The 505,832-nt window shown below is 36.6% G+C and overlaps 38 protein-coding genes and 4 long non-coding RNA genes across 78 annotated transcripts; 14 read left to right on the forward strand and 28 right to left on the reverse strand.

Moving 5' to 3' along the window:
• Positions 1 to 1,052: 1,052 nt before the first annotated feature.
• cpo (RNA-binding protein) lies at positions 1,053 to 118,976 on the reverse strand. Of its 6 annotated transcripts, XM_089859919.1 has the most exons (13): positions 118,803 to 118,976; positions 116,185 to 116,346; positions 111,529 to 111,755; positions 40,006 to 40,083; positions 24,244 to 24,321; positions 20,553 to 20,606; positions 20,368 to 20,430; positions 19,824 to 19,969; positions 10,362 to 10,548; positions 9,811 to 10,040; positions 7,947 to 8,016; positions 6,312 to 6,419; positions 1,053 to 5,884 (listed from the first exon to the last, which is right to left on the reverse strand). In XM_089859919.1, exons 3-13 carry the CDS (start codon positions 111,547 to 111,549, stop codon positions 5,870 to 5,872), a joined length of 1,050 nt encoding a protein of 349 aa, XP_089716045.1. In that variant the 5' UTR covers positions 111,550 to 111,755; positions 116,185 to 116,346; positions 118,803 to 118,976; the 3' UTR covers positions 1,053 to 5,869. The 6 variants fall into 6 exon arrangements, with proteins under 6 accessions (XP_089716045.1, XP_089716047.1, XP_089716043.1 ...); XM_089859921.1 differs by lacking the exons at positions 40,006 to 40,083; positions 118,803 to 118,976; XM_089859917.1 differs by lacking the exons at positions 111,529 to 111,755; positions 116,185 to 116,346; positions 118,803 to 118,976 and adding an exon at positions 97,070 to 97,980 and having other exon boundaries at positions 10,362 to 10,498; positions 19,825 to 19,969.
• Positions 118,977 to 120,010: 1,034 nt separating this feature from the next.
• Positions 120,011 to 158,133, reverse strand: LOC149610017 (ceramide synthase 1-like). Of its 4 annotated transcripts, none has more exons than XM_089859912.1 (8): positions 157,695 to 158,133; positions 124,377 to 125,083; positions 123,630 to 123,786; positions 123,367 to 123,547; positions 123,130 to 123,291; positions 122,776 to 122,929; positions 122,280 to 122,461; positions 120,011 to 122,195 (listed from the first exon to the last, which is right to left on the reverse strand). In XM_089859912.1, the coding sequence occupies exons 2-8, from the start codon at positions 124,620 to 124,622 to the stop codon at positions 122,138 to 122,140; spliced, it is 1,140 nt and encodes a 379-aa protein (XP_089716038.1). In that variant the 5' UTR covers positions 124,623 to 125,083; positions 157,695 to 158,133; the 3' UTR covers positions 120,011 to 122,137. The 4 variants fall into 4 exon arrangements, with proteins under 4 accessions (XP_089716038.1, XP_089716040.1, XP_089716039.1 ...); XM_089859914.1 differs by lacking the exon at positions 157,695 to 158,133 and adding an exon at positions 126,863 to 127,006; XM_089859913.1 differs by lacking the exon at positions 157,695 to 158,133 and adding an exon at positions 125,786 to 126,081.
• LOC149610018 (cytochrome c oxidase assembly factor 6 homolog) lies at positions 127,526 to 129,799 on the reverse strand. Of its 3 annotated transcripts, none has more exons than XM_089859952.1 (2): positions 129,406 to 129,799; positions 127,526 to 127,907 (listed from the first exon to the last, which is right to left on the reverse strand). In XM_089859952.1, exon 2 carries the CDS (start codon positions 127,861 to 127,863, stop codon positions 127,597 to 127,599), a length of 267 nt encoding a protein of 88 aa, XP_089716078.1. In that variant the 5' UTR covers positions 127,864 to 127,907; positions 129,406 to 129,799; the 3' UTR covers positions 127,526 to 127,596. The 3 variants fall into 3 exon arrangements, with proteins under 3 accessions (XP_089716078.1, XP_089716080.1, XP_089716081.1); XM_089859954.1 differs by lacking the exon at positions 129,406 to 129,799 and adding an exon at positions 128,960 to 129,092; XM_089859955.1 differs by lacking the exon at positions 129,406 to 129,799 and adding an exon at positions 128,149 to 128,722.
• LOC149610019 (CTD small phosphatase-like protein 2) lies at positions 129,900 to 134,998 on the forward strand. Its single transcript, XM_089859895.1, has 10 exons — positions 129,900 to 130,109; positions 130,177 to 130,242; positions 130,316 to 130,610; positions 130,682 to 130,747; positions 130,814 to 131,100; positions 131,175 to 131,261; positions 131,320 to 131,462; positions 131,520 to 131,646; positions 131,718 to 131,813; positions 131,879 to 134,998. The coding sequence occupies exons 1-10, from the start codon at positions 129,900 to 129,902 to the stop codon at positions 131,942 to 131,944; spliced, it is 1,443 nt and encodes a 480-aa protein (XP_089716021.1). The 3' UTR covers positions 131,945 to 134,998.
• On the reverse strand, positions 134,983 to 158,265 carry LOC149610020 (uncharacterized). Of its 5 annotated transcripts, none has more exons than XM_089859854.1 (10): positions 158,132 to 158,265; positions 149,297 to 149,600; positions 148,828 to 149,100; positions 145,412 to 148,713; positions 145,252 to 145,343; positions 145,024 to 145,183; positions 144,841 to 144,946; positions 136,098 to 144,766; positions 135,437 to 135,611; positions 134,983 to 135,368 (listed from the first exon to the last, which is right to left on the reverse strand). In XM_089859854.1, exons 1-8 carry the CDS (start codon positions 158,142 to 158,144, stop codon positions 143,680 to 143,682), a joined length of 5,337 nt encoding a protein of 1,778 aa, XP_089715980.1. In that variant the 5' UTR covers positions 158,145 to 158,265; the 3' UTR covers positions 134,983 to 135,368; positions 135,437 to 135,611; positions 136,098 to 143,679. The 5 variants fall into 5 exon arrangements, with proteins under 5 accessions (XP_089715980.1, XP_089715981.1, XP_089715979.1 ...); XM_089859855.1 differs by lacking the exon at positions 158,132 to 158,265 and adding an exon at positions 152,934 to 153,187; XM_089859853.1 differs by lacking the exon at positions 158,132 to 158,265 and adding an exon at positions 150,694 to 152,924 and having other exon boundaries at positions 145,276 to 145,343.
• On the forward strand, positions 136,556 to 141,208 carry Stt3B (catalytic subunit 3B of the oligosaccharyltransferase complex). The gene is made up of 10 exons (XM_089859868.1): positions 136,556 to 136,749; positions 136,871 to 136,979; positions 137,058 to 137,345; positions 137,411 to 137,576; positions 137,642 to 137,887; positions 137,949 to 138,373; positions 138,436 to 138,626; positions 138,693 to 139,038; positions 139,097 to 139,414; positions 139,730 to 141,208. Exons 1-10 carry the CDS (start codon positions 136,556 to 136,558, stop codon positions 139,820 to 139,822), a joined length of 2,376 nt encoding a protein of 791 aa, XP_089715994.1. The 3' UTR covers positions 139,823 to 141,208.
• Positions 153,205 to 156,819, forward strand: LOC149610022 (sodium/mannose cotransporter SLC5A10-like). Of its 2 annotated transcripts, XM_089859876.1 has the most exons (13): positions 153,207 to 153,534; positions 153,595 to 153,793; positions 153,861 to 153,932; positions 154,012 to 154,116; positions 154,183 to 154,534; positions 154,595 to 154,800; positions 154,885 to 155,020; positions 155,114 to 155,221; positions 155,285 to 155,435; positions 155,515 to 155,683; positions 155,749 to 155,964; positions 156,027 to 156,147; positions 156,216 to 156,818. In XM_089859876.1, exons 2-13 carry the CDS (start codon positions 153,638 to 153,640, stop codon positions 156,491 to 156,493), a joined length of 2,070 nt encoding a protein of 689 aa, XP_089716002.1. In that variant the 5' UTR covers positions 153,207 to 153,534; positions 153,595 to 153,637; the 3' UTR covers positions 156,494 to 156,818. The 2 variants fall into 2 exon arrangements, with proteins under 2 accessions (XP_089716001.1, XP_089716002.1); XM_089859875.1 differs by having other exon boundaries at positions 153,205 to 153,534; positions 154,183 to 154,800; positions 156,216 to 156,819.
• Positions 158,266 to 158,444: 179 nt separating the features above from the next.
• On the forward strand, positions 158,445 to 161,335 carry LOC149610023 (mitochondrial glutathione transporter SLC25A40-like). The gene is made up of 10 exons (XM_089859923.1): positions 158,445 to 158,625; positions 158,760 to 158,983; positions 159,040 to 159,107; positions 159,174 to 159,304; positions 159,371 to 159,445; positions 159,520 to 159,618; positions 159,680 to 159,777; positions 159,854 to 159,935; positions 160,008 to 160,085; positions 160,696 to 161,335. The coding sequence occupies exons 1-10, from the start codon at positions 158,538 to 158,540 to the stop codon at positions 160,836 to 160,838; spliced, it is 1,086 nt and encodes a 361-aa protein (XP_089716049.1). The 5' UTR covers positions 158,445 to 158,537; the 3' UTR covers positions 160,839 to 161,335.
• On the reverse strand, positions 160,844 to 162,338 carry Txl (Thioredoxin-like). Its single transcript, XM_089859935.1, has 6 exons — positions 162,168 to 162,338; positions 161,776 to 162,046; positions 161,589 to 161,711; positions 161,359 to 161,519; positions 161,106 to 161,289; positions 160,844 to 161,033 (listed from the first exon to the last, which is right to left on the reverse strand). The coding sequence occupies exons 1-6, from the start codon at positions 162,260 to 162,262 to the stop codon at positions 161,004 to 161,006; spliced, it is 864 nt and encodes a 287-aa protein (XP_089716061.1). The 5' UTR covers positions 162,263 to 162,338; the 3' UTR covers positions 160,844 to 161,003.
• Positions 162,339 to 163,191: 853 nt separating this feature from the next.
• LOC149610025 (high mobility group protein 20A-like) lies at positions 163,192 to 164,928 on the forward strand. Its single transcript, XM_089859943.1, has 6 exons — positions 163,192 to 163,247; positions 163,334 to 163,430; positions 163,494 to 163,783; positions 163,842 to 164,109; positions 164,177 to 164,392; positions 164,484 to 164,928. The coding sequence occupies exons 2-6, from the start codon at positions 163,337 to 163,339 to the stop codon at positions 164,624 to 164,626; spliced, it is 1,011 nt and encodes a 336-aa protein (XP_089716069.1). The 5' UTR covers positions 163,192 to 163,247; positions 163,334 to 163,336; the 3' UTR covers positions 164,627 to 164,928.
• Positions 164,929 to 165,086: 158 nt separating this feature from the next.
• LOC149610026 (glycine receptor subunit alpha-2-like) lies at positions 165,087 to 168,401 on the reverse strand. The gene is made up of 10 exons (XM_089859747.1): positions 168,241 to 168,401; positions 167,780 to 168,084; positions 167,616 to 167,683; positions 166,828 to 167,057; positions 166,683 to 166,765; positions 166,498 to 166,602; positions 166,274 to 166,456; positions 165,974 to 166,126; positions 165,698 to 165,906; positions 165,087 to 165,487 (listed from the first exon to the last, which is right to left on the reverse strand). The coding sequence occupies exons 1-10, from the start codon at positions 168,399 to 168,401 to the stop codon at positions 165,287 to 165,289; spliced, it is 1,698 nt and encodes a 565-aa protein (XP_089715873.1). The 3' UTR covers positions 165,087 to 165,286.
• A 956-nt stretch (positions 168,402 to 169,357) lies between these two features.
• Tap42 (immunoglobulin binding protein Tap42) lies at positions 169,358 to 171,012 on the reverse strand. The gene is made up of 8 exons (XM_089859926.1): positions 170,823 to 171,012; positions 170,637 to 170,749; positions 170,487 to 170,571; positions 170,098 to 170,419; positions 169,953 to 170,032; positions 169,747 to 169,892; positions 169,533 to 169,672; positions 169,358 to 169,464 (listed from the first exon to the last, which is right to left on the reverse strand). Exons 1-8 carry the CDS (start codon positions 170,925 to 170,927, stop codon positions 169,424 to 169,426), a joined length of 1,032 nt encoding a protein of 343 aa, XP_089716052.1. The 5' UTR covers positions 170,928 to 171,012; the 3' UTR covers positions 169,358 to 169,423.
• Positions 171,013 to 171,122: 110 nt separating this feature from the next.
• Positions 171,123 to 206,187, forward strand: LOC149610028 (protein FMC1 homolog). Of its 3 annotated transcripts, none has more exons than XM_089859947.1 (3): positions 171,123 to 171,467; positions 176,813 to 176,965; positions 205,906 to 206,187. In XM_089859947.1, exons 1-3 carry the CDS (start codon positions 171,384 to 171,386, stop codon positions 205,954 to 205,956), a joined length of 288 nt encoding a protein of 95 aa, XP_089716073.1. In that variant the 5' UTR covers positions 171,123 to 171,383; the 3' UTR covers positions 205,957 to 206,187. The 3 variants fall into 3 exon arrangements, with proteins under 3 accessions (XP_089716073.1, XP_089716074.1, XP_089716072.1); XM_089859948.1 differs by lacking the exon at positions 205,906 to 206,187 and adding an exon at positions 183,673 to 183,696 and having other exon boundaries at positions 171,129 to 171,467; XM_089859946.1 differs by lacking the exon at positions 205,906 to 206,187 and adding an exon at positions 183,866 to 184,100 and having other exon boundaries at positions 171,292 to 171,467.
• Positions 188,168 to 196,419, reverse strand: LOC149610029 (sodium-dependent phosphate transport protein 2B-like). The gene is made up of 7 exons (XM_089859877.1): positions 196,263 to 196,419; positions 195,657 to 195,894; positions 191,901 to 192,173; positions 191,601 to 191,792; positions 191,371 to 191,489; positions 191,144 to 191,258; positions 188,168 to 191,048 (listed from the first exon to the last, which is right to left on the reverse strand). Exons 1-7 carry the CDS (start codon positions 196,380 to 196,382, stop codon positions 190,045 to 190,047), a joined length of 2,061 nt encoding a protein of 686 aa, XP_089716003.1. The 5' UTR covers positions 196,383 to 196,419; the 3' UTR covers positions 188,168 to 190,044.
• On the reverse strand, positions 198,945 to 200,374 carry LOC149610030 (uncharacterized). Its single transcript, XR_016376890.1, has 2 exons — positions 200,095 to 200,374; positions 198,945 to 200,008 (listed from the first exon to the last, which is right to left on the reverse strand). It is a non-coding gene; the product is annotated as an uncharacterized LOC149610030 (long non-coding RNA).
• Positions 200,525 to 204,345, forward strand: LOC149610031 (uncharacterized). The gene is made up of 3 exons (XR_016376885.1): positions 200,525 to 202,393; positions 203,974 to 204,101; positions 204,165 to 204,345. It is a non-coding gene; the product is annotated as an uncharacterized LOC149610031 (long non-coding RNA).
• A 2,173-nt stretch (positions 206,188 to 208,360) lies between the features above and the next one.
• CenG1A (Centaurin gamma 1A) lies at positions 208,361 to 259,773 on the reverse strand. 4 transcript variants are annotated; one of them, XM_089859861.1, is made up of 16 exons: positions 259,350 to 259,773; positions 229,471 to 229,617; positions 227,125 to 227,210; positions 224,492 to 224,633; positions 214,423 to 214,557; positions 212,347 to 212,675; positions 212,010 to 212,216; positions 211,850 to 211,927; positions 211,679 to 211,783; positions 211,343 to 211,514; positions 210,517 to 210,744; positions 209,955 to 210,350; positions 209,774 to 209,891; positions 209,509 to 209,698; positions 209,260 to 209,442; positions 208,361 to 209,151 (listed from the first exon to the last, which is right to left on the reverse strand). In XM_089859861.1, the coding sequence occupies exons 1-16, from the start codon at positions 259,534 to 259,536 to the stop codon at positions 208,924 to 208,926; spliced, it is 2,931 nt and encodes a 976-aa protein (XP_089715987.1). In that variant the 5' UTR covers positions 259,537 to 259,773; the 3' UTR covers positions 208,361 to 208,923. The 4 variants fall into 4 exon arrangements, with proteins under 4 accessions (XP_089715987.1, XP_089715988.1, XP_089715989.1 ...); XM_089859862.1 differs by lacking the exon at positions 259,350 to 259,773 and adding an exon at positions 238,802 to 239,262; XM_089859863.1 differs by lacking the exon at positions 210,517 to 210,744.
• LOC149610033 (uncharacterized) lies at positions 249,513 to 253,575 on the reverse strand. The gene is made up of 3 exons (XR_016376888.1): positions 251,485 to 253,575; positions 251,314 to 251,394; positions 249,513 to 251,213 (listed from the first exon to the last, which is right to left on the reverse strand). It is a non-coding gene; the product is annotated as an uncharacterized LOC149610033 (long non-coding RNA).
• A 965-nt stretch (positions 259,774 to 260,738) lies between the features above and the next one.
• LOC149610034 (protein NCBP2AS2 homolog) lies at positions 260,739 to 261,590 on the reverse strand. The gene is made up of 5 exons (XM_089859951.1): positions 261,415 to 261,590; positions 261,312 to 261,345; positions 261,166 to 261,238; positions 260,923 to 261,041; positions 260,739 to 260,860 (listed from the first exon to the last, which is right to left on the reverse strand). Exons 1-5 carry the CDS (start codon positions 261,435 to 261,437, stop codon positions 260,828 to 260,830), a joined length of 282 nt encoding a protein of 93 aa, XP_089716077.1. The 5' UTR covers positions 261,438 to 261,590; the 3' UTR covers positions 260,739 to 260,827.
• Positions 261,591 to 261,717: 127 nt separating this feature from the next.
• LOC149610035 (protein O-linked-mannose beta-1,2-N-acetylglucosaminyltransferase 1-like) lies at positions 261,718 to 334,807 on the forward strand. Of its 3 annotated transcripts, XM_089859874.1 has the most exons (17): positions 261,721 to 261,924; positions 297,572 to 297,618; positions 321,324 to 321,700; positions 328,116 to 328,212; positions 328,820 to 328,959; positions 329,319 to 329,384; positions 329,516 to 329,629; positions 330,671 to 330,788; positions 331,770 to 331,868; positions 331,940 to 332,067; positions 332,127 to 332,273; positions 332,344 to 332,469; positions 332,538 to 332,989; positions 333,063 to 333,243; positions 333,364 to 333,405; positions 333,994 to 334,061; positions 334,141 to 334,807. In XM_089859874.1, the coding sequence occupies exons 3-17, from the start codon at positions 321,515 to 321,517 to the stop codon at positions 334,217 to 334,219; spliced, it is 2,043 nt and encodes a 680-aa protein (XP_089716000.1). In that variant the 5' UTR covers positions 261,721 to 261,924; positions 297,572 to 297,618; positions 321,324 to 321,514; the 3' UTR covers positions 334,220 to 334,807. The 3 variants fall into 3 exon arrangements, with proteins under 3 accessions (XP_089715998.1, XP_089715999.1, XP_089716000.1); XM_089859872.1 differs by having other exon boundaries at positions 261,718 to 261,924; positions 333,063 to 333,405; XM_089859873.1 differs by lacking the exon at positions 297,572 to 297,618 and having other exon boundaries at positions 261,718 to 261,924; positions 333,063 to 333,405.
• Rtca (RNA 3'-terminal phosphate cyclase) lies at positions 334,026 to 336,786 on the reverse strand. Its single transcript, XM_089859922.1, has 10 exons — positions 336,601 to 336,786; positions 336,425 to 336,525; positions 336,203 to 336,346; positions 336,007 to 336,130; positions 335,891 to 335,949; positions 335,674 to 335,818; positions 335,487 to 335,605; positions 335,005 to 335,063; positions 334,842 to 334,936; positions 334,026 to 334,737 (listed from the first exon to the last, which is right to left on the reverse strand). The coding sequence occupies exons 1-10, from the start codon at positions 336,652 to 336,654 to the stop codon at positions 334,552 to 334,554; spliced, it is 1,086 nt and encodes a 361-aa protein (XP_089716048.1). The 5' UTR covers positions 336,655 to 336,786; the 3' UTR covers positions 334,026 to 334,551.
• Positions 336,787 to 336,800: 14 nt separating this feature from the next.
• On the forward strand, positions 336,801 to 339,478 carry LOC149610037 (general transcription factor IIF subunit 1-like). 4 transcript variants are annotated; one of them, XM_089859887.1, is made up of 10 exons: positions 336,801 to 336,955; positions 337,191 to 337,243; positions 337,322 to 337,400; positions 337,461 to 337,651; positions 337,712 to 337,882; positions 337,959 to 338,345; positions 338,420 to 338,637; positions 338,710 to 338,862; positions 338,937 to 339,060; positions 339,156 to 339,478. In XM_089859887.1, the coding sequence occupies exons 1-10, from the start codon at positions 336,911 to 336,913 to the stop codon at positions 339,361 to 339,363; spliced, it is 1,629 nt and encodes a 542-aa protein (XP_089716013.1). In that variant the 5' UTR covers positions 336,801 to 336,910; the 3' UTR covers positions 339,364 to 339,478. The 4 variants fall into 4 exon arrangements, with proteins under 4 accessions (XP_089716013.1, XP_089716016.1, XP_089716012.1 ...); XM_089859890.1 differs by having other exon boundaries at positions 338,710 to 338,811; XM_089859886.1 differs by having other exon boundaries at positions 336,802 to 336,955; positions 338,707 to 338,862.
• Positions 339,479 to 339,800: 322 nt separating this feature from the next.
• On the forward strand, positions 339,801 to 341,580 carry RpL37a (ribosomal protein L37a). The gene is made up of 4 exons (XM_089859949.1): positions 339,801 to 339,917; positions 340,212 to 340,347; positions 341,078 to 341,162; positions 341,444 to 341,580. Exons 1-4 carry the CDS (start codon positions 339,915 to 339,917, stop codon positions 341,523 to 341,525), a joined length of 306 nt encoding a protein of 101 aa, XP_089716075.1. The 5' UTR covers positions 339,801 to 339,914; the 3' UTR covers positions 341,526 to 341,580.
• A 1,441-nt stretch (positions 341,581 to 343,021) lies between these two features.
• On the reverse strand, positions 343,022 to 352,143 carry LOC149610039 (uncharacterized). Of its 3 annotated transcripts, none has more exons than XM_089859879.1 (11): positions 351,867 to 352,143; positions 345,941 to 346,018; positions 345,579 to 345,869; positions 345,381 to 345,522; positions 344,942 to 345,324; positions 344,707 to 344,885; positions 344,508 to 344,647; positions 344,285 to 344,439; positions 344,132 to 344,213; positions 343,725 to 344,071; positions 343,022 to 343,666 (listed from the first exon to the last, which is right to left on the reverse strand). In XM_089859879.1, exons 2-11 carry the CDS (start codon positions 346,008 to 346,010, stop codon positions 343,416 to 343,418), a joined length of 2,040 nt encoding a protein of 679 aa, XP_089716005.1. In that variant the 5' UTR covers positions 346,011 to 346,018; positions 351,867 to 352,143; the 3' UTR covers positions 343,022 to 343,415. The 3 variants fall into 3 exon arrangements, with proteins under 3 accessions (XP_089716005.1, XP_089716006.1, XP_089716007.1); XM_089859880.1 differs by lacking the exon at positions 351,867 to 352,143 and adding an exon at positions 351,703 to 351,721; XM_089859881.1 differs by lacking the exon at positions 351,867 to 352,143 and having other exon boundaries at positions 344,285 to 344,430; positions 345,941 to 346,528.
• Positions 352,144 to 353,685: 1,542 nt separating this feature from the next.
• Positions 353,686 to 355,152, reverse strand: DCTN6-p27 (dynactin subunit 6). The gene is made up of 6 exons (XM_089859944.1): positions 355,036 to 355,152; positions 354,560 to 354,733; positions 354,417 to 354,487; positions 354,289 to 354,336; positions 354,077 to 354,219; positions 353,686 to 353,895 (listed from the first exon to the last, which is right to left on the reverse strand). The coding sequence occupies exons 1-6, from the start codon at positions 355,038 to 355,040 to the stop codon at positions 353,767 to 353,769; spliced, it is 570 nt and encodes a 189-aa protein (XP_089716070.1). The 5' UTR covers positions 355,041 to 355,152; the 3' UTR covers positions 353,686 to 353,766.
• Positions 355,153 to 355,848: 696 nt separating this feature from the next.
• LOC149610041 (serine/threonine-protein phosphatase PGAM5, mitochondrial-like) lies at positions 355,849 to 358,539 on the forward strand. 3 transcript variants are annotated; one of them, XM_089859933.1, is made up of 7 exons: positions 355,849 to 356,141; positions 356,220 to 356,284; positions 356,351 to 356,529; positions 356,609 to 356,823; positions 357,716 to 357,849; positions 357,925 to 358,071; positions 358,294 to 358,539. In XM_089859933.1, the coding sequence occupies exons 1-7, from the start codon at positions 356,127 to 356,129 to the stop codon at positions 358,331 to 358,333; spliced, it is 795 nt and encodes a 264-aa protein (XP_089716059.1). In that variant the 5' UTR covers positions 355,849 to 356,126; the 3' UTR covers positions 358,334 to 358,539. The 3 variants fall into 3 exon arrangements, with proteins under 3 accessions (XP_089716059.1, XP_089716057.1, XP_089716058.1); XM_089859931.1 differs by having other exon boundaries at positions 355,850 to 356,284; XM_089859932.1 differs by having other exon boundaries at positions 355,851 to 356,284; positions 357,925 to 358,539.
• On the reverse strand, positions 358,529 to 369,493 carry LOC149610042 (kinase suppressor of Ras 1-like). Of its 3 annotated transcripts, none has more exons than XM_089859867.1 (15): positions 369,341 to 369,493; positions 368,871 to 369,087; positions 368,527 to 368,803; positions 367,567 to 368,089; positions 367,337 to 367,500; positions 367,104 to 367,248; positions 365,859 to 366,175; positions 365,657 to 365,778; positions 365,484 to 365,582; positions 365,340 to 365,425; positions 365,085 to 365,261; positions 364,912 to 365,008; positions 364,571 to 364,839; positions 364,376 to 364,505; positions 358,529 to 361,734 (listed from the first exon to the last, which is right to left on the reverse strand). In XM_089859867.1, exons 2-15 carry the CDS (start codon positions 369,063 to 369,065, stop codon positions 361,594 to 361,596), a joined length of 2,742 nt encoding a protein of 913 aa, XP_089715993.1. In that variant the 5' UTR covers positions 369,066 to 369,087; positions 369,341 to 369,493; the 3' UTR covers positions 358,529 to 361,593. The 3 variants fall into 3 exon arrangements, with proteins under 3 accessions (XP_089715993.1, XP_089715992.1, XP_089715991.1); XM_089859866.1 differs by lacking the exon at positions 358,529 to 361,734 and adding an exon at positions 362,064 to 362,752 and having other exon boundaries at positions 367,104 to 367,245; XM_089859865.1 differs by lacking the exon at positions 358,529 to 361,734 and adding an exon at positions 362,064 to 362,752.
• A 382-nt stretch (positions 369,494 to 369,875) lies between these two features.
• Positions 369,876 to 370,961, reverse strand: LOC149610043 (SKA complex subunit 1-like). The gene is made up of 4 exons (XM_089859936.1): positions 370,707 to 370,961; positions 370,416 to 370,636; positions 370,175 to 370,344; positions 369,876 to 370,103 (listed from the first exon to the last, which is right to left on the reverse strand). Exons 1-4 carry the CDS (start codon positions 370,911 to 370,913, stop codon positions 369,952 to 369,954), a joined length of 750 nt encoding a protein of 249 aa, XP_089716062.1. The 5' UTR covers positions 370,914 to 370,961; the 3' UTR covers positions 369,876 to 369,951.
• A 695-nt stretch (positions 370,962 to 371,656) lies between these two features.
• Positions 371,657 to 374,213, reverse strand: LOC149610044 (chymotrypsin-like elastase family member 2A). The gene is made up of 7 exons (XM_089859927.1): positions 373,996 to 374,213; positions 373,850 to 373,933; positions 373,452 to 373,622; positions 372,784 to 372,832; positions 372,451 to 372,725; positions 372,131 to 372,285; positions 371,657 to 372,062 (listed from the first exon to the last, which is right to left on the reverse strand). Exons 1-7 carry the CDS (start codon positions 374,027 to 374,029, stop codon positions 371,910 to 371,912), a joined length of 921 nt encoding a protein of 306 aa, XP_089716053.1. The 5' UTR covers positions 374,030 to 374,213; the 3' UTR covers positions 371,657 to 371,909.
• A 1,100-nt stretch (positions 374,214 to 375,313) lies between these two features.
• On the forward strand, positions 375,314 to 379,433 carry LOC149610045 (transmembrane protease serine 9-like). The gene is made up of 13 exons (XM_089859748.1): positions 375,314 to 375,353; positions 375,464 to 375,515; positions 375,655 to 375,932; positions 376,072 to 376,223; positions 376,297 to 376,409; positions 376,653 to 376,705; positions 377,717 to 377,803; positions 377,867 to 377,964; positions 378,136 to 378,187; positions 378,253 to 378,304; positions 378,371 to 378,648; positions 379,029 to 379,183; positions 379,269 to 379,433. Exons 1-13 carry the CDS (start codon positions 375,314 to 375,316, stop codon positions 379,428 to 379,430), a joined length of 1,572 nt encoding a protein of 523 aa, XP_089715874.1. The 3' UTR covers positions 379,431 to 379,433.
• A 153-nt stretch (positions 379,434 to 379,586) lies between these two features.
• On the reverse strand, positions 379,587 to 389,400 carry LOC149610046 (transmembrane protease serine 9-like). The gene is made up of 13 exons (XM_089859749.1): positions 389,053 to 389,400; positions 388,889 to 388,991; positions 387,563 to 388,032; positions 387,004 to 387,098; positions 386,816 to 386,922; positions 386,014 to 386,285; positions 385,798 to 385,949; positions 384,701 to 384,857; positions 381,242 to 381,738; positions 381,009 to 381,175; positions 380,667 to 380,938; positions 379,978 to 380,132; positions 379,587 to 379,897 (listed from the first exon to the last, which is right to left on the reverse strand). Exons 3-13 carry the CDS (start codon positions 387,636 to 387,638, stop codon positions 379,736 to 379,738), a joined length of 2,112 nt encoding a protein of 703 aa, XP_089715875.1. The 5' UTR covers positions 387,639 to 388,032; positions 388,889 to 388,991; positions 389,053 to 389,400; the 3' UTR covers positions 379,587 to 379,735.
• Positions 389,401 to 389,589: 189 nt separating this feature from the next.
• Positions 389,590 to 394,154, forward strand: LOC149610047 (trypsin-1-like). The gene is made up of 8 exons (XM_089859940.1): positions 389,590 to 390,129; positions 390,197 to 390,460; positions 390,555 to 391,850; positions 391,921 to 391,978; positions 392,069 to 392,120; positions 392,859 to 393,157; positions 393,246 to 393,391; positions 393,805 to 394,154. The coding sequence occupies exons 6-8, from the start codon at positions 392,905 to 392,907 to the stop codon at positions 394,054 to 394,056; spliced, it is 651 nt and encodes a 216-aa protein (XP_089716066.1). The 5' UTR covers positions 389,590 to 390,129; positions 390,197 to 390,460; positions 390,555 to 391,850; positions 391,921 to 391,978; positions 392,069 to 392,120; positions 392,859 to 392,904; the 3' UTR covers positions 394,057 to 394,154.
• LOC149610048 (trypsin-1-like) lies at positions 394,152 to 400,585 on the reverse strand. The gene is made up of 9 exons (XM_089859910.1): positions 400,520 to 400,585; positions 397,640 to 397,857; positions 396,068 to 396,238; positions 395,920 to 395,996; positions 395,790 to 395,841; positions 395,563 to 395,611; positions 395,232 to 395,500; positions 395,003 to 395,160; positions 394,152 to 394,855 (listed from the first exon to the last, which is right to left on the reverse strand). The coding sequence occupies exons 2-9, from the start codon at positions 397,854 to 397,856 to the stop codon at positions 394,697 to 394,699; spliced, it is 1,152 nt and encodes a 383-aa protein (XP_089716036.1). The 5' UTR covers position 397,857; positions 400,520 to 400,585; the 3' UTR covers positions 394,152 to 394,696.
• Positions 400,586 to 409,054: 8,469 nt separating this feature from the next.
• LOC149610049 (serine protease 27) lies at positions 409,055 to 427,656 on the reverse strand. 2 transcript variants are annotated; one of them, XM_089859903.1, is made up of 9 exons: positions 427,311 to 427,656; positions 427,088 to 427,227; positions 412,937 to 413,122; positions 410,731 to 411,126; positions 410,541 to 410,663; positions 410,370 to 410,412; positions 409,979 to 410,265; positions 409,751 to 409,911; positions 409,055 to 409,685 (listed from the first exon to the last, which is right to left on the reverse strand). In XM_089859903.1, the coding sequence occupies exons 3-9, from the start codon at positions 413,103 to 413,105 to the stop codon at positions 409,530 to 409,532; spliced, it is 1,335 nt and encodes a 444-aa protein (XP_089716029.1). In that variant the 5' UTR covers positions 413,106 to 413,122; positions 427,088 to 427,227; positions 427,311 to 427,656; the 3' UTR covers positions 409,055 to 409,529. The 2 variants fall into 2 exon arrangements, with proteins under 2 accessions (XP_089716029.1, XP_089716028.1); XM_089859902.1 differs by having other exon boundaries at positions 427,088 to 427,656.
• A 1,857-nt stretch (positions 427,657 to 429,513) lies between these two features.
• LOC149610050 (serine protease 27) lies at positions 429,514 to 446,578 on the reverse strand. Its single transcript, XM_089859896.1, has 9 exons — positions 446,145 to 446,578; positions 433,757 to 434,054; positions 432,983 to 433,336; positions 432,842 to 432,918; positions 432,684 to 432,720; positions 432,565 to 432,613; positions 432,209 to 432,489; positions 430,755 to 430,912; positions 429,514 to 430,204 (listed from the first exon to the last, which is right to left on the reverse strand). Exons 1-9 carry the CDS (start codon positions 446,160 to 446,162, stop codon positions 430,049 to 430,051), a joined length of 1,428 nt encoding a protein of 475 aa, XP_089716022.1. The 5' UTR covers positions 446,163 to 446,578; the 3' UTR covers positions 429,514 to 430,048.
• Positions 446,579 to 451,828: 5,250 nt separating this feature from the next.
• On the reverse strand, positions 451,829 to 458,542 carry LOC149610051 (uncharacterized). Its single transcript, XM_089859750.1, has 14 exons — positions 457,768 to 458,542; positions 455,317 to 457,254; positions 455,169 to 455,248; positions 454,991 to 455,097; positions 454,662 to 454,927; positions 454,442 to 454,596; positions 454,216 to 454,369; positions 453,739 to 453,823; positions 453,442 to 453,481; positions 453,135 to 453,276; positions 452,876 to 452,961; positions 452,683 to 452,789; positions 452,176 to 452,614; positions 451,829 to 452,108 (listed from the first exon to the last, which is right to left on the reverse strand). The coding sequence occupies exons 1-14, from the start codon at positions 457,865 to 457,867 to the stop codon at positions 451,932 to 451,934; spliced, it is 3,876 nt and encodes a 1,291-aa protein (XP_089715876.1). The 5' UTR covers positions 457,868 to 458,542; the 3' UTR covers positions 451,829 to 451,931.
• A 3,609-nt stretch (positions 458,543 to 462,151) lies between these two features.
• Positions 462,152 to 468,631, reverse strand: Np (serine protease notopleural). Of its 2 annotated transcripts, XM_089859871.1 has the most exons (8): positions 468,141 to 468,631; positions 466,916 to 467,326; positions 464,954 to 465,465; positions 464,036 to 464,866; positions 463,860 to 463,960; positions 463,425 to 463,693; positions 463,199 to 463,353; positions 462,152 to 462,811 (listed from the first exon to the last, which is right to left on the reverse strand). In XM_089859871.1, the coding sequence occupies exons 2-8, from the start codon at positions 467,016 to 467,018 to the stop codon at positions 462,653 to 462,655; spliced, it is 2,130 nt and encodes a 709-aa protein (XP_089715997.1). In that variant the 5' UTR covers positions 467,019 to 467,326; positions 468,141 to 468,631; the 3' UTR covers positions 462,152 to 462,652. The 2 variants fall into 2 exon arrangements, with proteins under 2 accessions (XP_089715997.1, XP_089715996.1); XM_089859870.1 differs by having other exon boundaries at positions 464,036 to 465,465.
• A 2,943-nt stretch (positions 468,632 to 471,574) lies between these two features.
• On the reverse strand, positions 471,575 to 483,613 carry LOC149610053 (serine proteinase stubble-like). Its single transcript, XM_089859894.1, has 8 exons — positions 483,380 to 483,613; positions 479,235 to 479,435; positions 474,385 to 475,008; positions 474,231 to 474,310; positions 473,870 to 473,976; positions 473,534 to 473,802; positions 472,343 to 472,497; positions 471,575 to 472,235 (listed from the first exon to the last, which is right to left on the reverse strand). Exons 2-8 carry the CDS (start codon positions 479,347 to 479,349, stop codon positions 472,077 to 472,079), a joined length of 1,509 nt encoding a protein of 502 aa, XP_089716020.1. The 5' UTR covers positions 479,350 to 479,435; positions 483,380 to 483,613; the 3' UTR covers positions 471,575 to 472,076.
• Positions 483,614 to 485,612: 1,999 nt separating this feature from the next.
• LOC149610054 (chymotrypsinogen B-like) lies at positions 485,613 to 488,803 on the reverse strand. 4 transcript variants are annotated; one of them, XM_089859885.1, is made up of 9 exons: positions 488,559 to 488,803; positions 488,115 to 488,234; positions 486,870 to 487,226; positions 486,738 to 486,808; positions 486,617 to 486,665; positions 486,494 to 486,542; positions 486,184 to 486,422; positions 485,957 to 486,123; positions 485,613 to 485,889 (listed from the first exon to the last, which is right to left on the reverse strand). In XM_089859885.1, exons 1-9 carry the CDS (start codon positions 488,650 to 488,652, stop codon positions 485,728 to 485,730), a joined length of 1,308 nt encoding a protein of 435 aa, XP_089716011.1. In that variant the 5' UTR covers positions 488,653 to 488,803; the 3' UTR covers positions 485,613 to 485,727. The 4 variants fall into 4 exon arrangements, with proteins under 4 accessions (XP_089716011.1, XP_089716010.1, XP_089716009.1 ...); XM_089859884.1 differs by having other exon boundaries at positions 487,584 to 488,234; XM_089859883.1 differs by having other exon boundaries at positions 486,870 to 487,340; positions 487,584 to 488,234.
• Positions 488,804 to 489,069: 266 nt separating this feature from the next.
• Positions 489,070 to 490,171, forward strand: LOC149610055 (uncharacterized). The gene is made up of 2 exons (XR_016376889.1): positions 489,070 to 489,653; positions 489,715 to 490,171. It is a non-coding gene; the product is annotated as an uncharacterized LOC149610055 (long non-coding RNA).
• A 342-nt stretch (positions 490,172 to 490,513) lies between these two features.
• Positions 490,514 to 498,229, reverse strand: LOC149610056 (uncharacterized). Its single transcript, XM_089859751.1, has 22 exons — positions 497,799 to 498,229; positions 497,221 to 497,550; positions 497,007 to 497,156; positions 496,614 to 496,949; positions 496,370 to 496,540; positions 495,907 to 496,296; positions 495,643 to 495,840; positions 495,303 to 495,439; positions 495,077 to 495,241; positions 494,638 to 495,010; positions 494,341 to 494,446; positions 494,197 to 494,271; positions 493,307 to 493,518; positions 493,002 to 493,239; positions 492,441 to 492,649; positions 492,208 to 492,378; positions 491,868 to 492,149; positions 491,682 to 491,789; positions 491,286 to 491,620; positions 491,060 to 491,227; positions 490,800 to 491,002; positions 490,514 to 490,736 (listed from the first exon to the last, which is right to left on the reverse strand). Exons 1-22 carry the CDS (start codon positions 497,896 to 497,898, stop codon positions 490,529 to 490,531), a joined length of 4,665 nt encoding a protein of 1,554 aa, XP_089715877.1. The 5' UTR covers positions 497,899 to 498,229; the 3' UTR covers positions 490,514 to 490,528.
• Positions 498,230 to 499,571: 1,342 nt separating this feature from the next.
• LOC149610057 (venom protease-like) lies at positions 499,572 to 503,620 on the reverse strand. The gene is made up of 8 exons (XM_089859752.1): positions 503,599 to 503,620; positions 503,280 to 503,491; positions 502,837 to 503,125; positions 502,709 to 502,782; positions 502,478 to 502,593; positions 502,131 to 502,408; positions 500,561 to 500,700; positions 499,572 to 500,493 (listed from the first exon to the last, which is right to left on the reverse strand). Exons 1-8 carry the CDS (start codon positions 503,618 to 503,620, stop codon positions 500,335 to 500,337), a joined length of 1,290 nt encoding a protein of 429 aa, XP_089715878.1. The 3' UTR covers positions 499,572 to 500,334.
• Between the last annotated feature and the right edge of the window lie 2,212 nt (positions 503,621 to 505,832).

A 505,832-nucleotide genomic window follows, 5' to 3' on the forward strand; every position in this document is an offset into this window, starting at 1 on the left:
TTTAAGTAGTGTATATTAAACCAAACACGTTTCTGATTATGTATAGTAAATTTGAATTAATTTGACCCGTAATTAGCTTTAATAATCGCATTTTCTGTAAAATAGTGCCTCCTGTAAGTCATCTTTTCCCGAGTACAAAATCTGTATGCACCCTTAAATTTAAGTTTATTTGATAGAAATAAATTTTTCAACGCGTTTATATTATAGAGCGTAATATTCTTAGTAGATGTAGGTAATTTGAATTAATTTGACCCGTAATTAACTTAAATAATCGCATTTTCTGTAAAATAGTGTGTTGTAGACACCCTGAATTTAAGTGAGATAATAGCTAGTTATTAACTATTTAAGTAGTGTATATTAAACCAAACACGTCTCTGATTATGTATAGTAAATTTGAATTAATTTTATCGGCAATTAACTTAAATGTAAGCATTTTCTGTAAAATAGTATATTTGGAGGCACCCATGAATCTGTAAAATAGTGTGTTGTAGACACCCTGAATTTAAGTGAGATAATAGCTAGTTATTAACTATTTAAGTAGTGTATATTAAACCAAACACGTTTCTTTATATGTATAGTAAATTTGAATTAATTTGACCCGTAATTAACTTAAATATAAGCATTTTCTGTATAACAGTAAGTTGTAGTCACCCTTAAATTTAAGTAAATTAGTTCGGAATTAAGTTTTAAAATGGTTTATAATATAGATCATAGCTTACTTATTATATATATGCAATTTTGAACCAGTTTCACCGGTAATTAACTTAAATATAAGTCTTTTTCTATAAAACTACTGCTATAGTAGTTTTCCTACTGAGGGCACTTGTAGGCACTTTCTGTAATTCTGTAAAAAAGTGGCGGCCCTTTAAGTTGTGACAGTGCGTCTGCACTGTTCTGTAAAAAATGCATATTACTTCGATGAGTTTACCGCCAGATGTCACCAGTATCTTCAGATAGTTCCTGAAAATATAAAAGTTGAAATTGAACAGCGGAAAATTCAAAACATACAAAGAGACACGTTTTCTGCCTGAAATTGAACTAAACCTTTAACGTTGCGTTTAAAAACATGTTTATTTTAATTTCCAGGCACTAGAGGGAGTTACTATACATACATCGTAAACAGAAAAAAAAACATTTCCGGATTTTTTAGCTTTAATTTTTGGTATTTTTGTTGATTTTCTTTCTTTCAAAATCCGGAAAATTCTGCAACGCAACAAGTGACAAATAAGAGAGAAAGCAACATTCATTTTTATTTTATACTTTTTTAAAATTGAGAAAAACTTCTCAGTTTTAGTTTTTTTTTTGGTATAAAAACTCAAAAATATGTATGACTCGGAGCACACTCATTAAATATTCATTAATATTTTTTTATACATGGACAAAAATACTAACGAATTTCCAAAAAACTATTTACATACAAGATAAAGAAAATAATGCTATTTTGGAGAATGATCTGAATTATTTTTTCTTTTAATTTAAACCTTATTAATTGTCTCATTCAATTGTAAAAATTAGATAATTTTTCTTGGGCCTTATCAAACGAAACTCTGTTATACGTTAGACTTTCATTAAAACTGAGATTACTAATTATCTAAACAATGTTTGTATATTAAATATAGTACAACATTCTCCAAAACGCTTACAAATTACAAATATTTAGAAAGGAAAAAAACAAAAATCTATTGAAATTTAGGCATAATTTTTCTTTTGTTTTAAGGAATTTAAAAAAATAATGTTAGTTACAGCCACAACGACAATTACGAGAAAAAAAGCCAAAGGCAATTTTTTTTGTTTGTTTACTATATATGTAATATTATAATTGTTGTCTTTTCTCTCATAAATTAACAGAGAAAAACGTTCAACTACATATTAATAATTTGCGCGTATTCTTTAATATTATCTAAAGCGTAGGTATATTTTTTTATTTTCACGATTTGTGTATACTTGATTGTATTTTCATTAGTTTTATTTTATCTTAAAGCTAATTTTAAATTAAAAACGACAATTATCATTGTATTTATTTTTTTTTCTAAAGTCGAAACATGTCATGACTATGATACCGATATATAGTTATGTTTATGGGGGTTTAAGGAGGGTAGGAATTGTTTATAAAGTTTGAAATTTAAATTATATTTTCACGTACAATGTTTACTCATTATATTCTTCCCCTTTTTCGTTAATCTAACAACTACAAAGTTGAAGAAAAAAAATGTTCTAAATGTATAGTTGACTATACTTAGCGATAGAGTACATTCTACTAAATTATTTTATTTACTCATTTGGGGAGAGAGATATTTTCATAATATATATATATATATATTTTTTTTAGTTTTTATTTATGGAAAAGGGGAAAATTTTATTTTTTGTTATTTTCTTAAGTATTTTCTATAATTTTTAGTTATACTTTTTTTCATACTTATTTTTGGTTTTTTTGTTTTTGTATTAGTACTTCCATTTATTTATTTATTTACTTATTTTCTTTTTTTTTTCCGCAAAAAAGGACCCTTTTTGGTTCACGAAATATTGGACGGAATTGTAATTTTTATTTTAATCTTAAGGCATTCCCGGTAATTAATTGGGGATTACATGAATTTAGTTGATTCTAAATTAATTATACGGTTTAATTTAATTTAACAGAAGAAATTTTTGAAGGAAGGAGGGGCCTATGCTATACGACTTCCTTAAATATTTTAATGGTTTTTTTTAATCTTAGCATTGTTATACGTCCTTCCAACGTAATTTACGGCGTTCCTTTTGTTTCAAATAAATTAATTAAAATATATAATAATGATGACGTAACGATTTGTACAAATGCAACCAGATTTTCATAATCAAATGCAAAATTTTTACTCAAGTATCAGCCAGGTCTTGCACTATATTACCTTTGAGAGACTAAACAACCTTCTCTTAAATCGTTGATTGTATCCATTTGAATCACTTTGATTAGAATTATGTACAATCCGATACACCACTACTTAACGGATTGTACCGTTGTACGCATCGTACAAATCATTACGTAACATTACGGTAAAAATTAAGTCAGTCGAAATTGAAACCATATTAGATTAATTGATCCAACGATTTAGAGATAAATGGAAAGTGAATTACGAGGTAATTCTTTCGTAAGATTCGGTTATTTTTTTTTTCCAAAGTGTGAGAGCTTAACAAGTGCGTCTCTGAGCTATATTGATGAATCCGAAATCGATTCTTTGTATTTTATTTTTTGTTACCTCTTTATCCCTTCTCTTAAACGTTTTTATATACCCTATAGTTGGATCAGATGAGCAAAATCTTTATTTTTTATTTTATAATATATATAATATTAATATTTATTCCTTTGTGGGAATACAAAACACGTTTGTTTTCCTTTTCGAATTGTTTTTTCTTTTTTGTCAAATTAATTTGAAATCATAATCGGTTGGGAACAACGTAATGTATATTATTATTATTTCTGTATTCTAATTTTTAGAAGAAAAATCAAATCAAATTAAATTTGATCCCTTTATGAGCATCTTTTCTTTTAAATAAAAATGTTTCCATGGAGGCTGAGGAGAGTTATTTTTTTGTAGTGCATAAATTATAACCAGTTAAATTATTATTTATATTTTTTTTAAAAAGAAAAGGGTTGGTTTTTTTATTTTATTTTGGTCGTGTATTTTCTCACACTTTTTTTCTTCAAATTTTAAAGGTTTTTTTTTTGTATCTATGAAAAGGTAGTTTTTAAAGGTTTCTCAAATTCCATTAATATGTAAATATCTAGATTTTAATACACGTTTTTTTTTTCTTCTTAATTCCTTTCTATAACAAACAGAAAACTAATTTTATCATAGAGGTAGAGATTATTTCATTTTTTTTTTTTTTTAATTTTTAGAGAAAGGAGGAGGGGGGGCATATACTTTTATGTTCTATGAAGACAAATCCACCAAAAAATTTTAAACCCCTAAAGGATATTTTCTTATTGTCAAATAACCCTTTCCGAAATAGAATTTATCCCCTATTTTTGCATCGCTATATAAGCACTTAGTTTACTTAAAACGTATATATAGATCATGATATGTATGGCAAGAAGTATAATTCAATAATAATAATTTTAGCTCCCATAAGCTTTCAAGCTTAAGCCCTAATATAACAACAAATTGTATGTTATTAATTTTATTTACTTTTTTTTTGCATAGGGAAATTTAAATTTAAAGTTTTAAATTAATATTTCAATTCAAAACGTATATACCATTTATTTATACGTTAAAGCTCATCCCTTCAATTTTATTTTATTTAATATCAAGACCTCGTATTTATTATACCAATACGAAGAATTCAAACATCTTTGGTATTCAATATAAGCTTTGAAATATTGTATATTCAAACGCAATATACAACGCTACTTTTTTTAAAAAAAATAATAAATTGTCTCTCGCGTTGGCTGGAAATGGGAGATAGACCATAATTTCAAGGTTTGACTTAATTTTTGTTACCTAATTTGATTTTGAAACACTTTTAAATCGCGTTAATCATTAAATGAGTCGAGATTTCGGTACTATTTCGCCCTTGAACACGAGCGTAAAATGGTGGAAACAATTTTTAACGACGTGAAATTATTAATTAATGAAATTAGGATTAAAGTTCGGATTAATTAACCAATGATAAGTTTAGAAAAATGACCAGAAAACTGTGTAAACTACGACAGTTCAGTTCTCTTAAATTTAACATAATTGAAGTCAAACCTTTCGATACAGGCCTGTTATACATAATAATTAAACGCATAATACAATTTAAAACTGATATCGTAATTACATCTAATGGGAATTAATTTCAAATTTGAACACCCGTTCAAGATACTTGCGCGCGTTGATAAATGCTTTATTTTAATAATTTTTTTTATTATTTTTTGTAATTAATTGTGTTTTCATTTCCCAAAAAGGCCAAAATGGTATATGATAAGAATTCTAGGCAAAAATCTTTTTTAAAATATCGATATGTTGTATGTATGTACCTTTACCGGTAAATCGAAGAAACGTCGGTCAGTTAATTGGTCATCGAAACACGGGTTTCGAATCTTGTAATTTAAGACCTTTCTCTTCGACTTTATATTGCACCGGATTTGGTTAATTATTTTTAATTTGATATGGTATTAATTCCTGGTTGTTTTGTTTGTTGGTTTCAATTTCGCGTTTGAAGATGTATTTTCCTCAAAGATATTTAGAAAATGGTTTTTTTAAATTGAAAAAATTGGCTGTCTTTTAATTGTGACATCCGATAAAGGGAGGGGATGGGAATTGGTTAAATTTCACAACAACACTCGGGGGATTACTTTGGGCATAAAGGTGGCTTCGAGAATTAATTTGGTTAATTAATGATCTTGTTTTAGAAGTTAATTATTTTATACAGCACTGCATATCACTTCAGATCACTAAACGAGGAATATACCCCCACTTTTGAACATTTTTTTTTTTTTTTGGTTTTATTTTTGGTGATTTAAATTTTTAGCAAAAATTTTCTTTTACTGAAAGTCTCTCGCTTTACCTTAATTGACAGCGCATTTTAAAACGCGTTTTCTCTAATAATAATAAAAAAATTTCAAAGTTAATTTATGGAATGAAAATTAATTTTAAAATAGTGTTATTTGAAAAATAATAAAAAACAACCACTATTTTACAAAAAAAAATTAAATTTAAAATATAAGTTAATTATATCAGTCAGCAAAAGGACTTATCATAAATGATTTGGATTTTTTTTGAAATATGGTCGAGTTTATAGAAAAATTGGTAAATATAATTAATAATTATAATATAATAATAATATATTTGACATAAATTAAGAACTAAATCACTAAGATGTCGCTGGATGGCAATGTCACTTTCCACATGATTTTTCATTCCCGGGATACCTAAAAGATTTTACGCAAATATTCAGGCCTGAAATTACGCTGTATTTAGTGCTTTTAGTGCATTTGGGTGAGTTGTTGGTGCAAAATATCAGTCACTATAATATATTTCGTAGACTTCAACGTCGATTATGGATGGGGCTAAAACGTTTGCAACATATACAGGGTGTTTCTGATAAAGGGGGTGTGTTCTTTAGGTCAAACTGGGTGATAGGTGTTAAAGAACACGTGGTCTAAAACATTTAGTTGCGGAGATATGGTCTCCCAAATATGTCCTGACTAACTGATCATCAACGCGGAGCCCAAACCGATTTACCTTACTCTCCGTTATTTCTGTTTACCTTTGGTAATACCGATCAGACCGACCAATGGTTGCGATAGAAAGGTAAAGAGGAAAGATTCTGAAGTAATTAAGGTTTTTATCACTCACCTCTCCCATTTTGTTCTTGGCGTACTCGATGCGAACGCCGCCTCGATCAGACGTGAAAAGAACGTAACCCTGGAGCGCGTTCATGGCATGGCTTGCCAAACGTACGTCCTATCGAAACGCGTACGAAAAAAGGTAACGATGTAGGCGAAATTAATTGGTAAATCCCAAATGAAGACCAAAGAGGTGAAGGGGGGGGGGTAAACGAAAGCGAAAATCGGAAAAAAGGATTACACAGTTCGGAAAACGGGAAATGGTATAAAAAAAAATAAAATAAAAATGGAAGCCTCGAGGAAAAATTGCGAAAAGAAGATGATCCTCGACTCTTTTTTAAAAGATAAATTAATAAATGACTTGATAAGATTCGAGAGAAGATAAAATAACGAGTGATGCCCTGGTTAGTAAAATTAGCGTCTTTGATCCGAGGAAACGAAACGTACTTCTTCGTCGACTGTCATTTCATAAGTACATGGAGTAGTAGCGGTTTTTGTAACCCAGTTCAATTCGATTCATCTTATTATAGACGAACGAAGAATGTTTTTTTCATTTTGGATTGTTGATTTCATTTTTGAATTGTTTTAACGATAAAAAACAAGGCGAAAAGCTTAAACATTCTAAACTAAATTAAAATATATTACTGATAATACTAACAGGTTTCCCGTCCATTTTGTTAGGTTTTAAAACGAACTGATAACAATGATAGATAGACAAATGTGAATTGAGAACTCTCTATATTTTAAATTTACTCTTGCTAACATCGACAGGGAATTTTCCATTCCACCTTTCCTAATGGATAAACGGACGATGGGGAAAATGAGGAAAAATATTTCTTCTTTCAAATCTTAACCCTTTTTTTTTTAAAAAAAAAAAAAAAAGATCCGAAATTTAAAGGGGTGGGTATTAAAACGAATTTCATCTTCGGTTGGGAAAAAAAAGAAGCAGCTTATTTCCGTGTAAGAGATATAGGGAAGGCGAGAAATCCAATTTTCTTAGACCTTCCCAGGGAATACTCTCTCCTTCCTTCGTTTTGACAGGTGATATTTTGCAATTAAGCGCTCACTTTGAGCGGAAAATGACCGTTCTCCAAGTATAAGCGTTAATTGCGTCTAGTCTCTATTCCGAATCAGAGCTAGTCCTTACTAGTTTTACTAGAACTTTGGCACAAAAACGGAGTTTTCAATGAATTTAGCCAGTATAACTATACAATCGTGACAACTACTGAAAAGGGTTGTCTCGACGACAAGCTGCACGTAAGAAAATCCTTCCTTCACAATACATAGTTTAAAAAAGCCCCAAGTACGAAAATGTATATCGCAATTAAAGAAAAGTTCTTTTAAATACGTTCAAGTATCCACGATTCCAGGTCAATTGTTGCCCAACCAATTTTAGAAATGAATTTTCAACCTTTAATTCTGTGGATAACCCTTGTAATTTTCATGACGAGAATTCGAAGGTGTTTAATTTTCTTCGCTTTGCAATTTTAAGCGTCAAAGGTTTTTTTAGTAGGAGTAGTAGAAGAAGAAAGGACAAGTGGACAGCAAAAGAAATGTCAGGACAAATGGCATGCGTTAAAAATAAAAATAACACAGAAGAATGATGGTATTATTATATACGTAAATATAATTACGTTTCCCTAACCTGGTATTCGACGAACGCTACGGGAGCGCCACCCTTGTTATGCATCCGCAAACGGCAAAAACCGGGGTAACTAAATAAAAACAATAGAAAATATTCTGTTAACAAATTTTGCAGTTCTCAGATATCCACTAATTATTTTGGACAAGAATTTTGTTTTCTTTTTTCTGTTTTCTGTTTTCGGATTGATAAAATAAATTAACCGCACCAGGAAATATAAAATAACCTTTTCTTCGTTTTTTAAATTTAAAAATTCTTACGAAATTTCGAAATTGATATTCTTTAAAATAACTTGGGGGTGGATAGGGGGATGCACTCCCATTGTAGCGTTCAGTCGATCAAAAAATTAAATTACAAAAATTATTCCGAACACGAGTGCAAAATAATATTATGAACTGAAGGGGTTTAAAAAAATCGTTTCTCATAAATAAATAAATAAAAAATAAATAAAGTTGAAAAGTTTCTCCTGACACTATAAAGGCGGAGTTACGTAACACGATGGTTTTAGGAGAGCATAAAGATCGAATTACGTTTGACCACGCGAAATTTCCATAACTAAAACTCTATAATCGGAGATATCGCGTGCCTTTCCCTTAAATATCGATAACAGTATCGATTATTCGATATATATATATATATAAAAGCCGATTTTAGTAAATTGTTAGGATCGAGGTTAATATAAAAATAAATAGGAAAAAAAGGTGATTTGAATTTCGAGGTGCGGATTCTTGTGCGAAAAGCCAAGATAATTAGCGTGATATGTTGTTAATAATAAGAGTATTGGAGTTAAAAGCGTTGTTTTATTTCTTTTTTTTTAACGTAATTTACCGACTTAAACGTGTTTTCGACTATTTTAGGGAAATATATTCTACTTTTCATTAAGAAAGAACCATTAAGAGCTTAATCAGCCTTAATGGACGTTTAGAATAATGGGGGTGCATTGTTTCGAAAACACGTTTAAAATGGTTGTTAATAATTATTGTTAGAAGTATAGGTCAGGGGTTACCGTCAGCCTATTTTATGTAATCGCTTGATTTTTTTTTTTTTTCAAAATCGCGAGGTCAAGTGGATTGCCGTGCAATGAAGGAATGGATACGTTTCTATCTACGGAATTTGGCAAATTTTGGATATAGTTAAAACAGGCCAAAGTTTGAGATGGATATTTTTGCAAAGTCGAATTGAAATTTGCTAAAGCGCGATTTGGATCGAGAGAAAGCTTGATGAATTATAGGTGATTATTTTAAAACCTTTCTAATAAGCTTTTTTTATTTGATTAATATTTTATATAACAATTACACGTCTTTCTTTGTTTAATAATTTTTCTTCATTATTTTTTATATAATAATAGAAAAAGACACTGAAACGGCGCGCTAAGACCGATTATTTATTAAGTTTATTTACGAACATATAAAGCTAATTTATTTTCTTGTTTTTTTTCTTTTATTTTGTATATTTTAAGTCAATTTTAACGGATCACTTTTCGAGTCTCGGTATATTTTTATATATATATTTGACTATTAATGAAAAGAACGGGGGAATTGATAGTTTTTCTTTGTTAGTTTTGAATAGTAGTAGTTAGTATATAACGTTTTAAAGAGCCTTGTCGCGGCGGCAGAGCTGATATGGCTACGATATCGCGAAAACTCCCGAATTCTTTTTTACTTTTTTCCGAGCAAGTTCGTAGAAAGTTATAATGTATAGAACCCGATCTGGGTGGCTGGTTGGCTCTTGGCCAAAGATTTTCGCGTTTGAAATATTTTTGTACGGGGGAAGGGGGTAGAGTTTTTTTGGGGGGGATGCGTTAGTTTTTTTGTTTGTTTATTAATTAGAAGAGAGAGTATTAAGCGCGCGGCGCTGAATTCGTTACCTGCCAAATAATTCTTTGAGCTCCTGTTCCGAAACGAATTGCCCGAGGTTGGCCACAAAGAGAGTGGAGCAAGGAGGAGTGTTGGAGTTGGACGACGTGGAGCCAACGGGCGAAGCCAAGGCCGGGCTGGTCACCAAATGGGGCGGAGGCAGTGTGGCGTGGATGGTGGCGGCTCCGCTGGCGGCCGCGAGGGCGGCGTGCGAGATGGGATGGGGCATCGTCAATGGGGGCTGCGGTTGGCGAAGACAGCGCGAAAAGCCTGCATTAGTCCACTTCTCTCAACAAAAAAAGAACAACAATTGATGGAGACTGCAAAATTAACACAACACACACACTCTCTCTTCCTAACGATTTAGTTTCTGATCCAAATTTAGGGTGAGGGGGACTTAATCGATTAATTTAATTTTCGTAAATCTCTCGAAATTATGAAATAAAGATCTAAATAGTTTTTTTATTTAAGTCGGGGATTATTATATTTTTTGGTTTTATTTCTTTTTGGTTAGATTCTTTTTGTTTGTTTTTGGTTAATTAGTAGGGTAGAATTGGCTGACCGGCAACTGAGCGTGAAGGGCCGGGTGCATAAGAGCCGCCTGGTGGAGCGCGGAAGTGACGGGCACTTCGGCGTAAGAGAGCGGATGATGGGGCCATCCGTCGTGGACTCCGGGCAACAGAGCCGCTCCGATTTCTACTGGGAGCATACAGCCGGTGCGCCAAAGATCAATCGGCGTTGTTCCAGGTCCCGCACGAGATAAACGACACGGTACAGCAAGGAAGAGAAAAGGAAAGAAAAACAAAGATGACGCAAACACTCTTAATAAGAAAGTCTTTTCCACTCCGAAACAATAACTAACTGCGGGCCTCGCTTTCTAATAAAGCTCAATATATTGGCAGTCTACATATACCTACCCACCGTGTACTCCAATAAGGTCTCGTTTGAGACACGCACGGTAGCTAACGCCACTCACTTCAGTCTCGAAACTTTGGACAGCCGAGACTAAATATCATCGAATTACCAACGCAACGAAACGTAAAACGGTCGCGACTGTCCGAACACATTCGGCGTAGGATTATCTCGGTTTTTAATTATTAGACGTCAAATTCGACCAAGTTAACGGGTCGTTTTTCTGACTCGTCACGTCTATGGACGGGAAAATGAACACGACCATTAATAATAATAAAGAGGATCAAAAATGATTTGTAAATATCCTTTACACATTTCTGCCCTCCCTCCACAACGCCACCCCTTAAACCGCATTTTCTCTCATACCTTGTTTCACCCCAAATTGCGGGCGATCATCGCGGTCTGGTTTCGGTTGTTGGCGTGTACCGTATAAAGGGCAAGAGTTTCGTGGTGTAAGGTTGAGCCACCTTTTCCTGCCCTCAAAATAATTTATTAGTCGACGCGGGTCTAAAAGTTGTCATTTTTCTCTCTCACTTTGCTTGGGGGGAAAGCCGAGCCCCCCCCGCCCTTACCCTACCTTAGCAGCAAACGACGCGGCAATGCCGCTCTCGGATTGTCGAATCTCTTTCGCTAAGCCCGGGCTCGTTAGAGGATCTTTCCGCAGCCTCCGGAATGCCTTAACTTTCGGAAAGAGAAGGGATGAGAGGATGTGTAGGGGAGCCGCCGTGTCCGCGACAGCTGGATAGGAGAACTCGACGCGATTTTCGGGGGGTCGTCGGGGAATTACTAGGTAATAAGGCCTAGGCTCGACGCTTGGCTGCCCGCCGGTGTTCCGAACGGAGCGACGGGCCGAGTCAGGCTGAAACGGGAAAGGGAATTCTAGCTTGGAAATCTCGCGTGGAGAGAGAGAGAGACGCTCCCTGGGCGAAATGGACCCGAAAAGGCAAAGAGACGGCTCCATTTCACGGAAGGATACCCAAGAACTGGGCTAAATCCTACGGCCACGTCCCGACCAACCTCCTTTTCGCGTTGGACCTTTAATCCTTCACCATCTAGCACCCCGCAACCACCGCTACCACTCGCGTAACCACCGCGAGAGTGAAAGACAAAAACCTTACACTTCAAACCCGGCCCTGCCTCTCCCTTAACTCCCATTTCAGCTCGAATCTTGACGTCATTTTCTCCAGGAATCCGACCGCCCATACCCCTTAATTACTGTTTTTTCATCCGTGCAATTTGCTATCTTTTTCTTTGACAACTCTCTTTACAGAAACTAAATGCCGCGAAACGAGGCTTAGAGAGACCTAGCTAGGACCTAGACACGAACGAATGGAACTTTCCAACCAAGTTGGAGGTTGGTACCAACGGTGGTTAACGGAGAGGAGAAGAGGGGGTGAAGTAAGGTTTTAGTACTTGTTGAAGATTTATGAAAAGACACGACCCAAGAGGTAAAAGAGGTTTTTGGAGGTAAAAACCCCCGAGGCAGAACCGTCGAAATACGGAGAAAACAAAACCACGAGCCTCTAGTCATCTCTTTTGTTTCCACGAAGATAAAATCGGAAAGAGGATAGCAAAAAACAGCTTCCGGTATAGAATTAAAATCAGAATAGGATGACGCGAGTGAGCCTGGAACTAAGCCTCGAGAAAGGAACCATTCTTCCCCGGTGATTTTCTAAAAGGAGAATCCTGCGTATCTCTAGACGACACGTGGAAATTTGAGACTTTAATATGGTAAAGGCCACGGAGAAGAGTACAGTCTCTTAGTCAACAAAATAATACCCCCATTTACCTATCACACTCCTTCCCCGAACTTGTCCCAATGGTTGTTAAAAGGTACTGCGGAACTCATTTAAATAACACGAACTCCTTCCTCTTCCACTACCCATCCTCTTTTAAAATAACAATAAAGGAGTTTGGATAGTTTCACGTATTTGGCTAAAGGCGATGGAACGTATACCGCTATTATTGACCGAACAACTTCAGCTACAGGATCGACTCCCTCGATTTCCGTACACGTTCGGGGTTTCATTAATTTTGCATCGGTAACTCGAGGCAGTTCATGCTCTAGACATTCCCAAAATTTACTTCCCAACCTGTACGCTCTATAATTCGAGACTATAATAACGGCTTAAAAGTCCTGATAGATATATATTTATAAAATATAAAATTATTAGAAAAGCAGCGTAGATATGTCCCACCTACCAAATATCAAAACTTTTCATAAAACCCGATCAAATTACCAAAGAGAGTAACTGTATTATTTTATAGTCTAAAATTGAATATTAGTGGTAACTATTGTATATTGTTGAGGAAGACAGAGAAACCAAGCTCTCTCGCCAAATAGGCGACCGTGTTTAAGGACCTATAACGGAGACCGTATTGTGGTTAACGCAAATAACTATAAACTTATTGTATTCGTAAATACAAGTTCAAATTATTAATGATGATAATTAAGGTTATCTTAAATTTTAAAGGTGAAAATGAAAGCGTCCTACGACCAGCTAATTGAAGAACGATATTATATAGCTAGGCTCCTTAGAATTTCCTTTCTCTTAGATATGACGTACTCCTTAATATAAAATATCGGTTAAAACCCCATTAAAATCCGTCTTGGATCTCTCGTAGACCGACGCCGCGGTCCGAGAATTTAGGCGCCGCAAACTCGCCAAGCTAAGCTGATGGGAGGTTCATTCTGAGGCCTCTAAAAGCTCAACCATATTCTGGAGCAGTAACTGTAAGTAGACTGCGCAAAGCGCCTTTAAAACGGAGTAAAAGGGAAGGGGAGAGTGAGAGGGAGGAAAGCTATTTAAAATAAAGACGCGGTTAAAATACCCTCTTAAGTATAGCGGCTCTCTCTAGAAGATTTCAAAGAGCATGTAGACACACTGTTCTAGGGTTACTAGACTAAAGGAGAAAAGTAGAAGCGACACAGGGAATCTCTTTCCCCCCCGTGTCCACTGTTTAATGTGAGAAGTGGGCGCACGAAACTTGGGCCTAACCTAAGAGGGAAAGACACGGGGGTAGAAACTTTGCCTTCCATCTCGCTTTTGGCGCCTGCGCTGTAGTCTTTTTGCATCATGAGAGTGCGCAGAAACGGTGATGTATCAACCCCTTGTATGTCCCGATACTGAGGGTTGCCTACCCCCTTTTCTATTGCCACGTCATTAAATGGATATGAAACAAACTCCTCACAAATCACTGAGTAACATCGTAGCTGCACCAGAAAGATTCCCTGTGTCGTGCCTCAATGTTTTCCGCTACCATACAATTGAAAACACTCTACCATAGAAGAGAGAAGGATTTGACAATATTTTTGTTTATTAACTGATGCGCTCTTCAACTGAAATCCTGCGCTAACGAGCCATAAAGTTGAATAACCCTGCGAATAAGCTCTCTAAACTGTGGGCCCTCCATTAAACCGTTATATTCCTATTAACTGTCTTTCCACACACATACGCTAGTGTATGGGTTTATTCAACTATAAGCTTGTTTTCTTTACGTTCTTAATAGGTAACTAATTTTGCAGAAATATTTTCCTGATTGATTCTTGGAAAGTGAAACCATTATGAATTAAAAGGGTCTCTATTGGGAATGATACGAATTTAATTGTTACTGTAAAGTTTAAAGGGGAAATTTATGTACAGGCACTGAAAGGTTAATGGAATCGCCAGAAATGGGAAGTATATGGCCTTCTTACTAAATACGGGGACTTTAGCTGTAACGCGGATCTCTTCCCATAGAGATAAAAGCGATAGTTTCTCATTGCTTAAATTGAACTAAAATCGAAACCCATTATGACTTAAAGACAATAGGCTGTATCTCAACATTATCTCATTTTCCATGTACCATAAGTATTACCAAAAGCGGATTATGCTTCACACACGTGTTATTTCAATGGAAAAGCACGGACCACATAACTCCCAACCACACTCATTTCCATAGCTCCAACTATCTAAGCCTACGTGTATCTCATTAACTCTTGTAAATGTGCACACGCTTTCATGACGTAATAGCTGACGTCAAACGAATTGAAATAACGGCTGCTGCACGTGCCCTTTCATAATGGTCATGCCCACATTTAGGTAAGATGTAGCCTAGGTATACTCAAAGCTAAATAACACGCAACGGTTTTTGTCTTAAAACTTTTTTAAAGTTACGACTATTTGCCACAAAACTACACAAATACACATGATGGAAGAAGGCTACAAGAAGTAAAAGGAAAAAAATTCGCGGCTTTATAGAGAAGGTTGGCAAAGCGAGCTTGCCAAGTATAAAAATCATTGGAACGAAACAATTTCGCTAAAACGTCGGGGACTGTGTAGTTCCGAGTCTATAGTGGAGTGCCCAACTTAGCCAATGTACGGTACTCTAGTACAAGGATAGGCCGAGGTAGGTACGGAGATTTACCGCCATTTCGCGAACGTACCCCACTAAAAAAAAAGATGGGCATAGATATACGGAAAAGAACTTTACTCTTCCATATAGGCCCAATATAGCTTTCCACCTTTTACCTGGCTGGCTCGCCCCGGCCCCGAAAAACATCAAAACACCATCCCTCCGTAACCTCGGGCCGCCGGCCGCGAGTTGCAGCCTTTTCTAGCCCATTTAGGAGATGAAAATCAAGGGATCGAAAGTCGAAGTGGGGCGGCAGACCCCCTCCTTTTTTTCTTCTTGCTTGCCACGAGTGGGCATGGAGAAGTTATATAGCACGTATTAGCTAGGATACCCTACGATTCTCTGTACTAAAAAGACCCCAGCGCGTTAAGCGAACATTTCTCAGTGTAGGAGAATCTGGAACGAAGTTGGAAAACCTACTAAAGTATTTTTTTATCCTTCCCTTCCCCCCTAAACAATTCTCCGTTTTTCCCGCAGCCTGAACCATATACAACCCAGAGATACGCGATACTTAGAAATGGTTTTGTTAGTCTTATAAACTTGATAAGTGCAGAAGACCGCCACTGCTGTTGTTTTACCATCTTCATACTCTAAAAAAATAGGATGAGGGGATTGGTAACGTATTCCCAACTTCCGTTTCATCTTGAGTTTACAACGCCAAGAAAGCTGCGAGATTATGGCGGAAGATATCTGTGACGCGCTAAATATGCAGCGAATTGTGAGATAACAGTTTCTAGATTCCAAGTGAAAGATTCAACTTAATTGCTTGTATCTTCTTTAATATCGTTCCAATTAAAAAATTCTAGCCCGACGTATCTCTTTAAACATCAATATGAACTTGTTTTAGCCTGCAAATGATCACATTATCAAGCCAGGACTTAAATTGAACATATGCAAAGTTCTTTGTCACTAGATGTAGGCCTATACTAAAACAATATAGAACCCCACTTTTGGCTTCACAGACAATCGAAATTGAGGAACTCGTGTAATATTACTCCATATATAATATCTTATATTTTTAGTCTTACGACTATATGGTAAGGCAAAATACAGGAGGGCCTTTCTTTTCTAGATACCTCACGCTCTTCAAGCTGGGCGCTGATATATGGATGGTCTGAAGCATTTTTGGAAAGGTTACAGATGTTGGATCTATCCCGAAGAGGGATGCTATTTGTTTAAAACACTATTGTTTAGGATTCACCCCACTTTACATCCGAGCGTATACATTTTTTTTTGGGTGGGGTATTTTATATTTCCTTTGTTTTTTTTTCTTCTTTTATTTAGTTTATCTTTGTGTGGAGAAACGTGGCTCCTCTGAGGTTTGGGTTTACTTAAATTGAGTTTGGCGGTTTAAAATATGATTCGAAAACACAAATTCTTTCTTTGTTTTTCTTCAAAACGTATATATACGTATACATATATCTCAAAAAAAAATATATATATATATAACCTCCAGGAAAGATATAACCCCGGTTGGGTTACAAGTTTAAAATATGATCGTACTTTTCGAGATCAATTTAATAACGTTATATTAAATAAAGGACCCCGGAATGCAGGTACGTATATATCATTTCAACTTCACTTAAGAAAATTTGTTCGCTATTTATTATTTAAACCCCACCCGGTCTCTGGCTGCTGGGAAGTTCTAAGATGCTGGAGTTGAAAAATGTTGTTTTAAGTATATGCGCGTGTACTAAAGTTATTCTTAATTATAAATTATCTATTTAGAATGAAAAAGAACTCCTGTAGGCTGTAGGTGGTTTGTTATAGTGAAAACATTGCACTGCATTCAGGCTGAAAGTTCAGCATTTGCTTCGCAAGTTGGTATGTAGAATACTGATAAATGAAATTAAAGGAGCCTGCCCTTTAAAGTTATGGCTCCCACATTAATTAAATAATTAAGAGAGCAATGTCGTGTGATTAATGAATACGGTCAGTGGTCGAAAGGAAGAATATACTTTTATAGGCATTGACCAGCGGATTAACCCGTATCCCGGTTAAAACAACTGCCGCTAGCGTATAAATTGGAAAAATTCGATGAAAGCCTTTAAGCCCTAGTTTTTGGAATTTTGATATTAACAATTGAGAGAGTATTTCCACGTGACTTAGTGATTAGGGTCCTGAGGTCATGAGGAAGAACAAAACCGAAGAACAGGATTTTATACAGGGTGTTTCTGATAAGTCTGGCATAAATTACAAAGGGATGTTCTTTAGGAAATCAATTTTGAGCCGAAAATGTAACTTCTATCTCCATTTTGCCACAATTAAGGGACACCGTTTTCGAAAATCCCCTTTAATTTATACCACAGTTATCAGAAACCCCCTGTATGTATGCATAGATAGATAGGCTAAGTACAAAAGATCAGTGCGTTAACGCAAACTTCAAAATCCTCTCAGGTATAAAGTTTTATCTATGTGGAAAAACGCCCAAGGGTTTAATTTTGGAAGCAACATGGTATAGATTCCTCGGCGGTCTCCTGACTAAAAGGGCCTTTTAATTAAGACGCGTTTAAAGAGACTGTGGAATTAAGAGAGAGAAGGGGGTGGAGGGGGGAACATCGCCATGGAAATAGATAGGTTAGGTTCATCACAATGAAATGCAAAACCCGTAGGGTTTTCTTCCTTCCAAAGTTTCCTTAATACGTTGGCTGCATGGTCATCCCTTCGACAATATAACTTTTAGAGTCAACAATATTCTAAAACCCCCTTCTCTTCAGAAACATTAATTTGGCTCCTCTTCTCTCTTTTCTACACACACCTCTATAGCTCCGTCCCGAGACAAGGCCCGTCGGCTTTACCAAGTATCAAATAACATACCAATCAATACTTCGTTGGGCGGCAATTAAAAGCTACTCGGTAAAGAAGCCTTAGCTATCTACGTGTGTGTCCCCCTTTTAAGGTATTAACAGTGAATTTAACATATTCTCACGTGAATGTAACTAGGCCCTAAATGAAACAATTTTGGACCTTGCTAAAAAAAGTTCGTAAGTATATGGGATGGGAAAAGCGTTGTTAAAAAAAAAGAGTACCGTGCATTTTCTTAATTATTAATTATAAGAAAAGTCGACTTATTATCATCCCCTCTAACTTTTTAATGAGTTAATGGTGCTTTATATAATTACTATAATACAGTACGGTATATTCACTTCCTCAACGCTACATAATTAATGATGGCTTTGAAAATGAGCTAAGGACAAGAAGACTAAAGAAAAAAAACATCGAAAATTCACCCTTATTACTAATTACTAAGTTAAGCAGGGTTCGGACGAAATTTTTATATTGAAAATCCCTGACTTTTCCAGCTTGTCCCTGACAATATCCCTGACCATTTCAAGGTGTTTACCAGAACCCACTTCATAAGGCGTTTCCTTACGAACCCTGTTAAGACGCCATGAGCCCCAAAACAGTTTCTACATATCTCAGACCAAATTAAACGTGACCAAAAAATACTTTTAGGTGAGGGACGTATAACGTTTGAGGTAAAAAGCCCCAATAAAAATTAAGGAAAGATCCCTTTCAGATTAAATTCTATTATCTCAACATTCTTTGAAAATTCGAATAAACTCTTTAATATACGGTATTATTCGAACAGGAGGCCCCTGGGCGTTGAAACTTCATATACATAAACGGAAAAGGACAAAGTGTAGGATAATAAAAAAGAGAGCCCAGGCTGTGCCATCGGACTCCGTATGCGTGGAGTTATGAGATTCTATATTACCCGACATTTGTTTCGCGGAAGGACTACTTCCAACTCGGTTGGTTGTTTGCTAAAAATTTCCATTTCGATATTAATCCGAAGATTAGGGGAGCACGCTGGCGGGGGTCGTCAGTTAAAGGGTGGGTTGCCCCGAAAACTACTTGGTCGAGACGAGATAGGCTATCGCGGGCGTTATAGTAGAGCCGTCGCGCGCTCGCTTTGAATAATAATATCGGTTTTCGACGACACCTTTATAAGCCCCCTTGAGAGAGATTTGCCCCATGCATTGCCTACCTCCCCTTGCAGATCCCCTAAAACCAATGAAATTGCAATTTTGCGCCTAGACTTTGTATTGTAATACGAACGAACGTGGTTTGAACCGAGCGCGACCTCTGTACGAGGTTTCTGATACAGAACCATCCATAAAGATATCTTATAAGATTAAAAACCTATCAACTTCGGAAGGAAAGGTTTTTAGTATACTTAATCGCAATTGAACTTTCCCATTTATGAATATCCTGATGTACACCAGGCTCTACCATGAATATTTGAGTGTTTGTTTATAGACTGACTTCCCCAACTAACTAAGGTGACCTTTGCTTAAGGTCAAGAAAGAGTAGTTTGGACAAGGTTTTCTAAGACGACTAAATGGACCTCTTACTAAAACCCTCTTTGGCATCAATATACCGAGCGATGAAAATATCAAATAAATGAAAGACGTGGACAAATGAATTTAGCAACATTCCTGGCACCTAACCTGAGTTGATAGATCTTTGAAATAAAAAAGAAATGACGTGATAGGTTGGGTATCAATTAGTCGCCGAACAGATTTGAATATTTTCGAGTTTTAACAGTTGAAGTTCGTACTATTTGCTATTTCATGTGTTCTAGACACTTACTTAGTTGCGTTGGCGTTGGTAATTGGATGATTGACGATATTGGTGCGAAGTTTAAAGCGCTTCTAAGTATATAGTGAAAGTGTAGGTCTATAAAAAACGGGATTATCCGTGCTGATACTTACGTCCCGCGAGAGGATGGTGCACTAAAGTTGGGTGCGTCGCGGCGGCAGGTGGCGAATGTTGCTTGGGCTTGCTCACTTTGGTATTGCTCTTGGCGAATTCCAACCGGATGGTTTGAGGCAGATCCGGATCGAATCGAACTCCTTGCTACACTCAGAGAAAAAACGAGTTCATCTTTAATCGACAGTAACGCGAGCGGATATCTTTTAGCGGCAATCGCGGGTTAGAGGCCTTGTTTGGAAAAATGTTTCGCGTGTCTATGTAAATGCTTTTACATCTCGCAATGAACATCTGACTAAACCTAAACATAAACTATCCGAGTATACAAGTAAAAATATTAACCTCAAAAAAGGGCTTAAGCTATAAAAAATTCTAGGCTTTTATGTCGATTTCCCAAAGCGTCGTTTAGACAAGGGTTACTCGTTCCTTTTTTCCCGCAAACTCAAGTACCACAAAACTAAGCAGACTTTAAGTAATTTGCAAACCCATTTAAGAAAATGAGAGTTGCAACAACAAGTAAAAAATAAGAAAACTCTGAAACTTACTTGCAAATCTTGTTTGGCCGCTTCCGCGCCGGCGCGAGATGTGAACGTCACAAAACCAACGGGCTAAAAATTAAAGAAATGATTGGAGGAACGAACGTTACCGCAAAATAAAAAGAAATTTTCCTTTCGGCATGTGTAGGAGAAAAATAATTTGCATAAAGAATAAAACTGGGGTCGAAACTTACGGACGATGTCTTCCCGTTCTTGCTAGTGACTTTGAGCAAAGACCCTTCGTAACCCTGTAGGGGAAAACGAAATGGTAGGAACGTGTTAGTGATATTACCAAAGAAAAAAAAAAGTTGAAATGTGTCTACTCTTGTACAAGTATAAATGCGAGAAAATGCGCCGGCGGGCTTTCAAAAAATTAAGAAAAGCAAGCGTGGTGAGCGCAATTTGTGCCTGCATGGTAGATAGCCGAAAAAAGGGACGTGGTAAGAAGGTTGGGAGCAACTAGTAAGGTAGCTATCAAAATTCCGAATATGGCTTCCGCCGTTCGCCAATTCAGAAAACAAAGTTCCCAACTTTCCCTTCATGTTTTTTTACCTTCCTTCAACCCATTTCTCCCACGTCCACCCACCCCTAACTCACTTTATTTTCGCATTCAAGTTGCGCGCTAACGCTCATTTTCAAAGTGAGGGACCGAGGATTAAGTAAACCAAGATTTCGGGGAGCCACTTTGTATCGGTTCGTCTTTAAAGGTCTATATTATTGTTTACAGTTCGTTCATTGGTATAAATGTAAGGAGAAAATTGTCAAATGACTTTATTACACTCCCTGTCTCCTGTACTCAACTGTCTCCAGAACTTTCTAGAATATATTTTATTTATTGCAGAATAGGGTTCATAATTAGTTAATTCTTAACTTTTAATTACTCTTGGGAGAGGAACTTAAATTTTAAATTGTGTTTAAAACAAAATTTATGCAAGTAGCGTATGTACGCGCTTGTAATTCAGTTTCTTAAATTGTAAAAGCGTAAAATAACAAGAATTTTAGAAAATATTACAAAATTAAGTTAATACTTAACTTTTCCATAGAAACTTTATAATCTAATGTACGCTAACATGAGCACCTTAAAAATGGCGGCTCAAAAGCTAATAAAAATGTCCCAACGGGCCAATCCAGGTGCCTTTGCTATATATCTTAACATTATAATAAATCTGAATTCTAAAAATTCGTGTATAATACATAATTCTTGGTATGATATATAATCTTTCTTGACACGTATATACAGTAAGATTTTTGCAGATATAAGAACATCTTAGTTTGATAAAAAATGCATATTATGACGAGAGAGTTTCTTTCATAATTTGACGCAAAAAACAAGCGAAATGATATTAAAATATTACTGGGAGATAGTGGACTAAGAGCGAGCTTTAATTATTCACTATGTTTTTCCTCGGAACAGGATGAAAATTGTCTCTCGCGAAATTATAAATAAATAAAAAGGAAAACGAGGAAAAAAATGGGGATGCCATTTTTATCATTAAAGTTTTACGCTCAGTCCCTAAAGGATAGAAACGTTTCTTGATGCCAAAGCGCGTATAAGCTAGGGCCAGGTACAGTGGCAGGTGGAGACGCGCGGGGAAAAAAAAATAATGCCCAGTATCAAACGCGCACACCTGGTGACGTCACAGATCGATGACTAAAAGCCTGGGTGGGTTATACCCGCAGTGTCTAACTTGAAGAGTTAAGCCAAAGCGAAGCAAATACATTTCCGCGTGCAGATCTAAAGAGTTATTACAGTTTCGCATGTCCAATGTAAGATATTGAACTTTGATGAAAATCCTAATATTCTAATTAGCTCTATAAACTTCACATAGTTTTCAGAGTAGAAGGATTGATACCATTTACACCAGGAGGCGTAACTTATATAACCATTTAAACATTTTACAGGTATTAGAAACAAAAGAACCGAGATTTGCTAATTATTTTCATAAAAAAAAATTTTAAAATCAGTGCTGATACACATTATATTTAAATGCAAATCCCTTAAAATGAATAAAAGGAGTATTATAAAAGATAGACAGGCTTAGGGGAGGGGATTGTTTACGTTAACCTCGGAATATACTTCATGGCTTTCCCCAATGAACTCAGTATATTCTTGTAACATGACTAAAGTTTACTGTCGACTTTGCATAGCTAATTTTATAATATATGAGGCTTAGACCTTTGTGTTTACGCATTATATAGTTTTAAATTCAATTATTACCAAAATAATCCCTAAAAGACATACAGAGTTACCGTCCAAATAAGACAACTCCTTAAAAATAATAACATCAACTACAAAAAAGAAAAAAAAAGGATTCTTGCATAAGGGAAACCTTACGAGTCGAGGTTTTTAATCATTGATGAAGTTTAGGGTGAAGGTTTATATATATAAATACGTGAATTTATTCAAATACCCTCATGAATATGGGCCCGATGATCCTGACTGTTGGATTTATTTACCCTACTGTTGATTTCAGCGGTAAAGCAGTAGCTAAAATATTATTTAATAAAATATAATACATGGTTTTCAGCCTTGGAGGATTCATACCATTTACACTACGTGGTAGAGTCAAAAGTCAGGCCTCCTTGTGTAAATGGTATGAATCCTCCAAGTCTGAAAACTATGTAGATGATCTTGATTTGCTTGTAATGCTATCAAAAAACAGGTAATTATGAAAAACCTAATGGCTTTTCCTAGATGTAAAACTCCCAACGATTACATCATTACTCAATCAATAACGCATCCATTTTATAATCCAGATAAATTTGTCGCGAGTTTTCGAATGGATAAACTTTTGAATATCGAAACAGCGTATAAAAACACGAATACATCAATTGGATCCTTATAAATAAATCCTCTGCCAACCGTTTCAATATTATGACGTCGACAACACGATAATTCTTCCATATTCTTAAGTATATTTGAATAAATTCACACACGCGTATAAAAAAAGAATGAGAGCGAGAAGAAATAAGATGAGGGTACACCGAAAATGGAGAAAAGTATAAAAGAAGTAGAAAAAAAAAAAGCTAGAAGTTTCGTAGAAACTAATCCTATACATTAAATTAAAGGTGCACCAGAGCAGTCCTTTCCTCCAATTTTCACACACAGACTGTAAGGAAGTACGCGAGCTTAGAGCCGAACGGGGATTACCCCGCTGTTTTTTCACTACGACGGTCTCTTCCTTTCTATTCTCCCTTCCTTGAAACTAAGGATTTTATTTTTTTTTTTCATTTTTTTTTTCCAAGAACGGAAGGGAACAAAAAAAAAAGCTTTTCTTTTCAATTAAGAACTACTTTTAAACGAAAGAGGAGAGCTTAACGCGGTAATAAATGTTTCACAGGATCTTATGCGCCTCGGATATAGAATAAGAATTTTCTTTTCACAACTTTCTTTAAAGTTAGATTTCTCAAAAAGGAGTTAATATACGTTACGTTGGGGGAGGAACAACAAGTTGATTTCATAATATTTCAAACTAAACATTCTAACTAAGAGTGTCTTGTTTTGAACCCAAAATATGTTTATTTGGCATATTCTGCATAGAATGCCGTTGGAATTCTAACCCCTTTTTGGTTTAAATAGTTTATATGTAAACACTAAGTAGCGTACATGCTTTATTTTAGTCTATTTCACATTAAGAAGTTAGAAGTTACTAAATTACTTCAAAGGGATAATAAATTAATTAAAATTTTCGTGAAGTAAAATGTGTCCTGATATTCTAGGTATATATTGTATCAGGGTAAAGCATCCCACCAGGCTGAACTTTGCCTGGGTATTTCCTACGAGCCCCTGTAGAAATGTTTTACCCGCAATACAGAAATGTTTCAACGTTTTTAAAGTCTAATATTTAAATTAAGTATATATGAAAAAAATAATTAATTAATTACCTTGTACGCTCTGAAAAGTAAGTAAAGCTCCCTTGGTTTTGCATCCATTGGTAAACCACTGACAAATAGCGTTCGAACCTATGAATAGAAAAAAAAGGAAGATTCGGGTTAGTTTTAAATAATTAACGAAATTACTCATTACATTTTTTATAATGTCACGATATTTTCCCATAAGAACCAAATAGATAAAACAATAAAAATATGCCTAGGTTTTTAAAAAGGTTTAAATAGGTTTAACCACATCTTAAAAAGAAAGTTTTCCACCAAGAACTTAAGTTTTTTCGGTGTGTTCTCTCAGATCAGAGAGAATTTACCAAGAGGAGTAGAAGCTTTTCTTAACTGTGGTTTTATAGTTTTTTTCTAGATAGAATCGTGAATGAGCTTAAAGCCTTTATGTAAGACAGTTCAAATATAAGTATACACGTAACTGTAGGCCCATTATACAAACTCCAATATTACAGTAACGCTTAACGCCAACTTGGGAATAATACAAGGAAACCTTATAACCTAGGACACGGCGCTTATAACAAATTAGACAATGGTTTGACTAGGGGCAACTAAACCCCTAATGGTCAATTTCGGAAGGTTGTCACGGGATCTCCATTCATCCGTAGGGATAAAAAGAAACCATTTCGCTCGACTAAAGGGGGTATAGCGGGTAGGGAGAGCGAGCGAGAGAGAGAGGGACGTGGGGTCAAACTTTGACCTCTATATAGTACGTCCAACAACCGTATATACGTCCGAAAGGTTTGTGTTTTGTCTCACATTAAAAGGTATCCATGGTAACCACTTTTTTGGGACACCATATAGAGAAAAAAAACCTAGTAAGAAAATTTCTCCCGCCAATTTTCACGCGCGCCTATTTTTGCGACGAGCCCTTCTTTCTCTCTAGGTAGTGCATAGACTACGCCACGCGGGAAAGCATTTAGAAATCGATGGGGTCCCTAGCGCCAGGTGAGATACACCGTTATATGGCTATACCTTTTTTTGGATGTCGGCCACCTGCTAGTGCCCAAAAGAGAGAGAGAGAGAGAGAGAGAAAACCCGCTGCATTTCGTCACCCCCATACTTAATTCACCTACACTCTTAGCTTCTCTCGTCGTTTGCCAGACTCCCACAAAAAATGATCCGTTAGTATTATAACCTCCAACTCCCCATTGTCTAGAGCTGGCTCTACCTAATAGGTGGAGAACTTGGCGTACTCTCTCTCGTCTAAAAGGCAAAATATCGTAAGGAACATAACTTATTCCAACAACATAGTTCAGAATAACCGTCTATGAAATACCGTCTGCTACTACGAACTTTCTGGACCTATCTTTTACCTCGGTTTTGGCTAAAATATATTGGGAGTCGTCAGCTCTAAAATGTATACATCTCGTGTTGAACGAGCGCACGCATTCTGAAGGCACAAAATATTGTTTCAGATACAGAAATGTCCCTCGCCATAACCAGCCCCGCTACAACAGATTTCCTCCAAGCCCAGTTATCCAAATGTAGATTAACTTCCCAAGGTCGGTGAATTATACACGCCTTCACGAAAGAAGCTAAAAACCTACCGGGTTATTCCGTTAATGCGTTTGCTTTATATTCTATTATACCCCATACATTCATTCATCCGAACGTATGAATAAAATAATTCATCACAGTCAATATCCTTTCTAACTTATCCGCGCGAACCCCGAGTCCCAACCATCCTAAGCCTATTCCACATTGTTCAACAGAAGTCAGTATTTTCAGTCCTGGTATAACCCAATTAAACATAATTAGCGACGATTCTCCCAGTGTATTTCATAAGATGAAAGAGTTCACTACCTTTGACGTTCGCCGTATTTTAATTACGTCAAGTTTTAAACTTCGCAAGAATTTGGACGAATGAAAATTGAAAAGCACAAGGGATTTTTCTCCTGCTTAATTTGAAAACTCAAAAAGATAATAAATACTTCAAACGTTGATTCGGTATACTTAATCAATATGGAAATTAAGCTTATTGAGATATAAGCTTAAAAATAGTACCTCATTAGGCGTAATGAAAATAATAGATATTAATATTTAAATATAATTTCGGCTAATTAAGATCAAGGGAAAAGGAAGTTGTTTTAGGGAAGAGTGAGCGCTATGGGAAGAAGGGAGGGGTACTTTCCTATTTTTGGGTCGACGCGACAGAACCGAAGCGCGGAGAGTCTAGCTAGCGAGTTGGTAAAGGGCGTATCCCTGGCACGGACCCATAGTCAGGGCTACCTTCCCACGTAGATTATCGAGGGGAAGTACACTTCGCCAATGTTCGCAATACCCTGCTCTCTACCTCAAACTATACTTTAATAAGCTCGCCATAGTGACATCAGAAAAGGGATACAGGTTCCTCCCAAATCTTCGCAAAGCATCATCACGGTATCATGAAACGTCGCTTCTATGTTTTCATGATATCACGCATTGCGAGGAAAAATATACTTGACAATGTTCAGCTTCAAAATTAGAACGATAACATCAAGTTTAATGTACTCGTGTTCAATTAAGGGTACTTTGTAATTTTGAACTTGATTATTTAATCGTCTACTTCCGTAATTGGTTTCATTAGAAAATTATAATGGTGCGCGTCATGCCTCGTGTATCACGTCTTATTTGGTTTTGAAACCATTACCAATCTAAGGGATTCAAGTGTTGGACACCACGAATATTACCTTCTGCAGTCTCTCAAAGCCATATATACTCAGCGCTGGTAGAAACTAGATGACACACAATTACTAACAGATCGAGCGAGCCATGCAAAGTCGGCCGTTTTGAAGGGAAAAAGTCGGGTTGGCGCCAAGATCTCTTTTTATATTCCACGAAGTTAGAGGAAGGGGAAATTTTTAGCCGAAATGCGTCATTTGGCGCAAACCTAATCATTAAGGGTTCGGATGGGGTAGACCCGACACGACTTAGTAAGTAAAAAATGGCCATTTTTTCCCCCGATCAAAGCCAACGCCAGAATAAAGTCCTTCGAGGATTAAAACCGATTACTTTTTTATCCGGAGATTGTTTAAATGGATTAACCCACGTTTTTAGATTGGTCTGGTAATTTCATATCTTGGAAATGACAAATAGCTTTAATCATTCGAGGCTCCCACAGTTGAGATCGAGTATTGTTTCGGGGAAAAGCTATAACTAATATCTGCATTGTTCCTATTTCTTCCAATTCTCATGAAACATTATTATTAATCTTGTTTATTTTCCACATCATTCTGTGTCATAAGAACAAAACTGAAAAGCTAGGCCTAGTACGTTTATATCGACTTATATTTACGATTTGCCTTCAGGCATTTGTCTAGTAAAGTTGTCTTATCGTAGGTTTAAACCAGATATTAAATTACCTAGACAACTAAAATAACACATGAAAGTTAAACTAAATAATACTTTAAATTTTTTTTACTCTTATTTTTCACATCAATGAACTGGCCTTAAACGTGATTCACGTGCAAAAACAGCTAAACGATAATACGCGTAAAATTATTTGAAATTTTCAAGGAATTATAGTGAATAATTTCCTTCACTTCAAGTGTCTTACCCCTCGATTAAATGTTTTTAAAAGCCAATTCGAAATGATAAATATATTATTAAATTGTATCTAATATAAATACAAAATACATAATTAATCAACTTAAGGAATAAATACGCCCATAGAAAAAAAAAATAACCGTATCCACCCCAAAATATTTATTTCGCAACTATACCGGTATATTTATATATATATATCTAAGATATATATAAAAGGTTTTTTGTGTAAGCCAAGAAGGATGGTCCCAGGAAACAGCCAAATAAAAAAAGAAAGAAACGGAAGAAGTATTTAAAAAATAAATAAAAAAAAAATAAAAAAACATTATAAAATCGAAGATTTTTAAAAGGCGGTTCTATAGGAAAAATAAACCGATTTTCTTTCGAGGTTGTTTTTTCTCTGTATCTCGCTTCACTCCCACCCTTAGTCCGTCCGTCTATATCCGTTTGCGAAGAAAATACGCTTACTTTTCTCAGTCAAAGTATATATAGTCGACTTTCCCGAGTTCCGCTTAGATAAACCGATACAAAAAACATAATGGAACAGAGAGAGTGAAAAAGACTTAGAAAAGAGGGAGAAATTTTCTAATAAAGAGGAAGTTCCTCCCTTGTTGATACGCTCTTATTTCGCTCCGTTTAGTAAAAGAATAAAAATAGGAAGGACGAGGGAGGGAGATTACCGATTCGTCAAGGATTAAAGGATTAGTAGGCGTGGTGCTAAAAGCAGCGGAAAAAGGGTTTCCAACACAACGAGCCAAAGCTAAAAGCGAATTTCTTCTACTTCCCTGATGTCTGTCCGTTTCAGAGATAAAAGTTCCGATTTAAAGGCGAGGTAAGGTAAAACGAGATGAGGAAATGAAATTAAGCATAAACAAAATTACACTTCTTGAATTTCTTATCTCGAAAACGGCACCAAGAAAATATTTTTCTTAAAAGGTGGTTGGACCGTCTCCAAGTCACCTAAATTGCTTTCTAGTTTCTATTGTTTTTCTTTTCAAGCGTAACCAATACTCAAAAGTCACCCAATTTCCCTACACATATCTCTTCAAAAGTCATCGAATTGCCCAACTCATAGCTCTTCAAAAGTCACCGAATTGCCCAACTTGTGCCTCTTCAAAAGTCAGCTGAAATTCCCATAATAATTCACCTACTTTAAGTTGGCTAATGTAACATCAATCAAAGTCATCTCCCTGATCTAAATTATTCCCAAATACCCCTTCACGCATTAATCACCTAACTGTCACCAAATTCAATGTTCCTTCGTCATCCAAACTACCACCTTTCCCGAGTTAAATTCCATCTACCACCGCGGGTATATTACAAATAAAAGTATAAACAATACAACGAAAGCAAAAGACATTTCAACCTCTCTTTAAGAAAAGTTTAGTTACGAGTGTCACATACATGTATATTGACGTAACACGTTATGCATATAAATGTTATGTTTTCTTTATTCCATTCGTCAAAAAAAAAGTTTATATTGGCGCCTTTTATTCCGAATAGAGTCACGGGGTAACCATAGAAACCATTTTGATGCTTTATATATAACGTGGACAGCGCGAGTGAAAGAGATACAAAACTTTAGGTCGTCATGACAACCCGAGCCGAGTCTTGATACATTCGAAAGAATATGTCTCGTACTTCTCCCATTCTTTTTTCCCAACCGTTGGTTTTGCGCGTTTAAGCGTAAGGCAATGACTAAAAATACGAATCAACGGGGGAACATTTTTGAATAGTAATAAAGGAGATTTATGTCCGAGCACCGAAATAAAGTAGACACTCTTAATCATTTTTAGGAGAAATTGCGCGCGGTTTCTCTCAAGAGGATCCATTGTACAAGAGGTAAAAACGAAACGTCACAAAAAGGAAAGAAAAAAACATACCACCGGTTTAATATCGCGAGGATTCTCATTCGGTATTCCCCCCTTTTGTTTTTCTCGATGATTTCTACCCGCTTTCGAGCTTTTAATAGAGATAATAATTCAGACAACGAAACGCGTTTCTCTATCTCTTTTTTTGCTTGTACGCTTCCTCCAAAATGAAATGGAGAGCGACGTATAAAAAAAAATAATGTTTCCGTTATTTAGTTTTTTTTAGGAAGTGCATCCAGTGAAAAATGAACGAGAGAAAAAACCTATTTTAGTATAGCGTGTTTCTTGCCAGGGTTATTTATATTTAAAGTACACTCTCTCTCCTCTCTAAAACTCGTGTACGCGGACCACAGATTCGGAATCTGACTCTCGCGGACATACGTGATTGGAATAGCGTTTAAAAAAAAAATAGGTGGAGAAAAGGGTCCATTCTATATAGATTCCCCGAAAAGGTTAGAAACTACTGTCCTCCATGGAATACCTAACCCAACGCTTGACCAAATCAAATAGACAGACGGTCGACCGAAAAAAGGACAAACCTCTAGAAAGCGCCTCGAGCCACTGAACCGCTATCTAATTTTGTTTTTAAGCCACAACCTTTTTTCTCACGGATCTCTTTTTTTCTTCGTTGTAAATTGGTTATGAAGGGGAAGTTCAAAAAATTGATTTTTTACCAAAGTGAAAAACACTGTTGACCAGATTTCATTTTCGGAACCGTTTTAAAGGTGTTTACACTACACACGACCCAAACCGGATTAACGTAATAAGAACGTTGGACATAGCTTATAGGTATTGTACCGCTGCATGGCGACAATACTTGGTAAATTAATTACAATTTTCTAAAATTACACTAATTACGCGTCTCTATACATAGTGAACTGTCATTCTGTAATTTTGCTGACTCTAAAAAAACTAATTTATACCTCGTAAAAATCTAACAAAGATACGAGGGGGTCGAAGGTTACGTGAGAAAGTATATGACTTTCGCTTAATTTCTTAGGTAAATTTCGTGCGCAAAAAAAAAAGAATCAAGGACCTTTCGAGTTTTATGGGCTTATATTTTTAGTCTATACTTGAAATAAAAATCTCCTAAAAAGTTTTATGTCGTGTTGGAAGCAATAAAATCCACGAGATTCGGTTGACAGATTTTTCTATTTAGGAAAGAGAAGTGCAGTGTATAGTGAGTGCAAAAGGTTGAATTTTCCTAATTAGAAACTTCGTGGAGAATATAATCAAACAGGAGAATACGTGGTGGGGAGAAAAGGTGCCGTCTAATTTCATGTATATAGAGGGGGGGGAAGCGAGTGTCTAAAATGGAAAAGGCGACCTTAATAGCTCGGAGCGTGAATTTCCCGTGAAATATAAACGGCGTTTCCGTCCAGTTCTCGATTACTAACTCTCGTCAGGGTAAGATATAGAATTCATTCGCGATTATCGTTTCAACGAAGCTCAATGGGGGGAAGGAGCGATACCAGGTAGGGTTTTTAGTATATAAATCTGGACTTAAAGCCTGGAATACCATTCATGATTTCCTCACGCTTACAAAGGGTATAGTTTTGAAGTTCACAAAGCACCCGTAAGCACGCGAGTCAGTCGAGAACCTTAACTCCAAAAAGGACCGAGTTAGAGAACAGCGCTTAAGGGAAGAGTATATAGAAATAGAACTTTACCGAAACTAGGGAATATTCGACAATTAATCCTTCATGGGGACAGAAATACTATAATATGCAAAACAATCAGCGTGCCATCAACCGCAGAAGTGAACGCGAATGGCTTCATTGGCAACCTCTGATTTCCAAATTGTAGTATGCTTGTGTGAGTTGAGTTCTGATTCCGCTGATTGAAAATGAACTTGACCGTCCCAATGAAGAGTTATTTGTCTAATGAGAGCTCAAGAGGATATACGATTCCCATCTTTACGACTCGTAACGCGGGAAAGGGACCCTCCGTGTACGAATTGTGGGGCCTAACTAGAAAATGACGATGGAATAAAGCCTAAACCCGACTCTTCTTCCTCAAACTATGTCCCAGCAATCTCTCTATAAGGGGTTTCTAAATCCTCTTCAACGTCGCGACCATGCATGCACTCTCTAGTTTCAGATTTGCGTATATTTGGCAGCGTAATAAGAAATACTGGACTGCTGTACGTATATAATATACAGTATAGTATTTGCAAGAAGCTCGCCTGTGTATGTATATAAGGACGCAGCTTGTTAAGGTTCCGAACCAAAGCCGAAAATCATAAAGTTCCCCTCTGCCTATTAGGCGAGTAGTCGACTAGCGCAGGCCGCTACTATAACTGGAGAAGGGTCTAGATACTAGAGTGGAGCTTGGAAATTTCACGACATATCTCGATTGCCCCTCCGAGAGATCCAAAAGACCATCTCCCGTACCCCTTCACTCTTGGTATACGGTGCATAGTAGAGCTGGGGCTTACGTGTCATTTCCCCTTCTGTCCTCCCGCAAATCTCGGTCCGTTTTAATAAAGTTGGTCCTGTCTGCATTTAATACCGTCTTTCGAAGCTTCTTCCCCCGAACTTCCGAGCTCGGCGATTTTCTTTCTATCTTCTTTTCTTCAAGTTGGATACGATAACCACAATCGAGTTCGCAGTGGTACGAATTTTCTGGTCTGGGTTTACCTTAATCAAATGAGCCTTCATTTGGTTTAACTAAAGACGCGAAAACTTAGTTCTGTTTGCAAGCAATTTGATGCGTTAAAAGAAACCTTCTTTAGCAGATGACGGAAATCTGATTTATCTTTACTATTATGGCTTTGAAATTGAACCATTTCAGCTAATAATTCTTCAGAAATGAGGGGAAATTCGGAGCTTGTTTTACACGTGAACAATATAAAAAATTTAGAAGAATTATTAGAATTTGGAATAAACCCAAATAACATCCCACAAACGCAAATTATTATAAGGAGTCGTGTTTGGGATCTCTATAGTTATTTTTCTTGTAAAGATATAGCAGACAAATTTATATTAAATTCCTTGTTGACCAAGTTTTGAGTATTATTCTCAAAACGTTTCCATATCCAATAAAAGGTCAAAACATCCAATCATCTTCTCGTATATGGTTTCAGAAATTCAGACGAAAATTAAAATAAAAAAAATTAAATATGAAAAATAGTCCACGAACATTGATTTTTGAAGAAAATGTAGACAGTATACCACGGAAATGGTAGGTTTAAAAAGGGAGTAAGCCAATGTACACCTACGTAGAAGGGCAAAAATAAGAGTGAATTCAGCAAAAGACGTCGAGACGTCGAGATATAAACCACGAGATCAAGAGAGAGGGAGAGAGAGAGAGAGAGAGAGGGAGAGAGAGAAGAGTGCGAATAAGGCTTAATAAGTCCGAGGTAGTCTTAAAGTTATGGGTCATATAGTATAGAAGGAGAACAGGAGGTAGTAAGCGTAGGAGAGAAGTATTTACGAGAGGCGAGTTGCCGTTCAAGAGGGTCATTTCCAAGGAACTCGACTGCTTAAAGGGGAAATTGGATTTTCAATCTACACGCTGGCGAGGGAAGCAAAGATACAGCCTGCACCTTTTAAGTTGGAACTTCAAACGCGACGCGGATACCCTCTTCCCCGTTCCTTCACCCAGGCCTTTTTAGAATATATGTCGCCGTCCCGCGTGTCGTCGTTCCCTTAAGCCTAGTTGCCACCAAAGAACGTCGAGAGGTTTTACATATTGGGGGGCTTTCAATGAAGACCGTCTCGTTATACGCGTTAGTAATACCACCTATACGGTGCCTAAGAAACGCCTTATACAGTAATGATTCCAGCAAACTAACACCATTTTTGATATAAACAAGAAGAAATTATTTTTCCAGAATCTTAGTGTGCTCGGCTAACCCGAAATGGACTTGAGGTTTCAAATTTCCCTTTTAAACTTCCTCAAAAATAAGATCGCTATAATTAGTAACAAAACTTTAAAAGAAGAAACATGTATACAACTTTTGTTTTAGAACTTTCAAAGGGCCTGAAGAGTTTAGAGTATTAAACCGTAAGTTTATAAGATATGTTAAATAAGTATGACACTACCTATACTTCGGAATGCTAGAGATTTACTAAGAGCTAGTTCGAGAACGACAAGCGAGAATTGACTACACTCAAGTTCATCTTCTTATTTAGTCTGTACTAAGCCTTTGACAGCGCCTCACCAGGCGTCTATGAACTGCATCACTTCATGAAAAACTCTCAGTAACCTGTGACGAACTTATGAAACATATCTTATAAACTTATGATTAAACTTATACAAAGATAGTTAATAAAATTAGATTATTTTTGGGAGTTTTCTTCAAGTAGTAAATTGTACAATATACTCAGTTTCAACCTTTAAAAGAGCCTTTTATATTGAAAAACCTATAGGAAAATAGGGTCTTTCCAATATTGTAAGTAACTCTACTTCACTCTTAATTGATATTACTTTATTCATATTTTCCGTCCAAAATAAACCCTACACTAAAGCCCACTTACAGGGTTTCCATTATAATGCTTTTTTCCCATAGCCCCTGTAGAAATGTTTCACCCGCCGCACTCCAATGCTCAGGGAAAAACCAACTACCAGGGGTTGAAGAAAAAAAATGCATTAAGGCATTCAGAAAGAATAAGATAAATATTTCTACATTATTTTAATATAACTAGAAACCTTTTATGTATTTTCTCAAATATCGTCGATAAAACGTATTTTTAGAAGTGATTTAGCGCGTGACTAAAGACAAAGCGCAATACGGAATCCTATTTACCAAAATAAAAGAGACTGATATTTCAAGATGTCCCCCGAAATAATACATGGTTCTCTTTAATATTTTTAAAGCTATAGTCAATCGAGTGGAGAGTCAGCCAGAAACGAGTGCTTTTTCCAAGAGCGGAATAAATATCCATTGGTCACGCAAAATGTCCTAGACTCTATTCTTCCGTCATCCGTGCTTTTCCAAAAAGGGTCAAGAGACACTCTTAAAATTATAAATCAAAATGTATGACCTTAATAACAAAAAATACTACCCCAGACTGAACACCAAAAATCTCCGGTTTTAAATTCTTCTCGCGTTCATTTCTCCAGGGCATTAAAATGTATAATGTAACTTCAGCGTAAAGAGAAATAATAACTCTACCCTGGAGACGTAAACGAATTATAATACCGAGTGTGGGTCAAAAAACCATAAGAACATAATCTATTTATACTCCTTCTGTAAACAATTTAAAGGCAAATGGCAACAAATGTTACGCCTTATTTTATACTAATTTTCAGTTTGTTTTGCTTGAAATTTCCATTTTTACTGAACAAAATGCAAACTAAGTCACTTGGTACCGTATGCCGGAATGGGTTTTAAAGTTAAACTGTTGGGCAAGAAAGGGTGACATAATTTTAAGTTTAAACGTCATCCTCAACTGCAAGTTAATCACGCGAAAAACTCATCAAAGGATATGTACGGACTAAAAATATACCTAGTATTTTTCTCCATTGAAGTTTAAATTATTTCATCCCTTTTCTAAACCCGATCTTAACTTTTCTTGAACTCTTTACTACCACAAACTCAAAATTCACAAAAGAAATAAAAATAGGTCTACAAATACCCTTATATATTCCGCTAAGAAAAGGGGTTGTAAGTAAGTAGTTGTAGAGTGGTGGTGTAATCGAAGAATAAGGGAAAGAAATAAGAAGAAAGAGAGAGAGAGATAGAGAGAAAAAATCACATCCCCACAAAAGTAATCTACAATTCGGGCTGGGATCTGACGAGCCGCGCGCGGCTTTTATACAATCATCGGGGACGGACCAAAGTTGTCTTTACCGGCACGCGCAATTTTCTCCGTAGAAGTTCGAAATGTTAAGGTAAGAAACAGCTGGGAATATAGAGAAGCGAAGACACATCGAAAACTAAAAGAGGAAAAAATAGGAAAGAAAACCCCGCAAGAAGTAGTAGTTGGTAAAAAAAAATATATATATATATATATATGAAGAAGGAAGACGATGGAGCTAGAAGAAGAAAAAAGGGGAACTTTCTTCGATCGGAACGATTAACCGATTAGAGCGTCGTCTGTTCCTTAATCGGAATACACCCGGGGATGTTGGCAAGAGACGTTGGGAATAGGAAATTGCATCAATGCATTGTGTCCTCTAACTAAAGGCAAACGTATTCGAGACTTGGGATTTCTATACCGCGAAATTTACGAAATAAAAAGTTCTTTTGATCGTCTAAAGAAAATTCTGCAAGAACTAAAAATAATTTTCATACTGTATTTTATGAAATTGGTTCATTCGAATTTTGCCAATTTTTCCGAATATTTATATACAGAATAAGAAAGGTAAATGAGAGATTTAATATTAATATAGGGATGCAAAAGAGCTTTTTCTTTAATTTAATTTGAATTTGATATTTATCGCTTACAAATCTGTAATAATTTGCATTACCGAAAACATTTCTTAGAACTAGGCATTAACGTGTCTTATTTCCCACGAGTCAGAGTGTCTTTGAGTTAGAGAAGGCAATGATTATTGAGTGAGTGACGGAGTAGGAGAGAGACAGTTAGGGGGAGTTCTAGCGAGCGTGCTTGACGTGGGAAAGACGTACATGTAATGTACATAGATGGTGGGTGGAGACGCTTGTCAACCTATCACGTGACCGCCCTCGCGTCAACACAACTCTATACATCATCAACTAAACTTAAGACACTGAAGCTGAAGGCAGAATCAAGGTAAAACTAGGTTTACTAAACTTCCCAGTGCCGCTGTCGTTTTCTCTACTAGCTTAACGATTAAACGTATAAAAGTCCTAGTTTAAACCGCGTACGGCCGATAGATAAAACCGATAAACTACATCACCAAGCTATATGGCATTACAAAGGGTAGTACGAATAATTTTTTAAGACGAACGAACGGGTGGGTGAACTTCGATTTTTTTTATTTTGTCTGTGCCTTCGGTTCAGGTTCAGTACAAAATGTGTAATACTATAAGTGTACTCTTAATAGGTACGCTACCCCGTTTCCACTCTTTCCTTTAATTCCTTCTTGAGACGTGAACGTAAAGTTTTAAAAAAACCTACAATCTTTCAAGAAGATAGATAAAAAAAAACAGTACCTGCAGCTAGGTTTGTTAAGAGTTAGGAAAGCGGGCGACCGAAGTTCTCGCGTATATACGTTTTTACCGTCTTCACCTTTCTCGACGAAACTCTAGTAAGATTTTCATTTCTTCCTCTTTCTTCAACCAACCCCATCCCTCTCTCCCTTACTCCTCGCGAGTCGAGAGATAATTACCAGAGAGAAAGGAATTTTAATTTGAGAGCAAAGACGACGGATCCTCACGTATACTTGGAGGAGTTCCCTCTTTCGTGACCCATCTCTATACAGTCCCTACTTGCCCTCTTCATCCTCATACTCTATTCTTGCTCTTGAAACGTTACTATATGGTAATTTATTTTAATACCCGACGAGCGAGTAAGCGACGAACGAACAAGAGTTTTAAAAAAAGTGGAGAGACAGAGAGAGAGAAGGAAAAAAGGAAGAGAAGAGATTGTATTTCTCTCTGCAGCGCTCTTAGCTGTCTGTATAGCTGAAGTGCTTTTTAAAATCTCGTCACTCTAGCTAGTTTCTAAGAGTTAATTAATGGCTTAAATTAATCAATAGGACGCTTTCTGCTTTTTAACTTTTTTTAAAAGAATAAAACCGAAGGTGAGTTTGGAGTTGCATGCGGGCCGAGCGATTTTAATTAGTACGTATGTTTAAACAAAACTAATGAGCTGATGGTTAATGGGAAAGGAATGTATGTACGTTAGCATGCATGCAAATTGGGTTTAAATGGGTCGACGGTATGTCATCAAATATTGCGGTTTACCGTTTCTTGTAATTAAGGAAATGAAACTCTGGGTAATTTTTGATTAAGGGAATTGGGGTTTTGGTTGTTTTGTAGTTTTTGTTCATTGGGTTTATCTCTATTCCAGCTTATTCGTTTTATCTCTGTTCCAATCTGACGAGTTTACCCCACTCCAACGTATTTGGTTTATGTCTATTTCAACCAATGAATTCAATAACAATATAAATTCCTTATCCCCTTAAATTGGTATTAATACCGGGAGTCGAAGTTCTCTAGCTATATTCGTTTAATCAAGCCGCCATACACCAGAAGCAGTTTCGAAATAAGATACGATGTCCCGCAGTTTAATTTCTCATTAAAAAACTCCCCCTCTTTTTTCCATGGTAACCCGAAACCCTTACTTGGAATACGAATTACACCATACCGTTCTATCTCCCCACGTTGCTTTAAATCAACGAGCTGTAAATAATTGTTCTCCACTGTTATAACTCATCCCGCTTAAAAAATCCTGGGATGGTTTGCAAAAAAAGAAAAAAAAATTAGATTGGGTTTAAAAACGGAAAAGTACATGGTAAAATGGAACAGAGTTATCTAGGTATAGCGCAACAAGTTATGGTAGGAAGGAAGTAAGCGAGCGGCTAGAAAAAAAGGAGATTTATTCCTAAGGGACGCTGGAGAACCGCGTGGAAAGAAGATGAAGCGAAAGCGGAGGATGTAGAGAAGTTATAGAAAGAGAGGATGGTAGGAGGGGGTAACTTTTAATTTCCCCTGGAGATTAATCACTGCGGTCTAATCGTATAGCTAGGCCAAAAACGACTGAAACTCTTAATTAAGGTGGCTATAACGCTATACTATATTCTCTTAAAGGTTGTACGTACCTTTATACGAACTATCCTTAATCGTTTAATAGAAAAGTTTGTTTTTCCAAAACTACCTCGTGTATACAAGCAGCGATCGCCCCTTTTCGGTCCTACGCCACAAGTGAAAAATGATTGCTTGCTTTTGCTTTTATCTATCATCCTCTTTTTTGGTAGAGGCGGATGAAACACGCACTAATGGTGATTAATTCGAACCTGATTTTGCGCATTTAGCCCCGTGGGAATTGTACAAGATTGTTGCTTAAGGTAATTGTATGTAAAATAACGTATTTTTCTTTTCAGGAAGCTATCAACGTCATTTCAAGATAACAAATCGAAAAATCACAAGTTAAAATGCACACACTTGGATTAAATTTTAACACAGGCAAACATGGTAAAATGAAGATTGTACGCTATTAAATTTGCAACAGTTTTATATTCACGTCAAGATGAACTAAATTCGTCATTTAAAAGGAACTGCTGACAGATAACAATACCTCACCGGCAATTTTCTTGAATTTCTAGTTTACACGAGTGTAAAATTTTGACCTAGTTGTCCAAAGTACATAATGAAAATGTTGATAAACTTAGAGGTAATTTATATCTCCTAATGCAGTAAGATACAATGCGACAATTGTTGCAAGTATATTTCGCAAAAGATACTATACTATCATTTTGAAGTGTCACAAAAGCGACGTTTTCACGGATTCGCGTCAAGTTTCCCCGTTTAATAATAAACCGAGAGACGACGCGACAAAGCCGACAAACGAGGCGAGACATATAGTGTATACAACACCAATTTCAATTAGTAATATTTGCACAATGAAGAGATATCTGAAGCACAACAGGTCGCGAGCGCCAAAAGCTAACGCGGTTCTGTTACGCTATACAGAAGATGAGTGAAATGTATACAAACGACGCAAAAGAGGGTAGATCTCGTTTCATCCAAAGGATAAGGATAAATGTAAAGGACATATGTACATGGAAGATCATCTTGACTCGTCCACGCTACAAGAACTGACAGTATAGCGGTAAAAGCATTGTAATAATATTACTAAAAGACATTTGATGCTCATCACGTTAAATAGTTATCTGTTATGTATTTTAAAGGAACCCGTGCACGCTTCAATTTAAAAAAAATTATACTATATAGGCCTATAAACGAAAAGGCATGTTGAATATTTCAAACTGGAAATAATTATATTTGTCTATCTACTATATTAAACAATATACTAATGAATCCAAGATGTTAGGCCTTATTGTAAAGCAGAAATTGGAAAATAGGTCAGGTGGTACAAGTAGTCCAATAGTATTTTATACCCTATCGTTATCCCCTTAAAATTGAGGCTTATATGCTCTAGTAAGTTAGTATAATCGCTCATATCTTCTTTAATATTGTAGATAGACGGAGCTCTTAATTAAAACAATCGAATAACAAAATCTAGCGTATGTCTTTCATTTAATTAAATAATTTCTAATCTTGACCAGGCCTATTACGGCTTAATTACAGGCACCATCATCTCCTTTTCAACAATGGAATAATGTTAATAATAAAATGAAAAAGACCCGCGTAAAAAGTTTTAAATTAACAAAGCATAAGGGTATATATACTAGACTGAATATCATTATTAAAAAGGTATGGGTTAAAATATATATATAATGTAGAAAAAAAAAAAAGAAAACTAACTTGGGTGACGCAGTGAAGCCGAACTCCCTCTTTTTCCGCCATAATGATTGGGGGATCCTCTAGCGACAGAAACATCCGCTATAGAGTTAAATATGAGTAGGAAAGAGGTCAATTCGACTGTCTTAAATTACCTTCATATTACACTTGTAAAATTTAATTCAAAACCATTTCCCCCCCCCCCTCGCATATGGTTATAACTATATTTCTGCCTTTAAATCTAGCTGACGTGTTTCCATATAGGATAGACCGGAGAAGAGAAAGGGGTAAAGTGGACGTCTCTCGCGGACACAACGCGTTTTCGATTGAGTTGGCAAATTCTCTCTCGCACTGTGTGCCGCTACCCGAGTCTCTCGTCTACAATTTCAAACCAATTCTACGCCCTAGGGACCCGCTATTCATTTCCCCCTTTCTCGTCTTTGCCAGTCTTACAATTGTTTGAACAATTAATTAGAAGAGCCGATGGTTTCAACTATGACCCCCTTACCTTCTCTCATAGATATAAGAAATATATAGTGTCAAAGTACAAAAAATAAATTGTCTAGGCCTATATCTCGTTCATCTTATTCTTATCGGTCGTAAGTCTAATTTCAATTTGACAGTACCAAACACTTGTAATTGCAGCATTATAAAAAATATCCAATGATATTTGTAAAATATATCTCAAAAATACCAAAAGCTTAACTCAGAACGTACAAACTTGATTTGATAATCTCGTTTATTTGTGTACAGAAATTACCTCACCAATGGACTTATTGTTCAGTATGAAGTAACAATATATATTTCAAATATCCATCGGATAATCCCAAACTTCTCATCCCTCCCAGCGTATTATACACCATAATTCGCCTCGTTAAAATTAGGTTGCTTATTTCAAAATCTATTAAATTTTGGTTAATTTCGCGAGAATTTAATAAGAGCTATACTTGAGGTTGTTTATAATCCGCCGCAAAATTCGGCCGATGAGTTTCGAGTCGCCGTTAATAAATTTAGGGGGCGTGATGACGTCGAAATCAATCGGCCATATTAGAAGGACATACCACCCGGTCCCTACTACACCCTCTCTAAAGAGCTTGAAGATCTAAGGGACCTGGGATTCCAACTTCGCGCGCCAGTGTTGAGCCTACAGTCTCCAAAGGAAGGATTTAGGCCAAAATAAACTTGACACCTTAATCTCGTTTCGGACTTGATTAAAGTTTAGAGAGACGGAACGAGTTATGATGATGAATTGTACGCTTCGTTTCTCGCTAAGCCGCTTTCGGTTTAAATTTCCAAAAGATATACTAAGACTGCCTGCTCGTGAGAGATCATTCTAGCACGAATATGATTAGGTTACTGTATTATATTTATTGCTTGTGTTTTCCAAATTAGAGTTTCTTCGAAGCCCAAATCACCGTGTTATGGGATTTCAATAAATTTCACGATTTAATAAATGTAATTATAAATGAGTGAAAGAGTTTTCACATCACCAATCTCAGTATTACATCAATAGATCGTGAAAATTATGGGGGGTTTTAAATTAGGTATTGTAACATAAAGATATCAATTCATACAGGGTGTTTCTGATAAGTCTGACATAAATTAAAGGCAGTGTTGTCCTGCATACATTCCCACCCAGATAAGTCAGTTAAAAACAACCGGCGCAGCATATACACAATTTTCTTTGATTACCGCAGCCCAATCTGATACAATGTACATCGTTAAAAGTATACGTTATTTTATCCGCAGTAAAATGTATAAAAACAAAGAGCTTGCCGGTGGCCTCCATGCAACAACCCTTTGACGACAACCCAGCTGAATACGGTACAAAGGAGAAAATAGGGGCGGGAGACTATCGCTTTGAAATCAGCGGGAGTACGATGTTTACGAATCGGAATAGCTTGCCGATAAGCCGAGTTTCATTTTCCACAATCACTATACAAACAAGGACATGAAAGATAAAAGTAAGAACGTTACAGCAACGGATAACGAGTTAGCGCGCCTGGCCAGCAAAGAAAGAAAGAGGAAGAAGTTATTACCCGGATTACATTCCCGCGCGGTAGTGAATAAGAAAACAATAAAAGAAACTGTTTCCCCCCAATACTATAGCCGCCGCACCATACCGCGTGCACGCATCTATGTGTGGTTCTATATTGGAGGAAAAATCTTTCTTCTCTTTCTTTGATCGGAACCGGGAACTGCATCAATACCGCGCCAGTCCCTCCCGCTTATGTTGCAGGCAAAGATAGCAGAAGCAAAAGTAAATGTACTTAGTTATTCTCTCGAACCAGCATCCCTAACAGTATCTACAATTTTCCTATTGAGGAAAGAGAAAAACTGCTTAAATTATTTCGGAAAGATAGATAGGGAAATCGGAATATACGTATCTCAACCTAGATTATCTCACATTGGTAGGCTACGTTTACTAGTCAAGATGGTATAGTATCTAAATACAGCAATACCTTATGCGTAACTTCTAGTTAATTTACTTTTAGAACTTAAAAAGTTTAATCAGTCTCGTTATCTAGACGATAATATATATATTAACATTTTCCAAAATCAACCAAAACTGATTAGGCCTAGAAAGAAACAAGTTGGGAAAACCAAAATATTACCTCTCCGTGTCGAGAAGATTATATAAACAAAATTATCCAATGAAAACACTTTTGCCCTCATCCTTTATATATATAGGAGGCAATGAATGAAATATATCACAATGCACGGGCCTTGATAGATACAGGAGGCAATGAAGGAAATATATCGCATGCACGGGCCTTGGTAGATATAGGAGGCAATGAAGGAAATATATCGCATGCACGGGCCTTGGTTGATACAGGAGGCAGTGATAATCTCTCTTTGTACGAGAGGTTTATCTTTAATATTTAAATAAATATAATTATTTTTAATTATTTTAATCTTCAATAATTAACATTAATAATAGTTAAATCGTTTAAAATAAAGTTATACCTATTATCTTCTCAAACTTTGCTAATATTGACGTTTAAAGTGAAGGGTACCCCTCTTCCCGCTTTCTTCAAATTTTGGGGTATATATACGATTCGATTCCATTATAATAGTAAGGAAAAAGCGCAATTGCGAAAACCTTTGGTGGCCGATCCCACCTTAGGGAGGCTAGACGTTTCTCGTAACCCTAGCTGATCGCCGCGTATATCCTAAAACCAATCGATGATAATGGAGTAGAAGCCAATGATACAGATTGGTGTCTATGTGGAATAGACGGAAGACCAGTAGATGGTGGTGATTAGAAGCCAGTGTAAGTGCAGACTGGTGTCAATGTGGGATTGACAAAGAACAGAAGATGATGGTGTTGGAAGCCAGATAAGTACCAGGCTGGTGTTCATGTGGGATGGACAAAGATCAGAAGATGGTGGTGTGAGAACTCAAGTAGAGGAGCCATTTCCGTGACTGTGAAAGCAGTTCGGAAATGGCGAACACGTTTGCTCCGATACGCAAACTGCGAACGCGGTCACGTGGGTGTAACAACGGACAGACAGACAGACACACACACAGACAGACAGACAGACAGACAGACAGACAGACACGGCCGTTACAGAACCTCTCCTGGACTACGTCACACGGAGAGGTAAAAACATAATCCTGAAAACGAAACCAATTCTTCCATAAACTAAAAAAATATATATTATACCAGCAGCTTTCAATTTCGATTCCTATCCTATAACCGTCTTTTTTCCAGCGCTTTTAAAAATAAATATATATGTATAGAAAAAACTCAAAACAAATCTAGGATGGTGTATTTCTCCTATACCTTTAAAGGTAGCTTTTCTCCTCCCTTCACCGTATAGTCACTTGGATAAAGAAGGTTCAAAGCTACAATATATATCTATATATATAGTAGTTGGTAATGCATTTCCCGTCAAGTCCATAAACTCGCAATTGCAGCTAGAGAAATCCAAAAGGCGGCAAATCGCCACTTTCCAAAGCTCGCCTTACAATCGTAGGTAGGTAAAAAAAAGTGAAGGGAAATAAGTGGAGTTACTTCACAGACCCCAATATTTTTGTAGGATCGTTAGGAGGTGCAATCAGGCTTTGGGCGCCAAAACCCAACGACAATTTCCTATATACGATACGCTTTGTCGAAAGAGGAAAAGGAAAGTTTTGTCATGATCCTCGCGTCAACTTCCCATCCGCGGATAGCTAGAGCGGACCTGTTTTTTTTATTTCCCCACATATACTGTCGCTATTTGGGAGAAATGGGGTGCTGCGAGGACTCTATGGACTGCACTGGGTGTTCTCTCCCCTTTCCCCCCTTCTTTTCCATCGTAGATTTCTTTCCTCTCTCTATATATATATACCTGCAGGAACTCCCGTCGTCTTAATCTCAGGGGTACTCGAGTCCGTACTATAAACGTCACGTGGAAAAAAAATAATAATAATAAGAGAGAGCCCGAACTTCTTCTTCTTTATTAGATTTACCATTTCAAGAGAGACAATACCCAAAGGTGGTGGCCTGGTGACCAATGAGGATGGGTGTTTATGATCCTATATTGAGGACTTTTGATCGGTTTGGGGGTTTTTTAATTACTGGTTTATGATTATTGCTATAATTTATGCTTTTATTGTGTTTAAAAAAATTGGATTTAATATGCTGAAGTTTGCAAGAACTATAGTTATGTATAGTTCCATATAAGGAGAGGGCCAATTCACCGCAGTGAAAATACTTTCTGCACATTATTATTTGCTGCTTTCATTGGCCTATTTAAGTCCATACGATCTGACAAGTGATCTACCAAACACTATTGCTTTCTAAGTTGTAATACTTTCTCTCGCCCCTAAATGGTAGCTTCTCCCTGCACGTTGGTGTGCGGCGGGTGAAACATTTCTACAGGGGCTAGGAGAAAATACATACATTTCTGTGCCCCTGTAAGCGAGCTTCCCTAGCATCCACCAAAAATTTAAAGAAACTCACTAAAACGTACGCGTGGAATCCTAATGCAAAAAACTGATCAATTCTTATACAACAAATTATCTCTTTTATGGAATATCCCCGCATGATTTTCCTGAAACATTTAGACTTCTCTAGAATCTCTAGCTCGTGCGGCTCTCTCTATCTCTCTCTCTCTCCGAACCGATAGACGAGGGTATCGACCCGTCGGTCAGGTAAGACCTGGGCAAAACAGAATGACGTCAGGACGTACGCCAGTTTGACGCCACACCAAAAAAAAAAGCGGGATGGAGGGGAGAAAAATCAAGGTTAATAGCGTAAGATAGGAAAAGAGTCGGGTATCGTTAGCTATCGGAGAACCCAAAAATCCAAGCCACGCGCGCACGAGCTTGTTCCATCCATGATTCCCATCATTCTTCCCCTGGCAAACATAAAACCATCAACGAGGTGAAGTGTGGAAAGGCAATAGATGAGATGGGAGGGAATGGGTTAGGGGTAACTGATTCCCGCGCGCATCTACCCACCTACCAACCCACACTTTGAACGTACCATTCCCGCTTCCAGCATATCGCCACTAAAGGCCTTGATTGGGCTAATTTTTATAAGAAAGGAAGCCTTCCAGGCGATTTATCCGGCGCTCTCTTCCATTAAATAGCAAACTACAGACTCTACGGCGGCGGCTATCCTCCTAGTAAGCTTGACGCCCCAGTTTTAAGGGTAACTTTCTCTCTATTTAGTGGTCTTTGTTGTTGCCATAAAGCGTCATTTACGGTACGGTTTTATAGGCATAACACGTGCCAAAGTAATGAATTCGATTGAATGGGGTGTTTCAAACAATGAAATAAAAAACCGTTTCAGTTTTTTTTTGTTATATGATTGAATCTTTTGGTAACTCTAATTAAAAATGGGGAAGGAAAAGTGAGCTCCGTTATCTACACTACTTATTAAAATAAAGTGGAACAGTTTCGGCATAAGTATGATGCATTTAAGTTGAGGTGAAGTCACGAAATCATAGCTTACTAAATTTATTTCAATATAGAACGTTAGGGAAACGAAATATGTTCTTAAGTAAAATGACTTGCCTCAGTTACGGGGATAATTTTCACTTTTAATTATAGCATTGACGGGTAAATATAGTTAATTTCCTTTATGAACTCCGAACAAAATCCTAAAAGAAAACTTTAAAACGCAATTTCTATAAAGTTATAGCGGTTGAAAATTGCTCTTTAGAAAGGATGTTCGGACAGACCGGATGGTGCGGAAACGATTATATATATATATATATAGTTGTCTCTCTGGTTTAAGAACATACTATATCAGGCGAGGACAAATTTTAAGCTCGGGTCTCCTGGTCTTATATTGCCATTCTAGTCTTAGATAAGACTGTTAGAAAGCGAGACTTCATAGTACGAGACTAAAATCTTTAAGCGTTTCCGTTCAGAACAACCCTACTCCTCAAAATACGTCAAAATGGCAGTATCTCTCGTCGATATCCTGGGATCGGATGAAGTTTCAGAGTATAAATTTAACTCGATTTAGTACGTATATATATATAACGCGAATCTGAAGGCATCAGAGCTATAGGGTTAAGGCGGCAGGCGTCAACACGAGGACGCGGCTGACGTATAAACTCGGGCTGCTGCGGGAGTTGGGCAGCGTTCTACGCTTAATCGGCTCCGGGCTAGATAGCTAAGGCGATTTACCCCGTTTCCAAGGCAACCCCCTTTCCGATTTTAAGACGACTCTTAACGGAACACGGTGCAAATACGTTGTAATTGAAAATATACAAAATGTTAAAATAAAATCGAGCTTTCCAGACTTCTTATTTAAGCTTTAGGCCAGTTTTCGAATATTTTTTAATTTTGCTTCCAATTTTGAAGTCAGCGTGCCAATTTAGGGCCCTTGATAGTCTCAACTTTTCAAAAATCACCTGAGACTAATTTTGAATCTCGAGAGCTAGCTCCAAATTAACTCTAGTCCTATAGACCTAGCTGATGATCTCAAATTCCCTTCCCCGAGGCGAGCTCTCAATTTTCAACACCTGATAGCCAGTCTCATTTTCGAACAAAGTTTGCTCGGAATATATTTTAAAGATGTATACCTATATATTGTATCTCAATAATGAGGAAAAATTGAGTTGCTACATTCGAGTATCAGTTTTCAAAGTCTCCTCTCTCTCTCTCTTTCTCTCTCTCACGAGTCTAGTTCTAATCTTTGCTTTTAACGAAGGAGGACGGCTAATATAAATGACGTCACGTTTAGAGAAGCGCGGGGTTCCCGGGATTTTCCCTCCATTTTCAAACGGCCGACTCATAATTCCGCAATCCGAAAAGCGCGCCGTTTGAATGAGAAAGATTTAACATGCAAATTTATTATCCTTCCTTTCTGGGAGCGGAGTGGAGTGGCGAGAAGCGTCGGGGACACTGTAGGCTTTCCTCGAAAGCGCAAAGGGGGCTTTAGAGATGAGTTATTTCGGAGATCAAGGATCTTTACCCATTTACCTTCGAAAGATATAAACAAGCCTTCCAACCAAGTTCCGTCGTAATTCCGAGCTGAACTATAGTTTGCTTTGCTTAGGGAATAGCGTCAAATTGTTTTCAAACTGCCCAACTATATAAAGTAGCGCCGCTTGTCGGGTTTACTAAATTTCGCGTCTTCAAAAATATAATTAAAGCGCGGGATAATTTTCGCATTTCTCCAATAAGCTCGTTTCCCAAAATAGATAGATGCCTGCATGCGGGAGTTTCTCTCTCAAGCCGTTCGTTTCAAATTCAGCCAAATTCAAACGACCAAGGGGTTAAACTAAGCTGAATTTGAGGTTATGTCGTATAGCAGACGAGTATCAAAATTTAATCGCATCTTTAACTTTAAGAAGCGATTTAAGTATTAAGAATTTTAAAGTATATAACTTTAAAATAAACATGGGATTAATCATTCCTGATAAAGTTTGGCTCCGACTTAAAATTTCATTGGAATTCCAGTAATTTTATATAAAAAAAAAATAAAAATAAGTCATGAACTATATCCTGGTGGTTTCTAAGTTTTAAACTTTAAAATTCTGCAAAAATCCATTAATACCAGATACGGGGATGAATTCAGGGTATACTTGAATATATCTTCAAAACAAGAAATACCATTACATTATATTTTTGGCTCTTTGAAGTTAAAGAACTTAAAAGATCCAATTCCCATGCAGGATTCTAGAAATATAATGCAATTTGTACAAAAAATTGAAAACCGTTCTAAATGGGATAAACTACAAACCGATTCCGCGAGGGATCAATTTGCCCTCATCTTAAAGAAATCAAAGTTCGTACATAAATATATGTTCTTTCGTTCCTCTATAAGCTCGCTCGATTTCAGAGCGAGAGAAAATCGTTAGCAAGAAATAATAGGAATTCAGACTAGAAATCTTTCTCCTTTTTTATAGCCTTGGAATCCAAGAAATCCTCATCTCTTATATACTGGGTTTTCCCCCATTCCTTTTTACTCCTAAAACCCGGGAGATCTAGCAAACGTCTCTAGGCGAATGAACACCTGTTGAAATGACGTCATAGTGGAAGCTGAAGAGAAACGAGAGAAGGATGAGAAGAAGAAAAAAGGAGAAAGCCCAAGCGCGCATTCAAAAACTCCAAAATCTCTCTCTTTTTTCGCTACGACGTTCTCCTTATCCGACACAATGAAGCCGTGTTAAGGAAAGGAGACAAAATGTGAAACACCAAGCTTTGTAAACGAACCCTCGATACCTTCGTACGCGTTACCTTTACAAAGGTGAATAAAGTATATATGGAAAAGAAGCGAATTTCATTTCTTTGGATACAGAGTGAGTGAAGAGAGTTCAATTTTTGCTAGTAAAGCTTGAGGAAAAATAGGGAAGCTGAACTTGGCGGCTTCAATACATAAAAAGGATCTAAGAAAGACACGTGTAGCAGAGTCATCGTTCCCAGAATTGAGGGAACCACTAGGGTTAAAGAAAAGAAAAAAACCTTCCGCGCTATAACTATACTCTGGCATCAACAAATCCTCCGTAGGCGCCGTATATATATTTATTTTTCTTTCTTTCTTTCTTTAGCCAAGCTTCTCGGACTCGCGGTGTCTTCAGACTGAGACTTTGCCATCGGCGACGGGGCTAGAGCAACAGCTAGGATTGTCAGTTGTCCCAGTGCACCCCGAGACACACTACCATCCAACCTTTTTTTTTTGCGTGAGAGTGAAAGTCGGATTACATCGCGCGTTTTTCTTGTAGGAGAAAACACCTTCCGGTTCTATTTGGACACGACGAAAGGAAAGGAAAATGTCTTCGGGAAAAAAGAAATGAGAGGATTATAAGAACACCTTGAGAAGAAGAGAAATTGGAGGGCTAACAATTATTAAATCTCAGCCAAGCTTTATGTTCGTGTCGGGTTAAAATGATTTCGTTGGAAAAATATCGATGTAAATTGTGGTCAAGTTTAATTAATGAGAAATTTTGTCTTCTTATTACGAAATATTACTGAAGCTAATCAACCACTGAATAACAGACATACGAAGGTATATAATACATAAAATCTAGATTGTTAACGTCAACCTAAGAATTGATTTGTCACCTTCCGAAAAAAATCCCTATTACAATGCGGTTTGGCCCATTTTGGGCTCATTATATTACTGATGCCACTAACGCACCTTTGCATTGACAGGGAATCTTATCTTACTCTCCCTTCAAACATCATTACAAAAGTATCCCAAATTCATAACCGAACAAAAATAAATCTTAATCAAGCGTTTCACCCAGATTTCGCGAGATAACCTTTCGACGACAGAAATAGAAACACTTTAGAATCCAACAAACAAATTTTACCTTTCATTTCGCGTTTAATCTTGAGGCTACTCTTTTCGATAATGGATAAAGCCAGGTCAAGATGAAAGAAAAAAAAAGAAAGTGAAGATAGAAGAAACACGCGGCAGTAAAAGAAGCGGGAGATGAAGGGAAAGGAAGGGGGACAAACCGATCAAACAGTTCCGTCAAAGTTTATTTAGCTAAATGGTACTCTAGCGTGAAGGGACACCAAAACAAGAACGTTTTTCTCCTCTCTCTATCTACTCTCCTCTATCCAACCAAGCTTTTTTTACTTAGCTCCACGATAAAAACGCGAACTTTTCAACAGCGAGCTTTGTCGTTATGGCAACGGCTTGTAGGGGGCCTGTCGAATTGCGCTGGGAGGGGTCCAGTATAAAAACACAAGTCTTTCTGAGGGGTCAGACATTCCAACAAAATAAAGTAAGATTCTTATGAATCTACAAAACATCGACAAGAAAAATCAAATCTTTTTAGAAAATAAACGAAAATACTCCAAAACAGGATCTCAAAGAATCATAATCATGGCAAAAACATCAAAAGATTTAAAAATTTGGCAGAGATGCCAATTTCCGTAACTCTTTCTTAGAGTATGTCCAACTCCACGGTCTTTTCCATTACATTACGCGGACAGTTTTTAGACAGACCCCAAGGAAATCCTCTTTACAAAGGGATGAAGACACGCGAATATGAACACGATAGATAAATTTTGAATCGATTCGTTAACCCGCTCTAAATATTATACGGAGTCATTACAGGTCAACCGGGGTCATCCAGGTAGAGTTTCTCAAAATCATCAGAAACCAAAATATAACAGAGATGACAAAAATAAACCTGCACTTCTGATTCTATATCATCAAATTTCACTGCATAAAAGCTTATCCTAGCGTATGGCACTCGAGTTGAGATACGGTCTCTCGGTCTAGAAACAATAGTTTCTCATTCCCTTTGAAAGTTCAGTATACATCCACGCCCGTTCTCTAAGCATGCACTCGAATCTCGAGATGACAAAATTTTGTCGATAAACACGGACGGACGGTCCTTTGCCTTCCTCGCAGCTTATATCAAACAGATTCATTCATTCAATACCCGTTAAAAGTACTAACCAAGCTAAAAGGTTTTGCCAACATCATCTTCAGATATTGCGCATTAATCAGAAAACATTTTCTTATCAGATATTCGTGGATGGAATGGGCAACCGGGGAAAAAATTAATCTGAAAATCAAATTGGAATAAATAACGCCTAGCTAAGTGAGTTTTTCCCGCCTTCTCTCTCTCACTCACTTCAATCTTACCATTGGTGAAAACTACCATGGAGATTGAGAATCACGAGTCCATTTCAAAAAGGGGTGAGGGGGTCGGAAGGGAAATGATCCGGTATGTGTGTGTTTAACGCGTCGAGGGTCTCAGGGAGCGACAGTTCTGTGGACGTCTCTTTTCAAAACGCAAAAGCGCGCGAGGATGAAAAGAGGATGATGCTCTCTATATATGGAGGTCTATAGGCGAAAAGACCCCGGAAAGCGCGACAAAGCGTTTTCTGCTGTTTAATAGGGAAAGACGAAAGCTGACTAGCTGGATACTAACGGGCGACGAAACGGAAACCTTTGCGCGATTGAATTCAAAGAGAAAATAGGGGCTAGTTCCCATTCGATCCTCTTGAGGTTAAGAATTTGACTGAATTGATGGTATACGCGCGTCAAGCTTCTTGTTCTGACTTGAAATTCAAAGTGGGTTTCCTTCATAACAAACTCTAGGTTCCAAGTTTTTCTCAAAACACAAGATTACAGATAAAGTTGCCTATATACTGATCTCCAAAACGTTTTCCCTCCAAAGTATCAAATCATTCCCTAACTTGTACCAATATTTAAGTTACGCGACTTTCACCAGCTGACCTCTAACGATTTCTTTCGACCTATATTAGAAAATTCATGACTTTCCAGACCTTCCCTCGAGTCCAGAGGAGTTCCAATAAAGTCGTGAACCTGCTTGAACTCAGATAGAGAGTCGATTTACATAAACACCAAAGTTAATGAGAATATTTAAAATTCAAGCTCCAAGAGTATTGCCACGCAGTATACATAAAATGCACAAATTTGGAACTGCGTTTGTTGGTCGTCGTGGATGGTGCGAATTCAACCTCGAAGTATAGGGGAAGATCGGAAAGCAAGTATACTCATGCATCTCTCTTTCTCCATGGCGTATAAGGCGGGGGGGGGGACAGCCCCTGGAGGTTTTCTCAATCCGAAGTAGTTTTATAACTCTGGCGTCATCGGCACGTGGAATAAGAGAACCATACCGGCCGCCGTGTAAAAGGGAGAAGGGTAAATAGGTGTATAGAAAGAGTAAAGGATTTCCAAAGACCCGATATAATACCAGCACGGACTCTTCCAAGGGGGGGGGGGCAAGAGGATGACCTATACGAAATTTTCGTAAAGGGCCTGACGGAGAAAGAGACTACGATGACGACGACTCTAAGGCCAGGCCACTCTACCTTAAAACTATAGACAGAAATTCTCCAGAGTTTTCGGTTAGCCCCGAAGGTTTGATAAGAGCGAGTAGTCAGGAAGAGGATGGGGATAGGACGCTGCGAGGGAAAGGACTCCGGTCGCCACTTAGGCACGCCTCGTGGTTGGAAAACGTGGTTTCCGTGACTTCCAAACTATAGCCTCTCATTCTCTCTCGCTCCGTTTCGCCCCATCTCTCTTCATCGCGATAGAAGACGTCTTTTAAAGACAAAAAGAAAAAGAGTAAAATTTTGGCCCCGGTTTAAAAAAAGGGGCTTCGTATTAACTAAAGTTCCTTAATCGAAGTATAACAGATGCCAGAACACGTGATTTATATTCTTCCAGTCAAGCCTTCCCATATATATAGATAAAAATAAAAAACTGGTTTCTTCTCATGCAAGACCATAACTGACTAAAGAAAAAGAAATATTTTCTTTTCATGAAAGCTAGCCTTCAGGAGGAAGAAGAACGGGCTTAGAGAATGACGACATACGGTGGAGAGCAAAAACTGCCCCATAGGAAGATGGGAGCGGTTTTACTTCAACAATTGGTCTTTCGTTACACGAGGCACGAGCGCTTGGTTTGAAAAAAAAAGGAGATTGTTTCGTAACCAAAAATGGGTGAACAAAAGATACGGAGAATAGCATCAGGATGGATTGAAGAATGGGGACGGATCATATTGGGGCTCCGAAGGGGAATAGGGTTTAATCTTTCTGACCGCCACTCTCTCTGTTCTTTCTCAAAGGAATCTTCAATTTAGGAAGATTCGGAAGTCCGCATTAGTATATAGGTGGCGTATGATGGGATAGAGGTATATGTTCGCCTTGGGTATTCTTTTTATCTGATAAGAGGATTGGATCTGCATTTTTCCCCACTGTGTTCTATCTACTACGCATGCCGTAGGGTAGAAAAGATGAGGAAAGAATTTTATAAGTGAATTTCTTTTTTAAAATTAGGCATGGTAAATCGAGGTTTTGTGAGGAAATTTATGTTCGCAATAAGAACATTTCGAAAAAGTACTAGTTAAGGGTATTTCAAACCAGCCAATTTTCACCCCCAAACTAGTACTTGAATGATTACCTCTTATCATTCTGTATGAAATATATAGGCCTATAGAAAACTAACTAAATTTTACATCCACAAATTTAACCTTTAACCTATACCCACAATAATACTTTTTTGTTTTAAATAATATTCCTTACTGGAAGCTTAGACTAAAACCTGGGTCGTACGCTCGTATCTTATGTTTTATGACGGTAAAACGCCCAAAGATTTTCTATTCTCGTTCGTCCCTAATATATAAAAATCGGAAGGGAAGTTTTAAAAAATCATCCTCGGGACTCTATTGATCGTCAATACGGAGAAAAGGGACTAGAAGAAGGTGGAGGCGAAAAAAAAATGGTATTTTGGAAGCTTCGGTTTAGGTTGGGCAAACCTATTTTTACAGATCGTTCCGAGAGAGAAACTTTAAAAGAAAAAAAAACGAAGGGGATAAAAAAAATTGGGCAAGAGCATATGGGGGACCGCCGTGTCCTCTAAGATAGAGAGCCCCCGCTCTAAGAAAACGAATGGAAAAACGTTACGTGAGATACGCTCCGATGCAGGTAACCCGGGTTACTAATGGGATCCTGTTCGGACTGGTAATGTCATTGTAATCCTAACTAAACTTAAATACAATTAAATCAGAAATAATGTAAATAAGCGCGCAATCCCTAACCTATATTATGTTATTAAGTTCCCAAAACGCTTCTACACTTTGAAACTGTAAAATTAAGAAATTTAGAATTCATGAGGTGTTTCTAAATTGCGAGAGACCGGAAACACGTTTCGTAGAGCACGACATCTACTCTTTATGATACACTTAAACTTGCGCTTGTATTAAGAGCCTGTTATTTCGCGAACAGTGTTTAAGGAACCACGATATAGTTAACAGAACGTATCTAAAACTCAAGGCTGGACCATGCAGCTAGGCCTTACTCCCTATAACCTTTAGAAATTTCCATAACATATTTGAGCTTTCAGGTCATGGCTCACCTCAAGGTGCTAACGAACACTAAATATATTTTTGAAACAGTGCGAACGCGACTAAAATAAGGCAACTATCCATCTTCAGCTAGAGACGAAGGAAGAAGACGAGAAAGAAGAAGAAAAAAAAATGTTCAGAAAACACGTATGGGTCTTAAAGGTATCTTCAGCATCCACCCTGCACCAACCTACGGGGTTCCCCTTCTCCTAACTGTCCACCCCGTTCGGGATCGAGCCTATTTATAGTTTAGAGTCTGAAACAGCCGCGCGAGCGTCGAAAGGATAGCTAAAGCCCCCTACACACACCTTCCTTGGACGCGCAACCAAACAAAAAGCCATCATCAAAATATGGCTATAAATGATGATAAAAAGCTAGTCAACGAAGATGAGAAATATTACTTTTTCAGATCTTTCTCTTTGCTAGCCGACGCGCGAGCTTCCTTCGTTTTCTTTCTTTTTTTAGCGATGTAAGGCCCAGGGCCCCGGAACATTATAGGACGATGCTGGAGAGGGTAACGGGGGTAGATGCCCCTCTGGTGGACCTACGGGGCAGGGAAAGGGGGCCAACTAGTTATGATTGATGGAAACGAGGCTGACGTTCAACATATTGTCTCCTTTTTTTGCTTTTTCTCTTCTAGACTCCGTCCGTAGCCTAGTACTCGCCGTCATTTTTGGCGCTCCGGCACCCCCTATATGTAAAAACATTTTTACCCTATTGATTTTCACTTCATTTGACCGTGTAACGGCGCGATGTGTAGGCGAACAACCTTCCTCTATCTCTTTCGGAAGAGCCCTGGGCTAAGGCTACGCTATATTCAACCCTAGCTGCCTTCTGACATCATCTCTGTTTGTTTGCTCTTGTATATACGGAGGAGAGTTTGTTGTATTTGCTTATCTAGTCTCGAAGATACGCAAAGACTCTCCGCGTCTTGGAGAAGTTAACAAGAAGGCCCCGACCAGATCAAAGCCCCATAAGGCTGAGCTATCCAGACCATTTTACTTGTTAATATGATTACCCGTAACCCCTAATCTCCATCCCTTTTAGAATCAGCAGTAAAAATCACCAATGAGCGAAAAATATCACCTTAACACAGCCTTTACCTTTAAACAGACGAACCAAATAATGTTACTACTACATCTTCTTCAGCCCAAGTCAAACTAATAACTTCACTGTTACATGTACATCAAACGATGTGGCTAAAAAGGAAGATAGAACCGGGAAACGAGTCTTGAAGGAGTGTGAGTTGCAGTATGATAATCGATAGGGGGATATGGGTTGTAGAGGGAGCTTTATCAATAAACAACTTTCATTTGTTTAACATTTCATTAACCAATGTTTTGAAAAATATTAAATTATAATTTGAGAAAAATATTATGATATAGCACACTTATTACCAAAGCTAACGTCTTTTGTCAAAACAAGGAGACTATGTTACGGTGCCATCACCTGGTAGACCAATTTATAAGTATTTTTTGTAACAAATCTAATTTACTCGTTTTAATTTTCGCACTTTCTGGTATTTTAAGCCACCAAAACCTTATAGCAAGTACTAGCCCTTCAAATAAAAGTCTCGTATAGAAGACAACATGGAGGAGAAAAACACAGTAATTTCGGAAAACTATATCAATAACAATTCAAAGTTTGTAATTAAGCATTCGTTATACCTCGTCACCATGCCAACTAGAACTCCATTCACGAAAAAATAACACCCAACTACCTTTATCCCAGCAATTAAAAATCGTTAAAATTTCCTTCCAAGCGCTTTCACCCCAAATTAGGCACGTTAATGGTGGTAGAAAGATGTGTATACGGAACTTATATCCATTCAATTAATAGCCAAACTCTCGAATCATTTCTTAAAACGGAATAAGGCGGTGCAATTAAACGCGTATAACGGCAAATAGGGTATATACGAAACGGGTCCCTTTCGAGGGGAAGCTCACAACAAGTTTGAAGGCGCGGATTAAAACTGGTTTCTAATAACAACTGTCAAGTATTTTTAATCGGTTAATAAATGCGTAGATTTAAACAAGGAATAAGAAATGAAGTAAAATCAATAACGATTTTATATTTTAATCGATTTAATTGTAATCTCATTAACCTATAAAAATCGTCATTTAATCATTTTAATTGTGACTTGATCGACTGACAGTATAAATGCGCATTAGGATTGACTCGCCCCTCGACAGTCCCATCGACAGTTCTCCGTTAATAAGCCAATAAGCAAAGACCTCGGTCTTGGAACAATTAGTAGAAGGCCGAATGTGTGAGAGACTCATAGCTGCCTTCTAACCAAACTAGAAGTGAATTAACCCGCGATTATGCGTAAAAGTGGTTCTTAACTGCCAATGAAGAAAACTAAACGCGTGTCTAAACCTTTTCACATGAGGGAAGGTGGTAAATAAACATATTCCTAACCTAACGTATCCCTATAGTGTTGATTTTTCGAAGGAATTGCGGTACACGTTGATATAAACTATATTCAGTTTTGGTCAAGTAGCCAGATAATTTTTAATAACGTCGAGTTAAGGTACACGTAACCGAACATATTTCCAAAGCAGCTCTCCTCTCTCTCCCGCCTTTAATGCTATGTTCGGTATGCGGCGCGTTTATGCAAATAGAGCTCGTTCAATTCGGCGTTAATGAGGAGAAGCCGTCATGGAAATTGGAGTAAGAGAGGGAGAAAAGGTTAGAATGGAGCGCGAGGAGAGAGAACTGAAGGATTAAAACAAGAAGCGAGCAGGGGGTTCAAAGGTCATTTTAGCTGCCGAGTCGAAAAGCCTTTTACTAATTGCCAGAAAAGGTAGCCCACCTCCCTCTGTTGCGGTAAAATATTCCTAGGCGGGAAACGAGGGTATTACATCTACTCGCCATGCGATTCTTTTGATTAAAAAGGTAAGAAGGATAAATTATACAATGGGCGTGGTCGTACCAACGACGTTCGAATCGGCTTAGTAAATTTCATTGTTCTTTCCTTACATTTCATGTTATTACAGTATGTTCCGGGGCCTTATGAAACCAGAACCAGTTTTAAAAAATGCTTCAACGTCAAGAGTCGGCGTTATATTTTCTATGAACTGAAAATGTTGCTATTTAATTCGTCTCTAGAACTTAGGAGGTCCAAAAATTCCTCATTTTTGAACCACTGAAACATTCTAATTTTTTCCAGGATAACCTAACGGTGAACGGCAGGCCATGTCTCGGTTGTGGCGCATCGTTACTCCAGGGAGTGCATGGGTCACTGAGTGTATTTACGCTTATACTTCTTCAGATACACGAAATGAACTTGTACGGTTTAACTAAAACAGGCAACACCTTAGAACCTACTCCATCCATTACACTGAAACCAATACTGCCAAAGTCTGAGATGACCAATTAAAGTATCCAACTTTAGACCTTGATTAACTCAAGCGCGTGGAAAACAAACCACGCGCGATCTATATTCAATACAAAATTTATATATAACCCCATGGTTCATTGCGCCAACAAAATCAATAGCCAAGGCCTAGCGGGTACTGTACCTAAACCTGGGAAAAGAGATATATATCCTAGGAAAAAGAGCGCGGTTCGAGATAATCAATGTCCTTATTGTTCCTGACAGACAACCACCGGCCACCACGAGCGCCGCGCGCCAGTTTCGAATAAATAATTTATCGATTAATGGGGGACACACAGCACAAAGGAGGTGGAATAGGGGACAAGCAGGGAGGTTGGGAGGGAGGGAGGGAGTTAAATTAATGCTTTCTTTATGACCCGCTATCTAAAATGGCCACTTCAATAACCACCCGAGTCACGAACTAACTTCCTTCTCCAGGTAAAGTATAAGGTCCCTTATATATCGTTTTTCAGATTTTTGTCAAAAAAAATCTAAAGAAAAAAAAAGGGTCAAAAGGAAATCAATATCGTTTTGTCATCGTAATATAAAGAGATTTCCCCATTGCACTGCAGAACCTCAATAATATATTTCGTATTCGATTCACGTAAATGTTAAAAATATTATACTTAATGGGTCACTAATGGAAGGGGAAGAAGTTTAATCCGCGGACTATATTGATTACAGTTCCGTTTTGATATTAGAGTAATGATACTTTTTGACGGAAGGAAATCCATTAGGATTGATTGAATTTTAAATAGTTAATACGTTACTTATTCTTCAAGTTGAAGTATTTAATAGAGAACAGATGGGAAACGTCGCCAGAATATGCTAATTATATGGTCATTTATGCGTGTTGAACGTTTGCTGTTGAAATTTTCAATACGTTTAAAAAAATTTAAAGATAGCAAGTAGGCCTACACACTCCGTTTATCCAAATGTTGCAGTTTCCTTTGAGGTATAACCGTGTTCCATTACCTTCAGGGATTTAATTAAAAACTAGGTATTTAAATTTCGGGGTGACGGAAATAATTACTTTCGCTAACATTTCTTAAATTTATAAGAAAGAATCCTTTTTAAGTGTTAAAAGGGAGGAGTAGAGACAAAATTAGGAATAAAATTCAAGCGGCCAGAAGACAAAAGGGGCTGCATGCGGCATACGCGATAAAAACAAAATAAAAGGGGGGGGGACATAGAAATGATGAAGAGCCCGGGCCATAAAGAGAGGGCGACGAGAGAGATTAAACAATAACGTTGGAAAGAGAAAATGTTTCCCATTGTTGGGAATCAATTTGTCATCTACTTAATTCTTCGTAAACACATTAAGGAAACACAAAGCGGAGAGCAAAATGACTGAGTGAGTCAGAGATGCACGAGGGAAAAGAGAGCAATGAGGTGATTCTCGTATTTATGACTTTTTAAAAGCATCCCTAAGAACGTTGGCGTGTACGGCAAGTGACGATGTTGCTTAATTGCACTTTAAACATTTTAAAATTTAAACCGAAAATATTGTAAAGTTTAATTTGGCAACCATTTTTATATTTCCTTAATGTCTAAAGATTCAATCACTTTTCCATGAAGGGAAGCTTTGTTTCTTAATTAAATTATTTAATTGTGCTAGGGTTAATTACCACAACAATCGAATTTCCCTGAAGAGAAACATTCAAAAAATTCTGATCCTTATATCTTTAGCATATCGTCAAGTGCGTAAGTACTGTACCAAATTTCGCAACAAAAACACCCTGTAAAGTGTCAAGAATTAAGAAGGGCACAGTGGCAAACACATGGGGATGATAACGAGGATGAATGAAAACTGAGATCTGGTTTCTGAAAAGAGAGGAGAGGAGAGACGAGGGGCCACCACTGTTTCTAATATTCGCGCTCGCGCTCCAACGGATTTTTCTCCTCCTTCTCCCGTATACACCTTGACGCTTAAATCCATGAATCCGGCACACGAGCTTGGCTTGGCTTCCTCCCCCGAGTAAGTGGGAAAAAGAGCTGTGGGGCCTCCTGACACATCGTGGATAGCAGCGGCGGTACACCTATAGTGTGTACAGTACAATTCTCCAAATAATAAGTGAGAGAGAGAGAACTTCCAACTAGAGAGAGCAGGTTTTAGCTTCAACCCGGATTGCTAGCGCGACCAGGTGTGTTGGTTACCATCTGCCATGTTTGTCGCCACGCGACTGCCTCGCGCCATTTCTACCCCCCCCCCTCTGCTATTTCGCCCTCCTCACAATCTCTAGGCGAGGAAAATCTTCAGGAGAGACTAATCGTAAATCGGAATTTCGAGATTTTAACTATGATAAGGATAAGGGTCAAATACTAGAGAGAGAGATGCCAGTAAACATCTCAACTTGAAAGTTTACGCAATATATATATTGTAATATTCTACATAAATCTAGAGAAATATCTGTATTTGCCATTCAAATAATGAAAGTGAAAATTATTTTTGAGGCATACTATTCAAATTCAGATATTGCACTTCAATTGGCTATCGTTTTGAGATATTTCATGTCAATTGGGCGTCGTTTTGAGACTTTTCAGGTAAATTAGGCGTTATCTTGAGACATTATTTGTCAATAAGGGATCTGTTACTTTGACAAAAAAGGACCACTGTAGTGATATCGCGTATCAATACGGAAATTCTAAACCTCAAAATCCAAATCCAGAATTAAATTGTTCGGTTTGGAGTTACGTTAATATTACTCTAAAAGTTCACCCTCCAGTCAGTATGTAGGGAAGGTATACCAGCCTACTAGTCACTTTAAAGAAGCCCCTAGTATCGAGAGAAAAAAAAATAGAACATACAAGACACGCGCATGAATTAGGGAGAGCAGAAGTTTTGGATAAAATTTTACAGGATACGAGGGGCGAATTTTTAATCGCTCCATTTTAGGGGGAAAAGGACCTCATCCACGGACTACGTGATTCGGCTCGACTCTACAAAGACTATATAGCAAACGTCAGGGGCATCTCCTCCGACGGCGGCTCTATCTCCTACTAACTTTAATTTTTAATGGGAACAATAACCTTTAAGGGCTATTAAAATTTTACTATTCCAAATTTTCAGTATAAGGGTAGTTAGGCCCGCATACTACTATGAACCCGAGTGAAAAAAAATTGCACCATTGCCGTAAATTTTAAATTACGTTCGAATTATTTAAATAAATTAAGGTTGGTACATTACAGCTTTGAAGTTTATTATCAGCGCAGTTGCGATAGAGTGTAAAAATATAGGGCTACTATATTTAGGCCTAACCTTTAAATATTTTTGCTTTAAAGATTTCCAATTAGTGATGAAAGTTAAGAAATACTTTGCGAATTTAGGAGATGCCCTTCGATCTTCAAACATAAGACGAGTTCGTTAATATAACGCTGGAATCGAGTAAACATAATAAATTTTCTGGTATTAATTCGACTATATTGTCTTTGGAAATTAGCGAGGGACTTTAGCCAAATATAAACTTAATTAAACTTCAGGACTGAAACAAAGTCTGAATTCGAAAATATATGAGCCAGACTACCAAAGAAAATACCGAAGTAACTTGTAAGCAGATGTTATAACTAACTCGACACCTTTATCTGTGATTTAAAATATTTCAAAAATGTGTGTTCGTTTGTTCTTCATGCACAGTCACAATTCACACTAGAGGAAGGTTTTACAAGTGCTTTCCAGTTGAGTTACTCAAAGTTGGGTTCGCGAACCCCTATCATTAAGCCTGTAAAAATCGTCATCTTCGAACACAACAAAACAACGCCAAGAAATTTGTAAACTTACAAAAACCTCCTGAATAGTTAATCGAAACATACTGGGGCGTGAAACAACATTTTCCAAAACATATAGAAGTAAACCCCCATATCCAAAAATAAATAAATAAATAGATAAAAAATACCAAGAAATACGGTGAAATATCAGAAACAAGAAACCAAAAAATATATATCAACAGCACATTTTGAACGAGTTTTCGGATAAAAATCCGCGCGACCAAAAACACACACAAAGAATGATCGGGGATCGGCTTTGACGGAAAAAGATGAAGAGCAAATGTTGGGGTAAAAACGATAGATCGAGAAAAGCGCCAAAAAAGTATAGGGGAATCTCTAAAAGAAAAAATATAAAATAGAATCATCCCTACTCGAAATTCTAAGGGTAGTATTTTTCTTCGAATTTCGATCGTTCTCGCCTATACCTCTAAACCAGAAGTAGATCACCTTAAGTTATTGGGGTTTCAAGGGGTAATACGGGAAATTGGGAGGTCACCCTGCTTATCTTCAATGCACTTATGCTTATGAAATCGGTTTAAAAACCAGTACAATACAACAATCCACATCACGTTATCTTTCGATCAGATTAGATTACAATTGAAGGAGCCGATCAAAACGCAGCCTCTTGACAACTGATTAGCTGATTAACCAATCAGTACAGTGCCACACGTGGTTTTTTGGTATAAGCCTTGTGATTTTGGTGCCATTTGCGCACGCTGCAGTAAGATCTGTGCCATTTAGAAGAAAATTGGCTGAGAAACATGATGATAACTTAAAGAATGGACTTCTGCTTAAGCCTTTATTCGAAATCCGTGATGGAAACACGGCGAAGGAAAGATCCTCTCTCTTCCTCTTACTTCCTCTCGGGATTGAGAGTGATATAAAAATGGCCCAATGATTCCGAGACTTTACTCTCTGAACATCCCTGCACCACCCCATCCTATCCTATGGGTATAGTTCTATTCTTTCTCTTCTGCAACGTACGTTCGTCTTTTGTTTTTGTTTCTTTTTCGTCTTTCCCCAAGATGAGAGTTTGGGAAATAAAGGCCACGGGTACTACATAGGCTGTAGTAGGAGAAGCAACGGGGGGAAACTGACTGTACCTCAACACTTACGGTGTTTCGCAGGTAACCCCTCTATCCATTTATCAAGGGGCTATGTACCAAAATTTCTTTCACGGCGAACAACTGAGCCTTAGGGTATAGGAGGATCAGGTAGAACACCTAGAGTTTGTCTCAACCCAAGGGTACAATTTGACGCGAAAATAGGTGGCCAACTCTATACCTTTCAGTAATAGCCAACATTTCACTATCACAAATAAAAATTAAGGTATTCCTATAGGTAATAGTGATTTTCATCGTTGCTCTTATCAAATATTGGCTTTTAACCTGAAGATTAAATGGAATATATGATACAAATCACCATTTGCAATGTGAGACACCGGTGTTGCTGACAATGCAGACACGGTCTTTGGAAAACTGATTTCCCTGACCATCTCAAGCCTGTATCAAACTCACGAGCCTTGATGAATTTCAATGATATCCCCAAGTTTTACTACAGACCGTTACATTTCAATGAAATTTTAGTAAATTAATCCCTTTGCTGGTTTGTATCCCTTAATTTGGAATGCATGGACGTCTTTCATCAAACAGATTAGAAACAACGTCCTAGAACTAGATTGTTTTAAAAGTCAGACAAGTTTTTCCATGAAAAAGAACCCACGAAATTGGCGTTCTTGTATTATGATTACTGCACCTTCCGTCCGGGACGAATCATACCTTGGGAAAAAGTTTGCTCGGATACTCTATAAAGATGTTACTGTTGGAGGAGGGGGTTAGATGAAGGAAGGTAGACTAGAGCGGCGTTAATATTTGACCAGGCCACGAAGATTGCACGCAGTATACCTTATATAGTCCACTAAAGTTACCCCTAACGCTAGTGGGCTTTCTGTTGGCGTAACAGCCGTACAGGGACTTGAAAATAAAAGAAGTCCAGAACGGTGTTGGCCTTTTCGTATATGAGTTTCTCAAATATTCAAGGGAACTACACTTTTTCTACGAGTTTTTTTTCCACGCACACGCTCGTAAAAAATGTACCGTGGAAGGTTGACGGACGTACGAAAACGTAGCTCTATAGCTAGGCCAGAAATAATAAACTGTGGTTAACTTTAGGCGGGAATTGTTTCCTCAACCCTTCGTTCGACAAAATTGTATTTGTAAACGCGGTTCACTGTTTACATATTTAAACAGGGCCTGCAGAGGACCCACAAATATCTCGTCGTTGCCTCTGCGCAATTTCTTTCTATATTCATTCATTTGAAAGCCAAATTCGATTTCCCCTAAGACCCAAAATAAAAAGGCAAAAATTTTGGAAGGCTTATACAGGCTTAACATTTTCCTAGAAACGTATACCGTTACCAAGCTACGTTGTTTAGTGAGGATTATGGTTTAAATATAAATGGATAGGCATACATCGTGTTTTTTGCATTAGGTGCATTTTAAGACCGTAAAACGGAAAGTTTAAATCCATTTGTTTGTTTGTTGGAGCATATTTTTGACTTTAACAGGGTTCAGACGAAATATGTTGACAATATATATTCCCTGAACATTTTAAGGCGTTCACCAGAGTCCACTTCATCATATCTAGGTTCGAAATCCCTGACTAATCCAGGTCCCGCGTGCGAACCCTGTTTTAAGTAAGACAAATTACTCGAAAACGTATTACCCGACCAAAAAGTAACATTACTGCCTTCCAAGAATGCGGGAAGAAGGTTAAGTTTAATCTTGATTTAATTAAACTCGAGATAAAAAGGTACTGATAAAAACGAACGTGCCTCACACACACACACACCTTCCATATATTAAATCAGAAATTCGAAGAAAAATTTCCACACGCTACTTTGACAAAACAATAGATTTTTGCTTAATATATGGTCCGCGAAGAACGCCACCCAAAATAATAAGCCCGCAATCTAATTAGTCTTCCCAGAAGAACGTAGCAAAAATTCCCTTCATTTTAAAAACTACATACATAGGGGCTATAAGGCGAGGATGGTCTTATACCCATATATAATTAGCATCAAGCGAGAGCTGGATGGTCCCCTTCTCCATCCATAATAATCTAAGAGATTCATCTATAGCCGGCAGCCGTCGACGGCACGCGAACGTCGTGGTGGTACCAGCCCTCCCCTTTTATGAAAACCCCCTAGTTACGTAATACCTAATTCCTGTCGGATAACCAGTTCCCCCTGTAAAGAATATATACTTAGATAACAGGAGAGGATGCTTCAACCTTTATAAAAGAAGAAGTTAGAGAAAGAGAGTTTTATAAAAGGTAAAAACGCCACGCACTCCGTCTAATTATTCCATGAATATTGAGCCAATACCCCCAACCAAATTGTGAAAATTTCACTGACCACGTTAAGCCACTTCATCACACCGGGCCATACTTAGTGTTGCTCGAAGCATGGTTCGAAATATAAAAACGAAATTCCTGACTTTATAGGGAATTAAATTAAATCCCCGCCTAATCCCTCACTTTTAAGGAAATTAATTTAAATCCCTGGCTTTTTCCCAAATTTTAAAATCCGTACAAACCCCAAGTTATGAAAGTTACGATTTAGTCTAAAATTTAAAATTACGGCATTTTCACCTTCTCAAATTTAAAGAAATAAATGCGTTGTTTTTATATTCAATATTCATGAAGTAATTAGGTAAATTCCTAGTAAGACGTATCCTGGCTGACGCGTGGCTCGCGAAGCCCAGAATATTTCCTAGGTAGCCAGGTGGTCGCTTTTACCAAACCAGCTATAGCCAGCCTACTGTCGGATGGAATATTACTCGACGTACTCCCTCTTTCTCTCTCTCCGACATATTTTTTTTTTAAAGTCTATATATCAATATTCTTTATCAATGGATCCGACTCTTTTAGCGTTGCCATAGCTTAGAGGGTGAAGTATTTGCCCACCTGGTTCTTCCACCCAACCAACTTATAGAAGCCCCGGAGATTGCTTAATTTATTTATATACCCGGAAAAATTGTTTTTTCTTTCTTTACTTGTACATTGTGTTCAATTAAATCCGGATATCGTTCGATGATAAAAGGTATTTCCTAATATTCGAGGTTTTAGATTAAAATTATAAAGGTAGAAACATGAATACCGTAGGCAAAGAATACTGGTGACATGGATCACTCATTATCATATTCTTTGTTGAATTTCAACAGGGGTAATAATGTATGGTATACTCTTGGGATGCGTTGGAAGGGGTGATCCAAGGGGATATTCACTTTTAAAGATTTCCTGTACTGTTATTACTACCATAATTACAGCCTATACACCCGATTACACCGAGTGACTGGTCTCTTGGATTTTTCGTAAATAATAGTTCCAAAATTTCAAAATAATTAAAAATTATTCTACCGTATGATTTTTTGTGCGCATACCGTCTTATGAACGGCTGGATTAACAATAAATTTTAAGGCAAAAATATTATTACGAGACTGCTTTCTAAGAAAATTACTTAAAGTATTAATATTTTTCATTAAAACCCATTGCGGATTTTGTTTTAAAGGGAAACCAACCTTAAAATAAAAAATAAAAAATGTTCTAAAGTACAACACGGGTCATTGTTCTAAGTGCCAACCAGCATAAGGTATATGAAAAAGTTTGGGTATAGTAGTTGTACTTCCCTCTAACTTACTTAAGACTTTTTCCTAGCTGTTATGTCTCTCTCTCTCTCTCTCTCTCTCCAGCGCGCGCCAAACAGACCAATATCGAGAGCCATCTGCTAGGTGGGCACGCGCGTTTCCCTTTTTCCCGCGTTTCTGGGCGCAGTGCCTTTGTAGAAAAAAAAAAGCGGGCAAGTTGGTTTGTATTCCGTAACCAGCTGCCGTCAAATGTTGACCCACACACACATAGGCAGCCTAAAGAGCTCCGTGCGGAGAACAGATACCGTCACTTCCGGCGGGCGTCAATATATATATATAGGCATCCTTCATCTGGCTTCCTCCTAAAATCCTGCATCCTCTACTCTGGTCCCCCCCCCCCTTTTTTTCAGGGCACGCGCGAATAATGGACCTCAGACGATCGGAAGTAGATAAGTGGGGGACCCGATCTCACGTGACTGTCTGTTTCCGGTCTATTTTTGTATAAGTTTTTGGTTTGTATATAGTAAACAGTATAACTCCAAAACGAAGACACAATAGAATTTCATGGGGATAAACGGCCGGTAAGGATATATTATAAAATTTTCATATGCCTACCGAATTACTCAATTGAAAAGAATAGGTTTATTGTGTCTGAGCTATGGTTTTCTCTATCAAAAGGGTGGGTGAAATTTTATCTTTGATAAACAATACCCTGAATGGTTCATGGCTCACGATGCCTTTGGAAGTAATTCGGGTTTCAAACAATTTTAGAATAACGTATATGCGTTAAAGACCTTTTGAAAAACACTACAATTGAACTAGAGAAGTTAAGTTTACAATCCATCTCAATATTTAGTATGTGTTAATTGAACCATTTCGCGTTTAAATACATTATTTAACGTTTCTATGACAGTTCACAAGCTCTAAGTAACTTATAAAACGATATTTGCTGGCTCATGAGACCATTCTAAACCTTCAAGTAATAACAAATAAAATCAAGTCTTCACATTAAAATTTGAAAAAAAAAAAAGAAAAAATATATAATCTTACATATTTCACCATCCCTTTAAATTATATTTAAATATAAAATATCCCACCACCTTCATCCTCTCCAGGCATAAACTGATTTTAATAAACGTTGGTCTAGAGAGAGATAGAAAAACCAATAATATGCAAATTTATATAAACCAGCAATTTCGCCAACCCCAACCAAAAAGATGTCGAAAAATATGTCAAAATCTCTCTTCTACATTATTTTCGGATATACTTAAAGAGGGAAAACCGTCCAAAAATAAACCTAAAACCGGAGGTTTATATCGACTAAACTAGAAGCTGGGAAAAGCATCTATATACGTGGTGGTATAGTCGGCGAGATGAACGAGTGCAACAGGTCAAAAGCCACTACAACTTGTAGTGATGGTGAGTTTATATGTCGCCGAGAGAGCGATCAATTTGTAAAACAGGCAAAACAGAGGTGATGCCCGTGAAGGTAAAATTAACCACTCGAGATGATTAAGGTTAAACTCGGATTGAACGTTGATGATTAATTAACGAAAATAAAAAATAATTTGATTTTAAAAAGGTTTCAATTAATTAAAATGTCTCTAAATTAAAATTTAGAAAAAAAGAAGAAATATTTTTTATAAGTCGTGCAAATGGTATCGACAGCAAAGCTTACACCGTTAGTTATGTATATCTTATAACAATTTTTTTTATTAATTTTCGGGTCGCCATTTTGAAAGATGGCGGCAAATAGAAACCCAAAAACCATAGAGCTCGTCTATAGGATATACTTAACCAGTTTATCAGGACTTTGACTTGATATAAATATACACAAGAATATAAAAAAACCTAATTAATTTCGGAGATTCTCTGTTATTTGAAGTTCTACCTCGAGGACATTCACGATAAAATGTGTATATTTGGGAGTTTTGTGTAATTAAGTTTTACAATTTATTTGGCCTAGATAACTAACTGTTAACGAGAGTTTCAGACAACAACTGATTTTTCACGTATTACCATCGTCGTAAAGAACGCTCCAGTAACTTTATAATCGCGCTGTAAGAGGTTTTAATCTGCTTTAGTACAGAACCTGAATATTTAAAAGAATCTCGCTTATAAATTTTTAAACGTGCGTCTCAGAATTTTCGGGACGAAGATTTGGGCTTAAATTTTGGATCAAAAAGGGAGAGTGAAAGCAAAAGGGTGTTTCTTTAAGGTCTGTCAGAAATTAAGGGAGATGTTCTTCTGGCGATTTTGACTCCGAAATATTCCATGAAATTTTGATGTTACTGTTTTCAAGTTTTATGATTAGAGTGTTTTAGGAATGACCCCTTAATTAAATTAGCATTGTGAGTTTGTCTTTCAGTTTCTTAATTTAATTATGGGAGCATCCGTAAAATACTCCAAACATAATTTGAAAATGGTGGCAAGAACGTCAAAATGTCACAGAAGGTACATTTTCGACTCGAAATCGAGCATCCCCCTTAATTTCTGACAAACACCTTATACATGTATCGCGAAATTCTTGCTATTTTCTTAAGTTAAAACACTAACTAACTAATCAATCAATATGTGGTTATTAAACTTTGCGTAGAAATCGAATTACAATCACAGTATAAAAAAAAATTTAAACTGATTTAAGAAAATGTTGAAATATTTAAGTTCAACCTGACTTTAACATCTTATAAAGTTTCCCCTTGATTTACTCTTGTTACGAATAATAAAATATTAATTTTAAAATCCCAGATAGATTTCTTGGAACTGTTAAACTTCAACCCAAAAGTATTAACTCTTATTAAGATATTAAACTTAAAACTTTGAAACACAGCTCCTAAAACAATATTTTAAAATTCCCAATAGATTTCTCCGAACTGTTAGACTATAGCCCAAAAGTATTAACTCTTAATAAGATATTAAGCTTAAAGCTTTGAAACACGGCTCCTAAGGTAGTGAGTAATAGAAGCCGTTTCATATTTTAATCATGGTGCTATGTTCTATCTATAATTTCGCACATCGGATCACGCCTTATAGTATAGAATCTTACAGAAACTGTATACGCCATAGATGTGCTCCGGAAATGTTACCTTTCGCTTGGAGCTACATTGTTAAAGGATAAAGGGAGGGTGAAAGGTAAAACAGGGGATTTTTTAAATTTGTATATATTGATAAAAATAATACCTGCGAGCGTAGAGGTTTTACAGGTAGTTTTTGCTAGTTACTTTTGCGTAATTATTGGCATCATATTTTTATGACGCTATTAAATTCACTTTATTTTATTTGTCACCCTCCCTTTAAGGGGAAATAATTATGTATGTTTAATTAATACGTGGTGGAAATGTAAGAGAAGAGGGAAACGAAGGTCGTCAAACAAATGATTCGGCCCTAATTGGACAACATGGGACGAAACTCGAGTCCGCTACATTCCTGTTAATTTAAGCGAAACAAATTGGCAAATCCTAATATATATATCTACATACGCCAATATGAAGTCATTAGATTTATATGGAACAATTATGTCTGACTAATTAGACCCCGAGAGAGAAGGTTAAATCTATAGGAAAATGCCTTTAAAAACGTTGCGACAATCACTTTCGGCTTTTAACTTCTTCAATTACAGAAAATAATTAATGGTTCAACTTAAATATATTGGAAATAAAAATTCATTAAATTTTATACGGCATTAATTAGTTCTTTGATATTAAAATTTACGTCAAATTTAAATTAAAATCTCATCTATAGAGATATTGGGAATTCTAGGATATATACGATTATGTTGCCTTGATTCATATTGACGTGAAATTACCATAATTTTAAAAATACGTTAATTTACTGATTCAAATTTTAGGAAAAATAAAATTACCGTTCGGTCTTTATACCTAGCTTATCGTTAGCGGATTTACGAAGCTCGAATTAATTTGGAATTGAGCTTAAAACTGGACCCCAAAGTAAAGGAACTGTACGGTAATATACCGTTAAATTGCCATTGTAAAATTATGGTATAACAATAATCAGCCATTTACGACAATATTTGGTTAAATACTGACACACATCTATGAACTAGAGTCTACTTTCTAAGATGGTTCGATAGACTCCAAGATACATCGAACGATATGGAATAGTCATTCCAGGCGACAATGACTACCAAATTGAGGAATGGGGATTGGTCTTTGGACCATATTCGTGTGGTAGTGCAGGGTTCCGGGTAAGCGGTAAAAGATGGTAAATACCATTTCCGATCGAATGTACCCATATAGGGGAGGGAAGAGGGAACCCCGATGCACGTAGCCATAAAACGAAGAAGGGAGGCTGCGGGGAAGATTCCTTCTCGGAACAGAATGAAAAGAGAAAAGATGAGGAAAAGATTATAGGAACAAAGTATACGATCAAGAGGGATCGAAACTGGAATAGCAGCGGCGAGCTAGGGCTAGACGAGGAGAAAAACATCAGAGATATAACAGAAAAATGGTTAGAAAACTCATTCAGTATAAAAGCATTAAGGATTTTCGCATTTTGAAGTGGCGTCGAAAAAGAACTAATATACAAAGTAAAACATTCTTTTCTAGGCTCCAATTAATTCTCCGCGCTGATTTTGTGTAAGCTCGCCAATTTGGCAGTTATAGTGAGGAAGGGGTGACTTAAGGTAATGGCACTACACCCCAACTCCATCTTTGAAGGTCCTTGTGTATCGGTTTGATAGCAAATCTTGCTGACTGTTTTAGTTGCATTCCAAACCATTTAAGTCAAGGAACCATACGTCCAGATCGTCCCACCACGCACCCTTGGGTGGTGATGGAGGGTTTTGGGCACGCGAGCCGCAATATCAAACTTTTTCCGCTCCGAGACACTGTCAAGAACGGAGGTGAGAGAGAGAGAGAGAGTTGAGGGGTAAAGAAGAGAAGGTTATGGCGTTCCTCCATACAGCATCCCTTCATCTAGCTCAGGGCTCTCTCCCTGTGTCTCCCCTTTTTATCGGTCTCGAGATAAACGAAGGAAAGAGGAGGGAGAGAGACTGACCCGTAGACTCCCAGAGGCGATCAAAACTGGAGAAGGAGGATGATTTTATTTTTTTTATATCATTTCCAGGTTTTTTGATGTTTTGAGGCGTGGACGCCCAGCACTGTCATGCTCGTTACGTTTTTAGGCGATTTTCAACAAACATTTTTTTTATCAAAAACCGAATGGATGGACAAGGCCAAGATATAAACCCAGGAAACCGAACCTAAATCTATCGATATCTAAAAATCACTAGTCAAACGTGAAAACGGAAATATTGGTGAGTTTGACGAACATTTCTTTTTTTTTCTATTAGTTAGTTGGATGCTTATAAATTTAATTGATACCTCAATCAAAACCGTTAATTGGCTATCAGATTGCAAATAATTAACCAATCGGGGCATTATAAATGCTTTACCTACTCAGTGTTCTTCTCGTGAAGTACTTTTTTCATTCAGCGTATTTGTATGCTATATTTTTATTCGTAGGCTCGCAAAACAGATAAGTAAACTATAACCCTATAAGAAGTTCATCCTCTTTCGTGTTTGTCCTCCTTAGAAGGTTTCTTCGGATTTCACAATTCTTACAGACCCTTTTGTAGGAGGATACCAACAAACCTTCACCTACCACCAACAAGCCAATTATTATAAACTTCCGTAAAGCTTACTCGAATCTGACACACACACTCGCATCCCCTTTAAATCGAAATGGTCCATTGGACGGCATTTTCCATTAAGATTATTTACTCGTCCAGTTCACGAGGGCAATCTTTACATAAAAATAAAATCTACAAAAGTACAGTATGGTCTAGCTGCAACTTCTACCTACAAGTCGGGTTCTTCTTATATAAGGACCTAACAGTACACTGCCGCCCTTGGTCGTGAAGGAGAAAGATAAACAAAGCAACAGAGTGCAAGGGATATAAAAAAAACAAAACAACAAGTGGCCACTGGTGTTGCATGAAGCGCTCCCAATGTTTGCTCTACAGCTTTTCGACAATAAGCTTTCTCTGTATCCTATATCCTTTCGTCTTGGTTAAGGTCTACTTTTTCCCAGTAAAGGCTTCTAAAAAATACATACAGTCTAGAGACCGGTGATAGCTAGTGCTAGATTTTCCAAGATGAAAGACAGCTATCTTAAGTTGGCTTTATTTTCCAATCAACCAACGAACCGTCTGCGGAATTTCCCCAAACTTTAGGTCAAGACATAGTAAAGGTGAAAAATTGCGTGTGCAAATAAATTCTTTTGTTAGGAAGGTTTGAGGTTGAAAAAAGTAATATCTTATGTAATCAAGGTAGATCTTAATTAACAGGAAATGTTTTTTTTTACTTCCGGATTAGCCAAAGGACGTATAATAATAGAGTGTATATCACTAGGGAAATAAATCATCGAAGCTATACTCATTGTCAAATCTGCATACGTAAAACTGTAATTTGAGTGAAAACTATGTTAAGGTGCAGCTCAAGGAATGCTCCTCCCCTTTACCACAAAATGGCGGAGAAAGTTACGTAGTTCAAGGCTAGTGGCCGAGAAAGAAGAAAAATTGGCCTACACGATCAAGGATCATTTTCATCACAAAATCACTTGACTAGCTATCTATTAAATAACAATCTAGAAATTGAAAATCTAGAAAATCTCAACATAATTTGAGCCACTTTTAAACTAACTGAACCGCTTTTTTCCAAGTTTGCCAACAGATTATCACTACATTTTAAGGGTCAACATGTGTTCAACGTTTTCGTCCGCATATTTTGTTGAACAATGACGTTACGAAAAAAAAACCTAACCAACCCACCCTCACCTCCAATTCTTTAATTTAATTGACATACGAGTGTGTCGATTTTGTTTTCGCATCAATAATAGCAGCGAGATTAAAGGGGTGAGCTGGGCAAATGGTGTACGCCAAATTGGAGGAGGGTGCTGCTGGAAAAGGAAATGGTTTTGCCAATGTCCCCGGCTCCCGGTGTTCCCATCCCAAAGTGGATTTTCGTGTACTTGTTCTTACAAGATGTAGCTCGCAGACTGCCAAAGAAACCTCTTTCGCACCATCCGCGTTAAACGTAAAGCCCTAGCTCCCGCTTTTACCGTCCTCTTCGTCCAATGCACATTCAGCTTCGACTATTTTTCGGTCTCCTTGGCCGCGTAATGACTCAGCTAAGCCTTCTTTATCCCAACAACCCAAGTATATACCAAACCCGAACTCTTGGTCGGAAAACGAGCTAGTAAACACCAGTAAATTAGCCCCCTTGTATATAGCCTATTCATAAATTTCATTTTCCTAATATTACTTCCCTCTCTAACCTGTCTCGCAAATCTCTAGAGTTATTCGTAGAGCGATCGGTAATGGAAACTATTTGGGGAAGAGAAGGTATTACGATATCCTTTAAAATACGCTCTCATTCAAAGGGTCTCCGCGAACGCCGTATAACGCGTCGAACGACGTTTAATGGCCATTTTTTACGACTAAAATAATACCAGAAGGGGCTTTCAATAACGGTACCTGTTTCGTTCCGAAGTATCACGACGAATTTACAACAGCTAGAAAGGTATCATACCGTTATTTTATACATTTTTCCATGGTTTAGTCTATATGGTAATTGCTAAAGTGATATTTTGACCAAAGGGACACCAAAGTAAAATCTAAAACTGTTGCACTATAAGAAATACGACCCGATTGAATTCTATATACCATACTTCAGTTACATAAAAATCGTTATATAACATTTTTCACAATAACCTTGCTTCAACTCGAGCAGTAAATTGCAGGACAGAGAAAGTAGTTGCTGAGGAGTGAGGATTAAATATCATAGGTAACCGAGAAAACGGCTAACCAATTTCTCCCGTAACCCTCGGTATTGTCTCACGTTGAAACACTCCATACGTCCCAATAAAAAAAAAGAAAAAAAATACCTAACTATAGTGGAAAGAAGGAAGGAAGAATCGTTTCTCATTGGACGAAACGATATTGCACAGACCACTGCTGGAAAGAAAAGCGAAAGAGAGAAGGAGAGAAATGATAAAGTAAAGGTTTCTCCGGGCGATTGATTAAGCGCCGCCTACGCCTATTCGTGTCAAAAGCCCAATTATTTTAAGCAAACTGATGGACCGACAGTCCAGCTAGGAGTACGAGATGAGAATAAAAAAATTCTTGATACTTTTCTCTCTTTTCCTTCAAGGTAAGAAAGGAAGAAGAAAAAAAGGGGATAAGATAGGAGAAGAATACGTTAGGCCTAGTTGAGTGTTGGTTGGCTCTGAGAGAGAAGAGAAGAGGAATGAAGCATGGCGTATGGAGTTGGGGGAAGAATGAGGAAGAAAAAAGAAAAAATTCGTAATTGTACCGGGTTTATATTTGGGTACATAAATTATCGGGTGTCTCAACACGAGTTTATGCAAAGTACTCAACGCCCGAGAGTTGCTTCTCCGAATCATCATTATTTCAGAGAGAAGAGAACAGAGAGAGAGAGAGAGAGAGTGGCGAATGATGAGAGGAGTGATGGAGGTAGGATGAGGGTTGGTTGTTCTCTACTACATCCTAGCTCCTTCACTCTCGAACTCTCTTACCATTTTAAGGTATGTTCGCATATAGGGCTTTACATTTTGTTAATACAAAATTTACAGTGCATAATATTGTGGGGCGGTTTTAGTGCGAACGGTGATGTATAATGGATATACAAAGGGACATAGATTTCTTTGTTTTCCCTCGTCTGTTTTTGGTTGTAACTGACTTAATTATTTAAAAGGAAACGGGTTTAATCTATTAGTACTGTTAAACCATTTAAAAATGTTTACGTTTTCCCTAGGCATACATTTTTGCATGCAAAACATTAAGTGTATTTTGGAGCAAACAAACAGTCTCCGAGTTAAGGTACTGTTGATTTTACAAACTAATCAACAAACGACTTTTAATATTCGAGTGCGAACATATCTAAAAGAGGATGAGGATGAAGATCCGGAGAAGCTGAAGGTGAAGCTGGGAGTCTTTTGGAAATGTGTATAGAAAGAGAGAGAAGAGAGAGAGTGCGTCGACCGCGCGGTGAGCGTCTTATATAGAACTGGAAAAATGTCTAGTTTACACAAACCAATATGGTCTTTTCTCAAGAGATAGAACTAGTGAGAGTGAAGAAGAGCCACTCGAATCTTTATTGATGCCCCGAAGCCAAAGCCCGTGTTCTCTTCAAAGGTATATAAAACCCTCGATCTTCGAAGGTGACGCCTTGACCAACCAAATATCACGGCCATCCTCGAAAGAGACCCCGCGCAGTAAGCCCAAAGAGAAGTTGTGTAAGACAAGCCCCAGAGTCAAAATTGCTTATACAGGACATTCAAAAGAAAGAAGAAAAAAAATGTACGAAGAAGCGAAAAAGGAAAAAGTCCCGAGTTATACACCATCCATAGAAACGGAAATGAAAGTGGTATAGGAAACATTGAATTCTTCGTGCGTGCTAGCAGTAGGTTTTCGTGAAGTAATAATATCCCGACAATTTTCAGCTTACAACATTGCGAAGTCATTTCCACCACTGGCAGAGCAGACATTAGCTATATCGTTCGGCAATAAACAATTTAAGTAATTTGACAACTTCGGTTTAGTGTCATTTTTCTAGTGTCAATATAAACGCGTATCGAGATATACACGTATAAAATAGAGATGTATGGAGGTAAAACTGATAATTTTGCAGCAACCAACTATATCGGATTGCGGCCAAATATTTGATATCTTATATAAATTAGTCTTATGTTTATTTAAGCGTCCCTTAAGGCGTATTATTCCAAAGGAGCTTCGCAATATCCGCGTAAACAAAAGACTCTCTCCCTCCCTCCCAGCTCCGTTGAATGGATGGCAATGCGCAATTCATTCACGCGACTAAGGAATTTCGGTCGGGAAAAGTTATCCAATGGTGTTCGTCTCAGGTTAAAGTTACATTGAATACAATTAATTACAAACTAAACTAGAGTTTTAAATTCAAATCAAAGGCGTGTCTAGTATAGTTTCGGCTTCACGGAATAATTTCAGCGGGATAAAATGACAGGGTTCGTCCCAATTGCGGGGTACAACGCGTATAAACGTCACTGTCGTACGATGAACCCCAAAGTAGTGCCTTAAAATTATCGTTCTGTAGTAAATTTCCAAGTGAGATCAACTAAATAATTCGGGAGCTTTCTGTGAGGGGGTCGATGCGTGGCTGCTATAAAAGTTAAGGTTTTTGTTAAGTCCATCGACACGGACTAGAAAACACTTTGAAAAATGCTCGTTTCCCCATAGACACGTCCCCTAACTACCACTAAAACGCCGCGTGCCGTAGTGGGAGTTAAGTTTAGTGTACCTGGCTGGTCCTAGAACTCTACGGAAGTTTGACGTTCCGCTTGACTGTCACCATTATACTCCGAATGGCGCGAGCGAGCGAACGAACGAACTAACGCCAAACGGACTCGGACAGTCTGACGAAATTTTATTCGGAAACGTTTAAGTTTTATTCGCCATCTGCTTCGCTAAAACCATTAGGACAGGAAAAACGACAGCACCCTTCGTCTATATACAAGAGTACCTTGGTACCTTCGTTTTCCAACTGTTTTAATTGAACAGCTTGGGTTTCTAGTTGTAATTAACGGGATAGACCGTTTTTCAGAGCGGGGTTGGTGCATATTGTTGGGGGTGTTTAAATTGTTGTCTCGTGTCTCAAAGGACGACTGCCGCGAGTCTATAGGCCTATAGCAAGTTGGGAATTATAATATAAACAGGCGTTTTTACTGTTTATATGGAAATTTTGAACAATTAAGCATGGGAATAGTTTTTATATTATTTTCACACGATATCGGAAGTATTGTTATAGGCATTTACCGGTTTTTACTTGACAAAAACCGTTCCGTTGTTTTTGACCAAATATAATAATTACATTTTTCCACCCCACCCGTAACATCTGAATTATTTTGAAAGGAGTACTGTACATGTAACTGTACTAAAGAAACCCCCAAATCCCATTAGGTACTGTTGGAAATTTTAACCAAGAAACTTATTTGATTTCATCTGGGTAAACATAAACCTCGTGGGAATTTTGCATCAAAGCCAAGCGTAACGAAAAATAGTGCGGGTAAAAGCGCGAGTAAAGACTTTGAAAATCTCGTAAAATGACAAGTATGATAGATGAACAGACATCCTTTTTTTATACTATATCCTCCTTTTTTCTTTCTTTCTTTTAAGATTTTTATAACATCCTCTTTTTGTTTTCGGCGTAAAACGCTTCGCTTTATCCACACACTGCGCTGTACCATTACAAAGACAATCTCCCATAGGCGCATACAGGGTGGAACAGATCATACAACCACAGAGTATCGTTGTACCACAAGTGAAAGCAACCGAGTCAGTCATTCTTACATCTAGCTTTAAACGAATAAAGATTATTATGTCGCAACTATCTTACTAGAAATAATTGTTCGTCTTATCTGTTTCACCCTGTATTTTACTTCACCCACTACATCCAGTCCGTACTTATAAAACTCAACATAAATTCTATAACAATCTTAAGTATATAGCCGTCATTTTGGTATAATGCTAACTATATTGACGATGACGACATAAGAGAACTTATAAATTTCAAATTATTTTTGTTGCATTAAGTGCAGAGGTTACTCACTCAAAATAAGGAATACTTAGGATTGTTATTTACGTATGATAAAATTTTAGTAACGTATAAAATGTATCTGAACTGGGCATCTACAAATACAAGTCGAATCCGTAGGTCTCCTAAATTTAATCCAAATATAGCTGAAGGGGTATACAGAAACTTCGCAGAGGTTACAAGCAAAACGGACAATGAAGGAAGAGGAGCTCTGCTCAATCTACTTCCTAACCCACTATTTCTTCTACCCCCCAATATCTCTTTATTGGCTCATACAACTCGGACTTTAAGAAGAGAGAGAGAGAGGATTTTTCATTCATCTTCGTCTTAAGCCTTCTCCAGAGCAGAGCCGAGAGAGAAGAAAGTTTTTTATTTCTACATTTTTTTCTTTCTAGATCCTTACTTTACTTCTCTAGGTTTTTGATCAGGGTATTCCGCACAACGAACCGAAATAACCGGTCAAAGGTAATTTGTACTTAACCGGTTACTCCAGTTATTCGCACCGAACACCCTCTCCATCATTACCATGGCAACCGTTTTTCCAGACGAAGAGAAACCAAGTAGAAGGAAAAGGAAAGAAAAGAAGCGGGTAAAGATGATGGAAGGGGGCAGGGAGGTAAAGGGGGGGGGGAAAGAGAAGAAAAAAATCTCGCGGTTTTTGCATCTTAAAAAATCTGATTGCTCCTAAGCCTGACTAATACGCGGCGAGTGTCAATAGAGAAAAGATAGGGAGTGTATAAGATGATGAAGTAAGGACTAGTTGATGGGGCCGCGCTCGTGTGGGGCCGTCAGGGAAAGAGTAAGAGGTTTGTGGAATGGGATGAAGGAAGCTCGGGAGCGAGGGATGGAAAGAAGCTGAGAGAGAGAAGGGAAAAAGGTTTTGCTCAGGAGCCAGCCGCATGCAGCCGAAAGCGGGGAGGCGGAGAAATCACTCGAGCAAAAACTGACTCATCACAATCGCTCCTTAGAAAGAGATCTTTCTCAATCGTACAGTTACTTACTCCTCCTCCCGCTGCTTCTAGTCTTAACTCTCTCTCTCTCTCTCTCTCTCTCCTTTCTATACCTACCACCACAACTCTTCTTACTTTCATCCAAAAATCTCAATTTTTATATCAAACATAAAGTAGGTAGACACTTTTTCTGGGATAAGTTTATCGTATCTTTAAAATTTTAAGAATTTCTCTGCCGAAAACATTACTGTATTTAATTCAATTACGATGGTAATGAATTAATTATGTTAAAAAGTGGTTTTAATTAAGGAAGAAGTACTCAATAATTAATTGGCACTAAAATTCAACCGCAATAGTTGCAGTTAATTATAGATGATTACCAAGATGAATTTTTTATGTATGAAATTGAGTTTTTTCCATTAGATTGGAACTAATTCCCGATTATTTTTTCTCTTTGAAAAAGAACATACATCTCGACCCGTTATATTTTGAAGGAAGATGAAATAGTGATGGTAATTAAGTACTTGGCGTTTTCAAAGCTTCATCGTTAACATCTATAAATCCTACGTTAATTTTAATTTATTACAAATTTATTCTAAGAAAAAATAATATATTCGCAAACTTTTAAAGTTACTATAATCTGACTCCAAGGTTTCGGAAAGAAAAAAAAAACGGGAAAAAATCCCTAAATTTGCGGAGAAAAAAATGGATGAGGAAAAGAATTTTAAAAAGATCTTCCATTTCCCCTTTTAAGTAAAAACCAGAAAAACTAAGACAAATCTTTGAGCAATGGACTTATAATCTTTCATATATAGACGCTGGAGTTTTCTCTTTCATATATATTTTTTTTCCTAAGCTCAATTGCTTCATCAGCGTACCTTATAGTGCTTGTACCGGTAAAAGCAAGGTAGGTGTTCAATGTATGAACGAAGCGAATCGCCCCCACACTTTAGCTATAGCTGATATGAACGCAGCTGCCGTCATAGGATGCGTGATGACAGAACAAACCACATTTTATTTTTCTCAAAACCGATCCAATCCTATCATCGGAGAGAGTCGTTCGGTACTTCCATAAGTCACGTGGCAATAATAAGTATGACGCGCAATGAATTGAGTTAAACATGATTAATGGTGATACAGAACCAAGATACATAAATACGAAAGAGTTATTTGAAATTAGAGTTCTGTGTTCACATTAAACCCGTATGCACAACATGGGAAGTTGGGAACAAACATTCCTTACGAAATGGCATACTTATTGGCGTGAATATTACTTAAGGTATAATATACACCAGTATATAACGGTAATATTGCCTCAAAGTTAAATAACCTGGGTTTAGAACTTCGCCTGCTGTACGCAATGAGATCAGTTTGAGAAGTCAGTGAGTGAAGTTATACACTTCCTCTTATATCCAATAGATCGTGATTAGAGATAAGAGGGAGTCTAGTTTAGTACGTATTGATATTTAAGCGTGATTCTGACTTTATAAAACACTTGAGTTTAGGGCTTAATATATAAATAATTAGAAGGTAAATAAATATTTTCGAAGATTTAACGTTTGTTCAAAAGTATCGAACAAAAAGTTCAATGCACTAAATGCACGAGGCCCCATTCGTTGAAAACATGTTTTTTTAAAGGTTGAATTATATTAAGTTTGAAAAAACAACCACATAAAGGTTTTTCCATACAGAAAATACAAAAACATATGCCTGGCTATATTACGTTAGCCAGGAAACATAATAACAATAACAATAAACATTTACTTATACGTCTGATCTTTTCAGTTTTAATAGCTTTTCAGCTATGACGCTATTAATTTTAATTATCAAAAACGTGTCGTGTATATCCCATTCCAAGGCAAGATAAATTTGCATGGAAAAACACCCAATTTAGGTGGAGAAGGTTCCCATCCCGATATTCGCGAAGAAAAAAGTATTGTTCGGATCATTTTGTCAAAAACGAGAGGAATCTAAAGGATTTCAAGGGAAGCGTGGGTTAAAGCGATAAAAAAGGAAACTCAACAGCATCTAGCTATAGGTGTCTGGCTTCTTCGGTCCCAATGGGTAGTATACAATGAAACGTCCAAGTTGAAAACTCCCTACAGAACAAAGATGGGAAACGCTTCGTTCTTTCTAACAGACAGACAGTGAGCGGGAAAGGATTTGTGTCTAGACTAGGGCGCGAAAGCTTAGAATCTGACTTGGTGACACTGTAGTGTCGTGTGAAGTTTAAGGATGAAAAGGGAAGCGACGACCTCCCGTCGCTTCGAAGTTTCATTAAGGGGTTCTCGGGACTCGGCCAATTTGAATTGATCCCTTAATCTTTCTCACCTGCCGCGGACCCCAGGAAATATAACACGATTCTTACAAATACCGTTTGGCGCCTTATCCTTAAGGAAACGGAAGGATTTGGCGCGAAAAAAAAAATACTGTCCTTTAGAAACTATCACTATTAATTCCTGTTGGGCATAGATAGTATATCTACTCCAGACTGCCGCTCTGTTCTTATCTATTTTAACGAAGTGTCGGTATACCCGCGGGATGTGCAAATGTTGAATTACAGAAGGCAGGTTCCCACGGGGTCCAAAGGGTCAATTGGGCTTCATGGACGATTCGGCAACCCTAGGATGGACGTATACGTCGTCAAATGAGCTAGAATATAATGGACTGAATTGGAACCACCAAGGGAACAAAATTCATTTTTTCCATTTCTAGACCTACAGATGAAACCTCCATTCTTCCAGGGTCGATGGGTATATTTCAACTTTGAGTCTTATATAAATAAAAAATTAAGCTTTTCTCTTCCAAGGTGAGAAGGTATTTGATTCTCTAGAGGCAATAAATTTTAACGCTAACAGAGCATCCGGGAACGGGGGAGGAGACGGCCAAGGAATTGTACAACGTACAATGCCTAGATCGGTTATCGGTAAAGAGGTCTCCATATGAGGTAAAGCAGTTCGCGAGAGAGAAAAAATGTCGCCCTCCTCCTTCGGAGTGATCCGAAAGGAACCGTACGTTGGGCGACCGATCCAAGCCGTCACGCGGGGTCAAATGAAGATGGACGTCGGGCCACGATGGATTCGCCCTCCAGTCCTCTCTTCTCCGCCAGGATACGCGGGGAATCCCTCCTACCGGGAAAGGTAGACCGTCTATATTGGAAATAGAGGTAGAAGAAGAGAAGGGAAATACGGGAATGGTTCTCGGCGTGCGCCAAGCTAAAGAAAGCTTTTCCGGGAGAAAGAATTCTCCGGAGAGCCGAGATAGAGGAAGAAGAAAGGAAGGACCCACGCTGCCGCCACCGGATGACTCAGTCCCTCAACGCCCTACCAATAATCTTTATGGGATCCTCGAGAAATAAAAAGAAACACCGAACGTGGATGGAGCTAGCTAGCTCAGACGCCATTACAGTCCGCGCGATAATTTACACCGAACATCGCTTTTCCTCGCAGCGAAAGAAAACTATCAAACGCCCCGCGATTTCCTCCTAACTCTGGCTGTAGCTGGATAGACGCTAAAGCCAAGCACTCCACTCACTCTAAAAATCTAACAATAGATAAAGGTTAAAAGGATGAGATTGCACGGCCGTCCAACTCCTAACTCGTATATATCTCCGGGATGATGAAGTCTCGCGAGAAAAGTCATTTTTAATATAGATCTCTTTCATTTTTTATAAATAATATCATAAAAAAAATAAAACTACTACCAAATCTCACATCCAATATTAACGAAGCTAACAGCAATTAAATTGCCTTGCAAAGCCTTGGTATACAGGCAAACAGGTGCAAAAAAAAACTAAGTTTGTTTTTTGTAGATCCCCTTTCGGATCAAGTGACATCTTGACAAGAGTCATACAGAGAGAACCAATTAGTTTCGAGGATGAAAAATCTAAAATGGTTCTCTCCATTCCTCTCTATACGTTGTTACTCTTAGCGATTACGGGCTACTTTAAAGAAATAAAGGAAGATGGGAACAAAAAAATGGGAAACTCAAATCCGATCGATCGATTGACTTTCTATTCGAAATGAGTGAGAGCCCACCCTAGACAAGACAAGGGAAATATATATGTTTCCTATATAGACCGTGAGAGGAAATAGGAGCCTTTGTACTATTATATAGAAAGAGGAATTTGTTTTCCCCCCTTTGTAAAAATAATTGCATCAGCTACCTATACGGGTTTCTTTTCTAAGACTATTCAAGATCATTTCAAATAAAGCAACTTTGTCGAAAGAATAAAATGATCTAAGGTATAGAGTACAGTGTTTCAATTTCATTTACGTACAGTCATTATCAGGTATGTTCAAATGCTTAGAGATAAGACAGAGTTATCCCTGGTCGTTTTAAGATGTTTACTTGAGCGCGCTTGATCATGCACATCCGGTCCATTTTATCATTGCTCCACGCATGGCTTGAGACCGAAAGAAACCCGTGACTTATAAGTGACCTTTCTCGACCATTTTTCAAATCCCTGCCTAATACAGGTTATCCATGCTTCGTAGGAAACCTTGCTAAGATATTTTGATTTTTAAATTTTTTTTTTTTAAAAAAACAGCGCCTGCAAAAATGTTTTACGAGCCGAACTCCGATGTTCAGGGAGAAGCCCACATTAAGGAGCCAAATTTTCGATATATTTACTACGAGCCCCTGTAGAAATGTTTCACCCACTATACACCTATATTAACCAATTTTAAGGAAGTTTCTTATTTTGGCGATTTATACGTGTGGTGTTGGTAATATTTAGAAAATGAAATATTGTTATTCGAAGTCTTATATCAAACAAAGTGTACCAGAAATAGTAAGTTTTTAAATTTAAAAGCAAGGATAATTAAGAATAGAGTGGATATTGTTACATAAAAATACGACCTAGCTAATCTACCAGTATCTAATCTTCAGCATTGCACCCTTCCTTCAATGTAAAAGGTATAGCAGTCACGGACCAGCGATTAAAATCTAGAAAGCTAATACAGGTAGGTATGGAGAGTCAATTTCGTTAAGGCCGACACACAAGTCATAACCGCCGCATTGCGGTCGCTACCAATTTGCGGTCAGTGCAACGCTTGCTAAGTGAGGAAACACGAATCTATAATTAGAGCCTCGAGGTATTGCCCCAAGAAAGACTACAGTATTTATACCCAATAACCGTAATAACGCTCTCACAGCCTCAATTTTGAATGTATTGAACATACCAAAACCACCCTTAAATAACAATTCAACCAGGAAACACCAAAAGAACATAAGGCTCAAATGTATAAACACAGGGCTTATAGTTACAGGATTGTTGGGCTTTATGGTAAAATTGTTCACTAACTCATGTGTTCATACAACTATTGGAAAACCAATTTCCCTGATACATACGTGAAATTTTGAGGTGTTTCAGTTCAAAGGAGTAATAAACAACTGGAGTGCAAACAGTATTGAGTAAAAAGCAAAATTATGAAGGTAGGTAATAAGAATTGATAATAAATAAAAAAATTAAATCAATCACAACAAAAAAAATCAAATCGAGGAGGCATACCTATGCTAAGGATTTGTGTGTGCCATATGAATTCAAAACTGGCAGTCTATTGACCTCTATACCTTAGACTACAGTTCCCTCGATATTAACGTATTTTCAACGAGTTATAAGTCATGGAAGCCACGAAAATGTTCCTATATTTTAAAAACACAGCCCATGACTCGTTACCCGCCGTCATTCCTCACATAAAAAGAATATAAACCCGAGGGGCGAAATCGACTTTAAAAAGTCTCGTGACACAAATGAAATGGTTTCTAGAATTCTAGAAAAATCCCTTCCTTAGATTATAAAACTGTAAAAAAAGAATTGGTGGTGCCGTAGACGGGTTATAGTTGGAAAGAATACTTTAGAGGGGTGCGTGTCGAGCGATGCTTGACGGCGTGGCATGGCGTGCCAGGGGCCTTAACGGACTACGAGGTCACGCTAGGCTGGAGTACAGCCTACGCGGGCTTTTCCGCGAGCTAGGTACCCCGTGTTTGGTTAGATGGTTACCATAGCAACCGAGCCTCGTGGCGCAATCTAAAGGATAATGGTGAAGGAGAGAAGCGAGAATATGAAGTAAAAAGAGTGAGTGAGAGAGAGGCAAAAAAATCTATCTCGCTCTATTTTCTTCACGTAAATGTATACTATACTTTTTTAGATATACTCTTGCATAAATTATACCCCGTACAGTGTCCGACACGACGGAAAGGTGGGTACAATCGTAAAAAATTTCGATTCTGTGCCAAGTCATAAATCACTCATTGAACCGAGTTCTAGCCAGGGTGGTCTATATGCGACGTTAATACATCTATTTTTTTTAAACTTCAAATAATGATAATCTAATATCAAAAAAATATTACTCGCATCTGTATTAAATGTTTTCTTAACACGTTCAATATGAACCGCGGTAACCTTTAGAAACAGCAATTAATTTATAAAATATTGTATGACAAAAACTTAATAAAGATAGTGTTTAAAATGACAAAATCTAGAAGGATGATCCATCATCACTTATGAAAGTTTTCTACCCAAATGTAATATAAAATCGCCCATGTGCCTGCATGGAATTCTATCTGAAATTTTCCTTGTCAAAAAATAAAGATATCATATTTTCCCAGATGAAATTCAATTTGGTTTCAAAAATAATAAAGAATTTGGTTTTAACAACACCTCTTGTTGCTTTAAGCTCTGACAATTTTCGTTTTAAATCTCCAACGCAAATCACGGTACAAGTAACGTGTCAAACATATTTGTTTTAAAATCGATCTATCCGAGTAATTCTCTTCATTATAATTAGGGCTTCAAAATTCGTATCATTTACATATAGTTAAATATACGCGGGTTATTAAAATATAATAATAATTCTAAGTATACGAAATTTATGGAAACATGAGTGTCCAATATTCACAAAATGTTTTGCTTTGTTTTAATCTTAAATTAAAATACGTTAACTTTCGAATATTTAGGCCTATACCTCTGGCGAATAAACTAAATTTAAAGTCGATATTTTTACAATTCGAAAACTTCTGTCTCGGGAATTAAATATTTATTTTCCCAAACATTTAGATCTAAAGCGCAGTTAAAAGTTATTCCGTCTAGAATAAACTTCTTAGTGTTCAAATTAATTATTTCGTTTTTGTGTCGCCTTAGCTACAGAAGTTTCCAAATAAATTTGGAAAGTTTAATAGCTAAAGCGTATAAAATATTAAATATAAATACTTTTTAATTCAAATTATTCGAAAATATATTCGACAAACGTGAGGGACAAAAAATAATCACCGAATTAAGATCAGAGTTTAAGAAACAGACCCCCAAAAAAAGTAACATCCTAGACGTTATACAGGGTGTTTGTGAAAGGTCCATCAATAATGAAAGGGCGTATTTATTGGGCCATTTTGAGTCGAAAATGTTCTATGACATTTTTCCGTTCGGGCCACTGTTTTCAAGTTATGATTGGAGTAATTTACGGATGACCCCTTAAATTTAATTAAGAAATTGAAAGACAGCGCTAATTTAATGAAGGGGTCATCCCTAAAATATTCAAATCATAACTCGAAAACCGTGGCTCGGACGGCAAAATGTCATAGAACATTTTCGACTCAAAATGGCCCAATAAATACGCCCTTTCATTATTGATGGACTTTTCACAAACACCCTGTATAATTCAATTTAGTTTAAAATTAAATTTAACTAGAACTTGTGTAAATATTAAGACTAATGTTTTCGGGGATAATTTATAAAAAAAATATTAATAAATGTTAAACGCCATACACCAACTTTTGAGTTCCTCAGAGAAAGTTCTAAAAGCTGTGCTTTATTATAATTTAATAATCCCTAGTCCAGAGAAGGTATATAAATAATACTTGAACCATCACCGCATCTACTTAAAAATTCAAATTAACTAGCTGCGAATCCAAATAGCCATTCCAATTTAATTCCACGTAACAAAAACACCCCTATTAAAAAATTGGGAACGCTTCCGTTCTATTTTTATCATAAATGAAAAAAAAAAAAAAAAACCTCGATGAAAAAAAAATTAAAACCTAATCTCAATATCAAGGGAGAAAGTCAAATTCTGTAATACTGCTCAAAGCCTATATCCTATCAAACACCGGAAATTTTCAAAAATGTCCAAAAATATAAGAATAAGAAGGTACCGGACCAGTGTGAGAAACTTATAGACGTGGGGGGGGGTGAAGGAGAGAGGGGGTAACAGAATGGGTCCTATATACCTCCGATACCACGCGGAAACGGCGAACGGCAGATGCAAACACGTGGGACAGGAAACAGACAGAAGAGAGAGAGGACCCCGATCAAACCAAACAACCTCGGCCGTTCTACGCCATGCACCGGAACACGGAGGGTCGAATACTAGAGATACCCTCCCATTTAAGCTTAACCTAACCTAGTATACGAAAATAAAAAAAGACTTTCCCCGTGACTGCATTTCAGACGACCCATGTCTTTGCTCGCTCTTGACGACATTCGACTAATATAACGGAACTTAACGTGGGAAGCCTTATAACCTCTGCCCGGTCGCCATCAAGATATAAATTAGAATTAATTTTGACCGGTACTATAAAGGAAGCTGGACAATAAGGTCAACTTCACACTTTAGGCGTTCACCTTTAGTTAACAAAGTTTTCATTTATTCCATACCAAGTAAGAAGTAAACACAGTGGCGGAGGATGTACACCCGGATGTTGAATGTTAGGCCTACAGGGTCGTTTCCGTTAGCTTTATCTATAGGTTTCGTGGTTGTAGAGGAGAAACGCGTACGCGTACGGCTACGACTACGACTAGTACATACACTTGACCTGTCAGTGTTACGGTTAAAGGATTATGAAAGGTGATCGAATGGATTCTAAAGTGGCAGAGACACGCGTTGGTTTGATATGACTTTGACAAAGGACGGGTAAACGCAACGTGACACGGGTCGATCGCCATTATCGCGTAATCATTTTCGGACTAAGCTAGTCTCTATTGACAAAGATATCGCGAATACCAAAGCAGAGGTATTAAACGAAAATTTTAGCTTCAAATTAAATACTCTTACTTAAACTATAGGTTAAATTTTAAGACCTTTGAGAATAAAAATTATTATTATTTCTAAATTTTGATGTTTGCAAAGGCGATTAATCAACTAGAGAGCGTAATTTAATACGTTTTTAAATCTAGCTTGACAGTCAGAGCGCATGTTTGTGTCCTTCAGACAATATTAACGTGGCTTTACAAAGGTACTGTACAAAATGAATTAGGCATTTATAACATCGAAAACACAACGTGGCAGCAAAACCTACACGCATATACAATTGCATTAAGGCCAAGTGGAATATCATGACATTAACGCGTAGGTTTGAGATAAAAGATAATAAACAAAAATTCAATAACTACACAAAACAAATTAAAAACTCCAAAAATACGTCCGATATTTTAACCTCTCTGTAGATGACAAATTGGAAATACAAATAAGCAAAAATATACTTGAAATATTTACACCTGGTCTATTCAAAGTTAAGGGCTATGACCTTATCTAGGCTGTCTGCTAACTACTTACAGATACATATATATTGAAAAGAATGTGGATATTTTGAAAATATATATTAATAAATTCAAACTGACGGGAGAGAGAGAAATAGGCAAAATGATAAAGAAAAATCCGGTGGAAGTTACATGTACGTTTTCATAAATTCAAATTATACAGCCAAGGCTTAAGCGAACGAGACAAAGCTGACGTGTACGTAATAGCAGAACATTTCGTGATGTGGAAATACAATTCTTTTTCCCAAACGACACTCGTTCTATACTTCCATATATATACCCGTACACCGCGAATCATTATTGAATAAAGTTCTCTCTTAATATAATGCGTTTTATTATTATATAGTTCTTTTGTGATAAAACGATCGTCAAAACCAAAAATTATATTATAAAACATCGCATGAGCAAATGAAAAGAGTGTGCGGTGCCCTATGCTAATACACGCTGTTTGCACAGAATCACATTACGACGCAATGACGTACCTTAATATTTGTGCAATCGTATTTTCCTCCTTCAATTTATATAATTACTATAATGCAACTTGACTTCACCTGATTTTCTCAAATACATTCCTGATTTCAACTCCAAGTTTAATAGATCCCTCAAATCCGTTGAACTTGAAATCCTTTTTAAGGACTTAAAAACACTGACGTACACCCGCTTTCTCAATTACTCTACAAAACATTACACGTACTCTTGATAGCAACGAGTCATATCCTCAACATTCTGAAGTAATTCATCCGATCCCTTTACACTAAAACCCAATTAGGGGACCTTTATACCATATTTAGGGAAACCTACATTTTTATACTACTACACTTCCTCTCTCGTTTTGATACAATTCTAAAAAGGACCTTCGAAATATTTTGTAATAAATAATGCAGAGAATGACATTTGAGTTTCTATATCTAGACAATCATCCCTATATGTAAACCGGACCTCCAATTAAACTATATAGTGTTTTATAAAACGGGCGAAAAAAAAATACTGTGAAATGATTACCAGCAAATGTTACAACACGCTTGATTGGGGTAGGTCACAATAGCAACAGCAAACCAGATGAATCTCCCAATTTCAAGCCGAAGGTTGTGTTGAAAGGGAAGCCGTTAATTTAAATTAAAAAAAGAAAATATGAAAAGGGAAAAGCACCCTTAATTTAAACATTTAATTTAGCGGGGAAATTTGGTGGACTTTTTACAACGTTATTCGATGACATTTCACTTTCAAGAGCAACACTTTTACCGATGTACTGTGCTTATATATATAACTTACGAACTCTACTATATGTATATGGGCATAAATATACGAATATACCGCGGATCCCCATGGGTAATAATGGGCTATTTTGTCTTGAGGCGCCGTTTAATTTTGGTTTATCGAGGGAGGTATAGAGGGGGTCAGTCAGGCCATCTCGACCTAGCGTAGCGTAACGTAACCAACAGGTGGAAGGAACTCGAGAAATTGCCACTGCGAAATTCTGCCAGCAAATGTCTGAAGCCACGCGCTACTGACATGTACATGGTATATAGCGGCACCCTCTTAAGCGCTACGTGGTTGGTTATAAAGCCGTATATCATATACGTCACGCTGTAACAACCTCGTAATTATTACTCGAATTTCGCGATGAAAACAAACGAAAACTATACAGAAAAGAAGATACCCGTAAGGTTTAAAGTCCGCGATTCTTAAATACGTAATAAGTATACTGTTTTTTCCCAAAAAAAAAAAATAAAAAAAAGTGTATGTTTTGACGTTTATTTTGTCATCCCCTTTGATATATATCCATGCTACGCTTATAACTCGACTTTGATTACGGAAATGCAAATTCCTCTATGTTTGTTTAGCATAATGTCCTTGTTCAAAGTACGACGAACGCCAAACAGCTATTTTTTTTTTACTTTTTCTCCAAAGCCCTGCTTGAAGATTATTTTAAAAACATTTAGGTTTAAGTGTATAAGGTTTGCGACCCATAGCAAAACTCGTAGTTTAATATTTCTTTAAATTAATTCGAATAATTCAGCTCATCTTGATCCTTAAATAATTTTTTGGCGTTCTAAAAAAATTATGTAATTTCAAAGATGAAATATTTTTAAATTTTGAAATAATCCCATTTTTAATTCTTTTATTTTTATCGGTGTTTTTTGATTCATTAAACCATGCACGTGTATCTTCCTTCTTAAAACTATATTATTTACTTAGTGTTTTATATGACCAAAATAATAAACTATTCAACGACCTTCATAGACCCCCCAAAAAAAGAAAATAAAGAAACACCTATCTTCTAAGGTATAAAAATAACGCATTACAAATTGGTTGTAAAAACCACGTGGTTAGGGACCTTTAAATTTTGTTTGAAGGAAGCTGGGAAGAAAATAGTCCTTTTAAACACGGATGGTATAAAAAAAATGAAGAAAAAACTCGTGAATGAACCCGCATTTCTTTAAGAAATATACCGGCGAATATTACGACTTCTTACAATCGTGTTTCCCAACAAAAAATCTTCCTCTCCCTCTCTTTGGAGTCTCGACGCCTTTCCCAAGAAGGAGACCCCAGTTACGCGTTATGTGGTTCTAGTAAGGTATGGTCAAAGTCACCTTGCATAAGACAGACATTGATTTTCATCACTGCCAAGTGAAACTGACCAAACCCCGGCCGGCGCGCCCCTACCTATATATCCTTAGTAGGTTAAAGGCCCTGAATACGCGGTGGCAAGGGCACGTGGTATGATCATGTGAAAACCTACCTATGAAACCGGCCTAGGGTTCCCGCAGTACCGGAAACACTATTCTTATGAACCAACTAAGTTGGCCTTTCAAAAAAAACTTCATTTTTAAAAAATCCCCGGTATATAGTAATAGCACGGCGTGTTATTCTTACGGAGGATGTAATGTACTTTAATATAAGCAATTGCTAAGGCTTTATACGTGAGAAGGGACTAATATTACAATGGAACATCCCTTTTTTTAGGAAGGGACTAAACCCGTCGATTCAATTTATAAAAAAAAAATTATTTAGAACGGCGAGAATCGGCGCCTCTCATGGTTTCTATGAGAACATCTCGGAATTATATCGGAAGGATTTTTATTATTACGTATAGGCATTTGTGAATAAAAAAGTAAGGAGTAATAGCAGTTAGTGTTAAAATATATATGGAATTATAGTACGGGTTGCCATTTCTCGTTGCGTTTTGGTAGGAAATATAGTGTATAAAACGTCCCTGGGGCTCCACCCTTTTCCGGTTGGACTCGCGCAGGGCGCGGTTGGTTCCAGGACCATCCATATACCACCACCACGAGAATAGTATAAAAAAATATATTTTTTTATAACATAGAGACCCCAAAGAATGTACGGGTGTAGAGAATCGCCGGAGCGAGAACGTCACAGCAGATACCGCATAACAGAAGAAAGAGAAATGCAGCTCTTTTTCTCTCTCTTTTTTTTAACGTAATGAGTGATAAAATTCAAAAGGCCATCCCGTCACTCGAATGACCACGTCACATGGAAGGTACTAAACAAAGTTATACAGTATGGAACAGATCAGATGTACACAAAGTTATTTGGAGTAAAATGTCACTGAAATGGCACCGGTAACATGATTGGTATGATAAATACCAGACCTAAGATGCTATGTATTATGAAACTGCGTTTAAAGCCATAAGAATGACGGATTTCACGAGTACAGTGGCTTTGTACTCAAAATAAGTGATCTATTCCATCCTGTACGACAGACGTATATTCATTTCATAAATGGTCAAGACCATATTTGGCTTTCGCCATTCGCCATTCAGTTTAATTTTAAGTCAAATGGACTCTTTGACTCTTATGACAACCACAGACCAGAAATTTTCCTGGTCTGTGCGACAACTGAAGAAGGGTTTCGTAGGCGAGTTTTCAAAGCTTAAATAAGTAAGAAATTCTAATTTACCCACCCTAATAATGTCGATTAGGTCTATCTAGTTTCCACCCAAATTCATTTAAATTAAAGTTAATATTGTTATTCCACATTATAATAAAATTAGTTTCTAAATGAGAAAATCCGTAGATTGGAACTGAAAAAAAAACCTAACGACAAAACAGGGTAGAATTCAATAGAGACGTAGTAGCTAGCCGGGAGTTCACTCGCCGTTATGGAGCGATGATCGTATATAGAACCACTTGCGGAAATTCATTGTTATACCATTCAAAATATAAAATAACTTAACCCTGACTTTGAAAAAAAAATAAAAAAAATAAAAATTAAATAGTGCGATTAAGAGCTAATGGTAAACTCTTGAATATTAAATAACATTAATTTTTGTGGGTTTGTAACCTCGAGATAGATGGGTTCAACCTTAATTCCAGGTGAACACCATGCACGAAAGGAATCTAATACTGTACTCTCGTGTCTTAATTGTGGTAGAAAAGCCCTCGTGTATCTTTCACAAAGCCGCGGCTAAAACCCCTTATTTCGTTAAAAAAAAAAGAAAGAAAAAATAAAAACCTTTACACCGTATATGGTGAGCTACAGTGTGAGCGATATATTAAAGGCAGCCAGCGAGCTAGGGAGAGGCCAGCTGTTGGCACAACGCAGTGATTAAGAGAGCTAGATGCGGCCGCGTGGACCGCAGCATACGCCAAGGCAAATGTGTAAACATTACAAATTACAACAAAGAACCTTGATATAGACGCCCCCCTATAGCGTCTACCTGGCTTTGTATTAAAGGAGAAATTAAAAATATACTTCTACGCTATCCTATTATACTTTAATAACGAATAGCGTGGTTTTAATAATTCTTATTACTGTATAAAATTAGGGAAAAAGGATTTGCCAAGCAGGCACGCGTTTGATCTAAAGACTGAATTAATAACGCTCATTATTAAATTAAGTTAATTAACGCCTAAAGTTGGAAAAATATTAAAAATTTGAAATTTTTTTCTGGCTTAAGAAAATACATGGCTGCAGTTGACTTCTACTCAACTAATTTATAAACTAGCAGCCTTGGAAGGGTTCAAATTTGAACAAGGGTTCTAGCTATATAATTCAAATTGATTTCTCATCTATAAAAATAGCAAAAACTTAAACAACGACATATAAATAAATCGATACGGGGGCTCAAATTTCCGATTGACCAAAGGGACTTCATTATCGTATTGTCCACATCCGGAAGTAAAAATATCAGTGATAGATACGTGCATAAAAACGTCATCACCACTCACTACCTTCAATTTCCTGTTTTCCCTGATAATTGACCCTTCTGACTATATTTCGAAGGAGATAGACAACAATCAAATTTGGACCCCAACCGCAGTCGCAACTCTTTAATTACCATGCCTGGATAGTCAAAAATTCACAACATTCCTCATTCCTAACAAAGCCAAAATAAGTCAACAGGGGCACCGAGAACCATATATGTCATTACGTGAAAAAAGACTCATTTTTGAGACAGGAGCGACATTAAAAAAAATGTCAAGACATAAAAATCAAACATCGATTTCATCGCAGTCGACCATTAAACATCCGGCGGTAACGATATTCGAGCTAGAGGTCAGGCAGACGTTCAAAAAAAACGTTATTGGAAATTAATTTTTACGTTCAACGTCCAAGGTATCTTGGAGAGGGGAATAAGGGGAAACCCGCGCAAAGGGGAAGTATAAGTATAGCGGATGGAGAAAACCGAGTTACAAACCAATCTGAGATTCGGGTCGACCAAAAAGCCTATAAATTTTGTTTCCTCCGATAAGGAAAGAGTATAGTATACACTGCATGAGGAGGAGGGTAAAGATGAAGAGGCAGAGTACAGTTATAGCGGAGGGGTGGACGTGGAAAAGGGGGGGGGGTGAAGGAGGAAATCATCCCGATAAGTTTTTTGGCGTAATAAGAAGAAAGGAAGAAAATGGTTTAGTCGCGAGCGAGCAGATGGGCACGTTCAATATGAAACTGCCAGTGCGCTAGCGGATAGCGATATAGCTAAAACCCAAGAGTATATCAAGACAAGCAGTTTGAAACTCTGTACTTTACATTAGCGATCACTAGGTGTGTGTTGGGGGAGGCGTCGTAACAACGGTTTCAGATCTCTTTGTCAACATAGTTTGAATTTCCCTGCAGGATAGCGACGCCGAAGCTTGCCGAAAGTAATTAAACCAATAGACCTTTTCGATGTAAAAAAGGGGGTTGGCAACCCTTAGTATCGGGGCATACAAGGAGGTTGATACACTGCTCTCTGCGCACTCTCGTGATACAAAAAGACTACAGCGCAGGCGCCAAAAGCGAGATGAAAAGCAAAGTTTTCCCCCTCTTAGTTACATCGAAATGGTCTATTATTACCACTATTTTAAAACTGGCTGATGTCGTGTTCGAAAGAAGTATCGCACTCCCTGATTTACTCTTGCATGCTCGGGGGAGTAGAGTCTTGGACCAAAAATGAAGAAGGTCGAATGTGTAGGCGCGCGTGAGACAACCACCCTCCCTTTACAGGCACCATTTCGGTTATTGGCGGGGGCACGCTTCAAGATACCTATGACAAGGCTACGATATTTACGAGGTTGCAACGTTGAAGAAGATAGAAACAATTTCCTTCGTGTTTCTAATAGAGATAGCCTATTTCTAAGTATACAACGTGTACATGTGAGATGGAAGAAGAGGAAGAGAAAAAGGAAGGAGGGTTACTTCTCCGGCAATAATCTCGAGGAGACCCTTATCCGATGTTTTCCAGAATATATCAGGGCTTGCTGTGCGCGTGGTTCTTCTTTTTACTATGGACCTTGCTAACAATGTCCGCAGCCAGCCAAAAATCTATTGCCAATGCTTTCTCCGCTTAGATCATGTATAGAGAAGTCCTTCCTGATTTAATACTAACACCCGTCTTGATGCTAAAGACAAAGCATGGGGCGACTATTCACGCACCCCCTTCAAGTATCAGGTATATAAATTAAAAATTGGAGCATCAAAAGTGAAGTTCGAAGTCATTAAATTATTTGGACTCCAAATCCTAAAGTGACACACTTCGACCTTTGAAACTTAGCAACATCAAATTTCAATTTTATCGAAAAGTTAAGAGACAACTCTATTTTAGTCACGGGATTCCAATCAAGGTTTCAAGATCTAATGTCGATAGGAGGATTCTAATTGGTAACATCGATATCAATCGATTCGTGCGTCTCGAGGGATGGATATAAGATATTAGGTGAAGTGGTCGATTTCAATTAGTCTAAAAGTCCAATTAAAACGGAGGGATATATATACGGCGCCGTATATAGGGACGGACTTGAATGGATGAGAAGCTATTAATAAGACAATACGAACGGGACACGCTCTCTCTCGTGGCGGCGGCGGTGGCTTATTCCCCGTACCATCCACGAATGAGTAGAGACTAACCTACTGGAGGAGTATATTGAAAGAGGGTGAGATAGAATATAGATTTACAAGCGTATCCCTTCACACAGAGAGAGCACCCCCTCCCCTCCCCTACCCGTTACATCTCGTTTCGTCATAGAATAACCATCGACTCGTGCGTGGTGGTGGTGGTGGTATAGGCTGGCCTTAACCACCGTACGCGCCGCATCATCGATAGGCGGCTAAACTCAAAACGCGATACCTATACCCCTGTACATCGTGCGTCTCGTACGCACCACGCGTTATAGTTTACCAGATAGCAATTACAGGAACTACAGCTATACTACAGTACAAAAAGAAGAATCGCGGGTTTAAGTTGCAGCGCGTGTACACATCAACTGCATGTTATCGCAAAGCTTTCGTATAATAGAGAGATTCTACCCTTGTACGTGCTGAAGTTTCAACCTGACACACACAAGCATTATGGTTGGTTAATGCGCGTGTAGAAGTAACACGATATACAGAGAGTTTTTATGATTAAAAATATAAAGTAACCGTTTAATTTTATTTTCCCTGACCTTTGCTTGTAGAAAATGAACTTGTAAACATATTAATTACTATATTATGCTAATACTTCTAAAATACCCTGACGATGACAATTTCATAGTCCCCTGACCTTAATCACGACTTTAAAAACCCCGAAAGTTGAGCCCCCACCTTTATGACAATTTTAAAAACCAGTGACTTTAGTGACAATTTTATAATCCCCCGACCTTTGACACAATTTTAAAATCCCTGACTCCCCCTCCCTGATATTTGACAAATATATTGTCCATTTCCAGACTTTTCCTGGGACTATGGAAACCCATCTCTAATATGATCATACTGAGCGATATCGCAAACCCCATTGAGCAGATAAAAATATCATTCAAGATTCCGCAGGGTAATTAACTGGCAAAAGGCAACAAAAATGCGAGGTCGCGAGCGTGGGTTTTCATATACGGACAAGTCCCCGTTTTTATAAAGACGCGAACGAGATTACAGGCTGGTCGCCGTCACTAGGTATTAGGGTTTCCCTGCAGTTTTCCCACAGAATAACGACGATACTACCACGGAAGATGCTGAGTGGGAGAAGGGATTTTCAATATTTTTCCTTCTCATCTCATCCGTTCCGGTTTCGCTATACGCTAGAGTGGAGTATAAGGCGATTCCTTATTAAGCTCGACGCGTGGTTTCTCTTCTCGGGGGCCATGCATGGTGCACAGCGCGAGAAAATTAGTGAAGGGACCCCGCCGTATATATAGGAGAAAGGAGTAGAAGGAGGAGATGGGGGATGGGGATGCGGAGCAGCGGCGAACGAACGGGATCTATAGTTCCGGAGAAGTCTTAAGAGGACCTGTTGATCCAGAAAACGAAGCATGCCCGTGCAAGTCAGTTTCCAAAACGCGACTACAAATCTACTAATAAACCCACAAGTAACTAATAAAAGTCCCACGTAGTCCAACACTGTTCCCATATATGTCCCAGTTACGAAATTAAATTAAAAATGGTCTTGGAAATAAATAAATAAAAAAAAAGAACTTAAGGATAAATTTAAATCAACTGACCTCTTCTTCGGCAGCGACGCTGTTGACGGAATCCATGCTTTGACTGAGTGTCATTGGGGTCTCTACGACCACCGCCGTCATAATCTGAATAACCGGACACCGGAGCCGGCCGGACTGGTAATCGTCTCGAATTTGTTTTTAAAAATTAAAATTAAGAGAAAAAGGAAATCCTTTTTAACACACTGATATAGTCGTGGTCGGTCGACAAAAATTGTTAATATATCAAAAACGAAACGAAGCTTCCGTTCTTGACTTTCCGAAAAAAATAATTCTTCGATAATGATAAAGAATAATAATCTCTCTTCTTCGCGTTGATATCTTCCAGCGTCCGCGTTGGTTTAATTATAATTTTTGATTCTTGACGAATGTCAAAAAAGGCGGCTTCGGTGTAGAACGCGTGGTGGTTAAGTACGTTGGTATTATATTTGGTTTGGTATTTTTGAGAGAGAGAGAGAAAAAGAGAAACAGTGCGTATTTGTTGGTGTGAGACTCGTGAGTGTGGTGAGACCGCGATTATTTCCAACTCGCGTCTGCTGCCGCACCTGGATATTCCGAACTCGTCCGCGGCGGAAAACCTCCAGCCTCTACCCCCCTTAGAAACTCCCAGCTATACGGTACTCTCTTCACCGTGCCGAGTAGGGGGAATTATATACCACCCCCCTTTCCTCTCTCTCTCTTACCTTTTCTCCCCCTACAAAGCTTCTCCCGCGCCCGCTCTCTCTCTCACTCACCTTCAACCTACCTTACCGTTTCAATAACAAAGATGGAAGTTTAAACCCCGCCAATGGAAGGAAACCGTACTAAAACGGAGGAAACCACCCAGGCTAAGAGAACTCGCAACCAAGCTTTTACTAATATTCTTACCAGAATTTATTGGAGAACGTTTAACGGGGGATACTTCAATGCTTCGAAAAAAACTACTAAATTAAACTTTTGCCAAAATGGACAAAAATATAAAATCTTTGGTTGATCTCATCTTGAAGAGACCATGTACCACCTTAACAGTTAACACCCATAATAATCTCGTGTCACATTTTAAGCCATGTGCAATACACCATTCCGACGATGTAACTAATAGGGGAAGGCGCGTGGGTACAACTCTACCATCCATCTCGCTTTACGGCGCCTGCGCTGTAGGCATTTTGGATCCTGAGAGTGCGCAGAGACGGCAGTGGATCAAGCCCCTTATATGCCCCAATACTGGCGGTTGCCCAAACCCCATTTTTTACGTACAAAGTACCTATTATGAATGTATTAATTAGCCCTAATTACTTAATTCATGGAACTTTCTGCCACGAGATTCATCTCTATGTGCAAATCTTCGAAAGCTAACTAAAACAAGATGGAACTTTCAATAACCCATCATATTTTTCAACGTAAATGTAGACCCGGTAATAGATGTTTAATAATTAATTTAGCACAGTAATTCCTTCATTAATAATAAGTCTACCTTGGTATAAGATTTTTTAAGTATCCCTTTTCTATACGAGATCAGATTATGTTCCCTTTACCTCGAAGGTGCTCTCTCTCTCTCTCTCTCTCGAATCTGGATCGAAATTTTCGTGACTGCCGGTGATTACCGAATTGGTTAGCGAGGGGGATGGGGGGGGAGATGGGGATAAATTAAATTAATAATTCAATGGAGAGAGACGTAAAGTCTCGGTTCGATACCTGAAATCGTCTATTTTCGTAAAACGTAAGAAGAGGCAAAGCTGCAGAAAAATCGATTTTCTAACCCTAATCCAAACCAGGAGATAGTAATTGTTTTAGAATGATCGGGAATCATAGCCATTAGGAACAAAAATTATTAAGAAAAACAACTCCCCCCACCCCCTTTACCCGTTCTAATATTGACCTATATACTTCTTTTCAAATATTAGTATATTTAATTCCAAGTAAAGTTTTTTTGAAGTTGCGTAAAACGAACGAATATTTTCAAGCTGCAAAAACCATTCTCACTCCATACGGTATCTTTCACCCTAAAGGTATGGTATTTTTCCTACTAGAAAGAAGGAAAAATAGTCGGCCAGGTAGATAAGGTGGATGTCAAACTCACCTTTTGTTGCGGGGAAAGGTAAGGTAAGGTTAGAGGCGCGCGACAGGAAGAGGGGGATAAAGAGAGAGAGAGGATTTAAAGGGGATGACGTAGTCGACTGAGTCAGCCAATGGGGATATACAGAGGCGTGGTGTGTAGGACTTGGTAAAAAGACGAGCCGAACGGAGCCTGCCCGTTTCGACGTGCTGCGTTCGTTATATTAACGGATCGAAGGGAGTTAAGGAAGGGTGAAGAGGCGAAAAATATTTTAATCGAGATTGTATATAAAATGTACGAAAGACTTAAGGAAGATCTCTTTACCAAACTCTCATTCTCTTTGGGACTTCAAAGGGGGTAAGCTACAGGGACGTAACTAAAACACAACGCGATACGAACATCATAAACGCTGCTAAAGAGTTAATATTCATATTCTTAATTTGAAATGTTTAGAGTGGACATACGTCGTCGCTATCCAAATTAAAATATACATAAGTAATATAAATGAAAAATGAGGTCGAAACTGAAATTATCCTGAAACGCCAATCATAATCGTCCCCGTGTTCGGACCAGAGTTATCAAAACAAAAGCGAAATTTTATGTCCATTAGCTTTTGTTTGAATTTCAAAATTCAAATAAATGAAAAAGAAAAAAAAATATGTTAGGCATACATACGCTATAGGAAGCTCTGGTTATACAAAACACGTGGTTGCCATAGTAACGGCGAATGTTCGTATTGGTAACGGTTGCTATGGGAAACATAACTTATAGCATCGTGGGTCAACGATATAGTAAAAGAAAGGGGTCCCTCATGGCCGTTTATACGGAAGGACTAATCAACGTATTCGTTAACTAATAACAGGAGTTTGAAACTAGTTTATCTCAACTAGGATTGGATCGCTTACAATAATAGTTATATATATACGAAACAATTTAACTTGTTTATCTAAGATAAGTTTCCGCGAAACAGGTAGGACATTGGGAACACGTAATAACTTTGTTTTCGTAAAAATATATATGTCGCGTGTTGCAAAGTTCAGAAGGATAAATTGAAATGAACTATTTAGCTCATTTAATATTCATCCTCTGTTCACCAAACACCCAAAAAATAAACTCAAGCAATATTTCATATCAGCGCCTGTAGAACTGTTTCACCCGCTGAACACCCATGTTCAGGGAGAAGCCCTTATTCAGGGGCAATATTATTTCTTTTCTCAATAATTCCAAGAGACTAATATTACCAATTTATAAAATACACGGTAAAACAGTGCAGTACCAACGATTGAAATTGAAAACTAAATTTCTACCAAAAACATTAGAAAAACCAGGCCTCAAATCTCGCGAAATTCTTTGAAACAATTTAGTAAATAATCTCTTACTCGAGTTCTACAATCGGAGAAACGGAAACGGAAAGCTAGATTGGGGGAAAGGTTGATAATAGGAAACAAAAGTCTTATTTCGAATAACAACGGAGCTTTCCTTATTTCGACGAGTAACGAGAGCTTTCCTTATTGGAGTAATAAGACCTCGATGAGAGCGCTGTGGTTAAATTTGTCCCGAAGCGCACGGTGACTTTCCCAGAAAAGAGGGTAACATCGGGGGGGGGGGGGGGAGCAAAGAGAGTGAAATTTCAAACTTTCTCAATTAAAGAGAACACACACAATGGGATCGAGACAGAGACGAAAACAAGCGAGGAGGAGCTCGCTTCCAAAACCCACTAATACCATTTCAAATCAAATTTAAAGAGCTCTTTCGGAGACAAACACGAAGCGATACTATAATATGACGGAAACCTTCGCCAAACTTCAAACAAAATCCCAAATGGAATTTTTGAAACAAGACTGCCGTTTTGGGGTTCCTTCCAAGATCAGGAGAAGAGATGCGAGTCGGTAATTTAACGTTCGTAAATTACCCAACATCTTACGAATAGTTTTAGTAAGTTTTTTAAAGGAGAATATCACGATTCTACGCATTATACCTTAAAAGAAAGACCTTTATCTAAATATAAAAGGAAAAAAATTAATTATCTCTTATTAATTAGTCATAAAAAGTTAAAAAGCTGACTATACTACCTTGCCATGTTTAGAGCCGTCAACTAGTCAGAACCCTTTACCCCCATAGGGATTGGTTGAACCAATTCCGTGCGGGTTCTTGCTAGCAGACACCTCTAAACATGGCGAGGCGCCAGTCAATTGTTAAGACAAAACAAATAATAATTAAATTTAAATAAGAGATCATTTAATTTTATTTCTTAGAAAAAATGACCGCGGTTCTTTTAAGCTGACAAACCTTTCAGAAACACCCTGTATAACCAGTCTTTCCATAAGTGTGACTGAACGTGCCTTTTTGACACAGACCAAAAACAGTAAACCCATAGTGAAACAAGCTGATTTGTATCTGAACAATTTTAGGAATTATCTATCCTTATAGAAATAATATGGAGAGAAAAAAAAAGAGTTGGGGCCGGACATAAGGTATCCAATATGTAAATGAAAAGAAAACAGCTTCTATCTTTAATAGACTCCGCGTTATAAAGAGGGGTGGGTGTCGAGTACAATATTAAACGTCGTCTAGAAAGAAGAAGAAAAAAAAAAGCTACAACTAATCGATACGTAAACTCTCACGGCGAGCTTAATAAGGCGCCAACTGACAAGCCCATGCCATGCACCTTCATTCTAACTATCCCCCCCCCTTGACTCCTTCCTTCTATCAAGGTTCGAAACCGCTTAGCGACGCTATAGGCTAAAACTAATATCAAGCCGTCTATTTCAACTAGGATCGCGTCACTTACAATTTCTACCCTTTAGATGTCAAGCTCCTTAGTCATGCCACGAGAATCTACTTTTATAATAATAATAAAAATAATAGAATAAAAAAGTATTTCGCCCTTCTTATATTAACCTGGGAAATGTATCGGCAATGTAAATAAAATGGATTATGGTTAAAGTGTAACACAAACTTAATTAGATTGATCTATAGATTGAAACGTATAGACGTTCGTCAAGACGGTGCGCTTGGAAAATAAAGTGGTTTCCTCCAACTCAGAAAACTATGTATTTGCCCTTTAGCACTTGCACGATTCAATGGAATAAATTTTAATTCTGCAGCAATCACGAGAGATTAAACGCGCGGAAAAATATTTCTTTCCTTATTTCAATGGATTTTACTGGAAAAGTTAGATTTATTTTTAGATTCTCGATTCGTAAAATGATTTGGCCAAATCATTATTTTTTGATCCTGACTCTAGAGACAGGGGATCCCCTAGCTGCAGGTATAAGCCAACTCTGAAAATACCCCCCCCCCTCTTTCCCATTCAGACAATTCAACTCGAAAACAGTATAACTTGGGGCAAAACGGCATAAAACATTTTCGACTCAAAATCGCCCAATGGCATACTTATCAGAAACACACTGGATATATCTTGTATCCGTGTGCCGGTGGAATATAGAGATTTCTAGTGTTCTAGCGCTTACCAGTTCGCTTTGCCCTAAAAGGATGGTCATGTTTTTGGGCCTCATCCGTCTCCCTGATGCCACATTCCCCTCTCGCGCCTTTTACCGTGTTGGGGAATTATTCTCCAAGTTGGACGGCGCCCCACCATCTGCCCCAATTTCCACCACCCAAGCTCAATGTTACCCCTTTTCTTTTCTCGCCTTATATCGAAATGGCTTAAGGTTTCGGTCCTAACGGCACCCATCGCACATAGCAAACTCGCAGCTTCCTTCCATCCGAATCTCCTACAGCTTTTGAAAACGTAAAGTGCATTATAGCCCCTTCCTATAGATTTATCCCATACAACGGTGGAAGGAAAACAGTGGCCCGGACGGCAAAATGTTATAAAGAACAGCTTCGACTCGAAATAGGCCCCCATAGAGAAAACACGCCCCTTAATTTGTGATGGACTTCGCAAAAAATACCCCTGTATATTGTCCAGGAAGTTGATTTATACGCGTAAGAAAGTTCCAATACCAATTTTAAGTATTCGTTACTTTACGCGCACTTTCGTATTAAACCTGTAAAGTTCCGCGCAAGTATTAAATAATTTAATATATTGCATGGCTAAACCCTCTCTAGTATTCTAGACTTTGCGACTGCGATAAGAGTGTTTGTTATTTCCCAAATAAACATTACAAAGTCATTGAAATGCTATAGGGGAAACTATCCTTATTATTCCAATAGAACTATTTGCGCTACCTCGTGTTTGGTTTTGTTTCGGTGAAACTCTCGAGACTATCAAGATCTCTCAATGCTTAATCTATAAAATTGGAATATTTAGGTCGACTCCCCCCCCCTCTCTCGCTATACTCGAATGTTTCAAAAGCTAAAAGATAGATAAATAAAATCCTTCGAAGTTTAAATAATTCATAGAGCTAATTTCGTAGGCCGGAGTATCTCGAAAAGGTCGATTCGGAAATATCGGTTTTATCGAAGAACAGTTCGATAAGAAAACTAGAAAATACCTTCTCATTAAACTTTTCGCAATTTATCTATCCCAATAGGGGGAAAACTATAACGGCGAAACGTTTAAAAAATGCATTACAACCTATTCCACCGCCCTTCAATATACCCCAGGAGAGGGTGAACTCTCCAGTTTTCGTACCTAGTATTCCTTGTGGCAAAACATTCCGTTGCTCGTGGCAACGGTAAATTTAAGGTTTGATTCGCTGTACAAGGAGGAAAAACCGTTTTCTCCTTCCAACGATTCCCGGCTTTTGATTGATATTTCAAAATGTGGGGCGAGAGAAAATTAGTTTTGATGAATATATTCAATAAGATTAAGTGTGATATATGTTTTTACAAACGTGTTAGGTAATGTGTATGTCGCAAAGATATAATCTGAGTTTATACGAGGTTTTCATAGCGTAGGATTTGTTTCACCAACTTGCCAAGCATTTCGAGAGTCGGAAGTAACCGGAAGTCGAAGTGACCATCTTTACCCTCATAAAGACCGTCACCCAGAAACTAAAGCAATTTTTGTCCGCGTTAAGTAATGACTTAATTCAAGCAAGTCAATAGAGTAGGTAATAGTGAACGAACTAACCAAACCCTGTAGGAACCGGAAGTCGAAGCGTCCATCTTTACCTCCATAATGACCGACGCTCCAAAACCACCGCTATGTATCGCCCGAGTTAAAATATAGGCTTAATCATGCAAGTCAGAAGAGTAGGTACATTTTCACCAACGAGCCTAACCCGTTGAAGTAGGAACCGGAAGTCGAAGCGCCCATCTTTACCTCCATAATGACAGACGCTCCAAAACCACCGCTATGAATTGCCCTAATTAAAATATTGGCTTAATCATGCAAGTCAGAATAGGTCGGGTTTCACCAACTAACCTAACCCGTTGAAGTAGGAACCGGAAGTCGAAGCGCCCATCTTTACCTCCATAATGACAGACGCTCCAAAACCACCGCTATGTATCGCCCTAATTAAAATATAGGCTTAATCATGCAAGTCAGAAGAGTAGGTAGGGTTTCACCAACTAACCTAACCCGTTGAAGTAGGAACCGGAAGTCGAAGCGCCCATCTTTACCTCCATAATGACAGACGCTCCAAAACCACCGCTATGTATCGCCCTAATTAAAATATAGGCTTAATCATGCAAGTCAGAGAGTAGGTACGGTTTCGCCAACTAACGTAACCCGTTGAAGTAGGAACCGGAAGTGGAAGAGTCCATCATTACCTCTACAACCCACGAATTAAATTAATTAGACGCAATTTCATTCAATAATTTCCAAGGAGTGGGTAACCTTTCAGAAGTAATTATTAGCGATAACACAAAGATCGGGAGAAAAAAAGAGAGCTAATCAGAGACGGATGCATGAGGAAAAGAAATAGAAACTACAGAGGGGGGTATCAGGGATAGGAGAAGAGTAATTGGGCCCGAGGAGAGTTGTGGGTGGACGCATCTTGGATATAAGGGAAACCAAACCCATGGCTCCGAATTGGCCTTTTTTTATATATATAGGTAGGAGAAGATTGTGGCCCGCGCACTTCTATAAACTTCTACCTAATGGTTTCTCCCAGCGAATCTATTATTTATAGAGAACCTAATGGAGCTCTTCCAAACCAAGAGAAGAGAGAGGAGAGGAGAGGAGAACAGCGCGCCCGTTTCTTTTTTTCGGTTCTACTCGGGACCAGGAAACCTGAATTCCTAAATCGCTATCCCATTGGTAGATTTATACTTTTTCAGCTATGTTAGATACCAAAGGAATACTTAAACTTTACAGTATAGTCCGCTACCACGAACTTTCTCATGACGTCACACCTTCCTATCTCTTACATCGGTTTTGGCGACAATATTGGAAGTCCCGTCAGTTCAGCCCTGGTCATACAATTTATACTACCAATACTGACGTCACGTTCCCGTAGCTCATCCCCTCTCAGTACGAGGAATTGTAGAAAAAATTAACTTTGAAATTTCATTGGAGAGTATTAATTTCTGAAAGTTTCACCTTAACAAAACGATATCATTGGCTCAAACAGATTCATAAGGCTGAAATTTTCCTGATTTACAAGGATCTTTATATGTAATAAATAATGAATTCGGTTATTGGTACTTTCTTGGTATGTTTTAGTAGACCTTTACCGCTATACAGATGAGAGATTCAGTTGGTTTTACGCCATTTGTTTCCCTAAAAGTTTATGATATCTTACCGGTACTAAAAAAACTTATCTAGAAATTCGACGTAACTATTTCGGGAGTAATACCCTATAATTCGTGTTGAGAGAAATTAACAATTAATTCTTGGGTAAAGGTCTTAGTTTCGCCTTGCTTCTTAAATAAATAAAATTACTACGAGATGAGGAACGCAAATAAATGCTTCCTGTAGACGCTGTGTAAAAAGTTATATTATTGAGTGACCGAATTTTGTTGTAAAGCCTGTATTAGACAAGATGCATTATGTTTCTAAAAGGTCTATCAGAAGTTAAGGGAACCTTTGTTCTTTGGACGATTTCGAGTCGAAAATGTACTGTGACAAATTGCCCTAAGGGACACCGTTTTCAAGTTATGCTTGGAGGGTTTTAAAGATGACCCCTTTATTAAATAAGCATCAACTTACCAGTTTCTCGGTTAGGGTTAAGGGATCATCGGTAAAATCCTCAAATCTTAACTTGAAAACGGTGGGCCAGATGGCAAAAATGTCATAAAACGTTTTTGACCTAAGGGTTAATCACAAAGCTTAAAATGTTCGAAGTGATACGACACCTTCGGTTAATGATTACAACTATCTTCATTAATAGATTACAATCTTAAAATTTTAAATTTATAAACGGTTCGAAAGATAATATACTACCGCGACCCTTTCCTATAAACATTAAAGTATCTTATAAGATTTAAAAATATCTCATTGATATTCGTTACGGAAATTTAACCGCATTAGCATATTTCAGAAAAAGAAAAACGAAAGCCAACATATTAAAAGTTGTTGAATTACAGAAAGTTTCTTTTCTACGGATGAAACCATTACACGGATGAGTAATAATAGTTTCCTCTTTGGCGCGAGCGCGTGGGGGGGGGGGGTCAAGGGGCGCTTTGGGGGGGGGGTAAAGCGAAAGTTTCGTGAGTCGGATTTGTTTGTGCCGTTGTCAAGGGCAACAGCGGCTAGTCGTCGTCGTCGACGTAACTTCGTAACTGGTTGTAATATTCAGAAACCTCGAAAATAAAAACCACCAACGAGTCATCGATATAAAGTTACCCCTTAGAAGTGTCAAAAATGGAAGAGAGCGTGGTATACGGTTAAAACGCCGCGGGTAACGGCGCTTTTCTCGAAACTTTTCTCAAATATACTTTTCATCAAATTATAATTGAAAAAGAAGTATTCGGAATCCAAAAGTCGGGAGTTTAAGACCTTGTATTGCGCCCAAAGCTACCTAAAGGCTTTTAAAAACGGCTGCAGTATTACAAATCCTACTATACAGAGTGGCTTAGGTATTTAAAACCAATAGCTTTAATAATGATACGCTAATAAGGAAATGAAGGTATCTTAACCATGGGCAAGATGGGCGTAGCCCAAGAAAATGGGTTCCTAAGGGGGCCCATGATGTAGCCTTATTTATTTTAATATGAGGCCCAGTATAATGCATTGCCTGGGGGACCTGTGACGCTGTTAATACCATCCTGTAGGTATTGTTCCTATTTTCTACTAGACAACAATTTAACAACCTTTGTTTATTGAGCGATTTTTTCCATCTAGGGACTTCTCCGACACATCAACCACCGCATCACTCGTGGTCATTCCCACAAATTAGTCCAGCGCTTGTCAAATCAAATTTTCGCCTCAAACATAATCCCCTTCGGTGGAAAATCGCAATAAGATATAACGTATATTGTTTTCGAATAGCTAAACCACTCTAGGCCTTATTCCGAAGTTAGAAATTTAATCCTGAGCGTCAAAATAAGAGAGGAGAGAGGACTTCGTAAGGCTGGTTGGAAAAGGGGATCCTCTTTTGATACTTTTAGAAGGTAACATAGGTGTCTTAGGTATACACGTATATAGCTTCTCTAGACAGTTTCCGCCGGAAGTAACGAAGATATCGATTCAATTCGCGCATCCCTCCTCCTCCTCCCCTTTTCTATTACCTAACTGAAGGCAAAAATATTTCTAAAGGATAGTTCCCATTGAGCCCAAATTTTGATGCAAATTTTGGAGACCGAAACATGGTTGACTCGATATTTCGAATTCTAATTCTGGCCTCTACTTTTGACCTTTCCTTATGATTTTCTAGTATTTTATCGTTCAAATCCAATTTCCTTGAATGTACAGGTTTCGTTAACTAAATTAGTTTAATTGCAAGGACTAGAAGAAAGTACGAACTAGCCGCTAAGGTCTAAGCACTATACCAGGGCTTATACAGGGTGTTTCTGTTAAGTCTGGCATAAACTAAGGGGGCTATTCTTTGGCCTTAAAAATCGCCCAAAGAACATCCCCCTTAATATACGCCAGACTTATCAAAGACACCCTGTACAAGCCGAGTACTTCAGTCGCCAGGTAGCGTTATCATACAATAAAAGGTGGAAGGCTACGAAATTCGATATAAAGTTAAAATTTTTGCTTTCCTGGTTTATTTCCGAGAATCGGGATGAAAGTATACTTAAAAAGGACTCTAATATTTGACAGCGTATCTTAAAAACTTTAAAATATATTTATTTCTTGCCGTTGGTTTTTAAAAATTGATCTTATTTAGATTTGTATAAAGTGATTTTGTTATATCGACATTATCTGACTTTACTATTCCAGGTGCAATAACCACAACAACGGGAGATTTTATATTTTTTTAGTTGAAACCACCCATTATAGAAAAGTTATCCAATAAAAAATATGTATGGATTAATAGGCTTATTTAACCTAATACGATCACTATACAACTTCCGCCTCGAAACTGCAAAGCGATCAAACGAAAATTGGAAGGTTTTTAAGTGTGTGGGTTAATAGGCTTAGTTAATTCAACTTGATCACTTCACAATTTCCGCCTCAAAATTGCAAAGCAATCAATACAACAAATGAGACAGTAGGCAAGTGTAGTGATTAATAGGCTTAATTAAAACAACATGATCACTTCACAACTTCCGCCTCGAAATTGCAAAGTGATCAATAGAAAAAAATTAGGTATAATAAGTGTGTATGAATTTATAGGGCTAGGGCTGCCTAACGATCACCTCATAATAACTCGACTGCATTTTATAGCTGAACAAACACACTAAAAGAAACGTTACAGAGTCCCACAAACATCGCTTATTTCCCAGAATTTTACGGGAAAAAAGTTTAATATCCCTGAAATTTCCATGTTTGTATGACCCCAGTGTTATTTATAAAGATTCTCGTCTCGGTTGTGGTTATGGAAGAAGCCTACATTTAGGGAGTTTGGTTTTAACGCGGTTCCAATAGAACGCCTGTAGAAATGTTTAACCCTCAGCACACCGATGTTTAGGGTGAAGCCGCTTTGCAGGGGTCATTATAATCTTAATATACATTACAATCATGCAAAATTTGAAACAATTACTAAGTAAAGGTGCCAAGCTCTATGAAAGATGTACTAAATATAAAAATAAATAGAAATGAAAGCTAACGTCAACGCTGCGTGTAATAAAGTCTAGGAAGGAGACATTTTAGTGAAAGATGGTAAAAAGCAGCAGAATGTAGACATTATCGAATTTCTCGACAATCTCCTGACCTTTTAAAACCTAAAATTAAATTCCCTGACCGTTCCATGGACCATGTTTACCCTGACCCCCCGAACAACCCGCGGTAGAAAAACATCTGAAATAAATCAAGCGTACCTCTTTTCTTAAAAGATTGAACTTCAAAAATTCCCTGGAGCATAGAGGCTATATCCATAATAAGACCAAGATTAAAAGTAGCGGAGGAAAAATAACTACTCCAAGTGGGTTATAATTGAGAGGGAGCTAGTAGCTTCGTTAAGAGGCAGGCACTACGTGTTTTCTAGCCCGATTACGCAATTTACATAGATTTAATTAGCTTGCGCGCAACTTCGATATGAAATCAGGTTTCTCCCTATACTCGTTTCTTATGTAGATACGCGTAAGCTCTGATGCGTGGTGAATATATTAAAGGACACTTAAGGCCCATTCACACTAGACAAAAATTCTTCCTTCCACATCGGTTAAGTCGCTTTGCCAGCATAATTAGTCCTGTATATACGCGACTCTTTTTAAGTCGTCCGCTGTCACGTCTCAACAGGGAAATGAAGGTACCGAGGCGACCAACGGAAACGTAAGATTTTATTCTATAGTCTGAACAGGCCTTAATTCTCAGTATTTTTACTTCGAATTGGACGCAGAAGTTACTTTTAGTTTCGACTCTCGAGTCAAAAACAACTCTGATAGAAATTTTGGGACTACTTCGTACTAGTAATTAGGATTACTAATTAATATAATATAATGTAACTCGATCAACCGACAGACTTGAAATACCATGAGATATATTAAACCGCTATTCAATGGCAAAGCGCCCAGATTTTCCGATACCCTATAGGATTTATAAGATCCATCTTCAACTATATGTTTGACATTGGCTCAGATTCACGTCAGATTGAATAGAGTGAAAGTCCTTCACAACAATGAATATCGAATAGTCTAGTTACATTTCCCGGCATACGGCAAATCCTCTAACCTTTCATTATAACCGTCATCATCATTCATTCACTCGTCTAAGAAGAGAGGGAGGACTACCTATTCGTCTGGATCTTACAGTATAACCCTTCAATAAGAGCATTATTATCAAAATCTCGACTAGTATATCATATTTCTCATAAGGATTTTCTCGAGTCCGGTATAAGGCACAGTTTATACAACAAAGAAACCCCGTTCTTTTATTTATTTCTTCAAATTGATTATCGATAAAAGCTTTTAACTTTTACCTTAAAGCACTAACTGATACCAAATTGTACTTCGCCTCTATCAACGTTGGTAATTGCAAGCCGCGTGTGAATCTTACTGACAACCCCATTTTAAAACGCGGTTCAAAAGTATTTTTGGGGCAATACATATCACGACTCTCAGGCTAATTACAGTAAACCATACTGGCAGTTCAGAATTAAGGAACTAAGATAGTGAAAGTTACCTTTAGGAATTGTCCCCGCACTAATCGTTACCCTGTAGCTTGGAAAATAGAAAGAGGTGGTGCTGCGCTTTCACGCGGACAAAGTTGGAAACTAAAGAGAACGAACGAACGAAGTAGCGTAGGAAGAGAAGGTGAAGTGAGGGGACTTAAATTGATTGAGAATTTGTTGTACTTTGGTCCAACAGGTTAAAGAGAGAAGTTGAGGCGGAAAATACGCTACTGCACACTCTGGGAAACATCGGTTTTGTAAGAAACTGGGACTAAATGGATTCGTTGAAGTAGTGTAAAAGGTGGAATGGATTTTTCCGACAAAACCCTTTGGCACGAAAAATCTGCTAATAGCGAGTGGAAAGGGGTAGAAACGTATATACTAGGGTATATCTTCGAAATTCAGCAAGAAGATTATCAACCGAAATAAACAGTTAGCGAGCAGACCCTTCAATGAACAACTTAATTGCAGTGATTCCAACTTAAGACTTCTATTACAAATAACTTCAGTGCAGTGTTGTCAGGCCCTCTGTGAGTCAACTTAGAAAGTACTGGTTCAAACTGATCTGCCTGCCTTTCCCCCTGCAATCTCTTAACTCACCTACAGCCTGGCAACACTGGGGGAACTATGTATACCATTACTGAGAAACCCTTTGACACAGAATTTTTCCCCCATATGCTGAACTACAATTTTTTCGTTTTCGTCAAGTTACAGACTTCTTATTGACGTGAATAGTTATAGGCTTAAAAAACCCCTTAAACAAAAGGGACCAAGGGGTCCTGTTTGTCTCGTCTTAACATAATACAAATACCAACGTGGAAAAAGAAAGAAAAACGTAAATGGGAAAAACTTACGGGTCCGCCTCCTGCGTGCATGCACGGTACACACAGTTCTCCGGAGTTTTCTTTACCTTACTTGACTCTATCCATCGTTGGAGAACTGAGGAAACAGACAGGAGGATTAAGCCGATTTCAGGAGGCTCCTGGGCGTATAACTTCCGCACTTTTCGGGGGGTTTTTGTATAGTTGGTACCTTGGTACGCGGCTCGGCTCGGGCTTCTTTCCATTGGCAAAAATTCCCTCTAGAATATAATGAAATAAAATTCACTAATCGGATTTGGAAAACGCTTCCTCTCCGTGTCATTCCGAACATCTACGATTACATCTATTCACGGATAGCCAATGAATGCCAGATAACCTCGAAGGCAGTGCCGCAGTGGTATCACGCGGATGAAGGTAGATACATCACTGACATTCAGATTCATTCAACGGCTAAAGTTGCATACGAAAATTACCGTGGAATAATATGTTTTGGAAGAAATAAGCCCAACGTGCCAAAGGGATTATGTTGAAGAATTAAAAGTTTTAATTTTATACCTTCCAAAATTCAAGACTGGCATTCATTTTCCCCATACTTCAATATAGGTAGGGCGTGTAATGAAATTAATAATTCCCATACTTGAAATATAAATTCTACGATATTAAGAGTTTCAAATAAAATCTCCTATCCCTATGGGACTCATAATAAATTTTCGAAAACTAATGTACGGTCCTAATTGGGAAATATATTTCAGGTGCAGGTTGGATAAATTCGACGATGGTCACCCCATCAAAAAAAAGGGGGGGGGGGCGACCCATTTTGAAACAATATAAATAAACACTTAATTAAAACGGAAATAAAACATACTTTTCTACAACATAATAGAAGAGCGGAGAATACACAAATAACAACCCCCCATCCCCACCTTACCTACCTACCCTTTTCCATCACCCAATAAAAAGAAGTTATAGCGTTTCCACTAGAGTTAGACTTTTAGATATATCCCGGCGGTGACGGACTCGGACTCAAACTCGAACCCTCCCTCTAGTGACAACTTAATGAACTAAAAGAAAGGGCCCTTGTCAAAGTTTTGAACGGAGATACGGAAACAGAAAAGGAAGAGGATAGAATAAAGGAGTGGCGCAGGGACTGAGACGCTTTCGCTTCGTTCTAGACGTTTCCGGTGACGTCATTAATGTTTGGATAAAAGAGATTCGACGCCTAATTAATCCGGAGTCATAATAAATCCGAGCCTTCTCCCCCTTAATCCTAATTACAAAGCTCGACCGTGTCTTTCTTATTAAAAGATGATGACAACAACATCGACAAAAGACCTGGCTAACCTCTTCCCTCCCCCCTTCTCCCCTCCTCTGCGCCTAGTCCTCCCGTTTTTACCTCATTCACCAAGGGCTTTATCGGGGCACAAAAAAAAAAACTCATTAAGGGTAGAATAATGCTCCCTTCTTTTTTTATACCTTTAGAAGAAGATACCTTGCCTTATAAAGGGGCAAAGAGAAACAGAACACACACAAATTGTTTCCAGTTAATCCCACAGTATTAAAGGGAAGATGACCGGAACAATAACTTTGTTTTATGATTAAGGTTTGAACTAAGGTAATAATAAGGCGATGCATATATGCGTGTACAGACTTCTTTTCTCTTTACTGAGCGGTTGAACACGCAGGCCCTTAAAGATATCAGCGTAAGTTGATAAGATACGTTCCATAAGTTTGTCACTGGTTACAAACAGGAGCTTGTCATGAAGTGACGTAAGTCCTAGATTAAGGGTAAAGCGACGCCTGGTGGGGCGCTGTCAAAGGCTTAGTAAGCATACTAAATAGGAAGATGGAAGTCCTAAAAAATTAACCGCGTTCTCGAACTAGCTCTCAGTAAGTCACATTACGAAGTATAGCTAGTGTAATACTTATGGAAAATACCTTACAAACTTATTGCTGATTCCAGTACGCATTTTTACTTCCGTACATTGCGTCGTTAAGAATGTTTAAAATTATTTCTTCTAAACATTCTTAGAACCTAATTTAGTTAATTCATATAACTAAACCCAGTGTCAATCCTATGGAGCATATACCTTATTTCAAGATATTTAGAAGCGAGACTTTTCTTTTTTCCTCTCTCTCTCTCTCTCTCTCTCTTCTCCATACACTCTTAACCTATCACCGCAAACGTCATTTGCAGAAGGGTATAAGGCATAGATAAAAAAGACGGATCTTAGAGGCAAGGAAGGTGAAATTAAATTGTTTGAAATTTTTCGATCATCGTTGAAAGAACGCTTCATTTCTTTCCGTCGAGTTCTCCCCGAAAGTCCTCATCCTCTTAGATTCCCTCTTTTTCTCCCCCTGGTTTCCCAGCGGCCAATTTTCTTCTCTCTCTCTTTCCCGCATCCCTGGGTCTGGTTGCTCTCTCTCTCTACTCCATCCCAGAGAGAAGGAAAAGGAAGAGAAGCTTCCATAGCAACAGGATCTCTCTCCTCTTCCTCTTCCCTTCTCAGGCTGCTGCAGCAGGTGGTTTCAATCCCTCCTAGAGTCTTCTATAACGCCCGACTTCTCAAACACAGTTAGGGTTTGTCCTTTCCACAAAAGGGACAACCTATAAAGAATTCTAAACATCGCCATGGATAAAAAGATCTATCTATCTATTTTAGTTCTAAAGCGATCGAGTAGAGTATAGAAGACTCAATGTCAGAATATGAATTTTGATCCGAGCGAGTATGAAAAGAGAGTTATTCTTCGCGTTTTGTCATGCAGGTGAACTATGCTTTCAAAGAGGCTCCGAAATGGATGTCAAAATATTGTTCTTTGCAATATTACAGGGTTCATATCATTTTTGGAAATCCGATTTCCCCGAATTTTCCATGTTTTCCCCCATATGTGGAGTAATAACAACGGGCGTGCTTTTTATAGTTGTTTCCCCGAGTTTTTGTCAACTATTTCCCCGAGTTCTCCCTGATTTTTTTGTCAACTATTTATTTCCATGAGTCTTCCCGGATATTTTCGTCAACTATTTATTTCCCTCAGTTTCCCCGGATATTTTCGTCAACTATTTATTTCCCTCAGTTTCCCCGGATATTTTCGTCAACTATTTATTTCCCTCAGTTTCCCCGGATATTTTCGTCAACTATTTATTTCCCTCAGTTTCCCCGGATATTTTCGTCAACTATTTATTTCCCTCAGTTTCCCCGGATATTTTCGTCAACTATTTATTTCCCTCAGTTTCCCCGGATATTTTCGTCAACTATTTATTTCCCTCAGTTTCCCCGGATATTTTCGTCAACTATTTATTTCCCTCAGTTTCCCCGGATATTTTCGTCAACTATTTATTTCCCTCAGTTTCCCCGGATATTTTCGTCAACTATTTATTTCCCTCAGTTTCCCCGGATATTTTCGTCAACTATTTATTTCCCTCAGTTTCCCCGGATATTTTCGTCAACTATTTATTTCCCTCAGTTTCCCCGGATTTTCGTCAACTACTTATTTCCCTGAATTTCCCCTGATTTTTTGTCAACTATTTATATCCATGAGTTGTCCAGGTTTTCCCTGTTTACCAGGTTTGTATGAACCCTGTTATTATAATTCAGAAAACTTGAATAATAAGCGTAAATCACCATATTTTAAAACTGATAATAACAACCCGATAAATTATCCGAGATTCAATTTCCAACTATAAGAGCTATCGAAACAAAGTCTTTAACCAAACAAATGTATAAATTTAACAAATAAATTAAATACAATTTATCTAAACTGGCGGCGGGGCCAGAGAGAGTTGGAGTTGGAGTTTCTTGAAAATGTAAATCATAAACACTTCGCTTAAGTTACGTTCTCGAAACTAAACAGCGGAAAAAGGATCTTTATCATTCCCAAAAGGAGTTCGATCGTTTCTCCATTTTTAAACTCCAAAAATCTAGCCAAGCACACGCTCTCGAAACGTACGTGTACGTTGGAACGATACAACTTCACCTCTCGAAAATATTCGGTTAAGGATTGGAGCGTAGGGAAAAATATTCCAGTAATTTAAGAAGAGAGAAAAGGGGGGATGTACGTAAATTATAATTTGATACTAGACAAATTCGACTTTTAGGAGAAATTATTGTTAGTAGCAGAGAAAAGCGTAGATAAAGGGGGCGAAGGAGAAGGTCGTATATTAATAACTTGGCGGGAAGTTGAAAACCGTAGGCTGAATGGTAGGGGAGAGCTACCGTTATTTTTAAGGATTTCCATGGGAATTATATAAGATATTTGAAACGTCAGGCCGGATTAAAATCCAGAGTGAAATAGCCACGGAAAACGAAAGTGAATATCTAAATTTAAGAGCGGCGTGGAATGGCAAAAATAAAGGAGAGAGAGAGAAGAAATTGTCCAAATTTCACTTTCATTTTCTTTTCCGTATTTAATATTTTTATTCTATACCGAACATAATCCCCAGATTTTAAAGAGTTCACTATCAAATACCACAATACGAAGAAATGTCTAACCCCACCCAAAAAAAAGTGGCCAAAAACATTGCAATTCATCTCCAATATTTCAAAAGTCATTAAACCCATCTTTCCAACTCTCTGTTGCAAAACATTTATTACACCGATGACTTGAAATCAATTTTGAAAACAAAAACTCCCGATGTCACACAATCGATGAAGGTTTCCCTGGCAAAACATTAAACCAAAATTTTTCACTCACCCAATTGAATCTTCGAAAGAGGTGTCATTCGGGTCCATTGTCATTTTACTGGTCATTCCGTAGCCAAATAACCGAGGCTGATACTCGAAGTTACTGTCATTACATAAGCTTCCATGAAACCGTCCTCGAAAATTATCATTTCACATTACTGTATCGTCCAACCTTTTAAAAACAATCATGAATAAGTTAAGATAAATATTAATCCGCTGTATTACGACAATTGCATCCCGAGAGCTAAGCCTAAAACCGCGCCAAAAACTGACGTTCAAACAAAGCGCCACCTGTCAGTGAACTCGCGAGATAGGTAGCTCTGCGCAGTGCGCACAGCCCTAGCAAATGATAAAACCAGGAGTTCATAATAACCCCCCCTTCGAACTCCTGATAAAACGAAAGAGCCAATTCAGTCCGAGTCCGTTATTTAAATTTTTAAAAAAATTTCAAATCATTCAAAAAACTTGAGAAAATTCCAAATTTCTCTTTACGATAAAAAGACAACCGTGGGTGACAGACAACCTAAGAAGGGATGACATAGCGCTAGGCATTCGTGGCTGTCTCCCGTATGAAAGGAGTCTATTACCAATTACCAAATTTTGACTCACGTGACCATACTACATTTGTGTAATAAAAAATGAAGGCCCCCCTAACTCAAAATGATAGAAATGACAACTCTACACTTATTACATCGTCTCGATTCCCAGGGGTCTGCATTAAGACTCTAAAACCTAGGCCAGCCAAAAAAAGGGTACGCTCTCTGGTAAATTGGCCATAGAAAAAAAAACAGTAAAGGAGCGGTGGCCAGCTAGGGGATAGCATTATTTGACTGGTCATTTAAGGGGGGGGGGGGTTGCCAGATCGCGTGTAAGACAGAAATAATAAGGAGAACGGACTCATTTCAGATTTCTTTTTTTTGTTCCCCATCTTACTCCTCCCTTTTTATATCAGAGTGGGAGAGAGAAGAAACCTTTATCTTAGAGGTCTATTAGAGTTCACCATCTACTTTGTAAGAGCCCTAACAACCGTATAAATTTACTTCTCCATGAAAAGAGAAGGCAAAAGGAGAGAAGGAAAATGAAGGGTTAATGCTTAGAAAGTGGATTCAATTTCGGCCCCACCGAAAATGTTCGAAACATTTCTAGCGGCTTTTTACTGTGTTTCTCCTTCTACGTTTTTTTTTTATGGGCACGAAGCGAAGACGATATAGAAAGGTTATGTTTGTATCTCGTTTCCGGGGCTATTTTTATATTGTAGCAAATTCGAAACATAACATTAGGTATAGGTGGTTTCTATCATGGCGTTATTACTTCAAGAATTTTCCACCTATACCGCTTCCCTAAAGCTTAAAGGTCTACCTAAATGCTTCAATGGTTTTTTTTTTCATTTTTAATTATATCGTAAGTTCAATTATATAAATCCGACTATTTCCTTGTTTTAGGGGCCATTGTTTGGGAGCCCACATCTCCGTAACTAAATGTTGTAGGCCCAATATTATATAACATTTTTCACTAAGTTTAACCCTAAGAACAAGACCCTTAATTAATACAATGGGAGGGTGGGTCAAGTGGCCGTCTTATCCCCCTTAGAAAAAAAACTAGTTCTTTGGGAATCTATATATATATATATATTGATTTCAGGCTTAAATTCTATTACAATAAAAAAAATAATCACTGATAAGTAGCAAGGAAAATAAATCCATTTATGGAAGAAAATGGAAAAATGAACTAAGATAGGATTAGTTTATCGAATTAATAAGAGAACGAAGGCAAATCCTCTTCAACTGCGGGTTTAATCAAAAGGGGATAACAGAAGAAGGATGACATTGTGTGTCCTCTTTAGTTAGGTAACATGATTCTTCCCAGGTCCACCCTTTTTGTTTGACCCCCCCCCCCTCTCATCAAACTTCAGATGGTATCGCATTCTATAACTGTTTGGTACTAAAACCTCAGCAATCAACCCACAAACTTTGTCTTGACTCTTGACGTGGGACAAAAATCCACAAGCGCATGCGCCTTGGCAAACAGTTAAGCGCTAATAGAGTTATGATGAGGGAACTATTTATCGCGTATGTGATTCGGTTTAGTAACCTTGCTCCAAATGTTAAGGGACGTTGGGAAGAATCAAGTTACAATTAACCCGCTTTGTGGAGGTACACTTCTCTAGAAGAGGAGCATTATATACTTCTGGTATAATTGGTGACGAGACTTAAGCTAATTATAACTTCGAGATAATTGAAAGAGAAATTATCCGTTCTGAGAGAAAGGGACTGCTAGGCTACCTCTTCGTCGCTTCAAAATCCAAATGAGATTATAAAGTCGCTAACAATTTAAAACCAAACTCTTGTTTCAACAATTTTCCTAATCAAATATGGCCATCGAAGGAAAGGTTGAAGTTTATACTAACGAGGGTTCGATAAAGACGCTAAATAACTACGAAGACATAAATAAGAGACCTTCAAGGCACAATGCCTAGTTTGAACTTCACTAATTTGGTCATTTAAGCTTAATAAATGACCTTTCACACTTCCAGATTCCGTATCAGTAGCCAACTATTGACCTCAAATGAAGCACTGCCCTCCCTCTCCAAAATGGTTACTTAAGAGAGGTACTTAAAACAGTACTTACAGGTTTTATCATGTTCAACAGATATGACTCCAAATTTCCCGAAGGAGCAACAAGTTGGTTGAGATGGTAAAATTTGTTTGAACTGTTCAGTATGTGATATAATTCCATCGTTGATTTCATACACCATCCCTTTTTTTCGTGTTGATTCAGCTCTCTTTTCCAAGATTTGCATCACTGTAAATGAATAATAAATTTTAAGTTCAAAAAATTATTTTAATTCCAAAATTTTTTCTAATTCTCTGAAAATAACAACCTAATTTTGCTAAATTTCTATCCAGAATTAGTTTATCTAACTATTATTTACGCTTTTCAACATTTAATCGCAATTATAAGCTATTTTAATTGCTTAACCTAATGCTTGATTGAAAAAAAATCTTATTCCAAAAATATTTCTAAATATCCGAAAATAATTACCTAATTTTGCTCTATTTCTATTCATAATTAGTTTAAATAACTATTATTTACTCTATTCAACAATTAATTGCAATTAAACCCGATTTAAATTGATTGAAATTCCTTAATTTGCTAATACGGATTCTGCGTCTTCTTGAAATCGCTAAGCCTATAGTTTAAAAGTCTAAATTGCGTGAAAAGTTGCGCAGAGCGCTAATTCTCGTCCAAGTTCAGTTGCCATGGAAACCGGAAAAGACGGGAGGCAAAAATTTAAAATGGCGGACTCGGGTCTTAAGAAAAAATTATTTCTAATTTAGGGTCATTATGACCCATATAACTTGAGTTTTCATCTAAATATTTTTAAGAGCTTCACGTCTGAATCTTTCAAGGAATTGGTCTCTGTTGCGACTTTCATATTTAAATTTCAATTTATAGGCCTACATCGCACTAAGAATAAAAGATATGAAATATGAATAAAATAAAAGAGGCGGCAAATTGAGAAGCCAAGGCCTAGTTAGTAGTCATTTTAGAATATAGATAAGTTAGTTCAAGTTACTACCAAGTTCTTATGAAATAACGACAATGCAACAGTTAAACTAAGCCAATAATTAATACATAAAAACATTAATTACCTTTCTTTCCTAATTTTTACTCCAATTAAACGTGACCCGTGGAGTGCGTGGACAAAGGCAACTCGTCAGGCAAAAGGATTTGAAGTTTTGAACTTTGAAGTTGATCACGTGATCCCATCTCCCCTCTTAGCCAATAGCTAGTTTCCTCCCCCTTCCGGCTCAAAATTTCCAGGACCAAAGATAATAATTTTAAATACACCTTTATTCAAAAATTAGTCACGCGAAGACTATAAAACATTCATTTTTATCTTTTACATGTACAATTAGCAGTTTGAAAAAACCCTTTTCAGCTAAGGGGAAACCAACAAAAAATTTTTTTATAAAAAAGATACATTCTTCTAGTTCTAGAATACACTTCTTCTTATCCTAAAAATTGCCATATTGAATGGATGGAAGACTAATTTCCCACTGAATATCGACTAACAATTAGAAGGATTTTAGGAGAGCGAGAAAGAGATAGAAAGGAGACATTTAAGGAATTAAAACTGCAAATAATAATAATAATTTTACTTGGAAATTTGAATAAATTGAATTTTGGAATAAAAAAGGCTTCTTAAGAAAGTTCAGAGCGCACTTTTTATCACAGAGCGGAATCGAAACTAAGCAAAAATATATATATATTATATAATTCCTGTGGAATGAAAATAAAATCATCGTTAATTTAATTTACTTTGTTTTTCTTCTTGTCTCATTAGAATAATTTTAATAAAAATTTGCAAAATAATTCTTTGGCACATAGCGTAAACTAAGCAAATTAAACAGATATTTAAAAAACAAAAATCATTAAAAAACGCTATAAAAGTAAAATAAAAATATTGGTTTTAAAGGTTTTAAATGGACGTGCTTTCTTATATCTTTTCTCTTTCGATACCACCGTACTTTGTTTATTCATTAAAAATGTAGTTTATGATTCTTTAAAGGAACAACCCTTGGACTGACTTCAATTATAAAAACGCTCGGTGCAAAATAAATTGTTTTTCTTTTAGTATAGATTAAGATTTTGAAACATTTTCTTCCGGAAAAATTTACAGGCACTGAGAAAAGGGATTTTAAGGTCACTTTACACTATATGAAGGATTATAATCACGTGTTAGTTACAACTTACGTTACAAATTTACTTTTATAAAACTTTTGTCTGTTTTATAAACAATGGGGTTATAATTATAAATTTTTAACAACATATTAAATTCTAAATAATTATTCTTCTTTTTTTTTCTAAAGATACCCTGGAACAACAATTAACACTGAATGAATGAATTAATTAATTATTTTAACACATTTAAACTTTAATTAATTAATACCAATTAAATATTCATTTCTAAATATTTCATTAACGTTAAAATGGAGGAACTAGGAAAATTTATATCGAATAAGCTGTAGATGAAATATTTTTACTTTTTAGAGTAATTTTTGTTTTTTTTTCACTTTACAATTTCCCGTACTTAAATTAACCATAACAAATATTAATACTGTTGTTTATTTGTTTGTTTGTTTGTTTGTTTGTTTATATTTGTATTTTTTCAAAATATAATCATTATTTGTTGGTTTTCTTGTTGGTAAAGTTGGTATTTATATATTCTTTTGTACAGATGTTCGGGAGGAGTGAATCAGAATTAGTAAGTTTTGTTTAAAAACAGACGCACCCTTCGCTATCGTAAATGTTAAATTATAAAAATTGTAGCTTAAGAGATCTGAATGGTCGGTCTTCTTAATTCTAAATAATTTTCACTCTAAAAATCATTCGTAAGACCTTTCTAAATGGAAGCTGATTTCAAAAAAAAAAATAGTAAAATACCAAATGATTAAATTTGAATTTCTAATTACTTTAAATTGTTAGTATTATAAAAGGAGTATAAATTTAATTTTAATTTTCTTTGTTGAATAATCTGCTAATACAGTAAAAACATACGGATAATATGATTAATTAATAATAATAGCAAAATATGTACACCATTCATTTCATTTTCTTGTAAGATTTCATCATAGTTTCATTTCATACCTTGCGTAACTGCGCCATTCTTATAAAATATATATATATTTATATATATATTCTGGTAAGATGTACAAATACAAATTAATAATTTCATTTTATTTTTTTCTTTTAAAAAGTGACGAGAGGAAGAGCCGAGCTAATATTTTCTTTGTTTGTTTGTTTGTTTGATTGTTTCATTTTTTTTTTTATACAAAACTGGTTCCAAAAATAGTCTTTTTCTACACAAACGTACATTTACATTTTCGTTTTGTCGCTTTTAACTTGACACAACTTTGATATAACGTAAGATTGCGCTCTCTTCAATATTTTCATGTTTCTTAAGTCTTGAGTGTATTTCTCGCTCTTACTTCAGAGTTTTCAACACCTTTCCGATATCTATTTTAAGTATATCAATTTGGTTAATTAATTTACATAATATTTTCTACCAATTATATAAATATAAAGTTATAATTAATTTACCCATTTGTAACTAATGGTTTGTTTTCATTAAGTTTTGAATGCCCATTTGTGACAGATTGACCATTTTCTTTAGCTTCCTTGGCCAGTTTCTGTCTTATTCTTTCTTCAACATCATATTCGCGCGTGTCATCTAATTCTTTGATTTGACCAGTGGCCACACGATACAAAAATGATAGAACCATCTAAAATACACAAATAACTCAAAAGATTATTATCAAAAATGCCAAATTAGCCTTATTCCTGATCAGCGCCATCTACCCATAGCGGCGACTTTGAGAACTACTATAAGCGGCAAGCCAACCAGATGTCGCTAAAATCTGGTGACGTCATTTTTGGTAAGACCCCGAGAGTGCCCGTCAGTGACGTCACCAGATTTTAGCGACTTCTGATTGGCTTGCCGATTACAGTAGTTCTCAAAGTCGCCGCTATGGGTAGGTGGCGCTGATCAGGAATAAGGCTAATTAAAGGCAAATAAATATTGTGGAATATTCTTTACCATAAACCAGTAAGTATCCATGGATAAAACTACCCATAAAAGAAAATTCATGGTAAACAAAAGTGGCATAACAAGCCCCATGTTTGTTGCCAATGGTACAACGGCGGCTGTGTAAAGAGCTTTCAAAGGAAACCAATACAGCCTAGTTAAATACCTGAAACAATTAACGTAAAATGTTTTAACTCTAGTCAACAAGAGATAAGTTCCGTATAACAACAGGGTTGCTTCAATTTTCAAAACATTTCCAACGCCACTTTACACTTAATTTTTAATTAAACTCATTTCTAAGCCTATAAACCAGCAAATGAAATTTTCATTATAGCAACACTGATGAAGTAATAAATGTTTTTATACCATGTAACTGTAAAAAGAATAAATCCAACATTGGCAATAAGCTCGTGAATAGGGTATGTTTTGCCATCCCGGACTTTAAAATAAACATTCAGCTTCGTAAACTCCAAAATAATGTCGCAAAAATCGTGAAAAAGTAAAACTAAAATCCCAATGTTGTTGTACCTTGAAATGAAATTAATTAGTGAAAAATCTTTTTATCACTTAATTAAAAAACAAGTCCAGTCTGACATGTTATACCTGAAAGCGTGTGAAAATGCCAAAAGGCAGAAGGTAACAACATGATGTACCAACAGCAACATTGAATCTTTCCTCCATATGTCTACAAAAAGTGTAGCGTACATGGAATGGAGATAAAAACTGGTCTGTACAAGATATATTAAATAGATTTCAAAGGGTATTGATGCATCAAGGTTCCAACCTAATTAAAAGAAAAATCAAGAATAAAATATTAGCCCTAGGTGTGCCTGACATTATTTTAAAATAGAATGGATATTGCGTACCATCCCAAACAGAACTCGGCCTTTGGAAAAAGCCATGTTTAATAACGGCAGAGTAAAAAGTCATTAACCAAGCTCCCAAGTAAAAAAAGCATTTCCAGGCACTTTCAGGCATTTTGTCTCGGTTACTTGGAGTAAGTCGAAAATACCTTCCAATAGGCTGTTATTTAATTTAATTTAAAAAGGTATTAGCCACACTTTTAATCATAATATAATATAATAAACTTAATTGCTGTAGGGGTACAAACACACCTAACAAATGTTTAACTGTTTGGTAAATAATTGATGGAAATAAAGAATACTTTATATACACAAAAACATCAAACTAATTACAAACACCTGCTTGTTAAAACACGCGATTGTCACGTTTCTGGGGGCAACAGAAAAAGCAACTTGGCTATGTGATGTCTCTTACCTAAATTATACATATACATTATATTCACTTAAAATGTTTTATAAGCCTAAGGAACATATAAAACATCAAGGTATTTATTGAAACTTTTAGGATAATTTCCATTTTCTTTCATTAAATTTAGATATTAATATATTGGCCTTATATTTTTAATAGCACTGATAAACACCAAGCCCACTTTCTCTCAACCCTTACTGACTCCATCCCTGTCATGATGATGAAATATATTTCTAACCCAATTTGCTCCTAGAGCATATAAAACTTATGGAGAATTATCACTAAAACTATGTGAATACTATACTATAGACTATGAATCAACGTATAAAACGCATATTTACTTTGAAGATAAGTTTGCTAGATAGATGTCTAGCGCACGTCCAAATTATGGCGAATGCTAGTACCAGCAAGATATCCAAATTTTGCAGTCTGTTTTGCTTCGTGTATTGATCGTATTGAGAAGAAAAGGATAAAACACGCGAATTATTCACGAAAAACGTGATGAAAGTTTCGATTCCGTGGTAAAGTTCACCGTAAGAAGGGACAGTTTCCCACGATGGCCTAAGCCTACTGTCAATGGAAGCCATTTTGAATCTGACACACGATATTCTACGCGAAAGAGAGGGGAGTAAACGCTACAACTTGTTGAACGCGATATATAAATCGTTCTAGGACAAAATTTTAACTGCGTAAATAAAACTAGCTTTCGACAAAATACGCGAAAGATTTACATACTATTCATTACGAACATTAGTTAAACGAAGGTCGTCCTTTCACCGTGGAAATCATCCGATTTCTATCTGTTATACCGATTCACTGTCTTTTCCGGAGGAATTAGCTCGATTCCCCTCCCCTCGCGGCTCGATGTACGTATATAGATAAAAGCACGTGACTTCTGACCCACGATGCAATTTTTTTTTATCAATGACGTTTCATTGAGAAAAGGCGCGAGATACGCGCGCCAAATTTTAAACACCAAATACTGGATGCCCTTAACTCTTTCAAGGCCCGAAAGCGATTTCCCACCAGAAATATTTCAGTTTTCGACCTAGAAAAACAAGAAAAATAAGAATATTATAAGTTGAAAGAACTATAATAGAAATTATGGAATTTATTCTTAAAAACTTCCTCAATCGCTTATACTGGGAAGTAAGTTCACGTAAAACTTTATGTTCAGTCATTCGTGGCGAAGCAGGGTTAAAACCCCATGCAAATTACGAAATGCCCCGCACTTCAACTGTATATAGAAGTCTACGCGTATAATGAGGAATTTATTCAATACTCCCATAGAATTTCGCAAATATAGAAACCGCGTTTACTCTCTCAATTAATTAGCAAAGAAGATCAATTTTATTGACGTTCTGGTTTAAAAGTGAATGTAAAGTATTGGGCAATATTATTTAAGTTCATAAAACCCACAGTTTCTGAATATTTATCTACAACATTCATGAGAGAATTGAACAAATTCACAGCATAATATATCGGCAGATAAACGAAGTACATCTGCACTTATATCTCGGCCAGATTGGGAAATGTTTTGTTCAAGGTTTATGGTTTAGAATATTTTTCCCTAAACTAGATTTCAACTACTTAGCTCTACATCTATACGCTTCAAATAATAACTACGGTGAATTTTCCTTATTATTTTTCAAATATTAATTATTTATGCAATTGTTACCTGAGCAGAGCGACAAAACAAAATATCCGTAATTTCTTCCTCAAAAACTGAGAGCAGACTGATTAAAAATACCTGAAGTTCTTTCAGCGTTTAGATACAAATGAAGTGTGGTACGCGGAGCAATAAGGACGATATGTCTTATCATCGTACGTGTGTCCTTTAACACGTAGAGATCTAAAGGCTCGACTATTACCCGTCAACCACGCCCACTTTCAGTAAATGGGGTTCTCGCGCGCACCAAAAAACATACCTGCCCTATGGTAAATTTTTAATATCCCACATTTACAAAAAAGAGAGATTCATCGACGAGATTTGAAAATTCATCACGCAGACGGCGATAGACTAATAAGAAAGTGCACGAAAAGTCGAAAACCCTGATAAAAACCAGCTTGACAAAGTCCGAGAATAAATTATTACCATTGTTTAAAGAATGTAAATTTATCTATCTATGCAAAAGTTTAAAGTGGAAAGATTATGTGGTAGTTTGAACTGAAGGTTTAATTTCCAAACTTGATTTACAATCTTCCTCTTGGTTTTTGTTTCAAAAGAATTGAAACATAAATAACACTGTAAATCAGCTTTTATATACGAACACACCGAACACCGGTACAATCTAAAAGGGACTCTATTGAGAAGTAAATCAATGAATATTTATTTATTTACTCATTCAATTTGGGGTTCGTGCTCTTACAAAATTTGGAGACCCAATTCGGACAGTTATAAAGTAGGCCTACAGCGGAATTCAATTAATTGAATGACAATAACATAGTTTTAGCCCTTTAAGATTGAATTCTATACTATAGATTTCAAAATTTTACTTAAACAAGATAATGCAGGCCAATTAAATCCTCGTCGTTCAAATATTCCAGCTATTATATTTGTTTCCCGAATAGACCATTATATTAAATATATTTACATTTAATCTCTTCTAAAAATGAATATTGCAACTCTTCGGTGTTACCAAAGTGTTACTAATAGTTCGATTTTGTTTATAACAATATAATAATAATAGTTTATTTTGTATGTTTTCAAATTAGAATCAAACATAATTCACAGAAAGAAAAGAAAATCTTTCCAGAAAGTTTTAATTGCTAAAAAATATTCTAAATTCTTCTTCTTCAAAAAACTAACAAACAATTGTTTACATACCTTCAGCTCCAAACTAACATCGAGAAAAATAGTAATACCGCTCCCTCTCGTGATACGCGAAAAATATCCGGGCTTGACCTATTTTACGTCTGTGTCGAAGACTCGACAGTAGTCTAGTGAAATTGAAAAGTAGAACCAACTTAAACTAAGATGGAGGATTCAAAAATTTATAGTGCGGGCCATCACGTGATATTACGTAATTAAAAAAAAAAAGATTTTACGAGGTTAATGACCCGTCGATTTAAAACAATTATATTCCGCGAGAAAATAAGGAACCACAAAAATAAATAATAGAATGTTCAACGACATTGAAATACTTTTCTCAAACGTTTACCTTGTAAGAATGAACTATTTGTTTCGACCCATAAAAACAAAGGAGAAGAAATTAAGAAAATTCTTTGCCGCCAAAACCCTTGGAATTCGCGCGGGAAAGTTTCAGGACAAAAGTTTCAAATATAATACCATAAGTTTATAAGATATGTTCGATAAGAATGACACTACCTATACTTCGTAATGCTTACTGAGGTAGCAGTCCATCTTCTTACGAGAATCTATGACGTTTCACCGACGACACTTTATGGCAAGCTCTCAAAAACCAGTGACAAACTTATGGAACATATCTTATGAACTTATGATAATACGAAAGAGGAAAATTAATAAAACTTTTCAATGGAAAACAAGGTTTATTTCGTTAACAATTAATTCTATAAATAACATTCTTTACAATTGGTTGGCTATTTGTTGTCTAATGGATCAAATCCCTCATTCGCTAATTTGGCCTTGAATTTCTCAAATTCGTATTTGCGATTGAAGTGCGTCACCCAAGCGGGTGGACACTCGCTTTCGTAAAGTTTCTTAAACTCTGCGCAGGGATTATTACTATCGTCTCTATCTTTATCTTTGGCGCCAGCATTTTTGTCCAAGCAAGCCCAAAATTTATCTCTAGCAGCCCAACATTTTTGTCTCCTCTCTTTAGTGGGAAAATTCGGAGAATCGGACATGATTAGGTTCCTTTCCAATCTTCTTTTTTAATTGATGATTGGAGCTGTCATAAAATATGTCTGGTTAGTTTCAGTTTTTCAGTAGTAAAACGCGCGTTAAAAGGAGGGATCGATACTCCTCCATAGTGTTCGATAAAACCAGAAGTTGATTAACATAAAGTTAACAAATCCTATTGGTTTTTGCCTTATTCTTCTGCCAGTCATTTCAAAAACCTTATATATCTATCTACCCGACAATTCTGGAGCAATTAAAGTCAAACGACAAACCACATGTTTTCCCATTACCTTATCTAATTCTGATAAAACCCGCAACTATATTGTCCACGGGAGCCCGACTATGCGGAATTCAATGTCGCCTTGCAATGTTACGCAAAGCTCGTCCACGTACCTCCTCCCTAGCCCGAGCTTGGCTGCGGTGTACAACGATGTTGTTACCTCTATAGACTTACTATCGGCGAGGTTTAGCCCTTTTCGTACTTTCCCGCCTTCCCCCAGCTTCTCCATTCTCTAACCCCCTTTTCTCCCTTGAATGAAAAATCGTTGCTTGGCTGCCGTCGATGTCAATACATCGGTGCCCCTTAGCAACCCACGCAATTTCAATAAAACCATTTGTTCCTTTCCTCGGACTTTGAAACGGTGGTTTTTTACGATTTGAAATTATCACTTTTCATTGACTTTCTGATTCTTATAAACGCCATTTTCAAGGTTCAACAAGTTGTTAACACGATAAATTGAAATAAAATCTCTCTCGCTTTTTTAAATGGTACAAGATGCATTTATGGCGCAATTTCTGTAGTAGTATTTCATAGCGAAGGACGTAAAACATTGAATCATCCACCATAAATAAGTTTAATTTCTCAAATGACGTCATTCAAGGCATCATTGCGTAGGCCTAATTGTTTTTCGTATACCGTATTAATAAATTCGCGCGCGGGAAAAACGCGAGATTGTACGATTTTTATAGGCCTAAATAAGCTACCTGTACGAGAGTTGGCTCATGCGCGCGAAAGTGAAGTGAGGGGTGGGGGTGGAGTGGCGCCAGAATATTCCGTACTACCAGTGCCTCCCCCTCCCGACACCATCAGCATCCACCTACCCAAAATCGTGTGTTGTCATCCGGGGCTTCGCTATTACCGCTCTTAGGCGGGAAAGGGCTTTCGTAGTTTCTCGTTGAAAATGCTGTCCTTCAATATTACAAATAATGGTCCACGAAGATTGACCACCATGTGGTAACCGGAAGCTTTTGTACAATTTATTCGCGGGGTAAGTCAATTTTCTTGACTTTTTTGGCCTTAAAACTGACAAGCGCTTTGCTGTTTGTTGGCGGGAAAAATGTCCGCGCTAAAAAAGGTTCCCTCCCCCTTGCCCGAAGCCTGGCGCGCTCTCTGAAACAGCCACCATTTCGAACGCTTCTAGGAGTTAGGGTTAACTCCGACGCGGTAACTTTTTTTCCCCCTTCCACCGTAGATATACCCAGATTTCGGCAAACGTTTTTAGTTGACTCGTTGCGTTTAGAAATATTTAACAAAAATGGAAACATACCAATTCCAAAGAAGCTCTCGCCGTTGACAAAATTTGGTTTGCCCAGTGGATTAGTTTTAACGTAGCTCAGGCTTATGAGAAAAAAAAAATCGAGGCTTTCCTTTTTATAAGCCCCGTTTTCATTGGCTCATCATCGATTCGGTAACTTTCGCGCGACGAGCCTTGGAACTTCAGGAATCCTCGTACTCTCCTCTCCTTATCAAATTTGCATAAGAAAATTGGCGAAATAAATAGACCAGTTATTATCTAATTATATTAGAGTTAATTTTTGTATTTTTTTGTTATTATAAAAATTAAATGTATGAAATAAAAATATATGGGTCTTGAATGATTTGAAAATTAGTCGTTTACTAAATGACGCGTTTTGAAAATTATATTCGCGTTAAATAGCTCCTGAGAATAAAGTGAGCGTATTTAACATTTTGGTGGAACTGGCTAAAAAGACGCAGGCAGAAGGAATTAAGAGAACGGGGTTACGAAGTGCCGCGGGTGTCATGCCCGTTCGGCGCAGCGTCCGTACTTCAAACTGGTCAAAACTTTGTCCAAAAAGTAGCAATGCCAATGTCAAATGTGGCGTGGCTAATGGCGGCAAACACCGTTTTTCTGGCAAAAAACCCAAACTTCCATTGGACGGCTGTATTTCTGCAAAACCCGAGAATGGCTTTATTTGTACCAAAAAAATTCCCAACAGAGCCTCTTTACAGGTTATTAAAGTAACCCGAGTAAAAGGGTGACTTTAAATTTGCTGACAAAATATTATGTCACCCCTAGGTGACATTAGAAAAAGTTCTGACAAGGAATTCACTCGCTACTATCAAAGATAAATTTATTAAAAAAGTACTTATCTAATATCAGATATCAAATTTCCAAATTATACATGATGTAAATAAATGTTTTATTGTTAATTAAGGGAAAGGTTAAAAAAAAACTTCCACGTAAACGTCGTAGAAAGCACTGTATCCCGAGTAATTCTGAAAATGGCAATGGTGTAGCTCTAAACGCCTCTACTACCATGGATGACAAATCCTTTATTTCAAATATTTCTTACGAATCTTCGGTTTGCAAAAAAAACCTTGACAAGTGCAATGTTGTCTCTTCTGACACGCTACCCATTTCTCAACCTATAGTCTTGTCCGAGAAATCTAGCCTAAAATCGCAAGATTTAGCCGGGGCAATTTTTTCACCCGTTTATCAAATTTTGGATGGTAAAACAAGATTAATTTTAAAGTACCCAAAATAAAAAATATTCTAAAAAAATGTATAAAAACAATTATAGATGGATCCGGTGATATGGATCGATATTTTTTCACTGACATGACACTTGATTTAGCCTGCACTAATGGTGTGAAAAGTTTTATAAATTGATTAAAAGATGAATTTAGTGAAATTAATTTCAAGTGGTTTTAAGGCCTTTTAAATGATGGCACTGACTCGATTGACGAAGAATCTGAGATTCAAGACACAAGGCCACCATCTCCCACACTTCCACCCAATTGTAACAATCAAATAAACACTTATCACGCGGAATACCCAACCCCTGAAGAGGCTGAAGTCGCCTCTGAAGAATGGGACACGTTCGATCCTTATTACTTCATTAAACATCTGCCACCTTTAACCCCTGAAATGAGAGCTCGGTGCCCGGCTCTTCCTTTAAGAACGAGAAGTAGCCCCGAATTTTCTTTGGTTCTTGATCTCGTGAGTTTTAAAAACTTCAAAACGCGGTGTAGAAAAACTATGACGAAAATTTACACCAATTATATTTCACTCAGGATGAAACTTTGGTTCACTGCAGTTTAACCGAATTAGATGATGCAACTTTTACTTTCCCGGTTAATTTTCAAGATGTTGAATACAAGGTTACTGAAAACAATTAATAAATTATGAACTTTGAATGAATAATTTCTTTCATTGTAGGTTTTTGTAAGAACCAGACCATATTTCAGAGAATTTTTGGAACGCGTATCGAAAATCTTTGAAGTCATCCTATTTACAGCCTCTAAAAAAGTTTACGCTGATAAGCTTCTCAATCTGCTAGATCCAGATCGAAGACTTATAAAGTGTGTATTAATAAAGAAAAAAAAGTAGTAAATTATTGTTAATTCTATTTTCATTAGATATCGATTATTTCGAGAACACTGTGTTTGCGTGGCGGGAAATTATATCAAAGATCTAACAATATTGGGTAGAGATTTAACACGTACAATAATCATCGATAATTCACCGCAGGCATTTGGTTATCAGGTAAAAATATTAGTTTAAAACTGACAATACATCGGTAAATCTCAAAATACTTAATTTATGTAACTTCACAGTTAGAAAATGGAATTCCTATTGAAAGTTGGTTTATGGATCGTAATGACAGGGAACTTTTGAAAGTTCTACCGTTCCTAGAGAGTTTGGTGTCCATGGTAAGTCAAAATAAATAATGTTTAGTTTACCTTCTAAACTTCAAAAAACACGTTAATTTCTTTAGAATGAAGATGTAAGGCCACATATTTGTAATAAATATCATCTAGCTAGTTTTCTTCCACCAGATTAGCGTCGTTTTCGATAAAAAACATACAAAAAATATCTATGTTTAAGTCATGTATAACAAACACGCATTCTCATCCACAAACAAATGAAAACAAAAATAGAATTTATCGTCTTTATCCCATCCCTTTTTCCACCGTATGATAAACTAGTCCTTATATATATATATCATTTACAAAAATTTATCCCTTAAATTTTACACTTATTAATATAATTATAATTACATTAGAATTATTTTTAACCAAGTACATATATAAATACATATATATACATAACTTTTTCAACTATTTAGAATAAATAAAAACATAAAAACGCACTGTACTTCTCCTGTTTAGAAAATAGATAACGGAAAAAAAAAATGTTGAATTATGTTTGAATAATTAACATTATGAATTTTCTCCCTTCCCCTTCTATCATAAGTTCATAAGATATGTTCATGATAAGTTTGTCACTGGTTACAAACTGGAGCTTGTCATGAAGTGATGTAGGTAAAGCGACGCCTGGTGAGTCGCTATCAAAGGCTTAGTACAGACTAAATAGGAAGATGGACTGCTAAATAAACCACAGAGTGTAGTCATACTTATGGAAGGAACATATCTTATAAACTTACGCTTCTATGTATTTGTATAAATATTCTATATATGGTAGCTGTTTTAGATTTTCAACAATAACAACAACAACAAAAATGGGGGGAAAAACAAACACTACAGAAAATCTCTAGAATAAAACATTTTTACCGGATTTAATTGGCTGTATATTTAATGCTTGCCCTTTTAGTACTTAGTTTGTGAAACAAACGTGTCACACTTTAGTTTTTCAAAAATTACTGCTCCATTATGGATCGTAAAAGTAATTATACGCAATTATATTGTGATTTAAAAGCACTAAAGTTTACATGACGAATTGTGATCTCTTTGGTAAAAATTAATTATAATTAAACCTATCAGGCCAATTAAACCAAGGTCCACAATGGTTTTAGGTCTTTCGATGTAGGTCTTCGTTGTCAATGGGAGAATGGGGAAGAAAGGGGTCTGTACACAATAAATAACACAACCAACATTGAAATTAAAAACACAAGATCTCATTACTGTTAAGGACATTCACTAAAATACAGCCAATTAAAATAAAAAGAAAAAGTATATTAGAAATTAGTAGAAGTTAAGTGAAAAATTGCTTATGGGTTTTTAGCAATTTTTTTTTAAATATATATATTATATTTTTTGTTAAAAATTGTTTAGCAGCGGAAGTGAGAGATAATAATTAATTAATTAATTAATAAAAAAATGAATTTTTATAGTTGATGTATAAAGCCATCCCTTTAGTAGATAAATGTACAAAATCTGATATAACGTTGATTTGAGGAAGGATCTATGAAGCAAAAAAAAGAAAATTATTTAATTTAATGAGTTTATAAAAAGGTCATCCCTTAATGACTCCTTTTTATGTATTTAAAAAATTAAATGCATTTTGCGTTTGCATTTTTTTCTTGGTTTAATTTTAACTCCTTAAATCATCTTTATACCATTTTAGATTAATAGAAGTAATTTAATTAAGATGAAATTAATTAAATCTAATGAAAATATTGCCATCTTGTTACTAACATAAAAATCTTAATGAAAAAAAGATTAAACGCTACAGTTGTTGAGCAGTTCATCAATTTGAAATATAACCACATATTTTATTGAGCAAAAAAAAAAAAATAAAATTTTAATACCTAAAAATCTAAAAAAAAAAAAAAAATCTCAATTAGCCTTATTCCTGATCAGCGCCATCTACCCATAGCGGTGACTTTGAGAACTACTGTAAGCGGCAAGCCAATCATATGTCGCTAAAATCTGGTGACGTCATTTTTGGTAAGACCCGAGAGTGCCAGTCAGTGACGTCACCAGATTTTAGCGACATCTGATTGGCTTGCCGCTTACAGTAGTTCTCAAAGTCGCCGCTATGGGTAGGTGGCGCTGATCAGGAATAAGGCTATTAGGGCCTATTGAACTTTTTGACTATAATAATTTGATAAAAGTAGTCTTGTTAACAATCCCATTTATGAAATTAATCCGAAGTTATCAATTAAAATCGCCTTTAAATTGATTTATTTATTTGATTAGCGTGGGCGGGTTGTGCAGAGCATTCAGTGGGACCAATACTGCAATTTTTGTTAAGTACCACCGTTCTTAGTATGTTTTAACACAATTTTGCAATAAAATGTTGAGGGTTATTTTTGAACTAACTATTATTACCTTTGAGATTTGGCATACCCCTTTAAATTACCGGGGTCAAACATTACCGGGAGATTATTCTGAAAAAGTATATATATCGAAAAAGTAAAGTATTTATTGATAACTTTGGATTAGTAAATTTCAGAGTACAGGCAAATGGTGTTGAGGGGAAATTATTGGCCAATTTTTCTTGCTAAATATTTGTCACAAAAAAAATACCTAAACCAAAATTATTCTTAGAGGAAGAAAATCAAAAAAATATTGAGATTGAAAAGCTGATCGTTGTCTCATTTTATTTTAATCATTTCCTGTAATCTGCTAGCAAGTTAGCTGTAGTTCAAAATTTTCGATACTCCAGTGATAATGAAAACGTTTTATTGGTTAATAATTATTACGCATTAATTTGGAGATTAATGAAATATGAAACAAACAAATTAAACTAAAAGGTATAATAAGCAAGCTCACTTTGTAAATAATATATTTGTTAAAAACAAGAGAATAATGGCCCAGTAAATGTTGGAATTTTTAACTTTTGAACGGAAAGAAACGCAAAAGTAATAAATATAATTAGACTTAATTGACATACACACATATATATATACATTTTAACTTAAAAAAATGTTGAGATTGATAAACGAAGAAAAACTGACGAGACAAGTGCCATAAGCATGGTCTAAAAAAATGAATTAATCAAAGATTGTTAATTTCATTTAGTCGCTTTATATAACATACATATATAAAGTTTCGCTGTCTATTGTACAAAGAAAACTCCCAGAAGAAAATATTTGTCCTCGTGAGCTAAAAACTGTTACTGTTTTTGAATAAATGCTTGTTTAGTTCTAAAATCACGACTTTAATTATTTTTTCAACCATCCAGATTAAAATGGTACATTAGATTTCAACTTCAACAACAAAGAATTTATTGTTTCGGAACTTTTAAATTTAAGAGCGAGTGATGTGCGATTAAAGTTATAGAGATTACGAGTTAACGAATAGCTTATTGCGCTTAAAATTTCAGACCACCTTAAGGTATTTTTTAACCCTTTAAAGTTGGTTTTCATACAAAGGCTACGGCTTTGGTTAAATATCATATTCGCTATAACATTAGAAAGCAAATCTGAAAACGGTCATTCAAAGAATTACGCATGATGCCTGAGTTCCTTCCACCTTATTAAGCGGTTTCTCATTTTTAGCATTAATTACTTCTTGAACCACCTTGAATTACAAAGGGGAATTAACAACACCAATTTCATATTTATATATAAAGACAAGTCGTGTCTTACTTCTTGAAAGTCTGGAAAGGCATTACGTTCTAGTTTAGAAAAGATCAATGTGCCATTGATTTCAACTTCGAATGACGTGCTCCTACCAACTTTGCCTTCAACCTCCGCTTCCGGTACCTGGGATAAAATATTATCCCGGAGCGCCTCGAAGCGGGTTCCATAACCTCATCTACCACTATTTCAGAAAGTATACCTTCAATATTATACACGTGATGTATGATGAATGGTATCATTTTTTCGCAGGGTAAGATCATTGCCCCCTGAATAACATGAGGCCTGGACATGGCCGGGTATTGTATTTTTGAAACTAGTGAAAACTATTCGTAAGTTAAAAGCCATTTTGACCGAGACATGGCATAATGGAATAAGGCTAAATCAAACCTAACACTTTTATATTCCTCGATTTGACAAAGACAAAAACTCCTATGTTATCAATGGGTTAGTTTGCGTTATGATAGCAATTGCTACTCCTATATTCCACAGTTCCTATATTCCACAGTACTGGAATTTTACATTATAATCTGTGAACCCTTCGAAAGATTTATTTTACACTCGCGATATCGGGGTCAGTGACCTTCATGCCCTAATTATTGTATGGCGCCGTAAGTTAACAACCACAAAATGACCAGTAACCCTTGACTCAAGCTTCCACGAAACTCACCAATATTCCACATTCACTTTCACCGTCATCTTATAGCTTCTTTAAAAAAATGAATACAAAATTTTTCGGCCTAACTAAGGTAATTGACAACACGTAAGAAACTTGATCGTACAAAATCACGCGCCGAACTGAAACCCCAACTCCCCAAGCTGAAACTTATTATTTCAATCCCAGCTGGAACTCAGTACGTCTACGCGTTCTACGGTACGGTCTCCAAGCGGGAATCTGTGGGACACAGCGACGTGCAAGATTCCTATATTGACTCACTGTAAAGTTGTTATAGCACTAGCAGTATGGCAAAATCAATCTACTAGCGCCATCTGGATTAACAAAATACTTCATTGGTTAATTTCTAAGATTCGGCGTATTCCTATTGGTTTCCACATGGAGGGTATAGTGTCGTAAGTTGCACTCGGCGTCAAGCTTGACTCGACGTGTTCGTTTTGCCGAAAAGTGTCATGGCTACACCCGGCGTTCAATCGGCGAGTAAATCGAAAAAGAAGAATTCGAATCAAAATCCTTTAATGCAAACGATAGGATGGCAAATACTTTTAAGAGTAACCGTATTAAGTTTAGCTTGGCTAGCTGGTTTCAGTTCCAGGCTGTTTGCCGTCATAAGATTCGAAAGTATCATTCACGAGTTTGACCCTTGGTAAGTTAAAGCTGCCAAAGAACCTGTTTATAAGCATTGCTCGTGTTTTTGGGGAGGAACTCGTGTTAACGCTTTAAGATACCGTAACAATTATGCCAACATGTTATTTTACAATTTATAGGTTTAATTATCGAGCTACACATTATATGGTAAACCATGGCTTCTACAACTTCTTGAATTGGTTTGACGAGAGAGCGTGGTATCCATTAGGAAGGATTGTAGGAGGGACGGTAAAATGCAAATTTTACATCTACTTCTACGTACCATTACGGTTTTATGTTTTACGCAATGATGATACTCCATTTTAGGTATATCCTGGATTAATGATAACTTCAGGAGCCATACATTATGGTTTACATTTGTTAAATATACCCATTCACATAAGAGATATATGCGTGTTTTTGGCACCTATATTCAGCGGTCTAACCGCCTTGGCCACATATTTATTGACCAAAGAATTATGGACGGAAGGAGCTGGGCTCTTTGCGGCGTGTTTTATAGCTATAGTTCCAGGTTATATCAGTAGATCAGTAGCTGGAAGCTACGACAATGAAGGAATTGCAATTTTTGCTCTAATGTTCACTTATTACTTATGGGTAAAGAGCGCGAGTCTTGAAATTTAGCTACAGAATGGATAAGATGATAGCAAAATATGTTTTAGGTGAAAACGGTTAAAACTGGATCAATTTTTTGGGCCACTCTAACAGCCTTATCATATTTCTATATGGTTTCGGCTTGGGGTGGTTACGTCTTCATCATCAACCTCATTCCTTTACACGTCTTTGTTCTTTTAATAATGGGACGTTATTCTCATAAACTATTTGTTGGTAGGATTATAACACTGCTGAAAGATCCTTCAATACAACACTCTTTAACTGTACAAAATTTTTAGGTTACTGTACATTTTATATTGTTGGTCTTCTATGTTCCATGCAAATTCCCTTTGTCGGCTTTCAGCCGGTTCGAACTAGCGAACATATGGCTTCAGCTGGCGTATTTGTTCTATTGAATGCCTACGCTCTCCTGAAGTATCTTCAGACATATTTAACTTCCGCAGAGTTCAAAACACTCTTCTTTGCATCAGTTACTTCTGTAGCTGGGGTAGTTTTCTTAACAGTTGTTGGTCTGACGTATGCAGGTACTAAATTAACCCAACAGCCCTAAGAAGATATTTTGCTGATTCCCCACTTCTTATTCAGGGTATATTGCTCCATGGAGTGGGAGATTTTATTCCCTTTGGGATACAGGATACGCTAAAATTCATATCCCCATTATCGCGTCAGTTTCCGAACATCAACCAACAACTTGGTTTTCATTCTTCTTTGATCTACACGTTCTGGTTCTTACTTTCCCCGTGGGATTGTGGTATTGCATCAAAAGCGTCAATGACGAGAGAGTCTTCATTATTCTCTACGCCATCACTTCAGTCTACTTTGCCGGTGTGATGGTTCGATTGATGTTAACCTTAACTCCCGTGGTCTGCGTTTTGAGTGCAGTGGCCTTTTCCCATTCTTTCCATTTGTACCTCCAAGAAGATGAAACCCCAAAATCATTGTCCAACACCGATGATAGTGACGAAAGTGATGGTTCAGAAAAGAAAAGCAGCAAGAATCTCTATGACAAAGTGAGGAATGAAAGAAGCGTCTTTACACGTCGCGTAACTCGACTAAAAAATTCTCTTATCAGGCCGGTAGTATTAGGAATAAGGTAAAGCCTGACACTTCTAAAGAAAGCGCTGGCCTAGGAACAAATATACGAAGTATCGTGGTAGTTCTGATGATGATGGTTTTAATGATGTTCGCCGTTCATTGTACTTGGGTGACCAGCAACGCCTATTCTAGTCCATCAATTGTCTTGGCCAGTTACGGTGCTGATGGGTAATGAAGGGTCGCCAATTTTCAAACTGCGTATGAGGTGTAGATTTAATTGTTCTTCGTTAACAGTTCTAGAGTTATATTGGACGATTTTCGCGAAGCGTACTTTTGGCTCTCTCAAAACACTGAAGATCACTCGCGCGTTATGTCTTGGTGGGATTACGGTTATCAGATAGCGGGAATGGCAAATCGGACAACGCTAGTGGATAATAATACTTGGAACAATAGTCACATAGCCCTAGTTGGCAAAGCCATGTCTTCGAATGAATCAGCCGCCTATGAAATTATGAAGCAACTCGATGTTGATTACGTTTTAGTCATTTTTGGAGGTGTCATTGGCTATTCCGGTGATGACATCAATAAGTTCCTTTGGATGGTTCGAATCGCGGAAGGGGAACATCCTAAAGATATTAAAGTAAAGATAATTGTTTCGAGTGATTGAATGAAAATTAAAGAATGTCGTCCTTCCTTAGGAAAGCGATTACTTCACGGATCGCGGAGAATTTAGAGTTGATGAACATGGATCACCAACATTATTAAATTGCTTAATGTATAAGTTAAGTTACTACAGATTTGGAGAGTTGCAGTTGGATTTCAGAAGTCCATCAGGGTTTGACAGAACGAGAAATATGGAAATTGGGAACAAAAATATCAAATTGGAACATTTGGAAGAAGCCTATACGACGGAGCATTGGCTCGTTCGCATTTATAGAGTGAAAAAGCCGGCTAATCGACCAGTAATTCCTTACGTTGAGAGAAAAATAAAATCTCAAAACGTTTTATCCAAAAAAGTAAGGACGCGTCCTTTTGAAATTCGGACCCAATTAGCGGTCTTATTCCTGATCAGCGCCACCTACCCATAGCGGCGACTTTGAGAACTACTGTAAGCGGTAAGCCAATCAGATGTCGCTAAAATCTGGTGACGTCACTGACTGGCACTCTCGGGTCTTACCAAAAATGACGTCACCAGATTTTAGCGACATCTGATTGGCTTGCCGCTTACAGTAGTTCTCAAAGTCACCGCTATGGGTAGATGGCGCTGATCAGGAATAAGGCTAATTAACCAATCCCGCGATCTATAATCTTCAAAACTATTTCTTTCACAGACTGGCAAAAGAAGAAAAGGTTCCATTAAGCATCGTCCACAAGTGATTAAAGGTAAAAGATTCCAATCACGGGCGACGTCGACAAAGAAATGAAAAGAAACCACACTCAAACCCCATCCATAATTAAATAAAAACTGGAAAATGAAATTAAATAAAAATAAAAAAACCTCGCCAATTTTTTAAAAAAGGAAGAGAGGAAATTAAAAAAAAAAAAAAGAATTCAACCCGTTTGGGAAAATTTTTTAAGTAGGTTTAAGGAGGAAAACAAAAAAAATTATAGGTGCTCTGGTTTCGCAAAATTATTTGAAGAATTTTGAGTGCCTAGACAAGAACTTTTGTAAGCACCTTTTTTATGTGGAAAACAAAAAAAAAAAAAAAAAATTCTATAAAGAGTTGTGCCGGTTTAAGAAAAAAAATTGGACCGAAATGTTGTACCAGGGCTGCAAAAGAAAAATATAAATTAAAATTATTTAGTTTTGGGGGTTTTCACCATTTATTTAAAAAAACTGGCTCAACGAAAGGTTATTTACTAGGTATATAAATTGTTATTTTAAAAGAAATTAAAATAATAAAAATTAAGAATGAATTGTATTTTGGGATTAACACCAACCACCAGTATATGCAATTTGTATTAATTAGGATTTGTATTAAATTAATTTCAAATTTAATACCATTAAAATTATTTTTGTTGTATTTTCAATTGATTCCCTCTATAATGCAATCCATTCTTATTTCTCGGATTCTGAGGGGCTAATCATCGGCGTACGTTAAATACTTAAAAACCGAGCTTACAAAATCTATGTTAACGTTGGGAGCGCCTTAATAACAGTCAGTTGCAGCCTTTAAAAGGGCTTAAGGTTCAATTGAAACGCAAGTTTTAACATGGATACTTAGCCCTTAGTAGGTTACAAAACTATCAATTCATGAACTCCAGTAAGTGAACAAACATCGTGTTTTTATAGCACCAGATGCAGCGTCGATTTTTGGATAGCTGCGTTGACAGTGAGTAGCAATTATTAACTATACAGATAGATATTCTCAATCTGTATAGCTATTACTGCTACGGAATATGGAGATATGATAATCAGAAATTATTTCATAACATGGGTGAATAATAACGTAAGATGATTGATTAGCCTTTCAATTTTCGAATAAATTTGATAGAGCGAACGTAAGATTCTAGTCTTAAGTAATTCATTTCCACAAAAAATATAGTTTTGGTATTTTCACGATGCGTATTCAGTCGGCTTATAGCTTTTTTTTTTCATGGGCGTCGCACACGTCATGGAAATTAACATTCCAGTACAGACGTAGAAATGTAATCTCCGATAATTTAGTTTTTCACATAGTTGTGCCATTTTTGCTTTTTCTATGATTATTTTTTGTTTCGTTCGTTGAGCACAGTTTATAATAATAGTAAAGGAAAGGAAGTGAATTTTTACCAAATGTGTCTGAATAAAAGACATTTGTTGTTTAAAATTGTTTTTAATGTAGTTTTTAAGCGTATAATTCCCCCTCCCCTCTTCTCTTATTTATTTATTTTTAAGCTTATAAACACGAAGTACATTCACCTTTATACTACAATTTCTATTATTATTATTTTTGTAATAAATAACTTATAACTACGCTACGTCTTAAGTACGACACACCTAAATATACCGGGGTTTCTTTTATGAAATAAGAAATACAGAAAATGACCTTTAAACCAAGTAAGTGTCAACTTTTTTTCGAGCTGAAAGAAAGAAGCGTGAAAAAAATGGATCCTTAAGTTACAAGAATGGTTATTTTTGAGAGGACACAACACAATAAAGGTAAGCCTCAAGTTGATGATTTAAAAAGATTTGCGCCACACTCTCTCGCGCACCATTAAAGGGGCTGTTCAGACCATGGGATCTTACTACGATCTTACACAGCTTAGCATAGCAAGTGGGTAGAAAAGGAGAGGTCGTCCGGTCAGCCCTTTAAGCTAAAAAACCTGGACCATCTCCGAGGAAAAATATTCAAGAAGACAGAAAATACTTCACCAAAAGCTTATATTAACATCGGCATCAAAATTTAATTGATGGCGTAGTTACAAAAACCTTCCACCATACGTTTAACCTTCCCTAAACTAAGTCAGTCTTTTACAGACCGTAGCCAGGGTGTAAACTACTGGTAAAGAAATGAAAACATAATTGATTTGCAGGTGCGTGTATAAAGTGTTATATCTACAACTGCAATTGCCAATATGTGTTTTACGTAACGCAGAAAACTGTGTGTGTGAAAACTACGATAATTAAAAACCCAAATAAGAAATTGATGTTCATGCAGCATTGTGAAGAAACAAATTGAGAGAGCTTGGTTTTTTTTTCTCTTTTTATTTCATGCGTGCTCCTTAAAACTAAGGTACAGCTTGGTATTGTAAAGCAAAAAGATTTGATACCACCACCACTCTAAAGAAGAGATTGTTGTTTTTTTCTTGCTGGTATATTTTTTTTCTTCATAAAAGACTTAATAGAATATGTCTTATACGTGTGATATAGATCGTATTATTTTTTTTGCCAAACTACAAACATGGGGGAAAGGTGAATACTTTGGTAATAGCTTCGAGAAACTACGGTATAATATTATGAGATTATTTAAATTTCTTCTTCATTAAACAAACCACTACGATAAATACGTGCAGCGGGTGAAATAATTATTTTTCTCTCGTATCTTCTCTCAAATATCAATATAACCGTAAGTTTATAAGATATTTTATAAACTTACGATATAACTTAATAGTAAAAAAAGCAAATGCGTATAAAATAGACTTAAACGAAGCGAGCGTCGCCGCCTCTTTGCTAAAGGTATAAATTTACAACGGAACAATGTTATCTTCTCTTTTTCTTCTCTTTTTCTTTCTCTCTTATAGATTAAAAAAAACGCAAAAATTGAATAAATATCTTTTGTTTTACATAGTTATTAACAATAATATAATATGTATATATTATTTACACAACAAAAAAATCTAAATTTAGTAGAGAAATTAAGCTTATTTCCCTTTCATTAAAAAAAACTATCAGTAACTTAAAAGAAAATTTTAGGTGACTCATTTTTAAAATGAATTTTTCAATTAACAGTAGATAGTTTTTGCTTAATTTTTTTTTTCTTTCTTGACTAGCCATGCAGATAAGCTTAGGAGGCGAAATCTAACTTAATCCTACCTCCCTTAAGCGCTAAGTATATATAACTTTTTAATAATTTGGAGATAAGTATCGCCAGGTTTGTTTCGAAAGAAACAATATATATATTATATAGTGGAGAGAAGTTGAGGAAAAAAGCGGAGGTGGGGGGGGGGGTAGCTAGAGCGTGTGGAACATATTCTGGATATTATACTAACATCAAGTTTCGTTTTGTTTGTTTGTTTGTTTGTTTTTTTACACAGTGATAAAGTGAATATTACAGATATCATCGAATACTTTTATGGTTAAACATTAAATCCTTTTTGTTATGTTTTTCCTTTTGATAAAAAATAAAGGGGGGGGGGGGCAGATCAAGAGAAAGAGCTGTTGGAATGTTAGATACTTTGGTATTTAATATTTTATATTACTATTATTATTATTATGGTTTTCAGAAGGGGTTATCTACCTTTTTTCAACGCGTGTAAACAGTTTTAAAAACTAAATTTTGATCTCTGAATATCTCAGTTTTTCAGTCGAATCATAATGATTTTAAAAAAGTTTAAGTACCAACCAATATTGCTTATTTTGTTGTCAATCACCGAAAGATTCTGATAACAAAATGGGATGGGCCTAAACTTTTCTAAAGTAAATATAGTTTCGACCATTTCCTGTACCAAAAACCCCTTTTTTTAAATTCCGGCCCAGGAAAACGTTACGTTACATTTTCCCGGAAATAACAAGGCCTCGTACTAAAAATTAATTTCTCAGCCAAATTTTGTAAAATCTAAAACAATTAGGAAAGATTCTTTAGTTGAACCTCGAAGATGTAGGGGGGTGTCTGGCCACAACAGGCTGCCGTTTGGCGGTAGCTGAGGTGTTGGGTATTCTAGATGTAGGTGGCCTATGTACAGGAATCATAGACTTTCTGATAGCTTTCCCCGTATTTTGAGGTTGGCCAGGACTGGCGGCTCGGGTATTAGCCGCTGCAACTTTTCCTACAACCGGCGAAGTTTTAACAACTGGCATGTGCCTCGGAGATTCTGGCGTTTGGGGTCTACTACGATTCGGTGACGTTGTGGCTCGAACAGGGCTGGGTAATTTACTTCGAAGGTGTACGGGGGACGCCTTGGTGGCCTGGGGTTGGGTAGTAGGCTTAGAGATTGGGGTCGGTTTCTTTATCAATTCCCTGGTTCTATGAGAGTTGGGTAAAGGGGGTTTCGCCGCTGCGGGCGAAACGGGTATGGGAGAAGGGGACATTTTAGGAGGCGAACTAGACGGTACCGGAGACTTTGAAGTTTTCCCAGCCATTTTTTCCCATTTTTGACGCAATTGCTGAAATCCCTGATTATCAGCTCCTTCAGCGTTTTCATCCCCAAGCTCACTCTTTGGCGGATACTCAATATCTTCAATTTCTAAATCTGGGTGATCATTTAAAGATTTTCCTACATTTTTGCCTCTTTCCTTATCACTTTGTGATTTGGCAACCGCATCAGCCTCGTTGAACAACTGTTCAACGTTTCTATTCTCATCTACGGGAGTTTGCACCGAATCTAGCCCTTCCCAGCTCTGCGTTTTAGGAATTTGGTCCGCGTAGGGTCTATCCCTTCGACTAACTTCCGCGTATGACACGGGCCTTTGACCTCGTGATGGCGTACCACTAGGCGAAGCCCTAAGAGGGGCGGGTGTAGAGCTGACAACATTAGAGGCAGAGAGTAAATCTAGCTGGAAGTTTAGGGTAGCCAAAGGTTTCAGCATCGCCATGACCTCGTGCTGCCATCCCAGAAAGGAGGGCAGAGAGGACATAAGGAAGACTAGAGCGGTTGGCTGATAATTTTGCTGAATTAGCCGAGCGCAGCAAAGAAACTTGGTCACCCACTGATCAGCCATTTTTAAGCTGCAATGCAAAAGTTCGGTTCTTGAACATCCTGCGTAATGGAAACCTAAATGGCTTAAAAGTATTATACTAACTTTAAAAGGCCAAACACAAATCCACAGAATTTGGTGCTGTTATCGCTAAATGACGAATCACCATTGATATAAGTTACCAATTCAATCAACTCCTGAATTTTTGGGTCTGAAGTGATTGAATTAAATATTACGATACAAAACTTTGAAATTATTTTAGTTTAAGACATCTTAAAAGAACAATACCTTGCTGACAAGAGTTCTCCGCTAATCTCCAGGGAGAGTTTTGGAGAGGGCCAAATAACCCTGTTACACTGGGCAAGAGGCCATCGGCTAGTATGGTATATAAAGCTGGGCATATATTGTTCAGCACCACATTTTCATAGGTGCAAACTTCTTTGTCATCCTACAAAACGGAATTTTACTTGTGACAACTTTAGTATTCGTAATTGTAGACAAAACAAGAAGACATACATGAAGACAAGAAATGACATTTACGTAATTAGAAGTTTCTTCGAAGAAATCCAATACAGCATTTACAGCTTTCTCCAATCTCTTCAACAACCCTAAGTATAAATAGCACGGTATCAGTGCACCAAATTCGAAGAAAGCCCCAGTACACTGTTTAATTTACCAGCTTTCATATTTTTAATACAACTGTTCTTAATCATCTCGCCGACAATATCAGTGGATGAACAGTTGCAAGGTGACGAAGGGCAATTGTGTTTGGTAGCGTTCGCGCTGTAACAAGGCGAGGTTACAGAGGGCTCTTGGTGATGGTGGTGGTGATGATGATGATGGCCCTGAACGTCCACATCCTCGCAAAAGCTGACTTTTTTGCCGCGTGGGCATCCACAATCTTGTAAGTCTCCTTCACTGCTATCATTACTGTATTGCTGCCCCAAGTTGGAGGATGGTGATTGAAGGGGGCTAATTTGTTTCCCCGATAACAAGGCGTCCGCAAAATTCAAAGTGGCGCTCGATACCAACAATTTTTGTAGGTCAGAGGTGGAATCGTCGTCGCTCTCTGTACTACTATTCTGATTTGGGAGTGTTTCCCTAACTGGTGATATTTTACTGTTTTGATTACAGTTGTAGTTTTGACAACAATCGTCGGATCGAGCTCTACATAGTTTATATTGCGCCTGCGGAGGATAACACGCTGATGGACTACCCTGTGGATTAGGTTGACCTTGAAAGAACTGTTCCATCGCCGGTTGTTCTTCCCCACCCTCTTGTACCCTGGAAGATTCCATGTTGTAAAGAAGTTGTTTGTGCTGGCTGTTGGTAACCAGAGATTCTGGAATGTTGTCCAGGAGGCAATGGAAAGGTTCCTGAAGAGATCGCCTTTTAGATTTAGCATCCTCAACCCAGGGCATCATGGGGGCACTTCGGCATTTTGGAGGATAAGGTCCCTGACTTCCATTGTTGCATTGCCCGGATGAAGAAGATTTGCGCAAAATACTTTTAGGGTATTGTTGACCATTCTCCGTAGTAGGCAGTGACATTGATCTTTTCGGGATTGGAGGCGGGATCTCTTTAAGAACTCCAAAATGAGGGCCAACTACCTTTGGCACGTTGGCGCTCAAGTTGCTGCAGTTGCTTCCGGAACTGGATGAAAGCGAAGAACAAGGGCTTCCTTCCAAAAGCCTTTTGGATTGACGCGAGTGACTGCGACTTCCAGAGTGCTGACTGCATCTAGAGCCAGTGTTTTTTCGATGACTAGATAGACACGACGCATTCCCGGAACTGCTATCGCTTTTTCTCATTGAAGAGATAATGTTTCTTATATCTTCAGGGAGAAGTATCTTTAACGAATCCCAATCTTTGATGTGACCAAAATTGTGATGAGCCAGAGTGTCAAAATCGTGGCAAGACCTCGGACGGCCTCTGCTACCTCTACCTTCGCTACTATATGACCGTCTTTGAGCCGGTTGGCGCAGTGGAGTCCTCCTTCCAGTCGGAGTGAAAACTATTGGTCCCTCCCTATGCTCAGGACTCGCTGTTAATGTTCTTAAGAAACTCAGATCCGGGAGTGAATAGTTAGGATAGCAGACGTAGATCTTTTTTTCAGCTTGATGTTTTTCAAAGTTTTCTTCCGTTGTTTCTGATTCGTGCTTTTCAACTTCATCAACTTCGTTATCGTCATTTTCTTTACACTCCTCTGGCGGAACTGGACTTCCCGGCCTTTCCATGGGAGAACCGAATGCTTCGTCCAAGTTCTCCATCAACTCTCCTTTAGGATAAGCTTCTTTTAAGGTAAAACCCCAGTTGTCCGTTCTGGGTTCATCTAAAATGGATGTCTGTACCTCTTGATCTTTTATATGAACTGGTATTTGGGTCCCGCAGGTTCTGGTCGTAGCTATCAACACGTTGGATTTCTTCCTGTTCGAAGGGGACGAGTTGTTCAAACTCCTAGGCATTGGAGAATTCTTACCACTAGAGCTTAGAGATACTTCGTCAGCTTCGGCGGCCGAAGTTGGCAAAGATTCTGAGCCATCCAAACCCAAGTCCGAGTTTGGACTTTTACTTCTGCTCATTCCTCTCTGGTTTACAAATTTGGTTTGCGTTCCTTGAGTTTGAATAGCCGGTACCAAATCCAGGTTCTTGGAAGGCAAGAGTTTGTCATCCATCGTGGCGCAACACGCGATGTTCAAATGCTGATTTGACTTTCCAGTAGAGAAAACATTTTTAATCCTCTCCATTTTGTCATTCCTCTTCGATTGCTTCAAGAACGACTTGACATTATTTTTAGTGGCTGCGGTTTCTTCGGACGTGCCACTGTCACTGAGGAAGGGATCCTTCATATCCTGCATAGTCTCATCGCTGCTAGAGTTTTCGGCAGGTTCGTCTTCTTCCTTAATAACACTAGCTTGCAAGGCTTTGCTCCTGGGAGCTTGGGCTTCCATTAAACTGTCTTCGAAACATTGAGAGGTATCTTCCTCGCTTTCTCCATTAAAGTCAGCCGTCCTACCACCTTGGACATTAACATTGTCCACAGTTTCGCTAGGAAGAACGTTGTTATTATTCGTCTCCTCTTCATTTTCCAAATTATTTCGAGTGAATAACTGATTTGACGGCGTTTCTTTCTTCAACTTATTTTCGTTACACGATCCATCTTTCTCCTCTTTGGTAATGACGGTTATCAAGCATTCGGAAGCTTGATAATGACTGGAAACTTCCGAAGTTTCTGACTGACTGCTACACATTGATCCTTCATCCATGGAGCCACTTCCGGGGGTTCTTTGTTTTATGAATAATTTCAATAGAGAAACTGGTCCACCGCTGCTTCCTTCCGAATCTTTAGACCTAGTCAACTGGCTGTTCTGTATGTCAAATAAAGGTAGGCAAGCGCTTTTCTTTCCCCCTAATTTCGAGTCGCACATTTTACCGCTATCCCAAGACGACTCCATATTCTTTTCCGACATTAAAACGGACTGTCTGAGAAGATTTGGCAAGCTTTGACTTTTATTAGAGTTGTTGGTCTTGTTTTTCTTCCCATGAGATCTAGTGGTTTCTTTAAGTCTTCTCAACTTACTCCAGGTAGTGAAGACGCAGTCAGACTGGATCATGTCTCCCCTACCTTTTCCTTGTTCTCCATTCTTGTGAACGTTATTGGCGCTACCACCATTCCCACCCCCTTGGTCTTGCCACATTCCACTGTCTCCTCCGCTACTCCCTTCAACCTCTAGATAATTATAGTCGGAATCATCCGAAAATTGCGGCCCACTACCTTCGAACGCTATGGTATAGTTATTCTTATTGGCTCGACAGGTAAGGACCAAGTCTGGCTCGGCGAAAGAGCTGCCACAATCCAGACTATCAGTGGATATCGTTCCCAAGGGAGGAATTTGTTGTTCTCTCAAAGGGGAAAATAGAGGCTCGTCTTTACAGATTGACATTGATGTAGAACCATCTTCAGATGCGCTACGAGGACTGGGTTATATACATTTAAAATCATTATATACATTGATCGTGTTAAAGCTTTAAGCGCGAGGGAGTGCAAGTGACACAGTGGGGTAGTTTTAACAAGGAAGAAAAGAGATGTACCTAACGGATGAATCTATTTCAAAAGCTCCGAGTATTGATTCTGAAACAGAAGCTCCTTTTTCTCCCTGATGTCTACTAGATTGCAAATCCCCAGAGTAGATAGCAGGAAGAGCGAGAATCGAATGAATATCTTCTGAACGGAATGTTTCCATATCAATTTCAGCCAAATTAGCGTCAATATTTTTCGCCACATCGTCGTAACTGGAAATTTCAGTACGCTCGAAGGCGGGCGAAAGTATGCTTTGAGGAAACTTTTTTACATTGTGGTACTCTCTGAAAATATTTTGACTTCACTGAGTCTAAATATACTTTTCACACCCTTATGGTATAACGACAACGACAGATAAAGCGCAGTGCATCTATAGAACAATTGTCAGCAATCTCACACCCATAAATGAATATTCTTCAATGCTAATAAGCTTTGTCGGCCGATCATTTCTAACAGCGCAAAATGACTCGGGAGATATACCTATTATATCCGTAGTCCAAACACCACTGATAGTCTGCGCTATCATGCATAATAGATCCGCTGCAAGAGGAGTGTAGACTGGATCCAGTGGTAGTGGTCGTTCGGACAGAGTCCAATTGACTGTCTGAAAGATGGGTATCATCGTCGGCGGCAGAGTCTGGGGACCCATTTTTTATTCCAGCTCCTTGCTGTTTCTTTGATTTGTTAACGCATTTATTGGAGTTACAGTCTGGGTGCTGGCGATTTTGAGGGCAAAGCGTACAGACATCTCCGCTTTCCATCCCCAAAACCCCATGGAAACAGTCTGTAAATATCACAGACACGCGTGGTGTATGTCATTATAATGAAAATTCTACAACCAAACTTGCGAAACGCACTATCTACATCAACAACTTAGAAAAACATTCTTGGTTTTTATTTTAATCTTTCGGAGTTATGTTTATCAAATTGGCATGTACAAAAATTCCAAAATAAGCATTATCATTAGGTGATAAACGACAGACACCTTTTTATACACCTCTAATCCACAACACACTTATTCTTATTTGGAAGCCTCTCACTAATCCTAGCTTAGACGCCAGACTGTCAGGCGAGTAAATTATATCTTCAGGAATTATGGAATGTTTTATTTGCATATGAAATTAAGGGCTTTAGTTGAAGTTTGCACTATAAACTACACCGAAAGTTTTGGCAAGAATTTCAGTCTGCAGCGAGGAATTTGTGACATTTTCTTATTTCAACAAAAATAAAAGGGCAGCTGCTACTGATTCCTACGCCCACTACTCCCTATCTCAGCTACCTCAGGTCTTTTTATTGATCCGTACCAACACCATCGCGTTGGTTCTCCAGCAGTCCACTCTCCTTGCAAGAATCCCGCTTGCCAGCCAGCTTGGAATAGAGAATTTAAGCCGGCAAACATCCCACCTACTCTTCCCAATCACAGACTCTCCTTCGCTCTTTTTCCCACCACCAACACCACTGCCTGCTTCGCTCATCCGTGGACAGAAGGGAAGATGAAGGGAAGAGAGAGAGGGTGTTCGCTCGCCAAGACCCTTACAGTGACTCACCCCCTACATTCACCCCAATCGATAGATGATATTAATATTCCACATTCTCTACCGGGGATTAAGAAAATTTGACCACCGTCTGGTTTTACGCCTATCATTAGGGCACCATTGTAATTCCTCATACATTGGAATTAAGCAACCATATCATCCATAAATTTAGAAACATTAATAGAAGTAGCGCAACTACGTATTACGGGGATATTCGCGTCAACATAAGAAGAAAAAAGGTTTAACTTCCACTTCCTACGCAATACAAGGGCCACGAGTATTTCGGTTAAAATGTAACATAAAATAAACAAGCCATGACCTATACACATTTTGTAAACTCACAAGAAGCCGTAGAGGGTCTTCTTAATCCATTATCATCATAATTACCATAAACTATATATGGTAAATTAGCGTTCCACATATCCATCTTTCAGGTAGTTACGGGGGTATATATTATAAAACCATTTATATATAGATATATTATTGAGAATGACGTTGAAACGACCGATACAGTGATAAAAATATAATGTTAAAATCGTCGAATTGATCAAAACACGCTCGTTACAGATGGTACATATAAACTCTATTACCGCACACCGGGATTTTCTTAAAATATTTATAGAAAGAAGTTAAAAATACAAAATTTAAGGTACGACGTTGCGAGAGCGATGTCTATTGTGTACAGGGGACTAAAATCGACTGACGGGATGCCAGGGATGGAGATGGGAGAGTCTGGGACATGCTCATTGAATCCCGGGATGACGCGAGAGAGAGGAGAAAGCCACAGTAAGAGGGAACAGAGATGAAAATCCATCTACTCCGCTCCCCTGTTCCTCTCTACGATTTTTTCTACAAACTAAGATTCTCGGAAGCTGCCGCTTCAAAAATTATACCGCTGCTTTGGAATAAGAAGGAAATAGAAAGTGAAAGGTACGCCATCCATGGGCTATAATCCCAAAATCCGGAAGCTCCTATCTCCATCCACATACAAATACATGATAACTGGTACTGCGAAAAACTAAAATTCCAGGTGGCTCTACACTATTTTCAGTGCCAGATTTTACTAGCTCATTTATAAAGAAGTTAGCTATAACATCAAAATTACAGTACCCCACATGGTCAAATATTCAATAATGACTCTTCATATATTTCTCTTTTCGTTTTGTAGTGGTGGTTACGCGTTAAACTAAAAACGCTTTGAAGGTTAATTATTTCTCTTACAATTGCACTAATGAAATTGTAAATTTTACGGTCACAATAATAATAAAGTCAAAAGGGTGATTATTTTTTATTCTTATCAAAGTAGATACTAGATAGGTTTAATATCCGCTGTGACATCATAGGAGTAGAATTTATCTTTTTATAGAGATGTTGATTCGTAATAAATGAAACATATCCGATAATCCATTTACCAATAATATGATAATATATTAAACCTGATAATGATAATACACACTATGCTTGTGATATTTCAAAATTGTTGTTCGAACAATATTTTCATAGTCATAAAACAAGGTTTCATAATCTAATTGATACATGTTTCTTCAAACTATTTTCCTGCTGTTGTGAAAGGATATTTTACCCCTTACTAAGCAACAAATATTTATGACCCTTAGCTTATGTTGTACTCAAGTAAATTTTGATATGAATGGTGGTAGCTTTAACAAATTAATATTAACAAAACACACCCAAGGTAGCATTTAAAGAATCTTAGGGTTTGTCTCTCTAACAGACAAATTATTATACTGAAATAATTATAAAACTATTACAGTGGCACACTGCCACATGTGGGTATTGGTGTTCATGCTAAAGGCAGCACAAGTTTGCCTAAGAAAATAATACCTACAAATGGTGGGAAACTCATGTTTCTCTGTAATTTTGAAATGGGTCCATATTTTTACTATCCACCTAAGTTGTGAGCTTAAAATCCTATGCATTAACTACTTCTAAGTCTCTGATATCCCACCAGAAAACAGACTCAAGACATGGATTAACTAATATTTAATCCATGCTCAAGAGATTTAGGCTTGTATAAATCAGCAGTGAATGAGAAGCATTATGGTACAAATATTAAAATGCTATTCTGGCATTCCTTTACAGCACTAAAGAAAAATAGACTTTCCTGCCCTAATTATAGTTTCATAACATTCAAGGTAACTGATCAGTACGGCACTTTATGATGTTTAATAAGAGTGTTTTAAGTCCATATATGCATCTCACGCATGTATCATACGCCCAAACAACCTCAATACACTTAAGTTTTAACTACACCCAACAGTAACACCAACACTACTTATTTTTACATCTTGTTACAATAGAGCGTGTTTTTCAACAACCAAAACAAATGCATGTATAAGCTCGGTAACACACTCCCATTGACAATGCAACTGGGAAAAATGCTTCTACAGTTATTAACATTTCCCAATTAAAAAAACATTAGTGTTCAACCTCAACTGTTCATTGATTTTTTTCGTTTAAAGGGAAATTGGGGAAAACCAGTCCCCAAGGCTTAGATTTGGCAAGGCTTAGGAATACAACATTTTAATGGCGATTATTTTATTAATTACGCCAATTTCACTCACCCTTCCGTGTTTTATCGATGTTTAAACCTTTTTGGAACACTTTTTTTAATACTTTAGCTTAAAAATTCGCTTAAATCTCGATTAAAAACGCCTATTTAGATCGCCGCTCGTAAACAGTGGCGCTTTCGGGGAATCCGCGAACGAACGACTGGAAAAGGCGATTAGACGAATTTGCATAATAATAGACCAGCTGCAGACCCAGGCCCCCTAGTAGTCGTCTCTCTCTAGACGTCAAAGTGCCGACATGAGGCGGTCGAAGCTCGAAGGTTCGAGACGTTAGCGGGAACGTCAGCCGGTTTATTGCAAAAATTTGCTCAATATTTCCAATTAACTAAATAATAAGAGAACTTCCTTATATCAAATTGACTTTCAGATAGCGGATGGTAGTCAAACGATATGGATTTAAAATTTATGGCGAGATCATTTTAACGTAGTTGTAATTTTATAAATGTTAAAAATAATTAAAAGAGTTTAGCAATAAAAAAAGAAAAGAAAATGTGTTGTCAATTTCATTTAGATTATTGATAACAACCCTGTTATAAAAACAATCAAGAAGTTTTGACATTTGAAAGTAGAGATACGGTATTTCATATTTTTATCGGTAAGAAATTTTCCTCAGAAGCCAAATAAAATATAATAGCACTTGACATAATTTTCAAAGGACAAGAGGTTTTTTCGAAGTCAACCGCGATTTATTCGTTAACATGTCGACGGTAAGCTACCACGAGATTAAGGAGGGTACCACCACCACCACTGTGAACCCCAAGGATGGAAATCACGGTTTTGATGTAACCATGAGTGTTTTAGACTATGGTGTGGTAGCCCTTTATTTTGGATTGGTTCTTGCTGCTGGATTATACGTAATATATTTATATATTTGATATTTATTCAAAACCCTAAGTTTTTAATTATGATAAATTGCATTAGTCTATGCGCAGAACCAATAGAGGTACAATAAGTGGTTACTTTTTGGCTGGTCGTTTCATGTTTTGGTTGCCGGTAAACATAATAAAAATTCGCGTAATTTATTTTTAATTTCATATACCTATAATGGTTGATTTTTACAATATTCTAAAAGGTGGGCGCATCTGTTTTTGCTTCCAACATTGGTAGCGACCATTTCATAGGGTTAGCAGGCTCAGGTGCTGCAGCTGGCATCTCAGTTGGGGCATTTGAACTAAATGTACGCGAATTAAATTTTGATTGCGTGAATACTTTAAACTGATAAAAAAATTTGAAACGTTTCCAGGCCCTTCTCATATTGCAGTTAACAGGCTGGATATTTTTGCCAGTTTTTATCGCCAGCAAAGTTTCAACCCTCCCAGAGTTTATGTCAAAACGTTTTGGAGGCCAAAGAATCAGAACTTATCTGGCATTATTATCACTGTTGCTTTACATTTTCACCAAAATATCAGTAAATCTTTATTCAGGGGCTATTTACGTTCAGCAAGCTTTACAATGGAATATTTACGTGGCTGTGATTATTTTACTGGCAATGACGGCCATTTGCACAGTAACTGGAGGGTTGGCAGCTGTAATTTACACTGACACGCTACAATTTTTCGTCATGATTGTAGGAGCAACATTAGTGGCTATTAAAGGTAATTATTTGAGCAGCGTGAAATTCTGTCTAGTTTTACACATTTTAACATTTTCCACAGCATACATGAAAGTTGGAGGACTGGAAAGTCTTCGAGAACAGTACATGCAAGCTGTCCCCAGTAAACTAATACCTAACAGCACTTGCGGAATCCCAACCGAACATTCGTGGCAGTTACTACGCCCTTACAATGATGACGAAATGCCCTGGCCTGGTTTTCTCCTTGGACAGACGCCTGCATCAATTTGGTATTGGTGTACCGATCAGGTAATGAAGACATCTCGTCGAGACACTTAGACACTAAAGCACCTTGATCTAATCACGGTTTAGCCGTGCTTTTGAATTTTTTAGATGATGGTTCAAAGACTTTTAGCTGCCAAATCTCTTTCACACGCTCAAGGAGCCACCCTATTTGCCGGATTCATGAAGATAACCCCATTGTTCCTTATCGTCATACCAGGCATGATAAGTCGCGTTTTATTCACGGGTAAATTAAATAGTCTCAAACTTCTTAAGGTATTTTTTGACACGGAACTGGTGTTTCAGTTTCCTCTCATTTCTTTAATAAATATATTTATAGATACTGTAGGCTGCGTGGACCCTGATGACTGTTTCAAATACTGCCAGAACAAAGCCGGTTGCTCAAACATCGCGTATCCTAGACTAGTTTTAGAGTTAATGCCATCGGGTAATTAATTTCGTCTTTAGGCCTACTATTCAGTCAAATATCGAATAATCTTAACATTTTTAGGCATGAGGGGGCTGATGTTGGCGGTCATGTTAGCAGCCTTAATGAGCGATTTGACTTCAGTCTTCAATAGCGCCAGTACCCTCTTTACTATGGACATATGGCCCCAGTTAAGGAAAAAAACGACTCTCAGAGAATTAATGATTGTTGGAAGGTTAATTTTAATTCTATTGTTATTATTGCCAATTGTTTATTACCTTCCTTCTTAAACAATACATTTCGAACCCTCTTAGAACTTTCGTAATTTTTATGGTGATTGTCAGTATTCTATGGATTCCTGTTATTCAACAAATGCAGGGTGGGCAGTTGTTCATTTACATTCAAGCTATATCAGCCTATTTGGCACCCCCAATCGCCGCTGTCTATATTATGGCGGTATTTTGGAAAAGAATGAATGAACAAGTTGGGTTTATAAGGTTTTCATACAACGCTTTCTGTACAGCTTCATCGTCAATTCCTTAATTTAGGGGGCTTTCTGGGGACTCATGGCTGGTTTCGCTGTTGGAGTAGTCAGAATGATCTTGGACTTCACGTACCCCGTCCCACCGTGCTACGAAGAAGACACTAGACCAGAAATAATCTCCAAAGTCCATTACATGTATTTTGCCATGATACTATTTTGGTCTACTGCCCTATCTTCATTTGTGGTTAGTCTAATGACAACGGCTCCAGAACCATTTCGGGTAAAAGACAAACTCGAGTAAAATGAAACTCAATATGTTTATGTTGCAATGATACTTGATAGCTGATTCGAACAACTTATTGGACTCGATTCATTAGTGATGAACGACTAGATGATACAGAGAACATGGAATTCAAGAACTCAGAAAAGGTCAAGTTGCCAAATGGAGTTGATTCTGGTGACGGTAAGGAAAATTGTTGCCCAAAATGGTAAGTTTGAAGTTGCGATGGGTTTTCTTTGAAATTTTTGTAGAACTAAGTGATCGAGATGCCAAGGAATTTAAGGCCAAAAATGAGGGAACATCTGAACAGAAACCTGCAGAAAAAGGTCCTCTAAGGAAGTGTTGGAGTTGGTTTTGTGGATTTGACCAAATTCCAAAAACTGAACAAGAACAAACAGAGTATTCTGAACGATTAGCCAATGTCGGGTCTCTTGAACAGACGAAAATGGAGAAGGGATTTTTACTATTGGGGCTTTTGTGCGTTGTCAGCACAGGCGTTTTCCTGATGGTGTATTTCTCCGTTTATTAGAAAAATCAGATAACTTTTATGGCGGCGAATCACGCGCATTTTTCAAAACCAAAGGAAAATATTTATGAAAGAAATTTAACTCCTATTCTTGCGCAATTTTACAATTTACACGGAAGTTTTGAAAGATGAACTTGGGAGGTAATATATATTTTTAGATGAGGCATTTACAATAGCTGCCTTAGTCAAAAATTAAGGGAATCGTAATTTAATAATTTAAAATTCAATCTTATAATTTTAGTTTATTTAGCACACAGCTCTGAATGTAAAGTTTTTTAAAGTTGTTGTTCCTTTTTCAACGAAATGGCATTATTTGATGGTCTAATGTTATAGAAGCAGTAATATAAATGGAAGGGGGAAAAAGGGGAGGGTAGGAATTTTTATCTTTCTCTCTCTCCCTCTCTGTCGTTTCTAGCTAACGCGCACCCGTGAGTGGCGACGCAGCGTTCGTTCCCACACTACCGTCAACTCCCACTCCAGTTCAAAGCTGGTTTTTAAAATTGACGCATGCGCCAGAGAGAAACGAGTTTAGTCATGAAGCGAACCAATCCACCTATTCACTTTATTTCTCCCTCTCGCCTCTCTCCGTCCCTGACTTGATTTGAATCTGTGTTAATCACTAATCAGTATAGTATATAATTTTTAAGAGAGGTTTCGCGCAAACACTTTGTGGTCCGTGTACTTACACATTACTGTAAAGTTTGTAGATAATTAAGTTTTTGAAGGATCAAGTTTCAACAGGTTATCCGTATAACAATAGATTAATTTAGGCTTGCTTAGGTAGCTTGCAATGCAGCTAATATATACTATGACACTGAAGGAGTTTAGGTTTATAATAAAAACCTACTAAAAATATTTTTCTATTGTTACGGGGCATCCAAGGTGGATAATACTACCTTGATAATTAATCAAGGCATTTAATTTTGTTCATTTTTATTAAATATTAAAAGTTTATAGGTTCCTGTTGGTACTATTTTATTTTTTGTTATATAATTTAATAATTTGTACTTATGAGAATGTTAAATAAAATCATATAAACCCCATCTTTTTTGAATAAAAACTCGTTGGTTGTAGCCTTAGAAGCTATCTAAACCCTCGTCATATCATACCGAGCAAAAAATAAAACACGACACATCCCATATCATTCAATGTGAGTATCTAACATACTTTTTAACCATGCACAACAAACAAAATAAAAGCTTACCCTGGAATTCTTGATGAATGATGACACTAAGTAATCCAAAATTGCAAACACAAACGATGCGCAACAAGCGATTTTTCGAAGATATTACTATCACACTCACTTTGACACACAATGGGGATGATTACCGCACAATCAGGCCCAAAACGTTACACGATATCCACACAAAAGAAGCACACTCGCGAAAAACAATAACAAAATACCGTTCCTCGGGGAGAATGAAAAATAATGATAAAATATTGTTCCTTGGGTTTTTAGTGGTCTTCCTTTTGGCAATCGGTAAGGTTTATTATTATTTTTAATATCCATGAAATACCTAATGCGATGTTTGGAATTTCAACAACTATTATGGAATATGGGCCTTGGTTCCATTGTTAGGTTAAGTCTTTCTTTATTTGCCAAATGCCAAATTGTCAACAATATACTTCAAATTTACTTACATTCAAAATCCATGCGTTTTCTGGCACATAGAATAGAATTTCGAAATTAATCATAATATTCGTTGCTACATCTTAAAATTCATACAATAGTGGTTAAAAATGGCGAAAAGAAACTGGACTCCGACATTCCGATCCGTTGCGAAATTCACGCGCGTTTTCAATGTACAAAGGCATTCTGGGTATTTCCCTGGGTTTTTTTTTTCTAGGCAGGGCTGTAAATATTCTGAAACGGCATAAATGTGGTGCTATGGGGATTTTTGTGAAGCCGCCTCGTTCTCTACTGAGTCTACTCCATGGAAATTTTTGGATAAGCAGACGACTTATTCAGGCGTGGAAGGATTATGTTTGGTTTCACTTAATATCAAGATTTTACGATATATATTGGTTTTATATTTAATTTTAAAAAATGAATCAGTCAAGTAATAAAGAATCTATTACTCCAATTCAACAAATGATTTCTTCCGGTACCGGTGCTATTTTGACTTCGGTGTTTGGTAAGGAGATTTCAATTATGTGGTTAAGCCTTGGTTTACAATGATTGCGTAATCCAGTTTGTGAAGCCTATCTTCAATGCTCAATGCGTTGATGTTATGTAATTAAGGTTAAATCATTAATTTAATCACTACAGTTACACCTTTAGACGTTGTAAAAATAAGGCTGCAAGCGCAACAGAAAAACTTCGCAAAGCATAAATGTTTCCTTTATTGCAACGGTTTAATGGACCATTTGTGTTTTTGCATAAATGGTAATGGCAATGGCACAGTTGGCACTAACAGTCACGCTGCTATTGATATGTATGCCACCATGAAAAAACAATGGTATAATAGGCCTGGGCATTTTAATGGAACATTGGTGAGCATATTAATCTTCCATCCAATGACATCACCACATGTATCATTATTTTTTAGGATGCATTTGTTAAAATTACTCGTAATGAAGGCATTACTTCCTTATGGAGTGGTCTTCCTCCAACCCTGTAATTGAAAAAGGGGGCGCCAGATAAATATAACGTAATATTTAAACCGTTATCAACCTCTTTTAGGGTTATGGCAGTGCCAGCCACAGTGGCCTATTTCACAATGTATGACCAATTAAGGGAGGTCTTACATAAATTAAGTGGTAAAACTCAACAGCCACCTTACGTAGCTATGATAGCTGGTGCTTCTGCCAGAAGTACGTTACTAGCATCTTCCTTAAGTCTAATTTAAACTCTAATTATATTATACTTCCTTGAAATAGTCCTTACCGTTACTGTGATAAGCCCCTTGGAATTAATTAGAACTAAAATGCAATCAAAGAAATTAAGTTATTTAGGTGAGAAAATTCCCAAAGAAAACTGAATCGGCTTTAAAAGGTTTAGATTATATTAAAATATATATTTCTTATAGAAATTTCCCGTAATATTAAAAGTTTGGTTCAAACTCAAGGCTGGTTATCATTATGGAGAGGTCTTGGGCCAACTTTACTTAGAGATGTACCCTTTTCTGGTCAGTTTTAATTTAAATTGTGATTGAAATGATTAGTTTTAAAAATTATTATTTTGCGAAGCTGTGTATTGGTCATCTTATGAAACATTGAAATCCACATTTGACCAACAACAACCAGCAATATCCTTTAGTTTCTTTGCCGGAGCTGTCTCGGGAACTGTGAGACATTTTTAATGAAGTTTGCCATAAATTAAAGAGTTTTGACAATGTCAAAAATCATTTTATCTATCAATAGCTGGCGTCTATGGTCACCATTCCATTTGATGTTGTAAAAACCCATAGGCAAATTGAACTGGGAGATATGGAAAAGTTACAAAGTAACGAAATATAATCTTTTAGAAGTTTAGAAAGTGTTTTATCATAAATATTTCATTTTTTTAAACTCTTAGAAAGTGCAAAATTGATACCCACATATAAACTAATTATGGATTTGTACAAGACAAGTGGTATCAGCGCATTATTTGCAGGTTAATGACTATTTCCCCCCCCCCCCCCAAAATTAATCCCAATTTACTAATGACTATTTCCCCCCCCCCAAAATTAATCCCAATTTACTAATGACTATTTCCCCCCCCCAAATTAATCCCAATTTACTAATGACTATTTCCCCCCCCCCAAATTAATCCCAATTTACTAATGACTATTTCCCCCCCCCCCCCCAAATTAATCCCAATTTACTAATGACTATTTCCCCCCCCCAAAAAAATTAATCCCAATTTACTAATGACTATTCCCCCCCCAAATTAATCCCAATTTACTAATGACTATTCCCCCCCCCCAAAAATTAATCCCAATTTACTAATGACTATTCCCCCCCCCAATTAATCCCAATTTACTAATGACTATTTCCCCCCCCCAAAAATTAATCCCAATTTACTAATGACTATTTCCCCCCCCCCCCAAATTAATCCCAATTTACTAATGACTATTCCCCCCCCCCAAATTAATCCCAATTTACTAATGACTATTCCCCCCCCCCCCCAAAATTAATCCCAATTTACTAATGACTATTCCCCCCCCCCCCCCCCCCCCCAAAATTAATCCCAATTTATTAAATTACTTAAAAAATTTTTTTAGGTTTTGTTCCCAGAATAATTAAAGTAGCTCCAGCTTGCGCAATAATGATTTCAAGCTATGAATTTGGAAAGGTTTTCTTCAGAGAAAGAAATTTACGTAAAAATGCTAGTAATAACAATGAAAGTAGTCTAGAAATAAATTAATAGGCTTTTGAAGTATTGACTGGTTTTGAATAACTGTTAAATACAAAACCTATAATTTATTTGTTGGTTTTTATTAATTTGTAATAAGCAAAAGTCTTTTATTGTTAAACAAGTCAAAAAAAGAGCAAACATAAACCTTAATAACGGAGACCAATTTAATTTAACTTAGTGACTTTCTCCCTTTTTTCCAGCAACCTGAAAGACGAGTAATTTTTAATTAATAATTAGGTCCCAACTTACGATATGATTTTACGCCAATTTATTTACCCTTTTAAACTCTCCCATATTGGTAGTATTTATTGGACTGCCAATAATGGCCAAATGGTCTATTCTCGTCACTTCCGTTCCTCCTATATTATTTTTAACAAATATTTGCAAATTCTGTACATTTTGGAACTTGACATAGCGTAAATTTATCAAATTTCCATTTTTTACATCATCGGCTGTTAATCTTTAGTTGGTGAATAAAGATTAGTCACGTTTTTTTACACTTTTTTAAATAAGGGCTGCTAATACTTACTCTAACATTTGCACCGGTTCCATACTATCAGCTTGATCAAAATCGAGGGTTCTAGGTTGGTTTATGAAAAGTTTTAAGGTCTTAGGACCACTGTCCGGTGGCGCTTCCACTTTTAAAGAATGGAGTTTTACAGCTTGGTTAAATCCAATTGATATGATCAGCTTTAACATTCATTAAACTTTAGTTTTTAAGTTACGTGAAATTCTTTTAATTTAATTTAAGTTTCAAACCTGTTCATCACAGTCTGATTCTAGATGGCCTCCACCAGATGAAAGGCACGATACAAATGTATGATCATCAGACTCATTTAGGCACTCGCACTCGTTTTTAGCTATGAAACCAACAAGGTCCACCTAATTTGAAAAAGTTACAACAGGAATTTTATTAACCTTCCATGGATATAGTTAAAAACTTTACATGTCCAGGAACAATGCAGCTATCTCCATCTTCAGTCGATTCTGGGCCTAGCAATTCTTTTATAGTATTTTCAAGGGGTTGAGGATTAGCTCCTTGTAACTGAGTCAATTTCACTTTGTTTCTATAGAAAGCGAATGTTGGCATAGCTCGAACACCCTCAGCTATGGAAGTTTCTTGACATATTTCAACGTCCACTTTCAGGAATAACGCTCTTGGATATTTTCTACTTAATTCTTCGAAAAAGGGTGCTATTCTGATGCAGGGTCCGCACCTAATTTAAATAATACATGATATGATACATGTACGGGGCTTCGGGTTACCCTAAGCCTTTGTAAGTTGATGTGTCATACTCACTAATTTGTTAATTTTATCATATTGTAACTTATAATTACCTTGTGCCGAAAAAGTCAACCACAACCAGTTTAGTTCCGGCATTCGTTAATTCCGTTCGAAATCTAGCATCAGAATCTATGACAATTACCGGCATTTTCTTTGATTGTTAAAAAACTATAATCCCAGACCACAAAATATGCACAGTCAAGCTCATGGGGTTTTTTTTTTTTTTTGAACTTTTCAAGGCGAAGAGCCAAGAGGGCGGGTGACCGGGGTGAAACTCCACGGCCAGGATCATGGATGTATGACTTAGTTAGCGTAATTTGATTATTCATGAGTTTACTTGGGTGGTAACTGATGGGGTGTAGGGTGTGCCACGCTTCCAGCAATTAGTCTAGTGTAATTCAAAGGTGACAAGCAGTTTGACCACTCCTGGAATTTGGGGGTCGTGGAGCTCGGGCCGGGTAAGCTTCTGCCCTAAATGCTTGTCACTAGCAGATTCCTTGCCCTTATAGTTTGTTTGGATCGTTAGTCTTCCACCACGGAGCGTGCTTCCACTTCGGCATCATGATGGCTCACTGGTACTCCCACCTGGAGCTGTATAGTCCTAGCTTGACTTAATAAACCCAATAAACGGAGCAATAAAAGTGGAAATTCCCTTCCTCGCTTATGCCTTTTAAAACTTTCCAAGGAGTAATTTTACTGGACTGAGAATAAAGCTTCTTTAAAAGTGTATTAGGATTTCATTAAGTCTTCTTTAATATTGCTCCATGGTAAAGGCATTGTCACTTTCCAGGGCCGGAAATAAGAAAAATTTCTTATGGGACAAGTGTCCAGTGACCCCCTGTTTGAATGAGAAATTTATAGGACATTGTCCACTGAATTTGCAAAAATAGTGTCGCTTCTCCATAGCCAAGCTATCATAAATTCGGAAAATTTATTGGTCAAACTGTCCAGTGACCCCCTCAGTTTTTAAAAAAATTATTGGACATTTTAAAATTTTATTGGACAATGTCCAGTGTCCTGTGCTTATTTCCGGCCCTGGTCACTTTCCCCCAAAGGGCGCAAACGGCAAAACCACCAGCGTGTGTTGTTGTTGTTGTACCTGCTGTAGTTGTGAATGGTACAAACGAATTTCAGTAAATATTTTTTTAGAAAATTCAAGGGTTTTTTTTAATAAAAATTAATTAGTAGTATAAACAATAAAGCAAAATATATCTTAAAGTTCATGATGTCGCACCAAAACAACTTGGAAAATGGTAATACCCATTTACCTTCACCATCAGAACCTCAGGCTTTGTCCATGCCCCAGCCACCAACAGGTCAATAATTTTAAGTTGTTTTTGGCTTAACTATTTTCTTCAACCTTGATTTAATACGCGTAGATTATGTAAATGATCCTGGTCCCGCTATGCCATCAAATATGTCATTGGAAATTGGGGAATCAGTTGGTTCAAAGAGAGGTAGAGGAGGAGGGGTTGGTGGTCTAGGTAGAGTAAAGAGACGAAAAAGACCGAGAGACGTCAATGCTCCTAAACAACCATTGAATGGATATGTCAGATTCTTAAACCATAACCGGGAAAAAACTAGGGCAGATAACCCTCAAGCTTCCTTTTCCGATATCACCAAACTTTTAGCTCAAGAATGGACCAAATTAACACCTTCCGATAAACAGGTTAGGGTAGACAGTACCCACAATGCTGTTAATGGAAATTTAATAAAAATTCTTATAGAAATATTTTGATGAAGCTGAAAAAGATAAAGAGAGATATTTGAAGGAATTAGAGCAATACCAACAAACTGAGGCATATAGAATATTTACCGCTAAAAAACTCGAAGATAAAAAAAGAAGAGAACTATTGGAAGAAGCCGAATCAACTCCTCAATCCAATGTTGATTTAAACAGGGCACCAATGATGGCAGAACCAATGAAAAGAGATGATGATTTTTCTGGTTTTGACATTCCTATTTTTACGGAAGAATTTTTAGATCACAACAAAGGTTAATTAACTTAAAATCATAGTTAACCAAATAGGTAAGAAAGTGAAAGCAATTATTCGCTTTTCAGCTCGAGAAACTGAACTTAGGCAGCTCAGAAAATCAAACACGGAGTTTGAGGAACAAAACGCTATACTTAGCAAACATATTGATAACATGAAATCCGCCATCAGTAAATTAGAAGTTGAGACAGTTCAACAGAGAAACAATAATTTAGCGTTGCAACAGCATTTAGATAATTTGCGAGCCACATTAACTGCCAATTTTGCCAATGTCCCTTTACCAGGCTAGTGGCATTGTTATTAATTAGCCATTCTTATCAACCAACCATGATACATAATCAAAATTAAATTAAATTAATCTTTTCATTTATTTAGGAACAAATGAATTCCCAACTTTGGAGACTATTGATTCGTACATGTCTAAACTCCATTCGATGGTTATGGATTCACCCCAGGAAAATGAAAACCTAATCTCTTCAGTTAGGGAGATTGTTAATCGTTTAGATTACCAGGGATGAATAAATTAATTGAATTCCAATACCAAAAAGTAATCCAGACATTGGTAGTGGAAGGGGTGAAATATTTCATTTATGAGAATAATACAGGTGGAATCAAGTTCTTTCCTTCATATTTGATTGATACTTTGTTTGATATCAAGTCGCCAGTGGAGTTTCACCAAGCATTCACTGATCATTTTACCCCTATAAGATAGTATCGCTGTTTTTCAAAATGTCCCGTGTAACCCTTATTTTGTCTTGAAAAGAAGCCATTTTATGTTTTGATATAAAATAAAAAACAATTCACCAAGCCTCCATACAAATATTTTCAATGTGTTTTGTGTTTTAACAGGAATTTATTTATTGAAAAGAAGTGTGAATGAATAACTACTTTGCATACTATACTCTTAACTCACCCCTTCATCCATTGAATGATATCATTGGAAATATATATTTATCATACAACTCTTAACAAAAACAGTTGTTTACATGTATTAATCTATTCTACTTTATTATCAAAAAGTAAATAAATATTGCATACACGCTATAAAGTGACATTGAGACTTTGCTTTAATAAAATACTCCATTTTTTTTTGTAAAAATGGTGCCTCGTTTTGTATAAAATCTAATACAAATTCCCGCCAAATGATTTAAATTGATTTAAAGGCTGAGGAAGAACTATTATTGTACCAGGTACAGGTAGTAAAACCAATAAATAAGGTTAAATATGAAAAACACGCTTGGGAAAGAAAATCGGGCAAAACGATCTATTTTTCTGGCAAACTTTATATTTTCATCTTTTTGATTTTTTGACTCGGTTTCTCGCTGTTCCGGTTGTATTTGTTCCAATGGATATATTTTAACTTCAAATTTTCTTATCCACTGTAATAGTGTTAATACATAAATTCAGTTGGTCAAATTAGGCTGTTTATGGGAACACTTATTGAAGATTTTAATTATTGGTGTTAAAAGAGTGTTCCTATCTTTTTCATACAACTCTGAATCCTCAAAGCACCCTTATTACACCAATATCTCAATACGTGTTCAACCTCTCGGTTTCATCGGTAGTTTGGCGCGAAAAATTAAACCTACTTGCGTCACGTTGAATGCTTGTTTCCAGTTCACACCTTTCTGTTTACTTCTTGATAAAAAATTGACAATAGCGAATTCAATCAGTGCTGAGAATACCATGATAGAACAAGCTCCTATCCAGACGTCTACAGCTTTAATGTAAGAGACGGGTGGTATTTGTCGTCTTATTCCCGCCGCAACTGTCGTAAGTGCCAGGAGTGTCGTGACCCCTTTAAGACAGACGTAGATATAATCAGAAAAGGTTGAATACCGACATTAACTCCCAATATTTCAAACCTAGGGTGGTTCTTGCCGGACTGGCATCCACATTTAGAAAGAACGAAACCCAACTAATCATAACAATCAGTGAAATTGGAAGGTAAGTGTTCACAAGATGGTAACCGTTTTGACGCTTTATAGTAAAAGTGGCGTTGACATAACTGAAAGTACCTATACAAAAGTTAGTAAACGTGGTTATTCTTAATTAGTGTCAGGCTTCAAAATCTATTTAATTAAAGTAAAACAATCATTTTAGGTAGGTTTTGGTGCATTTATGTATTGAGTGCCACTGTGAGAATTTATTTATCCATCTTCTACCTGTAGTTGGGAAATATAAGGTCATTGAATCTCTCTTATAACTGATAATTTTGAATCCGACTGGCGCTGCTTCCAAATAATCCCAAACATCATCGGGCGGTATTTCTTCATCCCATTGGTAAAAGAGTTGATCCGCTTCGTGGCCATCTTTCGCGGCGAAAAAAGAGTTAAAGAGAAGCGAATCTTACCCTTGGGAACGACAAAGGTACGGAAATAGGGACTACCCTTTGAAACTTTGGTCAAAGAGTAATCTGGAATTTCCATGCGATGGTCGAGTAGTATAGCATCTTTCATCCAACCCAACTGGACAACATCAACAGTATACGAGGCTAAACCGGATGATAAAAACGCCAGATTCTGTCCCAGAAACTAAATTTCCAAATATTTTTCAAGGAAAACAATAACTCACAAGATCCCATAATAACATGGCACTCTTGTTTGTCCAATGGATAATTCTTAAATGACATCTGACAAGATAATTTCAGTGATAACCTAGTTGGATTAGTACAATTAAATGGTTTTAAGATTGTTAAATTTCCAAAATAGGCGCTAACCTGGTACTGAACAACACTTCTCCGTGTGGGCCTATTTTAATCATCATATTTGGATTGGATATCGAAGGATATTTGGCCTCTTTGACGTTACGAAAATATAAATCGGGTTCCCATATACGGGAAATGATGTTTTCACCACTGAGAAAGATTGGTTTTTCTATTCCAAAAACGTCCAAAGCCAATCTTGGATCAACCCAACTTTGGCGCAAATATATATCCATACTATAGTCCTTTAAGAATGACAATTTACAATTTTTTCGACAGTTGTGAGATCGCCGAATATGTTTATAGGAAAAGCCAGCATCTAGGGGAACAACTAACTATGGTTTTTCCATAGGCGCCTGTAGAACTGTTGTTCCTGCCGCACGCCAGTGCTCAGGGAAGAGATAGCATACAGGGTAAGTACGTTGTTTGCCCGTTTTAATTTATTTTAATTTTATTTGTAGTTATTTAATTATTTAATGAATATTTAATTAAGATTATATTATTCTCGGCATATATTTCACTTCAACTCTTTAATTCGGGTACGACAGACGTTTGAAATAGCACGCTGACGTAAGTTAATTTTCCAGCTGTCAATTTTTGAAGACCAAAGAACTTTTCCAGTGGCACATTTAGGCTTGCCAATAATTAATTTATGCACTTTTAAAAGGTTAGACAAAAATATTTTAGGAATCGCGCCACTATGAATATCAAGGTGGTCAAAGTAATAATAAATTGGTCTACTCTCGCTCTATATAGATACTTTTGGACTATTTATTACCTAGATTAACAAGTTTTATATTTACCATGTCAGCGGCACTTATAGATCCAATGCTATTTATGTACATGTTTACTAGTATAAGTGTGGGCTCTCCTAATAAGAATGAATTATTTATTAGCAAAACGACTACTACGAAGCAGCTCAAAGCCTGTAACCATTAATTATTGACATTATGGAAATTTTCCTCACTCGTTCCGTAAGTTGGCCAAGCTCGTTTATCATAGTTTTCCAATATAGTGTCCAAATATCCCATTTGAAATTCTTTTTTTCCTCGAGTTTTACTTCGATTAGCATCCTTCTCTTCAATTTCGTTTTGGGGAGAGTCTGTCTCTTGTGTAATGTTATTTCCACTGTAGTTTATTTGTTTTTCCTTCCTTTTAACATCCTCTTTATCCGCTGAATATTTGGAGTTTTCAAAAGGAGAGCGATCGCTTTCCAAACTAGCATGGTATTGTGTTCCACGTATTTTATTACGATCTTGATTATCATTATCACTGAAAAAAACAAGGGAAAAAAGGGTTCCATAAATAAAGAGAATGTAATCTCATCTCCCCTTAACGATATTGTTTGATCTAAAATAAACTATAACTGCGAAGACACAATTCATCCGAAAGGCGCGAAAAATACTCAAGAAATTAATGTTTGCAAACCTGAGTGGTACTACTTCCACGGATTCATTCGTGGTAATAGAGACTTCAGAAACGTTTTCAGAGCAAGTGACGTAGTTGACGAAGAAAATAACAGCAAAATACCTCTTCCATTCAATTAGAATACAATATTTCCATTTTCTCACCCTGTTACGATTCCTCATGTCCAGTTTTTAAAATAATTTCTTACTTTTATTATCTAGAAAGTTAGCCTGAAGGTATTGGAGCAGCTCTTTTCATCTTGAAAGGCGATCGCGCAGTGACGAGAAAAATATATTTCTCATTAAACTAGATTCGTACACGATTATATTCGCCTCCGTTTGGAATAGTTTTAATAACTCGCTCAATGGAAACTCCCTCTCATATAAAAGTAGTTTCTTTGCAAAGTCGCGTATTGATTATCGTTAGCTCTTTTCTACTTTTCATGTTTACATTGCGGTTTTTTGTAAGGAGAAATTAAACCATTTGAAGCGAGACTAGCTGTATGCATTGAGCTCTTTCGCACTAACAATTTCCAAAATGGTTAGAAAAAAATCTTTATTTTCCCAAGGACACGCAAAGCTCAGTACTGGCGAAACTTTTTATTATTAAAATTGTAATTATGTAAAGCCCTTTAGCCACGTAACATTTATTAATTAAGTTGAAGTATGAATTAATTAATTAGAACTTCTCCCTTATCAAAGCCCAGACGGCCCACTCCAAAAGGTAGTTAGAAGAAAGACCACCTTGCCCCATTTGGATATTCGTGACTGAAATGAATAATTTCATGCCAACATAACCTGACACTTTTACTAACGGCAGCATAACCTTCCCGTGTTAACTAAACTTAAGATGCATGACGTCACACGTGTAGGCCTAAATTATATAATCATAATAAGAAACGTTCCCCAGTTGACTGAAATGAATAATTTCGCGCCTCTTAGTCTTTAGAGTCAACATAACCTGACAGCTTTACCAAAGGCGGCACTGGCATAACCTTCCCCACTAAAAAGATAGCTGACGTCACACATGTAGGCCTAAATTATATAATTATAATAAAAAACATTTTAAATAATTTTATGAAGATTTTAATTAAAACTCAAATAAAAATAACAAATTTAAATACAAATACACTTAGAGATGAAATAATAGACAATGTTTTTATTATATAATACAATACAATATAATATAAAAAAAAAGTTGAAATTCAACCCATGTTGTGTCTGTTTCCCCAACCTCTTCTATGATCTGTAAGAATAATATTCGCGCATTATTTAATTTTTAAATGTCACTTTAATTAAAAATTTAAAACATACCATCTTTCCAATCATCCCAATTTCTGGCTTTCATCAAAGCATCTTGATCCTCTTTCTCTTCCCGCTCTTCCTTCTCTTGAGCTTCCTTTTCTAATTCCTCTTTATCCTTTTCCGGATCTTCAGCCCATTTTTGCATACTCCTATAAATAAAGAAATAAATAAGGTCCAAAATTAATTTGTTTTAAATTAAATTAAAGTCTCCTATGAAACTAACATTCCAACTGAAGCATCCTCAGCATGTTCATGACCATAACGTTGAGCGTAAAATTCATCAACTGTCAAAATGGGTCTGCTAGGGTAACCAATACCCAGTACCTTCTTTTGCATATCATTTCTGGCTAATATAATTGGTTTCAGTGGCTGTAAGAAATAGGTTTTAATAATGTTCGTGAGAAGGAAAGATCATTAAACAATAAATACTTTGAGATCTTTTGGTTTCTCTTCTAAAACTTTTCCGGATGCTTTCATCTCCATCATTAATCGAACCAGTGGTTTTTCCTCTGTAATAATATTAATTAAAAATCATTAAATCAAATTAATTACTCGAGTTAATTTAAATTTATACTTTGAATATTTTCCAACTCCTCTAATGCAGTGTAACTCCAAGAATTTAACGTAACTTGGTAAAATTCTCTGACTTTCTCATCATCCAATTCTTCATTATCAATTCTCTTTTGAAGTTCAAGTTGTTTTTGTTTCAGTTCTTTATGCTTCAAGTACCTTTCAATTTTAGCCTTTCTATCGCTTCCCGCTTTTTCTAATGATTGCAAACTATTCATGGTTTGTTGCGGAGGTTTCTCTTTACAAACTTCTTCTTCAATTTGTGGAATTTGAAGATTGATAATGCCGTAGGACTTTAATCTTTTAAGGAAATCAACAAAGTAAATCTGAAAATTATGTATGTTTATTAATTAAGACTTGGGTTTATTATCTTAGGAATTTTCAGCAAAATACCTCCGCAGTTTCTAAGACTTGTAACCTATCTCTGTTTGTTATTTTAAGAGTCAGACTTCCAAGGAGCGCGGGAAGAAGCAAATATCTGCATGAAATTTAATTAATCAGGTGTTAAGATTAATTCAGTAATGAAGTATATAATGATTTTACTTTAAATCAGGAGTTGATATTTCTTCAAACATTTCATTTGTACTGAAAAGTGAGAGTTCGCTGGCCATGTGAGTAGCCTGTTCCAATGATAGGACGGCTTTGGAAACATCATCCTGTTAATTAAACGTTAATTACAATAATTAATAATCATAGGATTTTGTTTGTTAAGGCTTACTGAATTTGTACCTGAAATTGTTTATTATTTGAAGATTGAGAAGAGTTCTCTAGCTGACCATGAATTTCCAAGCCTTTATTGTAAAGACTGGATAGCGTATTAGCTTTATTCTCCATTTAATTATTTGGTTAATTGAGTTAAAAATTATGATACAACCATACACGATAGTGACAACTACAACATGACAAATTTTGGTTAAAGGTCACGAATAGATGTCACTAGAAAGCTCAAGGGATCACGTGACGTAAAAAATTTGTAGTCTGCAAATCTTTTTAAAAATGTTGCGGCTTGTGTATGTATGCTTTTCTTTTCGGATCGTTTTAGGAGCTTGCAATGTTTCGTTTAAAACTAATTAATTACTCAGAAAATCGTAAAAATTTATTTCAATTGAATATTCTGTACCTCTATATAACCTGAGTGTATCTAAATTTGTAATCTATATGAAAAAGTTATAAGTTCCCCCTGATTGGTGTCACATCTTTGAACACTAGATGGCAACACGGTCTTTGTAAATCGGAGGAGTAAGTTGTTGAACTTTCCTTCCTCATCCCTCCCGTCTAGTTCGGGTGAAGATGTCTGCTACAGTTAACTCATCAAAAGTGGCTCTCGCAGCATTTCGTACCATCGCCAAGGAGTTAAAAAATATTCTACCAGATGTAAGTTTCGTTTTTACATTAAGTAAGGAAATGAATGTGTTGAATGTAAAAATTATTACGGGCTATGTTAACTATTTAATAAGTCGATATTCATTCGAGGAACTAAGGCTTAAGATGTATCAAATGTAAGCAGCGACCTCTAGAGCTTGGAGGAAGGAAGTTTGATACTGGAGGGTATCCGTGGTTGTTTAAAAATCCCAGCATGCTTTTCAAGGTGCCACTCCAGTATAAACTTCCTTCCGCCAAGTCTAGGGTTTACCCCTGAAATCGCGGAGTTTGTAGATGGCGCGAAGCTATGAATGAAATAGTACTGCTACAAGATAATTTTAAAATAGTCTGCTACTACGAACTTTCTCTTTCTCTTGACGTCACACCCTCCTATCTCTTACACCGTTTTTGGCGACCATATTGGTAGTCGTCAGCTCCCCCCTACCCCCCCGTAGCTCCTCCCCTTTCAATACCACTCTATCGAAAGTTTGAAACCACGCTTTAACTTGGCGCGATGTCAAACTCAACCCTCCAGATTCAATCGATACCATGTGGCATTTTTATAAACCACTCATCTTCATCTATCATCTCCCAGACTTTCTTTTTCTCTCTAACACTCAAAATAATGAGGTAATCTCTCCAAAGTGGAAAGCTAATTATAATATTGCACATTAAGAATTAATTGGGCATTATTCCTGGAAACCGTTGTTCACTCATGATAACTGTTTAGATCAGGAAGAGAATACTTTTTCTATTTTTTTGGCCAGTACATGTTTGCCTCTTCACTCCTATTCTCTATTCTCTTAATCTCGGCGGTGCTCTATGGCCTTTCATTCCAAATATTTTAGGACCAATATACCGTTAGTTGGTTGAACTTTTGATCTGCCAGACTGGCACCCCTTTCTTGCTTTTTTTAAATTCTTGGAAGGAAGCAGTTTCGCGCGTCATTAACAATTTTGAACCTTAGACAAAATATTCCTATTTGAGTCTTTTAGTTTAAATGAGAGGTTTTAGATTCAGTAAGACGCGACGTTTCATTTTCTCTAAGAAATTTTAATCGGATTCCTAGAACATAGTTTTCAGACTAGGAGGATTGATACCATTTACACCAGGAGGCCAGGCTAGTTTGTGGACAAAGTGCAGTACCGAGTACTTTGGCCTCCAGGTGTAAATGTTATCAATACTCCTAGGTCGGAAACTATGTATACCTCAATAACTGTTGGGCTAGCAAGTTTTTAACCTATTTAGTAAAATTATGCCAGTATTGCTGCTATAAATATGGAATTCCTAATTTTGATATTGTCATTATAATTTTGTTTAAAATCTAGGCCTACTATGTTAATTTATTTCTTCCATATTTACCGGATACCCAAATACTAAAATTAAAATTCCAGACGAGGCTCTGTTTTGAAGTTTTATAAGTTATTCATCGCGACTCTCAATATTTACGTCATCCGTTTGTTAGTTTTATTATTTCAAACGCCGATTCATTTCCTCTCTCTTATTTTCCGGTACGCCCTTTACCTATGGTATACAATTGTTTTACCAAAAATCTTAAATGTCAAAAGTAATTTTTACATCAAAAATTTCCCGTATCTGCCGTTATAATTAGAGAGAAATAATTATAATGTATGTTTTTACTCCTACACAAAAATATCATATTCATTCTTTAAGGTTATATCTGAATAAATATTTGAAGATGCATCATACACTGAGCTAATAACGTATTTGTTGTAGTTGCATACTATTGTACTTCTTCCTTGACACTCTTTGTGTGGGACGATATGAATTTTTAAAGATAGGTTATTTGAAGCTATATGCAAATTACACGAATAGAGGCTTCAAGATGCTAAAATTTGTTCCGCCCAATTACTTAGCTTAATATACAGGGTATTGTTGTATACCAAATTAAACCCACTCTTAATCTGGAGACTGCCTTGTTTAACTTTTTTTAAATTCTTGATAGTTCTCGTAGATTATAAAAACTTATTGATATAATTAAAATACTGAATTGATTATGCAACTAATTAAATTCCTCCCCAGTTTGATGTAAATTAGAGGTTCCATACTGAATAATCTGAAATAATATAATATCCATACACAACACTTTATATGTTTATTTTCCTTCTAAAAAACCAAAACCTGTACAGAAGGAATGTTGTATATCAGCATCGGTAATACAGAGGTACAATTGCCCTTCAAAAACCATGCAAAAGTTTCATGTACATTTTCGCTTCGATGTCTTTCGTTTTCTCTCTATCATTCGTTTATTTATATAATAACCCCAGTATATCGCACCCTATCCATAATTTTACGCTGCTATTTTTAGATTTTGGTTTCATTTAAAACTCAGTTGGAAGTCTACCACACCCCTAACAAATTTTGTTTATTAAACAAAATCCATTTGAATGTTTTTTAAAATATATAATTTTAAAATGAACTATAAATGTAGTGGCACTTAGTATAAACAGAAGTATATAATACTTCTCTTCGAGAGAAGTGTACAAACCACAAAGCGCGGTAATGGTGGTAACATGATTCTTAGCAACATCATTTTACATTTGGAGTGCACAAGGTTACTAAACCGAATCAGAATCACATACGCCATCTAAATAATTCCCTCATCATTACTATATCTATTAGCGCTTAACTATTTGGCAAGGCGCATGCGCTTGTGCGTTTTTTGTCCCACGTCAAGACAATCAAGGTTTGTGGGTTAATTGCTGAGGGTTTAGTACCAAACAGTTATAGAATTCATCTCACGGTGCGATTCCCATCTGAACTTGGTTTGATGAGCAGGAAAGCAAACCAAAAGGGTACATGAGCCTGGGAAGAATCATGTATACATAACTAAAGTATTCAGAGGATAAAGAGTGCCATCCTTCTTCTATTATCCCCTTCTGGTTTAAATAACAACGATCCACCTTGTTCGACTAAAGCCAGTCAAGGACTAATGTCGCTGGCTTGTTGCGCCACCACCGATGAGCATTTTGGGTTTTTTTCCTATCTATCTCTCTCTCTCTCTCTGTCACCCCTGCCCCGAGGTATTTCGCCCCCTGTGATTTTTTCCCCCTCCCTGGGATAGGATTAGTATTCAAAGTTAAAGGGAGAAAATAATATATATCTTTACTTAGTAATTTGCGCCACCTGCTGCGCGAAGAAAGGTCGCAGTCTCAGCATCCGAGGCTAATTTCCAAAACAAACCTTGTCAAAATTTCCCCGAATTACCGCCGAAATAACGAGCTGGCCCTTCTTAAGCCAAAATCATTACGTAAACCTCGAGTTAAATTTTCTATTTTGGATCACTTCCTTTCTACGTTTAATTAGTTAGGCTAATTAATGTTTACGTTAAAAAATGAGGTAACTGTTGACTTTCAAGGAATAAGTTTGGGCAGAAGGGTTCTACTTTTTAGGCTTCTGATTTTGAAGACTGTGGCTAATGAATTCAAAGTAATCGCTTGTGAATAGTGTGAAGAGAATTGCGCAATAAGCAGCCTGGCCTATAGGCTAGGGAGTTGACAAAATTACGTAATGCTTCGTCACGCTATCTTCATTCGTGCAAAATAAGCGTAACTGAATTTTGGTGAATTTTGTCAAAAAATAGCGGGGTTTAAAATAGATAAAATTTCCATTATTATTTTGAAGGCAATAAACTCTCTTTAAACTCGCAAAAATTCACAAATTTCTTATGGAAAACTTATGGATTTCTCTTATTCTTAATTTTCACTCTAAGTAATCTTTCCTCTCACACTTATTCCAAGAATATTCCGAATATACCCCTTCACTTTCATTATGAATTTTCAAACATATAAATTTGTATCAAGAAAGACTCGACTTTCTTTACAATACGACGTTCTTTGACGAATTAACATTTATATGGAGGATTAATGAAAGAGGGGGATATACGACCATGTATTTACTGTACGCTTCAACTTCCATTTTCAGGAGCGCGATAAAAAGCTTCAAACGTAAATCTAAAGACTCGTAAATTTCTTTTTGCCTTCAAAAGAACACAACAAAAGACCCAACGCCCGAACAGTTTTAATGTTCTTTTATTAGAAAAGAAGAAAAAAAATTTCCCATTTTTGTCTTTTTTTTTTTATTGTTTATACATCCTCATAGCATAAGTTTATAAGATATGTTCCATAAGTATGACACTAGTTCGAGAACGACAAGCGAGAATTGACTGAACTCGGTCAATTTTGCAGTCCATCTTCCTATTTAGTCTGTAGTAAGCCTTTTCCAGCGCCTCAGTCCTCACCTGGCGTCTCTTCACGAGAATCTATGCCAAGCTCTCACTAACCAGTGACAAACTTATGGAAGGAACATATCTTATGAACTTATCCTCATAGGCAATAGCGATTTAGTCTTTCTCATCGGGCGCGTCGCAAAATCTTCATCGTCCGACACCCTCGAAGGATCTCGGTTTCCATGGCAACTCCGGCCGTTTCGCTCTCTCTTTCGTTTCCGTCGACAACGACAACGCTTCTCCGATTTTTCTCTTCTCCTTTTTTGCCTCGTCTCCACTTTCTACCACTAACTTTTAACCTTGAAAATATGTTTTTGGACTCGAGGCAGGTCACGAATAATTTAAGAGTGCTTATGGACCGGAATTTTAGGTCATTTCATCCCCATATATTATTATTATAACGATATTGGTCGAGGATATGGGGTTTTTAACTGGGATAATTCCTGGTTAATGTGCCCTTTAAGAGTGTTTTTCATCGTAGAATTTGCTCTCTGACCTCTCTCCAAACTTAAAAATTTTGGCTCCCATTTGAACTTAAGTAATGGAATTTAACAGTTTCCTAGTCTAGATTCTGTGGTTGGATTTTAAATTATACTTAGTTCGATAAAGATTTGAAGGTTTTCATTTTGCATTGAGAGGACCGTTTTAGTAATTGGCCATAAAATTTCATAGGCTTATATTTTAAAATCTTCAGTCTCTAGCATTACGAAGTATAGCATAGATAGTGTCATACTTATGGAACATATCTTATAACCTTATGAATAACGTAACTGATAGATTCTCGAAAAATGTAAAATGGCGCTTTCAAAATTTTAGTAAACAGAATAAAAAACATTGAAGAGATGTCCTAGATCGTAACGGGCTTGTGTATTCGATAGGGGCGTACTCATTCTCGAAACTTAACTTTCGGTTAGGCGTTATCTTTCTAGATTATGCATACCTTATGTATGTTCCTACACCCACCATAGTTCACGAACTCTTGTACGAACCCATAAATAAGTTATTTTTGACTGTAGTATATTTCACGTGATACCGGAGTGATGTTGGTAGTCGGCCAAGCGTTAATCGAGTTTGCTTTTTTTTTTCCTTCTCGCAATTCACGTGGCAGGGCCCTCTGAAGAGTAAACCCGCCTACAAGTACGTGTTGGACCAGTACCGATACCACGACGTCACCAGCAAGAGAGTATGTCGAGGACAAAAAGAGGTAGAACAGCTGGCGTCGACTTACGCCTGCTATCTTCGCAGCATCCGACTCCAGAGGGTATGGATGCCTATTCTTTAATTCTCATTCAGTTATTGCATCGCATGCACGCTGCGCTTAATTGTTTTTGAACTGCGGTATTGCCTTACCACGCGCTCCCTCTAAGAATCTCGCTTAACCCTATTTGTGGTGGTGTAACTTGCGAGCCAACCTCATTCACCCTTAGATGAACCAATTTACTTGTTTGAAAACCTTGAGCACTTTGTCTAGAGAAATGCTTGCCCAAGATACTCCTTTCCAGTTGGTCTCTTAATACCAGAGGCTTCAAAATAGATATAAATATTTTTGTAATATTTTGGATCTAAGAGACCAATTGGTACATTAACTAAACCGACAACGTTTGATTAACTATCTTTAGTCACCATTTAGAATATTATTAGGACTCGCATTTGAGGAACTGCTCTCTAAAAAGTATATTTTAAAATCTCGTATTTTTAGTTAATTGAATGTTAACAAATTCATCCGCCCTTACTCATTATTATTTGCTACTTAGTCGAATCAGCTTGAATTTTGACTACAACTTAGAATTGTATGCCTTTTGGGCGAAACCACGCGGGTGTCCATAACCCCTCTCCCGAGGAAAATAGTTGAGACATCATCCTCCTCTACTGCTTCTTGACATTTGACAAAGGTCAATTCTGTTAACCTTAAATTTAGGGCTTTTAGAAACGATACCATACGATTTTAGAATGACTGATACTATGTAGGTAAAAATCCTCTTCCGGTTGGTAACTTGGTAAACTAGTAAAACATCAAATGAGCCCGAAGCTTTAAACTGTACGTTATCTTTATTTCTCATTACTTGGTATTGCGCCTTTTACAACAATTTCGAGAGTTCGTTGACCCTTCCACGGTCTATATTTCCGGCGGGATCATGTCTCGCGAACGTCTAGTGACTCCAGTCTCTTTACCCTAGCTCTTCCTCACCATTGTTCCGAGTGTTCTATTTCTAATAGGTTTCGCTTCATTGACTATTTAGAGTGATACGAAACCTAAGGGCATTAAATTTTGACGTTACTTACGTTATAATAGTCTACGTGATAATTTTATAGTAAACGAAAAAGGGGGGTTTAATATGTTGATTTTTTTTTGTGTTAGAATTGGAGTTGGAACCGAGTCAGAAACTATCTCGGTTCCTGTATTCCAGCCCACGTTTGCTAATTTTAATCTATGGTTTCTTTACGCTTCTTACTTCTATTTTTTTTATTTGGTTTTTAAGGGACAATGAAACGCTTAAGCTTAAGTATAGATCTAGGGGGTTTGAAGTATTGCAAGCAAGGTTCATACAAACCTGGAATTGTCGACTGAAAATTCAGGAGATAGTGAAATTCGGGTAAATCAGGAACATTTGTGAGGATTCGGTAATTTTTACAAGGGCCGGGTTGTTTCAACTAGAAAAAAAACCACTCTCCTGGAAATTTCAGGGAAATATGTGAAGAAATCCTGGAAATGTTAGGGAAATCCATTCTCCAAACATAGTATGAACCCAATCAGAATTGTCCATATGTATGGCTTACAAAAAGAAGGACACAGGCGCCCTGACTTCTTTCAAAACATTCTCATCCATTCCTTCGGTTGAATCAATCAGGTGAAGATGGAGATCATAGTAGCAGGTAATGGTGTCTCTTTCTGAAAACTCCGTCACAAAGGCGAGGCACCCCATTTTATAAACTATTTAATTATTCTTTACTTGAGGAGAGTATTACATTTTAAAGCCAATTAACAATCTTATATTTGCCACTGTAAAAAAAAGATAGGGCGTTTCATAATCCCATTAAAACACATTGGCACTTGCTCCCGAACTTGGGATGTAAAGATGAGCGTCTCGTCTTCATTTTCTTTCTCTTTTTTTCGTTTTGGCCTAATTTATTTTCAGCCTAATGACATAACCACCAATCGCCTTTTTTTCTTCTTCTATAAATACAAACGATCTTTCGTGCCATCCATAAATATTTCAGGGGCCATTGCAAGTTTTTGAAATACATATATTTCTTTTTCTTTCCGGGTTTTCGAAACCAAGTTTCTATAACTCGTTGGTATGATACGCCACTCTCGAAAAATTGGCGTCAAGATGTTTTGTAGCAGATATCTCAATCTCTATATAATAATCCAGTTTGGATAGAGAGAAAAAATACCCCCTACTTAATACGTAATGGGGCCATTTTTGGACAAAACCCCCATAACCGTTAAAGGTTCTTATAAACCTAGTTTTCTTTTTTTTGGTGATTGGAGAAACTGTCAAATACGATTGACAGTACGTGTTTCTTTTAAGATTTATTACTGGGCCAAAGATCCAAGGGTTGTGAATATATATTGGCGCCTTAATTCAAAGATTTCGTATTAATTAATCTTTAAATGATAATTTAATCGCTCGGTGACACAAAGCTAAGCACTTTCTTGCGTTCCATTTCAATTCGCAATCCTCGGCGATTTATAATCGATTAAGGGGGAAATCGAAGGCAAATTCCGTGCTTGTCTAAGTATAATCTTTCTTTCGGTAGCTTTCATAAATTAAAATCGCCATTCGGACTAATTATACCTCTGCACTGGTCGCCTCGGCACCGGTCTTCGCGTTTTCAAGGTTATATTTTAATGCCTCGTAATTATATTTATTATCACCAGGAATGTATTTGAATATACGATGAATATGAATGGAAACGAAATATTATCGCGTGCAATTAGATCTTAATGTTCGGTTTTCGAGGGATCTGCGCATACGGTGTACACACTATATTTTGCTGATTACGGTAAAGGGATTACACAGAATCTTGTAAAAGGTCTACCATTTACTATGAAATGATTAGGCTGATATAGTCAAGTATATATTTAAGAAGATAGTGGTTATCCTCTCGAAAGGCGCTTCTCTATCTTTTTGGGAATATTGAAAGGGTTGGTACGGAACCTGGATAAGTCAGGGATTAAGAAAATGAAGGGATAAGTCAGGGATTTAAAGGTTTTTTCCCCCTAAAAGTCAGAGATTTCGTTTAGTATATCAAACCATATCTGCATATTTTTTTACTTCGGGTTCATGTACTTCTGGTAAATACAAACTGCCAATAATTGATGGCGTCGTTGCACGTGCACATAATTAAAAATTACAAAAGTAAGTTATTCAATAAAAAGACTCCCCAAGGCGTTAGCCATCCACGTGGATGCCGGCATTTGGTATATGATAACCTTGTCGAGTCTAACAACCTCTCTCTCGTTCAAACTCCTTAAGGAGTTAATTATATAATTGGCGTTAACGTCTTTATTGCCTTATTAAATTATTTAGTTCCAGTCCTTGTAAATAAACGCTACGCTCATAATACCCGCTAATTATTGCATAACCGTATTACTCTCGCCACTATTATTAGACAATGGATGATGGTTCGACTTTTTTTCTTTCTTTGTTTTATGAAATTAAAGAAAAGTTTCTTAAAAAAATTAAATCACGTGATTACGGAGTGCAAATATTGCCATTCCAAGAGTTAATAAAAATTTTATGGAGAACTACTGTCTATAATATCGGGAACAAATGTCTTAATTCAACATTCGCTACATAAATGTTTTCCAACTAGTATATTACGTCATGAGAGTCAAAAAGTTATTCTGAAAAGACTTAAGCTCGGTATCTCGGTACAAACTTTCATTGCTTTCCAATGATCCAATCCTCTCAAGTAATTTTAGCGAATTTCGCAACTCATCTAGTAACGATAAACTTAAGTATTTCCTCCTGCAAAGTACTTGAAAATGAGACCCTCAATATGGAAAATTTCACAACGTCAGGAAATGTTTGCAAATATAAGAGGTTTCACTGCGAGTTTTATAAAAATAAAAGACTCGTTGGTCAGACCAAAGTTATTTACAGTCACCTTAAAACTTCAGATAGAATAAATATGCGGAAAATTTTGTTTGAAAACCTCATCCGGACCTTACTACCTACCATCCTTTTCGAATCCAAAATTCTTGCATCCCCAGTTGCTAATATCCCCACCGAAAAACAGCAAAATAACAACCTTGAACTGTAAAACATCCTAACACTGATGTACGTACACGTTGTAAAAATTATTACCTGCCCCTTTCGGTTTCTAAGAGCCTTGATGTGACAGTATAATGCATGCGCAGTAATTCACCTTTGAACAAGAACGATAAGACTTTCGTACTCGGCCTACGTGTAAGCGAGATCTCCTTGAGACCAAAGAGAATAATTTGTAAGCTTAAATAGACCATTTCGATGTAACTAAGAGGGAAAGACACCAAGGGCTGGGTTGGTTTCCGAGAAAACCTTACTTTCAAAATTTTTCAAGTTCGCGAATAAATCACTTTTGCCACCGTGTATCTTCTCTTGGGTTGTCTAAAACCTTTCTGTTTGTTTTTAATTCCAATATCGGTATATTTATTCATATGGTTTCATCCCTCTAGGGGTCTTGTTCTTGGCAATAGGCCATAATTTTTGAGGACTAAATGGTTCGAATCAAGTGGATATTTTTTCACGTTTTTAGGCGTAGTATGGAATCTATTCCGGAAAAATGTCTAGCCAAGCTTTTGCTAAAATTAGGTCGGAGAAATTCGTTGGTGAAAAGCATATGATAGAACAATAAAAATAGGTTAAATACTTTATACTTGAAAAAAAAAGAGAGCGGGAGAAAGAATTGTACACATTGTGTTACAGTCGAGGTTATGGCTTCCTCTTTCCGTGCTTCTTCCATGGTTCTACCACTTTCGGAAAATGAAGCCGATTAATTCAAATGTAGAACGGTTTGAAGCTGAAATAATATTTATTTATTATTGTTATGTTAAAGGGGTTAAGTATATTGTTACTATTCATTGCAATTATGGGATCACTTCACCCTCTATCTGCTCTAACTTGAGTGTATTCCCTCTGTGAGACGAGTTAGTCAGGTACTGATTCAAACTGAACTGCTGCCTTTCTTTTGTTGGGTGACTGTTTTAAATGGCGAGATCACGTTTGACCTGACACCGAATGGATGAATGTTTTACGTTACATATTCGTAAAATGTCATCTTAAAACGAAATTGTTTGCTCATATCAAAAACTCTATATTTATATATTTAGAACTAACAATTGGGCCTACAAACGTCAGGGAAAATCGTTGAATAAGGTCAGGGAAAAGTCAGGCAATTTAAATCTTAAAATTTAGTGTCGACAATGACAAATCACGAAGCTTAATAGGAGACAGTGTGTTCAGTCATTCTCTTAACATGGTATGATATTTATACCGTATTCAGTCGAGGTAGAATTACTTGGTTTACGTGCCTAGCTCGATGTTTGGTCGGAAAAACCCACCAGCGTTGAGTTAATAGGAGGATAGGCGACTCTCTGGCTCGCTCGGCTCTGCATGCTTAGTCGGCGTACCGAAATAGAACTTGTGTTTGGGGGCTCGGTTCGACCAAAGAAACTGCTATGGGAATAGAAGCTCCTGCGTCTTCCATGGGCTCCAGAAGTGCATGATGGAGAGGGCTTTCGGTCGACTCTACCTTTTATGCCTGTACTATTTTCTCTGGTTCGACTTCTCTCTCAACCCTCAATATCAAAAGTCTTTTCTACAGCGCAGTATAGATAACTATTACAGCTCTGTTAGCTCTTACGTGTAACCTGCATGCAATGTAGAGGTTCTTGAGGAGCGGATATCCATTTTTATCACCATGAATCAGTTTCGATAGAATTCGAATTCGAATTTGCTTCCTATATATAGTGTAGGTTATTTGTTTGCTCTTGTAAGCCAATTTATATCGATTTTCGATTTCCTTTGACCAATTTTGTCCTTATTAACATTTTGCAGGTAATTTTATGTAGATGCGCAGGGTTTGTAGGTTAATTATATTTAAATTAATATTATGAGTTCTTGGACTGCAATTTGTAGATAGAAAATGCTCTGATTTTTTTTATATTAAATATGCAGCTTTTGAGATTTTGTAGGCTATTTTATGCAGACAATCGGTAATTGTAGGTTATGTTACGCGGACAATTGTACACGTAGATATCAGAGATTTTGGACCTCTTTGCACAAATGGTCGTATCTGTATGCCCAGATCTTGATATTTTATACCCAAGTTTCTGTAGCAAGTAAGTTTTTACCCCTTCCTAGAAACTGACTTTAGGCTTTTTCCATCCATCACATTTCAAACATATCTACACTACATCTGTATAAAACATTTCATTCATATATATTTTTGCGAAATCCGGCGAGAAGTCTAGAACGTATTTAATAATTTTATCAGCGCCGATTAATTAAAACGGAAATAGCAACATTACACCGCTCTACGGTCGTGGTGCAGTTGTACGCATACATACACCTACCATCCAGTTAACGTAATCCCAGCAGAACTCACCCTTCCGATCCTTGAACTCTCTGGGATTCGCTAGACTGTTTTGGCTGCGATGCGATCTTTTTGTATTAGTTTCTTTTTTCTTCTTCCGCGGGCTCATATTCGTTTCCGTATATAATTCTCCCATACCTTGGCTTGACTTTCGTTTGCTTCAAGGGTGAATTTGTTGATTTATTTCTAGAAATTGTTGGTGTTGGCGTGATTATGACATGAGAAAATTGATGAGTCAGGTTTATTAATATTTTCATCCGTTGAGAATATGGTTACACTATAATTCCTAATAGCTGTATGCATTCTTTCTTCTATAAATATAGATAAAAAATTCTATCATTTTGACTTCATTAAATCCTTATTATTCTAATTTAACCATTTAAGGCGCTCTAACTAGGAGCAGAAGAGATTCGCCCTTTCGCCTGCTTGTTCTTGTAACACCCTGTTTGTTTTCCAACTGATAACCTTGGTAGTAACGCTGCGTAAGAGGATCCTTAAGCCTTTGCTTGTTTTTACATGATTTTATCTTGGTTTTTATGAGTTTAATTAATGAAATTTATGTGTGTTTTTTCCAAAGGAACTTCACCAAAAGTATCACAAGGGTGAACGGACAACCGCCGAAGCGGCGCATATGGTTGGCCTTGAGCTGCCCAATAAAAGAGTCGACTAAATTAAGCCTAACCTCGACCTCGATGCCAACTTGTCAAGGATAGACACGCAAGCCTACTTTTCCTTCTTTCATTTTTTTCTTTTTTCTTGCTGATGTAAATAGTATATTTTCGCCTTGGCGAAATTAAATCCACGTAATAGTAGATATGGTCAATTTATTCCATACAAACGTACCTGATTATCTTGTATCTTATTATTCCACTCGGAATATTTCTCCTAACCTGTACTTTTAGAGTTGATTTTCCTTTTATAGGACTAAAGCTGAAACCTACAAAAGTGTAACTAATGACCTTCCTCCATTCTTATATAATTACTTAATAATTTTATTTATAAAAAGGAACATAATTAATTCGTATATTCATAAGTACATAAGATATGTTCATCATATGTTTGTCACTGGTTAAGTACTGAGAGCTTGTCATGAAGTGACGTATAGGTAATAGATTCGCCTGGTGATTGGGGCGCTGTCAGACTAAATAGGGGGAGATGGAAGTCCTACAAAATTAACCACCGAGTGTAGGACTTCAATTCTCGCTTGTCGTTCACGAACTAGTTCGAGCTGTGAGTCTCTAGCATTACGAAGTATACGTAGTGTCATACTTATCTTATAAACTTATGGTATTTGGATGCGGTTTTTTGGAAATGAATTACGCGTTATCTTGCAAAGTATTTCTGAAATACGGTTTCGCTTTTTAAACCATGCATATTTAACAAAGTGGAAAAATCGTTCAGATCTATTTTAAGATTATCATAACCTATAGAAATGCATAAATATTAACTAGGAATAAAAAAAAGAGGATTGTAAAATATTTTTAATTTCCCAAGGGGGACATGGATTTCCCTGTAATGGGAAAGGAGGTTTAAGCTTTGCTCTTTATATACAGGGTGTTTCAGAAAGGTGTGTCAGATGTGAAGGGGGATGTTCTTTGGGCGATTTTGAGTCAAAAATGTTCAATGACATATTGCACCATTAGGGCCACCGTTTTCGAGTTATGTGTTGGTGTATTTTACGGATGACCCCTTAAATTTAACTAAGAAACTGAACGACAAAGATTTCTAATTTAATTAAGGGGGTCATCCCTAAAACACTTAAATCATAACTCGAAAACAGTGGCCAGGACGGTAAAATGTCATCATAGAAATTACATTTTCGACTCGAAATCGCTCAAAGAACACACCCGTTTATTTCTGACAGACAGAAACACCCTGTATATCGTTGCTTAAGAAATACTTTAAAAATATTCTATTGGAATCAAATGGATTGAGTAAATTTACCCAGTGAGATTGTATACGTCGGTTTTAGTAAGCTTTTTTTTTTATTTTTTTTTTTTTGTCGTAGTGAAAAGGGATCAAATTCGAACCTCGGGCAATTTTTAGACTAAAGTATGGAACGCAAATTAGGCTTAAGTCCTAAAAGGAAGGACCTGAAAAGAATTTAATTAACTTCATTTGAAATAACGTAAAATATAATAAATCAAATGCGAATGCAATGCTAATGAAGAAGAAACGGGCAATTAAGTTAAGGAAGTTAGCCGGTGCACACTGTGAGGCAGAAGGTCACGTGGTAAAGAATAATATTGGACGAATCTATCAAGCCAAGTGATAGTCGTCCAATAGAATTCTTCATACAAACGACTTCAGCTTCTTCACTTACTCTTTCGACTAAATTGTAGACCTAACCTTTAACCTTAATCATGAAATTCAAAATTGCGCTTTTACTTCCTTTCCATCTAATGTTTAAATGGTTTCCCTGCACCATCAAAACAAGTTGGTTTTTAACATCAATACCAAAAGCAAATGGGATCTGCGCAAATGACCACTTACCTGCATTATTACATAATGTAAGTTAATGCAATGTTTTCAATTATCAGACAAAACAACTTATAGTCATTCTCCCCAATCTCTATAAATGCTTCCTTTACATGCCCTAAATTAACTTATGAAACAAGTATAAGATCTAGCTGGAATTAAGTCAATACTCTACCCTTGGTACTACTTAGATTACATCGTATAGTAGTGTCTACGTAACATGACCTACAAGAGGTTCCGGCCTATTTCCTCCGACCCCAGCACTATGATCCATCCATCTTGTATCATCCATCAAATTGAGAATCACTTTCAACATACCGTTGAAATTAAATACGTCCTTGTTGTAATGTCAGACAAACGTTTCGTTAACTTCCTACAGACCTACATAAGTGAATTCACTTCTTTTCTTTCTTCTTCTCCTTGGATGCCCGGGCTGGGTCAGTAGGCTTAGACGGTGGGTGTGGTGAAGGGGTACAAAGGGCCGCCTAATGGTCTTTCTGGAGGACGATCAATGATAGAAAAGCCAAGTATAGGATATACCAAGAAGCGATATCTAATTTACTAGGGAGAGGGTATAAGATGCCCAAGTATTCGCGCGCCATGCATAGTCCCACTCCCCCTTTCAAAATATAAGTGGCCGGGCTATTTCGCCTCTGCTCACTCCTCAGTCGGAAAATACAAGTAATTTTCGTCATTCGCGTCGCGCTGACGTGAGGTTTCAAGAACCAACGAGATGCTGGTTGTAATTTAGAGGCGGCGTGGATTAACTCCGGACAGGCTACGTTTGGACTGGAGATAAAGAGCTGGAAATGTGGCGATTATGTATATCTTCTCCCTAGTAAGCTAGATATCGCTTCTTGGATATACTAAGCATTTTATAGATCGCCCGCCGGCCGGCTTTTTGGCAAGATTCCTTCCGCAGTGCGGGGAAAGCTACGTGGTACGGAATTTTCGATCTTTTGGAGCCTTGGCACCCTTCTGGCTTGAGTTCTCTTGAGCACAGGCTTCGAGAACTAGAAGAGGACTAGAATGATAGTCGGGATATAGGTGGGGTTCTACGGTCCCAAGGACGGTGTCTAATAGTCTACCCTGAAATAACTTTTTCTACCTTGTTTTAGGACATTTTTTTCTTTCTTTTATTTTAATTTTGGTAAATGTTATATATATATATACAGGGTGTTTGTGAAAGGTCCATCAATAATGAAAGGGCGTATTTATTGGGTCATTTTGAGTCGAAAATGTTCTATGACATTTTTCCGTCCGGGCCACTGTTTTCAAGTTATGATTGGAGTAATTTACGGATGACCCCCTTAAATTTAATTAAGAAATTGAAAGACAGCGCTAATTTAATGAAGGGGTCATCCCTAAAATATTCAAATCATAACTCGAAAACCGTGGGTCGGACGGCAAAATGTCATAGAACATTTTCGACTCAAAATGGCCCAATAAATACGCCCTTTCATTATTGATGGACTTTTCGAAAACACCCTATATATATATATATATATATATATGTCGTATTTTTGGGTTCTAACTTCCAAAATAAAAGATTTATAAAAAGAATTTGAGCTTCTTTTAATGTTATGATTGGGTTGATGTCTTTCTTACTAATCACATCCTATTCAAAGGCGGTATTATGGTATGTTTGCTTTGAGATTCCGGGATCAGGATTCTGTAAGAGTTAGGCGCTTTATGCTATACACTTTAAAGGGAAGTCGAAATGTAACTAGAATTTGAGTAAGATGTTATATATCAGCAGCTGGAGCTGGAAAACCTTGGTTTTTTTCAAAAAACCAGTATTCATCCCTTAGCTATACTATTTCCGTGTTACCATCCGGAAGATGTCTCGTACAAAATCCCCAATTATGAATGATATTATAAGCAGTTTGTTCTATGGAACCTTTCCTAATCTTTCTTTTGACGCGTTTTCAAAAGTAGATGATCTCTTTAATTCACCTTATTGTACCAGACGTTATCGCAGACGTTTTTCTTCTGAAAGAGAACACGGATTCCCCTGTTTAAAAATGAAGACGCTGGTTATAATTAAGATCGTCAAAGTCTAAATTAGCTATAATGAAATGACCTATTTCAACACAAAACCCTTTTTTTTTCTATTGGAGTTTTGTGTTCACCTTCCATGGATGATCATTTGCACATGCTCATTGTTTTTTATGGATGATGGGGCTCCCCATATAAGGGTTCTGGGCAAGGATGCGATTAGTCAGGGTTCCTGACTCGATTAATTAGGGAAGGAATGAGGTTTCCTTGGGAGGTTAGGTAGGAAGGTTTGGTAGGGGTCAAGACACCTCCGTCGGACACGGAGAAGTTGTCACCTAGAAGCTTGAGTGCATCACACTCTGGACCTAAAAGTGATGGCATTAAAAATAACACAAATGCGAAATTGTTTTAAAAAATGAGATTTTTTATTGCAATTTTGTATATTTTTTTTCTTTTTTTTTTTGTTTCGTTGCGCTGAAGAGTCTCTTCTGCCATTTGGGTTTTTTTTTTTTTAAATTAATTAATTAATTTTTTAATTTTTTGATGTGCCAAGACAAGAATCGATTAATCTACACAACGAAATAAATCTTTTTAATTGGGGGGTATTCTTTATCCTAATTTGTTTCAAATTAACAGTACTCTTATTTTGATTTTTTTTTCTAATTAGAAATAAGTAATTAACTAAATTTGAGTCCACTTAATTTAACCGGTGGGATATATTTTAATAGATATTATATTTTAGGCATGGGAAATATTTTTCAACTTTTTTTAATATTTGGTATTTTTTTTTTTTTTTTTTGTTTATATTTCTTCGACATTTAAAATCACGACAAAGGCCTACCAAATTTTTTGATATTTGATATATTTGGTTAATTACCATTACCTTCTTTTTTTTGTTTTTGTTTGTTTGAGTATAGTTGAGAAATATACTAACATGCAGGCTAAAGACATGTGTTTTTAAATCTTTTTTTTTGTATGTCCCTAAACACAGATTATCTTAAGATTTATTTATTTAAATTAAATTGTTTCATCCCACCGTAATTACCTACTGAAAAATTAAAATCTATTTGTTTAATTAATAGTCTTTTCCGCGCCCCGCTTAAATTACGATTAAGTTTAATTATTTAAAAAAAAAAGTTAAAACTAAAATAACTTATATGAAAAAAAATATTCTGGAATTATTAATTATGCTGAGCCAAGAAATAGGTTTAATTTTAATTTATTTTTTATTTTCGTCTATTATTTGGAATGTTCTCAAAAAACTTTTCTTTTATTTTTTTTTATTTAATTGTCGACTATATTTTAATCAATTTAAGTATAAGATTGTTTCGTGCTTTGGGGGTCTACGATTTTAGTCCCTGTTTTTTTTTTTTTATTAAAGATTGAAAAATTTGCTGGCGAAAATGGGAAGGGCTCTGGGGTTTTTTTTTGTTTTTTTTAATTAAAATAATGATATGAAAGAAATATATTTACAAGTTTTGTTTGTTTTACGTGAAACGAAAGATGATTCTGTTTAAAATTAAAAAACCTTATTAAACTTATTAATAATAGTAAAAACAACGTAAAGTAAGACGCGTAGAAAAATTTACGATTTTTAGCTTGCCAATTTTGTGCAAAGAATTTTATTTCTTTTTTTTTTGTTAAAAAATTGTGCCATGTTTTTTTAATTTTTATCTAAACTTGGCGGTATTTATCTCATTTTTTTTTCTTCAGTAAATAAAATATAGAGAAGCATCCTTCTGAAACTTTTATAATATCAATCGGGATGCCATTTTTTTATCTCCAGCACCATTTTTTTAAAGCTAAATATCTTCCTCAATCTCTAAACTTCCAAGTCTTTTTTTAATTTTTTTTATCCCAACATTCTTTTAGCGAAAATTAAAAATATATTTTTTTTAATTTTTTTTTTTAATATTTAGTTTCACAGAAACGCTCTGACAGACCTAAATCATTTTCGTGCTTAATATGTTTTTGTTAACTTTCGCGAAAACCAATTTTCTAGCTTTTCCTTTGACGTATACTAAAACACGCGCCTTTCAATCAACATTCGATAATTTTTAATTCCTAATTTCAATCTAAATCTCCCATTCGTACCCGGGAAGCTTAAAAAAGATTTATTTTTTATTTTTTTCTTTCAATAAAATGAGCACGAAAAGGAGCTTGTCTCCCCTTTTGGGTTTGTTAAATCTGTCTTCTCAACAATGTAATATAATATAATATATACTTTTTTTTTGCCTAAAAATCTTCACCCAAAACTTAGTCTTTGGGATGATCACTGGGTCACAGAAAAGTGTTCTGCGAATGTGATTTCCCGTTTTGTTGCCAAAAGAAGGCCTTATTGTCTAGGCCGTTTAGTCCGTGCGACTCCGTGGGTGTGGAGGATCGCCTCTCGGATAGAATGTTAATCTGCGATTGGTTGGGACGAATGCCCATGGCGGGGGCGTCGTGTCGACCACCCGTACCCGGATTTAAAACCTTACCGCAACATTTGAAGACGCTGAAGGTGCGATTGATGACGCGGTCCAAAGGATCGAGAGAGTGCAGACACTCTGGCATAAAGTTCCAGTTTTGGAGCTTGATGGGTAACAGGCTGGGTCGCTTGGCCTGAATGATGTTGATGACGATCACCAAGAAAAAGACGATCAAGACGGGAATGCCAACGCACATCAGCGCCACTGGACCGGCCCAGGACAACGCGAAGACGAAACCTGGTAGCACTAGGAACATAACGATTAGGTAAAAGATGGCGAACCATCGATATTGGGCCGTCGTGTTGCCCAGTCTCTTGGCCAGTCCGATGGGGAAGCGCGTCCACGGAATAGGATAGAACAGCAAGATGCCCGAGATGTTAAAGAACAAGTGGCAGAAGGCGATTTGCAGGGCCAATTGCAAGGCCGGGCCCTTGGTGGCCAGGGCGGCTAGCAGACCCGTCGTGGTTGTGCCGATGTTGGAGCCCAGCGTCAGGGGGTACATGCGCTCCAGGGAGATAACGCCGATTCCGGCCAAAGGAGTCAAAGCGGAGGTAAAGATGGAGCTACTCTGTACCAGGATGGTCATGATGCATCCTATGAAGATGGCGATATATCCCACCAGTATGGAGAAGGGGAAACGGTAGTCAGCGTTGATGGTCGATTTGATAACTTTGGCAATTTGTCCTCTCAGCATGGAGTGTAGGATCTTGACCATCAGGATGAGGCAGCCGCACAGGCAGACCAGCGAGATGCCGAGGAGTAAGAGTCCGACGAACGAGTCGCTCCATTCCAGATCCACCAGAGCAAATTTACCTGGGGTTGAAGACGGGAGACGTGTTACGACACTACGAAGAGCTTCGCGCGGGACGCCATATTTTTTATTAAAAGCGGCAGCGAGCATCGCCTACATTTATTGACGCAGTCGGATCCGTTCATGACCTTGTCGCAACATCTCTGGATCATCGATTTGTTCAAAGCTTCTTCACTCCCGTTTGCGATTTCGGCAATGATCTTCTTGTCCATCTACGGATAACACCAAAAAAGAAAAGAGAAAAATTCTTCATCCTTACCCTTTCGAAATATCTGAAAGAAATCGCATCTGGAAAACGGTTGCACTATTCTCGTTAAAACCTACCCGAATTATTAAATTGGTGAAGGGTTTCGTGATGACCGTTAAAAATTCCATGTTGGCGTTTTTGTTCGTGTTCCAATCTTGCGTGTTTATGATTGCGCCCGTCAAAGACTCCAGATAACCTAATTTCAAAGGAAGACAAAAGAAGAGAAAAAAGGCTCGAGAGTTAGATTCATTCAGACATAATTGAATTAATTCTGGTGAAAAGAACGTTTCCGGGACTTGACCCTTACCGGTTCCCACTTCTATGGGCAGCAGGATAATGACGGTCAACCAATTGAACATGTCGTGTACAGTGGCTGCCGCGAAAGCCCGACGGAACTCGTTACGGTCGGGTGCTTGGACGATGGAAACGATCGTGTTGGTTACGGACGTTCCAATGTTGGCTCCCATTACGATAGGAATGGCGTGATGAACTTCCAGTACTAAAATTATGCAACACGCCCAAATAGGTCTAAATAACTACGCATCCTCGAAGAATTAACTGGGGTTTAAGAATTTTTTTGGGGTTGTTAGGATTCTTTGTAACTTACATCCTGATCCGACCATAGTCACGACGATTGAGGTTGAAGTGGAAGAACTTTGAAGAAGAACAGTGGCCAGGATCCCCAACATGAGACCGACGACCGGATTGCGAAGTAAATCGCTTTGCGACATAACCTGTCCCGCATACTTGCCACCCACCAAACGAAAGGCCGTACTGAGGAAATCCAAGGAGCAGATAAAGAGGTAGAGCAGCAAGATAAGACCCAGAATCTTGAAAGTGACCACGAAGACTCGTTGCACTTTACCGCTGGATGTAAGTTCTATACGAAGATCAACAAATAATGGGAAGAAAAACCGATTGAAACACAAATATTGCTCGAGATCTTCTTAATGTAATGTAATTCAATGATTGGGGGAAATAAAATTATAATAAATTATTAAGAAGTAGATTAATCCGAAAATATACCAAAACGTTCTTGATACAAAAGTTCTTTGGGAAATAAACAATGGTTGGGAATTTTTAGGAACGATTTGATAAATTTCTAATTAATCTACTTAACATTCAAGTTGCGCAAAAATCATTTTCATTTAATCACACTTTCATAGCCGCTGTTTTATTGCTTTTTCTGGGTGTTTATTTTATTACGCGCAATTATAATCGTGATAAGATTAAAAACTTTTTCTCATAAAGCGAAACCATGAAAATTATACTTACCAACCCATCTAAAGTTAGGGGAAAAAAATTATAACAAAATCAATTTACTTCTTATAGCAAAACAAACATTTTCACCTGATAATTCTTATCAATTTTCATTAAAAAAAACACCGTTTGAAATTGGGACAATAATATGTTTCATGACGGTTAACCCCATTTACGAATTCGTAAGATTACACTAAGTAAATTACAGAATTTCAAATTTGACAATACCTAAATTAATTACTTTGTTTTCTTTAAAATCATTGCGAAACTGACCGCGATTAATACTTTACCTTGTCGCGTTAAATACCTTGACCTTAACGATATTGATATACTTGACCCTTCGCGTTACAACACAAGGTGTCGGACATTTTCCAGTTAAAAATTATAACAAAATTTAGAGAATTGAGGCCTTGTCTTAACAGTGCTAAAGGGGTTATAACTTTAATTAAGTGTAGAAAGGTTTAATAATTAGAAAGTATTAGACCTCTCGTAATAGGGTACGTATAACCTTTCAAAACCTTGCACCATCACCCATAAATTTTATAGTCGTGATTTTTTTTTTAAAACGAAAATTAAACGAAATATAAATTATAAAAAAAAGGGGTCAATATTGTACAATGAATGATACCTTCGCCATTTAATTGACGGACGGTCACATACCGTCCGTGTTTCTTTAGTCCTTGGCATATCTTTTTGTACCCGCGCCAATAAAGCTTAATTGCTAATAATAATAATAATCATCATTATTTTTAATTGTATAAAAAATCTCCGCTATGTAATAAATGAATTGAATTTTTTCAAGGTACATGAACAGGAAATTGAAGCGGTGGTGATAGGTTTTGTAGAATAATATTTTGTTTATACGTTTAAACGCTATGGCTAGATTAACATTTCTTTCAAGCAACCGGTTTTTGAAGGCAAAATTAAATGACTTTAAAAAAATTCCCTTTGCTTCTCTAGACTTTGGGATGGGATTGGGGGGATTTTTGAGCGCCAAATAAAACATAATGAAAAAAATAAAAAAATTGTTTTAGTGCCATCGCCCTCGTTTTACGAAGGAAGCCACGCCGCGCGCTTATTTTGAAGCGGATTTGGGTTAGGTACTCAAAGGGTTTTCTTCTCTCTCTTTTTTTTTTGTCTACATCTTCCAAGAATTTTCTTCCCCCCCCCATCCCCCCAATTTGTATAAATGCTTTCCTCATTGCGCATTTTTCTGCAATAGCTACTATGGATAGATATATAGATATCCTTAACCATTTTAAATAAGTAACTAATAAAAGTAATAAAAATATCTTTTACAATATGTTTTTTTGAAGGGTGAATCGCTTGAATCGTTTTCCGCCGTTTTTTAAAAGTTCAAATATTTATCGTAATTTTTGGATAATATATTTATATTTGCAAGGGTTGGGAAATACTTAAGTGAGAAGTTTAGTTTTAGAAATGGTTGTAGTCTAGTCACGTGATCAGAGAAAAATCTACTGTACGTTATTAAGTGTTCATAACTCAATTTTAGGGATGTTTTGTAGCGCCGAGCTAGGAGTATCAAAACACTTAGAAATTGTTAGACAAAAATAGACCAAAAATGTCTAATTCTAGAGGTTGTTCGACAAAAATGTCTAATTCTAAATCTATAAGTTTTGTATTCGATGATTTCGTGTTTTGAAAAATTACCCCTTAAATCTTAAAATACAACATCGAGGGGCTATTCACATTCAGATTCCCGGAACACCTATTAATATTTAAGTTTATTGCGTAATTAATTACTTAGCGCCGGGGTAAATGCCACTGTTTTCATAGATTAAACGTAATCCCTTAGTAAAGACTACTTTTGAGTGGCTATCCCCTCGCAATCTGTACGTGAAACCCGATATTTATACATAAATATATTATTTTTTAATCTACGAAGTTAATCCTTTATTCTACCGATTTATTTTTCTCTCCCCCCATACGAGTCCGACGACTAAATATAAACCGCCGCTTGCAAAATGAAGGTCAAATATAATAGTACGGCTAGCCAAAACTACCCTAGAAATGTATTCAAAAGAAGAAAAACAATACCAAAAATATTATACGTATTCACTGGGCTACTAAGGCTACCACCGAGGCTAATCCCAAGGCTGCTTGCTAAGGCTCGCGTGACCGCGCCTACATCTACTCTAGGACGGTGCTCGAGAGACGCGCGCGCCTCTCTGCCCTTTCCCCAAAGTACACCCGTGCATAAGGGAAAAGCCCAAACTAAAGCTTTCAGGGGCAAGCGCACTTGGTAATTTTTAGAAGTCAAAATTGATAAGGGAAACTATGGAAAAACTTAATATTCCCTAGCTTTCCGGACGTGCCTCTTTTCCTGTATCTAGAAATAATACCGCATGCATGTTCTTATTTTGGTTTTTATAGTAGTAATACCACAGGCTCCACAGCGCTCTTATTTTTTGGCCCTCGGCCAAGTTTAGGCCTAACCTCGTTGGATTTTTACCGAATATCTCTTATACCGCAAATCCGATTGTAAAGGTTGATCTACCTACCACCATACGGTTGTAATTTGCATAACGCGTATACCTCAATCATACTTAATTTACTAAAACATACATACGTATTATCTATCATTCGTGAAATAATAACTTAAAGGTGTGGTGGTTAAAATTGAGTTTTTTCTTTGGATTTTATACAGCCAAATGAATTGCGAATAATATTTATAAATGGAGTGCCAGACATATTTTAGTTTCAAGATTGGAAGGGACTTAGTCTCGGAAGTAATACGTGTTTTCTTTAGGAGAATAGGTCCTTTCCAAGATTGTAACCCCCTAAATATTATTGAATATTTATGGAGTTAGCAACCACCAACTCTTCCTCAATTATGTATTGGATCCAAACATAAATACAATTATTTTTTTTTTTAATTCGTTAATTAGGTTAAAACCCAAAAGAGAAACTTCAATTTAACTCGTTTTCCTTTAAGATAAACTAATCAAAATTAAAGTGAATGTAGTGATCGCGTTATAAATTAAGAAGCGGAGCTCTTATTCGTGATGAAGGGGGTTTTGTAAGTAGGTGAAGATAATTTTTTTTTTTTGGGAAACTGATTTAGTTTTTGTCGGCTCATTACCTGACCACTGGAGCCCAGTGTCTTGGAGCTCGGGCAATGCCCACGGATCGGTATCCGGGACGGGCACTTGCTCGGATTGTTCGCTTTGTTCGTTAATTTGTTTTTCCTTGTCTGCCTTGGCCAGAGCGAGATCGGCCTCGCATAGTGCCTTCTCTAAATTCTGCGTCGCGTCCGTCGACGGCGGATGAACGAGGATAGGAGGCTGCACCGGCGGAGGATCGCTCAGTTTTATCTTCACCTATAGCCGGAGAAGGGGGAACACGCGCAGAGAGAGAGCCCAAATCAAATTCTCTACTCCGTTCCCTGGTAGATGATAAGTCCCGCGCACCATCCCTTCTCTCTTTTCTAACGGGGTGTTACTCCCAATCCTTAAAAAACCACCAACTCGGGTTTTCCGAATACAACTCTTTTTCCCGTCTGACTCATTCGCGTCTAAAAACGTTTCGCCAACGGTACTTTATCCCATACCGTTTTTGAAAACGTGTAAATAAAGTTCCGACTCTTTATTTCCTACCCTATGGTTATATATTTTTTGCGTTTAATTTTTTCCATTTCAATATATATTTTCGGTAATTAATTGTTAATTAAAAAGGGAACGGTACTTACCTCGCCGTTCATATCGACGACGCTGCCGTAGTAATTATTATTGTTATTATTTAAATTCTCCGTTTTGGCGGTATCTTCGTTATCCGCAACGAACGTGTAACAAGCTTTGCTCGCCGGCATAACTGCGAAGGAACTACGTCGGGGGCCGACGATATATTAGCTTTTCGTGACGTCACGGACCAGCTCTCTCCGGTTGCCGCTACGTCACTCGATCGTTAAACCACGCCCTTTCCTCTCTTCTCTTCCCCCCCCCCTCCTCTTTAGTTCTCGCTTCGGGGGTCTTCCATTTTGTTCCGTTTTCTAGTTTTCATCCGACATCTTTTTACGAAATTTATTTTCCCCCCATGAGGCTTGGAGAGGGATTTTTTTATCTTTCTCCTAGATCTTGGATGCTGCGAGTGTGAGCTTAGAGAGGGAGAGAGAGAGAATGTGGAGTATTGAATAACCCTTTTCCGCTCTCTCTCTCTTATGTATTTACGGATGCATTAAACGTTGGTTTAACGCAGTCGAAAGTTACTATAGTGTAGTGTACCGCTGTTACAACATTCACGAGTGACTTTTTCCTCTAGGATTTCCCGCTCAATTAGAATTAATTTAATTTTTCTTTTACCAATTTTATTTATTTATAATATTATTATCATTGTAGTTTTCGTTATAAGGAACTAAATATTGATAAATTGAAATTAGATTAAGGGCTTGTTTACTCCGAATGATTTAATGTTGGATAGTATTATTTGGGTGTGCGTGATGGCTTTTAAACTTGAAGGGATGGTGAAATGTTTTTAATGATACGCTATTTTATCGCTTAGGTGTTACAATCGTATGGGTTAGTCCGACTCGCGATTGGTGAAATACACGAATTATTAGTAGTTCTTTAGGTCTTTCGAACTTGTTGACCCGAATAAATTAAATAAATGGTTCGAGAGCTCCAATTTTAGAGCATATAATTAGTGATTTTGGTAAGGCTAACTGAATAAATAGTTACTAATTCAAGTACCTCAATTAAATTAAAGTTAATTTTACCTGGCTTACATTCAATTGAAGGTGGGAATTATACTTAAGAATGAGTTTACACTGGGTTTAAAATGTTTAGTACCAGAAAAATATCACAAAACATGTTCTTACAAACTTACGCAAGAAAGTGGAAATATTTCAAGTAGTTTAAACTAACTTGATAAACATCGAACCCTATCTATAATAAATAAGTCTTAAAAACAAACAGAAATGTAAGAAGACCTTGAACTAGGCCTAGAGTATTAAGTTACATTTATTTTTTTTTTTTGTACACCTCATAGCCTATCTCTTATCGTCTCGTTTCACCCGAAATTTAAACAAATAAATTTAAATTTAGTATCAACGGTCAAAAATCAGCGACGCCAATCTATAATAACTCTTTAAAACAACAGAAATGTAAACAAACCTTGAACTATAGAATTTAGTTAAGTATCTCAAGATTATCTTCCCTTTCGTTTCATCAGAACTTTAAACAAATTTAAATTTCAAATTAAATATAATAAAGTTTGAATCATTATTATGCACAGTCATCTTTATATTTACATCCTAACGCTCCCTTTTGTTTCATTTTCAGCGCAATATTTATTTTTTATTACCGCTAGATTAATAATTTTATTTCAGAATCAACTAATCATATCCTAGGCCTACTTTTTTCTTTTTTTTATGAATTTATAATATCATCGTTCTCAGGTCATAATCACGCTTTTCCCTTTTTATTTTTAATTTATTGCTCTCTATCTACTTAATTTCCTTAAAGATTTTGTTTTTAAGGTCCGAACTTCAAAGTTCGTGAGCTAAAATAATCGGTATCTTTTAAGTATTCACTTCTTTTTTGGCACCTATTTCGTAATTTACCTGTTCATTATGAACGAGTGAATACGGTTAAAGGCTGCGTTTATGATGGTTTCATGTTTAACATATTTTACACTGGTTCCTGCCTTTATTCTTATTCATAGATTCATAGTTAACAGCTGAAATGAAGGAATACTCTTTCGTTTCAGGTTTAATTTCAGATATTCAAATTCCATCATCTTGATAAGGAAATTTAAATTAGATATAAATTTCATTCGTCATTCAGAACGTCGATAACCCACGCAGCAACCACGTGATTTATTAAAGAAAGCCAAGAGTTGCGTACCTTCTTTAATTAACGTGAAAACAAATATTCTTTGGTTCCCGAAAGTTTCTCTCATTAGGCCTATAGTAAAATTAAAATTCAAAAAACCTTATAAGAACTAATGACGTTTATGTCGTAACAAAACCCAATTTCAAATTTTTGCCCAATTATTAATGTCATGAAAGATAATTAACGTAAGGTTAATTAAGGGAACGCGGAAGACAGATTAATAAAGATGCTACAGCCTTAGTTTTTGAAAAAGCTCAGAAGGACTTCAACTTTTAAAACTTTGGAAAAATATATATAAAATTAACGGAATGGTTTTTGCTAAGTTTTATTATTGATTTTGTCAATTTATTTTACCAATATATGTCGATTAAAAAATGTTTATCAGACTATTTCATACTCCCTTTAAGAAATCCAGGGGCATGCTTTTCCTCCGAGCAACACTGTGCAGCAGCTGAAACACTTCTACAGGCGCTCTACAGTAAACGCGTGTTAGCCCTTGCTCCTAAATGTAGGCTTCGTCTCAGAGAAAAAAGAAACCTCGCTCATTTATGTATATTTATTTTTTTATTTTTCAAAATATTTTAATAAGAATACCGTATCAAATTGTATTTCACAGCGTAGTTTTAAACAAAATGAAGCCGATTATTTTTAACATGATAGGCGTAACTTACGGAGGGCGCTCATCCTTGGCAGGTTTTAAAATATCACCCCGCACTTAATTCCTAAAAAAAATTCAAGGTCTGTTTGCACCGAAGAGAAGGTTTAGGCGGATAGATTCGCAATGTTAAATAGTATATGGATAAAAATAGTTCTTGAAGACGGATCTCGAATCGAAGTATATTTATTCCATTCTATCTTGAGATGTCTTGAACTAGTTTTTTCCGTAGGTTATTTTACATTAAGTAACACGCCGCGGTAAGTTTGAATCCAATGCAATTTAACGTTGGATATACTCCTAGTTTCGAATCGTACGCACGCGTGCTTGTATGTTTTAAGAAAGGGGGGGTCGCGTATTTTAGTGGGGGTGTACTTCGTGTTGACACACCGGCGTACCGCGTCACCGGAACTCCATCTTATTGGCTCGCTTTGTAGATTGCCGACTAAAGCACGTGATTGTCTCGTGTCTACCCTGGCTGTGTAGTGTAGCTACCAGCACAGACTCCGGGGCCTTCCATTCATAACTGGCTTGTTTTAGCCGTGCCAGACTTTTCCAAGTATCTTCCGGTAGTCAGCCCAGGGGTATAAACTTTACTTATATACCATCCACTCTCAAACTGTATAGCTTCTATTTGCCAAATAAAAAACCCCTATCGGTCGTCAAGCAAAGTTTTTGATGCGGTTGGCACTTTGGCAATAAATGCTCCGTGAACTCCTGAAGATATCCAAGTAGACTCTGGCCTAATATACCTGTCAAAAATTATCTTTTTCTCCTCAAAATGATTTTTTATTTACGCGCCAGTTTCATCCAGTTGGTCTCTCGTATTCCTGGAAGCAGTTAGCACGTGCTCACTGCTGGAAGTGGGTTTTGCGCCAAATTACGGGTTATTAATATATATTTTCTAACCAAATTCACGTGCAATATAATTTCCCTTTTATTTTATTTTTTCTAAAACGAATGTTTACATAAGTCAGGTTGTCAATTAATGAATGAATAATGTACTGTTTTATTTCAATGATACATGAGAAACGTACCTATGGTTTTGAAATGCAAACCTTGGGTTTACTTTCAAATTAAAAGCAGTCAATGTGTTAGAGCTAGAACACTTGGCTTGGATTTTTCTAGCTTAAGACCTTTGGAACTTCTGACTTCTCGAGTATCATGAACTCCTTGGGATTTTCCTTCTAAAATATTTTAGATTAAAAATAAATTTTTCAAGGGTTAATACTGACTAGATATGGTTTAAGTTTGTACGTTGTTTTCTCAACTATTGGTATCATTATTTTATACAGGGTGTTTCTGAAAAGTCTTTCATAAATTGATGTACAAAAGTATAATTAGAAAATGTTCACGACATTCTAATTATAATTATCAAATATTGTTGAATTATTAGTACAATAATTTAACAATTAAACTAAAATCCTTATATATCTTTGTTGATATAGTGTATAAAGTTTCAATTATTATAGTTCAAACAAGGTTTAGACAAGGCATTCCATGGTTTCTAGATGCTACGAAATATAGCACAGTCATAAAACATGTATACAGCGTATATGGGTTTTTTTCTACAAGATACCGAAACCAAGATGATTAGAGTATCTAGACTTTTTATTGCCGACTAAACGCTTGGTATTTGCTTTTCCAGATAGTGATTACAAAGCGAATTCAGTTTTTTTAATAGCTTTCATCTTTTTCTTGGATATTGAACTATTGCAACGTGATAACTCAGGATTTTAAGACAAACATTTTCCAAAGAAATTTCATATTTTTCTATTTTAATCGTATAGTGTTTTGATTGATTTGAATACTTGATTATCTCGTTTCTATTATTTATTGCTAATCTTGTTCCTGGTAGCATTATCTAGGTTTAGTGAATGTTATTATACTTGAAGGTGAAGGTGCAAGAGCTAGTGTCATGACCCCTGTAAAATCGATAGATATTAATAAAAACTGTCTTAATGACTATTGAAAAAGTAAAAGATAAGAGAACAAAATGGAATGACTTAAGGACCAGATATTGACATTTTTCAAAGAATTGACTGTAAAGAAGGCAGCAGCGGGTGGGTAAAAATTATTAGAAATACGTCACAGGCAACTAAGCTTCTTTGAACCACGCCTTTCCTCAGTCAAGTGCATGGCTATAACGCATTTCAAATATTTTTTACTTCCACCCGCCGATGTCTTCTTTACAGACCTTTTAACCCACGAAGCTAAACTTTTGTAGTGAAGTTCATCTTTATTACAACTAGGATTATAAAGTCGAAAGTTATTAAACATTTTATTAAATGTATATTGATATCGCAACGTATCAGCGACTTTCCTACAAAGCTTATTGGAAATGATGTAACGTTAGAAACTTGGGATTTCCTAACTGCAGAATCGAATCCATTTATCGATTAAAAGTACGCTTTTGTTGAGAGAAATAAGTAGGCTGCGTGTTTGGACTTTTAGGGGCATCTATTTTGGTTGCTCAGTATCATAGAAACGTGGTATGAACAAATGATTAAGAGCAGATTCCATTTTTGGAGCTGTATATTGTATATCTTGAAAGTGAAGATTACTCCATTAATGAAAATCGAGATCCAGGTCGGTCACTTTGGAATCAGAGTGTCTTCTTATCTTCTTGTTTAATCAAACAAATATATAATGAAGTAAAAATAATCGATACTCTTTGGAACCTATATGAAAGGGAATTGAATAGTAGCAGAAATAAATAGGGCGAAGGAAGTACGTATCTCCAGCTATAGTTAGTGTAAGGGGTCCCTTTCTCATAAAACACGGTCTGGGGCGCTAAATTTGAATTCATCCACTCCTCAGAGAGAGGCAACTTATCTAGGGAAATTTTCTTACACGCGCCACCACACGATCATAAAGCTAACTAAAATCATTCAAGGAAATAGTTTCTCGGGGAAGTGTATTTATCCGCGAGTTCCCGCCAAAAACGCGATTCTTCATGGGAAGGCTCGAGAAACCCCTTTGATACGTACTTCCCCTTATTTCCTTCTGATAGTTGTAAATCCACCAAAGCTTTTACTGCTAATTATGAAATATTCCTGCTGTCTTTGATGAAACTTATGTCAGGGTTAATGAAAACAGGAATACAATAGAAATTCTTTCTCCCTAATTTTAATATGAACCATGTGTAGTTAATTATAATCCAAATTTGCGAGACTAGGCAAATAAGTTGACTCTAAAACAATGTATTCAATCAGAGATGTCTTGGAAATTGTGCGGTGATTTTTTGTGGGGATTCTACTGTACTTCACTCCTTGGAACAGAATATCCTTTTTTTTTCTCTTAGGCTCTTGGACTTGGCGTGGTACCACGAGTACTGTAAGTTTATTGCAATATTTCATAAAAAACTTCATTCACAAGGATATCCAGTTAATCCACGTCAGTAATTCTACGCAACCAGCTTCATCTTCTCACCACTCATATACACGTACATTACATAAAAGTATAGAAGTACATACAAGTGACATGTTATATGAATTACTTTTTTTGAAACCCGCGTGGGATGACATACGCGCTACACGTCTTTTTTATACGGTATTATCAAGAAGTAATATCTAGTTTATTAGGGAGAAGGTATAAATTCGCCACATTTCTAGATTTATTTCCAGTCCAGACTTAGGTCCGGAGTTAATCCCCGCCTGTAAATTGCAACCAGCATCTCATTGGTTCTTGAAAACTCACGTCAGGGCGACGCGAATGACGAAAATTACGTATTTTCCGACTGAGGAGAGGCGAAATAGCCCGGCCTTCTTTTACGTCCCCCCCCCCTTGTATTTTGAAAGGGGGACTGGGACTATGGCGCACGAATACTTAGGCATCTTTCACCTTCTCCCTAATAAACTACATATCACTTCTTGGTATTATAATACTAGCGAGCGAAAGTTCATTGAGAGGTTATTAATAAATGTATCGTGGATGGTGGTGCGGTTATACTTGTCTAGGCCGGCGAATGACTTAGACTAATGCGCCGGCAATGCCTCATCTCATTCTCAAAGTCAAGTTGAAGGCAGTCAAGGCCTAAATGAGTATAGCTTCTAAGTATAACGCCAAGAGCTCTCGAAAAAGGTTTTAAAAACTAAGGCGTTTGACTCTGTCGAGGGCCATGTGTCCTCTGATGAAACGTTAACATATCATTTCTCGAGACACTTTTATGTGTCATTTGACCTCGAAAGATCTTTTAATTAACTCTTGTAAAAGTCTTTATGGAGAAGTTGGTTACCCTTAAGTGTTCTTAACCCCTTCTTCAACGTGGTCATGTCAATTTTTTTTTCGACATAATTGCTATAATTATATGGTTATAGCTTTTCATATATTGAATAATTTGGCTGTATCCTTTATTTTTTTCAAACTTTTTTATCGCTTGTCTCTTTACGTTAGGCTTCCATGTATTATTGTTAAAATGGTGTAAGTTTGACACTCCTTGAACTCTCCGAGTAGTGATTCTATTGCCTATAGCATAAGTTTATATTATAATATATGTTGTATAAAGTTCATCTCCATATTTAGTTTATAGAAAAGGCAACGAGAAAGTTTGAAGTGAGGGTCTAGAGAAGGAATTATGTGTCTTTGGTACGATCATAAGTTAATAAGATATCTTCCATAAGTATGCTAGAGACTTAAAGCTCGAGCTAGTTCGAGAACGACGCCAGAATTGACTACACGCAGTTTTGCGGTCCATCTTCCTATTTAGACTGTACTAAGCTTTTGACAGCGCCTCACCGGGAGTCGCTTTACAATAATCCATGACGTTTCACCTACGTCACTTCTCGATAACCACTGACAAACTTATGGAACATATCTTATGAACTTATGGTACGATGGATGAATTATTTAATATTTACACGAATATGCCATTGCGATTAACATATACCAATGTCATTAAAGTATTTTTCTTACAGTTTTCAACTTCTTAAGAAATAAATATAGCCACCATATCATCGTAATTATTATAATTCGAAGAACGTTAGTACTTAAATTTTTAAATAAACGTAAGCGGAACGAATAATCAAAATTGACACCACAGAAGGTAAGATTTCAAATGAAAACGCCTTGAATTACCGTCTCTGGCGTAACAGAGAATTTTCTTCAGGGTTATTTATCCACGTGTTCAACCAGACTTTCCTGACGTTTTTCCCGCCGAATTCTTTAATGTTACCGGTTTCGCATACCATAATTTCCAGCGTTTATGGAATTTCGTTTTCTTAAAACCTTCATTCCTATGCTTAAATGTATTTCAGCTTACTGTATAAATTTACAAAGTTTGCTCGCTTCTTTATGTTATTTAGAGCACATATTTGATAGATACGAATTTTTTATTCTTCCCTCGACCTCCTCTGCTATAAATAGCCTGATTTGGAAAACAAAACCCCTTCGTTATTGATATTTTGAAACCATACAAGGGTTGAGAAATTGGGTTCGCCTTAGCTCGCGTTGACTGGTCATGGAGGGTCACGAAGACGATAACGTAGCTCATTCTTACAATGTCTCTTGAAAAACATAAAATATGGATTTTAGCCATGGAAAAAAAAGTTCAAGTTTTTCAAATCACTTTTCAAAACTTTCCTAAAAAATGGTTTAACCTCGATTCCCCAATTTAATTTATAGGGAAGGGTCATAGAGACGAGATAAAACGGGTATAGGCCTAACATAGTTCATTCTGACATGGAAAAAGGTTCCAGCTTTGGTCCAGACGCTTTCAAATCAGAGTGCACTTTCTTCCTAAAAAAAGGTTTAACCCCGATTCCCAAATTAATGTTTATTACACAGACACGCGGCACTTTAAGAAGAAGTTGAATTTAGGTCAAAAGTCAGGAATGCTACTAGAATTACTTAGATGTTGTTTTTAAACCTTTCCAACTGAAATAAAATCGTGGTACTTCAAACTCTACAACCTTGAAGTGAGGAGAGAGGTACGTGGACGTATGCGCACCGAACTGTCACTTCAGTGTTTAAGTTACGGCCTTGAGAATAGACGCGGGTAGTGTCCAACCCCTGGTAAGGAACTATTTTATCCACGAATGCCCCTTGATATGTTACCCGATTCAACCGGTTCTGTTTTTATTAGCTATCGTTGTTTCAACAGTAAGAAGATCCTTTTGTTATCACGCCTTTTCAGTACCAGAAAGAGACTTTAGACACTGTTTCAAAAGCGACAATTAAATATATCATAAATCACCATATAATACCAGGAAGAATATGATAATTTAATAGTGTATCTTCTCTTTTATATATTTCACGAGTTTGGATCGTGATATTTATTAATATTAAAAGAGTCAGTGTTGCTTTGTTATTGTTATCTCCTTTATCATATTTTATTGACGGAATGGAATACGTGTATTATAACAGTGCTATTGAAACAGTTGTATCAACACAAGGATTTTCACTAAAGAAAGATTGGGTTTATATTTCGTAAGATGGTAAAGGGGGCGGGGAGAGAATCATCACAGTAATTTCGGTAATTTCGAAAATTGATGAAACATACAGTTGATAAGAAATCATTGTAATTATTGACTTCAACGTAATAATTTTAACCTCGAGGATGTATAGTACTGTTTTGAGGATGAGGGAAAGTTTGGCGCCAAAATTTTAACTTTAGTTGGATGTTGAACTTCATAGATGGCAGGGCAAATAACATACCCGGTGTTTTTAACTTTTTGGCGCTCAACTCCACGTGCTTAATTATTACTCCGTGTGGTTATGTAGGCAGACCTATAGAAAACTAAAGAAGGTTAAGACACCCAGTAGGCCTGAAACACTATAGGTTCTATTGCTGAAATCTTGCTTCAATTATGCAGGCCAAGAGCCCACCAAATGTTACCCACTTTTTTCAGTTTCTTGGACAGTTGGACTGGAAGAATAAGCTAAAACCCCCGTTCTTCTGATGCCATCGCCTATCGTCGCCCCTTGCGGGAGGGTCCCGAAACTTTTCGACTCATAGATCACGTCGAAAAACTTTCAATATTGGTCGCCGCTTGGCGATCGAGAGGCTCTACCCCAAAAGAACCATGAGCCGTATCTCCATTGCAGTCCATCTGTGTTGAATGGTCTTAGTTTCATCCATTTCGCTCCATTGCCGAATCACAAGAAAATAAATTAAAAGATGTATATACCTATATTTTTATTTGATTGTTAATGTTTACGACACGTTTCTTTGTTGTACCTTTCATGAATTTGCCAAACTTAAATACAATGGGTTAGGGGTAGTTTAATTATTCATGATACCATGGTTTCATGTCTGGAGGAGCAGTTTGGAAAAAATTCTTATTTCTAAGCCTGCTCCGGGCCGCTCGTCTAAACTTTTGAACTTTGACAACGGTCACGGAGTGGCGTCTTTGGTGACGTTTTGGCGCCGGCGGCCGGCTCGGCGGCTCCTGTGTAAGATGATGTGCCATTCAGTTTGTGTCGGATTTTGTCGGTATTTTCGATAATTATGAATATAATTAATAAGATATTGCTTATCAAGTAGTGTTAATTTAAATAAACGCGTACTATCGGTTATAATTTATCACTGGATTACGAAACTAATGGACTACCAAGGCTTAACTAGTGAAGAAGGCACATCGCGGACTCGCGGGCATCGCCGTACTCCGTAGCCGGTGGTGGCCGTAGGATATAAAAGGTAGGTAGTTTTCCAAACCATTTATTCGGGTTGTCTTATTTAAAAGTGTTGCGAAATACGGTTTTAAGGCAAGTGATTTAAGGATAAAGAGGGACTTGATGGAGGGTCGTCACAAAGGTCATAAGTCACGGAACCACTATATAGGTTCATTCCATGCAATTTTGAGCAAACGCGTCCCATTCCTTTGTTTAAAGATACAGGTGTCGCGACATTGTTTAGTTTTAATTAAAAAGTACATAAAAACAAAAATAAAGAGGACAATCAGTTTTTTCAAATTTTATTGGCCATTGCCATTTTTATAGGATCGTGACTTCCATTCCTTTCAGACAAATGTTTCGTGAGTTTCTAGATATTATATTTACCACCACTCTATTGATATTATTATTGTTAATTAATGCAGTTAAAATAGAAAAACCTTAAATAATTAAACTTTAGTTTGATGTAAAATTGAGGAACTCTAGACAGGGGCCGGGTTTAATTAGTTATTAATGTTCAACTAGTAGTAATAGTTATAATATTATATCTGTCCCTTGGCAGTGGCGGTTTGAACCAAATAACTAAACTCTCTTTTTGTTAAGCGAAAATATAAGTTACGAAATACTAAATTATATTCTCTATAGTTGTACTACTAAACATTTGGTTGTTTTGTAATTAATTTGTTTGTTTTTTTTCTTAGACATACGCACTCTCGCTATAATATTTCTCTAAATATATAAATTACATATACAATAATTATTTTTATACAAAATGTTACAACAAAGTTATTCTGTACATTCATTATAAGTTCTTCGAGGCCTTTTGCTTATCGACTCGACAACCAAGCAGTTATTATTTATTTTTTAATTATCATATTGTACAATGATTTTAATTAGGGCTACGTAAGAACCCTGAAATTCTTACGTATTTTATTTTTTTTTTAAAGTTTGTTATCATTCTGTACAAAGTTTCTAATTGATCGACTAGCCTGCTTTTAATCATTTTCTTCGCTATTACAAACTAGGTTAATTTTTTTTTTAAACACTTCGGAAAAATACATTGGGCAGATTTCTATCGCTGATTAATTAAGCTTTTGAGTCGCTTAATTTATAGGAATGCGTTAATTGAGAAGTTAATTTGTATTTATAAAGTACGATATATAAAGCGCGTTAAAGTAACCAGTTTAATTGTCAAAGAAGAGTTATCGACACAATTGCATGTTCTTTCAAATTTAAAACTTAATATTGTGTCTATAACGTTCTTAAATATTAAAGTTAGATTAGTGGGGAAACAATTAATTATTAATTAAGTGGAATAGTTGCATATTTTAATTAATTAAGTTAAAACGTTAAGGTTTTATTTTTAGTTTTCAAAAAGGCAAAGTGAGTGATTGATAGTGCATAGCTGCGTAAAAACTCATAAAAATAGTAATACATTTTCAAGCCTAATTAGCCTTATTCCTGATCAGCGCCACCTACCCATAGCGGCGACTTTGAGAACTACTGTAAGCGGCAAGCCAATCAGATGTCGCTAAAATCTGGTGACGTCACTGACTGGCACTCTACCAAAAATGACGTCACCAGATTTTAGCGATATCTGATTGGCTTGCCGCTTACAGTAGTTCTCAAAGTCACCGCTATGGGTAGATGGCGCTGATCAGGAATAAGGCTAATTAAAGAATTAGGAATGCATTTTTTTTTAGTAAAGTGTAGCTTAGCTTTTAATTAATACCGATTACGTGGTGTGTGGTGTAAGTCCACTATCTATAATTTGTTTAACTTTAGGTGAAGGGATTTAAGATTCAATCGTTTTCAATCAAAAAGGCCAATATTTTTGAGTTTTTGACTTTTAGTCAATAATTAATGTTATCTTTTGACTTATCACTATAGTTTTCATTTTGAACCGATACGATACCGTAACACGATTTGGATTTTTAGTATATCTTTCCAAATCCGATTTTAATTACTTCTAAATCACCCACCGTATCACGTTCACGTCTGTCTCGAACAAGAAATGAATTTAGTCCAGCTGCTTTTTTTAATTAAATTAGCACTTCAGTCCCAAGGCCAACGCGCTTATTTTTTTTTTTGGTATTATTTAATTTTTAAAATGAATATAAGAGATGAAGTTTTTAATTCTTTTTTTTTTACAATGATGAATGATGAAATAACTTATCAAAACAAAAATTTTAAATTCACTTTGTTTCAATATTATATTATAATCGTATTAAATTAAGAGGTGAAGTCTTTTTATCTTATATGATACTAGCGGGAAGTTTTTCAAACACGTCAGATTTTTTAGAAACACTACCTCTTCTCCTGGAGAGTGTACCAGAGTTGACCCCCGATGACTGCATGGTCATATTTGTTTCTGGGCAACCACTGTGTACGAGCAAATCTTGAACTTCTTGAGTACCGGTGTTTTTGGCATAAACTAAGGCCGTTCGACCATCGGAATCTGTCGCTTTTACATTCGCATTGTTCTGAAATTAATATTAAGTTGGTTGGGGTGTTTTGATGAAAACGTTGGAAATCTTACACTTCTACAAAAGCGTGTGGATTGACAGCCTAAATAAGTTAAGTTTTCTTACCCATAATAGTAACTGAGTTATAGGTAAATTCCCCATTGCTGCAGCAAGATGCAACGCCGTTCGTGGGTCCCTAGGACCAACTGCAGAATTGACTTGCTCGGTTAATGTTCCCGCAGCTGATGCAATAGCTAAAACTAAAGCCACTCCTTTAACGTCAGCTTTACAGACAGCTTCAATCAATTGCTGTAGAAAATGTTTTCAAAGTGATTTTAGGCTAAATTGAAAAATAAGCTGGGAAATTGTAGTTACCTGTCCAAGAGAAATACTGGAAGTACTTGGCGCGAGATATTCTTTGAACTCGTACTTGGATCTGATCCATCGTTCTTTTTCTTCCCTGCTAGAATTAGGTGTAGGTTTCGCCCGACTTCGAGTGTTACCCTCCCATATGCTATTGGCGGCAGCGTTTCCTAACGCCATCATGACGCTAATGTATTCAGCCCTGAAATTAGTGCAGTTTTTCGAATTTTTAATGTCCCGCGGAAACTCTGCGTCAGATTTACAAGGTTGTACTTACGACCAGTCATCTAAATCTAATGAGCGAACTCTAGATATGTGAGAACCCAAATTTCTATGAATGCCAGAACATTCTATACACATGAGGGCTCCTAAATTTAAGCTCGCCCAGTCAGGGTCTAGAAAGGAAATGATTACTTAAAGAGTTTCTTCCCATGAATATTGTAGTTCCATGTACTTACTAGGAGCGTCACAGTCAACGCAATGCGTGTTTCCTGGAATGCTTGTTCTGATAGCTTGTACCGCCGCTTGATCAACGTTACTATTCATTCTAGATTTAGTCTTGCAGCTTTCGTTTCCTTGTAAACTATTGAGAATCTGTTGTTCGATGGCCGAGACCCAAGCTTCTCGGTCATCCGTGTTTGTCGCTTCGAAATGCCATTGTTTATTATCCAAAGACACTATAATGAATTCGTAGCCATCGGAATCCGCTTCCATGGCTTCCAAATTTTTGGCCCCTGTAGATTTCATCCTCCTATGTCTTTTCTTGACATTTGGGGTGTCCAATTTAGAGAGCAGGGGGCTCGTGCTTGGGACGAGGTTGCCTGCTAAATGACTTTCGCTTCCGTTGACGACACCTTGTTGAAAGACACACGCGTTACCACGGTTATGATTTCATTTATACGGTGACGACAAAAGTTATTAGCAGCATGGTACAATGTCACTCAAAACTTATTTACCGTTTTTACTTCTACGAAGTTTTGGGTGTGGAAGCGCGTGATTAAGGGAAACAAAATGGGTTACCTGAGTTAGCGTTAGTGATACCGATGGTCGTATCTTCGCTTCCCGCCAAGGGCACTGAACCCCTGCGTACGGACAGGTGCTGGTGGAGGTGGCTGTAGGAGGAGGGACCCAATAGGGATTCGCGTTCCCGGTCTTTGTGATGTTTGGAAGCGAATGTGGAGAGCAGGGGGGAGGAAGAGCTCGAGGAAGAATGATAGGTAACTGCGCTTTGGGGATGATACTGGACGCCTAAGATAAGCACACAGGGTTTTTAAGCCAGGTTAATGATTCAATTTAACAACTACATCGTATATTCGTGTTTTAAACGTTAAAAGATATTCCCAAATTTGTAATACAATGATAGTTAATGAATGAAGAAGACCAATTACATAATTTTCCCAAAATTTGCGCCACTAACCTAAATTTTTTCTACTCATGTTACATGGTACTCATATTTTTTGTGAGAACAATATTCATGTTTTTGTTTTGGGAAAACTAGGTTTTAGCAGAAAAACAATTAACAATTAATGATAATACACGGGTTACCAAATGTTTAAAATGCTGAAGATGGTTGCAAACTTTTTACACTAAAGAAAACATGCGTTGAAAGGGGACAAGGAGTTGGAAAAGCCAGTGAAGTGAATTAAAAGGGTGGAACTTTTTCGAAGTTTCCGATAGAATCACCTTAATATAGTCACCACCACCAACACCAAAAGATGCACATTCCATATTTATAGATTCACCTCTTCATTATAGTTAGTACCATGCCACAAATAACCCCTTCTCTCGAAACTCGATCGTGTTAGTTATTAGATAAATAAATACAAGCTATTTCTAGTCTAAATACCTCCGGCCACTGTTAGGTTGCCCAGATCAGAGGTCAGCTCGTTGACCTGGTGGGAAGATGCGCTAGCCGATGTTGGACCCGCTGGCCTTGAACCTCGGGGTTTCTGACCAGGTATCTTAACAGTTGTGTGCATTAATGGAATCTCTTTCCCATGGACGTCATCCATATAGTCCTAGATTTCGAGTTTAGAGTTAGTTTTACAATTTGAGTTAAATCTCTACGACCAAGTAATTAGCGTTGAATATTTAAATGAAGTAAAAAATGGTACCATAACACTGAATTCTTGAGGAATAGTGATGGACCCATTATTTTTTTTTTATAACTTTGTATTCTTACGTGCAAGCTAGGATGATAAGTTAACCTTCCATCATTGGTCAAAGTGACGTATTTCTTCTTCCATTCTTTATTAAGAGCTTTGCAGCTTCTTTTGTAAAGGTAACCCTGAAATAAGAGTAAAGTTGATTACATTTCATGGTATTGAATTAAAAAAAACATCTTCGGAAATACCTGTCTTATAGGAATGACTCTACCACTTCCAACTTCCCCATTTCTAAGCTTTTTCTCGTCATCTCCTTTCTTAAGGGGCTATAAATAAGTAAACCGATATTTCGGTATCATTTTAATATTTAATTTCACGAAGGAAGGTTTCTGGTAATTTTCTTCTTACCGGAAAAAGGTTTGATCGTCTTCTCGTTTTTCTCGACGTTGTAGGAGTGGAACATGGCGTCGCTAACTCTTTACTGTCTTTCCCCGATATTAAATTACTAATGACTCCGCTAACGCTGTTATTAGATTGTGGCTCGATAATTGATGGCCTTTCTAAGCGATCTTTCGCGCCATAGTCGATTCTTTCTCGTATGGTAACACCACCGTCCTATTGATGGTAAAACAGTGACGATATTAGGCCTAATTGTAATACCCACAAACGACAGTATAAATTGAAAGTATATTGTATTTTTCCTAAAAAAAAATACTATGGTTAAGACAAGACTAACGCGACATACCTTCTGAGTCGTGGGTTGTACATTAGCTAGATGGTGGTTGACCCCGTGACTCGGTGAGGCCGATACAAAGTTGTTGGCTTGAGAAGATACAAGCATGGTCGGAGCGGGGGCGTTTAGCTGCGATGTGTGGCTGCTGAAACCGTTATTCGTGATACCGGTGGCAGTCATTGTTACTGGGTTTGTCGAGGGTCCCGTTGTCGTCGTCGGGGGTGCTTGCGTCCCTGGAGCTACGAAATAGTTACTTCTTAAAGGATGTCCGACTGGTGTGCTCGGTCGAGAATTAGTTGGGGTCAAGGCGGTCAACTTCTGTTGAACGATTTTTTGACAAGCTGCCAAGAGAAACAATAATTAATATTTTAAGAGTTCCAAAAAGATTTTCCCGGCCCCTGTAGTGTTTGCTTCTCATCTCTTCCGGAATTTATGGAATGCTCTATTGGATGGTTTATCTTAGCTCTTTACTAACAATGGGTTTGGAAGATGAATTATTTAACAAGGGAAAAATCTGCTATATAAAACTATAATATCCTCGCTTTGAAGCTAGCTAATATTAAAACATTCTCACCCCAATCTAAAAAAAAATGTAATAAAAGATATAAAAGACTTTACCCCATAGGAATTACCAGATGAAAAAAGGAAGGGAGAGGGCCTGAGGTCCCCATTAACGAAATTGCGCTTAGCTCGGCGAAACTACATCAGGGGATGCTTGCCGAAGAATCATTACCATTCGTAAAACGTTCGCCAACTAATGAAAACTACCCCTGGCTAATAACTTTCTCCTAGAAGCTTGAGCTCGGTTTTTTTTTAACCCCTAAGCTCTAGTCTTTTTTCTTCTTTCTTTTGGCTCGAGAAAGAGAAAAATACTTCGCGATTCTTCGTGCATTCCATGACCGTTTTGTTGAGTTCACCCATCTTTGAAACAATAGTTTATTTCAGGGTTGCCTTTCAAAAAAAGGATGAAAAATGAAGGGGCTTTTTATATTGGTTTCTTCCCGCATTGGTTGTAAGGTATTGAGTTAAATTCCCTCTTTTAAAAACGCGTTTATCTTCATTTTGGGACACGCGCGTGTCAAGATATTTTTGTTACCTAATATCACAAAAGATCTGGGTTACGCTGTTACAACGTAATTTAGTGTTGAATAACCAAGTCTATTGCGCGCTCAAGGGTTTTTTCTGCCATTTTAATTTTGTTGTGGATTATTTATTAATATAGGGTTTGAGGAGGAAAGTTTGACTTTCATGGTTAGGTACTCTATAAGTTAAGTGTTGCGCAACTAATGGATCAACGTAATTTATAGTCGGCTTCTTATAGAATTTAATTTCTTATTGCTCGAGTTGATTTGGACTTTTCATAAAAAACCCCAATTATTTGTTGATATTTGGCAGCTTATGTCGTGGTATTATTAGCACTCTTTCATTTTGTTTGGCCTCAAATTCTCCAAAGTTCTTTTGAAGTACCATAAACAGGCATTTATAAATCTTTGTGAATCTTAAGTTTTCTATAGATAAAAGAGTTTGTAATTTTGGGGCAAAGCCCTTAAGGTACTGGAAAGACTACATAAACACGAATTTGTTTACCTCCCAACCAACTCGTTTCCTATAAGCTGCAGCTTATAGTTTGTGATAATATAATTACTAACGTAGCTAAAAGGAACATAAGCGTTGTTGTATGGCTTTACCATTGTCCCTAATACGACTTTGGGATTCAAAGTAATCCAAAAATCCCAAAGTTGTAGGCCTACAGCTAGCACCCAAGGTTAGTTCCCCATATATTCTAACTGGACAACTCTTAACGACAACCATTTCTCTCATTCAATCCCTTCTAAGCATTTCCAACGGAAAGGCTTATAGTCCTTGAAAATTCCGTGGGCGAGAGTGGCAGCATTATATTAGTTGGTAGTATTTGAAGGAACTATTTACTAATTCTAGTAATTACTTATCAAACCACAAATAAATTAATTGAAACACGAGGCTACAAATACTAAGTACACAATATCGCCATGCAAGACGTAGTTCCCAGGGCCTATCAATAAGATTAGGAAGTGGTACCCTCGAGGTGCCTAGTAAAGCTTAGCTTACCATCTTGGAAAACCCTTTCGACGTTGAGTCCGTAAGTGGCGCACGTCTCGTAGTAAGAGCAACGCTTCAAGTCACTGGCGAGTTTCCTGGCTCTGGCGTCGTCGATTACTCTCGGATTACTCTCGCTGATCGCGTCTGCCACAAGAAAAAAGGGAAAAGGAAGATATACATTTAGAAGAAAAAAAAGGCAAGCAAGCAGCAGGGGTGTACTATACACCACCCTAAAGTTAATGGAAACATTATTGAGCCGCGGAGACTCTTCTTTTTTCAATTAACCGGATCCTGTGGGTGATTAATAATGTTATAAAGTTCGCGCACCAGAACACACTTCCTGCCATAATCATACCGAACCGATTTCAATCTCTCTCCCTCTCTCTTCAAATAAATGAATATACATATGGTTAGTTAGTTCATTTCCAAACCAAATCTATTACTGTAATTGAAGAGGGTTTAAGGGTTATTCAACTTTCACCTTTACCGGGAAGTAATGTATCTGAAACCATTTTTTTGAGGGGTAAATTGTGAAGGTGTGTCGACTGTCTAGGCTCTTTAAATGGATTGTACTTAAGATTATTGGTGAAGTACATATTTGAAAACGGACTGTTTATTTAATTCGAGTCTATTGAAGAAATGATCCGTCAGCAAGCAAGCCACTCTTCGACCCCTTTTAGACAAGAGGACCGAATTTAGTTCTATCTTCATTGGAAATATCGATTAAAAAGAAATCGAATTAAAGCTGAGCTAACAATCGCGTAACAACAGACTTAACAGTGAACATTTCCTGATTCCATAAAATCTCGTATAGACATCGCAAGTTTTGCTTCGGGGGTTTAAAATCGTAAGGACCGTTCCTAACAATACTCCCCTATCTTGTAAAAACCCTGAGGATGATTTGGGGAAGCGCGGGAGCATCCCGATAAAGACCGAGGGGTCGGCTATCTAATGGGAAATTTCTTTCTAAAATTTCTATAAGGAAACAAGGAAGTTTGGTTGGGAAAAAACCTGGTAGACTCGGGGAAATGTATGGGGAAAAAACATGGAAATCGGTTTTCCAAAAATTGTATGAACCCTGTTGAAGTAACGATCTATAATATATGTTTGTAGATCTATTTCAAATGATCTCACTTGGCTATGTCAAGAATAACAAGCAAGCTTTCCTTGTTAATTGTGCTACCCCACGAATAAAGAGAAGGAATGAATCGAGCTATCATCATCTTGAGCTTCCCGCCTATATAGGCGCTCCATCCGCAGACAGCGGGACGTCAATAAAACCTCTAGTCCGGGAGACTGAAAACTTTCTTTTCTATACATATATACTAGGCCTAACGGATAGAGAAAGAAAACTACTAGGGGCCCAGCCCAGCACACTATAAGGCACTAACCATGGAAGGGAATTAGGCTTAGAATGAACTGGGGAGGGGGGGGGTATAAGTAAGCTTCCCTCGAGGTGTAGTGTGACACGCGCAACTAGGAGGGTCAGGTGGGATAGACCTAGCTGGCTACAGTAGACGGGAATATCCTACAGGGTACGGATGGTGGGATATGATGGAGAGACGGAGAAGGAAGAAGAGCAAGAGCAGTCGCATCATTGAGGGGGGTCGAGCCTTGCGGGGGTTCGTCGTATTTAATTCGCTTTAGTTAGCTGCTGCTGTAAAATTAGGAAGTCGGTCTGCCGTTTCCTTAACGAGACTTTGGGATTCTCTCTAGATAGCTCTTTCTCTAACTAAATTAATTGGAGTCAAGAAAATTAAATTTATACTAGTACGTGGGGTAATTTCAATTTGTCTGACGTGACTAAACACTAAATGACTTTGGAAGTTTCTCCAGAAGTATATGCCTATAAGTTTAAACGGCTTAATCACTTTTACTGCAGGGTATTTTCAATGTCTGTACAATTAAGAATGATGACCTAAAAAAAAGTTTTGTTCTTAACGCGAGTTTCCTAGCTTCCATAAGGTTAGTTTGTTAATTAAATGTTGATTGTTTAATTGTGCTTGAAATGCGCGCTTCTATTGAGGTCAAAGGCCACAATGAAGACGTATAAATAGACAAATAATATAACTTTGACCAATTTAAATGGGTGTTCCAATAACCGGAAGTTGTTCCAATAACCGGAAGTTCTAACTTTATGTTGTAATTTCGTAACAGACGCGTCATGCTTTGTTTCCAGAACATCAACAATACTTTATTAAGCCTATTTCGTCCAAGGCTTATCTCGGATTAACGCGACCTACACGTTCACAAACTTTAGGAGCATGCAGGTTTTCCCCACTTATAATTAAAAGGTCAGAAGTTATTGGGTGGTTCCATCCTTGGGTGGGTTTTATGAAGAGAGGCTTATACATAAGCAAACATTTTACCCATCCTGTCAACGAGGCGCTTATGGATAAACAGAACGTGATTTATTGAACCTGGGTATGACGTTGGAGTTGGCCTTGAAATTTTGAATTCGGAGTTACTTAATCGCTCGTGAGATGGGGAATTATAGGCCTATACCTCTCATCCGCTAGATCCCGACATCCAGACGGGTCTCGAGAGCAATAATTTTACGAACACAGACATGCCAACGGGGTGACTTTAGTTACAGAAATTTATTTGAAATTATGAACGCGGGATTAATGCAAACTCATCGCGAACAATTTACCATTTTGGAAATTACATACAAAGAAATTAACACAGAGGGGTGAGGCAGCCATTGGGGTATTCTCTCTCTCACCAAGAATCACCGCTAGAGGCAGTGCGAGTCTGATAGCCTCCCGCGTGTAGTGAACTCGGGAGGGAGAACACCCCAATGGCGGCCTCGCCCCTGTGTGTTGGTTTTTCCGTATGTAATTTCCGAAATGTGACGCATGGTTTACCTCTAAAATTTTTAAGGTGTAATCTACGTATAACCGACCGAGATGAGTACACACGAGGGGGTTTATTTCATAAATCACTCCTTAGAAAAACACGGCGCGGTTTTTCGTCCCTTCCGAAATTGAGGGAATCCGGGAAATATCTCTTGTAGGAAAAATATGAAGTAACAAAAGATTTGTTTCTGTGGTATAAGGCGCTGCGGGCGAAGAAGTCTGTCTATCTCAGATCTCTTTTTTTTCTTCTCCTAACAACCCTCTTTCGTATATAAGAATCAAAGGAGAAGACCAAGAGGAAAAGATAAGGATGGGTAAGGAACGCATACAGGTAACAGGAATCATTGTGTAGCCATTTTCTGAACGTATCTATATGAGGATTTTGTTAGTCTGGTATGACTAATTTTACGTCGCGTTGCTACCAATCAATGAAATCACAGCTAGAAAGACGTCAGAATTATTAAGGCGTAACGGATAGTAAGTTATCAAGCCCGGCCCACAAAACCCGCATAGAAATTAACACGTGACATTTAGGGACGCAAAGATTCCTTTTAGCTATATGTATTCCTGACCAGGGATGTATCTTTGACAGGAGGCGGACGCGGACGCGCTCTTCAGCCTCGGGGCTCTAGTGATCAAATTGAAGCTTGACAAGCGCATCTTTTTTCTTCTTCCTAGCTTCTCTCTTATATACATCACTTCCCCGTTTCGAGGGAAGAAGTTATTTCGTGTCAAATGAAAAGGCGTCCGATTTGAAGGAGTTTATATATAAGGGATGAGGAAGAAGATGGGGATGGGGATGTTCTAGAGCAGTCTGGAGCAACCCTGGGCGCGCTCGATTGATGACGCGAAAGCATGGGAAGGATGCGTCTTCCCACCAAAGGTTCTCCCTTTAATTAGGCTTTACTCTGAAGACCCTACTACACTTTTAGCCACTTGGGACCTGAACTTGCAGGGGGAAGAAGGGTTGAGGGTTATTTCTCTTTCCAATCTTTTCGTTATTGTTGAAGGGTTTGCTCGTCTTTAGAATAGAAGTGTTCTAACCGCTTCGTTCATCCGTAATAAACGTCAGCTTACTCTACCAGCCTCGCGGTATACAAAGATGAAAACGTGCACGAGAAATAGATAAATCCGTAGTTATTATGCATTCTTCCCATTTTCTAAAAATTCCATGTTCCAATACTTCGTAATGCTAGAGACTTACAGCTCGAGCTAGTTCGAGAACGACAAGCGAGAATTGACTACACTCGGTGGTTAATTTTGCAGTCCATCTTCCTATTTAGTCTGTACTAAGACTTTGACAGCGCCTCACCGGGAGTCGCTTTACGGAAATCTATGACCTACGTCACTTCATGAAAAGCTCCAGTTTGTAACCAGTGACAAACTTTAGGAACATATTTTATGAACTTATGCTATATGTTATTTGCAAAGCGTCTTGGACAAATTCAAAGGCGTTTTTATGTTTTATTTCACTTTAATATACTTCTTGCGTTTCGTGATGGGTGAATTTTGACATGTCTTTCGTATAAATTTTAGATGATGTGTGATAAGGTGCTGAAAACTACGAAGGTTGTTTTAACGCTCTTATACTGTAATTGGTGATGCAGGGATTGCAATGCGTTTTGGGTGTTTGTATACTACGCGTTAACGTGTCATTTTAGAGACAAGTACATAATCTTTAAAACCTATTTTGGGATTTTTTTGCGAATGTCTCTGTCAATGTTAAGAAAGACACTAACTAAGGAATAACTATGAAGTATGGGAGTGACGTGAGATTTGAAAATTTCAACAGAGTATAAACATGTTACGGTGTAAGTTAGTTAGACAAGTATGTAATCATTGAAATTTAAATCTTTTTGACAACTCGCGCGACAAACTGTTAGAATTTTTAACAAGACAGTAAAACTATTCCATGGGGGCTTGGGTTAAACATGACACCGTTGTAACGAAGCCCTTCTTTAAGTAAGTTAAACCACGCGTTTAATTTCGTATATATTATTAAGCAATTAATCTCCTTGTGAGGTCTCTCAGCTGAGCTTAACCGGTTACTGTCCTCCTCCGTTAATGTCTTACTTAATTTACTTTGGTCATTAAGTTTTGTGGGTGTCCCTTAAGGACATTACAGTGTATAATATAAATTTTTCTTCTCTCCTTAAATTTATTAAAAGATTAAAAAAATTAAGAAAAAGCTCATTTTAGAAACGCGTAATGTAATGAATGTTCCCACGGCGCCCGAAATCTAAAAGTATCATAAAATGACATCAGATTATGACGTCAAATGAACTTTTTATATAAAAAATAAATCTGCGGAAGCCATAAGGCTTAAATGGCAAAGAGGCCTTGCCAAATCCACCCAATATATATAGTATAAAAAGTTGCAGGTGGCTATGAAAGGAGCTGATTTAGCACAAAAAATAAAAAGTGGAAAAAGAAAATATCTTAAGTTCGTGCCTGATCGAAATTTTCGGGAGGAAATAACTATAAATAGAAAATGGTGGTTGGTCGATGCGGCCCGCTACTGGACTGGACTGGTACTGGGAGGGAGTCGGGTACTGGTCTGAAATCTATATGTTGAGCCGGAACCCTTTTCAGGTTGTTTTTTTTATTATTATTTTTTCTCTCGCCTTTCGTGCTGTGCTGGGATGTAGGTCATTTTCACTTCTCTTTTTCAGAGTTCCGTCTTCTTGGTGCATGAGCAAGGGCCAAGGTCTTTTATTTACTCTCTCTCTCTCTCTCTCTCTCTCTCTCTCTCTCTCTCTCTCTCTCTCTCTCTCTCTCTCTCTCTCTCTCTCTCTCTCTCTCTCTCTCTCTCTCTCTCTCTCTCCTACGGGGTCGCCTTCGCCTTGTTACGCTTCAAACTCGCGCTTTAAAGGTGTAGTAGCACCTCAAATATAACCCTCTGTTTTTGTGGTTTTTAATAAAAATAGGCAAATCCAAAGGAATGTCTAAAATAAACGCGTGTCATTCGGTGCTTCTAGTAATTATTAACTGACGCTATATTTTAAAGGCTAGATAGTTCTTTTTTTAAACGATAATGAATATATCAATTGGAACCATGTTTGTATCTACAATATTAAAGAAGATACAAGCATTTAAGTTTCCGTAATGGATCCTACGCGTTAGGCTTCCCATTGAAGCACTGGAAAGAACCCCTATTGGACGCCTGGTACCACATGACGGATTTTGACCAATAGGGGTACCCCCATGCAGTGTTATATTTTACTCGCTACTACTATTCCTTTAAAACCCTTGCCTTCTTTTTCCCCGCTTAAAACAGCGCCAATTTTTGGTTGGCCACCAATATCCCATTCCGAAAAAGGAAGGAGCGGAAAAGACCATTATTTATGGCGAATTGATCCCTGATCTAGTAATGGCGAAGATATTTTATACAAAGCAGAAGTTTATAAAACCAAAGTAGTCAAGGTGATTTCAGACTAGAATAGAATTTTACGTTCCCGTCGGTCACCTCGTTAATTTAATTTCGGTCGCGTTGGTCGGTTGATTTTGCTGTTCAGATGTGATTGCAGACAACTTAAAACGAATCCCATATATGGTGATTTTTGAGCCAAGACTTTGGATTACTAAAAATAGTCGAATTCAAAATGACAACTACTTTCAAAGTGTCAAGGGCGGGCTATATATCGTCTGCTAAATCATAGCTAACTCGATCATGCGTCAGTAAGGTGTGAACCTGTAATTCTTCCAATATTTCCACAATCCTGTGCGTGATGCAACTCCAATTTATACTTCAATAACTTCGATTTAACCCTTTTCCAATTTACCGTTTATTTATTGATTTCACGCCTTTAGCCCATTATTCAGTTCCCTAACAGTCTCGACCTTTGCGGTAAATTTGACCTTTAGATGTTTTGGGTGTTGCAGTTTGCTAACGTATTACTCGTGCTTTATACGCATTTCCATGAATTTTATTGGTTTAACCCTTCTATGCAAGTTAAACTGATTTGCTTTCGCTTTGAAACCATTAAAGGATTACCTTTACCAAGTTCTGACCTTTAACCCATTAGTCTGATAAAACGATTTTCATGGCATGAAAGTAGTTAAATAGGTTGTGACCTTTAACACTAAGTGAAAGATAAAAGCAATGCTTTGCAGCAGGGCCTTGACAGTTAGGAAAGGCGTAGTTAATTTTGATTGGAATAGTTTGAAAATTCAATAAACTACCATGGCAACGTTAATTAATTAATTAGTACTTATAATGGACCACGAAATTCTAAAGGTTCCTAAAAATAAATAGTTAATTAAATTTTCCTACAGATCTTAATTAACTGTCTTGATTTTGACATCTTTTTTATTCCCGCAATCTGCACCTATACGAAGCTTTCGTTCCACTGAAGTCAAACATGATTAAAACGTTCGTTTTATCTTCCGAATTTAATCTTATAACATTTCGTTATCATATAGAAAATATTGTTTGGTATTTAAATTTTGAATAAAATTATTTATATCAGCATCCATTTGGAACTTTTCCAAATATTTGAGTCTGAATTTTTTTTTTTACTGTTCCCCGAGTTTATCTTCTATGACGTACGTCTAGAAGAACCCATAAAAGAACTGAGAACATTCAAATATACAGGGTGTTTCTGTGTAAGTCTGTCATAAATTAAAGGGAGTGTTCTTTGGGTCCAATAACATGGGGTCTACAACAATCATTGGCCCCTAAAACAAGGAAAATAGTCACACTTTTTGGAGTAAGACATAGCAGCTTGCTCATTTTGTTTAGAAGTATTAGACAATTTCAATAGTCTTCAATTTAAGAATGTTATGGAACCAACTTTTATCTATAGCAGAAGTGTACTATTATATGAATGTGTAGAAGTGACACTTTTAACTAGATTTACTTGAATTCTATTGAAATTATCCAATACTTTTAAACAAGATGAGCAAGCTGATATGTCTTACTCCACACATGTGTGATTATTTCCTTGTTTTAGGGGCTAATCAATTATGGGAGCGCATATCTCCGTTACTAAATGTGTCAGACCAAGACTCCATGTTCTATTACATTTTCAACTCAATTTTACCCCCTAAAAACCACACTATTTAATTTATCAGAAACACTCCGCATTATTATAGCCGCGTTTACACGAGACACTTTGGAACCGTTTTCAACCGTTTTGGAAAGGCCTAACACTTTTTAAAAAATAATATTTGCATTTTCTCGTGAAAGATCTCTTGTTTTATCAACTTAATATTCTTTATTGTACATTCCAAAACGGTTTAAAACGGTTTCAAAGTGTCTCGTGTAAACGCGGCTTATGTCAAATATACCCGGTTCTCTTATATATCACCGCCCCCATATCGTCAGGCTCACGAAAACCTATGATTCCTATTCATATATTACGTTTTCAGGTCTTTTATAGGTTCCTATATACTAACGTCCAGACTAAATCTCCATATGGATTTTAAACTTCTTCCACGAAAGTTTTCAACAAATTTGAATTTCAAAGCTATACCTATATACGACCGTTTACATAGTGCCAAAGTTTTTTTTATTATTATTTTTTTCACTATCCAATTTTACTTTTTTTATAGTCGAATAGCTAGCTAGAGCAGCAGTCTATTTTGAATAATAAAAGTCAAACCCATCCTAACGTCATACTCTTTTTTTCTTTTTTTTACCCCCATAGGGGAGAAAATTTTAAATTTTATTTTCTGATGTAAAGAAATAGGTCTTCTGTAACTTCATTTTTGGGCGCATCTTGCAGCCCTCCTCCTTTTGTCCCTTCTGTTTACCGTTATGAATTTTAAAAGGTTTAATTTTTTTAATATATTTTTATAAAAAAAAAACCAAAATTGCATGCTCGCAAATTAAATTTAATAATTTTGCTCCAGTTTTAAAAGAAGAAGTGCTAAGAATTTTTTGTTAATATTTCATGGCGTAAAATATTCTTTAGGATGTGTATGGTAATTTTTCATTTCCTCAATACATTCTCGCTTCACGTGATTTTTAAATTAAATTTATTATTCTATAAGGGCCTTTTCAAGCGATGATAATATTTGTGAAGGTTTTTTTTTAATAAACAGGTTCCCAAAATACTGATTATAAACATTTAATGTTGTTGGGGAATGAATTTCAAGTCACGAGACTTGAGTTCCAATGGAGATTACTGAAATCTTTACCAAAAAGAAATAATAAAAAATCGAGAAAACACTTGGGGGTTCTTTCTAACTGTGAATATAATTTCCGAATCGACCCATCCAATTATGGTTAGGAATCGAAAGGAATGGAAAGGAGTTTGGGCTGGAGTTTTTTTTCTGGTATTTAAATGGTTTTCTCCCTTCTTAATTCTTCCCGATAATTTGATCCCCACCCGTATTTTCCGTGTCAACTTCAATTACCGTGTGCTGGAGTCGCCTCTTAATGGATTCTTTTTACAAGATGTTTCCAAAGGGATCAAATTATTTCAGGGAATGTATATACCCTAATCATTTTTCGAGGGCCTACAGCGCTTTTAATTTGGGGTTAACACATGTTTTATCGTACTAAAACAAGCCAGCCAGCCAGCCACCCAGCATGGGTCGGAACAATAGTTTTCCTGCTCTATAGAACGCAAAAGTAACAAAAAAACCTAGTTTTAATTCTGTAAAAACTTACTGCGAAATTGGAGTGTGGCTAACGAGGAAGGCTTTGAAATTGCGAATGAGATTTATGGATAGATTGTTTTATCAGGGTGATTATGTTTTTTCGAAACTTTGATATCATGGGACACTTGAAAAATTGTGTGAACATATGGTTGGTTTACTATTAATAAATTGTTGGGGAAACGTTTAATCATTTGTAAGGAAAGTAACAACTTAGATATGACAATTAACACTTGAACATATTGTTTACTTTAATAAATTCTTGGGGAACTTTTAGTCAAATTGTGATAAAAGTTGTAAGGAACTTGGTCAACGTGTGATGAAAATTGTAAAGAAACTTTTGTCAACTTATGATAAGTTGTATTCGTTGACAAACAGTTACAGCATAAATTGATTTGAGTAAACTAGTTGGTTGGGGCTTATGAACGGAAGGCCTTAAGAGTAAATACTTAGACATTTATTTAAAATTGCCTTTAAATTATATAGTTTTAAAGTATACTGAACATGTATGACTCGTAAGAGATACGAATATTCAAATAGCGTAACCCAAAACTCGTTTAGACGTACACACTTATCTAGACTCACGAAAATATAATAAACATAAATGGTATTCTTACCTTGAGTGCCAACCAAAATGAGGGGTAAGTCAGCGGCGTTCCTGAAATGCGCCATTTTGGTGTAGTAGTTATACAGGGCGTTGAATGACGTCTCATTTTCCAAGCTAAATACCAGGATGACCGCATCCACCCAACAACTGAACTGCGAGATAAAATATATCCAAGAACATTTTATTAATAACCAGAAAAAAAAACAAAATGTTTAAAAAAAATTCAAAGAAATTAGGGAAGGATTATTTCCGCTTGACTAAGACTTATGAACGCAGCAGCAAATTGCATTTTAACAAGCTTGCCAAGAAGCAACACCCACGCAAAGATCTTATTGTTGATCTTTACAAATTCGTTTTAAAATTACCAAGGCCTCATAATATAATTGAACTTAAGTTTAGCTTAGAGTTCGTAAGATCATAAGACCCTTGGAGTTGGTTTTAAGGGCTAGGATAGTTGCCGTTTTGTTGCAACGCGTCTCTCCTCAGTTTAAAAAAAATTCCCTGCATAAATATTGAATCTGTGTTGAATTTATATCGTACAATAAATTGTTCAGGTCACCCATGAATATTGAACTAAAATGATAACAGGGGGATATTATCTTTTTTGTTTATAACAAACAACACTTTCTCGTCTCTTATCCACAAAAAGAAAAATAGAAACGATTAAGTTAAATTACAACCGTCTACGGAGACAAAACACTCGTGAGAAAAGACTTATAAATACTTGACATTACTTACAACTTGTGTAACAATAACTCTTCCTCAAAGTAAAGACTTTGTTTGTCGAAATCCGTGCTTGTGAGAGCTTTGTCCGCGACGGTTAAAAGCTTCTAAAACCGCCTGTCTAACAACAAAATGCCCACTAACTGCTCCGGGGATGCTAGTTATGTTCTTTTTCTCTTGGTTATGATGAGAGGAATGGTACGGTACCAACCAAGAGCCCCGAGAGTCGGTCGGTCGTTCGTTCTGGGATGCGAGATAAAGATTGACGCTCCCCGTTTTCAACGACGCTGACGGTTGTTATAGCAACCCTGACATCCCTGACCCATTTTACGCCTCCCGTTCTCGCAGCTCGACGTGTTCTAACTGTTCTTCTTCCCCAATGACGGAGTTGGGACTATTATAAAGCCTTATGCCCCCTCTCTCTCTTTAAAACCTGGGACGCGACGCGCTCTATTCGGCCCGACACCTGGCGTTACTCCCTAGTATTAAACTCTCCCCGAAAATCGGGGAGTATCGTGAAGTAAGGGCTAGAGACCGTCTGCTTTGCATTATAGGCTACGGCGCGCCGCCGGAGAGAAAAAGCTAAAAACGCGCGAGGCGTTGCCATAGTGACGCGATCAGGAGAGAAAAATGCTCTCCTAATTCTTAGCTGACTCGTTACAATGGGACAGACGCGTTCGATAACTCCATTCCCCCCCTCCTCCTTAAGCCCACTCACTCACTCCCTTTACTATGGATTCTCTTATATAAAGTCGGCCACTATAACGCCCGAATTTCTAAAAGCCTCTTCCGGTTCTCTCTCTTTCAATTTTATTCATTTGCAATTTTGTCTGGACTTTTCTTTTACCTTTATCCATATTTAATTGAGTCTGTAAAAGCCATTAAATGTTTTCTCTTGAAGAAGAGTACTATACCATATTCTAAAATGCATAATGTAATATGTATGCATCGATTTTATGGCTATAAATTAGGAAAGAACTTCTCCCTAACATTCTCCCTAGAAATTACCTTGCTTCCCCTTCCCCCCATTTGAAAACTCGATCATGCACAACTCCATACTTCAAGTTCAATCGAAATTCGAAATTGAATGAGGGAATAGAATTTGGGGCAAATTTATCGAATTAAATGACAGTTTAGAAAATATATATTCATGGTAAATTACCAATACTTTTTTATGTGTAATGATTTTAGAGATGGTTCAACTTTACATACACAGAATAATTTCACATGTCTATCTATACAGGGTGTTTCTAATATTGGGAGCCCATTAATAGCAGACTTATCAGAAACACCCTGTATATTATCGCCTTAGGCAGATTGTATAAAGCATATTGCAATATTTTCAATGCCTAGATAATAGATATAATAACACAATTCCATCTTTAAAATTGGATAAGTTTTCTTGAAAATTAATCGATTTTGGATTCCTTTTTATCCAGCAAGATGTTTGAAAAGTTTAAAAGCCGGCTAGTGAGCTACTTTTCATGGAGGAGGAGGAGGAGGGGGGATTTCATAGGAAGGTCAATTCGAATTCGATGAAACGGAAGCCCTTTCATTCTCTCGAATTGCCTTTCAGGCCGCCTTCTCCCTTTTCTCTTGGGCCTCCCTTTTTTGGCCTATTTTCTGAATCTCCATCCATCGATTTTGGATTCTAGGCTAAAAATAACTTTGGTCTCTCTGGTCTAACTCTAAAAGGGGAACCAGCAGGTTCGGAAGGAAAATAAAAAAAATAAATTGGTCTAACTTTTCACCTCGAAACTTATCAATTTGCGCCATTTATTGATCGGCTAGCGCTCTCTTTTCAACTATAATCAATTTTTGATTTATGGAGGTTTTTCATCGGAATAACTAAGTATCTTTAATTACGTCCTTTTTTTATAATAATAGGGACGTGATTAATTTGATGAATGTTATTTTTACCTGAAGTTCAGGGGTTCCACCCTCGTCTCTGATTAAGAGCAGGTAACTTTGACCTTCGATTACCACTTCTTTTTTGAATCTTCCACCTTTAGGAGTAAAAAAAGAAAGTGTAAATTATACATCACGGTGCTCTTGTAAAGTTTTTAATATCTGAGTAAAGTGGAATCAGTTTGAAAATAGGCATCTTTTACGTTAATCATGTAAAATGTGCTATTGTTTATTTAAATTTTGCTATTATACCGGATTGAAACGATTTTTCTACGATTTTCCTTGACATTTTTCTACGATTTTTAGGCTTAAACTAGCCAATGTTGTATTGTGTGGGCCTGGCTTTCCCTGACCCTTTTGGCTCGTTTTTGAAATTCCCCGACCTACGACATCTTGTATTAAGAACAAATCAAAATTCTGATAAAAGTTCAGTTTTGTAACAATATAATGGTTTGATTATAGTCGGTTATAAAATTGCTGAAAGTGAGCATTGGATTTGTAAATATTGTGGCATCAATGCGTTTTGAGTCAACATTATTTGTAAATAAGTCCAGTCTTAGGAAGCGAACATTGTGTTTAAATACACGCCTTTTAATATAATGAAGAAACACATTTAATAAATGGAAAATGACCTTGGCAAACGTTATAGGGGATCACTAAGAAATCTTTGTCAATATTTACGTTTCCTTATTGTGTTTGTCACTGAGAGATTTATCTTCCTTTATTCCACGCACTTAAATCAATATTGGTTTTGTTCTTGATATAAACTCGACGGAATCGAATATATCGTCGTAGCTTCAGACGCAAACTAAAGACGGAAATACATTTAGAGAGGATTGCGTTTTCCTTTATCCCGGAAAAGGTTTAGAAAACGATAATATTAAGAAAAATATATATATATAAAGCTTTTCTCCTTTTATCTCTAAAGATTAAAGAATCGCTCCTCGAGGATGCTAAATCCCTTTGTCGCCGGAAATTGTGGGATAAACGAGAGGGACCACACTAATTTAGAAATCTCGTAAAAATTAAGATACTTAAAACACATCTTCCAATCCTCGAAAATCGTAGAAACTCATAATTTTAAGTTCGCTTCAAGAAAGACTGATTGACTGAACTTTTCCGTAATCAATTTTAACTGCATCAAAATTTCCAAATAATAACGGATTTTTATTGTAAATTTGGCCACTTTCAAGTTTCCATTAGAAACTACAAAGTGTAAAGCCCCCTCGAGAATGGAACATAATTTAAGAAATAAAACGTGAAAGACTCCCAGGTTGGCAGCTTTATCCCGGGAGAGAGATGAAAGACTGTATGGGGAAGACCAAGAGCGATGCAGAGAGAGAGAGAGAAAGAGGAAGTACTACAACTCTCGCTGTCTCGTAAATAAGGAGAAATTTGTTGGTCCACTCTTCTTCCTCCTTTGTTCAGTTGATGATTAAGGGAAGGAGGGGGTGGGGGGGGGGGGTTGGAATCGATATAGGCCTAGAGAAACGTTTTCCCGCCATAACTCTTCTTCTTGATTCGGTCTGACCTACATTCCAGAAAACTAGGGCATTTTCCATTTTCTTTTCTCTTGTCTCTCCTTAATCGCGTATTCTACGTCCAAAACCAATGACAAATACCGCGGCTCTTCATCCCACTGGAGGATTTTATTCTATAAGCAAACTCTTTCGACTTTCCTAACGAACTAGTATACTATAGTTCCAAAGAAACCACTCTTCGATTTAATTTTTTTGCTCTTCAGTATGTCTGGAAATTTAGTCTTCCTTCGACCTAGTTCCGGTAAATCGGACGTCGCGGTTATGTTTGTTCAAGAATAATCTATATTGGAACACAGGGAACTGACGCCGGGGCATAGAGATTTGGTTTTGATGAACGATTAGTGCGGTCTCAAAATAACAGAGGTGACGGATACTTTCTCTCTATTTTCCTTGTGTTCTTAGAGTTTCTCATTTAAGACTGTCGCATCAATCAACTTATATAAGATTGGTATAACAAAGTCAAAACCATAACTCGATGATACAAAGAGAGGGCGCTATATAGACATGAAAACATTTGTAAAGGGCGCCTCGTGCATGTGACCCTATAGCTTAGATTGAGCTCTGCCAGATGTCGTTTTGGCTCATTAAACTGCTCTTCCGCTATTCTCGGTTGATAGAATCGAGGAAATTGATGGAAACATTGGGTATACATCCATGATAATAGTTCACCTCCTCACCATGCTAATCTAAATACGGTCTACGCGCGTGCAGCACGCGGTGGTATAGAAGCAATCTTCCATCATCGTGACGCCCCATGGACCATGCGGTTTAGTAACGGTTTTGTGTACGAGAGAGAGAGGGTAGAAGATTTAATTACCTTCGGGACTTTCGTCTTGCATGTAGGAACCGGTCAAGTATCGATGAACCAACGCCGATTTTCCGCTGGATAAACTGCCAACTATTCCCAATCTTAGGTCCGGCACCGTTCTGCTTAACGTCCATTCTTGACTGTTCACGAATGAATCTGTATAAAAGGAAAATGAAAATCGTTACGGTTTGTTCAGTTAAAAGGTTAAGGTGTACGTAGGGCCCCGTCGTTTTAATGTTATGCATTAAACAAGAGTATCGACTTTATGGAATTTGTTGAGGACCAATTTAACGAATTTATTTAAGTAATGGATGGGGTGGTTCGACCATAACTGAGCAGTATAACGTCCATAAACATAATTTACTGATGGATGTTGGAGTTAAGAATAAATATTGTACAATGCTAGCTTCTTATAAGTTCTAGGACAAAAAAGTTTGATTTACAGGTGGTTTAATTATATATTTTAGGCAAATAAGATTAACTATAGAAATGGTACATCTTTGGTTTACTTGGGGAGTTTCATTAACTAGATTAATGTTACTGATAGCTAAGTAACCCTGTATTACAGGGTGTTTCTGATAAGTATGGCATAAATTTTAACGCTCTTTATACTTCCTGTTTGGGCAAATAAGTACATTCACGTCGCGCGAACGGCAATTAAATTATTTTGTCAATCCTGTCAACAGCAAACAGGAAAAAACGGAGCGGTCAATTAATGTAAACACTTTGTATTCAAATTACGGCCTCGCTATTTTATTTATATCATGCAAATTAGTCTAAACTTAGACATTACTAACCAAAAATATCCTTCATTCTCCTTTGTTTTGTTTTCCATACACCTCCCCGGAGCAATACACGATATTATTTCATAAATTATTATAGCAGAGACGATAAACGTGTCCCAAAACGCCTTTATTATACCAAGGTAGGTGTAACAGCGAAAAACATTACGCCTACTTCATCCCTTAATGTCCTAATCAGTCACTAACCCCCACTGAATTCATTTCAAATGACCCTCGTGTAACAACGCAACCCAATAATACTCTCCATAAATATGGGTCTGCAGTGGAGACCTGACTGATTAACAGACATTCAGTCTCGACTTTTATTTGTATGATCCATACTTATGGTAAGTATTAGAGGGTTATGGTAACGTATAATAAAACCATGATAAAACACTACATGTCGGAAACGGCCAATGGCATTAGGATCTATTTATTTCGCTTAATCCCTGTGAAGGGCAGAGAAGAGTTTTGCTAACTCCCCTTATTATTTTTATTCTTTTTCTTTTCGCAAACCATAATTTTGGAGCATTTTTTTATCAAACTCTTTTTATTATTCAACCTCGGGGCAAATTCATCATTATATACTTTTAGTAAGGTTAGTAGTTATGCTCTAAGCGGGGACCATCGTCGATGTAGACATTCCATCGCGTCTTTCATTTATCGGCTGAATGCTTGGCTTCCCATCGCCAAAGGCCCTTCATTTTATATATAACCCTTTTGATCTGATAAAAGTATCGGGTATAGGGGAATGCAATATTTTCTTTTCGAATATTATTCTCTCCAAAATATTGATTTAGCTGAGAAATTACTGGATATTATCAAAGGCAAATGTAAAGGATGCTTGTATACGTGTGGTTTTCGACGCCAACTTTGCAAATAAGTTAAGAAAATGATGGGTTTCAAGCAATTGAGACATTGGAGCCTTTGGGGAACTCTTCGATGAATGTAATTGTTAATTTGATCAACGAAATTTAATTGTATTACAAAAATGTTTAGTCTTTGACCAATGTGATGCGTAAAAACTATCAAAGCCACTGTAATACTACCGTTTTGCTCGCAATTGAGAGGCGTATTGTGTTCTTCAAAAAAACAAACACTACAGTTCGGAATGAAAAAGGGTTAAATATTTTGTATAATACGTTTTTCTCCAATATACCATGTTGATCTTAACATTTGCAAGTTCAACAGTGTTTACTTTTTGGGTGTTCTCAGTCTTACCGCACGTAATTTCATGTTTAATTTACAACTACTTGTTTTATTATCCGCAGGTTTTACATAAATACGACGATCAAAGTAGTCTACAACTACAAACAACACTTTCATTTCAAGGTCAGATTTTTATTTTTTTATTTTTTGTAAAAGTAATTATTCATCACCAAATTCCGATTACAATCTAAACCCATTCTTATAATAAAAATGAATGGTCCATTAATTGATTTAAGTACAAGTCTGCTCGCTTTCATTGTGTTCGCGAACAACTAGCTAGTTTTTGGCTTCGAATCGACCCCCAATTTAAAACTGAAAGCCCCCTTTTAATCGTAATAACGGGAGAACTTTAAATAAATGGATTGGGGGGGGGGAGCAGGGGTTAATCCTCTCTAGCGTTATTAGGGCATTAATTACGTTATTGGTGCCTGGAATCCACTCCTCCTTTAATAACAGGGGACATTAATCGCCAAGCGTTTTATTTTTATACTTCTAACGGATTTCATTTTCATTTTCTTTGACGAATACATTTTATTTGAAACAAAGGGTCCTTTTGTCTTTCGACAATAATTTTAAATTTAGTATTCCGAATACCCACTACCCTATTAAATGACGTCATCCGGTTAGACGCCATGGCTCCCCCGTATAATTAACTTCCGTTCCGCCCCTTTATTACGTATTCACGTCAAGTTAACTGGTTAGTAATGACAGCTAACATTGCCTAATGATTTTAAATAGCTTTGTTTGAAGGAAGGGTTTGTACGAGGTTGACAAGGAGTGGAATATTTTTATGATTATGAAAAAGTTAGCTAGGCGCGAATGTTTTCTTTATTCTTGTTATACGAACACGTGAGCATTATCACGTGATCAAGGCTGACCTTGACATATTGATCTCAATTGGAAATTGGTATGGTAACCGACCGTATACTAGGTATACATATCTTTGTGGAAATCTAACATTAATTTATAGTATAGTATAATCCTGCCTAATTGCGTTGTGATGTTAATTATGTCAAGTATAATTATTACCTTCTCCTCGTAATTATCGTCCCACTTTAATTAGTGTTTAATTATGTACAGTGAGAGTAGTAACGTTTCCGGGTTTGTCTGTAAAATTATTGAAATTTAATCATTTTGATTTGATGTTCATTGAAGAAGTTTCGTTTTTACTACTTAATTCATTTATCTAGAACGATTATTTATTTTAAAAATAACCTGACCAATCAGAGACGGTCAAATTATTCGAGCCCTGATTGTTAGAACTGCAAGCAATAATTAGGTATCAAATGGAAATTAGCTATTACACACTGAAAGGGCGGCTTCCCCGTATCTCTTAGAGAACCAAAGATATAGTTTTTATATAAATGTTTTAACTAATGCAGTCTTAATCTTAATTGATTCAAAAAAGGCATTTTTTATAATTTATTAGGGCTGCTCAAAAACAATTTGTTTCTCCGCAAGTACTATATACACACATACCTAATCTCAAATAAATATTTAACCCTAATTTAATTGCGCGATTATGCAATTTAGAAGAGTTCTCGCCTAAAGTTAAATGTTACGAAAAAGAAAAAAAAAAATATAACTTAAATTGACGCCCTAGAAAAAAAGGAATTTCCTTAATTGTCTTAAACCGAATTAGGGACTTTGGGAGATGAAAGAATGTGTCCGTTTTTCCTCTCTTAACATCTTCTCACCCTGAATGAATGCGATGCAAGACGGTTTACTAGTCGTCTTTCGATTAAAAGGCTGGCTGGCATCTTCCATTCCAAAGGATGATGGCTGTGTAGGATAAAATAAACCGTATTAGCTAGAACACGTTCGTTGCGTTGCACCCCCGTTCAATTAACGAATGTGGGAAGACAGCGCTTCTAGCAGCCAAAGCCGAAAGGGTGGTTTGTCCGTCGCTAGCTTGACAGAGGCAAAAGGGGCAAAATGAAAAAGCTGGCTGGTACCCAGTCCTGGTTACGCTTCCCACGCTGACGTGTTATTTTTTTAAAAGATGGGTGTGACATAATAAAGAACGAGCGAATTTTTGAGAGAAAAAGAGCTTCTCTCAGGGGCAAGGGGTATATTTTATTGAGTTAGACATTAGGTGTATGTCAAAAGGTTTTTTATTTTTTTTATATGGAAAGGGTTTTTATTGGGAGTTGGTACGTATGACTAACGAATGCTGAGGGTGATTAATCACAATGTTAATGGCCCAGGGAGGTATTTCAAATTTTTGGGGGTCAAGAATTAACGCCCTGATTGTTTGTACTATCCCGGTTTATTTTTAACCAACCTAGGTCCCTTAACATCTGTTAAAAGTGAGGTTAAATGGTTAAATGTGGTAATATAAATATTTAAGGTGATCAACTCTACCTCTTAAGGTCCGTGCAGACTGAGTTAGACATAACTGAACATTTTCAAACTAAACCCGCGGATCTTTAACATAATCGTTGACACGTGTGACAGTCTTGAATGAACAATTAATTTATGGTTAATTATAAACTTTGTATTGGGCTATTGAGTTCAGAACGTAGCAAAACAATACATCCGCGTACAACATTATTTCCTTCAACAAATATTTAAAGATACTTAAGCCAATTTGTTTTTAATGGCATTTTGTTAGTTAATGTTCTTTCGAACATAAACTGGATCATATATAAAACGATACGTGTGTTACGGGCCTTGAAAATAGCGTCTACAATAATTAAGATTGGCGCTGAAAAGACGCTGTACTTGAATTAAGATTTAACGTTCGCAAGAAACTTAACGTTGTCGAAAGTCAACGACAGATTTGAGTTTAAGATTAGGTGGGAAACAGCTAAGGGGCAATTTGAATTCAAATACTCCAACCAAGAGCGTTGAAGAGCGGGAAAAGAGAAGGGAAGGGGTTATTTTACAAAAGATCAGGGGAAATTTTAAGGGGATTGCAAAAGCGCGGGGTGTTGTATTGTGTATAAGGAATATCAAGTCCCCGTATCCGATTGGCATTGAATAAGCCTTATATTTCGTTAGGCTTAACCGTTAGCTATTATTATTATAAGAGACGACGTGAAAAGAGTGAAAACGGAAGTTTAAAGTTGTCCTTATCTTTCATTTTTTTACCCCCTTTTTGACTAAATATGGTATTACGAAAGAGAACGGTGAGAAGCTATAGCAAGTTCCTTCCTTCTCGAGAGACCATAGGGGAGAAAAGCGTGGGTTTTATTTAATAGTTTTCCTTTCGGTTAAGAGAAATTATTTTTACAATTTATATTAGTGTCCGGAATGGAGGATATCATTAAAAGATTAATTTGGAAATATCGAAATCGATAACTTGATTTCCTTCGTGGTGGTTTATAACCATAAAAGGTAATATTGAACGAAAGAATTCTGTGGTGTTAATTATAATTAAATGGGATTTCAAAATGGTTAAGTCAAGACCACTTCCAAAGTCTGTACGAGAAAGGCTGCGCGTTTTAAAGTGCACTTAGCAGTATATTGTAGGAATTGAATAATTAAAAAATACTAATTCTATCATTACAAAGTGATTGGAGAGTTTGTTAAATAATTAAAAAGGATTAATTTTGGTTAGAAGTTCACGAGCTAGAACGCCCAAAAACGGATAGGGCGTATAGAATACGCGAAACTTTGAAATTTCGTGTACATCCCAATATAAAGCTGTAAGAATTATTCATGGGAGCCTGGACATATAATAACCTCGCAAAATAAATACTTGTCAATTACGGAGAAAACGGAAACTTTTTCAACTATCTAGCTATAACCTTGTAAACAGTAAAACGCATGACATGACCGATACTTTTTAGTATATGCAATCGTGACCGTAAATACACTCAATTAAAAATTGAAACGCTAGATATCAATATCCGTCGATAAACATCCGAGAAATAGGCGGCTAAAGTCGTTAAATCATTTCACCTGCCGGTGAATAAATTTTTAATAATAAATATATACGCGTGCACCGTGTTTTTTGTATCTGTACGTTTTTCGTGAGAGCGGCCTTTCTGACTGGTCCAGGGACCATGCAGGAATCTACCATAACCCGAGGTCGTTCAAATCACGAGAATCTCTTATCCGTTAAGTTTTGGTCAAAACTCTTTTTAAAGGGAGTTTTTCACGCGTTCGTGAGTAGCTTTCATTTGAGAAAATAAAATAATATAAAAGTGGGAAAGAAAATGCGCCAAAAACCGTGAACTATGGTGGTTGCACGCCTTTTTTCGAGGATGAGTTTATACTGAAAGCGAAATTATGGATATATGTTTTTATTAAACGTCTATTACAACTCCGGCTTTGGTATCGTTTTAATGTGAAAATATTAATCCATTATAATTTCCACTCTTGGAATATATTTATATTTAGATCTAAAATATAGATGTTTATGAACGTTTTAGGTCATACTTAGATTGCGAATGGTGTTTAAGGCTAAACAATACGCGAGCTCCCGAGCGTACACGGCTCCGTTTTGCCCAAAAATATTAAGACCATTACCCTTAATGTTTATTTTTCTATAAAACATGTAGAGGCCTGTTTTATTTTTATTAAATTAGAGGCAATTTTCTAGCCCTGATAATTAGATATATATTTTTAAAAACATCTTTTGGCTCCTTATTGTATAAACAAGATCCGTCTAGTGGTGATTTGTCTTTCAATAACTCTCTCTCGATCTTGGTGCCAGCTAGATTAAATCGTGGTGGTTAATTTTGGACTTTGTCTGTTTCAAATAAGTGTTTTTGGAAATTTCTTAAAATTAGGAATTTTCATAATGTAATGTTGCTTAAATTGTTGGCGTAAATGGGCGTGATTGAAATTAACACACCCTATAGTGGAAAAAACCCGCTTTTATCAAATATACTAAATATATTTTAACATTTAAAATTCCTAAATAACGCGAATCGTGAATATTCTGGGAATATGATTAATATTCTCTAAATATGTCGCTGTTATAAATTTTCTCCGTTATCTTATAAGTTGATGACGAAAAGCCCCTAAAAATAAATGGAAATTTAATATAGCAAAGCCTCGTTTGGGGGTTTCCTCGGAAATAAAATGTAAATTTGACTTCCGCCGTAATGAGGGCGTTTTTTAAGCGGCAACGCGGGGGAAGATGAGTCTTTCCTGATAACAATAAAAAAATCAGGCGAAGTGGATAGATATAGTGATGGGTGGGTGGATGGATGCAAAATGAAATAATAATAAAAAAAGTGTTCCTTCCTTCCGGTAGGTGTCATTTTCTCCTATCCGAGGTTTATTTTTTGAGGGCTGAGAAATTGCAGCTGTCCATTAAAATAGCCGACACTTTCTCTACGATTTAGGTTAAGTTACAACATAAGTTCATGAGATATGTTCACCATAAGTTTGTCACTGGTTTCAAACTGTAGCTTGTCATGAAGTGACGTAGGTCATAGATTCGAGGTAAAGCGACGTCTGGTGAGCTAGGCGCTGTCAAAGGCTTAGTACAGACTAAATAGGAAGATGGACTGAAAAATTAACCGAGTGTAGTAAATTCTCGCTTGTCGTTCTCGAACTAGCTCTCTGTAAGTCTCTTGCATTACGAAGTATAGGAAGTGTCATACTTATGGAACATATCTTATAAACTTATGGTTAAGTTATAAAAAAAGTTTGAAAGTGTCCAACGATATATATCTACGAAATGTTAGCCTAGGTTCCAACTCCGAAATACTTTTTTAACGGTTTGTTAACTTTACTAAACGTTTTTGACATAATTTGTTGCCTTAATCAGGAACATCTCTGCAGCTCCAATCATTAGAGGATATTGCTCAAACATCGTCAATATGTTTGAAGTACGAGCTAAGGAGAGGCAGGATGTATTGAAATGGGTTTTTATTCAAATATTCCGGTATCTTATCTGTTAGACTGCGTGGTTGCATACCTTTGACACACGGATGTCACAGTCATATAGAAAACATTTGATCCAAAAAAAAACATAAGACCCGTGATGTCGTGATGAAATAGAATATTCGTATAAATATTGTCTACCTGACTATTAGTCATATCAAAGAAAATTTCCATATGGGGTGATAATTATCGTTATCATTTTGGCAAGTTTAATAATATGACAAGGTAAAAAATAAAAAGAAATTGACAATATTATCTATCAGCTTTATAACATTTCCCCCTGCTCCATATGCGTTTCGAATTGGAATTTTTACTCTAATCTAATATTCATATTCATCTATTTTTTGCATACACTGGGCCCTCCTCCTCCTTTGGAATTCCAACCAAATGTATTATCCCTTAGTAACGTGTACAGTTGTAGCGTAGTACACTAAATAAAGGCAGTATGGTAAGCCTTGTACGATAGAGAATTACTGAATTACACGAAGAGCCTGTGTAAGCAAAGCCTAGCGTAGGCGTATAACCGTTTGTCAACGTAGCATTTTTTTTTTTACTAAAAAAGAATATATTTAATCGAGTCTCAAGCTGTTTTGATAAAAGCAAAAGGACCTTGACAAATTCATACCAAATTCTTTACTCTTGCGTTTTTTCGAATTATGTCTAGGGCACTTGGTGTAAGTTTTAAGACTTATGTTTGAGACTCCATGGGTTATTGATGATGACGCCGTATTATGAACTTTGTTGATTTTTCAGTAAGAAGTTTTGGATCGGGACTCCGAGAACGTTTTTTAGTGTTATTCTAAGATTTGTGTGATTTTCTTTAATTCAATTTTGAAGCAAATTGGGTTAAGGATAAATTTGCCTAGAAAATTCAGCCTAAATGAAAGTTATTTCCCTTTCTCAATCCTTTTCTAAGTAGAGATATAAAAATTACAGGAAAATTGTTTAAACTTTCAAAATAAAAAAACTTATTTTTTAGTCGGTACTTAAATTAAAATCAAAGCCCCGATTAAGCGCGCTAAAAATTGTTAAAGATGCCTAGCATCTTCCCGAAGATGTCCTTGAAGAGAATTTGGGTGTTTTTTAAGGGTAAACAATATATTTTAAAAATATTTTGAGTTTTCAATGTCACACGGACGCACTTGGTGATAAAAAGGTTTCAAACCTCTTAAAAGTTGGTTGATAAACGTTCATCCTCAAGTATAGTTATCCAAAATTGTAGTGTTTACATTATCGTGTCACGTCAACCTTTTTCTTATCTCAAATATATTACCTTTAGGCTTGTATATTAAATTCAGTTTAAAATTATTATATTTTCTTCGTACTTTTAACTTAATAAAGTATAGTTTCAAGTACAGTTTTCTGAAGATAGATACGGTTAAAACCAGTAAAACCCAAACATCTGTAATAACATACTCCAAATAACAAAAACAAAAGTGTGTTTTACCATATAGTTAAGTTCATAAATAACAATTATTTTAGTTTTTACTCTATATCAAACTAACCTGAAAACATTCGTTGTAGTCGAACTTTACTGGTATGAGTTTTCCTCTTTTTCAACCTAACCGATCTCCTCCGCAACAAGGAAGGCATCCTCGGTAGTTTTAATTGCATATCCTTCTTATCTTGGTTTAAATTAAACCCCCGCGAAACAACGAATTAATCCAAATGGAATGTGGCTGCTGGCTCTGGTCGGTTTTGTAGCCCGACCGATTATGAAAACCAAAACCGCGAACACAGCACGCGTTCTAACGCGGTTAAACTTTAATCGTATCCCAATTATAACAACTGAATAGAGCCATCTGGCTAATGTTACGTGGGTAGGACTGTCCAACGTGAACCCCCTGGTTCCGTCGTGCTTTGATCGAGTGTCGACAACGACCAAATGAATCGCCAACACAACAGGTGAGCGTTCAGCTCCCGAGTGAGTGTAAAACGTTTTCTAAAAAGTTTCTAGTGACTCTCGCACTCTCTCGCTCTCTCTGTCTCTCTCATCTCTCGTCTAACACACTCTTATCGAAATAAAAGTTTTAGTTAGGCGGAAACTTTATAAGAGTAAAATTGCATTGGGACTTATGGAATTCTTTATATATGTCTGTCAACGTTGAGATATGTGTTGATTAAAATACACTTTTACGCACATGTGCGGGGATAAAACACGTAACTGAACTTTGACACCAATAATATGTGGTGTGTGGCTAGTATGTTATGTCTCTAATTTTATGTAAAGGTTTTCGTGTGAAACATATATTCAGAATTTTTCCATTTTTGATTTGAATATGAATTAAACGTTGATAATTCTAAGTCAATCGAATTTTTTTGAAAGCGGTTTGTGTTGCTTCATTCAGTCATTATGCTCCTCTAGGGCGAAACCACAAGATTAAACAAGAACCAAATTAAAAACTGAGGCCGTACGCAAATGCATCTCAACGCAAATGCCTTGTCAATATGGCGCTGATTATATTGATTGAGAATAGTGTAGGGAGGATCCTGAGATCTCATCACTGCCCTTCATTTCTTTCTTTAAATGTTCTCAAATTTCATATGAGTTCTTCATCACTTTAAGCGGGGTTTTCACTTCCCTTTTTACAACTACCTTGGTGAGGATGTTTTTTTACAAACATATCTATTTCAGGAGAAGCTTCAGATAAAATATCGCATTTGGTTTGAAACATATAATAACAACATTCTTAAATGCGTTGACATTATCCCCTGGGGCTAACAGTTAACCTCAAAGCTCAATGAGCAAATGCACGCGCGCACCCTACCCTACCTTGCAAGCTCATTTAATGAAGCCGTGTTCCCTTTGAAGGCGGTTAAACACCATCGATCTTGATGCTGTCAGGTGGCATACTCCATCATTCTTATTCCCAAAAATATCACTTTACAGCTGAAAGCATTTTTATACTAAGAATCAGTCACCTAAAACCAGTATCAAAGGCTAACTAGGCAAACCTTCTCCTAGTACTTTTCGCTTCCTATTCTTAGCTTATACATAAATCTCACATTTCGGGCCGCCATTTTAAAAGATGGCGGGAAATTGAAGCCCAAAACGCTTATTGTTTCTCTATCGGATATAGGGAACCACTGCATTAAATATTAGTGAAATCGGTTGAAACGCTATAGGACGTTATTTCATAATAAAGGTTTTTTACATTTACGACCGCCATTTTTCAAGATGGTGGCGGATTTGAAAAATCTTTCTCAGTGCGTGAATACTACTTAAGAGTAACGTCCCTGCAAAATTTCAGCCTTCTAGGTAAAGCGATTTGGCCTGGGTGTTGATTATTAGTTAATCAGGACTTCCAATTAGTAGATAGAAGATTAACAGGGTGGCTTAAACTCCAACACTTCACGCGACGTCTTGTTGCATTATTTTGACGGTCAGACCAGTGAAATTATATCGGTTTCAGGATGAGGACAGCCGGCATTCGTTCAAAACGAAGCTGTGGGTTGTGTTGTGAGATTCCGTGACGTAACTATTGCGTCACGCCTCGGTTAAACGCTATTGGATATTTTTTATGTATATATACTCGTTAATTTCTCCCCTTTTTCCATAGCGTTACGTTGTTACCCCGCTGGCTGTGTGTCAGGGGCCACAACGTAACTTTTTACACTCTTCCCTCTTCAATTCTCTCTCTCTCCCTCTCTCTCTTGGGTGTTGGGTAAAAATTTAAATTTTAAATTTTATTTTCTTCACCCTCCCAATTACTAAATTATCTCTCACAAAGACATGAAAATGCACCCCGGTTTTTATTATTGATAATTACTCTCGTTCCTGAATGTATTTATTAAAAATTTATAATTAATTACGACAGATAATTGACCTAGTTAATGATCATTTGATTTATTATTAACTCTTGGGATTTGTAATTATATAGTGTTACGTAAAAAATACATTTATTATGTTTTTTTTAACACAATATATTATTATCTGAGCTATAAACCAGTCGGAAAGCAGTAATTTTAATTAGATCTATTTTGTGGATATTAGATTAAAGACAATAAAAGGAAAGTAATAAGATAATAATTAAATCAATTTCCCACGCCTTACTTTCTATGATTTTGGGTTTCGAGACAAGCTATAACAATTAGAAAAGATTCATCGCTGAGGTTGTTTTTTCTACAACTTAATACAATTTGTACAAATTATTTCGAATGGTGCTGAACTCAACTAATATTTATAATAATATTTACCGCTGTAAACAGAGATATGTTCTTCTAATCAGTTTGTTTTGACAGATTATTCATATTTAAATTATTCCATCGTGTTTTGAAGCTCTCAAATTTCATACTTTTCAGTATTTCGCATTCTTATCGTTTAGTGGGCCATTCATACTTTTCAGTATTTCGCATTCTTATCGTTTAGTGGGCCATTCATACTTTTCAGTATTTCGCATTCTTATCGTTTAGTGGGCCATATTGGGGGCTCGATCCAAACAGAACCAGAAATACAGTTATTTTTTCTATTCAAACATCATAGACTAGGCCTACAATATTTTCATGTTTTGATATTTTGATATTTTCATTTCGTAACTTCAAACAGCCATAACTCTTAAATGTTTTCTTCTTCTTCTAATATGGGACACTGACCCCTCTCCAACGTATTTAATAAATGTCATCCAAGAATTCTCCAGAAAATTGGTGGACTTTTCTGAGTACCTCTACTTGTACAGCGATGGAAAGGACTCATTGTTATATATATATAAGATATTTCGAAAGATGGCCTGGAAAAACGAAAAAGAGGTTTCATTGAGATCGAAAGGAAAGGGGGAAATTATTCCTCAATTTTTTATTTCTCTCCCTTTCTCTCTCTCTCTCTCTCTCTCTCTCTCTCTCTCTCTCTCTAGCTCGCTCTCTCTCCCTCCCCCTTTCACCCCGCTCTGGAAGATGGGAGGGGACACTTAGCTGTAGGGTCAATCAGTGCGTGAAATTAAGGGTTAGCCACCAATATCCTTTCGCCACTCTCTAGAGACTCGCAGACTCCAGAAAGGAATCTTGAGATGGCCGTCGTGGCTATTCAACGGGAAACGCAATGGGGTGAAGGAACTGGAAATTCCATTTTTTATATTAAAGGGACAATTACTTGAAAAAAAAAAAAAAAGCCATTTTGTTTTATCGAGTTAAATTGATCTTTGTTAAATTTTTAAAAATCATTAATAAAACTTTCCAAAAATAGGTCCATTATATTTTTTATGATAAAAGGGTGATAAATACAGGTTGTTTCTGATAAGTCTGGCATAAATTAAGGGGGGAATGTTCTTTGGGAAATCGATTTTGAGTCGAAAATGTAACATCTATCTCCATTTTGCCGTCCGGGCCACTGTTTTCGAGTTATGATTTGAGTGTTTTAGGGATGACCCCTTAATTAAATTGCCATTGTCTTTCAGTTTCTTAATGAAATTTAAGGGGGTCATACGTAAAATACTTAATTTTAACTCGAAAACAGTGACCCGGACGGCAAAAAATATAATAGAAATTGCATTTTGGACTCAAAATCTTCCAAAGAACATCCCCCTTATTTTATGGCAGACATCAGAATTTCAGAAACACCCTGTATAATAAAATTTCCCTAAAAATGGTTCGTTAATTTTATAAGAAAAGTTTTATAACTGATTTTAATATTATATAAAGTGTTCTTCCATTACATTTGGCCTTTAAAAGTTGGGAGACTATTTTTATTATGTTTGGCTCTTTATTCCTTCATGGTCATTCATTTAAATGTCTTATCCAATTATGATACTTTACAAACCGGTTATTAGTTAAATAGAGCGTAATGTTTAATTCAGTCATCTCTTTAGATGCCAAAGGGTTGGCTGATTTCGTTTTAGTGGTATCACTATCAACGTTAAGTGATAGATCGCTTTTTTTAAGTTTATAAATTGAGATATTTAAATGATTCCATTTACTAAGCTATTTAATAAATTAATTGCAAAATGTCGGGTAAATTAGAAAGAAAAATTACAAATATCACGGCACTTACTTATATAGATTGTAGAATATATATATTTTTATTGATAAATGTGGCAAAAATATTTAAGGTGTCAATATTTAGTATTAATTGAAACTTAATAGTAATCCTGAAATTTGTTTTCCATTGCCCCTTTATGCGCGCTACTCTGTTAAACTAGCATCCCTTTGAGTTTCCCACTCTTCCTACCTTACCTCTCTAGACACTGACTCTTACATCTACCAAGGCCCGTACATTGTTATATTTTAAGGGGGGGCATTTAGTTGTATAAAATTGCCGAACTCCGAGCCTAGAATGAACTGTTTATCAGAAGATTTTGGAGCAATTTGGATTACGCGCACTTTAAGAGCGATTGGGGATATTGGCTTAATTTGAAAACTGACGTTGAGAAAGGAAACCGTGGCAAACTAAAATATCACTTTTGAGAAGGAAAAATTCAAGATACACGGGCCTTGCTAGATCTAGGAGACAATGCTCTTGATTTTTCTGGATCCTAAAGCGCGTGGCGCCACCTCTACGCAGAAACGCGAACTAAAATATATTATTAAAGGGATACTGAAACGAAGCAACAAATTTTACATTTAAAATAATCGTAAATTTATGTTTGGATTGGGATTTTTTATTTCTTCGAAGTTTAACGTGGACAAATGAAATCAGAGGCAAAAATACGTCATTGTAGACTGTTCGTTTTAATAATCTTTTAATTAAGAACACGAAAATCTGGTTTAAAACCTCTTAATGTCCATCAAATACATTAAGAATATTCTTTAAGTACAGTCATTTAATCCTGTTCTCCTAGGACTACCAAGAGCTTAAAATTTTGCTCCTGATATTAAAAACTTTATCGTTCATATTTATGTTATGAAAACTCGATAAACTCGTCCAGGAAGAGGGTATTATAATAAAGAACGCGTTGTTATATTAGCATTACTTATAACGTTATACTATTATCATATTCTTCCTTATTTTGCCCGAAAACTTAAATGCCCGCAGCCCTCTTAAGGTCAAGAGCGTTATCAAACAAGATCTGGGTTAAGCGAGACAATCCCGTTTCTTGGTGTAAGTATTATAAGTAGTTGTTTCTCCAGTTTAAGGTGGATTTATTACCAAGGAAGATCCACCAGATTAATCTGTCTGTCTCTTAGTAACGCTCTGATAGACCTTAGTTTTTGCAAAAAAGGATGAATTCGATTCAACTTATTTTGTTGACTGGGCTCTGGCAAGTATAATTAAGAATAGTAGAATCTTAAAAGAAGATAAAAGAAAACCTTCCTAAGTTATTTCTTCCAAGGAACCCGCTATCTTCCCATCAATTAACTAACTCGTCGTAAAAATCCCGGAAAAGATTTTCCGTTACATTCAAAATTAGGGGAAACTCTTTCGGTAATAATTGAAGCTAGCGTAGATTGATTTAATCGAAATGATAATCATTTTACCTTCAGGGAAAAGTTTATTTTAAAATTTAAAACTTTCCAGAACGATTAGATTAAAACTTGAAAATTTGCATATTTCACGTAGTTTGAAGCTCTGTCTGTCTGGCTGACGAATATCGGTTAGGTTCTTATATGAACCATATTTGGTGAGTTGTTTATACAGGGTGGGTTAGCTATTTTAGTCCAAAAACCTGAACTATTTTTATAAAATCAACTAAGGGTGTAGAATTATCATCTATAGAACAAGAAAAGCTATTGAACTCGAATACCTTAACCACCCTGTGCTGTGTGTGTATATACCAGTTTCTACCTTAGTTTTTTGTTCGTGTTTTGCATTTAAAATACTAGCGGGTAACAACATTGGTTTGCGCCTTGATTTAATTGCTCGTGCTTTTCGTTTTGTACGTTTACTTTTTTTTAAAAAAAGTTAAATGACAACTCCCATAACTGACAGGCACACGCGCGCTCAACCCCTACTGTTACGTTTAACTTTCTAGAATCAAGTTACGTAGGGTGTTACAAAGTTTTTTTAAAAAAGGGTTTAACAACAACTAGACGCTTTTTATTTTTTTACGCGGGAGCAGGGAGCCATATCGTAAAATATAAGGAAGGAATAAATAAATAACTACGACCCGTTTTTATGTATCATGAATCTACCGGTAAAAGAGCACGAATTTCTATAGCTTTACCCCGTGAAAAAGCTCGAATTTCTATAGCTTTACCCGCAAAGGAGCTCGAATTTCTATAGCTTTACCCTGTGAAAAAGCTCGAATTTCTATAGCTTTACCCCGTGAAAAAGCTCGAATATTTATAGCTTTACACGCAAAGGAGCTCGATTATCTAGTAACTTTCCCTGTAAAATAGGAAAGGCTTTTTTAGTAGAACTTCGTAAATGTCCAACTCCTTGACCTTTCCAAAACAATATAACTCTTTTAAAAGTTATTAATATTACGACTGCACTCTCCTATAACCATCCTCAATTCTGTCAAGATATCTTGGGCGATAAACGAAAGATACTTGATTTTCCTTCGTGTCAAAAAAAAAGGAATCATTTATGAATGAGATGGGGAGTGCATGCGCCCACGCGATCGAGATGGCGCCGGTTGTCTATACGATCTCTTCCGCCGAATCAATCACCACCTATACTATACTATACATGCATGGAAGTCGTCGTAAACCAAAGACGTAATGCAGAATTGCGGACCAAGTATTGCGTGTACACGAACCATATATAGAGAGAAGGGTAAGGGGTGTGTTGATACTAAAACTATTCGACTTTCAATAATGATTTCAACCAAGTAGACGTACTGTACGTTTCTCCTTGAAAAATATTTCTTTTTTGTGTTTTGTTTCAAAGTTCTCTTCGTGCCAGATATGCATTGGTGGCCATACTGAATTATATTCAGTCTCACGCCACAGGGAGTACTTTTTTATAGAGTGACTAAATAAAGAAGATAAACCTTATATATGGTTGCAGACAGTCGAATATTCACGCATATCTCCGATGAAAGTTTGTATGTATTGGAAAAATCGGCTTATCTATATAATCAGGAATAAATACAGCTTATAGGAAACATTGTGTAGCCAGCCATTTTCACTCAACGTATCTAGACGGATTTTGTGGGAGGAGCTAGACTAATCATTATATATTATGAATTGTACCTCACGAACAATAATGCTTTTCGCCGCGCGTTGCAGGACCTCTCTTTGCTACTAACCAATGACATCACAGTTAGAAAAACGAAATAATTTTTGAGGTGAGCCCCGCCCACAAAACCCGCATAGAAATTAACGTGGGACGCAATGATTCCCATTAGATGTATGTATTCCAAATATAATATAATATAATCGTATTTACGTTCTGTTTCATTTTTACTTTTTTGAGTTATTCGTGCGTTTGGCGAGGTTTTATCTAAGAAATTAATGGCCCTTCAGGAAATTCAGTATAAAAAATCATCGTTATTAGGTGGAAAAACAGAATCACCAGACGTATTTAAAGTTAGGGTTATTTTGTTCCGATAAGGTAATCCAAAATATTATAGCCAATACCAAGCAGTCTTTCAAGGGATATTGATTATGATCTATTTTTTATTTATTTATCTTTTTCGAATTCTTAGTTAATACAGTTGATTTCTGGCTGTTATAAACTAACTATCATCTAGTATCATTGGATAGATATGATGCAAGTGTTAGAAACCCTATCAAACATATCTTTCCCCTCAAATTTACCAAAGTGTATGGCACGGTTTCATCGAAAACATACATTAGGCCTAACTTAAGCCTATCTGAGGCTCCCGAGTTTCGTATATTTAATCCGTTCAAAATTGAGTGGGTCCCTTCACTCTTACGTAACCTTTTCAAGAATGGAAAAGGGGGATAGGAGTTTTTGGGGTAAGCGGGGGCCAGAATACTAATTCACTGGGGCAAATTAAAGAGTCTTTTAACGGCAAAGAAAAAATCTTTAAAACTAATTATTTTGGCCAGGGGATACAAGGGGCTCCCCTTGCTCCCTCCCCCTTCACCTTCTCTTAACGAGTCGCGAACACGATGGGATGCGAGAGGAATTTGGGAAATCCCTTGATGGCGAAAAATAGCAGGGAGATGGAGAATAAATTAGACTCTCGTTGCTCTTTCGGCTCACTCCTTAATGTTCGTTCCGGATCGTAACCCTACCCACCCCTTCCCCCTCCCTATCCGTTGCATTGGAAAGAAGACCCTGGTCTATATGGGACTTGAGCTTTTCGTGATCGACACTGACAGGGATGAGTTGAACAGGAGACGTTTTGTTTGGTGAACTACAATTAATTTCTAGAGCCTAAAGTAAACTCCCACAGTGGGGCAAAAGGGGGTCGAATGGTGTTAATTTCGTTCCTCTTGTCATGTGTGGTTACTGTTCATATTTTGAGTACTATTTTCAAAATAGTCTCGTACTATTTGTGCAACTACTGCCAACGGATTTTTTTGTGTTTTTGTTTATGAAAATTGTCACCAGAGGGCAGTTCTTTATATTGAGTTACTATTTTTCGCCATCTGTTCAACATAAAATGCACTATTTTCAAAATAGTCTCGTACTGATTGCGCAACTACAGAAATTTTCACGAGAGGGCAGTTGGTAGTGCGCTTTTTGCCACCTGACAAGCGATAACAAAATTTTCCAACATCCCCCTTCTTTCCCCCGCTGTGGCAGTTAAGATTCAAAAGAAAGTACAATTCTGCTCCTTATCTAAACCTCCCTGACACTGGCAACATTAACGTCTTATTGGCTTCATTTTTTCTTTTATGAGGTATTCAGGAAGGCCTTGATTTATAAGTAATTTTAATAATAATACACTGTCGCCTCGATGGAGCGCGAATTGTTCAGGGCCTATGTTTGCCTCGTGCATTTTCCCGCGCTTATCGATAAACTCCCTCGCTTAATTTTATCCGTAGCGACTTTGTGAATTAAGCGCGAAGCTTAACGAGTTAGTTACCAAATAGTGGCTTGCTGCTTTTTTTATTCTGTTTGCTTAACTAAGTTTTGGCTACGAAACTTTAATTCAGGATATACATTGGAATTTCGACGGAAATTTGGGCCCCATCTAAGATTGGATCCAGCAACGAAAACGAACCTTTTTCAGACCTAATACTACCAAAGTATATAATACATCTCTTGCAGAGACAAAGCGGAGTAATTGAAATCTGGTTTTTCCCAATGTCAGAACATTTGCAGCAAGATTACTAAACCGAATCGCATATACGATAAATAGTTCCTCCACTCCTACAGAATATCAAATTTTAGTAAAAGATTTTTTTATATTAATACGCCATATATCGTAACGTATGTAAAATTATGAGCAGACTTTACATCAAATCTCATTTCAATGAACAAAAATGTATCTGTTGAAAAGGGGGCGCTCGCCCACCATGCCCAACCTCTCATATCACCGATGCACGCACTTTTTTCTATCCACAAAATGTTTTCGGTATAATGTTAGGTAGTGCGACTGGTATCGCTAGCGCATGGGGCCAGAAGTACGGAACTTATAGACCAATAAAAAGTTCGTAAGGACATATTCTTTTACCAATTAGCGATGCATTGGCTTGCTAAAGTTCATTTTAGTATCTCCGTAGACACGCCTATCTAATAGCGGTATAGTCCAATAACGTTACCCAGGCACATGTAATGTCCTAAAAGAATTTAATTTTGCTATGACTTAGCTATGATTTACTGTTAGAGTTACTCGAGTCCATGTCGTGTATAAGGACCATTTCCCTTTTCTTACATTCGAGTTAAGTCGCCCGTGTCTCCTGGCAGCGTTGTGAAAGGCAGGGTGAAAAAAGAGTAGGCCTACTTACCGTAAGTTAGACCGGGGTACCGGAAAAGGGAGAATGAAATTCCTTTTGACAAATGATGATGGGAATGAGTGCGTTAAAGAAAAACGGATCTTATTTTTCCCCTCCCTCCTCTTCATATTATGAGCTGCATGCACTACAAGGTAGCTATAGCTAGCTCCTATGGGAAGCCACTTTTCCCGCTTTTTTGATGCGGTTCCGTTCAAATTTATTTATATAAATTTAATATTAAGGTCATAAATAACCTTAGAAAAATTCCACTGATCGATATATAGTGGGAACCTTTCATAATATTTTGAAGTAATATAAAAATAATAACTCGAGTGTTTTTTATAATATACATTGCATATTATATGTTGTATTTTAAAATACACTATAATTTATTTTCAAATAAGTTGAACATCGGTGTGTTGCGTGTGTAGCACTTCTACAGGCGTTCTATAGAAAATACATTATTTTTAAAACCCCTGTAAGACAGCTTTAAAAAAAATAATTTATGCAAAAAAGTAAAATTTAATGGAAATTTTAGCCATAAACAATAGACAAGTTTCAAAAATGGTAAAAACGACGGTTAAACTTTAAAAAACAAGACGGCCCAAGGGCTCGTAATAGTAGCCATATCGTACGAGTGAATAGCCCCTCTATACTCTACCCTAATGAGTGGATAACCCCTCTATACCTTACCCTAATGAGTGAATAGCGCTATCTTTTTCTATGCTTAATTGATTTACCGTGCATAAAATCAGAGTTAATAGCCCCTCGATTCCCTACTCTAAACAGTGATTAAATTTTAACCGTATAAATTTACTTATGCTGTTATTCTAATATTCCGGCGAATCGAAGAACTGATAGTTTTTAGTGATAATCCCCTCGATGAGTTTACAACATAGACTTATGCCGATGCACACTTATCGCCTCTTATAAATTTCTAACAAGGACTTATGCCCAGAAACTTTTGAAAGAGAAAGGTTAGTTATAGTGATTACGCATTTTAGTGATTATCCCCTCGAATTACCTTTAGCAATGCTAAAATGATCAAACGCATAACGCTCATTTAACACTATGTTAGATCTATCTAAACCCACATTTGAATTAACCGCCAAAACGTTCCAGTCAAACATAACATAGATGACGATAGCTACCGAACGAGAACGAAACACACGAGGAGCGCGGTAGGAAACGGGGAAAATCGTTATCTATTTAATTAGCACATAAATAAAAAGAACAGAAATATAAAAACCCCAAGCATACAAATTCATAAGTATCCGACCCCACAGATAAAAATTCAAAAGTATCCGACCCCACAGATTAAGAGGTACCCCACCCCACATCACCCCGACATTTTAGAGATAAAAATAAACGATAAAAAACTCGGGGTTTCTATGGGTGGGTTGTGGTAATATAAAGTTCATTTTAAGCTAAAATCTGACGATAACGAAAGCGAAAACTCCGGCCACTGTTACTACTACGGCTCGGGTCAAACTAAGAGCCTATCGTATACTACGATATGGCTAAAAAGTACTAAAACCCAATGTTTTCTGCTTCTTTATAACTCCCATATGTCAACGTGTCTCATAAATCACGAGAAAATCTAAATAAAGGTGTATTCGAACACGACCCGCAGAAAGAGAGTGGTCCGTTGTGGTGAAAGTAACTATATACACATTTTACGAAAAAAATGGTTTCGTCATCAATTTCACTCTTTCTCCCATACTCTCTGGGAATTCAAGCAAAAGAAATCGAATGGCGCACTTATATTGAGTCCCCCTTGTGGTCCCTATCCTATCTTACTCTTCCTTTTCGATTTTTAACTGGCCATCTCGCACCCCGTCGACCAAGCGGAATGCACCTCCGTGAAAAGAGGAAGCCGAGTGGGCTTTAGAGATGAGGGGGCATATCCTTTTGTTTTGTCGGTTTTTCGCAGACATCAGCTCGGAGGGGGTGACTTTGCTTAGGGGTTGGTTGGGGGGGGCAAGGGTGCGTGCCTAGCCAAGCCACGATCGATAAAGGGTGGGCAGTGGCGGGGGCGTGACGTGATCGAGGCCAAGGGTCCCCACGTCTATTCCGTTGGCGACCAGATGGCACGTGGCGCCGTTTCTAGGCCAGCTAGTGATAATGTAATATTGTGGTCAAGTGGTCACTTTCCTACGAGGATAATGAGGCCAATTATAAGTCCCCCTCCTGCTTCCAGAAATGAGTGACATCATAGGTGGGAAATACACGTAATTCTTTTATAAAATATTACACAAACGCATATAAATCACTATTTTTAGGGCCTTACCCAAAATTAAATCGGGTCATAGTTCGGGAATCAACTTGTACCGTCCGTGATAATTAAAATCCCCTCTGCTATAAATCGACTCTAATTTTTTTAAATTGAATAATCAGTACATTATTATTAGTTAAAGTTTTCGAATGATTTTATCGTGTCATCTTTTAGATGCTCCTATACCTTATTAATTTTATCTTTCAACTTCGATACAATCTAAACATGTACCACATGCTCGAGAATTCCCATGGAAAACATCATACGCGGCTATGAGTCTTTCTGTTACCGTCTAAGACATATCTATAAACTTTTATAATAGCCAATTTTATAGGCAGGGGCGAAAGGTCAACTTCATTTGACCCCATTCCCTCTTCCCTGCCCTCATACATAACCTTGTCGTCTCTTCCTTTTCTCATTCTCAATTCCTCCATGGAGTCTGTGTCTTAAGAGGAGCAGTAAGCGAGCCTGTTTTTAGCCCTCACGAACCGATCAGTCTGAGGTGTTAATTCAAGGTCATTTACGAGAGGTATTTCTGTGGGCGCTCTCCGCCTCCGTAGAGGATATACGGACTACATTTTTCAACCAATAATGATATACCTTGTACAGAAGGCAATCGCCGAATGGCAAAAAACCAGAAATAGTAAAAATTTGGCGAGATATTCCCTTATGTATTGGTAAAGGCAAAAGTGTCTACTCCTCTACTATATATCCTCTTCGTATCATTCATGGAGCTCATCGAGACGCAAGGAGAGAGGAAGGCAGCGTTTACCGCTCCTCTTACAATACATCCTCCATGATACCTCTTAGATCCCTCCCTCTTCGATTCAATTCCTTAAATGGTAGATAGGCTTAGAGAGATGGGGATAAAAAAAAAGGTTTTTCGGGTTTCCTTTTGTTCAAAGTCATCCCGCCTTTAGTTTCTTTTTGGGATTCGGGATTACCTTGTTTTAAAGGGAGAGAGGGATGACTTTGAAATCCCCAGAGTGGGTGGGTGAGTTCATCTCTATCATAGTCTTGTCTTATACCGTCTTACGTGTTTGTTGAGAAGCCAGCGGGGATGCCTTACTTACTTACTTACTCGGGGCATGCATTGGGGGTTTTAGGAATTTCTCGATTCCTATCGGATTATTTTGTCTTGTTTTTACAGATGTACTCGTATGGGGGCGTAGCTAAAGTTATTTTGGATTTCATATTATATTCACTCCGTTGCAAAAATATATCCCTACAATGACTCGTCGTGAAATCTTTAGTGTTCGTAGAGCGTACTGCGTAAAACCAACCATAAGTTCATAAGATATGGTTCATAAGTTTGTTACAAATTAGAGCTTGTTATGAAATGACGTACGTCATAGATTCGAGGTAAAGCGACGTCTGGTGAGAGTCGTGAGACGCTGTCAAAGCCACCTCATTCAATCTTTATGGCATCTTGTTCCTTTTGAAAGCAAACCGTACACTTCATTTTTATTTACTTCCAATGAAAAATATCCTTATCCGTCCATAGGTTATCCAGCAGGGATCTAAACTTTTTCTGTTTAGATCTGTTATGGCTTCCTCGGGTAAACCTTTATTTGCCTCCCATATTTCTTCCCCTTTTCGTGTCCAACAACCCTTATTATAAATATATTCTAAATCTGGACGTGATTCTTTTTTCTGTTGTTAGAGAAATATATTGAATAGGCGGGGGAGTAGAGCGAAGAGAGAGGTCTTGAAAAAAACGTAGCACCTGGGTTGGCATATATTAGCACCCAACCGGAAGATATTTCACCGACGCGATGTAATGTATATGCGTATGCACGCTAGAAGTGCATTCATTGACATACGTCATTTTGGTCAGTTAAGATCGTATTTATTAAGTCCGGCTCGATTCAAGTTGTCCAATTTTAAGTGCGCCTACATCTTAGCCCGCCCAGATTATTCAAGCTCCACCCTTAAAGCCCGCCTAGATACGTTGTGAAACTGGCTTCACAATGATTCCCATTAACGGTATGTGTTCCTGGTAAAGCCAATAGAGTAATAAAAGGTATGTATGAAAGGGATGCATTTGGCGTTTCGATGTGCCTTAAATTTAACTTCATTTTCAAAAAATAGATAAATTGAAACTACCAGTGCACATTATTCGTCGGGATAGCATACTTCAACTATTGAACTTCTGTTAATATCTCGTAGGAGCCCCGGGCTTACTGTTTTTTTGGCGCGAACCTCCCTGGAACCTAAACTTCCGCCGCTTTAGTTTATTATGAAGCGGGGGAGTCTTTTTTTGTCTCCCTATAGCTTTTTAAATACATGAGTCACGTGGAGGAATTCACCCTTCTCGACGACGTACGTATGTCTATGAGGATAGGGCACCCTGCGTTATTTCCTTACCAATTTTAATATCATCAAAATGTAAAGACTGCCATTACCGCCTATGTTTGGTACTTTTTTACGGGGCTATAGCGAGCTTAAAATTGCTTTTTAAAACTTTCCGGTATACGGTATTATTTTGGGAGAAACCTTCCTCCTCCCTACTTGGGGTTGGTTGCCTGCCTTATTAAGGCCTTTGTCAGTCACACATCGCCGAACTCCAAGTCTAAACTAATAACAATATACATGAAAAAAATTCTCCCTCTTTTTCTTTGTAAAGATTTTGGTGTAAAAGGTCTCTTTAAATTGGGGTACATGTGTACTTTATTTAGTTTGGGTAAAAGTTGTAATTTTCATTTCCTGAACTTGACTTATGTTGGCCATAAGTTTGCCACTGGTTACAAACTGGAGCTTGTCATGAAGTGAGTGACGTAGGTCATAGATTCGAGGCAAAGCGACGCCTGGTGAGACGGTGACGGCTTAGTAATGCAGACTAATAAGGAAGATGACAGTTCAGCAAAATTAACCACCGAGTGTAGTTAATCAATTCTCGCTTGTCGTTCTGCTAGAACTAGCTCGAGCTGCAAGTCTCTAGCATTACGAAGTAAAGGTAGTGTTATACTTATGGAACATTAACTTATGGTTTGTAGCTTTAACTAGCTGGTTTAAGATATACCGTTTCTTTAAACTTGATTACACGTGTATTGGTTTGGCATTACCTTATTAGTGTAGCATGCAGACCTTGAGACTCAAAGCTCCGTGAAAATATCCATTTAGACTGTATAAAAATCGTACTGGAATTTTTGTTATAGCTCGAATTCATTACAAAAGGATATTCTATTTCCTTAATTAGGTTGTCTAGTTGTTCAAAGGGGATACGCATTTTATTTATTCAAATATTTTGGTTTCAATTGCTACACCAAAGATCTACGTAGTAATTCTCAAAGCTGCTTAGTTTTAAAAATATTCAATTAGTATCGCGAAGTCATTTAATCAATTAATCTATAATATTGACAATGAAATTATAATCTGAACCAATCAATATACTGTCAAAATTTACACATACGATTCAATGAAAATCACTATAAAGTCTAGACCGTGTTTAATGGAATTAGATAATAAGTATTTATATAATATTATTATCGTATCCTAATTTGCAAATAAATATACTGCCACCTTATGAGGCATACAAACCCAATTTTGTCCCTGCTTGAAGTTATATACCCTTTAAAGACCTTGAAATACGCGATATTTTGACGTATCACGCCCAAGGTTAAATCAAACCAGTTAGGGTTAGCGAGTGCGCATTTTTATATCAAAGTATCGTAACTTCAGATACGATAGTTATCTCTCCAAAATAAAACGGAACAAAATTTGAAAAAAAAAACACGATTTAATAATACACGTCATATTATCTACAAAAAAAAATAAATTAAAGGTCTCTCTTCAATCTCTTTTCCATTGTTTCAACGATAAATGATCCCGCTCTCGTGGTTGCCTTTAAAAGTAACTCCACCCTAAAGCTAAAGTTCATTTATGGAATGTCCCTGTGTGTGTGAGCTGTAGCTCGAGGGGAAGAGGGTGGTGTCTGTGCATTTTCTTCTTTAGAACCGTCTATTTAATGACGACGGCTATTTTGGCCATTCTATATCTACTTTTAAGAGGGATTAGCGGGCTTTTGGGCGGGTGAAAGAAGAAGAGGAATGAGACTGACTGACTGACTGACTATAGAGAAAGGAGACCTCGATCCCGTTGCCGCCGCCGCGAGTCTGATTAAATTGGCTGAAGCACGAAATGAGATCCCAAGAACCACCAGGGATGAATTAAATTTCGAAGTTCGTTACTTGATGTAAATACCGCTATAATTTCCTGATCGTAGTGTCAATAAAAACAATTTTAGAATGGTTTCTAGTTCCTTTGATAGGGGACAAAATATCCTCTTATACGTATCTCTTCAGCCTTGACCAGTTTACTTCAATTTATGAACTTTCAGCTCCATCCTTAGTCTCTATAGCTGTTGATTCCATGGAAATCAAACTTATATTTACCGAGAAATCAAATCCTCTCTTGATTAGAGGCCTATATACGCCTACACTTAGACATTACGTAGAATATGGTACGTGATCGTCTACATTTTTTTGCGTCGCCTAGCAACGCATTTATATAAAAACCATTTTGATCGTAGGGACGAGTTAACATTTAAAGGCAATAAAAAAATCTAGTCCTTTCTCTCTCAAAAAAATATTCAATTTAAAACAGCAGTGATAAACCAACCTCTCTCTTAAAAGTACAAGCCTCTCCGGCGAGACTATCAACAAAAAATAATATAGTATTGATTTATTTATCCGGGAATACATATAGCTTATTGGAATCTTTGTGCCCCCATATATCAATCCCATTGATGTTAATGTCTATGCGGGAATTATGGGCCGGGCTTGAGAATTTACTATCAGTCACACCTGATAATTCTGACGTCTTTCTAACTGTGATTGCATTGGTTACACAGTACAGCAACGCGAGGTCAAGGGCGCTTGCAAGGTGCAGCAGACAACGAGGTAGATTATTCGCAAATTGATACATAATGATTCCATAAAATCCGCTTAGATACGTGGAGAAAATGGCTACACAATGATTCCAATTAGCTGTATGCATTCCAGATCTAACCAATAAGATGTTAGGAGCCCAGAAACGGGGGTTTAAAAAAAAACAGGTGTTGATTTCTAAGCTGTATATGATAAGGAACACTTTCTGCTAGCTCGGATGTGTAGCAGGGAAAACATTTTTACAGGCGCCCATAGGAAATACATAGGTTTCATCTGCCCCTGTAAGTCGGCTTTTATAAATACGTCTTTCATCTTCTTTAGTGAGTCAATTAAATTAGAAATCAATTAAATCACGATTTTAATAAAAATAAAATGATTAGTATTAGTTTGCCCTCATTTAATAAATTTTTATAAGCAGTGCAGAAGATTTATTAAGTGATTAATATTAAGATTCTTTGATTTGATTTAAAGTTAATTGTAATAAATGTTTCCATACAATAACAATGGTTAAACCCATAAAATAAATTAAAATCAAGGCGTATCATGATTAAAATAATTTAATAGCTGACCAAAATACAAATTCTATATTTAATTAATTCGATTAAATGATAATATGATAATGATTAAAAAATATTAAATCCAATCGTTGTTAAAAACTACTACAAACCAAAAAGAGAGATATACCCTTGGTTTTTTTACTTTTGGGTGAAATCGTGCTTTTGCCATTAATGACACTAACTTCTCTGCCGCCTCTAGACTGTCGTGAAACCACGCTTATTTTTTTTATTACGTTTATGGGAGAGGATAAGTGTCCCCATCCCATTCCAAATAAAAAACGTGATTACCAAGATTTATTACGCCTCAAATTAAAAAATAAAAAATAAAAAAATGTTACAAGTCATCAACCTGTATATCGACGTGTCAAAAAAAATGAATTATTGATCCGTTTTAATTATTCCTAGCTTAACGATGTTCTTAATTGCCCCGAAAAAACAACCTTATCTCCTATATTTTTATCACTGAATCTGCATTCCTGTTTTGTTATCCCTTACCCCAAACAAAATATTAGCTTAATTTTTAATTTATCTCTTGTTTATTTAATGTTTTTATGCAATAGAGGTGGAGCCAAGCGGTCCTATAAAATCCTATATTTTTTGAACCTGTTCTATATTATTCTATAATATATATTTTTTGACTTTTAGCATCAAATTTATCAAAATGTAGCTGTTTTATCGAGATCACATTTAAATATTATATTTTAATTAAGTTTTTTTTTTTCAAAGTAAAATCCAATTTGTTATATTTTGGAGATTTTTTACATAGTTTAAGCCAAAATAGTACTATATATGAGCATTTTTATTCCTATATTTTCCTATAAAAACACATTTTTTTCTCCTAGAAAATCCTATAATCCCAGGAATTAAATTTTTTGGCTGGGCTACTTCGCATTACAAAAACATAAAATAACATGCTGTTAAATTAAATATCTATGGCAGTTTGTTCAGGTGATGGGAACAAAATAAAATCTTATTTTGACAAAAGGGTGTTAACACAAGCGAAGGTATAGAGAGATAAAACCGAAACGGTTCTGTGACCTAACTTGGAAAACTATAAAAAACGAAAATATACGTCACGAAGAAAACAAACACCTTAGTAGTCCAGGAGTTCATTGAAGGGAGTAAATTAAAATAAGTAGTTTTTTTTATTATTATGATTTAAGGAATTTTCAAATACGCCTTAAATTAATTCTAATTATATTTAATTGTGCAATCGTTTAGCTTCCTTAAAATGCTGTTATAACGTCACCAGTGCACCAAGTAATGATATGGCATAATTATTTTATTTCAAGCCAATAGTCATGTATTATACAATTTAGTGGTTTTTCATAACTTTCCAATAACTGAATTCAGCATATAGAATTTAAATTTTAAACAAGCTTTTATCATGACTCTAGTTCAACCAGGGAGTTTCTCTAAGCCCAAAACAGCCACGCTAATTAACCTTCAAAAAAATTCCCTAAAAACACACTTTCAGTGTAAAATTAAAAAAAAATTGGCCTATTTTTTAATGTAAACAAAATTCGAAATAACTTATTCCGTATTTTACCCACAAACTAAAATCATACCATTCTAAAGACCTAAACACTTTTACAAAATCAAAATTATGCGATGTAAATATGGTAGTTTTTTTAGCTTAGCTCCAGGAGTTGACCCCCTAGGGCTGATAGAGAAGAAGACTATATAACGTTACCCTCCTATTCCGGATTTTTTTCACCACCCCCTTTCTAACCCTCCCCGTAGTTGTTGAATCTTTTTGAAAACTGCGCCAAAAGTTCGTTCTGTCCCGTCTTATGACAAAATAATGTTTAAGGGAGTTCTCTCATTAAGAAAAGTTATAAACTTAAGATAGATTAAAAAACACGCTTTATCAAAATTTGGTGGCATTTATTTATCAATCGGAAATGCTATAAAAAAATGAGGCCCTGTTCAATCGGAAGTTAATAAACTAGAAGTTATAAAGAATGATAATTAGGTTATAAACCCCTTTCTTGTGTTGATAGTAAAAAAAATGAAATTCAATCATGCGTGAAGGCGTGAACCATAAATGGCAAAATTATTTAGTTCAAATGGATGGAGAATTTCAGTGTTTTGATGACTTTGGCTTGATCTATTTCTGATTTAATGTATAAAGTTTCTCCTCAGAAATTAATGTTAATGGCAATGACCACAAGGAAAAAAATGAAGGGTGATTTTTCGTTAGGAACGGTTCCGATTATAGTTTTTGATCCTGGTGGATGATAAAAGCTATTTCCGGTACGAGTGTAGTGAATGAATCTCCTTATTGATCAATGGACTACTTAATATAGCGCCTTTAAGCCTAACTCGAGTCTGACGTCATTACTACCGTTTACTTATTATGCATGTTAGAAGTCTTTGGCGCGTAATCTCTCCAACATGTTTTGGTACGGATAAAACGCGGAAAAATTACACCGAGGCTAAACTTAGTAGAAGGCCCCTTTAAGCGCCGAGTTGAAGAGATAGGAGTAGTACTCGCGAGGCCCGGTAGCTAAGCCTCGGTTTTTTAAAGTTTGTTAGTGTCATTTCCGCGACGATAAGTTTATCGGAAAACAATACAGCGACGTTATCGAATAATAGGGCTCACCTTCTATGCAGACGACGTGTTCCCTGATTTGTTGCGCCAATAATGGATCGGGTATAACCTCTAGAAGATCGTAGATCGCGTAAATGCTAGGGTGAACGCTCTCGAAACGCTGTATTTCTTGCCTGATGGCCAGGGAGTTGCTGTAATACGGCTGTTGTTGTTGCACTCCGTGGTTGCGGTTATTCATTTTGCGCGAAACTTTGTGTCCCCTTTTAGGTCAGTCTGTCAGCTGGCGCGTTTTAAAGTCATTATTGTTTTTCTAAGAACCGCGAGGATTAATTAGGCGCGTTAATTCCGACAGCCTAACCTAGGTTCCCAACCAACAACTATTTCCAAGAGGAGCGCTTCACTCGCCGCTGCCTCCCCTAAAACGCGGTACCACCAGGGATCATTCTTCGGTTAGGTAGACAGCGTCACTGTCGGGGACGCGGCCAAATCCGGTGCAAACTCTCTCATCTCCCTTCCCTTCCTTTGCCCCTCTACCCTCAAGCCGGTTTCCGCTAAACAAAATATAGTATGGCTACTGAAATTACGCAACTTTTATATAGGTACAGGTTCTTTACCGTTTTTTACATTGTCCGTAACTCCACAATAGAATAAGAATCAAATTCGTATACTTGGGAGTGTACGTGGAATTTTATAGTGTCACACTTATGGAAAATATCTTATAAACTTATGATAGCACTGTTTTTATTATCTGGTGTTCAGGGAGAAGCAAACTTACAGGGGCTGGAGTGATAAAGGAACGTGAGGAGGAGTGTTATATTTTAAAGAAAAATGCACAAGACTATCCAAAGATAGTTTTATTTTCTTTTTGAAAACACTAAATGGTAGAATTAATTGGCAGTTCATTATACGCCACCTGTGCAATATATTAATGGATTTAAAGACTCCAAAGTTCTGATAGAAAAGCTCAATGAAAAGACATGAGCTCATCTAGAAAACGAAATATAGTGAAACGGTCCGTCACGGTATTCATTAAAGTATACCTTCATTTTATAATCGAGCGACTTATCGTATTTTAACACTGTATATAGTGCCGTGTGGCGGGAGAATTTTGCGCAAATTACCATTTAATTAAGTTCTATTTATGTAAGAAACTTCACAGTTCAAAAAGAAAATATGAAGAACCTAAAATTTAGACGCATTTTTATTGATATCTTTCATTGTTATATTATAGTCTATTTCACTTTGAAAATACAGAGACTTCGTTTTCTCTATGAGTGTTTGCATTACCTATATCTTGGTATTACCTTTCTTTGTGCTGCACTTTCCTGCTGAGATACTCACTTGGAAAATTTACTCTAGAAATCCTTTAGAATAGATGGCGCGTTTCAGCTAGAAAACGAAATCTAAATTACGAAGTAGGAAAATATTTTGACATCGAACTTAGTCAAGTAGTTAATATACATTTAATTTTCTATAAAATTTGTACATTTTTACAAAAAAAGTAATTCTAATTCATGCTAAATGTTATTTCATGGTTTGTCTTTAATTTTTTTGAAGCCCTCCTAAAAATAATAGAATAATTAATTAAAACACATGAGTTTTTATATTAAACTAAACTACAAACTTTTAATTCTTGGCTAAATTTTGACGAGAAAGATCCAATTCTACTCGCAGCTTCTTTTAAGGCATCTTCTTGTTTTTTCAAAGCTTCAGAATTTTCAATTCTTCCAACTGTTTCTTCGGCTTAAAACAATTTCTCATTTAATTAAACTTCTTTCATTTGAAATTAAAATATAACCCAACTTCATATGTAACAATAAAAACATATCTAATAATTTTAAACTTAAAATTAAGTTAGATAACTTACTTATGGCCTTTCCCTTAGTAAATAAGTAAGCTGTTAACTGCGCAGCTCTCCTCATAGGGTATGACTCTGAAAGCTGCGAAAAACAAGTTAAAACGACTTTAACTTAATTAATTTCATAAGAATTGTTTATCTTTAAAATAATTTACCTTCGTTATTAGCAGGTCATTGTTCAATAAATACCTAAATTAGTAAATTTATATTAAAAACCTAAGCCTTGTACACAAGAAATACCATTAAACCTATTTTTACCTTATTAAAACTCTGAATACCATGATTTTCGGTTAGAGAGGCTAGTAAACAATCACCAAGATAAATTAATTAAATTAAAACCTAAAAGATCCTACTCATTTAAACCTATTATATCTTAGCAAGTACGTTATGAAACCGCAATAAAATTCCACCAAACACAGTCCACAGATGGCGCATAGCTGTCCTTCCAAAACCGTGAAACTTCAAAGGTCTTTCTCCCGCTCTTCTATTCCATAGCTCTAGATATTTCTCCAGCCTGTTCCATTCTCCCCGCAGCTCTGAGTCAGTAGTGGAAAATCTCCCTTGGCTGCGCGAGCCAGTGTCCTCACCAGTCAACAGCAGCATATTTTGGTCTTGGTCCTCGTCAGGGTTGGTCAGAAGCGACGTCGAAATAGCGTCGGCTGCTGCCACACCATAGTATCGTATCGTTGTTACACATTCTAAACATCAAGTCGTTGTATCGCAACCCCAGCGTCAACCCAGGATAAGACGATTTTACCGCCGAATTGGGTAAGTTTCCAATATTTTCCTTCTTTAAGAAGCGTTGAAGATAACGGTATCACTCGCGTAGTAGCGAGTAGTGTATCACATTTATAAATAAGCCTTGCGCTTCTCTACATTGCTAAAACCGTCCTAGACCTAGAAGACCGTACTAGGAAAAGCTAGCCTATATGGTTTCTCTTGATTTGTGTTTAGTCTAGCGCCTAGTCAACTAAAAGCGTATACTGACTGTAGATAGAAGATACTATGGGATAAGAGACCCATAGATAAGGGCGAGGGAAGGGGGCTGGAAGTCTACTTACTACCGTAGCTCTAAAAAGGGACCCACACGAAAAGAGAAAGTGACTTTTGTAGAGCCCGTCTGTTTTATGTATTTTACGATACTTTTTCTACACCGCTAAGTTGACAGCTAAGGACTCTTACGTTACTTTACGTAGATCTATTGTTTTTCGTTCCATTCTCCCTCCCACTCACTCCCTGGAGAGGTTGACAAGCCAGTAACCGTGGAAAGCCTTTCGATATTTTTTTATATACAGAGTTATAGACTTGGAAGAGGTAGCAAACTGTATAACAGAACCCGTTTTACAATGAGGAAACCTTGGATATGTAAGAATGAAAATGATTGAATAGGGGTTTTGGGCGATCGGATTTTATGGGGCTTCTTTTCATCTAACCCCCAAAAAAATGCATTTTTTTCTCTCTTAGCTTAAGTTAACGCGAATCTCGAAGTTGATCAGGTGAAGTTGTTGAAAAAAGAGCTTAGGTTAGTTTATATTATTTTGACGTCACATCTAATTATACATCAACACGTTACGTTTATTTCATCACAGTATTATTTATATTTATTCCATACGTCATCTTATGTATCCCATATATTATAAACGCGAGGACAGGAAATGCAAAAAAATCATTATTTATGGCTTATAACAGCAGGGAATGTCCATATATTTAAGTGTGTATCGATTATTGATAAGACTTTCTGGGTTTATACGTATTTTTTTTATTGAAGAAGATCTTACCCTAAGTAGGTAGGTAAGGCTCTGTGACCTGGACATCAAATGATCAAATTGTTTGGGGGGAAATTTGATATCTCTTGGCTAGTTAGGTATAATATATATGTATATATATCGACTGTCCGAGTTATGACGTTGTTACTAATATATTCTTGGGAGTAATAGATCCTTATGCCTTTCGTATATCCATTACCCTTAATTGAACCTAGGGTTTCCTGTACAGGGTGTTTCTGATAACTCTGTAATAAAGGGTCAATGTTTACAAGTTAAGATTGTCCATAGTATTTTACGTATGACCCCTTAAATTTAATTAAGGAACTGATTTAGACAATGGTTTCTAATTTTTTTAATTAAGGGGTCATCCCTAAAACGCTTAAATATAATGTTGAAAACTTTTTCGACTCAAAATCGTATAAAAGAACACTGCCCTTTAATTTATAACAGACTTATCAGAAACACCCTGTATACTTTGGGGGTACTAAACTGGGGCTGTAATTTTGGTTTTTGGTATAACCAAACCTCTTCTTTCTTTCCGTGATGTCCAGACGAAGGACTGGACAGAAATAATATTCTGAATTTGATCACGAAAAGCCATAAGTTTCGATATAAAAAATTATTAGGAACTGAATTCGAAATTCGGTAAAAAAAACTAAAACACCGTTCAAATAAAGCTTCAGACTTGTACGAAATTGAGTAGTTTTTATAATTAAACGTAGAGTACGATGTCATGTTCCGTTTGCAACTACTCATTTATGTCCGACCCCTTTGTCCCTTGGCTTGTATAATATTTATTAAATTTTCTTAAAAGGTATAGTGTGAAACGTCCCTAGAGATTCGCATTGATTTTATAACTATGACCTTTAAGATATCTCATCAATGATTAAATTCGGGTGAATTTGAATATTTCGTATTTATATACGTGGGTGGTCGAATATTACATTATAGTCCTTAGCGAATTAAAAATTTATGGAATAAGTAGGTAGGAGTTTTAATCATTAGAGAAATACTTCCCACACTTTCTTAAAATTTCCACCAATTGCTATAAAAATATGTATTTCTAGTATCTTTTAAATTTCTGTGAATTGTAATATAAATAATCCTAATAGTTTTAAAATCTTAAATCACGATTTTTTAAAGTTGCATTCGATATAAAAAAAAGTATTATTGGCTTAAATTATCAAGGGAAAGATTGTAAACAATAAATTGGTGTCAATACGCGTTTTTGGCATACCTTAGGTAACTACGGTAATAAGGAAATACTTGTGAGGTGTTTTTTCTTCTTTCTTGTCTTTCTTTTATAATTTCAGGTTTATATTGAAAAGGAATTTCCAAGTTTTCGTTGTAATTAACAACGGGACTTTCGTTTTTTGAATGAATTCCAAATTCTTCTATGCAGGGTCCGTTAGAAATTTATATCTTTCCCAAAATATCAATTATAATAATATTATTATTTATACCTTAATGGGTATATATATATATATGAAAGTTAATGATAACGACAACAAAAAAGTATAATTTACTCGCAATTAGTAATTTAGCGCGGGACGTTTTTGGCAAGCGGAAATTGCAGAATTAGATCCGAAGATTTATAATAAGTTTTGGGGAAAAATTGGTCTGAAAATATTTAGAAAACAAATTGTATAAATAAATATGTTAGTCTAAAAATATTGATTTAAATCTCTTTGAATTATAAGAAGCGAGGGAAAGTTGTTAAAAAAAATTTTGGAAAATTTCCGAAAATGTTTAAATTTACTGTTAGAGTTTGGAGTCAAGTTTAACACTTAAATATTTTAAAATATATACTATCAACATAGATAGGCTCTTCAAATTCATTTTTGAAACATTTTGAAATGAACAAGAAGATAACTAAAGTAATCTCGCGATTAAAATTCTTCCCAGAAATTCTTAAACCTAATATCAAAAATTTCCATAATAGCAATTTACGAAATTAAGATAAGGATATTTTCTTATGAAAATTCGTAAGAAAATTAACGTCCGAAAGAAGAAGAAGAAAAAATTAAACTAAGTCGCGATGTTATTGGCCTACTTAATAAGATGAGCCCTAATATAATCATCACACTTGGCATGGTATAAAAATTAAGACCGACCGAATATTTCTAGACACTAAAACCAACCGCAAAAATTTTCCGGGCAATAAGAATTTGAACTGGCTGGCATTACACGCTAGAGGGCGAAAATGAGAGGAGGCCATTAACTTAATTACTTCACCTCAAATGGGTTTAACTTAATCGAGACGTTTACGGACGGTGAACGAATGCGGCGATGTTTTTTAATACGAAATATAGAAGTTTATTTTTGGTCTCGCTCGAATTCTTTCAAATACGATGATGCTTCAATTACAACATAGCGATAAATTTCGATTTTTATTCGCGTCCGCTTTCTCTCTCTGCGGCTCCGTTTTTAATAGCCGTCCAATGCTAATTCGAGCGAACGTAATTTATCCACCGGAGACTCGGAATTTAGCCATCCGAAAGAGTCCGACAATCCAGAGAAAGTTTTAGCTATAAGCTGTTAAGAGGGAATCATACATCGTGATTGGATGTTTTGAACGAATTATACCCAGTGATTAAGCCGAGCTAGTTGATACTGGAAACGTATTATTGAAGTGGTTTTAGTGAAAATTTGTTTCTGGGTGGCCAAAATAATCTAGAATTCTGCATCAATTGAAATTTACGTTCAATGTGATGAAAGCTAGCTAGCGAAGTATCAAAACCACAATCGAGAATCGAGGTTTGAAGTGGTTTGATGGCTTAATTTTTAAATTGATTTCAGTTACAATTGGATAAATCGTTGTAGTAGTAGAAAATAAATAACTTTTAAGTATACATTTCTTAGAACGGATGTAGGCGAAGAACTGTTACAAATGACTGCTTGGAAACACCCGGTACAGGGGCAGTCGCCATGGAAAAGGTACCAAGCGAGGCTCTATTAAAGTGTAGTGGTCAAGATGCGATAATATAATAAGCAATTAAACCGAAATCTCTCGTACTAAGAGCTATCTTTTTCCATCACTTCACTTCGTCGAAGTTGAACATAAGCCAGGGTTGATTCATGGAAATCGGAGCTATGGCATCGTTCATTATGCAGGCAATAGAGAAAAGTTATTCATCCCATCTTTTCCGGCCCCCGGTCTGTTCTTTTTCCCCGAACTTCTAAATGACGACGATCTTGACTTTGGGTGTAATAAGGCGTATGACGCGATAGTGCAATCACCCTTTCGTTCCTTCTTCACTTTCACTCTCTCTATCTCTTTATATACATAAGAGCAGAACACGCCTGGTATGGTGGTGGTGATGTGGTGATGGTGGTACCCCTTTTAGAATTTAAAGTATATTTTTTCCCATAGTAGCTAGCTCGTTTCAAGGACGCCCATTCGTACGGTGCAATGAGCTTTGCTTTCTATGATATTTGACTTATATATATAGGCCTATAGTACCTAGACTCTATAATATGTTTATTATTTTTTAACCTTCTTACGTATATTGGTGTGTTGGTGCAAAACGTGGCGTTAAAACAAATGCTTAAACATTATTTACGCCGAACGTGCGCGTTTTACTAAAAATATTACCTTCGGAATGTATTGCTATGGTTTGGGTACTACTATGCCGGAGAATTTGCTCCGTTCCCCATATAGTACCTTGAAAATGTTGCGGTTGTAAGGACAGAGCCACGTACTTTTAATATGGAGGCCCCTGTACAGGGTGTTTCTGATAAGTCTGCCATATATTAAATGTTATTTTTATCTCCATTTTGCCACAAGGGGCAGTGTTTTCAAGTTAGGATTTGAGTACGTGTTTTAGGGATGACCCCTTAATTAAATTAGAAATCATTGTCTATTTCAGTTTCTTAATTAAATTTAAGGGGTCTTCCGTAAAATACTCAAATCAATCTTAACTTGAAAATAGTGGCCCGGATACACTCTGTATATTCATGAGAGTCTTGGGTACTTTTTACTTCAAGATTCTTTTTCATTTTCGTTTACTGTTTAATATGTTTTTGGAAGTTACCACACGTTCAAGTATAAATGTATGTTGAGGGGAGTTGTTTGGGGGGGGGCGTATTGCGATTATTTCTGGTATAGCCTAGTTCTTCCCATATTTTATATCTTCGTGAAAAACGTTTAAAGTGCATGAATTTGTTTGAAATACAATACTTTGTTCATGAAACACCTTGGAGTCAATCGTTCTTCAATTTAAAATTTTTTCTCTAATTTTAATTTTAATACGTTTGTTATAAAATTCCTAAATCCTTTCAAACTTTTAGACGTTTATAAGTTTGGCCTAAATTATAACAATATTTGCCTGTTAATTAGTAACACGCTCGCGGAGTTTATCTTGCAAAACACGAATATTCTCAGTGTTAACAAATTGCTTTTTTTTTGCCGTTATAAGGGTTTGAACCCGATGCCCGCAGTTCACTTATCGGTTAACTGGCATATGAAATTATACCTACATATCATAAACAATTAAAAATGTCATTTAAAAGTCTAGGGCGATAAAACTGGGAGCAGAAATAGGTGGACGCATAAACGAACTTTATAATTTAGAATTATATAGGGTTGCAGACAAACAGGCACTTGTCATAACCTTGCCCTTCTTTTCAAAATCGTACTTTAATTTAATCTTTTTTTTTAATTTTGCTTGCCAAATATGCCTATAAATATTTTCAAAATTAGACCTACTGAATTTATTTAGTTCTATCGGCGTTTGTCCTTGTTGAAAATTATATATAACCTACTTTTTAAGTAACCGTCATAGGTCATCCATTTTGAAATACAGGGGACTATATAAAATACAATAGAGTTTTAAATTAAAATTATTTTTTGAACGCAAATGAGTACAATGGCGTAATTATCGCGTAAAGAAATAGCGACAAATAATGCTTTTTTTCCTACATACATACCTATACATGCAAACAAACAATCAATTATATTTTAATTTTCCTCGCCGTAACAAACTTTAACAAAGACTGTATTTTATTATAGCGTTATCCTTGGCGAATGGCGAGTTAACTTCGTGGTCTCTTTTTAGTCACACCTTATGTAATAATATTGGGAGTATTAGTGTTGTTAGTTTCATGGTGAAGAAAACGAATGGATGTAGTAGTAGTACTCGTAGTTGTTCGTGGTATTCGGTAATTGAATGTGGTATAAGGTGAGATAAAGATCTACCCAAATGGGAAATATACGCCAGTAAAAATTGTTAGGTAACACTCAGAACTAAATCCGACTAAATCATTTGAAATAAGATTTAGGATGAGTATAGTGCAGCCTTGAAAATGGTTCTTGACCATCTCGTTCGCTGACTAGCTCCGATGTTTCTCGGTCATTCCAGTCGTTGCACGCGAAAAGCTAGAACCTCATTGTTGTGTAGAGCGAATTTAGTGACCGAAAATAAGTATAACAATCATCTCAAGGTTCCCTTTGATGTAGCCAAAGTCATTTATATTGTAATAGATTTATCTTTTATACGAGGTAATTAAATCGTAAACATATCCCTTCAGCGATTCATTCACCCCAAACCAATAAGTGTCACTCCTTCCTTAACTCACTCGGAACTACAGCTAGCTCCATTATAGCGTTATGACCGTCTCAAAAATCTCATCATTTTCCTTAATATTTAATATATTAATATTTCATATCGTAGTGTAAGAGAGGATGACGCGTCTAAAAATTATCCATTTAAACAATAAATAACAAATATACAAGTGATGTAAATGAAAAAGTTTAGTCAGGTTGTAGTATAATAATTTTATTAAAAATAAATCAATACAAATTGAAATATAGTACTAAAATCAAACATTCAATTTGTAAGCTAGCCTGAAAAATAATAATAAAAAAAACCCATTCCAGTAACCAAAACAGCAAAACACCTACACTGTGAATGAAACAGTTAAATAATTTTATTAAAAATAAATCTAAAGTAATTGAAATTTAGTAACATTCAATTTGTAAAGCTAGCCCGAGAAATAATGAAAAACCCACCTCAGTAACCAAAACAGTAAATTACTTATTTATAGTTTATACAGTATAGCATCTTATTTTGTGTGGGGGTATATAGTAGCGTTCTTTTTCACTAGGTCATTAGTTACACCCATTATTGTATGTTTTTTAAAACAAAAACAAAAAAAACTCATTTGTTATTTTTTGAAAAATGAAAAATTTAATGAAAACGAGCGAAAGTATGTGGTGTTTTTTTTTTGGTAAAGCGGGTGAAAAGTTAGGGTGGGATGGGAAAAAAGTCTGTTAAAGCTATTTTCACTTTTCTACGTGTAGCTACGTAGGTATAGAAATACCTAGCAGCACTTTTACAAACCTTTTCATAACGTGAATATGAATTTATATGGGGAAAAAACTTCTATCCCGCCCTGCACCTTTTCCTTTTGTTATCCATGATGCATAGTTATAAAATTGTTAAATCGTGAGTTTCTTCGCATCCCGTGGTTAACCGTGTTTGCGTTGTCTGCTAGCACTATACAACAAATTAACGTTTAACTTCCGGTTAAATTTGGGTCAAAATTCGGAAATTTCATTTTTAAACCTTTTTTATATTTGAATATTTCGGTATTATTTGACTATTTTATTAGAAACAATTTATAATGATAGCCATTGGCTATAAAATTCGATCTGGGAATGTTTGTTTCTTTGATTCAAAAGGTTGTGGGAAGTAATTAAGTTTTGCAATTATTAACAAGGAAGTTTTTCGTTTCTTCCCAAAGTGTTGTTGTTTATATTTAAAATAATGGTTTTGAATTCCGATACGTGGGTATGAGATGCGTGACCTTTGACATCTAATATCTTAAGCCGAAGATCGAATTTTTGGAAATGGGGCTTCTTCGCAACACTGACATTTATTTACAATTTTTTTAAATTTAAAAAAAAGATGGAAATCGGTAAAATAGTTCCATTAGTGACATTATCCTCATAAACCTGCGCACCTTTTTACTTTTTCTCTTTATTTCATTCAAAACGTTAATTAGATAAATTCAAGAAATCGAGTTTTAAGGGTGACGGTACTGATCAAAAGAAAATTGATTTTATTCAGTTTTCCTTAGAAAAGAAAAAAAAATTGCTAAGCCTTTCTTTCATCTTGGTGACTTATTTGGTATTGTATCAAATTAAATTATAATTAAATTCAATAATACTGGAATTGGAATGACAATCTTGAGTATTCTAGACGAGCCTCGAGAGCCTAGAAATTAATTTCGCGTCATTAAACTCTTTTTTATTATTATTTAATTATTTTCCCTGAACTTCCTGAGCTGAGCTGGCGATACTAAATTTTAATTTCTTCCTCATTTGCATATCTCGAATATTTTAATTGATTTTATTATTATTACGATGTTTATTTTTAAATTTGATGGGTGGTGATAAAAAATTATATACCCAAACTGGTTTTGAGGCATGTGATAACTATATTGCTTTCAGCTTCCTTTAACGAAATTAGTATCATTATTATGAAGGAATGTTTGACGTTAATTATACATTTTATATCTGATTCGAAATTACGTTGTTAGGAATTGAACTAGTTCCGAAAATTAGTCTTAATTTTATTATTATTAATTTGTTTAGAATGTATTCATTTTCGCAAAATTGTCATCAGTTTATCAAATAATAAATTATACTACGAAACAATATACAATATAACCAAGAAGTGATATCTAGTTTACTAGGGAGAAGTTATAAATTCGCCACATTTCTAGCTTTATCTCCAGTCCAAAAGACGTAGGTTCGGAGTTAATCCCCGCCTCTAAATTATAACCAGCATCTCATTGGTTCTTGAAAACTCACGTCAGCGCGAAGCGAATGAGAAAAATTACGTATTTTCCGACTGAGGAGAGGCAGCGAAATAGCCCGGCTTCCTTTTACGTCCCCCCCTTGTATTTTGAAAGGGGACTGGGACCATGGCGCGCGAATACTTAGGCATCTCCCTAGTAAACTTGATATCGCTTCTTGGTATAATTCCCTTCTAGTTATTTTAAGATTTCTCATTCTATCATTTCAATTAATACGCGAGAAAAATGACTTATTAAATTTCTAATACAATTTATGTAATTTAGGCGTTGGAAACAAATTGTTACAAGTATTATAACATTAGGTCAAATCTCTCTTGCGATATTAAACCATTATATTATACTATATATATATATATTTCGAGGAAACCTTTTATTTTTCTTGCCTATAACGTAATTACAGTCTATATATGCGCGTTCAGGAAACGTCGCGTTACTAAGCAATTACCTTAATGTCTCAAAAAAAAAAGAATGATTGTAACCAACACGATATGGGGAGCAGATTTTTACATTTCTCCCCTCCCCTCGATCTAGACAAATACAATATAACCCTGCAATCTCGATTCCCAAAATGCCTTCAGGGGCCTTGATACATTCTTAAAAGTTACAACAATCCCTTTTGGCTTGGGCATTCGCCCCAGTTGCCCCTCCACTCCTTGTACTGTACATACATACATCTACCCTGTTTCTTTTGTTTAATCGAATCAATTTTTCCATTAGCGGAATTTTCCGTAAGAAATATCGAAAAATGCCGCCGGAACGTTTTTCTCTTCATTTTTCTTTGCCGCGGTGTTACGGTTAGTCCTTCCTAATTGAACGTTGCCCTTCTCTATAATTTGTGGATTGTTGGTGGCTTTCAAAGGCCCTTCATTTAATATTTCGAGAGTAGAGAGAGAGAGAGTATTAGGGAAGGGAGGTGTAGTAGCTTTCTTCTCTTGCTTTTATTTTCCAGTGAAACTTTATTGAATCTATTGATATCTTTTTTATCTTAAACCGCCTTAAGGAATAATTTGTAACTTCTATAGTTTAGTTGGGCTTAGTCAGTTCATTAAAGATGTGTAAACGATCCATTTTTGTCCCCAAATTGATGATGAATTATATAAAAAGAAAATTCGATACCGAATTTGCAAGTTACCAAACTTCATGGTTCATATCACACATAAACCTTGCCGCGGATCTTGGTCCATAATATTCGAGTATAACTTGCTCCCATAATTGCTGTTTTAGTGCTGTTTCATTCATATGATATTCCTTTTGGGAAATTTATTTAAAAAGAAGGTTGGTACGTGTTTTGCGGCATCTCTTTTAAAGCTACAGTCACTTTTAAGGTAGTTTTTCGTAAAGGTGACCAAGGCCCCTATATAGCTGCTTCTGATTCTCTAGCCATGCACCATAAGCTTTTCAGAATTAAACGAGACCCCTTAGTATTATTAAAGAGAAGAAGCGATGGAGGTTGGTTGGTTGGGGGTGTTGTTTTAACTCCTCTCTTTTTCTTTCGCGGCCTAGCCTCGAGGGATTGGTCCTAGCTCCATCCAATATATTTTCTGGTGGTGAGCCATGCAGGGTCCGTTCTTTTAGAATGAAAAATTAACGGGCAGAAACTAAGTGAAAATAATTGCGCCCCGCGTATTCCAGGCGGCCCCTTTATTTCATTCATCCGTGTAATGTCTAAGACCGCGGCCCATATGGACAGTACCAATTGACCAAGGATTTTTCAACTTCAAACGGGACTCTATGCGGTAGTTACGTAGTTTTAACATTGCCAACAAAATTTGACTTGGGGATACTTTTTTTTATTCCAAATCCCCGAAGCTCTTAGGCTTGTTTGGCGTTTCCTCCATATGGTTCTCTGTTTTTAGAAGAGAAGATGTACGGATCGAGGGGTAAGATACTCTCGAAATTAGTCAGGTGTAAAAAATGTTTTTGGAGTTAAAAGTCTCGAAAAAAACCTGGCGATTTTTGTAAAAGTTCTTTACCCCTCTTGAAAGACGACGTAATGTTCCATAGCTCAGTGAAATATCAGATTTTTGAACTTTTCTTTAATTGCTCAAACCCGTCATAGGGTTTAGTAGTTAGAGACAGACGGAAAAGTCCACCGCCTTAATTCTTAACTTCACTTTGATTTGTGTGTAGTTTTTGCCTTTTATTTTTAGTCAAATGTTTTTACTTGGGCTTGTCTGGAAATTCTATTAAGTGTCTTTTCCGTTTCAGATAAACCATAAGGGTTCTTTTTTTCTTTTTTTGCCCTAAAAATCACGAGTTGTGAGGGATTTTTTTGGTTTTTTTCCAAACGTTATCTAAACATAGAACGGATATACCGGATTTCAAGTTGTTTTAAGTATTGGGAGAATAATTTAGAAGACGATACTCTCGCAATGTGAAGTGCATTGCAAAACTTGGCTTATTTAACAGCGTGAAACGCCCGGGTAGAGATAGATGCGTGCTGAGTTTAAAAATTTGAAATTATTTTTAAAATTGACTGATTGAAAAATTACGCTTATGAAAAAGTCACGATCGACAAGAATGTACGTAGCTTTAACTAACGTCTTTAAAAATTGAAATAATATTGGTTTAATTTTTTTTTTCATTCCAACGCCGGGAAAATTCTGAAAATTATTATTTTTTCTATGAAAAAAATAATAATAATTTTCAGAATGTTATTTGTACTTTTCCTTTAACAAGATGATATGTATCTAATAAATAAAGCCAACGAGAAAATTTCCGTTATACAATGAATGTTGAAAACGGTAATTACGAACAATACCGCGTGTGGATATTCGGGCCATTAGCTTTAAATCGTGTTTATCCGAGTTTAAATTCTGTAAAATTTGCTTATAAATGTTAAGCCGAGAGAGAACTAAAGACGCGTCGCTTTGTCTATCAGGATCTCGCGCGCAAACCAAGATAAGTATCTTTAAATTCTCAGCATCTAACCGCAAGGGGAAATTTACGGTTCTAAATACACGTATGTTTTATTATACAGAGAGAGGATCGTAGCTTAAACTTGTACATTTAATATTAATTCAAATATCTTTCGTTTACAGAGTGGTGTGTATACAGATTCTTGATAATTTATTTGATTTTTAAAAGAATACGTTGAAAATATTTTGCCTGAGGGTAATTTAGTGTTTGGTATTCCAAGAACCCATATTTAATCTAAGAATGTTATTCAAAGATAAAGTTAAGACTGTACACTTGCAGTTATTCCTATGTTCAAGGTTCCGTTATATGATTTTTATCACAACAATATTGGTCAGTTTAAAGTATGAACTTGAAACTCAATTAATTAGTTTTCGTTCTATTCTCCTATACAGGGTGTAATATGCAATTTTAAAATCAAATAATTGATTCAAGAGTTAATTAATCTTTATGAAAGATCTAATTTCAATCGATAATAGGCTATAATTAAGCATAAAAATATTATTTATGAAATTGAAGTTACTCATAATTCGTAAAAAAAAACATCGTCATTTTTAAATATCCCCTCAATCAAATTTAAATACAAATAACAAAAACCAGTGGATTTACCTAAAAATAAAACACAACAGTATGTTGTTAAAAATATTTTTTTTCTATAACCAGCACCTCGTGCTCCGATTTCGACCGGTTTTTTATTTTTTCTTTTTCAATTTCTTTTATCGATTTTTTTTACATAAAAATATAAAAAAGAAAAATTCGGTTTATATTTAAAGCTTAAACCACGTTCAACCTTACGTTACATTACATTTAAGAAATATAAAAAATATATATATATAAATACACTTTCAATCAAAATTGCTATCTCTACAATCCTTCACGCTGGCATTCAGTTTTTCTTCTTTTTGGTGACACGTGAAAAAACTTAAATTTTATCAGAAAAAATGCTATTTTGAACCCCTTTTTTGGTGAGATTTTTGGGGGTAAAACGGTTTTGCTGGGAGGGAGGTTAAAGGTTGGTTCGGTAGCGACCGATAAATTTGCCATATTTCAGCTAAGGAGATGTGTCGTGGTGATTTTTAGTCGCCCACTTTCTTACGTATGATTTTTTTTAAACTCTAGAGTTTACTGATAGATAAAGCTGATGGAAAGTAAAAATTGGTTTCCATTTAAAAAACATACAGCCCCCGCCTTGGGCCATATTAGCTTTTGATCGTGAAAAAATGTGGTTTGAAATAAGGACGAGGGGTGCATCTTTATAGCTCGCCAATTAGGTCAGTGGTCCTTGTTCTTATCGAGGATAAAATAAAATGAAAAAATCTACAGCAAACCGGACTGCAAGTTTTAGGGGCTTTTTTTGATAAAACTCGTTTTTTCCGATTGATCCTTCGGTCACTGGCGTGTTTAAAAGAATACTTAAATGATTTACAGAGATACTGGTAATAACTTTATATCTTCTCATTCTTCTTGCCTTCACTTATTGGCACGTCCAAACTATTAACTATGAACAATTATAAAGTCGCTCGCTTAACCTTTAGATTTGATCAAGAAAGCTAAGTCAAATAATAAGACAAAACATAAATCTCACTGAACTGACATTGAACAGGAAAAATTAAAGAGACAGGTCTGTTGTGTTGGTGTGAAGAATAGCAATGCCTTTAGAAATAGTAGTGTTATAGTTTGCCAGTGTGGTCAGCTTCTATGTGCGCGTGCCAATAGTGACCATTATGGATTTCAGCTCCCAATTAACAATGAATAATACATTAATTATAAAAATTAAATTGATAAGTACCGATATCTATTTGAGACATATTTTTCAGTAGGAATATTAATTTGTGGAGAAACTTGTTTTGTAAGTTTATGTCTAACGGTAGGTTATTTTAATGAGACCTACTCATATTCTCTCATATCTTTGTTTGTATTTTAATAATTTGATGCGGGTTTATTTGAGTAGCCCTTAAGAGATTCTTGGATCCTTTAAGCTTTCTCTCCCTTTACTTTAAATTCCTTTTAAAATCGAAACTGGTCTCGAGGGCTTTGAATTACGCGGATTCTTGGCTAAGTTTTGACGTTAGGGTTTCGCCCACGAAACAACTTCGCTTAGCTGCTTCGATAGAACCACGGAAGAACACCCACTTGTATAGTGTCTTTAAGATCTCGACCCCGAACACTTGTTTTTTGAAGGACCGTTTGCATTAACTCCAAATTTCCGCTATTTTTTTTAAACGAAGATTGTGATTCTTCTTCTTGATGGTTTTAGCTCTATTTATTTACGTTAATTATAAATATTGTTACCAAACGAATTTTATTATAATTTTTTGATTTTTTTTTGTAAAGAAAATCAGTAACGCGATTTATATATCCAGTTAGCACATTGTAGAGCATGAAAAACACAGACAAATTATACTCTAGCGTATAGAGATTGTTATTTAATTGTCTTCCTTTACAATGTGCACAATGAATATCGTTTCTCGAAACGTTTCGTTCATATAGACGTAGTAATGTGCTCAGAAACTACGATACATTAGCGTTATTGATATAATGAGCGTTTGCAATACCTGGTATTACCAACTCAACACGTGTGTGGTAATTTAGTGGAATTGTTAATCAGGTGAATAAATATTTGAAATTTCTCTTTTAACACAAAAGTTATGTAGGTCCATTTCGAACCCGATGCGCTCGCTGTTTACTCACACTCGACTGCATCTCCTTGACCTCGAAATAACCCGTGTTTACATTTATAATATAATTTTATAGTATTTTTTGATAGTGCTTGATTCGTGCACGTATTTTCTCTCGATTTATTTCGAACTTATCGTTTATAGATTTAAAAGTATATTTTGTTGTCCGTTGAATTGTAGGATTAGTGTTTCTGTAGAACTTCGTGTGCATTTAATGCTAATCAAAAGTTCAAGAAGATTATTCTTAAAAACAGTCATATGGGGTCCTTCCAAAAATCAGGTTTTGTTTTTAAAGTTACAATAATTTACTTCCCACTTATAAAAATATTCTATCAAAAGCTCCCTTTTTCGTATATATAACATTGAATTTCGAAATACAGGCCCTGAGACATTCGAGGGTCAACTTCATTTTACCTTACCACTATTTGCCATTTTTCATTATGGTCTCGAATTCAAAGTTATTGCTATAGAGTCAGTGGTTAAGCGCAGCCCACGAAATTATCAGGCTTATTCTCTGGAGTTTGCGGTCGAGTTTTCTCTAAGATCTTTCTACAAAAGTTTCGCATATATACTATATATATTTCGGTACACTTGCAGTTTGCAAACTAGTGTTAAGTTATGGTGGATTAATACTGAACATATTACCTAATTGAAATTAGTCTCTGTAAACTCGCCATTTTATTGAACAGGAGTGTAGACTTATACCGACCGCTATGGCACCTTCTTTAACACACTTTTCAATTTGACCCTGCATTCACGCCGCTCGGATCTATCTATCTCTCGGGTTTCCCATAAAAACGAAAACGACATACCAACCTAATTCCTCCCGGATTTTAATTGGACGCCTGTTGAAGTATTTTGTTTTTGTTCTTATACATTCTCTTTCCGTATCTAACGGTATCTCGATTAAAATGGTCCCAACCTATTTCTCCACTCCTGTTTTTTCGCATGCATTGTCCCTCCTCGGTTTTAGTTTTCGTTTAATCGACAATGGAGAGTGTTTAAAAATTGTCTCTTTGTTCTCGAAGGTTAATTTTTTTTTTTATTTTCTAATTTTTATTATGACGACGTGGGCTTTTGCATTTTTTTTTTCAAGACAGACCTATTAAGTAGCGATTGAAGAATGTATTTTGAAGTAATCACAACTCAATTAGAGACGTAATAGAAATTACTAATTACTGTAACGGTTCAACAAAGCATTTCTGGTATGGAAAGTATTGATTACTGGTATAGTTAAAGGACCCGGAGTTGCCCATTGGGACAGTTTTGTTACTTTTCAGGCCATTTCAAAATATGGTAGCAAATTCAACCCCAACAAAAGACACAAGACCAATCTATACGATGTAGTGAACCAATATTCTAAATGTTAGTGAAATCTGTTGAAATGCATGGAAGTTATTTCCAAACAGAATTCTTTTTTTTTTTACATTTTTGGCCACCATCTTTCAAGATGGCCGCGGATTGAAAAAAAAATACCTACTTTCTTAGGACGTATCTACTTAAGTGTAAGGTTCCTGCAAATTTTCAGCCTTCTGGTAAAGCAATTTCTGGTCTGGCCTCTGCTATGGAAAATATTGATTATAATGATGGGCAAAGGTTAAAGTTCATCCATAACCAATTATATCATATTTTACGCGGTGGGATGTTAGAATAATCTTGTGATTTAAATAGATCTATGTTAAGTGCTAAACACTCTAATTATTCAGATGCGTTACCAGTAACCAATGTTTTTACATCAAGTTACCTTCTTCGTGCGATGGAGTTTTTGGCCCGTTGCTCTCTTTTTTTCGAGGCAATCTGAAATCCATATATTTTTTTTCTCTTGAGTTCAGGGCGTGATTCTATTGTTTTATTATATATCTAGTCTGTTTTAAAGGTCGTGTGCTTTATTAGCGATACGATATCACGATGGTGATAATTTCTGAAGTATGTGGGGGCTTGGAAACCGGTTTTTGAAATACTTAAAAACAAAATATAAATTTCAAGTACGGCTGCAGCAGTTTCATCGTTAAATTATTGTATTAATTTGCATATTTTTAAGGAAAAAAACATAAATTGTTTTTTAATTGAGGTTTCTTTTAAACAATTGTATGTACGAGTGTATACGTAATGTATTATATTTAAAACTAGTAAGTTAATTGTTTTGGTACGGGTATATTGTAAATTTATATTCTTAATTATCGTTGATTATTTAACGCGTTATGAAAAATATCACCTGATGCATTCGTCCAATGGTCGTAGTCCCCAATTTCTTGTATCTTCTCTAATATTGTTGATAGAAGTATGGTTCCAATTGATATATTAATTTTTATACGCTCTTCCCATTGAAAAAGAAATGAAAATTCTACCCCAGAGTATCCCTTAAAAACGTAACGTAATAAGAGTTTCTTTATAAAAATATTATTCTCAAAAATATATACTTTTAATATGGATGGTCAATTTCTTTCAAAGGTGTTTGAAGTGTAACGAATCTTTTGTGTGTTATTGGGTTTGGTCGTACTGTACTATACAACTGGCACCCTCTCACCCGTAACGTAAGACCTTGTCATTGAATTTAATCGTTGTATGGAGGGGAGCGTTCACTCATCTTTAAATTTGTAACATTTTTATATCAAAGAATTATACGAAAAAAGGGTCTTCCTGTAAAAAGGAAGATATAAAGGCATACTAATGACTGAGTTTTCGGTTAAATAACAACCGTTTAATGCTCGATAAATTCTCTAATTGAATCGGTTCCGCTCGTAATAAGAACGCAACTACCTTTAAGAGAGAACAAACTGTTCCACTATATATTTTTATTCTTACATACATTACTAACCCTCTTTTTTGAATATTTAGGCTACTGAGCGGTTTAGGACTGCCTGCCTATACAGTTTATAACAGGCTTTGTTTAAAAATAGAACCAAATCTCAGAACCCCAATCTCTATCCAGTTTTGGAGTCTGTGTACGCACATTGCAGGGAAGAGATATCCTATAAACTATTCAAAAATAATTCTCTCCCGCCATAATAGCATATGTTATATGCATTCATTTTCATAAAGAGAGACTGAAAAGAAATAATACCCCCAAAGATGAGTTTTAATGTATTGAAATTACATACTAAAAGCTTACGATATGAAAGTGTATGCGTTATTTTTAAAATATAAAGGATTTAAATATATTTACGTGAATACTGAACATTTGGATATAAGTAACGGAGTTTGAGACAAATATTGAGCAAAATATTTTGCTTTAATGTACATATTTAAATTTTTGATTATTCCTAATCCAATATTCTAGTCGCGTTTCATATAAGAATCAAAATAGAATAGAGCTACTGAGAATGCATACGTGACGACCCTCAATCGACTCGATTTAGGCGAGCATATTGAAGTCGTCATCGGCTTCGATAATTAAATTTCGATTACAAATATTGACTTAATTCACGTCGCCTAGCTCCGCTCCTTTCCCTCGCAGAATCAAGCTCAGCTAATTAACTATTAATTAGATTATATGGTGATTTAAAGTGTCATTTATATAAACCGTATCGAAATAGTAGGCTAAAAGCGTAATTTATGTTATGGAATTGAAATATTTGACGTTTCATTCTTTCTTTAATCGTCGCCGGACCATAATTTTTCACTCCATTAAAAGAGCATGCAGGGGAGGATGGAAGCTTAGCCAAGGCCGTATAGAAAGACGCCTGTGTTATTCAGTCGGTCTTCTTGGTATATTTTTCTATATTGAGGGAGTCGTGAGCTAGACGATCTGAACAGACTTAATTCATTTCGTCCGGTAGTAGCTGTTGGATGGATTCTCTATCTGTTAGTCTTTAGCCCAGTTTCTTGTTGTTAAAAGGCGCCAGCCGCGGTAGCATCTCTGAAAGAGAAGATCTGTGTCTCTGTGTACGTTTTCATCTTTGTTTTATTGGCCGGTTTGTGTTGTTAAATGCCAGTCAGCCCTTTTACGATATTTGGAGATCGTTTTTTATCCGTCGCGATGTTGCTCCTGTAGTTTGTTATTAAATTCCTTTTCAGACGTTTTTATCGTTTAACAACGTAATCGTCTTTGTGTTTGTGTTCCCGCGACGTTATTGAAAATATCGCTACCCCGGTTTTCTGGATAATATTTGTTTATTATTATTGTTATTCTTTTGGAATTTAAGTAAGTTTAATATTTAATTTTATTTTATGTTGTTTTACTTTATTTGACCTAGAAAAGTGGCCTGCAAATTAGCATACGTAAACATAAACCATTTACGTTTATTTATTAAATTTATGTGGCTGATAATTAGATGCTAGCCTACCGGTTTTGTATTTATTATTTTACTTCTATATTTGCATAATTATCCTTATTTTTTTATTATATTATATTAGATTAGGGTAATTTATTATTAATTTTATAATTTAAAGTGGCTAATTTATTGACGCGCTTAGCTCACTTTGGGGTAGAAATGGTAATTCAGAAACTAATTGGCTTCCCACTAATTAATCTTATTAAAACATGTAAGAATAAATTAGGCTTAAGGAGCCGCTCTAAAGAGAGACCTTTCGAAACTCAATTTTAAACCAAATTTTAATTTCTATTTTTCCACAGTGTGAATTAGACTTTTTTAGATAATTACCGTTAGATATAAATTTACCAATCAGTGACTTAGTCAGTCAGGAATTTTATATAGATGAAGTTTTTAAAATAAAATTATGATATTATTAATAACTGATAAGCAATTTGATACATAGTTAATATATTACATAAAATATTTCAATAAAACCATGTATTGCAATAATCTATTATTTTATTATAAAAATTTAAATATGTAAATGACTTTTAATATTCATATACGGAAGAGAAAGTTCTTATACTCGACCACAATCTTTCACACGCTCTTTAATATTTAACAAATGACCCTTCCCCCCCCCTTTCCGAATCAACATAATCTTAGCACCGTAAATGACACGTAATAAATAAATAAATAATATACCCCTTGACAGAACAATAATATTCTTCTATTATGTCAGAAGCACATTACATTACATGGAAATATGGTTTTAATAACTTTCCAAATTTCGTACATGGGGTCTCAAGCCTCCCACGATGATCTAACCCCAGAGAATCGTCGCGCCTTAAACGTCAAACGTTGTCATTACTATGATGTATGTATACCTTTACGAAGGGGATATCAAATTTCATTGACAATAAAATAAGTCTTCGCTTCCTTGTACAGTCTTACCATTTCGCGCTTGAGTAACTTTGGCACGTCTAGGCTATGCATTGCATACCGAATCGTGTGAATTTTTTTATGCATAAGAAACGATGATCATTACCCAGAAATAAGTACATAGAGTTGGAGTTCTTATTGTATCTCGTCAACCCTTTGATTAAAATTCCTTCTAAGCTAAAAAAATAAATAAGAAGAAAACCTAGCTGAAGATACGTAGAAATATATTACTTGGTATATAGAATGACTTGTGGAGTGGAATATACACGCTTCAGTAATGAACTTTTCTTGTTTAATTTTTTTCGTTAGAAGTCAATTTTATTTATTTTTTTCTTCGAATTATTATTGAATACTTTCCAATTTTTTTTTTCGGATTTTATTCAGTTAAGTTTTTTTCTTAATTTCTTTTCGAATTAATGGAAGAAAAACTTGAATTGAAAAGAAAAAAACCTCTTCGAGTCATTGGAAGGTTTTATATTTTTTTCCGAGATTAATTTTCGCGTTATCCAAAGGTTGACCTTTAACCCGGATTATTTAAAATATTTTTCGAAGATGCTTACGCTTTTCCGCCCAATTATTCAAAGATGCTTGCGCTTTTCTCCCCAATTATTCAAAGGATCTTGCGCTTTTCGATCCCCAATTATTCAAAGGATCTTGCGCTTTTCTCCCCCAATTATTCAAAGGATCTTGCGCTTTTCTCCCCCAATTATTCAAAGAATCTTGCGCTTTTCTCCCCCAATTATTCAAAGGATCTTGCGCTTTTCTCCCCCAATTATTCAAAGGATCTTGCGCTTTTCTCCCCCAATTATTCAAAGAATCTTGCGCTTTTCTCCCCCAATTATTCAAAGAATCTTGCGCTTTTCTCCCCCAATTATTCAAAGGATCTTGCGCTTTTCTCCCCAATTATTCAAAGGATCTTGCGCTTTTCTCCCCCAATTATTCTATACTGCCAGCTGTGCTGTTGTTTATAAATTTATAACTTAATCGGCATACATCCTTCCTTTATAATATTCCATTACCATAATATACCGCCAGTAGTCTTCCACTGGAATATACACAACCTCTAGTATGGTTCATAAGATATATATAAGATAGATACTCTATATCCAAGGCGGTGTAGAAGTGTTATTTTCTTTGGCATAGGATAGGAGAAGATCTCGTTAGGCCTAGCAGTTCCGATCTCATCAGGCTAAAACGCCAGAAAAACCCATAAAGCCTTCTCCTTCAGGCTATAACCATCACGGTGGACCAGGAATTTTTTCTCACTGTACCTTTTTGCCTCATTTCTGCTACTATCCAAAACTGCTTCGCCGATTTCCCCTTGAACCCCAGTGTGGGTGGGATGTTCAAGAGGGACTGGACATGCATTGAAGTTTAAGACACTTCGAAAGCATATCCCTAAGAAATTACATTAGCAAAAATGCTATTAAATGTAGCTCAGGGTTAGCTGAAAGGCAGGAGATATTTCCTTTTCACTCTCCCTTTAAGACGTTCCGAACTCTGAAACACAAGACATTGTCCAAGCCCTCAGAATGAATGATTTTGGGAAACATTTTATTTTTTTTTTAACCGGCGCCTCTGGTTTTATGTATTGTATGTATGTTTTTTATACGGAGCGTATTGCTTTTCAAACTCTTATTTAGGTGGTATAGTGTCAACTTAACCCCTAGATCATTTTATAGTTTGTAGAAGATAGTTTGCCCCTTTATCGTCGCTTTGGAGTAAATATGATTTTTAAAATCCGCGCGCGGTGTGTATTTCGCCTCTTTTATTTTTTGGACGATCCGCCCTGTGCCAAGGCGGGTCGCGCCCTCACCGACACACCCGCCGCCCGCAAATAGACCTATTCCCCCCCCCCCCGCTATTTCGTTTTTAGTGGCATTCAAAAATATTCCACTTGAAAGTATCGCACTTGAGAAAAACACGCAATAGGAGTTGGAGTTATCTGAGTATAAGAATAGCAGACGACGCAGCTTTTAAACTGCCAACCATGGGTGCAAGTCCTCTCTGTAATGGGTATAGGCTTTTCGCCTCCAGCCAAGCTAATTTCTCCAAAGTATTGCACGTGCGTCCTGGAATTTAATCGTAAATGGTACGTGTAAACGTATTTTAATGCGTTATGTCCAGCTTGTTTCCTCATCTTTTTTTGGCGGGCGATTCTCGTCCTAGGGGCGCGCTCTGGCGTTTCGCTCCGTCGCTTTTCCACTCGCGTTTTATGAAACACCCGCGAGTTTTCTTCCCATTCTTTCTCCCTTTTTTTTGAACCGGCGACTTCTCCGATATTGCATCCTCCTTTTCTTCCCTTTTGTCTAGCAGCGACTAAGTACCTACCCGGTGTCGGTGTGTTTCCCGACGCGCCTTGCGTGGAATCTGTACTACTAGAGTTTAGAGAGCTCTTTCTCGTCAGTGTCACCCGAATCCAATCGTCCTCTCTTGACAGTTTTGCGAATTGTTTCGCTAACCCTTTTAACTTCGTAACTCGTAAGGAGCGGGGCTGCTTAGTAACGTTGCCAAAATGGGAGTGGAGTTTAAATTCTAGTACGAGAAACAAGGAGTTTTGCTCGGAGGAATAAAATCTCGTGTTATTTTCGGATCGCTGAATTTCATTTGTTTTTCGCCAGCTACGTTTTTCGACTCCCGTTTCGTTTCTTTTCATTCCCATATACCGAAACAGAAGTGTGTTAATACCAAAGTATTGTCGCGTTAAAATTTTTATAATAATCCCTTACTGTTATATAAATTAATTAAGAAACCCTAAGTTATCTGGTTCAACTACAGATGCATCTTTAGAAAGGTAAACCTATTTTTCTTTGTTAAACGCTGTCTTCCATTGTTGGCCGGGTTCAACAAATTCTTTTTCACGCAGCTTTGATAGGGTATTTACGACATTAATCGGACTTCGGAGATCTTTAGCCTATATAGACCATTTCGATGTAACTAAGAGGAAAAGACACACACGCCTTCTATCTCGCTTTTTGGCGCCTGCGCTGCAATCTTTTTGTATCATGAGAGAGAAGAAATGTATCAAGTCCTGATACTGAGTTTTGCCTTACCCCTTTTTTTACATCGAAAAGGCCTATAAGCACCGTTAAGATGCCATTGCTTCTAGATTTTTCATATATTTTGATGGATAATTTGTTCTATATTCTATTGAATATTTAACTAGAAGGCTTTAAAGCTTCCATGCATGATTCTCGACTGTGTTTTCTCCACGCCTACCGTTTGTAACTTACTTATTCGCGTGTTTTTTTTTTCTATACGTGAGTTGTCAGCCTTTTAGAAGCGGGGGGATTAACGTTTTAGAAGGTTTTTTGTCGTGGTATACTCATGCAAAACAATGATGTATAGTGGTTGCATGTGTACGTACGTACGGGTCAATATTTCTCTTTTACTTTTTCTTCTCTTATTTCTTCCCACGAAAATACTTAGGGCGGAATTTTTTAAGAAGTATCGAATGATCCATTTTTCACACCTCATAATATTTTTATTTTTTTTTTCTACACTACGTCTCCCTTTCCTTATTTTTGCCTCCACCTTCTCCTTTGGTGTGGGAAGTAGTCGGTAGAATTAGATTAAAAAATATATAGGGATTGCTTTCAATTTAAAAACTATAAGGTGTTTTTCACGTGAATTTTTAAAACTGACAACTGAATACGAAAAAAATATTTGGATTGAATAAAATGAAATTTCACTGTTTCGTGATGGTTATAAAATGTTGCTCAATATAATTGAATTAAATGGCTGTAGTTAGAAGTCATTGACATTTTGTCGTAATGGGCACTACTCGTTAGACTTTACCACGAAGCACCACGAGTACCCCTTGTCGAGTTTAGCTTATTTATACCATAAGTTATGTTCCATAAGTTTGTCAGTGGTTACTGAGAGAGCTTGTCATGAAGTGACGTAGGTGAAACGACATAGATTCTCGTAAAGCGAAGACGCCTGGTGAGGTGCTGTCAAAGGCTTAGTACAAACTATAGAGATGGACTGCAAAATGAACCGAATGTAGTCAATTCTAGCATCATTCTCGAGCTGTAAGTCTCTAGAATTACGAATGGTATAGGTAGTGTCATACTCATGAAACATACCGTATAAACAGTATTTTATACTTTAAATAAATACCCCTTGTTCAACGACTAAAAAACTACCTTAACCCAAATTAAAAAATAAATTTAAATGAGGAATTGTATATAAATGAGGATTACCCAATGGGCGCTCTAATTGCGAGGCCTTTGAACCTCTTTATTCTCCTGTAGGCTATGGCACGTAGAACACTGATTAATCCATATAGCATAGGCGCAGTCTGGATATATTCCAGAGTATCTTGATTTAATTTCCAGCAAACTGTAGCTAGCTAGCTTCGTTTCTTGTGTAAACCGTAATCCCTTTCCTCGAATCCAAAGTCAAGATCCTCGCTCGCTCGCCCAATTTCGGGCCAGTTCAGTTCAATTTTTTTTAAAAGAAAAGAAATAGAAAAAAAGTCTTTTTATCCCGAGGTATTCTAGAGGGCCGGTAGGCCCTTCTAGATAAGAACCCACACCCTCCCGTAATGTTAAAGAAATAATTCACAGATTTTAGGCTTAGCGTCCCATAGAAAAAGCATGGGATTTTTGGTGTTCCACTCCATCGAATAACTCAGAAACTACCGCGAAGTTAAGGTTCAGAACACTTTTGAATTATCAAGCAACTATGGAATGTTGAACTTCTGAAGTTTGATTAAGAACAATTAAGTCTAAGTATTTTATTTTGATTAATTTATAAATCATGGTAAAACCGTTACATATATTACACTGTTTGCATAGCATTTATTCTGCCTCAAGCGGGTTTGTGGCGAATAGGATAACGCTTCTGCATACGGAGCAGAAGATTGCAGGTTCGAATCCTGGCAAGCTCGGTGTTTATTTTTACAGATCTTTTATACATCATAAAAGAAATATCCTATAAATACAATGTTTGGATATTTTTTTGCTGTTACAAATACGAGCATGTGGCGTAATGGATAACTCGTTTGCATTCGAGCAAAACATTGCAGGTTCGAGTCTTGGAACGCTCGTTGTCAATGTTTGATGAAGATTCTTAGTATAAAGAAGGAGAAATTCTTAAATAACAAACTTTCAATGAAATGTGCGCGTGCTAGCGCATGGTTTAGAAATAACTTTTTTTAAAATCTATACAAAATGGTTAACTAAACTTTACACTGAGAGATGTGCCTTTGCTAATATATTGCTGTAAAGTTTTGTTGTGAAAAAAGTACACCCCCTTGGTTGCGAAACCTTGGGTCTAACTCTGAAAATTCTTTTCACGTCGTAATGTTAAGCTCCGTAGAGATTAACATTAAGAGTTAGGATTGAGTATATATAGAAAATCCCAGACGCGATTTTCTAAATTATGGGTCATTTAAAATTTTATTGGACAAAGTTCAGTGTGCTGTTTTTATTTCCGGCCCAGGTCAGGATAGGTGTAACTATCTCAGGGCCGTAAATAAGGACAGGACACTGGACATTGGCCAATAAATATTTAAAATGTTCCATTATATTTATTTAAAACTAAAGGGGTCACTGGACGGTTGACCAGTAAACTTTTCCGAAGTTTTGATGGCTTGAATATTGATAAAGGATGCGCGTGAAAAACATTTGTCGCTCTATAGGATGTGCAACTCCCTATATTAAAAAGTAGACAAGTAGATACTAGCGCCACCTGGCTACCAGTGCTGGAAAGCATCGCGTGAAAAATAAAATGTAATTAATACAAATTAAGGCTGAAGGAACAGATATTATATAAAAAAGACTTGGTTTGCCCAAGCCTTAAAAACAAAACGATAAGAGTTTTTCCAGTTGACTGAAGCGTGGATATTATTTTTTTTTCTATTGAATTTTAAAGACAATCCGTATTTTACTTCTCTTTAGAATTTAATTCAATCACCTGATTTTACTGCTAATGGATTAGTTTCCTATAAATTAATTGAAATAAAAAATTACTTATCTCAGATTTTTCAACAACAATTCCATTTTCCTGAAACATTTTATCGTGCAGCTATTATTTTGAGGGATATCAAATTGACTCTTTCTTTTTTAATTACAGGGAATTTTCCTTTCAAAAGGTTTTAAACACATGAAGTTTTCATAATGTTGTCAACTAAACAGCAACTCAACCAACACTTCTAAAATTTTCCCCACAAGTACTGATATACACAATAATTGTGACTGTGCTTAAAGAAACGGACCCCTTTATAAAATATAAGAAAGGTGATAACAGCCCCCTTTTGTATTCGAAAAGACCGCATATAATACATTATTAATGAGAGCATTATTTGAAAACTAAAGTACGGGGGTTAAGGAATGTCCAGTCTTAGATTGGAGGAAATTACGATTGCCACTCTTGAAACGTTCCACTTTCTCTCTTGAAAAGAGAACATTTCAGAAAAATGGAATTGTGGTTGAAAAATCTGAGATAAGTAATTTTTTATTTCAATTAATTTATAGGAAACTAATCCATTAGCAGTAAAATCAGGTGATTGAATTAAATTCTAAAGAGAAGTAAAATACGGATTGTCTTTAAAATTCAATAGAAAAAAAAATAATATCCACGCTTCAGTCAACTGGAAAAACTCTTATCGTTTTGTTTTTAAGGCTTGGGCAAACCAAGTCTTTTTTATCTATCTATAAGGTACGCGTGTATTTGTGAATTTAATTTCAGATTCTTCTTTCTATCCACGTCCCAGCCTACTTTCTTTTATTTCTTCAGTGTTTCCCCAGCAGTCTTGTGAAAGAAAAATATTATCGTTGGAAAACTTCCTAGCTATAGTAGTTTTTAGCAGCGTGGTGGTTGCGTATGTAGTTAAGTTCTCTAATGAAGCGCGTCTTGACTTAAATTTTCCTTCAAATGCGCTAATATTACTATTTTATAAACATAGCCTCGAGCCACTGGCACGCGCCTTCATTCTTAAGATGTTATTCAGGACTGCTCTACATTTTTCGCCCTTGGTTATTATTATTGTTTTATATTTAATTTTTAGCTGGCTCTCTCTAACTGGACTTTGAAATATGACTCTTCTGATGTCACGTTTTTTCGTTAATTTGTTTTGAAGTTTTTATCGTATTCTATATAATCTCCTGCAGTTATTGTCCCATTATTTGTTCCTTAAATAGACCGTACCTAAATATGTAATATTCAATTATCGTATCCGGCCTCGAAATAAGGTCTTAAAGATTACCTAATTTAGTTGGTCACGTTTGTCTAGAGTTAACGCGAGTTAACTTTATTTAGGTTTCAAAAAAATGTGGTTTTCTAATTATGTGATAAGTGGCTTCCAACTTAATTCCAAGGGGTACCCAACTTTAGAGGCTCATAACTCTGGTTTTACTAGCGATACGGCGATGTCCTTTGAGTATGTTATAGTACTATTTACTCCCCATCGAACCATACTAAGAACTTGGGGATCGAGTAAACAGGGGCCGAGTAATTAAGCATAATGTGCATAACTATAACCTAATTTTAGGAGATTGGATTAAAATATAGTTCTAATTGACACGCCCCTACAAATCACATTGTACATCCCTTTAAATTACCTAAGCTCTCAACAGGATTGTCAGAATTTCATTTGCTCTATTTCGTTCAAAACCGAGTTTTTGCGCTTAAAATAGTTTCCCTCCACATTTCAACGAAGGAAGGAATTAAGCCTTGGTGGCATCTCTCATTATTATCCCGTTCCGTATCTTTTCTTAATTGTTTTATGAAAGCGCGTGCGTGCAGCCAAATGTAGCTCATCTCGTATTCATTCTTCTTCTTCTTCTTCTGTTCTCACTTGGCGTTAATTCATTCAAAAATTAACCTCATTTTCTTTTAAAAAATATTTAAAAAAAGAAACCCTTAATTGGGCGAAACACATATACTGCCCAAAATTTTCAAAAGAAAAAAATTATGAAATGTTTTTGACATCAAATGTTTTTCCGGATCTTTCCGACTTCACTTTCAATGCTACGTAAAGAAATTTTATTCACCGGAAATGGCACTCAAGACGTGAGTCTCCGTTTTGCTGACTAACCAAGTTCAATATTACGTTATGAAAATAGCTTTGTATAAACGGAGGTGCTGTTTTTTTCCTTTCTTTTCCTTACTTTTTTTTTTTTTTTGGCCAGACGAAGTGAGAGGGGCTGCTGTTTCGTTCATATTAGCGTGCGCTGTATGTACCCTGGACTGTTTTAAGTGTTATACACCAAGGCCTAAAAGTGGGAATAAATCATCTCGTTGTTATTATATACACACAGAAAAACTGTTCATGCTCCCCCTTCTTTTTCTCATGTTTAAAACAAAGAGAAAGTATATATATCTTTACTTTTGGGGTACCCGGAGACGAAATAAGATCCTCTTGAGAGAGGTTTATTACCGAAAATGAAACACTGATGGTCCTTTATACGGTTACCCAGGTTGTTTGAAGAATAGTCACGTGTTTTATTTAAGGACCGGGGAAACCGTTGTGGTCCTGTTTCTACCAGGATGGGTTGAGGTTTTGCCATGTCCAGGCTATTTTTCAAACTTCCTTAGACAAATTAGAGTACAATGGCTTTTAGAAACTAAGCTGAAAAATGGCGAACAGAAGTTAAAAGAAATTTGTCTTACTCAGCTGCTGAATTAGACATTTCTAATTTTTGGAGACCAAATTAAAAAAATCTTCATTAACTCTAATTATTAAACCAAACTACAGTATTTAAAGCACTAACGCGTATTCTAACAAGGACAATACGAGAAATATTTCTATTCATTTTGAAACATATACTTGTTCTCAAACTCCCAATGACAAGATGTGTTTAAATGAATAGGTAATTTCATCACAAGTTGAAAAACAACTTTCGACTAGACAGACTGACATTATAATCCATTACATTCTGAAAGCTGGTTTTTCCACTTAATTTAAAATGACATCTAAGGAAGATATCCTACTGATTTTAATTTTTATTCGATTTGAAATGCATATCAATTTCCTACATTAGCTATAGGTAGCTTAGAAGAGTCAAACTTTTCTCTTAGTTACATCTGTAATGTAAAAATCTCGATACTTCATATACCTTGGCCACCCCGCCATACCTAATAAGAAGCCAAGTCGTGTTAGGGGCCTCTTGCCGAACAAACTCGAGCCCACGCAATAATTCGTTCGAAAATCGGTTCTCGGTAAAAGCCAAGCCGTAGAGCCATTTCTGTCCCAGGGAATATTATAAACCTATCAAGAGAATGGTCGATGATCGCCCCTTATACGCAAGTCGAGCTGCTATGGGAGAAATACGCGGTTTAAAGGCCAAAATCCTACGCGCTCCAATGATTTTCTTATTGCACCCCCTTGTCCAAGAGGAGGGACATTCCGTTACGCTTTCCTTGAATATTCTTAACCACATTTTAACCACGCCCCTACCCTTCGGTAGGCGATTGTTAAGTGCTGCCGCCTAGCGCCATTGTATTTATATGAGCACTAGCTTTTATTTTTAAAACAGAGGTGGCGTCCTTTAGGATTCTCTACTGTACAACCCTACGTAAACGCTGGGGATGCTGGGAGGACTTCGGAGCTATAGGCAAAGTTATAGGTATGGGGGTTACCGCTCCATCCCTCCTCTCCTTCAAGCTAAAACCCAGCTACTATTCACTTCAGTCTTGAAGTTTTCTGTGTGACCATTGTAAGAAGTGTCCGTTCACTCGTCTTACACCCTTTAATGTGGAAAAGAGAAGTCCCTAGTAGGAAGGAAAGGAAAGAGAGAGAAGAGAAAAAAATGTTAAAACCAAAAATCTCGGCATGCAAAGTCGAGCGAAAAGGTTTCTTTTTCAGCCCGAGGGTGACAAGTTAACTCGACAGTGCGGAAAGAATGGCTCGTTTATTATTTTATACCGAAGAGGAAAGGGTAGGGGGGTTGGGGTTTGAATCCGGATAGGCTTTTCGCTTTCAGGCCCGCTTTTAGGTTATTATATAACCCCGGCCGTCTCTGTCGCCGCCGCCATATACCACCACCAGTCTCGGTTAGCTTTTCCTAGCTGGCCCGGGATCGAAGGTTATCCAGGAAAAACCGTAGGAAAATAACATTCTTTTCTCATCCCACCCGTTTTATTTTATCGGGAGACTTTTCTAGTTTAAAGATTCAACCCTGTCCTCCTCCGTCACCTTCTTTTTTCCCCGGCACTCCTCCTTCATTCCGCCATTTCACTTTCAATTCATCGCTCTCCGTTAAGTTCGGCTTCGGCTACACTAGGGACGACCGAATTCATAAAATGGTATGTCGCGTAGTTCTATCATGAATTTCCTAAGTAGATTATTCCTAGGATAGCTTTTTCCTTCTGCTTTTTAGTGTGATAATTACATAACTTATATATTCCAAATATGTTCAGTTCAGGAATAGTCAATAGTTCAAAGTTTCTCGTACCACCTCTTAATTTCTTGAGAATTCAAATTTTCCCATCCAATCGCTTCTTGGTTTTTTGAACGATGAAATTACGCAAGCAAACATAGAAAGAACTGAGTGTTATTTAAACATTCAAAGTTTTCCATAAAACATCTCGTTTAACATAAGCTTCAAACTTTCCTATATTCCACTCCCCTTTCCTCAAATTGAAATTTGAATTTCTCGTGTAAAATCTTTTATTTAATATCACAACTTGTTTCTTTGCCGCCCAATAAACGCAACTCAAGTAACGATAACGCATATATTTTTCTTTTAAAACCCATCCTCCCAATTTGTTCATTTGGTTGTGTACCAGAAAATAAAGGTCAAAGTGTAATATTATTTCTTGGCAAGCCTCTCCAATAGATTCTTCCGTGATAAAATAAATTCAATTCCGGTTTATACGAAAACATTCTTATTTATTAAATCGTCGTCGTGTGAAACAATCCCTTTCGTACTTGACCAATTTTGTTCCCCTCGGGGGCTAAAAATCTTCATCTTTTTGGGTAGAAACCGGTTGAAAATCCTTCTCTCTCTCTTTTTGGCGTATTTTCCTGACACGAGCTACAGCTCCTTTTTCGATTTTTGGGGGAATTTTCTAGGCTACAATTATTCAAAGCTTTACCTAGAAAGTTGGGAGATTTTTAGCGGAAAACGGGTCCGATCGGGCCATCTTTAATTACTGTTATTTCCTTACGTTTCAAAAAGAAAACTCGTTCGTGTTAAAGCGTACTCTCCTCGGTACTCTCTTTCTCTCCCTCCCTTTCTTATTATAGTCGGAGATTATCCTACAAAGAGATGTCATTAAAACTAAAAAGAAAAAGAAATTAAATCATTCTATTTAATCCACTTTTCTTTAATTGGCTCCTAATTGAGATTTAAGGCGGTTTTTTACGTAATTAATGTCAAACTGTACGGTAGTTCAGGAAGAATCTCGAATCAATTATAAATAGCTCAGGTATATAGTATCAACCATAAGTATGACTTTTACATTGTTTTAAAAAATAATTTTTCACGAAAACCGTTTTCAAATCGTTATTGATATATCAATCGCTAAACATTTTCAGATTTTTTTGCCACCTAATAATTTAATATGTAATTTTTCTCCATAAAAATTTAAAGTGCATTTGAATTTGAAGTATCTATTTAACTCCCAAGTTATCAATACCCTATATGTACAGAGGGTTTCTGATAAATCTGACATAGATGTTCTTTGGACGATTTTGAGTCGAAAATGTTCTATGAAATTTTGCAACTCGAAAACAGTGGCTGGGACCACAAAAAATCATAGAAGTTACATTTTCGACTTAAATCGCAAACCCCCTAATTTTTAGCAGACTTATCAGAAACACCCTGTATATATGTGTAAGATTTAAATCAGTTTTTTACGATCTCATTAACATATATACTTTACAGCATTAAAGTTATTTGAATCTGTATTAACATCTTTACAAGTTTGTTTGTATATTTAAGACTTGAATTTGATTCCGGAAATGAATTCCATGCAAGGAATAATTTCCGAGTATTGTTGGAATGTATTTAATAGGATTTTAAGCTTAAATTTTGACCTACTTCGCCTTAAAAGCTTTCATAAATATCTCCTCGAATGTTTACTATATATTTCGCAAAACTCGAGAGAAATAAGAATTATGTCTAGTTTCATCTCGTGTATGTATACCTTTACTTACTATTTGAAAATTCAATCTCAGAAATAGTTTGCAAAACACAGTCTGGTAGGTTTATGTTTTCAAAGTTTTTCATCTATTGATTTCGCAATGAAGTAGACTTCTCTCATTTTTGTTAGGGCTGTTTGTTGCGCAAATATATCGCTCGCTAAATGTGGAATATAAACAAAAATATAGGCTGCTTATATTCTTAGCAATCTGTTAAGTGCTTCTATAGTGTATTGTTCAAAAATTATGACGTAAAGTTCTTGAAGAATAATTTTCATAACCTTCAGTTTGATATACTTTTGGTAATGTTATTGGTTGTCAATAAAGTAATATCTGTGGTTAATTGTAGCAGCACTTACGCACTATATCGTTTAACGTCAAATGAAAGATCAGAACTGTCATACTTACGTTTCTCTATATGAACTTGAGTACCCTCCCTAAAATGTTTTAGTCAATATCTCAAATGGATGTAAGTTGTAATAGACTGCACGTTTGAAAGTTACATCAAGGCACTGCACTCGCTCCATTAGTTTTTGTCAATTCCTGTGCGTTTTCTTGTCAACAATTTTGAAAACCACCCAACGAGACGTCGCGTCTACATATTATTCAGTGTTTTTTAGTCCGAAGCCGTGTCGTAGGAGACAGTCAGAGGTCTTTCCTGGTCGTTCTTTTGGTTCAATCTTTGACCCACGATATATTGTTCCTCTTTAACCGTTACTTAAAGGGAGAATGAATGGAATTACTACTCAAACATATAATAGCTTTTAAAGGCATCAAAAATATTAAACGAAACCTAAATATATTTCGGTAATTTTATATAATTTTTCAAATGTTGACGTTCTAAGCCTAAAGTAAATTTTTGAATACAAACCGCCATAGGGTATTCTAACCAATTACCGACCGTAACACCACGTGACTCTAGCAGCGTTAGGCTTAACGTCTAAACTTTTGAACAAATTAAGGGCATCCTTTTGGGGGTAAATTTTGTAAATGACTTTTCCCGTTATTTCATCAATCTGAATCGATTAAACAATGGTTGACTTGTCATTCCATTCTCCCTTTAGGTTTTTGTTCCTTCTGTCTTTTTGGTAAGCCTTTTTATATAACAAACATTCTGTTGGAATCAATTGGATTCCCCTGGTAACCCTTGGCAGCTGCTTGGATAGCTTTTCTAGCTTTTCATTTAGTCTCGACCGATTAGGTAGGCTGTTGTATTTTTTTTTTTCTCTTTTTGTTTATTCGTTTTGGGCTCCGTCAGTTTGTCGTACGTTTCTGTTTTCGAGAGCGGAATCATTATCTTTCTCGTGTGTTTACCTCGACTTCTCGTTATAATGATAAGGCTGGACTCTATTAATGAATTTCTCGTTTTGGTCTTTTTTTCAATTTTCGTAAATATACTGTCATTACGTATGACTAAAATCCCTTACGCGGATGTTAATTAATTTTTTTTAATATTATTATTAGAGTGGCCACGTACACTTTAGGACACTATACCAATCTTGAAAACGAGCCCGCGGCTTTTATTGTGTCTTTTGGTGTACCAGTTGACTCAACTTTCAATATGAAGTTGAGATTTAATGAGGGATTGAGTCCAGTTGAGACTGGAGAAGTCAGTGATAAAATAAGTTGATATGTTCCATAAGTTTGTCACTGGTTACAAACTGGAGCTTGTTGTGAAGTGACGTAGGTCATAGATTCGAGGTAAAGCGACGCCTGTTGAGCACTGTCAAAGGCTTAGTACAAACTAAATAGGAAGATGGACTGCAAAACTAACCGAGTGTAGTCAGTTCACGCTTGTCGTTCTCAAACTAGCTCGAGCTGTATAATGGCCAGCAGTTTCTATTACCGTAAATCCACTATGGCAAACCCGTACTTTCGGAGAACGTAATAGGGTTATGAAAATATATTTTTCATACACAAAATCTTTAGTTTAACAACATCCAACTTGAAATTTGACCTTTATGTGGGCGGATGATATAATCAAATAACAGAAACGAAACCAAACAAAGCGTTGTTATCCTTAAAAAATCTTTTACATATCGCACGGAAATTTATTTCAAATTCGGATTGTAGAGAAGTTTTTCCAGTTATATTATATTTTGGAAAAATAGAAATAAAATTACGTAAGGTGATTTCTTTTTTGAATAGCACCTAATTGTGACCAGGAAACGTATAGGTATAAGGGGTTTTGTTACCTTCAAAAAATGTAAAATAAAAATGAACTAAACACAAAAGGGATACGCCATGTATAATTTCGCAAACTACAATATATATACTCTTGATTCTTGGGTGCGTGCCACGTAGTCAACAACAAAATGAAATAGCCCAAGCACGATCGTATTATACGATAAAAAACTATAAAGCCAAAGACCTTTCGGACTCTTCCTTTCATTGTGTTAAATAAGCGAACGAATTGAGTTGGCCATTCTCTTTTTTGTGTTATTGACGAGGATATAATTGAGCATCCATGATTCTTCACTTCCGATACAATGTCCCTGAAAAAATAAAAAATGAAATCAAAGCGCTACAACAACCTCGCTCGCCTTTTTTCTTTACGACGATTTTTCATTCTTATAGTTTTAGTAGATTTGAGAATTGCTTTAAAGGGAGAGTAAATTAAGAAGGTGAAATATTTGTTGTTGAAAATATCAAAGAGAATTTCTTTAACCATTAGATCAGTTGGGTTATTGGGTATTGTCAATCGTCGTATGCTAAACTCTTCTTGATCATCAGACGTTGACAATGATTACTGTCTCTTTCGAACAAAATTTATTGTGTAACGTAAAGGTATCTTAGAGTGATGAGCCCCTCGTGGGAAAGGTGAATTCTGATTGATTTTCGTGTGAAAATAGTTGCCCTCAACAATAATAATGAAGGCTATACGTTAGGTAACTTCATAAAGCTTAAAAATGTTGCTTAAAATAGGCATTTTTCGAGAGAAATAAGGGTACTTGACCTCTTAACCGAACGAAACGTAATAGGTCTGTATCGTTTCACCTTCTCTTTAGCGAATAAAATGTCGTTTTAAGAAATTGTCCCATACCGCTCGCGCGCTCTGTAGTCCGTAGTACCCTTATTGTTTTGAGGGCTGAAAATATTCCAATTGTTGAAAATTTTATCGTTATACTTCGTTAATCACCGCGGCGCTACCTACAGCTACCTGCGCGCGCGAGTAGCCTTTTTTTCTTCTCGGCAAGGGGTTTTTGAATAATTAATAACGTGTCATCGAAGCGCGGGAGTGAAGCTAGCTAGGCCTTTGCTCGATTATTTTTCTCGCAACAATTGATTTTTTTTTTTTTTTTCATTTCGGGCCTTGGCCCCCTCATTGCACGGTGATGTTTTAAAAATGAAAGTTTTCTAGCCGAGGTAATCAATCATTATTTTTGGTTTTATTTTTTATACTCGATAAACTTTAAAAAGTAAGTACGCTATGGTTCTTGATGTTACGAGGGTAGAAATTGCCTCAATTAAGACTATTACATTTAAGATTACGTGTATTTTTAGTGTCGTTTCTTATACGACATCTTGAAAACTTGAAATATGCTAATGTTTTATTTATGTGGACAGTTTCTATATTCAAATTCAAATTTTTTAAACATTTATTGATCTTTGAAAAATAAGACATGAAGAAAACTTCCCTTTAGTGTTGACCTCTTATTGACCTCTATTGTAACTTTTGAAATCGAATTGAATTTTTCACTTATATATTTAAAATAATCGTGAATTTTATTTGAAAAATAATTAGACAAATTGCATGTAAGGTTTGAAAAACAACGTAGAAACAAAAACTTGCTTATGTAGTTCTAGTACCATCGGTCATCGAGTCATGTAAAAACCTAGATTTTGTTTGTCCTTTCGTACATATACCCTCGATATTAGAACAAAAAAAAACACTATATGGAGAGAGGAAAAGCGCTTAAAAAATCCATTTTTTCTTTACAGACGTTTGGACGCCGCATGCCCGCGTATACACTTTCAACCCGTACTCGGTGAGTTACTCCTCTTTTCTATATTTCTTTACGCGCTTTTATACTTTTACATACGGGATGTCGAGATTGTCATAAAAACAATCTCTTATATGCGCGAGCGAAAAGATACGTCGTAATACCGCGCCAGCGACTAGCCAGGCTTAGCTGATCAATATTTATGGGCTCGACTTTATCTATACGTCAGCTAACGGAAGTTCGTAACTTAATGTGACATACTCTCCTCTCGTCTTAAAGATATGTTGGACAGTTTGTTGCACTTTATTAATGTAACGGGTCATATAGAAATTATAAAGAAACGTCTTGGCTTGGGCCAAGGCCGAAAAAACAAACGATATGAGTCTGAGCCTCTGAGGGAGGTTTATCAATTGGATGAAGTTCTTTTTCAAGAACAATTCCATTTACCGAAAACACTTTATCTTAAGATTTAAATTATTTTGGAGTACGTGTTGAGGGATCAATATTGAATATTTGAAATATTCTTGTACTGGTACCTGCGCTTTTACTTGTACTTGTACTTGCCCTGTTACTCCTTCCTAGCGTTTCATTGGCTATTCACATATATAGGACAACCATTTACCCTAGGTTAGTAGGTTTACACATTCAGAACGCGCAGATTAAGATTCCTTGTTTACATTGGAGTTCAACACTCATAGCTCGAGAGAGTCTCAGCACGCACAGACTACGTCAAAATCACGTGGTTTCTAAGTTGAAATACATTGTGCATGGCGTTATGGGTGACAGTTTTTACACCTCCACCCCTTTAATTCAAGCAAAAAGGCCCAGAAAATGACCCGTTAAAGATTCCAAGTTGAAGGCAGGTACCATAAATGTACTCCAAGACATGAACGTCACCGTCTAAACATGCGTTTTAATACATTTTTGGCCTTGGCTAGATTTAGTTTTTTTTTATCCCGCTGATGGAGCTTTGAGCCCTTCGTGTAGATAGCTACTTAAGGCTTAAAAATTGGTCTCGCGTCTTTTCCTTTTTCGTAAAAACCCCGAAATCATTACCCAGTAAATCACTAAGCCTGATGTCATTTCCGAAGCTTAGTTATGAAATATAAAAAAGAAAAAAGCTTTAGTAAAAATTGAGGAATAACGTTCTGTATCCGCGCTCGTACCTAAATACTCGATTTTATTTCTATCTTTGGACTCGTTGCATGCATTGGCTTCATAATTTTATCCCGATAAGTTTCGTTCGTGCCTTGATTTGATAAAAGGTTAGATGGGTTACGTTTGACTAGGTAACGCTTCTTCTTGTTTCACGAGCGACGCCAGAATTCACGAGGGGTTGGATAAACTCTCAGAATCCTGTCGAAAACCAGACCGAAAACAAGCGTGATATTACGATTACGCAATATTAACATCTACATGTGTGTTAGCGACGCTTAATTCAATTGGTAATTAAACCTCGTAGACGTTTTAATGAAAATCGGGATTGGTTAGACCATTCCATTTATTACTTGAATTGAAACCAATGCACAAGGGCGGGGCCGCCATTTTGGGCTATGTCCCTCAAGCCAGCTTTGGGGCTTTTTTTCAAACGCATATTCTACGCGAGCGTTTTGTAAAAAATGTCCGACTCTCTTATAAATCGTATTACCATTTTTTTTAAGTTGGAAAATTACATCAATATAAAAAAACCAGCGGGGCATGATGAATGTCATTTGAATTGGATCAATTTAAAGCCCGTCAACGATTCTCCCGCGTTTTTTACGCATTGTATAACCTGGAAAGGTTTTATTCCACTCTTTTTTATTTTACTTCTTATATTAATGGACTTGAATCTTACCATGAAAAACATTGCTATAGGAACACACATGCACAGATTTGAAAGATTCGAAGAAATTCAGGATAATTTTTTTAAGATCATTCAGTTGTCATGCAATGCTTATCTCAATTTTTGATTCAATCGGTGGGATTTTAAGAAGATTATGGTGAAATAGTAAATTGGGCTATTTGGCACGGGTATTGAGAAATTGGATTTAAGAAAAAATTCCCTTAATAAAAATTCACCACAGAATTCAAATATCCCTTAACACTTTGACGTCACTACACCCAAAAACAGAACATCCGCTTATAGATTCATGCCTGGCTAAACTTTTCTAATTTCGATTGCAAAATTACTCCTGAACCTAATGGTTTTCCTCTTCAAATTAATTATATTTTGTAAACCAGTAAAGCAAAGGGTTAGGTGGTATAACGCGAGTTCATATACATAGTGTTTCTTATAAGGAGATGTTCTTTAATCGATTTTGAGTCGAAAATGTAACTAACACTGGTCTAGAAACTTAATTAGGGAACTTTTCAATAGCACATACACTCGTAAGATATCTTCATATTCTGTGGTTTGAATTTGTATCAGTTATTCTTTATATCTAAGATGATTAAGATGATGCGTGTACTTGACATTGATATGGTTGAACTTGAGATTATTAACCTAGAAACATTTTCTCAATTGATCTTGTTGTCTATTAAAAGCGTAGTTTTTACACGATATTCTATCGTAGCTGGAGTGCATGGAGTGAGCCACCTCGTGCTGATAAAGTTGCTCTTCACGCTCGCTGCGGTCTGCCTCTTAAGGGTTCTTATCACCCTTTACTCCCCCTCATTATCTCTCTCTTCTAATCATATTCATTGAGGAACAGTGGTGGTGCAGGCTGGAGTCGACGTCGTTTTACGAGAGTCGCTCTTTAATGTTATTAGCTTAAACAAGATAAAAGCCCACCACCATCACTTCAGGTCAAAGGACACCCGCTGCTGATTATGATAGTGTAGGCTGCTCACTTCTACTTCTTGTTCTTCCCGTATAACGTGACACCTCTCTTATCAATCTTTTTTTTTTACTAGTTAGAATCTATCCTTTGATAATTAGAGTTAGGCTTAGCGTCTTACGACGGCTGTCTTACTTACCTGATGCGCAGAGATCTCGATAATTTCAAATAAAATGGATTAAAGAATTATAATCAGTTTCAGTCGAATTGTAGGATGATTTTTTTCTGGTTTTTGGTATGCCTAATTCCCTGTTAGAGTATTTAACATTTTCATTGCGTTTTGTTTACAAGTTAAGGCAATAAGAACAAGGTGAGTGTTAAGCGGTGTTATTTACAAATGTCTCTCGTATTTATAGACCTTGAATGACGTAAACTCAACTATAATGCCGAATTTATGTCCAAAGTCAATTAGGAAATTGTTCGAGATTCCCTAGCATGGACGTGGTTAAACCTTGCTTGCCCTAATTTGTCCCGTATGTCAGAGGAATTGCCCCGGATACTAACTTGTACGCGTTAAACTTCAGCCTTTATTTGTCATTATAATAGTATACCGAAGACAAAGTTGTCAGGCTTGTTATTTGAAATCTAGGTGTCGACTCCTTTGGATTTGGATACTGGTCCTTGAGTAGACGAATTAAAGACTGCAGAAAATTCAGATTGGGCAAAACAATAACGCGTAAAGCACTAATTTAATTTAGATGAGTGTGCTTTATGAGGTTGCATAATTTAAAATCCTTTAATTGGGTAGTAATATTTATTTTGATTATGCAGGAATATGTGTATATGTTATGGAACATGGATAAACCGATGTTTTGGTTATAGTTATTTTGGTTTGGTTAGTTCCATGCTGTTTTTCGAATTAGTAAAGCCGTATCTGGAAGAGTATAATATTAAGTGGGGAATAAGAAAAGTACATTTAGCCACGTACGCGATATGTTAGCAGAAATTTCTCCATAACTCGTCCTTGGTTGGGACTTGTGGAAGATCTAGGCGGGAGCTTCCTTCTAGTGTTATAATTGGAAGAAAGCGGAAATTGCAAATTATGCCTACAACTAATATCAACGGATGTTTATATTCCCTAATGAACTATAGTTAGTCTTTCGCGCCAATTACATTGCATCTCTGATCTCCCTTCACAGCTATTTCTGCACCATATTTGTTGTAATGAATGGAAATTAGAGTTAGACAGTATGGTTAGAGAAATTTGAACTTAACTCTGGCCTCCAGCGGTAGACCGTTCACATTACGACAGAATTTTGATATCTATGACACAAACTCAAACTACATCTTTTTTGGAGTCATTGTTTCCAAAAAAGCCCTAGTTGATCAACTACTTGTTACACCTAATATTAATCATAACATGAGCTCTTGAAAGTTATGACGTCGTTAGTCCGATTAATTTCATTGGCTGAGAACCCGGCTTAACTTAGAATACGACCGAATTCGGCGCGTAAAACGTTTTCGGCCTTGTTTCCGTCGTGTTTTCGGTCGAGTTTGAATGTACCTTTATTCTAGTTAAATTTCTTCATTAGTGTGTTAAGTGCATACTATTTTATTTTCTGCGGTGCATTACCGAACTTTTCAGTTTAGAAACTGCGGTGGTTTGCGATACTCGTAAGGGAAAAATAATAAATAAAACTTTTTACCGTTTCCCGCATTTTGCAGAATATTCCCTTGACATCATATATAATTTAAACCCATTCCCTATTCACCTCCTTTACTCCATATATCGAGGGAAATATTGAGAAATTCCGCCTTTTCATAGGGTTTTTGGATTAGGTTACGCGATTTTGTGATAGCGTGTCCGGGGTTTCAAGAAATCGACTTTGTGTCTGTCTTACAGGAATTTTGATATCATGATTCATCATCCTGCACTTGAAAAATTTTTAAAAATTAACTGGAATCGTTCAATTGAAAATCATACGTTTACAATCACAAAGAAAGCGGTAAACGATAGCTTAAATCTCTCAGCTTTACAACTGTTCAACATGACATTTGTGCCTTTTTTACAACAGCCTGGTTCAGTGTAATGCATTTTGAACCAACCACATATATAGTGCGTTCTCCAAAGGTTCCTTTATTGCCATTAAAACCTTTGCCCTTTCACATCTTTGGCGCTAAGTTTTTTCTTGAGGTCATCCTTGGGTTTTATTTCTTTTAACTTATTTAAAAGAGGAATAGACAATTGCCCTTCTAAGTCACTTTCCAGTTTTAGAGATCTATTCGTCCTGTTTATGTCTTTCTTGGTTTAAATACGATGCATCTTTAAATAGTTAACTAGCAGAAATCAGTAGGAAAAAAACACTAACTATATTACCGGAAGCTTGAAGGCTCTTAATTCCTCACGGTTAACCTTCTAGTCCTCTTGCTATATACTATCTGCATTTATGACGTATACCCTTTAAAGTACTTTGATTCGTATCAGTTTTGAAGTGCATAACTTTGTCTTGGTTAACAGATACCCAAAATTCCCTTTAAAAGCCAGGCCTAGTATTGTTACCTTGTTATCTATCCTTAAGTTGAAACTACTTGTTTCTGGGAGGAAGTTAGATGTACCTTTCGAGATTGTTTTCTTTCTTTCTTGTTTTTGTGGATTTGTTTGTGCTCTGATAGTGGAATTCTTTCTTGGTTGCGAGAGCAGTATGCGTGTATATACATACCCCTTCATCGTATGTGTGTTTTTTTATCCAGCGAGTAAACAAAAGTTTTCTTTTCAACGGGGGAGACTGTTCGGGGCAGGTGACTCCTTGAAATTCTATCCACTACTTCATAGCTTAAAGCATCCTTTTTCAGAGTTTTAATTTGTTTGTTTTTCTGTTGTGTTTGCGGTCCTTTTTCACGTCCTTTCTTCTCGTATCAGAATGTTTCTTACGTCTATGGCTTGAATACGGTTCGTTACCTAAAACTCTTTCTCGAGAAGAAAGATGTAAGGCTCTCCTGAAGTATGCTTGGTGCATGGACTAAGCTCTTTTGCACCTCGGATTTCATACAAACTAAATAAATAAACATAAAAAAGTAGCTGAGTACCAACTTCGTGTCTGCCATATATTATATAACGGGACCTGGCTGGAAATGAGACGACAAAATGGAAAATCTGCACCCTTTTTTTCATGTGATGTTTACTCCTCTTTATATTAAGTTTGAAGAAAGACGTTAACAGTTTTTCCTTTCTTACAAATACAAATATTTGATTATCTCTTTTTCCGCAAACTGACAGTATACACTAAAACAAATAAATCAAATCATACAAGTAGACAATATCCGAAGTTTTACTTCACGGGCTTGATTTTGGTTGGAGAAATTATGATCGAATCACTTGCATCTTCATAAAACAGTTTCTGAAAATGTTTTCTCAACTATTCATTAAAATCTACCGAGGAAATGTTGAAAAACGCCCAAGTACCTCTCTACGAAAGATGGCTTAAATTACAGTTACCGATAGAGCAGGCGTGGTTAATTATATTCGGCATCTCCAAAAAAAAAAGCAAAACTAATGAGAAAACTTATTTTGCAAATTTCCATCTCGAAAAAAAATGCATGTACAATGTTTTGGTGCCTACCTGCTCTTGCGTTTGCTCTCATGAAAGGGGGGCCATGTTTATGCGAAACTTATCTTAAAAAGGGTTAGGCCTAATATATGCAATTAATAAGACGAACGATATCATGTTTCTTTTGTTCTTTTTACTTTTAAGGGGAACGTACATTAGCTTTAACGATAAATAATTTGATAAGAGGTTTTTGGAGAATCTCGAAATTTTGGTTTTCTTATATCCGCGTGCACTAGCTCTCCTTCTCAAGTTCAACAGCCGCAACCTTTCCGGTCTTAACCTTTTGTGTTGTGTTTTATAGCGCGTACTATTATTCCACCACGTCGAAATAATCGCCCTTGTTCTCGAGAAATAATGTAGATAAAAGTGGTGTTGGGAGACTGAACGTTTTTGTCTGTAGTACCCGGCAGACAAGGCGTTCCTTTTTGACGTTCCCTGTTGTATGTACGTAGCCAGCAGCCAAGGTGCTTTTCGTCTTTACTCAAAATGTGACCCTTTCGCGTCTGTTGACCCAAGATGCTCTCCCTAAATGACTTTCTCGTTCTCTCATCTTTGAATCTCTCAGACGTAAGTTAATACATTCTTACACCTAAGCGGGTTTATATAAAACAATAGAAGACCATTAATCGAAGTAAAACTCTCGCTGCCAAGACAATAATGAATAAATTTATGTTATCACTCAAGCTGTTTAGTTAAAAAAAGAGCAACGGTTGCCGGGAGTGGCTCAAAGCGGAAAGCCTACCTGTGGTTTTGTTTATTTCCTTGTTTGATTGAAACTCCTCGATAAGATTTTAAACAAGTGATCAGGGATGATTTTTCAAACCCTCTCTCAAGCTGATGCCAATAATTCTGATCCGTTTGTTCTGTCTTCCTGTTTCCAAAGAAAATACCTCGGACTGTGAAATCAGTGTTCTTTGCCAACGACGTTAAGAAAAACACGCGAGACTTCATGACACTGATGTCTTTATCGCCGTCTTTTCCCCATTCAGTGGAATTCATTCACTGAATGTTTCACTTTAACGTATCAACTTCTGAGCGCTCAAAACTGTACTCCCTCTTCAGCACGACATCGCGGAGTTACTTTACTCCGCCCGTTTCCCTTTTCTGCCTTTTATTATTTCAATAGTCGACCTTTTCTCCACTTCCGTCTGTCTGTTCGGTATATGGTTACACAGGGCTTCTTATTTTCTAGCGCTTTTGGCGTATTAACGCCTGAGCGTTCTCCCGGATTCTCTCAGTATATGAAAGAGAAAACTCCCGCGCTGGTCGAGTTGGGTCATTAAGTCGCTGGAGAGACGCTGGGAAGAGATACAGGATGGAGTCGGAAGTTCGGAAGAAGTGAAAGGGAGTTAGCTTTATAGCCAGAATCATTTTAAACGTGACCTCTAGAATGCCTCATCACGCAGAAATCTGAAACTTGATGATACTTATGTTTTGCTTAATTTCCGTACTCATTTTAAAAGGACTTCTTCCCTAATTGCTTCATCCATAGAGATTAGTTAAGCCTAATTCTTCACTCGTATAATTTTAAGCTTTCCCCTGGGATTCGTTAGGCTTAGATAAAGTTCGTCTATTTCATAAACCCTTCAGGTGTTTCACGAGCGACGTTTAGGCCTAATCGAACGTGGCTAAAAGAGTCTAAAGGAGTAGATAACTAATGTAGAAAATACTCGTTAACTTTAATCATCTCCTCTTGCTGGTCATAGATGGTCTTGCGAATCATTTGAGAAAAAGAAAACCCGAAATGGACAGAAAAAATTGCGTAAAATTTTAAATTTACAAAGATACACGCTATTTACTCCTCAGTTATTTAAATATTAATTTTTATCGCGCTTTTATGATGTTGAATAGGGTGTGATTCTAATTAAATATAATTCTTATTGCAATTGCATATTAAAATTGCCGTCCCATTAAAATAGTTTGACTGGTTTTTCCATTTTCTATTTGTGGTCCATTTATTAAAATGGTTGAAATTGTACAATTATCATAAAAGTAAAACCTTTTTGAATTGCGAAACTATTATTATTCTTTTTTAGATTTTTACCTTTTTCGCAATACTGGGAATTTTAGTTTTAAATGAGGAGGATAATAGAAGGGATGAAGATGATGATTCTCTTTAATGAGTTTGTTGTTAATAACGGCTTAGCCGTTTGACTGAATTACGATATGAGCTTCAAAGGGAAGACGAAATACATATTCCGGAATAGTTTCAATTTAATTAGGCGTGTTTTAATTTAGTGTGGTACACGAGTGACTAAAAGAACTTGAACTAATACCGCAATTCATTGTAAACTCGCAGAAGAGGCTCTTCTCCTATTAAGCCTATTTTAAATTAGATAGAGTCAGTTTTAATTCGATTATGTGGCTTCCCTTCGAACTTAAGGGTGGTGTCTCTCGCACCTTACGAGAGCTCTGACCCCTATAGCCCTAAACAAAATAACAAAACGGGCACGCTTCGGAAGATTTTTGTTCACACGTAGTAGGGACTGCATAGGGGATTTGCTCCCGCCCAAAATATTAATGATGATTATGTAGGAAAATGGTGGTGGTGTTGATGTTTCCAAGCCCGCCATGTATGTATGCAGCACGCCTTGCCTTGCACGGCTTTTAAAATCGTTACTCGCTGCTATAGACTAAAATGGAAATTGCCGTTCTACACGTAGCACGCGTCATGAAGTCAGTATATAGTCACCTTGATGAGACGCCATAGGGTTATCGTGAATGGCGGACCTTAAGGGGCCGAATAGCTGAGTTTATACCGTTTTCCAATGAATATTTGACATGGGTGTAGTTGACAACTTACCTCTTTAACGTTCTATGGTCATTTGGCTGAGGTCCAAGCTTTATTGACCTTTAGAGCTACGACTTCATAATAGGACTTAATCAACAAAATTGTGTCGTGATGTACCTTAGAGATAGATCACTTCTGGTTAGGGTCCGTTGTAAACAAAGTAAAAGGGTTATTTATTCGCTTTTAAAAAATTTAAATGTCATTATGAAAAGAATTGAATTGAATTCAATACTCTGTGGAGACTTTCAAGCATTCTTATTATGCAAAAATGGGATCATCCTTTTAGAGCTGGAAGGAGAGAGCTTCTCTCAGGCCTATTATATAAGCGAATTTGTTTTAATTTAATAAACTGCGAATCGGTTAAACGAATCTTACGCTTGGTCGAATTTAATTCCGTTTAGACGCGCTAGCTCAATTTCGCCTCCCTTCCTAATTCCTCTCTGTCCTTGCCTGCACTATTTTCAACCCCTTTAACACCTCTTTTAGTAATTAAGTCGCCACCTTGGATATTAATAAAATTAAAACGCGATACACACACATGCATTTTGACGTATCATAACCCCACCGCGGCGTTGCAGCTATACGTGCCTTTGCAGTTTTCAACATATAGCGCTTATTAAGAGTCCCAAGATATTTTTTTAATCGTGTTTCTAATCCCCTATACCGTATTTATCGGTTAGAATGGTCCTTCAATTTATAATTTGGAAGACCTCGGTAAGGCGTAGAATTAAGTCTTGTAACTTTTAGTCTTTTGAAAGCTCTTAGGGCTATACTCGTAAATCCGATTTAGCTATTTTGACAATTTTAAGCCTAAATCTTTAAAGAGGTTTTGGTAATTTGGTTATTTTAGTCCCTAATTGCTGCCGGAATACAGCCTTGAGAATTAGTCAAATTATTCTATTTCCTGGTCTTAGGGGACAATCAACACACCTATCAATCATAAGTTTATAAGATATGTTCCATAAGTATGACACTTCCTGCGCTTCGTAATGCTAGATACTTACTGAGAGCTGTTCGAGATCCGACTACACACAGTTTTGCAGTTCATCTTACTATTTAGTCTCTACTTAGCCTTTGACAGCGCCTCACCAGGCGTCGCTTTACCTCGAATCTATGACCTACGTCACTCACTTCATGACAAGCTCTCAGTTTGTAACCAGTGATAAACTCGTAAGACATATCTTATGAACTTATGTTCAATTTATAGAAGACATATCAGAAACACCCTTTAAACTTTAAAACCGAGGATATTTAATAACAAGTTTCAAAGATTATAAAATCGAGTTAGGAGGAATATTTAGTTTTTTTTTAAATGTTAGGAGAAAAGTGTTGTAAAAATGTGTGCATTTGGGACCTTGGCTTGTATAAGAATACTGTGATACACTTTGTTTTAAGCGAGAAAATAGTCTAGGCAAAGTTATATTTAAGTATGTGGTATGTCCCTATGGGGATCTCGGCTTATCACTGGCGATGCAGGTTGCGACATCTCGTCGTCGTGCCCCTTCCCCCGCGTGTATCGCTTCGCCTCATTAGGGAACTAAGTCTTCGTCTTCTTTTTTTTCTGTTCATATCCCAAATCTTCCACTATCACTTTTACTTCCTTTTTTTATTCTTTCCTTAATTTTCACTCCTCTCTTTCCTCTGGGCCAATTTTCGTAATCCTTTATAATACCGTTAACTGCTTTTCCCCCATTTTTTTCTTAACTGGATTTTCTTTCACGAAAGTTTCGAATTAAGCTTTATTTTTATTTTTTTTTTTTGGTCTCTTATTTTAATATAATGTTTGCGCTAGCTTGTAGAGGTATATTATTTTAAATCGCGAGTTACTTTTAATCTACAATGAATATTGAACAAGGTTTCTTCAGATTTAAAGGTTAAGATAATTGAACCTTGCGTTGCCCGTTTAAGGTTTTTGTTCACGTGGTCAAAGCCATAAATATTAGTGAAATCGCTTGAAATGTTCGGATGTTATTCCCTAAATAATGTTTGTTACATATCTGGCCACCATTTTGATAACCCGAAAACAGTGGCCCGGACGACAAATGTCATAAAACATTTTCGACTCAATATCTCCCAAAGAACATTCCTTGGCAAACTTATCAGAAACACCTTGTATAGCTGGGCCTTTTTCGTGCGGATGAAAAGTTTTCTTACTGGCCTTGAATGCCGATCAAAGACCTGATTCTTAAATTCGGTACGGTTCAGAATTCTTAAAAATATTTCAATTTTTAAGGTTGGCGTGATTATGGTAATTTTTGCCAAAAAATGTATATGGCTTCGGAAGTCGGCTAATGGGGTAATCACCGCGGTTAAAATTGTTATTTCAAATTTTTAACGCGTCAGTTAAATCCTGTTTACGTGATTTACATGAACGCGCGAGCTTCCCCGTTGCGATTTGATCTTGGAGAGATTTTAACACTGCACGAAATTGGAGTAGTTAGGTTTAACTTTATAGGGCGGATAAAATGACAGCTATAGATTTTTTCACATCAAAATCTTTCCTCGTGATCAAATATATAAAAAGATTTTCAGTGCCCTACGACATTATCCATGGAGGTTTCTGCTCTATCCCTCTCTCCTTCAAGGTTCAAGTATAAAATTGGAGGTTTCACCTTACCTTTACAAAACTGAAATGAATTCAATCTTGCTCCATTTTTTTTTTCTGTTTTAATAAAATGTTCCTAAAACATTATTATAAACGTTAACCGCAAAAAATAAAACCCTCTAGTAAAATTCTATGTAATTTAAAAGGTAAAGACTGTAATTTAAAGAAATGTGTCTAATAGTATATTTTTAAAAACCATAGGAAATTATAGAGGTCATACGGGGAATTGTTTTAGTGCCACGATGATACTTAAAAATGTGGGAGGAGCTTGTATCGACATCGTCATGGCCATAGCGTCGCGAGCTCCCTAAAGTAACCACCCGTGCACGTCTCAAACTTTAATCTTTACACAATGGTGATACGAATTCACCTTGCCACGCAGTACAGTTTCCCTTTATGTCGTTGCAATTGCGCCTTTATTTTGGTAGCTAATGGATTTTCATTTTTAATAGCGCTCGAGTAAGCATTAGGAGGGGGTATGTATACCCGCGTTCTGTTTTTCCCTTCAGTGTCAAGTTTGATCGGGATAGAAGTTCGATTTTTATTCCTTCAGGTAATCTGAGAAGAAGGTCATGGTTTTTGGAACGAAAACGCTCGCTTGTTTTCGCCTTAATAATTTTTTGAAGAGTTTAGTTTCCCATACGACAAGACCGTTAGCTACCTTAAATATATAATAATGAAAATCTTAACTAATCCTCTTTATCTATTTTTTGTTTTCACTTTTGGGGGGGGGGGCGGCAGATGTTTTGAATTCGAACCCTGACCTTAGTCATAATCTAATCAAAACCATGAATACTTGCCTTAAATATTAATCCAGACCTAACTTGTACTCGTTATCATGGTTTAATACTGTTGGTTAAATATGAGGAACTTGTATCTTTTCTACACTGATCTCACTGTCCTTTAAAATACAGTGTTAAATAAAATTATACTCCTATTTTTTTTTGAAAAATACTAAGAATCATCTATAATCTACTCATGATTATTTTAAATAATAATCCTTCAGTTTTATCAAAAATTTGTAATATTTTATCGTATATTAAAACTAAACCCCCTATCACCTCATCACCACCTCTCTCATAAGGGACAAAAACTTATGTTTTGGGTCCAATAGGGCGGTCTGGGCCTTGAGCCAATTTTTGTATATTTTTTAATTTCAAACCTTTATAATGAAGACAGTGTCTTTTTTTCGGCGGTTAAATCTGTATTTTTAATAATTCAGGGTTATTATCACGGCTTAATGTATCTCTAATGAAGCGAGCTAGCGCTAGGCCATCGTGCCGTTGACTTATTTGACTTTCCTCGCTTTCCTTTTCGTGTTTATTCTCTAAAGGGGGAAAATATATCGGCTTATATATAAGCTTCGCGCACGTGTTCAAAAAATTAATGAGTTACTGTATAAGGTGGGATCATCATGCTCCTAGACACTTGGAAAAATTTGTATTTATGTAGCTTTAGGGCACAAGAGAAACTAGTTTGACTGCAATGGATGGGCGATATATTATTTAAATTAATTTATGAAGAACCGTGATGTCTCGTCTATGAAATTTAGAAATATTCCACTACCATTTTATTAATTGCAAATCTGTAGGAAAACTAAGAGGGGATAAGTCCAAGGACCAGTTTATTATTTTGTATACTAGGGGGGGTCCCAAGAGACTAGTTAAAAAATATTCTTATTACCCAGACTAGCTCTCTGTAATCAAATCGGAACTTACTGAACAGTAGTTTCACCTAAGACTATTCTTATGATGAATTTTGTTTATTTTTAGTTAAAAAGTAAATTTTTCGAAATAGCAAAATCTTTCGTATCATCAAACCCACATTAATATAAAATAATTAGAGTGCACGATAGGAGGTAATTTGAATTTTGTCCGGCTATATCCTCCGTAGACATAAAAGAATAAAACTATAAAAATTAGAAAGAGAATGGGTTAGAATAGGATGGACATAGGTACATGTCCGTGACAAGCCATTTCCCCTCCTCGATTTTTGTCTATCCGGATTTCCACCGACAATTTCGACGTATAATGATCATTATGATCTCATTTTTCGTTAGGCATAACGCTAACTGTCCGCCGTTTTTATAATAGAGTCTACTATATTGCGTCAACGCTTGGGAAATTTCTCGGCTATAAAAACATGACGAAGAATGTGGAATAAATAACCTTGTAATACTGAGCAAAAAGCCCATAATATTCTTCTTTTTTTTTTTTTTTTTGTTCAGAGTACATTTAGTTTTTTTTATAATATTCCTTTTGAATGGCTTGAATATATCGTGACTTTAAGGAATTACCAACGTAAATCTTTCTCTCTTTTTTATTTTGTGAAAACCAAAATCGCTTTTAACATCGTTAGTCCCGGCGTTCAAAAGAAGATTCAATACGATTTATTAAGGTCGAAGTTTCGTAAGTTCTCTATGTCTGTCATTTAATTTTAACATTTTTCCCTGTAGTTGTAAAATTGGACATTGATTTAATGTCGAATCGAGGAAATTTTCTTAGCCCCTATTTGCTTCGAATTATATCGTATTTAGGCCAAGTTATTATCCTTAACAATAATTTACTAATGGCATGCAGTATAAAATAAAACTAGCCCCTAAATGTTAGCTTTTTATTAAACACTAGTGTGTAGCGGTTGAAACAGTTCTACAGGCGCTATGGAAAATGCGTTATAAGCCAAAACCCTGGAAGTAGGCTTCTCTCTCTCTAGAGATTCGTGAAGAAATATGAATTGTATAATTGTGTTGAGATAATGTTTGTCAACTGTACTTAATCTTTTTAATTACTTGTGGATGCTAAAAGATTGGAACGCCTTACGCCTTTCAGTTGGCAAGATAGAGTAGGAAATAATTATTTTAAATAAATTTTATAGGACTTCCTAGTATAGAGTCGTCTGAAAGAATATTTCCAAAATAAAGCCTTTATTATTATTGCAGGCAATTGGCGTTTAGCGCAAACTTCTAATACATGCAAATGGCGTTTAATACCAACCAAGTATTAGGAATATTTTGTAAGGTAAGAACGTGAACCAATTAAGGCTTAGTTTGTCCTTTTATTTCAGGCATAAATTTCCGTATCGCGTTGTAAACAGAACTTAGGCTATGGTCGATTTGTGGGTTTTTCTAATGACTTTGGACTAGAGACCCTTGTTAAACTATCCGAATCAAAGCGTGCATAATACCCGAAGTATGGCCGAGTGTAGAAATGAAACAAAAGAATGGGAGAGAGAGAAATAAAAGCTGGCGAGTGCAAACAATGAGAATGATTCCTAAACCTTCCCTCTTTTATTACCACAAACTAAACAAAAAGCCAGTAAAAGAAGACTGGCAAGCGGAGGGGGGTGTCAAGCTTTCTAAGCCGTTTTAGCCGACTGTTTTATAGATTAAGCCTCTCTCTAGCACTAGCAGGCTCACCTAAGTGACTTCGTGGTGCATTGGGGTGGGGATGGGGGGTTCTCGCGGAGAGCGATGTATTTACCGGGCTTCGGAAAAGAGAACGACCCATTTTCAACACGCGTTTAAGTAAAGGTACTCGCTATACTCGGCTTTGACACGCGTTTAATCCCCGGCTTAGAAGTCGGGCCGGGTGCGAGCTAGAGGCCCCCGGGCTCTTTTAAAAGCATATAGCTTGTCCCGCCTTTCCCTATACTATAACCGTCCGTCTTCTCTCGGGGCCAAGGAGGATTAAGGCTCAGTTGGAGATGAAGTACATTGAAGAATATGGAGTGAATGACCACTGGTCAGGTCAATTTAGAACTAGATAGAATTAGTTCCGCGCGCCATGATGGGAACGACCAAAAATCGGATTTGAGGGTAAGGCAATCTTGAATCACTATCGATGGAAGCTAGGATAGAGGTATATCAGAAGGCCGTTACGCCATTCTTGTTATTTGTCCATGATGAAAGCGTTTTAAGATTTTGAGCGCTTTCATACATGAAAAATAATTCAGGAACTAGATGTTTAAGATTGCAAATAATTCAAGAATTAGATGTTTAAGATTGCAAATTTTCAAAAACCTCCTACTGGTAGGAAAGTATTAGGAAAGTATATGTTCTTCTCACTTTCAACTCATGTCAAAATACGAGTAGCGAATATCCACTCTCTAAAAGGGACTCATTTCACCAAAATTTTATTTATCTTCCATTCCCCATGTACGCTCCAAGTCCTCTTTACGTAAGAATGTCGCCTTTCACGACGCGAGTGTGGCATTTTTTGTAATATACGAGACTGCGACGGAGAGAGAGAGAGAGAGGAGTGTTACGGTACGTTTTGATTCAGCCTCTTCCTTTCCATCTTGTGACAACTCCTCACCCTCCGCCCCATCTCTTCCCGCCGCGCGTCACATCCTCCTTCATCCGGAGAAGAGAAGAGCCGGCCGGCCAGAAGATACTCTATAAATTAACATCCTTGTCCCATAGCGCGTCCACTCTATAACCTAAACCCTATTTCACCGCCTCCCCTGCATGGGCCGGAAAACATATTTTTATTTTTCCATCTCCTCATACTGTCACCGTGTAAAATGATGCTAAATTCTGCTCTGGGAATCTGTAGTTTATGATCGTGTTTGTAACTGCGGTTTTAATGTTAATTTCTATTTGGCAACTGTTAATTCCAACGAGGTGATGGTCACTGTTCAAAGTTATCCTTGACGTGGGAAGTGAAATATTTAACTGTTAATCCGAATTATAGAGTGTTCCAACAAGGTGAACTTGAAACGTTTTGTGGCAGTATCTCATTTTTTTGTGCCTTTTCTGATACTACAAACGAGGAAGATCAAATGAGGGAAGTTTGCTCAAGTCTCGCTCTCTTCGCGAAACACCAGAGCTTGTGTAGTCTGCCTCACTTGATGTGTCAGAAAATTACGACGGCCCTTTTTGGGGCAACCGAAGTTGTAACGTTTCACCAAACTTTCCTCGCTTCATCTTCCTTGGTACGAACACGAAAAATAAGGAAGATTGGAAATACCATTGAAATAAGAGCGAATGAAACGTCGGGATTCTGACTCTGACTCTGTATCTTGGCAAATGTCCGACTTCTTGAAAAGGTTTAAAATCGTTCGCCTTGGCGCGAAACGTTTCTAGACATTTTGATTTATATCTAACAAACTGGCATCTTAATACACCCCGAACTAATTTAAAGTTTTAATTAATGTTATTTAAATATTCCGAATACTCTGAATTCTCGAGTAGTAAGTATTTTAGCTTTTTATTTACTTTTCCTAAGCCTTAAATTCTTCTATAAACCGAATACGGAAACTTTCAGTATATAATTGAGTTATTAGGCTTAAGTTACTTTTATTTTTACGCGCCAAACCGAGTTGCGAATGGCCGCCAGGAGATTTTCGTCGACAAATTTGCATGCCATGGACCAATTAAGAAAGAGAGACTCCGCGTGTTTTGGCGCCATTTCCAGCTATAGGCCAAAAAGCTTTCGTGTAAAAATGGTTTTCCAAACTTTCTTTAGCTGCTATTTTAAAAACATTGGATCGATTCATAGGAGGTTTTTCGTATTTTACGAGGAACGCTATAGCGGGAAGGGAAGGGGGAAGGTTTGTGTTTGTTTTAAAAGTCAAAATATACGCCTTGTATAGGACTATTTCTCTTAGTAAATCTTTACCAGATTGCTTGAAAGCCTCTCAATTTGGTTTGTTTGCTTTTTTTTTTAACAGAAATAGGGCACCGGTTTAAATGTTTTCAGTAACGCAGCCAAATATTTAAATTTTTAATGGATTAGTTAAATCAATAAATATTTATTTACGGTTTTTTGACGTTGGAAAGATATTACATAGCAAAATCATGCACGAGTTCCGCATTTGACTTTCTCTCTTACACACATTCAGTAAAAACTTTTTGTTCCCAAGACTAAAATTTAACTGAACTTTGTGAAGGTTATTGCGGATTTATACGAGAGCGTTGTATGAATTATGTGTCTAGTTCAACTCTTTATTTCTTCCCTTTTGGCACCCACATTTCCTCGCGATAAAAAACCCCTACCAAATTCCTTATCCATGCGCCATTCTTTCATATATTTTTTATCGGACCTATTCCCTTTACAAAATTTAGGTCCCTTTTATTTCAAGAAGGTTTTTTTTTTAAAAAAAAAACCAAAAATAAGAAGAGTAAGAAAAAAAATCTCCTTTTCTTATTATTCTCTATTCTGGCAAGCGAAAAGATATATATAACGCGGTATTTCTGAAAAACACCCACCAAAGTTGTAAGGAAAAATATTTCGCGCGTTGGCAGTTCTTAGCCTTAAACTGTATTAAAAGCCTGTGGGAAAATAACACGGGATGCCATTACTTTCGCGTAAAGTTTTGTCGGTATTGCGGTATCAAAAAACTCTGGAGAAGGTTTAAAGGGTGTTATATATTTCGTTGAAGTTTCTCGTACGGACTTATTCAACGATGATTATGTTCTTGTTGCCTACGCCTTTGTAGAGAAAGATCCTCGTGTTAAAATGAACATTCTGTGGAAAGGTAGGGCGAATATTGAACCAGGTTTGCATCAAAATTGCCTATTCCAAAAGCGTGGATTCTTGGGACGCCAATTGCGTTATAGATATCGCCGCGTTAGCGTTTTAGCTGCATGGTTTTCGAAGCCACTCTCTCTTACCGTTACGTATAGTGTACTCCATACAGGCCCCCTGCTCATGGGCCCCGGGCACCTATGGGTCGGAGCTTCTGATAAATCCCAGCCCCGTAGCCTAGAGCATTTTATAAAATTGACGTTTTATATGTAGGCATGAATTTAAACCCTTTGCCAATGAATATTTAACCGAGTTCATCCTTGATATAGAAATTGGGAGACCATGCAGTGAAATTTTGCGGACTTGCACGAGGAAAGCAAACTTTTAAGAAGTACTTTTTTGGTTTTCAGGAACTATTCTTGGTAAGTTGTGGTAGCTTCTTTTGGTAGGTAGACTGCTTGGCCAGCTATTGGACCTTATAGGACAGACTATCATTCAATATTGTCTGAGTTCTTGCGCGAGCTGAATATCTCTGTAATCGTAAGTCTCTAGCCCGTACGAATTATGACCGAGAACTTCCTCCCCAAATACGATACAAATTGAGCCGTGAGTCTTTTATAAATCTTAGCGGCGCGAAGAAGGCCTCGGAGCGAGCTACCCTATTGGCGGAAATAGGAGGGACTTTTATAAAACTCCACCAATCATCTTCGACGTTTATAGATAACGGATATCCGGCAGGCCTTCTCTCTTTTTTGGGGGGGCTTCGCGTATATATAGGATAAAATGAGCGACAAAGTTCTTAGTGGGACGCTGCATGGCGTTGGGATTCTTAGAGGCTGCAGTTTTTATAAACCGCTTCGGGCCAAGTTTTTTCTTGGATGATTTTGTTTTGCTTTTGATTAATAAGGAAAGGAATCTTCTTCAAAGAAATATTCTTTCTTTACTCAAATAACTCTTTAAAAAGTTAACATTTCGCGCCTTCTCATCACGCGTTCGTACCTCGAGGCTGCTAAGCCGTGAAGTATTTTGCAACTTTTATTTTCGTTAAATAAACTTTATTATTTTTATATCATCATCTAACAACCGTAGTCGGGACAGTTTTTTTTATTAATAACGGATGGGCTTGCACGTGAATTGAACTGGTTCGTGGCCGAGATCCATTACCTTTTCCACCCACATATTGGGTACTTAAAGTCGTTTGAAGTCGCATTGAAATTCGATTTCAAATTTTAGACAAATTTCAGCGCCTCTATCGTGAGAAATTGAAGTAATGATGAGGATTGGTGGCCTCGGTTTAGAAGAATAGTTGAGGAAACTGCATGAAGCTTGTCCAGTTTTCGGTATACCAAGCTCTCTACCAATATATTCTACATAACAACCTCTCTCGCAGATTCTAATCCCAAATTTAGCTGATATACTCTTGCGTTATAAGACATTAGCACATGACGACTGTAGCAACTATTCGTTTTATTTTTTATGACCAGTTAAATCATCATCATCATCATCATTATCATCAAAGTCGTGAAATTACTCTTTAATTAATCCCAGAATAATACTCAAGAACGAATAATTGAAAAAATTATTTCCACTCTCAGTTTTCACTTGATGGAACTCATCCTTTTAAAAGTCGGCTCCTTTATTATTTATCTCCCTATTTTCTTAGTTTTTTTTTTTTCGTACTTTCATCCGTATAACTTGTTGAAGTTTTTATATACCTACTAGAGGCTTTTTTCCTCAGGAAATTATGTCGGGTTGAGAAAATAATGTGACGCGTCTGGAATTTTTTTTCTTCCTTTCTAGGCTTTACTTTTTCTTCTCTTGTCTATTGAGTATAAAATGTTCCTTTTATTTTTCTTTATCCCAAAGTAAAAAGTATAACAGCAATACCCGACCGGCTACGGAAAGAACGGATATCATCCCCGAGCTAGAAATCTCGCTCTTCTCTCTCTCTCCTCTCTCTCTCTCTCTCTCTCTCTCTCTCTCTCTCTCTCTCTCTCTCTTCTCAGGGACCAGGTAGATCACCAGACTAGGAAACTTCCGGTTTCCGCCACGGTTACTTCCGGTCGTTTCTCCAGTGACTGCCTGACTTATAGTAGTAGTATGTATTTTCCTTAAGGCTGCCGGTATATACTCTCCCTTTTAAACTGACTTTAGGCTACGGTTATGAAGAGAGAGAAGTGTATACCACTCTCTCTCGTCGTCGAATCCTTTGTGTATCGTTGCCTGATTTTTAACTTCTAAACTTGGAGGTATTATGTTTAAGAAGGTTTACTGACTTGTAGCGCGAATTCTGCCAACGTAGGAAGTTGCTAAAGACGCGAGTATAGATAAAATGTCCCCCGTAGTTAATTTTAAGTGAATGAGTAACTGAGAAACTGTGCCCTTTGTTCTTAGACTCGGTCATTACTTAACTGATAACAAAAGATGCTTTCAGATCAGAAGATATTGCATGAGCATTTATAGAGTACTTGTTTTCGAATTGTTTGGGGTTTTACAGGAAATGCGCTGTGTTTTGCTCTTTTGCAAAAAGTAGGTATTGAATAATTTGAGTTGATTTTTATGTTTAAATTTGGATTTTGTCGTTTTTTTAAGGATTTCTTTCTGATTTCATTTGAGATTGCGTAAAGGGGTAGAAAAAGGTGTTTATTTTTAAAGATACCACCTATGGCTCGATCCTCTGGGTTGGCTTTTCTTTCATTATAGCTTTTTAGTTTAAACTCTACAGATTTTTGATGGGACGTGGAGTGGAAAACCGAAGAACTCTATGAAAATTCCTTGTTATAAAGTGTTAGAATTGGTTGTAAGGAATTGTTTTAGTCTGGACAACAAACTTCGCAATCTCTTGGTGTTTTTTGAGCTCTTTAACAACTCTATCAGTTAGTTACTCCAAAGTGGATCGGTTAAGTCTCCGGTTAGACTTCCCCTCTTAACTTTTCAGAAAGGCGGGTTTATTTGGAGGCATTATTTGCCTTTCAAAATGGGAAAAGCCACGCGCGGGTTTGGTTTAGGATAGCAATAAAAATTTTATTCTTTCCAAAGGTAACGGTAGATTTTGGTAGTAAAATAGGGTTCTAAAGCGCCATGACAATACTCTTTAGTTATAGTTGGCTTTGGGGAAAATAGAGATAGAGAGAGATTTTATGTTTAAAACTATACGTTAATTCCGTTAAGGGGAAAAATGGGAATGATTTTAATCTTAATATTTTTGTTTTTGAAAGGGTTAGTACCGTGAAGAAAACCTTGGTATAATTCGACAGTAAAACTATTAAACTATAGCGAGAAATTTCTTCTTGATTCAAGCGGCGCATGCCCAGTAAACACTGAAATTACTCTGTTCATGAGTTCAACATTACGAAGTGTTTAATTTTCTTTAAATCGTGATCAAGCCAAGTCAAGTTTATGATCAATGTTGCCATCAATACCATGATTCGACCCTGACGTAATACAGTATTTAAAACTATTTTTGGTGTAAATTTTACATTTTTAAATAGTATTCGTTGATACTTATCCTTTAAACGAAAAAGGAAATTTAGCGACATAGGTTTTAAATTGTGTAATAAAATCGCGGTCCCTTGGGAGGACTTTTAGCTTGTTTTAGCTTTAATAAACAAACTGTATAAAGTTACCTAAGCGTTTAGAGACTTTATACCGCGGCTCCGAGGCTTTTAGTTGGCAATATAGCCGCCCAAACCTACTTGGGTAATCTCTGTCCATGCCTAAAATTCTTTTCAATCTTGTATAAAGCTAGTTGAGTTTTAGTTACAAAATACGTTATCTATTATAAGATTTAGGCTTAGTCCTTACGTACTTTTAGAATTTTATTTCTATCGGTTCTATAGCTAGTCTAAGACCCTGGCGTCTCTGCTATTTTGTAAAGAACAGTCTGAACAGCGCTAGCCACGCAGAGAGAGAGCCTTACAGGGCCTGGAAGCCTTAGGAAAAGTTACGTATTGAGAGAGAGAGTATGAGAGTGGATCTGAGGGAGTTTGGCTTTAATCCGTTCTTGAAAAGATATTTAATCCCGCCGGAAGAGATTATAGTTTTGGCGCGACGATCGTATATATAGAGAGCTTTTGCCTAGCTCGTAGTCCGCGCCTTTCTCTGGTAAAAGACGTTTTACACTATTTCAGCAAAATATTTCCTTTCTTTTCAAATAATATCAACTTTAGGGCGAATCTGAGCGGGCATGTTTCGCCAAGATAATTTCTCCAAACTCCTTTCAAGAGCTATATGGTTTCTATACTCTCACTAGATACTTTTAAGCCATCGATTTTTCCCCCGATAATATAAATATCAACTTAGCATTAGCCTGGTTTATGACGTCGTAAATAATATGTTTTTATATATTTACTTTTTTTTGTTTAGCTGCTATATTTTATTAAAATTTATATTTATATATATTATTTTAGAAAGCTTTCTTTTTTTTAAATTAGGCTTTTAAGGGTTTGTACAGAACCTGGAGGGACCTGGTAAAAATCAGAGATTTTTTTAAATGGGGGGAAAGGTAAAAGATTTGAAGTTTTCGTAAAAATTTAGGGATTCATTTTATTTTTTTAGTAAACAATACGTTGACACTAAAAATTGTCAGAAATTTTAACAAAGATTGGTCAGGGATAACCTCTAAAAGTCAGGGATTTTCAATAGGAAAATTTCGCATAGATGTTTTCTGAATAACTTTAAAAATTATTAAATTTTTGATTTTAGAAATACATAGTAACAAAGTTAAAATACATATAGTTTTATTTCACTTAAACTTCAAACAGAATTATGGTAAAGAAAATATAAAATAGTTTTCTTTATAAAAATCAGTAATTTTAAAAATAAGTTATATCAGACTTTCCACGTAAATTCTAAATTTAATTTATATATTTTTGAATTTTATTAATCACCTTATATGTAAATAAAACAACAAAATTCAACAAAAAATACCCACACACTTTTAATTTCATTTATATTTTATTATTTTTAAAGTTGTTGATGACATTGTATAGTTGCGGGGGCAGCAGCTTAAAAGAAAAAGGGGGGGGGGGATATTATAAATATACAAAAAGTTTTGAGATAAACCATCGCTCTAGTTGTTCCAATTAGAAGAAAAGTTTTTGCTCCCCTTATACCAGTTCTCCTCGCCTCTGGCTCGCGCTGATTCACACTTCTTTTTCTTGTGTAAGTCGCGTTTGTTTTAAGTTTAAAGACGCCCTCGTTGAACCTCCCCTATAAAAGCGTTGGGTGCTTTACCACTCTCGCTTAATCAAAACTTCCTTGAAGGTAAATAATGAAATTAAAAATAAAATTAAATCTCTTCAGTTTTAAGAGGAACAAAGACTTGGCTGGCGAAAAAGAAGTGTTTGTATATACGTTTATAATACGAATCTTTCCGCGTTAGTAAATTAAAGTTTATTTAAAAGGGGAAAAATGTATTAATTACGAAGGCGCGAAATTAGTTCATACATTGTTTTAACCGAGATTCTGCCCACTTTCTCTTAAAACTTATTTTTTGACCTCCTTTTTTTCTCTTTTTAGTATTTTTCAGAGGTTTTTCTTCTCCGAGACATTTGATTTCGGACGTTGCGCCGTGAAGCTCGTGTTGTTGTTTTTTCAAAGGATGATATGACGGCCGACTAGTTCGTGTCGATGACGAGTCCGGTATTATCAGAGGCGTCCGGCCGGCTGTCCCTCGGGTCCCCTTTGCGCTCGACTCTGTCCCCTGACAGATGGTGGCCGTAGACTCGTGGAAGTCCAGTCCTCGAGCCGTTCCTTTCTTCTTCCCAAAGAGGATCCGATCACCCTCTGCCGTCGTTCGGAAATCACCTTTAGTTACCGAAGTTGGATTCTTTCGAAGCAGCCCTCACATGAGGCACCCACTTCTACAGGGACGTCTCTGGTCCAGGGTGTTCCAGGTAAGAATGTTAATTTTCCGCATGCAGTATAGTCCAAGTGCGCAAATACGAGTTTTTAATTGAGAAATACCAAAAGTGTTTACTAGTTACGAATGAAGCGCTTGAAATTTGGTCCCTATTTTCATCGTGAAAAGCCATTTATTATTGAGATTTTGATGGGAGCCCTTCATTAGGGTTAGCTATTTTAAATGTTACACTTAATCCCTTTACAACAGAAGCGCGTTCTCTCGGTTTCTGTCTATAACATTGCATGCTAAAACTTTGAATAGAAACCATGAACTGAATGTTTAATAAATAGATCCTGAAATTTATCCATGTTTGTATGTACGATCGTGAAAGACCTCGCATTCCACGCAATGTCAAATATGGTTCGTCTGGACCGTTATCGACGTAACATTTCACGCGTATGTTAGCTGGCTTTTCATCTTTGTAATATAAGTCATCATGGCATGATCTCTTTTGAATCGAATTGACCTCTAGGGAAAACGAAGGTACATATAAGGAGGGTAGGATGAATTTGTACGTATAGCATCTATTGAAAGCAATCTTCCTTTATCAATGATATTCGTGTCACGCGAACGTACGACGGGGCCGTGCATGCATGCTACATGATACTCTTCGTATTAATCTTCCTCCTTTAAAAAAAGAAAAAGTTATAACCTAAAGGCAAAGAAAAATGACGACAAAATAAAAATTACAAACCTTGGAAACCTCCCGGAGGTAAACATTATCCGTAATTACGGGGGATTATATATAGAAAAGATTGTCCCCGACCGTGTCATAAAGACAACCTCTTCCATCTATGACGGCAAACCTCAAAGCGAGTGCCGAACCAGGACATACAGATGTTCATTAAGCGATGTAATCATTCAAACAGTTAAGAATGTTCATTACATTTTCAATCTTATTGTCATTTTTCACGCCTTGTATTTCTTTTTCAAACTGGATTCAGTAAATGCTTCGGGTGATGAAGTTATCAAATAAGTATGCATAGGCAACCGGGTCTCTTTTTGGCTAGAAATCTAAACTAGTTCCAAATTAAAAATAATTCTACAACAATATGCGGGTTCTAATTGCAAACATAACCCTATTATTATTTATGTTTTCTTCTATAAAATTAAAAACATTATTGTGTTTCCTTTAACTCTATTGTTCTCGTGCTACTCCCTCCCAAGGGTCAAAAGTCTACCATCAGGGCATTTTTATTTATTTATTTGGTTGCTGTGATTGTCATATACGTAAATGCGTAAGTTCATAAGATATGTTTCATAAGTTTGTGAGGTGCTGTCAAAGGAAGATTAAATAAATAAATAGGAAGATTTTCGCTTGTAGTTCTCGAACTGGGTCTCGGTAAGTCTCTTGCATTACGAAGTAAAGATTGTGTCATACTTATGGAACGTATCTTATAAACCTATGGTATTATGTAGCAAAATAAAACCAGTATGTCTGACGTATAACTTTTACGTCACCTAAATGAGCTTCTGGCTCCAATAAAAAGGGAAAAGATAGCGCGAGCGAGCGAACGAACGAACGAAGAAAAAAATTGAAGACAAACGTAAACATAATAGATAGAAAGATAAACCGGTAAAGAAAGTTATCCGAAGCGGACGCTATATTAGTTATTTTTTCTCCGGTACCAGGAAAAGGGTGCTGGGGAGCGGGGGTGGGTGGCGGGACAGGGACGAAATGGTCCTAATCCAATCTTCGCGGCTAAGATGTTAGCCAGCCAGGGTGGCCCTGGTTGATATCATCCCTTAATACTACCGACATCGGTTTGACACAGAATGTCTCGCGGATTTCTATTGTTCACCGATCCTGGCTAACGTCTCTCTCTCCCTGGCGCTAAACGAAAAACTGTCCATTCAAACAATGGAAGGAAACCATAGCGAAACTCTAGGAAGCCCTTCCTTATTCCCAGGGATACTACGGGGGAAAAGCTATGAACGTTCAGTATATTCTCTTCTCCATCTTCTAAGTTAGTCCGAAGACCCCATTGAGATACGCGGAATAGAGTTGGAAGGCGGTACGCGTCGTAGTAAAACACAACCTTCCATGTCAAATTCCTTCTAACTCTTTGGAATCTTTTTTTTTTTATATAGGGAATTATTACAATGAAGGCTTTTTATTAGCATCGCTGTTACATTAATAAATACCAGCTGTGTTTAATCTTCTGCCTACCAGACTTTTACTTGAACCCCCGACGTCTTGCCTCAGATCGAACATTGTTTTTTCCCTACTTAGGGTATCATAGCTAAAGATTAAAGTTGGAATTCATCCAATAATCCAATTGGACTAATGCATGCACCCAAAGGATCTACTAAATCCTCGATCACATCGAGAAAATATTTTTAAGGAACTAAAATCAAGTAATAAGAGCCAAGAACCAAACCGGTGTTTTTACTTCAACTAATAAACTTCCGCTTCTACGCGAGCTATCTCCTTTTCCCCGTTTAACCGTGGTCGTTTTAGCTAGTTGGACAGAGACGGTCGTCCCCTGGCCGTAACCATTTCGGAATAGCGGTTCCATCCTTCCGATAAGAAAGGACGTTTTTCTATCTCCCGAATTTTTTTCTTTTCTTTTTTGTAGTCGGAGAATAACCGGGCGATGTTTAATACAGTTCGCGGTTGCTTTGACGTTACTGGGTTTCGACCCGACCAAAGTTCCCTTACGGTTAGGGTCATCTCGGGACCACGTTTAAGCGGGGTCCCGTATGACGCTGGCCGGAGATGGAGGCGCACTGCACTGTATATGTCCCTAAATATAGCCTCGCGCGCTAAATAGGGAATTTATAGAAGTTGTTCGTTCTTAAAGGAATGATTTATCTAATCGGGTTAAAGGCTATTTCATCGTCCAGGATTTCTTCTTTCCTCCCCTCGTCTATATGAGCGCTGTTTTCAAATGGACCATGATTATCTTATTTTGTTAAGATTGGATTAAGGGACTCGGCCTCGCTTTGGGACTAAGGGGTACTAATATAGTTCATTGCAGAACTGACAAACAACTCACACCAGTTTTTGATGGAAAATTGGATTTTTCTTTCCTTATTTATTTTTTTTTATTTTAGAATCTGATAAACTGTACTATAAATCGATTTTAGGAAATTCCTTTATAGATAAACAGTTGTTTTTCTGAAAAATATTTTTAGTTTTAAGGATGGTTTTCTGCTATGAATGTTTTTCGAAAATGGGAAATATTTAAAGCATAATAAAGGCAGTAGTTAGTGTTGCATTAGAGGGGCTAGAGAAATTTCCTTCAATGTTTCTTAACTTTAACTACGCCAGTCATTTGTTATTAGAGCAAGTTAATTTTATACCAAAAAGAAAAAATAAATAAATAAATAGAAATTGGCCAACACCTACTGTAACGTTGTATCAACCCTATAATCTGGTTAAAAGCGAAACCGAGTTAAACCTTATCATAAATGCCTAGGCCCCTATATAGTTTCATTATCTTGCTATAGGCCTATATTGTGTTTTCACTTTCTTGCGGTCGGACGTTGCCGGCGTCTTTTTCTTCATATTTTTTTTTGGCCGGTCTTAATGCGTCCCTTAAAGTACAAAGGATTTCCGGTCTCGGACCTCATCTCCTCCCATCAATCGGTTTTGGGTGACCGCTGTAAAAGCGATGAGCAATTTCTTTTTTTCTTTCCTTCAGCCAAAAAAGGACATCCCATCTTTTTCCGCACGCTTAACGTCTAGGGGGAAGAATTAGGAATGGGAATCAAAATTAGGGTGGACGAATCATAGCGGCGACCTAGGACCACCAGAGATTTTTCTTTTCTTTTTATACCCCCTAATTCTTTCACTCTTTGGGAACCCGGGAAACGGACTGACTTAGTCTTACTCTGGTAAGGAGAAGGGTGGAAGAGAGCTGGATGGGACTGAGTGCCAGAAACCTCGTCGTAATCTTAGCTAATGGTTTTAGCGACAGAACGAAAAAGAATAGAAGAAAAAGATTCTTTTCTTCGCATGATAAGAATCGTCCAATCGTCCCTCATCCTTCGTTCGACATCGTACGAACCTCCCCTACCAAAAAAATTGGGACCAGAAGAAACGTCCTCGGTTTTCGGAGTCCACGACTAAGTGCATCACTGTGAAATTATGTAATTTCCGCCCCGCGGCGGACATATTGTAAATTAGCTAGAAGTTTCGGCTCGTTACCCTCCTTCAACCTTCCCATTTTATGCCCTTTTCGTTTCTTTTTTTGCAAAGACGTATTGTCTTTCCCTTGGAAAGGATATTAATGCATTTTTTTCCCTACACAAGCAAGAAGTTACAAATTTACTGAAATGTTTTCAGTTGGTTTTTATGTTTGGAGCAAATGAAAATCATATTAACACTAGCTTTCTCTCAGTCACTAAGTCAGGTGATCTAGAAATTTACTATACGTATAATTAAGAAATCTTAATTTCTATTAAATCATACTACTTCTCTGGGCCTATTTGAATATAAAATTGAAATTGAAACGCAACGACTTTAAGAATGTAATTCGCATCCGCTTTTAGATTAGGACATTAAACGTAGCTAATTATAGCGAATATGAGTTTAACGAAATGCAGCTGGCGTATAAGTGATTTGAATATGGAAGAGAGGAGACACACTCGTAAGCATCGAGTTCCATCCCCTGGTTCCACGAATTTATCCAGTATTAGAATTAGAAAACGTATGGGGGCGAATGTTATTTCTATAGTATAAAATATATGTCAGAGTAAGTATACCCAACCAACCTCCAGGCGACGACGACGTCTTTTCTTTTTTTAGAGAGAGACCCCCTTGTCCCACCAATGTAATTTTATCTGGCTTCGTTAGGCAGCGTACGCCCACGTAGAGTTTATAAGCCATGGCTATCAGTTAACCCAAGAATATTGAACTGTAACTTAAAAAAATTCCTTGTAAAATTAAAAATTGGATGAGTTTAAATTCTTCTACAAATTTTACTTCTTAATACTGAGAGCTGACGCGAGAATCGACTGCACTCGGTTTTGCAGTGCATCTTTCTATTTAATCTGTACTAATGCGTTTGACAGCGCCTCATCAGGCGTTGCTTTACGAGAATCTATGACGTTTCACCTACGTCACTTCATAGCAAGCTCTCAGTAACCAGTGATAAACTTATGAAACATATCTTATGAACTTACGATACTACCAATCCTAGCTCGTGAAATATCCTAAACTCTTAACTTTTCTAGTTGAAAGAGTTGAATTTCTTTGATCAGTTCAAAATTCTTGTTTGAATTGATTTAATTGCAGCGCGGCCACACCACCAACACCACCACCACCTCTTTTCTTTTCAGACAGGCACTTTCTCCTTAAAGTTTTCCTTTTCTTTGATCCTTGAACGTGTTATAATGAAGGCAAACTCATTTCCTCCGGGATGGATGCGTTGCTTAGTGTGTAGAAAAGGGGGGGGGGGAGTATAGGAAGAGAACCAGGGAAAAAAAATAGTAAGAAAGCTTACAATCAAGATAAGAGGCCGAGATTTCGAGACTTTTCTTTAGTAAAGGGGCTGATTTTGGGGATATAAGGGTGTGGGTGCCGCTGCCTTTTCTAGAGGACCAAACCGTTTCAATTAGCTTAAGCCGCTCGCAGGAAGTGCATGGCTCGTTTCGAATTTTTAACACTTTTGTCACCACCTAACACTCTCTCCCGGAAAACATTTTTCCACGTTGGATAAAGTTTTATTATGGCTTCCTTAGTCCTTTTTTTTCTTCTTATTAAAAGGTTTCTATTAATTTGCGATAAAAGTAACTTTAGTTATTTTTCATTTTATATTTTTAAAGGTGATTCGTGTTTGCTCGTTGGTTTTAAATTCCGTTTTCAGTTATATTTAGTTCTCTTTAATGGTTTGTAAGGACTCCTTCAAAATTGATTTGAAGGGAAATTTGATAAGATTATTAAAGTGAACGTGAAACGCAGTTTATATACTGTATAAACAGATGCTGCAAATATTACTGGAAGATTGAAGAAGTAGGAAAATAAATTGAAAGTTTTGGAAATCTGATAAGAATACATTATCTCTTTAATGTTATTTCCCCATTTTATTTTTTTAATGATTATTATTTTGTACAGTAAAGAGCGTAATTTGAAACTCGTTTTTAATAGGAAATCGTTTTACACGTTATATTATATTATATTATATTTTATTTTATTTCTGCGCAATTAAGATGAGGTTATCTTCTTTCCCCACTATTTTTTAATGATGCACAAGTTTTTTATTCTATCATATGAGTTGATGGGGATGGAATTTCAAAAGACCAGTTTCCATTTTTTTTTCTCGGTAAAGCCCAGAATTTTAATCGTTTTTAATTTTACCGTATTACGCCAAATTCGAAATGAAAAATGAAGGCATATAAAAACGTTTTAAATTGTTTTAATTGGATTTTTTTTAATTATTTTTTTAATTTAATTGTTCCAGTTTCTCCTACTTGTTATTCTAATGGTGACTGTCGTAATTAATGTCGTATTTATTGTGGATACCAGTCGAAAGTTACAGAAAGAATCTGCAGTTGATGGTAAGTTGTGTGTTAATTATTTTATCAGAAGTATATATAATACCTCTCTTCGAGAGAAGTGTACCACAACGCGGAGTAATTGTAACATGATTCTTGCCAACATCAGTATTAACCTTTGAAGCAAGGTTACTAAACCGAATCACATACGAGATAAATAGTTCCCTGATCATTACTCTATTAGTGCTTAACTATTTGCCAAGGCGCATTCGCTTGTGCGTTTTTGTCCCACGTCAAGGCAATCAAGGTTTGTGGGTTGATTCCTGGGGATTTTGTATCAAACAGTTTTAGAATTAACCCCACGGTGCGATGCCCATCCGAAGTTTGATGAGCGGGAGTACAAACAAGAATGGTTAGCCTGGAAAGAATCATATTACATTATGCATAACTAAAGTATTGAGAGGATGCAGAGTGTCATCCTTCTTCTATTATCCCCTTCTGTTTTTATTTATTTATTTTTGGTTCATGAACCGGAATAATTAAAGAAGTGATGTGAATAATTAGTGAATATTTTCGTGGGAGGTTTCAAACTTGTTTTACACGTTATTAACATACGATTGTGTCAATTTATTTCAATGTTTTCTTTCTTTTATTATTTTTTTTTCTAAAGGAGAAACAGTTGGCGATGAGACTGGCCGGAAATTACAACATCGTCACGCTCTACATCTTCCCGAAACCTCGCCAAAAATCTTGACCATCGAGGCACATTCCAGCCAATCGAAAGTCTCCGTCACTGTAGATGGAACGACGGTAATTTAGATTGCTATTCAATTTAAAGGGACAATGAAATACCATTAATCTAAGACGTTTGTAATATTCAGATGAACATTATTTGGGGATTTTCCTCGATTTAGACTGAAGTTAAACTAATCTTTTGTAGTACTAAAATTAAAGAATATCGATAACGCGAGGTTTGGAACGCGAAAAGTGGTTAGGTAATAATCTTAATCGAACTTCTTCAAAATTTTGCGCGTCTAACTTGCCGCGTTATTTAAAGTTTAATGATAATTAACAGTCTGAGCTTTGTACATAATGTTTCTCTGGCCCTTTAGAGTTTCGTTAATCGTTTGAAAGGCGCTTAAATCAAATTTCTAATGATCGATTTTTAGATTCTGGAAGATACCGAAGACAATAAAGGAAGGGGTATTCACGTCTTGGTTTTAAACCAGGCTACGGTACGTGCTACGAAATTAACTCTTTTCACATTATTCCAATCAAGATTAGAAGACGGGAAGGGACGGGGTCCCGTACGAAAAAAAGAAATTAATCGTTCCTAAACTATTTATTCTCGAATAAATCTTAACAGGGTAGCGTAATGGCCCAAAGGATGTTTGACACTTATTCTCCTCACGAAGACGAGGCCATGGCTCTCTTTCTAAGCATGGTTTCGGATGGACGAATTCTCATTTTCTCTATCAAAGTAAACTATCTTTCTTTGCTGCGTTATTGTTATTATGTTAAACCGTGAAGTCGTTTAAATATACCAAGAATATGGTAAACAGTTGTAAATGGGCTTCGAAGCCGCGATGGGCGTATTCCTCTCATTTGTGATTGTAATTGGGTAATATTCAAGGTCATAATTACGAGATTAATTTTAATTTAATTCACCTTCTTTGTTATATCTTAAAAACCACTTTAAGATTTATTTTACTCCTTACCACAAATGAGGGGGAATGCCCCGAGGGGGTAGACACTTTGGATCTCTGTGTACACCAGAGTTCAAAAGAGTTCAGCTTTGACAGTGCATTGAGTTCAAAGCCTTCGGAACTCAGAGTTCAGCTTTGACAGTACATTGAGTTCATGACATTTGTACACCTGAGTTCTCAAGTGTCTACCCCCTCGGAATGCCCCATCACCAAAGAGTCATAACGATGTTTTGCAGGCCGGTCTCTTGAGAAGTTGAGATACGGTACAAAGTTTCCTTACTAATTCAAACTGAAATAAAATATACTTATATCGGAGGCCTACTCACCTACAGCCTTAAATATAGTTACACGGTACTATGTTAGCAGACTATAAGACAGCAAATACTTTTCCAATATGAAGACTATTGAGGGTACTCAGGCAGTAAAGCCTATTAGTTGTAGGACCTCGTAGAGTTGTAGAAGTTTAAAGAGACTGTTAAAGAAGGTGGGTAAAAATTATTTGAAATACGCCAAAGGCACCACGTGTCGCCAAGACTCAAAGACTCCACATGGAGTGGTGCTGGACATCTAGTCCTTGTTTTTCGCAAGATTGCAGAGCCAATTCAATGAAGTGGTAGTTTTCGAAATTGAACGAACTAAGTTTCTTTGAACCCAACGCCGTTGCCATCTTAATAGTCCCTTTTAATATTAGTGGTAAAAAGGAATAGCTTCTTGTTATTAAGTTAGTTAGTTTGAGTTTACGAAAGTATGTCGCTGTTTTGTTTCGTTTTAAATAATTGCATTGATAGGCAATTTGTATCATTTGACTTTTTTAGGATGAGGGTACGTTCCAAATGAAACAAGCCGCGCGGGATCTATTGAAAAGACTGGGCAGTAAAAAGTCACACGTTCTCGGTTGGAGAGATATGTGGGCCATGGTCACTCAAAAAGGAGGTAAGAACAGTTACCCAAACTTTTATAATTAATTTGGTCTGCCAATTGGTTTTTTTTTAATCTTGTTAACCATGTGGGATGTGATTAAAGAACGGGTTAAAAATTTCGGAATTGATAAGGGGAGGTGAAATTGGTTTTTTTTCTCTTTTCGATCAACCTGTACTTGAATGCGTGCGTAAGTGGTTTTTAGATCGTCTTAAATGATCTTAAGGGTGGAAATGTTTTAATCGATCCTACCTAGTTATGAAATGTTTTTGACAGTTTTTATAGATAGAGCGTAATATTGCCTTTAGCAAAAAAAAAAAATAAAATTGCTTTTTAACGCTAATGATAAAAAGGAAGCAGTATATGACATTGTCATGCTATAATTCGTGACACGGTATCATTTGTGGTTGATAAAAGGAATGGGGGATAATGTATTATTTTCCGTCAAATCGTATTCTCGAAAGCATGATCATGTTTTGATAGAATTAAGTATTAGACTAAAATTGGTCTTATAGAATAAATAGATTTTAAAGATAAGACAGTCTTCTGGAACAAATAGATATTAAAGATAGTCTTATAGGTCTTATAGAACAAAGGTATATTAAAGATAGTCTTATAGGTCTTATAGAACAAAGAGATATTAAAGATAGTCTTATAGGTCTTATAGAACAAAGATATATTAAAGATAGTCTTATAGGTCTTATAGAACAAAGCGATAATAAAGATAGTCTTATAGGTATTATAGAACAAATATAACGGGTTTATAGAACTAATTGATAGGACTTGCTGAGTAATAGACTAAAGAAGTGCCTTACAATTTCTATAAAGGTTGTCTAATCTTATATAGAACTAGTTAACAAAAGCATGAATCGTATTGCAAATTAACGGTCTTACGCGCTACAAGAGCTTGTCTTACAGTTTTCTAGAACCAATAAAGATTTTCCCATAGATCTTATGGAAGTTATACGATATTTATAAGCCAATATTGTATCACAGGCAAAATGTATGGAGAATCTTACAGCAAAAGTCCCGAATTTAATAGTTGGGGAGCTCCTGTTTTACTACGAGTCGATGTGCCATTAGTCGCGGTGGAAGGTGATTATTATATCCACTATGATGTTGACAGATTTTCGTAAAAGACTTAATTTAACGCAATCTCATTGTAGATAGCGAATGTGATTGGCCCGATACTCCGGAAAATAGGAGAAGGCACTCATTCTGTAGTCACATCGAAGGTTATGGGAGCGTGTGTAGTTGCGCTGATCCAGCTCCTTTGACATTTCAACCCGAACCTGTCAGTACTACATAATTTTCTTTTCGTCGCGATAACTAATCATTATTTTCTTTCGACAGTTTGAGAACAATAACATGAAAGACGTACCCGTTGCTATTATCGCTAGCAACAGGCCTCACTACTTGTACAGAATGTTGAGGTCACTTTTATCCGCCCATGGTTCTAGTCCCGAAATGATAACGGTTTTCATTGATGGCTATTTTGAGGTACTGTCCCCTACTGTTCAAAATTTGTCTAAAACCAAACGCGTATTAACTTTAATTATACTTAAATCAGGAACCTCTGGAAGTTACTAAACTATTTGGATTAAGGGGAATTCAACACACGCCTATTGGGGTCAAAAATGCGCGAATATCTCAGCACTATAAAGCGAGTCTCACTGCTACCTTCAACCTGTTTCCTGTAGGTTAAGTCTAAACGTATTTTATTTATTTTTTAACAAACAGTTAACCGAAAGTATTATATTTTAGGAAGCCAAATACGCGATTATCATTGAAGAAGATTTGGATGTTTCCGCGGATTTTTTCCGTTATTTTAGCCAGACAGTTCGATTGCTGGAAGAGGACGAAACAATTTACTGCATTTCAGCCTGGAATGATCAAGGATACGAACACACCAGCGAAGACCCCGGACTACTTTACCGGGTTGAAACGATGCCCGGGTTGGGATGGATACTCAAAAGATCTCTTTATAAAGAAGAACTGGAACCACGGTGGCCGACACCCGAGAAACTATGGGACTGGGATATGTGGATGCGTCTACCTGATATTCGACAAGGAAGGGAATGCGTTGTTCCCGATGTTTCACGCACCTATCACTTTGGTTCTTCCGGTTTAAACATGAATTCCTATTTTCAAGATGTTTATTTTAAAAAACACGCGTTTAACACTCACCCTTGGGCTAAATTAAAGGACATTGACGTGTAAGTATCCGATTATCTAATTCAGTAATTCTTCCGAAGACTTACGCGTTAAAGTCTCGAAATTTCTTTATAGAGTGAAGAAAGATAGTTACGAAGAACTAATTCACGACTTATTAAAGAAGGCCATAGTTCTGGATCATAGCAAATCGCCTTGCGAAGAAAACTTCATTCCTGACACTAAAGGCGAAGTTTACGTAATGTTCATAAAAATGAACAACATAAGAGATTTTACCACTTGGCTTCAAGTTGCCAAAGTTAGTAAATGCGCGGTATTTTTTAGCGCCATTATTTATAAAGACAAAAAATCCACATCGTGTTTTCTACTTTCATTGCGGAAGTTGGATATGAACCTTATTATTTTACTTTCGTTTCAGTGTTTTAAAATTTGGGACTTGGATGCGAGAGGTTATCATAATGTAAGAATTAATTTTTATATTAGTTATGATGCGTATAATGCTATAACCAGAAACGTCGTAAGACATTCCAGAGCAATTTGCGTGACTATTATTGCGACTCGTGGCGCGTGAGCCCATTGTTTGCTCGTGTTGCAGCGCGTCAAGACGTTGTTTGCTCGTGTCGCAGCGCGTCAAGCCGTTATTTGCGCGTGTTGGGACGCGTGAAGCCATTATTGGCGCGTGTTGCGGCACTTAAAGTAACAGGCGGCTCCATTATCACCCCTTGCATGCTGGCTAATCTTCTGCACACGAATTTTACCTTGCCAAAGGCAGGAACCAATCAGACCTAATGCACTAGGTCCCATTGGTTCCTGCCTTTGGCTTAACTAGCCTTTACCAAGCTTAGCCACTGTGTAATAGAAAAGCCATCTTTAAGGGGCACCAACGGAGCCGCCCTTTGCTTTAAATCTTTCTTTGCGCGTGTCAGGGCGCGTAAAAATGTCTCTTATCGCGCCTAGACACGTAGACAACCTTTCTGGAATGTTTTCAATTACTTCTTTCAAGTAATTGACTTGTCTTAACGCTTAAATTGTAAATTATTAAACACAGAGCATGTGGAGACTTTTCATGAAAGGAAACCATTTATTAGTTGTTGGTGTGCCAAATTCACCATACTCGTAAGTTTATTTATAATCATTCGTAATTGCGTACAAAATTCATAGTTTCTTTGATCGACAAATGTTAATTATTTCGCAGGTCTTTCAAGCCAGCCAGAATTACTCCCATTTATTTGGAAAGCCAAAAAATTGAGAAAGACAGTAATAGAGTGCGCTAAGAACAAAAACATAACTAGATTTAAATAGGAAATCAATTCAAGAAAAAAAAAAATATATAAATAAATTAATACAGAAGTTACTCGACAAAACGAAAGTACGCGAGTACAACGCGTGAGAGTCAGTACTCGCTTCGGCGTTCATCTGTGATTTATATAAATTCTTTTCCAAATAATGGGAGGGCAACTTGCAATAACGCGCGGCGGCAGAATACAACGCGTGTTATATATAAATATAATCGTAACAAAAGTAACAAAACATTTTTTCGAAACAAGAAGAAGGCGGCGGCTAGAATGATTGCGAAAAGTGGCAGCGAGAGTTTCGAAGGTTGAGTCTAGGATCGACTCAAACCAATACCTTGACACTCGATTAAACAATTTTGGTCAGACGTCTCTTCTTTCAAGTTGAAAGTAGCGTCAGTGAGCAGCTCCGTTACGTAAATTGCGGTTCTTGTGTGAGTAGTTAGCGGGCCGCAATAGACGCGAGATGTTCCTTTAGCCAATGCCATAAATATGATAAGCTACAATTAAAAAATTATTACAGTTGTGGCTGTGCATTTAAATATTAAAAAAAAAATTAAAACGCTACAATGATTTCGTTTATTAATTATTTCTAAGAGCTAACCTGATCTTGTAAATAAGAATCAACGCAACCTCCGCGTGATAATTCTTGAATAAGTTCCTTTGCCGCTTTCTCTCCGACTTCTCCAGCATCAACGCCTTAATTTCAGATTAATTAGAAGTTAAAATTATAACCCTGATTAATTTTAAAAGTAGGTTTAATAAACCTCTTTTTCCTAAAGAAGAACCAGCAAATTTACATCCGGTTGTGGTTTCAGCGACAATACTATAACGGAAGATAATATTTTAAATTTCCCATTAAATTACCAAAAGTTTATAGATAAAACCAAAAGTATACTTCGATCACAGTTCCGAGCGTTTGGGTGTAGACGCCATGTAAAATGAGAAGCAAACAACCTCCTCCTCTCACTCTCTACACAAACCAACCAATCAGAGAGCACGTTTTTCTTAAGCAAAAGGTTTATAGAAAACAGTATACTCTATGGTGGCGATCAAACGTTAATTCTTGGTACTTTATTGGGCCTATTTACGCCTGTTCCCTGTGCTACGGTCGTGAAGGTGAGGGGGTCGACACTGTATTGTTGGTAAAGGGGGGGGTTCTCATATTACATGGCGCGAGCAAGCATAAATGAAGTATACTTTTTGTTTTTATCTATGAGCTTTTGCTATATTTACTACTTTTCCTTACACAATTCCGTTACAATTTCCTACAGCATTATCTTCCTTAACCCTATCTATATGCGTGGCTACATCACTGTAACCTTGACGAAGATGTCTAGTGGCCATGTCAGCCATAGAGTGACTCATCTGAATTATTTAACAACCAATAAAGCTTTGTATCTTTTTTGTTACTAATCTTAAAATGTGCGTAGTACTTTTATAGGCAGGACTCCAGCGACAAAGGACAACCCCGAAATTTTTATTACGTTGCCTTTTTCTGTTAAATTTATAGGATTAAGCGTGTCGGGAACGGGATTTGTCTGAAATTCAACTACACCTCCACCTTTAGGAAAGTAACCCCTATGACGATATTTAAACCTTTATGAGCATATATGTGGGCGCGCAAAGTTAATTACCATTAATTATTTTAACCTTTTTAATATTGCGCAATCAAATTTTGCCTGTAATTTCTCCACTAATGGTTTGAAAACCTAAAACATTTCCCCGACATAAATATATTACTTCAATAATTTTTGAGCATTTTTCACCATTAATGTGTAATCTATTTGAGGCGCCATCTCCGCGTTTGTTCCACCTTTCAATATGAGTTGCGAAATACCATTGGCGAAAAGTAAGCAAGGATATGCCACTTGAAAAAGTAGAACTATGCTTCTGATTTTTGGTAATTTAAAAACAAAATTTAAGTAACTTATATTATTTTTTTTTTGGTTTGCTAATATTAACCCTGCAGTTCCCGTTTCAGCTCTGTAATTGCCAGCTTGAATTTTCTGAGGAATAAATGTAATTTCCGTGGAACCCAGTTCTCCTCCAATAAGTTTGCCATTGCATATGTCGCGCACCAAACGTAAACCAGCCAGGTGTTGGCCTCTATGATGGGGTTATGGTAAAGTCATAAATTACACCGCGTGAATGACAGTCCTTGACAGATATGTTGAGGGATTTTACTTTAATCCAGGGCCTTTTCTACCAGCTCTTATATTTCGGACTTTTATTGGTTTTCTTAGCAAAGCGCTAAGAGCAACCGCGATTCTTAATATCTGACCACCCTGAACATGCACCCATTTAATTATTTTAATTATTATTAATTATTATAACTAATTTGATAATTTTATATACTATACCCCTTCTAAGACACTTCCGTCGATGTCCACAATTTGTTGGGCTTCTTCACTCATTCTCTGATAATGCACAAGTAATAACTCACTTAAAATTTGTGACTCTTTATGCACACTCCATACTTAATCATCCTTCATTATACGCTTATGAAAGAGGACAGAGTTGACCAGTTGGCCTTATGATTTGTTGGCACAATGGTCTTAAGACTAACGCTACTGTTGCTCTTATGAATTGTTTATCTTATGGTACCGTGAAGGTGAAGGGGGGAAGAGAAATAGTCTGCTATTTCTTCATAATCTCAAAGTTCATCACAAAATGGCGACGACGAGTGGTGCTGTGGCTTCCGGTTCTTCCAGTCAGGTAAATTCATAATTTTGTATTATTTTAAACATTTAGGTGATTTATAATACTTAATAGAGTAGATTATGTTAAAATTATAAAAATGTATAAAGGCTAGTCAAGAAATTTGATAAGTTATATGCTAAGCCTTGGCCATTTGACATATTTGTGTTATAGAGAAGAGTATGGTGGGGTCTCTCAGTTTAATGTTCCGAAATAATAATTATAAATATTCTAATTTAATCAATTATCATAGACTTCGCCTAGTGCATCTCAAGTTGTCTCTGAATACGTAGTTAGAGTTCCAAGGTATGATGTATAGATTATATCTTGAAATTTGGATCATGAACTTCGGATAGTGATATGGTAGCATTGTCATTAAAATAGGTCAAATAAAAAGAAATTCAATGTCATGAGGTTCACTAATTCTACAGGGATAGATGTGACAAAATTTGGACAAACTTCTGTAAGATTAAGTTTAATTTATCCAAAGATTCTATTAAGTTTTAACTAAACACTAAACTAGTTAAAAATGGAGCGTGAAAACAATATGAAAGACAAAGCTCAAGAGGAGGAAGTTCCTAAATTTGGTGCGGGAAGTGAATTTGGTAGAGAGGCGAGAGAAGAAGCTCGTAAAAAACGATATAGTTCAAAAAAAGGTTACAAATCAGAAGACCAACCTTGGGTCTTGAAGGTGGGAGGAAAAACTGGAAGAAAGTTCGTAATAAGATCCTTTTTTCCCAAAGTTTTTGTTAAGCTAAGATGATTCCAATTTAGATACAAGGGTATTAGAGGAGGAGGAATCACGGAAAACGCTTCTTATTACGTGTTTATGAAAGCACCTGATGGTGCATTTGAAGCTTTTCCAGTTGAGGAATGGTATAATTTTGCCCCAATCCAAAGGTATAAAGCATTAAGTGCCGAAGAAGCTGAAGAAGAGTTTGGAAAGTAAGTTTACCTACCATGTCTCATTCATGGCTCAAATTAATAGGCATTTATGAATTCAAAAATTGCTTTATTAAAGACGCGAAAAAGTCATGAACTTCTTCTCTATCATGTTAAAAAAGAGATTAACTCTGGATGACAAAAGTGGTGAACCAGCTGAAGGAGAAGAAAACACCACCGAGAAGAAAGGAAAGAAGAAGGGGGCTAAAAGCGAATTAAAATTAACAGACATGGATGAGTGGCTCAGTGACTCTGACAATGATAGTAATGAGGATGGAGATAAGAGTGATGATGAGGATGGAAAGAAGAAAAAGGCAGCCAAGGCCCAAAAAGGGAGAGCGAAGAAAGCCGCGGACAAAAAGAAGAAGAAGAAGAAGGATGGATCTGACGAAGAAGCCATGGAAGAAAGTGACGAAGGTGATTTTGATGACCGGGAGGTGGACTACATGTCTGATAGTTCTACTAGGTTTGTAAATTAAATAATTATTAAAATATTCTGGGCTTAATTTACACTTTGCCCCTAAAAATTATCAAATTAAGTTCCGAAGAAGCCCCGGAAGAAAAAATGAACAAACAGATGAAGGGAGTCGAAGATGAGGAAGGTCTTAGTAAACTTAATGAATCAGGGGATGATGAAGAGGAACAGAAAGAAGAAAAACCCGAAGAAAAGAAAGAAGGTGCTGCTGGAGAAGAAACTCCAAATGCGGTTGAAAAGAAACCCGATGCCAAGGCTGTCAAAGCTAAACCAGAGAAGAAAAGTGCTTTTACAATTTAATTTTAAATACTATAACTATGGTTATATATTTATACATTTAATTTCATTATAGCAGCGCAAGGTTCATCAGGAGATTCCAGCGCTGAAAGTTCAGACTCTGATTTTGATGATTCCAAGTTCAATTCAGCCATGTTTATGCAGAAAGCCAAGAAAAGAGGTACAGATAGTGCTAACAGCAGTCGAGCTAACACGCCCACTAAATCTAATGGTGCGCTTAATTGGCTAAAGTATCAAATACTTCATTTAATATTTAATTTTTTTTCGGGAAAAAAATGATTCTAGGATCAAAGAGCTCCAAAAGAAAGCAACAACAGGCCAATAATGACAGCAACACTCCGTTAATGGGAGCTCCAGCCGCCAAGAAAATAAAATCTGAAGCCAGCAATACTCCTGCCATGACTGGAAGGTTCGTTAATTTGTTATAAATAAATTATTAATATTAATTATAATAATATTGAAAAAAAAAACAATTAAAACAATTAAATTATGTAAATTTTTCAGTCCATCTGAAGGCATATCCGAAGACGCTGTTAGGCGATATTTAATGAGAAAACCGATGACAACAACTGAATTATTGCAGAAATTCAAGAGTAAGAGAATAGGAATTAGTGGAGATCAATTAGTCACGACAATTGCTCAGATTTTGAAGAGATTAAACCCGGAAAAACAAACAATTAAAGGAAAACTTTATCTCTCCATTAAGGCCTAATTTTCCTGGTTATTTTTATTATTATTAATTATTATTATCATGGCATTTTCTAATAAAAATTGTAAAATATTTATTGTGAAAAAAAATTAAAATGAATTATCTTTTTTTTTTCTAATTGCGTGTTTAATAATACATAAACCTCCTAACAAAACTACGTTGGTCATATGGTGTGTATGGACTATGAAGTAATAACCAGGAGCAAACATCCTTGGTTAAACCCAGGAGTAGCACTAAGAAATTTTGTTTCTATGACTTGTTTTTAGCTCACTATTTAGAACATATTCTTAAAGTCTATATTTTTGGACTAATTAAAATTAGTTTACTATATAACTATTCATATTTTGAAACATATTTTAATTATAGTTTCACTTTGTAGGAAAATATTGCAAGTTTCTTAGTTTTCCATTCTAGTTTATTCTCCTTGGTTTCGAGATGGTGGCGCTGTTAGCCTGTTACTCAAATGCACGCTGTTGTTATCTCTTAGAACTGAACTGAACCGTTGATCCATCCGTGTTAAAGTTTCTGCTGGCTCGGTCAGTTATCGAGTCACCATGGTAAGTTTAATCCGATTAATCTTGTTAATTATCCCCATAAATTTTAAAATTAACGCATTAATTATAATTTTGAATATCTCTTTATTTCGTTTTTAAAGTTATTTTTGAAGTTTTAAAACAAACTTTAGTTAAATTTAGGTTAGATTAGATTCATTCACTAAGCCTTAGCGGCAAGAATTGCCATGCTGTCTATCTGATACGTGTTTATGATGTAGTGTTGCTATAGTAATAGCAAAGTTCGTTTAATTCTTTCAAATTAATATTAAGTACGATATTATTTTTATTAATTTCTAGACGAAGGGTACCTCGTCGTTTGGAAAGCGCCGCAATAAGACCCATACATTGTGTCGAAGATGCGGACGCAGCGCGTATCACATTCAAAAATCCCAATGTGCGCAATGTGGATATCCTCAAAAGAAAATGAGGCATTGTAAGTACTTATATTAATTAATTAATGGGCTAAATTCAAGAATAGCTCCCGGTAACGGATTTTAAAAATTTTTTTTTCTTCTGAAAGAGAAAAATGGGACAAAAATTATGGTGCAAAAATTTTTTGGGGCAAACAATTATTAAGGAAGATACAGCTAGTTTTAATTTTAATTGCTCTGGACAGAAAACAGCACAATTTAAGCTATATTACCTTACTTTTATTACCTTTTCCAAAACGTTCATGTTTACAGTTGGTTAGGTTAGGTTTGGTTAGGTTAGGTTAGGTTTGGTTAGGTTAGGTTTGGTTAGGTTAGGTTTGGTTAGGTTTGGTTTGGTTAGGTTAGGTTTGGTTAGGTTAGGTTAGGTGTGGTTAGGTTAGGTTAGGTTAGGTTAGGTTAGGTGTGGTTAGGTTAGGTTAGGTTAGGTTCGGTTGGGTTAGGTTAGGTTACGTTAGGTTCGGTTGGGTTAGGTTAGGTTTAGCCGAAAATAAGCAGTCGACATTTTTTATAGCATAAATTGTGCCATCTTCTACCCAGGGCAATTAAAATTAAAACTAGCTCTATCTTCCTTAATAATTGTTTGCCCCAAAAAATTTTTGCACCATAATTTTTGTCGCATTTTTCTCTTTCAGATGAAAAAAAAATTTTTTAAATCCGTCACCGGGAGCTATTCTTGAAAACTCCCAATTAATGGTGTTGATTCGTTTAATAATTAATTTTTTAACTCCTTAGATAACTGGAGTATCAAGGGAAAGAGGAGGAAGACAACTGGAACTGGCAGACTCCGTCATCTTAGACTTGTTTGGAGAAAATTCAAGTAAGCTTTGTTCTCTTAAGATATAATGCGAGTAACACACAAATAAGTCAGCTCTATTTTGTTGTGAAATCAGAGTGTTACATTTGTGGAAAAGCAAATAGGTTTTTTGGTTAGAACCTTAACCTTTATTGTTTTGATAAAGGTTTTGGACATCTGATCTTTTAACTTTGCCTTTGAGAGTAGGAATTATAGTTTTTCTATAGTTCCTTAGTTTTTAAAAGGCTGACAGTTTTTGCTTTTCACGTTGCAGTGTTTTTAAAGTTATGATATGTTGTTTTCAGGCACGGATTCAGAGAAGGCAAACAACCTACATCTCGTAAAGGTGCTGCTGCTGCCTCTCAGTCAACTGCCGTTGCCAAATAAGCAACAGGTTTTTGTATCATAAACAAAAAAAAATAAATGCGATATTATTCCACAATGTATTGATTTTGCTTTTCCATAAACGTCTTTGACAATTAAGTTAATTTAAGCAGATCTAATTTTTGAAAACTTTGGCGTATAAGTTATACACACAGTTATATTTACTCTGTTCAAACTTACAAACACGAAGATTCTAAAAAGCTACTAAGAATATGTCCAGAAGGGTGCTTTATATCAGTTCATAAACAGTTTTCACTAAAGGGGTGAAAGAAAATTCCTCTTCAGCTTAACCTTCAGTGCAGTGCAGTGTTGTCAGGCCCTCTGTGAAACTAAACTGCTAGCCTTTCCTCTTAACTTACCAACAGCTTGGCAACACTGGGGTAGGCCAAAAGATATGTATACCTCATGTTGCTCTCAAATAAGGCTGTCTGGAGAGTTTGGGGGGCCCCAGGGAAAATGACAAAATCCAGGGCCACTGGCCCTTGTAATGAATTCGTTCTTTAATGGGGCAACAGTGATGAGCGACAATTGGGGGGGGGGGGGGGGGTCGCTGATAAGGTCCCGTGTTGGGTGCAGACAATTGGGGGGGGGGGGTCGCTGATAAGGTCCCGTGTTGGGTGTAGACAATTGGGGGGGGGGGTCGCTGATAAGGTCCGTGCTGGGTGCAGACAATTGGAGGGGGTCGCTGATAAGGTCCGTGCTGGGTGCAGACAATTGGGGGGGGGGGGGTCGCTGATAAGGTCCGTGCTGGGTGCAGACAATTGGGGGGGGGTCGCTGATAAGGTCCCGTGTTGGGTGTAGACAATTGGGGGGGGGGGGGTCGCTGATAAGGTCCCGTGTTGGGTGTAGACAATTGGGGGGGGGGGGTCGCTGATAAGGTCCCGTGTTGGGTGTAGACAATTGGGGGGGGGGTCGCTGATAAGGTCCCGTGTTGGGTGCAGACAATTGGGGGGGGGGTCGCTGATAAGGTCCCGTGTTGGGTGCAGACAATTGGGGGGGGGGTCGCTGATAAGGTCCCGTGTTGGGTGCAGACAATTGGGGGGGGGTCGCTGATAAGGTCCGTGCTGGGTGCAGACAATTGGGGGGGGGTCGCTGATAAGGTCCGTGCTGGGTGCAGACAATTGGGGGGGGGGTCGCTGATAAGGTCCCGTGCTGGGTGCACCGCCTAATCAAAGGTTGCTTACCAAAATTCCTAAGAATGGTATTGGCTTTCTGCCAAGCAAGAACCCATTTAAGACCTCTGAACTTTCAAAGATAGAATTGAACCCTAGTGCTGTGATAAAGCATGAGCTCATGGAAACCTAGGATGACTCTGCATACATTGTTAGATCTTATGTGGGTTCTTGATTAGGAAGTTTGACAGCCATGAACTAAAGCAAGAGTAGCCTCTCCAGCTGAGCCACTTTAGGTAAAATCTTTTAGTCCCAATTGAAGACGGGATCAGTCTAGTTCGTTCCATTAGGTTAAGTGCATTCATAATAATGAAACTTAATTTAAAAAATCAACGATTTTATTAAAAATTGAAAAACAGGCAGTGTGATTATCGAGATAATTATTCCTGGCGATTTGAGATTTCAAGTCTCAAGACGGGGGTAATAATGTAAGATAAATTGCGCAAGGTATGAGTGTTGACACATCTACACTGATACAATCTCAAAAGCAACAAACAATAACAAAATAATAATAATTAAAGGGTGAGTTCATGGTTTAAAATAATCTTAATGGTGCCTAAATAAAACTAACAAGTAACAGTTTTGGTCCGCGAAAAGTCTCTCTTTGGAATTGTATTGAAAAACGTATTTGGTAAGATGCCCCTTGCCAATAAATGGCACGCCATTGTTTAATTTGGCCAAGTTGGGCAGTGATGAATCTAAAAATCGCGTTGGGCTATGTTCAGTCCAATCTCCTTAGGGACCTCATGGTACCCCTGTAGTCGGAACTAAAGTTTCCGAAGGGACTGGTCATTCTAGTCATAGTCGAAAGTGTGCCGTCATCCATCTCGTCTTCTTTCCTCTTCTTACGGGCAATGAAAACGCAAACTCCGCACGCCACAATTATGATTAGTTGTACCAAAACGGCCACAACGACTGTTCCTATTATTACTGGTTTACTTGTGCACAGTAATCCCTCTTCGTAGTTAGTAACTGTTAAATAAAATGTTTCTGTGACAACGGTTGTTAAGTAAAAGGCTTGGTAACATACCGGCAGATCTATCGATCGACGTGTCCTTAATGGGAGTAACAGATATTCCTTCGACGATAATCTCTCTTTGCAATGAGTAATCGGGCAATAATGGTGTTTCGGTCGTATTGTCCTTGGTTAGTTCTGTTTTCATCGAGTCCTCCATGACGCTTCTCCTCCTTTTCCCGAATGACGGACCCCCGTTGACGCAAGCCACGGGATCGCAAGTTTGTAGACAAAATTGTACGTTAACTTCGAATCGGACTACAACGTCATCAGCGAATTTGAAAGCGTCGAAACGTCCTTGCAATGCCTTGCCACCTGGAACCCTTTGAAGTGCTGGAAATATGGCTGGATCTGTTGGACATCTGAAAGAATTGAACAGCCATCAGTTTATTGTTGTTATTAAATACGAAAGTGAACAGTACCCATTGCTGTCTATCAGGGTGATATAATCATCTGTTTTGCCACTCCTGGCTATTAGATCCCTCGCCGCTATTCCGAAAACGCCTGGAAACGAGAGTATTTTAATTGACATTTTTGGCTACCAGTGGCTTTCATCGTAGTGATAGAATACTGACTGTCGTCGTCGATTTCAATCCTCAAGTAAAGTTCTTCACCAAGACGCGTTCCGGTGATATCATCTCCATTCTTATCAGTGATCCTCAGTCTGATGTTAGGAGACGGAGCGGTGGCGTTGACTATGGCCGTGGCAGACGAGAAATCCCTGTTGGAACTTGAAAGTGTTACAAAGCGATTCAGATGCGTTGATTGCAAAACTTAAATGATGATTAGTTGTCTTACCCAATAACAACCCTGTAATCGCTCGTAACAGTTCGATTGGCCGTTTCGAAGACGCAAAGAAGTTGTAGAATGCGATCACCCTTGCGTTGTATCACTGGGTGATGTTGAACAATAACCGCGTTTCTGTAACGTCCAGATGACTGCAAAAATTGGACACTTTAACACGTGACGATGTATTCGAAAGATTTCGAATCCTCACCTCCATTTGAACTCCACAAACCTCCGTCGGCTTCAAAGGCATAATCAAACTGGTAGATTTTTGTCCTTTACCCTCGACATTGCACAAGTTTGCTTGCGTTTTAGCAAAAATGCGTCCGACGAAAGGTTCCAGGGTGTTTAACGTTAGCGTCATGGAATCCGCATTACAAGCGAGTTGAACTTTATATAAAGGATATTTTAAATTTCTGCCTCAGAATTATCTTGGATATCGTTACCTTTGAGACAGTTGGACCTTTGATAGAAAAATACTCCAGGTCTGGTACCCAAACTTCGTGCACCGGCGCTCGAAGTGTCGTCTCCACTTAACCAACACTGTCCCGAACCGGCCCAGAACGAAGCCGAACGACATAAGAATGGACGCGCCGCGTCACAAAGAGCTCTGCACTGAGACGCGCTGAATGCTGACCTTAACAAATCCGCTCTTCCAAGATCGACTCCTTCCAACTCTTCGTATTCGCAACCCGCGCTTGGTCCCGGGGCGCAAAGGTTCTCGAAGTAATCCACATCGGAAGGAGCGGGTCTAAAAGCTGACGGTTGGGATCTACGATGCTCCGAACTCAAGCGACATTGTTGTAAAGTGTAATCATATTCTCCTGACCTGTAATGCAATAGTTGGTAGATTTTTACCCATAAAATATAGTGGATAATCCATACCTGCAGATGAAAGTTCGTTCTTGGGTGCACAGAACCTGACACAATCGTCTGTCCAGGACATTAGGAATGATTTTATCATCGTAACCAGCTAGTTCTCTACCAGGCACCCTTTCATATTGCCAAGATCGTTCACATCCTATCACTGTTGGCAAAACGTTTGTTGAACACAGTCAATCACGCAAAGTTCAAAAATCCTACCTGGTGGCAAGCAGACTTTCTCGAAATAGTTTACTTTATCGTGGGAGGTAACTAAATCATCAGTTAGTTTATCGACTGTTAAGGAATGGCACGTCCCGTCGCCGTATCTGACCAAGAAGGCCGCGCACGACTGAGAGTTTCTGCACAAAGCCGAGCACTGAACCGTTACCGGTTCGTCGTCCACTTCGCCTCGGGAACCGCGTCCGAACATAGGGGTCGGATTGACTCCACGAGGAATCATACCAGTCACCTTTTCGAAAGTGATGATTTCTCCAGCTCCTGAGCATTGGGCTGTTGAATCAATGTACTTTCAATTAATCTCTGACAAGAAACTCTACAAATACGTTTATATTTTAACTTACCATTAATTTCTGAGTACAATGCCGATAAAGCGGCCACTATCAAGAGAGTGAAGCTTCCATGGTTCGTCATATCGAAAACTGAAACGAAACGAATTTACGACCTTAAATTCTGTATATAAAGTCGAGTTGGGTAATCATAGTGATTAAGGCAAGGTATTATAGTCCTGTTGAAGTATTTTTTCCTTCCCGAGAATCGAAACCATTTTAGCCCCACCCCCCCCCCTCTTTTTGTCGTTTCTCATTTTGTAATTGGTTGTTCGGCGCTGCTTCTTTTCTACTGAAATCTTCCCTATAAACGTTTCGATTTCAACGACACGAAAAGTTATTGTTGGTATTGTATCCGCGGGCGCCTATTAGGTTTCCGTTTAGATCTTCTCGCGGTGGTTCTAACCCGATTGATCGACCAAGCGTGTCTTAACGAGTCAAACAAAGGCTAGAAAAGCAGTCATCAGGTTCATGGTCGCGCCCTTTGCTCTTGTTTCAGTCGGCCCCTCGGTCTTTGAATTCCTGTGGAGCCCGAGTAATGAGAATCATTTATATTCGATTGGGTTTTTGCCAATAGTATATCCGCGTGTCCCAATCGTTGCCAATTTTCCCTCACCCACTTTAATATCGATAATACGCTTTAGTATTTATTCTACTCTTAAATGACGTTATTCCAATTAAGTTTTACGTCATTATATTGAAATTCTTTAAAATAATAAGGAAGGTGAAGTTATACAACTAGATGGATGTCAATATATGTGACATGAAATCGCTCGTATTTTAAATATGCATAAAGAGATTTAATTTTTAAATGTATTTTAAAATATGATTGATAAACATCTTCATAAATCTTTTGGTGAAAATAATTAACAATGGAATCATTGTTTAGGGAAATTTAATACGTTCTTTGATAACGTTGGGTGTATCCCTGCCCCTTTTTTGGCAAAATATGTACACATAATAAAGTAATTAATTTGAGGTGACGCAATGTTTTGGACAACAATCAACCAAACAATCCTAAATGGCAGTAGAGAATTTTTTTCCGAAACTGTTTAAATAGACTCCATCCTTTAAATTTTATTAATTCTATTTTATAGCAACGTGGCACCTCAACATTTATTTTTATATTTAAAAAAGGCGTTAAGTCTTAATCTTTCTTTATTTTTCTCACCACTACCACTCCGTTTCGGTCGGATGACATAAGATAGGCCCCTTATCATTTACGGTGTGAGCTTGATAAAGTCTTCCATGAATATTTAGTCGAGTTACAGGAGAAAATCGAATTTACCGTACTTTCCACAATGCATTATTGCATTAGTTAAGTTTAAATACGCTCAGATGGACGTTGCATTATAAAATAAGCTACCGAATTCCAAACAAAACGCAAAGTTTATAACTTATCGTAGATGGTTTATAGCGCGCCAACTCGTAAGCCGCGTTTACACTATTCACTCTTTTGGAAAAGTTAAAATGTAACATTTTTAAGTAATTTTATGAGAAAGTGCAACGGTTCAAAACAGTTTCAAAGTGTCTAGTATAAACGCGGCTTTAGTACGCAACTAAAACCGAAAGACACGTGGGTAAATCTTTGCCTTCCTGAAAGCCTAGCTGGTTGAATACCTAGATTAGAGATACATAAACTTCATGGTAGCCAGAAAGCTCATTTTAATATTCTCGCGATTGTGTAAAAAATTCTTGAAATTGTATCTAAGTGTCTAGAGAAGCAGAAGCAACAAATATCCTTCTGAGGCGAGGAATTCCAATAGCGTGATTATACTATAGGTAAAATATCAAAAAGACCTATTATTTAGTTCCGCCGCCAAATTACGAAACAATGGATAGCGTTTTTAGCGGGACAGTTCGTTTTTCTGTTATTTCATCCTGCCCGTTTCGGAATAATGTAAATCTATAATTTTTCTTGACCATTCTAACGATTCTATGAGAAAAGAATTATTAGCGACATTATTCTCAAGGTCTTGCATGGCGTTTCTAGATTTTCAAAACTTTCCTAACTAATTTCCAGATGATTTTTCATTGTCCATTCATAATTGCGCCCGTATTATTAAGTTATAAGAGGTTATTTCTTGGGAAATAGTGTAAATTCATTATTTTATTTAAAAATGTACCCACTCTTTAGACATTATTTCCCTGAGTGTTACTTATTCCTTTTAAATACGGTCAATTGTGTACGTTTCGAAAGACACATTTTATATTAAGGAGAAACCAGAATTCTACCACGTGAAGAATTATAATATTTCACCAATTAAGTTTAATCTCACAAAAGGTTTCAGAACCTTTTTAGTGAAAATAATATACTGTAGAATGATATAGTCTTTGAGTGGCTTATTTTGCCCTGCTAAATGGCGACCTTGCTGAGACCTAATTCTGAAAGCTTCTAGAAGTTTTCAAAACACTTTTTAAGAAAATATTGTATAGAATAACGTAGTCCTTGAGGGGCTTAGTTTACCCCAATATTGCAGCTTTCCAAAGACCTAATTTGTTAAAAAAAACTGTCCAATGCATTCAAAATATACGCGTACACAAACGTAAATATCGCTTTTGGCTATGTATCGAGTAGATTGGGCTTAAAAATATATATTGCCTCTAATATACTTGAAAAGTAATAAAAACCCACGTCTAGAGTTTTGCTCGGTTTGAAATGTTTTAAGTGATTTCAAACAATGGTTCTAAAAAACTCGAATTCGTGATCATACCAGATGCGGCGGTCGCATCCTTTAAGACGCAATTATATCTTAAAACGTACTTCAGAATGTCATTTTTTTTCTCTCTCTAAATTCAGGCTTTAGTTAATGTGAATTGACCGTGAGCTTTTCAACCCTTTCGCTTTCAAACAATCGTTAAGAGTTATTTGGACGATAAGAATAGGAACCTAGCGTCAATCTCATCTTTTTTTGCGCCAACCCCAAGATCCTGGGCGGTTTCCACTGAAGGCATTTGATCGCAATTAAAATTCCACTGTCGTTTTAGAGCTAGGTGTTTGGCCTTGCCTTCATCTACTTAAGATATTGTACGTTGGGACAATTTTTTTCTTATTAGAGTAATTACATCGTGCGTCCCGAGTAATGCAAATTACCTAATTTTATCATTCAAATTAGTAGTATAAAATTTGTAAGGGAATGTTTATTTTTGTGAAACACTAAACTACAATTAACTTTGGGTCGTGCTAAAACTAATAGTGGTCAGTTTAAACAGTTTCCAATATTATTGTGAGCTTATTTATCCCTACAAAATGTTCAAAATAATTTCACATTTAAGGCAAAATTTATGAAAACCGTTTCACTTCTAAATGTTGTAGACCAGATGTTCTCTGACACTTTCCACATAATTTGACCCTAAGAACACACGCTTTAGTTTTGACCCTAAGAACACACGCTTTAATTTATGGTTTACGTATCATCAGGACCTGTATATATATTTTGGTGAGTATCATACCCCTCGCTACCATTCCTATATCGCATCAGTGACGTATTCGATGAAGAAGAAATGGATGATTTGCGCCTCTAATCAATCGATATTACTAAAATAATTTTTATTGGAGAATTTTCCTACTTTTTCCAATACTTTCTTTTATTAGTTTTTACCCACGCTATAAATCGCTCTAATAATTACAATTTTGCTTAGAACGACGCGGCCCAGTTATAACTAGAAAATAATATTATGACTACGTATGGTAGGTTGTAGTCTGTGGTTTAAGAGCGTCGGATGTTCCAAGAAGAGATCTAAACGTTTTTGCTTGTAAAAGAGTGTACTCTCCAGTGGTCATCTAGGCCACCAGACCGAACATGTTTTATTAGCGAATATACGGATTAGCCCGGTGAATTAAAAACTCTCTCGAACGCGTAATTCGCGCCCCACTGACCTTCAAAAAAAGTGCGTGAGAAATTATTGTCCTGTGTCTTCACTATTTGATGGTTGTCGTTTATATCATTTTTAATTTATTCGCGCTAAATTGTTAAGTGAGTTATTGCTACCAATAATCAAGGGAAGGTGAAATACCTTAAAGGATAAAGGTTTAGGTGATAGGTTCGGTTCGATTAGGTTTAGGTTTAGTTAGATTAGGATCAATGAAGGTTTGGTTTGGTTAGATTAGGTTACGGTTTTGTAAGGTTTAGGTTTGGCAAAGTTAAGGTGGATGGAGGTCACATTACCGATGTAACGGTTGAAGATGTAATGTTTTAAAATAATCTTAAAATATTCACCTATTTTGATGATTATAATAATATCCAAAGCCCGTAGTTCAAACAGTGAAGTGCAAGTTTGCGTAAACTAGCTATTCATCAAAGCTATTCCATTTGAGTCGATCAGTATAAACCGCGCTAGTTTGACCCCGCACTTTAAAAGACTATCTTCAGTCTCTTCTTTCGTGGATTAAGATTTAAGAATCAATAGCCCCTATCTCTTTTCTTAAGCATGGTTGATTCAAGGTTTAATTCCACCACTAAACTTTCAAAAATTTTCTCCGGAAAAGAAACAATTTTTTTTTTAATCCCTAAGAACAAAAAAGAGAAAGGATTTACGCTTCTTTGCTCGAGATTCTCTTTCTTAGAGCTTACTTTTTTGTTGTGAAAACTCTACTCGGGTTTAAAAGAAAGGCTCACGGTCAGTTACAACACCAAGGTCTCTGGACACTGAAGCTCAAAGGCTAATTACTTCAATTACCAGACGCGCTAGCGAGGTCGTATGTCAGACATTTAAATTATCAAATATTTTGCACGGATAACAATGTTCGCAGGGCGTTTTTTTTCTTTTTTAATATTTATATGGTTTTCTTTCTTTTCTCTCTGTTAAAAGAGTAATTATTTTAACTGGCTTGAAGCCAATACTTAAAACGCCCCTATTTATTAGCAGGAATTACCTTTTTTTCAAGGTAATTTTGGAAAACGTTAGTCATATTGTTTCATATTGAGAAAAAACTGCGCGCGTTTTTATAGTTACCTATATACGGTAATTCACCCTGCGATTTTGAGTTGCGAAATTTATTTTTCTAATGAATTTAATATTAGCATTTAATTAACGTATTTAATATTTTGAAACTATAGGGGTGAATATATAATTTGTAATGTAATAGTTGCAGGGGAAATAGCTCAAAATTAATCATTCTATATAGAAAATAGCTTAAAACTAATCATCCTATGTAGAAAATAGCTCAAAATCAATCATTCTATATAGAAAATAGCTCAAAATTAATCATTCTATAAAGAAACTAGCTCAAAATTAATCATTCTATACAGAAAATAGCTCAAAATTAATCATTCTATACAGAAAATAGCTCAAAATTAATCATTGTATAAATAAACTAGCTCAAAATCAATCATTCTATATAGAAAATAGCTCAAAATTAATCATTCTATAAAGAAACTAGCTCAAAATTAATCATTCTATACAGAAAATAGCTCAAAATTAATCATTCTATACAGAAAATAGCTCAAAATTAATCATTGTATAAAGAAACTAGCTCAAAATTAATCATTCTTTACAGAAAATAGCTCAAAATGAATCATTCTATATATAGAAAATAGCTCAAATTTAATCACTCTATATAGAAACAGCTCAAAATTAATCATTCTATATGGAAAATATCTCAAAACTAATCATTCTATAAAGAAAATATCCGAAAAAAAACTATACTCTCTAGAAAATATCCCAAAAATAAACATTTAATCTAGAAGTGGCCTAAATTTTAATCTTTCTTTATATCAATCAATATAATAATGATTCCATCGTGGAATAGGAAATAACCACCACGTTACACTTACAGAATATCTAACACTTAGAAGTTAATTGAAATTAATCTCGAACCGTTTAACTTAAATTGCTCGTATATCAAATAAATGGATGGCAAAGTCCCGTGTTAGGTGAAGCCGTTGAAGTTTATGTATTATAAAATTTTGAGAGAAAATCACGGTAAAGTTGTACTTACTCAGAGTCACTTTGCAGAAATAGCGTAGACTGAGAGATCAGGACGAAAGGAGGCTGAAGAGGGTTCAACTTCGGAGAGTGTTTAGTTTTAGTGTTATCTTTCTCTCTTGGGAGATGGGATTGTCATATCGAGAAAGCGTGCGAGTAATGATGAAGAGATCCGATCGCTACTGGATGCTTTCTTCGAATGCCCACACATTAGAAACGCTATAAAAATCGAAAACCCTTTTTTAGCCATGACACCCCTCCCAAAATTTGTTCGGCCCATCTGTTCACTACCCCGTGACGGCACTCGCCACTCGTCGCTTAAGAACCAGTCAGTTTCCTAAGTAATATTATTAGATAAAACCATAATACGCGTTTCTGGCGTCTATATTTGTTGTTACGGAAATTAACGTACAATCTCGGAATGTTTTTAATTAAATTACATTTTAATCGGTGTAGCGCCCGAAAAACAAATAGTTTCGAATACAACTATATGCTCATGTTTAGGCGCACATTACGTTTCTAGGCTAATTTTTCTGTTTATCAAGTGCGCTTGAACCCTAATATAATATTTGAGCAGTATAGATTTTTCGAAGGGTAAATGATTGGACTGAAAACGTAAGGTGAAGTCAAACGAAGGTCAAAAATGAATTCAGTAATAATTTCTCAAGCTGAAAAACCCGAATTAATGCACTTTAAAGAAGATAAAAGTACGCAAAGTTTGAGGGAATACGACACATGTCGGCGATCCTACCCTATAGGTGCCGACTGTCCCGTGTCCGCCGGAGGTGACTTGACCCCCACACCCCTTCCGTCACCTCCCAAGTAAACCTCATTTCCTTCCCTGATTATTCACATACTGAAACCTGAATAATCGCATCCTTGCCGAGGACGTAAGAGCCCGATTCGCATTGAAAAAACCTCCAAAAAAAAAAAAAAGTACGCAAAGCCATTGTTTAGAAGGATTTAGGGAATTTTTGATATTTCGGGGCCTGCATACAAGTGACTTTGATGTAGCATAAAATACAGATCATAATTTACATCCCACGCCTCCTTTATGCGCGTGCCTAACTTTAAACAGTGTCGCGATCTCTTGAAAGACCTTGATGTACCAGAATCTTAAACTCTTTGCTCACACCACGGTTTTTTGTATGACTAAATAACCCAATCTTAATAACGGCTATAGACCATTCAATTAATTACTTGCAGAGAAATGAACACACGAGCGGGAGGCCGCCCTCTTATGTTATTTCCCTCGTGCCAAAAGGCTACGTGAGGCGGAGCCAGAGTTCACTCACACGCTGGAGAGGCTAACCAAATCGCACTGCCTCTAGCGGTGCTTCTTGGCAAGAGGGAAATATCCCAAGGTGACCAACCCCGCCCCTGTGGTGTTTGCTTCTCTTCATGAATTATTGGAATGGTCTATAGAGTTTAGAAGATCCATGGTGAAATAATGTTATTGTTTTACGTGCTCTTTACAACTATGTTATAGACTTATAGTAGGCATTATACTTCCATTCTTTCGGGTGTATAATTTCTAAAAATCAACACGCGGCCCTTTGATGTAATTTCTTGAAAGTTTGAGGAAACAAAATCAGATCTGAAACATGTGATTAATTTCGAATTATTCCATCACCAATCTGGGAACAATTTCTCCACTTTTTTCTAATCACAACGAACAATTTCAACTCAAGGGAAAGTTGACCACTCAATTGACAATTTTGTTTTGAAACATTATTGGGAAATGGGGAGGAGTAGATGGCGCAATATTTTGTATTCCTTAGGCTTGTTTTTAGGCCTATTATTTTAGCTCAAATTAAAAAATACACACTCAGTTATAAACAAGCAAGGTTTAGTTTTTATTAATGTCACCATAAATTATATAAGAATTAAACATTACAGCAAAATAATTAAAGTTAACGAGACAAATTTGTAGGTTTGGTAATGTTACTTTGTTCCGTCATTGTAACTGGCTTTTGCGGTTTCCTTAGATGATGATAATTTGGCAATATCTTGGTCAAAAAATCTAGTTGCAAGGTTTGAAGCTGTAATATATAAAAATTTAGTTCTATCAAAGGTTTAAACTCCAAAATTGAACCTATAAAGTTAGTTTTATTTGAAAATGGAAAATACGAGTACTGTGCCGCCTTCTGATGGAGAAATTCTGTAGTTCGTGAATGGAACTTACGCTAAATTGTATATAATTTATTAAAATATTCGTCTTACACTGGGTTTCTCTCCTTGCAATCTTCTTTCGTGTTTTCTACCAAATATAACTGTATTATCTGATAAAGTTTCTTCACTGGTTATATGACACATGGCACCAATGACGCAACCATTACATAAAGCCGTCTTTTTCCCCAGATAAGCTTGACACAAAGTATTAAATTATTTATAAATAATAAAGTCCCAATAATTTTGAGACTGTAACTTCTCACCTTTAGCTTCCAAAACATTATTGTCACCTATCGATAGAGATTCACTGTCTAGTGTCAATTGGTGTTAAGAAAGTTAATTAATATACCCCTTTTTTAATATTTCTAATTAATCATTATAAAAAAGATACAAGCTCCAACTTCAAATACATTGTTCGATCCAATTACCATGGTAAGTGGTTCTTCGCTATTTAAATCTCCCCTAAAATGTTTAATGTTAGCTATTTTGGTCTATATACTTAAATTACACATATTTTTCTGTATGGATAATTACTTGTTACAAATATGAACTTGCTCCTCAATTAAATTTGATTCCCCAATAATTATCGGGCCTTTTTCCGCGTGAATTTTAGCCTTTGGGTGAATTACAGTTTTGGAACCGATGGTTATATCTCCTTTCAAATCGCAGTCCTTGCATACCACTGCCCCTGGGGCAATTTTTACCAAACTGAAGCAAAAGCGAGTGTTATTATGAAGTTTTATATATTTTTTCTAATTGATTAACTTCAGACTAATATTCATATGTAGTTAAAGCCATTTATTTAAGTGTTAAAACTTCTCAAGTTCTCTCCTCAAACCCCTTACTTCCCTTATTTTTCATTTAGGCGACATGCAAAGGCTTATACCCCTAATATATTTAAAGCGTTAGCGTTCATTGTAAAATCGTTGCTAATATTTATGGTCTAGAGTTCTAATGTTTAATTAATAATTAAAATTATTATGGTATTGCTATTTTAAGTTATTTATCACCTCATTTTATGAGAAAGAGAAGGGAATCCAAAAACAGTCAATTTTCTTTGAAGTTGTTGAAACCAGTACCATGGATGAACTTGAAGTACTATGCCAGTATGTTAATTCTGTTTAGTAGCAGACGATTCACGGAATAGAGAGCTTTCAGATGGGATAGTATTACGTCAGACCCTCCCAAGCCTTACCGCTGTGCTGGTAGCCATATTGGGTGGTCTCAGCTTCATTCCTGCTTTAAATCCACCAATATGGCAGCGTAAATTATGTCACGAGACTCGGCTCCTCCTCCAACTGAAAGCTCTATCATAGAGACTATAAACCCCAAGGAGTGGCAGGTCCCCCGCTCTACAAGCGCAAATAATGATGTTGCTCTAAAATTGGTACATGAGAGCTTCCGGCCCGTTTAATTTTGCTTAGCGGAAGTTGCCCTGTACCAGGAAAAAGGGCAACAAGTTGAGGCATTCCTTCCACTCCTCTACTTCCATTCTCTTTGGCTCTATAAAGAGTAATGTCAGTTCTACTATGCAAACGTCATACCATAGAGTAGTGTCGGTAGAGGGGGGGGGAGTAGACTGTGTATCCCTCCCTCTAGGCGCGCTTTTGTAATAGCGAATTCCACTGACTGCTCTCGGAGCGCTCCCATGGAGCAATAAATATAGGAGACCCTGATTTAGCAAAAACAGTCTTTAACGAAGCCGAGAGCTACTTCTCCCATTTATATGGCTCCATGGGAGCGCTCCGCGAGCAGTCAGTGGAAATCGCTATAAGAGGGGATACTGTACGCGCCTGGTAGGGGGGATGACACTTAGCTAAGAGATAGAATGGTATGACGTTTGCATACGTAGAACTAGCTGACATCTAGCTCTAGCTCAGTGTCATCCCCCCTACCAGGCGCGTACAGTAGTATCCCCTCTTACAAAAGCGCGCCTAGAGGGAGGGATAAACAGGTCTACTCCCCTCTCTACCGACACTACTCTCTATATCAAACATCCCTGTTTTAACGTAACGACACGTTTAGTGGTTACACAACACACACGGAGTTTGATCATATAACCCCAAACCCTATTAAACTCTTTGATCGCAACATCGTTACAATGGTACATAAATATGTTAGTGCATTGGCTTACAGTATTTTTGGTGGTGGAGTCGCGACAACTTGCTTGAGTTTAATGTATGAAAGAAAAAAGGCAAAAACAAGTACCGAAGTGATTGAAAACAACACGCCGTCCGCTTGGGATAGTAACTGGGATAAGTAATAAAAAATAATTACTTTTCTGGCTTAATTATTACGGTTTAACGAGTACAATTATCGAATAAGGCGACACGCTCTCTACGCTGAGAAACCGAGAAAACCTCGTTCTGCCGAAGAGGAGAATAAATATAATGAACAAATTGACGGAGTAAAACCTACAGCTAACAGAAACATTATTCTCATCAGGCATGGCCAATACAACTTAAAAGGCGATGGGGATCGTGAAAAATACCTGACTGAGCTTGGTAAGCAAAGGGATCGCACTTTGCTAATCCCTTTAATCCGACCAACCCCCAAAAACTGCGTATTATTTGACACTGACAGGTAGAAAACAAGCCGATCTTACTGGACTAAGACTAAAACATTTGGACTTTCCTTTCACAAAAATCATTCATTCTACAATGACAAGAGCTATTGAAACTGCCACTTTAATACACAAACATTTGCCCGATCTTCCAATAGAGTCAACAGATTTGCTACGAGAGGGTGCTCCTATTCAGCCAGAACCACCTTTAAGGCACTGGACACCGAAAGAAGAAGTAATTTGATTAATTTTGTATTATTGTGAAAAATCCTTCCCTTTAAAGTCTAAAAATAACAAAAGCCCTTTGTTTTACCATAGCCCACTTGATCACGCTGGCTGCACGCGATCAATCGACCCTAAAATGAGAATAATATAGGTTCGGTCTAAAATTCAAACCCGTCTGGTTTTAACATGGGCCTCTATGGGAGGGGACTAGTTTTTTCAACGTTTTTGACAATATTAGTGCATCTACTGGTTCAAATCTCTTGAATTTTTAATGGGACGTGTATTGAAAGGTTTGATATTATCCTGTAAAATTTCAAGTCTTCAGCTATAATAGTTTTTTTTATAAAAAATAAAAACCATCACATAGTAGAGAATTTTGCCCCTTCAATTTCTCTACTATGTGATGATTTTTATTTTTTAGAAAAAAACTAAAATAGCTGAAGACTTTAAATTTTACAGGATAATATCAAACCTTTCAATACACGTCTCATTAAAAATTCAAGAGATTTGGACCAGTAGATGCACTAATATTGTCAAAAACGTTGAAAAAACTGGTCCCCTCCCATAGAGGCCCATGTTAAAACCAGACGGGTTTGAAAGTTTAGACCGAACCTATGTGACGCGCCGTATTCGCGAGTTAACATGTAATAAAAATCGTTTGGACGGGCTTCTAGAGCGCGTGCAGCCAGCGTGCGTGATCAAGTGGGCTATGGTTTTACTGAAACTTTATAATGCACCTTTGACCCAGGTTTGTCAGATTAGAGTAATGGCATCTCCCTGCCTTTGAGTATATACTGTTCTATGGGAAGTTAACATTGAGTGCCACTACTCTATGCAATAATGCACTGTGAAAGATAGGGATCATCTATAAATAATTAAAAATATTTTTCATACATTTCTAGCATTACTTTGTAGATGGCGCTAGAATAGAGGCAGCCTTTCGAAAATATTTTCACAGAGCTGATCCTAGTCAAAAGGAACACTCCTTTGACATAATTGTCTGTCACGCTAATGTTATACGATATTTTGTATGCCGGTATGCTGCGTTATTGTTATAATTATTATATAACAATAAGTATGTAATTAAGTATTTATTTTTACACGATTTAAGTGCCATGCAATTTTCACCCGAAGCTTGGGCACGTTTTTCATTACATCACTGTAGTATAACGTGGATAGTCATAGCTCCCAGTGGAAGAGTAGTGACCTACGTTGTTGGTGACAGCGGACATTTACCTATTTCAATGATGTCAACCTCGTGAGTAAAAAACAAAAGAGATTAACTGAGATAAAAAAATATGGAATTATCATTAAAAAAAATTAATTAAAATGGTGGAAAAAAAAGATAAAAAAAATTAAAATAAATAAATTTTACAGTTATAGCCCCGGTTTTAGTTTCATCTCAGAGTAGTCAGTCGCAATTCGCAAAATGATTTTAGTTTGCCCCATTTGCATGCCTTCCAATGTTTATCCAACACAGGGTATATAAAAGAATTGCTAAAAGAAAAAATCCTAAATGACGGAAGAAAAATTGAAAACATCCCAACATTTTCGCTATCAATTTTGAAAATTTCAAATATTAAAATTATTACCTAGTCTTCCAACTATTTATAAATCAAACTAGGTATTTTAAAATTTGTTAAAAAAATGATGATTAGTAAAAACCTTTAGACTAGATCTTTTGTACTGTACGTTGATTGCCTATTAATAAAACATTTTGAACTAATTAGTGCTTTAATCGTTCAATATATTCACATTATTTACAATTGTTTCATTTCTTTTTTTCTTTTCTTTTAAATTTACATACAAGTATACAAAAAGATTATTTAGCCACTGCTTTCATTTCATTATTTTTGAATCCAGCGAAAGTTCCTAGGCCTACTAATTTTTTTTTTTTTTTTCAACTATTGTTTTCATGGAAATTATACTTAGATATAAATTATTTAATTGAAATTTTTGGAAGTTCAACTACGCATTGTCGAGTGTATTAAAAAAAAAAAAACTTCTTGAATTTGTGTGAAAATAAAAGGACTGGCAAAGGGTAATAAGTAATTATGTATCTCCGAAGTGTGACGCAAAAAGGAAAATTTCCGCTAACATTATATATACTTTAAAAGAACTGCTTTTTTCTGAATATAAAAGTAAAATTATTAATAATTAATAAATGATCTCTTTTTACAAAATAATTAGAATTTAATTAGTCTTAAAAATAATCCAGGACTACCGCGCCATCCGCCCTTGGTTTAGTGGCGTCTGCTAAATCGAACAACATATCACAACGGGATTGGTTGAATTTAAACAGGCTGAGAGTGAGAGGTAAAGGGTAAGGTAAGGTAAGGAACCGCCGCCACTAAACCAATGGCGGATGGCGCGGTAGTCCTGGTTTATTTTTAATTAAAGACTAATTAAATGCACTAATTATTTATTAATAAAAGATCATCTATTTTTTTGTTTAACACAAATGCTTTTATATTTAAAAATAGCCCTTTTTTAAAGGTATAATCGTATAATGTTATTTTCCTTTAATTGATTCCCCTTGCCAGTTCCCTCGGAAATAAATTAACGGCTAAGCAAAATTAAAATAAAAGTAGGTCGATTTGAATTCATTTAGATTTTCAATTTCCCCATTTTGTGACCGCTATATTTTTCTAAGTAGTGTTGATTTATATATATATATATATATAATATATATGTTGTTTTATACTGTACAAATTTTAAATATAAGTGTTTTTGGGTCGAGCACAAAATTTGCCCAAAACATCGCTCCACAACTTTTGACAGTTAATTTGCTACCACAATTTCAACTAAGCGGTTTTTTTTTTTTTGTTAATTAATGGATCTTTTTTATCTCTACACGCATTTTGCGTTTGCTCCTAAATGATTTAGGAACTTCTTAGAATGTTTAATATTTCATGGTTTTTTTAAAAAAAAAAAAAGCCCCAAATAGAAATAAAAAAAGATATCCCCGAAGATCCCCCCGTTTCGTTTTAAGCACCTTTAAACAAAAATCCGTAATGTAACAAACAAACAAACCTCAAAATCTTGTAAAGGGCTATTGTCAGCCAACTTAAACAGAAATTGAGCAAAATTTTGTGTATTTTCACCAAACACGTATCGTAATTGCCATCCTTTAAGCTATAGGTGGTCCATGCCATACATTTTAAAACGGTAAACGATATATCTCTAATGAAGATTAAGTTTCGCGAAGTTTTCTGAAAGCATTATTGTTGATACCCTCTTCAAATGTGACATAATCAGATGATTTAATTGATTGGGTTAAATGTAGACTTAATTAATATTAAATTACGCTTTGAATTGGTTTTAAAATGTCTCGACCTAAGAGGGTATAATGCAGAGGGAAGATAAAAGGCGTAATCGCACTTTTCTTACTCCACCGTTGCTACGAATACGTTAAAGGGACTGTCCGGACCGTGGAACAAACGACGATCTTGGGTGGGGGGGGGGATAAGGAGAGGGGTCAGACAGCGCCTTTAAGGTAACGGGGAAAACAATACACATTGTGTTACGGAGACTTGAAATTCTAAGGCAAGCTTGACTATTGGCCAATTACTTATTGATAAAACAATGATTTGTCAATTAGGAGTATAATTTTGTAAAGGGGTAGGCCAAATGTTTCTTTAAATAAAAAGTAAACTTATTAAATTTTAAAGATAAGCACCAGTAACTCATAAAAAAAAAAATTAATTAATCAAGCGGCAGAAATTCTAAAATTTCTACAACAATTAATTATCTCGGGAGTCGGTTAATTTTCAGCACCCCAAAAGTACCACCGCCAAATATCTATAATAATTGTATCTTTTTGTTTTTTTTTTACACGATCAACAGTTCTCAAAGACAATTTAAAAGCAATTTTTTTTATATACCTTTAAACCCCCTAAAAAGCAAAATATCTTTGGATAATGGCCCCGGGGGAGGGGGGGGGAATAGTAGTTGTTAGAATATTGACTATAAGCAGAGCTACTTTTCAACTGTAAATTTTGGTTCCCCGACTATATAAGGTGGTTAATTACGACCATTTGTGTTTTTTTTTCTTCTAAGAATGTTTTATACAAGTCATAAAGAAGGCATCACATGAATTTTATATATATAGCACCTCAGTGGTGCTATTTTTAATCATTGGTTGAATTTTTTTTTTTAATTTACGTTTTCCCGCTTTTAAAGAATAAAATGATAATATAGTTCTTTCTTAAAAGTTACGATTGACGATTGACGTACCCCAAGTATAGAGTTCTTTGGGAAAAATTAATTAGCCTTATTCCTGATCAGCGCCACCTACCCATAGCGGCGACTTTGAGAACTACTGTAAGCGGCAAGCCAATCAGATGTCGCTAAAATCTGGTGACGTCACTGACTGGCACTCTCGGGTCTTACCAAAAATGACGTCACCAGATTTTAGCGACATCTGATTGGCTTGCCGCTTACAGTAGTTCTCAAAGTCGCCGCTATGGGTAGGTGGCGCTGATCAGGAATAAGGCTAATTGGCGATTCCATTTCATTAATTAATTATTTATTTTTAATTATCATTCCTATCACCTTAAACGCCGAATTAACCTAAAACTTGTAGCGTTTTGTGTTGTAAAAATTTAAAAGTTATAAAAAAATTGGCAGTTTTTTTTTTTAAAGAACGAAGGTTTAAAAAGTTAGAAACTATTAAAGATCAGCTGAGTAAAATGTATTGTATATTATTTAGTCGAAATACAATTATACTAAATAGAACCAACCAGTAGACTTGAAAAGGAATTAATTAATTAAAATCTAATCAAATTAATTCCCATTGAGAGCTGGTCCAATCTTGATGAACAGTCTTCCGTTTACAAGGAGGTACTTTAAGAAGAGTTTTTAAGGCTCTTACTAGAGAGCGTTGAGAAGGATTTTGTGACCAACATTTGACAAGAACATCCTAAAATTTCGCGCGTAAGTACAATGGGGTAAAAGAAATCATTTTATCGTATAGTACGAGATTAAAATCCCAATGGCCAGTTTAAAATAAAACAAAATACGGAAAAAAATAATCAAAGCAAAAAGATCCAAATATAACGCAACGGGTAACTGTTTTTTTTTTTTTTTTTTTTTTTTTGACAAAGATTCAACACTCAGCTGATCCGAAATTGTATAACTCCATGTTTTTTTTGGTTTTAAATTTTAAAATTTAGCTTAATTTAAGCAGCTAGCTTTGGGCGGTAAAAGCGCACCAGGAAATAAATAAAAAAGCAGTGGCAAAATTAAAAAAATTCACTATTAATTTAAAATATCGTCTGAAGGCAGGCGAAAAAAATTTATACATAAGGTCTTGGTTATTAAATATTAAGGAGAGATGGTTCAGCAGCAGCGTCACTTCACACTCGCTTCAATGCTTTTATTTATTCTTTCTTTCTTTCTTTTTATTTATATTTATATATTTTTTTTTCGATTATTGAGCGTTAAGCGGATTCGAGTTTCGCTATTTAAATTTTTCGATAAATTAAAGCCGCGAGATAGAGGGGGGGGATATAGTATAGTATGACAGACCCACCACTGTTTAAGTGTTGTTTTTTCCTTTTAAACAAACTCGCAAAATATATTAAATCAACGTAAGATTCTTTGGCAGGCTCCGTATTACGTTCTTTTTCACTCAAATTCTTTTAATTTAACGTTTTTTTTTTCAAAATTTAATTATTTATATCGTTATCTCTCTTTCTATAATATATATGTATATCTTTTCTATACCGGTATATCACAAAAAGAAAGCTGACGCGAGACGCGCGTCTTTTAAAAAATCAAAAGACTGATTCGGCGGAACGAGATAAATGAACCGGATGAGACGGGCTACGAGCCAAACGTCTCTTAGGTAGCAACGGTAACCGCGATAGCACGGTTAACATCTTTCCAAAATCGGGGCGGTCTGACGCCTTATAAGACCAACACATCATGATCATGTCCTTAAAAATTTGAACGAGGGGGGAAAAAATGGGAGCAGCGGAAAAAACGGCAAAAAAGGCAGAAGTATAATACATTAGACATTAGAAGCCTTTTACTCTGCCTAATAACTAAAGCCTAAAATTTCTTTTCATCGTGTTTAACCTAATCTTAAAGGAAATATGAGGCCCGAGGCTTAATTGCTTTCGGAGTACCGAAATAATTAGTGATAAAAAAGGCTTTCTTTAGGGATAGGCCCAACATGGATTAACTAACGCTAGGGATTGTTCACTAACTGGGTTTCCCATGTAATTCTATCGCCAACTACATGTTCCGAATTATTCCTTGATTCCCCTCTTCGTTCCCCCAATTTATTGGACCAAAACGGATGTAGATACAGCGCCATCTCTCGGCAAAATAAATCATTTTTGCCCACTTTAGGCAGAATTTCAATTTCGACGTCATAGACCACGTGATATTTGGTCCAATTTTCTTATAACTTCCTGTTAGGGATAGTAGCTGCTGCTAGGGGGCGTTTGGAACATGCATGCGTTATCTTTTTGGGGGAACGAACTATCCCTAGCGTTAGTTAATCCATGGGCCCAACCACTAATTACTTAATTAGCCCAAAAATACGCAAAGCTGAAGGATACGCGAAATTTTTCATCCTTCAGGTGGCGTACAGAAACGGGGCTTAATATTCCCTTTAAGTGGAAAATAAAATGTCACAACCCCAAAAAAACAATTCCATACAATTTTCATTTTTCCTTTTAGTAATAAAGAACAATGATCCAGATATTTCACGGACGATCAACTAGCTTCATATACGCTAAAGCTCTAAGGTATTCTATAGAAACACTTCTACGAAGGACATTGCAAGCGACGCCTTCTTTAAAGCTACCTTTCACTTAGTTAAGCTTATTTAGCATGAATCAATAAATACAGAAACAGTTTGTGAAGTAAATACAAATTGAGCCTGTGCGGGTAGTGATTTTTGAGTCGGGTACAGGTACTTTAAAAATTTCCAATGTGGTCGGTCGGGTAGCCAGAGTTTTGACGGGTACTAGAATAATTAGGCCTAGCAAAACTACCATAGTGGGTGCTTTTCGTAGCAAAAATCCATGGAACTTGGAAGGGGAACGGAAGCTGCGCGCCCTACAACCCTCACTGGTGACTCAGAGGCCAGTTGTCAATGCGCTCTGTAATTTTAGGGACCTTTCCCCCGCCCCAAACCAATACCGATTGTCCTAAGACTTGGGACACGGGTAATGAGCGGGAAATTTAAATATTCGAATGATGCTTTCGGGTATTAAGAAATTAATTTTCCCGGTTGGGTACCCGACCGGGTAATTACCAGGTAGCAGCGAATACTCGCACAGGCCTAGTACAACTGTCTTCACAAGGCTCTAAGCTTTAGCACGTTTTTACCTTAGTCATCTAGTACAGAGAATGAAAGCTTACCCACCCACTAAGATTAATTGTTCCTAATTAACCCACCCAAAGATAAAATAATAATAATAATAATAATAATAATAAGCAACATGGCAACTACCAATATTACTTAAAACTATAACACGTGTCATATGTGTACTATTTAATACAATAGTCAACGTAACAATGCTAGTAATAATGATAAAAAATCTTACCTTAACTTCTTTCGATGACTGGATATTTGCCAAAGACTGTCTGATTCCTTTGCCAACTTGCCATATGACCGCTTCAGGAGGTAAATTTTGGAAAGGCCATTCCCCGCATAAAAGCTCGTACCAAACCGTACTGAAATATAAATAGCCACTGGTCAGATAACTCTTATGAGAACTCTATAAGAAGCGGAAACTTACCCAAAAGCGTAAACATCGGAATTCTTGGTGAACGGAATAACTTCTTCCTTTTGACTATCAGCTCTTAAGCTTCTAATAACTTCGGGGGCTAAGTAACAGAGCCAACCTTTAGGTATAGCTAACCATTCCCCTCTTCGACTCTTTTGACATAATTTTGTTAAGGAAAATAGACCAAAGTCGGTAATGACAACTTTGCCATTCTCGTAGAAAATATTTTTCGTTTTTAAGTCCTTGTGAACAATTCCCCTCGCATGGAGATAACCCATGCCCTAAGGACGAAAGAAAAAAGTTCAATTTACGTTACAAGGTCCTGGTTTTCGAGTAAGATGCCCATCACGTACCTGAGATATTTGTTTCGCGATAGAAATAGTTCGGCTTAGAATAAATTTATCCTTTCTTATATGGATATGTGTGTAAAGGGTTAAACCTTTGCATAAACTGTAATAAAGAACTCTTAAAATTAATCACTAATCATAGTTTAAAATTAATAAAACAAAACACTTTAATTAATTACCTAGTAACAATCGCGAGATGAGGTGGTTTCATACAAGCTCCCATGAATAAAATTAAATTGTCGTGCCTCGTATTTCTAAAGGTTGTAACCTCTTGCTTGAAAGTTTCTAGAGTTCGCCTATCATCTAACGGATCCATACTTAACATTTTAATAGCCACACTTCCGTACCATTTACCACTGTTTGAAAAAAAAAAAAAAATTTAAACAAGAAAAAAGTTTTTTGAAGATCCTATAAGATTTATAGATAAAATTTACCGGTAGACAGTTCCAAATCTACCAGGACCAATTTTATCTTCAATTAATAATTCGTCGTAAGGAATATCCCATTCTTTCAAAGAGAGCTGAAATAAAAGATAATTGTACAGATTCGCGTCATCATTTTAGGCGTCGTCAACTTACACTATTTTGACGCGGCCATCCCTTTTCAGTTGGATCAACATCCGAAACTTGACTATCTTGGGAATCCACTCTACCAGCTAATGTCTTTTCAGAATCAGTCTATAAAATATTGCGGGCAATGAGACACAATCCTCTCCATTGAAATTATTCCCTGAAAGAAACGCGAGACTCACGCTTATACTACCAGAACCGGAAGTACCAGAAGCCGTTTTGTCACTATCATTTGATTTTTGGGTATCGACTAGTTCAGGGTTGACACCCGGTTTGATATCATCCCTTAAGCAGTCTTGCACTTCTGGTTTTTACCGAGAAAGCGGGTTTTAAAATTAAAAGGTTTTTGTCTTTGATTGATAAGGTTTATCCCCCGAACCATACCTGGAAACTTAAAATGTTGTTGAACGAGCGTAGATGGAGGCGTTTGATGATGAGCGATGAGGTTATTGTTGACGAAAGCGGGGGAGGAAGGAGAAGAAGAATTGCACGAAGACGTATTCGAAGAAGAATCTGGACATTGAAAGGCGGGAATGTTAATTCCAGGATGCTGCGTTAAAAGTTGCTTTCGAAAATCTCGCTCTTTCCATCCCCCTTCTTCTTCTTCTTCTCGAAAACTTCGAACAAAAACGTTGACGAGAGCTTGAGGTAAACCGCAGGAAGGAGGCACTTTCTCGGCGCAATCTCGATGGCACATAAATCTTATCAATAATAAAAATTCGCCAAATTATACTTTGATAGTTTATGTCAACAAACGCGAAGAAAACAAGTCACGGAAATACATTTTCCACATTAGCTACGTGTGGTTGGGGGTGGGGTGGACGTGTTAGATTTGTACGCGCTAATATAGTATAGTACTCGTGTTTTCTAACTCTCTAAAGTAATATTTGAGATGGCCCAACAGTTGGAGTACATTAAGTTCTTACCACACCTAGTTAAAAAAGTCTTTTCGTCTATCCAACCTCCACACACAAACCACAAACATAAAAACCTATTACAACAATATATATATATATATATTGAAGGGTCAGGAAACGTTTAACGACAACTATAATAAAAAATAGCCACCCAGCGTTTATAAATAGTGACCTTTCCGCCTGAAAATGAAACTCTCATTCTAGCTACTGTGACCGTATCCCCCCCCGGCGCGCGCGCTAACCCCAAAAACTGGAGTTTAGAGACAATATTTTAATTATAAACGGTTTCAACAAAAACCTTCTTAATGATTGTTTCCAATAAAACAAAGTCTTTATTATTATTATCATCATTATATAGCTGTCCATCAAAATCAACCAAAATTTGAGGGTTTCCTCAATAAAACCGAATTAATTCTTTGAACACGCCAATGTTGTTTATTTTCCAATACTTCCAATAGCCGGAAGCGAATCTTAAATTATTTTACCGCCATCCAAAGTCGGGAAAACTGCTGTTAAACTTACAGCATAGTGCTAATGTACCTTTATTACACAATTTCTTTCACATTACAGATGTTGCCTTAATCGGTTTCTATCCACGCTTGTTTTTCGCGTGACCGGGTCCACAAACACACACAAACAAACAAACACACACACGGAACACCATCACATAAGCTAGGTCTGGTTACCATAACCACACGCAGCAAAAACTTACTTGCAGTCTTTACACTTGAAACCGATTATCATTTGTTTTTGGCATAAATGACAAGTGGTGACTTTGACGGTAGAGGCAAATCTGTGGCTAATGCTATGCGCCATCCCTCTAGAGCGAGGGGATCTGGGAGCTGTAAGTTGAGCTGCTAAAGTAAACAAACACTCATTTTATACCATTTAGGAGCGCGTTTCCCTTCAAGAAGTCCTAGGGGGGAGGGATGGGGGGAATCTTACGTATAGGAGGTGTCTCATCTTCAAAGCAATAATCCGTTTGTTGCTCTGGACTAATGAAAGGTGGCGACCGACTAGGAGATGCCGCTTGAGAAATGGATCCATAACCAGTCTCTAAACCTGGTTCCGTGGCTAATCTTCTTCTTGGAAAATTTTCGCAACTAATACTATGCCCAAAAACCAAATTAACAAAGCGATTTAAAAAAAATATCAATTTCCTTTGTAATAATTACTTTATCAAAGATGGATCGACAGGCTCAATTTTATTTGCCAAGTGTTCATCGTGAGATTTACTTTTTGTTAATGGAAAAGCTTCGGGAAGTAACATTGTTTGATGTTTTTTACTGGGAGGAGGAGTAGTTGGAAATTTCCTGTCTCCCTTTTTTCCCGTCACTGATGGAGTCGGAGGTGGTGTATATCGTTTTTCATTCGCGTAAGGGTGTGTGGGAGAATTTCCCATAATGTTCGGATAACTGCTTCCCAAACCGGTACCGTGATAATTATGGTAATAATTTGGAGGAGCTGGGTAACTCGATTCTGACTGATTACTAATATCCGCGATAGAACTGTCACTTCTCGGGTAACCTTCATCCGACTGAGGGGTTGACCTTTGATCATTCCTACTGGCAGACTCTTTGGTAATGGAGGAGGAAGTGTTGCTAGTCAATGTAGAAGAATTTCCTATTTGATTCCACGATTCCCAATGCAAATCCATCTCTAAATTGCTCTTTTTGTCGCCCGAACCAAAGAGGTATTCTAATTTGACAAAAATCACCGCGTAATTAGTGAGTGACATCAGTCAGAAGGGGATAATAGAAGAAGGGTGACACTCTGTATCCTCTTAATAATACTTAAGTTATGTAACATTATTCTACCCAGGTGAGGGAGCCCTTTTAGCAAATAGTTAAGAGCTAATAGAGTAATGCTAATGTAATTCGGTTTAGTAACCTTGTTCCAAATATAAAATGATGTCAGGAAGAATTATGTTAAAATTACCCATCTTTATGGAACACTTCTCTCAAAGAGAAGTATTATATACTTCTGGTGACATATAGATTTTCTAATAACTATTTGAGTCTCAAATTTTATGGAATTATTTAGACCATTTCTTACAGTCTAATTTCCAACTGCATTGCCTATTTTTTTCTCAGTTTATGAACCTTACGAATAAAAAGTTAAAAACTCAAACTTACCAACGTATATCCTAAAATTTTTCTGAGCTCTAAGCATTCTTTTAACTTCTTCCTCATTAACATTCATAGCTTGAAGCAACTTCTCCAGGTCTGGTTCAGAGTACTGCAAGATGCCTTCCATCGTTTTAACTTCTTGGGAAAGTTTCTGATTAACTCCGGGAGTAAGCCCAACTACATGAAGCCACTGCTTCAACCGAGGATATTCTGACAAGTCTTTGATCGCGCCACATTTAGATTTCAAATATAACTGATGGCTAAATAACCTTAACAATTTGTTCTAAACATACAAAAAAGACATAAGAGTAGGTTCTTTAACCAGAGGTAATGGTTTAATCGAGTTATACTTCTAGGATTCGTATTTCTTGTTGCGTTAAGGTGGCTGATGTAGTGCATTCTGTTCTCAACCCCTCCAAATGGTCCGTGTTGATGTCAATCATCGTTTGCGCTGTCATACAAGATTCGATAGCCTTCTTGATTTCCAACTCCTCCTTTGATTCATCTTGGGCCATTTTATCACACTTTGATAGTTTCCCGCGCATAAGAAAACAGCATTATGCGGAACTGCAAATATTTGCGAGCAATACGCCTTAATTAGCCTTATAATTATTGTATTACGGGATGAAGAGTTTCGTATTACGCGAGAATAAGACGCAAACTCGGTATTTAAGTAATTAGGATTAGAAATAGATCACGGGTTTCATTATAGAGGATAAGGATAAGGGTAAACAGAGTGGGGGCCAAGGCTTAACGGGACATTTCGATCACTAAAGTCACTTAATTACTATTGCCTAACGAAAAACAGTAAATGCATTACCTTTGGCGGAAATAAAAGAGATGTAAACGCAGTTAAATAACCAAAACAGCAAAGATTTTAAGTCTTTCTCTGCCATTCTTTCATTATGTATCGAACTGTCTTTTAAACGTCTAATGAATTAATACCCCCTTCTTTTTGACACTGAGGTCAGCATTAAGCGCCATCTATGAATTCTATCAAATCGGTGGTGATTAACAGATTGGCGCGATTTTCAAAGTTACGGAATGGAGGAACGTGCTGATGTTTTGTATTTTCATGAAATACTAACCGGAAGTTAGGCTTAGCTCGGGATTCATGGGGGTGAGTAACGGGAAGAAATTCGTCTGTCGTCCGCTACAGTACATATTTTTGGCTTTTGTAGCAGACGACAGACGAATTTCTTCCCGTTACTCACCCCCCATGAATCCCGAGCTAAGCCTAACTTCCGGCGAAAGGGAATCATAGATAATAGATAGATGAGGGAATAAGGTGGATTACAATAGCCCTAACTTATTTGGAAACTCAAATAATGCGAAGGCGAATTCAATAATTAGGAATAGAAATTGAAACTTTAATTTAGTTGAAATTGAAATATGATTACAAAAATTTTTCAAAAGACCCTTGACAAAAAATTATTTGTGAATGGCGTGAAAAACAAAGGAACCACTTCTGACATCTCTCATTCTACCACAATGTCGCATAATCATTAAGCAATTTTTGGCAGAACGGTCAATTTTTACGTTTGAAAATTCCTTCAAGTCATCGTCAGTACAAAAATTATGCCCTATTATGAAAAAGCTGTTATGGTAAAATAATTCAATAATTAAATGAAGAGCCTTGTTTTAAATTTTTTACCATAAACTTCGTCACACATTTGGGACTTAAAAAGGTGAACCTTAATCATTGAGGCAGCACTGAGTTGACTTCTTGGTGTTTTCAATAACTTGTATTTTGTAGCGATGGTTTTATTGAATTCATTTATAAAGTGGTTGACCTTTCCAAGGGTTAAACGACCTTTCATATAGCTATGAAGAATAAAATAAAATCGGTTACAGCGTCTTTTAGTCATACAATTAAAAATTGCGAAATAAATTACCTTGGAACTGTCACAAACTCTTCCATTGTCAAATGTGGTACTAGGGCTGGAACTTCGTTGCCTTTTTGGGGAATGCTCGCGGAAGCTTCAGCGGGAGTTTCCTCGGTTTTAATATCATCTGGAGAAGTAATGACTACCTGAGGAATTGGTTGAGGCAACGGAGATTTTTTCAGGATCTCTTTAAGTCTTATATTTGACTCGACAATGACTTCTCTGGAACGCTAATGTAATAATAATATAGGCCATACCAGGAACAAATGAAACTTTAACAAGAAAAAGAAACTTTCATACCTGGATGCTAGTTAGCGCCTCTCTGTCGCTGTTATGGGCCATTTTGCATCTCTCAAGCCAAAATTCTAGTTCCGAGAAGTTGGAATTCATCTCATCAATGTCTGATTTTGGAATCTCATTATCTTTGATCGATTTTCGAACTTTCTCATAGGCTCTGCTCAGCACTCCAAATTTTTCATTTAGTATCTCCATTTGATCTTTCTCCATAATTACGACAATTAGTTTAATAAATTTCTTATTTAACAAAACCTAACCGTACTGGTGGTGCAAAACAACAACAATAAAACCCTTTATTAATACGCCGCCTATATATAGGGATTATGGTTGGCGCCAAAAATTTAAAATGCTGTCAGCTTATATTTTTTAAATGACGTTTGAACCAGGCTAGGAAATAAGACAGGTTTACAGGTCAAAAACCAGTTTATTAATAGCTTGGACCACTTTCTTAATTCAAAACGTGACGGTCACTGGTCCCAATGACTAGGTTATTAATTGCAAATCTATAGGAGAACAAGGGTGGGGACCAGTCTGGAGACCAGTTTATTATTTCGGAAACTAGGGGGTCACTGGTCCCAAGGACTAGTTTAAAAATTATGCTTATTTCCCAGCCTGGTTTGAACGGACCGTTCCCAATTTTGGTTCACCATGGAGTAATATTTTAGGAGGACGATCGTGAACGTTAACACACAAAATGTAACATAAATTGTTATTATTTTTGAAGTAAAATAAGAGATTTGTCCTTCACAAGAAAAATTATCACTACTCGTTAAAAAACATCAAAGTTACGGAAGAAAACAAGGAAATTCATACGAAATAAATTATTGTAGATATGATAATACCAGAAGAATTTTCTTCTGATAATACCTATAATGTTGAAATAAAAAAAAAAAAGCTTCAGCAAAATTAAGGGAAGAAAACGAGCAAATTCATATCAAACAAAATAAAATCCATTATATTTTTGTTGACAAATGTTTATTTCTCATCTCACTATATACAATAACATAACGACGCGCTCTACAGATAACGAATATACAATTATTAGGAACGAAAATTTGGAAGGGAAAATTTGGCAGTTCATGGAGGTCAATAGTCCTTCCATCTTGCAGACCCAGAGGGTACAAGCTTTCGGGTACATTCCACGGCCGCGTCAAAACCCCTTTTAGAGGGTTTCACAAATATTTTAGAAATCACAAGGTCCTTATTTTAAGCGTTCTGCCTAATCCAGTTTGAGAAATAAGAGATTCGACTGAAGACATCCGGGAAACCTGGTTTGGCGCAACCCGATCCAAAGGAAGTCACTCCGACCACGTACCATTGGGTCTTATACAAACATTGAAGAGGACCACCGGAATCCCCCTGAAAATAACTCCAAAATTACCCGAGGAACTGAATTTTGTAAAAGGAATAAAGTCTATCTCATTTACTTGACAAGTTCCTTTCCTTCCGTTATTCGTACCGGCGCATAAGTGCCACTCTCTGATTGGTATTTGATGACGCGGCCTGTATGCGTTATCACAAACCGAATTGTCAAAGATCTGAAGTTCAACTTCGTGGAGAACGTTCGATGTTGTGGAATAACCTAAATTTGAATATTGTTATTATTATAGCGTGTTCAGAGCACGTCACGTCAAGGTTTTCTAAACATTGGCCCATAACACGGGCGAGGACTAACACCGCTTAGGAACTCATGGATCGGAAGAAAGATATCTTGCGAATCGAAATTGAGATTGTATTTTTAACATACCGGATCCATCAAGTTTGCCCCATCCAGTAGCCACACACTTGGCGTTGGTAAAGTCCATGCCTGGTTTCGGAAGGCATATCGGTTGGATGGCATCATTGAGTACTACGGGTTGCTTGAGTTTTAGAACGGCAACATCGTTGTCAAACTTGTTATAGGAGGGATAGGGCGTGATTCTCTTAATTGCCATTGATAGTTCTTTGGCGTCGATACTTTGCATATAATGTTCTCCCAGTTTAACTATCCAACTCGATGGATTAGGAGCGGCGGATAATGAACTGTCAGAATAGAAGTAATTATTAAACAATCTTCCACAACCAGAGTTATCAGACTTACTTCTTTACGCAATGAGCCGCCGTCAGTACCAGTTGCTTTCCAATCAATGCTAGATGTAAGGAAATAAAATTAAAAAGTTGATCAGGAAAATATTTAAGAAATAAAACCGCGGAGCAAAAACGCGTTCAGATATGTGCCACTTCTACTGACCCTAGTACTCCTAAAGGAGGCCCATTTTTTCACTATTAGAAGTAAAAGTCCATTGTTACGCGTGTAATTTAAAAGATCAATAAAATAATGGACGTCGTACACCGAAGTCGCGCATGTAGAAACATTTACAAAATGTGGCATCCTTAGTTTTGTCATTGACAACTTGACAAGCCTTATTCTATGAATGAACTACGTCACTTTTGACGTTTTCTATTGGTTGTAACGTTAGTACGCGAAAACAAACTATTTCGGCTAGTCGAGCTTTAAATGCGTCAAATGTCTTACTTGCCTTTCTTCGCGGACGAAAGCGAAACATTTACAAAGCCGGGTAATCAAAACAAGTTAAATTGTCGAGGTAAAAATATCATACTAGGCAGCCGGGTAATTAAGCGGAATACAATGAAAACATTCAGAACTACTCTTTATATAACTTCGATTTTGAACAAGCTTGAAAGATTTGTTTATGATATTGACTCTTTCCAAAACAGTTGAAAGTAGATATTAAGTATTTGACTAACCTCCTCCGCACCAATGTTGCATCCCTCCTCCATTGTTGGTCAACAAAGAAACTTGCCATGGCCATTCGTTCGGTTGAGCGACAACGCCACCGACAATTCTTCCTTCCAAAAGTCCTCCTAGACCCCAGCTTCGAAAATGCACGTCGGAATGTTTACTTCCCCGACCGCATACTACGTGCAAATAAAAATGTCTTTAATATTTCAACTACTTAGATTCTCCCGTCTAGATAAAACTAAACTGGCTTGTCCTCAACTCTACTCCCGTCCAGGGAGATTAATTGATGTAAATAATAAAGTTTTAACATCTTTTTGAAAAACTTTCCCTCAAGAAAGGGGAGGTTGCTAGACTACGAAATACGTGACCTTTCAACCTCCTTGTTGGTGAACTAATCCTTTACCTTGACCATTAACGAGAGCGGCAAACTGAATTAGAAACGCCACGAAGAGCGGAATCGCTAAAGAGCCCATCTTCTGGAATGATTCTGGAGGAAATCTCGGGCGTCGATCGGCGTTTGACCACTTATTTATTACGATTTTTTCTTACCCCTTTCGGAACTCCTCCCAAAACCCTTTTTCATTCGTTTTGAAAAACCGGATTGCGTCCACCATCATGAAATTATTCTTCCCCTTGAGTTCTGAAAGGTTTAAAAAACCTGGCGAAGAGATAGAAGTTGACAATTTCTCCAAGAAAAAAAAGAATGATCAACCTAACAGAAAATGTTATATCAACCCATCAGATGGTTTTTATTCTTGCTATCTTAAATTTCTTCGAAGAATAATTTCGAGAACGTGGGGGGAGAGAGAGCCACGTGATATTTAAGAACCAATAGCTAATTGGCGTCTTCTCGCTTTTGATCTTCGTGGTTGTAACGACCGTATCGAAACGAAGGCAGAAAAAGGGTTAATACGCTCTTTCAAGTTCAATTCCAAGGGAAGGAACGTCGAAGGACGGGTTCATCAGAAATCTCTTAAAATGCATTGGAAGAATTGGGTGGGGCATCTTTATGACAGATTATGAAAAAAATAAAAAAATTAATTGCTACCGTGTGGTGAAAGACGCCAATCTGGCTATGGAATCTTAAAAATTTAATAATATGTTGACGCGAAATTATTTTTAGAAAAAAATAAAAAGGGTTGCTTGTTTCAAACAGATCAATTATATACACTCTACAACAATACATCTTAGTTTTACTAAAAAAGGAAATGAATGATTTGAACTAGGCTTCAAGATCAGTGACCTTTGCTATGCAAGAGGTAGAACATAGTACTGGGTAATTCATTATTGCCTTTGGTTCAAAATGGCAAAGACAACCCCAAATGAAATGGCGAAATTCGTATCCTCGGAATAAAAACCCATTGAATACCCAAGTTAAACATTACTAAATACTGTACATCTTCTTCTAAACTAGTTGCTATTCTGGTTCTGTACATCCCCCAGAACTCCTCCTCCCTAAAAGAGCAAAAACGGAAGAGAAAAAGAGTGTTTAGCTGACATTTCAAGTTTTTACATTAGTACGTTTAGGGTTGTCCTATCCTCAAACATCTAAGATGATTCCATGGATAATATTTTCAGTTTTTCACATTACCACCGCGTTGCCCGTCGCTTTGGACGAGTCAGGTTACTGCCTTTAATAATCTGCTCTAAATATTTAACTGTCTTATATTCAGCGACCGCCTTGTTTTCTAAGTTTGTGGACAGAGTTTGCACGATGATGACCATTGGGACACCTTACAAGGAAGAATTGTTGGGGGACAGGAAACCTTGCCCAACGAGTGGCCATGGCAGGTATTCGTATTGCGCATTTGCTTTCACTAAAGGCTTTCTTTTAATTAATGGTATACTCTCAAAGATTTCTTTAAAAATGACTCAGGGACTTTTTACAGTCCCGCACTATTGCGGAGGTAAGTAAAACGTTTGCCATTTTCTCTACTTGCTCTTACTTCACAAACCCGGTTTCTTTTGTTGTCTGTCGCAAAATTTGGATGGAGTATAATTATCTAATTTTTTAAAGGAGTTTTGATCCATCCTTCATTTTTCTTGACTGCCGCTCACTGCATTAAAAAGTAAGGTTCGATCTTTTGTAGACCTGTTCGGTCTGCCGTGTAACCATGTCAGACCTTGCTTTAAGAAGACTACGATCTTACACGGGAATCTATGTTATATTTAATGAACAAATTATTTATTTTCAAACTTTTGTCTCAGTAATCGGTTTAAGGAACCCGATGTCAGTGTCTGGACAGTTCGTTTGGGTAAACACAACATTTCTAGCTGGGAAGAATCTGAGGTTAACAATACGGTTAGCGCAATTTCCTACTATCACTTATACACCCACGAGAAGTACGACTACGATATTGCCTTGGTTAAAATGACCGAGCCAATCGAGTTTTCTGACAAGGTCAAACCGGCTTGTTTGCCAACACCGGTCATGACCTTTAAAGACGCCGATTGCGTATCCACTGGTTGGGGAAGGATGGAATACGGTAATATAATATTAAGTTTTCAACATTTCCAATATATATATATATATATATATATATTGGAAATGTTGAAAACTTAATATTATATATATATATATATATATATATATATATATATATATTGAAACGTTAAACTGTATAGAAAATTACACAATTCCCGAAACTCTTCGAGAAGTGGATTTATCAGTTACTACCAGAGACCGATGCAATAAACACTACAGGGAACATAATATTACAATTCAACCATGGCACTTTTGCGTCGGTGTTTCGGTTGGCGGAAAAGGATCTTGTATTGTATGTGAATTGATGAAGTTGAAATAGGTACATAATGGAGGGTTTAATTATTATTTTTTATTTCATTATTTAGGGCGATTCTGGAGGTCCAGTTAACTGTCTTCATGATGGCAAATGGTATGTGGCTGGTCTAACCTCGTTTGGAGAACGATGTGCTGCTCCAGATTATCCAGACGTATCTGCCAGGTAAATTCATCCATCCCAAGGACAAAACAGATGGAAAATCAGCGTGTATTACAAGACGAAATTTTTAAACCACTTGGCCTTGCCATTCGCAGTCCGTCCACTATTTTATAAAATGAAAGCCAGGAAGAAATATATGCTTAAAAATTTCGTCACTTCCACAGTATTTCCAAGTAACCCTTGGACAAGCATAGGAAACGGTCAACCCATATAATGGATTAATGGAATATTTTTTTTCATCCACAGGGTTTCATACTTTTACAACTGGATTTTGACACAAATGGATATTCTTTCCCAATAAATTTGTTTTCCAAACGAAAAAGAGTTACTTTATTTTTATACATACATGCAATCCCGTCAACCAGGTTTAAAACTCTAAACGTCCTTGCAAAACTTTCATTAACATCTCCACCCTTTTTTATACAGCAGCGAGTTCAAGGATCCTTACAATGTCTTATATAAATTAATAGACCTTGAACCTCTCTAGCTTTTCCCAAAAGTTAATAGAAAAAAATTGAATGTCGCAAATGCGTTGGATATAAATTACAAAAAGGAAGAAAAATGGGAGGGATATATCTTCGCGTGGATACGTCTGTCACAAAAATAAACGCGTTAGTCATTGCGTAACCACGTAGATTCTTATTAATTAAATCTTTGTAATGGGTTATGGGTAGTCAGTCTCCTGAGATATTCCTACAAGTACCTACCATCAGGTCAATAACGCCTAGTTACCCTCGAGCCTTCTTGGTACCTCTATATCTCTTCTAATCCCTTCTTCAACCCACCCGGAACGTGGATCTCATCCATAATACATGACATTGTACGGGAAGAGGGTATCATCGACTGTAAATTACTATTTGCATCAACACTCGATCAGCTACCTTAAGAAAAAAGGAGAAAGTGAAATATTTTTGCGTTGATATTAGGGAAAACAGGTTCTCCGAAAACTTTGTTTCTTTTTTTTTTTCTTTTCACAAGATCCGTGGAATTACTTTATGTCCAATAAGCAGATGCTACCATTTTTATTAACCTTTTTTCTAATTTGTTGAGAGAATGGAGCCGGTTTGACGGAGTTAGTAATATAAGACGTTAGTTCAGGATGGTCCAAGTTAGTTGGTTAGTACTTAGTGAAGGGGTTTGCCCCTTGCCTCCTGTTACTATCAGTTACCATCTAAGTGGGAGTCTAAAGGGCGGGACAGAGTCGCGCGAGCGTCGTTGAACTTCATTCTCAATTCATAAAAGTAGACGTACCATCAGATGATTTTTTGTTAAGTTCTGATCTTCTTGTTAGTGACTTCGGCACCGCGAAGTTGAGATGTGTACGACTGTGACAGTAGTGTACTTGTTAAGTTTCTGCGCGCTTTTTATTTCCGTTAATGGATACGTAGAAGAGGAAGGTTAGTTTACGAATCCTCCAAGATTGTCTTAATTAAACTTAGAATATTTTTCTTTGTGAAAAGAATGTGGCGAAAGTAAACATGACGACGATCATTTTGATTCCTTGGCTGGTAGAATCGTTGGAGGAGTGGATGCTATTCCCAACGAATGGCCATGGCAGGTAATAATTACTCATCGATTATATTAAGTTTTACGCTGTCACTTACAAAAAACGTAAATTGATTGAACTATTAAGTTTCAAGTATAATAAGTTCAAGAAAGCATTGAAAATTTCACGAGAGGTATTGAGAGTTATGTACGTTAACCTCTTTGCTACTTTGATTTTTTATAGATATCTATGAGGATGGTGCATCCTAAAGTTACCATCAATCATTTTTGCGGAGGTAAGACCAGTTTTTATATACTTAAAACAAACACGCTTACTTACATAAATGCCTTCTCCTTCTAGGCGTTTTAATTGCTCGCCAATTTGTCCTAACCGCTGCTCATTGCGTCCAAAAGTAAGTAAAAACATTCAAGGATTGATTCAGGCTAGCTAAGTACTTATTATTATTATTTCAAATCAGCGCTCTGTTTGAGACACCCGAAACAACTCTATGGCGTATAAGGCTGGGGAAACACAACATTCTAAAATTTGAGAAGGAAAGCAAGAATGTTTCAGTCAGTCGAATTAGCGTCTATCATCTTTACGAGGTCGGAAAATACGATTACGATATAGCCGTTATTAAACTAAAGAAGAAACTTAGATACAATGACGTAATGCAACCCGCTTGCCTACCTACGCCGGAAATGACGTTTAAGGACGCCACTTGTATAGCTAGTGGATGGGGAAAGCTTGACTTTGGTATGTGATGACGTAAAGTTTATTGAATGAAAAACCTTTGATAATACCCTAACATAAGCTTATAATCTTTGTTCGAATTATCATCGAACGAGAACGTTCGATGATAATTCGAACAAAGTCTTTTATGGATTCTTGCAGGAAAAAATAAATGTGACACAGCGTATCTTAACGGTTCTTGTATTGACGTCACCATGGTCGAAGCTATCCATGGTTCAATCTCTACCCTGTGCATGGAGACAGGGAGAGAACGATTCCCTGTGTCGCATTTATTTTTTCCTGGTTCTTCCTGAAACATAATTCTTTAATTCTCCTTGCATTACAATCGCTCATGAATTAATTTTGCAAGAAATTTATATCTATAACCGTTATTGCATAACTAGATATTCCGACTGCGGCTGAAACACTACAAGAAGTCGAGTTGCAAGTCTACGATAATCAAAAATGTGGGAAACCTTACAAGGAGAACTTCAAAATTGATATACAACCTTGGCATTTATGCGCTGGAACTCTCGTGGGTGGAAAGGGTACTTGTCAGGTAATTTAACGTAATTCATCATAATAATGGAACCATGATGAGACACTTATAACTTTTTTAATAATGACACTAACCTTCTCAACAGGGTGATTCCGGTGGTCCATTGAGTTGCTTACATAAAGGCAAATGGTACGTCGCTGGATTAACTTCATTTGGTCCAGGTTGCGCTCGCCCAGGATTCGCCGACGTTTATACGAGAGTTTCATACTTTCACGGATGGATTCAGACGGTCATGGCCACAAAATAACATTCATTCCTCGCTTTCTCGTTACTGCTTGGGTGGCCGCGATAAAAGTTGTTAACTGTTTAATTTGTTATTCTATTTGTTTTTAATAAATTAATGCACAATTTTGTCATAAAAAACAATAACTTTTTATTTAAAAAATTCGTCGGAATTATACTTATATCATCGAAATTTAAATAGAATAGACGATTTTCATGGAATTTTTGTTATATTGATGTAAGGAAATTAGAAGTATAGACTCATGCATATTTTGAGGACGTTTGAGAAAATGAATAAATAAGAGCAGTGTTTTGATTGGTTAGCTGGCTTTACATTCTAGCAACTTGTTGTTGGATCCATGGAATGAAATGGGACACTCTGGCGTAAACATCTGGGTATCCAGGTTTGGCACATCCGGCTCCGAATGATGTCAAACCCATGACGTGCCAACGGCCATCGACTTTGCAAACGAAGGGTCCACCGGAATCTCCCTACGATTTAAAATGAAATTTTTATAGCACGGTACTAATTAATTACAATTTTGCATAAAATAAGAAGTTATTATTCAAACCTGGCAAGTTCCTTTGCCTCCGACTAATGTACCGGCGCACAAATGCCATTCTCGTATGCTAATTGAGTAACGGCGTTTATAGGCATTGTCGCACACCTTATTGTCAAAGACGTCCAATTCAACTTCTTTCAATATTGGTGACGTTGGAACCATTTCTGAAGAGATATTAATGTCAGTTTTGGTCGTTATTAAAGGTAATTTAAGTGAAAAATAAAATATAGATAAGATTCGTGCCTAATTTTCAAAGTTACGTGCAGACCATTGGTCCCTTATAAAAATAATAAATCAATTAGAAATTTTAACGTCTAATTATGGGTTTCAGAGACAAGTAAAAGTGCTTTTTAGGAAAAATCTCAAAGCCAAACGTGGCGCAGAAATAGCAAAGGTCAAATTTTATATAAATTTTCTCTGACCCTGATTACTAAAGTGAACAGAGAGCTTGCCCATCCACTAGCTGCACGTAAGGGACTGATTAGCCTAACTGTTATATAACCTTCTATACTACAAAAGTTCAACGTACTATATAAGGTGCTTAATAATTTACCATCAACTTCCCACATGCACCTACTGTAGTCACTAGTTCTAATTTATCTTCATAGCGATTTATCTCAGAGAAAGTGTTTAACCAATTAACCATCAAATAAAGAGTTCCAGTAAATATACCAGCTTCTATGGAATAATCAACTTACCAAAGTCAAGCTTTCCCCATCCGGTAGCTACGCATTTCATTCCCGTGACATCCATATTCTGCGTGGGTAGACAAACGGGGGACGCACCGACTCCGAACTTTATAGGGGTGGCTAACTTCAAAATGGCTATGTCGTTGTCGTACATAAAGTAGCCATGATATGGGGTTACTTTCTCGATGGTTAATTCTTGTTCAGTGCCCTCCTGTTGGTTCATGTGATGTTCTCCGGCTCTAACCTTCCACATAGATGGATTAGGTATAACCGAGAGATGGCTACGAGTGTTGGTGAGGGTCAAGTATAAGCGACAATTTTTTATAGTAAAACTTTTATGGTGGAACCTACTTCTTGACGCAATGACCCGCAGTCAAAACGTGTCTTTCCGTGATAATGACGCCTCCACAGAAGTGCTGAGGCTTTCCCGTTCTTGGGTGCATAAGGAGGAGCGATACCTGCCATGGCCACTCGTTTCTTTGGGCATCAACCCCACCGACTATACGTCCGCTTAGAGCCTATGGAAAACCACGGTTTACACACTAGAGGCCTAAGAAAGAATAAATTTCAAAAGTTGTACTGACCGCGGCAAAGTGATTGGTAGTGTGACTGCTCTGTCCACACTGGGTTGTAGGAGAGACGGTTGGACTTTGAGGTGGTTTTGATGGCGTCGTAACGAATGGTTTTTGCGTCGTTGTAGGTCTCCTTGTAGTAGTGGCCTGGGTTGGAGGTTTAGTTGGAGGTTGAGTTGGTGCTTGGGTTGGTGCTTGAGTGGGAGCCTGCGTAGGTGCTTGGGTTGGTGCTTGAGTGGGCGCCTGAGTAGGGGCCTGGGTTGGTGCTTGAGTTGGTGCCTGCGTAGGAGGTTGAGTAACTACTGGTGCCGGTGTTGGGTTTTGACCAATTTGACCGGGTTCTTTTGGGGGCTTAAAACCTACCCCGCCAGGAACTGATGGCCAACCGGAACCAGGAGCACCTGGAACCTTTGGCCAATCGGAAGGAAACTTTTCATCAGTCTTGTCGTCTGGAGCTTTCCCCAAAACTTCATCTAGGACGGAGCCCTGGGGTGGATTATTGGCATCTCCTAAAAAATACGACTTCCTATACTAGTTCCTCAGATGAAACCCCACCGAAAAAATGGAGAATTGCCCATAGTAATTGCTCTAATTATAACTATACAAGTTCCGAAAGGGATGAAAAATGAAGAGTGGGAGACAACTCACCCGCTTCGTCAGCGAAAGTCCCTAGGGCCGATAGAGCTAGAAGGTAGAAAACGAGAGACGTCCTAATGGTCACCATGTCTGGTCGCGTTCGTTTTGAGCTCTTTTCGCTACTGTCCGTTTGGTTTTGTTAGGAGTCGGTGAACGCCTTCCCCTTTCACTATCTCTCCGAGAGTCGATGCTCGCGTGGACAAAAAAATGGTATCAGTCTATTCGGCGCTAAGACAAAACCGGCTTTACCTATCCAGCTTCCCCGATATCCAAAAACACCACGAACACCACGGAACGTATCCTGTCATATCCCATCACTTCTCATCTACTTCTCTTCCCCTATTCAACTCTTTTCCCCGAATCTTATCTATGGAAAAGAAGAAGAAAAAAATTCACATATCCTTACGTAATTCGAGAGAAAAATAAATGGCAAATTAATGCCTTTCAACGATATTGGTCCGCGCTTAACCATATAAAAAGAATCGGCCCGGGAGATTTTTCGAGTTCAATATCTCGAAGAGATCGACGATCGACGACCCCCTTTTAACTTTCTCTTTATACAGTCTAGTCTCGAGAAGAGATGACTGAGGGGGGCGTGGTTCCTCTCGTCTAGAAGCCGACGACCCCTTCCGATACCACCTCGGAGGAAATTTAGTAAAATATACCTTCATAGGTTCTGTTTAAACAAGATGCGCAAAACTAAGTAAAATTCACGTGATTTCACTCACATTTTCACACTTAATGAAAATAAAATATTTCCTTTTTGAAGAATTTCAGCAATTATTTAGAAAGGAACGTGGAACACTCGACCCAAGTCGCTTGTGGTTTCTACAGCTGAGTATCTCAATTCTTTCGAACTTACTTCTCAATGAAATAAAAGAGGCTGATTATTTTCTAATTTATTCAACTTAATTTCGTTACTACAATATGTATGTTTTCAGAATAGAGATATGTAACTTTTGTTTTTGGTATAGTTTTCTTTTCTTTTCCGTGGTAGCTTAATGCCACCACCTTAGAGAGAGAATTCTTTCACTTTAACACCACTACAGCTTGTGGTAACCAATGTATAACGTTCGTATTCAGTGAAGCTCAAATTAATTTTTTTTTCTATCTTGAATACCAAGGGCGAGCCTCCTGCAATTTATAGACTTAAAGCTCTATATGTACGCGGATCTCGATCGACTACCTCAAAGAGATCACTGCGAGGACGGCAAGAAAAATTACCCAAATATTTGGAAGCTACACCGAATAAAATTTGCATAAATTTCCAAAACTTTGTGTTTGTAAACAGTTTTTAAAGGTATTAAATTAAATTACTCGGTACATCCAGCTTCTCATAAATATTCTTTAATCAGGCGGGGTGTTTTCTGAGGCAAAAACGTAGCCAGAGTTTTCTTAAATTAATTATTCGGGCCTGCTTTAATTAATTCAATGTTAAATTTTGTTCAGGACTTTCAATACCTCCCATGTCGAAAATTTTTGAAAATTATATCATTTCAAAAATCACCTAAAGAATGTCACCCTTAATTTCTGACGTACCTTTTAGAAACACCACGTAAATGATTTGTACAGTATGGTCGAGGATTGCGTGTATACCCAAGTGAGAGGTTTTAGCTAAATTAACCACCTCTAATTATTCTAATCTGTGATGAATCAATATTTACTCTTAGTTTTGGGAAGTAGGACTCTTGCATAATCCACAACAAGGAACGGAACCCCATGCACTTCAAAAAGGTAAAATGAATTTAAATGTTATTTGTTTCGAAAACTCTAGTATTTTTGATATTCATCTTTAATCCAATCTCGTAAGGATGTAAAATGGAGTTTTTAATCTCAGAGTACCAGAAAATATTACCCCATTTAACACATCTTAACAATTACTCACAAGGTTGAAAGACCGTTCAGGCAGTTTCGCCGGCCGATGGTTCAGCTCCCGTTTCGTTACCTTGGAAAAAGATTTTGGCAAACTATCAAAAACTATTATCGCTCCAACAGCGTACTAAGACGATTAGAAAGGTGTGGTTATGTTTGGCTAAATTAATTTTCTTTCTCCACCCAACAGAGAAATTTTCCTTCAAGTCTCGAGTTTAAGGTCACGGTCGGACATTCCCTTTCTTAAAAAATCGCGTGGTAAAAAAATGCGCGAAACTTGCGTAACACTTCTTCGAACCTATGTAAATTTTTTCTTTTAAATACTTTATTTAACAAAACTTAAGAGGAATATACAACAAATTAAAAAAATAAAAAGCCTAGCTAAATAACAACGATGACAATGCGTGAACTCGTATTTGAAGCGTTGATGAAAAATAAAAATTAAAAACATTATGAAACGACTATCGTTTTAAAACAAATTCATTGACTCGGTTTTTTTTATAGATTTTGATATGTGAGGAAAAATTCATTGTATCTCGGAAATAATCCTTCAGCTAGACTAGAGACAATAGATGGGAAAGGAATCAAAAACGACTTGTTTCATACCATTTCTCCTTCTATTATTTTCTAGGTCCCTAACTATCAGTTGAACTATAAGATTTTAGCGTATTGCAATCATTGAACCATGAATTCCTTTTAAATATTTCCTTTTCTAGAGTACTTGGTCCGAAGGGTCAAACGTTTACCATCTTGACTTCCGAATTTATAATTAACCGAATTTATACTGTTCAGGATTGCTGGACTCAAGTATTGAAGTTACTTTCTCCTATAGTTAATTTTTAAAACGTTTTTGACACTCGGTCGGTTTGGACCCTAATACGTCACCGTTACAATGAATGCAATACGCCATAAGTGTTGTTTTTTGACCAGAGTCTCGTTGTGTTCGTAATTAGTTAGATTAAGGGTATTCTTTTTGTTGATCTATCCAATCAACGTAGTAGGATACTCTTGTGTATACGTCCGGGAAACCCGCCTTTGCGCAGCCTGACCCGAACGAAGTGATACCAACGACGGTCCATTGACCATTAATTTTGCATTGTAGAGGCCCTCCAGAATCTCCCTGTTAAAATGATAGTACAGTTTATTGATTAACTTTATGAAACCGCTTTAATTTCGGCATCGCATATTGCACTCTCTGTCTCTCTATGAAGAAGTGGACTATAAAAGAGTCACAACATCTCTAAATTTTAAATCGCCTACCAATCCTTGGCGTCCATGCTGACATAAACCCGGTGATTTTCCTATATAATAGCACCAGGAATAAATACATCTAACAGGAATCATTGTGACCCCATATCTCCCTTGTTAATTTCTATGTGGATCTTGTGGGCCGGGCTTAAGTACTATCCGTCGCGCCTCATAATTCTGACGTATTTCTAACTGTCATTTCATTGGTTGGTAGCAACACTGGCGCAAGATGCAGAGAGATAGATTATTCGCGATGTAAAATTCGTGTAGCTCTTCCCACAAAATCCGCCTAGCTACAAAATAATTCCAATTAGCTGTATGTATTCCTTATAGCACCAGCAGTAACTCATATCCTAAATATATTCGAGAGATTAGCCATGATTAACATAACCAGGCTTATTTATTCGAAAGAGCGTATTTCAAGTTTGTTATATTATATCCACAACTCTAAAAAATACAAGCCATTAACTTGACTCACAGGCCCCAGTGTGACGCGGTCTCAAGCAGACTGGGAATATATGGTACTATTCCTTCAATAAAATATTACGCCAAGGCAGAAATATTTGTCAGATTTTACTGGTACTAGTCATCTGGTTCACAGTGTACCATGGCCGGAAGTATGGTTCCCACTGGGCGATGATTTGTTTTTTGTAATTTTTTACTTAGCCAGTACTATTTGAGCGTGGAAAAATATTGTAGAGGGGACTTGGTTTCAATATTCATGATTTTACATGGTCTTTCGAATAAAACAAATCTCAAGCGTGGTCTTTTATAATAGCTAAACTAGAATTGCGCAGAAAACAAAAACTTACTTGACACGTTCCTTTGCCACCTTCCAGAGCTCCAGCGCATAAGTGCCATTTTCTAATCGGGATACCGTACGTTGGTTTATAAGCATTGTCACAGACAGCGCTATCTAAGACGGTGATTTCAACTTCTTTCAAAATTTTGGATGCCTTCTTCGCTAAAATGTAAAAGAAACAAATGAAAAACCGTATTTTTGACCCTTTGAACGAATCTTATCTTACCGAAGTCAATTTTCCCCCATCCAGTTGCGGTACACAACATATTCTCAACTTCAAGGTCATCATCCGGCATACAAATGGGACTTATGTACTTGTTAAACTGGACGGGCTCGGCCAATCGCATGACGGCGATATCGTTGTCGTATCCGCGGTACCACGGGTTGTACAGGACATGCGATATCTTCGAACTCTTTTCGTTACCCTCGGTTAACTTTAAATTGTGCTCACCAAGTACCGCTTTCCAAAACACGGGTTGAGGTAGTGAGAATAATGGACTGCGAGACAAAAATTAAGCATAAATGTTAGGCACAAATCATCATTCGCTTTTTTCTCATGCTTAAGAAAAATGTTTGCACCATGACGCAATTTCAGTATCCAATTTAACAAATTTAGATGGTAATTTGTGAGCCTGTAAGCTCAGGAGTGTCTAAGCATCGCGAGCTAATTCCGCCTACAATTCAAGTCTGGCGTCAAATTAAGTCACAATCCTTCCCACCTTAACAGCAATTCACCTTAATTTACATATTTCCTTGGCGCGCAAAATTAGAGCTGACACACAGTCTCACTTAGAGGAAAACAAAGAAGCATAACATAGAATCTTTATCATTCCGTTTACATTGCGCAAGAAAGAAGCTTCGAGATGTGGACGACTATTCATAAATATTCCACCTGAGTCCTGCACCATTAATTTTTTCCTGCTATATACTGCAAAATCTTTCGATACGCGTCATCCATTTCAACGGATAACATTTCACACCACTAAAGATTCAATACTTCAAAGTTGAAAGGAGGGACAGGAACTTACTTTAAGATACAATGCGCCGCGGTCAAAATGTGTTGTTCATCGATAAGTACTCCCCCGCACCAATGTCCGATTTTTCCAGCCTGGGGATGCGTCAATTTTAGAGACACCTGAGTGAAAAGCGAAACAAAAACCATCCCATCAATTAGCACTATAACTCTGACGTTAATTTCTTTAATTACGAAGATTACCTGCCACGGCCACGCTCCTGGTATGACGTCACGTCCGCCGACAATTCTACCAGTCAGAAGCGTATCATTATCCGATACTTGACTTACGCCGCAAGCTGTGCAAGAATTTTTTTTAGAAATGTCAATCAAACTACCTAATCTCGTTAAAACAAACTGACAGGAATGAATTAGCCGAGTGATTTTCTGATAATAATTTTTAACCTTTTTGTATAAAATAACTTTATCCGAAACCTACGCCCGTATAGGAAAAACTGTAAAACCTTACGTTACATCGTTACAAGAATATCAAGAGAATTATTTTTCTTTTTACAAAACGCGTGGGCCTCCCCTCTATATTTAATGACAGATTAAACTTCCCATACACTCAATCAGTAATGAGTTGCATAATATGAAAAAATTCAATTTTCCCCAGAATGTATAGAACTCATACGGACATTGCTAAGCAGAGATACAAAAAGTCACGTTCATGACCATACTATTGAATATTCAAGAGATAATGGAATAGCTTCGCCTAACTCGTTTAATAGCAGGTTTAATGGCGGGAAAATATATCTGTTACCTGAATCCGTCAATAATCCACGGGAGGCCAAATATAACAAAATTGCCCAGATGAATTCCATAAAACGTTCCATCATGTCGCGAACTTTTGGAACTGCGGGCAATTTCTCTCTTTTTTTATTGGTGGAAAATTAAAACTCGAGTGTCTGGGGTCGAAATCCGAAGTTGTTCTAGTTGATTTCTTTGGCAAATTCGGACTATTATACCATCCGCGATTACGCTGGGATTAGCACTGGTCCCTGAGACGCGAAAGGATGGTTGGCTTTGGTTGGCGTATTCCCCCTTTATCTCTCCCACAACCACATCCCTTTTACTTTTCCAGATGAGATGATTTTTGCCATCCCCTTGCCCAATCTACTATAGGCACCAGTTAAATCTTCTTCGGCGAGCTTCTCCCAAAACCGGATTTCATCCTCGTGTTGGTTAAGTAATGGATAGACAAGGCAACTCTGTTTAGTTTTTAGGCTTTCGCTAAATGAGAGAAAAAGAAGTAACCACGATTGTTTCGCGTACTTCGTATTGGCTCTTTAGCGCTAACGCTCTCTTAATTACTCTCTCCCCAAGTACCCACCCCCCGTTCATTTGAATGTCTCTTTCGAAAGAGAGGCAGAAACATTGCCCTTCGTGATGATATTACCATAAAAAACCCCCTTCGGAAGGACCACTCACGTGTCGATTTCATCCAAATATTTTCCCAGGCACTGTTTTCATAATTCATATAATTAAACTTTTTCGAGTTACTTGAATGAATAAAGAATGAGGTTGTATTTGCTGATCTTGGACGTTTTCTAAGTCTAGCTCTACACGTCTTCTAATATACTAAAAAATTTGGACCATTTTGTTTGAGAAACTGCAATTATCAAGCTGACTGAATTTCAGAATAGAAGGCTAAGGCAAACAGAAATTTAACCTTAATCAAAAACCCATGTAAGCTTCAAGAACGTACGAACAGGCCTTTTAGAATTCCATGAGCTCATATTTTTCCATTGTGTCAACCAATATACGCTTGTCAGTGAATGGAAGCGATTGATGGGTAGAGAACAACGAATAGTGAAATAAATAAATATTAGAAGATCACAGCACTATACAGCCCAATTTTATCTTTGACAGTTCTCAGTACTTTAATGGGTTCTTGGATAGATATATATATAAATGGATGGCTTACTAATTACAGCTTCCTGCCCGCTCCCATTTGTACATAATACGTATTAACAGATACGACGCGAATAAACCAAATAAACCACCTTCCGTTTTTTAATGGTTTGTAAAAATAAATATTTTCGACGTGAATTTTACTATAGTATAACGCAATGATTACTGTTTTTACCTAGTAATTGATAGGGCGCAGACCTTTATGTTATGGGTATTTTCCCCTTTATAGTTTAGTCATTTTTTCATTTCAAAATTGCTGTTATGACGGACATCTAGGCCTATATCAAAAAAGATAATTAGTGACTTGTAGTTGGAACCGAAGCTTACTTAAATTCGTACCGAGAATTAATCTGATAACGGTTTGTTTTGCCATAATTTTAATGTTTTTGTTTAATTCCTACGAAACTGTTAGTCCCGAGGGCTTAACTTAATTATTCGAGAGTCCTTGAATGTAGGCGAATGATCTCCAGGAATTTCCGAAACTTGGTTTTTTTTTCTCATTTAGCATTTAATTTTCTTGACCGTGAATATATCTCACGTTTTTACGTTATCGAAGATTTAGAGATCAATGCCTCTTTTCACTTTCTCCTCTCTTCACCCATTTCTTGACAGCGAGAAACCAGAAACGAGTTATTTGATGGAATTTGAAGTTTAGAATACTAATAAAGCATGGCCAAGAAGCCCAACCTCAAGCAGCTTCACATCTTAACTGGTTTTATAACTTGGAGTAGGCTTTTTTTCGTACAAGTACCACCATGAGATGTTTAACAAGATTAAACCGTGTTGCCATGATCTATGAAATACGATAAAAAAAGCTTAGTGCAGAGAACTTAATATGTACTTGATAAAATTAAAAATATTGAAGGCTCAGGCAATGTAAGGACTCATAAGAAAGAATTAAGTAGTGTTTGTCTATCTTTCTCTCAAATGAATATTGAATATTAGAATATTTTATAAATGGCGCGAAGTTAATTAGGTAATTAACAGTCGTCTGCTTGTTATTTGACTTCCCTTTCCATTGGTCTATTGTTGCCAAAGGCCTGACAACTGGTTATATTTTACGGCATAGGCAAAGTAAATTTTCAAGGGTCTTTTTTTGGGTCCATAGTAATTTTAAACTATCAAATGCGAACAATATATCTCGCTGTACCTTGCACACTCCTATCAACAATGACAGAAAGACGTCACAACTATGAAACGTCACGAAGTACGCATGCCCGGCCGACAAAACTAGCATAGACATTCACAAGGCAGATATGGGACAATGGTTCCAATTAGCTGTATGCATTCATGTTAAAATACATGTATAAACTTTATGGGACATAATTTAATAAAAACGTCAGTCAGACACTCAAATTCTCACGCCATTCTTTTCTTTACTCGCGCAACCTCTTTTTCAAGGTTTATGCAAGACGCGTGGGTTCCTCTCCTTTTGTGTTTTAACTTATTGTTATTAATAGTTTCTTTTATAATCGTCTAACAGGAGCCCCGAGAGTAATTAAAGTCACTAATAGTTCCCGAAGGGTGTTATCGTAAGTCGTAAGGCGAAATTCATTACGACTTGAAACTTTACAAGGTTTTAGTTCGTTGGAATCTTGGACAAACTCATTAATTAACCGGTTTCTGTCTTCATTTATTCGGCGGTTCTTTCTCTAAAGAAGTTCTAAACCGATCGATCGTAAAATAAGTCGATTACCGGTCTCCCTCGACGTCTCAATTTTATGATATAAGTATTCGAGAATTTTGAGTTCGTAAACAATTTCTTTAATATTAATTTAAACTGGTTACCCTTTCATAAAAGTATAAGAACGAGTTTAACCCGGTACTATTTTAATTTATAGGCATGAGATGGAAGTTAACGAAAGGTCTAGTCTCGTGAACATTTGTCTTTTCAAGAAGGAAGGACAGTCAATTAGCTTCGTCAATGTTCTTAGCCAGGGCCGGCCAGAGAATTATCTTAAATTTAGTGAATTGTATTTAGATTCAGTAACGAAGATCTCCAACTCATTCTTCGCGCAACTCTCCACGATACTTGTCCTTTAAATACCTTATTAAAAATACCCACCACTTGAGCTGGGCATAAAAGGGTGGAGATTATATCATCAAAATGGCGCCAAGTAATCTCTACAAATATGTATGTTATGATTACGTAGAAAGGCGTCCAGAATACATGTATACATTAATTTTTTTCTTCTTCTGATTTGTATTCTGCATCACACGCCCTACTAAACCTGACCCATCTTTTTGGCCTATTTAAAATAAAGCCATATGAGTATCTCCGGCGCTCAGCAGCATCCCTCGCGGTTTCGCTTGAACGAATCCATTCTACTGTTTTTGTCTCGTCACGATTGTCATGGTGACCTAACTCTCGGTCTAAGTCTTAATTCGAGCGTCCTATTGTCATAATCATTAAGGGTTATATTTAACGCGGTGTGGTACGACATTGTTTGAGAACATTTCAAATAATCAGTTTTACGACAGAAAAATGATCTTAGGAGTCACTTTCGCGTTTCTCGGAACCCTTCACTTTGGTTTTGGTGAGTTCTCAGTACATTTTCTTAGTTTCTTCTTAAAGATGTGGTCGAAATGTGCATGCGATCTATGATGCTCAATGATCATTTATTAATTTCATCATTGCAAGCCTTGGGTCTTGGATTTTGCTTGGTCTGGTTTTGAAAATTACTTCTTTTATCGTGACTATTTCGAATTTTCGGAGGTTAAACGTTTTATAGTTTAATTATGAGCGGTTTTATGCCCATGATGACGTCAGTTGCCATTGCAATTATAACGCCCAAAGTGTAGTGATAACCTTCGTGGTCAGGTTCTAATCTCCTAACCTAATGGTTATAAGTATTACTATAGTATTGCTAATCGGCTAACCTAATGGCTGTAAGACATTGAAGAAAACACACAAGGTCATCAAAATTCAAAGTTGGGTCCACACCATGCATACAAATTAAATTCGTTAACTCTATCGGTTTTGGTTTCACATTAAGACTGATCAAATTCAAAATTAGATAGGTCATTAAGATATTTCATTTTAAGGATGCGGAATCAATCAACGTCCACCACAGGATGATATAAGCGTTCGAATTATAGGAGGGGAAGCGTCATCTCCAGGAGAGTGGCCATGGCAGGTCATAAACTGACTTTTTTTACATTTTCTTACGATAAATATAAAATATTTTTCTTGAATATTGAGTATAGATATCTTTGCAACTACGCAATCCCGTTACTGGTAAATCCCTTGGTCATCATTGCGGAGGTAGATTAAACATGAGGATCAAATCCTGTTGATTTTAACACAATCTTTATCTTTCTTTAATGTTTATATTTCGATTTATTGAATTTAAAGGAGCGCTGATCTCGCATCAGTGGGTTCTAACCGCCGCACACTGCGTTGTTGAGTAAGAATCTCTATTTAACATATTACAAGCCACTACCCGTTTTTTTGGGGTTGGCTTTTGAGCTACGGGAGGTCTTAATCTCTATTTATCAGTACTTCGTGTTTAGAAGAATTGACAGTTACTCAGAGCCCCTCACTATAGTTCAGGTTAAACTACCATTTATTTCACAGTATTTGTTAAATGGATTAGGTGTTTATGATTGGCACCCTGCATGTAGAATAAATAGTCCCAAAGGGGAAATGAAATGTTAGGAAGACAACTAATAAATCATATTCACACGCTAGCACCTAATCTTGTGGATGGCTGTTAGTCTCTTGCCGTGGTGTGCGTTCAATAGTGGTTAATGAACTGTCAAAAAAACTTCACCTTTCTTTCATAACTTTGAACTTCCAATAATGGCGCCATTATTCTGCCGACTGCTAACTATAAATAGTAAAGTTAGACTATTTTATGCAGGGATAGGTTACTTAACGTATCACAATACTCTCAGAGAGCGAACTTTTTTAAGTAGCCAATATTGGGAAGGTGAAGGCCCTATAGTTTCCCTACATGTCTAGTAACCTTGAAGCTTTTAAATAATTATCGCGCGTGATATCATCACTTTAAATAAAACTATTCAAGGATTTCAAAGAAAAATTATATTTGCTTCTCGAATTAAAACAAACTTGTTTAACGAAATATTTTACTCTCTTCGGGGAACCATTATATTATTATTCTAAAACCTTTTCGACGCCGCAGTCCCACATTGAAATTTCCGGTTCCAGCGAAATTTTGGAGCATTCGTATGGGCGAAACTGATTTTGGCCATGAGGAGGGAACAGAAAGAGTTCGAAAGGTCAAACGCATCGTGGTTCACGAGGCTTTTAAACCCCGACTTTATAGTCACGACGTGGCGCTGTTGGAACTCGATAAAGCTGTGGATTTGCGTCATACGAGTCCCTTCGTCAACAGCATTTGTCTACCTTTGAGTGGTCATACCTTCTCCAAAATGGAGGGAAGAAATTGCACGGTCACTGGTTGGGGACGAACAAAATTAAGTGAGATTAATTACATAGTTGATGGCGGTGCATTATTTTCATAAAAACAATAATTCCTAATATTTCTTTTAAAATCTTAATTTCTTAGAGGGCGAAAAATCTCCTGTATTACTAAAGACACAATTACCCATAATATCATCGAAAAACTGTAGCGAAACCTACAAGAACGTGGGCAGAATCACAGACAGCATGATATGCGCTGGCTACGAACGAGGGGGATACGGTGCCTGCATTGTGAGTTTTTCTAAGACTTAACTTTGATTAACGACAATGGTTGTCCTCTAAGACTATACGAGCTTTGTAATGTTAAAACTTTCCTCTGGTCCAATAAATAAATAAATCAGACCAGGTGCCATCAACCGAGGTCAAATCCAAGATCTTCTCGCTGCCAGGCGAAAGCAATAACCACTACGCCACCCCATTATTTTAAAAGCTAGAATCGCATACCCATTCGGGTAGACAACCTGTCTTTTAGTTCTATGGCAACCCCAATGGCGCGTAAAAAGAATTTAATCCCCTTCCAGTGACTTGTAAAACCGTATAAATATGTGGTTGAGGATTTGGCATTATTGTAGTAGCATGTTTTCACAGTTAAGTTGATGGACATGCCATATTTCTAAACTGACATCAATAAATTCCACTTACAGGGTGATTCCGGCGGTCCATTGCAATGTCAGATGGACGATGGTCGGTGGTTCCTGGCCGGTATTGTATCTTGGGGCGTAGGTTGCGCTGAACCCAGGCGTCCAGGAGTTTACGTCAAGGTGTCGGCCTACATTGACTGGATTCGTAAAAGGGTGGGTGAAAATACTTATAACGTGGCCCGACACGCCGAGTTGCCATGGTCTATTATGGACCTTGACCCACCACCAAATGAAACTATCGGCACCGGGATTTAACTTGAAAATTATTCATATTTATAAAATTCATTAGAAAATGGTCATTTTCACTTTTCATTTGTGTAGAATTTTTTTTTATAAAATAAAGGCGAAACTAAAACTAACTAATTTTTATTATTGGCATTCACTACTTAAAAAAAAACATGAATTTTACGCGAATATTTCCTCGAAAAAAATTTTAAAAACTAAATAAGTACCCTTGAACCATTAATTTAATTATTTTAAAATCCTATTTCTTATATATATATATATATATAAAAAAAGCGATTATTTTTATACATAATGAACAATGCCGATATTTACAGTAAGTGTCAAGTTCTTTACGCTTGCGATGCCACATTAGCATCCAATAACTGGCGCACATATAGTTATTTTCATGTTTATTTTACAAATTGAATATAGTTTTTGAGGTAGCAGCAAGCGTCCTCGTCTTTGGCCTAGCAACAAACTCGTGGTTATAAGTTAAAAGTCACACGCGGAGCGGAGGACTTATAAGAAAACTTAATTTTTTTTCCATTCCCCGTCCTTAAAAGTTCGTATTTTTTGGTTGAAATGTTCGATTCGAGTTTTATTTTGGCCTAAAGGAGCGATTGGAACATTTTTTTCTCCATGTTTTCATTCCGTGTTGAAGTATAGTTTATCATCTTTTGACGTAGATTCTGATCCAATCGATGTACTCGGATATTTTGGTGTATATTCCCGGTAAATTAGGCCGGGCGCATCCGATACCCCACGAAACTAGACCTACTAAGTACGATCGGCCATCCTTTTTTACCGTAAGTGGTCCGCCTGAGTCACCCTATAATGGTAAAATAAGTAATTTGGTTAGTTTTTTGAAAGAAACACTTTGAGATTTTTGTCAATGGTGAAAATCTGTAACACAATTCTCAATTCACTAACAGGTCCACATTTGTTTATCAGCAAATAATAACTCCGTCATACGTACCTGGCAAGAGTCTTTGCCACCCTCCTTATAACCGGCGCACACCATGGTCGAATAAATAACTTCCTTCCTTCCGATTGAAGACAGCCATTCCTGGCACGTCTTCTGAGGCACCACTTGTACTTCGGCTCTCTGAAGTACAGTTGGTGCCGATGACACTCCTTAAAATCACAAGATATATGCAAGATCAGAAACTGTCAACATAATAAATAAACCTTGGTCTATATCATACCGTATTTTGTGCGACCCCATCCAGTAACTGAGCCAAATTTCCCTGTAAAATTCTGTCCCTTTTCCGGTAGACAAACTGGTATGATATGTTCCCTGAAGACGACTTTGTGCGACATTTCCAACAGCGCAATATCGTTCTGATACGTGGCCGCGTTGTAACCTTCGTTCACCACCTTCCTTCGGACTGTAAACTCTTCGTGAGGATATTTTTCGTTCTGTTCCCTAATGTTATATTCTCCTAATCTGATCCTTAACGCCGACGCTGGTGTTCTAATATCGATAAAATAAGGTTAACCTTTGACCTATCCAAAGTTTTAGGTCGTTTTACGTACCTCGCGACGCAGTGAGCTGCCGTTGCTATCCAACGATCGTTTATGAGAGCTAAAATGGTTTTAAGTAATTTGTAAAATTTCTCCAGAAATATCTATTTGTTGTACAGGTAATTAAAGGGCTTGGCAACCTCAGTCCAATGATCCCGAGGAGGATTTTAGGAAATGGATACTACGAGGACCTTTGTTAAGGTTGCCAACCCCCTTAATTCTGAATAAATTAAACCTACCTCCTCCACAAGCAATTTTCTGTGACAAGAAGTTTCTTTTGATGACGGCAACCTAAAGACGAGAAAATTACGTTTTGAACCAAATTTTTATATCATTTCCAACAATAGCATAACCATTAAGTAATCTTACCTGCCAAGGAAAAGCTCCGTAACCCGCATCTTCGCCACCCACGATTTTGGAGCCACGAATGTAACTCTTCCCACAAACTGTAGAGTTAACGAATGAGACGTTAAAGTACAAACAATTAATTTTTACGGTGTGTCGCAATGTCACTCACCAGGGTCTTGAACCATCCCAACGGCATTGAGGGGTGCATCTCTGGGTACGCAACAACTCCAAAGCATTCCTCCGTTGCAAAGGTCCACGGCCCTCATACCTTGTATAATGCAACCTAATCCTAGACCACAACTGTAAGCTGTTCCCTGGTAGAAACAGCTTCTTGGCATAGCTGTTTGAATAAATTAAAAAAGGCATTGTATTTAGTAATGGAACCTATTCCTGTATACAGTATCGCTTTGTTGACCATGAGTCATTTGAGTCTCATAAAACTGGTTTTCACATCTATGACCCGTTACATTAACATTTGATATTCAAACAACCCACTTAAGTCGATTTTCATTATTTTAGGTCAATATTACTTTAGAAAATTTAGGACGTTTTAAATACTACGAAATTCTGATCATTGATAAAATCCATACCGGTATGTAATCCGAGTATTTTCCATTTTATAGAAACGATGGCTCTTGATTCTATTTATTAAATCCTACTTTTGGATTTATTACTTGGCTCGAGGTGATTTTTTTTTCTTTCGAAACGTTGTTAATATGTTCGATAAAATGTGTTTTTCTACTCGATCAAAAGTTTTTAAAATTTATTTCTTCCTTAAATTAAATAAGATGAAAAACGAGGATGAAAAACCAGTTTCACCTTTTGCTGGTTGAAGAAAACAAGATCTTGAAGACCAACATTAAGGTTTCATGATATTTAAAAACCGGTAAGTCTAAATATAAACTCAGAAAACGAATTTGTTTTTCAGAGCTACTTGCCGGACGTAATGAAACTAATTGTTTCAATTGAAAATATTTTTCGTACTTCGATTGAAGTACAAACCTTCTACGAGTGTTTTTCTTAATTAGTTCTACAGAGAAAATGAGCTCAATTTATATTCAAAATAGAATGTCCCTTTGGCTATTTTTCGTATTAGTCTAGTCGTCCGACACGGAGTGCAATTCTGTACCTTGAGGGTATTATCGTTTTAATTTTCTATCGCTGGAGTAAGATTCGTTTAGAGGTGACCTATTTCTAGGTCGACCGACACGAGTCTTTAAAAGGATGAGGCCGAAACGGTTGCTATGTCACGTGTGGGTCGAATAAGGAATCTTTATTTACTTCCAGTAAACTTCTCATAATGGAAAATGTATTTATAACTTGTCCAATTTTGTTCAAGTTTATATGGAAAGGTGTTCAATGTATCAAGCAACTTAACACGATGATTTAAAAAATTCTGGAAGACGTTTCAGTGCAATAAAAGAAGTAAAGTAACAGTCCATAGCCAAACAATCAAACAATTTAGTCGTGCATGTACTGTCAACAAAGGTGTAGTAAGAATATTGAAAACTTTTATGGGCTCAAAAAGATTAGTAGTCTTTACCATAAGAACCCGAGTTTTATTCTTAGAATGTTTCTACGAGACAGCTAGTGCATTCAACCTTCATTCTAAACCTATTGTAACCTTGATGGTACCGATGACTTTCACTTCCTGGATTAGTTTAGCCCGGTGCAATTAGTCTTATCACTAACTGAGGACTTGTTTTTCAAGAGCGATTGAAGAAAATAAACTGGTACTGACCGAGAAAATACTGTACGAGATTGTAGGCTGTGACGGGGTCAAGAAACTTGGCAGCCTCTGTCTGAGCCCTGGCGTGGGCTTGCCAAGAGTTGGAACCCTCGGCATGATGTTGATGGTGACGTATTAGCGAACCAGCGTAATTCTGCAGATAACACGTTGTCCCGCTCACTAAGATCAATACCAAGTTGACTAGCCGTACCGGGGAAGATAAAACCATCCTGCAAAATACAGAAAATCAATTTATAAACAAATTGTATTAGTTCGTCTTCTGAGTTGAATGGAAGAAACACAGTCTTCAATATAGAATTAGGTGGTATAATGGTAGTTTAAAGGGATGTCATGTTCAATAGATGTTAGGGTTAACGAACAAACCATGGCTCGTTAGGTCCTAATCGACGCGAGGCCAATCAAAGGTCATTTGCATTCCAAATGTGTTAGGTTAGGTTCAAAACACCTATCTTAACTCAACTTCGTTTTTAACTAGATAATTTTGTTAAAAATAAATGTGACCAGCGTGTGAAACTTCAGACAAGGCGAGGCTCGTTTATATTTAACTAACCATATCTAAACTTGAATTAAGATTTCACTTACCAAACTATGTAACATTATACTAATTCGACTATAAAAGGGTTAAAATAGCCACGAACGCGAGATTCCGGTTAAAATTACGCGACTACCACCTTCTTAGATGGTCGACAGACCATTAGTGACCATGAACTAAACTTCGAAGTCTAATATATATACCAAACAGGCGAAAACCAGGCCGCAGACCTCGATTTTTTTTTCTTCTGCTACTTAAATGCTCGTGAATTTGTGCCAGAAAAAAAGGGGTAGCTCGCATGACGCGTGTATAACACAATTGTCATTCGGCTCATTTCAAGGGAAGGGGGAAAAAGACGCCGGAAATTAGGTTATGATCTTCTTTCACGCCGCTAGCGAGAACATTCTCTTAGAGGAGTTGTCAATCTTCTAAAGAGACTAAAGTACCTCGAGCGTAACCGTACCTTACTATATATTGAGTTTTCACCCTTTTATTAAGCCTATCGCCCCCGCCTCTCATCTAAACGTTCACTCTTGAACGGTTTTGTCAAATTCACACCCTTATCTTACGAGAATTGGCCTAAAATGGGGATAATAACATTCGTAACTATTGTATAATCTTACAATTGACCACAAAATGACTGCTTTGATACGATTTTATTGTTTGTTCTTCTTTTTTTTTATAGTTCTATAGCCTATATTTTGGCGCATCGCATTTGATACAATGTTGGTTGGTGGTGCATGCATCTCATAGCAATTCAAATATGAATAAATGTATTTTTCATATTTATATTTTTGATATGCACGAAATGATATTTCCGTTCAGATTCTATTCTGATACGCCTTTACGAGTTATAATGATACATTTAGCTGTTTATGGTTGTTTTAAATGGTATTCGACAGGGCGTTGAATAAATTTGATTTTATGGTTTGAATAGCATTATGCTAACAGATTTCGAATTGATGATATATATTTATCTAGACGAGACTCGTATAAATCTGAAAGTTAGATACCTATCCCCTATATTTTGGCTATGCTATTAGTGGAATTTTTTGTTTGATTGATCAATTACGACTAATTTACTAGATTTCGCTTATTATGAAGTATTTGAGCTCGTAAGTTATACAAAGATATCTTGAGCTTATAGCTAGTCCGCTATAATTATATGAAAACTGAAGGCAGATGGAAAAGGTACATAATTACGTCTTTATTTCATTAATGTCCCCTCCGGCCTTGAACCATGTTTATAAATCGCCTTTAAACCCATGGAGAGATTACAATATGTTAAAAGCGCGAGTTAATAAAATTGAGTATATTTAATTTTGAAGAATATCAACTATTGATGCTGAGTTTGAATTAATAATATTCCTAAATTATTTTATTCTGGATTTTGTTTATCTATTATGCTAATTTAGTTTAAATTTAGGTTACTATCTACGACCATTTCTCATGTATTTGGAACTTCAATATCTATTTGGGACTCAATTTGCCATCTTTTTAAGGTTTTTCCGAGAACTTTACCAGAATTACAATGACTTTTCACAGGCTCATATAGTTAAAATACATATTTTAATAATAAGCTTGACTTTTGATATATATATTATACATTTCTATGAAATATTTTCCAATTATTTGACCCTCCCATCGCATCCCCTAGAACCTTGAAAATCATAAAAAAATAAATAAATATCCCTCTTGGATTATTACGTATATGTAACAACCTTGACTTTGGCCTAATTTTCTCCACCATTTTGCAGAGGGGGAAGATATAATTAGCCCAAATTCGGCCCCTTGTTTTTCTTTTCTAAGATCTCTTTTTTTGTGCAAAAATCAACGATTATTCTCCCTCGAATTTATTTGTTTGCCAATCTAGTTTGGCTTTTCTAGGAGAGGCGAAATAAATCAAGGTTGAGACGTAACGAGTCTGTCGATCTTTAGAATCTTTAATGAAGAAAAATAGTTTCTTCTCTTTTTATTTCACTGAAACTTTCCGCCAATGACTAAGCAAAAAACTAAATGTTAAAATGGATGAATTAATTATTTTTTAGGGAAATTATTTTTTGTAAGATTACCGAGTGACCCACTTAATTTCCAAAAGTGTTTATTTTAAGAAGAAGAAAACGTCTTTTTACCCTTCATTTAGCTGTAAATTTAAGCTTATTACGTGTCGTAATTGAAATCCGTGTGTTAAATATACACGCATTCTACTCTATCTTCTTTCTAAATAATTTAGCAGCGCTAATTTCTATAGAATTAACGAAGTCCGTAACTCCCTTTATATGAATATATAATAACGTAAGTTCATAAGATATGTTCCATAAGTAATGCTAGAGACTTACAGCTCGAGCCAGTTCGAGAACGACAAGCGAGAATTGACTACACGCGGTTTTGCAGTCCATCGTCCTATTTAGTCTGTACTAAACCTTTGACTGCGCCTCACCAGGCGTCGCTTTTAAAAGAATCTATGACGTTCCACTACGTCACTTCATGACAAGCTCTCAGTAACCAGTGACAAACTTATGGAACATATCTTATAGCTTAAGAACTTATGATAATAATTATAATACAAATTTCATAGTCTATGTCTGTAGATACGTTTCACACGTTTTGCAGACCTAGGGGTTTACCGAACAAATTTTTTACGTCAGTTAAGTTTATATTTCGTCATTATAGTGACGTCATCAAGTTAATTATAAAATAAAGTTATAAGAAACCTGTGTATACGTTACTAATATATAATACCGAATATCTTTTGTGAATTGAAAGAAAATTACTGTGACAATTGCTTCGGGACGAAAAACCCAACATAAGGGAAAAACACATTGTTTTCCCAATTTTGCAGGCGCGTTTTTCAAAATCGTATCTGCCGGTATCTTAAAGTGGTCTAAATTTGAGGATGAAGATTCGGACGATAGAAGTGTCATCCATTAATTCGCCACACATGGATGAGCATGGTCTTTCATCTACGTGCCCCTTTTCTCGCGAATGACGTCTCGCTCTGCATCTCTAGCGAGACTGTATGGAGAATTAAAACCGTCTAATTGATAGTATCTCGCTGGCAGTTCGGAAAACCTACTTCCTCACTTTAACTAATCGCATACCTAATAGGCATTCGGGGAAAACAACGCGTCTTTCTTAAATTATCATTCCGATCACTCTTTTACTCGATTTACACACAGAAATGAATAAAATTGGCGCCGGATGATTTTTCGATAGGGACCATTTGCCACGAGGATCTAATTAAGATACCGTAATACACTTGATTGACCAAAAATGAGGGACTTAAAGTCAAATATAAACCCTAAAATTAAAATTCAACCTAGGCAATGATGCGAAAATTCGTAAATTTTACATAAAATATACTCTACAGTGATAAAAAAGTCCACAGCGTACGCGATTGGTCTGAATTTCAAATTATCTATGAAATCTGAAACTAATTTGAATTTTTAAAATCATTCGGGGGTATATTTCCTAGATGTTTCACTGCATCAAAAGTTCATAAGATGTGTTCAATAAGTTTGTCACTGATTACTGAGAGCTTGTCATGAAGGCTAAGGCTACAGACTAAATAGGAAGATGTACTACAAAACCGAGTGTAGTCAATTCTGGCGTCGTTCTCGAACTAGCTCTCAGTAAGTCTCTAGCATTACGAAGTTTAGGAAGTGTCATACTTTTGGAACATATCTTATAAACATATGCTACATGTAGATTGAAATAGACTATGCAAATTATCTATGAAATCTGAAACCAATTTGAAATTTAAAATCATTCGGAGGCATATTTCCTAGATGTTTCACTACAAACAGATTGATCTTATAATTACTAGAAGAATCCACAAAAAATCACGTGATTTCCACTTTCACCCTCTCTTTAACTAATAAATAAAATAAGAAAAATCTCTTACCCTGTTAAAATGGTTATAGCCTGGCAAAGAACCAAATGACCCGTGCAGTTTGGAAAGTGATCGCGTTGTTTCGAGATGACACTTGGGATGAAATTAAATTCATCCTAAAAGGTCAACGCGGTATAAATTTCGGAAAACCCAGCCTCCTTTTGATAATTATCTTCTCTAACTAAGGAAACTAAACAAGCAAGGACCAATCAAAAACAACTTTTCCTTACTTGTAATTTAGTATTGTTGAGAAATATCTGAAATTTACGCGTTATTCTGAGTAAGGTGGGCGTCCCTAAACTCTCCTATTTTTGTATTTACAATTATAAAAAAGAAAAACCTGAAGAGAAAAAAATCACCTTTTTTTTTATTCGACCCAGTTTAGTGGCGTTTGCCTTATTTTTACAAGATATTGCTGTTTCAAGTCTTCCCTAGGAGTGTTTGCGCTTGTAAGAAGTATACCCAGAAAGGCTACTTTTAGTAACTCCCACCGGATTTAAATGAAACCTAAATACAGAATTTACGGATCAAGTCAAGACGACTTAGAGAGAGAGAAGAAAAAATTTCCCTCATTGTATAAGTTTGGATATTGAGAACACGAGGAAAGCCACCAAGAAAAGGTATTTGCACCCCAAGATTGGGATTTCCCAAAAAAAACTTTCAAGAAAAACACATTTTCTATTGATCTTTTTCGAAACGCCGATATAAGTGGGTGTCTTTGGCGACAAGGTATCATTAAGTAAAAGTTAATTTTCTTCTTGATTATCCAATGGGGATAACTGTATCAATTGCGTAATTGGGACACCATGCACAGTGACAGTTTTGAGGTAATATTAAACCAATAACAACCAATGATCTACACCTCGATTCAATAAAATAATGTCCTTATCAAATTTTATGTTTTTGTATTTGACCAATGAGAAGAGAGAAACAAGATTTGGAGTTTTGATCTTTTGTCTGAATTTCGGGTTTTTACCACCGGTTAGTCATATTTTTTGTTAATAAAAATTTCTTTTTAGTTCCGATACTAATTTCGATAGTAATAAAGTGAGACTAAATACTAATGGGGATCAACACATATAAAGGTATAAGGAACCATAAACAAGTGCCCAATCACACCTCATTATTATACAATAGTGTTTTAATCGGTTTTGATACATTGAAAATACCAACCTTGGGGGCGAGGAGGGAACAGATAAAAGAACTTCTGCACCTAGTGAACTTGTATCTTTATTTTGAGGAGTTAATTAGCTAATTGTAAGTTCGAAATCGTGGCTTACTAATTTGGGTGTGCGGATATATCTTTTTGGTCATATCCTTTCGGAGTCGAGTTCGGTTCGGGTTACTCGACTACGCCATATAGTTTCAATGTACATACAAAACATAGAAAACAAACTAAATTACTTTCCAAAGAAACAGGGTGTTAGTTAATATTCATTAGTGGTATGGGGTCACGTCTATACGTAAACCTTGAAGAATGTCCGACAAATATCTTTTCTCTACTTTAAAACATGTAGGGCGTGGTCAGTAACTGTCAAACGGATCTTCTTCATGACTTTAAAATATGTCAACCCTTTTTCGAGATTGAAATGTTTCTTAGAAAAATAAAAAAAAATAGAAACGAATATTAAATCCACCCCTGAAATTATAAAATAATGAAAAAAGGCTTCTGAATTTCGTATGTGTAGGATGTCTTCTCCGATAGATAAAATTACCAGCCGTGACAAAAATAAAATGCTAATTTTGACAATATTATTCCTTTTGAAATTAAAATGTCCTTCAATAGCGTAATCTTCTCTTAATTTTTGACTTTAAACGTCGAAATTTTATACTATATCAAATCCACTAAAAATTTCATCAAATCACCATATAAGTCTGACATAAATTAAGAGGGGTTTGTTCTTTGGTCGATTTTGAGTCGAAATTTTTCTATGACATCTTGCCGTCCGGGCCATTGTTTTCGACTTAGGATTTGAGTGCTTTAGGGGTGACCCCTTGATTAAATTAGAAATCATTGTTCAAATCAGTTTCTTAATTGAATGTACGGGGGAAATACTTCAATCTTAACTTGAAAATTGTGACCCGGACGGCAAAATGTCATTGAACATTTTCGGCTCAAAATTTCCCAAAGAACAACCCCCTTAACTCAATCAACATGTTTAAGATTTTAATGAAGCCATAACACGAGGTTAAATCAATGTTAGAATTAGTTTTTTTTTCAACAGTTGAATCTTTCAGAAATTCAAAGTTTAATTTTGCTTTGTAAATCTTTCGAACTAAAGTACGTTGTTTATAAAACTAATATATTTAAAAACCGGTAAATTCGAGCTTTTCTTATCTTAAGGTAAAATTAGCTTCAATTTACTGAGGTAGATAGAGAAATTTCTTTATTTATTTTTTATATCCGAAGGTTGACTCGGAACAAGGAGGAAGTGGTTTGCGTTGAAATGAAGTTGACTGTAAAATTTGACCGTAACGATTTGGATATTTTTAACGGTACGCCGCCATGAAATATTTAATACCCTTCTGACTTTATTCCATGTTTTTATAAAGGCATAAATATACATTATACTCGGTTAGTAGAACAGTCACGTATATATCATCTTTATTTGACGTATTCGTTCTAGTATTACGTCAAAAATCAGAACATAACAATTTGACAACCTAATTCAAGGACAAAAAAAAAAAAAAACAACGCGGTAGTACTGATTATTTAGAATTATTCTTGATTTATATTTAACTGTTATGGACCATTTTTATTAGTTTTCAGGTCGCCATTTAATGGGTTAATAATCAATTCTAATGTAACGAACATCGATTTAATTAGCCGAAAGATTTGCTTTAAATCAACAAAGTCATTCGTGTTTCTCCGGTGAATTTGAACTACAATTATTTCTCTCTCTATTGCTAGATTATGTAAAGTACTATGTTACAAAAAGCCAGCATCCGTGCTAGTTTGAAGCGTGAGTCAGATCTTCATTGACAGCGCTTTTCTTCAAGCTCAATTTCATTTCTAAAATGCATTGTCAAAGAAGGAAAAGATCACGCTCTACTCGCCTATCAAACCGGTCCAGTAAGATCAATTCTCAAAAATCAAACATTTATTTCATTTCTCGCTTTACTTTCAAAGATTGCTTTCACGCGCAAGTTTTAAAAATATAAAAGCAAGGATTACTGAAGATTGGTGTGAGAATAAAAATATTCAACGTGTAAGTAAGATTTAACGTGACTTGATAATCCGAGTTGTTATTAGGATAATTATTATATCGTAACAAAAACTTCTTAGCTAAATGACCCCAGATAAATGAACTTTGATGCCCACTTAAATTCCTGTACAAAAATCCGGTTTAATCTGAAGATTTTGCATTAGTGTCAGAGTTAGGCAACCTACTCGATTTTCTTGCCAAACTCTCAAACTCAAAATTTCTTTATTGTAGTTTCTAAGCAAAACAGATCAAAATCGTAACTCTTTAGAAAAATATTTAAATCTTAAATTGAATTTTCAACCAACCCCACCCATTAAAATTATAAAAAAAAGCTGTCAATTTTTAAAATCTTATCACTGACAGACACCTTGGCGTGGATCCAAGATTTTAAGTTTAATAACCACGTATAGTAAACCCCAAGGCCGAAGAACTTCAAGACCCTTGTTCTTCAACACAAGGTGTGGAGTGGATATTTTTCAAGGGCAAGAAGGGGTTAAGTTCGCTACTAGTAATCTTGAAAAGTTAAAGAAAACGAGGCTTACCTGCACAACGCAGTCCATCCAGGAAGGTAATCCCTTTAAACACGGGGCACCCTGCGAATCCTCACGCGTTCGTCATTTTGTAACGAAACTTGGAGACAAAATGAAGAGCGGACGTCCGCGCCGGTTTCTTCCGTTCGTTAAACGGGGGAAAATAGGGAGAAGACACCCGAAATAAAAGACTTCGGGGCCTTTTTGAGAACGAAGGAAAAAAGAAGCTGGCTCGCGAATTTACGGATTAATGATGTTACCGTTTCGAGATCAAGCGTCGTCGTTTCGCAACCATTTTTTTCCCGCTTTAAACCGTGTTTCCTCCGATTTCCCCCAGTCAAAACTAGCAGAAAAGATCGAATCTGGGTCAGCAGGGGAAATATATTTCTCGTTATAACAAGGCTTCCCCCCGTTACGAAGCCGCTTCCAGGATGTTCACGCCGAAACAGACCACGCTCGTTTCCATTTTTAAGTTTTTAACATCCCTCCATGTATAATAATTATCACTTTAACTTCATAGCGAGCGTTACGACTCGGTTGCGCCATTCATGTGGAACCGTAACGTCGTCCTACCACACCTGATTTCGCGTGGTACTACCCACTAATTCTGGTACAGTCTTAAGTTGAACCCTACCCTACGTTTGTTTAGTAAAATGAGTTCCCTTCTCATCTCAACCTCCTACCTTCAAGCTCACATTCAAGCTGATTTCTCTTTGCGGTACATCTTTCTTCTCGCGGTGCACTTTAACCTATTCCTACTGAAATTTTGTACAGATTCACTTCTTCGATTGCACTTTTGTGGATTCATTATAATTAATATTTGTGGCATCATTTCATGTACTCTTGTTGGTTACTCTTCGGAATTATGTTTCATTTTCTTAGCGACCACTTCGATGTAACAAAGAGGGAAAGACACGGGGGTAAAATTCTGCCTTACATCTCGCTTTTGGGCGCCAGCGCTGTAGTCTTTTTGTATCGTGAAAGTGCCCAGAGACGGAAATGTATCAACTCCCTCATATGTCCCGATACCTAGGGTTGCCTACCCCGTTTTTTACGACGAAAAGGTCTATTAAGGGTTTCAAAGCAAATTGGGTCCTCAACCAGTCAGGCTTCATGATGTCATTATCAAGAACTGAATAAGGTTAAGTGATGGAAGGGTTGGTGGGGTCAAGTCATCTCCGACGGACACGGGGCAGTCGCCACTTACAGGGTAGTATCATGGCTTTGAAACCAAATGGCTTTGAAATATTCTTTTAGTCTTTTACGTTTGTACGCGCAGAATGTGGACTTCAAAAATTAATTCTTCGTAGATCCACCCCATATTTGAGAGTTTTTAAGAGACTAGATTTAAATTTTTAACTTCTACCACCACCTTCTTATAAAAAATATAGATGTGGGTCGACGATTGTGGCGCGTGTCTCGAACGAACTCGATTTTTATCCGGCTTTTCGATGGGCCTTTTCAATAAACGTAGCTTACCTGCTCTTAATCAAAGATACAGTACTTAAATAGAAACAGCTTTACTAAAGCCAGGCCCAATTTGTACACGAAAGAGTCCGTGTCGATTATGGATGGCGCTGTTCCCAATTATGTTCCAAACCAAAAAACCACAAGTTCTCGATTTAGTTTCGATCCCGGAGAAAGAAATTAAGAAGGCAACAACATCGTTTAATTTTTAGATCAGAGGGTGCATGCATGGTGGGGAAGATGAATTTTCTCTGGGTCAAGGCCGAACTATCGTGTTTACATCTTTACGCTTTTTATTTTGTTTTTCAATTCTTGAATAAAATTATACTTCTAAGCGTTTTGCCATTACCCAACGAGGCCATGACCCCCGACCACCAAAAACTGGGAAGTAATACCCCTAGGGTAGACGAGATCATTAGACCCATAGAATTACGTCTATGGGTTCTCTTTCTACAGATTATATTTATGAAACTCTAGACTATAGGGTCAATAACCTTCCCCGAGTAACCGGTCTTATAAAAGTTGTATAATGTAGTCATATGGTAATAAGGCGAAAGCTGTTTTACTTAATTTGATCCGAATTATATTACAATATTCGAAGAATAATTGTTGAATTTCCATTTTCATTGGATTAACAGAATATCGAAGGAGGGGCCAACCACGTACGTAATTGGTGTACACGCTGTACCTTTGACTGTACTAATCGGTGTACACGCTGTACCTTTGACTGTACTAATCGGTGCACATGCTGTACCTTTGACTGTACTAATCGGTGTACAGGGAACTTGAGAGTGATTAGCCCCTCTGGGATTCTCGGCTTCTCGCCCACCCCTTAACTTCTTATACCATGCAGCTTGGTCGTCAAATTCGGGACCGAATTGTGACTGTGCATGTGCATGAAGAATGAATATAAAAATAACAATTAAAAGACTATCTGATATCCATGCCAGATTCAAAATCCCAGAAATCCTTTGAGTATGTGATAGCTCTACTAATTTCTTTTCAAAGGATGCTAATTCTACGGATTTTTCTTAAGCAGCTGCGTTAGTAGACCATGAAGACCGTAACTCCATGGACTTATAATAAAATAGATAATTTATTAATCCATGGAAAGAATGTAAAGGAACGTTAGCTTCAATATTGTTGGCGACATCTACATTTAATCGGCAGAGGTTTAATGAAACTTTAGGGCAAGTATTTACCGACATATAACTGGCTAATTTTATAAATTTAATTTTTAAATATTAATAAATTCATATTTCGTGAACAAAATGGAAATATTTACAAGTCGTTTTAGTGTCCATTCGGCAATGAGCAGCTAGTAAAAAATATAAAAATATCGCGCTTGTAATATTTCGACTTAATTTGCATAGCGTTTTCCATTGACATTTCCCACGCAGTAATTGAATTAGACTGAAAATGAAAATTACTTAAAAGTACATTACATTTTGTTTTTAATATTTAAACATTACTCCAATGCAGATTACTATAGCAGCCGGTGAAGAACTACATAAGTCTCTTTTAGTGAAAAATCCCAGTCCCTTTTCACTTTGTATGTTTGACCTGTTGCATTGGATTTAATTTAATTTAATTTATTATCGTGGTTTTCATAAATTTTAAAAAATTGTTTGTCGTGAAATATTCTTGGTAAATCAAATTTTCAAACCCATACGTTCCAAAAAACGTTAGAGAAACTGCGGAGTGGCAATTGGATTCCAGACAGATCTATAAGTTAAAGAAACATTTATCATCATTAAAACTAAACATTACAAAACTAGCTGCGGTTGAATGAAAGAAATTATTTTTAAACCAACTTTATTAACAAAAAATAGATAAATTCCTCGATCATATCACAAGGTTTTTTTCTGTAAAACGGCAAAAATTACGTAAACTGAAAATCGACGAATTCTGAAGATCAAATTATCTTTGAACAATTCTCGATCAAAGTATAGAAAATAGTTCGTCAAGTCTTTTCTAAACTAATAATCCGAGTAAGAAAGTAATTTTTTTCTTGATATTGATAATCAAATCGTTGAAACTTTAACTAACACGCCATCTTAAACAAGGTAATTAGCGTCATACCAGGACGTCACGACGCCTTCAATCGTGGAGGGAATGTCCTTCGTTTGGCACTTTCGCTAAATTGCCAATACAATTCTTTTCTTTCGATATTTTTTTGGCCATTTTTGTAAATTTAATATCGTATTTAAATTAGGCGAAAAGCTTTTTCTTTGACAAATAAGTAATTATTCTGTTAGTAAATGTTCGTATAAATCCAGTCGACGGTGGTAGGAACTCTGTGGTAAATTCCGGGTTGACGCGATTGAGCGCAACCGAATCCCGCCGACGTAACACCCACTAAGGTCCATCGTCCGTCCACGTAGGTTATCAAGGGTCCTCCCGAGTCCCCCTATTAAAATTAAAATTAATTAACGGTTCAGTACTGTATTATTTTACTTCGTGAGCTTAACGTACAACACAGGCATCCTTTAGTCCAACTTCGTATCCGGCGCACATCATTTCTGGATAAATTTTGAGATTAATTCCTCTAGTTCTGTGCCACCTTTCACACTCATCATTAGCTATGATGGGGACGTCCACTTTCTGAAGTAATCTAGTTCCGTAACGATTTCCGGCTAAAAAAAAACCAATATAGTTAGTTTTATTTTCAAAAACATTTCAAATGAAAAACTCAATCATTACATAAGGCAGGGTCAGTTTTCCCCCATCCGGTGACCAGAGCCCTCCACCCTTGGAACTCTTTGTTTGGAGGAGGAAGGCAGATGGGAAGAACGTGGTCTTGGAATTGTACGGCCTTTTCTAGACGCAGTAAAGCCACGTCGTATCGGTCCGGATGAGATGGAGAGAACCGGAAGTAAGGGTGGATGATTTTCTCTACTGGTCGAAGGTAATAAGCGGGGTACAGTTGATGACGTTGATCTTGGATGTCGTACGCCCCCAAAATAATGGTGATGTCGCTCAGACGAGCCCTAATTAAAGGATCAAGAAACATTAGTACGTAGTTCATACAGGACCTACAACCCACGAGGAGCTAACACGTGGTGTCACTACTCCATAACAAGTCTTAACTTACTTATAAACGCAATGTGCCGCTGTTAAGACGAAATAAGCACTCACTGAAACAGAAAGTAAAAAAAAAAATACTGATGGTTAGATACACATATGCCAAGTTTCTAATGTATGTACGTGGGGTGTTGCAACTTTTAGTTGCAGTGGCCATTTAATTAGCCTAACTATTACTAACCCAAAGCACCACCGCATTGTTGTCTGGATATTTTGATATGCGCCTGCCAAGGAAATTCACCGTACATGGCATCTTGTCCACCGACGATTCTGCTCTGCGGCTTTGGAATTGGCTTCCCGCAACCTAAATCGTAAGTATAATTAGTTAAATGTTTGTAACATTACAACAAATCATAATAAAATATAGTTACTCTCGACAATGTATCCAATGCGCTGTCGAAATGAGTCGTAGCTATTTGAATTGGTTGATCGACTGTTTCCCACGGAGTAAGCCGGTGCCCTGGGATAGCTGGTGTCCGATACTGAGTTGCTTTGTGGGTACTGATACCTGTTGGGGCTACTCTGTTGGTAATAGTTCGCGTAGTTGGTGGGATAAGATACTGGGGCTGACACAGCTGCTGGCTGTCTTCTGGCGGGAGATTGTGGTGGGGACTGTCTGATAGTTATGACTCTAGGGGCGCAACAAGTATAGAGAAGACTACTGCCACATGTCCCATGGGATTGACCACCGGACAAAAGGCAGAAAAGAGAAAAGGTACACGTTCCAATTTCACCTCCATCTCCTCGACAGCTACCACTCTCGTTACCTATTCAAAAACATAAATTGTTAAAATTGTGCATCTTTTATTGTCACAGTGCTAAAATTAAGTTTTATAGTATGCTTCAAAGGTAGTAGAGCCAAATTAAAATTAAGGCGTCACGGCACTGTCACTGCTTGATTATTTACGTAACTAGCGCCACTTTCCCTCTCATTAAATTATTAAACATGATGTCACATTGTGGTAATTACTAATTAGACGATAAACTCTAAAATCTCCCAAGAAACGGTTTTCAGATATTTTCTACAACAGTGTCCAAGAGCTCGCCTCATACCCTCCCCATCTCCTAACCAATATGACCCACTGGGCAAAGTTCATAATTTTATTCCTTCCCCCCTTTTATTCCAGACTCCAGTCACTCCACACATGCGCTGCATTGTTCAAGCAAGTCGCGAAACTTGCCCTCAATGCGAGTCAGTATAAAGATACGGCTATTTATAAAACGTAAAATTAAACTAAACAAGGGACCCAATTAAAATTATCTAAAACGTGAATATATAAAGGTAATCTCTTTTCTATTCGAAACCGAAATTAAGTTAGGGTTTTCCATTGTATTTTTATGTGTAGTATTTTCTCTCCCCCCCAACCGCTATGACTAATTGGGAAAAGTTCATGATTCCTTCTTTCTCCCATTCTACGCGAGACGCCACGTGTTTAATTTACAATAATTTACTTCAAGATATCGCTATAAAGGTATTATAATAATATCTTATGTTGGAAACCGAAAACTATGGTTTTTCGTGTAGTAGTTTTGTTTTGGAGTATTAAGTAATATTCCTTAAAAATGCGAGCGCACACCGGAAGCTTAGAGGTAAACTTTCAAAAAGCTAGGCCTTCTACTCCTTCTCTTATATCCTCTTTGCATTGCAGCCATCCGAAGGAAACAGTATAAAATATCCTGCAGTATCTCCCTTCAAATCCACCCACCCAACAACCCCGTCTTAAAACGAATATGACTAATAGGGCAAAGTTCGTCAATCTTTCCTTCCCCCTCCCCTTCTAGGCTAGACCCCACGAGTTCAGCCAGCCGCCTTTGTTAAAGACGCAATAATTTAGTTCTCGTAACGAGTTGAAGGATATTGCTATTTATAAAACGTATAATTAAATTAAACGAGGGATCCAATTAAAATAAAAAGAAACGACTATTTAGCTTCGAAGGTATATATTAAAACAATCTCTTGTGTTATTTGAAAACCGAAATTTAAGCCCATGGTTTTCCTCAATATACAGTAGAAGCCGCCATGACTGGTCATAACCAGAATTCAAATAATATCGTGGTATTAAAAATAGCCTAAAAAAGGGAATAAAATATTTCTTTTTTCTTTTCTCTTAAGGGACGGTTTGAATTGCGTGTGTGAAAACAAAGCGGTTTTTTATTTGAGGAAAATTGCGCGCTGACACGGCAGGGACTTGGGAATAAATCCTGCCCAAACTAGTAAATAATTTTAGTAAAATTATTCACTCTCCCCCATCGCTTTTAGCTTCAAACGTTTTTATTTATTTTTTTTTTAAATTAAAAGAAATCGGACACTTTTATATATTCCTAAATCAGGACAAGTCCGTCTATTTATAAATAAATTTTAGGACTACACACTCTTACATTGTTAGAAAGAGTAAAATAACTAGTTTTTATTTACGTGAAGTTTAATATTCTTTTTTTTTTTTCAGAATTCTAAGCCTCATCTTACGCGAAAGTGAAGCTGGCACGATGGCCCCCGAGACACCCTTTGGCGCTTCCTGTATTTGAACCGGCACTTTTCAAGTTTTAAATAGGTTAGTAACTCTTTAGTTGTCTTACCTCTGGCGTAGCCGTACGCTTGAGCGTCAGCTTCTCGAAGTATGGATGAAATTAGAAAAACTAGTAGACACAAGAGTGTCGTCTTGCAGAAGACTCGATTTCTGATCATCAATGACCTCGCTACATCGCGAGGTGAACACCGATACTTTGGCCATTGGTCGCAGACCATGGCAAGGGGCTCGAACCCTGCAAGAGAAAAACAAACGTTCGTTAGTTATAAGGGGTTTTGTTATCACAGTCTGAACAAAAAATATGTTTGGATATTGAATTATAGTATATAAGATATGTTCCATAAGTATGACACTACCTATGCTTCGTAATGATAGAGACGGAGAACCAAATGAACCAAGTAGTGGGGTAAAGTAGGTTCAAATTCTACATAACAATCAAAGAACTCCCCATCAAAGCTATTCAAGTCGTGAACAGTGAAGCATCTTCCTTGGGTTTGGAACTCAAAAACATGTATTTAAATCAGTCTAAAAAAATTGTTTACGTGTTTCTTCCGAATATCGTTGGGATGGGTAGACTAGACAGACAATCCAAGAGACTTATTACGTGCTATGTACGCTATCGTTAATAATATATTCACAGTTTATAATGATAGATTATTTGTTGCATTGCGTGCGCCACGTTTTTTCATGGGAACCCCAAGTTACGTCCTCGCCTATTCAGGCGTCTCTATATTCACTTGAAGCTTCCCCTCCAGTTAAACCAAATACTAAAGTCAACCAATAATCAACAGAGTAGAACGAACATTTTTGTTAGTTATTTGTCACTTAAAAAAAAAAGCGGGAAAACAAAAGTCTTCAATCATCCAAGCGAGAATTGAATTGTAATGTAAGATCAAGCTCGAGAAGTGCTGCTAGTATAACTGACCTTTAAAAAGCTTTGAATAGCAGATTTATGCAGAAATAATGTTCCAAATATATAACACAATGTGTACTTTGTAATCAATGTAAACGAAAATGTTTATTTATGAAACCAAGAACACATTTACACCTGAGAACGTTCACATAACGTGTTTCATTATTTACCCATTACTATTTATGCCAAACTTGTTGAACTTAAATTATTAAGTTATGATATATCAACATGCAAAATTGTCCACTTTATAACTGTTGAGTCCAGTGTAAATATTTTATCTCGGTATTAGTATAAACACTTTAAGGAATTATTACATTTCCCTTGAAAGACTTATGCAAATTAAATATATGCTCAATTAAACTTGCTAACCTATTTATAGCCACGTTGTATTATAAAAGCTCCATCACTCCACCAAGTTAGAGTTATGTTTCCTTTTATTAATGAAATTACCTCGTTTCCCTGACGTATGGCTCGCTTTCTTGTATTTAACTCCTGAGTATGGTGAAAAAGTAGGCTAAGCTAAACCGAACAAGTTCGCCCAGATCTCATAAGCTTAGTATACTGTACAAAACTCTATCCCCAAAAATAACAGACTATTAAAATAGGTCGCGTTAAAATACAGATACATCAACTTTTGCCGTTCCACTGACATTATACCTCCTGAACCTATCTTGACCCCTGTTGTTGTTTTGTTGATTGGCCAAGATAAGTGTAACGATTCATCATTACGATCGAGGGGCTGGACAGTATATGGAGATCGGGTACAAAACGTATGGGAATCACGAAAAACTCTTTGCAATTAGAATTAATTGGATTCGAATTTTTGGGCAATTATATTCTATAGGGTTATGAAAACATGGAAAACGTAGAAAAAGAGATTTGATCTATATATGCTACTTTTGAAACAAATTCAGAACTTGAAAATTTATAAAACGTTTAAATATGTTCGTTTGCATCTAAGCGGTTAAGTTCACCTCTTAGTACATTAAAATGTAGTTGTTTTATGGTAATAATTAGCTCTGGTACCCTCGAGTTTTGCTGCGGTTCAGTTTGTTGGAGATTATTCAGGATTTATTGAGATGGACTGGGATCAGTTTGTTTGAAATCAGACGGAATTTATTGATTTTGATTGGGACCAATTTGTTTGTAAATCAGGTCGATATTCATAGAAATTCATTAATCAAAATTAAGTGTACATTTTGGTCAATATTCAACCTCTCTAAAGCACCCGAATCTAGGTCTTTCAAAGCGTGTAAATTCAGACAGGATTTATTTCAAGCACTTCATGTTTAGTTTGGATCTTTGGCCTTATTATAGTATATCTGTCTGTATATAGATCACTACGGTTGAAGTTAATTTATTCATGACAAGCATTGTAATGCACTTAACTCGTTCCCTTAGTTTTACCTTAATGGGTTGGAAAAGGAGAGAGTAAATATAGAAATCTTATTTAACTCATCTTTTCACGCATTTGAATAATAAAACTTTTCCTTCGCTGGCTTGAGGATAGCTGTTACGATTTCAGTGAGAGTAAAAACTGCAGACGCTAAGCCTTTTAAGGATAATCTCTGTTAAGACTATAGGCGTAAATGGGAAAAGTCTGTAAATTTTAGTAACACGGTTCGACAGGTCATCGACGCTTAAAAGGAAAAACGTTTTCAAAAAAGTTTGACCCAAAAAGATTTCTTGGGATGACGGATTTCTCATTTTGGTTACAAAAGTATTTAGATATTACCGAGCGTCAAATTTCATACCTACGCTGATTACGTTTAGGATGAGATTGGAGTAAATCGACCTGAATGCTCATTGAATTAGAATCTAGATTAATCGGATGTTTGTAATAACACTATTCCTGTTTGGGAGAGCTACTTGCGCTTCGCTGTCGATCAGCCTTGGTACTGTCCCACGCCACGGTACGCAGTATTTTATAATCTCAACGATGAGAAAACTATAGTTAATTACCATGGAAAAATGTCCAAGTTCGGTGGCTGCTAAAAATATCTCAACTGTAGTTAACTCTTTCCATTATCATGAATATTTTTATTAGAGGTATCTGGGTCAATTGCGAGTAGCAATTAATGCTGTCCTCGGGCCCGTATCTTGAATATTTGAGAAAGTGGTGTGTTTATTTGTTTGATGGTTTTGTCTGCAATTCGTTACCGAATTTTGACGTAACTGCGTACTTGAAATCACTAACTCTAATTAATTATGAAACTGAAAGATAATTTACTAGTTTAATTAAGTGATCATCCTTAAATACTCAAATCATAACTCGAAAACAGTGGTCCGAAAGGCAAAATGTCATAGAACATTTTCGACTCAAAATCGCCCAAAGAACATCCCTCTTAATTTATCAGAAACACCCTATATATACCCTTTTTATTGCACTTTAATTTTTAACCCTTAATTAAACATCGTTTAGTTGAATAAGAAAGTTGTCAAGAAGGTTATAGTTTCAAATCGAAAAACCACATGATGCGGGTATTTCATAATGATAGACGCAAAAACTATTTAAATAAATTCTTTTCGGCTTCCAGCAACGCCGGGTAGCTTCACCATAGTAAACAATAATTAGCGGTTGAATGGTATTCTAAATATTTGCGTGTATCTGAGGTATCTTAAACTTCATCTGCATCACGCAAACGTTTAAATTATGAGCGCGGAAAGAATCAAACAATAAAAACTGGCAAAAATTATTTTCTATAATCATTAACTAATTTAAAATAGAATGGAAACGGGGTCGAGTGTGGGAATCCCTTCTTGAAAAGTCAATCAATTGCTTGGTAATTACTTTCAAGCACGCATGCTTGGAATTTTTAATTCGCCCGGTTATTCGAATCCACCACGCTTTAAAGTAGACACGCAATATAAATGTTCTATGGACTAAATTGAATTAAGCTAAAGTATTAGAAATCGATTTTAAACAACGTTTATTTTTGGATGATATAGAGTTTGTTGATCAGAAAATAAATATACAGTAGAAGGAAAACAAACAAACTTTTCCCAACACAGGAAAATTGCTTATAGTTATGTGTTAGATAATATTTTGAAAATGTTTTGTTTAGAATTAATTAATTTATCATGATAGAAAGCGAATGTTTTTGCATTAATTATGTCATAAACACGCTTATTTCTTGTTCGAACTGTTAGGTGTTATAGACGAAACACTTTCTCAAACTATAGTTTAGCGGAATTCAATTGTCACTGTCAGTTGAAGTGACGAGGCAATAGATTGAACATTTTTCAACTGGTGATATGGTCAGTTTTTCAATATAATTAATTGAACTTTTAAACGTTTAGACTTCTTAAAATAAGTATAGTTTTTTTACGTTTTTGTAAGTTTCACTGCCTTTGAGGTTTGCGTATATTATTGTTCATGGGAAGAAGAATTGGGATTTAGAGCTCATTTACATGCACCTTGCATTTCTACTTTAAAAGAAATTGGCTTTTCGTAATTCTTTATTTTATTTTCTTATTTAATAAAACGTTATTCTTCCTGTTACGCCATATTTTTCCCAAATATTTCTTCAGCAAATTTTTCGAGTAGTTGTTCTTAAGCGCAGTGAGCTTCCATATTCAGTGAAAAGCCCTCGAGGTCAAACATTAACTGTACAAGTTTGCTTTCGTTAAGTTTTAAAGATGTAAGTTTTGGAAAAATATTTGAGGAAACCGGTTAGACGTTCGCTATCCCCGCTGAGCCACGCGTTTTGATACACCCGGAAATGCTTTTTCTATATTTTATATAAATTCTATCGGTAGAAATGTTCCCAATTTTCTTCGCCTTTTAAAGAACATCGCCTAGTTTAAGTTGACACAAAATTTTCTCGCATTATACGACAGGGTTTTGTTCGACGAAGCGTCACTGCATTTTGCGTCGGTTTTCGATTACAATTTTTACGGAGGATTTTTTTTATTCATATTTGATGATAATAAAATTGGTTAAACATTGTAGCTTTACCAGTTTATTTATTCACGAATAATTTGATTTAATAAGCTGTGACAAATATTGGGATGTTTTCAATTTTCTCGCTCTGTTGTTTTGTTAATCAACGTTGAGAACTAGGTTACGATTTTGTCTACCAACAACAGTACTACCAAGTACGACACTGAAATGAATTATTAAGAAATTTGTATATTTATTTGTTTGCGGAACGAACTCGCAATGTTTGAAATAGATTTTCATTAATCAAATACTTTGGTAGATATGCAACAACATAGGAATATAACATACTCAAAGGGCATCCCCGTTTCTCTAGTATAACCAGAGTTATGAGCCTCCAAAGTTGGGTGTAATGCTATTCCTATGGAGGGTATATTTATGGACATTTTGCTAATTTCTCGGTCCCTGTTTGTCGTTGTGCTTGAACTTGTATCTCAGCTAATGGTTTAGATTTTATGTGATATTGCATAAACAAGTTCAAAATAAACGTAATTTTTTCAATAATTTTCAAAAAATCGCCATCAATTTATGGGTTCAATGTTTTATTTTTTTTTCTATAAAATATTTTAAAATTACGATTTTTCAAACCACATTTGCACAACCTACAATTTCATACAATAACGATTTAAGTTGGAAATATATTTTCCCCCATTATATCTAACGTTGAGAGACCTACATTTTTACTAGGTTTTCTTAAAACGGTTTTTAAAGACACTTGGGCGGTACACGGACCTCTGTAGAGGGGTATTCCTTGTAGATTTTTAGTATTTTTTGAATTACTATCCGAAAAGTGCCTAGGTCATTTTTGTGGCAAAGTATTTTTTATCTTTTCTTATTTTTTCCTCGTTCTGCCTACCTTTTTGCCACGGGGTAATCTCTAACATGTATTAATCTGTGATATAATAATTTTCCCGTGGAAATACCTAGTCTGGAGATTAAATTCGTACCGAAAAGCTATAATATTAACGGAGTCTTTAGCTAATTAATACTGCTGGAACAGAAAATCATTTTCCTAATGTTACGAATTTTCTGTAAATTCCAAATAAGCCATCACGACTGTTTGTGAGGTTTAATTTAAAGTGTTTGGTTGTGGTGACACCACTAAGTTACTGGCTTGAAGGTTCAATTCGCATAAATTGAATTTGAATGTTTGTATCTTCATGCCTAAGGCCATATGAACCTGTTTATTTATTAGAGGTTTTCTATCTGATATTATGCCTAGGCGTCAAGAAACTAATTCAAATAAAAATTTAATTAAAAGACAACTTAAATTTAAGTCCCCAGGAGATTATTAACAAAATTTTCTCACAAGAGGAAAGTTTAAATTTGGCTCTTGCTTGAGCATATTGAGCCTTTAAAGGTGGAATGTTTTTGAGCATATTGGGCCTTAAGGTGGTCTTTCTGTAGCCTATTGTAAATTGTTATATACTGTTTCAAAACCATTTGGAAAAAGTTAAATTTTATTCGAATTGCTATTATATGGGCTATTATGAAAGTTATTCAAAAATGCTAAGGCGTATTTTTTCGGCAGCGTAAACACCCACTTCCTAAAACCTTCGAACAGACCTGAATTTATTAAGTGTATTACTTCGACACCTTTGTCCACCTCCAGAAATGTCAATTTATTTATAGAATAAATATAGGTTTTTCATTCGTCAAAAAGAACATTTTGGAAACAGTATTTTTGGAGGTTAAATTTCCCGCTTTTTTATTCAAAATTAATAAAAAAAAATAAATAAAATAAGCAGCGCGTTTAAATGGACAATGAAAGTGGCAAAAAAAGTACCACTTCTAAAAAGGATATTTATAAATATATTGACTCGAAAAATGGACAAGGGACTTGTTACAAAAAGTGAAAACGTACAAAAAACACGTTAATGGGTTTCCTGTTTATGCTTTGTTACTTTCGATGAAAAGAAGTTTAACTCCCCTTTCACAACAGAAACGTTTGAGGCCACTTAACTTGAAACTTTCACATTCATTTGTTAATCGTTTTTGAACTACTCGAGTAACTGCAAGGTTAGCGTGCCCTCTATTCTTTGGATTAAATGTGTATTTCATTTGTAATTACTAACTGTATTTAGAAGGGAAACAAACTTTGAATCGGAATAGTTTTTTATAACATCCTTTGTGGCGCTTCAACGCGCTATTAAGTTGAAGAGGAAAAAATTCATCCTTTGGTTACAAAATATGAGAGGATTTGCATCTTGGATGAGTGTTTTAGATAAAAACTTTTTCATGTTACACTTTTCATAAGATTATGAATATAGATATTAAGTTTTTAATCACCAAGTGCTACAAAATTCTTCATGTGAAATATATCAAAACGTTCTGATATTTGGTTAAATTTTTAATTAAAATTTCAGGCAAGGGTTTATGGGAGTTTTAGTATTGAAAACGTTGGGTTCAAAATTACCATAAAAATATTTTGCTGAAAGCAAATATCATAGTAAATTGGTATGTAACAAGGAGTTATTTTGACTCGTCTACCATGAAAACTTTAAAATTAGTTTCCTCTAAATATAATTCTTGAACAATAACGTAATTTGGCCCTACCTTTTTGTGGAATTCTATCCTTGTACAATTGTTATAACTAAATAATCTGGATTTAGTTTTTTACACTATACACTTGTTCAATACAACTACTGGATTTAATTTCGTTACACTATAACAACTCTAATATTATTCCTTTGAGATATCAGAAATAATATGCAAATTTGAATTGAATATTACGTCACGATGTTTGACCTTTAAATACTAGTGGAAAGTTTTTATTTTCTTTTTAATTCAAACTGGTCAGTCAAGCTTAACGGAGTTAATAATTGAAGAATCGAGCTAATTAAAAATGATTGGATTTCTTACTAAAGCCATAGATTAAAAGAAAACTATAAGAAAAAGAAAGAAGTCTTTCGTATAGAGTTCAAGATTCTCTCTTTTAAGAATCTAGCACAAACAGTCTATATTCCAGAAAAACGTGGGGATTACCAAAAAAGAACAGGATCTAGAGCGGCTTTTTCCAATCTCAAATAAAAAAAATATATGAAAAGTGCAACTATAGGTTGTTATACCCCACCGAACTTCGGTGTTCGATGTTTAAGCTATATACCAATATAAAATTCCAGTTAAAATTTGACATGCCCAATTTTTCAAAAAAAAAAACAACAAAAAATGTTTACCCTTTTACAAGTACTTGGATATTTAGATAGATTTATTAAGGAAGAAAAAATTATTTATTTTATTTGCCAATAGTACATTCCAGATTTTGATAATATCATATTAAATTATCTTTGTTTGCCATATAAATAAAAAAATCTAAACAAATAAACAATCTCAGGAGATGCTAAGAATTGATGGGATTATTTCTATCAGATTTATTTATTATCTAAAAATACCTGTCTTAGATGGGCATGAAATGTTGGTTTGTAAACATGCAAGGTAATTACTATATTTGTTTTTGTTTATAATAATTGATAGAAACTTTGGAGCATATCAATCGAATCTCAGTCGAAGCTAGGAATTGTAGATTATCTGATCAAAGATAAAATAATCAAAAAGTTAACTCATCCACAAATGATTCGATAAATAACTGTTTTGATAAATTGAAATTTGTTCATTTAGTAAAATGATAGTGATTTGCATTACTTATTTAATCAAAATTTAATCTATTGATGTTACGAGTGACTGATTATCAACGCCCAATCTGAGCCGCTTTACCTAGGAAGTTGAAATTTGTAATAACAATAATCTAAGTGGTTTTTCTATAAAGGTATTTTCACACTAAGCCTTGGCTTGTTTACAGGTGGGTGGGACATTACATTTAAGAAGTGGGTACTGCCTAAATAACACTGGAAAATGGCGTCCAGAAATATTAAAGCATTTCTTACTAAATAACATCCGTATACATTTCAATTAACCGTTGCCATTTAGTATATTAGTATATCTAATGGATGGGCTTCATTATTTTTGGATTGAATATGCCGTCATATTTTAAAATGGCGGCAACCAAAACATTCGTACATTTTAAAATATATACATTTCTGTAGTAACATTTTAACCACTCCAATTCTTTCATACTAGTTTTCAAATTTGTAATCGATCAAAATTAAATAAACTTACAAGTCTCCCATAAGACTGTAAGTAATCCCAATTTACCCTAAAACGATAGAAGATATTTACCAGATAATTTAATCAAAGTCTTCAGTTTAAATTGAACAGAGGGTCCTCTTTAAGATATTGAACTTATTATGGAAAATGACACTCAATATTGGGGCGCACAAAGCCCTCCATGTACATCGCTGCCTAGCAGTACCATTATAGTCGATCCCTTTGGCAAAGCGGTTTACAACGAATTAAGATCAAAATATTTGATTAATGGCTAAATATACGTCACGAAATTTAAAATTATTATGGATCGGTTATTTTTAAAATTAGACTTTCCCATGGATATAAAAATTTTTTTAGGTTAGTGGATAAAAGCCAATAAAATGTAATAATAAATGTAATCGAAAAATAATCGATACACCCATTGATAAAGGCGCCCCATATAAATCACTTAACTAAAAAGATTAACCGGTTATGGCAGTCACTTCCATACAAAATCAATTAATCCATGAATTTTTGAATTTTTAATTTTTTTTCTTAAAAAATGAGGAAGAGAAACGGTATAAAATATTACGTTTTGAGGTGTAATGGTGAGGTATTGAAAATTAATTTTTGGAATGTCTCGAGCACATACATGTTGGCGTTTTTGAATTATTCGGAAGACTAATCAATGTGGTCATCGGATAGACTCAATATCTTGTTATTGACCACACGAATTATTAAATGAAACATTTTTCAATACATCGGAAGTAATTAGAGCGAAGAGGTAGAGTTCTCTCCTTACCACAGCTCCCTGAGTTAGCATTATTGGTAAAATTAACTTCGGAGGTTTCGTACTTAAGTTAGAGAATCTACGTTAAAGTGGCGGTCGGTGTAATTTTAGTTTTAGTAGATATGCTAAGTAGATTATTTAATGAATTAAAAAAGCCAGGACATATTACGTTACAAACGTTTGGGCAGTCATTTTCTATGGATATATTTTCGTTTTTATGAAATCCTTTATTTCTTACGAACTTTTAAATAGAAAAGGTTAAAACTTCATAACTTTAGAATTAATAATAATATCACGTTCAACAATCAAAAAAGGATCAGCCAGTAAAAGTGTTAACCAATATTGTTAGCCAATAAAAACGAACTACAAAACTGATAATGCAAGGATAGTTTGCGTATAATACTTTCTTCATTATAAAATATAACGTTGACTGAATGGAAATCCAAAAGGAATTTCACTTCTCGCTGGTTTTCCTTAATAAACAATTATTTATTTGAATATCGTTACTTGAAACTTTGAAAGTTAGTTACACTAAGACTCCCGCGTAACCAAACCGTGTAAAATACGTGCACAACAACGCAAATCGTATACACGAAACGATCGAGTTTATCGCGACATTTATTGCGATTAACGATAATGTTTTCATTTTAAAACCGTTTCGAACGCCAAGTATAAGGAAATGATTTGGGACCTTTTGTACGACGACGTTAAACACCGGTTATGTCGGCCGTTATTTAGCCGAAATAGGGCTAATAGACCTACTTATACTTGCATTAATGATTCGTGACACTTTCACTGAGTGAATTATGATGGACTCGAAGAAAGAGTAGAAAGGAATTTTATTATTTATATCGTACGTTTCGTGACTACAAGTCCTCAGCATAATCTTATTCAATTTTGTTAAAAATTTGCCAAATTAGATTGTCCTAAATATATGTTAAATAGGAGAATCGTCGTGATTATGAATCACACTGTAGTAAGTATACGCCCGCGCTCGCCAAGAAAAGCTAAAAAAACCCGGAACTAACAGCAGCAGCGGCAATCTGACCCCCGGTTGACCTCTTTTCTTCGTCTGTAGTCTGTACTAGCTTGTCTCTCAAAACAAATACTTAGGAACAGCGCCTTACGCCTTTGTCAGAAAGGTGTGCTTTCTTCATAGACATCGCATACATTATTCTTCTGACTTCACTTTAACACATTGTTTTAGATACTTGTTTCGTCAGTGTAAAAAATGAATGCATTGCATTGTGTTTTTCATATACACGATAAATATTGTGCCGGTCATTGTGTAATAAGAAAAATAAAACTAATGGCCTGCATCACTGAATTCAATTCTATCTTCTTATCGGAAGATGTTACAATAGTAAAGGAAATTTAGGGATTTTATAAAATAAGGTATACCAGTTTCTTAGATGCGGAGATCTTCTCTCGCTGTTTTCCCCAAATTTTATTTTAAAGAATCAAATGTCCTTATTAGATAAGAAAGAAATATTAAATTTTTTTGGGAATTTTTACATTTAGTGACGTATTTTTTTAAATACAGGGTTTTTCTGATAAGTTTGGCATAAATTAAGACGGATGTTCTTTGGGAAATCGATTTTGAGTTGAAAATGTAACTTCTAACTCTATTTTGCAGTCCGGGATACTGTTTTCGAGTTATGATTTGAGTCATTTAGGGATGACCCCTTAATTAAATTAGAAATCATTGTCTAAATCAGTTTCTTAATTAAATGGAAGGGGTCATCCGTAAAATACTTCTTACAAACTTAACTTGAAAACACTGATGGAAATAGAAGTTATGGCAGACTTTTCAGTAACACCCTGTAAATATGTATCATCACGAAACATTTCTCCATAAAACGAAATGACGACAGAATAACCGCATCGATTTACTACTAATAGATACTCGATTTTAGCGGTCTATATTCAGTTTTTAATTGGAAATTTAGCACCCAGTTTTTTTCTCTCGCCGATAAAAGTACTATAAACTTATAATACCAATAGGTACACTTGAAAATGGGAACGTTCGATTTTACGGTGCTCTTATAGGATGTGCCAAATTTGAAGCGAAATTAGAGACCCGAATAATTTATACAAATGTAGAATATATACTATTTATTGAAGACGATCGATGTTTCCAATCTTTAAGAATTCGAAGATGATATATAACGATGTACTAAGAAATTTCGGGCGTTAGAATTCATTGTAAAATTATATTTAAATGGAAATTATAGTTCAGTTTATTGGAAGAAACAGTATAGCTTTGATATCAGTGAAATTGCCTTGAAAGGGTTATATTTTTTTATGAGAAATTATCATGAATCACTTTGTTTATTGTCGTTCCCAAGCATATATATATATATATATGCTAATTAAACTGAAGGAGTAATGTACCTCTGAATGGTTGCTTATAAATTAGGTTTAAAAGTCTTAGAAAATAGAGTTTTAATTGGGAAAATCAAAACTATGTTCCTTTTTACTTCAATTACTGAACTTTTCACATTATCTAAAGAAAGAAACAATTCGAACCAGAAATACAGAATAACAATGAAATTACAATCGTAATTAAAAACTAGCTTAATAAACTCCCGCAATTAATTGTAATTTAAATTTTGTACTCTGACATGAAGATTGCAATTAAATTTAACTCGAGTTCATCTAAGAATTATATTATACGAAAGAAAGGAGAAGATACCGGTAGTAAAATACCCGTTCAATCTTACAAAACACTTCGTCTCAATTTGACTTTTAAATTAATCGGGAAATAGAATACCGAATACACCCAGAATATTACAATATAGTTAATGAAGTTCCATCTTCCGTGATGTAAAGATGAACTGTGAATAATTTATTATAACAGGTTATAACTTAAAGGAAAGGATCAGGGCTGGAAGGTTTTCCTTTTTAAACGAAAGAGTATTTGAAGTAATATTTAGAGTTGGAGGTACGGGTATCCATTTTGACTATCTGTGAATAAAACGATGACGTAATGTTGTGTGGGAACTATAATTGGCCACCCTATAGACCAAAAACGTCATCTTCACGGGAAAGCCTAACCCATAGGTTATTTTAATATTGAAAATGGATAAGTAAGTTCCTATTTAAAATATTCATCCTGACTGACTGATTATCAACGCCCAGCCTAAACCGCTTTACCTAGATGTCTGAAATTTTTCAGGGACGTTACTCTTAAGTAGTAGGCACGCAACAAAAAAGATTTTTACAATCTTCCTCCATCTTGTAAAATGGCGGCCATAAATGTAAAAAAAACTTCTTTATGGAATAACGTCCGTTCATGTCAACACATTTCTTTAATATTTAGTACGCTGGTTTCTTATATCTTATAGACGAGCTTTATGGCTTTTGGTGTTCAATTTGTCTCCATCTTTAAAAATGGCGGCCCTAAAACTAATATAAATGTGCCGCCGGTGGCTTGGTACTATTTTATATTCTCTTTCAAATATAATACAACCAAATTTTATATTACTTTAAAAAAAGGGGGTAGTATGATGAATATATTCGGATAGAGAGTTAAAGCGTGTTATCATCTTTAATTTCCTTCCTGCCCATCGAACTGTGGAATTTGACAAGTGCTTGGTCCTAGTTTTACATAATGCATACTAAAGGGGTGACATATTTCTCCTTCTTGTTGTAGTACAAGGGTGATCGTTTATGTACCAACAACACTTAAATTTAAAGTAATATTAACGGGGCCATCAATAAGTAATTTATTTGAAGGGAGGGAGAGAGGAATATTATTTAATATGAGGCGCGGAGAAACACGTGAGCTATTTCTCTAAGGGCCAATTTGTTATTGTTTTCGTAATATAACGTTAAAAAGATTGGCCCATTTCAATGTTTTTGAATTTTTATAATCATTCTAAATCTTGTTCAAATTGCATCGAGTGTTTTATTGTTATTATTATTATTATAATTATTATTGCGGTTATTTGCATCCGTGCGGATGTTTTCTTTGGGCGGTTTCAGTGTTTTTTTTTTAATTTCGTGTATTTAGGTTTTTAGGTGTTCTGACCGAGAGCTTACTAGTACATGAATTATTTGAGAATTTCTACTTACGAATATTGTGTAATTATATTGAATAATCTGCATGCATGTGCAACTTAAAATTTTCTGGATAGATTTAGCTATTCAAATGACAGATTAATGATAATAAGCTATTAATTAACCAAGTAGGTTTTGGGAAATAGTTAATATTTACACCGATCCTTCATGTCATTGAGAATCTTTCGTTTATTATAGTTAACATAAATTCTCTGAACACAGAAATTTCTGGCATTGAAATGGACTTAATGCCATGTGAAAGATAAAAGAGCGAACCATCTATTACTTAGACAATATAATTTTCAAAGCTTTGAGCATAAAATATACTAGAATTGAAATGATAGTTTCACTGATAACTCTAACGTACTGTAATGGTTAAATTAATGTAAACAGAATGAAAAATATCACCAACCTCAAAATCTTGCGTTTCAAAATATCCGATAAACGCATCCAAATCTGATGTCTTCGCTTATTGGGCTTATTTTTAAAACGTTGCCCTTTATATATAATATATATCAAGAGTTCACGCACTAGTAACACTCTTTTCGTGTTCTTTAAATACCGGTTAAAAATTAATTGAATAAATTCGAGTTGAATGAGAGACAAAGACTGTCTCGGCTATAGTCGGAAATTACTTGATTGAAAGACGCGTCACTGTGGATGTCAATGAGACTTCGAGGCCCAGAATGGCCATCGTCCAATGTCCATTCACGGGGGTTGCGATCCAATCAAAAGGGGAGCCCCGCGGTACCCCGTACTAATCACGGCAATAATTCTTTCTCACCTCGCGTAACACGAACGCGTTTTGTCGAACGATTTCGACTTGTTTTTTTGCTAATTCTCGATCCTCTACCACAAGTCGACTATATTGAAGATTCTGGCCGCAAAATTCCAGCTAGGGCTCTTGACTTCACTGTAAAAAAGCAGGGGGGCTGACTCTACAAATCACGATTTCGGGCTCGTTCCTAAAGATTTTTGTTCCGCTAGACCGGATTTTTCCCCCCTTAAAAGTTTGTCCTACATATTGTAGTATTAGTGTTGAGTATAGCGTTCATTGGCGGCCAGTGGTACGTTCTCTGAAAAGGGGAAGTTATACTAAATACGTCATATTATTGTGGTGGCGCGTGAAATGATCCTTACTTTTTTATTGTAACTGGAGTTTATGAAGCGCGCGAGCGGCTTTCACCTCAGGTGAAATTTTCGTAAAACTCAAATATTTCGTAATGTTTACGATTAAATAGATATATTTTAAAATTATAGACCTTTAAATTGAGGCATATAATGCTATTTTGCGTAAGAAAAGAATATAGGTATTGTGTTTCGTTTGGTGTGGCAATTTTAAATAGGTGGGAGTTAGTTTGAAAGTGATAGATATACTGACTCATTCTGTACAAAGTCGCATTTTCATAAATCTAAAGAATTTGAGGTCGCAACGCGTGAAATGGTCACCAAAGATTTTTGAATGTGAAAACCCAAATTATAAATTACATTCTGGAGAAAAGAATGAAATTTTTGGGGTTGAAGACATTGACCGGTTTTGAATAATCACAGCTTTGTATAATGATATAGACAAATCATATATTTATAATGAGATTAATGCGCCGAGACAACACTAGATGGAGTCAAAGAGAAGCCTTAATTCTTTACATTTAGCAAACTTGGGCTCCATCTATGATTGCCTGTTCTAATTTCTATTATTATATTCAGGGGTGGATTAATACACCCCTGTTATATTCAATGTCCGGCGCGCCCTTATACGAATGTTTATTTTTATATTTAGGGCGCTCAATTGCTTTCCCCGGATGTATTATGAAATATTTAAGTTTCTATGTGTTGGCTAGTCATTATGTGTGACGAATTTTATCTCGCGAATAATCCATATATGGTTATAGATTATGCGTTGAACCTAGCACCCGTGTTGCTACTAACCAATCAAATCACAGTTGGGAAGACGTCAAAATTATGACGTGTGAAGGATAGTAAGTTCTAAAGCCCGGCCCACAAAATCCTCATAGAAATTAACATGGAATATACGGGCACACAATGATTCCTGTTAGCTGTATGTATTCCTGGTGGTTTTGTAACGTTTAGTTGCTGAGGTTTTCTGTCCCATCACTTCTCTGAAAAACGCTTCAGAAGTAATCAAATACACGTGACACAATATGTATATATATAATTTTTAAAGAAGTTCAATAGTTTCTCTTGATCGCTGGAGCTATATTGTTTTCCAATCTTCACCGTCTTTTAAAATCATCATTCTTAACGTTAAACAAAATTACTAGTGACGCAATGGCCTGTGTATTAAGAATCGATTATACTCTAAGAGTGAAAATGATTATAAAATGAATCTATTTCGCTCTGCTCAGCAGATAAATTACAGTAGTTTTCGTTGATACTTGACTAATTTCTGTGAAAAGAAAGTATTATAAATTTTTAATTATCTTTAAACATACCGTCGTAAAAAGGTCCACAAGTAGTCGTCCCAATTCATGTGGTAATTACTAAAGCACTCGGTTTTTCAAGGGCCCTTGCTATGTCCTTACAAAAAATTGCCTGCGCCTAGGTCCAATTTTAAAATATTCATAAATTTTTTTATTCGCCCAAAATTTGCAGCTTCAATCTAGTTCTAGTAAACAACACAGTGCAACGATATTTTGTAATATTATGATTTTTTTTTACAATATAATTGTTTCTAGAAACATTCCAAGGAAGATTTCTAAAAACCAGAATATTCTAAAATATCGTTGCAACATTTTCGAAAATTAACAAATTAGTATTAACTCAGATTTAAAGGCCAAAAACTTAATCAACAGCGGAGATTAAAATAAGAAACGATCATAAACAAATCTAAAAAAACCTATTTATTTACAAATACATTTAAACAATCAATGTTCTTTTATATTTTAGTAAGATTTTTATAGTTTCTAAGTTAGTGTAGTTACCACTTTCATTTTATTGTGTTTCAGTTTTATGTAATTGTGGAAAAATTAGGCTTTAGAATTACGATACTATTTAAAATTTCTTTGAATTTCAGAACGTGGTGATATTGAAAAAAGTCTTCAATTCTAATTAACAAATCTCAATGATGACTTAAAACGTGATTTGTTTTAAGTTTGATTAAAATTATTTTCGAGTTTATTTTAAAGGCGCCAATTGTGGTTAATGTTTTTGAAGGGAGTTGGCGCCTTTCTAAATGACAATGTGTAGCTTCCCGCGCGAAATTTCTCTATCACAGATTCGCGAGAAGCGCGAAATGGCAAACGAGTTTTATACGTTAACATAATACAACGCTTCTTTATAATAGTTCGTTTCATTAATTATTCGGAATGAGGGACCAAAAACGCGACTAATCCGAGTTTACTTAAAGTTAAAATTAAAACAAATTGGCGGACACCCAATCGGATGAACTACTGATTCGATGATAGATTCCGGGTTGATGATGCTTTGCGCACGAATAACCCGCTGACACGACGCCAATTAGGTACCATAAACCACCATGTTCGTACATCAGTGGTCCGCCGGAATCACCCTGAAATACATTGATTACAAAATCAGTTATTTAAAAATGAATAATACTATACTATAATAATCAGGCTTGGTTAAATTTTTGAGGTGTCTTATATCAACTTCCACTGCTTATCTGATCTTGCATTCTGGTTTAGTATTGATGTTGGGGGACGTGTGTGTCATACTGTCATGAAACAGTACAGTTATAAATATCCTTTCGATTAACATTAAGGACTTTTAACCTAACTGTTAACCCAATTTAAGATAAAATCTTATCTATATAAATAGAAACATATCCCATAAGCTCAAAATACAAATTGGATACGGTCTCATGGGATTAAGAAGATTAATTTGGCGCGACTAAATGGTTTTAGCGCTTAAAACTTTAAACTCAGCGAATCGCGTCACTCTACTAAGTAAAGACGATCGTGTTTGCCTTTTAATATTGACTGGAGCTTAACGATTTAGTAAAATTAACGGAGTGGAATAACTGGATAAGTCAAAGCCGATGAATAGAACCAAAGCCAGATTTGTATGGTTTTTTTTTCTACAAGTCGATTTTTATCTTTTACCTGGCACGAGTCCCTTCCTCCATATTCGTAACCGGCGCACATCATTTCGTGGTGAATTTGAATATCGATGCCCTTGCGTTGATGCCACATTTCACATACAGGGTTGGCAATGATCTGGACCGGAACATATTGCAAGACTTTGGGGCGGTACTTGGAACCTGCGTCCGTAAAAATATGGAATTTGTATTAAGAATTATCTTTTTTTTTCTCCCTCTCGGATCTTAATCCAGACGTAGACTAAAACAAAGTTATCAATAATATGTTCTTTCAAAGGTTACTATAGGTAATGCTAGTAACCCAACCCAGAAGTTACAGGGATTTTCAAAAGCTCCAACAAAGATCAGTTGGAACTGATCAAAAATATGCGATAAAACCACTGATTTTATGATCAGCAAGGCCTTAAGTTCAAAAGATATGTTCCACATGTTTGTCACTAGTTACAGAGAGCTGGTCATCAAGTGACGTGGGTCATAGATTCTCGTAAAGCGACGCCTGGTGAGGCGCTGTCAAAAGCTTAGTACAGACCCAATAGGAAGATGGACTGCAAAACCGATTGTAGTCAATTCTCGCTTGTCGTTCTCGAACAAGCTCTCAGTAAGTTCTCTAGCATTACGAAGCATAGGAAGTGTCATGCTTATCAAACATATCTTATAAACGTATGATAACTTCCAGGGTCCATACTCTATATTTGATAACTTTGGTTATAGGTTACTTCTGTTTAATCCGGGGGAAACCCTTTCTTCGTATTAAAACTCCTCCGACTCTTTTGATCGCTCTTGCGAATTTTTTTTTACCATAACATTTCTCGGTTTACTTGACCTAATCTCTGAACGATAAATAACTTAATATTTCCCTTCTTTCTTTACCAACCATTGTGAGAAAACGTTTAACGACGCATTGTGTGTTAAAATTTTTAAAAACTCCATGGGCGTATCATTTAAATTGTTTAAAATAAAAGGGTTCATCCGTGGGAAATTAACATTTTGTTTCTTTGGCAATGAGCGATCGAGTCATTGTTTTTTATATACAATGAATGGGGAGAAGTCGCGAAGATGCGACGGACGGGTTTTTCTTAATTTTTCAAAGAGATAGTGACACGGTTTTTCGTGGTGTAACCCACTTCGAAGGTCAAAACTGTTTACTTTAAAATTGCAACATTTTTCATATGCTAGCCATGTTTATTTAAACTTATTTTTCCGCTATCTATGCGTAACGAATTTAGAGCAAGAAAAGTCAACAAAGTCAGATATAACTTTAAACTATTCTTGGAATTTTTATCTCGAACTTTGAACTTAGAGAGATAAATATATTGACCACACTTCACATTTTTCAAAATTGACCAAGTACTAAAGTACTGAAACTAGTATTTTTCCATTGTGCTCTCTAGATTTTATATCGAAGGCGATTTATAGTGTCACTATTACTTAAAATTTATCGAGGTCAATTTTTCGTACCAGCCTGCATGGCACCCCAACCGGCCGCGTAGGCCACTTGTCCCAGAAAGTCGGCGTCCTTGGGTGGAAGGCAAATGGGCCTGACATTCTCGCGGTACTGAACGGGCCTTTCCAGAATCAGTACCGCCACATCGTACCGATCTGCTTGGGGCGTAAACCTGAAGTTTGGATGCAACCTGACTTCCATGACTTCAAAGACTTCGTGAGGTAAACTCTCGACGTCCGAGAAGAGAACGTAGTCCCCGAGAGTAACTCGAATTTTATTCGGTGTATATTGAGATCTTAAAAACGCGGGAAAGCAAAGAAAAATATTTAACACAAATATTTATCGAAGATAAGAGTGGTTTTGATATTACTTGGCTACGCAATGTCCCGCGGTCACCACATGTTGTCGTCCGACCAAAGCTATAATGTAAATAATATGGAATTAGTTTTCTATATACTTCAGGTTTTAATTAATTAAAAAAAAACTTACCTCCGCCACAACGACTACCTCCTACTTGAATGAAAGCCTGAAAAAGTGAAAAAATTTTAATTTAAAAACTCTGCCCTCATTATCTTAAGAAGTAGTCATAAATTATAATTATAATTAATTGAACGTCAAATTCAAAAAAGAACTGTAACGAGACCAACCTGCCACGGGAACTGTCCAAACGCTGCGTCGTTACCTCCTACAATACGACTAATTCTTGCAGCGCTCCGTCCGCAACCTAAAATTACAATTAAATTTTAATTATAACGCCTCAAACATAATACTCAAAACAATAAACTTACTGGGATCATTTCTAACTGGACCGTAATAAGCCGGTCTTACGTTATCCACCAATCTGGCTGTAGGAGTAGCGGGTCTCCTCTTGATGGACGTAGTTTCAGCTGTCCGATGGCAACAACCAGATAGAGGTCCGCAATTCCCTCCTACCTTGCCACCTTGTAACCAACATGCCAAGATAAACTGACACGTGCCATCTACTTCACAGGCCGTCTCTTCTTCTTGTTGGGGTGGAGGGGGCCTGAAGGTCAGTCTTAAGGGTTCATCTGATTCAGCCAAGTAGTCTTCATACTCGTTATTGGACGGACCCGCCGGGAAATGAGGAATATGTGGCGGGTAGTATCCCGCGTAATCTTGACCTGATATTTAATCATATTTAATACATTTAATTGAAGTAATTGAACTGTATAGAAAGGGAAGTGAGACTAATGGGGAAGTAATCATACGCCTAGTAATCTATGAGAATTTCATGTACATCAATCGGACTCATCCAAGCCTCAACATCCAAAAATCACAAACAAGGAGGATGCCATTACCAGTTAGGGTCAATCTTCGTTACTAAAAATGAAGATTGATTCATGGTATTATCTAATGTTCAAAATGTCCGTTGCTCTCCCTGTTTGTGACTAATGATAGTCATAAAAGGATCAAATTTAATTAACCGAATGTAATCAAGACAATAGAGGAATAATAGGTATTTTTACCTAGTAAATAACCGAATCCAAATTAGATATACCTTAAGTCTCTGGTGACTTTATATTTTTAAAACATGTACTTACGAGTTTGAACGGTGATCGGTCCACTTCTTGAGGCATTCCTTCTTATATATGGATTTACTAAGGGCCTTCGAAGACCTTGGTTATGTTGGGGTCGCGCGTAAGACCTGCCAGGCTGAATGGACGCTGCCACTAGTTTGGGCTGATGACGGGGCGAGAAGTTGAACGGAAATGTTGTGAAGAACCCGGAAGCGACACTGACTGTCCATGAAAGACACAGTACTAGCAATAAAAGATGAACCGGAAATGAGAGTCCGCGGTCCATGCTGATGTTCTTCCGACGAAGGCATGAGCGCTCGATCTACATATCCAAACGGAATTATTCATGAGAAAAACAGACTGAAAATACTTTTGCAACACCCGGTGTGACACACGCGATGTGAGGCAAATTTCGAAACCTTTTTTATCTCTCTGGTGTAGGCTAAATCTTTTCAATCACAGTTTAGATTTGAACTTTACCCCCAGTTCTTCATTATTTTACTAAGGTTCACGCTGTAGCGTACATACGGTTAATCTTTTTACATAAAAACATAGTTCAAACACTTTCAATACCGGTTCAACCCGTCATAATCTTTCTTATATTTGCTGTTTTTGATAAGATTATTTGTCTACCGCGGTTAATTTTATCGTGATAAAATCGTCTGTACGGGAACCATGGTGATTCTTTCGAAATAATCTAAATGCAAACTGGTATATCTGAGAAGATGAAAAAGACCGGCTTCTGGTTGTTCGCGACCCGCGTTTCTCGAGGAGCTCTAGAGTTTAAAGGGTTTATTAAAGTAATAATAATATTTTTTTTCCAACATCATTTTCATAACGAAATAAATGAGAGGGCGGGTTTAAGCTAACCCGGGGGATAGAAAAAGAAGTTATTCACTAGAGCGTCACTTCCGGGAGTGGTGGTTAGCTTTTTAGATCAACTATACTTCTGTCAAAGACTCTGGAGGACACGCATCGACACCAATCAGTCGACTTTTTCCGATCTCGGTTTTCGATATTGGTCATTGTGTTAATATGACAATGGGATCTAATTAGACGATGTCAGTCAAACTGGTTGCGAAATTTTGAAAAACTTGATATAGTTCCAGATGCAACGTTAAACCGTGTAGCATCTCTTATCCAATAATATTATCAAAACAGTGATAATGGTTGGGTACAAATGATTCTGGTGTCCTCTTTTTCAAATGCTAATACTTATTCGTGAATTTGATATTGAGACCAATGCTTTTTAATCTTTCTTAGGCTTAGGTTTAGTAATTTGATCAACAATTGTCCTCAAGGAACTTACATTGTTTACCCACATCTTTGGTAGCAATATTTAAAACAATGGCATTGGGTTTTTTTACTTTTGACATTTGTAATTTGCAAATTATTGAAATTTGTTGTACTCGTTTCGAATGTCAACAATATATTTGTGTCGAATTTAAAATTATCATAAGTAAGAGTACAGAAATAAGTTTGACTCTCAATTGAATACGTTAATGGATGTGTGCATAAGTTCATAAGATATGTTCCATATGTTTGTCATTGGTTACAAACTGGAGCTTGTCATGAAGTAACGTAGGTCATAGATTCTCGTAAAGCGACGCCTGGTGAGGTGCTGTCAAAGGCTTAGTACAGACTAAATAAGAAGATGGACTGAAAAGCGAGTGTAGTCAATTCTTTCGTCTTTCTCGAACTACCTCCCGATACGTTTCTAGGATTACGAAATTTAAGAAGACTCATCTTATAAACTTATGATATGTGCCATACGTATTGTTATAATGTTACTCATGTTACATATTTATTTATAGAAGCTTTTTGATTGTTTTATTTGACTCTGTAGACCACACATGACGTTCAATAATGGTTACGTGACCTCAAATCTGTATGAAATTGATACAACCATGAAAGATTTAATTTTGAGACCAGGGAAGTTACATAACTATAGATCTTTATTACTCACGAAGCTACGAACAACAATCATTACTTCCAAATTGTTTTCTAGAGTTATTTTATAAGAGAATTCAATTACTAGTCTTGAAAATGGATTAGGCCTCTCCAAAATGGTTCAAAAAGATTTCAAAGTGTCTAATGTAAACTCGTCATAGAGCGTAAAATGAAGGATTATAAATTAAGTGTGGGATAAAAATAGGGCATCTTAAAACTTAAAAACAAGGATAATTAAAAATACTGTGGAAAGTAATTAGATTCAAATATGCACGTATAAAAACACAGATCCGGCTTATGACACGCTAACTTACGAGTAAACAGGGAACAGCTTTGGCAAAGTTACTTTGATAGACAGGTAAAGGTGAGAGTTACAACAAAATACACAAATTTTTGTAAATATAACCTAACTAAGATGAAATTTAATTCTCAATTGCGGCAAGCGTCCGATGCCTCTAAATTATTTCTCCGCGGTTGAATACTTTGTGGATATATATATATAAAGTTGTAAACATAGTTCACGCTTAATGTGTGATGTAATTAGGCGCCTCCATGCAATTATGTCTTTCAAACAAGTCGCACGAAGCTAATTAGGACAATGGCGCAAAATCTACCTGACGGAAGTTTATAGACTTCTTTTCTAGTCTTTTTCTTTCCTCAAATATGATCTTAGACTTGTGCTAAACGTCCATTAAGTGAAGTTGAAGTAAGAGAGAGTTACATAATGAAATGCTGAATGACTTGTGTGCGAATGTAAAATTTTATGGGATATTAAAGATATGAAGCGTAATAAATTCAATCATAATCTCCATCTCTATTCGTAACCTCATGTGATTAAGGAAGGTAGACCATATCTCTTTTACTGTTTGGAGAAGATACTTTTAAACAAAACAGGCAAAGAAGGGTTTTTAATTTTGTCTCGCGTGTACAAGGCCGATATTAGCCCCTACGGCAGGCTCTTACTTATGCACTATAGGATTATGGTACGAATTAAAATAAAATTCAATGTGAGCACGCAAAATAATTTTTCTACTTTGGGTAATGAACGTCTGATTTCCCAAAATTCACTAACAATATTCTGGGGATATTCTAGACAGAATAACGAGGCATAAATTGGTTCTTTTATAGAATAAAAGAATACGGAACTGTGTATGTATAAAGTGTCATAAGGAAAAAAATATGATGAAAAAGGAGCGACATCGAAAAAAAAATAATAATAAATAACCGAGACTAAACAGGTATAAATAATCTTCTCCCTATAACGGTGGGATAATTCACTAGACCGAAATCTCATTGAAGAATTAGGCTCGTTAAAAATCCTTTGAATTTGAGCTTCAATTTAGTACGATATGAATGAGGGCCAAAATATGGTTGTATATATCTATTCTCTTAATTAGGATCCGCTTTATAAGGTGGTTTAAAGTGAGAAGAATAATTAAAATAGTTAATAATAGATCCTTTCAGAAAAGGCACAACCATTAATTACAATTAAAAGTTATATTTTGAAGGTATTCAAGAAGCGTGTTATGATATAAATTTTCTATTATTTTATTAAGAAGTATAGGGATAGATTTAATTTTTTTAAAATTCAAAATCGGCGTATAGCATTTGAGACGGTTTTCAAACTTATAACTGCCAGACTTATACTCACTGGTGAAACGATGCATCCCATTTTAATCTACTTAGTACTGGACTGGACTACTAGAGCGTTTAAGATGAGTAAAGAAACATTCAAGAGTCAAATAACAAACTAAAAATAGCGTAACTAAATAAATGAATTGAATTAATTTGGCTTTGTTATAAATATAGAAAAAAATATTCGACCCAATTTTTTAATCTAAAAAAAAGGGAAAACCCCATTCATTGATTAGTAATACAGTCACGGCACCTTGTTTTAATTTTGTATATTCCTCTATAGAGTCAAAGAGGCGAAACCGCCATCAACGTTCTTGGGAAAACTCTCTTAATTGCCATTGTTCATGCGGGGGCGAATGTTTTGGTTTCTCCGCGGGAAGTCGGGATATTGGCCTCGTAAATAATCATTTATATCAGAAGAAAATAGGGGAAGTGGGTAGCTTGGGCAACTTCGCGAGGCGTCCCGTTTACGGATTTTTCGCGCCATTTCCCTCCCCGTGGGGGTGAAGAGAGATAGGATTTTTACGCGCATTAACACACGAGTGACGTAATTCTGTGGACAGTACGGTCCTACGCCTTCCAACTGACTAGAGGCGTCTGCTAGAGGCAGTGAGGCACTCAGGCAGAATGGCAGAGGCTGGAATCGAGTGGTAAGTACTAAATTCATAATTTATTTTAAAATATGTCTTTATTTTTAAATACAATGGTATTTCTAAGTTCCAGGGAAAAAATTAACTTGTCCGAAGTTTTAAACTGTGATAGGGAAGAGTTCAAAGTAATAAAGTTGTATCCAAGTTGTTGTAGTTTGATTTTTAACATTGGGATTGGTTTGGGTAGATCTTGCTTTTCCTTTCAACACAGCCTGAGTTTTCTTATCGGTAGTTTCCTTGTACGTTAAATCACACTGCGTACTCTTAACGACATTCATTTTATTAAATAACCGAATTTTCGTCCTTAATTAAACCAATATCCGCATTAACCCGTTGCCTGACGTAACCCTAACTCAAACTGAAGCACAGCAGAAATATAAGCAGACTACACAAGTTAGTTCCACAGTTCGCTACATGGTGGCGTTCGCAATGAAATCTGGTACTATTTTATGCTTCGCGCCGATTGGCCAGATTCAAATTTTAAGGGTGGTAGGGGAATCGACCATTGTAAGTGAGAATCACTGGACGACTTGTATGGCTCAAGGCTACGGCTACCCACTTCCCCTATTTTCTTCTGTTTATATTACAAGGAAAATATACAAATAACACAGGGAATCATGTGGGACTGCGATGATACTTTTAGATGTGAGATGAGTTTAATATTCCCTAATTTTCGTCAACGTGGCCCAAAACGTGGCGAATTTACTAGAGTACCATAAACGTCTCAAAGTTGTAATTGCATAGGATTAGGGGGGATGAAATAACAACATGGTTATCCTTCAACTGTGGCCCAAAATGTGGTAATACTAGAGTATACTGATCTCAAAGTTTCACAGCATGAATAAGAGGAGATAACGATTCTCAGTATCGCTCCTAATTTTTTCTACTATAGAAGAAATTATATTATATAAAAACTTAAATTTATTTAATAAATATTGTGCTTGCAGAGCTTCGAACTCGAAATCTACATAATTTTTATGATAGATTGGTTGAAGAAGCGTGAATGTAAATTAACATTACTTTTTCATATATTTTACCTTTCCCCGTGACAAGGTCAAGTAGCTCAAAATGATTGAGGTAGGCCTAATTTTATAAATTCTTGATAAACGCTCCGTTTCGTCTCTGAATGTATTAAGTTATTCGCGAAGATTATGGAGATTACCATAAACATCTATAGGAAATATTTTCTAAATACATGTATCATTGTAACCAAGGAGCATGTACGTAAATTTGGTTAATTTTTATGGGCCAATGGGGATGGTTTTCTGGGATTTCGAAAGGAAACTTCCTTGAATTTCTTCCCATTAGCCACGCGTTTTATTTTCTATAAGGAGTGAAGGACTAAATTATAGGCCTCTTTAAACATTTTCCCTGTTACTTTATAGCTACATACTTATCATCATTTTTGGGAGAAAATATTTATCTCTTATTTCTATGTTTTAAACCTACCAAAGATCGCCAAGAAAGGTGTGAGAAAATTACGTGGGTTAATTCTAAGATCAAAACCTTTGCCGACTTTTGTTCCCTTAACCTTATTTAAGAAAATTAAATTCAATTTATCATAGATAAACCTCACTAGTTACATTATTATTTATGTCGTTTTGCATCACAAGGAGGAATTTTATGGGAGTAGTAACTTGCTCTACAGCGTTATCTCCTTAAATAATCCTCCACGTCTGGAAAACTGCTTAGCTTAAGACATTTTAAAAACACCTGTTCTGTTTTGAGCATTTTCCTTTCAACACTGTACTAAAGGAATTATTGAATTAATAATATCAGGGTGACTTCAAAAGGTGCTAATTAGAGCTAATTAAAAATATAAAAAGCTATTGAAACAAACAACTTTTTTCCAAATTAAATTAAACGAAATAATGTTTTAAAGAAAATATTTCATTCTGCTTTTGTTCAATCTAAAAATAACTTTCGTTTGTTAGAAACGTGAGTAAATGTTATGAAACAATAACGATTTTCTAGATATTTTCGTAAATATTATGAAAACAGTTTTAGATAGATGTAAAATGTTGAACTATATAGTCTTGTCGTAAATATTCTATAAATTCTCGTTAGCATGTATTATATCGTGTTTTAAGTTAGTAAAACAGCTTTTTTCTAAGGGGTCGGACATTGCTAAAAATTTTATTTGAAAATTAAATGAAAGGTTAATTTAACGCACACGAAAATTTAAATCACGCAAAACTGAATACCAGTAATCCGTCCAAGATCAAGGAGGAAAAAATATAAGGAGAGGTAAAGATGGTGCTCTTTCTGTACCTATCAGACAATAGTCCTTCCACCTACTAGTGGAATATAGTGGAAGTCTTCACTTGTATTTGACATTGGAAGTTAAATTTTGAGTCATTTTCCATTCCTTTACTAAATGTTTCTGTGGATCAATAAATCCTTTAAATAAAATAATAATGTGAGGGATTAGCCCCTCTTACGACAAGTGACCATCCCCTCGTACTAATGCTTAGAGGCAATGTATGACTGATTCGTAAAACTCGAGTTAATACCGAAGATGAGATATAATTAGCTTCGGGGTCGCGAATTACGATCTATTCCTTGCGTACCACTAACCTAATATGAAATAAATTAAATAACATATATTTTTTTCTCAAATGAGCAAGGAATATATAGATATGACTTTTGCAAACTTCTTCCTTCCATAGTAAACGAGAGAGAAATCCGCCGGCGGACTCCGGGATAATCAATAAGGGGATCAAAATCCGGCCATGACATTTAAATCTCTCCAGGGGTAGAAGAAAAAATTAAATAGAAATATTGTTGGAAATAAAAACAAAACATTGTAGTTTTGAATGAAGCAGAGCTCCGTGTTTGACAGATGGGCCGATAATAATGTTCAAGTTTTGTCGAAGTGGCAAGGTCGTGGAAGGATGATGCGTTTGAAAAATGAACGTATAATAATGATAGAGTGTGCAGTTTAAAACTATAAATATAGAAGTTAAAAGTGTTTCATATATTTAATGGCTGCTTTCAGATCTGATAATTTCAAATATTAGTTACATGCAATTGTTTTTAACTTTGAAAACATATCCAGTCCACAATAAGTATAATAGTTTAAATTGGAAATAGTTAATCAGAGTCTAATCTGATGAGCTTCCAACTAGCCTACTACGATATCATTTTTAATTTTGGTAGTGCATACATAGCTTCCATGGGAATTATTAATTAACATGGGAAACATGCAATACAATATTTTGGCGTGTAGAATTAATTTGGCAAAATATTAAATTCCTACAAGTTTACAATAAAATTTAGGAAAAATTATCTCTTAACCAAATTGTTTTGTTTTCCCAAAGTTCGGCCTCTCTGAATAAGTAAGTCACTTAAGATAGGATTTAAAAAATGACGTAGAACGAAGGTGTTATAAAACGCCTAGTTCTTAAGCACTCTGACTTTCGATGGCTTAAAAAAATCAAATCCTGGATGAACGAGCACAAGCGGTAAACATCTTGACATCACTTCTTTAAAATTAAAACTAATCACTGGATCATTCGCCTTTAGGAAGGCCGTTTCGAGAAAAATTCGGAACGCTCTCGATGCTATCCAAGCGATCAAACTAGTTTTCGATTCGAAATGAGATTGTGATAGAAAAGAAAATGTTCATTGGATGCATTTTAAAGATTTCCTAGCCCGCATGCCCTGTAGCGAGTTACATTAAATTTCGTCTTGATATAACTCTTAGACCAACCAACCTCCCCTCGTTAGATCCGCTCTTTAAAAAGAAATCGAACCGCGATGCGTTTTAATTTCTCGGTTCTTCCATGCGTGTAACGTACATTCTGCGCGTTCCCAATTTTTCAGTCACAAAAGTTATATGCTTTTCTGATTTGATTTCTCGCGCCCGAGACCACCATGTCTAGCTGTAACACATTTTTAAATCAATCATTCTCCGTATATAGTTTCCTTTTCCTACACCGTCTCTCTCTCTTTAATATGGATATTAAGGCGCGCAAAATATAACTAGTTACTTACTAAACCGTGAACTTAAATATTTACTATTCAACACTTTCATATATTTTTTTATTATTTTTCTATCTCATGCACTTCCCGATTGATAATGGAATTTCTGGGCTAGATTCTTATACACGATAAGATTTTAAGTTTCGATATGCTAATGTGTATCGTATACTTATTCTACGAATGTATCTGAAAAGAATACGTTAACATTATACAAAATTTACTATTTGCCTATAGATCATTTGCTATTAGCTCCAATTTGCTTATGTCATTAACTTAGATTATTTGTATAAAACCATTCCCTTCCTGAAAGATACGAACGAATTTTCTATGCTGCGTGGTTTCTCGCGATACCGATTGACAGATAACGCAATATTTCAATGTAATGTAGTTAGCCGATAAGTTAAAAGTAGTTTAATTCATTGAATGTTTCGAATAAGAACCTGGTATAGCCACCATTTGGATGATAACAGACGTCGTACAATAGTTAAGTTATAAAATTTAAAAGCATTAACTGGGAAAGGGAGCATCGAGGCTCTAAATATTGTGATTCCCTACATGTACACTAATTACGAGCAACTTGTAGCAATTTTAAAACTGTAATTAATCACTTCAGTACTGGTAATAATTAAGCAAATTGACAGAATATATTAACTGAAACTGAGATGATAACCTTATCATTTTTATTATTAATTACAATTAAAGTTGGAACCAAATGACACCCCAATTTCTCGAGATCTAGATCAGAAGATTTCAAGCCGAAATATCAAGGTCGTTTAAATATAAACGTTTGAATATAGTCACGCGATGGGTACGGCGTTTTAATTTCAAATTTGAATCAAAGCGAAGATTAGCCTTACATTATGAAAGTTAGTATGTATAAACGTCTAGACTGTTTAAAGGAAGCTTTCACGATTTCCCTAATTTTTGGGACTAGCCACTTGTAGCGGATGATCTCATTTCCCTCTCTGTCTCTCTCTCCGCTCAATGTCCGTCTCATACAGTCAATTTATTTCTAAAGACTGTTATACAAAATTTAGATTTCTTATCTTTTTAAGAATACCATATATTACAGTTAAGGGAGAGCTCTATAATTTTAAATTGTCCTTAAGTCTACTTTTCCTCGATGTAACCGGCACCCTCTTAGAATTGAACATCCCTCCCTCATTCATCTATCCATCCACGCGTTTCTTTTCTTACTTTTACGGAATCACTTTCTGCCAAAAAACAAAAATGGCCCGTTTAAGGCCACTGTCCCACTTTCAAAAATATATATATATAACACACACAAAAACGTTCGCCAGAGCATTTCAAATTTTAAGCGAATCTAATTTGACTACTAAAATAACGCCCTGATGGTGTGTGTTTTCTCAAGAAGGCTGAAATTGTAAATAAATAACTCTCTTATAAAGAATATGTGTCCAGACAAACATTGTTTTTTATTTTTTTAAAGAAAAGGGCCTTGGTCATAATGGAAAGGAAATCTGACGGCTCTTTGCTCTGAAAGATATACATTCTTTAATCTATTTTCTTGACATTATCCGTTGTCGTATATAAGAATAACGATTGTTACACACTGTAACATTAATTGGCTAAAGAAAGATGACTTTGGTATAGCGTGACCATAATTTGTTTGAAAGGAGAAGTATCCTGACAATGATAACATTTTTCTAAAATTTTGAACCATTTTGAAGATGGAAACTGAAGGTTTTGGGTTTAATTTTTATGGTGACCTTATATAAGAAAAAACAAAAAAGCGTGACGTTTCCTTCAAGATTCGACACGAAATATTACCATTAAGAGGACCATGGGTTCTAATTAATTTTTTAAGGCACGATTTAGTAGCTGCTCTTATTACTGATTTACTAATTGTAGTTTATTAGCAGGCCTCTCACTGAGATAGTTATGCTGCAACTACTACTATTGGCGATGGGTAAATACGTTAATTAAACAAATGTTTACACTTTTGGCAACTATACAGACACATTTAAGAATTCGATGTTTCGTTTAATTTCGAAATGCTATTACAAGAGCTTTAAATGGATATAGCATCTAGGTATAGTTTATCTCAAACTCTTATTTGGACTAAGTGATATTCTGTCTCTCACATATTTCGCCCCGAACAAATGGATTGTAACAAAACAATATCTGACCCCTCGTATTCTCACTTCATTTAACAATGACCCTAAAGTCCTTAACCATAAAACGTGACTTGTCATCACTCAGTCTAAGACTAGGCCTAGTTCTTTAACAATTCCGATTCTTCTAGAGACCAAAAAGCAAAAGCAGTCTTCTATTTTATTTTTTTTTAAGAAACTATGAGTATTTTGAAGTATACAACTCCCACGCGATTTGTAACATTTGTTATAATTTATCACTTGTAACGTAAAGTACGAAAGCGAGTGAAAAAAATCACTCATCACTCAGCATCTTTCTACATTTTCTTTTACAAAGACAGGGAGAGAGAGGATTAGAATGGCGTTTTGCATTATTACCGGCAAAAATAAACACCCGACCTACTTAGAATATGATAGAAAAAAATGTATTTTTTATAATACAAAACTAAAACTAGTTGAGCACTACATTGATGCTGTATTTATGAATCTTTTTAAAGGAAAAGTTTAGGTAACATAACATTATACCTTAAAAGAACGGTCTTTTCTAAATATAAATGGAAAAATAATAAAAAATAAATAAATGATCTCTTATTACAAAATAATTAGCATTTAATTAGTCTTAAAAATAATCAAGGACTTCTGCGACACCCGCCATTGGTACAGTGGCGTCTGCTATATCGAACTACTTACTCCTACCTCTCTCAGCCTGTGAGAATTCAACCAATTCCGTAGGGATAAGAGGTTCGACTTACCAGACGCCACTATACCAATGGCGGATGGCTCAGTAGTCCTTGATTATTTTCAAGACTAATTAAATGCTAAATATTTTGTAATAAGAGATGATTTATTTTATTTTTTAATATTTGTCATTTTATATTTAGAAAAATTCCGTCCTTTTAAGGTATAATGTTATGTTACCTGAACTTCTCCTTTAAAACATTTTTCCATCCGATATCGAGCTTCTTCATCTTTAGGTAGAGTATAGCATATACGAACAAGATAGGTAGGAAAGCGGACGTGCGGTTTTCAACTGGAGCTTGACCCACATAGAATTGTGTTAAAAATCTCTTTTTAAACAGAAATATATATATACACCATAGAAAATGAAAAAAAATAAAGGTTTTAAAAGGTGAATGAGGATAAAGATACACTAAGCGCGTGGATGGCTTTATTATTACTTAAAAGAATAGATTAATTGATATCATTAAAGTTTTTTTCGTTAATTGCTGTTAATTTTAACTTCTTTTAATTACTTTGATTTTTATGATAACGCTATTTTTACAGTGTTTTTTTTTTTAATTATTTTTGCCTATAATTGGATGAGAAGATATTTACGTGCATTCGTGTCATTGTATCTCTTATTCCTAACTTTTCACTATAGTTAAGTTAATTGAGTATAGTAAAATAAGGAAAGGCCTACAAGGTTCACCTTTGACCTGATAGAAAACTCTTTCACATTTGAAAACCGGAAAACATTTTAACTTGTTAAGTTTAAACGACATCACGATTTCTTTTATAAGTACTTGTTTTAAGGAAGCTTGATTTGAGATTTAAGAGCTACGCACACAGAATAATTGTTATCTTCAGAGAAGAGCTTGAAATAACATCGAGGGGAAGGACAATACGCAGCTGTTTTTGGTTTTTATGAGAGAGATTTAATGAAGCTCAATTTTTCCCAAAAACTAACTGACCCCTCGAGCACCAGTTGAAATTTTGAAAAAAAAAAAGGAATCTCGATTCGTAAACGTTTTGCAATCAATATAATATTTGTTATTACCTCTCTCTCTCTCAAAAAAAAAAGGTTTTCTAATTTAGCATTTGTATGACGTCAACTTAAGTTAAATTTAATCTAAAAACGCTGCCTTAAATTTACAATGATTGTTTATGGATTTTATAAAAAAATATATTTTTCAACCTTTCTATTTCGAGGATCGACAATGTTTAAACTATCAATGATTAACTAGTCTACACGCTGCGCTGATGACTATGACAACTTTTAACTATTAGAATATTATTCATTCCAGTGACAGCTTACTCATTTTTGACAATTAATTACTAAAAAAATAAAAAAAAACTCACCATCGGGGTTCGTTGCATGTAAAAAAGAAAGACGATCCTTAGGCCCGTTAAGAATTAATCCCAAATTGTAGACGACAGATGACGAATCAAAATTAATTTAAAAAGTTCATCCAGCAGCGGTCAGCTGCTAGGACGCGGTCTGTCGAGAAAGTGTCTGGTCTCCATATACAACACTCGCGGCCCTAAGCAACTATTTCTTATCGATGTGGGGTAAAAAAGACTTCTCGGTGTTTTGCGCGGGGGTGCCAGCCCACGTCGATGTATCGCTTCAAATATAGGTGTCGAATTAAAGACGAAATTAAATATGAAGAATCCGCGTGGCCACCACGATATATCAGCGACCCCCGCTCAGTCTCGATATTCTCGAGCAAATGGGACTTTTCTTCGAGAGTGACCCGATTTCTCTCAAACGCGGTCGACCTAAATAAGGTGGAGAGCATCCAATGTACCCAGGGATAGAAACTTCCCTCATACCTTTTTTTATTACCGAAAACGTCTCTCCCCTTCAATTTTTTTAGGGAAATTTTTCGATTAATAAACGAAACTCAAACCCCCCTTGATTCTTCCCATTTTTCTAGCCTCTGGAGTGTTATCTAAATGTATATTACGCTTCACTAAGGTTAAAACAAGTGGAATTACCCATCGTTTCTGGTATAATACCTTCGATTTCGCCGTCCTCTTTTTTTTCTATCTTCATCCTTTGATCTTGTTCTTCTTAACTCCTACACGCTTTTAATCTCGAAATTTCTTTTAATTTTGCTGTTTTCGATTTGGGTGGATATGTGATTGTTGTGTTTGGAGTGTTAACCTTGTTATATAGGACCAGGAGAATTTACCTTTTTTTTTCAAAAAGGTTTTCGTTTTAGCAAAGTGATTTATCGCGGAAGTAAAAGTTGTTATCTATCGAGGATATCGACATCAGTTTGATATTCATCTAAATTTTTCTGAATATCGTGTTTTATGGGAAACTTTATACGTTATCTTTGTCCATCCTGCAGACCTTCAAATTTAAATTTAGTTATAATGAACGACACGTATGTTAGTTAAAGTATTACAGGATGGTAATTTACGTTGTATTACTGCGTAAAAATGAGACAGACTTGTGTGAAATTTGGGTATGATTATGTTCTAGCCTTAAATTCGTGTTCAGAGGTTTACTTTACATTATGAGCTTGAAATTTGACTGGTCACCTGATTTGAAAACTTTACTGACTTCCAATTCTAAGATTTCTGCGAGAAAAACTAACATTACAATAATTTAAAACCCTTAAACCGTTTTGGAATCAAAATTGTTTAATTTTTTTCAGCCAAAGAAAAATTTTACATAAATTAAAAAACCGCGCATAAATTAGCAGTTTCATTTACATAAATTCCGGCATGTTCTTTAAACATTTAGATATGTAACAGGTATTATTTTTGGTGATGACCCGAAAAGAGGTCATCAAATTAGTTTTTAATTGTCACCAGCCATTAAAGGTTTCTAGGAATACTAACATATTGTCGGGATCCTAGATAAAGTTCTCAAAAATTAAAAAGAAGAAAATTCTTCTTCGTTATCCCGCGAATCCAGTTAGAATAATAATTGCGAAGCAAAAAGGGGTTGAGAAGAATCCTGGGATCAGACAAGTTCGCTAGCTCTTTAAACGACAAGGTTGTATTTGGAACAAGGTAATTTCGGTTTTGTTTGCTTTCGGAAAGTTAGAATGAAATGAAACAAACTTAAAGCCCCAGGGGTTACCTATCTGTAAGCAAAATAACGTGAATTAAAAAATAGATAGTGCTATTTTTTAACCGTAACTCACGCATGACCTACCGACCATATAGTAATCAGTCGAGACATTTTAACCTTAAACCTAATCGTGTTTATATACGAAACAAATATACATCTTTCTTCGGAATTTCACTACTTAGAAAGAAATGAACCTAATTTTATATTTGCTCTTAAAACATTTCAAGGATTTCTTACACAAATCGCTCTATCATTTGTTTGCGTAAATAGACTTAAAAAATAGTTCACCTCTAAAGATAAACTCATGATGGTTTTCTCACAGTTTGTTTATTTGTTGTTAAATGAAGGTTTAATAGAAAGACATTTCGGACTATCGTCAGTATATCTATCGTGTTTATGTGGTTTACCTTCTTGTAAACACCCTTATAAGGCATTAGGATTCAATAGGTATTGAAAAGTTTATGTGCTAATAGACGTTCCTAACCTGAAGTAAAACTATCAAAGTGATTTCAATGAATTTTTTACATCTAATAATGGACTTCACATACTATCTAAAACATTGTTTGAGAAGATATGATCAAATCATAATGAAGAACACGATGTTTTAATAACAATGATTATTTTGTAAGCTTACTCTAAACACTTGTTAAAAGAAAATACACATTTTTGTTTCCCGTAGCGGTACGGTGTACGTACCACTATAATTAATATATTCATTAGATAAGAACTATCCTGCACCCATCTATTGTTTAAATTTCCTACCTATAATTTCCGCTAAGAACAGTTCTCAAAACTAGAAAATGAAAATACCTCGCGCGGCCAATTGAGCCCCAATGCTGTTCTATGTAGTATTTGTCAACTGCTCTTGAACGGGAGTATATCAAAATAAATCAGGCGTGTAAACAGAAACAAATAAACCAAGTTTAATCGTAATTAAATTAGATTTTTCATTTTCTCTTCCGCAGATGATGAAATCGTCAATGAATAGAGCAAAATTTTGTTGGAATCGACTTTACATTCATTAAACGCGGCACAGTCAACACTCGCTTTCGAAACTCCAAATTTTTATGCAAATCAGTGGAATTGTTAAGGTAAGAAAGTTGCTGCAGCTATTGTTATTAGTCTCGCTACATTGGATTTCTTCCCGTCGCTTCTTCCCCTTCGATCGAAGTGAATTTTTTTTGTTCAATATGTTTGTTTCATGAGGAGATAATGAAATGATGGAAAATGAGGGTATTAGACTTGTGGTATTTGGGCCAACCTCCCCCTATGCCCAAAAACATTTGTGTGGGCATACCAGAATAGCGTATCGCCATAATCATTCAAATAGATGAGATGAATTTTGAGTTTTGTGCCGAAAAGCTTTACAATTATTGAAAATTCAAGGAAATAAACCTTTTGGTCTTTGTCGGGCGTCTCGAGATCTTAATTACAACGGAAGATATCGTATATTTGAGAAGAGGTTTCTTTATTTGTATGCTTGTTTTTATGCACGGTGTCAGTTCGTTAATTTCCAAATATGACCAAACTGAATGGTCGCGATTTCAGTAACACTATATGAAGATTATTTGAAGGGTTTGATTGAGTTCTTCAAGGCTGGGCTCGCGAACCCCTAACTATTACTCGTGGGTTCTTAAGACTTACCCTCTTTTTTTACATCGAAGAGGCTTTTTTGCTTGAGAAGTTTCTCACTAGGACTTTGATAGAAAATGTGTTAAAAACTTTCAATTGTTCTAGCATCTTCCAAATCACAAAAATTTGATTTTGCATCGTAGAAATTGCCTTCTAGTATATTCATCCGCTATGATAGGACAGCACACGCACCCTAAATATCGGACAGCACACGCACCCTAAATATCGGACAGCACACGCACCCTAAATATCGGACAGCACACGCACCCTAAATATCGGACAGCACACGCACCCTAAATATCGGACAGCACACGCACCCTAAATATCGGACAGCACACGCACCCTAAATATCGGACAGCACACGCACCCTAAATATGATAAAACGTCGAGGCACATGTGAATTCCCCAAAAAAAGGTTTCTCTTTTCCTTCATTACCAAAAAAATCTTTGATCTAGAAATAGAAAGAAAAATGTTGATCGATTTAACTTTTAAAACTCTCTATTGTATTTCTACACGGATAATTAAACTCGTAATATATCTAATATAGTATTAAAACGCTTGTCAAAATAGCTCAGTGACCTCTAACGCCTGGATAGTCAGCTATTTCAGAAAAAGTGACAAACTTAAAAAATCGTAGGTCCGTGACGTCGAGAAAATGTCAACGTTTTTCAATAAAAAATATGAAGGGACCTTAGAATATAGTCAAGCCTTTTTTAATAGTTTTAAGCATTTTTCTTCTTTCTAGTTCAAAGTTGCCATAAAAAGGTACGCCCTGACCTAATTACTGTAGGCTTATGCAAAAATTCTAAAAATATGAAGTGAAACATTCCGAAAGAAAGTCAATCATCCGTTGGAATAAGAGACTTCATTGTACTTTTTTATTTAGAATTGTCACAAATATTTATTCTACAAGGTCACTGATGCACTTTCTTCTTCTTCTATCTTTTTATCGCAGCTTTGTTGATAATTTAAACGCGTTTATCATTTAAACAAATAATATCAAGAAAATTTATTTTCCAAATTTTATATGAACCATGCCCATGACGTTTGACATTGGCAATATCCATGGAGTAATTTTATTGGAGTGAACCCGTTAGTTCTTTTTGACTATCCATGTCTCCTGTAATATTTCACCATGGTAGCAAAATTCTAGCAACCGAGAATATGACATAAGGGGTTCTCGGACCCAACCTTGAGGAACTTAATCAAACCAATGATATAAACCATGCATACGGTAAAAATAATTACAAGTAATTTGCGTTGTAAAGGATCTCTTCAGGCGTTCCAACCTATTTAAATAATCTGCAACTAATACTAAAGCGTGTCAAGAGTAGAAAATTCGCAAGATTACAGTAATTAATTCTTAAACCCTTTGTTTATCGGAACGTCGATCGACTTAACGCTTAAAAGATTGTAATAATTATTGGCTACGTCTTTAAAATTCTAATTATCAAGGCGGTCTATTCATTCAATTGTTTCTATGCCGCAATTACCATAACTGTACCAAAAATCCTGAGATTAAAATTAAATTATATTTTTTCCTTTTAATTTTCGTCAAGCGATTACGATTTTCAAGAATTTAAAATTCAAGTGATTTTTCCTTAGTTTTCTATCAAAATAGATGATCCCTTCGGGCTACAACCCATTGTTTTAATTTTTACGCTCTCTTTAAAAGGAAAGTTTCTAGATAGAATATTTTTCTCTTTTATTTGAAAAAAATATAAAAAATAACGAATATTTAAAAATGGAAACATGTATCCGTCCATAACATTACGAACAATGAACTAATATTAATACGCGTTCAGATGTCCCTGAGAAGATATTTTAAAACCTTATTGGACAAATAGAGCTAGCTATCTCAGAAGCCGTAGTGTGACGTCACCCATGCTATTTGCCCATAGCCCAAACCACGTTACCTAAAAGGCTGAAAATTTTCAGGGACATTACCTTTTAAGAAAGATGTTTCCAATCCGTCGCCATCTTGAAAAATGTCGACCAGAAATGTAAAGGAAAAAACATTAACGTCCGCGCGTAATATCTTTTAAAATGGCGGCCTGAAAAGAAATAAAATTTTCGGCTAGTTAGTAAATAAACATAGGTCCCATTTTTGTTGTCTGCTTTGCAATAATTCCTCTTAATTTAAATGTTTTGCTTCAATAGTCTTCAAAAATATATTTAAAATATAAATATAATATAATATAATAATAATATAAAATATTTATTTTTTCTCTTCCTATATGATTTTCAACCAAATTTAAATTTCTGTACAAAGATATTACCGAGAAAGTAACCTACTTTTTTTTACACGAAAATTATGGGATATTACATTTTTAAAAAAACAATAGTTTCGGTCCTAAAATTTTAAAATTACAATGATAAATCATTTTTTGTTTCCAAATATATTTATTTCCTATATATTTTTTTCTCACACGTTAATTGTTTCGGATTTTAAAGTTTCTTCAATCCAAGGAAGGAAATGAGTCACGTTAGTAAATACCCCTGGGAAGACGGCGCATCCAATACCCCAGGAAACAATACCAATCAGGTGCCAGCGACCACCTTCAATGGGGTACTGAAATGCCAATGGTCCTCCTGAATCACCCTGTTTAAATATACAAATAAATTTTAGTGGTTGGATAACTAACACGACGGTGAAATTGCCAACTCACGTAACAGCTATCTTTACCATCTCCACCGGCGCACAGAAAAACCTCCCAAACCTTCTCTCGGTGTCCACCTTTTATAAATTTATCTTCGCAGTCGCTGCTGTTGAGAATCGGTACTGACACTTGTTGCAAGACGTTGCTGATCGATTCTTTGTCCTCGTTTTTAGTTCTACCCCATCCGGTTACAACCGCTTCCCCTTTAACATTGCGTGTAAATTCCCAATTGTACCGCGGCAGGCAAATAGGTCTGATGTAATCCGTGAAGTACACCGGATGGTCCAACCTCAAGAGGCACAAATCGCCCTCGTAGGTGGCAATGTCGAAAGAAGGATGGATGAGCACTTTGCTAACCATTCTTTCCACGCGTGGTTCAGGTTCCGAATCGGAAGTTAAATCGTATTGTCCAAGGGTTACAGTCATCCGTGGCAGATTACTGGCGGTTCTACCAAAACATGGTGGATTTTAGTATTATCCGAGCATAACCTCAGTTTTGAGGTCAAAGACACTTACGTAGCTAATGGGTGAGCAGCGGTGATAACCCATTGTTTGTTTATTAAGGATCCTCCGTGACGGTGAAGTGCCTTGTTAGAAAACTTGGCTTGGTATCGAACCGAAACCTGTAAATTATACGTAACTTGTATTGCAATAACCCAAAAATATGTATTTCGTTGCAAACCAACATTGTAAACATAACAGTACATACCTGCCAAGGTTGACTGCCTAATCTAGCTGGACCACCCCCGACGATACGACCCTTAACCTTCGATGAAACTAAGCCACAAACATCACCTAAGAAAACCACAACGCAAAGAAAACTTCAAAAAACCGCGCAAAGAAATATTTTAAAATCTTGGTGTCTTCGCCAAGAGATGGCTGTGTGTAGTCTATATAATTTTAATCTTGGTGTCCAAATTTAAAGCGACCCTGACTACGTTAATTACCTTTGATACTAATTAACTTACCCAACGGTTCATCTTGAATCGGAGGAATTGAAATTAACCGTGAGGTCGATTTAGTACCCTGAGATGGCGCGAGAAACCAAAGGAAAATTAACAAGGCGGAAATACCAAGACAGCGGCTTTCCTTCATCTTAATATTAGCAACTTAGAGCAGGTGTTTTCTCGAAACAGTACCGTAGTGGCGCCCTAGGGTAAAACAAAAATTTGGCCCTCCCTCGTTATGACCCACCGACCTTCATCAGCGTTTCGCGAACGAGTGGTGTATATTTGTAAAAACACCAAGCTTGGTGAGGTCATGATTCTCACTTACGTGTTTGATGAACTTGCGAGTTTCCTCTCCGGCTCGTCCCCTACTTTACCAAATGAAGTGGTTCCCCCACTCGTGAATCTTCACTGAGTGTCAAAAACCTATAAATTTATTATTTCAAGCTTAGTTGTTACGTGATTTTGATATAAAGTTATGAAACTTCAACGCAGGAAATACATTTTTAAAAAAGAGGAAGTCAAATAATTTTTTGTAATAATTTTGTTTCTGCTCAAATGGCATAAATTTGGCCCCTTGAACTTTGTGACGTCACTTCTAGCTTCGACTGCGCTGGGTCCTTACCATGGTGAAGGTCTCCACATGGGACTTCTGTACGTTTTAGTAAGTGTGGTGGTAATGACGTCATACTCGTGCAAAAGCATAAGCCCTTAATCAAAAATTTAGGTAGATGTAGGCTTAACATAATTAAAATGAATGATCACAATATTTTTTTATTTATTTGGTTCTGGTACTACCAATTTTATAACTTTGACTTGGTAGTCAAAGGTTCTCTCACTTATTGAGGATTTCAGAGTTGTTTTGATAAATAGTCAATGACTCCTTTTCGTCGATGAAAAGTTCACTAGGAACTTATGTCTCTCACATTGTCAATAATTAAAAATAATTAAGAAAAAAATAGTTTTAAAAACTAGGGCTTTTTGGTATGGTTGCAACACACGAGATGCATTCACATATATTCCCATAATGGAAAATATATCCCGAAAATGTTCAAATTAGTTTTATGACATCATCGTGGTCAATTTAAAGTCAAATTTCAACTAATTATAGAATTAATCCATTTTAGATACGACGTAGTCCTCATGTACACACCAGGAAGGTTGGGATCGGCGCAACCGATGCCATGGGACACCGTACCAATTAAAACCCAACGTAAATCTTTCCTTTGGATCATTAGTGGTCCTCCAGAGTCGCCCTGAAAAGTATAACGGTGAGTACCCTTTTTGAATTATACCATAAATAATGCGCATTTTGAGCGCTGTAATACCTCACAAGAGTCCCTGCCCCCTGTGGAATACCCCGCGCATATGAAAGTATCTCTTATGGCCTTGACATGTCCAGCTGACAAAAACATACGTTGACAATCGCTGTTACTAGCAACCGGTACTCTGACCGATTGTAAAACGTTGGGTAAGGGTCCACCTGTAAACAAATATATAAATTGATAAGTTTCAAGGTCATACTGTAAATGAGGACCACAAACTTACCATGAGTTAACTTGCCCCAACCAGAAACGTAAGCTCTTTTACCGGCGAAGTCTTCGGACTGTTTAGGTAAGCAAATAGGCACAATGTGTGGCTTTAAAATAACGGGTGAATCCAGTTCCAATAAGGCAATGTCATTCTCGAAAGTTTGAGCATTGTAATCCCGATGGACTATCATGCGTCGAACGTTTTTGGTTAGAGGTTTTAAACTTTCGTAGTCACCCGTTAAGTCATACTCCCCCAGAATGACCAGCAAAGATGCTAAGAAACTGTTTAAAAATTGGTTAGTTCGTCTGATTTCGTTTTCAGTTTTGACATTTGTTCTGGTTTACCCTGGTTGACAATGAGCGGCGGTTATAACGTATTTAGTGTTTATTAGTACTCCTCCGCACTTATTCTTGACGAACAAACCAAGCCAAGTAGCTTCTTTAACAAGTACCTTGAAGGAATACGAAGAATTATCATCAAAACTATGACAACATTAGTAAAATGATCTAGAAATTAAATTACCTGCCAAGGCCACTCTCCAAAGAAGGTATTTCGGCCTCCTACCACTCGTCCTGTTGGCCTTAAAGGTCTAACACCGCAAGCTAAAATATAAAAAATCTATAGTTACTGTCTTCGTTTGCAACAAAAGTTAGAAGTTTTAAGAACCTACTTTTTCTGTAGTCCCAAATGGGTCTCTGACTGTAAGAGGATGTAGTTGTAGTTGTTTTAATTGTGGTGGTAGTTGGCGTAGTAGTCGAGATTGTACTTGATGTTGTAATCGGACGCGTTGCAACAGGAGTTGCCATAGTCATTGGAGCGGTTTCGGTTATCCAAGGCCTTGTTTGACTATATTGAAATGTTGGCGACGTCCAGTCGCTTTGGGTTGTATGAACGGGAGTTGAGGAGCTTCCTATGGGGTCTTTCGGTGGTCTAAATGGTGTGGTATACGTCGCTGTCATAATACTCGGACTTGCAGTTGTCGTGCTAGTTTGTGAGGTTGATGTCCAACCTTGATCTTGGGTTGTTTCCAATGGCCATACGCTTTCCCACGAGCCAATACCCGTACCGTTTAGTGGCGGCGCGGCTGTAGACACATTTATGGCGCTTCCCGGATGTAGTAGAGCAATCAGTGTGTCCAGCGCCGAATTTGAACCATCTAGTTCTAAAGTTGAGGAATTGTCTTTGTTTAATGATGGAGTAGTAGGTGGGGGAATGGTAGTCGCGTATGTGGGTGTAGTTTGCCAATTGGTTGGCCTCGTATAACCGTACTGAGGGTAATAACTCGTCGCGATTTGATTAGTTGTTGAACCGTAATCGTTGTATGTCACCGCATTACCGTAATGGGTCCCCATAGTTTCGTAATACACTCTTAAGGGAGGTTCCGCCGTGGTTGTAGTACTTGTTGTGCTAGTTGTCGTAGTAGGTCTTTGGGGACGAGTAGAAGAAGATATTGAATTCAGAATATTTGTGGTAGATGGTTTTGCAAAAACGTCATTTTGAAACAACTCCAAATCTTGCAGTGTCGCGTTTTGTAGCAGAAAATTCGTAATATCCACTATAGATGCTTGGCCGCTTCCGGTTGTTGTACTGGAACTGGATTCTGTCGGTCTTTTTTCGTGATTGTTCGTGGTTGGGCGATTCGACTGGATGTAATTGTACGAAGGATAAGGAGTCTTTTCCTGAATATCCGCGTTAAATATCGAGGAAGGTCGTGGTATTCCTGGTATCCGTTTATGATGAGAGGGTGACCAACTATTGAATAGCAATTGCGGCCCGTCGTACATACTTGGATTTACAGTTTCTCCGACTGGTTTCTTATTGAAAGGGTTGTTATTTAAAGGTGTGGTTGACGGGGTTGTAGAAGGGGTTGTGTACAGTGAAGAAAATAACGGGTTTGTCACAATTTGTTGGTAGATTGTTTGGGGGTCAACTTGTTGGATCGAACCGGTGGGTGGTCGGGTCGTATGGGTTATTACACTGGGAAGCGGTGTACTGGGTATATTTGGCCATGTGGATACCGGGTACGTGATCTTAGTTGGCGTTGTCATCGGACGCGATGGCGTATGATCACTTTGTACAGGGGATGTTTGGGGTTGGGCCGAGTTAAATATACCCACACTTTGAGGGTTGGGATTGGGTTCGGGCCTTGTGTTAGGAAATGAAGTCCAAGTGTTTGTTAAGGGTATAGGATCGATTGGGACTGGTGGCGGGGATTCGTCGTACTCGGGATCGGCCGTTTCCCCGTATTCTGACGTCCAAGACTCGCTCATTGGTGTAGTTGATTCCAATACTTGCTCATCCTCAGTGTAGTCCCCTTCCTCAACTGTCGTTATGTGAGTCGTGGTATCATCTTTGGTTTCATCCATGTCCGGAGAACGATGAACAGCTATCCAATCGAGACTCGAGGTGACGTTCGCGACAGGTTCTGTTGTTTGGATGGTCGTTTCCCGCTCCAATTTACAACATACCCCAAAGAGAAACTTGTCCTTGCAAGTAGTCAGAGGAGTACCATTCTCCCTAAGACAGTCGAAACGGAACATACAAAAACCTGAATGACCTTCGGCATCGTAACAAGTTGCTTTAGAGAAGGTCAATTGTCGACCTCCGCCTTAAAAGAAAATTATAAAATTAATAACTATAGGAGCATGAACAACGTAATACCACTAAAGAAACTGGTTCCTAAAAATAAGACCTCATCACTCAAATCACGCTATTTCCAGAAGGTAATTTAAAACGAAGTTACTATCTTCTCTGAAATCTGGGATAGGCATTTGACCTCATTGTAATGCTAGGTGATATTCAACTCAAACTGGATTAATCTACTTCCGACGCTTCCAATTACGTATTTTCTAAGAAACTCTTTAGCGAAATGAGAAATTGGGGATGCATCATATCTTTTTACCCTCGGGACGAACTGGAAAGCAGTATAATGATTTCCCGTCTCGATGAGGGGAGAGCATAGCAACGTACCCAGTGAACCCCAGTCCTTCTTATGGTCTGACCCAAAGGCCCAAGCATCCGCGTACAATTAAATTTTAACATACATAATTTTGAGGAAATGCCATCCAAGGCAACAATTTTGGGAAAAATATAACAAGGTATTTAAAAGAAATAGTCTTACCTCTATTCGCACCCTGCAAGTCAGTCATCCCTTGACCGTGCACTGCCCGAATGGCAACCATGTACAAGTTGATAATCATTAGGTTTCTTAAGAACTTCATCTTTGTCGTTTCCGTTTTTCAATCCTGGGATAACCTAACGGGTTTTCAAATCAAACAAATCGCCTTAAAGTTAATTCCAATGTTTACGCGCGTACGAGGATCGCGAATTCGTTCTCTTCATGGCTTATTTTTTTTTTTTTTGCTTATATCCTTCCTCAATTCGGAAGAAATAATGGGAAGAAGTTTAAAACGTGGTAAGAGGATGTTTGTTACTCGAAAGTTGTCGAGAAAGGAACGTCGCGATGGAATGATAGAGCTGGGTTCGACCGACATGAGTTGACTCCGAGAGGGAAACAAGTAGTTTTTCCGTCTCTCGTAGAGCCATTTGGAGATTTTATTTTACGTCCGGCAAACTCGTTCCTCCAAAGCTAACGTAGGGAAACCAACCACCACCACCTATAAAACGCGCTTCTTTATCGAAAGGAAAGTTCGAATGTTCCGCCGTCACGGTAAACTTGGAGCCGCCAGGAAAAGCATCCTCTCTCTGTAGTCCCTCGTACGCCAATCTAAAATTTTTCACAGGTCATGGCGCAGACGCGACAAGTTACCTATCGCGTATCATCTCCCGTAGCTTTATTTTTCTTTAAAGTTCCTTGATTTCCACCCCACACGGAAACAACCCCCCTTTCTAGTCGAAACTACCTACCTACCTCTGGGATACGTGGTGGTGGTGGTGGTGGTTATATGGTTCAACCCCCAGTAAGGTGCGCCACAACAGACTCCAGACTTGGATAGATAATAATGACTTCTTTCTCCGTCGGATTTCCGAGCTCTTGGGCCTGAAGATTCCTCTATACTAATTCGGTAAAAGAGATCCATTCAAGCTGAACACTCCCTGGGTATTTTCCCGCGAGCTTGGACGCTAACATAATCGGGATGACCTTGTTTGTTTCTATTAACTGGTGGCACCGTAACCCCCTTCCTTAGATGCGACTTAAGAAATAACATGATTCAATTTGAATTTTATTTACCGAATTTCGATCATTCATTTTAAGACACATCGAAGCGTCTCTGACGGTTAATTTGCGTAAAGCTAATCTAATGCACAGACATCCTATTTCTATTATATACTTAAATGGATGTAATGTTTGGGGAAAGATAGTTGTAATAAATGTTCTTATTATGTAACATGTTGTCATAGGTCATGAATGTAATAGCACTATGTTTTCATCCTAATCGAAAGATTATACCATCGTTTTATGACTTAAGAGTTTAAAACCATTCATACTGCCATAAAAACAATCAGTTTGACTGTCAAAGGTACATTTTCACTCAGTATTTCATAAATTTTGAACTGATGCAAAATTTAAATTTCACCAAAATTCCTACAATATTTATTACCATATTCTGGCAAGTATACGGGATGCTAAACATTGTTAGTTGAAGCGGGAAGGATGTTGTTTGTATACGAGAAGCTACCGCGATATAATTAAAACATTAAAACAACGGACTTTGGAAAACATTTCCCTTGCTCTATACATCCCAAAAACCTCAAATTTAACGAAGCGAAACCTTGCCATTCATTCATATTTATCTATAAAAGCGTATCAAGTATTGACCCCGCTACTACTGTTGGAGTAGCTATGGAATTTTTTTATTTTCCTGAAATAATACGAGCATTTCCCGATTGTTTTTTTGGCTTTAATAACTTTTAATTTAATTGACCTGTTCTCCCCATGATGTTTAAAATAAAATCCGGAAGTAGCTTTGTCATCGTCAGTCTCCCCGATCTCTATTTAGTCGTACATAACTGCTCTAGGAAACCGAGAGGGTAACCACCCACAGTACATATGATTACAGACCCCGCTTGCAAGGTTGGATTTTGTACCTAATTTGGCCAACCTTTCAGATACTACAAAATCCTCGTGACTTTTCCAGGTTTTCTATAAGTTTTCAGGAGGATTCATACCATCCATTTACACAAGGAGACCAGCGTTTTGACTCCACCAGGGACTCTGTCCTCCTTATGTAACACCTGAAGCCTGGCCTCCGTGTGTAAATGGTATGAATCCTCCTAGTCTTCCAACAATTCCCTGATATTTTTCAAACCAAAGAAGCCATTGCTTTTCATTTTGTAAAGGAAACTCCATAAATGTGATCCCAGTACAGTAATTAAGACTGTCAGATCTGGCGTATAATTAGCCAATGTTTGTCAATAAGATGCAATTTAATGTGTGGCGTTTTTCAAAGACAAGTTGTGGTTATCCTCTCGTTCGAAATTTCTGACCCTTTTTCTTTCCTCATAAAGATCGGAATAAAACTTTACTTTTGTAATCGCTCAAGGGTAACTTTTTTATATCTTGGAAGTTGCATTCGCGGGTCCGTTAGCTAGGTTGCGCTTTTAGTTCCAGTAATTGTTTCCTCGGCATCTTCCCACGCCGCTTTCTTTCCCACACTTTAAAAATATCCCTTTTTTTCACGGTTACCCCTTTGATTCTTTCTTTCTCTCTTTATTTCTCTCGAGATAAGTAACCCGCTCCTTCGGAAGAGGCAGACTTGAACTACTTAAAGTATTAGAATTTCTCCGAATCTAGTAAGAAGTAAAGGGGATGAGAATTTGGTCCCTCCGTTCCAAGTATAATCGGAATTAGAATGGCCCATGTTGTTGACCCGCAAAGAAATAGCGTAAAGCGCCAATCATGGATGGCGGATGAATTGAAAAAGCAGGCGGAATTTGCGCGCTACCTTCATACTTATGCTAATGTGGTACCCGCTTTCCAGGAGTACCTTTTCACTTGTTCTAAGTTCTGTTTATCATATGTTTAGCCAGCCTGGCATTCTAGAGGAAACGAAGGTTGAACTATGAATTTGATTTTGCTGTTGCTAGACAATTAAATTAATTGGATGTAGAGAGAGGTACGAGGTACCGCGTACGATTTCGACATTGGTGGTCTAGAACCTAAACTAACCCAAAGATTGAATAAACAGTTTACGAAGAAGGTCCAATTTTGGGCAAGCGAGTTACTGGGTTTAAAAAAATCACTGCAGCTTTGAACGTTACCACCTAGTTGGAAGTGACGTTTTAACCATGACTGCCTAAAATATTCTCAAAAATATTGCATATTTCTCGTTTAAACCTATGAAGTAATTTTAATTATGATAATTCCCAGTAAAATTTATAAGTTCATGCATGGTAAATAATATTTGTGGTAAGAATAGTTGGAATGCTCCTTCGCAGTCTAAATGGTTCGTCTCTATTGGTGGTCAAGGTTTCAGTATTCAAATTATAGGCCTAATTAAGTTACAATTTTGCGTACTATCATTACACCAAAAAAGGCGATCAAAACCCATTTCAATAAAATAATAATAGTAATTAGGTACTGAGACGTTCACTAAACCGTTTCTCAACTTAATTCCGGTGGATGACGTTTTTTCTCGTTCCCCTTCGATTATCCTGATTTTAACGAAATAAATCATTCAAATTAAAAACAAAAGGAGCGTTCTGTAAGAAATTTAGGGCTGTTGCATTAATTTTCTAAATCTAATTCATGGCAAAACCTATATTTCTTTTTCTTTCATATAAAAAAAACTAGACCTATGCACTACAAGCTAAAGTTCTTTTATTCGGTTTACCCACAAAAAGCCCGGCCGGTGAATTGGTATCACCTTCTTACACGAATGACTGATCTTTTGACGGATGGAATTCCTCGAGCTTTATTTACCCCCTATAGTGAATCCTCGTTTCTTTATGGCCCCAACACCAACGCGAAACGCCTGGTAGAACATGAACAATGACCATTCGAGTTGTTCTCGATTAACGCGTTACGTAACCTATACCTCAATCCGATGTTTTCGAACTTAGTCAGGACACCAATCGAAATGGAGGTTAACTAGCTACTTAAGATAACGGAAAGGTAACTTTGGATACGTAGGTTAGGTTATCGCATTTAAGGGTGGAATAGTTTTAACTGGTATACACACGCTCAGGTAACTAACTGCATGATGGTTAAAATGTTGTTGCGACGTAAATGTTCTTATTTTATTGAGAAAAACATTAAAGTCCATACTTCAAGGTGGATTTTCTACTAATAGCAACATGTCCCTTAGTACATTTTTACCTGGACTCTAACTAAAACATCGTGGAATATTGGTCTGATTTGGCCACATTGTCTAATTGACGCTCAAATTTTAATTAATTAAGTACTTACATGTGAGTTAATCCAATGTCTTCGAAAACCGCAACAAACTAGTTAAAAACGGTACCGTTAGCAACAATCTTAACACGCCAACTGATCTTAGTATAAAATAGAGAAATAACTGAATCACTATAGCCGCAAAATTAAGTTAATTTTTTAAAAGGGGATATGTTTATTTTCCATACACTTTATTTTTTATTCCAGTTTTTAACAACATTCTCCGACATTCTCACACACAATTTGTAGTAAATAAAAAAATCTATACGTTATAAAGATTAAAAATATACAAAAATAATTTGTTAAGAGCTATATTTACAGCGTATATTAAAAGCTCAATTCCTAATTCTTAATTATGATTAAAAATGGCCGTGATGAATTAAGAATTTTTTTAAGTAGAGCCAAGGCTGGGTGAGATCTCTTGTATCGTCTATAGGAAGAGGTTTATTCTGGAACGATCACAAAATGTCGGTAAAATTTCCCTCGGGGGTAATAATTGCATTTCTGCGTCTTGTAACGTGAGCGAGCGCGATTCTGGACGAACCAATACATTTATTGTAATCGTTCCATGACGTGCCCGCGACCCGAAGCGGGATAATTTAAAATTAAATAAATAGTTAGCTTAAAAAACCATTATTATCACTTTCGCCACTTAGAACGCGATTATTTGCTCGATCCAATTTGAAAATTTGGATATCCTAGTGTAAACTCCCGGTTGGTTTGGCAACGCGCATCCAATACCCCATGAAATAATACCGGCCAGGACCCATCTGCCGTCCTTTTTAAGTACCATGGGTCCACCCGAATCACCCTGTTAAGAAAATTGTAATTAGTTTTAAGTTCTTACTTAAATCATAATTTAAAATCATCTGAAGGTTCAGACACAGTAATCGTCAGAAGTTAATGTTGACGAAATGAGGAAAGGTTTGGACTTTGGACACTAACTATGCCCATGAAACTTTTGGGACACTCTCCTGACATACGCCTACCTACTTTAGTTGGCTTAAATACAATAACAACTAAAATTTTCATAACTCTCTGAAGACCTCTTTAAACATAAGCATGACGTACTATCAGCTTAACAACATTGACCATGACGTACGATAAGTCATTGAGGATAAAAATCGTAGTTGAATACTTATTGGCCTTGTGTCAGATTTTTCTTAAACATCAACCACTCAAAATCGTGAATACATACCTCGCAAGAATCCTTGCCACCTTCCGACTTTCCCGCACAAATGAATATGTCTGGTATGTCTTCTACAAACCCAGCTTTTCTGTACATGGACTCGCATTCCTTATTCGTGATAATGGGCACGTTTACCTTTTGTAGTACGTGCGGTAACGGACCATCTGTGTAGTACATATAACCATTTGTATTTATAATCAAATTAATCATTACAGATGTATCTAAAATTGATTACCTTCGTATAGTCTACCCCATCCCGTAACTGTGGCCGTTTGGTCTACGAAAGTGTCTTGATCGTCAGGTATGCAAACTGGTATTATGTTTCGCTTAAATTTAACCGGTTCGTAAAATCGAAGCAAGGCTAGATCGTATTCGAACGTCCTGGGATCGAATTTGGGATGAGATGCCACGATCTGAACTCTCCTTTCCTCGTACGTTTCGGGTTCTTTGTCGCTACTAACGTCATACTCACCGAGTCTTAGCAAAAGATCGGCAGGTGATACACTGCGTTAAAGAGGGTGAAAACGGTTAAAACACGTGTTTAAAGTATAGATTCACCTGAAGTTACGAAACATTTTTCTCATTGGATCATTCCCTTTACGAAAGAAACAATATTGTTTAATAACTTCTGGTGACAGCTCTTAAGATAAACGGTAGAGTAGTCATTTACTTTTCCACGCAATGCGCCGCTGTTATCGCCCAAATCTCGTTCAACAACGCGGAACCACACTTATGGAGAAAGGTGTTTTTCTTCCATTGTCGCAAAGATATCTTAGAAAATAATATTTAGCACTTTAATACAAAATTACTCTTCCTTAAACGAGTTAAAAATTTCACTAAGCTTACCATCCATGGCCATTCGGCGTAATGAGCGTTTTCACCACCAACTATTCGAGCTTTGGGACCCGGTATGGGTCTTCCACACACTTTAACATGAGACGAATTGGTCGGTCTAGGCATGACCGTGGTACCATTCAAGAATGACGTGGTTGTAGTTTCAGAGGCTGTAGTTGTACTAATTGGGATTTCTGTTGCGTTAGTTGATCCCGCTGTCGTTATCTCAACTTCGATTATGGATGTTGAAGTGCTGACCACTGGTTTGTTTGTTGTTGAAGGACTGGGCGTAGTGATCTTTTGCGTCGCTTCGATGAACTGTGGTGTATTAGTAACTGGTTTTACTGTCGGAGGGTTTTTCGTCGTAGTGGGTTTGGGTGCGGGTTTTTTTGTTGTAGTTGGTTTGGGGGTGGGCCTTTTTGTTGGGGTTGGTCGCTTGGTAGTTGTAGTAGGACGTCTGGTTGGAGTTGGCTTTTTGGTAGGGGTGGGTCTTTTTGTAGTGGTGGTGGGTTTCCTAGTGGGTTTCTTCGCTGTAGTCGAAGATGGTTTGATGGTAGTTGGCGGCTTCTTGGTTGTAGTGCTGCTCGGCCTCGGGGCGTATGTTGGATCGACAGTGGTTATTGGGTTAGAAGTAGGATTAGCGGCGATTAATGGCGTAGTTGAAAGCGGCGTGGTTGTATTTTTCAAAAAAGTAGGCTTAGGTTTTACAGTTGTCGCGTTTTTGTTACCCGTAACCGGTTTGCGTGTGGTTACTCTAACGTAAATAGGGCGTTTAGTAGTGCTATAAGCGCTAGTAATAGTAACGTTAGTCGTACTAGTCGGTGGCTTGTTGGTTGTCGGGTTCTGCGTTAGAGAGTTTTCATAAGTATCGCTCTCGAAATAAGGCGTCGTTTCGATGGCGTTGAGGTTTATTACCTCTGTGGAACTCACCGTAGAGTACGACGAAGATGTTGGCCTCTTGCTAGGCAAGGGGTCCGGGAATGACGTGACAATTGACGTGCTAGTAACCGGTTCCGCGGAAAAGGCACCCATCGGTAGAGATACCAAGGGACCGCGCGTTGTTGTCCGGAAGGGGGAAGCTGTAGGGTTTGCAGCCGGTTGGACAACAGGGTGTTCCACGAAAGGAACCGTGGGGCGCTTAGGCGGTGGTTTATCCTCCGGATGACCCATGTTGGGAACCAAATGGTTATTTTGCTCCGAGTCTACAGTCGGCGGTTGATTGATGTCGTCGCCCGTCAAGACATTGGAATCTTCGGAAGTTGTGGCCTGGGTGGTCGTGAAATCGTCGGGTAATTTACAACAACTTCCGACGAAAACGCCGTCAAAGCAAGGCTTAAGATGTTTTCCTTGAAAATTGCGACAATGCCAGGCAAACATGCAGATGCCCGTCTCGTTCGTCTCTTGCAATTCACAAGGATACGGCTTAATTTCCTTCGCCGGAACTGCCAAAATAGACAGGGAAAGGTTGCGTTAGATAGAAGAAATTTTGATAACGGATGTCCCAAAGTTTGCCTGCTAGACAGTATGCCCATTACCCCTTTTATATTAGAAAATAAGGAATAATATAAAAAATAAGACTTAAATTTCCTAGTAACTCATTAAAGAAATCCTTATTTTAAAACTAGATTAGGGTAAGGGTAATTTTACAGAGAAATAAATCTTAAACACCGCCATTTTTCTTAGTTTTTTAATTTTTTAAGTAATGCCCATGCCCACGCCGGTAACTGCGGCTTTGGGTCATAAGAACTACTGTCGATGACTAAGTGCAATTTACGTAATCTACATGTAGGACTTACTTTATCTTAAGTAATAAATTTGGGATTATAGCGATTGGATGGGGGAGGAAGTGATTTATGAACAAAATAAAAAAAGGAGGTGACGGTGTTTTTTCGCCTCTAGCCCGGGGGTTCCCCCCTCTTCATTATAGTCTCTTCACTGTATTTAAAAATACCCTAGAAAGGTTTGGGATCGGATGCGGAGAAATGCGGAAACAAAAAGTAGGCGATAGAAAAGTCGGCGCGCGTAAAAACCTTGGCCTTGAGTACAACTTGGAAAGGCGCGCTCGGTCGTTCACCGAGAGACTAAAGTTGCTATACCGCTTGTCTACAGCGCCACTATACGGTGACCTACCTATAATATCCCGTTTCCGAAATACATCGAGATGGTAAAATGCCCCTTCTCGGTTACGAGTTTCATCTCCCGTCAAATTAAATAAAAAATAATGCCCGGGGTCATACGAAACTATTTGGTTTGGGTTGGTTGTTTTTTGGTAAACAACACAGTCACGCAAGCGTTAAATATCTAGTTAACGGTAAACAACAACAAAAAAGAGGCCTGATGACATTTGACCTGAAGTATAGGAATCGAAGGTTATAAAATGATTCTTTGATAGGCACGACATTGCAAAACTCAGTCCCCTTAGAACCCCAAATTATCTTGGAACTACCATTGCACCCTGAATACCACCATACGTTCATAAGAAATGTTCCATACGTTTGTCACTGGTTAGTGAGAGCTTATCATGAAGTGACGTATGTGAACCGTCATAGATTTTCGTAAAGCGACGCCTGGTGAGGCGCTGTCAAAGGGTTAGAACAGACTAAATGAGGAAGATGGACTACAAAACCGAGTGTGGTCCATTCTCGCTTTGTTATCGAACTAGCTCGAGCTTTAAGTCTGTAGCATTACGAAGAGTATATAGTGTCATACTTATGGAACATATCTTATAAACTTATGATACCACAGAGCAACTTTTATCAGAGTCTTTGTAAGGACGGGAGGGGGACATGACCCATGATAGAGGTTAAGTTCTGCAGAAAAACCATGCTAAAACTAGACATCTAAGACTTGTTTTCATCCGAGTTAATCATTTTAAAATAGAAATCTCTTTACCTTTTCTGGCCATTGCTAGTAAGTCCATGGGTATCGCTAGCGTCATTACAGTCCAAATTAGCTGCAAACACGAAATTTGAAACGATATCCTTAAAGCCCGCATTGTTTAGCGAGTGAACGTTTGATTTAGTTTAAATCTTTCGGTGGCAATGTTCGTGCACGTCGCGTTTTTGAGGAAACGCGCACCACCGCGACGGGTAAGTTGTCAGTCGAAAAATAAAAGATTCCGTTATCCTGACTGGTTGTGGTGGTCGCTAACTTTAGTAACTCGGTCTTGGCCTTCTCCTTTTCACGATGTTTTCCGGAATAGAACGTCTAGTGATCCTAGTCGCCAAAATAGCTTCTGGCCTTTTGATATGAAAACTCGTTCGTCGATGATTTTTCCAGTCCTCTTCGTAAAAAAGTCGATTTCTGGATTAAAAAGGATAAAGGGTGGATTGAAAAAACAAAAATTATATTAACCCCATTTTTAAAATTTCATGTCTTAAAAACGATAAGAAAAAAATGGTTTTGGGAGCATTTAAAACAAGAAGTAGAAAAAGAGGCAATGAATCTTTAAAGTTTTAAGTTTGAAAGGTAGTTTTTTTTGTAGAAGTGTTCTACACCTAACACACAGTTATCAAAGCTGTTAATTATCCATTATCTCACTAAATTATTATTTACTCTTGAATATCCCGGTTATAAATTAATAATAATTAACCTCCTTGCTTTAATTTAGGACTATGATAAGTGGCGAGTAATTGATTTATTGCACTATACCGACTTATTCTTTAAATTATAACAGGAATTTCCTTAAGACAGGCTATTCTCTTGATTAATTAAGGATTTATATAGTTTAATTACAGTTTTTCACTTGTTTAAGATTAAATTTAGTCTTAATTAGAATTATTTATCCCATCTTTATTTAACTTGAATGGCGTATAGTAATAACATTGGAGTCAGAAAGAAAATTCATTTAAATTCCCTCTACGAAACTATTAATTAACCACTAATTATAAAAACTGCATTTAATAACAACCTATTAGGCCATGATTAAACCAATTAATTTGACAGCCCAACTGTGGTAAAATCGAAAAATTGCTTTTAAAGTTTTTAATCAATTTAATTTTCCATATCTCAAGTTAGTTTTCGAGCTGGTATCTTAAACTTAATTAACTTTAAATAACTAAAATATAAAAAAGTCAACCTTTTCCTCCAAAATAAGAAAAATGACTTCAATTCTTACCGGTGAAATGACTCTTAAAGGTTGAGATCCCAAAAATTAACAATGCGGAACCGTTTAATTTGAAGTGAAGATAAAAAATACTAAAAGAACTAAAGAAGACACTACGTTTGTTTTTCCCTTTCACGCTATATGGTGCGACATAAAATTCAAAAATTCTTTCTTGAGAAGAAGATGTTCTTGAAGATGGTCTTGGCTCTTTAAGCAGGGTCAAGGCCAACGCGAAAATCACTCGACCATAAACAGTTTTTAATTTCTCTAACTCGAGAATTCTCCCTCAAAAGTCAAATCAGGTGACGAAAACTGATCACTTATATATTAATATAGTAATATTTATCAATCATAAAACACCGTGCGTTTCGATAGAAATCATTTTCCAACTGATGAGTTTAGAGAACTCGCTTCTCTTCTCGCGCGATTCTGATCCTGACCGAAAAATAAAAAAATAAATTATTTCCGTTTTTCGAAATTCTAAACACTCGGAAATTTAGCAGCGGTAAGGGTGGATACTTGCTGGTTTTTTTTCTTTTTCTCTTTCAAGAGAGGGGCTGAAATATTAAGAGGGGGATTGTAAATTTAGGTTTCACCTTAAGTAGAGAGAGAGAGAGGGATGGTGGTGGTGGGATGAATAACGGAGGAGAGAGAGAGAGAGAGAAGAAACTAAGAGAAAAGGTCAGTCAAATTCATGGTGGAATAATAATATGGAACAGTGGTACTCCTTAAGTTTCTTGTTTTTAAAGAGAGGGTGACTCTTCAGGAAGTAAAGTATCGTTAGGGTTTTTTTTTCGGCGGCCATTTTGAAAAATGGCAGGTGGAAACGTCAACCAATATTTATCACGTGATAGGTGTGTATTAATTTTATCACACCAACTCGACTGAAGTTTGATTACACGTTACTTAAAACTTCAATCGAGCCTGTATAATTTTTGGTAGGTTTAAATTAATTAAATGTACGAACTGAACTGAACCAAATCAAATATGCAAAACCTTCGTAAGACGTTGTCAAATGGAATAGGGATAAAAATCAGTCATTTCACGCTCCCTTTAATACGATTAATGGCGATTATCCTCAAACCGGCTTATACAGTATTCTTTCCAAAATATTCAGGAAGAGAATTTGTTAGATTTTTTTAATAGAAACTTTCTTTTATTTTATAAGCGCGACCTCTAGCAATTTCTTTCGAAAATAATCTTTTCAGCACCTAATTAAAGACAGAAACGGGAGGTTTTGACTTGAATTTACGAGAATCTTCGCATAATTACGAAACTCGCTTTATACTGTTTAAAAGGCGAGTGTTTTGGATTTGGAGAAAATCCTCAAAAACTAGTATTTTTGTTTAGACTAGACTAAAGATAGTATAAGAATGCTTTAAAGTTTTATCTCAAACGCAATGGGAGGCATTTTTACTTCAAAATAGATTAGGTAGCGAATTTAAAGACATTATGTATACGTTTACTGGCGATAAGCTTACTGCTAACTGACGATTCTATAACTTTGAACTATAATCGAACTCAATCTTCACTGCCAGTTGATATTAACAACTAATGTAGATCACTTAAAGCCTCTACCTTAAGTGAGTTTAAAGCGATTGTCTGCTCATTCCGAAACACCAAAATAAAGTTTTTCCTATTCTTAGATCTCTATATCGAGGTTACTTATAGCATAAGTTTATAAGATATGTTCCATAAGTATGACACTACCTATAATTCGTATAGTGCTAGAGACTTACAGCTCGAGCTAGTTCGAGATCGACAAGCGAGAATTGACTACACTCGGTGGTTAATTTTGCAGTCCATCTTCCTATTTAGTCTGTACTAAGCCTTTGACAGCGCCTCACCAGGCGTCGCTTTACTAGAATCTATGACCTACGTCACTTCATGACAAGCTCCAGTTTGTAACCAGTGACAAACTTATGGAACATATCTTAATTTATGCAACTAGCTTTAATAATGTTTTAAATATTTTTTAAGTTAAATATTATCTAAAATTGGCAACTTAATCTATCTCCAGACATTCTTTAAGATGTCTAAATTACTTTCACTTTTCTCGAAAAGAATTTAAGAAAAAAATCCTTATCATTTACTTAGGTAACAGAATAATCACTTACTCTCTCTCTTATCCTAAATCTTCTTTCGAAAACATGTTGATGATTTCAAGTTCAAAGACCTCTTCAAAGTATCTAACTATATTTAATTTATTATGACTATTAAATGAAAAAAAAGTTCCTTTCTTATATAGCCGACAGATTCAAAATGTTTGAGCAAGAGAATTAATTAGAAAAACTGCATGAGCTATTTCCACAATGATTTCTTTTTCAGATTAGCTATAAAAGTATAATCCCCGCTCTGAAGTTGAGTAATATTTTTATTTCAATATCATTATTCACTCGTTATAAGTGGAAGATTTGATTAAAGTTTTATTTTTATTATTATTTAAGCTACGTCACCTTTTTCTAGAATTTAATAGTGTCGTATTAATCATATTCGGATCGGAAAATAACGTACGAAATTTGAATTGCCGTGTTTCGAAATTAGTAGTTAAACTTTTTGCACATTTTTTACTAAATTATATAAGTATATTTGAGGAATTGTTTTTGTTTTATCAAATTTAAAATAACGTTTTAAATTATTTTTAATTTTGAAATAATTCTGGTTAAGAAAATCAGTAGAATAGATGGAGTTAAAGTATGGCAAGGTTTAGTGGTAATTAGGGGCAATTTAAATGACAAAACAAATCAAGTTTTTCCGTGGAATTTTTATTTCCCCCAATTTCATTTCCGTTATTATCTCGTGCGGAAAATTTAATGTTACTCGTTTTAAACCAGTTTGATTTTGATGTACATGATGCTAGTGAGGTACAGCCATCTTTAGGAATTTAGGAATTTTGATTTAATTGACCAATGTCATCTTTTAATGGTAGAATTTTCGTCCGCTATTTGCGAGATTACTGATTTTCTATACACTGCTTTATGTAAAGGCAGGGCCTATATCAAGCTTATTTTTCATCATATAGAGCTCTATACTGACCATGCCTTAATTTCCTAGCTTTATCAGTGCATTGGGAATAGGCATAGGCATCTCCGTAGATTGAAGTCACGTGACACTGACCAATCACTACTCCAGGAAATAGAAACACTAACCGTTTCAAAACCTAGTGTTTGACGCGCCCCTTTTTAACGCATTGCGCATCCCTTAAACCTCAATGATTGAATTTGACACAATAGGATGGGCTATACATTTTTCTAGAGAAAATCAACGTTTCGTGTAAGTATATTTTCCAATGTAGCAACAACCTACTAAGACTCTGGACCCTGGTGCGTTGTAAACTAGAAAAGCAAAATATATTAATTACAAAATAACAAAATGAACAGATAGAAAACAACCAAAAACGCACTAAAAAACCAAACCAATAACAACAATAATTACAAAAGTTGATTTTAAAGAATGGATCAACCATTTTTTAATTACATATAAAATCGTAAATAAATTACAATAAGTGTATTTTTTTAAAAATACAATATTTATAACCCATTTTTTTTTAAGTTTGGGATAAATGTTTTTAAACTATAGTTCAAGAACTTTTAGTTTTTAGTGGACTATTTATGTATTGAATATCAATTATGAAAATACAAGTGCGGTGTGCACGTGCCTGTATATATATAAAAGTTCGAACAATTTTAGTGTTTCTACACAATTTTTTTTTGTGCTCACGTGCAGTAATGTCAATACAAAAGAGAGAAGTTGAGTCCATCCAATCAACGTCGGTCTCTTAATTTCGAATCGATAACAGTAAACGCGCGCACTGTTCACTTTGATTTCTCAAAAATGTACATGGGTATTTTAAAATGTTCAAATATCCGTTTTTTAAAAAAAGACCTAAAAAAAGTATCTTTGGAATCTTCTATTTTGAAATTCAGTCAACGATATCGTATCGGCACACTACGAAATGTTTTTGATTATCCAGTCTTTAAATTTTGATATCCTGGTGCAGACACCCGGTAAATTCGGTTCGGCGCACCCGATGCCCCACGATATTATACCAGCTAGAAACCAGCGTCCGTCTTCGCCCTGAACTTGTAGAGGTCCTCCCGAATCACCCTATTATTAGGGAATGATTTAAAAAAATCAAAGAGTTAATAATTATGCTACCTAGAGAAATGCATCTCATTCCGTGACGTTTTTTGTTAAGGTAATTACGGCTTTACCTGACAAGAATCGTGGCCGCCCTCTTCGTGTCCGGCACACATGAAAATTTCGGGTATATATTCGTGTCTGCCAGCGGCTAGGAACATGTTCTTGCACTTGTCGTTGCTTACAATGGGCACTTGCACTTGTTGAAGCACGGAAGGCAAGATTCCTCCTAAAAACAGTAGCGAAAATTAGCTTTAAATACAGGCTTTCACAATTTAAACACTAGAAGTATGACGTGACCAAATCATCAAAGAGAATATAGTAAAAAGTGTGGAAGCTTGAATGTAGGTAGCTGAAACTCAGTGTTTTTATAATGCCTTGGGGAAAGGCTAACTTTCAATCCCTCTAGCTAGGCCTATATTGTTTTTGACCATTCTAAGTAGTAATTAGAACAAGGGCTATCGATGCGGATCATTTTTGAGCACCTGACTGTGGGTTTAACTTATGGAACATATCTTAAGAGCTTATGATAGATATTACGCTAAGTTTCTGGCTCCACGAATTATTTACAGACGTGGGCAAGGTTTATATTACATCCCTGGGTGTTTTACTTGGGGTTATAATGCACGTTTGATCTTAGCAAAGTTAATTAGCACTTATCGAAGACATAACGATATATACTTTGTCAGTCGCCTGGCTATTACACCGTTTACATTAAGTATAATTTAATTGAAAAGTAATGTTAATTTGCGGGTGACACCAGTCACATTTGAATAATAAATACTGTCGTTTAAATAAAATATAAAGAAAAAAACTAATAAAATAAATCGGAGTGTGGGTCAATGGAGCGGCGTGTCATTGAACCTCCTAAGCTTTTTCTCGCTCTCTCGGGCGCTTCTCGGAAGAAAACGCGAAATTTCAATATTTTTTTCCTCAGCTTTATTATTTGGAGATCGACATAAAGCTAACTACTTTTTGAAATGGTTAGAAAACAAAACTCCCGGATTTTGGAATCCGTTTAAATTTAAAAACTATGGTAATTCCCCGTAAATTGAGTTATATTTAGGTTAAGATTACGTAGTTCCGCGCCTATCTCCCATCATCAATATTACTCGTTTCCCACGAAACGGAAGTTTAACTCTTTTTGGTAAAATTGAAAGGGAACAACTCGTAACGCCCTAAGTTTCAATAATCCCGTTAGGTTACGTCGAAATACTTTCCAGCCCAAAAGCGGGTTTTTCCAAGTAACTATAATGTGAACCAACCTTCGCTTAATCTGCCCCAACCGGTGACTGTGGCGTTTTTCCCCACTAAATCTTCGGTGTTGGGCGGTAGACAAATAGGAGCCACGTGAGCCCCGAAGTCTAACGGCTCGTCAACTTTCACCAGAGCCAGGTCATTCTCGTACGTGAAGAAGTTGTAGCTCGGGTGAACAACTTTCTTGACCACGTTCTTTTCGATGTAAGGGTAGGGCTCCAAGAGACTGGCGAAATCGTATTCTCCCACACGAATTCGGATTTGTGACAGCAGAAGGCTATAGGGTTAGATCGGATGAAGTTAAATTTATGTTGTATTGAACATAAAGAAGAGAGAATACTTACTCGTCCACGCAGTGACCGGCTGTTGCGATCCAGTGTTTGTTGAGGACAGCGCCTCCGCATCTGTGGGTGCTTGAGAAGCCAAAGAATGACGTTCTTCGAACGGAAACCTTTAAATTTTACTTTTAATTATTACATTGTTTAACAGTTTTGATGTGTATTATGAAACTAATTGTAGCCCGTATTGTCTTTTAGAAGATTTACTAATCTCTATTTTAACGTTGGCTTAGGAGCTGTTCTCAGGTTTTGACTTATCAAACTAGCTTTTCCCCTTTTAACTTGAGTAAAGTAATTGTTGAACTACTCCTAATTGACTACGATATACCCCAGAGTATTACGTGAGGCAGAAGATCAAATCATTTACCTGCCAAGGCCAGGCCCCAAACGCGGCGTTTTTTCCACCGACGACTTTGGTTTGTGGATGTAACGTTGGTAGTCCGCAACCTAAAAGATTTCGTTAATTAGTAAATGAAACACACCTTTTACCGCAAAAGTATTAAAAAAAATGGGTTTTAAACCTCTTCCTTCCGGCTTTTGTTTCTTTTTCTGCTCTTCCTGCAGTAACTGTGCCGTAGTTGGCAACGGAACTGTATTGGTTTCAGCCACCGTTGAGGGTGTTGTCTCTATAGACGTTGAGGACTGGGTGACACTCGCAACGGGAACGGTGGGTCTGGCTGCCAAGGAAAATATTGAACTATGATGGGGCCTGAAGAGTTGAAATGGTCTAAAGGTGTAAGGTGGTAACGTCGTCCATCTATTTATCGTGTAAGGGGGCTGGACTGGTACAGGGGGTCTGGGAGGTCTAGCCACTAGCAAGGACGTTGACGTCACCGGTACTTCCGGGGTCCTGGTTGTAGTGGTGGGCGTTTCCGTTGTCGTTGTTGTCGTAGTAGTTGTAGTAGTAGTCTTTGTGGAAGACTGGAAGATCTGAATTTCGTTGGGTTTGATATTTTCGCCATCAATGTCCTGCACGGCGTTGGTGGAATCGGAGGGATAAGCGCAACACGAACCGTAGAAGAAGTCATCTCTGCAAGTACCCAAGTGTTTTCCATCCGAGTTGAGACACTCCAAGGCGAACATACAAGTCCCGGACTCTCCCAAATCATTATTACAAGGTCTGGGACGAATTCTGATAGCACCAACTAGAAAAAACGTTGATATTTCAAATCAATATAAATACTTATGAAATAATTTTTTCATCAAGCTACAAATTATGCGTAAAAAAATAACATATTGAAGGTATCGTATACACAAATCAAATAAAAATGGGACAACCATGAAGATCCATCGTGTTTTACTTCAATAAATTGATATCTGATATTACTCTTAATAACCTTATCACTTTGAACTGTAAAATGCCTTTGGGGTACCCAAGATACTTTGTAAATGTATATATACTAAGCGGCTACTATTTCATGTCGTTGTAAATTAATACTAAGGAAAAGCTCGAGGTGCCAATATACTTCCATGCAAGTAAAAGATAAATTTCTCGTGCCCTACAAAAAAACGGAAATCTGGGACACGCTATATATATATAGATATAAAAAGACATCTTCCATTTCCTCCTCATCCTCGTGGTATTATACCTAGACCAGTTCTTGAGACAAAAAAAATATATATACTCTATAATGGAGACTAATAAAGTTGTCAGTTTTTTAAATAAAGTAGTCGAATCGTGTCACTATTGTTCGATTATATTATATAATAGAAAGAAAAATAAAAAAATTAAAACCCGGATATTTTTAGCTAGTCGTCTATGCGAAAGAAATTAAGGTTTAAGAAGGTTATTATAAATAAAGGAACGTGACAATAAAATGTCCATTAGTTACGCAAAACTAAGCTCTTGCTTTAAATAGCGAAATAGAAGGTCTTTGCAGGGAAAAAAAATTAAAACCTTGATTCTGCTTGCTTGTATGAGGGAGGGAAACCATAACGATGGAGATTCGAATCTCTCAAACCAATTTCTCGTATTATTTTCTTTTTTTTCGTTTTCTAAGAATTACGTATCCCGGATTTGGGGGGTTAGTGGTTGGGGGGAGAATCATAAAAGAAAACCTCAAAATCCACAAATCTCATTTTTCTTAGATCTCATTTTTATCGCGAATTGTAATAGTTTGTTCGCCGTAACGGTGGAATGACATTAGGCGACATTAAAAAGATACATTCAATGTCGAAGCGAGTCAAGCAGCAACCGACCCTTTTAGTCCTCCATGGAAAACGAATATTCATTTAACAAAAGAATTCTTTTTTCGTCATCGTAAATAGGATGATATTACGCGTAAATGAACATCATAGCTTTTTCTATTCATATTTATTTTAAATAGTCTCGGAATATTCATGGTAAATATTGGAAAGTTGGGTGGAGTGGGTTTTTTCTCTCTCATCTGCAAGAAATGGTTTTCACTCTTGGTCGAGTATTTAACGACTATTAAATTCGGGTTCTTGACCTAATAAGTCACATATCGGTATCCTATTAAGAGTACTTTCCAAAGCGAACTAAAATAATTTTAATTTTGTAAATATATCCATGTTACTTTTAAGGTTTGTTATATACACGGAAATATTTATTTGGCTATATCGTGGATTTCGTCAAAAATTATTGGCAGCTTAAAATAATTAAATTTTCAGTCCAGTTACATTCTCAAGGAAAATTTTAAGCTTATATCATTGCTACAAATAATTAAATAAGATGCAGGGCTAAAATTACAACGCACGTTGCATTTAAATATGTAGTAAATAAAATACCCGAATCATTTTGAATTAATAGAAAGAGAGAGTTAGATATACGTGTGTTTGTTTACAAAACAGAGCTTCATCGCATAAGTTGCCCGAAATTGCGAAATTAAACTTATAGTTTACTCTCTTTTAATCATAATTAAGGTTTCGGGGTTAATGATTCACCGGAAGTGCCATAAATATTGACCTCTTAGTCCTCTTCTGGTATATAGATTGCGTATCAGATATTTATCAAATGATATAACTCGACCTTCAGTTTAGTTAAATTGTAACGTTATTAAATTATTGTTTCCTATTGTTCTTTGGTTTTGCATATCACTATGGGGTCAACAGCACGTGTAAAACACTAGATTCTATACTAATTAGTTCTAGTCACTATTTTCCGCTCGATTTATGTTGATCGATATTTAAAGAGTCTGACCCATATATCGTCATCGACGCGCCAAACCAATTTACCCGGAATCTGACCCTGTTGCTTATTGATCACTTACAAAACTGTATTAATTACTTAACGAATCATCTCAGTTTTAATTTTATTTTTGTGCTCAAAATACATCAATAAATGTTAAACATAATGAGCAATGAGCTTCAACTCAGACTCAAGAGAGAGGGAGAGAGAGAGAGATGTGTAAAGATAGCTATGGGATGTTTCGATGCAATATAACTTTTAACTTAAGTTACGGTTCACCTGGTTTTACCCATCTTTTATATCTTTCTTATTTTTCTGTTTTTATTTTATGTATATATTTTTATTCCACGCTTCAAACGCGCCATAATAAATTCAGTTTGCCCTAAATTATAGTCGTCTAATCAGAATAGACGAAGATTTTTATATTCGCTTTAAAGAGAAGGTGAACACATCAAATATTCAAATTCAGGCTTAAAATACTTTTAAGTGCAATCTTATGGCGTTTTCCCCATGTGGTGAAGCTCAAAGTGTTTAGTTAACAGATTCTACGAACAAAGCTTCTCTAAAGTATTTCTCTATTTAAAGAAAATTATTTTCAGACTTTTAGAGAATTTGGAAGTATCTTAAAAGCTGATAGTAAAATTTTGGTGAAGTATCTTAACTTCAATATGAAGTTGTGTTGGGTTGCGCATATGCAGACTGCACACGCTTCAAGGGTGTATTTCTAAAATGTATTAATATTGTTTTCCATTGCTATTAACGATTCGTCAACATGGAGAAATAAATTAGTAGACTATGCTGTAGTATATTGAAATTCAAATTCAACTTGAAGAAATGCTGAAGTTGTTTCTGTAATCAATTTTATGAACCACGATATAGTTGGGGGTTTATATCCTCCATAATATTTCATACTCCCTTTTAACGCCGGTTTTATTTTTCTATATTGATAAAAATATCAATTTCGGAATACACATTTTTTTTTCTTCTTAAATTTCCCTAAAAACGAGTTTTGTGTATTTTCTATTGAATATAGAATCTGTGTTACTAGATTATGAGAGTTGACCTTTATTTTTTCTCTCTCTTTTTTAACATTCGCCCATTTACCACCACCACCACCACCACACAGGTGTGTTATGTTATTACATCCACTAAACTCTCTAAAGATGCTGGAAGAGATCGTTTTCATATGTATGTCACAACGTTCACGATTTTCGCCCGAACCAAATATTGTTTGTTTTATAATTCTAACATACAGGCACTAAAAAATCTCTAAATATAGGCTTTCCCAATGTTTACTTGGTCCTAATTTCATGACTTTAATCTAAACCGCGCCGCGACTCGGGAAAAAAATGAAAGAATATCTTTTAATCTAAATGTGAGCGGGACATAGTCCTCTTTAACTTCCGGGTGGTTATAATCGAGCTTTCTTGTCAAATTTATCTAATCGATTTTTTTACTATTTAAGGTTTAAGATAAAAGCATTCATTATTGTTTATTATTTATGTTCTTAAATTAAACGAGCTTCTTTCACGCGAAGATTTTAAATTAGTATATGGCGAGTCGTTTAAACTTTTTTATATCCAATATCTAGAGACTAGCACTAGCCTTGAACTAGAACTTGAGCTCAATCTCGTGGCCTACCTCCATAGCCGTTTGAATAGCTTTGTATAGTACGAAATTTAAATACGAGCAAATTAAAAAAAGAAAAATAGTCTGGTAAAACGTGGCCTCGAGGTAAATATTCTAGTTTTCGGACACAAATCACTGCCACGATACGAATAGTGTTGTGTCCTAAATAGCCTTTAATTGTAGTCATTGTCGGTATATCTCTTTTTAGTTCAAGCCTGATTATTAGGCTACAGTGTTCTATACACCCGCTAAGTAAGTTTCTTTCAATCTTGAATCTTTATTTTCTTTTTTTTTTTTTTAAGATATTTCCTGGAAACCGGAGTAGAACTTATTGTAACAAAGATAGAAAGAGGTACCATGTTAATTTTACATTGAGGGCATACGCTGTAGACACTGAATTGATTGCCAATTAACCATATTAAAGTTTTGTAACCATGGCCCGGCCCGGAAGCTACGTTTTATCGTAGTCTTAGCTCGCGTTTCATGGGTAGGATCTTAGAACTTAAGGGTTTGGCCAAGGACAGTTTGATGCCTCAGTATTAACCCCTCGGTTTATAGTGACTTCGGGTAAGAGAGTGACGAACTAAGTCTTACCTTGAGCGACAAGAAGAGAGAAGATGGCAAGTAGGGAGAGGAGTTGACCTTTGACCTTTGTGGCGTCGACTGACTTCCTCCTCGATCCGTTGACCGTACGGGAGGAGGCGCCCATTACATCGGACTGGACTCCGGACGGTGGTTGGGTGGCTGGACGGGTGACCGGCACTCGACCGCCCGCTGGTCAGCGTCTCGGGGACCCTAGAGATTCGGGGACGAAGCAAAGAGTCGGTAAATCCATAGTTCTGGCGATGTCCGAAGACTTTAGGGTGCGCGTGGTTTTAATTCGCGAGCTTAAGAAGTATTTTTCTCGCTCGCTCCCGATTCGTCCGAGTGTACCGCGCTCGAGAAGACGCGTTATATGGAGCAGAAATTTGGCTCTCTGTCGATGTCGATGAATCGGGCAGACTCTACTATCTAGTATTTCGCCGAAAAAACGGGACCCTCTCACTCGCCCGTCTAGCTGACCCACTTTGCCCAGAACGAGCGCTGGCGGGCTACACCCATTTTAGCGCAAATTGATCCCCCCGGCCGCGACCCCCTTCTCCAATCTTCTCCGTTATCTTTTTTCTTCTCCCTAAATATCGGTTCTACTCCAGGTATCCCGCTTTTATTTTCCAGGGGAATTCTTTCTTCTAGATTTCCATACAATCTGCCACGCTTTATTTGATTTGGTGAAAATATTACGAATTTTTAATCCGGCCCAGAGAGAATAGGAAAACTGTAAATGTAGCGGGAGGAGCTTTGCCCGCACTTTCTATCTAGGATACCAAAATCCATTACTTAAAGTTTGTAGACCCTTGACAATACACAAATTCTGGGTGAGCTCGGCCAACGCTCTTCTTGGAAAAACGACCCGCGTACTTTGGGTTAAATAGATGATTTCCAGCAGTATATAATAATTCTCTTCGAGAGAAGTGTACCACAAAGCAGGGTAATTCTTCCCAACATCATTTTACATTTGGAGCAAGGTTACTAAACCGAATCGTATAAAAAACTACGGAGCTTTAATTTAATTTACTTCAAATAATAGACTTCCGTTGTTAGTGATGGGGATGGTTCGTCTTTTCATGTTTCACTGCTGAACGCGTCGCTACCATCCTCTTCCATCATCATCTTCTTATCAAAAGAAAACGCGAAACATAGCTCATTTCATTTTGTCACGCGTACCCTGACGCCAAATGAGTTTCGTACAAAACATATTCACTTTTCGTTGCAACTTAATTTTGCTAAAGTAAAATGAATTCTCACTTTTGTCCCCTCTCCTTTGTCTCCCGCCCATTGACATGTACTTTGGACGCTGGACTTGGTCAAATGCGGACAAAGGAACGGTTATTTTTTATTACATCCTTTATCCGTGTTTGTTGTTTGTCAAATTTCTTTCTTTTCTTTGCGCGTTAACAGTCGGGAAATGAGTTTAAAGCTAAAACTGTACGTATGGGTTTCAGTCTAGAATAAGGGTTGTAGTACGTCGAACTAACGTTATATTTATATAAAGGTTAACGACTGTTTGCAAGTCTAAAAAATTCTTCAAAAATATTTGTCGGAGATTGAAATTGGAAAATTTCAATATGCGAACCAACATTGTTTTAATTTTAATTTTTTTTTGAATATGAAAAAAATTTAAATGTTATTTTGGAATAGATGATTGCTCATCAGTAATAGCTCAGGTGAGAAGATAACGGGTTATTTACAGACAGAGAGCGCAAAAACCCAGGAAACACATTGGGACTCTTATCTCGTGACTGACTTTTTGTAACCATTCTTTATCGCCTTATCAAATCTTTGAACGTAATATCTAGTCATCTAAATATGTGTCTCCGCTTACTTCTTTCCCATTCTTAGAAAAAGTCTTACGCATCCGAGAAATTATTTTTGACACCGTGTTATCGTGAATTTTAGGGAATTATCCTTGAATATAGAACTGTTAATTGTCAATTGAAGAAGGTTCGAGCTAGCAGACGCCACTAAACCAATGGTGGCACAGTACTCCTCTTTTTTCAGACTAATCAAATACTAATTGTAATATGAAATCATATATTTTTTTTTAATATTTATTCTTTTATATTTAGAAAAAGGCCGTTCTTTTAAGGCATAATGTTATGTCAGTTGAACTTTAACTTTAAGATAAAGTTTTTTATTATTATTATTCTTGGGAAATCTGAATAAATTATTGATGATACTAAATAAGCCGTTGTCTGGGAGATCATTTTGTTTCGAATATATTTCCGGAAGATACAATTATACTGAAAGGGTTTTAGGACAACAATAGTGAATGACATCAAGGTGAAATAATATTTTTTATCTCCTCTTTATCATTTATACTCTTCCGGGGTTGACTCGGCCCAATGTCACAAACTTCTAAACAATGGGCTTTATTATTTTTAAGAAGAAATAAAAAAGAGACTAATGTCAAATGACGCTTTTTCCGGTCGCCTATAAACTTGTAGACTAAATTGGTTTTTCATAATTGCATACTTAAACTTGAATTTCAATGCGTAATTTTGTTAAGAGGATACGTTGTTATTTGAGCAAGGATTATAAGTCTACGGGTTATGGACAACGGTTAATTGTTTTTTGAAATATAACTTTTTCGCATGCGGGTAGACTGGGTTAGTCGTAACATTAGCTGAATTCCTATACGGGGTTACGTACTGGTGTTACAACGCCATTGGAATGTTTTAATAGAGACGGGTTAGCTCCTCGGAGCGGATTGTGTTCTTAATTTAGTCTACATGAAAATAAACAGGGTGTTTTTGATTAGTCCAGCGAAAATTAAGGGAGACCAAGTAACCATGAGGGATATAAAATGGTGTATGTCAACGTACACGCATTTGGTACCGTTACATTTAAACTAATTTTATGCATGATACCCTCAAAGCGTTTCCCCATCAGCTTTTAAATTTCTAGAGTCCTGTCGTTGAAACTCGCACCTTCAAGTCATGAAGACTTAAGTAAGGTAGCACTTTAATCACAATGAACAATTAAAACTATAGTTTTAATTCTTTATCATTGCAACTTCAAGACCATTAATTTTTTCTTTGAAATGGTCTTACCTCAGTTCCTTAGAGGGTTTTTTTTAATTTAATAATCTATTAAGATTTTTAAATATTTAATTATAATCCCAAATGAAGAATACCCTAATTTTTATCGCCCAGGTTGTTAATGATTTAGTGTGATATCTCTGAATGGCATTTGGATAGAATCTTGTCATTATTTTTTTATGAATATGGAGCATATATTCTTAATTTCCATTATGCTCTTAATAGTTTCATTGAAATTTATAGCGAAGTTATTTTGGCCAGAGTTCATGAAGAAGGATTTATTACTTAACTACCGTACAGTTAACGCTTCTCGAATTAAATTATTTTCCCAAGCTGCACTTGGGCGAATAGCAACAGCACCGCCGCTTTTTAATAAAGGAGTAATTTGGGAAGAAGGTCGCGGCCAATTCCACAAATTTAAAATTAAAAAAAAAAGTTTTATTTTATTTAGCCTTTAGGGCGAAGAATATTTCGAGAAACTGGAATTTCTAGATACGAGATATTGGCGTGCAAATAATAATTAAATCATTCTCCGCTGCAGAACCAAAAAAAAGATAAAAAATATTTTAATTTCTCTTATAAACGTGTGGCTATCACCGTTTATATTAAGGGGCAAGAAAACATACAGTTAGTATGTAAAAGGGTTATATCCATTATTTTATTTGCTAATATTGCGAATAACACTTGTGTACATCAGTACGTGCGACCTTCTGTATTTAATAATTCATAGTACACATCTTCCGGCATGGAGTTTGACTGTTACCATAAGTTTATAAGATGTGTTCCGTAAGTATGACGCTACCTATACTTCGTAATGCTAGGGACTTACTGAAACTATTATTTTACTACGTCCAGTTATTATGTTACTTCTGATAACATTGACGCAACCTTTTTTTAGTCTCTTAATATCAAAGATGAAACCGAATGGACCATTTAGTTAAAGTAACCTATAACGGGCTAAGATTTTCACTTTGGAGACTGTTAACGAATGTTAGGCACAGAAAATGTAATGTTTTCTTTTTTTTAAAAAAGGACGATGTACGAATGCCATCAGATCTACTCCAATTTTAATTTCACCCTCCCTTTAAAAGATGAACTTACGCAATCTCATTGGCGTTGGAACGAGAAAGTTGCTGGTAATTTGATCCAGAGTGAACGGGGTATTTAAAGCTATCGTTCCTCAGGGTTTCCATCCGTTGTTATTCAAGCACTGATCGTCTCCATTGCCGTTAATCGCTGGCGTTGTTTATTATTAAAACGAAGTTACAGACATAATTCAGGGCTTCCAAGTTCCCGTAATCTCGAAAATCATAGCGGAACGCGAAGATTTCCACCCGCAGTCCGTGGAACGTGAATTTTCTTTATAAAACCATTGTAAAAAATCACTAGGAAAAAAGTTTTCAAAGTCCGACGAGAAAAAAAAGTGTAGCGTGTCTAGGAATAGCTTGTGTGTTTTTTTAAATAAGTTAGAATCTGATTGGAGGAGAAGTAAGAATCCTAGGAAGTTATGGGGGAGGAAAAACATTATTATACAAGGGGTGGAAAAAAATATTGCCGTTACACGTTTACACCGATGACCGAATCTGACACGTTTTCGGGACAGCTGATCGCGCCACGCCTGAAGCCAAGAGACGGAGAAAATTTTTATATTTTATTACCATACATAAACTTAATCTTGTATGTACCAGTTTTCATACAGGGTGTTTAAAGGAATCAAATATATATAGTCTCATTTTCATCCTTAAAAAGAAGTCCATCCCCTGGCCAAAATGAATTTTTCCATAAGCTTATAAGATATGTTTCATAAGTATGACACTATACTTCGTAATGCTAGAGACCAACTTAGTGAGAGCTAGTTCGAGAACGACAAGCGAGAATTGAAGTCCTACACTCGGTGGTTAATTTTTCAGTCCATCTTCCTATTTAGTCTGTATTACTAAGCCTTTGATAGCGCCTCACCAGGCGTCGTCTCTTTACCTCAAATCTATGACCTACGTCACTTCATGACAAGCTCCAGTTTATAACCAGCGACAAACTTATGGAACATATCTAATAAACTTATGATTTTCACGTTCATAAAGAGAAATCAATTTTAAATCGTACATAAGATTAGACTGCAACACCCTGTACATGTACATTATTCCTATTACAAGTTGCTTAAAACTTACGGTTGGTTCCGTTACACGAACGCGACTTTAGATGGCTACAAGCGGACAATAGAGAAATGTATTAGATAAATTATAGTATTCTTTCTTAATACTGGTTTATTGCTCGGTCATTAGGGATCAGCGCGTGGGAAAACATTTTCTCCTGCAGGAAATCTCTTGCCAGCTCGCAACTCTATCATCATTATCATCATCATGTAGGTCACGGAATCGTCACTATCTTAGCGTAACGCGCGGTGTGTTCAATTAGGAAGGAAGGAATAAGAAATGTTTGGAATAGTTTCTTAATTATAGTGATTTTATCGGATTTTTCTTTAATTGAATGAATTCGGGTGACGATTAAATGTTTTAGTTTTCGTTGCTGTTTTTAAACCTTAGGGTTAATCATAATAGAATACAAGAGTTCTTAAAGTTTGCGTCTTGAATTTATTGTTAAAAGTAGGTATAGTGTAAATTAACTTGAAATAATGAAGGAATCCGTGAAATATTAATTATTAATTTGCCATGGTTCTAATCGTTTGTAGAGTATAAAGGTCATTTTGATATTGAAAAGGTAAAACGGTGTCATAATAATTTTTTTAAAAATATATAGTGAAATAATTTAACCTTATACAGGGTGTTTTTGATAAGCCTGACATAAATTAAGAAGATAAAATGGTTTAACGTGAAAATTAATAATTATAGGAGACGTTTCGTAGCAAGATAGTTAAAAGCAAGTAAAATGTGGTGGTAAAAAAACTTTATTTCAATCCTGAGATCAGTTTGCAGTATTTTGTGAACACGGTCAAGAATATAGTAAGTTAAACGTGAGAAAATGTTTATATCGTACACTTTTTGTAAAAAGGGGAATTCCTTCGTCCACGCCAGTAAAGAGTGTGGCAACGTGATTTCAAATATTTATGATTTGAGGTGATATACTTCTTACAGGAATTTCTCGACACGCGGCAGCAAATAGTAAGGTAGATGAGGTTTCACTCATCTTATGAATGATTTAACTATCAGGCCATGATGTACAAAATAGCAAAAAGATGTGTAGTGTAGAAGAACTCTAAAGATTCCACCAGATTCGGACAACGAACATTGAGGTATTCTACTAATGGTGAAATTCAAAGGAGGAACTAGATTAAATTTTTATGATTAGTTAAATTGTTGTTGCAGTTGGCACGACATTCGAGATTTCTAAATGAATTTATTGCATTGAAACTAAATAACACTTAAAATAGTTAAAACAATCCATCTTCTGGCTTTGGCACGAAATATTTGTGTGTCGTTTAAAGTTTTTTTTTAAGCCTTGCAATGTTCAATAATCCAGGGCAAGTATCTCGCTACCCTCGAGTACACTCCGGGGGAGTTTGGTTCAGCGCATCTTATACCCCACGAAACGATTCCTATGACGTGCCAACGATTGTCCTGGTCCTGGAACATTAATGGTCCTCCGGAATCACCCTGTATATCATTGTTAAAATTAAGTTAACACTTTAATTACTAAATTAAGATTAATCTCTGCCACAACCTGACAAGAATCTTGTCCACCTGATGGGTTTCCGGCGCAAAGGAAGTTCCTGGTAATATTTTTCTTCAGAGACTCGTAGCACTCTGGGTTCTTCCATATAGGAACGGTAACGTGTCTTAGAACAGGACTAGTGCTTCCACCATAGGACATTGTTCCCCAGCCCGCAACTGTGCGATATACATTTCATTGGAACAAATTCTAATTAGGGATAAAGTATCAACGTATACCAGTAGCTTGTTTTCCCGCTACCCATTCCTTTGGGTCAGCCAAACAGATGGGTGTGACGTCGTCGCCGATACGAGCCGGCCTGTCCAATATCAGTATAGAAACATCGTTGAGATTGGTAGATTTGTCGTACATTTCGTGTTGCTTAATTTGTGACACTGTGAAATCTTGGTGCTCGTCCTCATCGGTTCTGGAGAAATCATATTCTCCGAGTCGAACATTAATGTCTTTTGCGCTCATTCTGAGGAAGTAGAGGCACCAAGGATTAACTAAATCGATTCTAAATGTACCAGTTATGGTCTGAAACCTCACCCGTTGGTACAGTGAGCGGCTGTCAGTAGACATCTCTCGTTAATCAAAGCTAGGCGGAGAAGATAATTTAAATAAGTTGACTGTTGACCAAATTGCAGTAAATTACTTTCAAAGCAAACTCACCTCCGCCACAGAAGGGTTGCCTCATGTCAGATGGTCTTAAAAGCGCGCCCTATTGGATGAAGAAATACGATTATTCTAGCAACGATAAAAATGGGCATTTAGAATAACCCATATAAGTTACCATCCAAGGCCATTGCTCTTGTTCGGATTGAACCCCGCCGACAATCCTGGTTTTGAAATTAACTCCGCAACCTATTGAAAAACTAATAAATATATACGGCCCGGATACTAAAGAAGCTCATTAGATACTTACCATCGTATAAGGCAGCGGAGGTTTGTCTCTCGTCATCCGTCCAAGGTCTTTGAGGAGGTCTGGGTCGTCCACCAGGTCTTCCACCATTTGGCCTACCTCCTCCTCCATTTCCATGTGGTCTTCCACCACCTCCACCTCCGTGAGGCCTTCCACCGCCGCCTCCATTTCCGTGAGGTCTTCCACCATTGGGCCTACCGCCGTTCCCGTTACCGTGTGGTCTACCTTGGTTCCATCCTGCGTTGCCGTTTCCTTGGTTCCATCCGCCGGTTCCACCACCTTGATTCCATCCACTGTTGCCATTGCCTTGATTCCATCCTCCACCTCCTCCGGTGTTAGGCCGTCCTCCGTTGGGTCTCTCTGGTGGGTAAACATTGGGATACGTTTGTGGTCGTTGACCACCGTATTGCGGGGGGACATTTAGTCCTCCGTTTTCCCCGTAATTCGGGTAACTCCCCGTGTTTGGATAACCTCCTGTGTTAGAATTGGGCGTGTTATCAGCCTCATCCCTTTCCCTCTGCGGTTGAGTACCGGTATCGGTGGTACCTGGTCTGTAGGTCCCTTGGTTTCCGTAAGGGGCTCTGGGAAAAAAGGGGTTATCCGGAACAGCGGGGTAAGAGTAACCCGGACTATAGGCTTCCGGATATAATCCTTGGAAGCCATATCCACCGACACCGGTACTACCTCCGCCGTAATTCACACCTTGAGCGTACCCACCCTGATTTTGCGATGGCCTAATATACATTTCTGGACAGCATATACCCACGTAAGATTCGAATTGACGTTGAATGGTACAAGCGTAATTGGCAAACAACTGTTCGCTCTGAGCAAACAATCGATACATGCAGTTTCTAGCGAAGATACACTTTCCTCTCATGCCCATTGGTGCTCGACATATGGCGTAATTTCCATCCTGCAGCGTCGTTAGGGAAGGATTGACTGATTCTATATTTAACGGAATTCCCAAAATTCCGGCAGCCGCATTGACGGCCCCGGTTAAGAAATTTAGCCCTCCAGATCCGCTAAAAATCCGCGTATCAATTTGATCGGGATCAGCCTCTCCGTTGGTATCAGTACTCGAAGACTCGGGTACTTTTAAAGGCGATATGTCAGAGTCGGGTACTTTTAAAGACGATATATCGGAATCCGGACTTTTGGGTTGTATATCTCTAATACTACTATTTGTAGGATTGGATTCTATATTGCCCACATTGGCAATAGCCTCAACCGACTGCCCTGTTTGCCTACCTATCTCGTCGGGAAATACGACGTCCATGGGTCTCGCGCCTCCTTGTGGTCTGCGACCAGGGGGACCTCCGTGAGGATGACCTTGTCTTCTTCGGTGGCCTGGTGGTCCATAGCTTTCTTCTGTATTAATAGATTGACGTATTAAAACACAATTTAGTTAAGTTTCATTATAAACACCAGTAACTAATCAATCAAACTTTAGTACAGAAACCAAGCAAGTTTTATTTTTAAAATCTGTAGCATATATTTCGCTAAATCTTTCCTAAAATGGCCACAAAAATGGGACTTTAGACTGCAAACTTTACAATGCGGCTTTTATTTGAGATTTCTCCAAAAATCAGTACGTGGCGTGGTAAAACCACTTTTATCGGATAATTTTTAAGGGCCGAATTTAAAACTGAGATTTAAATATTAGAGTTTAAATGAAATATTTATTGGACTCACCTTCGTATTGGCCTTGAGCGAGTCCGTCGTCTTGAAAGACGGCAAACAAGGTAAAAATCAATAAAATCGAGGGTAGCAATGTCAAGCGAGTCATGGTCGCCGACAACGAGTGTTTATTCTTTGAAAGTTTTCTTTCTCTCTGTGTAGGCAACGAGATAGGGACAGGGAATGGAGAAGGAATGTTTGTGGAAATATCGAATGTACACTATCGGTTGGTAAAGAGTGGGTTTCAAGGGGTAACGAAAAGGGTACAAAAGATAATCAGAATAGAGATAACGAGGTTTAGGGCCAAGATTCGAAAGAGTAGGGTTGAACTGAAGTATTGGATTTAGCCTTTAGTATACAGAGGAATGATGGGTAAATGAAGTTTATTACGACGCCAGTTTCAAGGGTCATCCTAGAGTTCAAGATAAATATATTTTCAGCGAATGCATCCTGACATTGTCAACATTAGCGGTTAATATACAATGTTCTTTGGTTTAAAGTTACGAACGGTCTCTATGAAAACATATACTAAGACTATTTGAAGCATTACCAATTTTAAAAATCCAATTTTGGCAAAAATTCCGGTTCTCACGAAATACAGCACCCGTACTGTAACGATTACAGTGGGGAAGCCTTCAAGATCAAGATAGTATCACTACTTCTGGCAGAAAAACCGGCTTTATTGAGAAAACTAGCACGCCGTGTGATATTAATTTTTCTTCAGAGACGTTTTATGACGTCATAGGTCGTGACGTTGGTGACGTACCAATTCATTTTAAGTTTGCACAAATTTTAACGCGAAGTGATTAGTTCCACTAATAGAGGTATTCATATTATCGGGAGATTCCAAGGTTACAATGAATTTCCTAATAAATCAATTTAAAAAACTTTTACCACCCATGTTAAGACAGCGTTCAATATTGGGGATAAAAATACCATTAGTTAAAAGAACCACTTTTTCATGTTTCTCTACGCAAAATCTAGTTGGAAAGTTTTCAGTCCCAATTTATCTAACTTAATTAAGAACTCTTTGTTTTATCGTCAAAAAATGTCTACAGGCTATGAGAGTTGATGAGGTGACGGTGGCACCAACATAAAGAAACAACAAACGTAATTTCTAAAATTTTTGTTTAGTTAAAATAAATAAAAGTCTCGGAACGATTTTATACAGCTGGGTTTTCTTTTAATTCATCTGATGTACCATCAGCGGGAGACATGGATTGTCAGTGGTCACTTGTAAGAGGATATCTACCCTTACAATCATTATTTACGTGACAACAATGGCGAAACACTCACCCTAACAATTCTCACAGAAAACTGATAAAACCCAAAAATAAAAATAAAAAAATTAAACTTTGAAAAATATAATTATACGCTCGGAAAGAAGCAATTGAGTTCTTATCTCAAAATAAGAGGAAAAATTGTTTTATAGAGTCACCTCCCATCAAAAAAATCAGAAAGTCACTCGTGGGTGAGATAAAATTAAACCTCCCACCCCGTAATTACGTCGACCAATTTGCAATTTTAATTTCAATGTTATTCGGTTAAATAATTTACTAAAATTAAAACAATTCAAAGTTTATTTAAATGAAAAAATGAAAATAAAATAAAATAACGTTAAGAATAAATGAGAGGACAATACCGGTGATTAACTTCGGTGGTAACAATAAGGATAATGCAAGGTGACGAAGTAAGAATTTTGGTTTAATTTACAAGCCAAGTGGTTCGGATTTCCAAAGTTGTACATTGAGACGTGGTATTTGACTACTGTAGCAACTGACAACGGGGTTCCTAAGTAACGCACATAGATTTAACAATTGAAATTCAAACAAACTTATCGAAGGGCTTTTATATTTACCATGGCATTGGCCCAATGAATGCCAGGGGCTGTACTGATTTGATATCATCCGAATTATCACAAATGATACGGGCTAGACTAACTTTCCTTATCTCTTGTAATTGTCCTAGAAATGTTTGAGTAGATATTAGTCACTGACAAGCCAGTATGGACTTAAATACTTGCCTTCGCTGAAAGATCCAGTTTGACCCCCATTTTCGTACCAGAAACGATCTCCGACCTTTAACCTTCTGAACTGTTCAGCAACAATGCAAGCGAATGTTGGCCCTAATGTAGCGTTAGTTATAGAGAATTCAGCCACTCCTGCAGGGAACAGGTCTATATCATCGACGTTTCTGAAAGTTGTGTATAACTAAGCTTATCTCTGTCATTTTCTATTGGCATGAACCTAATTATACCTGTATAGTTTCTTAAACGCATTGGCTGCATTCTCATTCATATACTTTTTGAGGTCTTCAAATGAGTATATTCTTGAAAACCCGCAATGTTCCCTCCAGTCATTGTACCCGGGTATACCATGGTCTCTACCTCTTTGTATGTTCAGGGCGACGAGGTCCAATCCGTAACCGTGTCCAGGTATTTCAAACAGGTGGTTTGTTAGCTAAATGGATAGTAATCGCGTAAAATGAAAGTAAAATTCAGTTAATTGTAAACTAACCTGTTTGGTAACGAAAGAATCGTATTTTTGAGCTGGTGTTGAAATAAGTCCCCGCAAAAATCTGTCCAAATTTCCTGGCGTGTACATCATAACAGGATTGAAAAACTGTGTTGATAATGGTACCTCAGCTGCTTTTGTATTGTCTGGATTGACTAATTTGACATTTCCCTGTAACATAATGAGCTGAAGTTCCGTAACTCGCTTTGAAATTTGTTTGGCCTATTACCTGAACAAGTGTATGTCCATATCTATAGGCTGCCGCTGCGAAAACATTGGCTATACTGGGGTTGACAGTAGGGTCGTATTTGTAACTGTAACCATTGGGTTCCAGGCGCAGACCAAAGGCTCTAATAACTTGGCGACCTAACAGTAGTGGCAAGAACTCATTGTAGGTGATATGCTGTATTTCAGACGCGACTATCCTTCTTGCTTCTTGGAAAACTCCTTCGTCGCTCCATTCTGGATTTAGTCGCTGTAGTTCGTCCGCTATTCGATTGTGTTCCCTCATCCATATTGTATGCATGGTCGTTAAGCTGATTTGTTCATTTACCCGTTCGTCACCTTAATTTCATTAAATTTTATGTAAGAAAAGAATGGACATTAATTAATAAACCTTACATACCAGCCATAAAGCAAAACAGATCACTTTGACGTTGGGCACATTCTTCACTCTTGTTCATATCTCTTGGTAGGAGGTCGGCTTTGTTGTACCTTAGGACTAGCAGACGTCCTAAAAATACGTGAGTTTAAGCAGTTTCCAGAAAGAAAATCACTAGTTCTCAAGATCAAAGTAAGAATAGATGCTTACCTCCAGTGAAACTTCGTAACTTAGAGGTTTCCTCGTGCGTTGATCCGTAAACCATCGACCCATCGACGAAGGCTGTTAGCTGATTTAGCTGTTCTCTAGGGCCAAGGTTACAGTCATTTCTTGGCGCGGGTGCTGATCGGACAAACTCCATGCACGTCTGTTGATGAATGGCATAAAACGGGTCATCCTTGGGTATGTCAATTTCGAAGCACTCGGGATGTCGTAGTCGAGGGTTAGTTTGGATCTCCGGTGAGCAGCATTTGATTCCATCGCCTTTGGCAGCTGTTGGTTGACATTGATTAGTCTTTAATTTTTATATTCATCAAAGCTAAGAAGTTACTTTTAGTGATAGCCGTCACAGTTAAATCGTGATCTATGAACTGTCCCCATTGCATGGTGAGGAGAGTGAACATGTTATGGGGTACATCCATATCTGGAGTGGCCATGGCAGATACTGAACGAGCACTAGGTAAAGGTCCTCCGTCCGAAGCGATCCTTGGTAGATTCACTCCTTTCGAACCAAAAAGAATTATATACAGTTATATTTTGATAACTATACCTGGTTTTACATACCATCAATGTATTTAGGAGGTAAAAATCTCTGAAACGACGTGAAAGACTTCCCCCATAAGCCATGATTTAGGTTGTTACAACTACCATCTTGGGTTCGGTACTTGTTATCTTCGCAGTATGGCTGACGCGGACAAATACCCTGAAATTCGGTCTTAGTCAAGTCAAACTGGGTTAGACCATCCCTGCCTTGCAGTGGATTCAACTGAAATCTATTTGACACAGTTAGAAAATTGTTCATGGTATTGTAAAATGCCAGAATTAAGTACTTGTTGTATATATCAATTGAGATTTCCAATCCAACAAAACCTAGTTTGGCAATTTTTTGAGCTCTTTTACTACTCCCAAAAAATGCTTGATGATAAGCTTCAGGAGTGTTTTTTCTGACAAATAGCCCTGAAACCAAGTAACGTTGTACTTCTGAATTATCACTGCATCGTTCAACAGATCCTACCTTTCTGGGCCAATTCATTCTCCAACCTGACCACATTCTGATGTTGTTGTATCCCTATTTGTCCAGCTTGGTTCATGTCTTCAACCGTGATGGCGGGCATGACCACGTACGGCGTTCTGGTTTGGCTGGGTGGGAAGATAGAGTTGGAAGACACCGCGGTTGTTGCGGTAGGAGCCAATGGGCAACAAAATCCTGGATCCCCGTTGGGTTGGACGCATTCGGACAAATGGAATCTGATGTCGTCCTCTATGATAGAAAAACAGGTGCTGGCGGTTCGGCATTGTCCCAGACTTCCGCTTGAAGTCGCGCACGAGCCTGGAAACACTATAGGACCGTATCGTCTGGGCACTTATGTCATAAAAATTGGAAAAAATTAACGATCACAAGGCTTTGTTGTGAAGTTTTCCAGTCTCACCTGGTCTTTGGCAATCCACGAGGATGAAAAATACTATCATACACGTAACGAAAGACTTCATAACTCTTTCTCGATTCTGCCTCAAATAAAAAATGTCCGGATGTTCTTTAATGCTTAGACCGAACAATCCCCGATAATTACTAGCAAAATTGTTCAGGTGTTCCAAGGTCTGAGCCGCCAAGCAGTCAAGGAACCTTTTGTTGGGCACACTCCTATCATCCACTTTATAACCCGCGCTCTCGTCTTTCTAAAGATTCTTAGCTCTTCTCTCAAGAAGTCTTCAAGTTTCGCCCACGAAGGTTTTTTTAAGATAATTTCTCGGATTCTTGAACAAAATAATAAAAAGAAAGTAAATGGGGAAAATTTGCTCGGGAAATCCTTCTCTTCGCACGACTGGTTACCTTTAGGTTTGCGACTTTGGGAGAGTAATACCCCCAGCACCCCCGTCAATTTTTGATGGACCCTTGGATACTGGCTTTAAGATTCGGGTTTCTACATACACGTGTAGTTATTTTCATTTTAAACTCTTCTATACTCAAGGTCGATAGATTAATTTTCGGAAAGGTAAAGAGCCGTGATGTAACTTCAAAATGTCATTCAGTAGAAAAAGAACATGGGTTTCTAAGGGTATTTATTTTTCAACAAACGCTCAATTGCGTTTAATGACGCGTGTATGTTGCGCGAAGCTTTTGCGTCGGATTGAATAAATTATATCTTACAATTTTTGTACATTTAATTTTTTTTATTTTTTTTAAATAAAATGAAATTAACAATGAAAATAATAAAAACACGGCATTTTATTTTGGAAAAATGCAACTTTAACAATTGTCTGTATACGTAGGTGTATTTTTCGAAGACCGTAATTGTTTACTACAAAATTCTAGGAAGACCAAGTTGGCTCGTTTCTCCAGGCGTTTAGGTTCATCCTAGGTATAATTCTACGGTTACATGGCACTTTAGGATTCCTAATATTAAGTAAAATTGTAATTGTTATTTGATGCGTTAGACATGAGTGGCGTAAATGAATTCCTTACCAATTTCTGTGTCGTACAAATGCTAATGGTTGCATCATTTGTATGTTATCGGCATTATCGCAAAATACTCGGGCCAAACTGCTTTTTCTAATTTCTCTCAGTTGTCCTAAAATATTTCAAATTTGGTTAATATTAATTGGGACAGAGTAATTTAAGCAATAAGGATACATTCTGAATTATTTAATGGGCAAAAACAATAAGAGTTCATTAAGTTCTCTAATTATGACTATTTGTTCGCTAAAGTATCGTATCATTTATAGTCTTAAAGCCGCTATGAACTAGGAAAACCATTATTACTTGGTGAGAAGGACGATTCCATTCCCCCGTTTTCGTAAAAGAAGCGATCTCCAACTTTGAGTCTCCTAAATTGTTCAGCGGCAATACACGCGAAGGTTGGACCCAATGTTGCGTGCGGCAAGGACTTTTCGGCGACTCCAGCTGGGAACAAGTCAATATCATCGACGCTTCGATAATTTTTCTTGAAACCTCTGACGGTATCAGGATGCATGAAAGCGTTTAACTCGTCGAAAGACCTTATTTTTTGGAAACCACAGTATTCTCTGTATTGGTTATAACTCGGAACCCCGTTGTCTCTCGCTCTCTGAATGTTAAGAGCAATAAGATCAAGACCGAACTGGGCCGATGGTGGTTGAAAGAGGTGATTCGTCAACTGGAAGGAAAACAGTTCATAGGTTAAAACATAAGCGTCATTCTGATTAGCTACGAAAAGCCTTACTGAAGTGGTGACAAAACGATCAAATGTTTGAGCTGGTTGAGTTGTAAGACCTCTTATGAGTCCATCGACTTTGCCTTGGTAAATTAAATGTGGGTTGAAAAATGTACTGTGCAATGAATGGCTCTCCTTAACTCTGCCGTTCTCTTCGATTAAATTCACTTTACCCTGTAATTTTATTGATTTTAATTAACCAAATTCATTTAAATGTGTACATTCTCTAATATACCTGAACTAAAGTATGTCCATATCGGTAAGCGGCGGAGGAAAACCCATTACCGATAGTTGGATTAACTGTTGCGTCATAATCGTCACTGAATCCAGATGGTCTTAGAAGTAAACGAAAATTTCTCATCGTGTCTCTGCCTATAGAGTTGAAAAATTCCATATTAGTTGTGAAGACGGATGGTTCAGAACGAAACCGCAACCGCGGAGCCTCAAACACTAGTCTATGCTTTCTGTTAAAACTCTGGCCTCACTAAATGGCCTTAAAATAGATCAACCATTTAAAGCCAAACTATCAATTCTGTTAACTTGTCTTACTATATAAGCTAGGAACAATTACTTACCAAGTAAGATTGGTAAAAATTCGTTGTACGTGATGTGTTGTATCTCAGCACTCACGATCCTCCTGGTTTCTTGGAAAATAATTTCATCTGTCCATCCAGGGTTCAACTCGGAAAGTTGTTTCGCGATACGGTTGTGTTCCCTAAACCACACTGTGTGCATGGCAGTCAAACTGATTTGTTCATTGACTCTTTCGTCGCCTAAATAAAAACCATCTCTTTTTTATCAAAACTGTTGAAGTATGACGTAGATTTTAAGACACTAACCAGCCATGAAACAAAACAGATCAGTTCCTCTTTCAACACATTCCTCGCTTCGGTTGGTTTCTCGTGGCAAGAGATCAGCGTTATTGTATCGAGTTCCTCTTAACAGACCACCTTTGAAAGAGCGTAGACGTTTCAATTCCTCTTCGGTTGACCCGTAGACTTGGGAACCGTCGATGAATGATGTCAATTGGTTGAGAGTCTCTTTGGGGCCTAAAGTACATGTTGGACTAGGAGCTGGCATAGTTCTGACAAACTCCATGCATCTTTGGTTGTGTCTCGCGTAAAATTGGTCATCTCTAGGAATTTCAATCTCGAAACAAGCAGGGTGGCGAAGTCTGGGGTTGTCCAATATTTCTTGGTCGCAACATTTGATGCCTTCACCGGATCTCACTATGGATAAAAACAGGTTTTTATTTAATTACGCATTTGAATACACCTTCATGATTATTTTCGAATAAATTACGTCTGGTCACGGCGGCCAAGGAAAAATCGTGATCGATGAACTGAGCCCATTGCATAACGGCCAATGTCAATTGCTCGTTTGGTACATCCTTGTCTGGAGTCGCTGCAGACGAAACGGCTCTAGCGCTGGGGAGAGCACCACTATCTGAAGCTACCCTCGGTTTACTAACACCTACAAGATCATATCAATAATTAATAAGAAATGACATGTCAATACTTAAAGTTGTTAATAAAATATTAATAACCATCGGCGAAATCGGGTTCTATGAACCTGTTGAAGGCGATAAATGACTTTCCCCACATTGGGCGCATCAAATTGTTACAACTACCGTCTATGCTTCTGTATTTTGTCATAGGACACCGAGGTTGTCTGGGGCACCTCCTACCAACTACGGAATTTGACACGTTGAATTTTGATAAACCTGATCGGGACTGGACGGCGTTCAAGTTGAATTTTCTTGCCAGTTCTTCGGCCGTTTCTAAGAGTACTTGACCATCATGACCAATGTCTTGGGCGACTCTTTTATCACCGAAGAAGGCCAAGTGAAATGCTCCAGCACTACCGGGCTGTACCGTTAATCCTGAATAATGAAAAACGCAATTAAGATTGGAAAAGACATAATCCTAATAAACTATACCTCGTCTACGTAATTCGGCTTCCAACTTATCCAAATCGGTCTCGACTTCTTGCAAAACTCTGCGGCCACTAATATCTACGTCGTTCTCTGAAATAACTGGCATAGGCACATCCGCTGGCCTTCTTCTGGCGGAGGTCGTTGCAACTGGAACTGATAATATTTAAAGAATGTTAACCTTACTTTAACAGATGTGGGGTGTTATTAATAGACTTACTGGCACCACTTGCTCTTGGGTTTGTAGTTGGGCAACAAACTCCGGAAATGTCATTATCGAGGTCGCAACTAGCGCTTTCTAACTCGTCCAATCTTTCAAAATTAGCGAGACAAGCGCTTAAGTGTTTACAGACACCTTGTCGGCCTCCTATTGTACAAGGCCGTTCTGTACTGTCATCACCATCCTCGTTAACGTTCGCATTTGGCCTTGTATTTGGCCTTGCTCTCGACCCTCCTTGTGCTCTCGACCCTCCTTGTGCTCTCGACCCTCCTTGTGCTCTTGACCCTCCTTGTACTCTTGACCCTCCTTGTGCTCTTGACCCTCCTTGTGCTAAGTTTTGGGAATCCTTAATTAATCCTCCATCATGCATCTACTTATCTCAGACTAATCTTAAGTCATGACATTGCGTGACAACATCGAGTAATTCACTCATCTTGTCTTGTAACAACAATTAAAATTAGGTTTTATACTTATATCTCTGATTGTGAGTCCAACTACAATGTCATTAGTTCGTATCCTTAACCCATCATAAAAACTGAACTTTCCTCTTAATGATTAATGTAAAATCAAAGTATTACCTCTTTGAGCGAAGGACGAATGAAGAATCGTAAAAATCAAGACACAAAGTAAAATTTCTTTGGCACCGAACATTTTATTGTACGAGTGCACCATCCTCATGTTCGAGTAGGTTTGCGCGTGTTGCTGTGGATAAAACCACCACAAATATTTAAAGTATTTCAATAATTCAAGTCCTTAAATGGCTCATTTACAAGGGGCTATTTATCCTTATTGACCTTTGTTCTATTTAACACAACACTATCGCGTTTATTAATCGGATTTCTGCTTTTCACTTTATTGTTATTGGTAAATTCCTAGAAGCTCGATATGATACTGGGATCTTTCGTTACTCTCCGGGACGATTTGGGACTTTTTAAACTCGGCTATCTCCTTTTATAAGAATGGTCTCTATCCAACGCTACAAGTTATAGGGGCCTTGAAGTTTTTACTCTTTATCTAGCGAATTTCGGGGAGGCGAATTAAAAACCTGTTCTCATCGGATGCTCCTGAACCCTTTTTTCCTCCCAGTAGCTTTTATAATTTACTCATTTACTGAAAAACGGTTGTTAATTTTTCCTTTCCCTCCCATCGAACTTTACCACAAGTTGAAAGGAAATAACATTTCTGGGAATTTTTCGACTTTTGTAAACAAAATTGGCTGCACCCAATCCGGGCACGCGAGTCTAAACACTAGGCGCATCCTTTTGTCTCGAAAATCATGAGGGTATTTTAAATACTAACATCTTTAGCGACACATAATACCTTTGGTTAAGTCTAATGAACGCCCATACAGTTTTCGCAATGTCCTCTTTAAATTTGGGCCGAAACGACGCCCAATCAAACATCCAACCCCTTTCTTTAAACTATTAGGTTAAGGTCTTTAAGAAATTAGAAGTTTCTTAACCATACAATGAAGTTTGATAGTGAATGATGTTGACTTTGAATTTAAGTTGGTTCGGTTAAATGCTTCATAGAGTAGATAGGAATCTTTAAGGCTTTCTCTGAATTATGGAAAAGTTTTTATTTGTGAATCTGACAACTTCTTTTTAATCAGAAGTAAATAAATAGTTCCTATTTGCAAAAGTAAGAAAAGTTTTAAATTTTATATCGGGTTGGTTTCATATGGGTTTTGGGTCTGTTCGCTGGTGCTGAACTAATTGAGCGAATGGCATTGACAATGAATAATGCAGAAGGTGACTTCTGGTAATTCGCGTTTCAACCTGGTTTTCCCGTATATGACTTTTTACACAATTACAGTTTATTAAAATGGTGAAATTCACCCCAAAACACACAAGTTCAAAGTGTCAAAAACCGTATATGCTTTCAGTGAAGCCATGCCAGATTTCTTTTTGAACAATGAATTGAGGTAAATTACCTAACAAGAACTCGCTAGTGGCTAATTTAACAAAGATTATTACTGTAATATAACCGGTTATAGGTGCATAACCTTAAAGGCGTTTCTTGAAAATTATTGAAATAAGATGCAAATTTATGAATAATTAAACTTAAAATGACTAAATATAAATTTGGTTCACAGCTACTTTTTTCTATTCTTGTAGGTCTAAAATGTATTTTAAACCCTAAAATTTCGTGGAAAATGTGGAAATTGAAATATCCCGTCACGCTCTTATCAATGTCGGAAAGGGAAACTCCATTCCGCCAGGAAAATTTAAATTTCCGCTTGGACGATATTTATAAAAATAACAGGTTAGTCACAATATTTTTGAATTATAAAAATATACACTTTATTATTTATAGTTTATCAAATAATAACTTATCGGTCTTTGCTCGCGTTTGGGGGTTTTTTTTAATGAAAAAAAAATTCCCCAGAAAACAACGGAACTCAACCTTACAATAACTTAATTCACGCATTCATGCCTGTATCCATATTTTCATGAATTTGTACAATTCTCACACGTTTATTGAACTTACTGACGGTGCACGCATTCTAAATTCATCTAACCTTTAACCTTGAGCACCCAATGGTGAGCCTAGGATCAAACGATTGATTTTACAGATAGAGAAGCGTACTTAAGACTATAAATTCCATAACTAAAGCGCGGGTTCATTTGTTCTTGTGTTGTTCTAGAGATAAGCCAACTCTGATTGTAAATTATAAAAATATCACGTGTAAGGCTTGAAATTAAATGAAATGGACAGAGAAGGCACTAAAGTACTAACGTTAATCCCCGAATTAATGGAGTTCAATATTCATGGTGCAATTGATCATGATCACATGTTTTAATGGCCCTGCGCTTGAGCTGCTTTTTTGTTTTTCTTAATTTTTTTTTATCGAAAACTTCTCTTTGCGTTTTTTCCAAAATTCATCTGGCAACCTAACCTCAAATTCATTTCTTTTTGCACAGAAAGTTTATTACTTGATTTAAGCAACGTTCTTGAGAAACTTTATATTAAATTAGTTGAATAAGAATTCGTGAAGAGGATGGAATCTTTTTAAAATATTTAAAATACTAATGAGAGTGGTGTTGTATATAGTTATAGTCGAATATCGACAAACAAATTTCAGTGTTTTTTTTTTTTTTTTTTTTTTTCAACCTAAATCATATTACGTTCTACCCAATCCATGTACTCCGAAACTCGCGTGTACACTCCCGGGAAACCCTCTTGGGCACAACGGCTACCAAATGAAACCACTCCGACCACTGTCCAGCGGCGGTCGTCGTCCGATATCATCATTGGACTGCCTGAATCTCCCTTCATTTGAACAGAAATTAATGAATATTAAAACAATGGGGTTTAGAATCAGTGGATGATAGCGTACCTGACATGCGTCTTTACCACCCTCGTAAAATCCCGCGCACATGAATCCCTTGTTGATTGGTTGAAAGTATCTCTTGTCACAATCGACGTTGTCCCAAATGGGCATAGATACTTGTTGAAGAGAACCACTACCAGAGCCCCCTGTTAAAAAAAAATCAAGTTAGGTTTTAACTAGGATCAGTTATTTCAAGAAGGAGGGCTCCAAGATAATGATTCATTTTGGTTGCCCATTATCACGCCTCTCTATGACGTATTCACAATCATTGTTGTTGAGGTGACAAGTGGAAACCTAATCCTTCCGTTGAATCGTGTAATGTAAGCGTGAAACTTTAGTAACCGTTCTACGTTTCGGTCATATGATTCAAATTCCTCCCACACCTATTGTACCATCGCGACATAATAATAATTCCCTGTGTAAACTGTATGATATCCTTGTGTTTTTTCTGATTAACAAAAGAAGTTCAACTAACTCACTCCTAAATTGCTAAATAAGTTGCTTTTACTTTTAAACCATAATTAAAATGAGAGAATATTGCTTAAAATTAGTTTAAAATCAACAAGAATGGCTCATAATTTGATTAAATAGAAATTACTACATCCTTTTGTTTAACTCAATACTTGGAATCAATTTCTAATTTTCCTAAACCATTAAGGTTGAAATACTATCTTATTACCATTAGTACATATTGCGCAACTTTGTAATTTTGAAAATTTCGTAGAAAAGAATATCACAGACATTAACAGAATTTCTATCCTCGTTAATTCAAGCTATTCTAATCACGAAATCTAGTCACGCGGCTTTGGTAAAAGATATAATAAATCCTTAAAGAAAAAAATTCGCCGAAGACGAAACATTGGCTAGTCGTGCCATAACTAGTAACTCTCGTATTAAACTCTTTGACTGGTTCAACGGGTTTTCTTCTATTATACAGGGTGTTTCTGCGATGAATTAATGGGGATGTTCTTTTACCGATTTTGAGTCGAAAATGTTCTATGACATTTTTTCCGTCGGGCCACTGTGATATGATTTGAGTGTTTTAGGGATGAGCCCTTAATTAAATTAGAAATCATTGTCTTAACGTCCCCTTAATTTATGCCAGACTTATGAGAAACACCCTGTATATATCCAATTGCTAAGTTTGCTAACATTTGTTAGAAAATTCGTGACGTAATGGCAACGCGTAATAGGCCCTCAAGGTCTCTTAATACCTGTTTTCTGACGTGAAATGAAAGTCATAATAAAGATTGACATAAGGGAAATTCCCAGAATTATATAGTATAGGAAAAAGTGCCCGTCTAGGTTTTATTCTCTATTTTTAATATGAACAGAAGCAAATTAACTCGAAATATCCAATGCTCAGTAAGTGAGATATCTGTCAAGTCGTAAGAAGGTGAATTTAGTCCATAATGTATTCTCGGATATTAAGCTCTTTTCTAGTTCTATTGCATAGGCTATAGGTTTTCTGATAAAACCTAGTGTAGATTAAGTTTCTCTCTTGGGGTTTAAAAAGTACTTGCGGGAAGTGTTTAGAATATTTGATAACTACTGATTAATCGCCTTCCGATCTTACCGTATTTGAGAGTACCCCATCCAATGACAGTACCCATGTATCCGACTAAAGACTTTGATTGCACATCAGGGTTGGGCATACAAATGGGCCTGATATTATCACCGAAGGTCACTGGCTTTCTAAGTTTGATTAAACCAATATCGTTGAAGAAACCGTGTCTGGAAAATTGAGGATGTTGTTTGACATCCATGACTCCGTATTCCACGGGGTGGGCGAAATCATGATCATTGAATAAGTGGTGTTCGCCAAGACGCACTGTTAGCTGACCCGGTCTGTATCTGTTAAAGGGGAAAATTAGATTTTATAATATGTATTCGATGTTTGAAAGGATGGTGTTTCTTAATTACCTGTAACCTCTTGCGTCGGATAAACAATGGGCCGCTGTTAATACGTAGAGGTCGTTCAACAAAGCGCCACCGCACCAATATTCTCTGCCTCTAGAACTGTCCAAGAAAATGGCCGCCTGTGAACGGAAATTTTGATATGAAAATGTATGCTTGCATGATCGTATTTGCAAGTGTTAGGTCGCAAAACAACGAGTTATTGTCTAAAATTAGAATAAATTTCCTTCAACTTACCATCCAAGGCCATTGCCCTGGTCTTGCTTCTTCTCCTCCAACTATCCTAGCGCTTCTACCACCGACACCACAACCTAAGAGTCAAACGTTAATTACCTTTTCGGTATCATTAATTTCAAATACTTTACCATCTCGGGCGAGTGGTTGCTCAATCGGATTAAACGGGGGCAAAGGTCGTGGCGTAGAGAGTTGGAAGTTGTGGGTTGTTGGATGGAGTGATGGTCTGAGAGTAGGTAAAGTAGTTTGAGGTCTCTGAGTTGTTGTTGTGCTGGTCGTAGTCGTAGGTGGGGTGCTGGTGACATTTCTATCCCGCGTAGCTGAGATAGTTTCCGTCGAGTCTTGGTTGGGTGTTTCAGTCGTGGTTTGTGCTTGTAGAGTTGAGTGTTCTAGGAAAGGCGATGAACCGGGAACGAAAGGCTGCTGGGATGGAGATAGTTTCGTAATGATTAATAATCTCCCATAGGCGCGAATAAACCATTTCTGTGACCTTTCTTGTAAAGGTCATACTTAAGCCTTCATCATGAAAACCCTCTTATTTGTCAAGATGATTTAAACTCGTGACTATACATACCTTTGGCACTGGACAACAAACTCCTGGCATTAAAATATTGCGAAAACAGACGCTCTGTCGCAATTTAATGAAATCGAAGAGTAGATGAGTACAACGTGAGACATCGGTACAATGTCCTTGCAAGCCTTCCGGCGTTCGACACCGATTGTATCGCATTAATGATTGAACGAAGCCATTTCCCGATAATCCGAAGAGACTCAAAGGATTGATAACTGATAAAAACGGAAAACATTAAAAACAAATTGGTTAATTATAACAGTACGGTATAATTATCCTTTCCCCGAAAAAACAAACTAATTGACTTACTAATCAATCTGACTAACAAGAACCGCGTTATCCATTGTAAATAACCCCCTCTCCAACGCATATCCTTTCGTCAGTTCTTCCTTATAAGAACTGAAAACCGCTCGCCTTTTATTTGTTCTCATAAGTCAAGAATAATATTTTTTTTCTTATTTTGTAAATATTACATCGACCTTCTTAGTTACCATACCATATTCATAAAAGCATAAGCAAAACTTGGAATATAATTCGCCGCGGTACAAAAACGGAAGGAGGGATCGGAAGGTTGATCTCGAAATCTCATAATAACGTATAACAAAAGGAATGGAAATATCTTAACGTTTCTGTACCATTTAAGAGTGATTCTATTCCTTCACGATCGGTCAACGATGCGAGGAGTATTTTTTTGGGAAGGATGACACCCAAGAGATTTAAGTTCTTGTGATATAAATCCCATTTTTTTATTATACATTCTTTTGTGTTCCTGTTTTTTTCTTATCAAGCATGTCATTGGGATACCTAGGCGATGAATTGCCGCTTTTTGATTAAATTAACCAAAAGTTATTAAACTCACTAAACTTAATTTGGTAATTTGAGATAGCAGAATGTTAGTTTATCATATTTGACACGTGCTTCCTGAAACGTTTTTCATTTTATAAAACTACTAACCCTGAACATGATGTATTTATTGACAACTTTATATCGATGGGACCTTATCAACATGTTAGTATGAGTGACTTTGACCTTCAAGGTCAGTTTGTTGATTGTTCCAATAACCCAAATAAGACCCAAGTCATCTTAGGTTTCTTAAAGTCTTTAATAACTGCCGGTTAATCAACTTCTTATTTAGTATAATTCTCGAGTCTGAGATGAAAAAGCGTTAGGGTTTTAGGCAACAAGGCCCCTTTGTTATCGATACGCCCAAAAAAGCATTCATCCACGATGTATGGGCAAACAAGTAGCATGTCGTGATACTTTGCGATTGACGTTAACACTCAACAAACCAAAGATGCACCAACCACTATTCAATCTGTGCCTAGACCCTTTAGAAGCTAAATATCTACGGGAATACAACCCGCTGTTGCGTAGTTATTAATTAAGCCTTTCTTTCAGTCACAATGGGGATTGATGACGCAAATTCGTGAGCTTTATCAACTTTATAGTTGAGGCTGGACTTAACGGGCGTTGACGGATTTGTACATTAAGTAAGACATTGAATCATTTAGGTGTTACAGTATTGTCGAGCTCTAATCCAGAATACTCCCCCCGTCAAGTTGACAACAATGATTTTACAGATATATTGTAATACTTACGTTGTCGCCCCTCCCTTGACGTGTCATTTCCGGCAGCGTCTGTCTTGTTGAATTTTACTTGTTGGGATAACGCTTCAATGGCAAGAAGTATCACGAGAACGGGTGTTAAGCGCATTTTAGCATCATCCTGAAATTGCGTAAAATTGTATCGTTATTATCTTCACCTTTTGCACTTTAGCCTAATTTGGAAATGATAATTGAAAAACACCTTCGATATTTTTATAAAGTGCTCGATGATTCGTTAATTTTTTTAACTCTGTTTAATTGTAGACGAAATTAAAGTTACTATATAATTGACAATTGATATATACTCAAAATCGGCGTCTAAATTGAGTTAGCACACCTTCGCGTTCAGAAAAACTTCAAATTCCAGACGTTACTAAATTCTAAAATTGGCGTCAGATAAGCTTCCTACGAGTTCAATACGTCAATATCGTTCAAAATCAATTTTTTAATATACTATGAAATATCTTGAAATACAGTAATGTTTTTAATATAGAAAGAAAAAAACTAAAAGTTTCCGCCCTAGATCTTAAATCTTCATCGTCCGTATACTTTTATAAATATTATAACTCGAGACAAAAGCAAATTAGAGCGAAGGGAAGAATAGAATTAACGATAAGCCGTGATCTAAAGATAGCACGTAGTCTAAGGTTATTATATTCGGTCGTAAAACAAGAGACTGTCTCGAGGTGGTTTACTTTACGCTCTAAATAAACTGAAGTATGATTGAATCACAGTAATATTAACCGCCACCGGCTTATAATTACAGCCGAGAGGCAAAGAAATCCAACTTTTTCAACTAAAGTGATTTTCTAATTTAAATAACAAAGCGGTTTGACTTAAAAATTAGAATAGCCATAACAAAGATCGATCCATAACTCGCAGCTAGCTTAGATGTTTCAAGCATTATAAAAAGCGTTTCTCTTTCAGCCCTTTCGTGTTGTAGACAAACAAG

Source organism: Phalangium opilio, unplaced genomic scaffold (genome assembly GCF_054372755.1).
Source record: "Phalangium opilio isolate 3A_F unplaced genomic scaffold, DU_Popi_V2 ptg000344l_1, whole genome shotgun sequence".
NCBI lineage: Eukaryota > Metazoa > Arthropoda > Arachnida > Opiliones > Phalangiidae > Phalangium > Phalangium opilio.

Excerpts from the sequence above, each read along its gene's own strand:
- LOC149610047 (XM_089859940.1), top strand. The coding sequence starts at position 392,905 with ATGGGCGAAACTGATTTTGGCCATGAGGAGGGAACAGAAAGAGTTCGA. Across the intron at positions 393,158-393,245 it reads TTGGGGACGAACAAAATTAA|AGGGCGAAAAATCTCCTGTA; the intron begins GTGAGATTAATT and ends TTAATTTCTTAG. Across the intron at positions 393,392-393,804 it reads GGGGATACGGTGCCTGCATT|GGTGATTCCGGCGGTCCATT; the intron begins GTGAGTTTTTCT and ends TTCCACTTACAG.
- LOC149610039 (XM_089859879.1), bottom strand. The coding sequence starts at position 346,010 with ATGACGAACCATGGAAGCTTCACTCTCTTGATAGTGGCCGCTTTATCG. Across the intron at positions 344,886-344,941 it reads AAGGTCCAACTGTCTCAAAG|TTCAACTCGCTTGTAATGCG; the intron begins GTAACGATATCC and ends CTTTATATAAAG. Across the intron at positions 344,648-344,706 it reads TTTGTGGAGTTCAAATGGAG|TCATCTGGACGTTACAGAAA; the intron begins GTGAGGATTCGA and ends CAATTTTTGCAG.
- LOC149610056 (XM_089859751.1), bottom strand. The coding sequence starts at position 497,898 with ATGAGGATGGTGCACTCGTACAATAAAATGTTCGGTGCCAAAGAAATT. Across the intron at positions 495,841-495,906 it reads TCTGTTTTGTTTCATGGCTG|GCGACGAAAGAGTCAATGAA; the intron begins GTTAGTGTCTTA and ends GTTTTTATTTAG. Across the intron at positions 495,011-495,076 it reads ATCGTTTTGTCACCACTTCA|TTGACGAATCACCTCTTTCA; the intron begins GTAAGGCTTTTC and ends TTTTCCTTCCAG.
- LOC149610041 (XM_089859931.1), top strand. The coding sequence starts at position 356,127 with ATGGTACATAAATATGTTAGTGCATTGGCTTACAGTATTTTTGGTGGT. Across the intron at positions 356,824-357,715 it reads ACTGGACACCGAAAGAAGAA|CATTACTTTGTAGATGGCGC; the intron begins GTAATTTGATTA and ends ATACATTTCTAG. Across the intron at positions 357,850-357,924 it reads ATACGATATTTTGTATGCCG|TGCCATGCAATTTTCACCCG; the intron begins GTATGCTGCGTT and ends ACACGATTTAAG.
- LOC149610049 (XM_089859903.1), bottom strand. The coding sequence starts at position 413,105 with ATGGTCTGCGACCAATGGCCAAAGTATCGGTGTTCACCTCGCGATGTA. Across the intron at positions 410,664-410,730 it reads CATTGGATACATTGTCGAGA|GTTGCGGGAAGCCAATTCCA; the intron begins GTAACTATATTT and ends CTTACGATTTAG. Across the intron at positions 410,266-410,369 it reads GCGGCACATTGCGTTTATAA|GGCTCGTCTGAGCGACATCA; the intron begins GTAAGTTAAGAC and ends TCCTTTAATTAG.
- LOC149610057 (XM_089859752.1), bottom strand. The coding sequence starts at position 503,620 with ATGGATAACGCGGTTCTTGTTA. Across the intron at positions 503,126-503,279 it reads TTTGTTGTCCAGTGCCAAAG|CCTTTCGTTCCCGGTTCATC; the intron begins GTATGTATAGTC and ends CCATCCCAGCAG. Across the intron at positions 502,409-502,477 it reads TCCGACGCAAGAGGTTACAG|ATACAGACCGGGTCAGCTAA; the intron begins GTAATTAAGAAA and ends CCCCTTTAACAG.
- LOC149610048 (XM_089859910.1), bottom strand. The coding sequence starts at position 397,856 with ATGGTTTTATCTTCCCCGGTACGGCTAGTCAACTTGGTATTGATCTTA. Across the intron at positions 396,239-397,639 it reads TCTCGTACAGTATTTTCTCG|CTATGCCAAGAAGCTGTTTC; the intron begins GTCAGTACCAGT and ends TTATTCAAACAG. Across the intron at positions 394,856-395,002 it reads GTGGCAAAGACTCTTGCCAG|GGTGACTCAGGCGGACCACT; the intron begins GTACGTATGACG and ends TTACCATTATAG.
- LOC149610029 (XM_089859877.1), bottom strand. The coding sequence starts at position 196,382 with ATGCCGGCGAGCAAAGCTTGTTACACGTTCGTTGCGGATAACGAAGAT. Across the intron at positions 195,895-196,262 it reads TCGTCGATATGAACGGCGAG|GTGAAGATAAAACTGAGCGA; the intron begins GTAAGTACCGTT and ends CTCCGGCTATAG. Across the intron at positions 191,490-191,600 it reads GCCCATAGAAGTGGGAACCG|GTTATCTGGAGTCTTTGACG; the intron begins GTAAGGGTCAAG and ends CTTTGAAATTAG.
- Txl (XM_089859935.1), bottom strand. The coding sequence starts at position 162,262 with ATGCCGGTAATTGTCATAGATTCTGATGCTAGATTTCGAACGGAATTA. Across the intron at positions 161,520-161,588 it reads AATCAGACTGTGATGAACAG|CTGATCATATCAATTGGATT; the intron begins GTTTGAAACTTA and ends TGAATGTTAAAG. Across the intron at positions 161,034-161,105 it reads ATATGGGAGAGTTTAAAAGG|GTTGCTGGAAAAAAGGGAGA; the intron begins GTAAATAAATTG and ends CTCGTCTTTCAG.
- LOC149610018 (XM_089859952.1), bottom strand. The coding sequence starts at position 127,863 with ATGTCCGATTCTCCGAATTTTCCCACTAAAGAGAGGAGACAAAAATGT.
- Rtca (XM_089859922.1), bottom strand. The coding sequence starts at position 336,654 with ATGAGTGAAGAAGCCCAACAAATTGTGGACATCGACGGAAGTGTCTTA. Across the intron at positions 335,950-336,006 it reads AAATAGATTACACATTAATG|GTTTTCAAACCATTAGTGGA; the intron begins GTGAAAAATGCT and ends GAAATGTTTTAG. Across the intron at positions 335,064-335,486 it reads GGAAATTGTAACGGAATTGT|TATTGTCGCTGAAACCACAA; the intron begins GTAAGGAAAAGT and ends CTTCCGTTATAG.
- LOC149610035 (XM_089859872.1), top strand. The coding sequence starts at position 321,515 with ATGGTGGCCGTAGACTCGTGGAAGTCCAGTCCTCGAGCCGTTCCTTTC. Across the intron at positions 330,789-331,769 it reads CATGGTCACTCAAAAAGGAG|GCAAAATGTATGGAGAATCT; the intron begins GTAAGAACAGTT and ends ATTGTATCACAG. Across the intron at positions 333,406-333,993 it reads ATGCGAGAGGTTATCATAAT|AGCATGTGGAGACTTTTCAT; the intron begins GTAAGAATTAAT and ends TATTAAACACAG.
- CenG1A (XM_089859861.1), bottom strand. The coding sequence starts at position 259,536 with ATGAATAACCGCAACCACGGAGTGCAACAACAACAGCCGTATTACAGC. Across the intron at positions 212,217-212,346 it reads TACAACCCACGACTCAGAAG|GACGGTGGTGTTACCATACG; the intron begins GTATGTCGCGTT and ends TACCATCAATAG. Across the intron at positions 210,745-211,342 it reads CAACCTAACAGTGGCCGGAG|GCGTCCAGTATCATCCCCAA; the intron begins GTATTTAGACTA and ends TGCTTATCTTAG.
- RpL37a (XM_089859949.1), top strand. Across the intron at positions 340,348-341,077 it reads TCAAAAGAAAATGAGGCATT|ATAACTGGAGTATCAAGGGA; the intron begins GTAAGTACTTAT and ends TTAACTCCTTAG. Across the intron at positions 341,163-341,443 it reads CTTGTTTGGAGAAAATTCAA|GCACGGATTCAGAGAAGGCA; the intron begins GTAAGCTTTGTT and ends TGTTGTTTTCAG.
- LOC149610053 (XM_089859894.1), bottom strand. The coding sequence starts at position 479,349 with ATGGGCGCCTCCTCCCGTACGGTCAACGGATCGAGGAGGAAGTCAGTC. Across the intron at positions 472,498-473,533 it reads TTGGGGCAGATTAAGCGAAG|GAGGAATCTTGCCTTCCGTG; the intron begins GTTGGTTCACAT and ends TACTGTTTTTAG. Across the intron at positions 472,236-472,342 it reads GCGGCCACGATTCTTGTCAG|GGTGATTCGGGAGGACCTCT; the intron begins GTAAAGCCGTAA and ends CCCTAATAATAG.
- Np (XM_089859870.1), bottom strand. The coding sequence starts at position 467,018 with ATGCGGGCTTTAAGGATATCGTTTCAAATTTCGTGTTTGCAGCTAATT. Across the intron at positions 465,466-466,915 it reads ACTAGCAATGGCCAGAAAAG|TTCCGGCGAAGGAAATTAAG; the intron begins GTAAAGAGATTT and ends CTATTTTGGCAG. Across the intron at positions 463,694-463,859 it reads GCGGCGCATTGCGTGGAAAA|TGTATCACCTGCCGATCTTT; the intron begins GTAAATGACTAC and ends TCTTTAACGCAG.
- LOC149610044 (XM_089859927.1), bottom strand. The coding sequence starts at position 374,029 with ATGAAAAAGGGTTTTGGGAGGAGTTCCGAAAGGG. Across the intron at positions 372,833-373,451 it reads GCAACATTGGTGCGGAGGAG|CATTGATTGGAAAGCAACTG; the intron begins GTTAGTCAAATA and ends CCTTACATCTAG. Across the intron at positions 372,063-372,130 it reads GAAGGAAAGGAACTTGTCAA|GGGGATTCCGGTGGTCCTCT; the intron begins GTAAATGAGATA and ends AGTTATTTTCAG.
- LOC149610019 (XM_089859895.1), top strand. The coding sequence starts at position 129,900 with ATGCCCGTTCGGCGCAGCGTCCGTACTTCAAACTGGTCAAAACTTTGT. Across the intron at positions 130,110-130,176 it reads CCAACAGAGCCTCTTTACAG|GTGACATTAGAAAAAGTTCT; the intron begins GTTATTAAAGTA and ends TGTCACCCCTAG. Across the intron at positions 130,243-130,315 it reads AAGATAAATTTATTAAAAAA|GGAAAGGTTAAAAAAAAACT; the intron begins GTACTTATCTAA and ends TTGTTAATTAAG.
- LOC149610034 (XM_089859951.1), bottom strand. The coding sequence starts at position 261,437 with ATGGTATTCAGAGTTTTAATAAG. Across the intron at positions 261,042-261,165 it reads TACTAAGGGAAAGGCCATAA|CCGAAGAAACAGTTGGAAGA; the intron begins GTAAGTTATCTA and ends AATTGTTTTAAG. Across the intron at positions 260,861-260,922 it reads AATTTAGCCAAGAATTAAAA|GAGGGCTTCAAAAAAATTAA; the intron begins GTTTGTAGTTTA and ends TATTATTTTTAG.
- Stt3B (XM_089859868.1), top strand. The coding sequence starts at position 136,556 with ATGGCTACACCCGGCGTTCAATCGGCGAGTAAATCGAAAAAGAAGAAT. Across the intron at positions 137,577-137,641 it reads TTCTCATAAACTATTTGTTG|GTTACTGTACATTTTATATT; the intron begins GTAGGATTATAA and ends CAAAATTTTTAG. Across the intron at positions 139,039-139,096 it reads AACATCCTAAAGATATTAAA|GAAAGCGATTACTTCACGGA; the intron begins GTAAAGATAATT and ends GTCCTTCCTTAG.
- LOC149610050 (XM_089859896.1), bottom strand. Across the intron at positions 432,721-432,841 it reads TTGGACAGTTCCCGTGGCAG|GCTTTCATTCAAGTAGGAGG; the intron begins GTTGGTCTCGTT and ends TCACTTTTTCAG. Across the intron at positions 430,913-432,208 it reads TTGGGGTGCCATGCAGGCTG|GTTCCAAGTACCGCCCCAAA; the intron begins GTACGAAAAATT and ends TTACGGACGCAG.
- LOC149610017 (XM_089859912.1), bottom strand. The coding sequence starts at position 124,622 with ATGGCTTCCATTGACAGTAGGCTTAGGCCATCGTGGGAAACTGTCCCT. Across the intron at positions 122,462-122,775 it reads TGGATACTTACTGGTTTATG|ATGGTTCTATCATTTTTGTA; the intron begins GTAAAGAATATT and ends TGTGTATTTTAG. Across the intron at positions 122,196-122,279 it reads AAACCATTAGTTACAAATGG|ATATCGGAAAGGTGTTGAAA; the intron begins GTAAATTAATTA and ends TACTTAAAATAG.
- LOC149610046 (XM_089859749.1), bottom strand. The coding sequence starts at position 387,638 with ATGATGGAACGTTTTATGGAATTCATCTGGGCAATTTTGTTATATTTG. Across the intron at positions 381,176-381,241 it reads CTACCAATCACTTTGCCGCG|GCTCTAAGCGGACGTATAGT; the intron begins GTCAGTACAACT and ends GGTTTTCCATAG. Across the intron at positions 380,133-380,666 it reads ATGGGGAAAGCTTGACTTTG|AAATGGTTCCAACGTCACCA; the intron begins GTAAGTTGATTA and ends ATATCTCTTCAG.
- LOC149610043 (XM_089859936.1), bottom strand. The coding sequence starts at position 370,913 with ATGGAGAAAGATCAAATGGAGATACTAAATGAAAAATTTGGAGTGCTG. Across the intron at positions 370,637-370,706 it reads AGGCGCTAACTAGCATCCAG|CGTTCCAGAGAAGTCATTGT; the intron begins GTATGAAAGTTT and ends TTATTACATTAG. Across the intron at positions 370,104-370,174 it reads AATGTGTGACGAAGTTTATG|GGCATAATTTTTGTACTGAC; the intron begins GTAAAAAATTTA and ends TTTTCATAATAG.
- LOC149610026 (XM_089859747.1), bottom strand. The coding sequence starts at position 168,401 with ATGAGGAATCGTAACAGGGTGAGAAAATGGAAATATTGTATTCTAATT. Across the intron at positions 165,907-165,973 it reads TCCGGCAAGAACCACCCTAG|GGGTCACGACACTCCTGGCA; the intron begins GTTTGAAATATT and ends TCTGTCTTAAAG. Across the intron at positions 165,488-165,697 it reads AAGCATTCAACGTGACGCAA|TGGATAAGAAAATTTGAAGT; the intron begins GTAGGTTTAATT and ends ACACTATTACAG.
- cpo (XM_089859916.1), bottom strand. The coding sequence starts at position 97,150 with ATGACGGCGGTGGTCGTAGAGACCCCAATGACACTCAGTCAAAGCATG. Across the intron at positions 19,970-20,367 it reads CGGCCAAACAAGATTTGCAA|CAAGGAGTTCGATTCGATCC; the intron begins GTAAGTTTCAGA and ends CTCTGAGTGTAG. Across the intron at positions 10,549-19,823 it reads CACCATCCTCTCGCGGGACG|ACCTGGAACAACGCCGATTG; the intron begins TAAGTATCAGCA and ends ATCTCGTGCGGG.
- LOC149610045 (XM_089859748.1), top strand. The coding sequence starts at position 375,314 with ATGACTCAGGGACTTTTTACAGTCCCGCACTATTGCGGAG. Across the intron at positions 376,410-376,652 it reads TATCCAGACGTATCTGCCAG|GGTTTCATACTTTTACAACT; the intron begins GTAAATTCATCC and ends TTTCATCCACAG. Across the intron at positions 378,305-378,370 it reads GCTGCTCATTGCGTCCAAAA|CGCTCTGTTTGAGACACCCG; the intron begins GTAAGTAAAAAC and ends ATTTCAAATCAG.
- LOC149610054 (XM_089859882.1), bottom strand. The coding sequence starts at position 488,652 with ATGACTCGCTTGACATTGCTACCCTCGATTTTATTGATTTTTACCTTG. Across the intron at positions 488,235-488,558 it reads CGCTCAAGGCCAATACGAAG|AAGAAAGCTATGGACCACCA; the intron begins GTGAGTCCAATA and ends CTATTAATACAG. Across the intron at positions 486,666-486,737 it reads AAGAGCAATGGCCTTGGATG|GGCGCGCTTTTAAGACCATC; the intron begins GTAACTTATATG and ends TTCATCCAATAG.
- LOC149610042 (XM_089859865.1), bottom strand. The coding sequence starts at position 369,065 with ATGCGCGGGAAACTATCAAAGTGTGATAAAATGGCCCAAGATGAATCA. Across the intron at positions 367,249-367,336 it reads AGATGAGACACCTCCTATAC|CAGCTCAACTTACAGCTCCC; the intron begins GTAAGATTCCCC and ends TGTTTACTTTAG. Across the intron at positions 362,753-364,375 it reads AGTCATCGAAAGAAGTTAAG|GACATGATCATGATGTGTTG; the intron begins GTAAGATTTTTT and ends CAAATTTTTAAG.
- LOC149610022 (XM_089859875.1), top strand. The coding sequence starts at position 153,638 with ATGTCGACGGTAAGCTACCACGAGATTAAGGAGGGTACCACCACCACC. Across the intron at positions 153,794-153,860 it reads TTCTTGCTGCTGGATTATAC|TCTATGCGCAGAACCAATAG; the intron begins GTAATATATTTA and ends AAATTGCATTAG. Across the intron at positions 155,684-155,748 it reads GGAAAAGAATGAATGAACAA|GGGGCTTTCTGGGGACTCAT; the intron begins GTTGGGTTTATA and ends TCCTTAATTTAG.
- DCTN6-p27 (XM_089859944.1), bottom strand. Across the intron at positions 354,488-354,559 it reads CAAGTTCATATTTGTAACAA|GGGAGATTTAAATAGCGAAG; the intron begins GTAATTATCCAT and ends TAAACATTTTAG. Across the intron at positions 354,220-354,288 it reads TAATGTTTTGGAAGCTAAAG|CTTATCTGGGGAAAAAGACG; the intron begins GTGAGAAGTTAC and ends CTTTGTGTCAAG.
- LOC149610028 (XM_089859946.1), top strand. The coding sequence starts at position 171,384 with ATGTCTGCTACAGTTAACTCATCAAAAGTGGCTCTCGCAGCATTTCGT. Across the intron at positions 171,468-176,812 it reads TAAAAAATATTCTACCAGAT|GGCCCTCTGAAGAGTAAACC; the intron begins GTAAGTTTCGTT and ends TTCACGTGGCAG. Across the intron at positions 176,966-183,865 it reads GCAGCATCCGACTCCAGAGG|GAACTTCACCAAAAGTATCA; the intron begins GTATGGATGCCT and ends TTTTTTCCAAAG.
- LOC149610023 (XM_089859923.1), top strand. The coding sequence starts at position 158,538 with ATGAATCAGTCAAGTAATAAAGAATCTATTACTCCAATTCAACAAATG. Across the intron at positions 159,446-159,519 it reads AAAGAAATTAAGTTATTTAG|AAATTTCCCGTAATATTAAA; the intron begins GTGAGAAAATTC and ends TATTTCTTATAG. Across the intron at positions 159,778-159,853 it reads CCGGAGCTGTCTCGGGAACT|CTGGCGTCTATGGTCACCAT; the intron begins GTGAGACATTTT and ends ATCTATCAATAG.
- LOC149610037 (XM_089859886.1), top strand. The coding sequence starts at position 336,911 with ATGGCGACGACGAGTGGTGCTGTGGCTTCCGGTTCTTCCAGTCAG. Across the intron at positions 337,401-337,460 it reads CAAAATTTGGACAAACTTCT|TTAAAAATGGAGCGTGAAAA; the intron begins GTAAGATTAAGT and ends ACACTAAACTAG. Across the intron at positions 339,061-339,155 it reads ACTCCTGCCATGACTGGAAG|TCCATCTGAAGGCATATCCG; the intron begins GTTCGTTAATTT and ends TAAATTTTTCAG.
- LOC149610020 (XM_089859851.1), bottom strand. The coding sequence starts at position 150,778 with ATGGATATGTGGAACGCTAATTTACCATATATAGTTTATGGTAATTAT. Across the intron at positions 149,101-149,296 it reads TTGGACTACGGATATAATAG|AGAGTACCACAATGTAAAAA; the intron begins GTATATCTCCCG and ends AAATATTTTCAG. Across the intron at positions 145,184-145,251 it reads ATGTCATTTCTTGTCTTCAT|GATGACAAAGAAGTTTGCAC; the intron begins GTATGTCTTCTT and ends TCCGTTTTGTAG.
- Tap42 (XM_089859926.1), bottom strand. The coding sequence starts at position 170,927 with ATGGAGAATAAAGCTAATACGCTATCCAGTCTTTACAATAAAGGCTTG. Across the intron at positions 170,420-170,486 it reads AAGTCTTAGAAACTGCGGAG|ATTTACTTTGTTGATTTCCT; the intron begins GTATTTTGCTGA and ends CATAATTTTCAG. Across the intron at positions 169,673-169,746 it reads GAGGATGCTTCAGTTGGAAT|GAGTATGCAAAAATGGGCTG; the intron begins GTTAGTTTCATA and ends CTTTATTTATAG.
- LOC149610051 (XM_089859750.1), bottom strand. The coding sequence starts at position 457,867 with ATGAAGTTCTTAAGAAACCTAATGATTATCAACTTGTACATGGTTGCC. Across the intron at positions 457,255-457,767 it reads CTTGCAGGGTGCGAATAGAG|GCGGAGGTCGACAATTGACC; the intron begins GTAAGACTATTT and ends TTTTCTTTTAAG. Across the intron at positions 452,615-452,682 it reads GCTGCTCACCCATTAGCTAC|AACCGCCAGTAATCTGCCAC; the intron begins GTAAGTGTCTTT and ends ATGTTTTGGTAG.
- LOC149610025 (XM_089859943.1), top strand. The coding sequence starts at position 163,337 with ATGATGTCGCACCAAAACAACTTGGAAAATGGTAATACCCATTTACCT. Across the intron at positions 164,110-164,176 it reads ATTTTTAGATCACAACAAAG|CTCGAGAAACTGAACTTAGG; the intron begins GTTAATTAACTT and ends TTCGCTTTTCAG. Across the intron at positions 164,393-164,483 it reads TGCCAATGTCCCTTTACCAG|GAACAAATGAATTCCCAACT; the intron begins GCTAGTGGCATT and ends TCATTTATTTAG.